Below are 576,716 nucleotides of genomic sequence, written 5' to 3' on the forward strand. Positions count from 1 at the left end.
GTTTATTGCGTTGCACTTTATATGTTAATCTGCACCTAAAGAAGCTGCATTTATCATAATGCTCACTGTGGCCATGATCCTAGGTTTTGCACCAGCTAAAGGTTGACTTGTGCAGTAAATGATGAGACATTTAATTTCACAGTGTCTTTGGCCTATGGAGAGAGTCACCGTCTTTACCGCCATACCACTAACCTGCTGGTGCACAAAATATATTTGCAAGGTACTCCTCTACAGCCAGGTGTTTGCACATCTTGCAGTCCATTCACGTTGGTTTTCAAATAAGCCCAACTCGTGTCAATAACCATAGAATAGACTCCATTTCACTGGAAGCATTTTAAATATCAGATGTATGTCATCCTCCTGCAGAGAGTGTTAGTGAATGAGTAAAAGAGAGCAGGAAGGTTTTTCTCTACTAAATAAATTCTACATTTGTTTTACTAGCGACAAATAACACCACCAATATAAAATAGATTAGACTGGTTTTTAAATCATATTCATGAGACACTAAAGCAGTTTGACTCACCTTTCTTACCCATGTTACTAATTACATAGGACCTGATTCAGATCTTGCCTGACGGGTTACTCTGTTTCAACTGTGACGGATATCTCGTCTGCCGAAATATAAATTCCATAGGATATAATGGGATTTATATTTCGGCAGGTGGGATATCCACCGCCGTTGTGACGTAGTAACCCGTCCACCAAATTCTAAATCAGCCCCATAATCTGCTTGTAGCATCTTGTCTACCACATATTTTACATTACCCCTTAGATCACCTGCCAGGACAGACAGTGCTTTTATACAGGCGATCATTAGATATCTGTATACGTACTCTTTGGTTACTATCACTGACGACATCTGTACATGTGTATACTGCTTTGTAATTTTGCACACAATAGGAATGAATGGGTGTGGCTGTAGAGTGAATAAAAAAGACTAACCTGAAGGTCATAGAGATAAATCCACTCCATTCAATATCCGCCTTCCAACCACACAGATGTTATCTCCCCTCTGGTTTGTAGTTGTTAGGGAAGTAAAAGGCAAATTGTGTAAGAAATGCATGTATTTGTAGTCCTGCAGATGCAAGGTTGTCTGTACAGGTCCCTGAGGCTACTCTCCATGTATTTTAGCATTACCCTCTGTTTGTTTCAGAGTGAATACTCAGTACGATCAGGGTTTTTTTCCTCATTCTATGCCCTAAAAATGTGCACTGAATTTTTGTGACAGTCGGCTCCCAAGAGATCAAAAATTGTGTTAGGTAATGTAAAAGAAAGCCAAGCTGCTTGGAATCAAAAGTACATACCTTCATTTTTTAGCCAAAGGCCTCTTACTCCCGACTTCTGTCAACATGAGACGCTCTTTTAATCCTTGCTTAGATCCAGCGGTATTCTAAAGCATGCAAATGCAGCTTCAAAGGCAGTGTGCACCATTAAATGTAATCCATCGAGACTGTATAGGCTCTTTCACGTTATAGATGCCCACTCCCCCATCATAAGCTTGGATCTGGGAGCCTTATTTTAAATCTGATCATCTGCACACATTAAGTGCCACGGATTAGGCACACAGAGAGTTTACAGGCAAGGATTCAGGGTCCAGGTTCATGACTTTAGTCCCTGTCCTTGTAAATCTGCACTTGTAGATTGTACTCACTTTTGTGGTGCTCAGGGATTCGATTTTAATGTAAAGGCGCCTACGAACCAAGGACTGAAATTGGCAGCCCTGCAGCTCGAGGCTCCTTGAGTAGTGTTCTCCTTTATGACTTTCACACAAAGCCCCAGACTCGATCACCTCTTTCTGTGGGTCTCGCCTACTCGCCCCTATACTCTGTTGTGTGTACTCACTGTCTACTTCTCTCTGCAGTCGATGAGTTTACACTTTCTCTCCCCAGAAGTGCATAAGAAGGTGGTTGAAGAACTCATGAGTTAGGCTGGGCCACTTCAGAGCCAGGTTGGCAGCCTGCAGAGCCTGGCTGAGAATGGGCAGAGAGACGCTAATAGAGTGCCAAGCAAAGTGAGTGAGTACAGAATGATGTGGCGTAAGATGTACAGAGGACAGCTGAAATGGCTGGGAGCACATATTGCATGACTGCCTACATTGTTCCTAGGGTGCAAAATTAAGGGATAAGGGGGTAGAATACCATATATCTTTAATAAAAGGAGCAGTCTGTAGGAAAGTAGGATCTGCTTCTTATGGTTACTCCTACTTCAGGTTACACTGTTTTTGACTAGTCTGACTGGGATCCTGCTAATCAGGACCCCAGTCTATCTGCTTTCTCCCTAAAATGTTATGTCATGTACTTAGGTAGATATGGTACCCATGTACCCAGGGCATAGGTACCCCAAATGCCTTCCATGGGCTAAAGCATGTAGTATGCGCACCCATGACAGGCCATGCAAAATGGATCTACAGGCCTGCCATTGCAGCCTGTATATGTTGGTGCATACACCACTTACTTAAGATATAGGTTTACTATATCTAAGGGTCACTACACTTAAAACCTATAAGTCACCCCTATGGCAGGAATTGACAATCCTGAAGGCAGGGTGCTTGATTCTAAGTGAGAGGGTGCCACTGCATGAGCAGGACACCCCTGCAGCCTACGGAGTTCATTCTCCCGGGTTGTTAGTGCTGCAGCCATTTACGACATATAGAGTGGCATTATACGACCGCGTGATGACCAACTCTATCATGTTTGGTATCAAACATTGAGGAATCATACCCCCACACCAGTAACCGGTGTGGGAGGTATGATTCCACCCCTCAGAAACTAGCTTTGTGAGGTCCCTGGCATTCCCGGTACCAGCTTTCTAGTCCCGGGCAGCCCAAAAGGGTTGCTGCCGACCAGAGACACATTTCTGCCCTCCTGCTGCCGAGCCAAGCTCAAACAGGGTAAGGCAGAACAATAGGCATCCTGTCACAGGGAGATGTGACCACCTCCTAAACAGGATTTAGTGTATTAGACCTGGGTGGGTGCGCTTTCCAGCGACCGAAAGTCTGCATGAGGGGCACATTTGGTGTCCCTGTGCATAGTCCAGTTCAAACCAGTCCTGGGAGCTGTTGGATCCTGCTCTGGCACGAAACTGGACAAAGGACATGGGACTAACCTCCACACTGTCCTGACCCTCCACTGGGACGGTCCCCTGAATCTGTCCAACCCTCTCCCATGGGTACAAAAGGGCTTACCTGGCTGTAGGACCCTAGATTCGACGTGTACAAGATTCTGAACCACAAACCACTGAACTTCGACCGTCTGGACACCCTGGACTTTGCTGGACCTCTTTTGGGCCCGACTTTGTCTCCCTCTCAGTCTGCCCGTGCACCATACAGGTTCTGTACAGGACCTGTGGAGCCTCAAGGACAACCAAAAACATCTCACTTGGAGTGAAGGAGTCACTCCCCTGCAGTCGCAGGCACCGTAACACAACTGACCGGTCTGCTGATCCTGAGATCCTGCGGACTCCGAAGGCCCCAGCAACACAGGAGGTGGGTTCTATGTCCCTCGAGGTCCGAGATGTCCTCTCACCAAGTTTGAGGTCAGAATTCCTCGTGGGGGCTGCAATACCATACCCCTGTGCACCGTGTACTTTTGCAAGTGCATATGGTTGTTGGTGTTCCCGAAACAAGTGCACTGAGCTCCGAGTAGTCTCAATCTCTGGCACCATTTCCACCAAAGAACTTCGGCCTCCTTGCACTGAGTGCTTTGTGGGCTGTTGCTTTGTAATTCTGCTCACGGTCCCCTCTCGACTCCTGTGTCTCTGGCCTGTGGGTCCTCTTGAGAGTCAACACTGCTTTTCTTGGGATCCCCTGGTTGCTCCAGGCTGGCCCTGACTCCCCTGTGTTTGGTGAGTCAACTGGACCTTGCTGGTCTGAACCTTAACTTTACTTGCCCATCTTCGTGGATTGCCGCTGCCAAGGCTTGTTGGTGCTCCAGCCGGACACCGACGCCTCAGCACTCGACATCCTTCATGGGACAGCTCGTATCCAGCTCCTGGTTATCCTCAGCGTCTCCTGGTCCCGGTGGCTGCAGAGTCAAGAACCTCCTCTTCTCACCTGAAGCACCCGACATCAGTGGGCATTCGTCTACCGAGCCCCTAGTCACTCCTGAATGAACCAGACTCTGTCCCCTCTGCTTACCGGTACTCTTAATCATGAGACCACCTTTGGATTCCAATGGACACTTTCCTTCTTCCCAGCAGTGGCTCTTCCTTGAAGTCCTCTATTGAGATCGACTGAGGTTTCCGACACCACTTTAGCCTTATGCACCCGGCTTCCCTGGGATAGGTAACTCTGGTACTATGGTATCTACGGGTGGGGTGGCTGTTCAACCTCCTAGGATCCAAAGGGTTTCCTCGTAATCCACTGGGAAGGGTCCTTAAACTTGAAAACCGCAACCGTGATTCTCCCATAGAATTGTCCGGTGCTCGCGGTTGTGTTTCCACACTGTACCCGTCCCCCAGTGGGGTCCCTACTGACTCACCTTGGGTGGTTCCTTGGGGTCCCAGCGATTCTACACCCTCTAGACATTGTGTTGACTCAAGTCGTGGTTCTTATACCACTATTTTAGTATATGGTTTGGTCTCCCCATGGAGCCCACTGTGTATTTGTGCTACTTACGATTGTTTCTGTGCTACGGTATTGTGTGCTTTGTGTTTATCTGCATGTAGCAGATACTGTGAAGTATTAGAGTGTGTTATAATAATAAATACATATTTTTATGACTACTGTGTGGTTCTCCTTTCATTTAATCAATACAATAAGGTTGCATTCTGGAAAAACAAGCTGCTTAACATTCCATGAAGACTAAGCCTGAAGGCTGCTCTCTACAGCTACCACTTGGATAGCTTTTTAAGGTTATCTTTGACCTCTTAAATCACCATAAGGTTGTTTGGACTGGTGCAAGGTGCCCACTTTAATTAGTGGACATCATATACAAGCCAACTTCTCACACAGTCCTTTACTGTCTGAAAATGAGACAGATTACCCCATTGTTGAAAAAGCATGATGAGAATCCAAAAGACAAACAATTGCTACCAAATTCCCCTGACATTTGTGCGGTGTTATAGCTGAACCAATTCACAAGATGGAAACAATCGTCCTGTGACTTTCAGTCTGGCTTCAGGGGTAGCTGTGGGGCAGAATCAGCTCTGTTACAAGCAGCAGATGATGTTTTGAGTATACTAAATATGGGGGACACTAGTCCTCTTATTTTTCTCAGCCTATCGGCTCAATTAACATGCTCAACCATCCCCTTCTCCTACAAACCTTGGAAGAACAGATGGAATTAACGGTACAGTTCAGAAATAGGTCTACTGTTTTCTGGAAAATCCCTCACAACAAATAAAAATTCTAAACTCTCTCTGACTCATCTTCCCTACAAAAAGAAGTCGTCTCTATCATATCCCCAACACTTTTCAGTCCATACATGGATCCCTCTGTTATCTCTGGACACAATACAAAAGATGATGGCATATTTATGCTTATGACCTTTCACAGACCCTCATTGACCTTCATTCATGGATGTCGCTCCAATTTCTCAAACTGAACCCACTCAAAATGGAGCTCCTAGGGATCTCCCTCCCTCAGTGCGCTATACCACTACAACCCTTGCTTGATTCACTTAATTACAAACCATCCATTACAGAATGCTAAAAATCCTTACACTTCATCCTAGGCAAACATCTTATTCTGCATGCCCATGGTAATGCCTTATAAAGGGGAGCAAAAGTTCAAATCAGCCTCCTTTGTGGGACAAAATATCTTATCCCAGAAGAGGATTATAAACCAATGAATCAATTTCTAGTCCTGCTTAGGTTAGGTTAGGGACATTCCCTAATCCTTGACATCACTGGACTCTATACTTTGCCTCTAAAGGCAGCTCTTCATGCTGCTGCTAGACTAGTCTCAGAACCAAGAAGATCGCAACATGTTACTGTAATATTGATTGCTCTTAAATGGCTTCCTACTGGAGTGCGGAATGTATTCAAACTGGCCTGAATAATTCATAAAATACTTCACTCTGGGATCCTCAAACTACCAAGCCCTACAACTGGCTATCTCAGGAGGTGCCTACTGCCTTGGAAACGTGAGTACCATTGGATTGCAAAAACCTATTGTCAGAAAACCAAGAACTTTAAGGCATACTTTCACCTAAAGTAAGGAAATCCAGTCTACCCTCTATTAAAACAAATACGTTCCATAAAAAAGACTTTAAATGCCTCCTCTTTCAAAGCCATTTCCACGTGCAACATTTGTATATTGGTATTGGTTGTTCGTTCTGCATTAGGACATATGGTTTTCTTTGATTTCTTCTTACGATGGTAGCCTCTAGCGGTTTTGTTACTAAATTGTTCTGCTTGTATGTGTATATGCTTATTTCCTAAATGCTAATCTGAGCTGTAGTGTGCACACATAAACATATTTATTGTACCACAACACTGTATTTGTATATTTTTCTCTCTATTCTCTGTGCATTTCATGTGGTTATGTAAAGTACTGTGCTTCCTAGTTGGGTCTGGTTTGTGCTATATAGAACTACAAAATAAATAAATGTATGCCCCACTGCCTGATAGAAACGTGTGCCAGAAAGACACAAATCTGCTGGATTACGTTGGTCATGCTACAAGTGGCTTCCCCATCATTCAACATAATGAGGTATTTATGACCTGTTTTTTAATCCATTTGGTCTCATGCAAGAAGACTTTGTGATCAACATGTTTTATGTGGGGATGAGCATGGAAAATAAAAGAGGTAGATGCACTCATCAGATTGTGTTTGCTTTTCACATAAATCGAAAATTCTGCTTTCCTGTTCTCTTACCTTGCTTTGATGACGAGCCTTCTGAATGAGATCTTCATAAATCTGTTGTTGGGTGAAGTTTTTTCTTTTTTTTCTTGAACCCTTACCGTAAGAAGTTTTTATCAATTGTTCAATAGTGTTAATGTAATCCTGCTTTGGAAGCTTCCATGGCTGTTTGAGTCAGTTGTTTGGTGTCTTGTTTTTAGTGTTATACATTATGATTCAAGATGTTGAAGATACTTGTAAGGGTATTTCCCACCAGCTTTATTTGTAGACCATAAGCTTCTGAGGAACAAAAACAGGTTAATACATCCCTCTCTTACATTACCCTCTCCTAATGGAAATTCTACTGATTAAGTAGTTTATCCAGGCCGTTACCACACCTCCTTGGAAGGAGGTGGTATTCAATTTGTGAGTGAGTCAGAATGACTACTTTGTACAGAATAAACTGTGGACTGTATCCGCACTTGGACTATCACCATCTAAAGTTCTGTACGCACTACAAAAAACACACACTCGTCAAATTCCCCTCTAGTCACACTTCTGCCAGTCAGCTAGCCTGGAAAAAGGGAAACTATGATAAGAGCTACATAGGAGGCATGATGCAGAGTGAATACAAAGTTAAGAATAAGAATATGATGTGCTGCAGTTTTTTTGCTAGGCCTCGCCTACAGAGAGCTTTAGCTGTCGGTTTTCGACGACCTATTGTCTAAAACACAATATACAAAGGGGGCTCTGGCTCACCCACCTTGCTCATGACTGGATTACTTTCTTGTCTACCTTTCCTGGTCCTTATTCAATGGCTTTCTTCAATATTCTTGTCTGTACCATAGGTTCTTTACATTGCATCTGAATGGATGACTGGTATCTTTCAACTTTTGATGTGAACAGACTACTTTTTAGTTGGTTTATAGCACTTCCCTCTCTGCCCTCCGATGACTAACATGCCATATTCCACCCACTCTTATTCACTGCAAACTCCACCTCAAAGTATCCGCTGCTTCATTATATAAATATATATATTATTTTTTTTGCAAGGACCTGAAAACTGTAAACTTCTGGTAGGCTGCTTAGTTCCCTATCTGTTGCTCCCTGCCCCGTGCTTTTATACAAGTCCTTTCTTTTTAGGTTGAGCCTGGGCAGCGGATGCGCTGCTCTGCGAGTCATGCTGTATTCAGGTAGAGACTTGAAGCTTTGCCCATATTTTTCATTGGCTTGTGACATTGTCTACTGTAAACTGTGATTGTCATTGGTCACTAGGCTTAGTAGTCCCGCCTTAATGCCGCCTTGTCTCATTTGGTAACCTCCCATGGCTACACCCCGTTACATGTGTTGTTACTCAGTAGGCTTTAATTACAGCTTCAGAGCACTATTTTTTCAAATAGCTTTGTCCTGCCTGATGTCGCAGGAAGGACACGCACTCTCCTAAAGCTTTTTTGAAAAAATTATAGCACAGGCACCAAACGCATTTGCAATGCAATAGGTCTCGCGTTTGCAAGAATTTAAGCCATTGGCACTGTAAATGACAATGCCTTTTATTTATCTGTTTTAAAAACAAAACAACACATAAATAAAAAGGCATTGCCATTTACAATGCCAGTAGCTCAAATTCTTGTAAATGCGAGACCTATTGCATTGCGAATGCTTGTTTTTCCCTGCGATGGCCCAGCAACTTCACCCTGCTGCTAGGCTGCTTGCTTTCTCATTCGCAGCTCTCCACCCTATGCTGTTTAATAGCTTTTGGATTTTTTTGCGACGGCCAGGCAGCTTCTTATTTTGTGCCTCTCTGGTCTATAATATTTATTTTAATTTACCATTCTAAAATGTCTGTCAGCCACTTTGGAAAAATACATTGAAAATGTTAAAATGGCCACTGGTGCATCACAACCATTTTGGAAATAGTTCAGGCCAATGCAAACAAACATTGGCAATGCCAATAGCTAAGCATTTTGGCAGACGACATAGACTCTGTTAATGCTTGTTGATAAAAGGAGTTTGTGGGAATTCCACAGAAGGCATTATTTTGAAGATGAAAAAGCAGAGCATAACTCGCTAGCAGAATTCTTCATACCAGCTAAATGCATCCATGTCTCAGAGCATTTAAACACCACAACTTGGCAAACTATCAAGTATGTTAAAATGTGGTCAAAACTTAATATATTGAAGTTTCTTCTTTTGTGGCACATAATGCTGCTAGTATATTCATTGAGCTAGCCTTAGGGCCAAAAAATCGTTCATCTTCTTCTATGGATTTATTTTAATGCTTGAATCAATCCGTTTTTCCTTTGGACCGATGAAGTTGGAAAATGCAATGCTGGCTGCTGGTCTGCAGGTCTCTCTCTGACTATGCCCTATTCATTTCATTCTGCTTTAATTTTTTCAATCAAATGCTTTGCATTCTTCTCTGAGCACTTCATGTGGTTATATATAGAAACCTTAGTTTTATCGCTTTGAATTCACTTATATCATACCCAGAAAAAAATAAACTTACAGGCAAAGGAGCTCTGCTATTAATTTGTGTGTGGTTTGTACAGAAGGAACAAAGTTCACATTTTGAAATCTGAATGCATAAACCTTCCCTCTTCAGGCCCTCACTTGTCAGTGTGGCCATAATATAAAGTTCCAAGAAATTGGCCTTTTGCAGGTTTGTGTTACAGTCAGGGGTGGGTCCTCCATTGGAGCGGATGTGTGTCGCCCTACTTGAATGCCCCTCAAAGCCCCAGAGATGAAAAATAAAATAGTAATTTATTACTATTTTATTTTTCATCATTCCATCCGAAGCTGAGTGTCAGGACGGGGCGGGGCCTGCTGAGTGGCAGAAGGGAGGAATGGTAGGCAGAGGGCTATTTAAATTGCGCATGTCTCTTTGACGTGTCCATCTTGCGACGGCCATCCAGACATGCATTCTTTAAACCTCTCAAGCCAGCTGTCTTAAGACAGCTGGGTTGAGAGCAAGTGCAGGCCTCCAGTGTGCTGGGGAGTGCGGAGAGAGGCCACCCCCTACAATCAGGGCACTCCTCTCATGCTGGTTAACAGCATATGAGCAGAGCTAGGATTGGGCCATGGAGTTAGCTGGTGCCCGCACTTCATTGAGGAAAGAAGAGGTCTGGAGAAGAGGATATGTCTGGTAAGTGTTTACATTTTTATTAGGGCATACCCCCCCTCTTTAGTAAATGATAACCACCACTGGTTACAGTGTATTATTACCAGTTAATACAGGCCCGCAGACACTGGGAATTTGTCAAGTAAAACAAGATATATTTACAATGACAATATACACACACCGCACTTAACAGCAGCTAGCCATCTTTTAAGGTTGTTCACCTCATAGTCAAGACCTGGCTGTGGGTACGCAAACTACTTTCCCGGGGAAAATCAGACTTTACCATCAGAGTTCCAGAGCAAAACAAGCCTTTGCAAAGCCAATATGTTTTGCCTATAAATGGCGTTGCCCTGACATTTTTTTTGACGTTGCCACGTATGTGTGCGGATAGGTATTGGTGCAGCATCCATGCTCCTTTGGTTTTAGTTTACTACTTAAAGATAGTGGGTAATCATGTTGGAGCTGTAAATTTAAAAAAAATACACAAAAAGTGCAAACTGAAGCTGTAGGGTTGTCCATAAAAGTGAAGCAAAAAATGTGGAGGGGAGATAGAGCAATGAAGGGCCAACTAACTGGTGGTAAGATGCTTAAAAAAACAAAAACATAAAAAGAAATGCTGGAAAAGTCAGGGAGGCAACACAAGAGCGTAGGGGAGAAGGGAGGGAACAAGAGAGCACCTGCACCTCTATATACATATATATATATATATATTATCTACTGGCGGTCGCCAGTAGATAGTTATAGTTAGGACCGTGTTTCCATAGGAAATCTCAAAATTCTATTATGAATAACTTTTGCTCCGGTTGACGAATCCTCGCGAAATTTTCAAAACTAATGGGGCGCTCCGTTCAGCTCCTACCCTGAAAGTCTCGGGGTGATTCGTCAAGCAGGGGCCGAGAAAAAAGGGGGGTCCCAAAACGCGTTTTCCCCATGCATTTTCCCATAGGACCTTTAGACACAGCTACAGCCCGAACGGCTGAACAGAATTACTTGAAATTTGGCAGATAGGTAGCCATAAGGTCAAGGAAGTGCCTTTCGCTGGTGTAAATCTGTTCAGTATTTCCTGAGGAAATAGCATTTAAAAGCATATCAATATCTATACGCGCGCAGGGTGCGCGCACTGTGCAAGCCCTGTGCACGCACCCTGCCGTGCGCGAGCCTAATTCTGATTGGTTGTTAGATGTCAGTAAACATTCGAATCGGTCGAAATCAGGAAGTGTCGGCCGCCATTTTGTCTGTCGCACTGAAAAGGAAAGGTGGAGACTGTGAATAGGGGGCAGGGTAGGGAGTTCTTGACCCCCTAGCCATTGTCAGGGGGTCACAGTAGGAGCACGAAGGGGGAAAAAAAAGATTTTAATTTTTTTTAAAAACATCGCGAGGTGCGCGCACTCTGCGCGCACCCGAAAAAAAACGTTAAAAAAAATAGAAATAAAAATCACGTTTAAGTGTTTAGATATTAGGTGGCTCTAAAAAGAGCCCTTGTGTTTATTGAGTGTTTTTCGGTACCTACAATTAAGTACCAATGCAGAGTCTAAAGTTCAAGAGGAAGACTCTGTTCCCTTCATCACTGAAATGTACACCGTCTCCTCTATAAATGTCTTGCATGTTGTAACGCAAATTGTTGTGGTATAAAGAACCCATACCATAGTCTCTGAGGAAAGCAGAAACAGACTTATTGACGTGCTTTCTTGCTTTGTCAATTTGCGGACAAAATTGGTTGGACCAGTTCCACTTTTGCCTTTGGCATATATTAGAATATACAAAGGCAGTTTGTGGAAAAAGTGACATCAATTGCAGAAAGGTGTCCTTAATAAGCATTTCCAGACCTACCCCAGTTAAAGTGCCTAGGTCATTACCACCACAGTGCACAATAATAAGGTTAGGCTGTGGGAGATGTAGAAAGGTTTTCACCAAAGGCATTCATTGGTGCCACTTTAACCCTCTCTGACCAATCCATTTAATGTCTACATTTGGCAAAGCAAGGTCTTTGAAAATACCTCTTTTTTCTGCATACTTTTCACTCCAGAAGACATAGCTATGACCTACAATCCACACTGTGAACATCTTCCAAGGAGAACAGGATGCACTCAGGAGGTGTCTTTCAGTAGAATGGCAATATGAAAAGAAAGACAGTTAAAAAATGGAGGCATACATACTTTTTTTAAGAAAAAGAACTCATTGGCTGATTCAAACCATTTTACAGTTAAAACTAGGCTGTATGTTTACATTTTTAAAAGCATGTCTTGGATTGGTACAGAAAAATGTGTTCCCACTGAACATTACTTTGGATTTGCTGTTAGGTTTGAAAAGTCAAGCAGTCTTGCTCTAAGGATTACAAACATTGTGTGCTGAACTTCTGACCTCTCTGCTCACACCAGTGTTCCATGACCTGTTGCTACGGTAGCAGGCAGAAGTCATGTTGGGGGAAGGGATGATTTGGAAAGGGGTTGAAAGTTGCAACCAATAGAAATGTGTGATTCCATTTGAAAAAATGTGGGAAGGACTGTGATTTTACATTAACATGTATATGTGGGAAAAAAGAGAGGGCAAAATTGCCATTTACTGGTTGTTGAGAGAGGTGTACAGCTCTGAGATTCTGGCTCTGATAATCTGCTGTTTGAGTGCCACATTTCTTTCTCAACTAATTAATTTTAAAGGTGAGTTATAAGTTTGAGAGGGGAAGTATGTGGTGTATTTTGATATAAATAGAATTGTCATTCTTGTTTTAAAGTTGTGTTTTACATTTTGTGATTTAGGAGAAATTTAACTGTCTTGAACTTGTAAGATATTATGGAGTATGTCTTCACTGTAAGTTAAGGTATACTGGTATCACTGAGGAATACTGTTTTGTGCCTAGAATCACATCATGAGTCTGTGTGCACACAGGATTTGTTGTCAGAGATTTAATTTGTGTTGCTCTTGTTCTGTTAGCCTTGCACTCGCAGAAAAGGGGCAGTTTGTTTGCTTAAAGTGTGATGGTTAGCATTCAGCAGAAATTAGTTACTCACAAAAAAGAGGCAAATGCAAACACATTTGAAAATAGCATGGTACATTTTCCTACCACTTTAAAAGTGGTGTTTTACATTTTATGTTAAGGAAGATATTTAAATGCCTTGAACATGTTAGATATTATGGAGTATGTCTTCACTATAAGTTAAGGTGTACTGGTATCACCCAGGAATACTGTTTTCTGCCTACAATCACACCATGACACAGTGTGCACACAGGAATTGTTATCAGAGATTTAATTCGTGTTGGTCTTGCTCTATTACCCTTGCACTCGCAGGAAAGGGGCAGCTTGTTTTTTGTAATACATGGTCATGGTGTCAAGGAGCTGTGCTCTTTTCTGCTTGTCTAAAATATAAGAAAAAAGTGTCAGGCTGTCACAGTAATTATCACTACTCCACCACAGTACTAAATGTGCTTTCAAATTGCCAAAGAAAATATCGCTTTGTGCCTAGAATCACACCATGAGACAGTGTGCACACAGGAATTGTTGTCAGAGATTTAATTTGTGTTGCTGTTGTTCTGTAAAACTTGCACTCGCAGGAAAAGGGCAGCTTGTTTTCTTCAACTGTGATGGTTAGCACTCAGCAGAAATCACTATCTCACAAATGAGAGGTAAATGCTAACACATTTGAAAACCACAGGGTAGATTGCCCTTCCACTCCTGCAATGGGTGAGGTAGTTCCTACATGTTCAAAACTCCAATTAACCTTTACCAAACATGTACTCTTACACACATATCTGCAGTCTTCATGCAGTTGAAAAAGTCTCCATGCAGATCTCTCTTGCAACTGACAATACACAGTCTCCAGAAACACATTCTTTGCACACATGCAGCAGCTTCTCCTACACTCCCATGCATAATACTCAGCTGTATGTTGTGTTTCAGATAGCAGTGTGTAACGCAAACAGATTGAATGTCACTAAGGCTCTTTTCCTTTGCTCTACTCTAATCACTCACCCTGTAACACATGCTGATGGTCTCAAGTAGCTATTAGGACATGTGCTCTTTTTTGCTTCTCTAAAATATAAGGGAAATGTGTGAGGCTGTATCAGTAATTATCACTTGCTCCATCCACAGTACTAAATGTGCTTTCAAATTGCCAAAGGAAATATCGTTTTCTGCCTAGAATCACAGCATGAGTCTGTGTGGTAGAGGAATTGTTGTCAGAGATTTTATTTGTGTTGCCGTTGTTCTGCAAAATTTGCACTTTCAGGAAAGGGCCAGCTTGTTTTGTTCAAATGTGTTGGTTAGTACTCAGCAGAAATCACTATCAGAAAAATGAGAGGCAAATGGTAACACATTTCAAATCAACAGGGTAGATTTTCCTTTCAATCTTGTAATGGGTGAGGTAGTTCCTACATGTACAAAACTCCAATTAACCTTTACCAAACATGTAGTCTTACACACATATCTGCAGTCTTCATGCACTTGTAAAAGTCTCCATGCAGATCTCTCTTGCAACTGACAATACACAGTCTCCAGAAACACACTGTTTGCACACATGCAGCAGCTTCTCCTACACTCCCATGCATAATACTCAGCTCTGTGTTGTGTTTCAGATAGCAGTGTATAACGCAAACACATTCAACGTCACCAAGGCTCATTTCCTTTGCTCTACTCTAATCACTCACCCTGTAACACATGCTGATGGTCTCAAGTAGCTATTAGGACATGTGCTCTTTTTTGCTTCTCTAAAATATAAGGGAAATGTGTGAGGCTGTATCAGTAATTATCACTTGCTCCATCCACAGTACTAAATGTGCTTTCAAATTGCCAAAGGAAATATCGTTTTCTGCCTAGAATCACAGCATGAGTCTGTGTGGACAGAGGAATTGTTGTCAGAGATATAATTTGTGTTGTTGTTGTTCTGTAAAACTTGCACTTTCAGGAAAGGGCCAGCTTGTTTTCTTCAAATGTGTTGGTTAGCACTCAGCACAAATCAGTATCAGAAAAATGAGAGGCAAATGGTAACACATTTCAAATTAACTAGGTAGATTTTCCATCAAATCTTGTAATGGGTGAGGTAGTTGCTACATGTACAAAACTCCAATTAATGTTTACCAAACATGTACTCTTACACACATATCTGCAGTCTTCATGCAGTTGAAAAAGTCTCCATGCAGATCTATTTTGCAACTGACAATACACAGTCTCCAGAAACACACTCTTTGCACACATGCAGCAGCTTCTCCTACACTCCCATGCATAATACTCAGCTCTGTGTTGTGTTTCAGATAGCAGTGTGTAACGCAAACAGATTGAATGTCACTAAGGCTCTTTTCCTTTGCTCTAGTCTAATCACTCACCCTGTAACACATGGTCATGGTCTCAAATAGGTGTACGGACATGTGCTCTTTTCTGCTTCTCTAAAATATAAGAAAAATGTGTCACACCAGTGTTCCATGACCTGTTGCTAGTAACAGTAATTATCATTTGCTCCTCAACAGAAGTAAATGTGCTTTCAAATTGCCAATCAAATATTGTTTTCTGCCTAGAATCACACCATTAGTCTGTGTGCACACAGGAATTGTTGTCAGAGATTTAATTTATGTTTCTCTTGTTTTGTAAGACTTGGACTCGTAGGAAAGGATCAGCTCCTGTGATAGGATTTGAAAAGTTGAAAAAAAAATTGTAATGAATTAAAATTACATAAAGGTATTTTTTTTTAGTTTTTTGCAGGTATTGCTGAGCAACAGTGAAAAAATATAAAGATGCCTATAAAGTCAAGAAAGAGAAAAGAAAAGAAACAACAACTATATTTGAAGACAACTGATAAAAAAAAAAATAGGAGGAGAAGCGTGTGTTGGAAAACAGAAAAAGTATTCTGGTAAGCAAACTAAAGAATTTTTGAAAAATATCTTCCAAAAAAAAAAAAATGATCGAAAGATAAATTCAAACAGTGTTTCAAGTACAAAACAACAACAGAGTCAACAGCAAAAACAAAATGCTAATGTAGACTCAGAAGTAAGAAAGAGTGACTTAACACGAAAAATAGATTTTAAAAACATTCGTCGAAAAATGTTTCAGAGAAGAGTGATGTTAAATTTGCTAAAGGATGTGAAAAAATATAAGAAAAAAAACAAATTTTATAAGAAAAAGAAATTCATTGAAAGTATTGTTACCAAGGCATTAGAAATAAAAAAAACTATTCATTTTAATTTTTAACAGGATGCGTAGATTAGATAAATTAGTCAATGCAATGAAGTCACAAAGCAAAAGGAAAAGAGAAGGCAAAAAAAATAACTTTTGTAAAGTGTTCTTAGGAGAATGGAAGCATAGTTCAAGTACTGAACCATTTTTTAATGAAGAGAGTTATCTTCAAAGTAATAGTTTGTTGCATGCAGTTGACACCAATGGAAGAGCATATGAAGTTAAGGATGGGTGTGTAATGGAAAAGGAGATGGCTGATGAGGTTATGGGGAGACGTCCTAAAGCCCCAGTGTACACTTGGAATTGTAGTAGTATTTGTACTGTGCGTCAGGAATCTATTGATAAATTACGTGACTTTCTAAGAGAATATAGTAAAAAGAGTGTTAAACAGAAAATTAAGGTGCTTCAAAGACTAGATCCATGCAGAGTGACAGAGAATACTGGTTTGCAAGGACATTCTCTGGCTTGTCTATCTAGGAAAGTGTGTCAAAGTGTTTTTCACCATTTTAGGATGCTCGCTGTTCATCATACTGAAATGAGAAAGTTTGTGAGAACATTGTATTTTGCTAAAAGTCCAGCACTAAAGTTGAATGAGTTGAATAATGCTCTGTTCCGTGGATCTGTATCAGATGTAGTGAAGGTTACTGATGAGATTCAGTTTTGTTACTTTGGTCCAGAACAAGAAAGTGCGGAAAATGACACAGTTATTGATAAAAATGTGGAAGAGAATGTAGAACTTACTGTTAGTAAAAATTTTGAAGATGAAATGACAAAATTTGCTATCATCTCTAATGAAAGACCAAATATTACTTGTATTTGTTGCCGGAGAAGCCATTACAAAATTCAAACAAGGAATGTTGATTTGTATAAAAAAAGTGAAAATGAAGATAATTATAAGTGGAAGGATTTTGCAACATATATATTTCTGGAAAATAGTTTTGATTTGGGTGAAGATCAGCGTATTTGTAAATACTGTTATAACAAGTTAGAAGAAAATAGAATGCCAGCAAGACCTGTACATAATAAATTAGAATTGGTTGATATTCCTCCAGAACTTTCTGATTTAAATACGTATGAGTCTATACTCATTCAATGTGTCCATCCGTTTCATACCATAGTGCGTATGGAGCCAAAAACAGGTAAATTACCTCCTTCGGATTTACAAAGAGGTTTAAAAGGAAGAGTTGTCTATTTGCCATTGGATTTGAAAAAAAATATGGAAACAATTGATGCAGATAGATTGGAAACTGAATCATTAGTTATTCTGGTTAACGGAGTACCAACAAAGAATAAGAAAATTTGTCAGGAGCTGGTGGATGTACGAAAAGTACAAAGAGCAAATTTATATTTGAAAAGAAATAATAAATGGTATGAAGCCATTTATATGGATGAAGATGAAGAAGAAATACTAGAAGACACAGGAATACCAACTGGGCAAATTGAAAAAGTGGATAAGTCAAAAGAAGAAGAAATTTATGAACATTTCAGCATACATCCTCTTCATTCTAAAGAAGTTATGGGAAACGCTATTGATCTGTTTCAGATGAAGAAAGCAAAAGGAACTCCTGTGAGTGTATGGGAGGAGAGCTTGGAAGCTCGTTGTTTTCCCCAACTGTTTCCTACAGGAGAAGGTGGACGATATGATGAACGTCCAGTACAGATTCCTGCTTCGGAGTATCGGACTACAAGATTATATGCAGAAGATCCCAGATTTTGTCAAAGTATTCCTTATTTGTTCCATCTTTATTTGAAAGTGATTTGTCTGCACTATCTTATGCAGTAAATCACATTTTAAAAACTGGAGTACATCTACATAATGTGTCAGCAAAGGACTTTCTCAACAAAGTGCAACAGCGAGATGATCATTTGGAATCTCAATTGATCAATTTGATGGCTTGTCAGCGTGGAACTAATGAATATTGGTACCGACGCCATGGAGAATTGAAGTGTATGTTACGGAATTTAGGAACTCCTACATGGTTCCTTACCCTGAGCTGTGCTGAGTACGCTTGGGATGATTTACTGGATTTTCTGCGAGAGGCAAATTCAAATATTGAAAACATCAAATACAAGACAGCAGGAGAATTGTGCTCATTAGATCCGGTTAATGTTTGCAGATATTTCAATCGTAGATTTGAGGCTATGATGTCCTTCATCTGCAATAAAAAAAATCCACCTCTTGGAGAAGTTGTGGATTTCTTTTGGAGAAAAGAGTACCAAGCAAGAGGTGCTCCTCATATTCATATGCTGTTGTGGATCAAGGATGCCCCAAAATTGGGAACAGATTCTGATGATGCAGTTTTATCTTTCATTGAAGGATATGCAACATGTGCTATACCTAAAAGCACAGAAGAGAAAAACTTAAAAGAGAAAGTTTTACGTTTCCAAAGTCATCGGTGTGGAAAATACTGTCGACGAAAGTACAAGAGTAAAGATAAATTCTACACAAAATGTCGATTTGGATTTCCACGACCTGTTCTTTCAAAAGGAAGAGTAAACAGTTTTATGTCAGCTGTGCGACATACTATTACAAGAAAATCGCCTAAGAATACCTACAACCTAAGAAGAAAAGAAGAGTCAAAATATATAAATGACTACAACCCAGTCATTTTATCCATGTGGAATGCTAACATGGATATACAGTATGTGGCTGACAATTCTATTGCTGTTGCTCGGTATGTCACATCTTACATCACTAAATCTGAGAAAACGGAATTGAAGGAAATGTGGGAAGAAATTTCTCACGAGAAGACTGTCAGTAAGAAGCTATACAGTTTCAGTTTAAAGATGTTATCGCATCGAGAAATTGGATCCTACGAATGCTCAGATAGGTTATCATCTGAAATCCAGAAGAATAATTTGGGTAAGTTTAGGCCTTGCAGGAATGCGAAATCGGGTACTGAAATCTATTCGAGAAATTGAATATTTAGCAGAGTTCGAACCAGAAAGTACAGACATTTTAAGAACAAACATGTTGGACACATATTACCCACAAAGAAGTCATCATCTTGAGAACATGTGTCTTTATGAAGTGCTGCAGAACTTCATTTTTAAACAGAATGCCACAGAAGATATCAACAATGGAAAATATAATGTCAGTGGTGAGGAGGGATGTTTGGTGAAGCAAACAAAAGGAAGTTTGATAAATCACCGGAAGCTGAGTTGCGACACTCCTGACAAAAAGGAATTTTACTACTTGGCACTTTTGCAGCTGTTTAAACCATGGCGTTCAGAGGACGAACTACTTGGAGAATTCCAGAGTTATGAAGATTCCTTCAATGCTAGCAAAGACAGCATAGAATGCAGTACTTTCACAACTTATGTTCAAATGTTAAATGAAGAAATTGAACAAGAAGCAACAATTGCAGCTGAAGTAGCTAGAGACAGTTCTCAAGACAGTCAAAGTTCTGGGACATTCAGTCAAGATCCTCTAGGACAACCAATCGTAGAAAATGAAGCAGCAATAGCCATGAATGAAGTGGAAACAGCTATGAATCAAGCTCAGGAAGATTTAGTAGACTTAACATATTTGGAGCAGCAACTGAATGAAGAACAAAAACAAATTTATGAAGAAGTCAGGAAAAAAATTGATCACGGATTACTACATGAAAATAAAGAGTGCTCATGCACATCTTTTGAACCAATGAGAATGTATGTAAGTGGACAAGCTGGAACTGGAAAAAGTTTCGTAATTAATGTAATTAGAAGCTACCTACAGAAGAAAATGGATTCCATTTTGTCTTGTGTTGTTACTGCTCCAACTGGGTTAGCAGCGTATAACATAAAAGGAGTTACCTTACATCGTTTGCTAATGTTACCAGTAGAGCATGAGAACAAAAAACAGTACCACAAACTAGCAGGAGAAGCATGCTTGGAAGTTTCAAGAGTATTGAAGAAGTTGAAAGTACTCATTATTGATGAGGTAAGCATGGTATCAAACTTAATGCTTGCCTTTGTGCATTTAAGAATGCAGCAAATTCTGAAGGCAGAGTATGACGTGTTATTTGGAGGAAAACACATCATAGTTTTTGGGGATCTTTTGCAACTTACTCCAGTTAAAGGACAACCGGTATTCCATACTCTTACACATGAAGACACGAAAAAGTCGTTAGGAAGTATAGGTAATGTAAATATTTGGACATATTTTGAGTATAAGGAACTCATTACCAATATGAGGCAAGCCAATGATGAGGACTATGCAAGTATTCTGAAAGATATAAGAATTGGACTACTTACAGAACATGGCAGAAAAGTATTACAGAGTTGATTGCTGAGTAATTTGTTTACAACAGAAGAAATAGTTCCAGAGAAAATATACAAGAAAATTGCTGAAAAAATACTGTAATCTGCTTAATGCCAACACTACATGAATGCTCTGTATTCAATCAAGAACTTTTGAAATTGGAAAATGAAGAGATTATAAAACTGGAAGCTGTGGATAAAATTCAACATGAACGAATAACTATTATATTGACAGGCAAATTGGCTACTAAATTGGATTCTCTGGAGAAAAACATTTCAAAAACAGCTGGTTTGGAAAAGAATCTTTATGTGTGTATGAACTGTAGAGTAATTTTAAGACGCAATTTGGATGTAGAAAAAGGTTTAGTGAATGGAGCTATGGGTAAAGATGTGGGTTTTGTAAAGTACCAGAAAAAAGATGCAATTGAATTCTTAAAAATAAAAATTGATTCGATTGAAGAGGTTAAAGTCATTAGTCGTTGTTCAGTTCGTTTTTTGCTAGTGAAAGACTTATATGTACGTAGGAAGCAGTTTCCGATTTCTCTAGCATATGCTGTAACTATTCACAAGTCTCAAGGATTAACTGTTGATAGTGCTTCTGTAAACATTGGGTCTACTGTGTTCAAAGAAGGTATGGCATATGTTGCTTTGTCACGCGTGAAAAAATTATCTGGTTTATTCATGATAGACTTTGATGACTCAAAAGTAAGTGCTGATGCAAACTGTGTAAAGGAGTATAATAGATTAAGAAAAAGCTATGCTCCTCATTTAGGTCAGTATCCTGTGTTTGAAAAACGTGTTGTTTGTCGGAAAAGGAGATTTGAGAATATCTGTAATGAGGATGTACAGAAGAGAAAACAAAAAGATAGTGATGTGACTGCAAGCAAAAAGAAAAAGGACAGTGTGGAAGAGGTTGTTGGTTATCATTTTGAAAATAGCTCTGGTGTCAACTGCTACGCAAATGTAGTGCTGAATGTTGTATTTTATCTTGAAAGTTTTCAAGAGCAGATAATACTAAATTATGAAAAAAGATTGTGTTCTTTGCTGAGTCTCCTTTATGAGAAGCTGAGTAATGATAAAAATAAAATAGAAAGTGCTTCTGATGTTAGAAATCTTTTAGATGTATGTTCTGGATGTACACAGTTTACACAAATTGCTGAGCAAGATGCACAGGAATTCTTGATGTATATCCTGATGGTACTGGAAGATGAAGGAGTAGAAGTAGAAACTTTATTTGGTGTCTCTTATACATGGGAACATTGTTGCGATAACTGTATGAACACAAGCAGTAGTAATGTAGATTCTGAAAGATTCATATATTTACCATTACCAGAAAGTAAAACAGTGACTTTTAGTAAATTAGTTAAAGATGCTAATCACAACATGGAATGTTCTAAATGTAAATCTGAAATGTTGTCAACGTTATTTTTAAAGAAATATGGACAGTATGTAATTTTAATGGTACAACGTTGTAGAGCTGATGGAAGAAAATTGGAAACTTTACTAAAGAAGTTTGTTGGCAACCAATTATCTATGTGTACACAATAAGGAGCTCTGGAGGGAAAAGACCCTAGGTCGCCCTCCACTCAATAAATCTATTACTACAAAGACCTAGGTTGAAGAAGGTATATTGGCCATAGACAGGTGGTGTAAAACCTTTTAGGTATTTAGTACTCCCCTTAATTCCAAATTTTGAGGTAGTCACCAACAAGTTTGCCACCTTCACTTTTAGAATAATAAAAAAAAAAAGTTTTTTGCTTCAGGCAGTATCCCCAATAAGCCTCACGGTGTAAAAGCTCATGTATAGTACACCAGATATTTCTCTAATCAATAACTTCATGAGAGAAACGTGAAGAAAAAATGTGAAAAAAATGTGAAGGAGACGTGATGGCACCTCACGTGCGCAACCCCAATTGAGCCTGCTGGCTGGTACTCGTCAGCTCTGCCCACTCTTATCATCATTGGTAGCCATCACGCTCAAAAGTAATTAAACAGAGTGTCCACAAAATCAACCCAAAGAAAATTTTTCAGGTAAGTGATGCGACTGAATAGTGAAAAATAAAAAGTGAAAAAGGTGCACCCTCTATAGGTTCAAACTTTATTCTTCCTTAGGAGTGCACCCAATTCAAAGCTTAAAAAAGGTTGCTAAGTATGCATACCATTCTTATGTGCCAACATGTTTCATTGCCAAGTGTCTTTGTAGCGATTTCCTCAGGGCAACTACAGTCGCTTGGCACACGTCAGGGACACTTCTTAGAGTCTCATTCGGGGACTACCAAAAGCAAAAAGGAAAAGACACACACAACACTTAACCATTATGATCACCCTTTCTACATGGATCAAGATGATATCTCTCTCTTAAGTCCCTAAAATTACCCTTGTGGAGCCATGGCCTCGCGTACCGGCTCATTCATAGAGGTCACCCTAAGGCTCCTTGTGTGAGTCCTCGTGGTGGTTCAGCATTCAGCCGTAATGCCAATCTATGGATAATGTAATTTCAAAACACTCAGACTTTTGTTGTTTAAAAACTCTTATCAGCAAATTAGGATGCCACAACCAAAATAAAAAACGAGCTCCTTGTTATTCATAATCTCGTTTTTCTCTACGTACTTTTCACCGCTATGCTGGAATATTCTCATTCACAATGCCATGTAATCGCCCATTTATCACTTAGCCCCCTAGCTGTTACGGAGCCACAAACCAGGCAGCACAATATTGTTTTGAAGTCTATAGATGGAGTGCTTTCAAATGCTCCGACCTCTGTAATTTACATTGCTCGTGTATCTTTACGTATTCATCAGCGCCGTATTGGAATATTCTCATACCCACTGATATGCAATCGCCCCTGTGCCACCGGTCCCTACCTAAGCAAATGCTGTTTTTTATAAAAAAGTTAATTCCGGCCCCATTCTCTTGAGTTCTTCTAGATGGTAGTCCCAAAGACAGATAACAGGCATCAACGGGATCAAGCTATATCAAAAAGACCCCCTTTCCTCAACATTCAATACCTCCTTACCACCCAAAGCCTCACGGAGCTCCGTCTCTCCGCCGGTCGAGAGTGTTGTGTTTCCGGGTCTATTTATGATCCCTCCCCATGGACGCCCGCCGTAACGTGGAGCCAGTCTGCGCGCCATTTTGGATTGGGGAAGTTATTTATATATCCGGGGACGGGTTTAAGCGCTGTACGTGTCGATATTAATTTACTGTAATGTTTTCCTTGTTTAATAAAGTTTTGGTCCGGAAAATTATCCCCTGATGTATGTTACCCGGGTATTAAGTTGGTAGTTCTAAGTAGGACATTGCACACATATATATCTTACTCTAAGCATAGTCAGCGCCATCTTTGACTCCTACAGTAAATAGGCTGTAGAATAGCTGATTTGGTTTCAATTCAACATCTATGATGCATCAACTTAGTTATTCCCGAGGTGCTTAAGAAGAAATAAGGAGATTACATATCCAGGGTCAATATAGCACATTGCGTGCATCTATATTTAAGTCTATTCATTATCTCCTGGGAACTAGTGTAGGGGTACCCAATTATGTTTCACTGTTTTCTAATAGTACCCACCCCACAGACCAGGAGTTAGGAGGGGCAACCGTTTTTCTTGATGTAATTAATTCCATATTCTGAGCACTCACTATCTCAGAATAGAGTGCTCAGAATATGGAATTAATTACATCAAGAAAAACGGTTGCCCCTCCTAACTCCTGCCCTTGACATCTGGTCTGTGGGGTGGGTACTATTGGAAAACAGTGAAACATAATTGGGTACCCCTACACTAGTTCCCAGGAGATAATGACTTCCCCAATCCAAAATGGCACGCAGGCTGGCTCCACGTTACGGCGGGCGTCCATGGGGAGGGATCATAAATAGACCCGGAAACACAACACTCTCGACCGGCGGAGAGACGGAGCTCCGTGAGGCTTTGGGTGGTAAGGAGGTGTTGAATGTTGAGGAAAGGGGGTCTTTTTGATATAGCTTGATCCCGTTGATGCCTGTTATCTGTCTTTGGGACTACCATCTAGAAGAACTCGAGAGAATGGGGCCGGAATTAACTTTTTTATAAAAAAACAGCATTTGCTTAGGTAGGGACCGGTGGCACAGGGGCGATTGCATATCAGTGGGTATGAGAATATTCCAATACGGCGCTGATGAATACGTAAAGATACACGAGCAATGTAAATTACAGAGGTTGGAGCATTTAAAAGCACTCCATCTATAGACTTCAAAACAATATTGTGCTGCCTAGTTTGTGGCTCCGTAACAGCTAGGGGACTAAGTGATAAATGGGCGATTACATGGCATTGTGAATGAGAATATTCCAGCATAGCGGTGAAAAGTACGTAGAGAAAAACGAGATTATGAATAACAAGGAGCTCGTTTTTTATTTTGGTTGTGGCATCCTAATTTGCTGATAAAAGTTTTTAAACAACAAAAGTCTGAGTGTTTTGAAATTACATTATCCATAGATTGGCATTACGGCTGAATGCTGAACCACCACGAGGACTCACACAAGGAGCCTTAGGGTGACCTCTATGAATGAGCCGGTACGCGAGGCCATGGCTCCACAAGGGTAATTTTAGGGACTTAAGAGAGAGATATCATCTTGATCCATGTAGAAAGGGTGATCATAATGGTTAAGTGTTGTGTGTGTCTTTTCCTTTTTGCTTTTGGTAGTCCCCGAATGAGACTCTAAGAAGTGTCCCTGACGTGTGCCAAGCGACTGTAGTTGCCCTGACGAAATCGCTACAAAGACACTTGGCGATGAAACATGTTGGCACATAAGAATGGTATGCATACTTAGCAACCTTTTTTAAGCTTTGAATTGGGTGCACTCCTAAGGAAGAATAAAGTTTGAACCTATAGAGGGTGCACCTTTTTCACTTTTTATTTTTCACTATTCAGTCGCATCACTTACCTGAAAAATTTTCTTTGGGTTGATTTTGTGGACACTCTGTTTAATTACTTTTGAGCGTGATGGCTACCAATGATGAAAAGAGTGGGCAGAGCTGACGAGTACCAGCCAGCAGGCTCAATTGGGGTTGCGCACGTGAGGTGCCATCACGTCTCCTTCACATTTTTTTCACATTTTTTTCTTCACGTTTCTCTCATGAAGTTATTGATTAGAGAAACATCTGGTGTACTATACATGAGCTTTTACACCGTGAGGCTCATTGGGGATACTGCCTGAAGCAAAAAAACTTTTTTTATTATTCTAAAAGTGAAGGTGGCAAACTTGTTGGTGACTACCTCAAAATTTGGAATTAAGGGGAGTACTAAATACCTAAAAGGTTTTACACCACCTGTCTATGGCCAATATACCTTCTTCAACCTAGGTCTTTGTAGTAATAAACCAATTATCTATATCTGGAAAAACTTTTGTAGCAGTTGCAATAATTTTTCATGATGGTCCTTATATAACTTCTGGTCATTACACAGTTTATCTTAAATGTGAAAAAGGATGGACACTGTGTAATGATTCTCAATTGATTTTCAAGCAACGTTTGCCTTATGATTTACCCAATTGTTACTTAATTTTTCTGAAACCCAAATTTTAAATACTAAAATCAGCATCGTAAGAAAGCATTATTAAAATTTAAAAGGATTAAAATTAGATATTTCACTCAAAAGGGATTTTAAACTTACCATTTGGCCTCAAGGAAAGGTAAAACAAACAATTGTGGACTTCTTTGACAGATATTATTTTGGAAAATGTTCTTTTGCAACAAGGTTTACAGACGTTATTTCTTGTAAATTGTTATTGTTCTTAAAATGTATTTTTGACATTTCTATTAAGGTATGTTTTAGTGAGGATACATTTGGGGCTTTTTTAAACAATCTTTCAGATTGTTTTTTTTTTGCCCGCTGTTAAATGATGAATACAATTGATTTCACTATTTTCAGTGAAAATCAAAACATTCTGAAAATCAGCAAAAAAAGGGCAAAAAATTGCTTTGCTAAATATGAAAAAACATGTACTGTTTAATAAAGTGTATTGTTGAATATTAATACTTTTTTTCAGAACTAGAAAGAAAATTTAGAAGATGTAATTCAGTTTCCTTGCAATTAAATAAAAACATTTATTTCTAAATAATTTACTTTGCTGGTCAGGTAAGTTTAACATATCTGTATGTGTCACTGCTTTCGTTTCATGCTTCCTTTTCTTCACCTCTCCTTACTCTGCTTTTCTCATTACTCTTCTCACTCTCTCTTCCTGCTTTACTACTCTTTCGTAACTCCCTCACTCCTTCTCTACTACTCCCCTACCTTTACTACCTCCATCACTAATTTTTCATCCATGTTTCTTTCTCTGTATCCATATGTCTTAGTCTTTTTAACTGCCTTACTCCTTCTCAGTTGTTTGCTCTCTGTCTCTGTATCTGTCACTCTCGGTTTGTCTGTTTTACCCTTAATTTCCTTAACATCTCTGGGGCACATTTACAAGCCACCTGCATCACCACTACGTCACTTTTCTTGACGTACTAGTGGCGCAGGGTGCTTTTCCATATTTACAAGGAGAGGATAAGCCACTCTGTGTGCCTTTTCCTCTCCTTGTAAATACAGCCAATTCAAATGCAGCACTAAAATGAGCTATTATCTTTTTTGATAGGTTTAGGGTACCTATAGGTAAGTACTGATGCAGAGTTTAAAGTTTAATAGGAAGACTCTCTTCCCTTCATGTGTGAAATGTACACCATCTCTTTTTTAATTACTTTGCCACTCCCCTCTCTTTGTCAGGGAGTCCCTGAAGGTTTACTAAAGGTGAGAAAAATGATTTTTTTTTTTTAAATGTCTTTGGGTGGGCGCAGGGTGCGCGCACCCAGAAAAAAAAGGCAAATAGATTCAAAAAACAAGTTTTTGTGTTTTGATTTTAGGTGGCTCTAAAAAGAGCCCTTGAGTTAATGTAGGGACAGAGGAAGAGAAAAACGAAAAAAGAAATAACAAAACTATGGCCTAGTGCAAGGGTGCTCCTCAAATTTCCTCTGAATGAGATCAATACTGCTCGCACCCATAGTAATAAGAGTACCACAATCCATGCACCGTGTACTCATCCTCCCAAAACAAGGACGAATATCCAGAGGTGTGTTAGAAGGTGAAGGCACCATTGCAGAAGAAGTGCTCGCCTGAGCTGCCGAAGATGTCGTCGGGTGAGCAGGTGGAGGGTTTGCTCCAGAAGCTTGACAAAAAGTCACAGGATGCATTGCCTCAACATGCCTCATCATAGTGTGAATACTAAAAGAGTACTTCTTATTAGCATTCCCATGTGACAAGGTGCGCTGACACAGTGTGCAGGTGACCTTTGGTGCATTCACCTTCTTTTGTCCCTCAGGAAAAGTGAAAAACTGCCATATAAAGGAGTCTTTCTGCTTCCTCTGCCTCTGTCTCTCAAGAGTGTCCTGCTCACTCTCAGAAGGTGGCTGGTGCTCTGCCATTGTCTCACAAAAACAGAGTAGCTCCTTCTCCAAGGGAATCAGAACTAATAATGAGGGAAGTGGGTGTGGTTTTGGAAGAATCTGGAACAGAAAGTACTTTGAACCAATAAAAAGTGATGTTTCTTGATCACATGACTTGCCATGAGGGGATTGGGTGTGGTGTTGAAACAATCTGAAACTGAAAGTAATGAAAACCAATTAAAGTGTTGTTTTATTATTCACATAACCCGAGGTGCGCGCACGGAGCAAGCTCAGAGCGCGCACCGTGCAATTACGCATGAGCGAACACCTACGCGTGCATGCGCATAAGTATTATGCGCGTACGTAACACGCATACGCAGCACGCGCGCATGCGCGAACGTCAGCGCGCATACTCTACGCGTATACGCAAGTGTAGTGCGTGGAGCACCTACGACGCACGCATGCGTACGTACGCATGCGTACTGGGTGCGCGCTGCGAGCGCGTACTAAAACGTACATATGCGTACGTATATAATGTACGCATGCGTACACAAAAAACGTACGCATGCGTACTAGGTGCGCACTGCGAGCGCGCACTATAACGTATGTATGCGTACGTAGATAACGTACGCCTGCATACATGAAAAACGTACTCAAACGTACTAGGTGCGCGCTCTGAGCGCGCACCCTAAGAATTTATAGAAGAAAAAAAAATAATAAAGTGGACATAAGTTAATAGAAGATATTAACTATGCTATTTAACTTTATCCAAATTCAAAGTAAAAAAAAATGACCCACACAAAATTAAAGGAAACAGATAATTTATAAATGTATACATAAGGAATTTTTTTTAAAAGAAATATATAAAAAATATATTTAAAAAATAAAAAATTCGCATTTAAAAAACCTTTGAAATTCACTGAAAAAACCATAGGTTTCACACACGTTATAGTTAGGAATTAGCATTTAAAAAACCTTGCAAATTCACTGAAAAAACCATAGGTTTCACACACGTTATAGTTAGGAATTAGCATTTAAAAAACCTTGCAAATTCACTGAAAAAACCATAGGTATAGTTAGCTGGACATTTCACTCGTAAAAAAACAATGAAATTCCCCCGTTATAGTTAGTTCAGCTAACTATAATTCGCGCGCCCGCAATCCACTGCTGATGACGTCACATATTACATCACTCATGACATGGTCAGTGACATCACTCATGACATCACTGATGACATCTCAAATGACATCACTGATGACATCACTGATGATGTCATCCATGTGAAAAATTAGCACATCTTCTCACACCCTAATATAACCTTTGATACACCGACTCAAAATTTAAGAGTTCCATTCTCAAAACCATACATACTGCAATACCAATAGCTACATATCCACTTATTAACTCTTAGGTCTACATACACCTCCACTCATTCACCTGTACAGTCACTCATACTTACAGTCACTCCATACAAGACTATCATATGCATTTATACACCTATATAGACACTCACACACTACCAATCATGCATAGAGGTACTCTCAGACCTACTCAATCATGCAAATAATCACACTCCCATTTACTCACCTATGTGGTTATACACACTCAAGTTCACTTAGTCATAAAAAAGTACCACATTCTTACCCTCTTATTGAATCATTCATACAAGCACACACTCATCCATACAGTCACTTTCACAATCACACACACTCATATCTACTCATTTATATACTGTTACACGCACATATACTGCCTTTTACATATGTAGTTAGTCACAAATGTACTACTGAGATATACATTCAATCCCTAACACACCCATACATACACTCACTCAACCATACAGTCCATCACAGATGCACTCTTAAAACCATGCACCCATAGAATCACCCACTCACACATTTATGCATAGAGTCACACACACCCTACCCACACAAACACTTAGGCACCCATACAGATACTCAGACAACCAATCAATAACCCATATAGTCACTCATATAGCTATTCACAAAACCATGCAGCCACTTATACACCACCAACAGACACATACAGACATTCACACAGTTTAGTCACCAGTCTGCAATAAGATACATTTAATGACTCACTTACAGAGTCAGTTACGCACCTAGAAAATCATCCATTCACACACTTATACACCCACTCATTCTTCAACAGGCCTTTCCCTATATATATTAAACATATTAAAATTGGTCAGAAACACACATTCACTGGATGACATCATCAGTGATGTCATCAGTGATGTCATTTGAGATGTCATCAGTGATGTCATGAGTGATGTCACTGACCATGTCATGAGTGATGTAATATGTGACGTCATCAGCAGTGGATTGCGGGCGCGCGAGTTATAGTTAGCTGAACTAACTATAACGGGGGAATTTCATTGGTTTTTTACGAGTGAAATGTCCAGCTAACTATAACATGTGTGAAACCTATGGTTTTTTCAGTGAATTTGCAAGGTTTTTTAAATGCTAATTCCTAACTATAACGTGTGTGAAACCTATGGTTTTTTCAGTGAATATATATATATATATAATTTCACTGAAAAAAACATAGGTTTGAGGGATGTTATAGTTAGTAATTCGCATTTAAAAAAACCTTAGAAATTCACAGAAAAAAACACAGGTTTCAGGGACGCTATAGTTAGGAATTCGCATTTTTCAAATGTTTTCATGCCAGCTAGATGTTTAAATGTATTCCCAGTAGATTTTCAGCCTTTGTAGTTATTTGTGAAAAAAGTATGAATTTATAGACACAATTGGCTGTTATGTTTTGAATTGTTCTGACTGGTGATAATTTAGCCATTAGTTTGTCTAGTGTCAACAATGTATGTTTTATGTTTCAAAAAAAATGTTTACAGTTATTGGTGAAACATCGTATCTTTTGATAAGAGACATGGTTACACAGTGTGTCATTGAATAGAATAGTTGTTTTGTATAAAAGTAATTAAATTGCAGTAGACCATTTGAATGAGATAAAGGTCTTAGACTGTTTTATTTTCTAAAACAGCATTTCTCAAACAGAAGGTCAGGCTACTCTTTTTGTTTATTGTCATGCTGGTGACAGCAGCATCTTGATTGGCTAGGGAGTCTGCTTCCTGCTTGACCAAAGAGGATGGAGGAGAAGGCAGATACGTGAATTTTTCTTTTTACTGGATTCCCCCATCTGCCTCACCCCCGCCCCACCACTACTGCCCTGCAGCAGCCACTACTAATCATTGTTAGACAATGCATGATAATGCACAGTGGCCATTTTAGGAATTTGGGACAAAGTGTATTGACTTCTACAAAGTTCAAGGCATTCCTTTGTCTATCTACACAGTGATCAGCACAACTTAAACTATAAAGAAACACGTTTTCGGCTGTGTCAAGGTGAAGTAGACGGAGATATTTCTATTTTTTGGTAACAGGCTCATCCCTGGAAGTTAAATAAGCCTGCCCAAAATGTTGATAGGCACACCGCAAGTACATAGTACATTATCAAGCCTGTCATTAGCAGTGACAGGACAGGTTTGTAAGTACACCTTAACCTTGCAGAACGTCACACCCCCACCATTATTTCTGAGCAGTCCATTGGAACCTACAATAACACGGAACATACATTTTCACTTTTATTACACTTCCTAGTAGGGGAAGGACAGGAAATTTTGGAAACACTTCCAGAATTGAGAGCTGCTGATCAAAAATCTTTAAATAAATAAGATATTTGCATTCTTAAACTAGATTACCACAGTCTGCCAAAGACCAGCACAATTATGGTAAGATATTAAATTTGGTAAGAGAGAGCAAGGAAAAGATGAATCGGTGGAGGATTTTGTGACAAGTCTCAGGAAACTAGCCTTAAGTTGCAAATTTGGTGGATTGATGGAAGATAGAATAAGAGATCGATTTGTTTTAAAGTGTTTAAATGGTAAGATTAGAGAAAGACTATGGTTGAAAGATGAACCACCATTGGACGAAGTGATTGCTATAGCGCAACGAGTAGGACACATGGTTAAATGTGTGGGTGAATTGAGTAAAAGTAAAAACCCGAGGACATGTTTAGACAAGATTGAAGAGATAGTATGTCAGGTTAAACATAAAAGAGATGCAACTGAAAATAAAGGGATGGGTTTGAGTCAAACATCTGCACAGATTTTCGAGGAATATGCTTCAGGTATGGATGTTTTGGGCACAAGGCTAATGCTACCATGTGTCCAGCCATTCATGTTGTGTGTAATTCTTGTGGGAAAAAAGGTCATTTTTCAAAGTGTTGTAAGAGTAAGAACATGAAAGAACAAGGGCAACAGTAAATGAAATTGTATTTCAAATCAGTGAAAGTAAAGATGATTATCCCACAGAGTGGGTGAGAATTAAGAATGTTGATGTCATGATGAGGTTTGATTCATGTTCGCATCTCACCGTGATTCTGAAGAAGACTTTTGAAAAGATCTTCAAGGGAAAGGTAAAAATGCACAAAATGGATGTAAGAACCACTGGTTATGTTTGGTTAGGTATTTTATTGCTCGTCTAGAATGTAAAGGTAGGTTTGTAGATGGCAAAGTATATGTGTCAAACTAAGTCAAGGATTTGCTTAGAAGGTCTCATCAGAGACTTTAAGGCATAACACTAAATCCCAATGTTGATCCACAGGTTCAAGTACAAGAAATCAGTAAGGAAATGGTTCATTAAGAAAAAGTTATACATGGTGTTTCCTGATGAATTGGGATGCTTTTTCAGGTTAAAAGCATCATATAAAGTTGAAACGAGGGGTGAAACCTGTGGTTGCTAAAGTGAGAAAAATATCTGTAAGTGTACAAGAAGGTGTGCAGTGTGAAATAACACGCCTTGTTGGTTTGAGTGGGGTTGAGACAGGGGAAGCTACTGAATGGTTGGCTCCTATAGTGGTGGCAAAGAAATCCAATAGTAACATATGTTTATTTGTCGATCGTAGGGCACTCAATAAGGAGGTGATAGTGGATAAGTTTCCTTTACTGAATATTGATGAGATGGTGATGACTTTAGGTGGTGCTAATTTTTTCACAACTCTCAATCTACCATAAGCCGATCACCAAGTTGAATTAGATAAATCTTCTCAGAAATTGGCTGCATTCATTACCCCTATGGGAGCATACAAATTTTCCGGAATTATTTTTGGTCTGATCTTGGCAGCCTCAGTATTTCAAAGACTAATGGCAACAGTATTGAAGCAAGTACAAGGGTTATGTTGCTATCAGGATGATGTGCTTATTTGTGGTCAGTATGTGTAGTTTCAGAATTATTGTTAAACAATAAGTGCAAATTTTATGTAAGAGACGTAAACTATTTAGGGTATCACATCTCGGGGAGAGAGATTACACCAAAGAAGGAACAGGTAGAAACTATTGTTGAAATCAATGATCCCTATTCCAAGGATAAACTAGTGTCCTGGTAGAATACTGTAATAAGTTCATCAAAGGGTATGCTGACAAAATGGTTCACCTGAGACGTTTGCTAGGGAAAAGTGTAGAATTTGTTTGAAATAGTCATCATCAAAATAATTTGATGAGTTGAAGCAGGATCTGAATAGTGCTCCTAACTTACAAGCATTTGTCCTGGTGATAAAACATGTATAAATACAGATTTAAGTTTAGGGGTATTGTAACAGTCATCGTTCAAATGAGAGATTGTACTGAACAATTGAATGTGTGTGCCTCTCAGTGTTTGAAAGGTGCTGAGTTAAATCACTTAATGATTGAAAAGGAGGCTCTTGCAGTCTATTGGGCACTAGGAGAGTTTAGGGATCTGATTTTGGGTACCACCTTCAAGGTAAGATCAGACCACAAAACTTTAAGAGTACTTTTCCCGAAAAAAGTTCTTGACTCATCTCTTCAAGTATAAGAAGATGGGTTATTGCTCTGCAAGGGTATGATTTCACAGTGGAATATATCCCAGGTGTTGGAAGGCGGACCCCGAGGAGTCGGCGAGACCACCAAGGGGGGCCCTCACACTGTACGAAGTAGCCGAGCGCTGCCGAGAAGTCTCCTGAGAGATCCTTCTCCTATCACGTACTAGCACAGTAACACCACCACACAGGACTCAAGGAGGTTGTCTCAAGACAAGCAATTCTTTATCAGCAATAAAAAGGTTACGAGGTCAATATTTACACGAAGGGATCGAGGGATCCACCAAAAGTCTCAGGGTCTCTTTGGAAGGGTAGGGGTAGCGGGACAGTCTTTGGCAGGAGTGCGGTACGAGGGTACCTGGGGCCCAGTTCTTATCCTCAAGCTGGAGGACCTCTGGATCTCGGAGGGGTCGAGCCGCGACGGCGTCAGCAGGGCTCTGGCGTACAGTTCGTGGAGAGCCGCGATCCAATCAGCAGGGCTCTCAAGATGGTTTCTGCTCAGCTCGAGCCGCGACGTCGTCAGCAGGGCTCCGAGGGAGGTTTCAGCGAGGTTGGGCCGCGACAGCGTCAGCAGGGCTCCGATGTTCCAGGTGGCTTCAAAGTGTTCACAAGAAGGAGCCGCGACGCAGTCAGCAGGGCTCGTGATGGTTCCGACAAGAGTTCTTCTCCGTAGGGTCAGCCGCGATTCAATCAGCAGGGCTCTCGACTCCGGGATACAACTGCCGATCTGTGGCGGGGTTGCCCCAGATATAGGTCTGGAGCCCTTTGATGTCCGGACCCAGGCGCCCGGTGGGGGCGGAGAGGCCGGGTGGAGGTGGCCAGACGCCCAGCAGGAGAGGCGCCAGGCCCAGGGGAGTTGCAGGGCGATCACACCTCGAGAGGGGAGGACAGTTGGGGGTCCCATCGATACTGTCCTCCGCCGGGGGCGATGAATGGTTCCTGCGGCACCCCCTGGCCAGTTCGTGGTGCCTCGATGTCGGGGCTTCGCTGGGGTCGCGCTGGCTGGTGCACAGAGTCACGTGGGTGCCAACAAGATGGCGGAGCCACGAGGGGTATGCGACCTCGTGCAGCTCAGGATGAAGGGCCTCGGTGCAGTTCAGAAGGGTGGCCCGTGAAGGCCGGGGCGGGGAACGGGCACAATCCACGGGGGTAAGGACCATGCCACGAGGCCGGGTCCAACAGGCGTCCCCCCCAGCCGAAGGCATGGAGAGTCACCCATCTCCTTGGGGATTCTCCTCGTCAAGGCGGAAGAAGCGGGACAGGCCGTCGGCGTTGGCGTGGTCATTGCCGGGCCGGTGTTCAACGTCAAAGTCCATCCCTTGTAGCGAGATGGACCACCGCAGCAGCTTGGGGTTCTCGCCCCGCATTTGCATTAACCACCGCAGGGGCCGGTGGTCGGTCTGGACCTGGAAGTGGGTACCGAAGAGGTAGGGCCGGAGTTTCTTAAGGGCCCACACCACAGCGAAGGCCTCACGCTCGATGGTGCTCCATCGTTGCTCCCGGGGCAGTAGCCGTCGGCTGATGAAGGCCACTGGTCGGTCGAGCCCCTTTTCATTGGCCTGGGACAGGACGGCCCCGATCCCATACTCGGAGGCGTCCGTCTGCACCACGAACTCCTTATTGTAGTCAGGGGCCTGTAGCACCGGGGCAGTACACATTGCGGTCTTTAGGGTGTCGAAGGCTGCTTGGCAGCGGGGTGTCCAGTGCACCTTCTTGGGCTGCGTTTTGGACGTTAGCTCTGTGAGGGGGCCAACAATGCTCCCATAGTCCCGGATAAACCGCCGGTAGTATCCAGTGAGACCCAGGAAGGCCCGGACAGCGGTCTGGGTAGTGGGGGGTTCCCAGGCCTGGATGGCATCTATTTTCGGTTGGAGAGGGGCCACCTGCCCGCTCCCCACTTGATGGCCCAGGTAGGTCACGGATCCGTGGCCGATCTGGCATTTGCTGGCCCTGATTGTGAGCCCGGCCCGCTGGAGGGCGGCCAGGACGGCTTTAATGTGAAGGAGGTGCTCTGCCCAGTGGTTGCTGTACACGGCAATGTCATCTAGGTAGGCCGCGCTGAAGGCCTCAAGCCCGGCCAAAACCTTGTTCACCAGTCTTTGAAAAGTGGCTGGGGCGTTCTTCATTCCGAAGGGCATCACCCGAAAGTGGTAATGCCCATCCGGGGTCGAAAAGGCGGATCTTTCTTGGGCGCCGGGGGTGAGCTGGATCTGCCAGTACCCGGCGGTGAGGTCCAGCGTGCTCAAGTAGCAAGCGGCCCCTAAGCGGTCGATGAGTTCGTCGGCCCTGGGTATAGGGTGGGCGTCCGTCTTGGTCACAGCATTCAGGGCTCGGTAGTCCACGCAGAATCGCAACTCCGGGGGGTGGCCGGGAGCTGCGGCCTTTGGCACCAGGACGATAGGGCTGGCCCACGGGCTGTCGGAGGGTTCGATGACCCCCAGGGCCAGCATCTTTGTTACTTCGGCCTGGATGCATGCCCGCACTCGGTCGGGTACCCGGTAGGCTCTGTGTCGCACGGGGGGGCTCTCCCCGGTGTCGACGTCGTGGACGCACCAGTGGGTCACCCCCGGGGTGAGGGAGAAGAGGGCTGCGTAGTCCTGCAGCAGTTGCTGACAGTCGTTGCGCTGTTCCGGAGTCAGGGAAGAGGCGAGTTGGACACCATCGATTGTTCCATCATGGACGTTGGACTGCAAGAGGTCGGGCAGGGGCTCGGAGTCGTCCTCGCCCCCCTCGTCGGTCGCCAGTAGCAGGCTCAGTTCGGTCCGGGCAAAGTGGAGTTTTAGCCTGTTAGCATGTAGGACCCGGAGGGGGTTACGGGGGGACTCCAGGTCGACCAGGTAGGTGACGGGGCTTTTCTTCTCCACTACCTTGAAGGGCCCGGTCCACTTGTCCTGGAGGGCGCCGGGTCCAACCGGGGCCATGACCCATACCTTCTGACCTGGCTCGAATTCTATGGTAGAGGAGTTCCGATCGTACCACCGCTTCATGTCCTCCTGGCTGGCCTCGAGGTTGGCTTCGGCCATGGCTCGGAACTTGCGGGTCTGGTTTCGGAGGGTCAGGAGGTATCGGTAGACGTCAGGAGGGGCGCCTTAGGGCTTCGTCTCCCAGCTCTCTTTGACCAGGCTAAGCGGTCCGCGGACCGGGTGTCCGCACAATAGTTCAAACGGGCTGAACCCCAGGGACTTCTGCGGGACCTCCCGATAGGCAAACAGGAGGCACGGCAGCAGGACATCCCATCTCCGCCTGAGGGGCTCTTCTAGGCCCTGGATCATTCCCTTTAATGTTCTGTTGAACCGCTCAACCAGTCCGTTCCCCTGAGGGTGATAGGGGGTCGTGAACTTGTATGTGACCCCGCACTGCTGCCACAGGGACCGCATGTATCTGGAAATAAAGTTTGTGCCTCTGTCGCTCACCACTTCGCGGGGAAATCCCACTCGGGAGAAGATCCCCATTAAGGCCCGGCCTACCACGGGGGCCGTTATAGTTCTTAGCGGGACCGCCTCCGGGTACCTGGTGGCGTGGTCCACGAGGACCAGGATGAAGCGGTGGCCCAGGGCGGTCTGGGGGTCCAGGGGCCCCACGATATCGATTCCGACCCGTTCGAACGGGGTGCTGACGGCTGGAAAGGGTTGGAGGGGGGCCTTGACCCGACCCCCCGTCTTCCCGCTGGCTTGGCAGGTCTGGCAGGACCGGCAGTGGTTGTCCACGTCTCTCCGCATCCGGGGCCAGTAGAAGTGGGTCACCAGACGGCTGTACGTTTTGTCTTGCCCCAAGTGTCCGGCGAGGGGCACATCATGTGCCAGGTGGAGCAGGAACTCCCGGAAGCGGAGGGGGACCACCAACACTCGGCTGGCCCCGAGTTCTGCCACTTTCTGCTCACTGTATAGCAGGCCCTCGGCCCAGTAGACCCAGTGGGTGCCGGTCTGGTCCCCGTTGGTTTGGGCGGACGCTTGTTGGCGGACCCCTTCGAGAGTGGGGCAGGACTGCTGCTCTTGTTGGAACTGCTCCCGGGTGGGGCCCCCTTCGTGTCGCCATTGTGTCAGCTCTGGTAGGGCGCACGGGGAAGCCATCTCTTCGGGGGAGGATTCACTAGGTCCAGGGTCGGTGTCCGCCTCCCCTCGCTGCTGGCGGGAGGTGGTGCGAGCCCCTCGGGCTGGGCGGCCCCGGAGGCCGAGGATGAGCAGGGGGCCCGGGTGGTCATGGACCGTGTGATGGCACAGGCCCAGTCAGATAGTCCCAGCATTCGGAGGTGCTCTCGTCGCTTTACTTGAGCCCAGGGGGAACTCTCCAAGTCGTTCCCCAGGAGGCAGTCGACGGGGGCGTCGTCGCGTACCGTCACCTTCAGAAGGCCCGTCACCCCTCCCCACTCGAAGGGGACCAGGGCCATCTGGCACAGGCTTTCGCTGTTGTCGGCCGTCCGGACGGGACACAGCACATTCGGTAGGATCTGTTCGGGGGTCACCAGGTGGCAGCGGACAGCGGTGACACTGGCGCCGGTGTCACGAAGGGCTTCGGCCCGTTGTCCATTGACCGTGACCTGCTGCCGGTACTTCTGGGTGTTGCTTGGGATGGGGGTGCAGGGTACCATTTCTCGGCTACCCAGGCAGACCAGGGACATGGCTGCCGGCTCCCATTCAGTGGTCCCTCGGTCGAGGGTCTCCTCTTCCTCTTCTCCTTCTCCCAGGGCGGCGGCCGCCAGCTGTCGGGGCGGGGGCCCGCTGGCCCCGTTTCTTCGGTTCAGGGGGCAGACCGGATCGCTGGCATAGTGTCCGGTTTGTTGGCAGCCGTAGCACGTTACTGGTGGCCGTGGTCCGGGTCTGGCCGGGGGCGCCCCCCTTCGGGCTAGGCTCGGGGAGAGTTGTTGCTGCGGTGGCCCTCGAGGGGGGCTCCTGGGGGCCCCGGCGGGAGGGTCTCGGTTCCTGTTCGGCCCTCCCCCTCCACCACGTTGGCGGGGGGGTCCGGTGGGGTTCCTCTGGTACTCCCCTATTGAGTTCCGGGGCCCGGGAGTTGACCCATCGATCGGCCTCGACGGCGAGTTTTCGCGGGTCGGTCATTTTGCTGTCGAGGAGGTGCTGTCTCAGTTCCACGAAGCAATTGTTGGAGAGATGTTCCCACACGATGAGGTCGACCAGCTGCCCGTAGGTGGTTACTTTGCTACCTCTGATCCACCCTTCTAGGGCCCGACTGAAAAAGTCCACATATTCCACCCAGGTGGTGCCCGGGATTTGAACCGCTGGCGGTACATTTCTGCGGTTAGCCCGTAGCGGGTGAGCAGAGCCTCCTTCATGTGATCGTAGGAGGTCATCACCTCCTCCGGCAGCTGGAGCAGTGTGTCTCGACCCTCACTCAGGAACCGCCCCCACAGGCCCGCGCCCCAGTCTTTTCGGGGCACCCGATGAGAGGTCATGGCCACCTCGTAGGCCTTGAACCATTGTTGGATGTCGTCATTCTTGTAGTACTCCTTGACGACCTCTTTCGGGATATGTACCTTGGTCTCGGCAGGCGGTAGAGTGTCTCTAGTACTGGGGGCGTTGGTCCCTCCGTTCTTGGCCTTGATTTCGAGCTCCTTGAGACTGCGCTCGTGCTCAAGGGTCAGTTTCTTTTCCTCCAACTCCCGGTGTCGCCTCTTCTCCTCCATCTCCTCTTGAAGCCGTAGCTGCTCTAGGGCCAGTTTCTTTTCCGCCAGCTGGAGTTCGCCGTCCAGCCGCAGTCGTGCGAGCTCTAGCTCGTGGTTTCGGACCTTCTCCCGCTCTCGTATTTCTTCTTCGGAGAGGCCGGTTTCTAGGCTCTTTCTTCCTCCGGTTGCCGGAGTCAGTGCGGTTGATGTGGTCTCAGTCAGGGGCAAGGGACCTTCTTCCTGGGAGGGGCCTCCCCCGGCCTCCAGCCATGTCCTCAGAGCTTTCTGCATGTCCTCTTTGGTACCTAGGCCGGTGGTTGCAATGCCTTTGTCTTTGCAGAACTGTTTTAACTCTTTGTGCGTATATTCTTCCAGCCGTTCGGGCTGGAACTCCATTGTCGCGTTGTTTTCCTGGCTGCTCATGATTACTGTCCGTTTGGATGGGTAGCTAGTGGGTACTGGCTGGTACGTACTGCGTTCGGCTCGGATCCCGTCGCTGGCCACCAAATGTTGGAAGGCGGACCCCGAGGAGTCGGCGAGACCACCAAGGGGGGCCCTCACACTGTACGAAGTAGCCGAGCGCTGCCGAGAAGTCTCCTGAGAGATCCTTCTCCTATCACGTACTAGCACAGTAACACCACCACACAGGACTCAAGGAGGTTGTCTCAAGACAAGCAATTCTTTATCAGCAATAAAAAGGTTACGAGGTCAATATTTACACGAAGGGATCGAGGGATCCACCAAAAGTCTCAGGGTCTCTTTGGAAGGGTAGGGGTAGCGGGACAGTCTTTGGCAGGAGTGCGGTACGAGGGTACCTGGGGCCCAGTTCTTATCCTCAAGCTGGAGGACCTCTGGATCTCGGAGGGGTCGAGCCGCGACGGCGTCAGCAGGGCTCTGGCGTACAGTTCGTGGAGAGCCGCGATCCAATCAGCAGGGCTCTCAAGATGGTTTCTGCTCAGCTCGAGCCGCGACGTCGTCAGCAGGGCTCCGAGGGAGGTTTCAGCGAGGTTGGGCCGCGACAGCGTCAGCAGGGCTCCGATGTTCCAGGTGGCTTCAAAGTGTTCACAAGAAGGAGCCGCGACGCAGTCAGCAGGGCTCGTGATGGTTCCGACAAGAGTTCTTCTCCGTAGGGACAGCCGCGATTCAATCAGCAGGGCTCTCGACTCCGGGATCCAACTGCCGATCTGTGGCGGGGTTGCCCCAGATATAGGTCTGGAGCCCTTTGATGTCCGGACCCAGGCGCCCGGTGGGGGCGGAGAGGCCGGGTGGAGGTGGCCAGACGCCCAGCAGGAGAGGCGCCAGGCCCAGGGGAGTTGCAGGGCGATCACACCTCGAGAGGGGAGGACAGTTGGGGGTCCCATCGATACTGTCCTCCGCCGGGGGCGATGAATGGTTCCTGCGGCACCCCCTGGCCAGTTCGTGGTGCCTCGATGTCGGGGCTTCGCTGGGGTCGAGGCCGGGTGGAGCGGGGTCGCGCTGGCTTGTGCACAGAGTCACGTGGGTGCCAACAAGATGGCGGAGCCACGAGGGGTATGGGACCTCGTGCAGCTCAGGATGAAGGGCCTCGGTGCAGTTCAGAAGGGTGGCCCGTGAAGGCCGGGGCGGGGAACGGGCACAATCCACGGGGGTAAGGACCATGCCACGAGGCCGGGTCCAACACCAGGTGTAAGACATTTCTCTATATCAACAAAGGAGGGGGGACGAGGAGCTGTTAGAAAAGGTCCTGTACCAGGGCTCCCAAATTAATTGCAATAGCAGTAAGATGGTAACAGTTCCTTATGAATAGAGAAAGAGAGACTCAGACAGCCAATTAGGCTTTAGAAGAATGTGCAGTGTCTCCAAGTGGGTTAGAGTGTGCCGAGAAAGAGTGAAGGTACTCCTGTGTGGATCTAGAAGTGCCCTCACACACCCTAACAGGTGTATAGCATCATCATTGGGCTGGTGCTCCTCGTGGGGGTGGCGCTGCAGTCCCTCACGGGCCCGTTTGACGGGGCTCTTTGTCGGAGATCTTCAAGGAGTTTGCCGCATTTGTGCATGGGGGTGTGTGGGGCTAAGTGGAAGTGGTGTAGAGAGTGAGGTCTAAAAAGAGCCCAAGGACACTTACAATTTATTAAGGATGTCCTAGGGGTCTAGGTTAAAATATATCACGGGGTTGGAGAAGCAATCTCAGTTGCCTGTGTGAGAGGGGAAAATGAAACAAATAGAATCCCTCTTCTCTCACCCGTGTGGTGGATAGTGTGAGTGTGTCAAGGGGTCGACATGTTTCGCGCCATAAATAGTCCCTAATGGATCTGGGGGCGTTTCATCAGGACCAAAAGAGTAAAGTATGTCAAATGGGAGTCGGGAAAGAGACACCCTATAAACCCATGAGTCCTAAATATAGGAGATATTGTTGAAAAGATAGATAAGAGACACGTCGTCTTTGCGTGTCCCTTGTTGCGGCCTATAGAGGAGACAAAAAACACATAGGGGGTGGGGTGGGAGAGAAGGGAACAAGAACACAATACAAGGCCGTTAATAACAGTCTCAAGTAATGTGGATAATTAATCTCTGCATGCTTGTGTGTCGGAAAGTGCCCCAGTGGGGAACCTAACTAGACATATGCATACATGTGGATAGAAAGGGGCAAGAATGTCCCTGGAATGCTTTGGACTCAGATAAGTGGCCTATGTATAGGGCTAGACTAGGTGATGAGAATGCTCACTAAAAAGTAACACCGCGGGTCTATGGTGTATCTAGTGTGCATACGGGAGGGGTGTCCATATATCATTAATCATAAATTGTGACAATAAGTGAGCTGCTGTGCTCCTTCCTAGCAACAAGTACTACGAGGGTGAGTACAGTGTAGGTAAGGACATACCAGAAAAATACACCGTAAAACAAAATATCGCTGTGCCTACCCTCCCTAGTTCCAGGACAGGCCTCGTCAGCTTCGCCAAAAACCAGTGAAGGCAGCTGCGAACAAAAACGGCATGGCTATGACATTTAAGCTGCTCGGGATGGAGACGGCCAGAAACACGGGACCGGTGCCGGTAATTGTACAATATGACAAAAATAAAAACGGCATGGCTATGATATTTAAGCCGCTCGGGATAGAGATGACTGGGCTATGATATTTAAGCCGCTCGGTGTAGAGACGGCTAGCAAACGGGACCGGTGCCGGTAATGGTACAATAATGCAAAAAATACTAAGAACAAATACTGAGAACAATTACGGAACTTAAGCCGCTCGAAATAGAGACGGTTAGAAAACGGGACCGGTGCCGGTACTAGTGCAATATGACAGATATTGTCATTCCAGTGTTGAAAAAGTACTTACTACGTACTCTTCTTCTGTGCTCCGGATCACCTACCCGGTAGCTTCGGCTGCTGGACGGCAACTCGGGGCAGCAGTATCCATAATATACACACCCTACGGGATTGGTGCAGAGGAGTGCGCGTGACACGTGATAGAACGTAATGACGATATAGTCGTCTGGCGCTCTTTTGGGGCGGCCATTTTGGAACGGGATCAAATAATGAGATTCCCAATGTAACCGAGATGGCAATAAGAGGGGAACATGAAATATCAAGGCCCTAAGCATGTAATGGAACCAGACACCGGAAAAGAAGTGGGACAATGTAAACTGACCATAAAGTGTCAGGGATATAACTCATATATATGTACTTGGGAGACACAGAGATCTATAGACTAAGATGTCAGCTGGAGACACGTGAGCCAATGTCTCCTGGCAGCGATGTTAGGATCTGGTCTCAGTGGTGGAGTAGTACACAGAAGGAGATGGTGGAATGGAACCGTTATGTGAGAGGGCAACATATTCTGTTGTATGTATTGTATGGTTATAGTAGTCTCAGGGAACATGAAGCCATATTGTGTCATGTATGTAGTGACTAAGACAGATGTTGTGTGATGCTCCCACTGAGTGGTTCATCTAGTGAGATCAACCCAGGGTATATTATCGTTGAGACCACCACTGTCACTTTTAAGTCTGAAGACCCATCGTTGTTCACGTTCAAACAAAGTAGTTATGGACCATTGAGGGTTGGATTCTATAATGGTCCACTTTAGGCTGTCTGGGAGATGATTTTTCTCCAGAAAGTGAGCCTGTAGTCTCGTTGCTGAGCGTTTGCAACGGATCGTACTTTTATGTTCTCCTATGCGTTTCTTTATTGGTCGCGCTGTCATACCTATGTAATATGAACCACAGGGACACGTAATCAAGTATACGCAGTTCTTGGTGTTGCAATTAGTGTGGCGATTTTGATGCCATGGTCTCGAAAGTCCAAGTTCCAGTTCTTTGGTTGCCGTCGTCTGAGGACAGACTGTGCATGTACCGCATGGGTTGTGGCCCAACACGGGGGGCAGTGTCCAAAGGGTTGGTTGCGGATTGGTTTTTTTATTTTTTGGACGTGTATGTACCAAAATGTCCCTCAGATTCTCAGTCCTTTTGAATGCGAACAGTGGTATCGGTCCTGGTGATACATTGCCTGTTTCTAATATCCTCCAGTGCTTCTTGACAATTTTTTGAATTTTGTTGGAGTAGGAGGTGAATGATGTCACACAGGTTAGTTTGTCAGTTTCCTTCTTCTCTTTTACTTCAAGTAGAGCTCCTCTGTGGTTGTTTCTTGCTCTCTTCCGGGCCTGTCTTATGATGTTGGATGGGTAATTTCTTCTGATCAGATTGACAGATAGGGTTTCAGCTTCTTTTTCGAATTCTATTCTGGTGTTGCAATTTCTCCGTAGACGGAGGAACTGGCCTACAGGTAGGTTCTCCCTGAGTGCTTTTGGATGGTGACTTTGAAATAGGAGCAAGCTGTTCCTATCTGTAGGTTTTTTGTAGTTGGTTGTTTTAAGAGTACCCTCTTCCAGTGATATCAGAAGATCAAGGAAAGGGATGGAATCCGATGACAATGATCCAACAAATTTCAGGAAGGGGTTGATCGTGTTGATCCATGTGAAGAAAGAACGACAGGCATCCTCATCCCCTTTCCAAAAGATGATGATATCATCTATATACCGGCGCCATAATAGGATGTTGCCGGTGAACGGGTTGGTGTCTGTGAGGATATGTTCTTCTTCGAACCTGGCCATGTAAAGACATGCCAGGCTCGGCGCAAATGTGCTACCCATACAAGTGCCTTGCACTTGGTGATAGATCTTGTTTTTGAATGCAAAGAAGTTTTCTTTCAATGCAAGTGAGGCACAATCACAGATGAAACTGATTGGTGTAGCGGATGGCCAGGGGTTAAGATGGCGTAGGGCACTTTCCAAAACCGTCAAGGTAGCATCTTGCGGAATATTGGTATAAAGTGCCTCTACATCTAGGGTGACAAGCAGTGTGATGGATTCTGGTTCCTCAAATTGTTCTATTAAATTGAGTACTTCTGTGGTGTCCCTTAGATAAGTTGGAGTCTTAGTGACCAAAGGCCGTAAGAAAACATCACAAAATTTGCTCAGAGGTTCAAGTAGAGAGTTGATGCCTGACACTATAGGGCGTCCAGGGGGAGGGTTAGTGCCCTTATGAATTTTAGGTAGACAGTAGAAATATGGCATCCGCGGGTCATCATTTCTGAGGAACATAGCTTCGTCCTTCGTTATCCAACCTTCTGTTTCAGCTTCATACGTAAGACAGCGTATAGCTGCAGCAAGTCGTGAGGTAGGGTCTTCTTCGGTAGGTTCGTAGTATCTTACATTGGATAATTGTCGTAGACATTCTTCATCATATGCATTTCTGTCTTGTATGACAATTGCTCCGCCTTTATCGGCCGGTTTGATAATGATGGAGTCATCTTCCGCCAGATCTTTTAGCATAGATCTTTCTTCCTTAGAGAGATTGTCAAAGGGGCGGTTAGTTGTAATATTGTCAACATCTTTGAGGATGGCCTGCTCGAACGTCAGGATCTCATTGGGAGTCATTGCTGCAGTTGGAGTGAATCGGGATCTGTTCTTCAGTCCACTACCTTCCGGTGGATTAGAAGGTCTGTCATGGAAAAAAGCTCTTAGTCGTACCTTCCGGAAGAACTGATGCAATTCTTGGTGTAATTTAAAGTCATCAACCTTCGGTGTCGGGACAAATCCAAGGCCTCTCTCTAGAAGTTTTGTCTCTCCTGTGGTCAGAGGTCTTGATGACAAATTGACCACTAGGGTCTCGTTGTCTTGCTCCGCAGGACCATCTGTTCTGGTTCCTGCCAGTGAACGTTCTTGATCCCTCCTCTTCTTCTGCCTCTTCCTCTGCCCCTCCCTCTGTTGAGAAAAGGGGGGTTCGGGAATGATTGATAATTAGGCAGGGGATTCTGTGCTGGTAGTCCGTTCCACATTTGTTGAGGGCCCATCCACGGTCCCTGATAGACCGGTGTATGAAAAGGATGTGTAGGGAAGCCTTGAAACAAGGGTGGTGGCATAGGTTGATATCTGTATCCTCCTCTGGATCTCTGTTGTCTATTACCAAAGTTAGATTCGCTGCCAGTGGAGTCTGATCTACCCGAGTTGTTACTGCTGGTATCCTCTGATGTAGTGTCGTGGTTGGGGAATACATAATCATCTTTGGTGTACGGGTAGATTTTTTCTTTATCAAACTTTCTCACATCTTTTTGAAGTTGATTGATCTTTTGTTTAGTTAGATACTCTTTATGATCTTGCATTTCTTGATTAATTTCTGTCAATCTTGACTTGAATGCTGTCACAGAAATGCCAGTTTTGAGTCTATTTTCGGAGAGTGTGATCTGTATCAAAAGGTCATCTGATAACCGTTTAGCCGTATTAATGATGAGTACCAACCAATCACGGGTACATTTCCACGAAATCCTTGACCATTCCCGACGGAAAGTCAGGTCTTCTAAGAAAATCCTCGGTGCTAAAGTGATCAATAACCCGTTGGGAGCGATATTAGCTCTCAGGTACTCAGTCATGATGGTTCCATGTAAGGCAGTCTTGATCTGTAACTTTCTGAGTGTCTGGAGTGATCTCCAATCGTCGTTCCCACTACCAGATGGTACATTGCCATCTTCTGCCAGTAGGGCGGGTGCCCTCAAGATCTCTGCTACCATATCGTCGTCAAAGCTGAGACCGGGGTGGTCCATCTTGCCAGGTGGAATAAGGAGATGAAGGAGTGGAAAAAGGGGTGAATAGTAGTCTTGACAGTCTGGACCACTATAGAGGGAGACCTAAGTGTATATATTAAAGTTAGGAGACAAGAGAGAGAGAGAGAGGGACGTCCCGTAGGGTGTGTATATTATGGATACTGCTGCCCCGAGTTGCCGTCCAGCAGCCAAAGCTACCGGGTAGGTGTTTCGGAGCACAGAAGAAGAGTACGTAGTAAGTACTTTTTCAACACTGGAATGACAATATCTGTCATATTGCACTAGTACCGGCACCGGTCCCGTTTTCTAACCGTCTCTATTTCGAGCGGCTTAAGTTCCGTAATTGTTCTCAGTATTTGTTCTTAGTATTTTTTGCATTATTGTACCATTACCGGCACCGGTCCCGTTTGCTAGCCGTCTCTACACCGAGCGGCTTAAATATCATAGCCCAGTCATCTCTATCCCGAGCGGCTTAAATATCATAGCCATGCCGTTTTTATTTTTGTCATATTGTACAATTACCGGCACCGGTCCCGTGTTTCTGGCCGTCTCCATCCCGAGCAGCTTAAATGTCATAGCCATGCCGTTTTTGTTCGCAGCTGCCTTCACTGGTTTTTGGCGAAGCTGACGAGGCCTGTCCTGGAACTAGGGAGGGTAGGCACAGCGATATTTTGTTTTACGGTGTATTTTTCTGGTATGTCCTTGCCTACACTGTACTCACCCTCGTAGTACTTGTTGCTAGGAAGGAGCACAGCAGCTCACTTATTGTCACAATTTATGATTAATGATATATGGACACCCCTCCCGTATGCACCCTAGATACACCATAGACCCGCGGTGTTACTTTTTAGTGAGCATTCTCATCACCTAGTCTAGCCCTATACATAGGCCACTTATCTGAGTCCAAAGCATTCCAGGGACATTCTTGCCCCTTTCTATCCACATGTATGCATATGTCTAGTTAGGTTCCCCACTGGGGCACTTTCCGACACACAAGCATGCAGAGATTAATTATCCACATTACTTGAGACTGTTATTAACGGCCTTGTATTGTGTTCTTGTTCCCTTCTCTCCCACCCCACCCCCTATGTGTTTTTTGTCTCCTCTATAGGCCGCAACAAGGGACACGCAAAGACGACGTGTCTCTTATCTATCTTTTCAACAATATCTCCTATATTTAGGACTCATGGGTTTATAGGGTGTCTCTTTCCCGACTCCCATTTGACATACTTTACTCTTTTGGTCCTGATGAAACGCCCCCAGATCCATTAGGGACTATTTATGGCGCGAAACATGTCGACCCCTTGACACACTCACACTATCCACCACACGGGTGAGAGAAGAGGGATTCTTTTTGTTTCATTTTCCCCTCTCACACAGGCAACTGAGATTGCTTCTCCAACCCCGTGATATATTTTAACCTAGACCCCTAGGACATCCTTAATAAATTGTAAGTGTCCTTGGGCTCTTTTTAGACCTCACTCTCTACACCACTTCCACTTAGCCCCACACACCCCCATGCACAAATGCGGCAAACTCCTTGAAGATCTCCGACAAAGAGCCCCGTCAAACGGGCCCGTGAGGGACTGCAGGGCCACCCCCACGAGGAGCACCAGCCCAATGATGATGCTATACACCTGTTAGGGTGTGTGAGGGCACTTCTAGATCCACACAGGAGTACCTTCACTCTTTCTCGGCACACTCTAACCCACTTGGAGACACTGCACATTCTTCTAAAGCCTAATTGGCTGTCTGAGTCTCTCTTTCTCTATTCATAAGGAACTGTTACCATCTTACTGCTATTGTAAGACATTTCTCACCTGATTATCATGTTTGGTTGACATTGAAAAATCACAGGAATTACAGGATGACTTAGGGTATTCTTTGGAACATGAGTGCATGTGTGAGAAGTTACTATGGGGGAAGTGGAAGAAAATAATTGGATGACCAAAATTTCTAAAGATTCAACTCTCTCTAAGGTAACAGAGTGAATTTTAGTGGGCCATGTGAAAAAGTTGGATAAGTCTTGGCCCATGGTTAAAGAGGAGCTGGCTGTAGTTGATGGGATTTTACAAGAAGCACCAGGCTAGCTCCATCAGACTGTTTGTGGAGCAAATTGTTATTGCTAGCACATGAAGGTCACATGGGTATAGATAAAACCAAAAACAAATTATGTCTATATTTCTGGTGGCTTGGTATAGATATTGAGATGGAACAACTTGTAAGAGACTGTGTACAGTGTAACTAAGTGACAAAACAAGACAAAGTCCTATGGTTTGTAGAGAACTGCCGAAGTATCCCTGGTATAAAGCACCAAAAGATATTGTTAGTTCTTTGCATGGCAAGCATCACACACCTTATTTCATAGTTTTGATGGATTTGTATTCCTGATAGATTGACGTGAGATGTGTACAAGATATTTCCTTAATCAATATAATTAGAGATTTAGAGCCAGTATTCAAAATGGAAAGTTATCCTAATTACATTTTGTAGGACAATGGTCAACAATGTTATCCTCAAGAAATGGAAATGCGGCATCTGCCATGAAAGAAGCTCTCTTTATCATCTAGAGGCTAAGTGTGCAAGTGAGAGGTTAAATAGAATTCTAAAAGAAGGCATACAATTGGCCAAAATAAGCAATGTTGATTGGAAAATGATATTGCACGAACAAATCATGCATCACTATTGGAAAATTTCCATCTGAGCTTTTAAAAGGGAGATCCACAAATACAGAGCTGCATCTGGGATGGATGATTTTGGGAAAAGGTTTAAAGTTCAATGGTGCTGGTGAACAGAGGAAAAGAGAAATTAAACTCCAGCATGAAAGGGAGAAGTATTTTGATGTCAGAAAGTGTGTAAAAAACATTACATTTTGTGTTGGTGATTGGGTAAAAGTGGGATCACCAGTTGGGTGTCAAAAGTGGTCAAACTTTTTAGAGGAGAATTATTTAAGAATGCCATTAACATGGAACATGAATCGGGTTGTTTTAGCTCATCACAGACCAGAGAATGAAAGTGGAAGGGGTGAAAGTTTATAAAGAGGTGGCAAAGTGAGCATGAGGTACAAAACAAGGTGAAAATAGCAGAAGAAGTGAGAGGACGCACAAATTGTGAGGATATTTAAAAGATTATAAAATGAAAAACTTTAACTCTTGTGTTTTACTCTTTGATATTTTCATGTTTCAGTTATTGTTATGAGGTTTGTATTTTGGGGGTAAAGGGAAAGGTATCGGAGGACTGGATTTTTTTGTTAAGGGTTAATGTTTGAATATTTATTGAGGGAGGAGAAGTGTGAGATGGCAAGGTTCTACATTGGGACTCTTTCTGTCTGCTGACAGAGACAATGTTGTAATTTAAAGGGGGTGACAGTTGCAGGGAGCTTGTGGATGGATGGGGTGTAAAAAAGGGCTTCTGTTTCAACCAGCCACCCACTGCTTGTGAGGATTCATTTGTTCAAACTTCACAAGTTATTGGATTTGCTACCAATGAAGAACAATGGATCTCTCCAGTTTAACTCTTGGAGTAGTTGAGTCTATTGTAAAATAAAAATGATCTGGATGCTTTGCCTCTTCCAATATGAATAAAGTATGTGCCTTTTGGTGGAGCTACTCATGCTGCTGATATTCCATGTGAGAAATGTGTACTTATCTTTCATTGCCATATGGCTATATTAATAATGGGGGTGCAATCCCCTCCAGCAAAGCCTGGGGTAAAACACCCAGATCGATGGAGACTTTGAAGTCAGATGTATGCATTAGATATGGGCAGAAACTACGACATGCCAAGCATGAACACAATCACAAATGCCAACAACCCTTCCCGATGATGGGTAAACAACAAACCCCATCTAGTATCATACAAACACCACAGGAAAACTCCCTCTCTCCATGATATAGCAAGAGATGTAGAGGGGGTGACAACATACCACGGTCATTCCTTCTGGTTGCCCACTGTAAGACCAACAACAGAACCCCTTTTTTCACAAGGACTGCTTAAATAATAATGTTGGACTATGTACTAAAACAATTACCACCAGCAGACTCGGAGCACTGAAAGTGCAAAAGTGCATATGATTTCATCTGCAGATTTCAGAGTGACCTTCGGCACTGCAGCATCTTCCAAGAATGATTGTTCAGAATTTGAGCCAGCATTCGTAGTGTACAATCCTGTTCAAGTGAATTTATTAAGAGCATAAAACTTGGATAGGCCATGCAGTGTTAGAGCTTGCAAAAGTCAGAGTTAAAGTGAAATCTCCTTGTCGGCCCATTCTATTTCCTCTCATAGCCCAATCACCCTAATGTTTTCCATTGAGAGAGGCCCTCTGAGTCCTCAACCTTGTATCAAGAATCAGCAATCTGTCAGGGAGGTTGCATCTGTTTTCACAATTGTTTGAAGCCAAATTGCACCTCATCACAAAGAATATTCTTCTTCTTGACCATTTCACCCAATGTTTTCTAGTAATGCCACAGTAGACCCACGTCTACAACTTCTGAGGCTATCCTATTTTCAAATATCTCTCTTGTGGCTGCAATGGAAACTGCAATTTTATACAGCTTGTTTGGCGGAGAGTGTAAGTCCACATCATCCTCACTATTCTTTGCTTCCCAGAGTACACCAGCATTGCCGGTTATCATGCCGCTTTACGAAAATATGCTTTAGAGAGTACATGCCAGGACCCACTGGTAAATAAGCGGTGACCTGGACCCCGCCCATTACTATTAAGGATTCCTTGAGATAATTCCACAAACTATTGGGTGTGAGACCTCTACTATATATACCACGCTTCAGGCTGACTTTGCCCCTTGAGGCTTTACTTTGTCAAACATACTGTCTTTTACTACTGATTTGTTGGATATTTAAGAGCCCTGTTGAAATTCCCTTTTGGCACAACTGGGAACCTAACGCGTTGGCTGTGTGCCGGTTTTAAAGACTGATTGAATAAAAGAAGTATTTTTGGAATTACTGCTTACGTGTTTGACTTCGCTATGAGTGCACCTTCCGCTTTCTCTTGAAAACTTTGGCTGTGACTTGCACCTTTGGACGAAGGGTGCAGGAAGTGTTTGCACCACCCCTTAATTCATTGTACATGTGGATTGGTTGATCTGGACCTTTGTCTGTCGTTTGTTCTTTGTTTGCTACACCAGCTTGATAGCTTGCAGTCTCTGTTGGAACCCCTGGGCCCCAGACCTGTCCTTTGGTGACCCTCCACCTGCCTATCTCTCTGCTCTGTCTTCTATTTCCGCTGCCAGGCCCCAGGTCCTTTTGAGGGTTAGGGAGAGGGGAAGTGTGCCCCTCCCATTTAAAAAATATTCGCTTCTGGGGATGGTGCCCTTGGAGGGGGGCCGCATGACCCCCTGCCCTATATTTTCTATTTGATCCAGAGGATGCGGTCCCAAGGGCCTTTAGAGGCTCGATGAGGAAGCAGCGCAACCCTCTCCTTTATTTTCTATTTGATCCTGGGAGATGGACTCCCTGTGGCTTATGGAGGCTCGGGGAAGGGGCCTTTGTGAAGATTCGTTAAGCAGCATCAAAGTTATTAGGAAAACAACAAATGCTTTTCCCATTAAAACATGGACTTAACTATAACTACCCAGTGGCAATTGTCACTGGATAATGTGTGAATTATATATATAGTCTTATAGCATGTGAGCGGTATTGGCATGCCAAGCTTCCTGAACAACGAAAGTGTTGCATCATGCGAGTCTCCATCCTGTTCATGTACCAAGTTTGAAGAACCAATTCCAGCTTGGAAATGAGGGCGCACTCACAGATTCAGTTGTCAAGCGTGGCTTTTGTTGTGACCAAAGGTACTTACGAGTTTCAGCCATGAACGGCCTTGTTCACGGTTAGGACCCAGTTACACAAGTGCACCACATAAACAGTCCACCACGTGATTACAATTCGGTGTAAACAAAGAAGAAATACCTTAAGGTTTGCAGGTCTTTTATTCATAATGTACAAATTAACATTCAAAAATACAATTATCAGTCACAAATGCATTCTCAGAATAATTACATGTGGACAAGTTAATAAAAATAAACAAAATACTACAACATACTCTTAATTACAAATGAAATATTTGAATAAAACGTTTCTAGCATTTTCAGCTTACACACACATGGTGACTACAAAAATGGACCTAAGTTTAACCATCATCCCCAAGAGTAGTCGGTGCTTGCGTGGTAATTGTTTTTTGAGCATGACAATAGTTTTTTGTGGGGGGTGATGGTTAACCTTACCCATCACAGATTTCTTGCTGAATACCTTTTTCTCACTCATATAGATCACCAGTGTAAAACTACAGTTTTGATGACATATTTTGATAGTCTAAGATAAAGTGGTTATTTTTTTCGAACACTCAGGTTACAATTAGTACACAGTCTTAAATTTAGGTGAAGTGAACCTGCATTTAACATCCAGTGCAGATCAGACGGTGGAGGGTTTCTCCGCCTTGTATTGTTTAATTCATATGTCTGCAGTTTTATGACATGCAATGGACATATTGCACCATAATTAAAAGGAATGGATTATGAAAAAGATTCACTTGCACATTGAAAATTGTGAAGTTGGATACATACACAAGTGAATGAAATAAATGCATAATGGAAGATCAGTTTTGAAGACATTGTTTTGTTTGAACTACTGGAGATTGCTACCCTTTTCTTGTGCGCAGTAGACCTGCATACTAATAGGCATGCAGAAATATTCTCAGTTTTTGTGTTGGTCCTTTCATCATAACCTACTCAACTGAAAAAAAGTGCCTCTTTCCAGCTGGCCCATGAGGCAGTGCCAGACTGCCTGAAATTCCAGTCCAACACTTGGGCGAACCACCACAGGATCCAGCAGTTGTAAGCTTAGGGGTGGCATGATGGTTATAGGCAGCTCCACAGGGGCTTTGCTTTGCGCCTTATATACGAGTTTTGCCAGTGGTACAATATTTAGAGTGGGAGTGCTAGCTATCACCATTATTTGACGTAAGTGCCTTGTACTTTACTTTGCTAAGCAACCCTGTTATTATTTATTTATGTATTAGAAAACCTCTGGAATGATGTGCCATTTTTCTGCGCCCAGTGCTTAATTTGCGCTGTGGTTGCAAGTGGAGGCAACAGGCACTCATTTTTGGGATTAGCACTTGCTGTCTCTCATCAAACATTTCTAAAGAGCAACAGAGGGAAAACATACAAACGGGAAAGGAGGAAGAAAAAGGCTGATAAACCATCACTAAGTGAGAGAGGAGGAACCAAAAGAGTGAAATATCTAGCAGTGGATTAAAGAGGCCTGATGTGGATTTTAGATGGTGCAGCCTTATTATTTGGCAAGCTGACATTTAATAGCGCTGACCAGGATTCTGAGTGTAAAGTTGTGAACTCTAGGCCTACATACATTGTAGCAGGACACTCAATCCCTCCCAAACTTTATAAAAACAAGAACAAGTCCAAACTGTGGGAAAGGATGAAAACAACTAAAACAAATAATCAGTCTCACAGCCTCAAGAGGTAATCTGCAGGACAGTGGTGGAGAGGTGCAGCTGGGAGCACAAGAGCATCTCGGCACACCTTCATAATTTAACCAGAAAACCTCTGGACATGATCACTGTGCTGACGAAATCTGTAGATCTTGGCCTCACTTCAGTTGGGTGACGGTCCACCTATGTGATGTTGATCAGTCTGGCAAGCTCTAGCTGTGATGCAATTGGTGTTTTAAAAGTTCAAACTTGGGGCATCAGGAGCGTCGGTGTAATCCGCTGTGGAACTTTCTCCTGAGGGTGTCCTGACTTTGGAATGTGAGTCTTGTCAGGACTGGGATGGCATTGAGGATGCTGGGGATGACTTTCTTTAAAGCCACAGGTCCCTTCGGGTACCTTGTCGGTAGAGCAGCTTCCAGACTGTCTCTCGTATCAGGACCTTCGTGCAGGAATGTCCTTGAGGCTCTTTGAGAATTGGGGGTCTCTAGTTGGCAATGGTTTGCAGCTTTGTCCAAGTAGGAACCCTTCATTCAGGTCAGTATAAGGGAGTTACACTCCTAAAATAACCCCTTGGTAGCTTGGCACGAGCAGTCAGGCTTATTTCAGAGGCAGCGAGTAAAGCATTTGCACATAACCAACAGTAATACAGTGAAAACACTACAAAAGGACACCACACCAGTTCACAAAAATATCCAATACGATAAGAATCCAACATACAGTACTCAAAAATATATACTTTGCAAGATATCCTTCAAAGTGCAGAAATATGTCAAAAACACAGCTCTTGAGAGTCTGTAGCTCCGTCCGGGGCAACCGTAATGGTGAGAACAAGAGAGTCTAACAGTTCCAGCCGACCACATCAGTACGGGACGCTAAAGCATGGATAGACTCGTGAACAGTACCTTTCTCGTTGTGGCTGGTACGTTGGTGTGAGCCGGTCGGGGCTACTGTCGTGGTTGCGTTGCAAAATGGAAGCGGTGCAGGGTGCGGTGCCCTCACGATGCGGTACAAACAGCGGCTCGGTGACAACTGTCCAGATAGCGTCAGTGAGACCAAGGCTTATGGTGTGAGGCGGTGCTCGATGCGGTGCTGGCAGGTTGCGGTGCAAGCGTCAGAGCCAGTTAGCGAGCGGTGCGGAGAGTGGTGCCCTCAGGTCACGGTGAAAGCAGCGGCTCGGTGGCAGCAGCGTCAGTCGTTTGTTGTCGACATCAGTGAGATCAGCGTTGCGGTGCGAGATGCAGCGGTGCCTTCTGTGGTGCCATCAGGACATGGAGCCAGCGAAGGGAGTCGGTTGCTTTTACCTTCTCTATGGCAACTGAAACATTTGTTCCAGAAGCAGCACCCAGGGGTTGGGGAAGTCTTTGCAGTCTGAGACTTCAGAACAGGAGGCAGGCTCTACTTCAAGCACTTGGAGATACTAAGCACAAGTAAAGAAAATTCAGTCCAGTCATTTCACTGCCCAAGGCAGAAGCAGCATTTGCAGGCCAACCCAACAAAGCAACATCACAGCAAAGGGCAGTACTCCTCCTGGCAGCTCTTCCAGCTCTTCTTCTTGGCAGGTTCCTTGATTCCAGCGAGTTCTAAAGTTCTGGGATCAGGGCCCCAAAATTCATACTCAAAAGTCCTTTGTTCTCTCAGGCAGAGAGTGTCTGTGCTTAGCCCAAACCAGTTCTTTCCTCTCTGGCCCAGCTTCCTGGCAGGAGGTGGAGACAGACCCATTCAGTTGCAAGAAAATCTTCTCCCACTACTCTAAATGCAGCCCAGGTCTATTCAGCCCATCTCTGACTCATCCAGGAAAGGCAGGACACACTTTAACCCCCCCCCCCCCCACACAGTGGCTGTCTGACGAGAATACACATCCCCAGCCCCTGTCACTCCAAAGCCAGACAGTCAATCCACAAACCCAGCAGAGGCACACAGAATGGCTAAGCAAGAAAATACCTACTTTATAAAAGTGGTATTTTCAAACACAGAACATAAAAATTATCTTTACTATAGGATGCATTTTAACATTCTGAGTCCAGGCATACTCAACTCCATTTCCCTATCTTGTCCCAATGGGAAGTTATGCTTATAAGATGTTATAAGTAAAACTCCCATTCTATCCTATGAGACAGATAGACTTTCCATAATTGTTGGAAAACGAGGCAGCATCTGTGAGGCCTGCACAAATAACATGACTACATTTGTCCTTCACTGGGAACCAAACACCCAATTGTAGCGCCTGACTCTCAGAGGGTAGCGTTGCAGAGCAGTCTGAGGCTTACTCAAGGGAGGTGGTGTGGGCTAGTAATCACCATTTGCAGGTGCACAAAAATAACACTCAACAATTGATTGTCCAGTCTGTACCTTGCTTTATAAAAGTAAGAGTACATTTATTAAACACACACGCTACTCAATACTATGCACCAATTTACAAATATATATAAGCTGTTGGAATTACTTTGTGACATTGCATAACATCTCCACCCTTCCCGCAAAGGGGGGTGGGGTCTAGTACCACCACTCCCATGTATGCACATCAACTTGCTCCCAATGCAGATAGTTGAACATAACCTGGAGCGAGGGCCCTGCGCACTGGCACCATCCCAGTGGCGACCCACCCCATTACCTCAACAAGCATTAAAAAGGGGTAAACCTGCCTTGGTGACACATGACCCTGACTGAGCATCTCCTACTGACCATAAAGTATGCACCTTTATATCTTAAGGGCTAGCATTCTGGGGACTTCACCTAAGCGCAGCAGCAAGAATCCATGTTTACGCACACTTTAGAATGACAGTACTCATCACCTTGGTTGATCATTTGAATGCATTGCAATTACAGCCCCTAAGGGCATCACAGATGAAATCACAGGATTGCGCATATACAGCCAGACACCCTAGCAGGACTGTCTGGCAACATAGTCCCACTTGGCTTATGACATCTCCTTACACATATGACTTACAGTCCCTTCAAAAGAAGTACTCCTGGCAACTACACTTCTCCTGCAGTGCGCCTCTTCACTTTAAAACGAATCACAGGTAAAAGCATGGGATTACAAAAATACAGCCAGACACCCTAGCAGGAAGGTCCAGCAACATAACTCCATTTAGCTTAACATCACCTTACACAGGTACTTCACTTTACACATGTGACTTTCAGTCCACCTAAAAAGAAATAACCAATAATAAATGCATTTCGGTGCAATTACACCACTTCACCTCCAGGGGATGCCCTTCTCCAGACATCCCGAACTCAGCCCTTCACTCCATGATGCACTTCATAGTACACCCTCAGCTGTAGAACATAAGTTCCAGCCTAGAAGGTGTTAAAGGCTGGCTGAGCCCTTGAGGGGTTATTCTTTCAGATGTCCTGTGAAACTTATGGGTGGACTGTTCTTCTTTATGCTGGGGGAGGCTGCGGTGCTTCTTGGGCCTACCTCAGGGGTGACTTCTATGTAAGAAAAGGGAAGATTAGGGCCTGGCAAGTAGGTGCACTTGCCAGATTGACATAGCAGTTACAAACAGCATGCAGATCCTTCAGTGGCAGGTCTGAGAAACCTTTTCAGGGCTACTCATGTGGGTGGCACAATCAGTGCTGCAGGCCTACTAGTAGCATTTGATTTACAGGCCCTGGTACACTCAATGAACTTCACTAGGGACTTACCAGAAAATCAAATATATCAATCATGGAAACACTAATCCATAATAACAATTTACAACAGGAGCACTTGCACTTTAACACTGAACAGCAGTGAGAAAGTGTGCCGAGACCCTAAACCAGCAAAAACAGTCAAAACCAGGAGGTCAGAAAGCAAAAAGACAGGGGAAACACGCCAAAAGATGCCAGGTTTAACAGGCTCTTTCCGCTGGGTTGCCATGGGACTGTGCAGACAGTGCAGAACTGCAGGTAGGCCACCTGGGGGCCGCTGCAGGATCACCAATGTAACCATGGCTGAGTTGTTCGTGCAACTCACAGGGAGGATGACATGTGGTCTGGGTGCTCACCAATAGGACCTAGGTGTGGTTAAGCTAGCAGATAGTGTCTGATCTCTCATGGTGTCAGGAGCGTCTTCTTGGTGCCTTGGTGGTTTGCAGAGGTGAGACTCCACTTGGGTGGTGAGATGCCCCTTTGGTCACGGTGATGCCCATGGCACTGATATTGTAGTTTCCACTTGACGACCTGGACGACAGGTGTTATAGACTTCCTTGAATGCGGATGACTGGAGGGACTTTGTGGCCACTTGACTGGTTACCTTGATAGTACTGTTCTTTTTCGCTGTTGGCATGTGCAGTTGCTAGCAGAGATGCCATCTTCTTCAAGTAGGCGGTGTCAGGTGCTAGATAGTCTCACTGTGAAGAGATGGCAAATATTCGGTTCCTTGGGATTATGTTTGGTACTCCCATTGGCTGTCTCCAGTGACGTACACTGCACCCAGAGGGCTGGCTTGTGTCCGTAGGGGCACTCTCAGATAATGGCATGAGTTCTCAGTCTCTTCACCCTGTGGTCTTGGGCTCTTGCTCATCTGTAGTCGTTCAGTCTTTCACTGTGACAGGTCTAGTCACACGCTCTTCTTCCTCGGTTCTTGCTTGCAGTGTGGTGTCTTGCCACGTGCCGCCAGTTCTCCTCACTGAGACCTCCTGCCAGCCCTGTTGTGTCCATAAAATCAGCAAATAATGCTGCAACAGGTGTTAGAAGTCATTATGGTAGCTCTGACGTGCAGGAGCTGCCATGCAAAGCTGGATACAGTCCCCTCTCTTCTCTCTGGGACAGAAGGTGGCAGGCAGGTGTTTGCCAGTGCGGGAATGGCCTTTTTTCCTCCTTTCTGTGGTGGTAGGCAGGAGGCTACCATATTAGCATGCGTTCCTGTGCAGTATTCACCAGGTTTAGAGACGCGGGGCAATGCTAATAATGGTGAGTGTGCATGGTTCTTTCCTTTGGCTTATTTACGGGCCTCGCTGGGCATGGTGAGGGGAGGACGGGCAATAGGTGGTGCTGCAGCCACTTCATACAGGTCACGGCATCATCTACAGGATGGTGGGGAGCCACGGCAATCTTCCTGAACTTTCGGGGCTGTGTCGCGCCACTCTAGACCCGAGACATCGGGTATCAGAGCGCTTTGCATGAGCACCAGTTTCGTTACAGGAGGACACATTTATTTTTGCTAGGCACAGGGAGATTAAGCGATTTGCCCAGAATCACGGGATGTTGAGCATCGTTGCTGAGACTCGAACCCGGTTCCCCAGCTTCAAAGTCAACCGCTCCAGCCTTAAGGCTATATCCTCTCCCCTATCGTCCATACTTGGTGCATGTTGCAACATGGGACAACAATGAAGCATTCTCTTGGTAATGGTGGTCTGCTGTTCAGTGCAGGTGCGGGCTATGTGTTGTAGGTGGGGTATTTTGATTAAAAGGGTGTGGCACTCACCCTGGAGAAAGATGCGGGCCGATCTTCGGCTGTCTCGCCAGCGGGCTGGGCCTCTGTAGGCAGCTGGCTTGCCTCTCACTGGGCCACTGTGCAATTAATGTAATGTGCGGGTTTCCTACCTGATGTGACCTCACCTTCTCATTCTCTTCTGTTTTCCTTTCTTCAGCAGCATGGCGCTCTGCCTCCACGTGGACCGGCTTGCTTACTGTGTAAAGTGAAGTACCTGTGTAAGGTGATGTTAAGCTAAATGGAGTTATGTTGCTGGACCTTCCTGCTAGGGTGTCTGGCTGTATTTTTGTAATCCCATGCTTTTACCTGTGATTCGTTTTAAAGTGAAGAGGCACACTGCAGGAGAAGTGTAGTTGCCAGGAGTACTTCTTTAGCCTTCAGGTCGTATCGTCCCCGCGAGCACTGCAAGTGCGTGGGGTCACTGTGTGTTGGTGTAGCTCACTTCAGGCGGAGGGGGTGCCCTGTGCTGGTTGCAGCACTTCACCCCCATTTCTCTGCGTACTCCTTTCTTTGGGTCGGTTGGTGTGCTGGCTCACGGCAGGCGGTGGCTGCAGAGACATGTCTTGCAGCAACTGTCTATATTTCCCCCTCAAGGAACAGCAGACTTGCAGCCAGCACTCATGTGGGTTCAGACCCTCTTGTCACTGATGTAAAGTCGTGGGCTCTAGGCCCACATACTTTGTAAATAAGTGTGATACAGACACATGAGTATGGTATGTAGAACTGGCCACAAGCATGTGCACTCGAACCTGTTTATTGGCAGGGTCACCTGACTGGTGATGCCAGTGTTGGATGGGTGTGGGGTGGGCGTACAGAGCAGCCCTCTGGGATTGGGGGGTGAACCAGTACCTGCTGAGACCAGTGCTTTAAATGGGCTGGTACTCACAGTGGCCGAAGTGGGCGGGATCGGCAGGGCACGGAGTGCCCCTACTTCTTTAATTTTAAGGATTCCGTTCCCCTACTTTTTTATTCTGAAAATGCATCCCAGGACGCAAGAATCCGCCACGGCCTATAAATAAAGCTTGGCGTTCCTGGCGGGCGGGATGGCAGAGAAGTAACAGGACTCTGTCTTTTCCTTCTTACCCAGAGAAGAAAAATACAGTGTCCACTTCTGCTCTGCCGCTTCAGCTGCCTCCCACTCTTTCCTTCTTCCCTCTCTTTCTGTCTAGCAGTTCTTCTCTTACTAAAAACCGTGACTTCAAGACGGGGTTCTCACTCTCTTTCCTCTTCTTTCTTTTATTTGCTTCCCTGTGAAATGGATCCAAAAAAGAAAAACAATTTTGCTGGAAATGTCGTATTTTTCCGACATTTTAATTCCAAAGTGCAGCATCAGGAATAAAAGGTTAAAAATATGAAAAATAACTAAATAAAGTAATATAGAATGGGGGCAAACTGGCCAGATTGATTTTATTCACACCCAAACACATTAGCGCCACTTTTACAGAGTTTGCCAGTGAAGCACTATTTTTGTTTTCTTGTCTTTGTTTTCCCTGGGATTGTAACTAGTGCACCAATCCTGGAGGTACTACAATGTGTGGATTGGAAAACAATTTATGTACTGCGGCTCTGCATCCAGGGATGTGGTCTTTTTACCATACTGCTTACGTTTTGTAAGGATATAAGCAATGGACATTGAAATGGGTCCATTCAGGGCCCTGTAGTCATGTCCTTAACTTTTCAGGCAAAAGCACTCACTGATTTCTGAATAGTGAGTGTAAAAGCGTTAAGGTAACCATGTTGTTCCTGCTTACATTTCACATGGTTTGCTACATTTTGCATTCCCTATGAGTGTTTGCTTTTTCCATGATGTTTTTACTTTTTTTTGTAGGCCGCATATTGCTCTTGTCTAGTACGTAATTTAAATTGAGCCGCATCCAGGTGTTTATAGCCGGTAACAATTGGGTTGTAGTTCAATTCAGTGTGAGTTTTCCTCAGTGGGGCAGTATGGTATTCAGTGGGGGAGAGGAGGTGGCACTATGGCCAGAGCTGCTGAATTTGGAACTGGGGAACCAGGTTCAACCTTAATAACCAGTCCACCAGACCACTCTCCTGAGAGAGCACAATCCCATGCTAGACCTTAGAAGGCTTTGCAAGACCTTAGAAGCCCTGGTGGACCCTAGCATGACAAGTGTAGGTTAACCTTCAAGGCTTGTCCACCACAATCTATACTGAAGTTCACCTCCAGTCTTGCGGGCAGGCCTATGCAGCAGCACACTCTAGAGCAGAGCTTTCCAAAGTATGTGTCGCGACACGTTACTGTGTCGCCTGACCTTCGTGGGTGTGTCGCGCAACAGGAGCCTTGGCCCTCGCAGTGAGGGCTTGAAGGCAGGGGCGCAACGGAATTGAGCTCAAAGAGCTGTCTGTGTGTGCGCGCGCCCAGGCTGAGACAGCTTCCCACACACACAGACAGCTTTGAGATTATCGCAGCCGCACCCGGGTACTTCACAGGTCTTTACAAGACCATTAACGAGGCTTTGTTTTTTTTTTTCACCCCTCCATCTCCACATGGCGAAAGGGACAAATCCTTTGTTTGTCACCGGTAACCTTTGCCGACTGTCCTGCTGCGTGGATATTTCCTTTTCTATGCAGTGCAGGAGAAAAGAAGTTTGTTTATTCCTGTCACCTTTCCCGACCCCTGCAGCAGTTTATCACACCAGGCTGTGACACAGTTTGACTAATAAAGTAGGTAGGAGAATTTGTCACTATTTGTTTTTCGATTTAAAATGTGCACAGGACCAGCAGGACACATACTTTGTGCGTGCTTCATTTAAACAATTTTTTTATCATTATCATGACCGATGCAGGATAAAATAAGACAACACAACATGCCCAGATAACGCTGGTGATTAATGATCCTGCTGGAGGGCAATCGTTTGTCTGTCCGTAGTTTTTAAATGCAGATCAACTGTATTTTATGTGGAAGCTCAGTGGGTTACTGCCTTTGTCACAGAGATCCTTGTGCTACTTGCAGTTCAGAAGTTACAATCCTAACATAGGACAGTGACCAATGAACTGTCACCAAAGAGCTGCATACAAACATGAATGGTGTAGTTAGAACTTCGCTTATTTTTGTTTTGTGATATAGTTAGAACTTCCTCAGTCTTTCATTATTCTAATGTTGCTGAAATGAGTATGTTTGTGCAGATATACATTTTTATCAGTAAAGCTGACCCCCATGTAATACTCTTTAAATCCTAAAGTTGTTTCCCCACACCAAACCCTCTTAAAATATATTGCCCACCAGTATGTATGACGTGATTCATACACCTTGTAATCCTCATTGGCTTATGTGACATTCCCTGTAGACTGATTTACATACTTGTATGACTCATTGTCTCTGTATAATGTGTGCGTGGTGTAAAGTACTGATACACACTACACTGACATGAGTAGCGCTGTACAACAAATGAAATGCATATGAGAGAGGGGCTACGTAAAGATGAGGGGCACTGTTGGAGGGTGGCAGCGAGGGAATCTGAGGAGGAGGTGGTGGTGGGAGGGGCTATGGAGCAATGAGGGGCACTGTTGGAGGGCGGCAGTGAGGGAATCCGAGGAAGAGGTCATGGGGTGGAGGGGGGGAGCTAGGGAGAGACGAGGAGCACTGGTGGAGGGTGGTAGAGAGGGAGTCTGAGGAGGAGGTCATGAGGGGGAGGGGCTACAGAGAGATGAGGGGCACTGGTGGAGGGTGACAGTGAGGGAATCCGAGGAGGAGGTCACGAGGGGGAGGGGCTATGGGGAGATCAGGGGCACTTGTGGAGTGTGGCAGTGAGGGAATCCGAGGAAGAGGTCAATAGGGGGGCAACTATCAATTATTTAACAAATCCTCTCAATTATCTCACAGCTTTAATGACTGCCGCTGAAAACAAAAACTAAAAATCAATATTAGTCACTGCCAGTAGCACAAGAAACCAAACATGAAAGTTATATGTTTGTTTAGCAGGTCTATCGTAAGTACATTTGAGCTCATTACAATATTTAACAAATTAGATTTTGCTTCGGGGTTGTGCAAAAAAATTATGCAACCCCGATGCAAAATCAGGGCCTTAACATGTATTTATTTTTTTAAATCCTGCCACAAAGAAACTGGCAACAAGGAGAAATGCGGCAGTAAATCTGTTCTACTCAACTGGTTGCAAAGTCTGTATTTTAAAATATCATGGGGTTAAGGCACCTGTGGCAGAGATCTTTGTGTGCTCAGTAAAGCTCAGGGAATAATAATAATGGTAAAATAACTATTTGCTGGAGAGGTTTGTGTTTTGTCTAGTCCCAGTTTTGGATCAAAGTAGCATTGAGGGTTAATAGGTCTCCTGGAAAGCACATTATGTAACGCGCAGATAACAGATTTTTATTGTATGTAAATGGGCAAGTGAGTTAGCGCTTTGAACACAGAGATCCTTTTGTTACTTGCAGTTCATACATTGTAATTCTTCTAATATAGCACAGTGAGCCAAGAAGGACATGTGGCTCCTACACCTTGTAACTCTCCCCATCTTATGTAACATTCCCTTGATTTACACACATCATTTATTGTCAATGTATAATGTGTATGTATAAAGCACTCTGACACTACAATGGGATTAGTAGCACTATAGCGCTGTAAAAGAAACAAAACAAAATAGTGGCATTTAAATTGTTTGTGTAAATACTGGGACAGACTAACAAATCTGACATTCCTACACACATGCATATCTCTTATATAAAAGGACTGAACAAAGTCAAAAGCATGCCTGCCTCTTGTGTGATGTGATGTGATAAGCTATGTGCCTTTGTTTCTCCTCCATTTCATTTAGATGTGAGGCTCCTGATAGCTCCCAGCCTGGATACTCCAAGAAAAGGAGACCTGATGGCCCCTTAACTTCGACCTTTGTTATAGGCCCAGCTGGAATCTGATAAGCCCCTTCCCCGTCTGTACATTGCTGCTTGGAACAAAAGCAAACAATGTGCAGGCACTGTTGAATGTGTCCCGGTGTCTAAAAATTGCACCAAGACAAGTTTACCATATTTCTGTGGGGCCCAATCTCATAGCAGGGTAGACTGCGATCACCCTGTGAAAAGAGTGGATAGACTCAGTCTACCCTCAACTTGTGCCCGGTCTACTACATAGTGCCAAGAGATGCATGTGCATCTCTTGACGCTATGTAGCAGCTATTGCTCATTTTAGTAATGATGAAGTTCACCTGTGTGCCCTAATACTGAAAAGCGAGGGCAAGAGATCTTTGCAGTGTAAGTTAGTAGATAGGTACATAGTACATTTCCTTTACAACGAACCATGAAGCGGTGTTTAGGAAATTATTAATATGCTAGTTAAAACAGGTGCATTTAGAAAACTGAGGCCCAAGCTCCTAACTAGCAGGAAGGCCATTTATTTTCTTGATCTGTGCGTAAGTGGATGAGCTCAAAGGGGTAAGTACACATCACTTATCATTTTGCTGGCTCGGTGAGTGAGGTGAATAATAAAGCCGATCTACAAAGAAAACGAATCAACAGGGTTGGGGCGGGCGGGAGGAGATGGAGTGAGTGAAAACACCAGCACTCGTGTGGAGTGCTCAAAGACAAAGAAAATAGTAGCTCCTATAACGGGAGTAGTGGAAGGACGCAAGCACTTGGTCCATGTTCAGGGGGAGGGTCAAACACAGGAAGAAGCATGACGCTTTTATGCTATGGACTAACGGGAACGACGGATATGAGAGCACGATGGAGCAAACAAGTGGTAAGGCAATGGGCGGGCTGAAGCCCACAGATTGAAAACATGCTGTTCGAGACAGCATATGCGCAGCCTAGACGGGACCTAAAAAAAAAAGGACAGAATATGACAAACAAGGCCAACATGCTTAAAGTTGATTATTATATAATAGCTCACCAGCAACTTAATATTTGGCCCAATACAGGAAATAGGTTTTCTTTTGATAACGTGGCGAAACAAAAACTCCACAACCCAACCGACAGTTGATCTAATGTACTGCCTTGTTTTTTTTAACTGGGAATTATTCTAATTTGATTCACATGTTTCTTTTTAGTATTTAAGAAGGAAGAAACGTTTGCCAAAACCAACACTCCATATGCTGTGGGGTGCCCTTTTTGTGCTGTAAATCACTGGGGCATGTGTCGATGTGTGCATGATTATATTCTTGTTTCAGGCACAAACCTAACCTTACTCCCTGTTTTGCCAGTCACTGTCTTTGTTAAAAACAGATTCACAATTGCTTTATTAAACCTTCTTGCTTTCTCCAATTTGATTGAAAATGCACCATTTGCCCACTATTTTTTAAACCCCCCCGAACACCTCTGTGGTGATTCCGGCTCACTCGCTACGCTCGCTCGCATTACCGTGTCACTAAAGCAGGAATGTCAAAAAAGTGTGTCACCAGCATGAAAAGTTTGGAAACCTGTGCTCTAGAGCAACAGTGACTCTGTCACTGAGGTCACAGGACCCATGAGAAGGGCCAGCTCTAGGGCGGTGAAACCGGTGTGACCGCACCGGGTGCTGACTTTGGGGGGCGGCATTATATTTGCTAGTATATTATGGTTTTTAAAGCACTTGCTGCCTCCTTCTTTGCCTCCAGCAATTTTCAGCAACAATAAAAATGTCATGATGAATTTGGTGATTAATGTTCTCCGTAGAATTTTGTTTAGTGGAAGTTTTGACTCATGAAAAGGTAGCTCAGAGGGTTAATGTGCCTGCTGCAAAGAACATGTACCATGCAGATCACAAAATGCACATAATGTAAATAGGTCAGTGGGCTACTGCTTTTGTCAGAGAGATGTTTTTGTTACTTTGCAGTTTATACATTAAAATCCTAACATAGAACAGTGAGCTATTAACTGTCAGCTAAGAGCTGCATACAAACTGCAAGGTATAAATTAGAGCATTATGTTTCCCCCCCCAGTCTTTGATTATCCTAATGTTGCAAAAAATGTTCTTTGGACAGAAATTAATTCCCCAACCATGGTATTACCTTTTAAATTCTGAGTTTGTGTTTCTCCAGACCAATCACTATTAAACTATACGGCCTACTAGTATGGTTGTCATGTGACTCCTACACCTTGTAGTCCTTAGAATTATGTAACATTTTCTATACAGTGATTTGCACACATATTGATTGTCTCTGTGTAATCTGTGTGATGCAAAGTGCTCTGACACCCTACCATGGTATGCGTGGTGCTGTAAATCAAATTAAATGCATCTGAGAGAGAATGTGGTGATGGAGACTTGAGGGGCAAGGTTACAGGGTGGTAGTGAGGGAATCCATGGCAGAGGTGGTCATTGGGGGGCACTAACGAACATTAATGCACAGGGCACCACCAGTGCTAATGCCGGCCCTGCCCTTGAGGCCAGTCTGCCTCACCCATAGGTACCTCCATTGACCTTGTTTCAGCAGTAGTAGCTGTAACTCACCAGGGATTGATTGGCAAAGCAGGATTTGCACTCACACCAAACTAAGTTTGCAAACTTCACAGTCTCTCTGCTTCATTCACAAGCACTTTTAACGTGCTGCCTGCTGTGGGGCCACTGGAATCAATTATGCAGCAAAGCAGGACAAAAGTATGCTGCAGTGTTGACTAAATTGAGGACAAAATTATGCCGCAGTGTTGACTAAATTATTTTTAAAAAGGCTGCAGCGTAATGCAGTATATTTTCTTATATTTTATTATTTTGACATTTGTACACATGCTAACAGTCTCTGGAAAGATTTTGCCTTATTTGTACCAGTGTAATATACACATGCAGCAGTGAGAAAGGTGATCAGTCAACCTTTGCAAGGTGCCCTCCACTTCGCGGCAACACAAGTTACTTTTTTTTATTAACTTTTGATACTTTTGAGCTACAAACAATTTATTAGTTTAAATGGTCAGATCATGCAGCAGAACTTGCATTATGAGGAAAATATGGCAGAGCCATAATTATATAGAGAACATTTGCAAACTAGGATATTTTGACATACATGTTTGAACTGCTGTTGTGGAAAAAGGGAGAAGTGCTGAAGGCAGAAACTCCATGGCTCAGAGACAAATGGCTTGTGCTTCCACATTTTACCTTATTTGGGACATTCGGTGATTAGAAGCATATCCCATTTTGTGAATGTATTTTAATGTCAATAACTCATTATAACCTTAAATAATCATGTGTATCCATTGGTTGATTTAACTGGGCAGTGAAATGTCAAACAAATACTAAAAATTGGGGTGTTTGCGCATTCTGGCCACGCCTCTGGCTTGGCCTAGTGATCCAATCCTTGGGTTTTTCCCGCCCTCTGATTCTCCGCCAACTGTTCCCCTACTTTTTTTCCCCCACTTCGACCACTGGTACTGCCCGGTACGGAGTACGAGCACTTTTTTTCATTTATTTTGAGGGGGAGAGTGCTGGCACTTCTCAGAAACAAGCAGGTACTCTGCAACAGAGTACATGCACTTCTATTTTTCCCTTTCAAGGACTGGCTGAGACACTAGAACGTGTCCAGCAGGACACTGCACTGAGCAGCGCTTTGGGCACCAGCACTTATTACTTTACAAATTAACCACTGCTGTGCCCCAGCAAGAATGCCACCACGCGAATGTAAATTAAACTCTTGCTAACACCAACACAGATGATCTCTGCTAAGAAGGGAAGCATCTGGGATAGGCGCACCCCTTAAGTATGTTCTGTAATCGTCCTCTCGCTAACAAACTTCCTTCCTACGCCGGCAGCGTTTCCAGCATGTGATTAATGTGTGAATGAAATCACACACACGAAGCAGCTCATGTAGGGGGGGGCAGCTCTGTGGGGATGGTCGATACCTAGGTAGCAATCATGCTCCCCAACACTTACACACAATGAAAATTAATCAAAATAAAGGGGAGAAAGCCACCCTGCTCCTTTAACGTGTCCCTCTTTGTAATGAATAATGGTGGCAGGGGTTTCCAGAGAGACGAGGCTTTGAAAAGTGGGCACGTCGGGGCGGAGGGCTGCGGTAACAGGCCGCACTCGGTGACATAATGCCGGCCTCCCCGAGGCGCCCTGTGCCCCCGAGCTCAATGTGCGGCATTGTGCGCAACGGGGCAGAAGGGCTTTCAGGGCCGCGAGTGCGGCTGCACAGAGGCTGGGTTTTGTTTCTGTTTTTTACGTGCTGCTGCCTCATAAGTAACCTGTGAGGGGGGGAGAGGGCGAGGAGGGGGGGGGCTGAGAGTGGGAGACGCGAGCACCACATCCGAGACCTGTCGGTGCGCCTCGTCGGGCTCCCACGGGGGGGCAGTGCTGCGGCTCCGCCTCTCGCCTCTCGCCTCTGCAGGGGGAGGGCACCCTCCACCCCCCCCCCCCAGGCCCCGCCCCCTTCCTCCCAGGCTGCTGCGGACGGCGCTGATCCCGGGACAGCAGCAGGCGCACAGACATGTATGCACTGGCAGCACCGAGGGGGACCTGTCTGCGCCGGGTCTGGACTAAAATAGCCTTTTGGATTATTCTCTGTTTCCCCTGAAGGAGAAAAATGCCTACGGGTGAGTGAGAGTGCGGACTATTTATTTCTGATCGCCTCTATGGACTAAGGATACATCTTTGCACGCTCAGTTCCGTTTAAAAGTTTCTGGGTGGACCGCTCTGGTTCAAACTGTTTTGTTTTATGTTTTTATAACTAATAAACAATTCGAGCGCAGGAGTCAGAAGATACGATAATTGGGCACCGAAAATAAGAATCCTCTTTGGTGAATTCGTGCACGGTCCCGCCCACGGGAGGCTTTTTTGGTGGTGTTTGGATATGTAAGTTCAACAGGGACTAGGTGGCTGTGGCTGGTTGTTTGGGTGCAAAGCCCACTTTACAGATGTGTCACGTACGCAACCTTGCACCGACGGGTGTTCTGGAGTTCTACAGCCGCTTCAGGGCACATCCTTTCTGAGACTCGCGGCTTTGAGAGGCGGTAATTGCGCTTCTGGATAGAGAGATTTCCAGAGACGACCACACGTTGGGCTTCATGTGTTGATTGCTACACGCTGCGCTGGGGGCATCCTGTGCGGCGGCGCCTGCTTGCAGGGCTCGAACCCTGTTTGTCTGGCATCGGTTAGAAAACCTCTGTTGCGTTTCTAAAAAATCATTTTTCACGGTACTTGCGTTGAAAGTAACCAAGCAAGGTTCCCTCTAGTTGGACGCCCGTCTGTCATGATTCGGTGTGACATCCCGTGGCAAGGACTGGGTGGCTTCAGGAAGACCAGTGGTCAGGAGATGGGAAATGCTTGTTGTATTTTTTTTTTTAGCACTGTGTCTATTGTTCGGGAAGGGGGGGGGGGGGGCTTCCTGCTGCTGCGCACCGAATGCTGCGGTATCCTTCCTTCCAAGCATACCCTACCACTGGCAGGCAGTATTGACATGAGTATCTTTGGCACAGTGTCCCTGGTTGTTATGGCTCAGACTAAACGCACTGCCAAAGAAGTTCAAAGGTATGCTTTCACCTGATGCAAGGGTGTGTGCAGGTAATTGTGTGCTTTGACGCGACGTAATCTCACTTTGTATTTTAGGCTCTGCCAAGCAGCAGAAGTATCGCTGCCCTGTGGCATCTGCTGCTAAACCCCTTAGCAGGCACCCCCTGCAATACAGCGCTTTATAAAATAAAGCAACACGTTTCCCGTGGGGCCCCAGGGGTGCAGCGCACGCCGCCTCGCAGCGCTTTGCTGAGTTCGGCAGCAGCTGTTCTAGTTTTAGTGCACTGGGCTCCCTTCGAAGGGGCCTCGGGGCAGCACGCCCCCCACCCTATGGTGGCTACAAAATACCCTCGCTAAGAGGATAAGATACTAAACAGATATCACGTTTTTGTTTCCACCGAGAGGGCGTTGTAGAGTTCCCAGTGGTGCTGCCATGATTGAAACACATGCATGTGGGTTCGCGGATAAATCTGTGTGTTTTTTGCTTCTTTTTGAAATGGCGCACAGTTTTCCCTCACATTCGATAGGTTTCCAGTGAGCTTTGTGGTGCGGTGACCTGGAAATTGATGTCAATGGAGCGCGGTGGAATTGTGGCTTCTGGAGGCTTCCACATGCGTCCTTCGTTTTTGTTGACCTCATCTTTACCCCTTCCCTTGATCCACCATTTCTCTCTCCTCCCCGCCTAAACACCTCTCACTTTCCCTCTCCCTGCTCTTTTTATCCACTTCTGCATTCCCCCTCCTACTCTCTTGCTTCCCACTCACCATTCTCTCCTCTTGTTCATTCTCTTACTCTCTCCCTCTTGACTTGTCACTCCTTTGCCCAACCATTCTCTTCAACTCAGTCCTACCTCTTCTCTATTTAGGTCTCGCCTGAGACTGAGCATGGACTGTCTCAGCAAGACATGTTGTTTGTTATCTTACAGGGGGCTTAGAGCCCGCCCATTGCTTACCATTGGTAGGATTCATTGTCACTCTCATTTGCTTGGTTCTTATTTGTTAACTTTAGGGGCTTTCCTTCCTCTTCTTGTGTCTGTCCCACACCTGGAGCATGGACACATTACTATGTCCTTTAGCGTCTCACATTTTTAGGTGCTATTTTTCTTTTAAGCACCTATGAGGGTGCATGTGTTTTCCTGTTGTCTCCCTCTTGTTTTCTGTGCTCCATGTTCCTCTCTCCCCTTGTGTCTTCCTACTCCCCTGCGTTGCCATCTCGCATGTGTGCTTTCTACCTGCCAGCTCCACGTTGCAGTACTTTGCTTGTTTGAAACCGCCTCACTCCTGTATTGCTTCTGCCCTCTCTAGTACCCCACCTGCTTTAAAAACCCACACCCCTTGTTGATTCCACCCCCCAAAAGAGCCCTGTTGTGCAGTTTATTTCTTTTTAGTTACCTAGCCAACTCTTATCAGTAACTAAAAAGAAAAAAGTGGCAGCTTTATACATTTTTTAGCCATGCAGCATTACATTGGGGATGCTGTGTAGCATGGTTACAACCATTAACAAAGCCATTAATGCCCCGGCAAGACTTATTGGCTTTGCCAGTGTTTGTTTATGAATGTGACTTATGTAGTGCTCAACTCCCATTCTCGACTTCTTCCTGTCTCTCCCCATCTGAACCAGAACACTTGTCTCCTTAGCATCCCCACCCCAGATGTCTTACTGTGGTTTCTCTGGGCTTTTAGTAGCTACAGTCATCTCCGGTCTTAATCAATAGTATTGAACCCTGTGTGAGTATTCTTTAAAGTCTGTTTCATGTTTGCTTTGGCAACCCTTGTCATTTCAATGAAGTACATTGTGTTATTAATTTAAAAAAAAAATACTATTATTGTCGCAGTTCCACAAACCAGCATGGTTAGGAAGCAGTGACAACATAAGAGAATGTGGTCCATTGTGTCAGCTGGGCGTCATCCCATGTCTCTGGGCCGCCACAGCACAAAGCGCCCTTTCCTGTAGGCACCTCCATGTTTCATCGGAGAGTGGAGTGGCTGACATTTGGATGCAGCTAGACTGGCTCACAGACCTGAATCAGACCAGGCATGCTCAAGGTTATCTAATGAATCCATGTCAAGAAGGACACAGTGCCCCATGTCTGGGTCTTTGCTTACCACTCTAATGCATTCTGGGAGGTGTAGTTCTGGTTGCCTTCAGTTCAGCGAGCACCTGAAAACAATAATCTGTAATCAAAAAGCACAAGGCTGGAGCTTTGCTTTCTCGGAGACAGAAAGCTATGTGGTAACCTTGCACATATCCTGCTACCACCCAAGATTTTGGAATTTCATTTTTATTATTAACCTTGGTGAGAGAGACTCTCTGCCTCCAGGAGGAGCCTATGTTTTTTGTGGGGGGGGTACATACTTGAGTCTATCATTGGTTTGATGGTTGCAGGATGCTCACCTTATTTATGTATGAAACAGTCGAACCAATTCTTAGCGGGACAAACTGTGTGTTGTCTTCCCAGGCTGATAATGTAGGGCTACCTCCTTTAGGACACCACGCCTTCTTCAGAAGCGTTCTCTGTGCCATATGACTTTCTCAACATACATGCAAGGGAGGTGGAAGATGACGACTAGGCATCACTATTCTGTGCAGCTTTCTTTCTGGCTTTTCATGATACTTAATCACTGACAGTATATACCTTTAAGCTTTAGGCCTGGGAGGGGTCTAGAAGTTCCCAAATCCTATAAACATGTGGGCTTAAGCCTCCAAAAAGAAGCATTAAAGGGGCTTGGAGCCCACTCATTACTCGAATGTCACACTCTTTTCTTTGCTTCTTGTTGGTCAGAGCCTCCTCATCACCTCGGCTTCCTCCTGGGGCTTTGTGTTTGTCCCTGCCGTAGAGCATGGACCAAGTACAGCTTCCCATCTGCAACCAGTGTCCTTCCCTTGGCCGCAGGCAACCCTGTCTGGCATCTTTGTAGTATATTTGATGGTTGATCATGACACTGAAACATCTGTTCACGGTTCCTAGTTCAGCTACGAAACCAACAAACTTAGGACATGGTGCCTTTTTTGTCAAGAAAGTTATTACTTTGTGAACATTGTCTCTGCAGAATTGCCAATAATAATTATTTCCACGTTGCAGTCATGTTTCTCCTCAAGGCTTTCTCTTCTCCCTTCCTTGCCATATAAAAGCTAAATGCTCTACATGTACTCCCTTTCACTGTTCTTGATTTTACCTAAAATATACTTTGATTTTAAATTCAGTTTGGGCAGTACATCGTTCATGAACTGTTATTTGAAAGATATTACTTTTTGCACTTCTTTTCTGTCTTTCCTAAGGAAGGTCTTTTGCTTGGCATTACTTGATTCTGCATAAGGCAAGCGAGTAGTTTTGGTGAATTCAAAGGAGCTTCCTGAGGCTTGTTTGTGTCTGCTTGTTGTGTGTTGGATTCTTAGGCCTCCCTGTGGATTAGTGATCTTGGTTGAAGCAGGAACACCCCCACCACCTTTTCCTCTCCCAGATCCAGTGCAGGCCATGTGAAAGCCTTCGATGGCCATGTGACCCCCCTGGTGCCATCTTCTCTCTTGCATCTCCATCAACTGTTGCTTTATCCAAAAGTACCAAAAAGTTATCTGAAAAGACCTAGAAATACCCTGAAATTAGGGTGATCATAAGACAAAAGTAATGAATGGGAAATGAATTAGAATTGGTGCCAGACGGAAAAATAAAAATAATGCGAAATCGGTGAGGAGGTCATAACAGCACATCAACTCAGTGTAGTTGGCAAATCCAGGACACAAGAAAGGGTTGAGAGAGCCACATAGGCGGCCATCTCATGCCTTGGATTTCTCACTCCAGCAGTAGGAGGACCACCTCACTCCAGGTCATTATGGACATTGCCTCCAGTCCTGAACTTTTCACCTGCCAAACATTGATTTTGTGTGGACAGTTGGAGCAAAGGAAGCAAAACAAGACTTCAACACCAAGAAACATTAGGTTGTGATACAAAAGTCCAGGGCCGCAAACGGTATGTGTTATGACATGGCGCCAGGTGGTCACTAACAACAGAGCTAAATATTCAGGTGTTGAAAGAAATAGTCTCTGTACAAAGTATTGGAAAACACTATTTAGTACATCCGTGCAGGCCAGGGGCAAAAGTGCACAGTTTATTTTTGTGTTTGGTGGCGATGGAGAGGTGGCCCTATCATTTGTTGGATTTATATTTTTAAAGAGATCAAAAATGGCTACAAACTCCCATCGCATCACACTCTTTTTGTATGCAAGTCCCTCAAACATTGTATGTTGTGAATAGGGTGACCGCTTCACCCCAGGTCATCATGGGGATACTATTCACTCCTGGGCATTAGTGTAGCATCCTTTGTCTATGTTTGCTTTCTTTAACCCAATTAAAATAACTGCACACCAGAAGGCAACGATTTGTAAGTGGACAACCCAGGTCTGAAAACAGTGTCCGTCTTGACATGGAATGTTGTGACCACCGTATCGGTGTTAGATAAAAAACTGTTAACCACAAAGCTGTCGGCTGACCCCATGCATAAGGGTGGTTTTCAGTCAACAATGGCTTTTCAGCCAAAACTCTAAACCTGCTGGGATCTGTGTGCCTACCCTTACAGTGGGGGACATTATACTGCAAGTTCACCATGTCTCATGCTTGTAGCCAAAACAAGCACTGGTAAAGCCAATAGGTCTCGCCTATGCAAGAGGTATTTGCTTTGCCAATGTGTTTTAGCCATTTTGTACACCAGCGTGGCTGCTGTTTGGCATGGCTAAAAGTTAGTGTCATAGAGGAAAGTGAGGTAGAGTGGAGTCGAGTGGCATAGAGTGGAGTAGAGGGCTGTGGAGTGTCAACAAGTAGAGTTGTGTTTGGTAGAGTGTTGTGTCGTGGAGTAGCGTGGAGGGGCGTATCAAGTGGAGTAGAGTGGCATAGAGTGGAAAAGTATGATGTGGAGTGAAGTGACGTGGAATGGCATAGAGGGAGTTGCGTAGAGTGGAGTGCTGTAGACTGGAGTTCCGTTAAGTGGCGTGGCACAGTGGAGTAGAGTGTAGTGGCATAGAGTGGCAGAGAGGGGAGTGGCGTAGAGTAAGGAGAATGAAAAGACTGTGATGAAGAGGATGCAGATGATGTGTGAGAGATGCACATGGAGGATTTCAGAAGGATATTGGGAGAAAAAGGGTGTAAGTGTCTAACAATGAGAGACTGCGGAATAAAGTGGCGTAAAGGGGAGAACATGAGTGAGTGAGACACTCTGGGGACCATGACCCCTCCTACAGACCTTAGTAATGTCCTAACTAAATGAAAATTTGTAAAAACTGCCTCCAGAGAATTCAACAAATGAACATGGGTAAACGTAATCCCTGGTGGTAAAATGCCTTGATGCAGAGGCGCAAAACCAAGCTTGGATCCACACTGCACCACCTGCCCATACTCACTAGGTTCCATCCCTTCCCCGATCTAACCTCCACCGACTGCTGCATGCTTGCTCACCTTCATTATATGTCTACCTATGAAATATTTACACATATTGAGCACCTCACCGCCTTTTATTCTTTCTTTAATTGGAGATTTCAGGCACAAAAGTCACCTAAGCAATACCCCTTTTAAGGAAAATCTAATCTGAATAGTGTTTTCAGATCTCTTCATTTTCCCTAGGTCAATGCAGTGCAGATTTTTTCATTGCATTCTGGTCATTGTAGTCCTGTTTTTATAGTCTGAGACCCGTATTAGAACCGTTTCTCAGACGTAGACAAAGGAAACTCGATAGTTCTGTGATTTGGAAATGGGAAGCCAAGATTGCGTCACCTGTGACTATTGGAGGTTTATCCAGAGAAAATTTAAGGGGAAGTGTTTGATAGTCTGTATTCAAGACCTGCTCGTTTATGTAGATTTCCTAACATTTCTTTTTACTTTTGCTACAATCTACTGCCCTCTGTTAAATGAGGCACTTAGACGCTCAGTATCTTGCAGCTATGATCCCAAAGAGGGAGTACATCTAGAGGACGAATGCAAATCTCGTTACACGCACATGTAGGCCATATTACTAACGTACACTGCTGCCCACCTCGCAGGGTAAACAGACCATACATGCTGCTTGTACCATACTGCGCCCTGTGCAGTCATCTTGTTCTGCTGACAAATCTCGCAGTCTGAGAAATTGCTCTTAACAAATGCCTGCCGGGGCCTGTGAGGGTGCAGTGAGAAAGGCCTGACCTTTCTACCTTTGTGAGGCTGACCATGATCCGCCCCGCCCACAAGAGGCTTGTCTCGTGCAGCCAGGGCTTGAGGGCAGCGCGAGGACTTGCACTTGTCCCAAGAGCAGCACAATGGTACATTGAAGTGACCCTGCACCGACGGGCCTTCAGAGCTCCGCTTCCCACGTGACTCGGGTGCTCTTAGTTCGAAACAGAGATGCATTCTGGGAGTCATAGTTTAAACTTCCGATTGACCCTAGTTTGTAATGGAAATCGAAACCAATGGCTGTAAACGTGCAAACGCTTGAGGCGTGTGATCTGTCAGACTCTGGCTGCAGCGCTGGCCAGTGAAAGCTGCTCGGGAGCAGTCCCGAAGCGCAGACCATGGCAGGGAAGGAACACAACACGTGCAGGTACGAGGACCATCTTTGTCTTTTTTTCCGGAAAGTTCAAAGGAATTCTTCCCTGTTTTCTTTAAAGACAAACATCTGTTCCGCGGCCTCGTTTTTAAGAGCTCTGTTATGCGTCTCTTGGTTGAAAGTGGAGTGTTGCTCAGCAGGTGTGGTAGCACCCGAGGCGCCTCAGCTAAATGTTACAAGTTCTAATTCGAGGACACTCAGTAATTGAAGTCGAAGAGCCCCAACTACAGTGTCTGCCACGATTACACGCCGCGTCAAGAGGTGAGCTTCGGGGTCATTTAGAAAAAAAACATACATGTTGCCTAGGCTACTTGGTGGCTTTTTTTGACGTCTGGTACTCCATAAAAAAACAGAAGTTTATTTTCATACAACAGGCTGCTCTTTGCCAGGAAAGGAAGATTGTGTTGAGAAGGAGATTGTGTGTTTTGATTGGTTACCAGAAGCCTCCGTTTTACCTCTTTCCAGCCCCGTGCTTTCCTTTAAGAACCAAATGTATTCTGGGATTTGTAGTCTTGGTCCATTGAACGGAGCCATTTGAACAGAGCCATTTGAAAACAATGACTTGATAAAGGAACGCACAGAACTGGAGCATGGAGTCCCTGTTGTCATGCAGCTGTCTGGTAATCCTGGTGCAGATGAACTGGGTAGACAGGGCATTTATGCCTAATTTGTCTAAGGTCACATGGTGCTATGTGGCTCTACTGCTTCCGGGGTGCTTATGGAACGCTTGCTCAGGGTGCAAAGTACGGATGGATTCATAAATAGAGGCGTTTGTGCAGTGCGGCCCTGCAAGCAGAAATCAGCTTTCATGAACAGTTGCGCAGGATTATGAGTGGGGGTAAACGGGCCACTCAGGGGGATTAACTCGACCTGGGGTGGCCTGCATCTCAGGACCAGTCACTAAGAGCTGATAGCTTTCAGTAGGTTAGTTTGACTCGAGTAGTAACCTAGAACCTCAAGGCAGCCACGGCTAGGGTTCTCCCATTCCACCCCAACCCCCCGTCCTTGGCTAAAAGTTTAATCGTTTCCAACTTTACCCCTGCCTGCTCCGCCTATTTAGGGATTTTTCCCGCTCTTTGCCTATTTAGGGATTTTTTAGTTCTCTTACTGTTTTTTGTTCAGCCCCTCATTTTTGCGTGTTTGTTCCGTGCGACAACATTCACTGTTTGGGCTGCAACTGAGGTCTCAGTGTATTTTGTCCATGCCCCCAGACAAAATGTACCTCATTCATTCAGATTTAGTCTCCCATAAGGCCATTCTTGGTGTTGATCAATTATGTTTTCAGCTGAAACGTGTACCATTGTACCCAGGCGCCTCCAGTTTGCCCCTTCTTTTATAGTCATGACAATGACGCCTGAATACATTGAACAGTTGTTTCTACTCGTACCTCATCCATGCTCAACATGAAAGGACACTATATTGTATAGATGCGATAAGCGGAGATCTGGGGGTTCACGGCCACGCACAAGACTTGCACAGGGCGAGGTGAAGCGTTCACCATCCAAGGGAAGACAGATAAAAGTGATGCACCAAGTGCTTTATCCAGAGTGGCCAACCCACTCAGACTTTCCACTCCATGGCAGTCTATTCCTGTTGATGTCCTTAAGAAAAACTCATGCTCCCATGAGGAAATTTGAGGGATTTTTGAAGTAAAATGCCATGGAAGACTCAGTGCAAGGCGTCTAGGTACCATCTTATTAATTCTCACTGTGGTTGCTAACGTTGTAGAATGCAAAAGATATTTGCTGTCTCCGCGACCTCTACCACACATCTTTGGAAAAATATTATTCACAGCAAGTCTGTAAGGAATGTGGTTGTGTAGCAAGGAAATGGCTTTATAAACCCGCTTCTCCAGGGTTCCTTGCAGATATTGGTAGTACCAAGCTCAACGGATGGAAACTGTTATCTTCTGCTTTGAAATACCAACTCCAGAAAGTCCAGGCAAAGAGGTACTTCTCATAGGGATAAACCGACGGTTGGTTGCACTTCTACCGAAAAGCCCTTACCTGCCACATAGAAGGGATCCGAATGATTTACTTTGTAGTTCTGTGCTGACATCAAAGTTCCTGTTGGGCGCATACCCTCCTGCCCAGAAAAATTACACCTCCGGTTTCAGACAGATTTATACATTTCATGAGCCTTTAGATGGGATCCATGCTTCCTGCTTGTATGAAAAAGGGAGGAATAACGTTCACTACTCACCCAAGCCTCAGTATTTTATTATTTTGGAGGGTGTTAGAAATGGGCTTTCTCGTTGGCTAGGGTATGCACCTAAACCAAGCAGAACCCATCACACTTGTCATCGCAAGTAAGTTACACATCAAAGATAACCCATGCTCACCCCTTGGTAGCTTGGTAGGAGCAGTCGGGCGTATCTCAGAGGCAACGTGTAAAGCGTTTGTGCAACACACTCCCACCAGTAACAGAATATGACACCACAAAAGAGACTCCACACAACAAGATATTAATATCACTTTAACTGAGTGCAACCCTTAGATACTTTCCCAAATAAATAAAAATGCTTTTAGGAGCAAATAACATCCCAGTATCTATCAAGGTATGCAATCTTAAACAAGCACATTAATTGCTTCCCAACCCATGAGGCACAGGATACCTGCATGCCTACTACATGCCACCCACAGAAGGGAAGGAAACTTTGTGATTAATCAAAACAACAGTTTGTTGTATCAAAGGTCTCCCGTCTCAGGGGCAGACCTATGATCCTCTTGAGTTCTCACCCCGGGACTGCTGACCAAGGACAATGCCTCCAAGTAGAAATAGAGGGGGAGACCTCGCTGGGTCCACCGCCCGCCCAGTAATTAGCGGCAGTTGCCTGCTCACTCATGGCCGCGGGCTGGAGGAAGCCACCAGCTATTAGGGCCCGCCCGTCCATATCTCTTACTGCGGTACCTCATGGAGGAGTGCAGGGCGATCCCTCGGAGTCCTGAAGTCTCAAACCTTGTGAGGTTAGGTGGGTCTCCACTACAAGGGCCAGTACCCTGTTCCCAGGGATGCTGAACCCAGGAGCAGGTGGCGCTTTGGCGGCCAGGGCCCAGCACTATTGGCAAGACAACTACCGGTAGCGAGTCTTGGGTGGAGCCAGCCTGGACTAAAGAAGTGGCCAACAGGAATCTGCTCTCCCTCCTTGCATGAAGCAATGCAGCTGTGGCTGATGCTGAGAGGTGGCCTTGGAAACGGGGCCCGAACTCTGCAATTCCAGCCTAACCTTGGCTGGATGCACACAGCGCAACTCCATTGACGGGGCCTTGGTCCTCTGGCCTTGCCCGCCCCTGGTTACCAAATACACATTGAGGGGAGTGGGGGCTTCCCATGCAGGGTTTACCCCAGCTAGTGGGTTCAGAATTTGCGGTCAGGGCTCCAGCTGGTCTTCCTGCGCCGGGAGCACTCTCAGAAAAAATGAAGCGCTCACCACATGCTTTGTCAGACAATCCAGCTTTCAAACCACACAGTATTTTGCCTGAGGTGCTCAACACACACTGTGTTTAGAGTGAAGCGCTTAACTTGCTTGAAGCGCAAACGGCAGCCAAGTTGCAATCAGGGAATCTGGTAGGTCACTGGGATTCCAGATGAGCAGGGAGGGAGAGCAAGTCAACCAGCCCCTGGAGAATCCTGAGGTCACAAGGGGGGCAGCAGGATGCACATTGGAACAACAATCTGTAGGCAGCAGATCAGCTCAACAAAGCAGGTAGTCCAAAATGGCGATTCCTCCTGGCAGCTCAGCAGTCCTCTCACAGTGTGCAGAATGTAGAGCCAGCAGTGTCTGGTTACAAGCAGCGTCTAAAAACATGGGGTCAGAGCCCCTGTACTTATTCTCAAAATGTCTTTGATCTGTGACAACTTCAAAAAGAAACCTTACAAAAGTGCACAAAACTCCCTTTCAAATTCCAGTTCTGGCTCCAGTCGTACAGTAGGGAGGTAAATGAGCCCTTTTTGTGAGGGCAGCACACAGCCTATACAAATGTAAGTGTGCCCCGCTTCCCTCTCTCCCAGCCCAGGAAGACTATAGATATGCAGATGGATGCAGATACTTCTCTTCTCACATCCAGCCCTTCCGGTGTTGTGGCTGTCTGACAAGTATGCACAACGTGTATCTGTCAACCAGGCCCAGACATGGATTGGAGTAAGGCTGCAAAGCACATCAAGTTATAAGCACAGGGAAATACCCAGTTTCTAAAAGTGGCATTTGTAAAATTCTAATAAAAAATCCACATACACCATAATTTGTCTCTTCCATTCCAAACATGGCAGCGCTACTCCTTTCAGATCAAGAATTACCGCTTAAACATATATACAGGAATTCCGAATGCTAGCCTATGAGAGGAGTAGGCTTCACAGTAGTGAGAAACAAAATGAGGTGTTTGTCACTACCAGGACATGCCACATAATAAAGGCACATGTCCTACCTTCTACTTACGCAGCACCCTGCCCATAGGGCGTCCTAGGCCTTAGGGGTGAGCTATATGAAGTCAAAGGGGAGATTTAAGGCTTGGACAGTAGTTTTACATGCCAAGTCATTGTGGCAGTTAACTGCGCACGCATTCCCTGCAGTGATTGGCCTGAGACCGGTTTGAAAGGCTACTTCTGTGGGTGGTGCAAGCAGTGCCCGAGGCCTATGACCAGCATTTAATTTACAGGCCCTATGTATATGGTATACCACTGTACAAGGGACTTACAGGTAAATTAAATATGCCAAACAGGTATAAGCCAATCATACCATGTTTAAAGGGAGAGTCCTAAAGCCAACAAAGAGGGTCAACAAAATAGGAGAAAGAAGGCAAAAAGTTTGGGGATACCCCTGCAAAAAGGGCCAGGACCAACAGAGGGCCTTAAAACCCTTGTGCTCAGACACCAAGGAGCTATTGCTCATCTATAATTTATCTCTAGAAATATTTCATTTTGTGGTTTGTATGGCATGAGCTTGCAGTAGGGAAAACAGGGCCTCAGTTAAAGTTGGTAATTGGTACTCTCTCTATTGCTGCTTAACACATGTCATGCATCCAACTTTTGTTAGTTTTTAGGTCTTGCTTAGCAGCACAGCTGTCTGTTTACCTCCTGTTGTCAGTTCTTTAAAACCTGCACAGAGTGGGCTCTGGTTTCGTAATCCCCCATCTCACCTAATGCAATTGGCTGTTTGGTGTATCAGTCAGTTTCCTATGGAGTGCATGTATCACAGAGCATTATGTTCTAGTTTCCATCTCAAAAGTACACTGAATACACATTGCATTCTATATCTCCTATATGCATAGTGTACAGTAACCATCCTTTGTTTTGATTTTCACTGCAAACACAAAAAGATGATGGACGGAGCGCTGAAACATTTTAGACACTCACCCCCAGTCACTATTATATCCGGGTTGAATTCATCATCGTTCTTTAGGTCACTTCGCCACCCCAGTTCAGACCCAGCCATATGCAGATCAGTCTTGACCCTGTTCTTCATGGGAACAGTCCAGCCCGAACTGCCAAGCCAAGTCTTCCCTGGACCGGAAACAAGCATCCTGGGACCGGTTTCGGGGTAACACCCCCTCATCAGCCGGGCAGCTTGAATCCAGTGTCAAGGTGAGCAAGGGACCCAACATCTGGGCATACCCTGCCAACTTAGGGCGAACAAAGCAAACTCCCCGAAACCGGTCCAAGGATGCTTACTGTAGGTACATCCCATGAGATGTTGGAAATCTTGTCTATTCGGAACAAGATCTGCTCCCATTGACAGCCAGATGCATCATTCACATGCAGCCACGCTGTGGAGTATCCTCGATGCAGATATCATGAGCCTGCTTCTCAGAGCCAACCAGCAGATTGAATGTGTGTTTTGGTTATTTTCAGAGGTAAACGGTTCAAATGATTACTGTGAATTTTTTTTGTGTGCAAACGTTGGTGTAGTTGGGCAAGCTAGAATTGAAGACTCCTCGTGCTGGTGGGAAGGAGACGTGAGGTCACCTACAGGCTGCCTCTATTTCCGCTATTTTGTAGACCAATGGCAAGAAATAGAGGCACATTAAGAGAAGTACTTTTATTGCACCAAAACAGAGAACCAGCAAGAATACTCGCAACATTTTTGTCTTGGTTATTTATATGTACAATTTATATGTGTATTCTTTGGAAAAAACATCAGCGGGTTCAAAACGTGTCAACTGAGAGGAACTATTAAAATATATATATATAGGTTGGAAGCAGAACAACCTATCTTACTGGTATGAAGTGAATGCTGCATGAACTTTTGACCACTTTGTTGTCAATCGATGAGAAAAGAAAGTGTAAAATACGACTGGAAAACCAATACACAGTGCTTGGGTACATTTGTCTGTCTTGCGAGGGCAGAGGAAAATAGTTTCATTTGCATATTTTGGGTCCAGTAAGTTGGAAAAACAATGAGCTGCTTGGATAAAGAGCGACAAACCACCACCTCCTTTACATTTGTGGCTGGAAGTTAGGAGGGTGCAAACATCTGCAGCACCTCCTTGAACATATCTCGAGCTGTCCTATTCCACGGTGGACTTGTTTTGTTTAATGGTTTAGCATTTTTGTTTGCCCAAGGAGTTTGTGTGGCACCCAAACAATGCCTCGTGGCTGCTTGATATAAAGAAATTTGTTTAAGAGACGTATTAATGTGAACTTTTTTTTAACTTGGCACATTAATACCCAAGATTTTGGTATGTCCTTTTATAATTGAAGGGTCTTAGCATTGTCTTAGATTTTCTTGTATTGTAGCATTTCTGTAGCGCTTTCAGACTCTTGGTGGAGGTAACCTCAGCGTTGTCCAGTTTTAGAGTAAGCTGCTACTCCATTGTGAAAGTCTGGAAGAGGGTGTTGGTTGAGGTGTCGCTATAAAATGTGTGTTGTGGTGTCGTAGGTGAAGCCCAGAGATGTACTTCAGGCTTGATGCAGTGGCATGTAACGGCATCTTACTCACAAAGCATTGTGTGAAAGTCGCGTAAGGGACAGTTTTGCGCGCTGTATATACAAATCAGTGACCTGTTTAGAGAGGTAGAATTATTTATTTATTTTAAATCGCATTCAGTTTTATTTTATTTTATACTTTATTTTTATACACCACTATGAACTATAGTACTTAAAATCCATTACAAGATTGTTTTATAGTTAGCCTTGAACCCACAAAGACAATAATACTGCTGCGGTAGACCAAAGGGGAGAAATGCTGCTTTTATTTACAACTCAAAAAATAAAAAACGGAATGGAATTTAAAAAGAGAGGTCGAATTATTACTTTTCGAACAGTAACGTCTTTAGTGCCAATCTGAAATGAACTCTAGCTGCCTGGTGGTGATCCTTTTTATGTCTTTGGGAGTGTGCTCTATAGCTTCATGTTTGGTTTTTAAGCAAATATTCTCATATTATTCCCCAAAAAATTAGATTTTTGTGCTGGCAGTGACACCTGGTTTTGTTCTTACTTTGAAGTACCTGTACAGTACAGTACGTAACTGATGTTGTTCCAGAAGGCATATTCTTTATTGGGAATGAGGACACAGGATAGGATACATCGCCTCATTTTGTTGGCGGTTGTGTATGTATCTATGTATTGTATGTTTGTATAGTGCAAACCTAACCAAACAGTGCAGCTCTTTAGAGGATCAATATAAGAACTTAAAGTGCTCTGGGAATGCAGGTTTGCTTGGGAGATGTGTTTGTTACCTGTGATTTGTGTATTTGGTGCAATGTGAGTGGTTTTATGCAGCTTCAGTCCTGTGGTTGCTTGGTGAGAGGAGTTCTGTTGCCCCACACACCTACAGCACACCTACAGCAGTAGAAGCGGTGACTGCGTAGGATGTCAAAGCCAGCAGTGTGTCATTTAAATACCTACGGCACTGCAGAGGGCTATTAATACACTACTCTGCAGATTCGGTAAGTCACTGTGTCCTCCAAAAGAGAATGATTCACTGTCCACGTCCAGCTAAGGAACTGCTTCCTTGCACAATCTTAACCCCTCCTTCCTCTGTTTCTGTTCCATCCCCTGCGGTATTAGTAAAACGCTGCCCCCATCAGCAGAGCATCTGTGCGGCTCTCTGCACTGCTTGGCGAGGTGGGAAACACAAACTACGCTATTGAGGAGGATCTCTTACTCCACAGCTCTGAGTCCTATCGCCTTTCACTAGCACTAAATTCACATCCTAAATTGGCATAAAAAATGTTGTGGGTCACTTCGTGGTGTACAGTCTACAAAATAACCCACAGAGCAGGATTAAGTTACGTTAGCTATTTGTGCTTTCGGACATGTCACTTGGGTCTCAAAGGGTCAGTGATAGCGGATGTTGGTCGTTGTCACCCAGGATGAGGTGCATGTGTCTTCGGTACTGTACCGCGTTCTCGTGGTTGATGTATCGGCCAACACATATATTGTGGTGATAATATCGACTGCAAAATAATGTCACGGTGGAGTTAATAATACATTTGAAAAGTCAATATCATGGTTCTGATCTATATGTTTAGGTCCGTAAGGTAACATATAGCCATGTTTCCTTTCTTCAGTACTTCTTCTTAAGTACTCTTCCATTGGCATGGAGACAACAGCGTAATTAGATGGATAACCTCAATGGAACTTCTACTGATGACGTACCCTGGGTCCATCAGACCAGTGGCGTTACTATACATAATCCATATAAACAGATAAACGCTTAATTATTGTGCAATTAAAACACATTTCCCTCCAAGAGATGACAAAATACATTAGTGGTAACATAATTTACATCGTCCATCTCAAACATTTAATAAATCCTTCCCACCTTGGCTGCTTATTCTAGATCGTAAACATATTCACCCAGCATGACTTCTCACCAAATTACAATGTATTATTTCAATATTCTTTACCTTTTTGTCCAAACACAATACCGCAACTGTCGTTCTTGATTGACACAAACTATGCCCTACGCAATGTTCTCCTGCACATCCCCTGTCTCTAGCGCAGGCTGTGAGCCCTTATTTTGCCAATCTTATTGCACAAGTGATGCATTGATTCATCACAAGCTCTTATTCTGTGTCACTCGTTGGCAAGCAAAACAGGTCTCTTAGTTGTGTGGTTATACGCTGGTCATGGTAGCCTTTATTCTCTAAGTGAGTAATCCTCTTCCATATTGTTCGTGGTGGAAGGCACCTATCTGTGGTCATGGTTTCAACTTTTCTTCAAGTTAGAGGAGTAGTTTGAGTTTGTTAAGGGTGAGCTATGTCCTCGTGTTTGGGCCACCATCTAGGAATGTACTCCTCCCTTTTGATCAAAGCAAAATCATCTTCCCTGGCTTCAGTCCTTCATTCAAACTAAATGGTTGGCATAAAGGCAAATCGCCATCAATGTGTTCAGTGTCCTCATAAATGTAATCTATTCAAAGACCTTTCTTGTCTGTTTTTTTATTAAAGGATTTCGTGACATAGAAACAACATTTTCCAAACCAGTCACAAGTTTACACAGAATATTTATAATCTTGTAACAGTGTGATTCTTGAATCCCATTTTCTGTGTTTTATCGAGAGTCGCTTATCAGTATGTAAACAAATGATCGGTTTGTTACCATTGTAGGTAACAGTACATTGTCTGGGGCTGCAAATGGAGCCCGAAAAAATGTACTGTTTACCACTAGCTCAGTAACAGATCTGCCATGTATCTCTGAGGTACCCTTCCGTGCACAGGAAGTTTGATATTCATGTTGTGGCACTCTCCTGATCCTGGGAGTTAGAAACACTTTTGCCCTCCTATGCATAGCGTTGTTTATGGCTTGCAGTATTTCCTGACCAGCTGCTCCTCCAATTGGTTTGTTTAGTTCTTCTGCAATGTAGCTCATAGGTTGCTGAAGCTTTTGTGGGTTGTAACTAAGTCTCGTGGAATTTATGCTCCTGAGCCATGGCACGTGCAGAGTGCCTTAATCCTATCCACGTCGCCACTGTTCTACAGGATGAGGTTGTGCGCTTTTCATATTGAGCACAGCCCAGTTTTGAAACGCGTCCACTTGCAGAGAGGCAACAGCTCGCCACCTGGATAATTTTCTACGGTGGATATTCCTCTGAAGTCTTGTGTGTGCCACTGCATTGCTATACACACTACAAAGATCACAGATTTCTAACTATAAATTAATCACAAACGCTTACTATATGAAAAATGCTGATGCTGTGCACAAACATGCATAAGCTATTTCAGCAGTCTCCTACCACTTGCACTAAAATACTACAGATTGTGGGGCAGACAGAAGGCCATGACTTATTATCCTTCATTTTTTTTTTTTGAAAACCTTTATTAACCACAGGTGTATCAATTGGCAATGTACAGTCCTGCGCCGGAGCATCAGGTCAGCAATGTTTGAATATACACAGTCAGATGATGAGACACAGCCATTTAGCCGACAACCCGGAGGTCCGGCGGCGGAGGTCAGCTGAGCATATGTAGAGGAATTGGGTGTGTACATTGCGTATAAGCGAGTCAATGGTGCTTTTCTGCTTTTTGTCGCGTCGCTTCTCCTCTAAAGCGCATTGTCTGCGAGTGAGGGGGGCGCTGTGTGCCAGCCCGCAGCGCAGCGTCGTCAACCAGCCCCCCTAGGCTCATAGGAGGAAGTGCGCTGGGCGCCGGGTTGTCCGTCAGGTGCCCTGATTTGCGGGCATCGGAGTCCCGGTGGCCCGTGTGTGGCGTGGGCTGGAGCGCGACAAGGAGGTTGCAGCATAGCTCGCAAGGATGCGCGTGGCGACCGTCGCTGTGTTAGAACACGGGGTCTGCCAGGGAGTTGAGTCAGTCGCCGAACTGCTCCCCGGGTGCGTAACTTAAACGTAGGGGTCAGGACCAGGGTCGAAAACTCGGGCGGGGGCTAGAATAAGAAGGGGGGGAAAGTGGAGATCTGCCTGCAGCAGTGTGAAAGGAGATAGGAGCTGCCCAGCGGGGCGAAACCGGGCCGTGTGGGAGGCGCGTCAAGTGGCCGAGGGAGGTGGTCTTCCGCGTCTAGTGTGGGGCATCTGTGCGGGGCGGAAAGATTCTGGCTCCTTGGGTGTGCCCATGACCCAGTAGTGTGTGCGCCCTCTCGAGCAGCAGCGGTAGTGAGGCCCGCGCGCGCGCCATAGCACAGAGCAGGGGATATCTAACAGTAGCAGCCTGCCGCGCAGTATGCGAGGTACGCCAGGGGAACAAGCAGGCAGAGGGGGCCGGGAGCTATCCCCATCAGGGTCTCAAAGATGTCGCCATCTAGCTAGTAGTGTGTCGATGTCCACCCAGTGTTCAGGTTATCCCCCGGGTTCGGCAGGCCGTCTGAAAGGTGGCAAGGAGACCATCCCAAAGGTGGGCGATGGGGAACTGCCTGAGTCCCGCAGTTTCCTCACGTAGGAGCACTGCGCTTTCCGCTTGTGCCCAGTTTACGAAGGAGGCCCTCCAGTGCCTGATGTGACTTATTATCCTTCATGGTGCGTGTACATCAAAGCTTGTGCCGGGTCAGCCCATTGACTCAATGGGAAGCCACAGGGTTGCAACAGTAGGGTTAGAATAGAGGCCTGCAAATTTTAGAACACTTTGTACTTAGCAACCTCTAAAACAGCCCAGAGCGGTAAGTTGACCTACACCAGGGAAGTTCCTGGCACAGGTTTTTGTCTTGTCTGGCCAGGTCAGCATCTTTTGCTTCCGTGGTTGAGAAAACAGTTCCCATTAAATTAGTTAATGGTCACACTAAGAACCAAATAATCTGCACAATGTGCAAGTGATATATTGTATACCGCAGGCAGACCTTGACGAGGAATGGCGTTGCACTGTTTCTTGAATCTAAAACCCTCAAGTAGGTTTCTTAGCAGCTAATCATGGCTGTCTATTTATTAATTCATTTATTCTTTGCAACTGCATTAGAATCCTCAGGATAATGTTTTTCCTCAGGTTTTGCCATCGCAGGTTAAATGAGTCTGTTCTGTCCATTGGTAGACCTGATTAGGAGTTGGTCTGGGCCTGTGTCCAGTCACCAGGCTTGGTGGAACCAGTTGCTTAACGGAGTTGGATGTCCGCATTGCCAGAGGAGGGTGCAGCACCGCTACCAGAGGGGCAGGGTGGAGAGGAAACCAGGCCTTGGTGGCGGAATGTGATTTCCCACAGAGGAAGTGTTGAAATGCGTGGTTTGAAGTGTTTTGATGATTTTGATGTTCGAGGAAAATGAAGTGAAAAGCTGATGCTGATTGGATGCAAGTCATGAGGTGAATCCGTGCATGGTGGTCCATCTATGCTGTTGGTTGTGATTTGATCTTGTGCTTGAGGCAGCGTGAAGAATTGTGGGCGAGGGAGTCTGGTGATGTGTGAATTAATACGTCCCTCAGCTCTGGGTAGTCTGAGTGGAGGCACTGGAAGAAGAAATACGGGGGTGTGGGGGGTCAGCTACTTTTCAAAGCTGACATTGGTGACTAAAAGTCCCCTGAAGCGTCCTTAAGATGGGCAGCTCTCTCCTGGTAGCACCAAGGCAGTGTTCGCAGAGAGTCTCAGCCGAGACTCAGTCGAAGGGAGCATGCTGCCCGCTAGAAGGCTGGGAGTCTTGCAGAAGAAACAAGGGGGCTTGTGTGGTCCAAAATTCTGCTAATGCACTCTGGGGAGTGAGATTGTTTCTTCTTGGACACTGAGAGCCCCTCTCAGGTTTTCCAAGAATAGAGAACTCATTCAGGCCACGCTGGTTTTATAGGTTTTAGATTTATACTGCAGAACTGCCCTCGAACTGCACATTTGTACCCAGTCTAACGCTATATCTTTTTATCGGAATTTAGCACCTGAAGCAGTGGCGCAACTCAAAATGATGAACCCCCCCCCCCCCCTACTGCTGAATATGATGAGGGCCCCCTGAGTCCCCCGTTTCACAGATATAAATTGACCTTGGGCTGGATGGGGCCCCTGAAGGGGCTTTAAATGTTTGGGGCCCCAGGCACCTGACTACACCCCTGACCTGAAGGGGTCTGATTCAAAGTCTAATTCCCATACATCTACTCAATGCACAAAAAGGTCCATGTTCTAACCCCCCTGCCCTCTAACATTTTCACATCCACCCCCTGCACACACATTCCCACGTCACACAGTCGTCCAGCAGTACCAGGAGGAGGGTAGGTCTGTGATGTGCTCGCTCACAACCCCACTTACACCCTATTGAACCCTGCGCACACACGTCTGCATTCACTTACACATCCACCCCCACTTCCCAAGACACTTATACACAAGTCACTGAGACACATTTGTTAGCCACACACACTGCTACACCCCACACCCTCCTACATTCTGCCTACCACTGGCACAACCACACTTCGTGGTAGGGTAAATTTCATTTTCATTGTGGTTCAGTGGTGCTATTGGTGTGAACGGGGTCATCCAGTGAATGATGCCACAATACACCTCAAAACAACTAGTGACATAATAGAACAAACAAACTTTGCAGAATGCCTATTGATGGTGATTGTTGGAGCTGCAGAACTGAGTTTCCTAAACATGTTGGTGTATATATTTATGTGGTTCGATTGAATCCGTAGCCTAGCTTCCTGGGTTGTTGGACTCTGTGTACCCGTGCAGTTGTTTCCGCACTCTGCACAGTAATTTGATAGTTGTCGAGTACAATATACAAATGAAGGTCTCATGTTATGTGTTTCAGACTCCTATAGAGTTATTTAGCACTGTATAAATGGGTGTTTTTTGGCTAGGGGAAGTCCAAATCAGTAATAGCTTTCCAGCATAAAACACAGATTGCTTAGTTCTGATGATTTTGGACATTTTGCCTCAGGCTTGAAATTTTGGAAATTGAAAGCAAATGGGAAAAGGTAAATCCTCCAAATTATTATTGTCCTCCTTCGTCCCTCCAACTCTCCCTCCCAGGCACAGTATATTATTGCATTCAGTTACAGGCGGATGTGGCGACCATGCATTTGTAGGAAATTATATATACAATCTGACCCAGGATTCCATCCCGTCTCCAATATATTTTTATGAAAATCAGTGATATTTTTCCTCCCAAATTGATCCGTCCTTATGGCAACGATCCAAAATGGGCTTTCTGCTGGGCTCTTGTTCTCCGTTTTGTAATTCATCACAAGGAGGGAATACCTCTTATTATAATACACTTGACTTCTGAACACTCAGGAGTGTACTGTACAGTGTTAATTAGGGATTTAAAGAGTATTTTGGAACAAAATTATTGGATCATGGTGCCGAAAATTGTTTACCTTTCAGTGTTTCAGAAACAGAGGAGTACTGTAGAAAATATACAAAGCAGGTACTGGTGGCCTTAACAGAGCAGTTAATAGTTGTTAGCTTGCAATATGATCTAATTAGTAGGGATTAGAGGTAAACTCATGCCTGCACTGGGACCAGCGCATCAGTGAAAGGCAGACTGGCTGCCTGAAGATCCCATCTTTCACCGTGCACGTGCCAGCTCGGCCTCCACCTCTATGTGATGCATGGTCAGTGTGTCTCCTGACTTTTTAGGTCGAGCCTGGGCAGCGCATGCGCTACTCTGCAAGGCATGCTGTATTGGAGTATGCACATAAGCCCGCCCACCCTCTGCCCATATTTGTTATTGGCTTGTGTCATTGTCCTTCGTAAATGCTAGCTTCTGATTTGTAAATAGGCTTGTTAGTCCCTCCTTTGTACTGCCTTGTCTTCGTTTGTAACCTCCCATGAGGACAGCCCCTTTTAAATGTGTTGCTGGTTGGTAGGCTTTAATTGCAGCCTCTGAGCACTATTTTGTTTAATGGATTTCACATGCCTGCCGTTGCAGGCAGGACACGCTCTCTCGCAAATGCTTTCTTTTTATTTTTTCCGTAGCACGGCACGCCACTCTGACAGTGGTAGCAATGCCTTTGGTTTACTTGCCGCCCCAAACATGGCCGCATGGTTTTTTATTAACTATTTATTTATGTTTTAATTGCCACATGCCGCACTTACAGTTTAATGTCGGCCGCGCCCCTTTCCTTAAACGAGCCAAGTCTAAGGAAAGGGGCGTGGCTGACATTTAAGTGAAAGTGCAGCATGGGGCGCTTCTACCAAAAAAAAGCATTTGTTTGTCAACTTGACAAACAAAATGCTTTTTTACTTTAATGGCGGCCATACCCCTTTCTTTCGTCTAAAGAAAGGGGTTCGGACGGTATTAAAGTATCACATGGGCGTTTTTGCTAACTAGCATTTTTAATGCAATAGGTGCCGCATTTACACAACTCGTCGAGAACTATTACATTGCAAATGCTTGTCTGCGCCCTGTAATGTAGGGCGGGCTTAAAGGCAATACAGTCGCTCTTCGCACAGAGCCATCCAAGGGGTTGCTCAGGCACACATGTTGCGCTTGCATGATCTGTATTATGAAACAGGGCAACGCGAGCATCTGGAGCACCTTTTGTAATACCAAAGTACCCCAGGGAGGAAAAATTCAGGCACACACACCCATTGCACCTAAGAGCACTTAAATATGGCCCCAGGCAGGTAATCGTGCAATAACTGAAGGGCCCAACAGACCGATTCATAATTATCTGTTCTAAATGTTACATAGATGAGCCGAGTGTGGCCGTGGAGGTGGATCAGCAGTATCAGACAGGGCCGTAGACCATAAGTGCGGCAGGATGCACACGTGTGGAGAAGGATGTCCGCGGAGCTGCAGATATCAAAGAACAGGCACGCTGCATCAGGGCTCAAGTACAACTAGGTTCAGGCAGGGAGGGCCGCGTGCAGACGCCAGAAGGATTTTGGTGCAGGTAGGGGGAAGTGAATGCATGTGTCTTTGTGTAACTAACATTTTGGTTCCGGTTTGATTGAATGGTCCCACCTTGCCTTCAGGGACAGACGGACTCCCCGAGCCCTACGTACGGACGGGCAGTGCGCACTGTCCTGCTCCCCCTGCCTGCGCCCTGGAGCAGTGTCTGCAGCTCCCTGCGCTGGGCTCGGTGACGTCAGGGCTCTGAAGACTGCCGAGCTCTGAGGAGAAGCCACTGGCGGGATCTCGGCTGCGCGATGTCTGGCTCCCTGCGCACCCGGAGGGGAGAGGACGAGGCAGGGCGCTCTCTCCGCCCTAGCCGCGGCGGAGGTGGGGCAGGGCGCGGTCACAGGTAAGGGATACAGGGTGCTGCCATTTCTTCCACAGGCGGACCCTGGGGGACAGCTCACCTTTGTGACCGTAGCATGAGCTTCAAGCGCCGAAGACGTCGGGGCTTGGGAAGGCGCTGAGCCCCGCTCTGCCCGGGTGGCGGCTCTGCCCTTGGTGCACTGGACGCCCGCATTGCAGCCGCACGCAGTGTGCCTTCTGTGTGTCTGCAGGTAGCTGCTCCCACTGGGGACGAAGTCGCAGCTCAGTAATATATTCCGCAGCCGGCGCCGCCGCACAACCGTACCTTTACCTTGATTTGCCTTGCACTGCTGCATCTTTCCAAAACACTCACCTGGTGCGCTATACTTCAAAGGGGTGGGCGCAGAGGGGGTAAACTGCTCTTATCTTTCCGTATCCGGAAACCCGGATTACAACCTGGACCTGTGTAGCGGTAAGGAGGCGCGGCTGCACGATGCATCAGCTCTGCGCACTTTACACTTTAACCTGGCAGTACCAGTTCACGTTGTGTAGTTAGCGCCTTGTTTCTAGTGCCGAGGTTTCGTTCGTGAATTAAGTGCGCAGTAGGAAGTCTCGCCTTCGCCTCATCAAGCGCATGAAGTAGTTTGGCCTTGTAGTCGTTATGGATGACCGCAGGGACCTCTGTCCTCGCTTTCCTGTCGCCTCGAGGACTCCTGGCTTTTCGCGTGGTGCACTGCGGGCTTTCCTTTCCACTGCGCCTGTCAGACAGAGTATTCTTTCAGGCCTCGCGCCTATTTAAACTGGAAGTCTGCCCCAAAGGCAATCTCACTTCAGACACCGTCCAAACTGGCCAGTTAGCCTCAAATGCGCACATTCTGCGCTGCATCCTGCCAAGTCATGTGTTTTTGAATCAGTAAATGTAGGTGCACCTCAAATGAGGTCTTTAAACGGACGCGGTGCACTGTCTGCTTATTTACTTATGTAGTCTGTTGCGCACATCTGTGTTGAGTTTTCTGTGGCTTGGCAAGCCTGTATTCTACATGCACGACCATTCTGAAACAAATATCTGTCTTGGAAAAAGCAAGTTACTGAAGCACAATTGTTTTCAGTTGCTCTCCCTTTAATACATCACTCGCCCCCCTTATCCCACTCTCGTGACAAAGTGCCCCCCCCCCTCCCCCGCTTTAAAGTTCATCTTAAGACTTTCAGTCAACTAAAGAGCCATGTGCCCCTCATGTATGCATAGGGTGCCCTCCAGTGTGCTGTGTCGGGTGCACACGGCGCTGATGCCGCAGGGCTAAAGTTTGGCTTTCTTGGTCGCCTCTGCTGCATTTGGCTTGAGATGATGCCCACAAGGGGCTTCCAGTCTCCGCCGAACACATGTGGTGCTGCAGATTACCAACATGTGGTGCTGCAGATTACCAACATGTGGTGCTGCAGATTACCAACATGTGGTGCTGCAGATTACCAACATGTGGTGCTGCAGATTACCAAGCTTCTCCAGAAGCCTCGATTGCACTGCATTGTCAGTTTTGGCGCACTTTGTACCTCTGACGACACCGAAGCGCTAGGAGTTGCATCTACATACCTGCATATGCTCCGTTTTGGAGTGTATGATTGGAAGGGCTTCGGTTGGTGAATGACCTATGTGGGAGGTGTTCGTTAGGTGGATGAGATTCAGAAACCATTTCCAAATATGATGCAGAGTTTTGCAATCCCTAAGCATGTAATTTTGCAAAGAGTTTGCAGACAGGCCCTGCCAAGCATATTTGCTGACTAATTAATTTGCATAGTTCAGTTCATACTTTGAGCATTGTTAAGTTGTTGGAGTGAGCAATGTTTTGAATGCTTTCAGGAACAGGAGCTAGTTATCGGTTCTCCTTTTTGAGTAGGCAATATCTTTAAAAATTTGGCAGACAAGAAAGAGAAGGAGGTTCCTCCCATTCTTGGGTTTTTGAATTAAGGCACTGATGGTAACAGGGCAAACTGTGATCAGAGTCCCATACAGCTACGAGTTATGCACATTGCTATAAATGTGATTTATCTGACTGCTGGAAGCCAGATTTGGGAGACAAAAGTGGGCATCACTTTGGTCCTCAATGGAAGGTTGAGTAGCTATCCGGCAGCCTCATTTTGGATCGTCTGTAATTTTCAGAGAATTAGTAAAATGCTCCAAGATGTACTCCATTGGTCCGCAGTGGTCAAGATGGGAGTGTTCTAGAGTCATTCGATGTCTTGGATTTACTGTGAACATCTTTGGAGTTGGAAAATGTGATGGAGATGTCTCATCATGTGCCAGTAGGCTTCTTAAGCTAGGAAGGAGTTCATGGTAACCCCGGGCTGCTGGCTTACTCTGGGTGTGGTGGTGGAGATTCAAGTTCAGCACCCAGTTGTTGATGACTATCTCAGATTTGTTTGGAGGTGTTGCACTTGTAATGGTTGTCTCCTAAAATGTTTACCAGATTGAATTTCTATAAAGTGTTTAGGTTACTTATTATGTGATGTTACTAGGCATTTTACAAACATGGCACAAGAAACAAAAATGAAACCATTGTTTATAAACGTACAAATATTTGTCCTTTCTTTTCATTTCACTTAAACAGCCTTTTCTATTAAAAGTTTACATATTTTTCAGTTAGGAGCACAAAGCCACGCTATTAACTTTGCATCGATCACAGAGGAACATACACCAAAATGCTTTGGGGCTAAATACACACTTATTACACTCATTATCTATTTCCTGTGATTATTTTCAGGAATCGGGGAGATCAAAAGTAATTGTAACTTGTTTCCAGTCCCATCTTGTCCTATCTGTCGGTGTTTCGGGATTTCATGTTAGGAGCTCCTTCAGCAGGGCAATTAATTTCATTGCCAATCTAATTATGCTGAAATGGTTGGCAGACATCCATCTGTGTGTATTTGTGGAAGCTTCCCATAATGTTCCTCTGAAGTATACATTTTACAATCTGGCATTACTGCCCAGAGGCCCCTTCCTGCAGCAACAGACTTCCCACATGGAGTAGCCCATGACCTGTATTTTATAGGTCCTCTTGCAAACGAAGATAATGTATTTCACCCGACTGGTTACTGTGGATTGAGTGGCTCAAGCTGAGGAAGGCACAGCAGAAGCGGAGTGAATTCATAGGCACTTTCCATGCGAGAATGTGTAAGTTGGCAAACACATGCACCATGATGATTCAAACGAAGAGGTCAGGGTGAAGGTAGTTCAAATCTGCTGGTCTGCCAAGCTGAGGAGGCAGGTTCTCTAGATGATCTGGGAAACATTTGGAAGAAGAAAAGTGGCAATCACATGGCACACATGCAAGTGGCACTTTTGCACTTTCAAAGGACCATGTTGCTGTTGGAGAAGGCGGGAATGGTGTGTTTGGCGAGGAAGAAGCCCCTGATGACTAACCAGATCAAAGCACTGGAGGTGGACCTGTTGATGAGCGGATCGGTCATATGCAGAGTGGAAAGCAACGTTCCATTTCCTCGGTATGCACCAACATTTCAGAAGAAAGTAGCATGTTCTAGAGCCGAGTGATGATGGTGCAATGTGGTGGATGCCTGGAAGGATGGATGCACCATGGAGTCTGAGGCCTGAGCCTTTGAACCATTCATAGTCTCCCAGATAGGTTAAGAATAGTTGGTAAGAGCAGCCCTCATACACAGTGCACATTCAGCGCCAAGGTGCTCCTGGATACTGGAGTGTCTGTGAAGCCAAGACAGTGAAGCACTTCAGAAAATTGTAACCGCGGCCAAAGCTCTTTCTGACATTGGCCTAAATCCTCGTATACGAGCACAAGCGATTTGCTCCTCGAAAGGCACATTTGAGCCCAAAGTACAATAAAACTAACGTTTGTGTCCCTCACTGTTCAGTGGGAATGAACGCTTAAAGAAAGCAGTGAAACACTTTGATGAAACAGCGCAACTAATTAATGGTGATACAACAGGGGGAACCACTTTATTGACATCTAGGAAATCTGCTAAATTTGCTAGTAGATCATGTGACTTCCGAAGCAAAGCCTTCAATTCCTTGTAAATATGTGAGCAGACACTTAGCTTTGGTTGTTCCCAAGAAAGTGCATCATGTCCTGCTGACTGCAATGGTGTGGCATGTCCCTTTGGGATAAAATCTAAATTCGAAATTGTATCTCACGTTTAAAGGTGCACAAGGAATCAAGATCAGGAAGATTGCAAATGAACATTAATGCCTCCATCAATATTTTATATTTAATTCGGGGTTGAAGCCAGGAGTTTTTATTGATGTTACTTTTTGTAGCTGCGCTCAGTATTGCCATTGTACCAAGGGATTCAATGCAATCAATCTGTCTGTTGCGCTGTTGTGCTACCATTGTAGTTGTATTAAATTGTGAACTCATCAGAAATATCTCTGTGTTGTATAATGTATTTAGTTGTAGTCAATATTTCAGTGATATACAGAGTTCCTCTTATAATACTTTTTCATGTGATCAGTGAAAATGTTACTGAAAATTCATAGAAAATAAAACGTCGCTGAAAGAATGTTGAGCAATAATTTTGATACGTAGTTGGATGTAAAAATTAGTGTATATCAGTGAGCAGCACAATTTTGATATTTCTGTCCAAGTACTTGAAGAGAGACAGGAAGTGTGAGAGCTGCATTCTGGCTAAACCACAAGCACAGAAAACGTTAGTGATGGAAATGGGAGAATGTCTCCTCCATCATCAAGAACAAGAAAATGAGATTTTCACGTGTTTTGGGCCCCGCGTGAAACACAAAATCATTCATTCAGTAATTTGTAGGTGCAAATAGAAGTTGCAGTGTAAGGGGGGTTCAGCGAAAGATTACACACTGTAGTTTATTTTCCTTGATACGCAGCTCTGGTACAGCTATCCTTTATGTGGTATTAATATCAGAGTGGCCCTCTGGCACTCGCGATTCCTCTGCTACCGCCACTGGCTCTACCAATGTCTTGTCCATTTCCTTGCTACCTCTTTCGAGGTCCTCTGTATCTGCCTCACCCATACTTATGTTGCGGCAATGCCATAGTATTCCAGACGAGTTCAAGTCAATCAATCCTATATGCACTTCACCATAATTCTATAAGTGTGTGCAACCTTTTCCATCTTACAAATATCTTACAACATTCCATCTTATGACAGAAAGCTTCAGAGAAGAAAAACAAAACGTGTAGAATATCCCAAAATCGAATGTTCACTCCTAATAACTTTTGAGATCAAAGAACATCGCTGAAACTGAGCTTTAAAACTGGTACCATTGGCTTTGAAAGGCGAAGACTCGAGGCACTTCATAGAAGTTCTAGATGTTCACTGACCTCCCTCAGAAGCATCCGTGGAATTATGTATGCCAAGTTCTAGTGCTCTTAGTCAAGTTCAAGACTCATAAACGCGTAAAAATATGAGTGAGCCCCTGGCCTGTAGGAATCATGTGTATTACCGTGTTTGACAACAGCCAGCACAGCGGCAGACCTATAGGAGATGGTAAGGGGTAAACCGGTCTCTAATACCCTTTACAGGTAACTCATAATAGGGCTTGAAGCAGACTGTTCTAATGCAACTTCAAGTAGGACTGACCTCGGTTAAGCCTCACTCTCGTTACTTTGTGGTGTGCACACGAGGGAAGGACCAGCCATTTAAACAGAAGTGCATCACAACTAGGGCTAGTGTATAAACCACAGCCCAAAGTAGAGCTAAATGAAAATGTTTGCAGCAGGTAGACAGAAAATTCCTCCAAAATAATGTACAGTTATTTAAAAGCCTATGTTTAAAGGTAGTGGTGGGTTCAGGGTACGTGACCGAGTCTTAGATTTTCCACATTAGGTTTCACGCACTGAACTGAATTATAGTAATTTTAAATCCCCTTCAGAAAGACGAGAAGGCTTTGTCCGCTCTAAACGAATGGAAACCTGTAAATTAAAAATGTGTGTGCTGCAGGCTCTCAAACCCACCGAGACGTTGTACTAGCTATGAAAAGCACATAGAGAGGAGTAACACGGATCAGACATAGTCTGAAGAATTGCTCCAGTGTTACAAACTGTTCCAACTGAGAAAATATTAAAATATATATATATATATATGCCATTCCCACATTAATAGTTTTTTGAGTCAATGCACGTGACTAAATACAAAAATATATATCAACTTGTATCCGCGAAGTTATTGGACTTAAAATTTAACATCATTTGTAGCTAAATATAGAAGGGATGTGTAATTTCACTCTGTATCAAAAAACGAGCATTTCAAACGTGAAGTCTAAATGCAGCACCTCGAATGTCAAATCGATTCTGTGTCATGTAAAGATGAAGGCGCAGTCTTTGTAACCTACAAACCTGGGTTCAAAGCCCGCTGCCGCCATTCTACCCATGTTTTTTTAAACAGAATCATTAAGGATCCAGTTCAGTAAACTATCACGTCACTGTGGGACAGAATAAACGTCGAAGAAGAGGGAAAGGACAACCCAAGATGATCCATCATTAACCTTAATGAGGCACACACCGTTGCCCAAGTACAGCAAACACAGCAGGGAAAAGTAGTCCGCTTCTAGCACAAAAAGAGCAGCACCAAACTCCCAATGGATATCACATCGTGCATTTAACACCCCATAATAACTTCAAAACCGTTGATCTGCTTCAAATTACACATTTATTATTGGACTAGACCATAGGGTGGGAGTGTGAGAGGGAGAACTGTGGAGAAGGATCAGTATAGGATCTCGACTTTTGGCTCGAAGGCTCGCAGGTGACAATAGGTTCCTGTATTTCACCTGTCCAGGTCGCAACCCCAACATGTTCCTTATTACTCTTCCTGTTCAGCACACACTTGCTTACTAGATAATGCCTTATTGTAGACATCATCTCTAGAGACACTGATTACGCTGATCACGTTGACCTTGGTTTCAAACAAGGCAGCTGGACTTCACACTCATCGTACTATGGACCTGTACGAGGAAACTCAAAGCCAATGGGACTCCAAGCCCAGCACGAGGAGTCCCCTCTATGCCCATCTTCATCACTCGGGTTCCCTTTGGAATACCAGAGACCAGGAACTTTGGGACAGCGAGTTCTGTCTGAAATTTGAGCCTGTTGACTTCTTGAAATGACAGATCAGTGGCTTGATGCGCATCACTTTGCTATGAAAGTGGATGTCCGTTAGGTGAAAGATAGGTTATTATTGGTACTCTTTCAGCTAGAAATTCCACCAATGGAATCAAATAACTTTCCACTACGTTAAGCCTTTCGGCAAATCAGTGACTTGAAAGCATAACTGGACCTTGAAGAATTTTCCCAAGATAAAGTGGATGCCTGTTCCACAGTGCCTAGACAGAACAGAACCACAAGAGATAAAATGTCCACTGCCACAAATTACACTTGGGATCAGTGGGATGGAGTATTTGCTGCTTTGCTCAACTTTTCTGCTGGTAGACTGAAAGAAAAATGTGGTCTACTTAACCGTGGAATACAATGAGAATGGAGAAGTCAAAAACTGGAGCACAACATTCCTGTAAGCGTAAGGACCGGTTAGTCTTTTGCGAGGGACGAAATGAAATGTTGGTCTTCCACTGGACTTGTGATGCGTCTATGGCTTGAAAATTTAGTGAACAGTTGAGGGCATCTAAATCCCAGCCACCGTCCGTCCTTAACCCACTGTATTACATTCACCTAGTCAGTGACCAACCACTTCAGCCTAACAATTTGAAAGCATACATCATCAGCGCAGAGAATCAACATGTACCTACCAATTAACTGACTTTCCACCCAACCCGACCAGCCAATGTCCCTATAGGCCCAGCCGCACTTCTGATAAGACTGTCTCTGGGGCTGTGTTTTACTACATATTCAATTTAAAATATTTTAATAATCTTTAGGGGAATTCTGTCCCAAAAATAATGTTGTAAGTGGGTTTTGGACTCTTGTTGAATGATCAACCCATTTGTAGCACAAAGTTTTAAGAGATTTTTCCTCTGACTATATTTCTACACCTTTTTTTTATTGGTTTTTTTTCTTCTTTTTGTTTATTTGTCTTATAAATCTATCCTTTTTTTTAATGAATTTGGGTTTCAGATGTTTGTTTTTCTTTTTATGTTATTGCTGTGTGAGTTGTTTGCTTGGACTCGTCTTCCTCAGAGTAACTCTTGAACGTGTCCCACGTTATCTACAGATGAGGCAAGGATACATCTTTAGCAGTCTTTGATTTCCCTCTGAAGTATTCCCACAATGATATTGTTGTGAATGTAGCACCAAAGCACATGAAATGTCTTTGGTTGCCATTCCACCCCTGTTTTCTATGTTGATTTCGTGCAGCTTGATTGTACTTTAAATGGTCTGTCAGCACTTGTGCACCTTCCGCTGTCTAACGTAGAATTACCCTATCTTTAATGGGTCACAATTAGACTTCTCAGAAGAAGGAAGGTACCAAAGAACATGCTACTTACTGCGTGAACTCCTGTTTTAAGCAGTGTATGTCGGTGTTTCGCAGTTCTGTTGGTTATGAGTTGTTTGTGCAGTTGTTTCGCTCTTAGGCAGTGTGTGATACACTTTTGAATCCTTCAGATGCTACTCCTCGGGTGGTTAATTTATTGACCAAGCACAATGGGCTGCAGTGCAGTTTAGTGGTATATCACTTTCCAGGGTTCTAGTCTCAAACCACAGCTGCAGTGGAACATGGCGTCACGGAGAAATCGCGAATGTGTTTATTCTTGGGATCGCTTTCACCTTATGGTGGCACTGCATATATGCTCTTCTGCATACCTTGCTTATACCATGGCAGGGGCCATACACCCCAGCTTGTTTGTTCAGGACTTGCTAAAGTGGCGTTTTAAGAGCAAGATCCTCGTAGCTGCGGAAACAAATGAATGTTTCACGGTCTATAAAGAGTGTTACAAGGCTCGCTCAGAACCCACAGAGTGCTTTCACATGTGGCATTCGTGCCCAGCACTCCTTTCTTCAAGTGCCCGATCACTTGCGTTATTCTTCAGCGCTCTGTATCATAGTCTTCTTTATCACATGGAGCGCCTCCACGTGAATGCTTGATAGGCAGCCACCTGGGCCGTGCCACCCACCTACATGTTTTTAGGTCTCGCCTGACCCAGTGCATGCGCTGGTCTGGCGAGACTTATTGAGAGGGCTCCAAAAAGTGCTACCAGGCCAGCCTAGAGCTACAGTGCATGTGAGCGGGCGCGCGCGCTGGGCTTTACCGCGATCACTTTCACTTTCGCGGCCGCTTTGCATAGCCAATAGGTCTCGCTTTTGGGACCTTATAAGTATTTAGCTATGCAACTGTTGCATGGCTAAACACTTATAAGGTCCCAAAAGCGAGACCTATTGGCTATGCCAATGCTTGTTTTGTTTTTTTTTTGGTTTTTTTTTTCCAAGTTTGCAGGTCTTCTGTTTTGGTTCGCTTGCTTTAGCCTGTGTCCATCTGGTTCTTCCTCCTGTTTTAATGGAGAGTTGTGGCTGTTGCCCTCCTTCAGCTTGCCTGTGCTCGACTGGTGTTTACTTTGATCGACCCTCAGGGTCTGATTCATAAAGGTAAACTTACATTTTAGTGTAATTGTACTTTGTTTTTTGGTGGTCACAAAGTAAGTGTTAATAGTAAGTTTACGACTGCAGAGACTCTGCAGCGGGCTGAGAACTCTGCCCAGAAAGAGCGGACAGGCCTGTCTGTTTTTGAATCGCGGAGTTCTCCGTCTCGAATGCGGAACCTCTGCAGTCGTAAACTTACTATTAACCCTTACTTTGTGAATTCCAAAAAGGCATACATTTACACAAACATGTAAGTTTACCTTTGTGAATCAAGCCCTTAGTTTGTGAGGTCTGACACAATGAAGACCGAGGATGAGGTAATGCCTGGATCACCTCAGCACACTGTTTGCTAACCTCTCCTTTGGCTTTGCCTACAGATGGTTAACCAGGGGTTTGATTGATAGTACAGGAAGTGAACTGCCCCTGGCCCCTTCATATGACTTACAGGAAGAGGAAAAGCCATATCTAAGAGCCGGTGGTATGCGTTTTACATTTTTTCTTGGAGATATGCTAGCTATTGAACAAGACAAACCTCAACGTGTTAGGACTCGAACGAGAAAGACCGGCGAGAAGGTAATGCTCTGCGGTAGCTGGTATCATATCAGACAGACAAAAATAATGATTTTAAACAGTTGTTGGACAAGCAGGAAAACTAATGCAAATGGCACAAATTTCCCTGAAATGCTCGAATGAATTAAAACTGGCTTTCTTGAACATAAAGTTGTGCTATCTGCTGCAACAGAGCGCATTGTGTTCGCGACCAGTGATGTGTGAACTCCTTATTGCTTCTAATGATGAAAGAGTGCTAATTAGTAGCTAGGGATCACATGGCAAATGCTCTATTTCCTCTTCACAAATTCAACAGGCAACTTTCAGCAAGAAAGGACACTCGCGTTATTTTCAGAACCTCAACTAATTCTAATCTAATCTGGATTGCGGTACAATCTAGTAATGAAGGAGCACATTTACTAAATCATACATTGAGTTCTCTAGCTTTGAGTGTTCAGTCAGTTGTAACGCTGGGCCTTTTAACCACCAGCACAGGGATCCCAACACCCTCGTATTGAAGTGTAGCCCAGGGCCTGCCTTGAGCCCACAGCCCCTGTAGGATCTGTATTTTTAGAGCGGATGCTGCTAGATTTGTCACTCGAGTCCCTTCCCCCAGCTGACTTCCAGGGACACAGGATGTCCTTTCCGGAATTTTGAATTGTTACAAAACTCTGGCACATGTCCAGTGACATATTCCCTTGGTATTCCAGGTCCAGAGGCCTTCTGTACGAGTTGATGAATGCTTGCTTATAAAGGCGTTTTTCTCTGCCTCTGATGCCATGTAACCGACTCAATCTACTGTTTTGCTGGTAACACCAATGGAGTAGCCCACTCCGTCTGCAGGGTAGCCGCCCTCTCGCGATATTCTTTAACGTCTTGGGCACTCGGGGGGCATTCTTTTGCACTTGACTAACCGGGGAAATAGTTTTGTTTCTTCTGCAGCCCTTTTCAACTAATAGCACACATTGATTCCAGGTATGCATTATCTTCTGGTGTGCAGGTGCTACTGTAAAGCAGATGTTGTCTTACTTTGTGTAGTCTATCGGAATCTTTGAAAAGGTGCAACCCAGACCAGTTACGAAAGAACACATTGGATACAGTGCTTTAGTTACAGATTACTTTAAGATTTGCAATGTATCCCTCCATACACAGATATACCTCATTATGGGCCTCATGTAGGTAGCATACCAGTTACCACTTCTAAAATACCGAACGATACCGAATCGGTATTTTAGAAGTGGTAACTCGTATGTAGGTAATGAGTCGGTATTTTTTACCGATTCGTTACTATTCGGTAATTACCGAATCGGTATTTACCGATTCGGTAATGAGGCATACCTTCCCATTGATGGGAAGGTATGCCTCATTACCGAATCGGTAAATACCGATTCGGTAATGGGGGGAACACTTGCATGGGTGGCAGGGTGTCACATTGACACCCTGTTGCACCCCTGATTCGGCCATGTGTGCACATGTGGCACACATACATGCCCTAAGGGCATGTATGTATGCCACATTGCACACTGCTACGCGCGTCAAAATGCATAAATACATACTTTAATTATTTACCACCAACTAAAAGTTGGTGGTAAATACCGACTCTAACACACACCCACACACTCCCCCTACATCTCAATTTTGGTGTCGGAATTTACCGAATCGGTAAAATTACCGATTCGGATAAGTTACCGATTCGGTAACATTACCGATTCGGTATTTGGCTACCTACATGAGGCCCTATATGATGAGTATCACCTTTTCTGTATTTAGGAATTGATGGTGCCTAATACTACTCTATGGAGAAGAAAACTTACTTTTCATGAAAACAGGAATCTCAGCAAATTAAGCCTTGTGACAAAGCATCTTCCATGCTCAAAATGAGTTCTACCCGTAACACTTTTTCTTAAAAAGGATTCCTCAATCACATCAGACGACTGAATGGGAGAGAATTGTGGCAATCAGGTGGCACGTATAGCTCTACAAAGGCCTAAATAGATGGTGCAGAACTACGTAAATGTATTTTGTATTTATTCATTCAAATAGATATTTTAGCAGAATTGTTGTATGTACATGCATTCCAGATCACAGTGGATTTTAATAACAGTTACATGAGTGCAGGACTCTGCATGCGTTGCCGGAGGCAGTGGCGCTATGAAAAGTGGGAGACAAACAAGTAGAGTGCAATGAGTTTATGAACTGTTGGGCGAGTCGATAGCCGTTGGTGTTTTTCAACAGGAAGAGGTTGTCCCTGAGAGCTTGTTTGGATAGATATATCAGTGGGTGCAGCATCAACAGGATAGTTCAATCAAGTGAAGTGAGTGAGCAAGGAAATGACTGGACCCTGGATAGGACACACAGCAACTTTAGGGTCACACAATGGTAAAAGTCATGGAAATGTAGGGTTCTGAATGGGTTACAAGAGGGGAGGCACACCGCGGATGTATTTGTAATCCAGGAATAATTCATTTGAAGAGCCACATTTTGTGGTGCTAGTTGGCCAGTCTGTTGACAGAATCTGAAAGTATATGTGGTCCAACGAGGGTTCAAGAGCGTACTGCTGGGAAAGTTAAGGGCTTGAGTGGGTGGAAGGAAACGTGAACGAGAGGAGTGGAAGCTACCTTAAAAGCTACAACCATTCTGTAGCTTTCTAATCATTAGTGAGTTGCTCATGGTTTTGGTCGAGTGGAAAGTTAGACTGGACCTTGCTTTGGAAAATTGGTGGGAGTCCTCAAAAAATGAAAGACCTGAAACCTCTCTTATAGTTGAGGACTACACAGAAGGTGCATTTTGGAGGAAGTGCTTGGGGATTGGGATAAGACGGGGAATGGAGGTCATTTAGGGGTCACCAGGTTTGCAGCTGCGATCCCTGGCTTGCCCTTTGTGACCCCTGGCCTCAGAGGTGGCAGAATTAGTGGCAAGAACACAGAGGTGGCTCACATTACCAGCATCAGGCTCTAGTCCCTTTTCTTCTCGTTTTTTAAAATATTACATTAATAATGAATCATAATATGATATTCATTAAGAATGTAATAAAAATGTAGATCGGTAGAATCTGGAACGGAACCTTCCATGGCACCTTTGGAAAGTAAATGAAAATGCTTTTCAGGATATGTTTTGTGCGTGCACGTGGGTGAGAGAGTTTCGGTGACATAGCGTTGCGTATGTCCGAACATGTATGGTTGTATGTGGGATGGTGTGTGTGTGAAAGTTAGAAAGTATAGGTGAGCAAGAGAGTGTGAATGAGTGAGTCTCGGCAAGAGTGAGTGCAATCATTGTGATGTTATGAGGGTTAAGGTCATGTGTCATCACTTCCTGTGACATCATTAAGGTCAAAAGGTGTGTGTTGTCACTTCCACTAGCCCTTGTATTTTCTTGAATTGACACCCATGGGCGGGGGCTGTTTTCACTGCTGTGAATGGGCAGAAACTAAACGTTTGCGTGTTTTGTCTAGGATAAGCATGAATCGCCCCAGGACCATTTAGCGTCAGATGACGGAGTCATTGATGCAGGCCTCGAGAGAGGAAAATGAGTGGAAGTGATGGCAAAGCCAAATAAGGGCAGTCCTATACCAAGGGAAGCACTGCATATTGAAAACAAGGCACGAACAGAGCCTTGCAGGGAGGTGTGACACCCATGGGGAAATGTGTAGCCACTTTGGCCTTCAAGTACCAAAATCGCAGGTATTGCTTAATGGAGCAGTAGAATGCAGAGGAAGGTGATCTAAATCAGTCCATGTGGACAGGAAAATGTTAAGGTTCGCAATCTGGAGATGGGTGAGAGATCAAGACCAGTAACAATCACTGAGAATAGGTTGTGATGAGCTGTGGTAATCCGGTTAAGGCATTGTCAGTGCTGTGTGTTTTAGGAATCCTGTTTGCAGGGCAAGGCACATGTTGTTGGGGGCAGGATGGCTAGGAAGTCGCATGAAGGGCATCCTGAAGCCCTTCAGGGGTATAGGTAGTTGAATCAGATGAAAGGGTCCGCGGAGGGACTTGTGAACATGGGCCATTGAGTAGAGATTGGTTGATGGTCCAGAGAAGTGGTGGAATGGTTTGATGTGGTCTTTAGAGAGGTCAATCATGACTGGCTGATTTATAAACCGGAGCGATGTGCCCTGGTTAGAGCGCTAAAAGGTCACTTAGCGCATAAGTTTTTGGTTGATGCTAGGGCCATGGTTTCATGCTTCGTGAAAAATTCTGCTGTCTTCTGCATCACCCAGTGCCAAAAGCTGGGTTTTGTTGCCATTTTGTTAGCTGTTTTCTTCATCCAGTAATATTGATGTGTATATGAAATGTATTCCTCATATAGGGCCTCATGTAGGTAGCGAAATACCGGTCGGTAACGGCCGATTTTCGGTAAATATGCCGTTACCGACTGGTATTCAGACAAGTGAGATGTAGGAGTCCAAAAACCACTTTTCGGTAAATATGAGGCGGTAAATACCGATTCATAGTTACCGAATTCCAAAATACCGATTCATGTTTACCGAATACATAATTAACGAATCGGTAAATATGAAGTGGTAAATATGAAGTGGTAAAAATTTAAAATGACATGTAGGAGCAGGCGGTAATTAAGAAATCCAGGAAAATCGGTATATAAGAGTCGGTAATTAACACGGATTGAAAGCAGGTGGTAACCATCAACAATGCACATAAGCAATCCCAAAATGCAACAGCGTGGACAACATGGCCGCCATGTACGTCATTGCAAGGCGCCTACGTCTACAGGCAGCAGGACTGAGGGTGTGGCGACGGGAGGAACAAATCTACAGACAGCGCATCACACTACTACAGCTGACTGATGCAGAGATACATGAGAGGTACAGGCTACACCCCGAAACCATCATGGACCTGATAAGGGACCTGCACCCACTCCTGGACCAGCCAACAAGAAGGGCGCACGCCATACCACCACATGTGCAGGTGCTCTGCAGCCTACATCTACTGGCATCCGGCAGTTATCAGGTGGTGATAGCTGCGGTGGGTGGTGTATCCCAGAGTTGCCTGTCCCGTTTCTTCAGGAAGTTCCTGGATGCCATGATGCAGAGAATGCACCACTACATAAGCTTCCCAAACACACAGGCTGCACTGCAGAAAACAAAAACAGACTTTTATCACATGGCACAGTTCCCCCATGTCATCGGCTGTATTGATGGTACACACATCCCAATCTGTCCACCAGCTGATACAGAGCACATCTACAGGAACAGGAAGTCCACCCACTCCATCAATGTGCAGGTGATCTGTGATGCAGGGAACATCATCACAGATATTGTTGCAAAGTTTCCTGGGAGCACCCACGACTCATACATCTTCCAGAATAGTGGGATCTACACACGACTGAGTGCCGGCGAATTCGGAGAGGGATACCTGCTGGGTAAGTAACAGTGACGCCCCTTGAAACCTGCAAATCAGAGTGTATAGAGGCATGTAACTGATGGTTCCCTCTTACTCATCCAGGCGACAGTGCATATGCATGCCGTTCATTCATCCTCACTCCCTACCTACACCCAGCAACCCAGAGTGAGAGACGATACAACGTGGCCCACAAAACAACACGCAATGTGGTGGAGCGCACGTTTGGACTACTGAAGAGCAGGTTCCGCTGCCTCCACAAGAGCGGAGGCGCACGCCAGTACAAACCCATCACCTGCTGCAAGATTATTGCCACTTGTGCAATGCTGCACAACCTTGCCACGAAAAAAGGTACAGATGTGGAACTAACATATGTTGAGGACAACGAGGATGAGTCAGGCCAGCCAGAGGGCAGCGCAGCTAGAGTGCCAACTGCAATCGATGGGAGAGATAGACGGGCAGAGATCACATGCAACTATTTCTGAGTAAGTGAGGGGACACAGCGAGTTGTGAGAAGTCATGACGTAGTTTAATGTGGCACCACGCCATGAACACATGAACAGGCCAATCTGGCAATATACCATCTATACAAGGAGTATGTCCAGGGTTACGTCACCCAATGGGAAGTGGCTAAGCAGGGCCACATCAATGTTTGCGCATACGCGCTGCAGTGGTGGATTGCACGGCCTGTGCATCCTCACTAGAGCCAACCCCAAGCCGCCTGCTGCTCCTGCGTGCTTCTGGGACGGGGGGTGTGATGCTGCTGCTGGTGTCGATGCGCTCCGCAGCATCCCCTGCAGCAGTTGTCGACGCCTGACTAGTCAATAGCACCCCTAGTGCACTTGTCACCTGCACCATCCCCCGAGACAGGTCGCTGCAGCACTGTGTTAGGCCCTCCTGCATCGTCACAGAGCGCCGGCAAAGTAGGGAAGTCGCAGTTGCCAGACGGTTGAGTGCCCTGCTGGTAGTGTCCCTTCTCTGGCGTTCCCGGCGCCGTGCTTCGATGTCAGCATCTAATTTGCTGCACAACTGCTGGATTGACTGGGACATGTCCCGAATGCCCGCAGCCATGCCGCCAATGTTTGTGTCCATGTTGACTAAGCTTGTCTTCATCACCCGCATGTGCCTCTGGACTGACATAACTGCCTTTGTTTGCAGGCGCTGTTGCTTCAACATTTGGCCCTCGAGCCCCAAGAAGACACCATGGCCGTCAGTGGGTGCTGGTGGACTCTGGACACGCGACCTGCGGCGCCCTCTTGCTCCCGTCTGTGCTGCCTGTGAGGTGTGGGGCACAGTGGGATGGCTCCCTTCCTGGTGCCCGGTGCGGTCTTCTGGGCCCATGCTGTCGTCTGACGAGGTGTCGAAGGCTCGTAGCCTGGCTGCTGGACGCCTCCTCATTCTCACACCTGCAAGCGGAGATGTGGCCGGTGATTCGAACATGAGTGGCGATGCTGGCTGTGGTTGTGGTGATGCTGGCTCTCGGTGAGGTGATGCTGGCTCTGTGTGCGGCGAGGCTGGCTGTGTTGGTGGTGCGGCTGCCAGTGGGCCTGCTCCCTGGTCTGAACTCGTGCTGGCTAGAGGTGATTTTTGTGGCAGGTGTGCCGTCTCCCCTGCAGCATGCCCTGTACTGCATGATGTCACATCTGTGGACAGAAAAACAACATTGGCTCAGTGTCCCCGAAGGGCTGCATTGCAAGCGTCACAATAAATCATTTCACATTCCAATCTGTCCTCTGTCTCCTTGTGCCTCGAGTGCGTGACATGCCCTGTTGCCCTGTGACATTTACGTCATGGTTAGTGTTGCCCTGACTACATCTCCCGGAATGCATTGCCTGTCTGCACTGACACGTGTGGACTGCAGTGTGATTCTCGTTTCACAATGGGGGATGTGGGATAGGGGTAGGGGGGGCTACATTGCTGTGCTTTCGTCTTACCTTGGTGTGTTGCGGCTCTGGCAGAGCTGTCGGCGTCCCCAAGACCCACGACGCTCTCTTGCTCGATTGTGGCCGCCACCAGCTCCTCCAGTTCGGTGAGGGCAGGTGCCCTGTTGGTTCCACCTCCGGTCTGGCTGGCCTCCTTCTGGATGTCGCCCATCTTCCTCTTGGTCACAATCCTCAGGTCATACCAGCGCTTTTTGAGGACCTCAATGTCCCTGTGGGTCACTCCCACAGCATTGACCTGCGCCTGGATGGCCAGCCATATGTTGCGCTTTTCGGCCTCAGGCACTTGCAGGGATTGCCTCCCAAACAGCTTCTGGTGCTGCTTCACCACCTCCTCCACCAGCACCTGGAGTTCCTTGGGGCTGAATTTGAGCTTCCTCCTCCTTTCCCCTCCGTCTTTCTGTGTTCTCTGGCTGGACATGCTGTTCGTTTCCCGCTCGCACATGCAACTGCTCCCTGCCTCTCCTCTGCACTCCAAGCCTCTCCAGGGTCGGCTAATTATGTACACCTGCCTGGGTGTGGCCACGTCGGCTAATTGTGTACACCTGCCTGGGTGTGGGCAGTTCCTGGTTGGGTGGGCTGTCGTTGCACAGGATTAGCTGTTTCGTCAAGTCATGTGATGTTATTTACCGAATCCGTACATACCGATTCGGTATTTTCCGATTCGGTGGATACCACCTCGGTATTTTCCGAATCGGTAGATACCACCTCGGTATTTTCCGATTCGGTAATTATCACCTCGGTATTTACCGATTCGGTGAATTCCGATTCGTATTTACCGAATGTTACCGAATCGGTAACTGTTACCGAATTTTTACCTACATATAACTTACCGATTCTAATTTACCGATTCGGTACGGCTCGGTATTTAAGAACCGGTAAAATTTATTTACCTACATGAGGCCCATAGTTCCAAGTGTCAAAAGAAGTGACACGAGTACAGGAAATATGCACTGCGATTAAGAGAGATCTTTTTTCTCTGTCCACGTCATACATTTTTTTAAAAAAAACAGGCTGGCTGTTAATACCTTTTGAAGTGCCAGGTAGACCTTTGTAGTAACGTATGTTAACCATGAAATTTCTAACTACTTTATTGCATGAGATCATATGGGTTTTGGTCTGTAACAGAGTTATGAGATCATGGATGCAAAAGCAAAATGTTCATATTTTTCTAACTTATCTTCTTTTAAAATTCTTAAACATTATCGTAATTTCCAAATAAATTTTGCATCTTAAATGTAACATTCTACTGTTGCCTTTCACTGTATTGTAAAAAAGGCAAATTTGTTTAATCCGCTAGCCACAGTGTAATTAGCCGCACTGCACAGTGGGACATGTAGTTTATTTATCATTTGGCTGCATAACCTTTTCAAGAAAAAACGGCGAGTGTCTGGGCAGGTATTTTGGAGACCTCTTGGCTCAATGGCGTGAGCAGGCACACTCTTTATTAGTATAGTGCAAAGGATTCTGTGGCAAGCAACTTTTCTGTCAGGTTTTATTGCACTTTATTTATAGCACTTTACATTTCTGTTGGGTGTATATGTAGGCGTTTAAACGAAAACCAGAGTTAAAAAAAAGAATGATTCTGTAATATCTGAATGACCGAATGGAAATACATAAGCGAATATAGTAGATTTGTCCGAGAAACAAATCGGTTGTTTCTTGAAGTAAAGTATGAAAAACATTTTCCCTACATTTAGAATCTCTGTTTGTCTACATGGGATTAGCAAAAGTCCTCCAAAATAGCGAAAGGTTGTCATCCAGCCACTTTTCCTTCTAGAAAGCACTGTCATGCTGCAAAATTGTAGGTACAGCTTTAGTGACCTGGCAAGGTACGATATTTTTTCAAACCATATTAAAAAGGGAATTTTGATGCATTTTAATAAGTAGTGATTAAAAGGCAAAAGCAATTAGCTATTAAGGATTGCTAAAGAAATACTGAGTTTTCAGAGATCAGGTGTCGGAATGGTTAAATCACCGGAATTGCAAGAACCAAAATACGGGAAGTGGTTACCGCCTCTGGTGTCCCATAAATGACACCCTTTTTATTAGCATGCATTAGAAACTGTGTTCAAGGCAGAATTGACCAGTTTCCAAGATGGCTGCAGTGTTTTGAATCCCGCAGCGCAGCTTCACTGATGCTCAGCGATGAAACTGGGCCTTCAATCCTTCCTTGCCAGGTCTTATACCTTATCACCTGGGGATGCACTCGGAAAACACTAACAGCATCATTCAAATGAAGAAGACAGTACTGGTTTGTACTCTGAAGTCTGGTAATGTGGAGGATAAACAGTGTGATGCCCTTAGCTGCATCTCATCCTGCCCACACACCAGGCCAGGAGGGAAGCTGACCGCACCCACACCATAGAGCACACTGTCTTTTCCACTGGACTCGGTCAGACTTCCTCTGGATCTACCAGCGCATAGTGTGACACCATCCTTCTTTGTCCATTTTTCCCTCTAAGTGCAAAGACCAGGCCCTGGAGAAGAATGGGCTCCCCCTGGGAAGGTATGTGTACCAATGCACATTCATATACCGTTTTCCATCTTCCATGACTCATCAGTCTGCTGGCGCTGTGTGACCTTGTGTAAGGACTGTACTATGCTTGCTCCCCTGCACTGCTCCCAAGCATTCCTGTGTCACGTCTGACGCCTTGAGTCATTCCTGGCTTTATAGCCATCATGGCTTTGCAATCTGAGGTTTTAAGCCAACACTAACAGTGATAAAAGTGGACTTCCTTGTGCCAGGATGCTAGGTGCCAATGGTTGTGGAGCCCAGTCTGCTTGAGTTTGTCATGTATGGAATGGGCCAACATGGCTGCTCTGCCGTTGGCTGGCGGTGGTGGTTCTTCCACCCATGTAGCTGGATGTCTTTCTCATTTTTGAGGGGAGTAATGTAGAGAAGTAAGAACAAGATATATCAGAACAAAGAACCTACTCGTACACATGCACTCTACTATGGTCTCCATGGTGTAATGCCTGTAGTAAAACTGACAGTCCTTGGAAAATGTCTGGTGTGCTGCTTTTGAAGGATAAGAGGAACGGTCCCTTGATTTTTTTTTTTTTTTTTTTACAGAGTGGAGTTTTCATATATTTTCTTTACTACCTTCAATTTTAGTTTACATTCTGCAATACTTGTTCTATCCCCCCTCTTATATGATTATTGTAGTGAGTCACACTTTCTCACTTATCTAAAACTTCGAAAGAAATATGTGTAAATACTAAAATTGAACATTTTTATATACTTTTTAAAAATAAAGACAAAGGGTCTTCCCCGAGCAAATACAAGTCTAACCTCCCAAAGCCTATTTACCAGAATCTTGACCCTTTTTTCATAAAATATAATTTGCTAGGTTGGGCACTCTATTGGTACACAGCCAATTTTCAGGACTAATATATCTTAAAAAAAAAAACTGATGTTGTAAGCTGAAATGCTATAAGAGCTTACTTATACTCCTGTACCACAATGCGTGCGGTGTTGGATTTGAATACAGGGAATGATGCCCTTTGAGAACAAGAAATTGTGTTCTTTCATGGTCCTTTTGAAGGTAGGCAAATCTGAAAAATAGAGATAAATGAAGAACAAATTGGTCTGCGGAATGGATAGGCAAAATTATAGATGCCGGCAATACGTGTTAACTGTGTTTTAAAGAGAAGGAGTGGGTGAACCATTAGAAGAACTTTTGTTATATTATACGAAATCTCTCTTGTACTTATTGAAAGTGGATTTTTATTAACAATATCATTGCCATTATTGTACTTCTATTGGTGTGTTTGCATAAAATTGGTTTTCAAAGAGCATGAAATGCAGTGTAAACTGTTAAACATACTAACTATCGGTCATCCATTAAAAAAACGAGGCCTGCCAGGATCTTTCATGATATACAATTTTTTTTTTTGCGGGTCAAAACCGAGCCCCCACACTGGGAAAGAAAGCTAATCCTCTCCTAAAATACATTTTGACGGATGTATCTCTCACAGAGACCATTTCAACCTGACAACTGGCTCAACTTCAGGATTAACACAGACAAACACAGTTTTCCTAAGGTGTCCTTCCTGGGAGCTTTGGTTGTGTCGCGTGTTTCCAGTTATTAAGGCACTTTACTTATGTCTTTGGAGGTAAAACCTTAGTTTCGAAAACCAGATCCCAACTTTTGCTGAAACCTGTCAGGGCACTTATTAAAGGGGCAGGATTCCTAGCTCTAGTTGCAGGTCTAGGCACATGTATATTTTTCCCACTCGTCTATCGTCATTGTTGTGTGCGCTTGACAGGCCGCGGATCTTCCATTTAAGGGTCCGTCTTCAAGATAAAAGTGTTCAATAGCAAATAATGTTATTTGAAATGATAACTAATAAATTAAAATTACAATACTCGATTCCCCTTTAGGATGCAGAGTTGCTGCGGTTTAATTGCATCAGTATCCTATGTATAGAACTATGTGTCTTTTGGGAAGAGCAAATGGTTATCTGAATTTTAAGACACCAATTATGTTGATTTGTGTTTCCTTTCATTACCCCACAGATGACTACCATTTTCCCCTGGATGTCTTACCCACTGTGACCGAATCGTGTGGTCTCGTGATTGGAGCAAGAGATCTGCATAGGGGGATCAGACGTTTCCACTACTGCGACAGCAAGAATATGGAGCTGTCGGACAGTGACCGGCCCGTCAGCTTCAGCTCCACGTCCTCCTCCGCCTCCTCCAGGGACAGCCACTGCTCCTTCGGCAGTAGAATGACCTTGGCCTCAAACCATCATTTGGGATCCTTCCAGCAGGATCGGGAGTCTGGTGCCATCAAGCTGGAGCTCGTTCCAGCCAGGCAGCTTGCCGGGAGTGAGCGGCTCCTGAAGAGCGAACTCAGACAGCCATGGGAGGCGGAGAATCCTGAGAAACGGCAAGGCGCGCAGAAAAAGGCAGAATCAAATGGTTCCAAGAAGCACGCTGAGTCCCTTGTGATGGAGCCCACACGCCCAAAACTTATGTATGTGGACCGGGTTGTCCAAGAAATTCTCCAGACTGAAAGGACCTATGTGCAAGATTTGAAAAGCATTGTAGAGGTAAGTGACTGCGTGGCGTCATGGATTATACCAATCCATCAGCTCCAGGGGTTTCTATTTTATATATTCTCTGCTGTGACTTAACTTTTTATGACTCCATACCTCCTAATTGGGTAGGCATTGCAGCATGTAGGTGTTCCATAGGAATCAACTGTAGGAGTATGGATTTGTTGTTGATGATGTGCTCACCATGAATTGAGTTGGTGATATAATGGAGTTCTTGGCTTTTGTCTATTGCTTATCTTCGTTTTTAACCATTTTTATTTACAAAGCATTCTGCGCGCTCTCTATGACATACCATTGAATGCAAATTACTGGAATCGACTTTGGAAAGTCTTGTGCTCCTCATGTACCAGAAGTAACCATGCTGAGGGTTAAAATGCCTGTTCACACAACATTTTGCTAGGCCTGTTGAAATGTAATAGATAAAGGGTGCCAAACGCCTGCGTGTGGATGAATTCATCAATGATCCACAGACTGCATAACACTGCCTGGTCCGGAGTCCCATGCCCGATCCTTGTGCAGATGTTCTACGCCTCTGCTTTACATTGGGATGTAGCTAGCTTCTCATTCTGGACACGGTTTTACGGAATCATTGTACTAAGGCATCGAGTGCAAGCATTAGTGGGGCCATTCTCTGTCCGTGTATGGGATTCCTGGGGGCTGTTCTGGGGAGTGATAATTGCGGTATGTAACAGGGGTTACTCACTTTATAGCCTCGATTTACGGACCATGGAAGGTTGGAGAAGAGTTTGGGTCTTCCGTGAAAGTCCTCTGCTGCGTACCCAGCCTGACACGCCCCATCCAGCTTGTAACTCTGCCTCACCTGGGTAGAGCTTAACTCCCTGTAGGTGTAGGAGGTGGTAGAGGCACAAAAAGAAGTAGAGCCTTTGAGAGGAACTGACCTGAGCTGTGTCTTCTTGCCCCCTTGGGCTTCTATTGAAGTCTTTTTGGGAAATCGCTCTCAGTACCAGAGCAGTACCAGACTTTGGGTGGGGGGTTGGGGGGTTGACATAATACTGTCTTCCTTGTTCCCACACCATATTCTGGAGGAAAAGGAGCTGGTGCGGAAAATCTCTTAAGTTCTGGGCTCCAAGCCTCTATGGTTTCATCTCTAACTGTCTCCATCAAACCATCGGACAAGGAAGAGCTGGATCGTGGGTTTTCTTGGCCTCCACCCTTCCCTCTGATTCCAGCTTGAGCTTGCCAATATGCAGACACTCAGTTCCGGTTGACTCTCATTTCTGGATACCTGAGTGCCAAGCTGAATGCCAGAGAGGTTGCTTGAGATTCTATAACCCAGCCCTTTACCATATCGGGGGGGTCGCCCACTCGCCGCTCAATCCTACAAGTTGAAGGGCCCAGGACCGTCTTTTAGCATTGTGAGCTGTGCTCGAACTGTATCTTGAAGGCCCTCTCAATGACTCCCCAAAAGGATGAGTGAGGCTCAGCTTTGTCTATTACCGTTAACACAGTCCAGCCTTGTCATGACCCCCGGGACACTTTTGAAATGTTATAATGCATGGGTTTTATTAAGCAGACTGAATTTTTTTCTGGATAACATTTACTTTTTATCATGGCGGTTCCTTTTTATAATGATGGTACATCGGTGAGTGCACACTCCCTGGCGTGAAGGTGCATGCTTGGTACTGAGGGCACAAATCTCTAATGGAAGCTATTAAAGCCATGCCCAGTCATGACTCGAGTTAGTTCACCACCTACCTTGCGATAATGTGTGAGAGCTTCAGAGTAGGAGGAAGGGAGTTCCCCGTAACGTAATTATTTTTTAATGTGCTATTTTCCATGGGCTCAGCTGAGCTGAACTCAGACTGCAGGTCCCACAATGATGCTAAATTCAAGAATGCTTTGAGCTGCAAAGTGGTAGACAGAGTGTGTAAGTAATTGAGAACTTGTAATAGCCCAAGTGAGAGCTGGCAAGGATGTGGTTCAGGATTTTAGGAACATTCTGGTACCCTATTGTATATGAGTGATGCCCCAGCCTCATCTCCCCATTCATACTCCGCCCCATCCTAGCATGCCCTGGTACACCGTCTCTGTATAAAAGATACTTTGACTAGGGCATTGTTTGTTGAAACCAATGGCTGTAAGCTTCTAATGCCACACCACAAATCTAGGCTGTTGCATTAAACCCATTCCCTACTTTGCTCGCATTGCGACTATTCCCCTTGTGTAAATTTCAGTCACATGGTCTTGTACCTTAGATGATCCAATTTGATGAGATTTCAATGTTTGCTTTTCCTGCATAGTTGTAATCTCACTGATCTTCTCATCTTTCTTTTTTTTTTTTTTTTTTACTGCCAAGCGCTTTATCTTACATTACCTATCCTTTGTGTTTTGCACTATTGAGTGGCTGCTTGTATGCCTGTCTCATTTGGAAATTATTTTAGATTTCATGCTAGCTGCCATCATGTGTAATGCATCGGATGTTTTAGTGTTGTGTATTGTATATTTCATGCAGTATGTGAAAAGTGTTGGAAGCGTAGGACAGCAAATCAAGGACTAGAGCGGTCTTCGCTGTCGGAACTTCTTCCGCAAGAGTTTCTTTGGAGTGGGCTTGAAGGGTCCTCACGTTTTGCAGGTGGGCTCTAAAGATGGCGGGCTTGGCAGATGTTCACTGAAAGTAATCGTTTTATTTCAGTCTGACAACCCTACCCATTAATTCTGAGCTGACTAATGAACACACATCTTCCTTTTTCCTGTAACCAAGGGAAGTGAGTTTTGTGTGATTTTCTGAGGCCAGCTCGCGCACCAATCCTGCTTAAAGTCCGTGTTTTCTACCTTGATATGTATTGCATGCCATAGGTGCCTTTCACTGCACAATATTCAGTATGATCAGGTGGGTGCATGTCCGAGGTCACGTAATGGTGGATTAACGCCTCCTTTCATCTTTGCTAGGTTGAATAAACTAGCGTCCTTGAACACTGCGGTTTTAGCACTACATAGTGCTACGGAGTCGCAAGAATGGGGCAAAAAGTATAGTTCTGCCTGACTAGATCGAGCAATGAAACAGAAAAAAATTGCAACCCTGAGCATTGCATGAGAAGTTAGGCACTTCTTTTCTTCTCCATGTATAATGAGGTCAATGCACATTTTTTACGTGAACATAAGTGCCCATGCACGTTTTCTTGTTGCCGTTGGCCTGCGTTTTGTGTTGATAGCCGTAGGACGATGTCTTAAAAATTTCTGAAGGTTCCATTGGTGACCCAAACATGATTTAGAAAGGGCATCCCTCTCCTCAAGCCATTTCATAGACATTATTAAAAGTCTTTAAAAACACATTAACGCTTAAGTTTTAATCTATCTAGTTTACATTTGAAGCACAACTATTTAAGTGATGAATTTAAGGTTTATAAGTTCTCCATTTAGTTTCTCGTCACTTCGGCCCAGATTCATACCATGACTGTATCCTACACTGAGCAGCTTTTCACTTGAAGCCTAAGCAGCAATGTTTGTAATACAATGCTTAAGCCCCCTCTGTCAAGCTATACATTCCCTAAGAAGTGGGAGATGCTGGCTTGGACATTCTGGTCTTAAAATAGGACCCTCGGTCCTCAGAACACACGAGAAGCCTGTGCGTATGCTAGTCAGGCACAGAAACTACCCATGTGACCCTTTCAAGAGCCTTGTGCTGAGGAGCCGTCAGTGATGTCAACTGGTGCATTGGGAATAGGACCATCCCTGGAGGTATGGCCTTGAAAATGTATGTGCTAATGTCATCATTCGCATTTGTGTGGATCCTCTTCTGCATGTGGTAATGGTCAGTAATTAAGGTGCAAATTCAAATAAAAAGAATCCTTTATCGTATATGATTCAGATAACTTTATACAGCACAATATATGCAGAAAAAGTCATCTTCCAAGTTAATTTGGGTCAGGGAACATAAATGTCATTAGGTACATTACATGAATTTACATTGGTCCAAACAAAACAGCATTTTAAGTGCTGGAGTGCTCTCTATACACTGACAAAAAGCCATTTTGGGTCCTTCTATCGCAATATGTTGCCACCGTTAGCGGGACCTTACCTTGTCTTTTGGAAGTGCTGGCCCTCAGAATAGATGTTTTAATCACAATCTGCAGTGATATGTGCCCCTGGCACAATACTCAATCTGGCTCCAACAGAGGAGCTCAATTCAGCTCGAGGTAGTAGGGGAGTCGGTGGCTATTTTTGAAGAAGTGTGCCTCCTCCCACTTCTAATTTAACGCATGTATGAGCCACCTTCCTGGCTTAGGAGTGGTTGGACCATAACCTATGGACACTGCACTGTCAGTTGCAAACTTATTGCTTACTTTACTGATGCTTGCAGGTGAGGGATCCCATTTGCTCATACAAATTGCAGTGGCGTAACAGCAAGGTATCAATCTACTGCATCTTTATAAGCAGGATTGACATGTCTCTTCCATCCTTTCATTTCTACATCTGGTTGAAAGCAAATTTCCTAGATGAAAATGAAATGTCAAACACATCTCACATGCTGGACCCTGTTAAACACCATCTCTAAGATGAATTACTTTTGTGTGAATGTTGCACATGTATCAACCTGGGTTCTAGTGTGTTGATGCTCTGCGTTGTTAGTAGGTGTGCAGAAGTTTCCTAGTGCTGTTTAGCCTTACAAGGGAAAGATGAGCAAATCTTATCCTACCCAATGCAGGCTCCGTGAAGAGCATCACTTAAAGCACATCGGTCTTGCCCCTTTAAATTACTCAGAAAAAGCATAACTTCATGCGTAGCAATGGTCTGTGTTTGTCAAAGTTGAGATAGACAGGACAAGTCCTATTTCAAGGAAAATCTCAGTAGGTTTGTTTCGTTGACCTCGTCATCTAAATCTGCTCTCCTCCCTTCAGCACTTCTGTACACATTGGCCGCTGACCACGCTATATTGGTCAGAAAAGCACATGAAATGTTGGCCAAAAGTTCATTTTCAGCCTGGCTTGAAATCCTGTTACCATCACTAACACTGAGACTTTAGTTGTTCACTATGGGTCTATTCCATTTGGCCACCCAAGCGCCCCTTTGTGCCAAAGTCCTCAAAACACAGAGGAAGGCCCTCTGTTTATTGGCCCATGCAGGCCATGGTGTCCTTTTACGGGCCTTTCTTTTCATGCGGTGCATTGTGGGAAGACAACACTCCACTGATTGACTCTCCCTGCAGTGCTTCTCTGCATTGCCAGAGTTGGCGGTCTAATCAACCCAGTGACTCCTCTGCTGCAAACTTGATGAACTTTATTCCTTGAGGCCTAATTTAACTTAAGCGGGCCATAACCTGTCCAACCTTGATGAGGAGAAACGCCCAGGACTGCAGCATCAGATACCAAAAGCAAAGGGCCTGCGTCTACATGATCTGGAGAGTACCTCCCCAAAGTACACTCCCAAATTGTGAGACACAGCCCAGTGACCGTTTGCACAGCGCAGCTCTTTGCAGCCTTGCACCGTCTCTTTTCACAAGGATATCACTGCGTAACTTTTGCTCACCTTTTTTCGAAGGAGCCTCTCCTGGTGAAGAATTGTTACTTGCACACATAAGAAAATGCCGCCTTGCCACATATTTAGGGCATCCCAGACTGGGATCATAGAATGCAGAGCATGGACGCATCTGTTATTATGGCCGCAAGTCTTGAAGTGCTTGGCTAGTGGCTATGTTGCTGATTGACAAGCATATAGTTATTAGCTGAATGCCACCCTCACTACATAGTTATTACTGGACTTTTAAGCCAACGATACAAAGCATGCCGTTCCTGTTATAAGTATGAACCTAAAAGATTGGATTGACTTAGTCTCTCTTCTCACATGAGACAAGTTTACAGATTTACTTACACACCAATTCTTGCTCTCCCTGTCCTCTGGTGCCCATTGCTAATCCTTTGTTATTAGACGTGGTATAGATGTTGTACCAGGGTGGCATATGCAAGCTAGCTCTACAGCTTCGAATGATGTGGTGCCCGTGGTTGGCCAGGGCTTGCATCCAGAGAGTACTGTTAGTGCAGTACAGGTGTTCTGCCCAAGAAGAACTAAGCAATGGGTGGAGAGACAAACAAACGCATCCATTAAAAAAATAGCCCTTTGTTGCATCAGTAAAGAATAAACAATACATTTCTAGGAGTGTGCTCTGCTTTATGAGATCAGTTGTATTGTGCTTTCCTCACAGTTTGAGAAATTACACAAACAGGAAGTTGCGCAGTGTGAATCATAATTGAAAAAGCTAATTTTGTGCACTTGATTAAAAACCATGCAAAAGCCCGCAATAGTTGAATTAAAGTAACCAGTATGGGGCTTAACCTGGGCATACCAACTAAAACCATGAAGTTTGATTAATCACAGGAAAGACCCCAAAACACCTAATGTTGGCGCTAACCCCATCAGCAACAAGTTACATTAAAAACTTCCCAGTTATTCAGTTACTTCCACAAGTTGCACAGACTTCTAGGAGCACATGGTAATTTCTACATCCATGAACTTTATAAATCTGAAGACCATCGGAGGGTCAGGGGCGTAGCTATTAGTGGTGCAGCAGGTGCAGTTGCACTGGAATCCTGAGCTGCGATGTGCCCGTTGCACCTCAATCATGGATACTTTTAAATACCCAACAGGGGTTTCATGGGGCCATTTTCCATACTTGTATAAGGGTCCCTGGCTTCCTTGCTGCGCCCTGCTGGGGGTGATCATTGTCCATACACCGTAGGGCGGCTGCGTCACATGATCTCTAGTCGAGTTGGTGGAAGAACAGATTTAGCAAGGACTTTAGGTTCCCTATTCAAGGCTGGTCAGCAGAACAAGACATGTACCAAATATTCTCCCAGTGAAAACAATTGAAACTGAACCCTTATAAATTATATGCAAACGCCAAACATTCCTCCTTGAAGAAGTTTAATTTGATATGGTCAGTGAAATTGTTCTTTACATGCCAAACATTAAGTACTTGTGTAACCCTTCATCTGGAGTTCGACTATTCGAGTGTGCTGTTGACCAACTCAGACCATTATGGTTGAGAGCACATTTGGTGCTAGCATCGATGTTCTCAGCAGGAATATTAATACTTTTCTTGGCACACTAAAAGATCACAACCAAGTAGATTATTTTTTTTAATGGTTTCTAAGGACAATGTTTGACTAATACGGCCAAAATAGAGCCTAAGTTGGGCTTGACCTTCAAAATAGACCATGCAGCATTTGAAAGATGCTACACTGGCATTTCATACCCTCTAGAACTGGGGACTCCAGCCTATTTTGGAATAAGAGCTACTTATGTTCAATGAAAATCATACTGAGCTACTTTTATAGGTTCATAATAGTGACCACGTCAGACCAGATCACATTAGTGGCCATACCATGCAAGATTACCAGTAGTGATCACCTCAGGACCTCAGGCAAGGTTACCAGCAGTATTGTGAAAATAGCTTTATCAATTTGGAATGCATCTGGATAATATGACAGCCATACATCAGCTAAGCGTATGAGTTCTGAAAATATACACATTTCTGTCTCGAATACTCTTTTCAATTTTGGGATACATATATTAATCCAACCAAGCAAAAACGTCTACGTTAGTAGGCTTGGCTACACACAGGTGAGTTACTGACCGGTAGCTGGAGAGCTACCAGTAGCTCACGACCTACTCGCTGGCGAAGCCTGATAGACCTCATTCTCTTGAATCAAAGTTGGAACTTGCTTCACTTTAATGCCTTCCAGGTTAGAAGCCCAGGAAGGCCCTGAAATCTCCTTTGATATCCAATGTACAGCGAAATCCAATGAGGTAGCCTTGGATTTTGCACAGTATACAACATATTGAAGCTTTTTGGTATTTATTAAACCTACTGTCTTACAGCATAGCACAGATTCTATTCCATACAATTGTGTGTTTGAAACACACTCTACTGCCATACACTCGACCTCCTTAAAGTCTGTATTCCTTTATTGCTGCCACATGCATAGGATTGCTTATGTACTATGAGCCAGCCTGTAAAGTGTGGTTTTCAATACACCAAATTCAATGCCTTTAAACAAGGCAAGTGCTAACGTATTGAGTCCTCCGTCTCTTTTTATGGTGTTCGACTTCTGTGTTTGTGTCTATATATCTAGAGAAGGGCATCTCAGGAGTTCCAAAGACCATGGATTGGACCCCTCTAGAAGATTTTCCTGATGAGGAAGTTCAAGAACCAGCCATTCCCAATATAGGACATTGGGTAGTAATTAGATCTTCACCCCTTTCCTAGTCCTATTGGTGTCAGGATCTCCGTGCAGTAGTCATCCCCTCACCCTTTTAGCACCAGGGTCTGAGTGGAATCCCAGCTTTCCCTGTGCCAAGGCTAATATCGAGCTGTGAACACCTTTGATGATGGTAGGAAATATTCCCTCCTCATATGTTCGTCTACGAAGGAAGTATTTTGGGTCAGCAAGGCAATTTGGTAATAAATACCTACGACACTTGGCGGTATATCCCAAAGGCCAAGAAATCAAGCTTGCCCTATTGCAGGCTACCTTTTGCCTCCAGACTGCATCCTTTACCTTATTTGCTTCCCCAACTTCTCTGATTGGAACTGTTCCTATTCGCCGATTATAAAGACCCTCCCCATCTACAAACACCCTACGGTTTTTGTCACGAAGAACAGTATCAGATCCACACATCAATTCAAAGCTGCTGCTATAACCTCTGATTACCGCACTTTCTTTCATATGCCTTGAGAAAGAGCGAGCAAGGGGCGTAACACGTGTTGTCCATTCACTCTTAAAATAATGATTGGAGAAGACCATTGAGAGTAGAAAAGAATCTACCTCCTCCCACGTCGTACCTGCTCATCTATATCAAACCCTAGTGCATTCCATTTTAAATTTGTCATGTAAATCTTTGTATTGGGTTTCCAAATGTTGTTACTTTATAATAATTGGGGTGAGGGTCCTTCCCACCACACCGGAATGTACAAGCACACTGACTGACCGCTACGATCGGATGAATTGGCCAATCCAGTAGAATCCCTAGGGCCGGTGGTCCTCCTTTTGCTAAAAAATAAAGCTTTTAAGAAACCTGTAACAGTTAATTAAACAAACGGTGAACATTTTTTGGGGTGTACTTCGAAAACTACAGCGTTTGCTGCCACAGCAGGATCTAAACCAGAGCACTTCATTAAGAACAGGTGCATGTTTGTCGGGGATGTGCAACCTTGCTTGATGATTTTAAATCCTGCAAAGTGTTATTCACAAAACCCAATATGTAAAATATGTATTCATGATGTCAGCTGACAGCCTGTTTGCTCATATTCTTGTAGTTATGAATAAGAATTGTTCCTTTTTCGAGGTGAACAATGAAAGTCACGTGGTTTGCACAGCAGCATCCGATCTAGACTCCTTACTAGAGCCGTGGTCTGCACAGCAGCATCCGATCTAGACTCCTTACTAGAGCCGTGGTCTGCACAGCAGCATCCGATCTAGACTCCTTACTAGAGCCGTGGTCTGCACAGCAGCATCGAGTCTAGACTCATCACTAGAGCCCTGGTTTGCACATCAGCATTGGGTTAGACTCCTTGCTAGAGCTGTGGTCTCTACAGCAGTATCGAGTCTAGACTCATCACTAAAGCTGTGGTCTGCACAGCAGCATCAGGTTAGACTTATTACTAAAGCTGTGGCCTGCACAGCAGCAGCGAGTCTAGACTCATTGATAAAGCTGTGGTCTGCACAGCAGCATCGGGTTAGACTCATTACTAAAGCTGTGGCCTGCACAGCAGCAGCGAGTCTAGACTCATTGCTAAAGCTGTGGTCTGCACAGCAGCATTGGGTTAGACTCCTTGCTAGAGCTGTGGCCTGCACAGCAGCAGCGAGTCTAGACTCATTGCTAAAGCTGTGGTCTGCACAGCAGCATCGGGTTAGACTTATTACTAAAGCTGTGGCCTGCACAGCAGCAGCGAGTCTAGACTCATTGCTAAAGCTGTGGTCTGCACAGCAGCATCGGGTTAGACTTATTACTAAAGCTGTGGCCTGCACAGCAGCAGCGAGTCTAGACTCATTACTAAAGCTGTGGTCTGCACAGCAGCATCGGGTTAGACTCATTACTAAAGCTGTGGCCTGCACAGCAGCAGCGAGTCTAGACTCATTGCTAAAGCTGTGGTCTGCACAGCAGCATTGGGTTAGACTCCTTGCTAGAGCTGTGGCCTGCACAGCAGCAGCGAGTCTAGACTCATTGCTAAAGCTGTGGTCTGCACAGCAGCATCGGGTTAGACTTATTACTAAAGCTGTGGCCTGCACAGCAGCAGCGAGTCTAGACTCATTGCTAAAGCTGTGGTCTGCACAGCAGCATCGGGTTAGACTTATTACTAAAGCTGTGGCCTGCACAGCAGCAGCGAGTCTAGACTCATTACTAAAGCCGTGGTCTGCACAGCAGCGTCGGGTCTAGACTCATTACTAAAGCTGTGGCCTGCACAGCAGCAGCGAGTCTAGACTCATTGCTAAAGCCGTGGTCTGCACAGCAGCATCGGGTTAGACTCATTACTAAAGCTGTGGCCTGCACAGCAGCAGCGAGTCTAGACTCATTGCTAAAGCCGTGGTCTGCACAGCAGCATCAGGTTAGACTCATTACTAAAGCTGTGGTCTGCACTGCAGTGTCGGGTCTAGACTCATTACTAAATCAAATCGGGGACATTTGTACAGCGCACAAATCACTCAAGTCTCATGGCACTTTGCACACTGCTCTGAGAGATTGCTAGTTTAGTTGTCGAACAGCCATGACTTTAGCTTCTTACGAAAGCAGTTGTGATCTGCGATGGTGCGTAGGTTTAAGGGCAATTTGTTCCAAGAAGCAGGGGCAAGAAAAGAGAAGGACCTTCCTCCATTTCTAGCGGTCCGAATTCTGAGAGGTGTGAGAAATGATTTGTTGCTCGATCTCCGCGTCCTACGAGGCTGGTACCAGCTTAGTTTTTTGGACCAATACCCCGGGCCTACTCCATACATATTTTTATACTAGAGCTGTGGTCTGCACAGCAGCGTCGGGTCTGGACTCATTACTAAAGCTGTGGTCTGCACAGCAGCATTGGTTTAGACTCATTACTAAAGCCATGGTCTGCACAGCAGCGTCCGGTCTAGACTCATTACTAAAGCCGGGGTCTCTACAGCAGCGTCGGGTCTAGACTCATTACTAAAGCCGTGGTCTGCACAGCAGCGTCGGGTCTAGACTCATTACTAAAGCCGTGGTCTGCACAGCAGCGTCGGGTCTAGACTCATTACTAAAGCCGTGGTCTGCACAGCAGCATCGGGTCTAGACTTATTACTAAAGCCATGGTCTGCACAGCAGCGTCTGGTCTAGACTCATTACTAGAGACAGTTAACAGCTCACGGTTACCTTGGTTTAGTTGCCTTCATGATCAAAGGGTTTATCACAAGAAAAGCCCGTGGATGATGTGCTGGTCTACTGTTTGCCATAAGAGACCATGTCGGTCTCTGTAGTAACAAGCACAGGCTATGACACTGCCAAAGAAAGGGTCATATTATTTGTGTTGGATTTATCGGTTGTGTTGTGCCTGCAGCTGTTCCATGCGGCTTTAAATTTCTCTGGCTTCATATGGACACATCAGCGTAAAAGTAGCCTACAAACTTCCCTGTACGGTGAGGCCAGTGGTCCCTAGTTCAGGGGACCGCTGTGACACTGCCTTCAGCGTTCCTTGTAGACCCCTATGTTGCTGTTAGTGGAAGAATCCTAAAAGTGTTCCTCACACTCTGGTAGCGGGATTAACTCCTACTTCTTGTAAAGGGGTTGGTGGCGGTTATTTGTTTATTTTTAGATGTTTTGCATTTTTGTCGCAACCCATGGTGAAAGCCTACCATCCCACAAGTAGAATCTAGTGAGGAATGTAGATCCTTCACCCCATCCCTTGCAAAAGTGCACAAGAAGAACTATTTTTTTTTAAATATGCTCTATTTTTTTTTCGCTGCTGTGTACCGTGATCTTTTTGAGAATCTGGGCCCAAGATTTCAGTTGGTAAACCTACCATGGTTCTGGCAGGCATGGGTTAGACAAAGGGTCTACTCTTAGAGGTCTGGCACGAGAGAGCAGTCTTTATCTCTCTTTTTAGGTCTCGGCTCGAAGGCTGCGCTTGCGCAGTCTCGATCCGAGATTTAATGACTTGGAGAAGAGGGGCTTGAACCCGCCCCTCTTCTCCCCTGTTCTCCATTGGCTGGCCTCTTGAATGCTGGCCAGCCATTGGAGAAGAGGTTCGTCATTCCGATCAGGCCCCGTCTTTTTCGGATCGGGGGGCGTGTTTTTTGCAAGAAGTCTAATTATCTCCTCCAGCCAATGGCTGGAGGAGAGAAAAGACAAACACGCCCCCGAATCCGAAAATGCCGCTGCCTTTCTCCAAGGCATTTCTCCTTCGCCTCGGAGAAAGGCAGTGGTGTGCTCGTCCTCTCCCCCATTCCTTTCAGGAACAAAAGCATCTAATGCATGAATGAGACTAACCGAGAGTCCTGTAAAGTGAGTATAGAACACAATATGTTTGCCTTCTACATAAAATGATGAGCCTCCACAACGAGCAGCCCTCGGACCCGTCACGGACCTACGGACTCCGCCTCCCCCGGGGATTCCCAGGCCAGACATTTCACATTGGCTTAATTTCGGCCTTTCAACTGAACCGGCAAAAGGAACAATCCACAGTCTCGCATTCCGGTTAGGTAGCACGTCTGTCACTCACGTTACTGAGTTCTGCTAAACTTAACGCCCACTGTCAATCTTCCAATCCATCCCATACGAAACGAAAACTTCTGCTTTTATTGGTTCACGGAATTATGCCTACACCCGTATAAGTGTCGTGGGAGGTGAGAGCAGACTGACTGAATCGGCCGTTTGACAGGGTACCGCTGCTGTCAATCATCTAGTGGGCGGTGGTGAGAAAGACCGCTCTCATTACAAATAGATTGACATGACTGTAATCCAATCGATGTGAACAATCGGTTAGAGTAACGTTCTTCAGCACCGCCTGTTATAGTCTGACAATAAGGGTATCAAATCAGGACTTCAGATCAGTCACACAGTCTCTCTTTTGTACCACCCCCTTCAGACAGACCCCGCCTCCGAGGAGCTCCCGAGACACCGCCCCGGGGCCCAGGGGCGAGACAAGCTGGGAGACCCCCGAGGAGGATGTTCTCCCGGGGCTCCAAGAGACGCACCTCGGGCAGACAAGGGGTGAGTGTGGCTGGGGCTGGGGGTGGCAGAGGCTGATACGGGGTAGTAGGGGCTGTAGGAGCAGGGCCGCGAGTGACATCACTGGGTTAGCGGTGGCAGTGGAGGCTTCAGTGAGCTGCACTCACCCAGGGCACTGGAGTTCTGCAGCCGCTGCTTTGTCCACGTTATGTTATGTTTACGATGCTCCATAAAGCGCACGCAGACGGTTTCTTGGCGCTAAGCCACATAAATGTACATTTGCCGCACTGGTGACTGGTCACATAACCCACAATCAGCTGCATAATTAAGATTTCAACACAAACTTGTTTCTAGTACGCAGGTAACCAGGAGTTGGCCTAACGGATAGGGCGCTTGGCCGGGGAACAGGGTTTGAGTCTCGGCAATGACGCTGAACCTCCTGTGATTCTGGGCAAATCACTTTATCTCCCCGTGCCTAACAAAACAATGAATGTGTGTCCTCATGTAACGCAATGGGTGCTTGTGTAAAGCGCTCCGATACCTGATTGGATTCGGGTCAACATCGCGCTATATAACAAGCATTTACAATGCAATGGTCTCGGCATTGGTAAAATTAGAGCTATTGGCATTGCTCATGACATTATTTTTGTTTATGTTTTTGTTTTTAAAACATTTAAAGAAACGGCATTGTCATGAGCAATGCCAATAGCTCTAACTTTAACAATGCCGAGACCGTTACATTGTAAATGCTTGTTGGAATTTCAGCTGGCCAATCTCTGCTCTTAGTGCTGGTGCCATTGAGTTCCAGTCCTCAAAGTCCTTCGGATGTAGGCTGCTGCCTCATAGGCCCTGTATTTTGTTTCCACATTTTTTTGTGTGTATGATCCATGATTTCCCTGTAATTTGTGGTTGGGTGGGGGCAGTACCGTGCCCAGATATTTTGACTAGTTAACCAGCAGGTCTTTTGGATGGTGACTGATAGTTTCTCATTTTTTGTGCTCCCTGCGAGGCTTGCAGAGGGCATGGAAAGACTAATTTGCAGGGTCTAACTTTGGTCGGCCCGCGAAGAGTCTGAGAATATTTTACTGGTGCTGTTCACTTGTTTATTATACCCTTCTGAGTGAGTGATTTGCTTGTGGCTTTTGGTTATGCTCTGTTTGCTCCCTGCAGAAACCTTGGAGTTGATGCTGTATGGCGCAGGTGTGCTGCCATGGGAGCAGCGCTGAAATTGGAAAAATAAACCCAGTAATCCATAAATTGATGGTTGAGGAATGGCAGCAGAATGGGGGTGCGGTCATGAAGATCGGAGTCAATAACCCCCTTAGCATTTTTTAATGCAAACTCTGCCCCCAAAGAACGTAGCAACAAGGTTTAACTCTAATGGTAAAGCTGATCTGTCTCCTTAATTAATCATAGACTTCATTTTAAGATAACTTATGGGGTTAAAGCAACCGCCACCGAGATCTGTGTGTATCTAGCATACTTGCGGTATGAGGACTCCGGTGGTTAATGCAATTGCTAGATAAATCTGTGTGCAGTCCCAGGTTTGAATCATCATAACATAGTTCAGAGGGTTAACACGCCTGCTGCAAAGCATTGTGTGTAATTTGCAGGTCAGATTTGTGTTTTATATAAATGAGATTGTGGGTGAATGTTTTTATTGTAGAGATCCTTGTGTTCCTCTGTCTTCATTTATAGTTCTGGTAAAAACCCTCAGTAACTTATGCGCTGGCTTCAACTTCCAGGTAGCCAGCAGAGCGTTGGTTTGAAACCTTAGAGTTTTAATTTAGTCTTTCGTTATTTTTGGGTTGCTAAACTTGGGGTGCATTGGGTAGTGATGAACACTTACAATTAGGAGCCAAATAGTCCAGTACCTATTACGCGCTTTATGACTTTTCTGTGTATCAATAGTCAGACATATTTGACATTCCTACAAAGCGTATCGTAGGTCTGTGCATGCTTTGTAGGAATGTCAGATGTTTGTCTTTTTCCTACATACACAGCTTCAGAAAGTCAAACATACTTTGAAATCCCTGCTCATCTGTTGGCCACGTGGATATGTGACGTGCTGAGTGACTGAATGGAACTGTTTTCAGTGATCCAGTAGTCGGTGTATGCAATCAAGGTGTGAGTGATTGGAGTAGGGATGCTGACATTCAGTTGCTCAAGGCTGGGTCAAAAACCAGGATGAAAGTAATTATTTGTAAAGTGATGCATTAACGGCTTTCTGCACTTGAAACACAAATGAGAACCCTTCTCTCTTCTGCATGCTGCGTTTCGCACAGTGGAACATACTAGTGGTCACTGGTGCTGCTGGCTATGCTCTGTGTAGGCACACTGCACCAGGATGCTGTCAGGGTGATTGGGTGGGGCCAGTCTCTACCCAGTTACACCTCTGAATTTGCTGCTAGGAGGAGAATGAGGCTAGTTCTTGTTCAAGTTCTGTGTGAGCACGTTTAAGCTAGGCCTGGGCAGTGAACCATGTGCAGTTCTGAAAAACTCTGCAGATCAGTTTTTTCTTCACTCGAGCTCGCCAATGTCAAGTTGGCGAGCGCGGAAAATCCACCTCCTGGCAAGATTTCTTAACGTGGGCGGTCGCAATGGTTGTGACCGCTCACTTTGAGAAACCTTCCATTTGCGTTGATAAAGCTGCTGCTCGAGTAGAAAATCTACTCGAGCGACAGAAAAGTAGCAGGGCCCTCTTGCGCTGCGCATGGTGCTGTTCACGCTGAATTTGCAGCGCGAGACAAACACCCGGCAGTGAAATGCAAATGGCGTGAAGAAACACACTCAGATGCTTGTGGAACTCCGCTTAGCGCAGCAGAGTTTTTTGGGTCACGAACTCCGCCCAGGCCTAGTTTAAGCCCAGGATTGCTGATTCTTAAAACTGAGGAGTCCTGCCTGCATGAAGTGCCATTGAGTAACTTGGACTGGAGGCGGGAGATGACCATATTACCCCTGCCTGTAATCTGTGCAACAGTTGAACACAGCGGAAGGGAGATGTGTTTAAACAAAGTGCAGATATAGCCAGTATTAAGAGGAAAGACACGACCCAAAACTCGTGCCGAACGCCCCCCCTGAATCTGGTCTTGGCGTTTACCCCACTTCGGCTCAAAACGTCCTCTTTGCGCTGCCAATAAACATGCTCCTATTTGCACAAAGAATGAGGTGCATTCCAGAAATGTGTGGGCCTGCAGGTCGCATAGAGACTGGAGTAGACCAGGGTCCCTCCACCTCTTCCGTTTGCTAGCAGACGCCACCTCTGGTTGGGAAGGGGCTCCGAGAAATGCCTGTGACCTTGGCTTAGAGGTGGTTTTCAGTCTCTTGAATTCTGCTGACAAATTCTGTCCATATGACCCTTCCGAACAGTGCGCGCTCTGTCATTTCGGGATCCGTTCACTGGAGCTTTTTGCCCACTGCTGAGCCTGTGGCTGAATTGCTTGGAGAATGTTCCCGGATGTGAAGAATGGTGACATTGTACAAAGTAGTGAAAGGTGAGATGGACTTGAAATGTATCCCCTTCGCGACAGCCGCGGAGAAACACTCTATTCAATATATACTTTCGTGCCGTACAGGTCCACCAGACCACCCCTGGATATTTAATGCGTCAAGAAAATGACTGACGAAGAAATGTTTTATTGTCCATGGAATCGAAGGGAGTTCTTTACTCTCTCTGGCTCGGTCTTCTATCTGTCAGAGGAGGCGCGGTCGTTTTCGCTGTGTTTTCAGTGCGTACTCCCTGAAAAGGAAGGGGTCTGCTCTGAGGCACGCCCTGCCGGGATTCATACATTTGTAATCCTCTTTCATTCTTCCATAAAGAAAACGCTCATGTAAGCGGATCTGTCGCCTCCAGGGGTGAATTCCGATGAGGTACTGCTGAACCGAGGGACTTGAGCTCTGCCTGTCTGCGTTTTTTTTTTTTTGTTTTTGCCTTTGCAACTTCTCGGTTCATGTCCAGCAACTTAATTCAAGCGCGCTCGTTTCCAGTTGATGGGCGCTTGCTCCACCCAGTGGCAGAACAAGAAACTGCATCATAAATGCTGCGGCAAAATATAATATACATGGATGGACTAAAGTTAAACGAACTGTGTGGGTGGGCCCTGGTCTCTTGTGACCCTTCCCTCGGTTCTTTGTGTTTTGCAGTTTGGTGGTGACCATGTGCCTTGATTATTCCTTTCGTTTTATTGCTGAGGGTCCTTCTAGTCTGCGTGGAAAAAAAACACTGAAATTGTGTTTAAATCGTATCTTCGGCTTTTAGTAGCTTCGGTGTGACGGGTCTCGGTATCCGTCCCTCAATGCTATGGGTGTGTACACACGTTTCCGGGTCGGAAGCCTGCCCTGGCCTCTGGCCCGGCACTGTCCCCACACACATTGCACATCGTTGCCTCTAAAGCATCATTCAAAACTAAATTAATATAGGCGTGTTTTCTGCCCACACCCAGAACGGGAAAGCGCCCATTCCCGGTATGGGCGTGTGCAAACAATGCACGACTTTCTAAGTTTGAATAACACCCGAAAATGTAACGCGAGTACCAAAAAACTAACAAGTGTTTAAACGTCGTGAGTTTTAGGAGATATTGGATGTATCGCTAGTCAAATGGCTATCGGTCACTTGTGATTCTTTCGCCGAACCCTGAGCAGAAACACTTTGCATGCTGGGGCTTTGGAGCTCTGTGACAAAGCTGCAAGACCTGGCAGGGCCGACTTTTAGCACGAGCTCCAGGCCCAAGGCGCCAATTTCCCGAGGGCGCAGGAAGCTGCGTGTATTAAGGTTATGCCAACCGCAGCGCCCTTCTGCTCCGGCCTTGTCCCTGCCTGTTCGTTTCTGTCTGATTTGCCAGTTTAAAGAGGTCTTGGTTCCTATTGTCATATGGCCCTGGATGTTTTTAACACCCCTTAAGCCCTCCCTTCACCCCATGACCCCTGCTGACACACATCAACAATAGCATCATCTGCGCGAGGCAGCTAAGCTATCGGTGGCTTTAGGTGCGCTGGGGGAGGTGCAGGGATGTTGTGTTCAGGGCCAGTCCCTGCTCATCCAGGTACTGACCAGGGAACACACAAGGGCCCCCTCTGCCGCCTCGTTCCATTCGCTGCCGTCCGCAAGGGCGCCACATTTCTCTCCGCCTATCCTAGCAAAGGCCGGCCCTGAGGCCTGGAACAGTGGTCCTTATTCTTAACTTTTCCGTGGACGCCATTGAATCAGCCAGAGGTTCCAAGCCATTTCTACCTTGTAAACATCAGCAATAACGCACACAAATACACAGACAAGTACACACTACATGAACGCAGCGCATCTGTTTTCCTATCCACTGGCAAGTTTAAATATGAGAATATCTACACACTACATAAGATCCTGGCCATATTTACACATCAACAAATAATAATTAGGGCTCCCGGTTTTATGGTATTTATGTTTTTTGACATTTCCGTCTGTTTTTATCCATATTTATTTTTTGTAAACTTTATCTGTATTTATCCATATTTATTATGTATTTTGTGAAAAAAATAAAGCTGGAATTGGTATATTTCGTCATTTATTTAACCAATAAATATGCAGTCATGCTTGAATTCCTGCCAGGTTTCAGTGATATGAACACCCGCAAAAGATAAGTCAATGCACTTGTATTAAAATATGCACATTCAGTATCAACCTTGTGCATATCTACTGTTATTTAATCCTCTTTACTAAAAGTTGTTTTTTTTTTAACCCCTTACCTATCAATTCACACATCTATTGGCCTGGCAGCCATGGCAAAGTGTATTTAGAATCACTCAAAAAGCACCCAATTTCCGTTTTTATCCACAATAAAAAATAAATACAGACAAGAAAATAAATGGTTTTCTGTCTGTATTTATTTGTAAAAATCAGTAAAAACGGAAAACAGGGATCCTTAATAATAATATGAAATATGAGTTCCTAGCAGAAGTGTTGGGACAAAAGTTCTAACTGGATTGACATTGGACAGACACACGGCAGCCATGGATCTTGACATGGACAATGCTGGAGACCATGCAGGATCTTGAAAGGTGACATAGTACCCCCAGGGGCACCCCGCTTACCCCCCTCCCCCAAATTAGGTTACCCAATGAAAACACAAGAAACAGTTGTAAGTGGGTAACAAATGCTGCAGGTTTATTACATAATTCCAGGATATGTAATAGGTGGGTTATCTTACGGGCGATCCAAGGGCAGGCGGCCATCTACTTCACCTGCCCGCCTGATGAGCCGGGCAGCAAGGGGACGACCCCCAAGTGCTGCCCCCCAAGTGATTCTTTTTCGATCACGTGCCGTTGAAAATTTTACTCACACCCCCCCTCTCGGGGCGGAGCGTCGCATAGCAAGCCCCCGGTTGTTCAGGCCCACAACCGCCCGCAGGCCTAGCGGGGCGCCGACCGGCTTCCGGGACCTCTCTGGAGGCTCCTCGTTTTGGCTCAGGCACCACGTGGTGCCGCGCAGAGGTACCCTTTGTACCGGCCTGCTTCCAGATCGCCCTGTAACTCCGCCTGCAACGAAAAGGAAAACATTAAAACGTTCAGCAAAAAACCCCACCCCACCACACCTACGCCGGGTAAGCGGTAGGGAGGGTAAAAAGGCGAGGTGGGCGACAAAGAGGTCGCCAGTGAGGGTGGGGGAAGGCTAAATAGCCTCCCCCTCACACCTGGGCCCGGAAGTGACGCGTATTCCGCGTCACTTCCGGCCCTGACACGAAAAGGGGGGGCACCAATCTGAGTCCCTGCCCCCCCCCCCCAAAGGAGAGAGTGGGGAGGGGTGACCGGGGCCCCGGGGCCACTAAGGCGCCGACCGCCGAGTGGCCCCCTGCGGGGTCCGCGGTCAGCGGCATAGTACCCCCAGGGGCACCCCGCTTACCCCCCTCCCCCAAATTAGGTTACCCAATGAAAACACAAGAAACAGTTGTAAGTGGGTAACAAATGCTGCAGGTTTATTACATAATTCCAGGATATGTAATAGGTGGGTTATCTTACGGGCGATCCAAGGGCAGGCGGCCATCTACTTCACCTGCCCGCCTGATGAGCCGGGCAGCAAGGGGACGACCCCCAAGTGCTGCCCCCCAAGTGATTCTTTTTCGATCACGTGCCGTTGAAAATTTTACTCACACCCCCCCTCTCGGGGCGGAGCGTCGCATAGCAAGCCCCCGGTTGTTCAGGCCCACAACCGCCCGCAGGCTTAGCGGGGCGCCGACCGGCTTCCGGGACCTCTCTGGAGGCTCCTCGTTTTGGCTCAGGCACCACGTGGTGCCGCGCAGAGGTACCCTTTGTACCGGCCTGCTTCCAGATCGCCCTGTAACTCTGCCACAGCCCTGGAGGCGGCTAACCGTCGCAGCCAGGGCCCCCCACCAACCCGCTATAGTATTACCTGCACCTCTCCTATCTAGTGCTTCCTGCAACTAGCTGGAAAGGAACCATCCCTGCAGACAGAAGAGTTTGACATTCTGCCACCCCATGACAGTTTGACAGTGCTCGCGGGACTCGAACCCTTGTCCTGTGAGACCCTTACAACCGTAGGCACAAGACTTATTGAGCTATGGCTCCTGGTTAAAGAAGAGTTTGAAATTTTTCCAACTTATGACACTTTGACAGCGTTTGCGGGACTCGAACCCAAGACCTACCATTGAGCTATAGCTCCTGGTGTTGTAGATGGCCCCATCTAAGCCCCCAAGGCCCGAGACGCTATCCTAATCGGAATAGGGTCTGCTGAAATAAAGGACCCGTTGGGCCTGGGGAGATGTGCCAAGAACTATTCGCCCCCCATGCGGGCAGGTTACCCTCTTCACAATTCTGGGCCTGCCCTCTTAGGCTATGAAGGCGAGAGGGGGTTCCCTTAACCTTTGGCCAGCCCCCTCTGATTGCTAAACCTGAAGCACAGGAGGGCTCCTAGCTGCCAGCGCGTGACCGTGGGCAAGGGGTGACTCCTGCCCCTGCCCACCATCCCCTATTCCTTATGGGAATTATGCCCCTACAGATCCCTCAGTGATGTAACCCCCTAGGTATACCAGCTTCGGGAATCTGTCTGGCTTAACATTGCGCGCCGTCAGTAAAGTTCAAGCATTGAGGATTGACTAAGTCCTACTACGCCCCTCCCATCACGCTCCTCAGAAGGAGGGAGGCGGGGGGCCCCCCACTGCAAACCCAGAGCATCCCCAGCGGTGCCAAATTCCTGCTCCGTTGAAGTGGAGATTTAGGCACCCTGGGCGTGTCAAATGTACTATTGACATACTGTCCCCTTGCGATTGCCCCGCCGACACCCCAATTACTGGGACAGCAGCACCGTATGTCTGCTAGCAGCGCCCCTGGCGCGGTAACGTGTCCATAAACCCGGATCCCAGTCTCCTGCAGCTGTGGTACGCGACCAGGGAATCCGGTGGGGGATACCCCCAACCGCAATGGTCCTCTAGACATTAAGGAACGCCCTATTTTACCTGTGCCTATCCCCAATTGATGGTGGTTTCACCCAGCTGTAAGGCCAGAGGCCCGCCTATGGAGCCTATTCAATTGTTTTGCTACTCGGCCCCTTTATGGGCAGGCCTCAGAATTAGGGCAACGCGCGCGTTCCCAGGGCATGGTGCTCCCTGTCTTTGGTTGCAGTGGAATGCCCCCAAAGTACACCTGGACCTATTCCTATATGGTTCTTTCCGTTACTTCTCCTGCAGGCCTAACTCCTGGTTATGGTGCCCAGCTCAGTGTGCTGCAGGCTAATCGGCTTAACAATGAACTATCGGTGGATTTGAGACAGGGTACACTCCACGACACCGAAATAACCACGGGTTAAAATCTGCTCGCGAGCGGCGCACCCGCAACCGCTTGGTCAATCACGCCGGTAAACTATGTGGTGCTGAGTCAGTGCGTCCCCGAATTCAATGCGAATGGGGCACTGAGCTACACCCATATCTACACCCATCTAGAGGCTCAAACCAGACTTCCTTTAGTATTAGATAATAACTACCATTCCATCTCGGTTGCGTTGCCCTGCCCGACTAGGCACCCACCTGGGTGTCTAGGTTACAGTTAGTTATGTGTGGTTTCCCCCATGTCAGTGCCACTATGAGTGACAGTTGAAGGCGGCCCACATAAGCAGCGCTGTGCATGATCCACATATTTGCACACGTATTCGGGCACGGGAGAGAGATCATGAGCCGCCAGGTCCGCGACCCTCGGGAACCCAGGCATACCAGGTCCAGCATCTTGCATACATATTCGGGCACAGCGATATTCATTGATTTACCCAGCGTCGCAACCCAGCGTGAACTCGATCCGAAGGTAATGGCGCGCTGTTCCTGAGCACTGTATATACATGCATCATCGGGCACGTGGATATTAAATTATCAGCCCAGAGTCCCAGCGTGACCCGCCCGAAGGTGTTGGGAGTGCAGTACATGAGCCATAGGTATTTACATACCTATTCGGGCACGGTCAATTAGTGATTAGCTCAAACCGTAATGTGCGCAAAGTTATTCTAGCGCCGGACACAGGCACCGACCAAATAACCCATTCGGGTGCAGGGGGTGTCGTAATGCCCGTGATCATCTACTGCGCGCGAATGTGGGCACAAGCAATTCTTGTGAATAATACGTGCACTTGTATCATGTTTCTGCATTATATGAAATCAGCAATACATGCTGCATATTTATCTAGGGTGAACTCGACCCGAAGGTATCAGAGCAAAGACTTGTGAACGATGCCTGCACTTTTATCAAGTATCTGCCTTATAGCAAGCCAGCACATACCTGTTGCATATTGTATAGCGCGAACTCGCCGCCAAAGGTATTGCACCGCTTTACATGAGCACTGTATTTACGTTACACGTACAGGCACGGGGAGCGTGAGAAATTCGTACCACAGAACACGAACCCCATTCCAGGTCACGCGAGCACCGCACCCGATTAACCCTTGCGGTGCGTGGAGGGATTAGTAATACCCGTAATCGCATGATGTGAACAGTGCATGTACTGGTATCATGTATCTGCCTTATCGGAAGCCTGCAATTACATGGTGCATATTTATATAGTGCGAACTCGACCGGAAGGCATTTGGAGCACTTTACATGAGCACCGTATTTACAGTACATCTTCACGCAAGGGGTGCTTAAGAAATTCGTACCATATTACCCGCTCCCCAACCGGATCACGCGAGCACCGCACCAGATTTTTCATTGAGGTGCAGGGGGTTTATTAATGCCCATAATCGCGTATGTGAACAATGCACGCACTTGTGTCATTTAACTGCCCTATAGGAAGTCAGCAATACATGTTGCAGAATTATATAGCGCGAACTCGACCTGAAGGTGTTGGAGCGCTTTACCTGAGCACCTTATTTACATTACACATTCAAGCACGGGGAGCTTACAAGATTCGTGTCATACTAAACGATCCCCGTGCCAGGTCCATTGCGCCTGCCGCACGCAGCCCACTGCATGCCCCCCCCACCCTCAACGGCAGCGTAGCCGACGGGAGGGGGGGCGATAACCTTAACCAGGGAGAGCCACAGGGGTTGCACTTTCCGCGATCAGCGGGGACCCAGGCAGCTCCAAGCCTTGCAGTGCTGGTGCATTGGGGCTGTGAACCCACGCTAGTCTCCTACCGGCTCCCACGGCCGCACCCCCGTTAACTTACTTCGCTCGCGAGGGCGACCGCCATTGTGAAGTATGCCCCGCGGGCGATCACTAACCTGTGCGCTCTACCGGACCAAACGAAAGGTACGCCAACCGATACAGAATCAATGTAACTTGAACCTGTGACTTTGCGAGCAAGCGTCCCAAGGCAGAGGACCCACGCACGCTCATGCCCGCTCCCACTGTGCGCCGGGTGCGCGGGTTATTGGCTGTCTGCTCCCATACCAACTAACGTGCACGAGGTCCACCGCCAGCAAGCAATCCACCCCAGGACCTTAATGGAGCTTTCAAGAATCTATGGGACTTAAGGGATGGCCCCGGCTAGCAAGAGTCCCATTCCCTCATTCAAAACCGGGTATAAACACATCACAGGCAACGTGGGGAGAGCCCACCTAGTGTTCCAATTGTGCATGTTTCAACAGCGCAAAGGTATCGGTAATTTGCCCCCTGCGCCACTTACACCCTTGTCCTGTCACCAGCGGGTTCCGTCGGTCAACCGGACACCAAGCACGATCTAGGAGAGAGAATTGAAAGGTGAGCGTAATTGAACAAGGTATAGGAGGCGCTCGACCAGGTTCTGCAGTACGTTTGCACGTACTAAGAGTACGTGCAAACGTACTCTCAGTACCCCCCCAAGCCTGCCCACGTATTGTAGCGCCGTCAGGGTCCTGAGGCGGAAGGCAGGTGACGTAATGTCCCGGGGAGCTAATACGCCTTGTACGACAATGGCTACTTGAGAGAAGAGTTTGTACTTTTGCCCCCGCATCTTGGGGTCACTTGTATCATTGTCAGGGCCAAGCACCATTCAAGTGTTATTTATTTAATGTAGATTTATATGGCGCGAAGGTATTAGAGCGCTTTACATGAGCACCGCTTACATTCAGGCACGGGGAGATTAAGTGATACGCCCGGAATCACAGGATGTGGCGTCGACCCCGAGGCTCGAACCTTGGTTCCCTGCACCTAAGTTGGAAATCTCTGCATATCTTCTTTATCTAGCGCGACTCGACCCGAAGGTATTGGAGCGTGTAGCACCGCATTTACATACACATTTAGGCACGGGGGGATTAAGATTAAGTGATGTGCCCCGAATCACAGAATGCGGCCCCGAGACTCGAAACACCAACCAGATTGAGATTGAGGACCTGAGCCTCGGTCCTTGTATACGTTTCGCTCTTTATGCATATATCCCGTAGCACCGTATTTACATACACATTGAGACACGGAGTGATTAAGTGATTTGCCCCGAATCACAGAATGTGGACGCGACCTCGCGGCTCGCCCCTGGTTAAGTACCCTGTATCGTTGTCAGGGCCAAGGGCCATTCGCTATTCAAATCACAACCTAACTATAGTTGTACATCGCGAAGGTCTGAAAGCGCTGTACCCGAGCACCGATGTAAAAGCCGACAGACGCATTTGCTCCCTACGAGTGGAATCAGGGTGGCCTATCGACTCGCGATGCGGACGCGACTCCGAAGCTCTAAGACTTCGCACCCCCTGAGTCAGTGCGGCGGGGGTGAGGAGATGCCACGACAGGCGGACAAGGCCCCGCACAGGAGGACACACCATGGGACAGGGATGCTCCCACCGCTCCCGTCCATACGCCCGGCCTCAGAAACCGGCACCGCTCCCCACTCTCCCTTGGGCCATATCCGTTCGCTGGGGATGAAGGTGTCTGCCGAACCAGATTCGGACCTTGAAGCCATGAGGCGTGGTTCATGTCTAGATTATGCTTTTATGCATATTTTATGAATCGTCTCCGCATTCAATATAAAAGACAATACCGACTCTCGCACCCTGGTCCCCCGCTCCGAGGTTGCTTGTTTCTTGTTGGGCACGGGGAGATTAAGTGAATTGCCCCGAATCACGGGATGTTTTGCCGACGCCGAGGCTCGAACCTGGTTCCTATTTACAATGTCGGCAGCTCTGGCCGTTACGCCACAACCTCTTTTCTCACGCAGATATTGGTGAAAAAGACACCGTTTTAGAGATTAGGGTCCCGCACAGGAGGACACACCATGGGACTGGGATGCTCCCACCGCTCCCGTCCATTCTCCGAGCCTCAGTGAACTGGCACCGCTCCTAGCGGACCTTGAGGACATGAGCCTCGGTTCATGTATAGGTTACGCCTTTACGCATATTGTAGATAGCGCGAGCTCGACCCGAAGGCATTGAAAATATTTGCCAAGTTTTATATAGCGCGAACTTGACCCGAAACCAATTAAGTCTTACAGCGCCTTACATAGCCCTCGTTACGTTACATGAGGACCCACATTCCCGTTGGCGCAGCGTGACCGCGCTGAGCGAGCCCCCTGAGCTCGCACGAACAGAGCCATCTCTGAAAAACGCAGCGAAGTCCACCTTTCATAGGACTATGTCTGTGTCACACACACTTAATTGTCCACATTTGGCAAAAACTAAACACGACGTTTGATCTTGGACAAGCACCGCAGCACACAAATATGTCCGACATTGAGGACTCAGGCACGGGGGGCAGGAGCTCAAGGAAAGGGATACGTGGGAAACGGACTTTCCAAATTACCGCATTCAACGTAATTGTACCGCGCGCACTTGCAGCTAGCAAATTCTTGGCGCGCTTTACAGTACGCATTCTGGCACGGGGGGCAGGGGCTCAAGGATAAGGATATGGACACGTTGTCCCGATGCCCCGAGAGCACTACACATTATGAGTCCACCAGAGGCCCCAAACGCGGGAAAAGTACTTGTCAATTTACCGCATTTTGCGTAATTGTCCCAACGCGCACTCGCGTTTAGTAAATTAATCGCGCCCTCTACATTACGCATTCAGGCACGGGGAGCAGGAGCCCAGGAAACAGACGTGGACACGATGTTCCGAATAGCGCTCTAAAATTACCCGCGCTGGTGAGGGTTGATAAGGTAATTCGATCGCGTTCTCAGTCCCAGCGCAGCCCCACAATGCAGCGGGCTAAGTCCGCCTTCCTCGTCCACACGTGCCCGGACAGGGACTCTCACTGACCCCGCGCGGGGAAACTACCTGAAAACACGCTGCTCTTCCTAGAAAGCCCCCATAAAGCACCGCGGGACCCGGTTTGCATCGGCCGGAACGAGACGCACGGTCCAGTAGTAGAAGCAGCACCCCATAACATATGGCGCTTGACGAGGGCCTATAACATGGGGCACCCCCGGGACAAGTTCCCATACCCGCCGCCTACAGGAATATCGAACCAGTGAACCTAGGCGCAACATATAATACAATACATCCCTGCGCCGTGGAGAAACATGCTATGCCCCACCCCCAAGATGGAAGCCAGCTAGGGTGGGGGGGGGGGGGGATGGTCGGCCGGTTGCGTCCCGCCATCGACTCCTCGCGCCCACCTGCGATAGCCATCCGTGGCAGCGGGAAACACGCAAGCAAAACACAGATTCCCTCAACTATCGCACCTTCCGTTAAACTTAAACATAACACGAGCCTTGCTCTGTGCATGGTCCCCCCCGGCCCGTGGTACTCCGACCACAGGGCCCCGTCTCCTGGTACTGCCCAGGGACAGGGCCGGGGCGAGGGGGCAATCCGGCAACTCACCACAAGTATTTAGTAGTTCTACAGCAAGGCGACGGCAACGACGATCCCCGCGAGACGGCGAGGTGGGCGACAAAGAGGTCGCCAGTGAGGGTGGGGGAAGGCTAAATAGCCTCCCCCTCACACCTGGGCCCGGAAGTGACGCGTATTCCGCGTCACTTCCGGCCCTGACACGAAAAGGGGGGGGCACCAATCTGAGTCCCTGCCCCCCCCCCCAAAGGAGAGAGTGGGGAGGGGTGACCGGGGCCCCGGGGCCACTAAGGCGCCGACCGCCGAGTGGCCCCCTGCGGAAACCGCGGTCAGCGGCAAAGACGGTGCTTAAATGCTGAAAGGCCTCATACTTATATATACCAGGGTACGTGGCGCTAACTGGCAAGTGCCTGTGGGAGTAGGTCAGCTCCGCTGAAAGTGCAGGCAGCATCCCATTTAATACAAGAAATGTAGGTGCTTGGAGTCTGTAAGCTCCTGACCGCCTGAAGCCGTGAACGGGGGAATGCCCAGCCCGAAAGAGCCTCCGAGGCAGTCTGTGTATACATTCGTGGGTTACTGAGAGGTTAGAACACTGACTCTGTGAGTATACAGATGCACGTGATGTGGCACAAAAATTATAATTCATAGGTGATTTTAGTCAAAAGCTCATTGTAGTTCAGGTTAGAGTGTACTTAAATATGCGCCAACCTGAACCTGCAATCTGCTTCTGCCTAAAAATCTCCTAAAAATGCTTTATTCATTTTATTAATACTCGTATCAAATACATTGGAGTGACAATACAGTAGACTCCAAGTAAGTGTTATTGTGACTTAATGAAACTATTATCACATTGGAGGAACCAACTTTATGTAGTTATTTAGCTCAAAATGCTTATGATTATTGACATAAATTGTTAGAGGTCGCATGGGTCCGCAGACCCCCAAAACAGGTGTAGCTGAACACAGGCTAAGAATCGCTGGCCTAGAATGGAGACACAGTTCTGCTGACTAAAGCAATTTAACCCAGCTCGAAGCAGCGAGGCGCAATTGCGGTGCAAACCTAACTCTGGCATCAAAGTAGACACTAAGAAACAAAGCGTCTTCGCTAATCACCGCTATGTTTCTGTATAGTGAGAAGTTTACCTTCATCGGCTGCTTTGGAGGGGAACTGTTCCCCATGACCCGTAATACTTTCGAACGTAAACATGGAAGCGCGAACCATTCGCGGATTCGTGTTTTGTTTTTTGTAAACTCTCTTGAGTGGAACAAGAGTGACAGACTGCTGGTGCTCCAGTGAGCAGCAGGGCTGCTGAAAAGACTGCTGCCATTGTCTGTGCCGTCCTTAAATCACTCAGCCGTGCGTCTGTTTACAGCCCGCCGAAAGCTGCTCTAAATGCAAATCGATGCTGATAAGAGGGAGCGTCAATCTGCTCTGCCCGGGCCCCTTTGATTCTCTTCTTATGGAGGGTGTTGCATCAGCGTCCGTGTTACAATGCCTCCTTTTGCGCACTCTGCTATTTTCCCAATGAGCTGGTGCTGTTTACTGTGTGGTGCAACCGATCCCTGTTTTAAGGGTTTGCTTGGAGACTATACCTGGCTCTTGCTTGCCCCATTAGTGGTTTTCATTCACTGTAGGGGAGATGGAGACTGATTCAAAGACCTTTAAGAACTCCTCGTCCCTAGGAGGGGTGGATTGGGAAAATTATGATTTAGAAAAAGTAAAATGGCAGTCCTAGACCGGGCATCAGTCCCGGATTACCAAATGGGCAAAGGAGGCACCGGCCAATGGGCCCCACTCTTTTTCGGGGCCCGCGACCACAGATCAAAATAATATTGAGTTGATCTTGAAAGAAAATTACAATAAAGCTTTCTTAAATTGTTTCCACAAGATGGAAAAAATGAATTAAGGGGAGCCCCGAAATTTCGACTGCCTAGGGGTCTCCCTCCACAGGGTTTAATCCGGCACTGCCGAGCATGAGAGAAAGGTGTGCAGATCTGATGGCTTCCTCTTGCCGGCTCGAGGCTAGTGCTTGGAGATTTGTTCACAGCTAGTCAGTAGAGTTAGTAAAGACAATTTACTAAGCTTTTTTAGGTCTGGCTTGACAACGCAGGCGTCTGCAGTACCCATTGTTACCAATTATTTAAAATATTCACAGTGGGCTTTAGCTTCGCCCAGAATAGTATCTACTCGCTCACTCCATACAAATGGCTGCTTCGTGTATCATTCCTAAGGAGTGCGGACATTACGTTGTAATGCACAAGGGACTATTTTATGTTTAAAAAGTACACTGAAATGTCAAACATGAAATCCTCTATTTCATAGATTCATCGTCTACAGATTTTTTTCTCTTGTTTTTGTTGTCCGTGCAATTTTTTGCCGGGACTCAAACTGAATGCCAGGCCTATAGCCTTTGCTACCATTTGTTTCTTCAAGTTGGAAGATACAGATATAGATGTTTAAGTTGTTTTTTTTGTCACTGATCTGTTGTGTGTAAAATCTTGCAATTTATCCTAATCTGCAAATTTTTTCTCTTTTGGACATCAGCATCAAAATCTTGACTTTTGCATCAATTTTGCTCATTTATACTCTTAACTTTTTTTTTTTTTTTTTTTTTTTTAAAGAGACTGGTATTCAGAAATGTACTTTTCAGTTATCTTTCAAGGCAATGCCATTTGGCATGTAAACATTCCACTGAAAGTAAACTCTTAAAAGAAAAAAAACCTGCACACTGTTTGCATCATGGAATTGTGTGCAATAATACAATTGACATGAATCACATTTTGCACGTCATGTTTGGCTTGGTTGTGTTCTGTTGGTGTGTAAATTATTTCACAAGAAGGTGAAAAATGCTATGCACACCTGATCCAGTGTAAGCGGTATAAATGTTACAAGTTTAACTTCCACTTCACTACTTACTCCTCTATCCCTACAATTGCACTTAATACAGTATCAACCATTGTTAGATTAATTAAAATCTTTACAATGTGCAAAAGTCTAGGTAAAAATCGTGGCTATCATAAAACATTAGTTCAAAACTGTTTGCTTAGTGCTGGTATGAAGGGAAACAGTGATCGGAAGCTATTTACGTTTGTAAACACACAGTATATTGTAATTAAGTAATATTTACTAACATTGACCAACAAAAGCGGTTCATTGTCGAGGAGTGTCATTTGACGGAGGGCTGAGGGTCATGTGACTGGAGGCGTAGCTTGGTTTGTGTACAAAGGTGGTCACGTGGCTGCTACTTTTTTCAGGGTCCTCTCTACTCCTTGAAGATACTTTACGGTTCAGGATATTGTTCTCTAATGTGTAGAATTAATGCAGGTCAAAATAGCTTGGCTGCTACAGCGCACCCCTTTCAGGTTCCAAAGTGGAGGCGGCCATTGTCGGCGTTTGCCTAGAGGAGAGTTACAGAGGCAGATGGTGTGAACCAGATTTTCCTTTGCGAGGCCGCATAGTCGGCAGTTCATGTCCCCCACAGCCAGGGACTGTTATGCGTTTGAGACGGTAGAATTTAAAGGCAATAGGCCGAGTATTTGCTTTTTGTCCTGGAGTTTAAAACTTCGCCCAGGTACTGCTGTGGTCTCAGTCAGTGCTTGAAATGAAAAAATAGATGAGCAGGTACTCTGTGCCAGAGTGCCTGCTTGTTTCTGAGAAGTGCTGCTCCTCTCCAATTGAAACTATTACATCTCTCTTGAGAAGTGCAGGTACTCTCGCTCTCAAAATAAAAAAGTGCCAGTACTCCGTACCGGCCCATTTAAGGCCCTGGTATCAGGGTCTTGTAACTGTTCAGTATGAACCAGGTGTGAGAGGTTTTTTCTAGGGCTGCCCTGTCTTCTAGTGAGGCTGTTATTTTGGTGGTTTTTGAAACTGTTCTATTAAACAGATCGTGGCTCACTGATGTCGACTATAATTCTGCCAAACCTAGCCAGTCGATCGTTTCGTTGAGGTAATCTCAGGCTGGTGAGCATGATTTCTTTTTTAGTGACCTCTTCCCATATATGGTGGTTGATTGCGTTTCTAAGCTTGTGGCATAAGAGTGCAAATGCTGTGCGCTTGGCATGGGACTGATTTGTTAGTCTGAACCCCAGCCTAATTTGGGCAGGTGAGGTGTGTCGGGGAGCTGAACGATGTGTCTATATATTTGTACTACTATAATAGCCAGGACCATTGTGTCTCTTCCCGAAGAACCTCGCTGCCGTAGTCGAGGGTTCGGACCACTTTTGCCACGGCGATTTCATGTATCGGGCTGAACGAGTGCCCAATTAGATTCTTGAATATGGCCGGAAGTCCTACCGCCAGAGCAATCCCTTTTCTTTTGGTTTCATCCTTGTGCAATTTAAATGAGCTGTTATTGATTAAGAGGCTGAGGTACATTTAGCATGTTGTTTCATCGATCTTGATCCCATCAAGGCACCAACTGGACCTTCCCTTTAGGTGCTTCCAGCAAAGACCATGATTTGGGTTTTGTTGTTGTTCAATTCAAAATCTTTATTTCGGTTATTGCTAACCATAAAAGACATACATAAAATAAACAATTCATTATTACAAAAACACCAACCATTTCAGTACAAAAAAAAGATTGCTCTCTAAAGTATGGACACAGAACGAGGGGCATGGTTTCACTGGTCCAGGCAGTTTCTCAATCTAATACATAATTTTAAAAATTCCTTAATTTGGAGAACACTGTCACTGTGCAAAAGCTGCAAGTACAAAAGAGCCGGTCTGATTTGTTTAAAACCAAGTTTTTTTAAAAGAGTCACTAAATATAATTTACGAGGAAATTCATAAAATTTGCATAAAAAGATAAAATGCAGCAGGGCGCTGCCAATTTATTAAAAATGTCACATTTAGGTCGAATAAGCAGGTGATGGAATTGGTTAAACCTAAATCTGGTCAGTAAAAATTTCTCATGTGAAGACAAAGACCCTTCCAAATATGGTTCGATGGCCAAAGTAGTCTTAAGCATAACAAATTTTCTCACACTTGGTTTCTGGAGCTCCACATCTTCTCTCGTGATCCTCTTATCACACAAAAATGATTGTTTAATTTGCTCCAGATCTCCCCTAATAATTGATTGTGGATTAGAAAAGAGTTCAGGGCGACCAAGTTTGTCAAAATTTGTTTTTAGATAGCTTAACCAAGGAGAGCTCAGTGCCTTGTCCAGTGACAAAAAGTCCTTAATGATTAAGTGTGTTAGGGGTATGTTCTCATTTAGCCAAATTTTAAGCCAAAACATCAAAGGGCGTAAGGAAAGCAAGTCACATATATATTGGGACCCCAACTCCTCATGGACGGCAAAATTAGCCGTACCAGATGGGACACATAATAAGCGCTTCATAAAACGATTTTCAACAATCTGTAATTGCTCTCCATTAACATACCCCCAAAGTTCACTACCATAGGATACAGTTGCCACAGACTTAGCATTGTACAATTTCAACATTGCACAGATTGGCTTTTTTCCCAATTTGGTTGCAAAATTAAATATTGATGCATTAACCCTCACCATTTCACCTTTTTTCTTTACAAGATGGGGTTCCCAATTTAATTTTGTGTCGAAGAGAACTCCTAGGTAAGAAAATGTTTTAGTTAAAGGGATTATTTCTCCGCCAATCCTAAATTGGAAGGGTTTTCTTGGTTGCTGACCAACTTGTAATACAAAAGATTTAGTGTTATTTACCAAGAGGTCTCTATCTCTCATAAATGTATTAAATGCTGTTAACAATGATTGCAATCCCCTCTCGGTCCTAGATATAAGTACTGCATCATCTGCATAGAGAAGTATTGGAATTCCTCGCCTACCAACTCTAGGACAGTCAGCATGAACATCTTGTAACACCCCATCTAAATCATTAATATAGAAGTTAAAAAGAAAGGGGGCCAGGATACAGCCCTGCCGGACACCCTTTCCGATACTAAAATTATTAGATACACTCAAATCCAGGGAATATCTCACATTGGCACTGGTATTGTAGTGTAGGGCAACCAAAAAATCAACCAGACCGCTATCAACCCCTTTTGACCTCATGGATTGCCACAGCTTACACCGATTGACACAGTCAAACGCTGAAGACAAGTCCATAAAGGCAAGATGAATGGTACCTTTCTGTATTATGGTATATTTACTTAAGATCAGGAAGAGGTTAAGGCATTGAGTAGTTGTTGATCGGCCTTTACAAAATCCGTACTGCGAGGGAGACATAATGTTCTTTTCCTCCACCCACTCTACCAATCTTTGCAGTACAATTCTTCCTACAATCTTGACCATAGAATCTAATAGAGAGATCGGTCGATAGCAGTGTGGGCTGCCCTTGTCACCCTTTTTAAAAACTGGGACAATTGTGGAAACACCCCATGATCGTGGACATCCTTCTTTTACAGCTGCATTAAAAACTGACTCTAGAATCGGTGCCCAAAAGCTAGGATCAGATTTATACAAGTCAGGGGGGATCCCGTCCGGGCCGGGAGCTTTTCCACCTGTGATTCCCTGTATGCCCTCCAAAACTTCAGCTCTATTAAAAACAATCTGTACACCAGTTTTACTACAGTCAGTACTAATATCCATGTCCTCTGTACAGCAGTATAGTTTTTTAAAATGCACTTCCCACTCCTCCTTAGATATGTAACTTTCCGTACCATTTCCCGGGTCCTGTGTCAAAAATGGTTTTCTCATCAAGGCCCAGAAAGCTGTACTACTTCCAAGGGTGGCAGGATCTAAGATCGCTAACCACGCCTCTTCCCTTAGAGATTCCTTATGTCTTGCAATAGTTTTTTTATAGATCGTTCTACATTGCTGGACATCAGCTTTTATCCTAGGCTTGGATGACAATGCTGCTCTTAGATTTTTAGCTGCTAGAGAACAATCCTTGTTAAACCACTTTGGACCTTTTAAAGAATCCGAATTTTTTATAGGTACTGATAGTAGTTGAGATACCTTCACCGCTAAACAGTTGAAGGCATTTAGAACAGTGTTTGGGGGTGCATCTACTTGTGTGCATAACGAAATTTCGTCAGCACAAGTAGTTTTTATTTTGGTATACAGCTGGTCAGGGGTTACCATGGACCATCTCAGACGGCGTCTGCCATCAGTGGTGTTCACCCTACCGATAAGAGGTTCCACTCTTTCTTTTGCTATCAGTGGACCCCTCATAAGAGCAGTGAGAGGATTGTGATCACTGAATTCACTGACTTCGATAGAGAAGAATCCCACAAAAGACTGCATTACAGATGTTAACAAAATAAAATCTATAAAAGTTGTCCTGCCATTCCCCTTAAACGTTGGGGTATCAAAACGCTTATTTGGGGCCATCAATGCCATCATAGGAGTTCATTCTAATTCATTAAGCATATCATTCAAGTGTTCCCCCTCAGTTGTGTGCTCAAAATGAAAATTCTCACAGTCCGGGCAATTAAATTCTGTGATCATTTTAAAAAGAGGGTCTCCACAGGGATGAACATTAAAATCCCCAACCACCATGAGGTTATGAAGACAGCCCTTCATGGAGTTACTAATAAAGGAATGCAATGTAACTATCTGACTAGAGTTGGTACTACAAATAGTGGAATTATAAAAATTGACCAGACCGGCCGTACAGTTTTCTCCATTTAAAACTAAACCAATAATGCCAGTGTGGTTTGTTGTAATTCTCCGAACCTTACAACATAAAACTATAGATATAAACACAACCAGGCCCCCCTTAGGTCTACCCCTGTTGGTTGCTACTGCCGGTACGTAGTAGGCCTTATACCCTTCCAGGAAGTAATTACAATCGATTGACCAAGTTTCCTGTAAACAGATAACTTGGTACTTTTTGATATACTCGATCCAATTGCAATCCTCCATTTTGGAACCAAGACCCGCAATGTTCCAAGAAATTATATTATTAGAGTTATTGACAGCCAAAATACGTTCCGAACATTTCGTATCCGTTAAGCCACGAGTTTCCTGCCCACCCGATACCTCCTGTCAGTCACATAGCTCTAATCCCGAGAGGGCATCAAATCTGTTATGAGTTGCAATGTTGAAACCATTACCTCTCTGTAGCCCCACATTATGAGCATATTCCTCATTGGGGGGCAGTGACTGTGAGGGTATACGTGATCTAAATGGGCCAGGGGTTGGTGGATTTCTAATAAAATGGGAATAAAAAAACCCCAGTGGACGTATGCAAATACTATTGGGAGTGTTGGCTAGTGCAGCAGCTCTGAGTAGAACTGTAGCAGCATGCTGAGGATGCCTAAAATTAATGATAATGCAGTCACCATTTGTTGTCTTGCTAGACGATCCAATCCAGCTAACCCTTCTTGTCGTTAATATTTGATCTGCATACTTAACGGGAAACCCACAATTCTTATTAAGCCAGAAAACCGTCCTATTCTTTAAAGAGTCGTGATTTTCTTCAGACACCTGATGTGCTTGGGGCTGAATGGGAGGGACATTCGTAAGTACAGCCACATAAGGAGCACAATCAGGAGGAAGATTTACATGACGGTTTTTCTTTATGTGGGTATGGGTCAAATTTCCCTCAAGAGATCTCGTATTAATGGTATTCTGCATTGTTAATGTCGTGGGACCTGATAAGACAGGATCAACAACAACCACTTTATTCTGTGTGTTAATCTGCCTATTTAATGGAATATTGGATACACTTCTTTTTGGTGATCCCGGGTCAACCACAATTGATCTATTATTTGCTGCATCTGATTTGCCTGATACTCCAGCCAGGTGGGATTTTAACAGGCCACCTAGTCTTTCTACTTCTAAGGCCATAGTATCTAATTTGGCTAGCAGTGGTTGCATCAGCTCTACAATTTTTGCCTCTAATTTTCCCTCCTGTGAGTGGAATAGAAGTGTTAATGGTTCAGGGGCGATATTAGAACTCAATCCGCCCATGCCACTACCCTCCCCTAGATTCTTTTGCAGTCCCCCACTGTTAGAGACTCTATTGCCCCTCCCGGTTTTACTCTTGCAATAATTGCCCATGCGCTTAGCTTGCACCTTCCTGCACAGTCTTATTGGTCTTTGCTGGGGCGATAGGGATGATAAGGGTGATGACTCTTCCTCTGTTAGTTCAGATGCAACTTCAGGGTCATCTGCAATCTGATCTATGTGTATTTGTGCTGCAGTGATTACAGCAGCCCCACTTCCCCCGTCCAGGCCATCTATAGAAGCTGTGACTATCAAAGGAGGCGGTAGTTCAGCACACACGGCAACATCATTACCTCGCCCTAGGGAAGCTCTACGGGTGTTGTTGATTTGGGTCACCTTTTGCACCAGATAGTTATCCATAGAGCCAACCCCCTTGGTGGGTTTATTCGTCTTGGCCTTATACATATTAACAATAATCCTTGGAACCAGGCACGTTTTTACCAGGGACTATACAACCGACTAACTTCTCTTAAACCCACGTTACACAACAATGTATAGTGACTACACAGGGTCTGTCTCATATACATACAAAGTCCGTGGCCCAGTCCAGTCTCTTCCGTCCTCAGAGGGCCCGCCCTTTGCCCGGGCTTAGCCCGGCGTCGCCCGCGCGCGTCCCGCGACGCGGGAAAATCAGCGTCCTTTTGAGCGCCTCTGGGCGCGTGGCTGGCGTCACGGGTCGCTAGGGCCGCTGGGAGCTGTAGTTTGCTCCGGCCGCGGGAAGGTGATGCGGCGATGGCGGCGTCTTCGTCCCTGAGGAGGGGTAGGCAAGGTTATGGAAGGAGGTAGGAGAGGCAAGAGCAATATCCTCGGACCAGTTGCAAGTCACCCGTATTAGGCAGGGCCTCAAATTCAAAGTTCCCGCTCCCCCGGAAGATCAGCGTCCTTTTGAGCGCCTCCGGGCGCGTGGCTGGCGTCACGGGTCGCTAGGGCCGCTGGGAGCTGTAGTTTGCTCCGGCCGCGGGAAGGTGATGCGGCGATGGCGGCGTCTTCGTCCCTGAGGAGGGGTAGGCAAGGTTATGGAAGGAGGTAGGAGAGGCACGAGCAATATCCTCGGACCAGTTGCAAGTCACCCGTATTAGGCAGGGCCTCAAATTCAAAGTTCCCGCTCCCCCGGAAGATCAGCGTCCTTTTGAGCGCCTCCGGGCGCGTGGCTGGCGTCACGGGTCGCTAGGGCCGCTGGGAGCTGTAGTTTGCTCCGGCCGCGGGAAGGTGATGCGGCGATGGCGGCGTCTTCGTCCCTGAGGAGGGGTAGGCAAGGTTATGGAAGGAGGTAGGAGAGGCACGAGCAATATCCTCGGACCAGTTGCAAGTCACCCGTATTAGGCAGGGCCTCAAATTCAAAGTTCCCGCTCCCCCGGAAGATCAGCGTCCTTTTGAGCGCCTCCGGGCGCGTGGCTGGCGTCACGGGTCGCTAGGGCCGCTGGGAGCTGTAGTTTGCTCCGGCCGCGGGAAGGTGATGCGGCGATGGCGGCGTCTTCGTCCCTGAGGAGGGGTAGGCAAGGTTATGGAAGGAGGTAGGAGAGGCACGAGCAATATCCTCGGACCAGTTGCAAGTCACCCGTATTAGGCAGGGCCTCAAATTCAAAGTTCCCGCTCCCCCGGAAGATCAGCGTCCTTTTGAGCGCCTCCGGGCGCGTGGCTGGCGTCACGGGTCGCTAGGGCCGCTGGGAGCTGTAGTTTGCTCCGGCCGCGGGAAGGTGATGCGGCGATGGCGGCGTCTTCGTCCCTGAGGAGGGGTAGGCAAGGTTATGGAAGGAGGTAGGAGAGGCACGAGCAATATCCTCGGACCAGTTGCAAGTCACCCGTATTAGGCAGGGCCTCAAATTCAAAGTTCATTTTCAGCTCACTCACTAGGGAGTAGGCTTGGTTTGCACAGAGGAAACTCTGCATCCCGACCCTCGTTCTGCTGAGTAGTGCCAGGTCGTCGGTGTAGAAGCTCATATAGAACATCAGGACACAATAATAGACTCTGGCAATTTAGATAGTTATTGTATTAAGGTTCCAAAACATATATAAATAAGCAATTTCTTAAATACCTCAGTCAAAAATATTAAAACATGTAGTATAAGACCACACATTTAGTCCGAATTTCAAATCCAAAGAGGATAGTTTAAACATATATCACATACGATATTACAGGCTTCTTCTACCACTAGAGACAAAAGAATAGTTCAGTTCTATCTAAGATCAAATGGGTAAAATAATCAATTTTAGAGTCCTCTAAGGGGGAGTCCATGAGCAGGGGCAAAAAGAAGCAAAAATCAATCGGTTTGGCAAAAAATCATTCCAAGTCGACTGCATGAATGTAGTAGCATCGGCAAACGGCAGTCCATAATAGGATTAAAGAACGATTAAAACATCATAGGAAAAGAGTTTCCTTCTCTCCCACAGAAAAGAAATGAAGCAATACATTTGCCCAAAGAAAATTAATAGCGATGCCTTGTCTGAAGGGAAAAATATGGAGTTGTCGCACCAGAGCGAAAGAAAGTATGACATTTCATTACCAAAGGGAAAAATAGTATGCCACTCTTTGGGGTTTCTTCTTTTGAGTCCTTATGACAACTTAATGGAGTGTTATCATTTCACTATCCAGTCCTTCGCATAATTAGTTTATGTATGTAGCCATAAAATATATCTAGTTACTTCTGCATTCTTTCCCAATAATTTAATGTGAATGACTTGGCTTTCCGGGCCTCACAGGTTAGTCAACACACAATGTAACAGTTTGTGGCATCAGGTGAAAGTTGATTTTCCCAATGAGCCATTCTACAGTGAACTTTGAAAGAATGCCTTTTGAAGTATACTGAAACATGCACAGAACAAAGAAAGCGACATTTGCAAAAATGTAAATGAATTATTATGCTTTCTAAGAGAAAAAATGCAGACCCAGAAAGAACATGTTTAAACTTTAAAATGCATATATCCGCTCTAATTCAATTAGACTTAATTGGAATCAGATATTATGCCTCAAATCATTATTGCATAGAAAGAATAATAAATGTTTCACCAATGTATTATTGCATGAAATCGATTCACGTTAGCTATGGTCTACTGCTAAAAATATTTAAACATCCATACATGTAAATTGTTCTTAATTTTTTTTTTTACCAAAATCGATTCTACTTTTTTAAAAACTATTAATGTCTCTACTATCACCTCTACAAGTTTCAACTTCCTAGCTAATTTTATCTCAAACTTTAACCACAATCTGATTACAATGCATTGTAATGAAAGGCAAAAGAACTGTTAGGCCTCATCTTTGGATTCGTTAGTGTTCAACCTTACGTGAACAATGAAACATGAAACATCATGTCATAACCTATCTTGTTATGCAAATCTATTGAAAAGCATTACAACTATTTAGCAATGTATTTTTTCATTTTCTAAATCTTTCAAGCATGCTTTCATTGTGCTGCTATGCCAGTTGTCTGTATTATTGTATTACTTCGTGTATTTTGTGCAATGTGCACATTCAGGTTTTTGTGTCTAAATCGACAGTGTCATGTAATGTGGCTTTGAAATATTTGCGCTAATCACACCCAAAGAAAAACTGTAACATATTTCAGTAGGTTGGAATCACAGGGAAAACTTAAAACTGTGTGGGATATATATATAAAAAAAAGCTTAGCACTTCCCACGCCTCCCACAAACACACAGTACTTATTTTGTAAAACAGTACATGCAGGGTTGGAAAGTTGTACTTAAGAGCCCCTCACTGGTGTGTCTGAATGGGAGGTTATTGAATACCAAGGCTCCTCTTCAACTTCCTACACTTCCTGTCTGTGTCTCAATCTTGGAAGTTATATTTTAGTCATACTTTCTTCCTTTGTCACTGTTTTCCTAGATGTTTCCATACTTCTTCCTCACTTTTGTACCATTTTTTCCCTCTCTCTTGCTCTGGGTCAATGTTTCGTGATAAAAAGAAGTCTCAGTCCCCTAAAACTAACTGCCCCTGTTCGCCAAATGCAACCACCAGCACAAATTAAGCACCTCCAGCGCAGTTTTTTTCCTCGTGCTCAGAGTTCCACCTGCACTCCTTTTGGGAGAGCAGTTGATGACTTGTGCCCAGCGGATGCTGCAGCTCTATCGCCAAGTCACCTTGGGTATGAAACACGCATTGAAAGGCTCTAGAAGTAAACACTGCTACAAGGGCCACCTGTAGTTGGAGGGAGTGGCCCCTCGGACTGTGGAAAAATATTCTAGGTGGACTCCAAAAAAACAGAAAAAAAGCCAGGATATAAGATGAAATAGACCTGGAATTAGAACCCTGGAACATTGAGAGCTCCATTGAAGACAATAGAGTGGCTCTGGACTTATAGTGGCTGATATAAGCCCGGAGCTTCAACATTGCAATGTTTGTCTATATGTTTATTCCTTTTTAATTTAGAACATTCTACCCTTAGTGAGTGGAATGTACTAATAGCTTTATATCCCTTATGCCGCCGCTATGCCAGTTGTTAAAGGCCCTCTGCCTCGTTATAGGCCCTCGCCTGCGTCTCAGGCCTATAATTCGGGTTCAGGGCCTTTTAACCCATTCGATGCGCATGACGGAGCGGTTCCGTCATGCGCATCGGTTGCGCTGTGCATATGACGGAACCGCTCCGTCATGGCCCCGTCTGCGCAATAGAACCTTCAGCACAGCGCGGTAATCCGCGCCGCGCTGAAGGGGTTAACAACCAGAATAGCCCTCGGCAATGGACTGTAAGGCATTTATATGTGTCACCTGAACCTTTCCAATCTTCTGTACATCCTGCGCAAACTGTGCTGCTGAAAAAGAAATTTACTCCAAAGTCACATTAGAAAAATTATTTAATGTGTCATCAAGGCAAAAGGCAATATTTATATAATGCAGCTGTTGTTTATAGGTTGTAGTTGAAATACAGGGCCGCCTTGGCATCTTTGCCAATCTTGAGATTTGCTGAGGCTACGAAAAATATGAATATTAAAATATTATTTATGCACTGCTTCAAACCTTATTTCTTTCATTTCTAAGTTGCTGATATTAACCCAATTAAAGGCACTCCATTTGCAGATCTCTCCTTTGAAGGACAGAGGGATAAATGCCATCCGATTGAAAAAATATGGCATCAATCTGAAGTGATAAACAATAGGATTAAGTGGGCGTTTTAATTGCATATTATAATCACATGACAATAAGGCTTTTGCTATTTTTGTGTTTATCGCTGCAGAAGTAAATCATGCCATATCTTGGCTGTGAAGTGAGACCGAATTGGAGGCACAGAAATATAGCTGAAGCGCACGAGGCTCAAATGTTAATAACTTGGGTTTCCGCTCTGAGGAGTTGTCAAATGAGAACTTATTGTTTCCATTCTACCTTTCCTGCTGATCAAGCGCTGTCATTTTATCTCCCTCATCTATTTCCTCGCCATTCTACTTGTGTTGCCATAACATCAGCCATTGATCCTTCCGCTTTGCGTTCATTACTTAGTGCCCCGGGGGTACTGCTGTCAATCATTTCCCTCTACTTATGTCCATCTGGGTGGGCGCACTCTGCGCTCAGATGCCAGCTCCCGACTGAGGTTGGACACTCCTTGTGTGGTCAGCATTGCTGCTTTGCACACCCCATGGTCAAGAGAGTGGCCACCATCGTTAACAGTTTACTCTTTGTTTCTGGTAGTATTTCTGTGCATCCATTTCTTTAATTATGCAGATTTCTTTCCTTTTTTTCTTTGGGCAATGTAAGAGTCACTGGTAATAACATGTTTCACACTATTAATCTTATAAGTGCGGCCATTAAGACGTTTCAGTCCAGTTGAGAACGCCCTACAAGCATCTTCGTGTAATCTGTTGGTCTCTGGGCATAATCCCAGCTGGGAGGACATGTTTTTCATGTTTCCTAGCCCATAAAAATATAGTTTAGGTGGACAGTGTCCTCTGTTATTTAAGTACCAAGGCACAGGTAGTCCGGTTTGTGCCGGGCACCCTCTAAATGGATCATATTATTATGTTGTTCATTCTTCATAGAAAATCAGGATTTGGCCCTGAAGCGTAAATTTAAGTGCTCAAAAATGTAGCATCTTTATTATTGCTGGTGCGACCGCCTGTGTGCATTAGAAACCTTCCAGAAGTGCTACTGGATGTGCACTCCAGAAGAAACTGAAAAAGTATTCCCTCTGTTAAGATGATTTTGACTTAAAAGTTGATGGGAAATTGTTGGTGGCTTCTCGGGAATGGCGTTTGCTGGGTGTTTTGAGATGTATGTAGGCAATTGTGTATTGTAAACAGGAAAAGGAGAGGCTTGCGACGTCCTCCATAGGGCTTAGAGATAACAGGGGTCGTATATACAGCTAAGGCACAATGATGGGCTGTAATCAAAAAGCAGAGCTTGGCCTCCCTCCTGCGAAGGCTTTTATTTTGAAAGTCCATCTGGTTTTCAAAAGTCTGCTGACAGGAGAAGCTTGTGTCTTGCTCGTTAGCTGGTGATGGATTCCTCACTCAACATGGCGCTCATACAGAGCCCCCTGTGGTGTGGGAACATGCTCCCGAGGCCCCGCGACAGGAGCAGTCCCGCACAATAAGGAGTGCACCGCCTCATCTTCTGGTCACTAATTACCAGACGAATGGCCGCTCTTCTCTTGTGTCCTCATCCCCTGGTGACCCCAGAGGGGGCCCTCCGAGGAATGCCCCCTAAAGGATGGCACTTCATTTTCCCCACTTGTTGTTTTAGGCTGGAGCAGTGGACGAACGACATTTACACAGCTGCTCTGGGCTGGGCTGTTGTCTTCACAAACATGTCACCTTTTGTGATTTGCGACCTGACGCACCCTGGGGCCAAGGAAGCCCTGAGGTGCTCGTGAACACTTCCTCACGTTGTGCGCCGGAATAGTTTTTTTTTTTTTTTTTTTTTTTTTTTTAAATCAGACGTGTATTTACTGTTTGCAGTCATTTGGATTATTTAGACATATGCACGTGAAGTATTACTTGTAGCAATGTGCTGCACGGTTTATTCTGCGACTAGCTTTTTACCTTTTAATATAAATGGACACCAGTTCCTCCCCCTATTCTAGAAATTCCCAACAATAGACATTCTAGAATGTTTTTTCGATGACGTCTCTCAGGTTTACGTAGAGAAAGTTGCCACTGCACGATAGTCGCTGCTCGCATTGTTAGAATTGTACATAATACGCTTTCTCCAATTTTCGGGCCTGAAATACGTTCTATATTTAAGAGTAAATCAGCTTGTTCCGTTATTAAATGAAGCAAATATAGCATAAAGTTGGATTGTTATATTAAAATCAAAAAGGGAATTCATGAATTTGCATTTCGTTATTAACAAAACGTATTCTCTGAAAATGATTTAAAGCTATAGCTTTGTTCTGCATCGTCCTCCGGCCCGTTTCCTCCATTTTATTCTTGGTGCAAAAATATATTTGTGTTCTGGAGCAAAAAATCTGTTTACTTCAAACCATATGGATGTGTTATGTTTCCTGCAAAATCCAGACTTTCTATCATGTAGCCCTCAATTACACTGACCGTTCCTTGCTGGTAATGCATGTACAAGCTGTGCTTTGGGACTGTACCAGAGAAAGGAAGAAAGTAGAAACCTCATTAGACTCTACAAACCTCCCCAATCACTACTTCACCAAGTATGGCAAGGGAGCTTGGAGCGGAAATTGTTTCTGTACAAGAACAAGCATTAGCATAGCCAATAGGTTTGGGTGTAACGGGCGTAACTCATATAGCCTTAATATGTTAGAGTGAGCCACGCTGGACGGAGCCATCAGGAGCGGACAGACAGGCAAAGTAGTCCCTCATGAATCTGAGGGCAAGCACTCACATGGAGATGGAAGAATATGTTCAAGCAACCACTAGCATTAGGTGAGAGATGAATGCTTCACTGGGCTGAGCCACGCCGTCATTGACAAAGTTTCAAGCGACTGGCTGCAAGAAGCTGGCCCAAGCGAGCTTGCTGAAAGGGGTGGACCCACATCCAGTCTGTATATATTTTTCACAGAAGGTCAGTGCTGCACTGGAAAACCCAGACTTTAAAAAACAGAAAGGGAGCAGAGGACCAATGATGAGAGGAACAGGAAATGTATGCATTACAATGTGAAATGAACTATGTAGCGAGAAGTTACGTAATATGAAAACTGATTCACTCATTCTCCTAGTATCATTGTGCGTAAATTGCCTGAAGAAAAGTTATAAGTGACGGCAAAATGTCACTTATAGCATTCCAAGTGAAGCCACCATAAAAAATTGAATTGTGCTGAGGAGGAGCAGGGAAATAGGAGAACAAACTGATATGATGAGGAGGAGGAGGAGCTGTCTGCCATCACTGGTGCCTATTGGAAATGATGTAACATGGTGTCTTTTTGTATTCTGTTAAATACATTTTTTGTTCTGAAAACCAGTGTATAGATGAATGGATCTTCTACTTGCGGGGCTGTCTGAGCTGCAGGTATCTTGGCCAGGAACTTTCTTTGTAAGGGTGGCAGCAAGTGCTCACAATTTGTCACGCTGAGGACCTCTGCTGCGAAATCCTGAAGGGAGATAGGCTATGTTGTTGGAAATGGGATGTCAGGCAGTGTGCTCCCTGCCTCCTCCTGTCTGAAAGGCTACCTTGAACTACTATGCTGACGAGCTTGTGTTGATGCACTTGCACCCAGTGAGTGGCACAGACACCTGAGCAGACTTTGGGCAGCGTTTCTAGCACGCCCAAAACGACTTGTTGCTCTCTATGGATGAAGGAATAAAACAGAAACGCATGTCTAGAGTTACACAGCACAAACTGCACCAACAAAGGTGAAAAATGATAGACTACTGCTGAAGTAAGAGTTTTAATGCACAGCATATATCTATATTGAGTGCTGGGATGTGAGGCAGTGTGCTCCCTCCTACCTCCTTATTGGACATTGTGTAGCTCAGTCTTTTGGGAGTCCAGGAATGAGATCTGATTTCAGCCTCATGTGGACCTTCTCTTTGAACCTCCAAGGCGCCCAATACAAAGGGCATAGGCAATGGATGGTTCTCAATGTGTTCTCTTGAACTCAGTTGATTTATTTCTGTGTGGCTTGTGCTTGGTCCTGCCTCCTGCTGTGGCACTCTGATAAACCCTCATGCTTTTTGCCAAAAGATGGGTGTTGAACTATTGAAAAAATGGACATTAGTTTGATCTGGAACAGTGGAACAAAGTATAGGCGCTCAGACATTGGCACCTACCATCAAGGTTGCTCCTTCCCAATGACAAGTGATTTTGATTTGGCTGGTATACTTGGACAGGCATCCAATGCATCTCTAATATGGTCAGTGGTGTCACTTATATAAAGATTAAAGATGTTGAGTTAATAATACTCCATTGCTGGGAATAGTTCTGGAGATCTCCTATTTCAGGCCTACTGAAATATGTACGCTAGATAGAGACTATCAAGTTTTCACCCTATCCAAGAAGCTTTTGTCCATCTTGAGCTTATCGACTTCGACCTACAGCTGTGTTCTGTCCACACAATCAAAGGCCTTTTAGAGATTCTGAGAGGCAACGTACAGAGGTTGTTTCCTCCTAACTCTCTAATTGTCAATGATTTCACCCCCAGATTAAATATCTGATCTGAAAATCAATCCCCAAAGATTCTCTGTATTTTATCTGATCCATCGGCACCCTGAATCCAAGATTAAATCATTTGCAGGATAATTGAGCAACATAATTGGTGATCAAAGTATTATAAAATAAGCAAATTCAAGGTGGCTGCTGGGCACACTTTTTTGCAATGATCGACACTAAAATGGCACAATAGTATACAATACTCTGCACAACAGGCAGGCCACTCTGAAGTCAATGGACTGTCAAATAAGCAGCACGCAAAGGAAGATCTAGCTTTACATTTGAGTTCCCAGCTATCCATGCATGTATTATTCCAGGTGTCTTGAGGTTTTAGGATCTTCTGATTAAGCCCTTGAAGAAGACTCCACTCTACTTATTGACTGGATTCCAAACCTACCTTCCCCAAGCCCCCGTTATCCTCCTCCTCATGACTGTTCTGGTGTCCAATGGGTGAATATGATGTCTGAGGGACACAGCCCATATATTTGTCCTTGCAAATTAAATTATCGTTGGGGTTTTCTTGTCATTGCAACTGGGTTTCCTGACCTAGCAGATGACCAGAGGTGATGATAGTGTGCAATACAATGAACAGCTTTTTGCTTGGAAAAAAAAAACATCTTATCAGAACTGCTTCACCCAAACTCAAAGGATCTATTCAGTTCAAATCACGGTTGAGCTTCAGAATGTCTCCAACCTTAAAGTGTGTTTGTTAATGCGACAACCTTGCCACCAAGCTCACGTAATGGCAAAGCCCATTTTAACCTGGCAGAGCAGCCTCCTCAGAAAGAATAGCCTTGTGTTCCGAAAAGCATTCATAGCTCAGTTGGCTCCGATGCTGTCTTTATATGAACCCTCTCACAGCGGGCAAGCTACCTCTATTCACTACAGTAATGTATGTCATGGGAATGAGACGGTCTGATCGAAAAGCAAGATGTGGAATATTTATCCTGCAGTGACTGAACTGGCAGGACATGATGTAAGCTCCTTCCGCTTCTGTCATGTGGGAGGCCCCACCATTAAGGATGGCCGGTGTTTGTAATTTGGAGTAGAATTTTGTGGTTTACAGTGTTGAATGCGGCTGAGAGACCAAGTAGCATGCTCAGTGCCTCATTCAATAGCTCAAGTAGATCGTCCCGCCTATTTACTGGTGCATTGCGTCCCGACTAGGATTGATGCATGACTTGTGAATCGGAGCATTGTTGAAGTCTGGAGTTTTGTTTTGTGTTTTGTAGCCGAGTTGCGATTTGACGCAGAAATCCTTGAGGTTGTTGCTGTCCTCTCCTTCACTGAGGCTGTTGTTGATGACCCTATCCATGAGGTTGGTTATCAGGTGTCCACAGGGGTCGCTTTTCTCTTTTCCCAGTGTGTGTCCCTTAAGGAAAGGGGGCATCATTGGGGGATCCGCTGATGTGACTTTACAGTTGTTGATCTTGACCATTTCCCTGTCCTATGTTGGTTGATCATAGGACCCGGACCCCCTCGTATGATCCCCGCCCTGCTCCCTAGTTACCCACAAACACCACTTAATACTTTTAGAGTGTGGGTATAAACAGCCATGTTTAATTTTTCATAACAAACATAAACATGACAATTAATGATGCATATTAATATCACATATCGCATACTTTTATATAAACCAATATTGTCAATTTTAATATCAACAATCAAATCCTAATCATATCTTCAGAATTTTTACATATTACTTGCTCCCAGCACCGCGGGGCCTCCTGGCTGGGTTCTCCCAATTGAGAACCATGGAAGGCGTGACCTACCTGCTTCCTTGAGGTAGGCCCCAGCCCTCTGGACCTTGTCCGCCATTTTTCTGGGGCCCAACCCTCTACCACCAGGCTGCCAAGGAGGCTAGAAGGGGATAACCAGGGGCCGCTGCCCCCTGCCCCAATTCATGACCTGGCTCCCTTGCCTCCCCAGCTAGTGTCCCCATTCTCCCAGCGGAGAGCTTACCGTCCACCCCCTCATTGCTGGCCTAAGGAGTATGTAAGGAGGACTCCCTTTAAAACCTTGCGAGTCAGTGCTCTGTGGCCTCTTTACCGCCAGACCCCCCCCCCCCCCCCCCAAATCTTAAATAAAGGGACGGATGGGTGGGAGTTAGAAGCAGCAGCACACACTCCTGGGACCCAGCGCGGAAAAGAGAGGGCCATCCTTGTGGCTCAGAGGCCTAAATAGGTCCTAGCTCCTCCCTCTTTCCCGCGCCGAGCCCCAGAGCGGAAATACGTCATGGGGCTGTGCCCCGGAAGTACTATCTACTCCTCTGGTTGGGCGTGGCGTGGATCCCGGGGGCTGAGCCCTAATGGCGCGCTTCGCTAGCTCTCGCGCTTTCTCAGATACAGCTGTCCAGCATGGGTAAGAAAATGGGTTTGGCGATATTCTACTCTGGTTTTTATGGACTTTTGGATAAAGACGTTAGCCAGAACGTTGCCCAGTTTCTGAGTGCAGGTCATCAATGAGTTGCTGCCCTCAGGGTTGGTGAATTTTTGCACTAATTTAAAAAACTCTTCTGTGAGCATTTACTGTCTCACACACTGTGTTGGAAAAGTAGAATTTCTCCGGGGCATCGGTGGGTGGGGGGGTATGGTGAGGGGGGAGAGAGAACAAACCACGAAAAGGAAAGGAAGCAGGAACAAAAGTGGGGTGCGAGGGAAGTAAATAGAGATGAGGCAGATAGAAGGAATGAAAGTAACCAAAGGAAAAGAGCAAGGATACGAGCAAATGAGAGAGAAATAGAATGCGAATATTAAAAACGGAAAAAAGAGAGAAAGGAAAAAATGAAAGAGTAAATGAAGGCAGGGAATAGAGAGGATGGAAAGAGGGAAGAAAAGAACAACAAAAAGAATAGTAAATATTAAAAAAGAAAACAAACTGCAAACGAAAGTGAAAGAAACTAAGAATTAAAGGTAATGCATCTCTCTTCCAAATATATTACTGCCATTGACTTTAAGGAAATAAATCTCAATTGGATACATATATTTTTCCAGGCGGTTGATCTGATGTGAGGCAATTGTTTATTTAAGGCTTCTTTCAAGCGGCAGGCCTGTCATCTTTCTGGGCCCCACAGTTCTATATTGTAAACTAACCTGACAAAGCAGGGGAGCTAGTCCGAGGCAGTCTGGGAGCTACGGGTCTCTCGCGATCGACCGTTGAAAGGTTCCTGTTTTAAAGTGACATCACGGACATGGCTCAGTGAGTTAAAGGCTTGCTGTTGGTAAATGGCACTTCAAACTAAGCCTTTTAACACTTGTTTTAGTTGCGGCGTACAAATACAGTACGAAGCGCTAGAGTATATTCTTTCTTACTTTTCTCCCTTACTTTTCTCCGAGCATTAGCAAGGGATTTTAGGATATCCAGGCGCACATGGAAATGGTTCCCACACCAGTCTTGGGGATAATGTTCCCACACTGCTGGGGCTGCGGCAGCAACTGTGTTGCACTGATTTACAATGCTATCAGCTTGCAGTAGCAAGTACGTGCTGAATGTGTCAGCCTACACCGGCGGGAAGCGAGTGTCCCGGGGCACCGCATGGGTGGGAACAGCAAGGAGATAAAAATGTGCCTCTTTTTTAATGTACAGGTAATGAGTTTCTTCCCTCCAGAAATTCTCCCAGCATATTTTATATCGCATGTACGTGCATTAAGTCACGGTGTGCAGTTCGCGGTGTACCTTCAGTTTTGATAGCGATTCTTCACACAACAAAAGTGGGATCGAGACTGGGCACACCCCCCCTCCCCCCTCTCCCACCCCCCCCCCCACACACACACACACATGCACGCACGCGCCCCCACACTCGGCGCTTTATCGCTGCTGCCTCTTGTCACAGTGCCTTATGCAGCCCCCCGGGACAATAGGCGGTGACCAGACATTTCGCCTTTGATACAATGGTGCCCTTTAGTGGCTGACAGGGCACTCAAGACGGCCTTTCTGTTCGAGAGATAAACCAGTGCGTTATCTGCGCGCGACAATGCTGCGTGAAGTGGGAGCGTCCCTTGCGCCCATATCAAGCAGTCCAGTGTGGTCAGCGCAGTGTCAATGTTGTTCTTTGTAATTTCATGACACACTCGAGAGCATTCCTGGGAGGCGCATTGTGTTCGGCGGGTCATCCGTATTGTCCCCCCTCCCGCCCCACCTTGGTTTCACCCTGGCTGTAAAGCAGAGGGTGGCCTCGAGGGTCCGCGGGGTGGGAGCTGCAGACCCCACCAGAGGGGCGGCAGCTGGATAAAGAGTCGCTAGAGCCCTTCATGTGAGGTCCGGCAGGGCAGGGACGCTGCTGTCGGTGGCAGATGTTAGCCTGGCAGATGTTGCTTGGACCCGAGATTTATCTCTGGGGCGCTCCTCGGGCAGAGGAAGGGCCCACAGGTCAACAGGAAGGGTCGGACTTAAAGTGGCAATGTCCCGGGGTAAGGTGAGGTCACCGCGTGCGTGGTGGGCAACCAGTGAAAGCTCTGGGTGTCCCAAGCATCGGGTTTTAACCTTGGACCAGCGGACCCCAGTTTACACAATGACAATATTGTCTGTCACTGTACTGTGCCCCGAGGCTCCGCTCTGCCCATACCACTGTTTAATTGGTAGATGCGTCCCTTGCGTCACGTGCTGGCGCAGCATTTACAGCCACACGTACTGACAGTACTCAACTCTAGATCATTTTGGTAAGTAAATTGGAGCGCAGCCTAATATCAGAACATGTGTAACTGCATGAGAGAGGGCTTCCTTGGCCTTAACAGGAGCAAAAATGGAAGTTCTCGTCATGGAAGGGGAATACCACATGCACATCTTTGCTATTTAAGTGTCCCTCCAATCCCTCGTCTGCAAACCTTCCATCAGATTCACCCTTTGCATTGCCTGTGAGTGTTATTGGATCCATTGCGTCATGTGCATGCAGACAATGGTTCCACGCAGCATCCCAACTAAGTCCCTACGGTCCTCTTTGCACCTGATCTCAAAACAACCCTTCAACCAGACTCAACATGGCAGCTGCTCTGCGGAAGTGTTGAATCCTAACACTTGAAACACTGGTGATCACCAACTCTTAGGGAAGGTAAACTACTTCCGAGTCTGACAAAACCAAACCTTTCAAGGTTGCAGATTTCTAAAGTCTTTCTTCAGGACCCATCATTGAAGAATGTTCGGTTGTGGCTTCAGCACGACCGCCTGGACTCTTAGCAGCTTCCACTGTGGGCTGCTTTGTTGTGCTCCTTTTATTGTGTTATTGTTTTGCTTCTTCTGTATCTCAGTGTTGCAGTTATAAGGTAACCATTGAAGGTTGGCATAATACTCACATTTCTAAATCATAAAGATGGGATGGGATGGATGGTGTGCGGGCGAAGAGAAGGCAGGCGCTTATCCTTACAGTGGCAGTTTGAGCCAACTCGAAGGATGTCAAAATTGAACTTTGACCCGGAAAGGAGTCCACTTTTTACAGGAGCTATAGTCCCCACACAGTGAGGATATTGACGCACAGGTTTTACTACGGTGACTATATTGTCCTCAGAACCGTAATACGTTCTGTTTTTAGACGTTTGTGTTGTCTTGCAGTATTTGCGCTTGTGTGTATTTCAACTTGCCTTCTTAACATTAATTTAGTGTTGAAAGCGCTTGTTAATGAACTACCTCTGGTATACTTCACTACCAGACGTATTCAGGTGAGCTGTTGAAAGGGATGTGCCATACAACTGAAGGTGAAAAGAAAGACAAACAGTGTAGACATGTTTTCTCTTTGCTCAGTCACTCCTGAAAGAAGGGCTGACTGTTTGCACTTCAGTCCTGGAGCAGGAACGGCAGGTGCAGAAGGCTATCTTAAGATCTGTGTGTGGGGTGTTCACCTCTCAAAAGAGGGCCTGACAAATTGCGTTTTTATTTTGTTTGCTGCACACTTTAAGTTAACTGGAAAGCCTTCAAGCCCCATGCCAGTGGGCCTGCTCCACGTGCTGGGAGGGTGGGTTTCTTGTGCCATTCCATTGCTGCTGTACATTTAAGTGGGATTTGTATCTGTTGCTGTCTTGAGTCTCAGACCCGGCTTGTGCTCAGAGGTTGTTCCGCTGCTGCGAGATCTGACAACATTTAAACGACATTAGATATCACATACTGGCCGATTGAAGCAGCGCAGGTGTCGTTTCTGCACCAGGCACCAATTCGTTTTACAGATGTGGTGAAAAGACCCCTTCAGTGTTCCCAAATGCACAATAACCCCGAGTGGGGGTATGGAGAATTCCTCATTTGCATAACGGGGTGCCTTTGGCGGATGGGACAGGAAGTGTCAGATAGAGCTGTAAGAGGGACGTATGAAGGCCGTCTGGATCCCTACCAGTGGCAGGAGGTGATGGCTGCCTTCTAATACTCATAACACAGCAAAATGCAGCAGACACAACATCCCTGCCTTCCTCACTTTGTTCCGAACCCTTCACATTGTTAGCTCTCCGCTTTCACTCTGATTCTCCTCTCAATCAACGTATTCCTCCTCCTACTTCCACAGAATTCGGGCGGGGCAGGTGTATCAGCCGGGCTGCTATTTCCTGGTCCGTCACCATTAATACAGGATTTTTATTATCTTGTATCCACACTACGGCTCTAATCGACTGGATTAGTCTTAAGTATAGCAAAGCAGTTCTTGCAGCCTTTGATGCTCTGCCAACCTGGGTGGGGAGCCCCTTCACCCCTGAATGGAGGAAGGTGGCCCTGTTTCCATCGTCGTCCTTCTCTGCCAAGGCTTGTGCATGTAAGCGATGCTCCAAGTGGCACAGAGCTGGGCTGGAGGCATCCTCCCGTTCCCTGAAGGAGGCCTCCTTGTTGATTGGCCGTGAAGTGTGCTGTACAGGTTTGGGTCCCTCTGCTTTTCTGTCTCGTGGAGCAGGTGGTAAGTAAGGCAACGGTGATTGCCAGACCCCTGCTGCTGTTGAAGAGCGCTCCCCTGCAGCAACCACCCTGCAGGAGTGCGTACATAGGCGGTCTGTGCCCTGTCATCCTAGTGCACACTCATGCTAATTATCCCAAACACACCTCCTCTCCACCCCTTTATCCTCGTTCTGTTCAGCTCCTTCCCAGCTTGAGGCCAATGTGGTCACCACCCTGTCAAGATGCATGATTTCTTTGTGCCACTCTCAGAACTATGGATGCTCTGGGCACACACAATGGTGCAATCTCCCCCCTCATCCTTACCCGTACCCATTGGGCATACTTTACTTCCATGGTTCTCAGCGCTGTCCCTTCACCTCCACTGCTTGAGTTTCATTGACCCCCCCCCCCCTCACGTGATGCTTAACCACCATTTACACACCCCATGCCTATGTCCCTTCAGCACCTCATGACACTTGTTCCAGAGATCCTAAACATCCCTCTTCTGTTCCGTTTGGCTCTCTCCTCCTCCCTCAGTCCGCTGTGATATCCTCTCTCCCATCCCCTTTCTGTGTCCTCTTCAGCCCTAAGTTCTCACGTTTGTTTGGGGGGTTTTTTGTAGAGTTTTATATAGCGCGAACTTGACCCAAATCCAATCAGGTATCAGAGCGCTTTACATAGCACCAGTTACGTTACATGAGAACACACATTCATTCTTTGTTAGGCACGGGGAGATTAAGTGATTTGCCCAGAATCACAGGATGTTCAGTGTCATTACCGAGGCTCGAACCCAGTTCCCCAGGTCCGAGGTCGAGCGCCCTAGCCGTTAGGCCAACTCCTCTCCCATTCCACTGACTTCTCCGCTGTCCTTTGCATGTGTCCATCTTGTCTCTATCTCCAGGTGCTCAGCCCACTCTCCTTCCTAGCTCCCTGCTTGTGTCCTGGCCAGCTCCTTGTCGGCCATGGCGCTTAGTGCCCTGTTTCACCACCCCATGCCTTGACTGAGTTTTTGCTTTTTTCTACCCCATGAAGCAGACCAGTGGCAAACGGCATTTCTGGGCTTCCTACGCTCTATTCCCCCACCTTTCCTACTGCAGGGAACACACATGCTCTGTGGGAATCCGATGGCTCTGCATGCAAACCTTTTGTAAAAGTTGTTTGAACTATGTTGTAGATCACTATATAACGCTTTATAATTAAATAATAATTACAACACTTACCTAGTTAAAGCTTAAGTCGTATCAATGCAGGATTCCACTCTGGTGAGCAGATGGACCCTATCCTCTGGTGATGGCACCGGGGCCTACACCAATGGCATAGCTGCTCTGGTCTGATATGTGATCTGATCTTTGGTCTGCGTCTCACCTTGTTGTAGGAAGAGGAGGAGAACTGGTATGGGCATCTTGCTCTGCCTCCCGACCAGTCCATGAGTGACTTTTTCCCAAGATCTAAGCGGGAGCCATGAAAGCTCTAGGGAGAGATGTCAGCAGATGAATCTAGCAGGGCCATGGGGGGATATCCCCAAGTAACCCTCAAGCCTGCTCATAAAGGGCATGTTCTTCCACAGCAATGTGTCCAGCCATGATTTTGCAACACAGACTCAGGGTGTCAACATTTTTTGCGGGCCTGGGTCAAAAACTTAGCAAGGCCCCAAATGTTCCTAACACCTGGTTCAAGGTGTAAAGAAAAATCTTCAAGGAAAGAGAAAACACCAGTACCATCTTTCAATGCTATCTGATGGCTTTAGCTGTTAAACAGGGCTGCCATCAAAATATATAAATAGTTTTTACATGCGGCCCTGAATAAGGTGTGGCCTGGGATTAAAGCTCTTCTCTCCTCCCTGCCCCGTTCCTTCTCCCCAGTGCTTAATTTGTAAAAAAAAAAATGTAGCGCCAGGGTCCTCTTCAATTACAAGTGTGACAGTTCAGACTACTTGAGGTCCCCAAAGCTGTAAGATTGACTTGGGTGGCAGGATTTAGCTGCCTTTAAGGTATAATGAATTAATAAAAAAAAGTTGTCCTGCTCCTCTTAAAATTACACAAACAGTGCCACCATAAGTGGCGGTGTTGTTAACTTGGATCCTGATTAGAATGGTGGTCGGGCATCCTGGTGGGAAACGGGACCGCCCGACAAAGCTGTTGGCGGTCCCACACCTTGAATCACGATGCAACCGCCTTGAAGTGTATAATTTGTATTGCAGCGGGTGCTGTGGGCTGAAGCACACGCTGCAGTACAAAATATGCACCCCATTCATATCCCTGCACTGTGTGGCTACATGGTGAAGGGATATGTTGGTGGGCACCATGTCGGAGGGCCTGGGGGGGAGGGGGACCCGCTACGGGCCTCCAATGTCCCTTTCCACGTGCCTTTTCATGGCATGTAAATCGCCATGAAACGGCCAGCAGGAATGGACATTGTAATCCCTACGGCAGTGCCTGGCAGGCCCCGCCACTGTTGTAGGGATACAAGTCCCTCCGATGGACCCATGGGCTCCTTCAGCCTCTCGGATCTATGGCGGTCAGTCTCTCCGATCGCCAACCATTCGCCCACCATCCCAATCCGGGCTGGACTGGCCGTAGCGGGCACCGGGCAATCCCCCGGTGCGCCACACGGGTGGGGGCCGGTTTTGGGCCCCAGGGGGCCGTTTTTGTTACAGGGAAGTTTTTGCAGCATAACTGCAAAATCGGCCCTGTAACAAAATTGGCGGAAAACCGGCCCTGTCAAAGAGCTCAGCGGCACCCCCAAGCCGGCCGAGCACTTTACCAGGGCTGGTTTTGGTTCCCAGTCCGGCCCTGATCCCAATGTGGCGGGCGAAATCAGTACTACGATAGTGTTGGGACCGTAACCGACTGGCTGTCAGTGGTGGTCCCACCGTCATCGTAATCAGGCCCTAAGTGCCAGTGCCGAGCATCGGGAACCACTGGCTCAAATTAAGCACTGCTTCTCCCACCACCTCTGACTCACTCACACAGCCCGGCCCTTAAAGGTCCTAAAAAGGCACAAAAGAAGTGCTGTAATTAATATTGTAATTAGCTCGTTGTGCAATATGCCAAAATCTTTCTTTAGGGTTTGTAAAGCATGTACATTAAGAATAACCAAACGGTGAAACTTGTCTATCATGGGTGACTAGAATAACTGCACGTTCTGCATGTTCCTGTAAGCTACCGGACTACTGCTGTGAGAATGCCCGCTGCATTTTCTGAAATGTAAAAGTGTCAATAAACGCTTTCCTCAGACAACTAGCAGTACCTATTTCCACTAAGAATAACATAAAAAAAGTCCGTTCTGTTTGAAAGTTGGTAAACCCGGTTCCTCGGGACCTGCTCTCTCTTCCGGGTCTGTGGGACGGGTGTTTGTTTCCACGGGCTCCGCTGGTGTGCCTCAGAGGGCCCCTGAATGCGTGTTTGCGGAGCGGGGCCTATCCAGGAACAATAGGCGGACATGTACTCCTTTCTGAGGGGCCTCTCGAGCGTGGTGGGTGTTCCCTCTCTGCTCTCCTAATCAGGGCCTTTCAAAGGGGCTTGTTTATGGTGCAGAGGGCTATTTCTAAAAGGCCTCTGTAAACCAATTAAAAAGGAAACTGTGAAGTTGTTTGTTTTCAAGATGGAATGCAGATGGAATGAGGCGCGGTCATTGTGTTCAAAACCTCACATTGCCTTCCCTGCGTCAATCTTTTTGTGGTTAAGACAGCCTGCCTCATGTTCCTACACTGACAATGTTCCTACACTTGCAACCCTACAAACGGCGAGGCCGGGCACTCCTACGTCTAAAGGAACTGTGATCGAAAGGATTTTGGAGGCCCTGGGCAAGACCTATTTTCAGTCAGTCAGTCAGTCAATAGGCTTTATTTCGATAAAATCTTATCTTAAAAAGCAATACATACAATACGGTGAAAAGACAAAAAAAAAAAACAGAGCCATAACAAGACAATACAGTCGATAAAATATACCATAAACGAATGACAATATGTTACCTTGAACACACAAATTTAAAATCCTCCAATTAAACAATTAATTTGAGCCTTCTTGATCTGATCACCCAGGCCCAACTTAAAAACTTTGCCATGCCACACACAATTAGGGGCCGTGTATCTGACTTTATTCTCAAGGCTACCCTATAGTGCCTAGTGCCCAACTCCTATTTTCAGTTTGGCTCACATTAGGATTTTATCACCCATTTCCTGCTAACTCAAACCTACATGATGGCAAACATTACTAAATTATATGTTAAACTTAAAAAAACAGTTGAAATATGTTTTATCTGGGAACCCAAAAGTCCTAGAGATGATGCTGGGTAGAAAGAGAGTCTGAAGGTAGCCAGAGAGGTTTCGACAGAGAAATGGCAGAGACAGAGATCAAAAGGAGAGAAAGCGAACTTTCCCAGGGGGCCACTTGACAGTGGGGGCTCTGGCAATTGCCCACTTTGCCCATGCCCGAAACGTCTATGCTGAAGGGCTACATTTTGTAGTCCCCAAAGGCTAGAACATGCCAGTTTTTCAAGCTACTCCAAGAAGAATTGTTTTATTTATAAGGCACGCACTGTAAAATAAATAGTACGCGTCATGTTGGAAGTAGCGGGAAAATAACAGGAATCCTTTAACATGGTTGGCTACCTGAAAGCCTCCCGCGGCTCTGGCCTAATTTGTACAAACCTCTGTGGTACGGACCAGTCACTGTAAAGTAATCTAGTTCAGCACTAGATGTCTAATTTTCTGTATTTTCAGCAGATTGCTTTAAATTTTTTCAGATCGAATTCTGCGCTCCCCCACATAACCTGCACGCCTAATTATTTTGCCCACGTGCATGATCATGAAGAAATTGTTGGTGTAGAGCGCCCTTGCTACGAAGACCTTTGTAGTGACACTCTGTTAGTAGTGCTCTTCCAGGATACCTTGAGGTGTACATGGGATACATACGCGTTTCATTTATTCTCTGTGACAAGTAATCTAGCAGCACTTAATTTGAGAGGTGTAAGTCACGGCCTCTCGGAGCTCCTGTGATTGTGAATTCATATTTTTATCAACATTTCTCCCTAAAACGAAACATATTGAATTCCTTTTAAAAGTTTCCAAATAGCACCCTATGTTTCTTATTTATGCCTCCTCTTTGTTGTAACCATAATGATCTTTAGCTTTTGATGCAGGATCATGTGATATATTCTGACCAAAATCTCCACGTAGACCCTTCATGGTTCCCTCACAATCTCCTTACCTTGATTACCTTACTCTCTCTTCATCTCTCTATACTTTTATGTTGTTAGCCTGTTCTTTCTATCGTGCTCCGAAGTTGCTGTACAGTGACTTTTAAGTTAATTATAAAACACTTACATTCTTAACCCAGGACAATTCGGGTTTAGTCAATGATGTTGCATTAAAGTGCAAACATACCGTAAACTGACATTAAGAGGCTGATTTAAATCGTGCATGAATAGGAAAGATCTGTGCCAGTGTTATTGAATTTTTCCTGTTATCATTTGCCATGAAACTCCCATTTCAAGTTATTACTGAATCTGCAACACCGCTGGCCTGACACAAAGTATGATATGCTTTATGTGTATGTGATGAATACCTGTGAAATTTGGCTAGAGGTGCCATCACCAAGAGTCTTGCCTTGCAGTGTTACTACTGAAGGCCGATTTTGGTATCCTCTGAGTCTAGTTCGGCCCTATTCCTTACTTACATAAACATTGTAGGAAATATTTGTTTTAATTTAAAAAGAGTGCATTGAGCAAGTTTCTTACATGCAAGTGGTCACAACCAAAGTTCTTGGACTTCATGTAAGCTAAGTGCCACAGCTGAGATTCTCCATGAGACGTGTGTGAGAATTTCCAAGTGCTTAGCTAATGCCCCATTTTTACTTGGGACATTGAGAGGTAAATGAGAACAGTCCTACTAAGGCTAAGAACTCTAGAGCTGAAGGGCATTCAGAGATGAGGCCTTCTGGGTAGCGGACTGGAGTACGGAGGACTGGTGAAATATGTGTACAAGTGAGGACTTAAAGGAGGCAAACCCTGGCAGCACCTCTTGGACTAGGAGGAAGAAACTCTCAGTGACAATGAGGCTTGTCGCCATTGGGGACCGTCATGATGACGTCTGAGGTGAGGCACCTGCAAGGACCGAATCCTAGACAGATCTACAACAAGATGATTATAGTTGAGGTTTATGAGGGAGCGGAGGTGACTAAATAACCTATCTAATATTCAGGCTGAATATGATGTCTTCAAAGTACACAAAGCTACTATAAAAAGAGGTCTGAGCAAATCCAGAAGGCTGGATATAAGCTGGCGGTAAGTTGGAATCGGTCCTTTAGTCATGCCATCAAAGGGCCAGATGAGTCGCCCAGAAATGGGGGGAAAAGACATATTTCGAAAATGTAGGGCAGTTTATCCAAGTCAGTTGACAGGAAGGAAACCTTTGGATTACCTTAGGGAGACTCCCCAAAATGTCGGAAGATCAGACAAAGGAAGTTGTCATTGCTATTATGCATTTATAATTTGGGAAGGAAACACAACCCAATGGTTTTGGAATCCTCTTTTACATGGTTTTGCTAATTATTATTTTGGAATATTACTTGACTTCCCTATATCTCTACAAACCTAGCAACCCGCAGCTAAAATGGAACTAAAATATGATCACTGCACAATTTACATAATAATCACACAAATTAATAATACATTAATAATTACTCATCTAACTTTACGCCCTATACCCCTACAAACCCAGCAGCGCACACCTAAAATGTAACAAAGTATGATTACACAATTTACATAATTAATAATGAAATAATTATTAATTTAAAAATTGTTAACTTTTACCTAATTAACTTCCTACCCTATACCAATACAAACATTGCAACCCGCACCTAAAAAATACGTAAATTGAATCAGAAATTCATAATATACATAATTAATATTACTCACATACTTACTTTAAAATTAATTTATTAATAATTATTACTTAACTTCCCACAATATCCACCTACAAACACAACCGCCTACGACACTATAAATTACTATTAGCAACTAAATAAAAAATCCTAAATCATCAAAATTTACATACTATATTAAAATAAATAATTATACAAACAATAACACCTAAAATTAATATGTGAACTAAGTCATTAAAATAATTAAAGAATTTTCTTTACAATGATATTATTGAAAATAAGTATTAACAGCAACAGTATTCTTAACGATATTACTTATCTGAAAAAACGATATTCTTGACAATGATATTCATGCATCACGATATTTTTGTATCGCAATTTTTTTTCTCCTGAATTTCTTTCTCCTGATATTTAAAACTTGATATTTTACCCAGTTACTATGATACATACTGTATTATCTACCCTTACTGACCCAGAGCACATGGACTACATTCAGTGCCAGTAGACTTCGTGCAGTGTCAGTTCTGCACTGTACAGGTAAGGCTATGATAGCCAAGAGCTCTACAAGGGCCTCAACAATTGACACTGAGGTTGGGTTCGACCCAGTCATTTAAATCCGTTAATGCTTTGCTTTTCACGTTCAAATAGCACTAAACATGGTTGTTATGGCATCGTAGCAAATTCCGCATCTGGCTTGCTTTTGTGTAGATCGGTGATGGCCATAGATCAGACTAGAACCATCATTTAACGTTGTATATAGTTTGCTGGTGTTTGATCTTGTGAGGTTTCGAAGTGAGTTGCGAGAAAGTAAAATGAGTTCAAGTTAGGAAGATCTTTGTTGTGTTTTACTTTTACATATTGTAGAAAAAATTGGGCAGAGAACTTTCCAGTTTTCTCACAGTTGGGGTTGGGTGAATCAATTGTGTAGAGTATAGAGATTTTTATATGGCATCACAACATGACCCATGTCTGAGCAGGCAACAAAACTCTTATACCAATTCCGGAGATTTCCAGTCATCCTACCTGGATCTAAAGTAAGCGATTTACAGAATAAAATTGGAATGGTCTATCTGGTATGGTGGAAAACCAGAATAGGAAGGTCTTTTCTGCTCAGACCTAATTAAGTATTTCCTGGCTGCTCATGTCTGTGCGTGTTTGACTAGAATGAGGATCAGTCTGAGGAAAAATTGATGGGAATGGCACCTATTCCTCCCAAGTAAGTTACGGAATGCCAAAAACGTGGTTTTGTATCAGAAATTGATAAGCAGCACCACATTAACAGTCTTGAAGGGATTACTATTCACATAGGATCCTCCCCTCCACCTGCTTTCTCCACCAATTCCCATTTTTCATAGGACTGCTTTCCAGGTGAGGAAAAGCTGGACGTGTGTAAATTTAGGATTCAAACATGACAAATGGGATCAAGTCCATTGCATTTTGTTAAAACATTTTGGTGGAAGTGATAGTGTATCTTATTACTAGCTACGGCTGCAGGATCAAATTGTGAACAATGATGTAAAGGCAGCGACCATAAGAGACAGGGTAGACTTTCAACAGAGTTATTTGTGGCTTCATTTACAGGAAGGGAGTAATACCCAGCAATTACTTTCAAAGGAACCCTGGCAGCTAGAAGTTGAAATAAATGATAGAGTGGGAAAATGTATGGCAAAAAAATCACCTTAGAGACTTGGAGAATGTCCGGGGAGAACAGCCAAGCCACGATTACGTACGTGTTCAGTGTAAAGAGGTTGGTGCAAATAACCACACAAATAACTATTGCGGTGCTATCGAAAATGGAAGCACAATTCCATACTTGCTAGATAACATCTGCCATGCTGTGGTGCATGAACAGATTATCATCATCCTACCCATCAAACAATACCTCTGGTCCTAAACGCTGGTGCCAATAATATGCCGGCTAGCAGATCATAAATATCTCTCCGCACGCCTCATTGGCTGAGCTACGTGCAAAATTCCACCCAAAACCCTTGTTTATCGACATTTTTCTTATTTGAAGTTTGAAGCAATGGCTGTGCCTGCAGAAAGGAAAATCGACTGTTTAGGGGGTAACGTGGCATGTTTCTTCCAGTATTATAATATTTTTCTTGAACCCCTAGATTCCGCTAATATTATCATTAGCAAAAACGACACTATTTTGTAGAGAGCTAGAATGCTGCTAGTTATGTTACTTGACACCATTGCTTTGGCATATGCCAGTATCTGCCCTGTGAGTGAGACGGACCCCTGTAAATACTGCAAAGCGCTTGCAAAGGGAACATGACCTTAATTGTGTGCAAAGGGGGAGGAATCCAGAGAACAGCCCCTTATTAGGAAGTAGAGCAAATAAACTGAAAAGCGCTTTGCTCTGTATACTTTTACACCAAAGAAACCTGCAATATAAAGGGTGGCTGCTGAAGGGACTACGGACTATACACGTATCCCAAAAGAATATCAGTTTATTAGGAGGGCGTTCCCTCTCAAGTAAAGGCTTGACAGCTGTCCTAAAAAGCTGTATTGGCCTGATGCCGCAACTTCGGAAACTGGTGACCTTGCTGTCTTTCTCCACCATGTGGACGGTTGTGACAACATTAATCTTATCCCGCTTAGACTATGGCAATGCCGTCTATACTGGGCTCCCCTAAAAACTTCTGGGGAAGCTCCAAGTGGTTATGAACGATGCGGCAAGGTTGATCTACAAATTGCCAAGAAGAACCCAGGCAACCCTTCTGTTGCAGCCGTTACACTGGCTCCCCATGAAGCAAAGGTTTAAATTCAAGGGGCTGTGCATTGCACACAAGTCTCAGTTTGGAGAGGCACCTAAATACATTAAAGGCCGCCTGAGGTCCTATGTCCCTAGACGTTGGCTTCAGTCATCAGAGTCATTGGCATGCCCACGTTTTAGCAGAACAACTCTAGAGGGCCAGACATTTTCAGTTACTATTCCCCAGATCTGGAACAAACTACCGGACGGTATGCGCAAGGAAGCCAGGCTACTACCGTTCCGGAAGAGGCTTAAAACCCTTCTGTTTACAGAGGCGTTTCGATAAGTCCGCTCGCTGTGTGTGTAGTACAGTTGCGTGATAGGATTCTGGATCTCTGATTCATGTTATAGCGCTTAGAGACCTCCCGGTGATTGGCGCTCTATAAATATAATTTAACAATAATAATAATGCTAAAAGCAAGAACTTAAAATCCCGAAGATTAGTGGTATAATTGTGCTTCAATTAACTCATAACGGTCTTAAATTTGATTTTCAATGTATAAGATAATGATTTTATGAATTGTTTTCGTGACCGGGTAAAGGATGGGAGCGTCTTGTATGCGGATCCGTGCTAGCTTGGGAACATTGCAGTAAGTGTAGAAATGGGTGTAGCTATCAATAGTGCAGCAGGTGCTGTGGCACGAGGATCCAGGGGTGTGACGGGCCAACTACATCCTTACCACGGGCCTCATTTTCCTTGCTTGCACCAAGGCCCGTGGTGCTCTTGTTGCACTGTTGAGTGCAGAGCAGTGTTTCATCAATTAAATGATGTATTCAAGAGTGGAGAGAGAGCCTGGCCCAGAAGTAGCCATTGAATCTACATCAGACTAGCTCTCGTCTGTTTACCAACTTTGGATCATAATCCGGGGCAAATTTTTTTAGGGAGGGTTTTAAGGAATAGCAGTCATCAGGACTTATGATCGTAAGGAGATTGTGATGCATGCCCTAGTTTAGTTCAACCTAGACATAAACTGCCCTAATTTGTATTTTGATGCAGCAGATTTTAAACCCCCCGCCCCCCAGTAGTTTCTAGTCCTGCTCTGTCTGGCTTTCTGTTGACAAAGTTGGCCTAAAGCCGAGAACGGAGTGTGAGCTACAGAAAGTATTTACTGCTTTAAATTTCCGCTGCATTGATGAGTATTGAATTAGAAACCTTGCACAAAGAATGTTTTGGGCCATTAGAAAATACAGAGGCTTCCATAAATGTTTTTGGAAGATTACCGGCCTCAAGCAATGTGATTAGCTTGAGGGCAATACTTTACCCAGGATCTTTCCTGGAACCTCAACTTGATCATTTTCAGTCCAAGCTCATAACTTTGCTGAACTTGTAGTTAGGCGGTCCTGCGGTTACAATGATAGGCTTTAAATAGTATATGGCGACCCAGAAAGGACCGAGACTGTTGATTCGAGTGCAAACGTTTTTGAAGTAATTTTCAATAGAATCTTAAGGAAGGTCCAGGAAATGCGTATCGTATTCACAACCGTGCTATTGGATTTGGAGTAAGAAACTTGCCCTAGAATCTGTGGCACAATCGTTTCATGTTCAGTCAGAATGCCCCCCACTCTCCTTAATGGTGGCTAGATGGAAAGGGCTTCCTCCTTGCAGTGACCCATCAGGCACACACTCAGGCTTACAGAAACCCTCCCCTGCCATAGTTATATATCCAGTGCCACTGGAATTATGAAATTTGGCAGCTGCTGCATTTCTCACATAACTTATGGATTTGCTGCATTTCGCACATGATCTGTTATCTGCTTTACAAGCTGCAGATTTTAACAAAAAAATTGTATCTAGTGTATATGGATCAAATGTTACTAAAAAATATGGCAACACATGCTGTCACACAGTGGCACACCCTTCATAAAGGTTAACTCTTCTCTTTTCTGTTGCTTACTGCTATATTTGTGGTTAAACTGATCCCAATGAGGTGAAACCGATGCCCAGTCAGTGTTCAGAAGTGTAACAAGAACAACTAATGAAGTGATACTATCTCAAAATGTTACCCATTACGCCACATAATTTGCCTTTTCTTGCAGCGTAATTTAGTCAACCCTGCAACGTAATTCCAGTGGCCCTGTTTACATCTCATCCGCTCAGTTATACACACAGAGACTTAACCCCCTCACCCCTATCTTGACGTGCAGGATTCTCTTCTATCAGATATATGGCTCTAACAGCATTGTACTAGGCGGGATTACAAACATCACCAGAACCAGCTCAGGAGCAAATAAAGGTTATCAGTGGATTTCTCCACCACAGACTTGCTATACAAGACCTCTTTTCAAACCCTTCCAGAAAATATGAGGATGGCCCACCTCTCCCAGTGGAAGAGACCCCTTCTATGGGTTTAAAACCTATATCAAAACTGAAAGAGCTGTGGATAGCATAATGGCATGCAGATTGATATCTGTCTATGTTCAGTGTGCATGGGCCGTAAAACTGGTGTTGTGTCATTTGTTGATCCCAAAGGTTTAGTTTAAAATGGAGTCTTAATGAGAACATTCCAAAAAACAGAGCATGGGTGTTTCATAATTGTACGCAGTGGCGTAAAAAAGGCCCCTGTAGTGCGTGGGGTGTCCCGATCTCCAGGGGGGTCCCCTCAGCACAGTACCCTAGCCTAAGAGCTCCTGAGTGAGGCCGAAAGGGGCCCCTCCATATACTTTGCATGGGTGCCCACTCAACTTTCGTTGCTCCACTGATTGTAAGGATTGTCATTACGTTAACAAGGTGATTCTTTTTCTAACTATGCTTACTAATGATCAGTTAGTAGTACCTGGGGATCTGGATTAGGAAAAGCTTGTATGGTCTTAAATTATTCTTTTACATATGTCGCCCTAAGTGGGAAGGGTATGCTCAGACTTGGGATCCTTGCTCACTACACCACTGGTTTCAAGCTAGCCTGGCTGATGAAGGGTGATGCCCTGAAACTGGTCCCAGGATGCTTGTTTCCCGTCCAGGGAGGACCTGGCTTGGCACTTTGGGCTGGACTGTTCCCACAAGGAACCCGGTCAAGACTGATTTGCGTATGGTTGGGTCCAAACTGGGGTGGTGTGGTGAGCAAAAGAATGATGGATTAAACCCAGATCCTTGTGGCTGGGGTTGAATGTTTGCATTGTCCAGCATTCCGTCCATCAATTGTTTCTTTTGCTTACATTATTTGATCCCAGGTGTGGTAAGTGACTTTGAGGGGAGTGGTTGTGAGTTGGAGGGAGTAGGAAATTGTTGTTGTCTTTATAGAAGGGTTTTCAGTACTTAATCTGAGACAGATGTTTGCAGGTGATGGGCAGCTTTGCTTATTTTTCATCAGTAGACTATGACCCAGAGCAACAGAGAGAAAGGGAGAAAAGAAAAAAAACTAAAAAAGACAACTAAACAGGAGAAAGTAGGGATGAACAGGAAGCTGCTGAAGTAAAATGAAGAGATAGGCACTCTAGGGTGAGAAGAGGCATGAGGTGTAATTAAGACTAAGCAATATGGTTTTTGGAAAAAGTTACACCAAAGAGAGGCACTATGCTGTCAACTTGATTATGTCACATACAGGGGTATAGATCAAGTTCACATAAGCAGCTCTGGTCCACAGAAATCCCGGTTAAGAGAATATATTTTGGAAAACACATTACAATATGCAGCTGGGATTTTGAGCAGATGTGCAAATACTTATGCACTTTACATTTTTAATTGAGACTCTGTGACATAATTGAGTTGGTATCATTTAACACTATCCCAGAAGAAGCTCACTTATTTGTAGAGCTAAACACATTGTCTGTAATGTCTGTTCATTAATTGAATGATTGAATAATGTTAAATATAATGATCTCAACAACCTCAGACCTATCTCCAACCTCCCATTCCTTGCAAAAACATTGGAGAAATGCGTTCTCCACCAACTCAACAAACACATTGATGAGTTCAACTTCCTCGACACCTTTCAATCAGGATTCAGGAAAGGCTGTTGCACGGAAACAGCTATGCTCAACGTCTCTGACGATATTCACAAGGCTTTAGATGAAGGTGATGCCTGCCTACTCATCCTTATTGACCTATCTGCGGCATTCGACACAGTAAATCATCCAGCGCTTCTGGAGCCTTGTCGAAGCGCTCCGGCATCAATGGCACAGTACTAAAATGGTTAACCTCCTTCCTTCAACACCCCTCGCAACAAATTTAAATCAACTCCTGTCTCTCGAAGCCAACAAAAGTCACATTTGGGGTCCCGCAAGGCTCGATCCTCTCCCCGGCCCTCTTCAATCTTTTCATGGAGCCCCTCACAATCGTCTTGAAAAAAGCTGGAGTGAATTACCACCTTTACGCTGAGGACACCCAAATCTATTTCAAAATCAAGTCTCCCAGCGACATCCATCACCTCAATGCCACTCTAACCGAGATCCAATCTTGGTTCAACGCTAAACACTTAAAGCTCAACCCAGATTAAACAGAACTAATCCTATTCTCTCCAAAAAGCAACCATTGTCCAATCCAAGAGTGGCTCGAGAATCTGGTTGCCCTAAACTGCCCCATCATCCTATCTGACTCAGTTAAGTCTCTAGGCATCACCCTTGACAGGAACTTATCTTTGGAGGCCCACATCAAAAACTCTGCAAAAAGTGCTCTTTTCTCTCTAAAACACCTCAAGAAATTGAAACCTTTTCTTCCCCATGATGACCTCAAGACAGTAGTCCAATCCCTAGTTCTCTCTAAAATCGACTACGGAAACACCATCCTAACAGGGACTCCTAAAGCTCACCTAGCCCTTCTAAGGGCAGTGTTGAACATGGCTACTCGACTCGTATCTGGAGTAAAAAGATTTGATCACATCACTCCAGCTCTCAACTTCCTTAACTGGCTTCCCATGGAAGGGAGGTTTATTTACAAACTGGCCTGCATCACACACAAAACCCTTCACTCTCCGGCCCCTAACTACCTGAACAACAAACTGGTAAGAGCAGGTCAATCCAGAACGCTGAGAAGCTCCAACTCACTCCTTCTTATTCCTCCGAAACTGAAAAAGAAAACCACACAATACCGATCGTTCTCCCAGGATGTGGAACGCTCTCCCTAGAGTCCTCAGATGCAACCCCTCCTTCTCCTGTTTCAAAAGGGACCTGAAAATATATCTCCTTAACAAATGCTTTCCTGACCAACGTCAAGTAACCTAGAATTCAATATCCGAGTTTACTCCTCTCTCTTGACATTCAAGGAAAGTTGGTGACCGGACTGTGTTAACCACCTTATCTTCCATGCTGTATTTTTTTTATCCCTGGTTTTGCTTCCTTACTGCCTACCTACTATGTAATGCAATTTCCGTCTGTTTTTCTTTACAGTATGTATGTAAAGCGCTCTGATACCTACGGGCCAAGCTAGCGCTATATAAAACTTTTAAACTAAAATAAATAATTAAATAAAGTTCAAGTTAATATGAATTACTGCAAAAGGAGTGTTTTTGAACAGCAAATCGGATTACTGTGAATGAACATGATTGAACTTTAGGATTACCAGATGGTGCCTCTCTGTGGTGTATCTCTTGGAATTTCAAGGATGTGGACAACCAGCCTTCAGAGGTGGGCACTACCTGGCTTGATAAGGAAACTCTTTAGACAGTGCAGTGGATATGGCAAAAAGTCCGAATATAGTCTGAATACTTGGTTTTGGCAAACCTGGCTGTCTGCAGCACTGGCATCTTGCTCCCATGGGGAAAATTACGCCCTCCCCCCTTGTTTTTCTTTATTTATTTTACAATCAAGCACAGGAGAGTTTGTATGCATATATAAATCCTCTGAACAAGGCTGTGTATCTAAGCTTCAATAGAAAGTGTTTTCCGGCTACTTTTAATTTGTTACAGAGCTCCCTTAATTAAAGGAAGTGGCTGATAATTTCTGTGGTTATTGTTATTATTAATTTTTCAAGAGGTGTCACCAGGCAACGTTGATGCGGAGGATTGGCTAGGGCACACAGTTTAACAATGTGTACAGTGATGCTTGCAGGAGATAATGCACACTTGTCTGATACAAGTACTCATGGAAAGGCGCGCGCACCAACTCGATAAAGTGAAATATCCTGAAAATCGGTAAGGAGCAGCCACGGTGCTCTGACATGAACCCATGGCGTAGATTTACAGCCGGCTCTTGCAGAACAAGAACCCTTTGTCTGATCTGACCCTCCGGGCTTCCAGGCCCGGCCTAAAAGGGGAGTTGTGTGCGGGGATGGATGGATGGATGGAGGGGGTTGTGGGGGGGGGGGGGGGGGAAGAGAGTAGACAAAGGCTGTAAGTAGGGCATAGGTTACCAAAAGATCATTTGTGTCGGACACTGGAGGGGAGGGGCGCAGAGGAGAGCGAATGAGGGTGATGACAGCAGCAGCTTATATGAGAAGGCCGGGGCTTGGCTAGGCTTGTGCCCAGTGCCATTTTATTTCCAAAATGGTCGGTTGTCAGGCAGTTTGTGGCTGTTATAATCCTGCTGCATTACAGGTGCCCTGAGACCGCTCTTCTTCCAGTTCTCATTCTATCACGCACAACTGTGTTTGCAAAGTCTGTCTGTGGTGCCTCAGTGCATAGAGTGGTCATTTCCCCCCCCCTTGCCCTTTACGCTTTCTGAATATTGTGCTAAAGGATAAACCGGGTTGACGACTAAATCAGGCATCTCCAACATTAGCTCGTGAGCTTCTGGTTGCTCTCTAGCTACCTTTAAGTAGCTCTCCTATATGCAGACCAGCCTACTGAAGAGGCTGTGGCTTGGATGAATAAACATATCTGTTCCAAAATTGAAAAGTGTGACTTTAAGATGAGAATGTGTGTTAATCTCATATTATGCTTGGTGGAATCTGTTATGCCACCATCATAGACTTGATTGTGCTTATGCCACCTCTTTACCGTTATTAATCAAAAAGGATTTGTTATGGTTACCACTTACTGATTTTCTTTCCAGACATGTTATTTGAATTTTTGCCTTTTCTCTTTTTTTTTTTTCTGCTCATAGTTGTTATTACCATTTTAATTTTACTTATCCTTATGTTTTGTATAAATATTACACATTGAATGTATATGATATGTTGCTCTCTTTCTTCTCTCTCTCTCTTTCCTCTTTTTTCTTCTTTTCTCTTTTTCCTTTCCTAAAACAAAAAATCCGCAAAAGCTTTTTGTAATTTGTATAGCTTTTATATTCCTTTTTGGGGCTTAAATTTCATATAATTTTTCTGGCAACTTCTTTTTTTTTTTTTTTACATTTTCGTTGTATTGATGTTCTACATTTTCTATTATATTCAATAAAGCTTTCTAAACTTTAAAAAAAAAAAATGAGAATGTGTGTATTTTCAGAGCTCATAGGATGATGTTTGGGGAAAAATAGTTGAATGTCCAAAACATATCGCCATTCCAATTTGATGAAACCTTTCTTGCATTACTAATGGCAAACCTGCCTGATGCACTGAGGTAATCCGTGCTAGCAGTCTTGCATAGGCCGGCCTATAACATAATCTATACAACACTAATAATAACAGTAGCTCTAGATAATTTTTATTGAACATACGTAGCTCTTGTTACAGAAAAGGTTGGAGACCTCTGGTCTAAATTAAGTAGAGTAGTTGAAATACAAAATGTTCGTAAAATTGGCAACCAAAATGAATTCATGTACAATAATGCATAGAATACTAAAAAAAAGATAATCAATTACACAATTTTAAAATGCATGCATACATCCACAACGTTACAGGCTTATGACGTTATCCTGCATAATTTAGGCCCTTTGTTTATAGCGTTAACTAAGCACGTAATGCTTTGACAACAAGTGGGAATTGCAGGAAAGTAAAAATATTGAAGGAGGCCTACACTTTTAAAGTACTACTAACATTAGTTTAATATATTGTCCTTTGTATTTCATATAGGAAGTACAAAAACTCAAATGCATCAGATGTTTGTAGAAAGGTGACCAGTATCGTCAAAGGAAATAGGTTTAAAGCTTTTACTAGGGCAGTGATAAAACCAATAAGAAATACTTGCTGCAGGGTAAAACAATAAGTGTTGGCAATAGGTCTGGCTTTCGCCTTCCAGCCTTTTGTCAATCTTTTTTTTGTCATGGTCTTTTCCAAAACGACATTATTCGGGACGCTTCTGGACCTTATTGAAGCCAAATAAAAATGGCCTAAGGCAAAAGTGTTGTTTTCCTGTCTGTAAAAAGTTCACATTACCATGGTAGGCCCTGCACTGAAGGTATACCTTGTGTGTGGATGTGCTCCTTGTGAAAGGGCAGCATTCCATAACGCATAGCGAATTCTGTCAATGGCTGAAGCTGACTAACATTGCCCCTTGATGCATGCTGGAGTGGATGGAAGAAAAATGTGAATGACCGACTAATTGATGAAGTCTGGCTGAAAACCCCTAAAAGTAGCTATGGTATACATTCTTTTAGTTAAATAAAAAGTTCTTGGCTAGTACACACTTAAAAATGTCATTTGTCTGGCATTGGCTCCTAGCCTCACCTTCGAGAAAGAAGGCAAAAAAGAAGGGAAGGAAGGCAGGAAAAAAGGAAGAAAGGCAAAAAAAGAAGGGAGGTGGGGAGAAGTAAAGAAGACAAAAAGAAGGAGGAGGAAACAAGAAAGAAGGCAAGAAAAAGGCGGTGAATGGAGGAAAGGAAGAAAGAAGGCAAAATAGAAAGAAAGAAGGCAAAAAAGACAACGTGAAAGGCAAAGAAGGCAAAAAGAAAGAAGGGAAACTAAAGAAGTGAAATGAAAGAAAGAAGGCAAAACATGAAAAGAAGGAAAAAAAGAATAAACAGATTAAACAAGTAAAAAAGGAGAGAATGCAACAAAGAGAGAAGGAAAGGAAAGAAAAAACAAGAGGGTAAAAAATAAATAAGGAAACTTGGCACAAAGATAAAGTAAGAAGGAAAGAAAGAAAAAGGTAAAGAAGGCAAGAAATAGGAGTAACAAAAAAAAAAAAATAATGAAGACAAAAAAGAGAAAAAAGGAAAGAGGAACAGAAATAAGGAAAGGAGGCAAAAAATAGAAGGAAAGAAAGGAAAAGTAGACAAAATAGAAAGAAGGAAAGAATAAAAGAAGGCAAAAGAGAAAGACGGAAGTAAAACCAAGAAACAAGTAAAAAAGGAGGAAATAAAGAAGGAAAGTAAAGAAAAAGGGAAGAAGGCAAAAAAGATAAAGGAAAGAAAGAAAAAATTAAAGAAAAGGAATAAGAAGGCATGAAAGCAAGAAGGAAGGAAAGAGGGTTCACAGTGTAAAATACTGTATACTAAAACACAAATGAAACACCATACAATTTGTTTTTCTTCCTGGGAAATGTTTGTCAAAGACCCATTGTTAAAACAGAGTCTAGGAACCCTATATGGTTTGTTGTGAAATGTCAGCAGTCCCCTTCAAAAGGAATTCACAACCGCATTGGAAGGAGACAGGAACTGATAACTCTGTGATGTGCCATGTGCTCACTTTAAATGTGTCCTCCTGTCACAAAAGGCAAAACTGTGACTCACTGGAACTCCTTGTGTGTGAATGTGCCAAAGTGAAAGAGCAAAATGCAGTCTCTCAAAGTGACATGAATCAGAGTCTTAAGTAGGCTGACCCACTGCTCCATACGGTATGCTGTAGAGGGCGGAAGCGAAATGGGAATGGCACAACAACAGACCAGTGGGTGAAAAGAGGTGGCATAAAGCCCCTTTAAGTAAGTACATCACACAAATTGTTTTAGTAAAATCAAAGGGCCTATCTAACATAGATCTAAAAAATATTGCTTTGTGCGTAGTGTATTGATGCTATAAAGATTAAATGTGTGATGGCACAGTGTACTTTTTAGAAATGTCCCTTGTACATTCTAGTGACAGTGGAAGCATAGTGTTATGTGCCCCAATGTACCCCAATCTAGGCCGAGGTAGCTACACAACCTTTTACCTGCATTTGTTTTACCTTCCTCTGCATAATGGTTCTAGCACTGACCTTTTACCCAGTTATGTACAAAATACATTTTGATCAGTTTCTTGGAAACTAGCCTAGTTTATTATGCATGAGGATTCTTAGAAAAGTCCCAGCACATGATGTATGTAACAGCATGAACATATTCTGCGTAAAATATCATGGCCATCTTCATCCTAGGCAAAAGTACTACTTTGCATAATCACAGGGATTGTTCTAGGCTCATTTGCATAATCATACTTACAACACATCAATTATGTAAGGAACCCCAAGGCTATCTATATGGTATAAAAGAACCGTACCAACACTAGATGGGCAAAGGAGAAGCTTCACGCTGACACTAGATGCTGAGGTTCCGGCCTGCAGACGCTCCAGCACGCAGTGTTCTGACATGCCAAGCAGGGTGTCCAACTTGACACCAAGACGAGGTCCTTCGTTCTTTCCCATCAGGTAATGGGGTTGGCTTTCCTAGGGTATTCTTGGCTTTATACCCACATACATGCTAGGTACACTTGGGTAGGGTTAGTATCTCAGGAGTCCGCTCGATTACTGCCTTGTATCGATATGCCTGCATATATTTACTGTTTTAATATCATGGTAGAAATCTACATTTTATTTACTCTGTCGGTGCTTGTAATCTTGTATATCTCTTTCTGTCTAATGATAGTCGCAGCAAATTTTCTTTATACTAGAACGACGCTGGTTCAATAAATGCTTATTGAAAACATCCCCATCATTTATTCTGTATACCTCTCTGAGACCAAGGGAGCACGAGTGACTGAGTGAAAAGTACTGTACTGTTTCCACAATCCCTGAAGGATCAAGGGTTGTCATGTTTCCACAATCCCTGAAGGATCAAGGGTTGTCATGTTCGATAGTTGCCAGAAACTATTTGCTCCTTGGTGAAGTTACGGGGCTTATGGTGGCACTGTGAGCTAGCTGGTCTAAATGCTGACATACCCTTTGGGGGTGTCTGGAATCAGTCAGGAGACCAATCCCTTAGTTTATATTGTCTAAACGCTCAGATCATATGTATTGTTAGGAACTACACGACAAATGACCCAACACCAATTATAAAGAAAATAAGACTAAAATACTCCTGTGGGCGGAGCCAAGATTGATTGACAATACCTCAGACCACTGACATATGGTTAGTGAGCCAAAGAAGCTAATGTCTGAAAGAGGCTGAGCCAGGACACCTTAGACTATGTATAGAATACAATTACACATTAAACCTCAAAAAGGTCTCATTGCCAGAGTACTTGCTCTTAATGTAGTGCATGCAAGGTAGAAGGGCAACTCTGAGGCAAGTTAAAGGTAATATTTTTTGCCAGTAGTAAAGCATAGGTAACTTTCCCCAAAGAAGATATCTGAGGATGACCGTTTGGCAGATTTTAGATCAATAAATGCTGTTCGTAACCATCTATAGTGAGCACTGGTGACAGACATTGAAACTGTAGAGCAAAAGAACTGAAAGCTTTCGGACAAGTCTCCTCGAATTGAGTGGGGCCACAACTTTCAGAGCCCCAAGCACCAGCACCATAAATTCTATTGAAGCAATCTTTACTTTATGTAGTCTCCACATGGAATCACAGAATTGCAACCACATATTTTTTCTTTTTAAATAAGTAATAGTAAATAGTAAAAAGGTATAGAGATCCATCTGACAAGCATACACATTTACCAACCTTGCAAACCAGTGGAGCTCCCAGACATCAAAACTGCATCAACCTCATAAAGTAATGAAGGTAAAATATGTTACCTATTTTTAATTAATCCCATCTGTCTTGAAGCAGTTTTCTTTGGAGCTCAAAATATTGGCCCTTCATCCCGGAGGGATTTGCCGGTCTCTTTCTCTCTCTCTCTCAAGTCCGTCTAAACCCACTGCTGTCTCTCTTTGAGAGCTGTTTGTCTCTCAGGGATCCATGCCTGTCTCCCCTCAGGCAGGCACTAGCCTCCCTCGCAGTCACTGTTTCCTCCTTTAGCCAATGCCTGTCTTGCCCGCTGGGAGTGTGTAATGAACACAGGGAATATTTGGCCCCGGCCCGATGTGTGTTCTTTTTTTAATTGACATGTATGATCAATAACTTTCCTGTAGCAGGGCACACTCCTTGTAACGTGGCTGAGGAGGTTAAAGTGCCCGATGCAGAAATCTGCATGAAACGTCCAAGTCACATGGGCCAATTCCAGTAAGGTATTTAAGGGCATGGGCTAATGTGCTGAAAGCAGAGCTCTGTGTATGAGAAGAGACCCAAGTTCAATATGTTTAGTCCATATTTATTATATTCGTTCTCCCTTTCACCCTTTCTCTCTCTTTCTCTCCCTCCTTCTTCCCCTCCCCATTAATTGTGTCTTTCTCTCACTGGATTTTCTCCCACCTCGCTCACTCACTTTTTTTCCCCCCTACAACCACTTGTGTTTCCAATATGCCCACTGTCATGATGAGGATGACCGGGGCATCTGTTTTCTTTTTTCTGGGACTTGTTTTGTACTTTTCTCATTATTACTGTGGCCTGCACGTTCCTGCATGCGCTGTTGGCAAAGTACCTGGATTCCTGAAACTCTGTATCTTGGCTTAGATGCTTTGTACACCTGCCTCTCGCATACTTTATAATGTGTGTGATTGAACTACCTGCCTCCCTTCTCACTTACTGCTTTCTCTCCACTGTAACTATCAATCTATCGCCTTTACGTTTTTTTGATCGCTGTGTATCTTGCTCCAAATTATCTCTTCCCCCTCCTTTCAAGCTTTCCTCCTCAGTCAGCTGTTTTCACCCTCTAATTATCCTGCTGCCTAGATACGTTGCGCAATCTCAGGATCTGGATAAGTAGGGACAGAGAAGTTTTTTATCACTATAATATGTGGAAGATACTTAGAGGTCTCTGAGGCAGTATTGACTTCTGGAACACGCTCAGGCTCTCATTGATGGGGAAGATCGTCTTGATTAAAATGGTGGTGCTGCCTCGATGTTTCTACACAATGCAGGGTTCCTTCTTTGAACTCCCACACCAGGTATTCAAGGATCTCAATGAAGTGCTTATACAACTACTGTGGAATGGAAAACGCTGTTGGGTGAGCCTAGAAGTCATGAAACGCACTTGGGGTAGGAGCGGTTTGGAAATCCCTGACCTTGAACTTTATTATTTTGCGTCCCAATTACAGCACGCAGTGGCCTGGCTCGATACGGACCCTTCCTGGGAACGTTCGCTCCTGGCGGACACATATGAGGATCGACAGTTGGGCGCGCTCCTATGGCACACGAAAGGGCGCCGGGAACAATGTCCTCCACTGGGTGGATTGTTGGCTGCCATCTGGGCTAGGGTGGTTAAAAGGCTTATCCAGGTGCGTCCGTTTGCCCCGGAGGCAGACTTTTGGCTGATGCCGCCTTTCACGCTCATTGAGCGGGTCATGTCTACCGACAAATGGAAGGCGGGAGGCTGTCTTATGCTGTCGGACCTCTTTCCAGAACAACGGTTCATAACATATCAAGAAGCGGTAGACTCTTTTGAGTTGGGATTGGGGCAATTCCTGCAATACGCCAAAATAGCAGCGACAGCACGACATCTATGGCCTACATTCCCGGAAGCCCCGGAACACAAGCATACTCTGGTTACGATGATTGCCATGGCGGGAGGGCGGAAACTTGTCACCCACCTGTACAGGGCGTTAAGGGAAGATAGAAAAGGCGCACCTCTCAAAATAGAAGGTAGATGGCAGGAGGTGAGCCCGCAGGAGATTACACCGCGGGAGCGGGAAAAAATTCATGGGGGCGTACGCAAGGTGGCGGTTTCCAATAGATTCAAGCAGATACAATACAACATGGTCCATATGACATAACTCTCGCCCAAGTGCCTACACACTATTGATAGTTCGAGAAACCCAGGGTGCCCCAGATGTCACTATGCACAGGCAGATTTCCCACACATGGTTTGGTCGTGTCCGACGATTCAGGTATTCTGGACAGCTATTCTAGAGGACTTGCACAGAATAACAGGATGGAGGGTTGCCCTAGAGGTGCGTACTTGTCTCCTTGGATTGATTCCCCCGAGAGCCTAAACGCAAAACCCGCAGGAAGTTCCTGGTATTGGGGCTTGTGACAGCTAGGCAGCAAATAGCGATCCACCGGCTGGCACAGCATGGGCCGCTGATAGAGAACTGGAAAGCGGACCTGAAGGAATGGGCTTTGGTGGAGGAGGGGCACATATGTAGTACCAGAAGGGATGCCAAACTCCCGAAAGTATTGCTGGCGTGGGGGCTAATGGTCCAGGAGATAGGTAGAAGCTCCCCCAACTCTACACAGACAGTGTCGACTGGTGATAGTCACGTGGGAAATGAATCCCCCAGACAAGGGGCGAGACGAGAGGATACCCCTGATTGAATTGGTGTTAGATGGACCTTTAGGTGGGTGGGCCCAGTAAGGGGGGGGGTCAGGAGGGGAGCGTGTTCAGTTATAAGTTTACATGATTACTAATGACCATGATCACACTACTTGTCGGTTCGGTAAATACTTAAGAGACAACCCAAATTGGATAAATTGCTGCTGAACGGGGACTGTACTGCTTGTTGTTCAGAGTTGTCTGTGAGATATAACTGTTTAAACCTGTGAAGTGTACCTTAAAACTGCAATAAAGAAATTTATTTATTTTTTATCCTGCTGCCCCTTCCACATTTCTCTCACTCCCACTTCTCCCTGTGATTTCCCTTCCCTATCCGCTCTGTCCTTCTGTCTCATTACTTGTTTCTTTCACTTTCTTGAATTTTTTTTCTGCTTCTCACTCATCTCTCTCCCTGTGCGCTCTCTTCTGGATCGTCCATTTGGCTATCTCCGTCATAAGCTTCTCCCACTTGCCTTCCCCAGCTTTCTGTCTCGCCTCTCCCCACAACCCCGCTGCAGTGGTGTCATGTAAAATGATGGGGCTACCTGCAGAGTATGGCGAGGGCCCCCAAGACTTGTGTATCTTGGAGGTTTATTAGGCCCTAGGCTAAATTGTTTTAGGGACAAAAGAGTGTGCAACTCCCCCCCCCCCCCCCCGCCAACCCACCCCCGCCCCCGGACAGGTGTTGTAGACACCTCCGCTACACCATTGCGGCCCGCTTTCTCTCACCTTTTGGTCTTCCCAAAGTCACTCCCTCTCCCACCTTTCTCCCCCAACTCGGCCTATCAGACCTGTCACTCACTTTTTAGGTCGAGCCTAGGCAGCGCGCAAGTGCTGTCTGCAAGACCAGTTGTTATCTCCTCTATCAGCTTTTGGCATACCCATGAATTGCCATTTGTTTGTTGTTGTGCCATTTAGAAATACCGGGTTTTTATTGGTACATTGGGTCTGATTCTCCCGCCTTTGCGTGCTCTGGTCACGCCCAGGTGATTTCACTTATTGTTTGCTTGCGTTGGCCATCCCAATGCGTTCGCGGTTCCTCCTGGTCATCCTGATCTGCCTTTTTATTATCTAGTTTATCAACATCGTTTTAGTCTTTCAGGCCATTTCACAGAGCAATGCTCAGTTCGTCACCTGCAAAGTGGCAATTTGTGTCCTGTAGCTGTTGAGCTATGCCAATAACTCGAACTAAAAAAAAGTGAGACCTATTGCATTTCTAATGCTTGTTTTTATTTTACTCTCTCTGCATCTCTACCTCATTTTCTCATTAACTGTGTTCGTCTCTTACCTTCCACCTGCCTCCAGTCCCTCAATCTGCTCACTTGTATGTCTCCCCCCTTTTTCTCCTCTTCCTCAAAGTTCACTTTTACTTTCGTTTTCTGGAAATATTCCTTATACTCAAGTTTTCCTCCTCAGGAACCAAATTTTACTGTTGTGTGCATAGAACCCTCCAAAATTAGCCTGTTTCAGTATTAGTCAATGGGGAAAATACATTCCCCCTCCATTGTTTTTTTTCCACTATTTCCCTCTTTCCTGTTTGGAAATGTTGCTGTGTATAATTACCACCACATCCCCCATATTCACTTTTCTGTGTTCACTGTTCCTCGTCCCATTGATATTATGAAAACAGTACAACTAGTGAAAAGCCATCGCAAAGTCTTTCTAATCTACAAATCAACTGTTAATCGTTTATTTGAAAGATAGCCCTGAAAGTGGCTAAACAGAAATGTGTTTACCCAACTGAAACCTTGGGAGCACAAAATAGCCCTTTCTCTCCCCATGCTGTGCTCTCTCTAAGAAGGCTCACTAACTCAGAAGGCTGTTCTGAGCACCAGGTGACACTCAGAACTGTGCTACTTAAAATACCCATCCATGTCAAGCCATTGGACATGTTGATATTCAGATGGCTTTAATGACATGCTTGATAACTGACACCCTCCCTCATTCTCTCCCAATAACTCTCAAAACTCACAGATGGATCTCTTACTGATAGCAGCTACCTTCATTAATTCATTCATCTGTTCTTAATAACCAGGTAGACTCATTCACATTAACGTTCACCCAGTTGCAACCCTGAAGCACAAACATGTTTGTGTAACAGCTGAAAGTTGTGAAAGTGAAACACTGAGCAACAGCAGATATAGTAACACACATTCACTCAGATTAAGGAACTTAGTGCATGCTTTAACAACAGTGCCCCGTCCGTTGATCCAAATCTATTGGAGGAAGGTACTCGAGTGTATGAGTGAAGTATGGGGGGTGGAGATTTGGCTAGAAGCCAAAAGATGTCTCCTAAACGTTTGGGAGCCCACAGACCTAAACACAAAGGGAAAACTCTGGGTAACGCTTGGCCAGATAGTAGCTAAACGAAACATTGCCCGCCTGTGGGGAGCGGCAGCACCACCGACACTGAGTGCCTGGGAGAACGATATAAATTGGCGTATGGTGCGGGAGAAAACAGTATAGCTCGGGGCTGTCCCAGGAAAACGATAGTGATTTGGACTAAATGGAATGTATATCGTGGTAACATATGTGAACCCCCTTATGTTCCCCCCCCCCACCCCCCCCCCTCCGGACGAACCATTGACACCCTGAACTGTGTAACAGATATCATCCTATACTATCTCACCGAAATGAACGGACCAACTGCTGGCCTTGTGAGTCTGAGATACAACTGTAATTAATGTTTGTGGTATAAAGTGATCACCCTGCTGAATTGTTAATACAAAGAATAATAAAAAAAATTAAAAAACAGTGCCCCATATCAGTGCCGTGCTGTGCTATAAGAGCTAACATCAACAACATTACAAAACGATGAATATATATTTCACATCGTACATCAACATTAAAACTTTGTTTTATGCATGCGGCATATGAAAAGTGTCTCTATTAGGCGCATGCTCATTTGCTTCCAAACCTCAGCCTGCTTCAAAGGATATGGTCTTCTGTGCGCATGTTTGTGCGGAATAATGGCTATGGGCCGAGTTGCTTCCTTTACCCAGTTTTAGGGCCTCATGTAGGTAAATACATTTTACCGGTTCATAAATACTGAGCCGTACCGAATCGGTAAATTAGAACCGGTAAGTTATATGTAGGTAAAAATTCGGTAACAGTTACCGATTCGGTAACATTCGGTAAATACGAATCGGAAGTCACCGAATCGGTAAATACCGAGGTGGTATCCACCGAATCGGTAAATACCGAGGTGGTATCCACCGAATCGGTAAATACCGAGGTGGTATTTAGCGAATCGGAAAATACCGAGGACACTACCACCTTCCCTTAACTAAGTAGCCAATATCACAATCATGTCATTATAGAAGGTCTCTCAGGCTTGAATAGGGGACCCCATACCTCAAAGATCAGCTTAGTGAAATCACATCACAGGAGCATCAGGAGTCTCCTCGCAGGAAGGCTCGTCTTCGGTCTGAATAATAAACATGACGTCTGAGATATGAAAAGCACCAACTGTCAGGTATGTGCAGCTGCGCGTGTGCCATGGCTAAATCGTGGGTCGAACAACCTAGAGTGGAAAACAAGCATTGTGTAAAATTCCAGACTGTGTGTCACAGCATGTACAGACCAAGGTCGCTGCGCAGAGCTTGGGATGGGAACAACAGAATGCACTCGTCTGAAGGAAGTCTCGAGTCAGCAGTTTATTCAAGAAAGAACATGTAAACGCAGTGTCGTGTGCAAAGACACAAATATGGCTACATAACATTCAACGTGGTAATGCCAACTGAACAATGCATGTACGTATTCAGGGAGAACTCACTACACGCCCCCTTGAGCGAAGCAATATGTAATAGGCACGAAAAGAGAGAACGCAGAGTTCAGTTTCGTCAGAGCAGAACAGGGCGTAACCAATGCAGCGCCAAAGTCCTACAGTCCAATTAATTGCAGCATACAATTCCAAAAACACAATGCAAGTATAGTAAAAAACTCAAGCAGACCATCAGGAAGAGAAAAACGAGAACTAAAAGAAATAAATGTTGCGCCAGGGTGCTGTCCAGTAGCACAGGCGCAATGGACGACAATCCAGTTAATCCATGAATGTATAGGCAGCATATGTGGCCACGGCTTCCAACAAGCAATCGTTTTCAGGGCCACTAAAAGTCTCAGCCATCCAATTGAGTAAAGAAAAGGAACATACGTGTTCTCCAACCAACGGAGCCTCTAGCACAATCAGAGGGCACCCGGAATGTTCCTCCAAATAGCTCATGGACAAGAAGTCGTAGGCTGCCGCTGAGATGTCCCAATTACCCAGGATACCATGCGCCGCTCCACACGCCATGATCTGGACACCAGAACAGGACAACTCGTGAGACACTAAGGGCCTCATCAGTCGATCGAAATCCGGCACCGGAGACACCATGTTGGTCAAGCACAAATCCAGAGGCCATTCAAAGGGACAATCCAGGCAGTGTAATACAGGTTGTACGCAGGTGAAGTAGGAATACCTGAAGGATAATCCATAAGCCAGGCTCAAAGTCGCCAATGGCAAAGTACCATAGAAGTCAAGCATCCTATCACGAAGAAGATGCAGACGGGACAGGTGCTCGTGTGGCACAGAAGGAGCAGCCATTCCGTAGTATGAAAAGTAAAAGCAGCACACCTGCCACCAGCGCCAGAAGCAGCGGAACACCTCCAAAGATGCTCGAGAACAGTGAATGAACAAATGCCGGAATTACACCACAAATTGTTTGGAAAGAGGTCACGAGACCCGAGCCCCACATGTTAGAAAAAATTGAGCCAGGCCGGTCGTGGACGAGGCATTGATAATACTTTGGATCAAAGAGCCGAAATGCAGGGGGAGGTCAGTATTCAGAGGCGCCTGCTCCTCAGTGCGCGTAGTAGCAACGTGAAGGACAAATATTTTAACGAGAGGAAGTCAAAGGCACCTCTTTGTGGGACAATGGCGCTCTATTCTGCTCAACTTGTTGGACTCTGCTTTCAAGGTTGGAATCGAAGGCCAGATGGAAACATCCCGCCGCCCATGCGGGGGTGGAAAAAGAACAGTATTGCAGCAGACAACTTCATGCGAGACAGTTATGTACGGGATTACCACTCACATCCCGCAGCAAACTTCATTAATCATTATTAAATGAATACCGTTTGCAAGCACAGTGAAAGAAGGTGTAATCACAGGCACTGGGATACCTCGTAGGACGCACGCCAAAATCGGGGCTTGTACATTGCATGCGCCGTGTACTTGCATGTGCCTATTGTCTCATGTATGAATCCTAGAAGTGAGAGTGCTAGAGCTAATATCTATAACGGCTTAGGCCTTCTCCATGTTTGCTTGGTCAATAGCTCTCAGTCTGGAAGCCGCCTCACTGTGCGGCAACTTGCAGACCTCGTTGTAAATAGCATACGCGCACCTTTTGGTTCTGCCACCCACGGGACCATTCACAATATCATTCCATTCGGTATGCACATTGATGGAGTGGGTGGACTTCCTGATCCTGTAGATGTGCTCTGTGTCAGCTGGTGGACAGAGTGGGATGTGTGTCCCATCAATGCAGCCAATATAATGGGGGAAGTAATTCCTGAAGGAACGGGACAGGCAACTCTGGGATACACCACCCACCGCAGCTGTCACCACCTGAGAAATGCCGGATGCCAGCAGATGTGGGCTGCAGAGCACCTGCACATGTGGGGGTATGGCGTGCGCCCTTCTCATTGGCTGGTCCAGGAGTGGGTGCGGGTCCCTGATTGAGTCCATGATGGTTTCGGGGTGTAGCCTGTACCTCTCATGTATCTCTGCATCAGTCAGCTGGAATAGTGTGATGCGCTGTCTGTGGATGCGTTCCTTCCGTCGCCAAACCCTCAGTCCTGCTGCCTCTAGACGTAGGCGCATTGCAATGACGTACATAGCTGCCAGGGTGTCCACGCTGTTGCATTTTGGGATTGCTTAGCTGCACTGTTGTTGGTTACCACCTGCTTTCAATCCGTGTTAATTACCGACTCTTATTTACCGATTTTCTTGGATTTCTTAATTACCGAGTGCTCCTACATGTCATTTTAACTTTTTACCACTTCATATTTACCACTTCATATTTACCGATTCGTTAATTGTGTATTCGGTAAATATGAATCGGTATTTACCGCCTCATATTTACCGAAAAGTGGTTTTTGGTCTCCTACATCTCACTTGTCTGAATACCGGTCGGTAACGGAATATTTACCGAAATTGGGCCGTTACCGACCGGTATTTCGCTACCTACATGAGGCCCTTAGTGACGAGACAGATCCAGGTTTACTGTGATGGCAACAATATGAGGATCTGTTGGTTAGTGCTGTCAGAGGACTGCTTGGTAACCCAGCTTTCACCTACAAAAAGGGTACGGCTCAAGAAAAACTACTGAACTCGGCGGCCTGACCTCCTAATTCACAATGCATTGACATCCCTAATCCGGTCAAATAGACCCCATACATACGGCCTTTTGCTCAGGAAAATGCATTTTGCGGCTGCCGCTCATTTACTACTACTATTAGTTTTGTGTTTTTCCCCCATTAAAACAAATTATAATAGACACCTGGATACAATATGACTGCAGCACATTATAAACAGCGTGTCCCGGTGGTTGCTTTTGCTCCATTGCTGTCTCTGAAAACGAGCATCCAGACACCCAATGCATAGGACCAGCTGCCTCTGTTTGCTTTCACTACACCCTGCCACCTGCTTACTCTGTGGCCCCCCCAACTCCCTCTCTGACCCTTTTGTTGTTATCCCTTCAACTCCACTCTTACCGCCTACACATTCCAACGGTGAAAAGCTTACATAAACATAAATGGCATATCATATTTATAGTTTAATATCTACAAACTTACTAACAATACAGAATAAATACAATATTCAGGTAGGTGCTTGCCTGTGTGTAATCTTCCTATTTACTCGTGCAGTGGTGTAATTGCAGTGCAAGAGGGACCCTTTACATGTCCACAAAATCCATCTTTCCTCTTTTTTTTACAGCACTACTTGTACCACCCATGCTTTCCACTATTTCCTCTCCATTCCCTTCCCTTCCCATCTCTTTAAATAGGTCAAATAATCACTCCACTGCAAACAAAAAAACATAACTAAATAAACAGTGTCATTTGCAATGCCAATAGCTCGAACTTTCACAAATGCGAGACTATTGTATTGCAAATGCTTGTTTTTCAAGCCTTGGCTGTGTTTCTTTCACTGATGTGATGCTCTTGTCACTTGTGTGTTAGTGATGTCAGTTCTCTGCTAAACATTGGAAGAGTGGTGGGAAGCTTTGTTTTTCATTTCAACGTTTCTTTATTAATTAACAATTTACAGGAGAAGAAGGAATTGTTACAACTGTTCTTTGCTCTGAAATGGTGATATCAGATACGATTCTAAATAAATAACTTGAATAAAGGATGCCATGGACAGATACGATTGTGACTGTGCTAGATTGTTATAGGGAGAACTGTCCGCGGTACCTTATTCTTGACATGTTCAATTGAGAAGATGTTTCTACTAAGAAGGATGAAGGCTCAAAGCCTGTAACGTTCCACTTGTATCTGCCTGCTTGTACATTTTTTGGTTTACAAAATATTTCGTTGGAACAATTTCAAAGTCTTAACAATTTAGAAAATGTAATGCGCTTTGATGAATATCTCAAAGTAAGCAGGTCGTATATGTTATGTTATTGTTTTGGTAGAGCGCAACAGCTGCCCCAGCTAAGAGGCGTCCCGGCGCTAAGGAACCACAGACACTATACTGAGGAAGAAAGGAGTGGGACAGACAAGAGTCCTAAGGGGAGGGGGAACAGGTGGGTCTTGATGGCCTTCCGGAAAGTAGACCGGTTTTCCAAAGAACGGATTTCAGTGGCAGAGCGTTCCAGAGCTTGGCTCCTAAAACCCTAAAGGAGCGACCACCAGTGCGGCAGTGGTGGTCAGCGCTGAAAGACGACCGTTTAAGAGAACGAGTTGCCTTGAAGCAAGCGGCAGGATGGAAGGTTCGAGTGGATGACCAGACTGAGGATAGCAAGATGCAGGGGAGAGGAAATACAAATGAGAGGGACTCCCTATCCTCGGTGTTATTGCGTCTTCACTTGTGTTTTCCCACCCTCTTTTCTATGGTGCTCTAAATTAAACTCAAGTTAGGTGAAGTTCTCACTAATGATTAAATGATATAATCTTCACAATTCGATCAGAAGAGTTGGATTTTTATTTTATCAGCTTAAATCGGTTTACACACTAAACTTGTGTATTGATATTTACAAGAGCCAATATAGTAACATTGTGTAGTTTTATTAAGATTCCTGGAAAAGTTTCAGGGATATTCCACTATTTCTTGATTGATGGAGGTGTGGAATACTGCAAAGATCCCCATTTGGCTCAGAGTTCTTTTCCATTGATGTTACTGACTGAGTTACTAATAACATTGACCTCACGCCTGTATGCAAAGCACACCCACGACCACCAGGTATGATGTGATAGATTTTCATCAGTTTATTAACAGGAAACCATTTTTGAAGCTACGTGTAACAGCAAGTATTACATGAGGCTATTTTTGCCCATTGGCTGCTGAGGCAAATCTGATATCTCAGTAAGTCTGGGTAGGTTGCATGTTTGTGGTGGTTATTAGTATTGTGCTCTGCTTTTCTGAGAGTTTGTTCCTGCAGTGTTTTACTTTAGGAGACTGGAAAATAATGTGCAGGGGAGTACTGTTGGTACTTTTGCAACCCCAGCATGTGTTTTTTATACAATTCCAGCTTAAACTATTTGTCTTTAACCACAGTGTTTGGGAATAAGGCGGTGTCTAGTTTCTGCTAATATGGTGGAATCCTTTGATTTGTAGCGTATTAGGTGTGTATGGAGGGACACTGTAAGATCTTCAGCCCAGTGACTTTTTTTATTTTATTCATAAAGTAAATACAAGAATTGTAAATAAGTTTATCAATGAAATATACTTCCTGTTCTTTATGCATCAAAGGGAATATGCCGCAAATAAACCTGGGGATTATAGTTTTAAGTCCAATTTGGACAAGGCACCCTTGAATTTTAAGAAATTGTAAACCTCTACAGAGGATGTGTGTATTTCGCTCGTATTTGTGAGAAAAATAATGGCTTGCAATTTTCATGTAGATCATTATCAGGGGATATGCTGGCCTCCATCCAAGACTCCTTCCACATTTTTTAGAAGATTTATCATTGGATGCATGTGTTGAGCTGCTTTGAGCAGCTGTGAATAGCAATGAGCATTTCAACATTGGCAGAAGCTACAATTTATTCTCCGAAGTTGCCATTTTTGAACGCTTCTGGTGGCTAATCACTGCATTGTAATGTACCTAACCAAAGACATTTGCAACACCTGGCTCATACCATTTTGCAAGCATTCGTATAAGTATTGAATATTCTTCAGTTATTTTAATATTTCAGTAAAATGACAGGGAAGTCTAACATTTTTATACAGAACAGCCATCAGTTATCCTCTGTGTATTTTAAAGACCCCTGCTTGTGCTGTGTAGGAAGGTGGAATCTGACTAATGGTTGCCTCCAACTTTTTGCCTGGTATTTGAGTGGTTTTTGACTAGTCTGGCTGGGATCCTGCTATCCAGGACCCCAGCCTATCTGCTTTCTCCTTAAAACTGATGTGAGTACCCTAGGTACAAACCAATTGGATGCTGAGGATACCCTGACAGTCCCTTGTAGATGGTACCCTAGGTACCCAGGGCATGGGTCCCTCAGTAGGCCTACCAGGGCTGCAGCACTTATTGTGCCACCCTGGGACAGCCATACAAACTGACACCACCAGACCACTACTGTAGTCTGGGTAAGGTGGTGCTAGCACCCCTGACAGGGATATAGGTACCCTATATCCCACCCCATTACAACACATATACTCTCATAGGTCACCCCTATAGCAGGCCTTGCTAAATCCTACAAGGCAGGGTGCTGAGGTATGTGTGAGGGGGGGACCCCTACCTGAGTAGGGCCTCTCTGCAACCTTCGTAAAATCATTGCTGGGTTGTTTGTAGTGTAGCCATACCATATACTCTTAACCGCATTATAAGTCTATCGCGATAGCGTGATAACTTGAGAATGGCTACACAGAACCATATCGTGTTTGGTGTCAAACATGTAGGAATCCTACCCCCAGTCCAGCCATGGGCATGAGGGCACGATTCCCCCCTGCTATAGGGGCGATATGGGAAAAGCGGCAGAATTCAGACACCAATTTAAAAGTGCACACGTAGTACAAAATGGCTACTACCCGCCACCCACACGACTCTGGCTGGCTGTTGCTGGGGAAAATCCCAGCCTCGCCAGCTGGACAATAGGGCTCCTGTGGCAGGGAGGTGCTAGCATCTCCCCAGACAGGATATGTGGATTGGAACAGGGTGGGTGCACCATATGTTGCCTTTCAGAGTTGAACGTAGGCAGCTACAGCGCCTACATTCTGCATACACCGCCTGGAACCGGTTCAGGGGCATCCTGCCCATCGCCCAGGGGGGAAACACACAAAGGGGAGAGGGTGTAGCCACCCTTTCCCGCCTTACCTCTCATTGGTGGACACTACTCTGGACACTCTCCTAATCTTGGGGATAAAGGTGAATAACGTGGCCCCAGAGCCTCAGATTAATCTTGGACTTCACAGACTTGACCTTCGACGAGCTGCTGCCTAGCTGACTGAAGAAATCTCCCTTGGGGTAAAGGAGTTACCCCCCTGCTTGGCAGGCACCTGAAACACTGCAAGTGACCCGGTTGGAACTTCGCTGCTCCTACGGACTTCGTCGACTTCCAGCAACCTCGAGGTGGGTTTCCTAAGCATCCCAGAGGCCAGTGAGTGTGCACAGCAAGTCTAAGCACCGTGGACTGACTGGGTGCCGAGATTCCCAATACCCCAGGACACCGGCCACCTCTTGCATAGCACACGACCCTGACCAGTGGGGAAGTTGTGCTTTGGCCCATTATTGAGCCAACCACCAAGCAGCATTTGTGCCAAAGATCAGCACCCTAGCCCCCTCCGGTGGCCCGTGGGCTCCCTTTTACGCACTCCATTTTGCTGCCTTCCGCGGTCCCTTGTCTCTCGACTTGTGGGCCCGAGCGGAGGACAATCTCAACATTTAAGAGTTCCCCTGGTTGCTCCAGGCCTGCTCTACAGTCTCTCCAAAGGAGGCCTCTCACAGACCTCGTGGGTCTGCACCAGTAGCTGATTTGTTTATCTTGCGTGGGTTGCGGTTGCCAAGGCTTAGTGGATCCAATCCGGACACTAACACCGCAGCGGCCCTCCTCCGACGTGGGACAGTTGCCCTCCCGAAGCTGGCCTTCCTGAAGCCTCCCGGAGGCCGTGGCTGCAGATCCAAGCTACACCTCTTTCCACTTGAAGCACCCGACATTGAAGGGCTCTTTCCTTTGAGCTCCCTGGTCACTGTGCCGTGACCCAGACTCTGTCCCCTCTGCTTTCAGGTTCTTCTCTGCAAGATCTACAACTTCAATCTTCACGGCATCATCGACACTTTTGGCTAGCAGCAGTTTTGTACATTTTCCCATTGAAAATCAGCCCGCGACCCGACATCGAAAACGACCTATGCACCCGGCTTCCCTGGGGCAGGTAACAGTGGTACCTCGGTACTCTCGTGGTAGTGGGCTCCTCAAAAGCTTAACTCTAAAGTTTTAACTTTGAACTCCTGCTAGAAGTGACTTTAATCTGTTTAAATCAAACCGCGACATTCTCCATAGGCTTTAATAGAGATCCCGATAGCAGCTATTTCCACTGCACGCGCCTCCCGTGGGTCCCCTTCCTCATAACCTGGGGTGGATTCTTAAGGGGCCAGCGTTCCTAAATGCCCTAGGCATTGTCTGTAGAATTGTCGTGGTTCTTATACCACTTTTTTTAATATATGGTTTGTTCCCCCCCCGGGGCCCTATGATTCCAGTGCTATTTATTGTATCTATCAATGCTTGTTTGAATTGTAACTTTGCCTCAGCCTCATAAAGAGACTTGTGGGATTCTGTTTAGAATAAATACATATATTTTATATATATACCTGTGTGGGCTACTCTTTCATTTGGTCATTCAAGAGGTTATCTATGGTAAAACAATAAGCTTAACACTCCTTCAAGACTTAGCCTGAAGGCTGCTCTCCACAGCTACCACTAGGATAGCTTTCTTTAAAGGTTGCCTTAAACCTATCATCAATAAGAGTCGAATTGGACTGGTACAAGGTGTCCCCTATAACTAGGAGACAGCATATGCCAGGCCAACTTCTCACATGCTGTATGTGGTATCCTGACAAACTCTGAGATCCTCTTTTAGTCCCTTTTCTATTTCTTTAAAAACACTAATTATGAGAGCAGCTAGAAACTATGCTATTTCACAATACTAATATTGCCCAGCCGTCAGTTGAGTAGTTATTGACCAGGGAAGAATGGCACTTCTGATATCACCGAATGTCTTGTTGACCCTGACCCTGTTAGCGACTACCTGATAGTGCCACTCCCCTGGACATCATCATTCAATGACTAAATAAATGTGTGCCAATATGTTAGCATTACAGGGATTCCATGGTAAAGGATTCTGATTAAACATTCCGTCTATTCCCCCATCCATAATTATTCACTGTAAATGGCAATGCATGTACTTTGCTTAAATATTCATTTAGAAATGTCTCCTTAAGATCAGCTTGCTCCTGAAAGTAGATAAGCGTTCCAAAGTTAATTTACTCGGCTAGTGGCATTATGTCTTAAGGGCACCGTTACTGTTGTTCGTTTTGTGGTTTCTTGGCACAATGCGATTACCTCATCCTTGTGTCTGACAAAACGTGACTTGCAAACAAGGTAAACGCTTTATTAAAAGGTGACGACAGTCTTCTTCAGCAAGCAGCTGTTCAGTTACTGGAACACTGCATAAGACCTCCAAGCCTGGGGGCTTGTTTTTTGAGTTTCAATTGTTGTCTGTGCTACGTAGAAAAACTTGCAGGGAATGCAAGTTCCTCTTGTTCGTGTTAAGTGATGTATCTTTTTCTGGAAACAAAAAAGCGATTAAACATGGCCTTAGGTGCTTCACTCAGTTTGCAAAAACAACAGTTGATGGACAGAATGCAGAACAATGTCATACATTCTCCCAAGTACAGAGATCTGGGCCTAAATCCATCTTTTTTTGCTCACCATGCCCTTCCAGTTTGAACCCAGCCATATGCAAATCAGTCTTGATCCTGTGCCTCATGGGAACAGTCCAGCCCGTACTGCCAAGCCAGGTCCTCCCTGGACTGGAAACGAGCATCCTAGGACCGGTTTCGGGGTTCCACCCCTCTTCAACCAGGATAGCTTGATTCCAGTGGCATGGAGAGCACGGGACTCACGTCTGAGCATACCCGTCCCACTCGGGGTGACAAATGTAAAAACAACTATTGATGGACAGAATGCAGAACAATGTCATACATTCACCCCAGTAGAGAGATCTGGGCCTAAATCCATCATTTTTTTGCTCACCATGCCGTTCCAGTTTGAACCCAGCACAGGGTCAAGACTGATTTGCATATGGCCATGTCTGAACTGGGGTGGCGTGGTGAGCAAAATAACGATGGAGTAAACCCATATCTGTGACTGGGGTTGCATGTTTTGCCAATGTGCAACATTCCGTCCATCATCTTGTGTGTTTTTCTTCACTCATTTTGCAATTTTATATCCGTTTGAGCAGCTTTTGGGGATTTGGTTTCCTGCATCTTCCTCTTCGGCGACTCGTAATAGTATGAAGCACTATGTAAATGCATTACCAGCACAGTCACTACACTTCTTCAAGCACCTACCTTAAAATGTCAGGTGGAATGTTATCTTAATAGATGGAATAAAGCACCCCCTGCCATACACTAAGTCACTTATGAGTTCATCACCATACAGAGAAACAAGGCTGAAGGCTTACAGAGGGACCCCTCTTAATACCCTGCACCATAGTATTTTGAGACAGGCCATCTAAGTGGCATTTCAGAGCCCGTAATCAGTGCTTTAACCCCTTCTACGCACATGACGGAACCACGCCGTCATGAGTCACGGGCGGCGTATGCTCATGACGGCATGGTTCCGTCATGCTGCGGTGCTCCGCCCACGCGGCACTAAATCCCCGCCTGTGCGGGCGAAATAGTGAGTGGGCGGAGTCGTGACGGAACCACGCCGTCATGAGCACAGCTCGCCCGTGACTCATGACGGCGTGGTTCCGTCACGAGCATGGCGGCGCCGCGCTCACCCCACATCCCCCAGTGCCGCAGCTGAATTTGCGGCGATGGGGTTAAATGGGCAGGTTCTGTCCAGTACTGAAAGGGAGAGTACCTGCACTTTTCAGCACTGCTGCAATACATTTAATAGGAGAGTACTGCCATTTCTGAGGAACATATATGTACACTGAATAGAGACTACCAGCACGTATATATTTTCTTTTAAAGCACTGCCCATAACCAGATAATACAATGGAGTGTGCCATCATTGCGCCTTCTCCATTGCCAAGCCCTCCAGGAATAAAGGCCATTTTGAATTTTTGTCAGTGTTTAACAACCTCTAAACGTTTTGACAGGTTATAAAATCCTAAACTTTTCAAGTTGGCTTGACCAGGGCATGAGTGGGGGGTACATGCGGGTGGACAGCGCCCGCCCACTATTTTCACTCCACCCTGTCAAGAAGTTGGGCTCCACTGAAAAATATGCTGGATTTGTCCGGGTGTAATTTGCAAACACCGGGACACATTCAGCAGTGCCTGCACGTTGTTGTCCGCTTTTGATCCGCAACAACATGCAGACGGGGGGGCTTTCTCAGTTCAGACTCCTGCTGGTCCCATAACAAAGGCCGAATCTGAGGGGTCACCTGGCCTCCTTTTGTTGAAGTCTCCTGGCTGGGAGCAGTCAGGACCCTCACATCTGATGCAAATGCAGCAGAGGGAAAACAAAGGCCCACACCTTGTTAACACTTCACAGATACTTAAGAGAGGCAGCTCTGCACTTTGTTCATTCCATGTTTACAAGATATGCATTGACTGTAAGAATGTCAGATGTGTTGGTCTTTCCCTGTATTTACACAATTTTATTTAGTTTATATAGTGCGTACTACCCCTGAGGAGGCATTGAAATAATTTAAGTACCATTATTTTTCTTTTAAAGCACTATAGGTAGAGGAAGTTTACGCTGACAGAAGGCAACAGTGTTTTAATGCGTAGCTTACAAAAGTGTGAATTTTCTGCCTAAATCAGGACGGTTTCCCGTCTACTCAAAATATGCTACAATGTACTCATGATGGACATGTTAAACATATATGTGGGGGCTTAAGATCTGATGTCACTTATTATGATGCTACTTCTGGGGTGGCGTGGTGAGCAAAATAACGATGGATTAAACCCAGATCTGTGACTGGGGTTGAATGTTTTGCCAATGAGCAACATTCCGTCCATCATCTTGTGTGTTTTGCTGTTCGCCCTATGTGGGAAGGGTATGCCCAGACGTGGGTCCCGTGCTCACTACGCCACTGGAGTCAAACTATCCTGGCTGAAGAGGGGTGAAACCCCGAAATCGGTCCTAGGATGCTTGATTCCGGTCCAGGGAAGACATGGCTTGGCAGTTCGGGCTGGACTGTTTCCATGAGGCACAGGGTCAAGATTGATTTGCATATGGCCATGTCTGAACTGGGGTGGCGTGGTGAGCAAAATAACAATGGATAAACCCAGATCTGTGACTGGGGGTGAATGTTTTGCTAATGTGCAACATTCCGTCCATCATCTTGTGTGTTTTGCTACTTCCTGCGATGTCACACGCCGCGATGTCACGCGCCGCGATGTCACGCACCATGATGCCACTTGCATTCTGATTAACTAGGTTAGTCCCCCCACTTCTGTTTTTTTTTTTAGAACTTTTGCCCTGGGCTTGACCCATTCTCATAAGCAGTCGTGATTGGTCAGGCTTTCGGAGACAACCGTTATTACTGACGTTAAACTCGCGCAGGCCTCTGCCAGCATGCGCACTCTGAGTTACAGCCCACTGCACACGAATGATATATATATAACCTCTTGCACGCCTGAGGAACTGAACAGGAACCCATCTCCTCAGAAGGAATTTATAATTACTGGACGGGTAAAATCCTGACTGGTTGAAACAGTCACATTATTGTTGAAGTCATGAACAAAAAAAAAAAGAAAACCCATCTTCCACGAGGCCCAGGTGTAGCATTGCTGAAAGAGCGATTTTTGGTTGGATTGCGTGCAGCACGCCTCGCTCCAAGCGCGTGACCTCACCCCAAGGGCGCGACCTCACTCTGCGCGCACCGGGGACTAAAAACCATTTTTCTTCAATTTGAAATCACTGCCCCCTTCCACCCCCTCCTAAAACTCTCAGGGCATTTCTAGTGAACGCAGGTGCTGGCAAAGCATCAACACAGATAGAAGTTGCCATTTTGGCACCAACCAAACGTGCCTTTAATGGGGAGAAAGATAATGTCATATAAACATGTCACTAATGGGGCGATTATACTGTCAGTACCAGTGAAGCCTGAATACTTTTGTGCCAATACTATGTCCATTCGTTATTTACTTGCTTTCAATGAACAGATAGCATTGTAATATCTGATAATGGAATGAGTGTTTGTTAGCCTCGTCGCCACTGAAAGACCTACTGTAATAATAACATGAAACCGATATGATGGACTCAACTTTCACAATTAAAGACAGCCCATTGACGAGCGGAGCAGAAAAGCAGCTTCAAGCTTTCTTCTCTTTTCATTCACAGGATTACCTGGAGTGCATCACTGACCAATCCCGGCTTCCCCTGGGGACCGAGGAGCGCGCTGCCCTGTTTGGAAACATCAGAGATATCTACCGGTTCAATAGGTAAGCTAATATCTGGTGATAGACTATCTCAAAGCCAGGAACTCGATTAGATTGAAAAGGAAAATGATTTCCCTGAAACTCTGCCTCTTACGTAATGGAAATGAAATCCAAGTGGAAGTAAAGATCACAGGCTGTCTTGGCTGAAGTATTTGTGCCTAACCTGTCTTTCTAAGGCGCAGCAGTTTTTATCAGATTTAATTTGTTCCTCAAAATAGTATTTATGAAATTAGGCATGACGGTGCGGCAGACCTTAGGGAAGGCCTATAATCTTTTTCTTTCTCTTGTGAAGTAGTTTTGTAAAGCTAGCACATTATATCTTGCCAGCAGCTTCTGAAGTACCTGCATATGCTTAAGAACAATCGGTATTGAATGCCATTAAAGTCATTAATGTTCTGTCATGGCAATAAGTGACCTTCTCAATCGGGGGGGATTTTTGTTCATTGCTAAGGGAAGGTTTTTCAAAAGGGAGTAAAATGCATGTATTGAGAGATGCCGGTCCAGAAATTTGCAACTACACGCATTATGTTTTTGGGGTTCATGAAGAGGTGGTCAGAGGCATGGAGGGGCAGGGACGTGCTCAGAGTATTCCACTAACCACTTCTCCAAGTTCCCAGCAGGCCTGGCAGTTTCAAAACAGTTAAAGTCGCAGAGATCCTTTGCAAATCGACATCAAACAGTTCGCAAAATAATGGCTCTGGAGTCAGTGAGGAACAGGGAGTAGAGAGAATTTGAACACCTTAAAGAGTTGCCACCCATCGGGCACACGGTATGGCAAGAGCCACTTTTATGCGGCATGGGAGGGCCAAATTATGCAACAGAGTTGACTGAATTATGTGGAAAGAAAAAGCCAAATTATGCGGCATAATGTGCCACATTTTGTAGTAGTTTTACTTTGTTATTTTGTCATTTTTACCCTCGGTAACATTATCTGGGAATAGGTCACACCTCATAAGTGCCAGTTATAACAATGCCCATATATAACAAAAAGCAAGAGAAAAGTGACCAGTTAACCTTCGCAAACTGCCTTCGATTGTGCGGCAGCATATGCCGCTGCATTTTTTGTAACTTTTGAACCATTTTAAGCTAGAAACTGTTTTTTTTTTGTTAAAATCTGCAGAGTATGCCACAGCTATCCCACAATCACATAGTTCCAGTGGCCCTGCTTATTTCACACCCACACCAATACCAGTCACAGCCTGACTGGGGCAACTACTGTGTCACTACAGGAGGTAGAGTTGCCGGGAAGGAGAAACAAACCCAAAGTTGTTGTGTTCTCACTCACCACAGCCATCTGTGCCTTCAGAAGATTGTCTCCCTGGGGTTGGGACCAGCTACTAAGAAGGAAGAGCCTACCTCACCATGTGAATGGGCCTGTAGCTGCAAGCAGGGGAGTCTATGATTTGGTGAGGGATAAGGTGGCCCTGGTCTCTCTCCCCCCCCCCCCCCCCTTCTGTCTCTAGGATCTAGGTGATGACTAAAAGAGCTGTTCAGATGGTGAAGTACAACAAGAGTGGCACTCGCTTGGGAAGTGACCTGAGAACCAACCTAAGAGTTGATGGCAGGTGATATATAGTCATAGGGAACAGGTCTTTGAATCTGCAACTCAAAGGAAGTAGAATTTCCATTAGTAGGCCCTAATGTATCCCGTGTAACCCGCCAGGTCTTGGGATCTGATATTCCCCCCCCCCCCCAGTGGGAGAGGTGTGTATTTATGAATATTGTTTGTATACATGAGGAGTGGGGTGCTCCACTATGTGGGTCCCTTTGTGTGTATATATTCCAAAGATTGCAGAAACCGTCCCACTCCTGGGTATCTGTGGCACAGAGCAGTCAGGCTTAACTCAAAGGAAACAAGAGTAAAGCTTTTATCAATTCCAAAAGAGTTAATAAGTCAAACACAATACAACACAATAAAAATCCCATTCCAATTTTTCAAAAAATAGTATACATTTTAATGAGCAAATAGACACAAAAAGGACAGAATTTGTATCCGGGGAACCAGAGATATGATTTTTAGGAGGTTGAGATTTCTAGCTCCAAAAAGTGTATCTGATCGTACTAGACTGGGTCACAGTCAAGACAGATAGAACGTGGGTCGGCTACAGGGACCAGGTTAATCTTGGTGAAAAGTTTACCTTCTGATGTACTCTTTTTTTTTTTCTGGAGGTATTTTATGTATGTTATCATCAGAGGGAGGGCTGCTGACTGGATCCAATGGTGTACTCTGCAACCGCGGGGTGCTGCTCGGCGTGGGTCCCGATGAAATCCTCCATGCTGGGACTTGGAATGTTTTCTGGCAGTAGAGCTGCTTTCAGTAGGGCAAACTAGCAAGTTGAATCCAACTGGCAGTGCAATGGCAGCAGCTGCTCTTTGGTGGCAGTTCCTTGATAGCCTCTTGTTTTTATGAAAAAGTTTAGAAAAAAGTGCCCCCTTTGGCAGGTTTGAAGGTAAAGGAGAACACTCCGCTCAAAGGTCCAGGGCCTTTTGGGCACCATTTTGTGAGTTGGGACTCAAATCTCCCAGAAGCCAACAACAGTATCCAGGGCAAATCTGGTTGGAATTTGTCAGCAGGGTTCTTGTTTGTTGCAGGATTCTTGCAGCTTTTGTGTTCCTGGAGCTTAACGGGAGACTAGCCAAGTAGTGTTTTGAGTCCATTGTTTTCTCTCCTGGCCAGTCCTTGGGGGTTTCTCTCCATAGATAAACAGCAGGCTAAGCCCTTTTTCTGAGTTCCAGTCCTTCAGTTCAACAGGTGTAGTCCTTCTTCTGTTTACCGCAGGACAGCAGTGTTTTGAAGAAAGTAGCCAGGGATGACATTTTTATGCCTGGCACCAGCTTGTGGGTGGGTGAGACTCCAAGACCAATAGGAGTACAATTCCTGCTGGCCACCCTACCCAATGTTATATCACTTCCTGGGGGGTTAGCACTAATCCATCTTACAGTGCATCTCGGTGCCCAAATATAATGTGTCAAAATCTTCTTTCCATGGGTCAAACCTATGGGCATGATGTGTCTAGGGAATTGAGGAGCTCCCCCTGCAAAACCAGTTCTGGGACAGGGTTTTCCCCCCTTCCATTGCCGCCTCTCTGGTTACGTAGTAGAACCAGAGGATAATGGCAGCTTGTACAGTTGGTGACCCCATCCCATAAGCTATCCTGTTAGTGGGAGGTCAACCCTCCTAGGCCCTTTTGTTACCTTTTCTGAGATAAATTCACACCTCCCAGCAAGCAACTTTCTAAAAGTGACATTTTCAAAACAGTGATGTCAAATTCGACTATACCACCAGTTTGGATATTAAATTACTATTAATTTATTTGAGCCATTGAACCATGTTTTTAGCTAGTCCTAAACTTAACGTATGCATTATATAGTGCTATACTGTAACCTAGTTCTTTTCTATGGGACAGCCAGCCTTACAACAGTGAAAACGACTTCAGAGAGTTGATGCTGTCAGGACATGCAAAACTTAAAAATACATGTCCTGCTTATTAAATACCATGCACCCTACCCACTGGGAACTTGGGGCCTACCATAGGTGTGAGTTGTAGGTATTGGAAAGGAAGTTTTGGGTAAAGGGTTTATTTTTCCAGGTCGAATTGTGGTTTTAAATCTGCTATGGTAGCTGGCAGGGGCAGTCTTAGCGTCATGTTTTCACTTTGTCACTGTAGTGGTGGCACAATAGGTGATGCAGCCCACTAGTGACATTTAATCTGGTTAGCCATAGTTCTATATAATAAGGACTTACAGCGAAGTTAACTACGCCAATCTGGGATTAGCTAATTCTGCTTGTTATTAGGGGTCAGAGCACATATGCTGGGTGCTGGACCTCAGTGCCCCAGTGTTAAGAGCCAGTACTAAATCTAGAAAAAGTAGGGGTGATCCTGCCAAATGGGCATTTCCTCTCAACAGCCAAAATGTATGCTGACTTCCCTTTCGCGTATGTCCCCCTGGGCTTCTCTCTCTGCTTTCTCGCTCTGTGCAGTAGCCATTGTTAGCCAGATGTTGTCTGTCTGGTTTGGAAGTCGCATCCCCTTAGGAGGAGTTGGAAGATTACTTTGTGTCCACATGCTTCAGGTCAAGCCAGTTCTGGCAGATCAGCATTTGGCTGTGAGGAGATACCTGAACAATGACTTGTGGTCAAAGGCAAGGACGCCACAAAACAGAATGACAATTGTGATGGACTGCTTACCCATCCCCCACATCCCGCGTCTGGATCTTGCAGAAAGTTGAGCCCTGCAACAGCCTTGATTGTTTGAAGGCTGTCGGGGTTCGATACACAAATCCAGTGGACTTATGGAATGGTTGCTATCACCATTTATATTAGTGACTCTGCCCCTTTTAGGATGCTTGTTTCCATGGAGCTGACTAACTACAGAAAGATGCATTTGTTTCTGATTGACTTCCCCCGAAAGGACTCAGTGCAGTTTGAAATTTAAGTGGCTAGTTTGTGTGGCCATGACTGCACTGTTTCTACCTAAAAGCTGTATTGTGAGCCAGGTGTGCAAGTTTATCTTTTTGCTCAAAGGACTTTGGTGCACAGTGCAGGAGAAAGGACTGAACAAGAGTCTGGAACCTACTTTCTCTGATGCAATGTAGAACATACCCCATATAACTAAGAAAAACGCCTGCCCTTGTTGAGACATTAAAAAGAATGAGGTAGTCTGGCTAGCATGTTAGGAAACTTCCTGAATCAGCCCAGTACTAAAAAGCCATCTTCACCACTTAGTACCTACATCCCAGAAAGAACACAATTGCAGTGTAACCGGCCAACATCTGAATGAGGGAAGAATTTGAGAAAGTATGGGCGGCCCATTGCTGAACATACTGCCTGCCTGAGGTACTCTTTCTCCTCCTGACAATCTCCCCCACACCAATACGACCCCCACCTCAAACTCCGAACTCGGGGTGGGTGCTATCTCCCTTCAGTGAGGGTGGTACCTCACTCTTGTTACACAGCAACTCCGACATGATTTGGGGCACTCGCAGGTTCATTCCAGGCTTGATTTGTTAACAGCAGACGCGATTCGGCGTTCCTCGCCTCTTCAATGCTGCTTGTCCATGGAACACAGTATGCGATTGGACAATTCTACTGTGTCCACTTCAGCCATTGGAGATATATATATATATATATATATATATATATATATATATATATATATATATATATATATATATATATTTTCTCCAAAAAGCTCCGAGCTTTTGAAGATGCACTCCACAAGGTAAGTTTAGCAAAACCTGTTTATTCCATGAAGCGGCATAATGAGACCCAGTTCGGTTATCTCCCTGACGCGTTTCAGTGCTTCCAGCACCTTAATCATAGGGTTGGCTTGTAGGTGAAACAAAAACGGACTGCCTCATTTAATACTCACAGGGCTGTAAAACATTTGAAATATTTGGCAGTCAAACTTTGTTAGTGAAACGACCTCACCGAGGAGGAAGAATTGGGACTACCTTTCCCGGCATACCGCTTACTGAAAAGCGAGTGCCATGTGAGTATTAAATGAGGCAGTCCGTTTTTGTTTCACCTACAAGCCAACCCTATGATTAAGGTGCTGGAAGCACTGAAACGCGTCAGGGAGATAACCGAACTGGGTCTCATTATGCCGCTTCATGGAATAAACAGGTTTTGCTAAACTTACCTTGTGGAGTGCATCTTCAAAAGCTCGGAGCTTTTTGGAACACATATATATATATATATATATATATATATATATATATATATATATATATATATGTCATGCCAAAAGTTCCCCAGATACGAGGTCGCACTCCAAAGGCAGGTAGGAACCATCCTTTATTTATTCCAAATCAGGCAGCTTCTCATCCCGTCTTTTCATTTCTTTTGTCCCAGCCTGACGCGTTTCAGGGAATGCTTTCCCTTTCTTCAGAGGCCAAATTGAGCAGCTTAAGGATTGCGTGTCCTGCACTGTCCCACGCACAAAAATTAACTGCCTCCGGTATGCTGCTTCCGGTGTGCACGTTAAATATCCCCTGTTTGGAGGTGCATGCTGGGACCTGCAGTCGATTTGTGCATTAATTACCCTTCAGTGGGTTTACCCTTCAGTGGGTTTAAGTGCTCAAAATTCTTTTATTCACGGATATAATCAAGTTGGCCCACTCTTTCATTATGCGCTGCCTATTGAAACATACAGGGCTTCCCAAACTTACCAAACAATTAGCATTCAGGCTTTAATTATATCATGTTTATATATTTTCATAGGATGTGTGTTAAACATTTGATTTACCTACAACAAGTGTATTACAATGCTTCGTATTACTGTTGCACATAGAATATGGTCTTTCTTCTTTTTTGCAGGAGAACAATAAGTGTATATTATAGTATTTCTTCATTGTCTATCCATCATGTGATATGGGTGCTATCACTTTAAAAATTGCTTCTCGCAAAGTCAGCCTCATGTGATCAAGGCCGTTTTCCGGCCGAAACGCGTCATGGCAGACAGAAGGGAGTTAAAAATATAATAAAATAATTTTATTCACCGACGAAGAGGAGTTTGTGCGTTCATTCTCGCTATATGCTGGAAGTCTGTGAATGCTTGAAATCGAGATTATATATATATATATATATAGATCTCCAATGGCTGAAGTGGACACAGTAGAATTGTGATCAAGGCACTTCCTGGTGCTGAAAAGCGTAATGCTGCTAAAGGCTATGATGGACAAATGTAAATAAAGAAAATCTGCACCTTATTTGTGGTCCGTGCTCCATACGAGAATCCGGGAGGCAGTTGGAGTTATATAACACAAATGTAAACTTGACAAAGGCTTCATTGCTGAAACACGTTGTTTTGCAAAATAAATGGCTGTGCTCTCACTTCGTGTACCGCAACATTACTCTGAAAATTTGGATTGGATTTGGTATGATATATATACGTACAAAGCCTCTTGACAGATATTTATCCTTGATAATAAGTTAGCAGAAATGTGTGTTGGCACATCTGACATCATTGACTTGCTGCGTGTGTGTGGTGGGAGACTTGTGGTGGTTGGATGTTTGGTGTTCAGTGGTTAAGACAGTTTGCTCAAGCAGTTTTCCAAGACGCCTTAGACTGACTCCCACACTGCTGTATCCAGGCATTGAACTGTTGTTGGTCTGCCCAGTCTGGGAATCAGGCAATTTTTTGCAGTGATAAGGCTTACAATTAATGCATTTTGAAGACGAGTACAAGCCCTAGACTTGCATTGTCATAATGATAATGAATGGTATTATGATTTTGATTAACGCCCTGTGGTCGAGAGTGGAGGCCTGAAAATCCCCTGCAATTACTGTCCAGACATCGCCATGTCGCCGCAGATTTAGCTCCGGTATTGCTCTGATAAACGTACTATGCTGCATAGTCAAAAACATATGTTTAATATTAGCTATTACTTGTGTTTGTCTTACTCTTTAGGTCTGGCTTGATGAGATAGCTTGGCTAGACTTCGTGTGATCCACAGAAATAGAGCTTTAAGGAGCACTACTGACAGGGGGACTTTGACACCACCCAAATGTTGGTTATCTTAAAAACCACTTTTGTTTGGGCAGAAGTTGTGTGTGTACAGTGAAAAAGAGGGCTTGTGTTACACTTTTTGCTTTGTGGAAAGCTTACACTCAATACAGCAGGACTGAATAAGTTATGGTGACAAGACTTTGGTCAAGGCTGTAGGACTGATTTGTTTATAATGAAAAAGTTATGACAAAGGCAGTAGGCCGGGCTTTATTTTGTGCCAAACGATATACTAAAGTCAATGGGCGTTTTGAGGATCGATTGTCATTACACTGTGTTAAAGCTTTATGAAAATGGAAACTAGGTGATCATCTTAGCTTAAAGCAAGGCCACGTGTGCAATAAAGCTATTCTGAATGATCGTTTAAGTTGGAGTCAAAAAGAGAGCCATAATGGAGGTTATTGAACAAAATTACTTTTAGGAGAAGTTTCACCTACACAAGTTGACAAGGTGTTGTCGAGTTGGTTTTGGTGTTGGTTACTCCCAGTGATAAACCTTCAGGGAGGAAGATTTGCACTTCGGGGTTCCTTATTATGTCATTTTAGAAAGGCTTATTAATTATTTTGCCAACTGTCATTTTGTACATAAGTGCTTCAGCTGAAGAATGCGTGTAATACACTTTTTTCCTTGTGGGAAAGTGTGTGCTAAATACGGTAGTGCTGAGTTGGTTATGCTGACAAGCCATTGATCAAGGCTTTAGGCCTGATATTTTTATCGTGAAAAGTTACGGCAAAGACAGCAGGCCTGACATTTCTTGCAAAAACCATAGGTTAAAGCCATTGGATCTGTAATTGTGGATTGACATTACACTGTGTTAATGCCTGTAGAAAAGCGTTTTATTACATGGAATCTTGCAACTTACTGTAATAAGCAAAGATTTTGGTTACTTGCTTTGAAAAACCCTGGAGTTATAAGATTTGCACTGTGATATCCCTTGCTAGACCCTCTCGGGAGACCTGGCAGGTACAATAGTCCCTCAGGCCTTTGTTGTACCGTTAAAAAAGAATCTATACGTGTATATATTTGATTCAGTCCTGATCTGCACAAGTAAAATTTACGTTCTGCTTCTCCCGATGATTGCATACGGCACGGGGCAATGGGGTGGGAAATCCTGCATTGACTCCGTTGCCTTCCAGTTAATGGAAAATGAGTGTACTTTATTGCATGGGCTGGTGGTCAGTCCTTTAGTTTTTATACAATGTTTTTTTCCACAATAAGAAATTGTCTTAAATCGGGACTATTTTGGTTACCTTTATGCTTTCCTTCATGGTCCTCAGGCTGGTTGTATTAGAGTGCTCTACTCAGCTCATCACTTCCCTATGTTGGCCTGTCCTATAGGAATTTGCAAGATCAGGATTTTGGTACATAAGCTTCTCCTGTGGTTCCATCCCAAAAGGTTCCATGGAATTCCAATTAGTCATAACGTTGCCTCCAATGACCTTTTCTCAAAGAAAACAGTCTCCCTTGGATATACAAAGTGCTACGAAGTTGTGCTGTGATAACTTTTAAATATTTCCAAATCTCCACTTTGGTTCAGTCAATAATGGAACTGATTTCTGGCCATTAATTCTCTTGTTAATGGTCAATCAAGCTGCTAGGAAACTGTTAAAGTGTATTATTATTATTATTTTTTTTTTTTTACAATATCAATTAGGAAAGGTAGCTCCGAGTAGCCATGAGTCAGAGGCCTCCGCCTATCCAGAGGTTATGTTGAATGTATAGGCAGGCTGATCCAGGAGTTGGCTAACAGTGCTGCGGTAAAGAAGTCCGGGTCAGTAAAGGAAGTGGCATCTCAGTTCATGTCCACTGTTTTTTCAGTGCACCAATAGAAGCCCTAGCATTGGCTTTCAGAAATGAATTCATATATGTTGCATTTGTTTTTAAACTAAGATGGTGTATCTCTTAAACCTTCACGCAGATGTAAGTAATTATTTGTCATATCTTTGATGGAGCGACCTTATGATGATAGAAACAATATTCAAATACCATACCATAAAATAACATCACATGAAATCCCACATCATCGCAAAGTCATCCCCAATATAACCTTGGGGGTACTCATAAGTATCGCCAGTTTTTCTTTTTTTGTTTTTGTTTTACGGGGTATCTGTAGCCCCCCCCCCCCCCCTCTCCCCAATGCCCCACCCCAGTTCCTCCTCCCCAGCCCGCACGCCATGGACATCAAGCAAAAGTAATTACTTTACGGTTTACTGAGCTGTAGAGGGCTCTTCGATCAAAACAACACTTTGGGTGGAATTTTCATGCATGTCTCCTTGGGTGCTGTCAAGCATTGGCCACATTAATCCTGTTTATGTTACCACCATAATATTGCAGATCTACGGCTTGGTGTTTTTAATATGTCTTTGAGTCAGAGGCAGCATGAAATCATCTTACTCTGACAGAAAACAGTAATACCCGGATGGTATCTGTTAATTTTCCGCAAAAAGCTGGAGTTCCCGCAGCAGTCGGTGACCTGTGGAAATAATGACGGGTTGCGTGGTGCACCATCCCCCCTTCTGGTGCAGGCTTCCCTTCAAAGGCTTCTCGTTGACCCTGCTTTGCAGTGGCGCTCATCTTATGGTCTATCTTTAACCCATCCCGCTCCATTACACTGAACACAAGCTGACACCCAGATCCTCCTTGATGGCTTCAGGTGAGCTCTGTGCTGCGACCCGAACACAGTACCTGGCCTGCTACCACCTTCAGGGTCTCTTATCTCAAGCGGCATTTCTCGCTGACATCCCCTGAGACCTTTTGTAAACACCTGTGTGGTATAGAAATTTGTAAGGTCCTTTCCCTATGCAAGGAGACAGAATAGTCTATACAAGTTCTTGTTCATATACTTTTGTAAATGTAACACATCACTTTAAGCGGGCAAGCAGTTTTTCATATTTGTGCTGTATGTAATGAACCCTGGGCATCAAGAGGTGGATTAGGATTCCCCAAAGGGAGAATTGCTCAAGTTAACTGTCATTTGTGCTCTGATAAAAAGGTTTTGCACACAGTAAGCATATCCTGGTGTAGCAAGCGTGCACACCTCCATGGACTCTTGTAGAGGAGGTGTAATGCACGTTGTCCATTTTGTCATAATGAGGAACTCTTTGTGCATTTGTTGAGGGCCTTGTTTGTGCCTAAGATCACCGCAGGGTGAGCTCCTCTCGGGGAACCCTTCTTTTCCCCGATAATATGCGCCTGCTCATGGCTCCCTCCGTGCAACATTTTAAGCTTCATTGTTTACAGCAGCACATACGCATGAATGTTACCAGAAAATGGCTGACAGTGATTGAGGCTTTCCGAAACACATTTATGGCACGTTCAGGAAGTTACCGAAGGTACTGAACGCATGCTTGTTCCTTGGGAGCAAAATACCAGTAGCCACAGGCCATCTCTGAGTAGTTCATATTTTTCAAAGCACTTATGTTAGACGTGGCCAATCTCTGAGCGTGTACCCCTTGCCCAGCCATCTATCCAGAAACTTGTATGCACCTTTTCTTGAGTAGGCCTCTAGTGACAGTCTTTCCAGCCCAGGTTGAGCATGTTCTGGAGTCTTACTTATTATTGAAGGAACTCTCAGATTCAGCACCTGCATATAAAAGAGGAATCTGATAGGAGCACAATGAACCTATAAGAAGCTTTGCTTAAGATGTCATACTTCTTCTTTCAGAGTGGCATCCGTCGTTGGACTTTTCAGAATCCCTACTGCTTTTGTCATTTTCTTGAATGATTAAAATTGTAGTGTGTTGGTGCTGCAAGCAAGAGGTCATTTTCTCTGGAGGTCACACGGGAGGGCTTGCTGGTTGTTCTTGAACTTCCAGGAGCATTCAGTAGGACAGGCACCAGGTGGTAAATTTTTGTCCAGAATATTCGGAACTTTGAATCAATACAGCCGCATTCGTTCTATCGACCCCCCCCCCCCCCCCCCCGCTCTAAAATATCCCAAGCCCCTGAACGATGACTAGGAAATTTTGCATTGAGGTCATAGTTTTATACATGTTTTGGCAACAGGTAAGGGTGTAAACAATAGGCCTGTGCCAATTTCTTTTCCTACAGTCCGCAGCCCTACTGGGAAACAAAAAGGTAGTAGTGTCCTGTTTCCCAGGATCCCGCTTTTGGTTAGCTGAAGGAACATCAGAACTTCCAACTGATCCTGGAGAGAGACACAGCGGTGGGAGGAAAGAAGATACTGTACATCTCAGTCGCCAGGAAGAGAAGGATGGTTCCTCCAGTTTTGTTGGTCTTCTTATAACAAATTGTGTGTGCCAGCCCGCCGCTTTCCCCTCATTTACTGTCTTTTGAGTTTCTCTGGCACTCAAGGATTGACCATGTTCATAGTAATCCCACTATGGCACATAATATCCCCATCTTCCTGAGGGCCTCTAATCTCCCTTGTCTAAATCGTAGCCTCCTGCCTCATAATGGCATTTTGCTCCACTCAATCATTCCATAGGACCCAACACAAGTGGTGCTTTTGCAGACAGGAAATAAAGTGACCCAGCTCTTTATTTGAAACCTATATGGGGCAATGAGTCTACCTTCGGGAGTTGACTTCAAGCAATGAATGCTGCAGTTCCCACTTCAGATGTAATCCCGGTCTGTCAGAACTCACATCAGACCCCTTTAGCCACGAGTGATGAAGCCAGTGGAGTTTGCTTGTGAGTACACAAGGTGCAATAGCTAAACGCTGGGCTTCCTTTGGTATTGTTCATTATAAGTACAAAGATACGTCAGAGAGACTCTAATTTGAACCCAAAGGACGGAAGCTCCATCAGCGCAGAGTCCGAGCTCCATAGGGTTTTCTAAATGCTACTCAGAGCACTCTACCATTGTTTGCTGTTTATAGGGTTAAAACCAGGCTCTAACGTGTCTATCACTGCTATAGTCAGTAAATTGTATTGTTAAGTCTCCCCTAGAAATAACAATGCTGATGCATGCATTTGTCCACAAGTTTGTGTCATTTCCGGTTTACCCTTCATCCGCCATTTGTTTTCACTACGAATCGAGACACTTCTTGCCAAGCGGTGGCCATGAGAAATTTCCTCTTTGAAGTGTATTGTGTTCTTACAATTTGCATCGGACTGGCTATTGCAACACCTGTTTTATGTTAAATCGGTGGCTCTGTACCCGTAATGATAGTAGTAGATATAATATTTAGGAGCTGAAAAAGTTTTCTTTTGTTCTGTGAAAGGATAAAAAACATACCAAACTCATGCTCTTAGTTTCCAAGAATTACGGGTGCATAGCACTGCTGTTTTAACTCCTGAAACTCGTCTGTGTGCACATAAAGACGACAGCGTAAAGATATATGAAGTTAGGCACTGCTCTGTGGGAGGATACAAATGACAACAAGGCAGGACAAAGCAGAAGGATTAACCACTAGGGAGGAACCCTTTTGAAAGGACGCTGAAAGTGAGAAATAAAAAGGCAGTGTGTGGGCAGTAAGTCCACAGAGTGAATACAGCATGCGCTGCCTAGGCTCGACCTAAAAGATCAGCAAGACTGGCCATACTGGATGTTCACGGATCCTCTTCTCCACTGCTTTTGAGTGTTTAAAGTTTTAAAGATGGTTTCACCAGTTACCCCGAAAGTTCATTTTTTTAAAATGTATTTCTCGTCATTTGGATGGCCTAAATTGAGATGGTCATAAAGTTCCTTTAAACCTAGTGCAATGGATCTAAACCTTTTGACTTCTGTGAACCCCCACTTATTCATTATTGGAACCTGAAGATCCCAAGTCCATCATTATTGGATTTCAGGGAGCCCCATTGATTCTTTACTGGGAGCTGGGACCCCGGCCTAAGCATTTCTGATGATTTGAACCACAAAACAATGCACAAATATACAAAAGCAAGCATTAATCAAACAAGCTCACAATTCATTAAATATTTTATTTAATTCACAAACAATTTTTAAAAAACAGCATTTTAATTGCAAGGTTGGAGCTTTTCTAAATTCAGTTAAGGCCACTCATCGTCCATGCTATGTTCTGTTTGATGCGCTTGCACTGCTCCCACAAATCTAGCTGAGGATGCTAACAATTTCTAGCCTCCGATTTCAAATCCCTTCACATTTACAGAACGTCTTAAAATTTTCAGTTTTATATTTTGCTTCTTTATTTATGTTCTCTTTGTTAATGATTTAATTTTCTAAGCAGTCGTGAAACCCTTGAGTAGAATTTCACAGACCCCCAGTGGTTCCCGGACAACAGATTAAGAACCACTGACCTAGTGTATGGGCTTGAACAGTAAGACTAGGGAGACTTTGACTTGGCCTTATCATGGTGAGATGCGAACCAGCTTCCCTCTAATGACTCTTCCCCGCATACATCTTTGAACTGGGCACGAGCAAGAGGATTGATCCTCCTGGTGAATTATTGCTTTATCTATTTTTTTGTATTATTTTGTCTCGTTATCCCAGTTGGTTTCTCGTTTCTTTTACCACCACATTCTTCCTTTTCAGGTTTGGCGTCAGCCAAGATTTTTTGTTTTTAATTAAAAAAAGATATATACACTAAACATACCTACATACTTTCTGCTTTCAGTCTGCCCTTTTCATCCATTGGTCTACTGTAAGACTTTCACAAGACCTGACTGGGAGTGAGGGCAATCTGCTTTTGACTAGCACAATATGTGGTCCCCTCCAGTGCCGTGGATTACTGCTGCAATGTCTACTTTTACATATAAATTTAAAAAAAATATGTTTAGACAATGCTTTATTTACCGAAAGAAAAGCCTGGCGACTCTTCCAACACTGCTACCGCCCAACTGCTCGTGTATCACGTCTCAATTCAAAACATTCACAAAAAAAATAAGCACCAGAAAATTCAAAGGGTCAGCACCCAAACGTACACCTATTGGCTTTGCCAGTGCTTGTTTTTGTTCTTTTTGCATTTCCTTTCGTTTTCTATTCCCTTATCATTATGTACACATTTTAAATATTGTTTTTTAACCTTTATTTTCGTTATGCAAAAGCCAGAGGGCTGAACACAAATAAAAACTGTAAAATGGCAGAAGTTCATCAACCAATAATGCTTGATTTGGTGCAGTGAGAGGGTCTGGGCTGCCCTGGTGACCAACCAGGCATGGCAGCACATTACATCCTCCATCCTCTGAACTGTAAGCACAGCACCAACATCCGGTAAAGCTGTAGTGGGTAGAATGCCTACCTCTAGAAATAACTATCTTGAGAAGGGCAATAAAATATGCACCTCCCACAGGCACAGCTGAAAGTGTCACTTGTTTTAGAAATTATGAAACCAGTGCAGAAAAAAACAAAATGTCTGTCGCCTCTGCACAACTATATTTCCGTGCATCTTTGTACAGACATGGATAGAAGCGGTTTTATCGTTTTTCAGTTAATGTTTATTTTACCACAGTCATGAAAACATATATATATTTTTGACTTTAACCACTGCCACATGATCAGTGCTACTTACCGCAATATATATAAAAGGAAATACATAGTTTTGTTGTCCCAGAAACATGAATTCTTCAGCATGTTGGTGAACAAATATTTCACTATGCCTCCTGTGTGTTTTGTGGCTTCCAATCGGCTCTGTCTAATGCAGTTTGTTTGTATCGTTTCAGTGAGCTTTTGCAGGACTTGGAAAACTGTGAAAACGACCCGGTGGCTATCGCGGAGTGCTTTGTTTCAAAGGTAAGATTATATACGGCCTGCTTGAAAGGCCTAGATTATTATGGGGTTAAGACATGTCTAGTCTTCAGGCTCAATTTGCCAACTGCTATGACGTAGGCTGTGGGTGTGTAGCGGATCTAAGCATGGCGGGTCTTTTCGGCGTTGATCCGGGAGCTTTACGGTTTTGCTTTTACTTCACAACAGTCCCATTTGTGTCTGCCGTTTGAGAAGCTACTAAATCTGGGGATTTGTTGAGCAGCCTAGAACTTTATCTGTGATCATTATTGTGAAATGTATGCATGCTTTCGACAAACTCTTATTTCATTGTACATCTCCTACATACTTAAGTGTAATAGGTACAGAACTGAATGTTAAGCAAATTAATCGTTTTATTGGTGGTACATTCTACAAAGCGGGTGTTTTCCTAGTCTGTGCACCTGTATATGGCAACCTGAATTTATTTGACATTAGCTCAGAAGATTGAGAAATGACTGTATTTTGGAATATATACCAAGACGGTGTGCTTATCTTACCCTGTAAATTACAGTACAGCGGCGCACAAGATTCAGCATAGAGGGACGTCAATAGGTAAATTTGTACACAGCAAAGACAAGATGGTTGACTCTGAACACTAATCCTTATCAGAAACTGAACTCCAAAAGTGAAGCGGTTTGTGAAACTGGTATTGAGGAAAATGAAATCACACGTGTTTGCGGTGTATATTACGTGGTCAGTAGCGTTGTCCATTTAACTAAGATCGTAGTCCACCTCATTTCCAGCGTAAAGTGCTTGAAATGTGCTGTGTTGTTGATTATCCTGAAAATATACGCAGTATTTGTGATGAAACGTTTTGAGCTCACCTATTATGAGTAGAACACTAGCCTGAAGCTCCAGAAAGCGCATCAAAGTGGCATTGTTCGCGTCTTGGGTATCGGTGTTCTACTTATCATTCTGGGCATGTTGACAAATTTGATAATGTGGTGCTAAGAGACTAAGCTTGTCTTGACTCAGATGAAGAAAGCAAACAATAGGTCCTGCATGGCTCTCCTTTTACAAGAGCGGTCGTCGGTGCCAGGAGATGACGTTCTCCATTGTACACTTTGGAAGTCCTTCCCGTGTGGTTTTGTGGAATTTTGGGATCAGCTGAAGGGGATTATGTGTATTCTTTGTAAGCATTTACATGCCTAATGTTTCTCAGGCTCTAATTTCGATATAATGCAGTTAATCTACCTGTCTTTCTTCTTTTCGTGTCTTTTTCATCTTTTGGTGGTGCTCATCTTTTGGTTCTATTTTTTAGGCAAGGCAGTTCGCAATATCACTATAAAATTAATTAGATTAACCTCATCTTGAAATCTGCACTGCATTCGTTACCTATTTATGGTTTGCACTGGCATTACTGCAGTACCTATTTTTTGAATTGCTTAACATTTTCCTTGTGAGCTAAAGTTTGAAATGTTAAATTCTTACTCAAAATGTGGGTTTGTCAAAAGGTGATATGAATGCCTTCTGATGATTTAACTGAAGCTTTCCGATGGATAATTCTCACTGCAGATTCTTCACCTACCTAGTATTCTCTGGTGCCAGATTGGATCTGGAAAACTAAATTCAGTGTTTTTGCGTGCGGGTAAGTGGCACTGTGCATCAGTCTCATTCCGCTCTGGAAGTTCGGATCAGAGCCGCCTATAGTATGCTGAAAGATAGTTGTCGGATTCACCTTACAAATAATTTTTTTCATAGAACCCTTGTGAATAAAGTCTACAAATGCACTTTATAACACATATACATTACAGTACTAATAGAATTGCCAATATTACGGAAAAAGGTGTTTGATCCTTATACAACCTTTTTCCCGAGCAAACTCGTGTTTTAATGGACTCTCGGAGCATTCCTACCGAAGGTGGTGATGGCTTTTCACATCGGAGAAGCAATCACTCTTTCGAACTTTTTTGCTCTGTCTCAACCTCGACAGAGGTAGAGAAACTCCCATTTTTAGACCGTGAGAGAGCACTCAGCTTTTACATCAATTGCACCAAGGAACATTGAGTGGGCGATCAGCTCTGGGTGAGGTTCTCTGTTTCGAAGAAGGGTAAGATGATGCAGAAGTAGACCATTTCACACTAGCTGTCTGTATTAAGATCTACTATGTATTGGCTATGAAGCAGTCGCCAAAATGTCATGAATGTCATTTCATCTGAGCCAAGGCTGCTACCACTACGTTGGCATGTGAAATACATGCCCACAATATCTGTCTAACAGCTATGTGTGCATCAGTGCACATGTTCAGAAAGCACTACTGCCTCGACAGTCCAGTCAACCGTGATGGCCATGTTGCCCTTTCGATCCTGCAGGACTTTTTAGTCTAACCCATTCCATAGATGCACCACCTTGGAGTGCTAGTTTGCTATCTATTCGAATATGCATCAGAACAAGTTACTTACCTTTGATAGCGTTCTTTCTGGTTGATACTTTATCTAACCACAGATTCCTCACCACCCTCTCACCTCCCAATTCTGTGGAACGGACTCCATCTAAAAAGGAAACTGCACACTGGTTCTTCCAATTCGCTTATGAGGTTCGTATCCGAAGCTTACAAAGGAAACCTACCTTAGCATGCATGGGTGTTTATTATATTCGGCTCCAATCATCACTTCAAGAGTGAAACTAGGTCGCCAGCCACCAGCACAGGGGAACACTGCTTTTGTGTTTTTCTGGATCCAATCTGACACCCGGGGATATTTGCGAGGTGAAGAATCTGCGGTCCGATAAGAGTATCCACCAGAAAGAGCTTTTCCGAAGGTAAGTAGCTTATTCTTTGGGCACTTTGCATGTATTGAGGACAAATATAAATGTGGCATAAGGCATCCACTACCCCTGTCGGAACATTGATATCTGTGCTGATTCCCATGGTGTTACCAGCTGCATTTCACACTGATGACCAGGACTTGCTTTTGGATACATTGGTGCATTGCGGTGCATTCTTTCTTGGTACGACGGTGCAGATGTTCACGTATCCATCTTTGTGATTATCTCCACTGTCTCATTAGCTGCTGCAGCTATCTTCGGGCTACTTATCCCAGAATATTGCATCAACCTTGGAATTAGATTTTTTGCAGATGACTGACACATTTATTACACCTCTTTCCGGTACGCGAGACTGGCGCCTGCCCCTCTAATCATGCCTTCCAGCCATGGAGGAATGGGTGCATGCCAGAACTTATTAGGTTGATTTATTCTTAAACTGTCTTTCCTTTGGCCTGCAAAGCAATTTCAGGAGACAGTCAGATGTTTGTAGTATTTTCACTTTTTGAATTGCTACACAATTCCATATTTGGTGTGTACAGTTTAGTGGTGTGAGCCTGTCTGGTCAGGGTTTAACAGTGTTTTAAATTACCTCTCGATTCCAAGTTTGTTTTTTCATCCCAGCACAATAATAAATAAATAAATACACACCTCCAGCAACCCCTCCTCACCTCCTAAAAACTAGAATGGCTTGTGTAGGCTGAAAACCGTTTAGCTTTAGGGAAATGTTTATCACTATGAAACGGCTGCGGTTGTATTACGTTTGACCTAAAAATGCATTGTAGGTGAAGCCCAAATATACCTCTGAAGTAGGTTTCAAATCACTGGGCATTTTTTCTGGATATGTCTCCTTTGTTTAATTAACTTTGTGGAGATCACTGCCCAGCCTACGTAGCTCATGGGTCTACTTTTTGGCTCTCTGGACTATTTTTATTCTAGTTGTGGAATCTCACATCTTGTAGTTATGAACCTCCTCTCGTCTAAAAAATTTGAAGTAGTTAGGACTAATGTGTGCGGTGCCCAAATGATTTGATCATCCATCCCTTTCCTAGAGCTTCAGCCTTTCACCTTCTTCAGGAAATGTGGCATGACTAAAATAGATGGTGGAAAGATCCATTGTTATGGGGTGGACTCTGCTGGATAATCATTTTTCAGTATTGCAATTTGTGGTAGGAGGTCTTGTTGTGCTCAGTGAGTCAGTTTCCCGATACATCTAGAACTCCAGGCTCTTTATAAAGTCTTTATGTCCACGGGTAGTAATGAAATTATGCGAGGGTCTTGCCCTCCTTAAGGAAGACTAATCTTTGTATCTTTCAAACATAATGTAATGGAAGCACCTTCCTATTTCTTTTTTACTTTTTATTTCATTCTGCACAGCTGAGTCTATATGAAAACAGTGATGTACGTATATAGAAAATAGAGAATTACTGTCACGAAGTTTAGATTTTCATAAGGATAGAAGAAAACAAGCATGAATATGGAGGGGGAACTTGGCCATAATGTCTCCAAAGATCAGCTTTGTGTAACACATTTGGAAACGTAAGCAAAAGTGTAAATAACAGAAATACTAGGAAGTAAATGTCAGTGTGGGAAGCTGAGAAGAAAACTTTTAGGGGAGTTGTCGTACAAGAAAATGGAGACACCCCAAAATTTGCCTCAATCAGATTTACCACAATTTACTGAATCAGAGACTGTGTTAAACTTCAATTTCATGAGGCAATGTGACTCGGCATCAAGGCACATCCCAGAATACCAAAATCAAGCAAAAGTATAGTACATTAATAATTTAGGATTGATTGCCAAAGGTACAAGAGGGGTTCCGGGGGGATCAGTTGACTGAGTCAGTAACTGAGTTCTAGATCAGTGAAACGTTTAAGGATTTTGTTACAGAGGTAAATGCCATGATAGCTCTCAAATGCAGTCCTATAGAAAACTATGTAAATATCAGAAAATAATGTCAGTCTTTAATGGACAGCAAAATCAGAAAAGAGTTGGCCAGCATCTCTAGTACAACAAGAAGGTATTCTGGCTCACCCCAAAACCTTGGGTTTTTTTATACACAATTCTTGCATAGGAAATAAGAATTCCTGTAAAATCATCATGATTTTAGCTAATATATAATTTCTTGAGCCAATGAGAGCACAAGAAACATACCCATCATATTACCTTGATACCTAAGCACTAACCCACTACTACTAATTATTATTCAACACCATCTATGCTAATATCATCTGGAGATGTTAGAATAGAACAAGATACATTTACAGTATCGCGCATGTGAATGAATAGGTCTCAGTGAAGAAAAAGAAGGCATGGCAACATGTTGCCAGTTACATCTAAGTGAGAGGAAGTTCATTGTGAACAGAAAAAGAACGACGATGGAAATATCCTAATGCATTGCATCGTGACTGTGGAGCTCGTAGGGAAAGGACGGGTGCACAGGGAATGCTCGTAGTGAGTGACCAAGATGACTTCCATCTTTGTCAAGATGGTGTTCATATAGAAATGTGGCATAGTTAATCCATATTAAAAAACTCATCTCTACACATCATACAAAAACTTGTTTAAAAAGCAAATGTATTAAAACAATTTGTACATGTGAAATCGTGTGTATAAACGCATTTTATACATTGTTATTGATGCACAAGAATCCATAAAATTCTCTTATTGGGTGATCAGTTTGTTCATTTGCATTAAGGAAATCTTTAATAGGTTATCTTCTCCAGGTTGGTAAGGATGTGGGGAACAGACTAGTCCATTTTGGACTGCAAGAGGAAGTGTAACCCTAATGCACACTGTCTAGAAAGGATAGGCAAGGAGAGCTGAGAGGTAAATATGACCTATCAGAAAGTCCTGATGAACCTTGGCAACACCTAGAAATAGAAGGGTAAAACAGAAAAAACATTTTGCCCATTGAGCCTTACTTGCTAGCACCTTTTAGGGCTTATTATCAACAGTTCAATGGGCTGGTATTGATTACGTAAGTGTCAGAAAGAGCACAGTGCACCTTATGAAATTGACTCTAGCCATCTTTGTTGAAGAGGGAGCAATTTAGACTCCAGTCCTCTTTCTCCGAATGGTTCTCCAACATTGGATCACAAACGCGTTCATTTTGCCAGTAAACCAGTTCAGAAACTACAATATCCTGTCTGCGTTCCTTCCGTTTACTCGTACTTTGATCAGCTACGAGTTAGGCTTTTGTTGCTCAAACATGATCTGAATATCGGGTTGACTCTGAAATACTAGAAGCTCCTGGGGAAGGAAAGGTTTTCTGTTGTCGGTGGTTGACCCATACTTCCACTGCTGATCTGGGGCTGCCCTGGGCTGAACAGAATTAGCTAATGTGGTTGATGCAGATGTCCTCTTATCACCTATAATTTTTCCATGTTTTTGCTGCACATTGTCCACAGGATCTTTCTCCAAAAATTCGCCACCACGCATTTGCAGTTCAGTTATTGTATAGTTGCTCAGATGTGTTTTTTATGTTCTTTTTTTTTTTGTGGTTGTTCAAACAGTAATTGTTGAAAGATTGTTCATAAACTGAGGTTGCCCTATATGCAATGACAGAAGGGTCAGGAATAGTTGCGACTGAAACAAATATGCTTCTTCCTGGACACGAGATGCTGTTGTGGTTCAAAATGTGGCATACGAGAAGAATGGAAAATGGAAGCGAAATGATATGGGATTAGCCAAACCTCGATGCCTTCAATTGACTGAATGAATACAACAGGAAGAAACCAACATAGGCAGGAACAGACAGCTAGAGCCCATCAGTGAGGCGGGTCTGTAACTCACTTTGCCAGGAAACACCCAGATGAACCGGATGCAGACCACAACAGAAAACTAGGCAAGAAGGCACAAATGGAGGACGAACCACCAAAGAAAGGCTTTGATCTTTGTCAGAGAATGATCCGTGTCCTCTTTTGTGGGAGTGCTTGAGATGTTTATGTGAAGACAACAGTGGAACAGCACAGTGGAAGCCAGCACAATGGTTATGAACATGCTATACTGATGGTAATGGCAACCCTTCTGTCACATGTTCACCGATCACTACACCTTGCAGACTAGCAAGCCATGGCCCTCAGTATCAGCGTCTTCCATGGCTAATCGTACACAGAAAATAAGTAAACATAGCAGGCGAAGCAAGAATGCCAGCATATGTAGGACATAGGTTCCTCAGCAGTACCTCGATGTTAACAAATATAAAGAACATGTACTGTTAGAGCCAGATAATAATGGATATATTCTTCAGGGATGCACAGATAACAACAGGAACAAAACCGGGTTGTACAATCCATTTACTGTTTCTAATTGCAGCCCTCCCCAACTATCATCAGCAACTATGAAGCATCAGAAGGGCAAGAGGTCAAGCACAAAAAAAAGCCCTGTGAAGACATCGGGGTCAAATTATTCTTGCTTTTACTTCCTCTATCCAAGGAATTTTGTTGTGATATTCATTGTTGCAGTGACAATAGAGAATTAAATATGTGAAAAGTAATTTTCTGTAATTGTGCGTGGATATAAACCCATGCATTAAATGGAAATCGTTTTCCTTAATTCAGAGAATGCCCACAGTAACACTTTCCCTCCCCAGTTGTGAGCAAATGAGGTGCCAGCAAGGTGATCTCTTTCGAAGCACATCTTGAAAAGGGTGGTAGTGTGTTTTCAGAGGCACTAATACACCACACCGCAGACTGTGTGAACCAATGTCTTAGTGGTGATTAGAAGCGTTCATTGATCTATACATCAACTCTGACATTTGGATAAACAAACTTCTCAAACACTGATTTAAAACAAAAAAAGGTTTCAAGTATTTTGTGTTTTATTGCTCTCTTGCTTAATCTTAATTCTTTATAATTTCTTCTAAAATCCTGAACACCCAGTCCGGGTTGTCCCCGACTTGCTTATACTTGAGTTGCTCCCATTACTTTGCACTGATCGTCTCTTCTCTGCTCTCCCTGTTTGTAACCTACCTCCCTCCTCTAATCCTCCCATTCAACTCATCCCCTCCACAGGCTTCCTGCCAACATCTCTTGGAGCCACCTTCTGCCTCTCACCATTCATGGACTATTCTATCACCCGAGACAGTCCTCTGCCGCCCAGGAATAGCACCACCATTTCTGTAGGCTTCTTGAGTTGCTGCCCGTGGTGGGCACCAGAAAGACTGACATCACCCCTCTGTTGATCTGTGTCACCCACCTTTAATGCCCTGCTCATTTACTCATCAACAAGCTTTGGTGCGGTTTCACAAATTACTGCCCTTCAGTTCAAAGGATAAACCTGTAGTTAGGGACTGGTACCCCTCAAATCTGTTGTCACATCTCAGTCATTCCATCTAATATATGTTCTTCATACCTTTGTTGGACAGTCACCTAGCAAAGAGACGTTCCGTTCTTTCGTTCGTTCGTTCGTTCGTTCTTTCTTTCGTTCTTTCTTTCATTCTTTCGTTCTTTCGTTCTTTCTTTGTCTTTTGTGTATGTTTTTGAATATATCAGATTACAAAAAGAAACCCATACTTTGCAGTAGATTCCTGGCCATAGATGAGGTAAGGTGGAGCCGTATTGCAGGGGTGTCTCCAATAACAGATTTTCTTTGGTTGTGATACGTCAGAGCAAGTTCCTTGAATCATTGGCGGCTAGGTTCAGGTGTTGGGGAGGGAGGCAGGGCGATACATGGGACAGTCTACCTTTTTGTAGCCTGCTCTCCCAAGGGTCTAACACCCGAGGATCAAACGGTGAATTAGAAACCTGTCCACTGAGTATGTAACCAGCTTGACTGTGGCGATTGTGCATTTACATATCCAGACTGGTTTCTTAATGGTCCCAGGGTAAGGCCCCAATGGCACCTTAGCTGGTTGTGCTGTGGGGTGGGCGTAGCCTTAGGCAATACGTGAAAGGGCTTGTCTTTGACGCCCGGGCCTTGCTTTTGCCCCAAAGAACAGCCCGCTTCTCAGTGGCCCCTTCGAACCTCCAGCTCTGTGGGATCAGACAGTTTAGATAATTCCAATGTTGGCTGGTGCGGGTCTTTTAATTTATTGTCTTAATTGTGAGCATTGAATGAATGAATGAAGCAGATTTGTATTGCGCAACTAAGCCCAATGGGCGTCAAGGCGCCTAACCAAACAATACTGACTCAGAAAATACTCGGAACTTACTGGTAGGCCTTCACAAAATACCAGGTTTTGAGTGCTTTCCTAAAAAGGACCAAAGAGGGTTGGGACTTAATCTGCAAAGGGAGAGAGTTCCAAAGTCGTGGAGCAACGATGGAAAACGCTCTACTACCCCATCTCACCTTCTTACTTCGGGGGATTACCAATTGATTAGCCTCTGAAGAGCGGAGACATCTGCTAGGAATATAACGTACCAGAAGGGACCCCAGAGCATCAGAAGGGCCAGCGGAAAGAGCTCTGTACGTAAGACAGAGAAGTTTAAAAGTAATCCTGAAATGGATGGGGAGCCAATGTAAGTGCTTCCTAGCAGCAGTTGCAGAGGAATCTTTCGGAAGAGCCAAAACGAATTTAGCAGCAGCATTCTGCACGACCTGAAGGCGCTGGATGAGATGTTTTGTTTATTAGTATCCGCATAGAGTGCGTTACAATAATCCAACCTCGAGCCAACAAGAGCAGTCACAGTTTGCTTGCGTGCCAATGGTGAGAGATAATGAAGAATTTTTCTTAGGGTCATAATGACACCCCAACATGTAGAAACCGTCCTGCTGACCTGGAGATTCATAGTCAATGAAGTATCAAAAATGACTCCAAGGTTCCTAGCAGACTTAACAGGGGAAGGGCAGGTTCCTAAAGATGTAGGCCACCAATCACTAGACCAGATATCTTGGTCTTTACCAAAGACAAGGACCTCCGTTTTGTCGGCGTTCAGTTTTAAGGAGTTTGACACCATCCAGTCCGCGACCAACTGCATACAGGACCTAAAACTGGACGCCGAAGCACTGACAGGGTGGGCTAGGGACACCATGATTTGTGTGTCGTCAGCATAGGAGACTACCTCCATCCCCTGAGATCTTACTAACCTAGCAAGGGGGGCAACATAAAAGTTGAATAAAGTTGGGCTTAAAGCAGACCCTTGAGGCACCCCACATTGCAAAGATTTAGCAGGGGAGAGGAAGTCTCCAAGCATGACTCTTTGCTCTCTCAGATGTAAAAAAGAGTCAAGAAGGCCTAAAGCCGGCCCAGCCACCCCTGCCTCCCTTAACCGAGATGTTAAAATGGAGGGAGACAGGGTATCAAACGCTGCGGTAAGGTCCAGGAGAACTAAAATAGTTGTCTGACCCCCATCAACCTTGCAGCGAATGTTATTTACCACCATCGTCAGAGCAGATTCAGTGCTGTGGAATTTCCTGAATCCATGCTGTGAACTGTCAAGAAACTCAGAGGAGTCAAGAAAGGTGGATAGATGGAAATTGAGATGTGCTTCAAGCATCTTGGCCGGAGCAGGTAACAAAGAGATTGGTCGAAAATTCTTCAGTACTCCCGGATCAAGGGAAGGCTTTTTAAGGAGAGGTCTGACTATAGCCTTTTTCCAGGTCACAGGGAAAGTACCCTGGGCTATGGCCTCATTCATCACTTCCAGCAATGGAGGCAGAAGGATCGTCCTGCAATCCTTTAGGACTCTTAAGGGGCAGGGATCAGCAGGAGAAGCAGACTTAGTCCTATCAAGAAGGGCATTGAGACTCTCAAGAGAGAGCGGCGGAAAAAGAGTAAGGAGCTTACTATTAGGTCCCTTCCTCCAGGACTCTGCGGCCTTAATCGCAAGGAGGGAACTATCATCTGATAGAATCCTCTGAGTTGCCAAGTCCTGATGAATATCCGAAATTTTCTTGTAAAAGAATTCGGAAATATTGTTGCATAGCTCCTGCGAGTCCACAACTGGGTCCGGTGACTGAGAAGAACACAAAGAGTCAACTATTTTAAACAATTCTTTAGACGAAGAGATGGAAGCCGTCAAATTAGAAAAATAGAATTGTTTTTCCTTGATCACATTAAATTTATAAGTTCGTAGAGACAGCTTGTGATCCTCTCTGTCAGACTGAGGCCCTACTATAGACTAGCCCAGGGCAGTTCTTTAAATGGAAATATAGAAGTACTCGACTCATGCCTGCCAACTCACACGGTGCCACCGTGTGACACAATATTGGCTCCCAACACCCGGTCACCAGGTTAGGAGCCGATATCACACGGTCGCAGAGAAAACAAGATGAAAACCACTGTAAATAGTGGTTTTCTAGCTCGTTTTTCGGAGCGTTCAACTGCTGACGTTCATTAAGGGGTGTGAAAACACCACATTACGTCGGCACCAGCCTCAGCAAGCTTTTTTTTGTGGGGGGGTACGGAGGAGGGGGGTTGGGGATAAGGTGGGGTTTAAAAGTGCCTCATAGGTACTTCTCGGCAGGCGGCCCCACCCCCTCCTCGCAGGGTGAGATTTTTATTAAAATTGGCAGGTATGTGGATTCACTATCTAGAGATCCGGTTTGTTCCTGTGAAGTGCTGGTACTCTCCTACTACATGTATTTAATCAGCGCCGAGAAGTGCAAGTACTCCCCCATGTTTACAGTTAAGCAGTGCAGGTACCGAGTACCGAAAAGTACCTCCCAATTAAAGCGCAGAAAGCGGTTTCTATCCATATCTTTTTTCACATTGGTCGGAACTGAAAGCTACAATATTTTGACCTGGCATTGTTTCCCTTTTCATGCACGCCTAGAAAAATGTCGACTGAAGTGGAAATGATGCCAGAAAGGTCTCTGGGCGGAAAGTCTTTGGGCCTCGTCAGCAGTTGTAATTTGTTTGTGTTGATAGCTGGGTCCCAGTAGTTTAATTGTTGAAGTTTGCGTCCGCAGGCTTGTCTGCCTGTTCCTGGTTTTCATTGTGGCAATGCCAGGTTTAATTAGAAAAAAATGACGCATCTGCACACGAGGGAGAACAGGGGGTAGTGGTTCTGGCACTCGTATGTGTTATCGGCAGCCTAAACCTATAAGAGGTCATTGTGCTTCTACTGAGACTCGAGCAGCTGTGCACATGCCATTGAGATGCGGTCAGGCACATCTTTCGTGCAAACCCAGGGCCAGAAAGGCGGTTCTGTTACTTCCTACTGCCTAGAGGACGATTGTAAAGGTCTGGGTGGGGAAATGGACATGTTATACCTGTTGTTTTATACTGTCAAGGCAACTGGACCTATGCAGCAGGAGAGACCCAAATTATGCCGCAAGGTCGACTAAATTATGCGGCAAGAAAAGTCAAATTATGTTGCGTAATGCACCACATTTTGTGATCCTACTTTATTTTGACATTTTACACATGCTAACCGTGTCTGGGCAAGGGTGTCACCTCATTGCTGCTAGAGTAACAATCTAATACAACAATAAGCAACAGAATTGTGACCAGCCATTTATTTGCAAAGGATCTTCCACTACTCAGCAACAAAGGTGGCTGCATTTTTAGTAACTTATGATCCGTTTGACCTAGGAACCATTTTTTTAAAAAAAATCTGCAGGTGATAGATTATGTGGCTAATGAAGTTAATCCATAGCTGTACAGAAAACGCGGCCGCAAATTTGCATACTTCCAGTGACCCTGCCTACATTATGCGTACATTTTGGATTTCCTTGGGGTCCACCTAGAATTCTAGGGGATTTTTGGGAAGCTTCCAGTGTTGCAGCTTACCAGGAATACTTGTATCCGTGCTTTTTCTGACACTTGCAAATATACATAGGCACATTTCTGATACTTGGGATGTGACGGAGAAGAGCCCTTGCAAATGTGTTTAGACTTTTGTTCTTCCCTGTCACTCCCACCACTGCCAATTTTGGAGGTGTCCTCATCATATTCCTACTCTGTGAATAGACTTTCTCCTGCCCTTGACAGAAGTAAACCTGCACCTGTAGCTAACGTTTTAATGTGACTACCAGCTGTTTATGAATGTCAGCCACAAACCCACTATTCGGAGTCCTCACCCACATTGGCAGGTACCACTGCCTTGAGAATGCCAACAACTTATCCCTATGAGAAGACTTGCATGGAACGATTCCCATAGAGGTGGAATTTTAAGTGTTAAGAAGTACAGGTGAGTGCTAATGCATGTTTTGTGACTCGCAGGCATGAATGTGCACTTGTAAACCAGGGCGTTTATCGCACCAGAGTGGACTGGGTGAGCCTTTGTAAATCGAGCCATCAGATGGAAAACTCAGGCCCTAAATCATTATCTAGGTTTGAATTTAGCTTCTGTTATTTTTTAAGATGCTTTGCCCATTGATTGTAAGATTCTGTCCCCTATGGCTGTTGCCAGTAGACAATCATTAATTACGTAATGAGAATTGATTTGAATTGTTTGTTGTACTTTCACCACAATGTTGCCTATTTGGTGTTAGAAATGTAAGGATAGATTATTATGGAGGTGTTCAACCTAGCATTCCTTTTACTTTGAGTGTATGTGGTGATAGCTCACCAATCAGGAGCTCCCCGTAGCATCTACTCATACTGGTACTGGTGGCCATGGCCAACACGTGGAGTCTCGTTGATGAGCAGAAAGTTTAATCATTCGGTCAGACGTGGGAATGGGTTTGGTGATCAAGTTGTGCCGTTGGAAGTGAAGCGTTCAAGTGAAAGGAAGTGCTAGCTTTCATTGTTGAGCTACATGATTTTACACTATCAAGAACCCCACTTCCTCAGTCTTCCTCTGTGTTCCAGGCAAAGCCCCCAGACCCGCCTTAGAGTCTTCTGTAAAATGTATTTGTAGTGAATCTCTGTCATTAGGTCCGAATATTTGGTAGATGCCCTGAACACTGGTACAAGATGTGCCTTCCCACTATCCTAGTATAATTTTTGGAAATTTCAGCATGGTACCTCATTCCGAGGAAGAGTTTAGGTGGTAGCATATATTTATGGAATATGCGTAAAGTTTTAAATGATTTGCGCGCTTAGAATGCAATCGATGAGGATATAGGCAGGGCGTCACTGATATACGAGCATGTTATGTTATGTTATTTTAATTTATTACGTGAACAAGGGCTGAGAACAGGATATTTATAATTATTTATTATCATTTATAAGGACACATTCCCTACTTCAGGAAAACGTTGTAGAGTCAACCTCCAAAATTACATGTTCACCAGCTACATCTTGTTCTTCTTTCCTCAAGGTTTCAGATATATTTTCTGGAATCTGGCTTTATCCCAGAGTGAGACTGTTCATCCTTGCCTCATGTGAACTGAGCTGGTTGGACTTCCAGGCTAGGGAAATTTCTCATTTTGAAGAGACATGGACCAAGCACAAAAAAAGCTTCATCTGGGAGGACGGTTTTCTGCATAGTTCCAAATTCATAAGGTATGCGGAAAACTATTCCGCTGCTAATCTGATAATATTAATAATACATCGAGTCTCTTTAAATTAGGGTGTGCAACCAGAACTGCAGATAGAGCAACCCATGTCGGTCATTATCCTAGGGCCAATGACGCACTCTGTACGCAACCGCTCCCGCCTATGAGCGGGCCTGCGAGCAGGCCGCATTCAATTTGTTTCTTTTTCTGACATTCATTAGTATAATTAATCTTCCATTCTGTATCAGCATTAGAAACTTGTGACATCAGTTGTTATGGCAACTACCACAGTACTAACCTTAACTGAGACAAGAAGCACATTTAAATTTGTTGAGGTGATAGTGACTTTCTTATTTCCGAAGTCCGAAACTAATCAGTAAAGATGTGTGTGAGAAACAAGAAACCTCATGCAGTGACACTGGCCTGGTGTGGAGTTAAGTAGTCCACAACTAACCTGTGAAGATGAGGCGTAATTGGTGGGAGTAATCGGAGGCCTCATGTAGAGACACAGGTTTGTAGATGCTGGGGTCTGCCTCTTTCTTCTGCGGGTGGGAGTGGGGGGGACGGGGGAGTGATACTGAATTGTAATGCCTCTGATGGTAAGGGGGGCCTGTGCACTGCCACTGGTGTAATGGCATAGCAAGACTGCCTTGTCCCTCTTACAAGCATGGGCAATGGGTACCTTGCCCTAAACGTGGGTGGTAAAACAGCCATAATTAGGGGGTGTAGTGTACCCCACACACCAGGTGCCACTACACCTACTGCACTAGCGATCGCCTCTGGGGAGGAGAATTGAAGGCGTGTGCACTACTGAGAAAATGGTGGCCCTCTCAGCTGCCACTCGGTTTTCTCAGCCTTCTAGGTGGCGACCGCTCTGCGCGTTGTACTTGAAGTCCAAAGCGTACAGAGTAATGCATCGAGTGATCAGGGCGACTCTGCTTTTATGGAAGACAAATGATGTGTGTTAGTGTAAGATTAGCTGAGGTCTGCACAGCCCTTACCTTCACACGCTTAATAAGTTGTGAAATTATATTACACCATTTTAATAATGGATGATCATAAAACAAAGCACATTGTAGAACTGTTAATAACTTATTAAACGGTCTCCTACTTAAGGCCAAGATTTTAGCAGGGAAAGGGATACGTCCTCCCAGAGTGTGAGACAGTAGCCTTGTAATGGTGTTGCACACAGACCAGTCGCCTGTGGAGGTAGAGACGGCAGCCGCCATTTGCCTCTGCACAGTCCCTGCTTGCAGCAGGCTCCTGGGAGAGAGATTAATGGATGAGGGTGCAGAACTATGGCAGCACTAAGATATTTATATTGAAAAATAAGGTGAAAAAATAAGCGTCCAGAAAACAGTTGATACAAGCTGCCATATTTTACAGTGTAATATGACCTGGACTCGTTTCATATTTTGTAGATGTCTAATCTGTCACACATTCCGGGCAGATGACTTGATACTTTGTCTCATGTAATTTACTGGGGGTCCCTTGTTCATCATGACTGATTCCAGGTTGGGATTTTCTGTACGCACGACACCATGCTGAAGTCTGTCTTGAGTAGGGATGGGGTTCGAGGTTGCTTCGTACCAGCTGGTGGCATTGTCAGGAACCCTGCTACCAGAACACTGAAGAACCACAGAAGACTCCTGAAGAAACAACAAAGGTCTCCTGAGGCCGTGACTTGAAAAAACAGTGACGTCCTGAGTTGTGATTGAGTCCTGTAGGTGGCGGGCGGTAGGTCCTCACAAGGAACCCACAGGTGCTCCTTTGCTTTGTGCCCAGCCCTCCGGTCATAGCATAGATGCTCATTTCCGCATTGGACCCCATGAGGCACCTGGGCAGTAGTGACGAACATGGGCTTTAAAAGCATCCATAAAACAGTGCACACATTTACCTTTCCACCCCAAATTTGAACTCTGCCCCTCATGCATGCAAGAGAGGGTACAGCTTCCTAAATGGATGTGGGGGACATTTCTCTTCTCTCCCCTGCTGCCCTGTGCTTCCTGTGGGACAGCCCTGTACTAGGGGAGGATTGCTGTGTCTCAGCGTGAGTTGCTTCGGGTGCAGATTTCGGTTTATCTCTCTGTGAATTACAGGTGGACTAACCTCTTTGCCTGTCGTACCCCAGAGCGAAAACCTTCCATAAGGGCAAGATGCATGCGTGCAATCTAATTTGCTCATGCATCCCTTTTGCACACACACTTTCTCTTTGTGAAATTGCACATGAGCAAAATGTGCCATTTTGCAGATTTGTGATGGCGCATATCAAGAAAAGGGTTGTGTGAGTTGGCCACCATTTCACCCATAATGTATATGCTTCTCATTGTTTACAGGATGCATAGAACATTTTACATTCCGTGTCGTCCTTGCTTCTGGTAGAAGCACTCAGGACGCACTACTTTGCTTTCCCTAATGTTGTATGTGTTTTGTGTGGCTTTATCCACTTAATGAAACTTGAATAATTGTCTTCTGTGGCGCACACAATCCCATGTTTTTTTCCCTCTGCTTGGGCACGCAATTTGATTTTTTTTTTTTTTATGTTTGTGTGTGTCTTTTTTATGTGTAAGCCTTTTTACCACTCTCATTACTGTCCGTACCTTAGAGAGAAAGGCAATATTTGCTTTTCACAACCCTGCAAGATGTTTAAAATATATTATAGTCAAGGCATACCAAGTACACTTTGAATATACAACTTCCATGCATTCCTCCTAATTAGGGTTGACGAGTTGGGCCCAACTTAACAACCCGAGATGTTTGCCCTCCCTGTTGGTCAGTGATTGATAAGTAAAGAAAACCTCTTATAAGGCTTGTCCGCCTCCAGGTTAGACGCCCTCTTCTCCCAGTAGGACACCTGTGTCCGCGTCTGCACCCTATTGAAGAGGCTTCTGTACCTCATGGGCACGCGGCCAGGCCCTGCCCACCTTTGGCTCCTGCCCTTACACTGCACTCCAAGGGCTGAGCAAAGTGCAGTGTTTGGCTCATGCACTCGGTGAATCGGCGAGTGCTAATGCGTTGTGTACACTGCAGCAGTCATGTTTGTTTTTCTTATCTTCCTCAAGTTTTCCTATCATTCTTTTCCTCTAGGAAATGCTGGTAAAACTTGTAATTCATGATAAGACTGACATTTAATGTGTTTGAACAGTGAGTGAGCTAAGTTCACCGAGAGCTAGCGGGGATGGAAACTGCTTCATTAATGGCTATTTAATTGAATTTTGTACAGTAATGTTGGCTGCACATTTCATCTAATTACATTTCTTTATCTGAGGTAAACCCCTTCTCTTTCGGCCCATTGTAAACCCTGCATTAGGACTTCATCAGCACCCGAGAAGGTATTTTACTGTTTAGACCGCGAACGCTTTCATGTTATCGGTCCTGTCTTTACTGTATTTGCACGTCTCGAAGGATGGCGCGGGTTGTGCCTGCAGTCTACATGTGCAGATTCTGAATAGACCTGCTGCTTGTGGACCTGGAACCCAGCTCCACGGGGGCAGGTGAACCAGGGGGGTAGCTTAGTGAGCGAGATTTGGTGTGTGAATCTCAAATTTCATAAATAAAAAAAGTAGTGGGTCACAGAGTGAATGTATGAGGTGACCAGGGTAGGGGATGGACTATTCTCATCAGGACCAAAGGTCAGTACTCATTTGCCGGACCTCTGGGGCCGATTTAGGGTTTGGCGGGCAAGAACTCTGTTACAACGGCAATAGAGTACCCTGCTCACCAAACGCAAGGTCCACGCTTGAATATGAGTTGGGCTGACAGCAAGTTTTACCTTGACAAAGTTACATTTACTCTGTCAGTGCAAACTTACTTTAATGGCCCACAGAGTAGGTGCCATCGGAAGTAAGCCATTCGACCGTCCACAATATTTAGAGGAGGCACTAAGGTAGCTTTACTTTTTGGGGCTGTTGCAGCCAGGTATTTCCTGATGGTGAGGGACAGTAAAAAAAAAGAAAAATTCCCTGCACACCATGAAAGAAAACTGATGTGGGGGTCATTCGTTTGTTTTTTATTTTTCAAAGACCAAGTCCCGCTTTAGGAGTTCGTTTTTGGAAAATAAAAAGGGTGGTCAGCAGTCCTGTTTGACAGAGCTTGCCAGTAAACTTTCCTATATTGATAGAAACCACCATGACCGAGATTCCTGCTAATAAATATAGATCTCTGCAATGCTGTTGGACAACTCTAAATTTGGCGGGGCAGAGTGAAGTCCTGATACACTGTGTGTGCCTTTTGTTCGTCTGCTAAATCCGAAATCAGGCTATCTGTCTAGAATGGCACAGTAGAGAAGAAAAAAAGGTTTAGATTACAACCCCGAGGGATTGCCCGTGGTTAGACTATCTGCAAGCATTCATCCCACTACCTTGGGTGTTTGATTGTCAGTAGTATGCCTGGAACCCTTAGACTGTTGTAGCTTTACAAGCCTTTTACTGTCAATGTTTGTGTATTCTAACAAGTAGAAAATTTGCATCAATTCAAGGAGTAATGCTATGGGTGCAGATTTGCTTATTTTTTAGTAAATCTGTCACTTAGAGACATATCTACAAAGAAGTGGAAGAATATAGTGCAGCAAGAAAGGTTGCTGCGCTGCCTTGCTTCACCTGAAGAGAGCAGAATTGCACCATATATTCAAAGAAATGGAGCAGTTTGATCTCTCCATACTGCGCCAATGCAGGCACTCTTGCACCATAGTTCTGGTCAAGATTTTTTGTGAAGGAAGAGGTACCTTCCTGTACAAAAATACCTTTTGGAGGCTTTTTTCTGTGTGTGTGTGCTTCAGAAACGCATTCAAGGAAATAACGAGCAGAAATAAAGATATTTCTCCTTGTTGTGCCTGCCTCAGGCATGCGCACCAGTTTGTTGCAAGCCTGTGTCTACAACTCTTTGTAACTATGGGTTTGAGTCATGGGTGGATGCACAGGAACGCCCATGCACCACCGATGGGGCTCCTACCCGATGGAAAGTAATGCAAGACAGCGCTTTGGGTTGCGATGCATTACTTTCTCTTACAAATCCACGCAAATCAACATTTGCGTGGCTTTGTACATACCAAAAAAGGATTTTGCATCTGGCTGCATCTAAAAAGTGATACAAGATGCAAAATCTTTGCAAATCAGGGCCTAAATATAAGATCCACAAAATTAACAAATTATAACCTCATAGAGGAATCAGAATGGAGAAAACAAAAACACAGTTCTAGCAGACCCAATTCAGGGATCCCCCCGACCCAACTACCAAGCCAAGAATGTATTTATTTGAGGGAGGTCACACCACAAACGCCCCCAAAGCTACGCCCCTGAGGCAAAGTTCCTTTTAACTCTTAAAGCTTGCAGCCTCGCATGCTGCATTCTAAATATGAACTTCACTGACCATTCTGGGCACTATGGAGAGATCTCTCCTCCACATCACGAGAATTCATTCTGGATGTAAAGGTGGATCGCTTGTGACTTTAGGGAGAGCAGGGTGTCCATGAGCAGGGAGAGACTGAGTGGCATTGTAAGGGCATGAAACTCTGAGGTGAGTCACCACCATGCAGTCCTCTACTCTTTCAGCGCCGTTGCAAGCAGGTGTCTTCGCGTGCATGGGCTCCACTCTTTCAGAAACTGTAGCAGGCAGATTCGTGCCTCCCATACTTATCCAGCTTAGACATCACTACTCTTTGTAATGAGATATTACAAGTGAGTAGTGATAGCATTTTGTTAATAATGGTTGATTCTTACATCCGAACACGCCTATAATAAGAAAATGATCTCCCAGTGATTATTGGGAGCTTAGCATCTCCCATTGATTTTATAGAAATTTGCAATATTTTGTTCATTTAACTATTTTATAAAAACGAATCTTTGAATAAGCAGAAAATAATTCCGTAACGTGGTAACCTTCGAATCCAGTTTATAATAGTTACTTTTTCAAAATGTGTAATCCTGTGCAGCTTGTCAGGGGGATAGTACTGGAAACTGTTTAGTTCATCACAAATAGTTTTTTTTTGTATACAGTAAGTTAAGTGTGTACTTCGAAGCTGCCGTTTAGGTGGGTTTTTCTGTTCGAGGTCTGTGCATGGAGTATTTGCAAAATAAGATAAGTATCCTTGCCTATGTAACTGCTTGTAGTCTATGCACCTTTACAAAATATGTAAAATACTAAGATCCCTTGTAAAATACTTACTGTGCTCTGCTCTTATTCCACCCACAGAGTGAGGACTTCCACATATACACGCAATACTGTACCAATTATCCAAGGTAAATATCTACTTTAAATATCTAACATTTTTTCTACACATTTCCAGTTTTGACGTTGAAGCTTTTATATATATATTTCTTTAATGCCTAATAAGACTGCAGGGCCCCATACGTTGTCTCTATTTTCCCATAACATCAAGAATGACAAGACAGCTGTAAAAAAACATTACAGTCAGCATCTATGCTTTGGAGACCGGGTATGTTAGCGATACGTATTTTTCATGTCCTCTTTTGTAATGCGTCCGTCATTTCCTTTTGATCGCATAACCACACAGTTGACAACTCTCTGTAGCATATTTGCAATATGTGCAGCACATTTGTGGTGCTTGTATAATTGAAGTGGCTTTTACTGTACATTTACCAACCAAGGGCATATCTCTGTCTTTATAAACACTTTGAACATAAAAATAAAACTTTCTGAGTTATGAAAAAATATTGAATTTTACTTTTAATTGTTGTTACCGTTACCAGTGGAACTGGCCTTTACCAGGTGGAATTTTGACTGGATGTGTAAATATTCCACTCAAAAGCTAATAACACAATCTGGGTTACATGTTCACCTATGTAATGTCCGCTTGCATCAATCTGCAAGTTAACCTTTGCAGAGTGTCAGGATCTATGTTTGTTTGCATATGCTGCATTCAAGTACCCTTTGATGCGTTTGTAAAAGATATTTTGTTGAGTCTGCTGATTGTGCAGCAAATAGTGGATTATGTGGCAAATTACGCAGATAAATAATTAGAACATTGGAATGTTGAGAGCTCCATTGAAAACAATGGAGTAGCTCCGGGCTTATAATGGCTGGTATAAGGCCAGAGCTCCAACATTTCAATGTTTGTCTCCATGTTATTCCCTCCTCTCAGTGAGTGGAATGTTCGAATAGCCTTATAGCACTTGTGCCTAGGGCTTTACCAGTTGTTAAAGGCCCTCGCCCTAGTTATAGCAAAAGACACACAATTGATGGACGAAATGCAGAACAAATCAAAACATTCACGCCCAGTCAAGAGATCTGGATTAAATCCATCATTCTTTTGCTCACCATGCCACCCCAGTTTAGACCTGGCCATATGCAAATCAGTCTTGCCCCTGTGCCTCATGGGAACAGCCCAGCCTGAACTGCCAAGCCAGGTCCTCCCTGGACCGAAAACAAGCATCCTAGGACCGGTTTCGGGGTTTCACCCATCTTCAGCCAGGATAGCTTGATTCCAGTGGCACAGTGAGCCCAGGACCCACGTCTGGGCATACCTGGCGCACTTAAGGCGAGAATCAAGCTATCCTGGCTGATGAGGGGTGAAACCCCGAAACCGGTCCTAGGATCCTTGTTTCATGTTTAGGGAGGACCTGGCTTGGCAGTTCGGGCTGGACTGTTCCCATAAGGCACAGGGTCAAGACTGATTTGTATATGGCTGGGTTCAAACTGGAATGGCATGGTGAGCAAAAAAACGATGGATTTAAGCCCAGATCTCTGTACTGGGGTGAATGTATGACATTGTTCTGCATTCTGTCCATCAACTGTTGTTTTTGCACTCACCCTAGTGATAGGCCCTCATCTGCAGTTCAGGCATATAACTCGGGTTCAGGGCCTTTAACAACCTGCCCTCGCAGCAGGCTATAAGGCTTTATTGTGTAGCAAACACGACGAAGACAGATTAGCTTACATCCAGTGACCCTAATTGTAGGCAGAGGGCCATCTTGGAGATTTTCTTAATATAGCATTCAAGATCTGTAGTTAAGAGCTCCCCTTTGCTACTGACTAGAGATCAAAAGACTTTGTTTACCAAAGAAGGAGAAAATGCTTTACAAACTAGGCAGATAGGTAAAGTGCTTACATGTATTTGCATCACACTCCCTAGTTGTGAATGTAGACTCTATTAACTAAATGGCGTTGTTGTAATATTGATTCAGATTGCTTTTAGGGGTCACCTTTGTTTTAATGTATAAACCTCACTCTCACTCTTGTTGCTTGCAGATCTGTGGCAGTGCTGACGGAATGCATGAGGAACAAAATGGTGTCCAAGTTCTTCCGAGACCGGCAGGAAGTCTTACAACACTCCCTCCCCTTGGGCTCCTACCTCCTGAAACCCGTCCAGCGAATCTTGAAGTACCACCTCCTTCTGCACGTACGTTGTGGAGAGACAAGCCATTAACTGAATGTCCAATATGAGAGGGATGGGGAGTTGGGGTGGACAAACGAGTGAATTCTTGGCTACATTAAATTTTATTTTATAAAATAAACAAAAGTCAACCTAACGCTATTTTATTTACATAACGCACAGAAATCAGGACAGTAAGCAAGAGCAATAAAATAAACAACGCTATAGGATTAATCCTCAAAGTAATTAAAATAATTGTCTTCCTGACTTGTTTCTTGCCTGAAAATGTCTTTAGTAAACATGTTCCCCTGCCACTGGTTTTTAGGTCTCGGGACCATCCGGTCTGCCGAAGGCAGAACCGGAAGTCAAGAGATTTAATGACTTGGAGAAGAGGGGCTTGAACCCTCCCCTCTTCTCACCTGTTCTCCATTGGCTGGCCTCTTGCATGCTGGCCAGCCATTGGAGAAGAGGTCAGTCATTCCGATCAGGCCCCGTCCTTTTCGGATCGGGGGGCGTGTTTTTTGCAAGAAGTCTCATTCTCTCCTCCAGCCAATGGCTGGAGGAGAGAAAAGACAAACACGCCCCCGAATCCGAAAATGCCGCTGCCTTTCTCCGAGGCATTTCTTCTTGACCTCGGAGAAAGGCGGCGGTGTTCATGGCGTCCTCTCCCCCTGCTCGTGGCTCCCGTGTTGGCTGCTGCTCTGGTATCCTCCTGAGCTGTGGAGGGCAGGGTCTTCACAGAAGAGACCTTTGTGGAGAGCCGTAGGAGCCATTTCATGTGGTCGGGTATGGATGTAGACGATGTGAGGCTTCAAACAATCCACGCATCCACTTGAGTGAGTAATTGGCGCCCGGGTTGTGGAATGAGCGCCTCCATTTCACGAGCGCTTCTCCTTGCTTCTGAATGCAGTCATCGGCTTCGCGGCAGAGGGTGCTCTATTGGCGGCTTTGTTGGCCTGCTACATTCATGCTGCTCTGTGCGGAGACGTGCGCGTGGGAGGAAGGAACAAAAGCGCTCAGGCAGGAGGTGTGCACTTACCTGCCAGGAGTGACAGGTCTGCTTCCAGCTGCTCGCGCGCTCGCTGGAACGGAGCCGGTGGCATCGACCATTAACGTCACGTGCCACGGGCTTTTATAGGTTTTTAGCCTTTCCTTGTGCCCATATCCTTGAGGTTGCACGGTATCATAACTCGTGCACTGCATCGGTGGGAAGAGATACACCAGTGGTCGGTGACTATCGAAGAGAGTGTTTCTTTGATTGACAAAGCAACGCCTGGCATCGTCCATTTCGCAAGTACAATGTGTGCTCGCCTGAAAGAGTGAGACATGCTAGAGATAGGCCGTTTATGGGAGGGACATAATATAGTCGTTCATTGCCATAACATGACGCAGCACAACGCTGTTCTTGATCGAACCGGGTCTGATGCGCACTGACTGGGTGTGATGAGCCTCGCACGTACGATTTCAGTGCTGAAGTTTTGTCACCGTTCTAGAGCATTAATCCACTCAGTAGCGCCCAGAAGCGGTTCACCTTCGGCCAGGCACAGTTTGTAAGGCCACCTATGTGCCTATTCTTTCAGTCAACATCTTTTACATTTAAAATGTCTAAAACTCCACAGGGGGGGTCTTCTCTTTGGCAGGAATGTACAAGAAAGTTAACATTTTAGCTGGCAAGACAGCTCAGTGGGTTGAGTCACCACTGCAGAAATCTGCCGGTTCCGTAATCACATCACAGTAGTGCGTTGTGTCAGCCTTTCACTCATTTAAAGTAGATGAAATGAGTAACACTGAGATGGGAAATAACTCTGTTTTAAAATGCTGGTGACCCATGAATGCCCAGTGTTATTGTTGTCACCGTTCCGTGTGGAGGGGACACGTTTACCCTGTTGGCGTAGGTTCTTTTGAGCATCAGACATTTTTTCCGAAAGTCATTTAAATACCACAGAGGTTTCTGACCGGGAACTGGTAGTTTGACTCTCAGGCAACACACAAATGGTTCAGCGTTTAGTTTCTTTTTATTTTATAATGTCCAATCATAGAGCCTGAATCCGATCTTCAAGACCCAGGAACAAAAATTACGAAAGTAAAAACTAGACACCATAAAGGCAAATACATAGTAACAATGAAAAAAAACAACAAGCATTTACAATGCAATGGTCTCGGCATTGTTAAAGTTAGAGCTATTGGCATTGCTCGTGACAATGCCGTTTCTTTAAATGTTTTAAAAACAAAAACATAAACAAAAATAATGTCATGAGCAATGCCAATAGCTCTAACTTTACCAATGCCGAGACCATTGCATTGTAAATGCTTGTTATGCCCTGTCTGTCGGCTACTTTGAGTCAGAGTCCATTTTCCTGACGGTATTTACATCTAGCAGTATATTAATGTTGGCATCACAAAAATGTCTTGTCCTGTATATCCAAAAGTATGGTTACAGATCCGCCACAAAGATTATGTAATTCGGTTTAATTCCACGTGCGTACCCCTAAACTGTAATATAAGAATATAATTCTGAGCTAGCTGCTGATAGATCGCAACTGGTTTGGGAAAGTTAAACCCAACAAAATGTCAACCTTACAAAATGTAATGTTTTATTATGCGAAAAGCCTATGGGAGACCCACTTTAATCACTGTGCTGCGTTTGGTCCAAGTGCTTCAGCCCCTTGCTTGGCCACTACTCCTTATGTCAGATTATAATGTCTTTATGTTTTTGCAATTGTAATTCCCAGCCTGAAAGGGGAAACTTCGGCAACTGGTGAGTCAGCTTGAAAGAGGGGGATTAAACGTGTGTGCCCAGCGCCATCTAGTGGTTAGTAAAGGGCTGGCAATGATTGGGTGAATTTGGGTTTTAGTAACACAATATTTAATCTATCTATTGTCTGTTTCTGTAAGGAATCATGTCTATGAATAGCATAACTATGTTACTTATTTTGATACTCTGGATTCTGAGGACGCACATCTTTTTAATGGTTCATAATAGTGAGAGACGTTTTTTGAACAGTTAACATAGGAAATGCCTGCTTTTCCGTTTAACATGCAGTATAATGATATAATGTTTCACTTCCAGTTCATTTAATCAGGCCTGTAAAAAAAACGCATGTTACAGAGAGATGTATTCTGGGGGACATTTTTCCACCAGCCAAATTAATGAACTTTTGCTGAGGGCCTGGAAAGCTGCATGCTAGAAATAGGATGGGAGCAGGACCTGGATGACTAGAGTTGTTACATCACATGGAGTTGCAAACTGACTTATTCTTCCTAATATTAATGCAAGGATTTGCAAGATAGAGTACATAAATGAGCAGTCCTTTGCAGTGGTTGAGGGATAGCGAAATTTGAAAACGTGGCATGGATATTCTAGGTAATGGCTGGCTTCAGTCCCTGCTGTCGGTAGGTTATGTACGCTAGAGGATGGATGGAGAAGCACTTCATCTAAGCGGAGGGTCACAGGTTTGCATAGTGATGGCAGGCAGCCATTTCAGGATTCAGTGGTTCATTGCATTTGATAATCGAGATGCAGCATACTGGTGATAACAGGTAAAAAGACGTTGTTTACACTGTAAACGTTTGTCATAATTATGCTTGTAGATTGCAATGCATGGATCCCTTCTAGAATTGCCTTCATTTTCTCCCTTTCTCCGCCCTTCCACGAATGGGTTGTGACAGCACAACTAATAATATTAAATAACTTGTTTTATACAACGATTCATACCTTACTTATGCCAGTTCCAACCTCTGTAATAAGCAATGTATGGGCTTCAATTGGGCACCGGTGTCGGAGAGAACCATAGAACCAACATGCTCTCCCTCATTTTTACCTGTTTGTGGTCCACACTGTTCCAGGTCTGACAAGTTTTGGTAAAGATTTGATGTATTTGCTTCTCTGTCAGGAAATAGCAAATCGCCTTGAAAAGGACATTGAGGGCTACGACGTGGTGATGGAAGCCATCGACACCATGCAGAGGGTGGCCTGGCACATCAACGACATGAAGAGGAAGCACGAGCATGCAGTCAGGCTGCAGGTGAGCTTCCCGTCCGTAGCGCCTTCTATGATCACTAGAGGTCTTCAAGTCCGCCTTTGCAGCGACACTTCAAGAAAAATGTATGCAAGCTTTTTTAGGTAGAGATAACTGCGATCGGACAAACAAAATCTACCAAACATTGTCTTATAAGGTTGATTCATAAAGCCTTATACTATGAGTAAGTGTGTCTTACTCAGGAGTAATTTACACCTAAGCCAGGAGTAAAATATGATGATCCAAAAAATCACTATTTGAATGGGCACCAGTGTGTGTGTGTGTAAATGCGCAGCAGCATGGTTCCAAAGTCTGGCTGAAACAGGATCATTAGCCCGGCGCCTACAATACCCACTTTGTTGCCCCTTAATATATTCCTTAATATATTCATAAACATCCAAAGGGAGGTCTTGAGACAGTTGTTTCTGTTAAGAAGTTATTGACTCCATCCAATTATCACACAGTTCCAAGCAAAATCTTCATTGATTGAAATTTATTCTTTCACCATGGGTAATTCATTGATCAATATCACGGATAAATAAAGAAGCAAACAGCTATTTTCCGTACTCCCAATGCCAATACATTGGGGTAGGTTAAAATTGTGGAGTTTAAAACTGATGTATGTATGACCCATGGTGAAAGAATTGTGGCCTTGAGAAAGAGAATCCTTCTTGAAACACGTGTTGGCTGCACATGTAAAACTCCTTTTGAAAATATAACATTAGTATCTGAAGATCCTAATTTCCATCAATAAAGATTTTTCTTTCAACTATTTACCAAGTGGATGAAGTCGATAATTTCATAACGGAACCAGTTGTATCAAGACCTGCCTTTGTTTATGGAGGCCCAGGAGTATTTCCGCTTACTGATGGCAGAGTGTATATATACAGTGTTTGATGTATCATGCAACAGATGGATTGTAATGACTGGAAAGTATAGAGATCCGTCTCCGAATCAGATTATTTCACCAATGTACTTGTATATATATTTTTGTATTTTATATGTATTACCTAACATGTTATGTGTGTATTTGTTTGGTGTTTCTACTTAGTTGTATTTGTGCATAATATTAGTTATGTTATTTGTGTAGCGATGTTGTTGTCAGTCCTATGATATTGTTTGTGCATTTATTTTGTTATTCCATGTGATTTTTTAAAAATAATTGGACAGAACGATGAATTGATTATTGAATATAATGGATTAACCTTGTAATTATCGTGTTTATATCATGATCCAATAACCAGCACTATAAATATCTATTTATACAACTAAAAAATAAAATAAAAATTTATTTAGAATACCGCTTTTTCTGTTGTTCATATATGGCCTTTATCTAATATCTTTATATTTTAAAAATATTCACAGGTCGTCAGGGGTTTTTCGATTACATTGTTGCCACTTACGGATGCCTTTTACCTGTAAACAGGGTTTCCTAATCACACGAGGCAGCTTTGGGTTTACTTAAATGTGATCCCTCAGTTGAGCACTATTCCATCTGAATCAGGGACCCTGTGAGCCCAACACAAACTGTGTACTAAAGCATCTTTGTGTTTGTTTTGTCGGTCCATTGTAGGGCGTCTGTACCCATAACATGGGTATCTGCAGTTCTTACTTTGGACTTCATTTAAATGCTCTCTCCAGCAGACCTGTCTGTATACTGTCCAAGACAGCGGCCTGCAGATAGTTTGGTAGCAAAGTCGACTTTCTGCCATAAATGCCTTTCCGTTGTCATCAATTTGACTGTGGAGCGTTGCTATTGGTCGAACTCATCCATAGTGACCTGTGCCAAGTTTCCTCAGTTCACAGTGATAGCTTGGGGTAGTTTACAAAACCAGTGATGTCAGCGTCTTCCACGTCAACCCTTGTTTCCTGTGCAGTGCTGCTCGGTCCTGCTCGGCACACGCCTGTGGGATGCTCGGGGCTAGGGCTGTCGCATTCTGTAGGGTCCAGATATTTCCAGACGAGGCATCTGGGGTCTGTAGAAAAAGAAACCCAGTGTCCCCATCTATGCAGTCGATAATAGATCCTTTCATAGCCACTGCGCACAGTGCCTCTTGAGTACTGTATGGGTGAATGGGGCACAGAGGATGTGCCCTTAATGCAAAAGAGCCCTAAATAGACATGGCACAAGGATTAAGTGGTCCCACTTGTTTTCACTGAATGTGTCATTTCATTTTCTACACATAACACAAGGCACTTTTATGAAAAAGGAAACTAATGTAAAATGTAAGTTGGTGCTGTAGTCTGCCTCATATAAGCCTGTGTGCCCCTCCGCAACAAATAACTTAATTAACGCTTTTGTGCTCAACTTGCCTTGGTTAATGTAAAAAAAATTCAACTCCATTTTGGAAGACTGTACAACTTCAACATTACTGTGGCGCCTCAGTCGAAGGATTTCAGAGTTAGACAGCACATCAATCAGTGGTGTTTTTGGCACCTCTGAGCTCTGCATGGTTAGTTGGCTTGACAATTGTCTTATTCCCACACACCATGGCAATGAATGTTATTTAAACAGACATGTTCACTTTCTTTGAGTCTTTGCTTGGACGCCATCTTTTCAGGTGCACCCAGCATACAGAGTTGTTTTTGGTTCTTGGTTTTAGCTGAATGAGTAGGCTGCATCTGAGGAAGAGGCCATTGAAACAGCGGCTCTGCATGTAGTGCCTTGCACTCAATGTTGCCCTTGGAGGTGGAGGCTTTCACTGTCAGTGGCCCCATGATGGCTGATCCAGCACAACTCTCAGGACTTAGCGGTTTCATGAGAGTCCCTTCAGAAAAGTAACCTGGGTGAGAAGCAATGCACTGGACTCTTATGATGAACATTTACAGCAGAAATAATTGCTAGCCATTTTAATAGGAGTTGAAAATGCAGACATGCTGACAGTCTTTTTTTTTTCTTACATGCAGAGATGTTACAAGTTATGATATGAATAATACAATACTTAAGGGGCATAATTATTTCCTTGTGATGTTTGTTTGCCAAGAGTATGAAAAATCCGATATCCTTGTTTATTTAATCCTGGATTTTTAATAAGACTTTTCAGTGGCGGCAGAAACCTTTGCCATGAATTTGGAAATGTGACTTAAGCAACCCTTTGAACCTCTTAACATCTAAGGATGTAGTGGTCTTCCGTTCTTCAATCACCTTGTAGTATTAAAGATGTGATGTTGTATACTAGCACTTTCTGGGGAACCGCTGGTTTGTTTACCACAAGTTACCCTACCGTGTGACAGTCGCCAATGGCTTCTGCTGCTTTGTTCAGTCCATGCTGTCAGAGTTTGTATGTGCTGGTTGAGCATTTCCACTGGGAAGAAGGCACAGCTGCACCTATGTAAATGTCTACTATTTTAGGTCTCGCCTGACCCAGCGAATGTACTGGTCTGGCGAGTCTTTTTGAGAGGGCTCCAAAAAGTGCCAGCAGGCCAGCCTAGAGCTAAAGTGCATGTGAGCGGGCATGCGTGCCGCGCTTGACCGCGATTACTTTCACATTCACGGCCGCTTTGATGTTTGATCGCAATCGCGATCACTTTTGCGGCCGCACAGCCCGCTTGGCATAGCCAATATGTCTCGCTTTTGGGACCTTATAAGTATTTAGCTATGCAACTGTTGCATGGCTAAACACTTATAAGGTCCCAAAGGCGAGACCTATTGGCTATGCCAATGCTTGTTTGACATGGGATGGGCACTGTTTAAAAGGGCGCCTCTTACTTTCCAAAAGGATGCCTCTTTGGAGGATTTGAGATGGGGATCATGAGACGAGTGTGCTCCATGAACTGGTGGCCTGCTAGCCCTGACAAACAGGGTGAAGCAGGTCCGTGTTCCCCTACACTGGGACGGCTTATGGCGGATGAAGTGTCGGACCACTGCTGAAAGATGTCTGCCACAGGGCCTCCTCTGCCTGTAGGCTTTACAAGTGGGTCACCCGGTCAGTTCTTGGCTTGTTGAGTCTGAAGAAGAGCGAGGCCTTGATCATCTCTCTGAAAATCTTGATATACTAGCTTCAGAAGCTCTCTAGCTCTGTCTCTTACATAGGAGAGTATCATTATGCTTATATCATTGTACCATCCTGGGAAGCAGTACTGCCTGAAAGTATCTGTGCACCTTCTGTACGGAGGAGTCCTTTCATTCATCAAAAATTCTCTAATAAAGCAGACAATCCAGATCCACCACAGTGGCCATCAAACTCTGCTGAATATCGCTTGCTCTCAGGAATTCCTGCGCAGTTTCCATCCTCTCAATTACAGAAATAGTGTCGCTATCCCACAACTCGACTTCCATCCACTCCTGCAGAGTCAGAATAATTGCTGCATTGGCTCTATGAAATGTTGTCTGTGATTCAAACATGTTGTGTTGCCTTCTCAATGCCTTTTAGGTACTGTTTGCAAGAATTAAGTGTCCCTTCCGGGGAAGGCCTCGAGTCTGGCAGAACTCCTCTGCAGGGCCTACAGGGGGTCCAGGAAGGCTGGTTTCCCACTAGTAGGATCAGCAGATTTTGGAAGACGTGTAGCAAAGCACTTTGTCAAACACCAGCAATAGTCTGCTCTGTGACTTGACTTTTGTATTTATCCTGCTGGTATCTCATTGGCCTAAGCATGAAGCTTAGTCCCTATAACCTGAACCTGTAACCGCTCCTTTGGTATGCACATATATTTCAATACGACTCCGTCAGGGGCTCCTTTCATTCAGACCTGCAAGCACTTTACACCATGAGTAGCTGGCGGGAGTCTGCACTTAGCAACGCTTTCTCCACTTTTCAACTCAGGGACCCAGGAACACGTGAGCCTGACTCCAGTTTACTGCTCCTTTGGGCATCTGTGAGGGCCACCATAAATAGTAGTTATGTGCACCATAGATCACTTCCACGTATACTCTACCTGCTAAGGAATGCCAGAGGTCAGCCCCACTTTGCTGCTTACCACGGCTACAGTATCAGTTCAGTTCAGCAGCCACAAATTATGAAGGGCACCGCTTTCCGAGCTGTTGATGCACTTGCAAAGTCAGTTTAAAAAATTCTGTTCTAATCAATAGATGTGTTCTACTATAAAATGAAGATAACTGGTGCTATCCCACTTACATCTTTGTACAAGTGAAATTGTAGTTACCTTTTCATAACAGACTTATTCATACCCACACACATTGTCTCCTCCACAAAGTGGCATTCTTCAAACACGTTGCTCCTCATTAGGCCATCACATGAGAATATGCAGTCAGTACTCTAAACTTCTCTATTTTCCTTATTACCCCACCAGTTAGAGGTGGGCGAACCAGCACATTAACAGGGCGAGCAAAGCGAGAGCTTAGCCAAGAGTCTGGATCGGATCTTAGAGCCCTTGCACAAGCCGAGCCCTGAAAATGTCCACCATGTAAATCCTACAACAAAATCACGTCAAATATGGTGAAGTCTCTTCCTAAATTCAGAAAAGTGTATTTATTTAACACGTGGAAGCTTTGACAATGATATGTCATATTATAGCACTACACTAAGATGTAATTATTAAAAGTGATAATGTTTAAATATGAACTTGGAACCATTCTGACCCAGCCCCATCCTGGCGACAGCGCCATTGGTGAACTACAAGGCAAGACAGTTGTCGCATGATCCTTGTGTGTGGCCCAGAATCTTAAACTTAGATCAACATTATAGTCTATTAAATAAACACACTAGGTTTTTGTACAACTTGTGTTTTGAACTTTTTTATTTTATTTATTTATTTAGAAAGGTTTTATATAGCGCTGGCTACACCCATGGGGTATCGGAGCGCTTCACATAAGTTTGAACATGATACAGTTGAAAAGTATTAGAAGAAATGCACATCTTGAAGTAAAAAATACAATACAAAATGCAGTATTCAGACAAAATCAGCATAGGGAACACAATAAACATCAAATTTGCATTGGTAAATAAGCGACGGAGGGAATTGATTGCAGACAAAGATATCATGAATATACACATTTGTTACAGCAACAAGAGGTCAGCTCAGTGGTCAGGAAATATAGGGAGCAGGTTTGGTGTGAGAGGAGGGGTGAAGGAATGGAGAGATGGGGTAAGGGAGAGGGGGAGGAGGAGAAAGGGTAGGGAAGAAGGAGGGGAAAAAAAGTCAAAGGGGGAGGCGAGGGTGGTGGATAGGTTGGGAGGGAGAGGGAGTGGGAGTTGCATGCGAGAAGAGAGAAGATTAGGGGCCCCAATATTTATTAAGCAGGTAGAGTTTGAGGTCTTTTTTGAAGCAGTAGTAAGAGGGGTTGCAGCGTAGATCAATCGGGAGGGCGTTCCAGATGTTGGGAGCATTACCAGAGAAGGAACGAGATTGAGAGGCTTTCTTTTTTTGCAGAGGGGGGACGAGGAGGAGAGAATTTGAATTTGCTTTCACATGTGATAGTGAAGAAAAAGGAGAAGTGGTAAAATAAAATATTTGCCAAAGATGACACAATTTGTTTAAGCCGGGAAGCCACAGTTAATGGAGGTTTTTTGGTTTCACTTAGTACAAATCAGCCACTAAATTGGCATCTATTTATCTGTCCTTTTACCTCAGACTTAGATGTTTTGTTTTTAAGTCTTTGTGCATGAGGGCAGAGGGAGTGTGGCATGCAGAAACCACAGGAAAGCTCTCCTCCTTTTGGGCTCAAGGTTCTAACAGGACCTCGATATGAGTGAAAGCCAGCTTTTACGCTTGAGCCCTGTTCGAGCTTTCAGAGGCTCACCCACCTCTATTACCAGTTATATTGCATGAATTCAGAAATCTCTTCCCAACTCCTCATGGTAAACGGCTAATAATACCACTACAAAGAACCCAACTTAAACGCATGGAAAACAAGAATAATATGAAGTAGTCCCTGAAAGAATCACTAACACTAGGTTCCGGAGTAGCACTCTACTCACCATAAAGCACTTCCTCTACTCATCAGGCTAGTAGGCGCTATCTAATGCCTATAAAATGCAAGATCCGAAGTCTGCTGTTGGAAGACTTTCTCGTTGTATTGGGGTCTCAGCATATTTCTATTTTGTAATATTCAAAATAACATGTTCTTCTTTGCCTCATGTTCTAGGAGATTCAGAGCTTGCTTACCAATTGGAAAGGGCCTGATCTGACGAGCTATGGCGAGCTGGTTTTGGAGGGAACCTTCCGCATTCAACGAGCCAAAAACGAACGCACTTTATTTCTGTTTGACCGACTGCTTCTCATCACGAAGAAAAGGGAAGAAATGTTCACCTACAAAGCTCATATCCTGGTACGTTCGCCAACGGTGATAGTGTGTACTGTCGCACTGCGCGAAGCTGTGTCGGTGCTGTATACACCCACCAACCAGTCAGAGGCTCAGAGCACACACCCCTCTGCCACATTTCTCAAACTTTTTAGATGGACCCTTACTCTCCAACACATTACCTGCCTGGCTTGGACTTGTGGTATAAACACTACATGCCATGCTAGAGTGTTGGATGCGGGACCGGCCAATATTCAGTTTAACGAGTATCTCTTAGCCAGTCACTCAAAGGCGTGGATTGTTTTTTCATCCATAGAGTCCAGGAATCCACAGCCTTCCTCTAAGAGGATGGGAACCCTCCCTGTCAAAGCAGGTTAGAGCAATGGCTGTGCCTGCTCCCTGGGTGTGTTTTAGGATTGTGCCTGTTCTCAACCCCTCACAAGCTCTTGCGGTATGGTGGGCGGACATGTTTTGGAATGTTAAGAGACTCGAGGATGCAGTTCTACCACAGAAAGAAAAATCTTCTTGAAACTGTGTGAAGTTTTAAACTGCATGCATTTCCATGAGAGCTGGGACCCCCAGAGCATGGAGCACCTTCTGAGTCCGTTCATTTGTATTCTTTTCTTTTTCTTTTTCAGTGCTGCAACCTCATGCTGGTGGAGGTCATACCCAAGGAACCCCTCAGCTTCAGTGTCTTCCACTACAAGAACCCCAAGCTTCAGCACACCGTCCAGGTACGGAGACTGTGACCGGTGTGACCTGCTGACTAGTTATCCCCCGTCGTGGGGTACCGACACCATTAAAGTTTTATTGTTCCCCTGAACTTACTTTCGTCGGCTGACTAAGTGATATAGCTTATAGAATTTCATCTTATAACAAAAGATGTGGCATATCTTTCTCTGTAATGATACCTCATAATTGCTTGACAAAGTTGTAGACTCAAAACACAGAAAAGACCGCCAAGAAACCTTTTTTTTCTAAGAGGAATAGTAACCGTAATGTTAAAATGTAAGATTGGGTCAACCACTTAACTTGACAACTGTTAGAAACATTTTAGATTTCTTAAACAGGATGTGCGAGACATTGCTGGCTACTGTAATTGATCAAATGAGTTCTAGTGAAATGTGACATTGAGTAACAAAATGGAAAAGAATTAAATGCATGAACAGAATTGTTTGCATATTAATTTTCAGTTTTTATAAAATTAAAAAGTGTTCTCCTTAATGAGGCCTTAAAATGTTTATTGCAGAAGATTTTTTAAAAAAATATTGGAATGAATTGTTCAGATAGAGACTCTTACATTAGAAACTTGAGCTGACATCTGAGTGTGTGATTACTGTATTATAGCTTAATGTTTGGAAGGTGCTCCAATTTAGATCTTGCTCTGCTGATAACACTGAGGGCAATATGGCTCCTATGACACAACACTTAATTTTCAGCATAACATTCTTTTTAAATCTTCATGGGTCCGCTGTACATAATATCCTAATGGGACTTTCCTAAATATTTATTCGACATCTTGTAAACCTGGTGTATTGCTCAAGCCTAAAAAATGGACTGAGTAGTCTTAAAGGTATTTGTATCTTCAATGAACACGCCCCACACAGTCAAGTAAAGACCAATATCCTGTCATAAATAACGCTGGTTCTAGTTAATTTCACATAGTCACGTTTCAGACACATGTACTGCATCTGACAATTCTTGTGTGTCAAAGTAGTGTAGCGACAGTAACCGCTCGTCTTGCCAAGAGGTAGCACAGAAATGTCACTAAAATAACTGCTTTCTTTATGCCTCAACAGGCCAAGTCGCAACAGGATAAACGCCTCTGGATTCTCCATTTAAAAAGACTTATTCTGGAAAACCATCCTGCCAAGATACCAGCAAAGGTCAGTAGCTCTACTTGTTAAATAGGACTTTCTAGAAAGAGGTAGATTTAGTTTTCAACAACAGAAATCTTATCTGGGGGGAGAGAAGCTTCCAGACAGTTGTCAAAATGTTCTTATGTGTTTGGAATTGCATTTACATTTAGTTTTCTTGGGTTTGCCTTTTCTAGGGTACCTTATCTCTTGACTCCTCTTCATGAATTCACTCATTGCCCAAAAACTCTGTGCCTCTCGGACACCTCCGAAGAGGAACGGCGCCGGATGACGCTATTATTAGAGTTCCGCGAGGCGGCTGACAGGGAGGCACACTTCCTTAGCAATTACTCATCGGTGCGGAGAGGGCGAGCGGCCAGTACGCACCCTGGCACAGCTACTCCGACCCCAGTAGTCGGCAGCACACATCATTGAGCTCTGAGCTGCATCAGGAGACACATTAACAGACACATCTAATATCCGGGACAAGTTCTTGTCCTATTATGAGCACCTATACACCTCCAAGCAGGATCGTTCTTCTGCAGAGCGCGAGGAATATTTTGAGGAAATTGCGCTGGTGTATTTAGACAAGTACATGCAGGATTTCTTTGCTGAACCTTTCTCTAAAGATGAAGTATCCAACGCGATAAACTAGCTCAATGGCTCCACTGCCCCTGGCCTCGATGGGTTTACGGGCGACTTCTACAAACGCTATAAAGACATCTTAGCCCCCAAGCTCATTAAAGTCTACCATGAGTCTCTAGAGCGGAACCAACTGCCCCCCATATTGCGGGAGGCAGCGATCGTCTTATTACCAAAACCTGGCAAAGACCCCCTCCACTGTGAGTCGTATAGACCTCTTTCGCTATTGAATTTCGATTATAAAATACTAACTTAGACGATCGTGGTGCGTCTCGCACTGTTGATGGACAAAATAATTTCCCCTGCCCAATCGGGTTTTGTGCCTCACCGATCCACGTCCCTTAACCTACGCACTCTTTTCGCTGTCCTACATAGAATCAAACCCAACGCCGCAGCCGTCCTACTCTCTGTAGTGGCCATTCCTCTGGACAGTCATGCGACGGCTGGGTATGCTCTTCGGGTTCATAAGACTCACGGCGCTGCTATACACGGCCCCCACGGCCAGACTGCGACTAAATGGCGCGCTTTCCCGCTCTTTCACATTATCACAAGGCACAAGACAGGGCTGTCACCCCCTGCTTTTCATTCTCGCCATGGACCCGCATGTCTGTCATTTCCAGGAGCCCCACCTACACAGGGGGATTCAATTCCACACAGGGCCATTACTGGTGTCCCTCTATGCGGATGATATCATTTTATATGTGCAGGAACCCCAACAGAACTTAGACCCTCTCATCCGGGAGATCATCAGATTTGGTAGCTTTTCGGGCCTTAGCATAAATTGGCACAAATCTGTAATATTCCCCCTCACTCGGGGCACGAACCAGTGGGAAGTTGAGTTCCCTTTGTCATGGTGCACCGAGTCGGTTAAGTACTTGGAAATCAATATACATTTGGACACCGCTGAGATCCTGCTCTCTAACTACGGAACGGCGATACACTCGGTGGGAGAAAAAGGTAGATAGATGGATCAAACTCCCGCTCTCAATTGCCGGGCGTATCGCCCTGATTAAAATGATTGTACTGGCCAAATTCCTCTATTTATTCAATAACATACCAATCCTGCTCCCGAATCGCTTCTTTCACTCCATAAACAAGCATCTTATCCGACTCACATGGGGGGCAGACGCCCCAGGGTTAGATGGGAAAATCATGATGCTGCCGTACCACAGGGGTGGTATGGGAGTACCTAACCTGCAATTATATTATTTGGTGGCCCAGTGTGGCTATGCCCATGCCTGGTTTCACCATGATGCCAGGATTCCATATTTGCGACCTGAGGCGGACTTACTCCTCCCAGATACACTAAACACGGTATTACCCCTGGGATTCCCTCGAGACCCCTGGGATATTCAGACTGTCTCCACAACCAGCTGGGCCTGGCTAAAACTGGTCAGGATGATGGGATCACCAACTCTGTACTCTCCGAAACTACCACTTCCGAATCAACGCTGGTTTCCCATCACCGGGGAGAGGCTGGTTCAGCGCACCTTGTCGCGGTTTGGCATGGCTACAGTGGGGGACCTTTACATCAATGGTCAGCCTCTATCGGCAACGGATATGGATAAATTCCCTGATGAGACATTCATGAATAAATTTGTACTCACCCGCCTTCGCTCCACACTGCGCGCTAAGCTCCCTGGGTTCCCCATAGAACCCAGCCCGTTTGTGCCGCTATCCACAGTAATAGAGAGCGACACGGGAACTCATCTGATCTGCAAACTGTATAGAACATGCTCCGAAACGGTCCCTATCAACGATGCCATTGTACACGCCGCCTGGGAGGCAGGTTTAGGCCGCCCAATTACGGATGACCAGTGGGAAGCATGTTGCTGACAGGTTGTCAGTCTCTCTGAATAGTCGCCACAAACTTATACATTTCAAGTTCCTTCGGAGGATATACATCACGCCTGAGAAAGCGTACAAAATAGACGCGGCTAGGCCGCACTGCTGCCTCAAATACAAATCCCTGCATGCAGACTTTGCACATCTCTCTTGGACATGTAGCAAAATCAGTAGTTACTGGACCGCCATACACCACACATTAGGGGAAATGATAGGACTAGATCTGGTTCCCACCCCTGAGGTGGCTTTGATGGGGTACCGAAGGCGGTCAGGAAATACACAGAACTGAGTCTATTATTTGCCAAGCGGGAGATAGCATTAAAATTGGGACACAGGGCTGCGCCGCGACACAAGGACTGGCTCACGAGCCTAGCATATTGCAATCTTAACCACGACTTATAGGCTTCCACGCTCCCAAACACATCCCGCCCACGCGACATCTGGGGCCCCCTAAAGCACTACAACACGACAGCGCACTCACAGCATACCGCTCAACTGGAAGATGGGCTGGTTCCTGCTGGAATAGGTTGACCAGCCGGAATATGTACGATTTACTTGAAGAGATGCTTTCTCACCTAGCACCCAGAGAGTCGCCGGTATCGCATACTAATGCAATATATGACACACAGCTGGATCTCAGGGGGCATGGAGACGTATATCATATGTATGCTTGACTAAACCGCTCATCCAAGTCTAAACTGTGGGGATAATTGTCACATGTTGTCCGGAATATATGTAATTGAACATGATTATTTTTTCTATGTCATTATATTGGAGCTGGCGTTTTGATGCGAATTGTATACTGAAACCGGTAAATAAAGTTTTTTAAAAAGCATCGCTGATACTATCACATTCCCCAAATATTTAGAAGAAATCCATGGACCTCCCACTTATACTACACTTACAAAGTTCGTTTGACAAACCTGCCTATCAGCAATACATCTGGTTACTAATTCAAACGTTCACACAGCAGAGAGCAGAGAGGAACGCCTGGCAAACACATATCAGACATTTTCAGGAATACAGGAACATGTGCCATTTGGCTCAACTCCCAGATTGCTACAATATCTTCCAAGAAGGAGTCCAAAATAAGCATGCAAGCTCACTGTACACATGAGCATATTACAAAACACATGGTGGTCTAACAAACAAGCATGGGCAAAGCCAATAGCTTCCGCCAATGCTAGAGCTATTGGATTTGGCAATGTGTTTTTTAGCCATGATTTAGACCACGCCAGTAATTTGATTGGCCACACCTCTTTAAGAGGTTTGCCATGCACCCTTTTAGAGCACCCCCAGTTTTTTCCCCCACGTAAAGCCTGTTTAGGGGTCGCACCTGCGACCCCTGGCTTGCCTCTTGCTACCCCCTGGCACTGCCTTTGCGACCCCTGGCCCCTGAATTAGCAAAATCACTGCCTGGAACAAAGGAGCAGCTCAACCTAATGGACATCATTTGTAGCATTTTCATGGTTTTCTGTCAACTTTTTATCACACAAATAGTGAATAATATTATTCACTATTAGTGTAATAGAAATGGAGTATTAATTAGCTGAAATATGCCACTATCCGACAGCTAAGGTAAAAAAAACATGCTTTTAAATGTGTTGTATGCATGCTTGTAGTTGAGTGTGTTTATCTAAGAGGGTGTAAATGTGTGTGTATATTTAAGCATGTGTGTGTATGTGACTCAAAGTAACGGTCAAATGGTGTGCAATGTCACTTCCGATACCCCTGGCGTTTTGGTGATTTGACGCCCATGCGCGTAAGAAAGTGATTAATAAGGTATGGCAGATTCATTCAAACGTGTCCTGTATCACACTCATCCTTACACAACAGAAGAGCTGCTGGTGAACGTGCACCTTCGTATATGCATACAATTCTCTGGTACGGTTGAGCATCACTTGTCTAAATGAAAGGTCAGCTGTGACCCCCCTTGTGGAAAGTTAATGAATTGCAGCATCAAAACATTTTTTTTTTTTTTAATGATTTCTCTTTTGTCAGTATTAGTACGCATTTGTGCATACCGCTTTACGCTGTACGTATATTCCTTTATGTATATTTACACATAAATTAAATAGTGTAAACTGCTACCATTTTAGCGCCGAATGATATATAAACAACATGCGGCACTGCCATGATTTTGACGTGTGCATCTGAACTTTACACTCACGACTAACCCTATGTGGCATGGCGTGGCCAATTAAGATTATTTTTTGCATTAAATGCAGATAACACTGTGGTGATGAAGAGGAGCTAACACAAAGCCCACTGTTTTATAGATTTTACTTCTAGTTAGAAGCTGATTTAGAAACCACTGATTCTAAAATTCCCAATAAACCCATTTAGTATCTAAGGTCTGCCATTATCTTTACAGCCACGTTGTAATTATTGTAGAGTGTTGGGATATTTCATAATAAATATATTTAAAATGTAATATGTCGCTACTCTTCTCGTTATAGGTGGTTTAGTTACTAGCCCTTTGAAAGAGTAATGTTCACTATTTGCGAACACTAAAACCATGGCGTGTAGTGCCGTATTTAAACCCTGTGGAGGCCCCTAGGTAGTCGAAATTTCGAGGCCCCGTAGCAAACTCTGTCCCAATACATTTTTAATTTTACCAACCTACAATTTTAATAAACCAATTTTATTACACAAAACTAAACATTAACAATTATTAATGGTATTAAACAAAAACATTAGAATTTTTTTGTTTTAAGAAACCAACAAAACTTTAAATATTCAATTTCCTCAATTTGTTTGTGGTGAAATCTTTCAGGATATCTTGATTATCTTCCCTTTGCAAGACGTCGTTTTCAGTGGAGTCTTTAATGTAAAATTTTCGTTTCTTAGAGTTGATTCGTTTTTTTTCCTATCTTTTGGAAACAATTTAAGAAAGCTTGATTTGACTTTTCTTTCAAGATCAAATCAATATTGTCCGGCGTCTGTGGTGAATTCGGACAGTCAGGCGGCAGTGGGGGGTTCGGACTGTCAGCCGGCAGTGGGGGGTTCGGACTGTCAGGCGGCAGTGGGGGGTTTGCACTGCCAGGCGGCAGTGGTGGATTTGCATTGTCAGGCAGCAGTGGTGGATTTGCATTGTCAGGTGGCAGTAGTTGATTTGCACGATCATGCAGCAGTGGTGGATTTGCACTATCATGCGACAGTGGTGGATTTTCACTGTATTGTGGCAGTGGGAGGTTTCCACTGTCAGGTGTAGTGGTGGATTTGTACTATCATGCAGCAGTGGTGGATTTGCACTGTCATGCGACAGTGGTGGATATGCACCGTCAGGTGGCAGTGGTGGACTTGCACTGTCAGGTAGCATTGGTAGATTTCCACTGTCATGCAGTGGTGGATATGCACTGTCAGCTGGGAGTGGTGGATTTGCACTATCATGCAGCAGTGGTGTATTTGCACTGTCAGGTGGCAGTGGTGGATTTGCGCGGTCAGGCGGCGGTGTTGGATTTGCACTGTTTTGTGGCAGTGGTGGATTTGCACTATCATACAGCAGTGGTGGATTTGCTCTGTCATGCGACAGTGGTGCATTTCCACTGTCCGGTGGAAGTAGTGGATTTGCACTGTCAAGTGGCAGTGGTGGATTTGCAGTGGCAGTGGTGGATTTGCACTGTCAGGCGGCAGTGGTGGATTGGCGGCAGTGGTGGATTTGCACTGTCAGGTGGCAGTGGTGGATTTGGACTGTCAGGCGGCAGTGGTGGATTTGGACTGTCAGGCGTCTGTGCTGGATTTGGACTGTCAGGCGTCTGTGCTGGATTTGGACTGTCAGGCGTCTGTGCTGGATTTGGACTGTCAGGCGTCTGTGCTGGATTTGGACTGTCAGGCGTCTGTGCTGGATTTGGACTGTCAGGCGTCTGTGCTGGATTTGGACTGTCAGGCGTCTGTGCTGGATTTGGACTGTCAGGCGTCTGTCCTGGATTTGGACTGTCAGGCGTCTGTCCTGGATTTGGACTGTCAGGCGTCTGTCCTGGATTTGGACTGTCAGGCGTCTGTCCTGGATTTGGACTGTCCGGTGTCTGTGGTGAATTCGGACTGTCAGGCGGCAGTGGGGGGTTTGCACTGCCAGGCGGCAGTGGTGGATTTGCATTGTCAGGCAGCAGTGGTGGATTTGCATTGTCAGGTGGCAGTAGTTGATTTGCACGATCATGCAGCAGTGGTGGATTTGCACTATCATGCGACAGTGGTGGATTTGCACTATTTTGTGGCAGTGGTGGGTTTGCACTGTCAGGTGCAGTGGTGGATTTGTACTATCATGCAGCAGTGGTGGATTTGCACTGGTGGCTTTGCACTGTCATGCGACAGAGGTGGATTTGCACTGTAATGCGGCAGTGGTGGATATGCTCTGTCAGGTGGCATTGGTAGATTTCCACTGTCATGCAGTGGTGGATATGCACTGTCAGCTGGCAGTGGTGGAATTGCACTATCAGGCGGCAGTGGTGGATTTGCACTGTCAGGCGACGGTGGTGGATTTGCAGTGTCAGGCGACGGTGGTGGATTTGCATTGTCAGGCAGCAGTGGTGGATTTGCATTGTCAGTTGGCAGTAGTTGATTTGCACGATCATGCAGCAGTGGTGGATTTGCACTATCATGCGACCGTGGTGGATTTTCACTGTATTGTGGCAGTGGTGGGTTTGCACTGTCAGGTGTAGTGGTGGATTTGTACTATCATGCAGCAGTGGTGGATTTGCACTGTCATGCGACAGTGGTGGATATGCACCGTCAGGTGGCAGTGGTAGATTTCCACTGTCATGCAGTGGTGGATATGCACTGTCAGCTGGCAGTGGTGGATTTGCACTATCATGCAGCAGTGGTGTATTTGCACTGTCAGGTGGCAGTGGTGGATTTGCGCGGTCAGGCGGCGGTGGTGGATTTGCACTGTTTTGTGGCAGTGGTGGATTTGCACTATCATACAGCAGTGGTGGATTTGCTCTGTCATGCGACAGTGGTGCATTTCCACTGTCCGGTGGAAGTAGTGGATTTGCACTGTCAAGTGGCAGTGGTGGGTTTGCAGTGGCAGTGGTGGATTTGCACTGTCAGGCGGCAGTGGTGGATTGGCGGCAGTGGTGGATTTGGACTGTCAGGCGTCTTTGCTGGATTTGGACTATCAGGCGTCTGTGCTGGATTTGGACTGTCAGGCGTCTGTGCTGGATTTGGACTGTCAGGCGTCTGTGCTGGATTTGGACTGTCAGGCGTCTGTGCTGGATTTGGACTGTCAGGCGTCTGTCCTGGATTTGAACTGTCGGGCGTCTGTCCTGGATTTGGACTGTCAGGCGTCTGTCCTGGATTTGGACTGTCAGGCGTCTGTCCTGGATTTGGACTGTCAGGCGTCTGTCCTGGATTTGGACTGTCAGGCGTCTGTCCTGGATTTGGACTGTCAGGCGTCTGTCCTGGATTTGGACTGTCAGGCGTCTGTCCTGGATTTGGACTGTCAGGCGTCTGTCCTGGATTTGGACTGTCAGGCGTCTGTCCTGGATTTGGACTGTCAGGCGTCTGTCCTGGATTTGGACTGTCAGGCGTCTGTCCTGGATTTGGACTGTCAGGCGTCTGTCCTGGATTTGGACTGTCCGGTGTCTGTGGTGAATTCGGACTGTCAGGCGGCAGTGGGGGGTTTACACTGCCATGGAGCAGTGGGGGGTTTACACTGCCAGGCAGCAGTGGTGGATTTGCACTGCCAGGCAGCAGTGGTGGATTTGCATTGTCAGGTGGCAGTGGTTGATTTGCACGATCATGCAGCAGTGGTGGATTTGCACTATCATGCAACAGTGGTGAGTTTGCACTATTTTGTGGCAGTGGTGGGTTTGCACTGTCAGGTGCAGTGGTGGATTTGTACTATCATGCAGCAGTGGTGGATTTGCACTGGTGGATTTGCACTGTCCTGCGACAGTGGTGGATTTGCACTGTCATGCGACAGTGGTGGATATGCCTTGTCAGGTGGCATTGGTAGATTTCCACTGTCATGCATTGGTGTATTTCCACTGTCATGCATTGGTGGATATGCACTGTCAGCTGGCAGTGGTGGATTTGCACTATCATGCAGCAGTGGTGGAATTGCACTATCAGGCGGCAGTGGTGGAATTGCACTGTCAGCCGACAGTGGTGGAATTGCACTGTCAGCCGACAGTGGTGGATTTGCAGTGTCAGGCGACGGTGGTGGATTTGCAGTGTCAGGCGGCGGTGGTGGATTTGCACTGTCAGGCGGCGGTGGTGGATTTGCACTGTCAGGCGGCGGTGGTGGATTTGCACTGTCAGGCGGCGGTGGTGGATTTGCACTGTCAGGCGGCGGTGGTGGATTTGCACTGTCAGGCGACGGTGGTGGATTTGCACTGTCAGGCGACGGTGGTGGATTTGCACTGTCAGGCGACGGTGGTGGATTTGCAGTGTCAGGTGGCAGTGGTGGATTTGCACTGCCAGGCGGGACTGGTGGATTTGCACCGTGAGGCAGCAGTGGTGGGTTTGCACTGTCCAGCGGAAATGGTGGGTTTGTGTTGGCGGATTTTCACAGTCATGCAGCTTTAGTGGATTTGCACTGTCATCCTTAGCGAGTTTGCGCATGAGGGTCTGGAGCTGGTATTGGCATTTTTGTAGAGCTGGGGATGGGCAGTTTAGGTCGGAAATCCCCACGATGACCATATGGGTTATGGACATTGAGGAGTAGATATTTCCCTGGTGTGCTGAACGGACTGGTAATTTGAATTCAACAACAAGTTGCTTCTATTTTACAAACAGTCTGTAGGAGAGTTTGTCACGCATCTCCAAAGTGTTTACCATTCACAGAGGAGCAGGGCAAGCCTCCGGCATCTCATTCTACAGTGAGTATAAACATATGAAAGATGATATCTTCTTGCTGTGTAGAAAGGTAGTGGGCGTATGGTAAAGCGTGCAGTGAGAGCCTACAAATTAATTCTCCGTGTCTGTAAAGTGCCCTCCAGACCACCTCGTGTCGGTGGGAGGATAGGCTGCTAGACATAGGGATCACTTCCCGGTGGTACTCACACAACCTTAACTTCAGCCTCTCACAACGGATCATGGTCCAGCCCCTGCTCCACACACGGGCTTCCCAACTGTGTGAACTCCAGAGTGATTGTAACTGGGATGTGGGTCCTGTTCACTGATGTGCTCTACCTACAGCTGAATCTTGCACCTCATTACTCTTATCTTCCCTTCTGTCTTACAGGCCAAACAAGCAATCCTGGAAATGGATGCCATACGTACGTATTATTTTGATTTCCTTACATCGAATTGCCGTTTATTTTTTAAAAAATTGTGCAGTTTTCATATGGGAAAGTCTGTTTTCTATTTCACAAATTGACACGTAAGGATACTTCTATACAGAATGGAAGACAGACTTCAGTTTGGGGAAAGTGCTTGTTTTAAAGGAGTCCTTGAGCCTCTAAGTCATATTTTTCCCGCCGAGCCTCAGTTTGAAGTTAGCCCTGTCTTTATTTCCTATGATACCCCAGAGAGTTGACGCCAACCTCCAGGTAGCTGTCCTGCTTCTAACTGGATTAGCACAATCATGATGTAACATGTTACATATGAACAATATCATGTACGGGCTATGATAGTCGTCGTCTTCTTGGCTGCTCTTGCTGATAGTGAGATCCACGCCCAGTGCTTCCGCTTAGTACAAAAGTTAAGTCTGGTTAAGTTCTGACATCAGAGGTGGTTACGTTTTGTGAATGTATGTGTGGTTAGCTAGGGCCATGGGACTGTAGAATTACCATTTGACCTTGAACACCCCCATGTTAAGGAATCAGAGGAGAATGAGTAGCAGCACTTGTCAGCCAGGACAGCTATTTCTGCACCAGGAAACAACAGCAATAGCCGGAGAGGAGGTGAACAATAGAGTTTGAGAAAAGTAAGGGCAGAATATTCCCCCATTTTTAAAAAATAATTCTACAAAAGTGTGTCATTTTCAACTTTTTAATCTGTAATACATTCATCATTTCATGTTTGTTTAACTCTTATACCATCTTCTATTCTTGTTTCATTGTGTTTAAATGTCAGCGGTCAAACTTAATCACTTTATCCCTTATATTGTATTTATCACCATGCTATATGCATATTCAGACTTTCTACATCCTACTATACTTTTAATTTCTGTTCCTTCTTATTTCACCAAAGCTAAAGATTCTGTTCCATTGTTTCTCCGTGCCTCTGTAACCTTTGAAGTTTGCAAAATAGCTTTTCTTCAATCCACCTCATTTTACTTTTCATCAGCTGCTTTACAAATAATTTATGATTCGATCATTCATGACCCTATCATACCCATCTATATTAAAGTTGGTATGTAAGTCACTTAGAGAATTGATGTCACCTTGGTGCATTTGTAGAATGTTTCACATTTAGTGTGATAATACGCCTGTCATTGTCGAGTGAGATCTGCATGTCCGTAAGCTAACAGACTGCACTTGACTAGTGTTCTATAGCTGATTGGATTGTTTATGGATCTTCGTGTTATGAAACTACTGTTACCCAAAACCAAGTCATTCACTCTGATCTCTGATTTCCTTGCAGACCATCCTGGATTCTATTATAGTCCTGAGGAAGAAAACAATGCACCTTCACAATCCAAGGAGGCTGTCGTCCCGCGTCGTGCCAGAAGAAAATCAGGTGACTAGTGATTTACATGGATGAATTTTCACACAAACCTCTCATTGCTTTTCATCAGATAGAGGTGTTCCTGGCAGGAAGAGCCATTCACTAATGTGCTGTGCTACCTTGTATGTCGAACTTAGAACAAAAGTTGAGGCAGAGAGAAGGAGTTTTTTTTAGACGGTCCCCTGATTTTCCCTAGAGTAACTATAAACAAACACGTGGTAGCATCCTAAAAAGTTACTTTTTTCAGGTCCCTTTCCCAAAATCCCATAGAAAAAGTTTTACTTTTTTGAAAGGTGGACCCTCACCCACATATCCTTGGGGCCAGAGCTAGATGCAATAACTGCTGGTGCCCAGGGACGTAAGTGTGACGCTGGAGTACCGTCTACACAAAAAAGCTAATTACATAGAATTGGAGACTGTGAAATCCCCAGGATTTCCAGCAGTGAGATTTACCTCCATTACAATGTGGCTTGGTCTGGGTGAAAGCAGGGAATAAGTGCATGCCTTTTTCACTAATGAGTGTTGGATTAGACACAATACAGTGAAAAATTAGTGTACGAAAAAGATCTTGATGGTCCTCATGAAAGGGCGAGCAATAATTAAACGACGCTGACCAATGGATATGGGAGTAATGAACACTCCACAACATCCGCTCTCCTGTTTTCAACCGGTCAAGGATGCCCTGTGAATAAAAAGTCTACAGGACTAGGGTATATTATTAGGCGTTTTAAAATTTGATCAGGATCTCCAAGTATGGTCGAGAACCTGCATCAAAATATTTCCTCCATGAGTGGGGTTGATGCTGGGCGGTATTGATTTACCCTACTGGATGAGGACTCTAGGATGATGGACGCCACAATTGATAGATTTCACATCTAAGCCTAAAAATCATGAGACACTGTCAAGGACACAACACAATACCAATGTAGACTCGGACTACCAGAATTGAAATTATCTCACACACAGCGACATGGTGCTGTTATAAGGATGGTGTAACACCACATTGTAAGGTGTGAGTTCTTGTTTGACTTATCGTTTGAGGAACACACAATAGAAAGTGAATGTCCCTCATTATTTTGAAGATTGCTTTTATAGCATAGTTTCTGTCACAGTCATATTTTATCTACTGGTTATTTGGGATATCACAAAAGTTGGGCTTTGTTACTCAGGTTTTTCTAGTCTTTGTAAGTCATTGCATTTTGTTAAATAAGCATACTTTGCTTTTTAGAGCCCTCGTCGAGACTCCATAAAGTGATGACAGAAGGTGGTGAGTAATCATTTACCAGCCCCAAAAGTATGAGATCAGACTGTATTGGTAGACTTTATGGTGGTTATTTAATTTATTTATATGAACAAAGAAGAATTTTCATATAGTTCCACATGTCACCAGAGACTGCTTCAGGGTGCTTAGATGTAACATGGTTGGACAGGCAGATAATACTATAGAAGAAGTGACTCCTGTAAAGGTGAACTTTAATTAAGTATTTCATTTTCGCACTTTTGGGAACTGTGGCTTGATCTGCTTAAGTTTGAAAGGTTGGGTGGAAGAGCACTCTCGGCATAGAACCTCTGTGTCATTGTGGACACATCATGTGACTAGTTCATTCATACCAGAAGCCATAGAGTGCAGTAACTGTAGTAGGTTCTTTAATCTGTTTTGCGGAAAACATCTAGCAGACCATGAACTGGAAAAGTTTTACCCTTTGGTACATGGTGAATTTCATGCACCCTTCGGGTAATTTCAATATGATCCCTTGGTTCTCTCCAAAAATTAGGCGGGTTGAGTTTAATTCTGTATTTGGTAGCTTTTTGATTGCTTCAATCCTAAGATGGAATTCAGCGGTCATCATCTTGTATGGGTTACACTATTGTTTTGTGTTGATAGTTGGCAAAGGGAGTGATTGGCTAACTCAAAATGGTAGCATGTCTGGTTGACTACATTTTGACCTGGGATTTGATTGTCAGGAAGCTGTCCAATCCATACCATTGAGCTTTCTGATGCTGATGATGAAATCATTCTGTTCTGATGAAATGTTGTGCATATGAGGAGCCTATTGGCAATAGGGTCCTGCATTGTACCAGCGAGTGGTTGGCGCCTCGTTCATTGGCTTACTCTGTGAAGTCTTGCTCCCTGGCTGATTGAGAGATATGTAGTAGTTCTGACTGATAATTGTGCACTCTTCATTTCTAGACTAAAGAATACAAACATGGTCTGCATTGCACATTAACATTATTTATTTTATTTACTTAATTTTACAGCTCTGTAAAATGCTTAGACTGCTTTAAAGCCATATTAAAAGGGGAATAGAGGCAGGAGAAAAATACCATGGGGGGAGCCACATATAGGGGCCTCTGGACAATACCTGGATTTATACACTGAGCTGTACACTTGATTTTCAAAGCTATTTTCAGTCTCATGCAGTCTGGTTCCAGTGGGAGGAGAGATGAGAGTTACAGAGAGCAGAATATGCAAACAGATCTTTTAGCCATTAAAACAAGAACTGAATGAACTAAAAAAAAAAAACCAGAATGTGAATTCTAATTTGAAAATTAATGGACAACTGAAATTAGAGTAAAGTGGTAAGATGCTTATATTTATGCCATAGCAAACACAAGGAGATGATGGAGGGAGCACTGAAACGTTTCAGACACTCACCGATCTGGGTTGAATCCATCATCGTTCTTTAGCTCACTTCGCCACTCCAGCTCAGCCCCAGCCATATGCAAATCAGTCTCCACCCTGTTCCTCATCGGAACAGTCCAGCCCGAACTGACAAGCCAGGTCTTCCCTGGACCGGAAACAAGCATCCTGGGATCGGTTTCGGGGTATCACCCCTCATCAGCCAGGCTAGCTTGAATCCAGTGGCAAAATGAGCAAGGGACCCACTTCTGGGCATTACCCTGCCAACTTAGGGCGAACAAAGCAAATACAAGGAGTTGATGGGCGGAGCACTGAAACTTGTATGAGTGAAATCTGGGCCTAACTATATTTTGCACAGTGGCAGTCACCTCCGCTTCTTATTGGAAAGGTTTGGGGTGATCCGTCAAGCAGGGGGGCCAAAAACCCATTTACCCCCTGAAGTTTCCATTGGGAATTTTAAACAATGTTACAGAAAAAACAGCTGAAAGGAATGCATCCAAATTTGGCACTAAGCTAGATCTTTAGCCAGAAAGTGTCAATTTTGTGATATGGTGTACATATGGTTTAGCCATTTTTGACGATTAAAGTTCATAAAATAGAGATCTGGACAGTTGTTCCAGCCGGACCACAAATTAAAAAGAAAATAGAGATATCTGATTGGTCTCTAGAGATGTTTTCCCATCTGCTGTCTTGATAATGTGGGAGCAGCACAGGTACTGAGGAATCTGATTTGCTGGCCCCAACATGAAGAAAAATATTGCACCCACCATTACAGAACTTTTGGACTCTGTCCCTGTGTACTGAAATGATTTCTAAAAAAACATATAAGGGTGCCGGGTAGGGGCGCTGCTCTATAACACCCCCATGACGAGAGGGAAAATGCCCGCCCACCTAGAAGACCTCTGGATGGCCGTTGCGACAGCACAGATGCATAAAGCTAGATTGAGCTGTCAGCTTAATGCCAAGATCACTAGCCTGCTATACCTGCACCTGTTTCTAGTATACTGATGCGCTTGTTCTTTTAAAGTTTAATGTATATATGGTTTTCTGTTCATGAGTACACTGTTAGAGTATATATCATTGACAATATTATGCGACCCTAACCCTGAACCCTGCAATATCGGGGGTAGAAAATGACAGAACTGCTGGATATAGACAGATGTGATTAATACCTGCACTACTAAGATTTTATTTTCTTCCTCCCCCCTTTGGCATCTGATCTTTGCAGATATGGACTACCCATTTAGAAATGTGCAAAATGTTGCTAGACAAATGTATAACTACAAATTGAACTCAACGTGTAAAACTCAATAAACAAATGTTTAAAAAAAAAAAAAAAGGGTGCCGGGTGGGGGGTACCCTGAATCCCTCTCTGATGGTTGGTTGACCGCCCAAATAGGGTTTGACATAGGGCCTGGCCGCAAGCCAGCCCCTGTGGTAAACTCAGTGCCGTGCTCGGCTGGAGGATCTGCTTGGCATGGGGAGGGGGGTTGGCTGCCGGCGGGGATTTAGGTAGCCAACTCCTAGCTGCGCACGACCTTAGTCATTGCATGGAGCAGTTGACCCCAGCCATATGATTGTAAGATCTTACTTTCATTTAAAAACAAGCATTGGCATAGCCAATAGGTCTCGCCTTTGGGACCTTATAAGTGTTTAGCCATGCAACAGTTGCATAACTAAATACTTATAAGGTCCCAAAAGCGGGACCTATTGGCTATGCAAAGCGGCCGTGCGGCCGCGAAAGTAAAAGTGATCGCGATCAAACATCAAAGCGGCTGTGCGGCCGCTAAAGTGAGAGTATTCGCGGTAAAGCGCGTGCCCGCGCACATACACTGTAGCTCCAGGCTGGCCTGGTAGCACTTTTTGGAGCCCTCTCAATAAGACTTGCCAGACCAGCGCATGCGCTGGGTCAGGCGAGACAAAAAGACATAGAAAGTCACTGAAAAAAACAAAGGTTAAAGTGAAGTTATATATAAGTAAGGTAGTAACATTTTAAAATTGCAATTAAAAACCTTAGACATTCACAGAAAAAACAAAAGTTAAAGTGGACATCCGCAAGTCTTCTAATAATAAAACACGAATGTTTAAAAACATAAAAACACTGAAATTCAACAGTTATTCATAACTGTCCTAAGTATAACTTGCACGTTATGATGCACTGCTTATGACCTTGCATATTAGATCACTGAGGACATCTGAAACCTCTGGTGGGTGGTGCAAATTATACTTGGGTCAGTTACGTATAACTGGTTAACATCATTGTTTTTTAGTGAGTAAATGAGTTGACCTATGTTTTAACTTTTCACAACTACGAATGACTGTGCTCATAATGGATTGGCCAGAACCTGGAAAGCCATGTGCGTACCTCAGCAGTAAGGTATGGGATGAGGACGAGGGAAACTAAGTGCAGCCTCTAGTTCTCGATAATTTCCATAACTCCTAGTTCTGCTTTCTTCCTCATCAAGGTCGATATGAATCGCCTGCTGCCTGCCATTCTCACAGCTCCTCTCCTTGGTGATTTTCTGGTAACCAGAATGTGTTGTTGATGATCATGTAGGTGCGTTATCTCCCTATTAGTTTGGTAGGGACTATTCACAAAAATATTTAAAAGCAACGGAAGATCCAGTCTGATAGGTTCTGCGCTTCCGTAATAAAGGTGGGACCAGCAAGAATTAAGAGGGATGGGCATTACTGGAACGTAATCTACACATATTTATGTGCTTACCCCATTCTACTCCATCTCTGGCATCATTTTCTAATCTCTGACCCTCTCTATTTCTTAAGAGCGAGAGTAGATTCGGTGGTAAGCACCACAATGTCTTGCTAACCTTCCAGTAATGCACATCACTCCAAGTCTTGCTTCTCACATCCATTACGAAGGTAGTGCGGAGCCTCTCAAACTCTATCTTCTGTTGCTTTAAAATATTTTTGTATATAGTCCCTACCCCCCCTAATGAGGACCTAATGCGCCCCTCCATCAACAACACATTCTGGTTACCAGTAAATCACTGAGGAGAGAAACTTTGAGAATGGCAGGCTGTGGGTGGTTCATATTGAGCTTGATCAGGAAGAGAGCAGTCTTCAAATTTTTCAATAATTAGAGGCAGTACCTCTATTCACTCATCCTTAGTCCAGACTTTACTAATGAGGCGTGCACAAGCCTTTATAGGTTCTGGCCAACCCTTTACGAATACAGTAATTCCTGAAATGTTAAAACATGTTTGAACTCATTTATCCAATTCAATGCAGGATGCCAACTTCAAACCTGTAGGTGGAAGCCAACTCCAATAATGGCCTGATATGATGGATGAAGGTGTTTGGGGATGCTGATATGGTTGCCCTGCCCAGGGTTCATTTTTGGTACTATTCTGCACTTCTCTGAAAGAGTTTAAAATACCATTTGCGGATCTCCAGAATTAATTCATGCAGGTAGTGCCAAGTCATCAGTTGTTAAAGCCAAAAAATGTGGAAGAGGAGGGAGGTATATGAACAAGAAGAGGAAAACCACTCCATGTTAAGGAATGAGTGTTATCAAAATCAATGGGCCTTAAGATTTTTACGCTTTCAAAAAGTGGCAAAGTCTGAAGTTCGTAGCAAAAGTGTTCCAAGCCTTACTCATGGACTAAAAAAAACAACACCCCCACATGAAGCTTAAATGACTGCACGGAGCACATAATGTCTACTGCTCTGAAACTTTGAGAATGTGGGTGGAATAAGACCGGAAAGCATTCCACAAAGAACTAAGGGGCATAATGTGCATTTGTAGGTGTATCAAATGAAAAAATGAAAAATCTCCTTCTTTGACAGACAGGCAGAGTAAAGTTCCTCTACCTTCAGAAACATAATCTCCTCTCCCTAGGCCATAAATAAGTCTCACAGAGATTTTTTGAACCAGCCGCTATCTAGGTGAGAGATTGGCAGGGAGGGAGCCCAGCATAGCAAGAATTATAGTAATTTTGTCTTGTCTTGACACCTGCCCCAAAACACAGCCCTGATGTTTTGGCATTCAAAAGATGCAAATAGCTTAGAAATCCCCCAATATATTTAACACCATGGCTAGGTTTTTAACTTTGCTGACAGGTTGAATTGACTCCCTCAAAAGAATGTGGTATAATTGGTAAATATCCTGAGAGTCAATTTTCCCTTAATCCCCAAAGAGGATACTCTTAGTTTTGTCAGAGTGTGGATGCAGCAAATTGATATTCATTAAGTCAGGACTGCTAATAGGTTACTCTATAATTCACCCACAATGCCAATCTAATTCGTCTTATTAGTCATCTTGATTCAGATTTGGGGCCCATCTGCGTATAATTGCATGCTAACCTTGTAAATACTTACACCTAACAGGTGAGCGAAGCATACATTTGAACGGACTGTAGGAGCCTCAAGGAACCTTACTCTCTTCTATGGCGCATTCTCATAGAAACGGGCCAGATTATACCTACTGATCACAGTTGGACAAAGATCAGAGCAAGGCAATGCATGTAGTCAAAACGCTTCATATCACAGCTACTTTGTCTAAAGCACCTAGTATCAAAAGCTGCTAATCAATCTTAACTGACCTACACAGCAAAATGGCCCTCATGCCCCAATCCTAAAACCTAGTAATGCTCCTTCAGTCCTGGAAGAGGAACAAGCAGCAGTGTTCAGCCTATATGTTAGCAGGTAGTGTCCCTCTACGCTGATGACATTTTGCTTTATCTTGCCAAGCCCCGATCCTCGATCCATGAAGTACTCTTTATCTTCACCCTTTCAAAGTCACTCTGGTTACACTATTAACTGGGATAAATCCCTGATATATATCCTAAGTGGGTGTCCACTGCTCCTCCCGTCGGGATGTGGTGCTACCATTGTTACTGATGGCTTCCAATACCTAGGAATTTACATTACAACAGAAGAGGCGGTCTTTTATCAACGAAATTTGCTGCCCCCCCACTCCCCACCCCTCCCCCCCCCCACGTGCCCCACCACCCCCCCAGCGTCTTAAGGCAGATGTATAACATTGGAGGAATGTTCCTCTTACACTCTTGGGGAGAGCAGCACTTTATAAAATGATGGCGCTTCCTCTATGCATTGCAGAATACACCACACTTCGTCCCATCTCAGTATTTTACTTCTGTTGAATCCGAAGTTTGTAATCTCTTATGGAACGGCAGCACACCCCAAATCGCTTTCACCAAGCTTGTTAGGAGCTGGTATGATGGATTGTCTTCCATCAGATCATACTACAGGGCCTCGCAGCCTATCGTCCTTAATCACTGGATGCATCGACCAATTGATGACTCGCTATGACTCGGATGGATAGACACAATATGCTGGCTGGTACTTATTTACGGGCCTTGTATGGTGGTTCAAAGCTAGAGCCCAAATTTACTCCGACCTCCACGACAATCTCCGTCTGGCACCTTACGAACTCAGCGTTGAGCTGGAGGGGCAGAATTACCAGGTGACTCCACTGTTTGATTCTTGTCGTCTGGGTACTCTTGGGTGGCATCCCGGGTTCAATAAATGGGATTTAATTGGCCTGTCCAAGGTGGGCGACCTGTGGGTTATGGGCGGTATGGTACCTTTTAGTGATTTGCAGAGACCATACCAGCTGCATAAGGGGGAAGCGTTCCGCTACCTTCAAGTGCTCAGCGCACTGACCAAGGTGCTTTCTAAAGGTAAGGAATTGCCGGTGTCCTCCCCTTTGGAGGATAGGTTGTTGGACGACTACCTCCCCACCAAAGCCATATCTCTCATGTATCGTAAACTCCTCAATAATTCACTTGACCCCCTAGACAAAGTCCGTACAAAATGGTGTTCAGATGGGGGCGAGATCTCCGACGAGGAGTGGAGGGAGGCCCTGGCGTTGCCCTGGGAGGTTGCGATTCATTCCCAGTTCAAATTGATTCAACTTAAATTATTGCATAGGGCTTATTACACAATCTCCGTATTGGTCAAAATAGGTTTTTTAGACTCTCCGTTGTGTCCCCGTGGCTGTGGCCAAGTAGATACTTATATGCATCAATGGTGGGACTGCCCGATTCTTCATAGGTTTTGGGGAGAGGTCACTTCTGTTCTATCTCAGACTTGCTGTAAAGAAGTGGTGGCTAACCCAAGGCTGTGTCTTTTGAACATCTGGGACGCCACTGATCTGACTAGACCGTAACGACTGTGAGTCACTTTGGGATGCATGGTGGCTAAGCGAAATATCGCCAGAACTTGGAAGGGAGGGGTTGATCTGAGGTGTGTTGATTTGGAGTCTGATATGGACTGGTGCATGCAGGCTGAAAGAGTGGTATATCAGAGTAGAGGTTGCCTGGGTAAATGGACGAAAATTTTGGCCCCCTGGAATAAGAGCAGAGGCTGGCTCTGTTCCCCCCTTGAATGATGACTCCCTATTTGCTGTTAATAATGAATCTTTGTAATTGTGCTTCCTTGGAGTTGTCTACAACTGTAACGCCTTACACTCGATTTTAATTAGGTATGGCCCAGGCAATGTCCCCAATCATTTTTATTCGACCACTTCACATTTGATGTCTGATTGTGCATTTTGATGCTGATTTGTAATCTATTTGTGTTGGTTTGTGTGTTGTCTTTTGGTTTTTCTTTCAATAAAAAAGATTTAAAAATAAATAAATAAATGTTAGCAGGTGACCCACTGCAAATTTCCTAATTCTTTTAACTAGAACTGCAGTCAATCTGTATTGCCTGATTCAGAGGGGCCTAAATCTATATATATGTTTTTGTAAATAAGAGATGCTTTTTCATCTTTGATAGTGCAGAGCATATGCTGTTCATCAGCTCATTAAAGGGATTCTAGACCAGCTGAACAAAAATGTTTAATGCTAGAATAGATTGAACCAAAGCATTTGTTGGTTTAGTTTGACATAAAAAATGGCGAAAGTCTACTTTGAATCACGATTATTAGTCATTTTAGCGTAGTCAAAAAAGAAAAGATGTGTAATTATATATGAAAACATAATTTATCCAGGAAAGAATCAACTAAGTTTATCACAAAAATATGAGCAGTATATCCAGAAGACTTTGACTTAGGAAGTAAGCTGAAGTTACTTGGTTGGTTGAATAAAGACTTAGTTTCATTAAATGATCTGTTCTGGTGCATAAATGACTGGCTGTATTGATGATTGATGAAAGGCTTTCTCTTCGGGGCAGTGGTAATTACACCATTTCCGCTCATCTCCTTAATTGCTTTGCTTTAAAGGCTTTAGTGAAATAGTTGACTAAGGGGCTTTGAGATTGGATCTTGAATCTTGGACTTGTATAAAGAAAGCAAAGAAGATAAAGATTACTAGAAATACTTGTCTAAGTGGAAAAGGCTAATTAACTTAGAAGATCTTTTACCTGAGAGTGTGTACGGTTGATAGTATGGGAAATCAGTGTGACTTCTAGGGTGTATTGGACTACTTTAAAAAAAAAAAATACCTTTTATATATTTAAAAAAAATGATCTGACCAAATAGAATGCAGAGTGTTGGCCACTGATATACACTGCTGGTTCAAATAAAAGACAGCCTGAGCAAGCCCCATGGAATAAGTTGGGAGGCACTTCACCTGTCCGGACTCATGTCTGACATAGCCAGGAAAAGTACTGGGAAACAAATATTTTCATAATTGACCCAGAAAATAGCTTTTTGGAGTCAGTTTTGTTTAGCTAAAGGATAGCTGTATTGTTTTCTAAAAGACAACTGCTACCCCTCTGCCCCATCCTCCAGTGTCTTTAGTCCTGTCACTACAACAGAACATACTCATCTTTGAGACAGAGGAAGGGAGTAGACCTACATGATGGTCAGAAAGCCATGCTTATGTTTAAGGTCCTAGTTAGAATGTCGTATAAGGTCATAGTGTTGAGCAGCCACCTGTCAGCAGTATCTGGCATGACCTTCCCCGCCCAGACTCGGAGCTGATGATAATGATTGGTCTTCAAGCAAGAAAAAAGAATTTGAAGAGATTGCATGGATAATGGATCATTCCCAACTCTAAGATGCTGATCGCCCATTAATTACATCCATTTCCTCCACAGATGAGAACTAGAGCTTGCACAGCAAGCAAGGACCAAGGTCCCTGACAGGCTCATGCAGCATCCTTCATAAAGTCTTAGCTCCCACCTTCTGCTGCACACTTGTTGCTTAACAAAGATAAAAATACTTTAAAGTAGTAGACTTTCATAGTCGGGGGACTTCACTTGCTGGCCAAAAGAAGTGAAGGGGCAGGGATTACTTTTACCTGCATGTCAGTCCTGGACCAGCATGATGGATCTCTCATTATAGTTCTACCGAATGCCATCCACTAGCCCTGTGTTCTTTTCCCATCTACAGGCCAGCTTTTCTCAAATTCAGTGGGTTTTTACCTTAATTATTCACTAATAGTTTCTGAGTGCCCCGGTTTTCTTACCATCTGTTCAAGAGCAACTAGCAGTGACCAGTGGTGACCTCCACTCCAGATCGTCCAAGTAGGACTGTACCAGCTAACCAATCAATGACTAGTTGTTACATGTGCATCATTTGTCTTGGGATCAGCCCCTGCCCTACGCTCTAAGCTAAGAGAGAGGATGAAAATGTTAAATGGACTTTCTTCATTCAGAAAAGACAAACACTATAAATGTTAGGCAAGTGTCTCAGGTGAGAGAGGTTTTACTGTTTTTGTTTTTTTTAATTAAGAAAATAATATTTCATGCCTCCCTTCAGCCCTTTGCACTTGCACATCTGCATGCTGAATGTACCCGAGGCAGACTTGAATGTAAAATGTAGAATTCTACCCTCAATTATAAAATATTTTGCTCACATTGCCCTTTTGTCTCTCTATTTTCAGATATGAGTCCAGAGTTGCAGAAGGTAAGCAACAAATCTTTTTTCATGCTTATTGTTTCAAATAAACCTTATTTAAAAACCACAGTGATATTATAAGCCCTGGAGCTACCAGTTTTGCTAATGTGCATATTGGTAAACTCAATTTGAGTGCAAGTGGATTCACCTCTGTTTTTGGTACTTCTGGTGGTATATCACTGCTGTTTCCTAAATCCCAAATTGTCCCCTTCTGAGCTAGGTATACAAAACTGGACTTTTCATATAACTAAACTCTTTTTACTTCTTAGTTGAAGGCCCAGTGCCTCCATTTTCATATTATCTCTGTAAATTAATCTTCGATGTATTAGTCAATGCAGGGAACTGTTGTTTAAGAAGTGGGCTATATTTTTCAGCTGTCCACATATCCACCAGGATCTTAGATTAAAGCTTTGCTTTATTTGAAAAGTGAAATGTTCTTTAGTCTGTCCCATTTGTCCTATGTAAATTAAGTAGTTTGTTTGCTTACATAGACACTGAAAATGGTTTTGTTTGTTTACAGGGTCTCATTTTTGTTCCCTAATAGTCTGAAATGTCTTGGCTGTTAGTCATAGGTTTCTTTATTCTGTATACAAAAAGTATAACCATAAAAGGTACAATACAAATAAAAACAGATAAAAACAATACAGACTGAACTATATGACTGATCAAATGAGAAACAAAACAATTCATTTCCCAATTCTAAAAAATATACACATCATATTATTATTAAAATGTAGTGACAGGGGAGTTACAAGATCAAATACAAAGCCAAGTAACTTGATTGGAAGAAGGCCTATACACTAATGCAACAGACAAAGATAAACCATAAATCCCTATCACTCTAAAGAACCTGCTTTACGCTAGCATAAACATAAAAGAAATAGTTTCAAAGGTACAAAATTACAATTCAAGCAGGTACATAAAATATATAAGAAATATTATTTCCTCACTTGCTGTCTTAGATGAATGGAGGGAGATATATATTTATAGACCATCAGATATGTATATTCTGTTTGGAGGAGCTGCAAATAAAATAAATTTGGTCTACATCGTCTGATATTCAGATCCTTCAAAAGTGGGATTTAAAACTGTTTTCTCGGGATAGCATATAAGTTGCACAAAAATAAGAAATGTAGCACGGACTGACTCATTATTAAGTCACACGGGCAAGGCTCTAAAAGGGAGTCATGATAAGTAGAACTCAGATAGGAGACCAAATAATGTGCAATGCCAAACCTGAATCTAATCCGGTAAAAGAGTTGAGTATAGAAATATGCAAACGTGAGGTATGGTTCCATGGTATTGGTAGTGACAAGGATATCCAATTACCCTCTTTTTTTCTCTTTTCCTTGCCTTTGTTGTGTCCTAATAGTGAAAAACACGTTTTAGCTGCTTTTTAGAGACACTACCCATTGACAGTGGGTTGTAATAGCAGTCCTCTCTCCCCAACAAGGCAAGGTGTTCCTTCACATATCTCAACCAAATAAATTTAGATGCTTTATCTAAAGACTTACAATCGTTAATTATAGTCTGATTAAGTAAAGTGTCCCGCTTAGACCAAATTGCTCTCCAGTGCATCAGGGGAGCTAATTTAACATAGTCCTCTAGCGGGACTTGTCCCAATTCTGTGTGACAAAGGGTTATAGGAAGATTGTTTGGGACTGACAGAAGTCTTCTTAAAAAGGTATTTTCAGTGACTTAAAGGTCGGTAACATCACAATTGCCCCATACTCTAGTGCCGTGGATAGCCATGGATAAACATTGTATAGAGTAAATGTTAGCCGTAACATCCAAAGGTTTCCTATCCAATTTCCCAGCATATCTAAAAAGAGCTACAATCATTTGCTCAAATCTTAACCTCCTGCATTTAATCGAATGTATCCAGGAACTTTACTGATCAAAGGGAATTCCTCAGTAAGAGAAGGAAGTAACATTTAGTAGTTTTCCCCCATTGATATGACATGGATTCAATGATTTAGAGGATTTAGAGGATTTCCCTATGATCGTAACATGAGATTTAGTAGTTTTTAGACCCAAGCCATTCATGAAAAATAAAATCTATTTTATAATTTTAGCATACTTACCCCATTCTTGAAATTAAACACAATCATCTGCATACAATAATGCAGGTAATTTCCTAGATCCAACTTGGTGGATCCCCTCATCTAGATTAAGATGTTTTTCCAGGTCATTAATATAAAGGCAGAATAGGTTTGGGGCCAATACACAGCCTTGTCTCACACCGTGTTTCATTTCAAATGTATCTGTAAGCTCTCCATCTTTCCCATACCTTACCCGCCCCACGACTCCCTCATGCATCTGGGCCAAAAAATGAACCTGTGCAGAGTCAATACCTATGTCAAGCATAATTGACTACAATCTCCCTTTATCCACCCAGTCAAATGCCACTGTTAAATCCATGAAACCTAGGTGGATACTCCGCCAATAATCGCTGTATATTTAGAAATGACTAGATGGAGATTGAGGCACTGCTCAACAGTGCAGAGGCCTTGCCTGAACCCATATTATATGTCTGAAAAATACCTCTTACCTAAGACTCCAACCTGTAAAGTACAATGTTCTCATTTGTTTACTGTCAATTAAAGAGTATGGATGATAGAATCGAGGATTTGATCTATTGCCTTTATTTAAAACAGTTATTGCATTTGAACACCACCATGATATCGGAAGGCCCTCTATATCCACACTTCTCATAACATTTGTCAAAAGAGGGGCGCATAGATCAAGGTTGTCTAGAAAAAGATCCGCTGGAACACAATCCATACCAGGGGTCTTGTTTCTTTGTGTACGATCCAAAGCAGAGATGACCACCATATAAGAGGATGGATCTATCTTGTGGGAGAATGGTCACATCAATCTGTGTGTTGTGGTCATCTTTAAAAAAAGATCTCACCATCTTCCTGTCCCAAGGAACCTGCTTAAAAGCATAAATAAGATTCTTGTGTGTCTTAGAACAGTTTCTATCAAACCAACGATGCAGTTTAATTTCAGCTTTTTTTGCTTTGGTAGTCAAGAGTTCAGTGATTGATTGACACATTTCCTGGAATGCATTTAAAACAATCTTGGGGTTAAGGTCTTCATTCAGGCAGGCTAATACTTGACCCCTACTTTCTCTAAATAATTACTCAAGGACAAGGTGAGAGTGTACCTTAGCCAACCTACATGTGATTCCCTTATTTTTGTTGTGTGTTACTGGGATGTTAAATACAGCAACCAGGGGTTGTTTATCCTTGCTGTATTCAATGGATAAAGATAGGGGGTAGTGGTCACTTAAGCAACTTGGTACTATTTGGAACTCCATAGCCTTATGCTTATAAAACTGGGAAAATGCGATAAAATCTATGAGACTGCCTTGCCATCTGCCTAGAAAGGTAATATGGTCTACAATAAGATCTTTAATAACATCAATCATTAAGTGCCATCCTATTCAAAATTGATTACAAAATATCCCACAAGGGGTAGGTTCAAAATGCATGGCGTCCTCAGAGTCCCATTCAGACAACCCACAAACATTCAAATCCAATTCAGAACATAGCTTACAATTGAAATCACCTCCCCAAATTATAAAATACTTTGCTTTAAGTTCATTGAAACAATGGCTAAGAGTTTTATCTAATGAGACGGCTATATCCACATTGTTAAGAATAAAGTTGTTTTGATAAAAGTTCACAATAACGAGAACTAACTTTGGTACAAACAGAACAGTTATAATTTGGACATGGGGGAATCTAAATAAGTTTTAAGGATCTTTTTTGGAAAGTGGTAGGAAATAAGGTTAGAAGGCCACCTTTATGATGGCCTCCTCTAGAGTTTTCCGCTTCCCATTGATATAAACTGTTTCTATGACCCAAGTTTCCTGCACACATACTATGTTGTAACACTTGATTAAGTTATACAACTTAACGTTCTCCCATGTCTTGGTTGTTTTACGGTAGCCCTTACATGTCGATTTTCTGTAAACCTATCTTAATATTTTATATTCTAGACTTGAATATGACTTACTATTGAGTTTTAATTAGTATGACCTACTTATCGAGGCTTTTTACTAGTAAAGCTTTATTTCCCTGGATAAGTTTGCGTTACTCTTAGAAGTTCCTAAGTAATAGTAAAATACAACTAGTCACAGAAAACATTTTGTGAATCACATCTTGGAAATTCATGAGTAAGAGCAAGACACCACTTTCGCAGATAAGACTTCAGAAATGTGGCCCACAATAGTTTAATCAGAACCTTCCTATTCCAGCTATAGTAGAAGAACTGAGATATTGTGTATTGGTCATTTGCAGTAGTGCTGCTGTAACAGTTAAAGCATGAGTGCGTGAGTACCAGAATAAATTGAGATAACAGCATGGAAACTGGTAGCCCATACGTTAATCCTTGGGTGTGATGTGATGAATACAAATTCTATTTCTTCAAGGAGTTCTTTCAGCCGAACATAAAATGTACCAACATTGTTGATTTTCACTCTTTTAACCAGTCTGAACTGTGATTTCCTAAAATCTGTCTAAAATGCTGGTGAGGGAGATGCCTTGCACACAAAAGCAGGTTGAATTTGGTCATGTTGGGGACTATATTATTGAATTTATAAGGCAATGATTCTGCCTTGCGACCCCTTTTCTGCTTAATCATTTAAAATTACAGTAGATATGTTTATCGCATAGTAAGCCTTGATCTATCTATCTCATAGTGCATAAAGTCAGACAAAGTAAATCAGATGCAGTTTACCTCATCAACAAATACACCCAACAACTGTAGGTTAACTTAAATTCCTTCTTCTAGAGGTACCACATTTATGATCAAGTGCTGTAAACACTGTGCCATAAATGGCAGGCCCAGAATTGCAAATGCTTTAGTAATTTTTATTTCTGTAACAAACCCATGCTCTTTTTTTTCATTCTTTGTACTGGAAAAAGCTTTACTTCTACTTAAAAATGTGTTTTTACTTTGCTGTGTTGGTCTCCCCCCTCTTGAGAGTATAGGACCTCTGCTGGACACCTTGTAATTCTAAAGCCCCTAATGAACTAGCTACCTTGCATCAGTCTCAGTAAAAAAGAGCAGGCAGAAGAAACAGTTTAGGATTCACAGTCTACCTCATAAAAGTGCATTTGATTAGGTTAGCTTGCTTGCAATCTCCGGGAATGAGGACTGGCCGAGACATACAAAACGTTGTCTATCTTTGGCAGCGGTGGTTGCAAAACGTAATGTGGCAAGGAAATGGGGGATGATTACTGTCCCGACATTGAAAGAGTGGGTATTAGACCTAGACTGGTGTTGGCAAGCGGAATGTGTGATCTATAAAAGCAAGGGGTGTCCCCAAAAGGGGGGCAAAAATATGGGGGACTTGGCGGGCTTACTGAGGACTGTAATATCAACACTGTGAAGAAATAGAGAGTTGTCTTCATGATTCAATGTACCGCAAAATGACAAGATTGTAAAATTGTAAAACAAAATGTGGCGCAGATGTACTTTCTCAATGTCTATCTCATTATCATATATGTTTTAGCAAAAAGAGTTTAAAAAAAAAAAGTGCATTTGATTTTGGTCTTGTTACCAGCATGGGAAGGTGTAGTGTTGAGATGCTGATTATTAACCCTGGTGATCTGGGCTAGAATCCCAGCTTCCCCAAATGATCAAATTATATGACCCTCTTCTAATCACATTGGCCCCCACGCCACATTTATTTTAACTGCTAAAATTGGGAGCATTTAGAGGCAGCTTAGTTTGGAATAGCACTCGTTACAACGCATGTGTTTTCTACGCATGCCATTACAGAGCAAGTCGTTACAACGTCGCATTGTTACATCGCATGCCATTACAACGCAAGTCATTACAACGACTTGCAGTGGGAGGGGGGCGCTCTAAAGTTTAAAATTGTATAATTTACTATTCCAACTCCAGTGTGTGCAACAGTAGGGAAGGTGTTGGATTGCCTTCTGCCCCCTACAGCAAGTTGTTGTAACAACTTGCGTCTAATGGCATGCGATGTATCGCATGCGTTGTAAACGATGTCTCCCCTTAGTTTGTTGTGTATATGGTACAATAATATGCATGCAGAGAGGAAGTTATGAGCTCTGAAGACTGAATAGTCCAAAATATTCTCAGAGATGGTTTTTAACCTCCTGTGACTTAACAGAAAATATTTCAGTGACGTCTTGCTTATAAGTGCTTTCTGTATTTGTAGGAGGCTGGCTCTCAATATAGTGCACCAAAACGAGGTACACTGAGCAGAGAGTCCAGGCGACCAATATTGGTTTACAGAGGCACAAGTAATAATCCTAAATGCTCTTGTGTGGTAGAGTGGGCGAGCAGTTTAGGCTTATCAGAGGGTAGTGTTAAGCATGTGTTGTACTCAGAGGCAATAAATGAGACACACACTCAAGAATAAATACGAGACCAATTTAGAAAAATAACACATTTTTATATAAATTTCAGCACCAAGAATTTAGGTGTCACGTAAGTACAGTTCAAGATATTGATTTTTATAGGTAAGTAAAATGTTCACTTAAATGCTTCTTTACGCAGCAATACTTTCCTATTGGTAAAAGGCATGTACTGCATACAGTTACTTGCAATATGTTTCCGGGGGTCCCCTTCAGGACTTGTGGTGGTAGGGGGCCAAGGTCCAAAGATCCACCAGCAGTTAGTCTTTACATGGAGTTTCTGGATGCTGAGGTGTTGGTCGGGTTGGTAGCTTTGCGTGCTACACTAAAGGAGAGAGGGGGGACACTTGGAAACAAGCTGCAGTGGGGGACTTGGGAACAAGTCTGAAGGCACCCAATGGGGGAGCTCGGTTCACGAGGGTCCTAGGAGCAAGGAAGCACAGTCAGTTCTTGGAAACGCAGGCTAGGGAGATCTGGTGCAGAGTGGTTAGGTCGGCTGGGCTTGTGCATCACATGCACTCACGGTTGTCAGTCTCACCAGTTGAGGGCACAAATACAGGACAGCTGGGCCACTTTTGTAGTGGTTCTCTGCGGTGCTAACATCCCTTGATGTCTGCTTGGTCTTGGAGTCATTGAAGTCCGGTTTGGACTCAAACAGGCTTTGGTTCCTGCAAGGTGTCCGGTATCCCTGGTATTGGTGCTCTGCGGTTCCGGTTGGTTCTGGCATCTTCTCACCTGATGGGGAGATGGATCTTACCTTCTGGAGCACGGAGACCTCTTCCTGGGTGACTGCTGCATCGGTGGAACCGGAGGGGGGGGAGGATACAGGCAGTAGATCGGTGGACCGGACTTTACTGTTTGGTGCCTGCAAGTTGCAGGGGAGTAGCTTCCCTACTCAAAGGGAGATTTGCTGGCAATTTGCGAAGTGCTGGCTGCCCACCGGGGTTCTTGGCAGATGCACAGTGGCAGGACGAGTCGGTTTGTTGTGATAGTCTGGACAGGTGCAGGTAGGCAGTGTATGGCACTAAAATGTCTGCAGCTGGTCCTCAGTTCTCGTTTCTTCGCTCTTCTTTGTCTTCTTCTTGTGTCTGTCGATTCTGAGTTCCTGGTGTCAGGGATGCCACCTAAATACTTAATTTAGGGGCATGAGGAGGAGTGTATGGTAGTAGCCAATGGGCTACGTACCTTTGGGGTGCCTACACCCCCTACATGACCACTTCCTGTGGGTAATGGACATAACCCTGACCCAATGTATCTAATTTCACCAAAAACCAAGATGACTGAATTCTATTTTGTGGGTTCAGTTCAGGTAGCCCACTTTAGGGGTGTAACTAGCCTGATAGTGAACAGGCCTCCTGACTAGCTAATGTTCCCACCTGTCCAGGGGCAAAATCGGCCCTGGTCAGGGGGTGTCCTTTCCCCTGTCTGGGGAAGCCGGGGTCGCATATCAAAGGTGGCAGAGGCCTTTGAAGCCTCTTGCCTTGATATGCTGATTACTAGCCATTCTGCTTGGAGGAGGTGACAACACCTCCGGCTAAAGCAGGCATCGTTTCTGACCTCCGAGAGTGTGGACTCTCACCTTCAGTGGGTCAGAAACACGCATGTGATGGCAGGCTGGTCGATACCAGCCAGCACACTAGAGATTGGTAGGTTTTCAGGGTGTGCCTCCAAGGTGCCCTCTGGGTGCATGTCTTAATAAATTCACTCCTGGCATCAGTATGGATTTATTAAGACTAGGTGTTTGATACCAAACACCATAGGTTTCAGTGAAGCCATCATGTAGCTGGGGAACTTGTAATAACCAGTGCCCAGTACATGTACTCAAGATGGCTTCCCTATTCACTAGTACTATCTAGAAATTGGACTAGGCACCACCGGGGCATATCTGTTCATGTAGATGTGTCCTCGCATGTAATATAATTCACCCTGCCTTAGGGCTGTAAGACCTGCTGTAGGGGTGACATACAAATATTGCATGCAGTGTCAGTGGGCATGGCACACAGGGTTTGTGCCATGTCACGTTTTCACGTTTGTCTGCACCATTTCACACAGCCTGCAGTGGCAATCTGCATGAGTTTGTTGGTGGGTCCCTTAGTGAGGCACAATGCATTCTGCAGCCTTCAGGGACCCTATATAGTACCCATGCCCTAGGTTCCAGGGGTACCATTTAATATGGTGTTACAGTAGTGCTAAAGGGCTTGCCAATTGTGGAACAACTGCACTGTAACCTTGTTTTTGGGAAAGAACACTGGCGCTGGGAACCTGAGTAGCAGGAAGTTCATTTCAGTCAAAGTTGCATCAAATACCAGGGAAAAAATGGGGGTGACTATGTCTAAATGGGGCACTTTCCTATGGTATTAATAAAGAAATGAGGATCTGTGGTTCTTTTTGAAGCAAGACCAAACAACTCTGTTTTGTAACCATATTACACCAGCATGGACTGTGCTTTTTGAATAATGATAGTGATTGATAAGGATTGAACTGTTGTATATTTTGCTGAAGTTACCTAACCATAAAGAAAAGCTTGTGTGGAATGTAGTCTTCTGCTTATAAAATGACATTCTAATCCATTCAATTTACTCTTGTTTAGAGAATTAGCATGGAGGGTGCTCTGCTTTCACAGGCTGGAAAGCTGGCATCCACTGAAGCCCTTCTGGGCTCTGGAATTCGGAAGAGTGCTTTGCAGCACAACCAGAGGGTGAACCAGTCCAGAGAATCCCTGGAACCTACCTACAGCAGTGACTTAGAGGAAACTCACCAACTTGGTGCATCTGAACAGACAGATGCTGATGATGAGGAAGAGTCTGAACAGGTAAGCTTGCTTAAATTATGTGTTTACTGCCCCACTCCGAGTGCTGTGTTATCCCTGTTGCTGATGTATGAATATTTTTATGTGATCTGCTATACTTTCAAGATGGTTGCTGTGTTGTGTCATGCCACGTCACTGTTATTGGCTTTGCCAATGCGAGCGCAGTTTTAAAAGCATCCAGCATTAGTAGAGGCAATGGCTGCAGGCACTGTGGAGAGTCATGAGCAAGGGGCTGGCCAAAGCACACTCTGTATTTTGGTATGGAGTGCTGTCTGCGACAAGACGGCTGAAGGTGTCTGTAGCAAAACCGCAAATATCAGTTTCAGAATGGCAGTAATGGTCCACAATCAACTTAGGTCTGCCTCTCATCACCTAGTTGAAACACAGCAATACAGGAAAGTGAACAAGAACAGTAACTCTCCATAGCTGGGAGTGAAAGGACATCATAGAATGCCCATCCATGTCTGAGCCGATCCCAGTTTCTCACAGTTCAGGATAAAACCAAAAACTGATTTCTTTCAAGAGCAATATCCAAACAACAAAACATTTTTGCTATCTCATCAACCCAGGTGGGAAGTCCGAATCGTCCACAATATTTATTCAAGCAACTTGGATAACTTAAATATGTGTCATTTCTGGGGGCTACCCAACTAGTCTCGCAGAAACAGCAGCCAGCTTCTTATAACTGATTTCATCTAAGCGAGGTAGCAAGGGCTTCCATACCTAGGATTTAAGTAAGGTCATTAATACAAACATGCAAAGCTGCTGGAAAAAGATGAAATATTGCACTGGGTGTATTGAATTGAGCCTACTCTGGATCCGTGTGTTCAGTTCAGGGCACCACATCCACAGAAGAAAGATATTTTTATCTGCACCATGATGGAATGCTGAGATTGGCTCAGCAAATCTGAAAGATTAAGTTGCAGTAATTAACTACTGGTGTTGGTATGCATTTTAAGTTTATTGAGAATATGAAGCAGGAAAATGAACCAAACAGGGCGAGTGAGCGGTCATACATGGCTCTATTTAGTGAATTTAAGAGAACAAATGCTAATAGGATTTTTTGCACCATGAAATCACTTATAGATTCACATGCTTTGCACAATTCTGCCATTTGGTGGTTGGGTCAGAGAGTGTCTTGTGTGAAATTTTCTTGGTTAGTGAGTGGGGGTCTACATAGGCAAATCCCTTGTATGAAGTCAACCGTAATCTCAAATGCGCTTGTGCATGGCAACCATTTTAGAATCCTATTTTCTGCCATTCTGTATGGAGTTGAATTGTAGGTGCTTCCAACTTCATCACAGAGGCTGTCAAGAATACCTCGGAAAAGATACAGAAGGTGCTCAAGAGAGTACATCAGATTATTTCCCCCATGTCGTTGCACATTAATGCCTGCCTTTTTCCTACATTCTACCCTAGTCTTCAGCTCAGATCCACAAGTGTAGCTTCATCAGATACCAGTGGTTTACATGGTTCGTTGAGGACAATAACATTTCATGAAATAGTTAATCGACAAGTCCTGTGACTCAGCTCAAAATGTAAACATGCATACAGTCAAGGAATTAAACAATTGGTGAGTGGGTGTATAGAAGAGAATGTTATAGATTCTTTCGGAGAGCATATTGTTCAGTAATTTTTTTTATTTTTTTTATTTTTTTTAGTAAATCTTTTTATTGGCATTTAGTAAACAAACATATAAGCAATTGTTGCATCTTTTCTACAGTGTGTAACGTCATTAGGTGATGTGTGTCACTGGACATCAATATAGTTTTAATCCATCAGTGAGGCATCAAAATCTGTCTTCAGTATGGTACTTTAAGCTAAGGTTACTTATGATGCAGCCTTAACCCACAATGAATACATCTAGTATACATTTGCATGGTGTGGCATTGGTTATGCTTAAACAGTCAATGCAATGTATGACAAAAAATTGTGTACATGGGGTGTTGAACTTGGAGTAGGGTTGGAATGCGCACGCAGGTTGGGGTATGTAGAATGCTGCCTTTATGCCTCTGAGGGCGCCCCTCATTGATGTCATTGCCATAAGTATATTGTTCAGTAATGACGGGAAAATGAGGGGTGTATTCACAAATCGTATTAGATCAGATGTCTCCAACCAGCCGATCACACTCTACCAGTAGCTCACAGATGCCTTCAGAGTAGCTTGCAGCCTTTAGTTCATGTTTAAATAAGCACAGGGCTACGTTTTCCTTTAAAAGGTATGGGAAGGCTGTGTTTATTTTACATTATTATCATTAAGGCTGCAGATGGCAGGGCCTAAAAATAAGCAGTGCTCAATCATGTTTATGACCCAGGCTGGGGCACAGAGAATGAAGAACTGAAGCACTGAGGTATTTAACATTTAAATAAAAGTGCTTGTGAACTCAGTATTGGAGTGTGCGTTCCAAATTATGTCTCTGAATGATTTTACATGGGAGAAAAAGAAAATGAAAAGCAACCCTAATGATTAAGATAACTCTTCATTTCTATTTCTCAAACAGCAGGCCTCTTGCTCCCAGCAGCCAGTAGACACTGTGCCATATTGATACATATACTAATATATGAAATATTAAATCTTAATTAAACAAATGACTGTATTTTCTGTTATAAATATGACACCTTGTCGACAGGCCATTGGGAGCAAGATGCCTGCTGTTTGTAAATGTGACACTTGGAAATTGTAGAAAATCTAAATGATGAGTTTTATGGAATCCAGATAAACACAAAGTTAACTTTTCAGTTTAATTTTCTCCCATGTCAGAGTGTCACCCTTGCACACAGCAGAAATATTGCTCCCAGTGGCTGATAGACATGGTGCCATATTTACAACTGAAAAATTTAGCCTTTATTTTAAGTGGGAGAAATTTAAAGTGTAGAAAAATGTTTCATACTATGAACATTTTTGCAGAGCATGTTTCTGCACTTTAAATGTCTCCCATTTAAATAAAAAAACTTGTTTGTGTAATACCTGTAACAGTGAACAGTGTCATATATGGTGACAGGATGTTGCGTGTCAAAATTCTTAACCACACAGGCTCTGTCACCCATACATACATATGCTATTCATACGCACGCATGTTCATACATCCCCAAAGACCACACTCTCACTGACACACGTGGCAGCCCTGTCATAGTGGCCCTAGTCAAAGTATATTTTTTCAAACCATAGTATCTAGCTTTATGGACATTAGGCTTAAAGTCAATAAAGCAAGGTTTGGAGTGTCTGGTAATGCACGAGTTGCTTAGCCTTCAGTAGCTCACAATGAGTTGCACTGATCAGAAGTAGCTCTCGCTAGGTAAAAGGTTAGAGACCCCAGCATCAGATAATTTTCTTTCCATTGAAAGGATAGTGGAGCATAACCAAGCTAGAACAGGGCAAGCTTTAAAGGCTCGAGTCTGGCTCGAACCACTTGCCTGCCTCTCGTTTAGCTCTAGGTTCTCAGATACTCCCAAAGCAAATACAAGCAGAGCTACTACTATATCTTTGCATCCATTTACATCATTCTCCAAGTCTGAGTGCAGCAGAGGAGGGTCTCTGCTGTACCAGAGTGCATTTCTTTTTAGATGTTAGACCCTGGTTATTGTGTTAATTTTCATGTGCTATTTAAACTGTTTTAGCAGTATTTGAACTTATGATGCAGAGCCATGGTCTGTGGCACATAAACAAACGTAGCCATCACAACACCTTTCTAGAGACGAGATTAACCTAGCCACTTAGCTCTCTTTAAGCTAAACAGAACTGAGAGAAGGGGGCTCTTTATCGTATTAATGAAATAAACACCATTGTCCTATCTGGTGATTGGTTCGCACAAGGTTGTGCATTCCTCCTTAAAGGTTATTAAAATCAAATATCTACATCGGCCCTATGAAATGCTTGCCACATAGCACAATTGAAGCCCACAATTATGATGTCTAATATAATGCCAAATAGAAAAACCAGTAATGGTAACAAGTTTGTGTCTATTACATTGTTGGTCAGGGATCTCAAAGTAAATCTTGGGGCAAAGTATGTGCACTGCTTTTTCTGACACATGCAGGTGTGCTGCGTGCTTTAGAAACACATTACATTGCTTTTTGATGTACATTTTTAAGAAAAACAACCAGTTTCAGAGGGCCACTGGGCAAGGAGGAAATACTGGGCCCAACCGGGGAAGATGAGGCCTTTAACACCCGATGTCCCTGGGCCTGACCTACTTTGGGTCCTGAGCAACTGGGCCAAGTACCCCTTCAGCATTTGACTCTGTGGTAGCACGGGTCGAGCAGTCCAAAGCTTCTTGGGAATAGAGTAGCTATAGGGGGTTGAATTTAGGCTTACAACTCAAAGTAAGTTCAGTAGCTGCAATAAATGATTGTCCAGTCAAATACTGTCCTTTATGACAAAAGTAGTATTTATATAGGATCACAAAGTGAAATACAGCTTACACTAGCAATACACACAGCCCACTGAGGTCAGGGCTCTAGTGTTCAATCGGCTTGTCCCTAAATCGTGCTTCCCTCGCACTAGCTGTAGAGGTTATACCCCACCCCATTCACTATAGACGACATTTAGGTTAGGCCCCACTAATGGTCAGTGTCTCAGGATTCCCACACCAAGTCTGACAAAAGTCTAAATTGTTGCAGTGCCCGAAGTGCTGTGTAGCAGAACAAGCTTTCTCAGGGGCATTCCAGCCCTGCAGTCAGTCTTAACCACTCTTGCTAGGATGGTGAAACCAAAGTCTTAGTGGGGAGCGGCTGCTGTTGGTGAGTCACACTCATGGCTTGACCGGGGCAGAAGCTCTGAATCATGGCAACTCTTTCAGTGAGAAGTTAGGATTCTCTGATACTTCCCAAGTGGGGACTGGTGAGGTGGGGGTGGGAGCGTGGGGGGTAAGGGGCATTGTTCTGGTTCTGATCTTCACTTGGGGCTCCGGCCCACACACATCAACATAGCGGCTTCTCCTCATGATGACGGCTTGTACTGGACAACAGTCCTTGTCCTTTTGGTGGCCCCACCTGGCATATGTAGTCACCGACCACACTCTGCACATGGGCTACGGCCTGATTGGCACAGCAGTAATCTTCACCGCTGCCCCATCTGGCGTGCGGGGTCACTGACTTTCCTCCCCACATGGTCTACAGCCCTATAGGCACGGCAGTGATGCTGACCAAGGTTAACTTCATGACGACTCCCTCTGGCATACACAATCACTGACTTGAACCTTCACATGGGCGATGACCCGATCAGTGCAGCAGCCATCTCCTCACACCTCGCATCTCTGACCCACTCACCAGGATCCCTGGGAGACTGGTCTGCCTTGGTCTCCAGCAGTGGCCAAAAGCAGAAGTCTTGCAGACCTTCTCCTCCTCACAGGGTGCCTGACAGTTGACAGTATTGGAGGCCTTCTTATAGTTCATTTACAAACACCAAATGTGATTTAGGATCAGAGTCTTTGAAGTTTGCGTTGGGAGGTCTGCTTCCTTTTGAAGAGCCCACTCCTGTGCCCTGCCCTTCCTCGAGAAAGCAGTCTGTCACAGCAGGAGCAGCTTCAAATCTGGTAGCCCGACAACATAGCCCATGGGATTGACTAAAGGTTCACACCTGGATGTCCGTCACAATGATATGTGCATCAAAAGGTTACCCCATGATTCTTTTATTAGCCCCATCTCCATCCTGAGGTATGCCCATGCCCATTTCCAGTGATCTCTCTGAATCAAAGAGCGACCTTTGAAGTGTACTGAAGAGCTTGACTATCCTTCCTCCAGTGTGTGTCCTATGCAGCTCACAGGAATGCAGTAATCCACAAATCTGTGTAGGGGAATTCCTCTACCTCCTCCTGCTCCTCCAGTCAGCCCTTGTTCTCCCAAAATGGAACCCAGAATCTTCCATGTGTTAAACCATTCAAAGGCACACATACACCCAGCACATGAATACAACACACTCACTGCACAGCACTACATATTAACTTGATATAGGCCAAGAGTGAGTTAAGCACAGAGCAGCAGAACTTTACATGAGTAAGCCTGTAGACCTCACTCTGATAACCCATGTAAAAGGCTTGTTCACTCCTACTGATCATAACACTGTATGCTGGTGTTGTGTAAACGGAGTCTTTTAGCTCTATGAGATTTGTTTTCACACCCATAGGTGACACAAGTAAACTTAGTTCAATGCACCAATGCTTGAATGTGATAGACTGGTTTCTTTAGCCCTGCAGAACCACACCCAATACATAGTTGAAGTGGTGTCAATACTTTTGGGTTACTAACAGTCCCTAAACAGGGATCCTGGAACACTGTGGTGATTAGAAACAAACCTCTTTCATTCTTCTCAAAACCGCACACATAGACTGCGTTAAGAATAAGACACTCGAACTAAGAAGCATGTTTTTTTCAACAGGTGCACCCTGTTGCTCAGCATATCTAAAATAACCACACAGAACACAATTAAAACACAAATGCATTTTGCAAGCAACAAGAATAAAAAGAACATTCCTCCCATAGTTAAAATGTATTCTTAAAACCTAACACCCTAAAATCTACTTCTATGCGCTACGCTAGGCAAGCATGGAGTAGAATAACTTGCATCGAGATGTTCTTGGGAAGAATAAGCAAACTGCATACCTGTTTACGTTATAAAGAAGGGTATACCCAAAATCACTTGGACCTGGGTGTAGAACAGTATAGAACGTGGTGGTCCCAGTACTATTAGATCAAAATAGTGTAATGTTATATCAAAGAAAAAGAATACAATGGAATGGTTAAATAGCAGTAAACTGTTATTTAATCACACTAAGCATCTGACGTAAATTTTTTAAAGAAGCAATTTATAGAAAACATTAAAATGTATCGTTGGTGTGCCCAACTGGGTGGGGGAGGAAAAGTGACTTGAGTGAAGCAAGTGACACATAATATTCAAACGAATCGCAATTAAATTGTCGGGCATGTTATTCAATGCCACACATTCATAGTATAGTCCATATCAGAAAGAAATCAATTGTTTACATAGCCATATACAGTAAAAAAAATCACAGTGCGTCCTGCATTGTTTATGATACTGGCATTGATGATGTGTCGACGTTTCGACCCCTGAAACCATGTAGGTTCGTTCTAATCCTTACTGACGGGGTCTTCCTCAGGACAAAAGTGAAAGTGAAGTGCAGAGGGGCACCTAGGGATAAAATGAGGTGTTCGTCAGGTCCAACACTTTAATCAAGGACGAGAACAAAAAAGCACGGGTAAGTCACTATAGTTACCGTATCTGATAGGGGAAAACCTAGTAGGTACAACGTTTCGTCAAGGGACGGTGGGACTTCAAAAGGCTCCGAACGTGGTGGCAGAGAGTGATGAACACCTGTAGAGATAAGGTGTCTGTCAAAAAATGGCCTTAAATAATCAAACGTTACTGCGTTGGAGAGGCCATGATAGAACAAAGGAAAACTTACTCCGAACGAGGGAAAGAAGTCCGTATTAATCCTTCATACGCAGTGTAAATGCTGCTTAGACAAGCCGTGGTCAAGTCATCGGTCCCAAAGTGAAAGAAATCACGAGTAACTTCCAATAAATGGGTTTAATTAGTCTAAAGGGAACGAGGGGAAAGGGACAATCAGTGCCAGGGCTCAGGTTAATCAACTAGATACAATGGTGTGGGACAGTGCATGGTGAAGCTGACAATTTACAAGGTAACAACGCCTGTTTAAAAAGAACCAACTGGGGGCATGGCCAAGATGGCGGGGTGAGCAGACGCTTCCTCCCGTAGCTCCTCCGGCCCGGCCAAGCTAGAGCCCTTTTCTTATGCTTTTCTCCCCCCGCTGAGGCTCAGCGCGGGAGAGGAGCGTGGCAGAGCATCAGGGGTGCACATTGGTGCTGTTTTGGTTCGGATCGCCTCGGGGGAACCCCCCAAAAAGTTCGATCGAGACCAAGGAACGACGACGGCGAGCCCGAGGGGCGGAGCGCATTGGAGAGCTGTCCGGGCGCCTCGGCTGGGCCTGGTGCTGAAAGTTGCGATCAGGAGGGGATCTGGCCCGCCGTTCGACGGTGACTGAAGGAGCCTTGCGGGAAGGGACCCGACGGCGTGGAAGGCTTGGGACGGGTGCCCTGGCACTCAGACTGGTGACGGCGACACCTCGCACTGCGGAGGCCCTAACCACTAGCCGAGGTACAGCGGACCCCCTGATGGGGTTGGACCATCTGAGCCCCTGTGCGTGACAGACGGGGGCCGGTGGTGGAACTTATTTTACTGTGGGGTGCCTCGGGGGCTCCGGTGGTGTCGTTGGGCCTGGTCGTTTTGGCCTGCTCCGCCCGGCCGCCATTTTGTCCCCGAAGGAGCAGTGGTGGCAGCCTTCGCCGGAGTCCTGGCTGCTGGATGCAAGTGACTCCCGCTGCTGCTGGGCTGATTACCGGAGGGATGTGCTGATGAGACCCCTCTGCTGCGGCCCCCTTGGTTGTCTCACACAAGCTCTTGCGGCTGACGGTGACCGGACTGGGCCGCCATTTTGTCACCTGTGACGCAGCGACTTCGCTCGTGGGGGATACCCAGGTCGAGTGCTAGCCGCCGGCTGAGCATCCCTGGAGCGCCTGGATCGGTGCCCGACTGCGGAGCTAGCGATGTCTGGAAGAGGAGGCCCGAAGAAAGGGGACCGTACCCTGCCGGACATGCTTGGCAGGGCCCAGCACTTGCGGGACAGGACGCAGCCCTCACCGGGGCCCTCCCGGGCTCCGGCGGATGTGACTGGAGGGGAGCCACCCGTCACGAGGGCCTTTATGGAGGAACTGTTCAGCTCCCTCAGGGAGGACTTCCAGACACTGAAGCGGGAGGTGGCTAGCGAGGTCCGAGAAGTACGCAGGGAGGTGGAGGGCCTTGGCGAGCGTGTGGAAGCGGTGGAGACGGAGGGCCAACAGCGAGCGGAGGAGATAGTCCACCTCCAGCAGGATGTTCTTCGCCTCCGGGAACAGTGTGTGGAGCTCCAGGCCCACTCCGAGGACCTTGAGAACAGATCCCGGAGGAACAACATCCGAGTGCGTGGCGTGCCGACTGCGGACGAGGGGTCCGATCTGGGGAGCTACCTGCGGGCCCTGTTCCGATAGATCCTGGGGGAAGCTGCGGACTTTCCCATCAGCATTGACAGGGCGCATAGGGTTGGCCGGCAGCGCCAGTCATCGGCACCTCCACCGGACATTCTGGCCTTCCTGCCCGACTTTCCACTAAAGGAACGCATCATGGCTGAAGCCCGCAGGAAACAGCCCCTGACTTTCCGGGATCGGCCGGTGGCGCTTTACCAGGACCTCTCCGCCATCACTCTGCAGAAACGCAGGTCCTTTAGGATTGCCACTGACTTTTTGCGCGAGCATGAGACGCCGTACTCCTGGGGTCATCCCTTCCGCCTGATTTTTCGCTGGAACGGAGTGTTACACCAGCTACGCTCCTTGCAAGACATCTGTGGTGTCCTGGGGCTCACGGCGGCGGAGGAGGAGGGAGCTACGCCGTCGTGGAGGTCCTCGGAGAGACGGAACCGGCGGAGGTCAACGAGGCGGCGCTCAGCGACCAGTGTGGGGCGCCCGGACTCCCCTACCATCAGAGCGGACATGGCCGACGCCCTGAGGGCGGCGGCAGGGGACTCGACCGGCTCCTCTAGCGTGGCCTTGACGGCCTAACACACACTCCGGGGGGAGATGTCTTTAGCTTCTTTACATGCTTGGTACGGGGCGGGGGGGTTGGGGGGAGCGGTTGGAGGTGAGTGGCTGGACGTCCACTTCGCTCTTTTCTACGGACTTGCCCGTTTTGGGGCTTGACTGAGACTATGGGGTGTTTGAGTTTGTGGGTGGCTAGTTGCCAGGGTTGTGTTTTGGGTGGGGGAGGGGGTTGTTTTGGGGTTGGGAAGGTCCCGTCCGATGTTGTCTATGCCCGCTTTGTTTTGGCTTGTCCTGCGCTGCGGCCCCGCGCGCCCCACCCGCTAATTCCCTGCCCATTGCATGGCGCTCCTGACCCCCGCGAGGAATGCCGGGCCTAAAGGTAGTGACCCTTAATGTTCAGGGTCTGAACAACCCGGTGAAGCGCAGAGCGATCCTGTCGTTGCTGGAGGGGACGCAGGCGGACATTTGCCTTTTGCAGGAGACACACTTATTGCCCCGAGATTGCCATAGGATGCGCTCTGCTAAGTTCCCTACCCAGTTCTTTTCCTCGGCAGCGAACAAGACGGCGGGGGTAGCCATTCTCCTAGCGAGTTCCTTTCTGGGGGAGGTGTTGCATAAGTGTGCTGAACAGAAGGGGAGGCTCCTTGCGTATCGCATGCGCCTGGGAGGCATAGCATTTACGGTCGGCTCCGTTTATAGCCCAAACGATCACCAAGAGCGCTTCCTAGATTCCGCGCTGGTGGATGTCACTGCTTCCCCCGACCGCCACATTATCTTGGGGGGAGATCTCAACATTGTCTTTGACTCTGTGATGGACAGATCGGCGCAGCGCTTCCCGCAGACGGGGGAACTGTCCCAGGCTGGGAGGGCCCGGATTGCGGAAATGGATCTGCACGACCTCTGGCGCTCCATGCACCCCACGGATAGGGACTACTCTTACTTCTCGCACGCACACCGAACCTACTCACGGCTGGACTACCTCCTGGTGAGTGGACCGATGCGTGCCGCTGCCACGGCGGCGGACATCGGGGTCCTGACCCTGTCTGATCACTCCCCGGTCACCGGCGTTTTCCAGTGGCCGGCGGCCTCCCCCTCTCGGGGGGTGTGGCGCCTCCGGGATACACTTCTACACAAAAGGTCGGTGGTGCAACGCATCGGGGAGGTCATACAGGACTATCTCACCCACAATGGCAACACTGACACCTCGCAGGCGACACAGTGGGCGGCATTGAAGGCCGTCCTACGGGGGGAATTCATCTCTATCTCTGCAGCTGAGAATAAGGAGCGGCAACTGAAGAGGGATGAGCTGACAGCTCAAGTCCGGGAGCTTGAGCAGGTCCACCGCCGTACGGGGGCGCCGAGGGTGTGGAGGCAGTTGAAGGCAGCGAGGAAGCTCCTGTCGGCTCTGGATCTTGACAGGGCGGAGTACGCCGCCCTACGCTTGAAACATGCCTACTACACTGGGGGGGACAGATGTGGCAAGCTCCTAGCACACCGGCTCCGGGTCGCGCAACAGCGCAGCGTTGTGAAAGAATTGGTGGGCGCGGACGGGGGGGGCTGTCTCCGGGGACGCAGAGGTAGCGGAGTCTTTCCGCGGCTTCTATGAGGCGCTGTATGCTGAGGAGCCCTCCCCGCCACGGGATGCCGACAGCTATTTGGAGTCGGTGACCCTCCCGGTACTGGATCCGGCTCAGGCTGACCATCTGGAGCGGGACATCCATGTTGAGGAAGTGATTTCAGCTATCGCGCGGCTGAAACATGGCAAGGCCCCGGGCCCGGACGGGTACACGTCGCTATTTTACAAGACTTTTTGCACGGCCGTGGCCCCTGTCCTTACTCGGCTCTTTAACTCTTTATTCGAACCGGGAGCCATCCCTCCGGATCTCCTGAGGGCGACGGTCGCGGTAATCCCGAAACCTGGGAAGGACCGGGCCCTCTGCGGCTCGTACCGACCCATCTCGCTTTTAAATGTCGACCTCAAGTTGTACACGGGGATTCTCGCGTCCAGGCTGAGTCCACACCTCCCCGACCTGGTGGAGGCGGACCAGGCTGGTTTTGTGCCCGGCAGACAGACGGTTGACAACACCAAGAGGGTGACGCATGTTCTGGAGAAGGCCTCAAGGATCTCGGGGGAGCGGATGTTGCTGTCCGTTGATGCGGAGAAGGCCTTCGACAGAGTTCACTGGCCGTATCTTTAGCTGGTCCTCAAGAAACTGGGAATCGGCGATAAGTTCCGCACCATGGTCTTTAACTGCTATAAGCATCCTTCAGCGTCGGTGCGGGTCAACGGGTGTAGCTCCGGTGGCTTTGCCATCGAGCGCGGCACGCGGCAGGGCTGCCCTCTTTCGCCGCTCTTGTTTGCCCTCTACATGGAGCCGTTTGCTCAGAGGGTTCGTAATAATCCGGATGCTGTCGGGGTCCGGATGGGCCAGTACGTCCACACCGTCAGTCTCTACGCGGACGATGTCCTGCTGACTTTGGACGACCCTAGGAGGTCGCTGCCTGCTTGCCTTCGAGAGCTGGACGCCTTTGCGGGGGTGGCCGGCTTCAAAATGAATATGAGCAAGTCGATGGCATTAGACGTGTCCCTGGCTGCGGAAACCAGGAGGGATCTTCAGCGGCTCTTCCCCATGCAGTGGTCCTCGTCCACGGTGCCGTATCTGGGGATTCTGCTGGCGCCTACATTACCGGAGATGGTTACGGCCAATTATGCCTCCCTCAGCAGGAAGATCAAGGACGAGCTTGGCCGCTGGAACAAAGGCCTGCTGTCCTGGCTGGGGCGAATCGCGGCGGTCAAGATGACGGTGTTGCCCCAGATACTATATCTTTTCCGGGCCCTTCCGCTCCAACCCCCGGTGGGCTGGATACGACAAATGCAGGCTGACATCTCCCGCTTTGTCTGGCAGGGCCGCAGGCCACGCATGAAGAGGGTCCTCTCCACGCTTGCTCCGGAAGCGGGGGGTCTCGGCATTCCGGACCTCCGTAAGTACTTTCGGGCGGCACAGCTCCGCTATCTGGTGGAGTGGAGCAGGTGGGAGTCCGACAAACATTGGCTCTTCCAAGACCAGGCAGTGGCGGGCCGCACCTTACAAGAGGTTCCATTCCTGCGCCGCGCGCATCGCCCCCCTAATCTTTATGCTTCCTTTGTAACGCGGGTCCCCCTGCGTGTGTGGGACGCGGTCTGTGAGGCCCGGGGCCTTACCACCTTCCCTTCGCCGCTCACGCCCATTGCGGGCAACCTGGACTTCTCCCCAGGGATGGAGCCGGGGGTTTTCTCCCACTGGGTGCAGGCGGGCTGCAGGGCACTCTTCCAGATCTATGGCCCGGAAGGAGTGGTTCCTTTTCAGCAACTCCGCCAGGAGTTCGGCCTGACGGAGCTGGACAGATTGCGCTACATGCAAGTTCGGCATTGGGCCCTCCAGCCCCAGGTGCGTGCCACCGCCGCCCGTCCAATTACACCGTATGAGAGGTGGTTGGCTACTCGGACCTCCGACGCTAAACTGATCACCGATCTGTACAAATACCTACAACCCCCGCCGTTTCACTATTACAACCCGGGGAGGGAGCGTTGGCACAGGGAATTGGGTAGGACACTCAGCCACAAGGAATGGGACAAAATTGCGTATCGGGCGCGGCACTCTGCATATCACACGGGCCTTACGGAGACCTTTACTAAGGTGTCCACATACTGGTACTACACCCCGGAGAGACTGTATGAAATGCATAAACACACTGACAGGGGGTGCTGGAGGAGCTGCGGGCAGGACGGTACCCTTACACACATTCTTTGGGATTGCCCAGTGCTGACCGCCTACTGGAAGGAAGTCTTGGACGAGGTGGATAAGCACTTTGGGATAGAGCTGCCGCGACTCCCGGCGTATGTCCTGTTGGGCCTCCCCAATGACCTAATGTACCCACTGAAGTCCCGTAGGGGTAGGCAGATCGCAATCGCGCTGGGGTCTGCGGTTCAGAACATTCTAATCCACTGGCGCACAACCACCGTCCCCTCCATCACCGGTTGGTTGCATAGGCTCTGGCATGTGCTGGGGATGGAGAAGCTGTCGCTTACGGTTGCGGGGGAGATAGACCAATTTGAAGAGCTATGGCAACCCTTTCTAGCGCTGCTGTCCACTGAATTCCGGGAGCTCACCTGCCCGAGGTATCTTAGACTTCTCAGGCTGACGCCGCCGGTGACCCCGGCGGACTAGCTTACATGTGAGACGGGGACCCCCCGGGGAGGGGGGGGGGGTGCGGGGCTTCCTGGTTAGGATTACTCTGATGCGGGACCATAGGACGGGGGGGGGGGGGGGGAGGGTTGTTGTTTCGTTACTGGGAGGCTGGGGGATGGGGGATTGTGTTCTATTGAGGTGTTGAGGGGGGGGGGTTTTATTGCTTAGATTTGGGGTGTCGGATACGCGTGCGGGGACTTCACAGCTTGTATTTCTAGCTTTCATTTACTGTGTTTTTCCCCCTGACCCACCGCGCTACCTATTGCCAACCCTCTGGAGTTGCACCCCTTTTTCTTTGACTGTATTCCATGTATCCTGCCCTCCTATCCCCCTCCCCCATGGTTTGTTTTGTCTCAATAAAAACGTTTTAAACATAAAAAGAACCAACTCATTCTCTGAGCATCCAAATTCAATGGTGTGGTACAGTGCCTGGTGAAGCTGACCAATCATACGGATCATACGCCTATTTCAAACCAACTCATTCTCGGAGGAAAATCGTTTACATATTCAAAATACTGAAAACAGGTGGCTGCATCGAGCAGTGGCTACTGGGAGTGCTCATGGTACAGTGCATGATGAAGCTGACCAATTACACGGAACACACGCCTAATTAAAACCAACTCATTCTCTAAGAAAACCATTTACATGTGCAAAATACTAAAAGGGTGGCCGCATCGAGCGGTGACTCTGCTTCGAGTGAAACGGCATGCAGGATTATTCACTCTGCCTCTGCCAGACGGGGAAATGTGCAGAATGTAAAATTGAGCAGTGCGACAGTGAATTGAGGCCTGCTCGCTAGGGGCTATAAAATAAAAAGGCGCGCGGCTCATAATCCCGAATAGCTAAAGTTGAATCAAAGTGACTAACAGCTAAACCGTGATGATTCGTGAAGTCAGGTAGACGTGGTAATCAACTCAAAAATACTGGCTACATAGTGAAAATTCATGCCCGCTGCGGACTACCGAGGTTACGCTTCGCAGTGAACAAGGTGCCTGAGAAACCAGTGGTTTGCTGGAAAAGAAAATGGAATATACAGCATTCACCCTCATGGTATGGAGAGAGAGCGAGCGTTGGTTATTGTATTCTTTTCTTTGATATAACATTACACTATTTTGATGTAATAGTACTGGGTCCACCACGTTCTATACTGCATACATGATTACAGGAAAACACTATAATTATCAGGCATCAAAGAGGCCGTTTTCCCTACGAAAGGCAAACATTCGGCGCATCAGCTCCTCTCGGACTTGATATCAGCTTTCAGTCGACAGTGCCATACAGCAGCATCTCTTACAGGCAGAATCTTCTTCTGGCAGTATCTTGCTCGTGATGATCTGGTGCAAAGGGCATCTCCCGACAAGTGGTCAATTGCAGTCCTTTTATAGTATATCATATCTTAGATGGAATTTTCAACATCACCTTAGGAATGTTTGAACCAATGCGCATCAAGATGTTAGTTGTAAGACGCATTAGAGGATGTAGCCTTACGGCTAGAGCGGTCGACCTCGAAGCTGGGGAACCGGGTTCGAGTCTCTGCAACGACGCTCAACATCCTATGATTCTGGGCAAATCACTTAATCTCCCCTTGCTTAACAAAAAGAACTGTGTCCTCATGTAACGAAACTTGTGCTTATGTTAAGTGCTCTGATACCCGATGTCTCGGGCCTAGTTTGCGCTATATAAAACTCTTTAAAAAAATAAATAAATAAATTGGTAAAAATAAAATTCAGACTACACTGTTTTGGCTGTTGTTCTTATTTGACCTTGAATTCTAGATAACAAGTAAGTTGTTCAAGACTGATGTTACATCAGGTGTATTTTGTTGATGTCTATATCGGAGTGATTTGACATTTTCACAAGTTCTTGGAAAGATAAGGACAGACTGTATCTGCGTCAAAGGTAGACGTGTTGATGATTTTGCAAAAATACAGAAAATGTAGCCTCTGCCAACTTAAAATGGAGTTGGGCCATATGCCTATAAGTCATCCCCTGCTTATACTTCTGAATTGTGACGTCATATGGGCGGAAAGATGTTTGGGGATTTATGTAATTGCAATTTAGGGAAATCCATGCTCTCAGAACATAAAAATATAAGATTCCACTAGTTTCATAATATCTGATAAATAAAAGGAGTATAAATAAATATACCTTTATGAAAGTAGGATTACATAAAAATAGCCAGAATAAATGCAATACGTTTGTGCATGAATTTGTTTTGTTGAGCCTTGCGTATTTCAAATAATTAAACATTAAGAGATGTGAGAAGTATTATAAAAAGACATTATTATAAAAACATGTCACTTAAGAGGGATGCATGTTGGCAATTAAACAGAAAAGGCATGATACTGAATATGCAAATTCAATTATGCAGCTCTAATAAACAAAAACAAAAACGTCAGTTAAAAAATCTTCAGTTTCATGACCCAGTCTCTGTGGTCAAATAAGTTCTTTTCAATCCTCATCTGAGGACATGTCGACATCATCAGGTTTACATGCAGCATAACTGTGGTCATTATCAAAACTAGTTAATACTTGCTTGTAGTCATCATCTCACATATTAGATGGACCTGCAATTGGTTGCAGTTCAAAAGTACTTCATGATGGTGAGAGTACTGCATTTGGTGGCTTAAACATTAACAGAGAGTCAAACCAGTCATCGAGCAACACATCAACGAGTGTCACTAATGTAGTTGATACTTCATAGTTCTCATTTTGTAGTGGGACAAATGCATTGCTTGGCATTGTCTCTGATGTGATTGCAACAGTTGTAGCAACAGTCCCACATCTAGGAAAGCAACTGAAAGTTGATCTATATGTAAGTGACTTGACACTTTCACAGGTTCTTAGAAAAATAAGGACAGACATCATATGGGTCAAAGGCAGACATGTTGATGATTTTGCAATAATACAGAAAATGGAGTCTTGCCATATGTCTTTACGTCATTGCCACCACCGCACTTCTGCTACTAAACTCCTGTTAAAGGAGGTAGCCTCTCATGACTATGAGGGTAGCTCTTTGGGTGTTCCTCCTGGTCCAAAAAGACTGCAACCAATAAGACAGGCCTATGTCAACCAAATATCAGCACCAGTGATACGAAAATAGTTGTAGCTGGGGCACTTGGGGCAGAGGTACACGTCCGTCACCATGCGAGATACTTTTTTGTCCCGATAGGGTCATTAGCTGTCTCTCCTGCTCTGATCTACAGAGTTCACATGTATTTAACCTTCTGTAGTTCCAACTTTGGCTACATTCAAGATGTTTCCTTTTCAGTTTGTATGCTGGTAAAATAATGTGGGATCTGACTATAGGTGTTTAAGACTGGGGCAGCAATGGGTAAGGGCATAGGGGATGAGAATTGTGATACCTCATGCGCAACAAGGCACTGACACCTCCATATGTATGCGCTCAGGTGTTCAATTAGTATATAAGAAGGGAACACTTGTTACCGAATTGGGAGCTCTTACACCTGTCACAGAGACCAACTTGGTGACATTTGAACATGAGACAAGTCATTTCAAAGCCTTTCTTTTCACATATATGTACAGAGAAGACCTACTTCCCTAATGCTTAAAGCAAACTGTACTGATGAGCAGTGAAGGAAGTCAGTGATTTACTGCCTTCTGAACTTTTGTACACAGGCATTTATGTAGGTAGAGAGGAGATGGAGCAGATTGGCATAGCTAATAGTGGACAAAGGAACATTCGAGTGCCCTGCAAACCGGTAAGCCTTTGTTTGCTGCACTCAAACTTTAGTGGGCTGAGAATTAGACCTCTAACCACACACATTAGTAAATTAGAACCTACTAAAAGTCAGAGCTAGGCCCGAAAACAAAGGATAATGCTCAAAGAGCCACAGCAGTCACGAGGGTCCGTGTCATGGTTGATACCTTTGGCTTGTCTTGGCTGTAACCAAACTACACATTGCGTTCCGGGACTTGTAGTTTTGCTTTAACCCTTAAGCATATGGGATTGAGAATCCTAGAAAATGTGTTTTCACTTGCTGTTCAATTACTAATAAAACAGATACATTTGAGTTGGCACAACTTTTGTAATTTCAATTCATGTAATTTACTTACTAAGAAAACACATCAATTTAATAAAAAATATGTGATTTCCATAATGTTTTTTCAGGATTTTCATGATATTTTTTGCAGGCTCATGCTTTGGCTCTTAGAGCTCAGTCAATCCACTAGCTCAGCTCTGCCAATTAATTCTCTGATTTGCCCACTTGTAGTTAAATCTGGAACCATGCAGGGTCTCTGTGTGCAGTGCACTAAAGTCATTGTAGCTAGCTATGTCACCACAAGTGGCCACAACATGGCACCTGATTGTATTAAATGGCATTGTTGGTAGAGGATTCTGATCCCACACCAAATGTATCCCGTTAAACAAGCAGTTAGTCACACCGTAAAGAGCTGGTGAGCTCATATTCTGTTTCTACATCAAGTTTCATTCTACCAGAAATAAAATTGCTTTACTCTTCTATTAAAACCATGGTGCATACATACCTGTAATCTGGAAGGCTACCACCTCATGCTTATCTACTGCTCCTAAGCAGAAATTCTGTACTGAAATACCTTTTGGCAGGCAGTTCTCCGCTGCACTTTTAAGTCCCCCACTCATTTGAGCACCCAAACACCATCCACCTCTCAAACCGCCCGTAGCTCTAAACTGAAGGAGATTCGTACAATGGATGCATACAGGTAGTCAAGTGGGTACAAGGGCAAGAGACCAAAATGTAGTATTCGGTAAAGTTACATTTCATTTAGGCACATTGCGAGCCACATGTTTTAAATGGAGGAATTGAAGGACTAAAACTATGGACTCTACTTCCCAGGTGAGTAACTTTTTCATCTTAAATAGCACTATACTCTTTTGCCCTGTAAATGGTCATCCAGGAAGATAAGACGGCTGTTAACGGATTCAGCTTTCCTAAAAGCTAAATTAGAACAGTGGAATGTTTACAGCTGCATTGAAGACTATAGAGTGGCGCAGGGCTAAAAATGGCTGTACAGGCCTTATGCCCCAAAAATTCCAATGTTTGTTTGTTTCTTCCTTTTTAATGTAGGATGTTCTACTCCAGTGTGTGGAATGTTCCATTGGCATTATAGCCCTTCTGCCTATAACTGTTGTTAAAGGCCCTTTCCCTTGTTATAGGCTCTCGCCTTCGGCTCAGACTGTAACTCAGTTTCAGGGCCTTTAACAACTGTTATAGCACTCATCAATTGGCTGGATATACTGCTATATTGTACTTGCTGCTCCTGCACGGAGGGTAAAACAAGGCTCAACTGGTCTAATGTGAAATACATAGTGCACTCTGAATTCATAAACTGCACCACAAAATGTGTTTTCCCAGTGATTTTACTTTTGTACAAAATTGGTTGTGGAACATAATTCATTGCATTTATTCATTTAAAGTGCGTGCATCAGAATTCCCAGCAGAAGGCAAAAGGTGGCCGCAAAAGACTCAATAGCCAAGCCTCTGAAAATGTAGAGAAGCGAAGAAGTATTAATCTCAGCACCTGCCAGGGTCAGGTATGTGATGGATAGGAGCTTAATATTATAATTTTTAATTGGCACTCAAACTTTAATATATCATGTGTTGAAGACTTGTTTGAACTTGGAGTTGATCCACAAAAATAGTCTGAAATGTAGTACCTGGGGATTCTTCCTGCTTTTGGAATACATTTGTGACTGCCCTAGAATTCGCAAAGGATTCCAAAATTTCTCTTGGGAATCTGCAACAGTTGTAGATTTCAGGAATAGGTATGGACTTCTTTTGTGAATTCTCAGTTTTTCATATACGTTGCCATTTATGCATGTATAAATGTAAGTAAATATACTACAAAAGTTCAATTCAACTTCAGAACCCTTCCATTTTTTAACCCACTGGGAAATATTTTTCTATTGTAGAAACTCCTTAACACCTGTTCCCCGACAGATTTGGTGGTGTTCCATTGTCATTCCCTCCCTGAATATAGATTTGCCCCTTTTGACATGGTGGGAATGTGTAATGAAGCAGTATTAGAATACCCACATTATCGCATGTTTGTAGGTGTTTCTCAACTTTTCAATGCATCTCTGTACTGAAGCGTTCACTGCTGACCCCAGTGAGAATATTCTCTCAATGTGATACAGAAGTAATATTACATAGGTAAATAGTATGTAGCTGTTAATTTACATTTTGTGAATAAAAAATCTACATTTACACTTGGAATGCAAGCCTGCTGCATACCAAGAGGCAATTTAGGTGTGCAAATGGCTTTATGAATCCGGCCATTGAGGATTAAAGCTTCCAATCTGTTCACTGATCTTACTGCCTGTGTGAGTGGTATAGACTAAGCAAGCGATAATTATGATTGTGCTTTTTCTAAGGCGATGGCTACCTCGACTGTTTGTATCAGCATCCTAGGACCTTGTGTTTTGGTTTGAAAAAGCTGGAAGTCTGAGCTTTTTCACAGCAAGTACATTCTCAGGACTATCCATGTCACAGCAGAGGCACAAAGCACCCTCAACAATGCAAAATAGAGTTGTTTTATACACACATTGGTTTTAACATTAATGTTTATGGTTCATGTGATGCTATTCACCCATTCTCAGGCATGTGTCTATGCTTTTTCAGATTTTCAAGGAACCATCGGATGAAGATTCTTCCAAAGCAAATTCCAGTTCTGTAGGTCAGCCGTCTCGACAGGTGAACGCAACACAGACCAACTCGGTGATCATGAATATTCTGGGAAGTACAAACACTGGGAGGAACATCTGGACAGATCACCAGATCAGGCAAGCCTTGTTTCCTAGCCGACGGTCTCCTCAGGAGCAGGAGGACGATGAGGATTATTATCAAATGTTCCTACCCTCTGCTTTGGCTGCTAACATGGACTCCACCAGGGTGCATGACGAGCGCAGCACTTCCAGTCGCCCTTGCAGCTGGCACATGGGACTGATGCAACAAAGTGAGATCTCCAGCTCCTACCGAAGAGTTGTCAGGCGGGCTAGCAGTGTTGGTGAAAGTAATACTGGACATAATGGCTTCAGAAGCAGAGCCAATGATCGCAATCAGTTGATTTCACAAAGACACGTCATAAACTACAGCTCTAGGACTGAAGCGGGCAACACACACACATTTGCTGAGTCATCAGAAGAGCTAACCATTGATGACATTGAACACGTCTATGATAATATCAGTTATGAAGATTTGAAACTGATGGGGCTCGTTCACAGGGAGAATGAGGTGCTTCCCCACACATCGAGAAACTCTCTTCATCAAAGTAATAACAAAAGTAACACACGGGGAGTGCCCAGCAGTGAGAAGCAATCAGTCCTAGAAACATCTGGTCTCCTTGGAAACAGCAGAGACATGTTACGAGGAGACATACACACTTCCAGTTCCCATGAGCTCAGAATAGAAGAAGGTATTTATGACACAATAGGCCTCTTAGATCAACCAGTCATGGATTTCAATTGGCATGCTCCTAATTGCTCTAAAAGGAGCAGTTTCATGGGACGAGAAGCAGACCCATGCTATGACAATTTTCAACGATTCGTTTCAGAAGAAAGCCTCCAGTTCAGTGACGACGAGACATTGGATCACCGTGTTCCCCTGGAAAATGACTATATGAATTTGGTTGATAGCTCATCGAACTCTGACTCACACTCGCACAAGTCTGCAGCAGATAAGCTTTCTGAGGAAGTGGATGAAATTTGGAATGATCTTGAAAATTACATAAAAAAGAATGAAGAGAAGAACAAAGATCGACTTCTTGCGTCCTTCCCTGTGAACAGAGATGATGTTCAAGAAAGAATGCATGCTGGAAGCACTCCAGAACTGAGCAAAGAAGTTGAATATTCGTTGTCTACGCTTTCATTGCCTGAAACACCTAGAATAACAAAAAACAAGGTAGCCCGACTCAGTGGGGCCAACATGAGGTTTGGAGAAGGACGTGTTGCTAAGGAGGATTTATTTGTGAGTCTTCACAGGCCCACGTTAGCAGGCGAGATGACATTGGCTGAAAGCCCCTACAAGTCCGCTAGCATTATTCTTTCCAATTCGGATGTAGACGGTGACGACCTGGGTTCGGGCTTTGTTGACAAAACAAAAAATAAAGTATTTTTGATGGCAAGACAGTACAGTCAAAAAATTAAAAAGCCCAATCAGCTATCGAAGTTAAAGAGCCCAGAACAGGAGCAACCTTTGTGCAGGCAACCAAAAGTGAATTCCAAAGATCTTGCAGCAATTCTAGAGGAAAAGAAACAAGGGGGTGCTGCCATTGGTAAGTGGGGGTTAAGGGGAAAGCAAAAGCATTGCATTCTGCTGTAAGCTGTGTTTTGTTTTCTGTAAAGGAATATGCAAAGGCTTTGCAAACTCTTAATACTGCAATATTGGAATACATATGTGGACTTGTATTTTCAAGATGTAGTATCGGTAACTCTTACTCCATTTGTCACAAATGAATATGACTTTAACTCTTGAACCTTTTACTTTGCTTTTTGCATGAATGTTAAGAGTGTGTGAGTAGCAGTATTACATTTGTGTTTTATGTGTGATAATACATCTCTATCTTTAGATGATGCTTTTGCCTTCAGGTTTAGATACCAGGTCATGGAATAGTAATTTGGTTTGGTAGAACCCAGGCCACAGTCACTAACGCTTACCCAATAAACCTGGCGTGTAAACCGAATACTTTTCAAGAGCAAATGATTGGACATTTAAAAATGTTTTTGCACTGCACACACCAATGGAGATGGTGGTTGTGATGCTCGTGGTCTCTTTCAGCTGTCACATGTACTGCAGCCTACTGCATTCACCGGCAGGAAATTAAATGCTTATGTGGCCACTTGGGAAACTGCATTTATCATCTTCCCAGTAAGGAAAAATACAAAAAGACAACAATGTGTCTGTCTGACAACATCAATAGTAAGAACAACTGTATTCCCTCAGACTGAATTCTTGTACCAAGGTCGTAGATGTTTTTTCAGCTGCAATATTCCATTTTTAGAAGATTGTGGCCTCGGTTCACCACATGTATCAAACTGTAGGGTAATTGATCAGTGAAGAAATATTCAACCTTCGGCACCCCAAAAACATTTCAGTCCTTTGGGTCGTTGTCAAATCCAGCTCCTCTTGCCTACGCCTGTCAGAAAGCATCTCCTTTAGCAGGTTCCCCAAATGACCCTTCAGTTAGTCAAAGACCTACTTACACTTCATGCTCACATATCTGGTTCCTTTCTCACATTATCATCTCTGAATGAGGCCATATCACCAATGTATGAACAATTAATGGGCTCCAGTACTTCAATATTACTAGGAGTAGGTTACCTTCCCCAGTTCATTCTATACCTCACAATAATATGTAGTTACTCTTGAGTGACCTCTTGTAAGGGGTTACTTTGCTGATTCCCTCAACAATTGAAGATCAAGGACAGATGGCCGATGGAACAGGAGCACTCTCTACGAGCTCCTGAGGGCCAGGATCACAATCTGTGCGAATCCCCTTTATATGCCCTGGCCATTCACAATCTGAAAACACCAGAACCAAACAAAGATAAGGGTGTGCAAAAAGACAGCAGAGATACCCTATCCAGATTCCTGAATTGTTGAGTAAGTGACTCCTGCTGCCCAGCTACACTGGCGAAGTGGATCAAAGTGTGTTTCTGAATCCTCTTGCCGCCTCTTGTCCGAACCGATGAGAGGACCCAGAGATGACTAAGACCTCGTAGTTTCTGAATCCTGAATTATCATGTAAGTGGCTCCTGCTGCCCTGGCGGAGGGGATCAAAGTGGGTTTCTGAATTGCAATGCTGCCTCTGGTCTGAACCAATGGAGGACATTGAGATGACTAAGGCCTCATGGGTTCCAACCACAGGGCTCCACTACTCTGGCCTGCAGGTATAACCCAACCGAAAAGCAGACAAGGAAGAGAAGACTGACCTGAAGTCACGGTCCCACATAGTTCCCCTGCATTCCATATCAAGCGCCAGATGCCTTAGGGTCCTCTGCTGTCTGGGGCCGCTGTCCACTGCCTACAGATCTACTGCCAAAATTGGTGCTGGGGTGTCTGGCTCCTGACTTTGCTCTGACCTGCCCCTGCAGAGTTGCCTCCCACACACACACACGTCTTACCTTGGCTGGAGAAGTGACATTCAAGCTAGAGGTACCGCAGGAAATCATGGCCATAAGGGGACTAACAGTGATCCAGAGTCCCCCACGAACTCACATGCCCACATGGTTAATGATTTTTGCACTCAACAGACTACATACACTTGGGAGCTCTGTGCATGTCCCTCATCCCACCTGCAATCACCTATTCTCTGGGTTTCCCTGACACTGCCTGAATTTCCTACGAACAAGATTTCTGTGTCCCGAGATGACGACTATCTTGGGTTTTACTGCCCCTCCTTTGCCACTTGCTGTCTTATCCCAAAGGCAGCCATCTTCTCCCTGACCCGCCACAAACGTTTCCCAAAAACAAACAAAGGACTTTGATCTTAGACCATACTAGTCCTCCTCTAGAAAAGAGGGCTACACCCTTTCCAGAGATCTGAATCTCCACCTAGTGGCTAATGTATTAATGGCGACCGCCTTTAAAAGCTAATCCTTCATGAGCCACCGAACTACTGCCTTCCAAACTGGCCCAGATATGTAATACCTGCCATCCAAGCTCGATGCCTGCCACTCCACTGCCCTGAATTCTGTCACATCCACACCCCACCAGATCAATGACTACACTAAACCGGCTTTCTAAAGTCATCCCCTATAAAGTAGGTGTCAAACTCTCCCTCTTCCTAACAAAACAAAGTCCCTAGCTCACACAAGTACCACCATCTCACTCGGCTGCTCCTACCCTACTACCTTCCCTCTCTATTCTAAAACTATCCCCCTCTCACACTACTATGGCCTCACACAGCACCTCCTTTGAAAGACATGGTCCCAATTCCTACCACATAAAATTTCACCAAACATGCTGCAAAAAACTACAAACACAAGATTCTCAGAGAAAACCCAGAAATACTTATAACCAACATTTACCACAGTTTAATACATGCAGGCCTCTGAACTGACTTCATCTTCTAAACCAATAAACCTCCTATATGGAGAAAAAACTTCTTACAGCACCTGCATTTAACCAACACCTTCAACATCCCACACGAATCCAAACTCAACATATCCCCATCCCAAAAATTTGACAGTGAATTATCCATACACAAAAACCTAAACATCCTAATCCCCAAGCCTCAAAGCAAAACCTCCTCACTTTTGAGTGCCACTTCCCCGCTCTCTGCGTCTACATATCAACGGTGCTCAACCACCCCTTCCACTGACTGCACATAAAATATATCCCCGTACGCTCTCCTATCTCAGATGACCTCACCACTCCCCAATCTCATCACACCACCACAACCTACACCCTTCCTGCATCTTCCCCATTCCCAAACCTCATGTAATTATGAACACACTCCTCAATCTAGCTCCTCACCCTCCAAGAACCTCTTCCCCTGATCCAGCGGGTTACTAGCTAGAGATACTCACAAACCACATACTCACCTTGGCCCATTAAACACTCATTCACATATGCTAGTAAGGTACCGCTGGGGTCAATTTTTTGTATTAATACCTGTAAGATGAATTTTACCTTATCATTTCTTACCAAACTTTTCCAACCAAATGTACTTTTCTATGGTCAATGGACCTTTTAGTTAACTATTGTAGGCAAAAATTGACATAGAATAAAATCTCTTTAAATAACCACAGACTCAGAAGAGTTTTAAATGTTTATCTAGTTAAATTCATGTGAGCCAAGAACCCAAATAAAATTCGTACACCGTTTTCTCCAAAGAAGGAAATCAAATTTAAGTCAGAAATTTCGTTAAACAATGTTATTACGATGACTGTACTTGAATAGAAAAAACAGTACAATGACATACTACACAGAATTATAGTTACCTAGGATGGTGTGGAAACCAACCCGGCCAACGAGCTGGAAAGGGTCCCCTGGGGCAGATCAGGTGACAAAGGTTTTGGACAGGATTCAGGGACAGGATAGATGGCCTCTTCTAGATCCAACGCCTGCGTCCTACAGCTCTCTGACACTATCTTCCTCCTCGATTCTTCCGCGATCTTCTTCTAATCAATTAGGGTTTAGGCTCCAAGTCTGCAATTTGAGTCTTCTTCAATATTTGCTCAGTTCTCGGACAGCATCCCGGTCTCTCAGCATTTCGGCAGTACGAGTATAACTAACTAAACTACCTCAATTATACCCTTCTGATGGCATGTACCACCCCTTAATGTTTCAAATTTATGAAACTCCTAATTCTGATTGGACAGGAAAGGGGGGATGATCATCCCACCATGCTAAGTTTTAATAATTTTCTTTAGTCTATTGTTCAGCGTTCCCGTCCCTTAATTTATTTTCCCAAGGTTTATTCCCCACCCGCATTTCACATCTTTATCAATAAAAAGAATACAATTTAAAATGTTCTCATTCGTCAAGGACATGTTGCGATCGTGGCCTTGGCTGAGGTTCAAGAACATCATCATGGTTCCTGGTGGGTTTCGAGTGCGCGTGCGTAAAGTATCACATAGTGTATAATCTTTAGTATTGCTCTGAGGCCCAAATACGAACTAAATAGAAAAAGTCAAAGAAACATGTTCAAAATCAAAATAAAATGATTTCACTGTATACCACCTATTTCTACTCTAATCCCATTTACTCATAAAAATCACACTAGGGTTACTTGTTAGTACAACACATATGCAAGCTTCCCCTAAGCTTAAATGTATGAACTGTAATGCATGTTTAGCATTTACAAACCTAATTTTTACGGTATTACAAGTTATCTTGAGAGGATTGCATCCAAGCAAGTCTCCTTTATACGAGTCCTTGCTCCATCACCCCTATGCAGCTAGACCACAGGCCTCCACTAGAACCCACACTCCACATTCCATGGCGGACTAGCTTCTACTATAGCCCCCTCCCCAGCCTACGATGACCACCAGCCTCTGCCTTCTCTTGCCACGGAACCAACTGCCTCCCAACTGATCTCCACTATCACATGCCTGGAACTCAAAATCAACAAAATATTGGAAGAAATCTCCTCACTACGCAAAGACTTGCTACAGCTTGCCTCCCATTCACATAACTAAGGTGAACACTGGCCAGACCAAAACTATGCACCCGACTCCCAATGCTCTCCTCACTGGTTACCTATCCCCTACACCCACTACCACCTCAAACCTAGACGCACCAATACGAGAATGTCGCAGCTAGGAGCTGAGATGCTGAGCAACTCCTACAACAACGCTCCCAGCCATCCCTGCTACCACAAGATTCTGGTCATCCTTGGCACTAGCGGGATCCCCTCCAATTGCTTCCCTAGACCACCTGCCCAACTTAATACCATCCAACCCAACCATTCGATTCAAAAACACCTTCGCTAAACTGCATGCTATTAAACTGTTGGTCAGCAGTCAAATATGCCACCATAAATAGCGGAGAACAAATCTTCCCGAAGAACTCCACAGACAGTGTACTAGGAGACATCAACCTGCACCTGTATGATGCTGATGACCCAACAGTACAAGCCCTATCCACTCTCCTTGAATCAACAGATCTCACTCAACACTGCAAAAAGGAAACTCACAATAAGAGCTTTACCCTAGACGCAGTCATCTCCAACCATAATACCATATCCTTCCATTTAATCCTACCCACCAACTAGACTAATCACCACACGGTTTTATTTGACCCAGTGTCCACCAACCTACACTCCGCACCCAAATTAATCGTTCCAAGTACTGGACAAGAAATACCCGCAAAATCCCCCAATCAGAACCCCTATACAGCTTTCAAATTCTACCCCCATCTGACCTTACCTCCACGAATACCTCAGATCCCACTACAACATGCAACCGTCAGACCTTCTTGACACTGTCACCCCTATAACACTCAAGAAATCAAGAACTATCCCTTCCTGATCCTGGTTCAATAAAGACTCGAACAAAGAGAGATGAAAACTTAGACTGGCTGAAAGAAACTTGAGACAGCAAACCTCATTGATCCATCTCCCCTCCTCCGAGCAGGACGCCTAAAATACAAAAAACATATTTACAGAAAAAAATCTTTTTTCTTCCTAGCCCAAGTTGACCACTCTAGAAACAGACCTACAGACCTTTTCAACATCAGCAAACCTAATCCTTCCCTCCACACTCATATGATGACTCTGTCAAGTGCTGTGAGGAATTTGCCAAAATCTTCTCTGAAAAAGGAATAAACATTGAACTCTCACTGCCCCACCACCTCCCCACCAATGATGTCCCTTCTACCAAAGATGGTGCTTCCACTGCCTCATCTCCAACCAATAATGGTCCCCGCAAACCCAGCTCTGCCTCACCCAACTATAAACAATATATATACAACTGAAAAACAATGCAACCTGGACCAAGTTCCAAAATATCTCGGAAGAAGAAATCCACCAAAATCCTTGCATCCATAAAGCTGACATCTCACCTTTCTAACCCGCTTGCCTCATCAAAAACCTCAGACACATCATCTCACCAACATAGACTAAAATCATTAATATCAAATATCCAGCAGCACACTACCAACCTCCCTCAAACTTGGAAAAGTCACCCGCTCATCAAAAAGCTAGACGCCGGGCAGAATGACCTCAACAACTACAGACCTATAACCAACCTCCATCTCCTTGCCAAAACTATTAAAAAATATGTGCGCTCACAACTCAACAGCCACATTGAAAAATTTGAGCTACATGACACCTTCCAATCTGGGTTCAGGAAAGGCTACAGCACAGAAACTGCAATTCTGAACATCACGGATGACTTGCACGTCTCTCGATGAGGGTCAGGCATGCCCTCCTCATCCTCCTGGACCTCTCAGTGGCCTTCGATACTGTTAACCATAACATTCTCCTAAACACCCTCAGGCATCAACAGTACCATCCTGCAGTGGTTTGCCTCATACCTGAACCAGCGATCTCAAATAATCAAACTGAACAAATCCACTTCAACAGCAATATCAGTTCCACAAGGTGTTCCCCAAGGATTAATCCTATCCCCTGCCTTATTCAGCCTCTACATGGAACCACTCGCAGTCATCCTGAAACAAGCCAGAACTGCCTACCATCTCCATGCCGATGACACCCAACTCTACATTAAAATCTCGTCTCTCAGAGACATCCAGCACCTAAACAACACGCTCTCCATGATACAATCATGGCTGACCAACAACCACCTAATGCTAAAACCAAACAAAACTGAACTCCTCCTTATCCAACCAAAAGGAAAGTCCTATCCGATATGCAACTGACTGGACAAGCTAACTGCAGTAAACTGTAAATTATCCCTCTCGAACTCTGTCAAATCATTAGGGAATACTCTTGACAATAACCTGAGCATGAAAAACCAAATTAATTCCTCAGCACAAAGTGCCGCCTTCACGATGAAACACTTAAAAATCACACCCTTCATCCCCTCGAAGACTTAAATACTGTAGTACAACCCTTAGTCCGCTGTAAGATGGACTACGGTAATGCAACGCTCAACAGTATCCCAAAAAAACAGAAATCCTATGAAATCCTCACTTAACGCAGCAGCCAGGCTCCTCTCCTTGGTGAGCCACTATGATCACATCACTCCCACACTCAAGAAACTAAACTGGCTACCAATCAAAGCAGGAAGTTTATTCAAAATGGCCTGCATAGCCCACAAAGCTCTCTACACTGAAAAATTAACCTTACTCGCAAACAAACTTTCAAAAGTTGGACAAAAGAGGCACCTGCGAAACTCAAACACTCTACTCTTGATTCCATTAAATGTAACAAAGAAAAAGCACTCACCTGTGCCTTTTCTGGGAATGCACCTAGAATCGGGAATGCCCTGCCACAGGATCTACGTGCAATTATTCCCACACTTGAGGAAAACCCTCAAATGACTTCTTCTCTGTAAATACCTGTACCTTCCCACCTAAAACGACCAACTTCCTTGATACACTTCCCCGATGATCCTCAACAAGCCTGAACAATTTCGTCTCTCAAAATTAACTATGCTGTACCTGAACTTTTTTTGGGGGGGGACCTACCATTGGTACCTCCAGACTATATTTTCTGTCTATTCCATATTTACCATATATGCCTACTGCTTTTATTATTCTCCTTGTATACTGTTGGTAATGTTGCTATGTATACTCCGTAAAGTGCTCTGATACCTTTGGGTCAAGTTTGCGCTATATAAAACTCGAAAAAATAAATAAATTGTAACAAAGTAGACCTTTGCTCTCCACAGGAACATTACCTGCTTGGAGCTGGAGTCTATTTTACTTACTTTGCTGTCACCAATAAAAAATAAAAGGTCTTTAAATGAAGAAACAGAACATCAAAAATGTGTCGAATACAACAAAGAGAGACAGGACAAGGTTAAGGACTCCAAGGAATGATCATATTCTGAAGAAGGGGCTTAATAACCCAAAAAGTACAGGTTTTAATACCTTTTAGTGCACTAATCAACAACTGCATGTCAAGATGGTACAGTCTCTATAGTTTTGATGTCATGCACAAGAGCTAAATAAAGTTGCATATCCCAAGAAACTCTTCAGTTAAGACAATAAAATGGTAGAATAAAATAATTATAGAGAAGATTACAAAATTAACCAGTGCGTTTATTTATGGGCAACGGTTATTCTGTGACTTTGGTGAATATTAGGTAAGTTTAATATGCCAAAATTACTATGTCATTAGTCACAAAAGATGCATTATAAATGTGCTTAATGATATAGTCCAAGGTTGAACAATTACTGATGTCAAATCATAAGTGCAGATCTGACGATTGCTGTGCTGTGATGGCGCACATGTTAAAGGGGGTCAGCTCACACATTTTGTTCCTGAAGAAATATTTTCGAGGCAGAAAAATATATTTATAATAAATATGTAGCAAAACTGGCCCAATTTGATATCTATAAGTATCTCCAAACAAGATAATGTGTGAGCCAGAAAGGTAGTGGACGAAATGTGATTCAACAGGAAATGGAGAGCCCAAAAGATAAAAAATGAAAAATGGTGAGAGAGATTAAGTGTAACCATTGTACTAATTGAAACAGAATTAAATAAGCCCAGCAAGACCAGGGTATGTCTGTTGTGAAGTGGCACCGTTTTATTGGAAAGCCGAGGAAAAGTGAATCATAAGTTATAAGATTAACAGATGAGATCTTAGGAGGCCAGTAGAGAGGTGCAATAGAGGAATATGTGGTAGTATATGCAAGGAATTTGATTATATTCATATCGTTAAATGGGCTGAGTTCATATTGATGAAGAGAAGGAAGAATTGACATTGGCGGGTGATCTCAATCAAGGAAGAAGAATACCGATAGGTTCCAAATATCTGTAAAGAGAAATAGTTTGGTCACTAACCAAAATGGTGGAGCAAAATAAAATGAAAGTAGAGAAGCAAAATATACATCCAAATGTGATGATCAGTGAATGTTCAGGTAAAAATGAGGTAGCTAGCAAACAGTGAATAGTAGACCAATAGTAATTTTACACGCTAAAGGGGAGAGCTCCAGATTGGATAGTAAAGAAGGTCTTGCACATAACAAATCACAATACAATTAATTTTCCTTGTGAAGTGGTTGTCTACGTTTGACAAAGCGGTCAGCAGCATTTAACTACCAAATGGGTGACCCACTTTAAATTAAGAAACTAAAATCCAGAGCTGTGTAATTAGTAGTACTTGGCAAAATGAATATAATGCTGGTGAAACAAAGTAAATCTAACCTAGGGGTATTGCACTATCATCTAGTTGAATCAGCAGAAGTAGCTACGTGCCTTTACTACTGGAAAAATCACCAGCGCCTAGAAATCTAAATTACTGTGGAAGGCTTAGGAGTTGGGAATTTGGCTACATCTGCACCATAACATAGCCACCCACCTAATGGCTGCACTGTATACCAACATGTACACCAACATGTACACCACCACCTATTTCTTGCTCTACCACCAACACAACCCACCTCCTTTACACAAACATCTGCACTCCAAATCATTGCTTTCACCACCACATCTAATCCACACCTCCTTCTACACCTGGCCAACACCAAAACATAGACCCTGCACGGGCTGCACTCTGTACCACGGACTCTGGGCATGTACCATGCCCCCTGCATTGAAACCATTTACACTGCAAATACCATAGAATACACTCACCCTACACCATGTATTTCGTACAGCTTCCACATAACTACCTAAACCCTACCTCCCGTGACAGTACCACATGTGCCCTGCAAATTAACAGAGGTCCTGTTCAGAAGGTAGAGTTCAGCTCCAGCAAAAAAGCCACTTCCAAACTGAAGTGAAAAACAAGCAACCTCAGACCATTTTAAGACTTATTGGGTATGATCACTGAGGTGCAGCTTTGGTCCTTTGGCAGAAGAAGATGGTCAGATGATGAGGCACATACTTGCATCATAGCTGTTGTACTTAAAGATTCACACTCAAAGCTATGAGTGAAATGCTTGGAACACAGACTTAGGTGGCAAAAAGGCATATGGGATGCACCTCCTACACTTTTATACCATTTATAAGGAGAAAATATGTCAGAATACAAATTCTAAAAGTGGGCGTTTTTAGTTATTCTCCACTCCATGTCATTGGTTCCTCAGAGTGGTCAGGTTAACTCCAGCCATTGGCCGTTGAGTGTCTTTAATACAAGGATCTTACACACAGTGATTCAGCCATTGTGCTAGAATCACACTATTATCTCCTTTCTTTTTCAGGCCACTGTTGTGGCATTCCTCTGTGACATTACCCATCCGTCAGCAATGATTTTCAGTACCACAGGCAAATGGAATTTTATCTCTGTCACTCGCTGTGCCAGGAAAAGGGCTGATTTCCCCCCCCCCTCCGCCCCCCAATAATCTGGTTGTAGCCTTACCCCTCTCTGTAGGGAGTCACCAGCTCTGCTGACCATTTTGGATAGCCATAGCCCCATATTTGCTTATTCCCAAGACCGTTAAGGGAATCTGTCACTGGTTGTGCTGCACCCTTTCTGTCTTTGTGTGTGTAATCCTGTAAAGCTGCTGTCAATACTTTTATTTTCTGTGAAAGAAGCTGGCGCTACTACTGTTGCTTCATTATTGGACACCTGTTTGTGTCCAAGGCCCACTTGCATTGCTACTTTCAGAATAGTATCCTGTAGGCGAAAGTGTGCTGGCTATATGTGTATTAGAGGGACTAGCACTTCTGCTATCATATTGCAGTCGATCTGCGTGCGAGGAGCGCTTATACTGTTGCTGCCTATGCTGATAATACTGTTCCATCTCAGGTTAATACAAAGGCCAAAAGAACTGGGTTTTTCAGTGCTTGTTTTATGTTAAAATTGTTATGTTACGTAGTGTTCACTACATGTTAATTTTATCAATTTTCATTACCAGGTGCCAGGATTGCAGAATACTCCCAACTGTATGACCAGATTCTTTTTCGAGAGTTGCCATCCAAACCACAGAACGATGCCTGTTCCACCTCATCTGCTTCGCACATCCCACACCCGAAGCCACTGTCATCACAGCTCAGTAGCGAATGTTCACAAATGGAGGAGTGGCTTTTAGATTCTACCTACAGTAATGGAGACTTGGCCAATTTTTTCTCCTTGTCTGACAATCAAGGTGCTAAATCAATTTACAGCTCTTCCGAACTCGATGCGAAAAGTTCCCAGAAGCAGCTGACGTGTTCCATATCTTCCCCCAAAGGTTCCCCTCATCCCCAGGACCAAACCCAAAGATGTAGCACATTTGCGAGTCAGTCTAACAAGCAGAATGTGCGCCAGGATTTCCTGTTCAACTCTTTGGAAAATAAAGGAAGCAGTTCCAAACTCCCAAAGTATGGTAGATCACAGTCAATCCCTTCAGTTATGGCCAGCAGGTCAGGTGAAACCATAAATTACAGGGACAAACTGACCCCAAAGAACCTAAATTCCAATGAATGTGTGTGGTCTGGTAGGCCAAAAAATGTGTATGACACGCCTGGTTCATTTTCATGTGATACGACTCAGAAAGGTTTGAAAGACCGTTCAGATCTCACTCTGCAGGACTCCCAACAAATCTTACTTGTAAACAGAAACCCACCCCTCAATGCTGAGATTGCAAAGCAGAACTATTTTTCTAACTTTAAAGACAAAGGAGGGTCAGACGACAATGACGACGATGATGATTATGTTGAAATTAGGTCAGATGACGAGGACAGTTGCTTCGATGCTGATCAAATCAAAGCAGAGAAGTCTGGCATGTCATTCACTGTAAGCCACGCCCCTCCTCAAACACTCAATAACACAGACATGTCTTATTCCTTCAGTGATCCATGCACACCTGCAAAGTCTAAAAGCAGCAGGCACGCCTCCTCTCCACAACTGAACACGTATAGTGACTCAGACAAACTCAATGACTATTTGTGGAGAGTACCATCACCTACACAGCAAAATATTGTTCAGTCTTTAAGGGAAAAGTTTCAGTGTCTTAGCTCAAGTAGTTTTGCATGATTATCTGTAACCAACGTAATTTATGCCCAGGTAGCTTGGCACGTTTAGAGCCTTGAAACAAAAAACTGGCACTTTGTACTGTAAGGTCTTTTAGCGTTCTGACTTCATGCACTGTATCACAGCAATACCTGCTTATTGTATCTTTGTTTACAAGTGTAATCAAAAATGTAAAAGGATTAGCTGTGTATTGCTAGTTGTTCTATTACGAGTCACCTATTCAGCAAGTCTCCGCTCTTGGAACGGTGAAAGAGTGGGATGTGAACATTAATAATTTCACTCTAGATGCATGTTTAGGTGCTTGATTGTGGGGTAAAACACACATGCTATCCCATTTTGCTCAGTTCTTCTTGCTTATTGGAGAACGCACTTAACAAGTAACTTCCTCAGAGTGGACCTTCCTGCCAGTTCGTCCTGTGGGTCATAAGTGTTGCTGTCGACTGCTACCCTGTCTCTTTAGGTTTTTGCTGTTTTCATGCAAAACATGGTGCTGTTCCAGTCCAATGTTGGAGGAGTTTGATCTCCTTTTCCAGTGGCAGTTTAAATTATGTTGTTCTTTTACATTTGTTGGCTTTCTTCTGGTTTATCTGTCTATTATAATCCCAGTGGTACAAAAATGACATCATGTGCAACTTTCATCCAGACATTAACAAAGATAGGTTCTAATAATCCAGCGCCAGTCTACATAAGAACACCGATTGCCTGCACCAGTTTCTCCAGCAATGTTCTTCAAGAAATTGATACATGTTAGAAATGTCACTTTCTGACTTCCTACTAAATTCTGTGCGCATATCAGCGAGAGTTACTGTGTTCATGTAATTTATTTATGAAATGCTTCTCATTTGTTTTTTATGGTCTGGTCATATTCCACTCAAAAGACCATTTTCATGCAGATCAAAAACACCTCAGAATAATCGTATGCTTCGATCCTAGTCTGAAATCCTTATTCTGTTTCGACTATAGAGTGATCAGGGTTAAACTGAAACTTCACTTTAAGCGAAACTTTCCACAACCAAATTCTCAAACCATATTTGATCAATGATGAAGATAATACACAGAAAAAAACGGAGTTGTCTAACTTGCCCTAACCTCAACTCCTTGGATGTCAAATTAAACATCATATTGTTTATGCAAAGCTAAACCATTTGACAAACAGCAGTAGGCTAGACATAGAGCACTTGCGTGTCTACATATAAATTCACACAACTTCAAAAGTCTACCTTGAATATGTCAAGTGCCTTGAAATAAGACTGCAAAAGAGCTCCTTTTCCTCGCAGACCCATTATTTCTTAACATCCGGCTTTGTATCTTATGAAGTTCGCAAGAAGAAACTAGGTGTCAACCAAGAAAAGCAAGTTAAATGTATGTGTCCATCTGACACAGGATGTAGGTCAAAAGAGGCTTCATTGCAGAACATGCACCCTTTGTCTCATAACTTGAACAGAGCTTGGATTATCTCAAAATGTCTAAGAAATCTCTGGATGATTCAGACCATATTAATTTGGATGTTCTTTGGCTCCGCATAAGCATATACACCTTAAATATAAAACAACATCAAGACGTCCTGCTGTGCAACTTGCATTTTGACACTTGGAACATGTAACTGAAATAACACAGGCAAATTGAAGTCAGTATTTGACATTATTGAAATATTTTTACTGTTTCAAGCATGTTAATAAATAAGAATTTGGTGTTTTTCTTAAACTACATATGTAGGTATTTTATCTTCAGATATCAGTGGGATGCTAGTGTAAGTATTAAGATACATATTTGCTTGCCATTGAAAAACAATTACTTAGTAAATGTGATCTATCCTTTTTAAAAATACCAACACCATTCCTTGCACTGGTGCTGTGTGGTTTGTCCTCTAGAAGCTCCTTGGGCAGCCTTATTTGTAAACATTGTACATGTAACCTTAATGTCGTGGAACAATTTACACTATGGATTAATTACAATAGATCAGTGTCTTCCACAAGAACCTTGCAGTTGACAGAACTCATGAAAGATATGTTACCTCTAATACACCTAACGTATTGCATGGTTTCACTGTTATTGGAGGATGCACTGGAACATTTTAAGATACTGGTAACATATGGAATGTGTAAATGTAGAAACAGTAGAATATAATCATTTGTATATGGAAGACTTGGTTTCCTGACTCCCTATCCTTTGAATGTGAACATACTTTTCCAACACATGCACAGCAACATTTAAAGGTTAGGAAAGTTCATGGATCTTGTGGAAAGTTTGTCCTCACAGATCATACAAGCGTGATTTTGTAAGTAATGTGCTGTTTAAAACTACCTCTGCACTTCCAAGCAAGGCAGTTGCCCCAACCCTCAATCATTTAATAAAAAAAAAAACCTGTCCTGTGGCACATGATTGACATTGATGCATATCATTGTATATGTGCATTGTGCGAGTGAGGCATAGTACACAGCAATGGAAATGCATAAGGCTAGAGTAAAAAGCCAGGATCTGAATTGCGAAATCTCATCTCTTTCTTGCATGAACATCTTATCTTGTGCTGGGCTTCTGGAATTATAAAAGTTTTAATCGAGGGGGAAAGGTGGGAGCCGAAGGAGTAACTGCTGTGGTTGTAAAATAGATTTAGCATCATTTAGACGCAATACTGGAAATATACGGTCTCCTCAAAGTGTTAGGTAGTTTTTGATATGTTCTAGTCTTTAAAGGCATTGTTTCAAACTAAATCAACTTCTCAAATGTAGTTAAAGGTTTCATTGAGTTGGAAAATTCGGTAGTAGTTGGTAACCCTATAAAATTATTCCAAGGTTAAATTATTTCATGTATCCGTGTCAACATTGTACTAGCACAAAAGTTCCATGTTCTCATACGAAATGTAAAAATTTATTAAAAAAATTTAATTAGTGCACATAATATGCAACCAAGATATACTTCCAAAATGTGTGTACAGATGTGTGCAGATGCACACGCACAATCCATTGCTGACATTCTTTCTAAGTGCAAGGTGTAGTTATGAGGTACAAGTAAAATAAGCAACATTGACTACACATAGCTTCTCAAGAAAACAATATGCAATTTCTAAAAAAGGTGACGTGCTTCGCATTGTACTTTCCCTTGACTATCACTTCCCTTAACAATGTGAGCCTGCCACTGTCTTCAGTTGGATAGCAGATATTAGTGATCTGATGTGTTCCTCCACCAAAGACTACAGAACAATGTGTGAGAAGCTGAGAAACCGCATAATGTGAAAGATGAAGTAATAAATTGTAAACCCTGGGTCGATTTACTGTGAAAAAAACAGCAGTAGCAACATGTTTATGATCACCTGTGGATACAGGCAATTGCTATTTCTTAAATAAATGAAATATTTTTAGTCAATTGGAATAAAAGGTTAGTGTGATATCTTCCTTCATCCTGTTCCTTCGAACAAGACTATATATGTTGTGGGTAGGTGCCTCAATTCAGGAAAAAATACAAAAAAAGGAAAAAACTTTGTTTCTGGAAAAAAACCTCTCTATGTTATATATCAGTGCTAGCCGAGGTCCCAGCTTCTCGTACGGTGGCACCATCTGCACTGTGCCATCTGCCGGAAAGGTTGCACATGAAGTTTTTGAGGTTTGTTAAATAGTATGTTACTGCCTTGCAGCACTAATCATACTATCTTGTCCTATGGATAAAAGATGGATTTTTTTTTAAGTTGCACTTTTTATAATGACCTGTCTTTGTACAGTATGTAAAAAAATGTATGTACATGTAGCTGTCTCATTGTCGTTTTTACGTCATTTTTGCTTTGCTTAACAGTCAAGTTTAAAGCATGCCCGAATTCTGTAACTTTGTTCTACTTAGAAATTAATGTAATAAATACTATACATGTCTGAAAAAATAAACACTATTGTGTAGATTACATGATGCAAGGATGCTGTGGTGTCATTTAATGATGTGATGCGATCTGGGGTTTAGCATTTATTAGCTCTGTTGGACATAGAACCCTTTGCACAATTACAGTATATGCCAATGAGTAATTGGTGGTGCAAAAGGATATGACTGTTTACTGGATTTATACCATTAAATTTTTTTGTGAAGCTCAGACTTAAGCTTTTAACGGATGCTATGCTTTATCTTCAGGATTTCCTTTTAGTCGCTTCTGTTTACACATCTGACGTGATTCCTTTGCATTTAAAAATAATGCTGTAACATATTGGGTGTGTTTGTATTGATGGAGGTTTATGTAGTGCAAATGTAGCTACAAAGCAACATAGGTGAGGGTATATGGGAGGAGTACAAAACAGGAACCAGATCCTAAAAAGGTCGTGCCTTTGGTTTAAGTGGTTTTGATTGATCCAATAAAAGAACAGGACAAAGTGGCCATGAGACAATACTACTTAAAAAAATTATCAATCCTTGTCTCTCATGAGACGTCGTCTGGATTCCTTGCATAGGATGTGCTCAAAATCCAAATCCAGCAAGTTGGTTGAGGAGTGAGTTCAGCTGTTGCAAAAGTCTCACTGGAATATAAGTTGCTGCCTTATGATAATGTCCAGCCCAGTTGACAGAATTTCCAGAGTGAAGTGATCCAAAGTATCCAATTTATGTTTGATGGGAGCATCACAGCTGAATAGCAAGTTTTAAAGCTATCCCCCTTTGTGCACAAATAGCTTAATATACCTGTGAAGGACAGCCCCTTCGCATTCCTCAGCCTCCTTATACATCTCTCTCGATTTCCTGGCTATATATATCACAAATTTCAACCCTATTAGAAATACTACAAATCTGCAAAAGTTGCAGGAGTTTATTCTAAGAGTCCCTTAAAGTTTTATCCTTCCGTGTTCTAGAGATGCTGCTGTCTATTCAGTCAGAAAATGTGTTCATTCTATCTCTGTGGTGTTGCCAGATTTATGGCTTTAGGGCTGGAAGAGTGAGTGTATTTACAAACCGACTGGGTTTTGACCAGGCACGGCTGACAATTGACCTGGTGACCTTTGCAGTATCTGGAAAATCAAAAAACATTTCAGCTACTTCTTGGGCAGAGGTACATCGTGTGAATTTGTTAACAGCGGTTGACACTCAGAATAGACATATAAAGTATGGTGAAATAGAAAACTATAAACATGGAAGGGGTGCTACCTGGGTTATCTGAAAGAGACACGTTCGTGATAGATTCTTGACCTTCGAATATCCCCATGCGTCAGACTGGATACGGAAAGTTTTAGTCATCCGTACCCTTGCGCATCTGTAGTCGTTGTCGTACGGCTCCACATACGTTGCTGGCGTCGTAGTCGCCGAGATGACGTCGTCGGAGCTACTTGGATGCGACCACGCGCGCTGACGTCAGTTCTTTCTTTTTCCGCGCCAGAAAGCGCAGCTCCGAGAGAGAGCGGTACTCATAGTTAATCTTTTAACTTGGTTTTTGAGACTCGTTCCTCTTGTTTTGTCGAGTACTCGACTCCTGGTGCAGTAGGGATGCCCGGGTTTAAGTCCTGCAGGGACTGCCGTTGGACCATGTCAGTGGTGGACCCGCATGACGTGTGTCTCTTCTGCTTGGGGAACGCCCATGACCCCGAGGCATGCCCCGATTGTCGGGCCATGGCGCCGAAGGCATTGCGGGAACATTCCCGAAAGTGGTTGGAGGCCCGGCAATCGGCTCCGCACCGCTCAAGGTCCCGTTCCCGTGGGAGGTCAAGGGACAGGTCGCGGGGCCGACACCATCGGTCGTCGGAATCGGTCACAGGTAAGTCAAGGCGCCATAAAAAGTCGAAGAAGCAGCGTCGCTCTTCGTCTACCTCTCATCGGTTGCGGGATGCAGTGGAGGGGGCAGGTGGTCACTCCCGCGGTTCCGGTGGAGCCTCCGTTGTTGCCTGTGACCTACCCTCCTTTCCCAGGCTCACATGCGACATCGGAAGAAATACAGGTATTCCTGTCGCCCATGCGCCGTTTGTTTCCCACATCGGATCCCTTCGGAGCGTCTTCGGGCCCCGTGGACCCATGGGGTGGTTCTGTCCCCGTACCGCCGCCTTTGGCCCCGGCTACACTGGCAAGATACCCTGTGGCGCCGTCGGCTTGGGCGCCGCTGATGGAGCAAGGATTCGCAAAAGAGACTTGCTCGAACGCAATTCCCTCAAATAACATGTAACTACTTAATCAACCAGTTTTGTGACTACTAATATTGAAATACACACATTATATTGTATCCAGGGGAAGCTTTTCTATGTGTTTTACTAACAAGTAATCCGAGTGACTTAAAATGGCCAACAAAACACAGGATTTCTATTGCGTATGCATCTACTGCATCTACCTAGTATGACACTATCGCTTTTGGTGGGAAACTTTTGCAGCTGCACAATGGCATTAAAAATGGCCGCTTTAGACTCTCGCATTAATGCATATGCTACTGCTGAATTAAAACTCGTAAGTTCTGCTAAACACTAATGCAAAAGATTTATATAAGTAAGTGGGGATAGAGTAGAGATAAGTGGTATACAGTGAAATCATTTGTTTCTGTGTTCTAACGTGTATTTTTCTGACTTTATTAGTTCTTATTTGGGCCTTGGAGGGTGACTGAAAATCCCCACCCACTGATGTTCACGCAGGCGCACAAGAACCTGCTGAAAACCCTGTTACAGCACCATTTGAAACCCGTCCAAGGCCACTTCAAGCTTGAAGTCACCTAGGAAACTGAACTTGTGGACCTATTTATTTATAACGTTTTTTATATAGCGCGAACACGATCCCGAGGGATAACAGAGCGCTTTACAATATGATGGGAGGAAGAACAAAAGCAATATCTATAACAATATCCATAAGAGGAAGGGAGAGAAAGAAAATACAGTGCAAAATACAACTAGGAGGGTAATGCAATAAAACGGGTGTAGGCGGGCAGCAAGGGTGAAACACAGTATACAAGGGGGAGCTGTATCAAAAATAAGAACTAAGTCAGCAGGTGCAATGTCAACGGGCTCGTGAGTCTAACCCTATTAGGGTATGAATTTGTTCATTAGGAATCTTTTGGCTTCCACTTTGAACGCCGTCAATGAGGAGATTCTGCGAACTTCCGGTGGGAGAGAGTTCCAAATCTTGGGGGCAGCTCCGGAGAAAGCTCGGTGACAACTTCTCTTTTTCTTAAGGATGAGTGGTTTCAGGAGGAGGGCAGAGGCGCTTCTTGAAGCTCTTATGCCACAGGATAGTTTAAGTTTTTGCGCAAGGTACGTAGGAGTATTAAGGTGAAGGGCTTTGTGTGTAAGAACAGCAATCTTTAATTGAATTCGTGCTTTGAAGGGCAACCAATTGAAGGATTTTAGGACTACGGATATATGATCTCTTCACTTGGTATCTGTAACCAGTCTAGCAGCCGAGTTAAGTGCAGCCCTTAGTGGAGCCAAAGCGTATTTGGGAAGGCCACAGAGGGTAGCACTGCCGTAATCTAACCTCGGCAAGACAAGCGCTTGGACCACCTGCTTGAAATCATTTAGAGGAAGGAAATGTTTGATATTTCTGAGAGATCTCATCAAGTGGTTAGCTCCTTTGCATAGATTGCTGATATGACCCTTCATGTTCAGGTGCTTGTCCATGGTGATACCGAGAGACTTGGCTGCGTCTACGATGAGAGGCGTACAGTTGAAAGCAGTGAGGTGACTAAGCCAGAGGTCTAGCTTGGGGATGAGATTTGGAGGGGAGATGAGCAGGAATTCCGTCGTAGAGGTGTTGAGTAGTAGATGATTCTCCGTTAACCAGTTTTGAGTAAACATTAGGGTATTATTGAGTGAGATGATGTTTTCCGAGGATGAGATTTTCAGATATAGTTGCGTGTCTTCCGCATACATGTGGAAGAGAATGTCCATGGAATTTAGAGAGTGTGCAAGAGGTTCCAAGAAAAGATTGAAGGAGATAGAGCGGATCCTTGGCGGACCCCCATGAGTACGGGAGAGGGCTGGGAGAGAGAGTGGTTTGCCTTGACTCCTTGGGTTCTGTGATGAAGGAAGGATGAGAACCATTGTAACACCTTATCATTGTATTTTGCAAGATGGATAGGAGGTTGTCATGATTAACCGTGTCAAATGCGGAGGAAAGGTCGAGGAGGATCAGGAGGCAGGATTCATTTTGGTCGAGCATAATTAAAATGTCATCAAAAACGTGAGTGAGAGCCGATTCGGTGGTGTGCCACTTCCTAAAGCCCGATTGATGCTGGTCTAGGAGTTGGTAATTCTCTATGTGGGCACAGAGTTGGGATTGCACACATTTTTCTAGTAGTTTAGCTAAAGTGGGGATGTTGGAAATGGGGCGGAAATTGAGATCAGATTTGTCAGCGTTAGTTTTTTTTAGTATGGATGTTACCTGAGCTGCTTTTAGGCATTCTGGAATCGATCATGCCTTGTGCTAGGGAAGCATTAACAATCCTAGTCCATGTGGGGATCAGTGCATTCTTGATTTCTTTGAAGATAGAAGGGGCAGCGGGTCGCTGAAGTGGTCGGAAGGGTTGCTTTTCTGAAGAATCTTGAAGATAACATATTCACTAAATGTGGTAAAGGTGCCCCATGATGCATACCTATCCTGGGACACCACAAATGTGGGACATGCCATGCATGCCCGAATGCCATTGTGAGTGAGAACATCAAAATCAATAACCGGACCATCAACTTGCGCGAGATGATAAATTGCAAAACACCTATTAAATAGTGTCCAAAGCGGGAGGTATTTTGGATTTTTTTGTTGGATTCTAAGACGAATGGGTTGAACGAATCTTTACCATGGGAAAATGCGATCATCTAATGAGTGTTTCCCGCTTTAACCTGCACTGTACAGTACCCTTTCCTCAGACTTATTATGTCTGATTAAGACTCTCAGCTCCTTTCCACATTTTTGCTTATTTAGGGTTTTAGCAATGGTGATCACCTTTATCTGGTTCAATCTGGATCTCCCCGATGTTTTAAACACACTTACATTCGTGATTTCCCTGAATCTAATGGGTTACTGTTCTTTTAAGGCTGCCGCAGTCCATTCCGTTGACCAATGTATTTTCCTCTGAGTTTACCGACGTTATGTCCACTGCACGCACAGCTGGCAGTACTTAAACAGCTGAGTTTACTTGCGCTGCTCGTTTTCAAACCTTGCCTGTGTGGGAGCGAATTATCAGATGGAGATGCTGTTCTCTTAAATATCGTCGTATCAGCCCAACGGTGAGTTCTCTGAGCCCGTGTGACATTCTAACCCCCTTTTGCAGTTATGGCCCTGCCTCTCGGTCCCATTTTTCATCTTCATTATTACTTCTTCTGTTTTTTTCAGGACCTTGTGGCCAATTGTCGCTGTTGCTGATCTTGCTGAGCCCACTTTTGCTGCTGTTGATTTTGAGTGTTTATCAGCTGACATCGATTTCATGAACAGGTGGCTATTTTGTTTCTTTCGTTTTTTGACAACCGCCTAAGCAGGTTGATTGCTAATGCTTAGTAATCCTGACACCTTGTGCCTTAATAGGAAGATTACACACAGGCAAGCACCCACCTGAATATTGTATTTATTCTGTATTGTTAGTAAGTTTGTAGATATTAAACTATAATTATTATATGCCATTTATGTTTATGTAAGCTTTTCACCATTGGAATGTGTAGGCAGTAAGAGTGGAGTTGAAGGGATAACAACAAAAGGGTCAGAGAGGGAGTTGGGGGGGGACACAGAAAGTAAGCAGGTGGCAGGGTGTAGTGAAAGCAAACAGAGGCAGCTGTTCCTATGCATTGGGTGTCTGGATGCTCGTTTTCAGAGACAGCAATGGAGCAAAAGCAACCACCGGGACACGCTGTTTATAATGTGCTGCATTCCTATTGTATCCAGATGTCTATTATAATTTGTTTTAATGGGGGAAAACACAAAACTAATAGTAGTAGTAAATGAGCGGCAGCCGCAAAATGCATTTTCCTGAGCAAAAGGGCCAGGCCGTATGTTTGGGGTCTATTTGACCGGATTAGGGATGTCAATGCATTGTGAATTAGGAGGTCAGGCCGCTGAGCGCTGAGTTCAGTAGTTTTTCTTGCGCCGTACCCTTTTTGTAGGTGAAAGCTGGGTTAACAAGCAGTCCTCTCACAGCACTAACCAACAGATCCACATATTGTTGCTTTCACAGTAAACCTGGATCTGGGGGTGGTAAAAGGTGTGAAGTTTGCAAACCGGTAGGTTCATCCTTGATCTAGTGAGACAGAGGTATTCACAGGAGGCAGACGTCGAAGAGTCTGAGTGAGAAACCGAAAGTGTGTTTCTGTGAATACACGCTAGTCTAAAGCTTGAAACAAAATAATTGTTGCGAATTCTTATTGAGCATAATGTGAAATGCGGGTGGGAATAAAGCTATGGGAAAGGAAATTAAGGGGCGGGTACATAGAACAATTGCCCTAAGAGAAAAACATTACTTTAGTATGGTGTGATAAACTCACTTCCTCGCCCTGACCAATTAGAATAAGGGAAAACACAAACGTTGATACTTTGGGGGTGGTACATGAATAAAGAATAATATAAAAGAGGTAAGTTAGTTAGAGAATTTGTCCGACTTTCAGATCTGTCATTCCGACTCGTCACTGACCCAACACGTATGCTCCTCCAGATTCTGTCCAAGACGCTGTCTCAGACCCTGCTGCTGCCAGAAACTCTGCTCGAGAGTTTGAGATGCTGATTGATAATCTGACTATCTAGAAGGGATTGTGGAGGAGGGACATCTGAGGAGAGTAGTACCAGAGAGGGGTGCAACGCTGGCATTGCACATTAGAAGAGGTCACCTTCCCAGATCTGAATCTGCCTGTTCTTCTATCTGTATCCTGTCCTGGAGATTCTATCTGGCCCCATCGTAAGAAGTTGGGTTCATCTTTGACCATAGGTAAATATAAATCTGCAAATCTGTCTTTATGCCTGCTCTCCCTCTTTCCCACCTTTTCAGGTACCGTTTTCATTGATCATTTGTAATTTTGCTATAATTGACTTTACTTTGCCTCTTGAGGTGAAGGTGGTTACTGTAATTGATTCTTGACTCACAAATTATTAATTTAGATAAAGGTTTTCAAAACTTCTTGAGTCTGTGGTTATTCAAAGTTAAGGTTAATGTCATTCTACCTTAAACTAACTCAGCAACCTGATTCATTGAGGAAAGGAAATTACTGTTATCAAGTTGGTAAACTTGGTAAAGGTGAATATTGGGAAACGGGTAATACACAAAATTGATGCCAGCGGGGTTTAACTAGCTTATTGTGTGAATGTGTCTGGGCCTGTGTGAGTATTAGATGTATGTGTGACCAGAGCTGGTAACCCACGCTCCATCAGTTTTTCTTGGTAGCAGAGGCATGGTTAGGTTCTAGTTAGTTAGATAGTGATTATTGTGGTTTGAATTATTGATATATGCATTAACACCTGTTGTTGTTATTGTCATTGTTAATCGTGTTGTTTGAAATTCCCGGGAATATTGAATAGCGGTTGGTGAACGGAAGCCATACTGCAGTGAGGTTACTTGTCAGGATTCGGAAAGGTGCTGAAAAGTTAGGTAAAACTAGAAGCACTGTTTTAGGGACTATTTTTGTCTGTAAGTAAGAATAATTGGTAGCAAAGGATTTCATTGGTGAAACTTTGGTCTTATATCACCTAGAAAGGGTAATACTAAAGAAGTAACAGGTTCTCTGATGCTTAAGTGAAGAGTAAGCGGAAAGGTTTTACTCGCAGTAAAATAAACTGACTATTCTTTGAAATTTAGAGAATCTGACACAGTAGCGAATGTTTCATGTTGTTAATTAAATAGAATACATATAAATTAGTAAGAAAATAAAAAGTTTTGCATTACCTTGTAAAGGAGAGGGGTCAGTTGCGGGTGCTGCACTGATGTCACAAAGAGCCGCGCTGGGATTGGTAGAACAGTGGGTGTGTGACTAAAGCAAAATTGTAAAGGAGGGGTCATTAGAAAAGAGTGATACTGATGTCACCAAAAGCCGCGCTAGCATTGGCTAAACTCAGAGTAAAACGAATTCTGATTGGTTACAAATCTAAAAGACGCACTAGTATTGGAGAAAAGGGTTTGAACGACTGTAAACATAGAACTACCAAAAATAATTATAGATAACGGATTGTGTATGTACGATCCAACATTAACAAGGAGTCGACCAGATAGAAATTATTTGGGGTTTGCTTACCAGCAGTACCTGAGGAAGATCACGCAAAATGTATGGTGAAAAGAAAAAAATGTTGTTTTTACAGAAAATAAAGAAATATTTTAAAAACGATAGACCCATTAAAACCAGAGAAGGAATTCTCATTCCTCCTCCGAAAACTCCCGCATCCTACATGATGGTAGAGAGAGGTTATCACACCTGTGTATGGTTAGAGAAGTGGATCGGATACACGAAAGATGATGGAATTTTGACTTTTCCTGAATAAGGAACATTCAATGAAAGAATTTGACATAATTTGCGCGCAAGAATAAATGAGTTAGAACCCAGACCTAGATTAACTCAGTATGAGGCACTAGAAGAGTTGGAAACTGAGGCATTTGAACGAGATAGACCAAGGTGCAACAGGAATTTGAGCAGTTTTAATCCAAAATTTCCACGTGATACTAGAGATAAAAAGATGAAACAATGGAGGCAAGTCATGTTAACTGAAGGATTATATCCTGTATTAATGGCGGATGAACAGACAGGAAACAAATGCACAGAGAAGAGAAAACATTTAATGGCTACAGGAGGTGGAGAATCTGATGAGTATTTAGACGATATATTAATGAAAAATCCTCCACCATATCAGGAAGAGCCAAGCAAAATTACCCCGAGCGCTCCACTCCTAGAGACACCCATGGTGCCACAAATAGTACATGATAAAACAATGGAAAGGGTACTTCAAGAAAAGGAAAGAGAAGCAATAAATAAAAATAGAGATGAATTAATACAAAAGATAAAACAGTTAAATGCGCATCCTTAAGCTCTAACTATACCTGTGACTATAGGTCCTGTTGTCCCGTTGTATGGAGATAAATCAAACTGTCCTAAAACTCCTGTTATGACCACACCGATCATTGAACCTATAAAAGAGAAGATAATAGTCGACGACCAAGCTAGTGATTGCGAGTCTGTAATATCATTAATGGACTTGCCGATAAGAGGGCAAATAAATGACACACCCAGAAGAGTCATGCCAGGTAGTTCAAAAGAGGTACGAATTGAGATATCCACCGGAACAAAGAAAGCCACACTAATAACACCAGAAGAGTTAGAAAGATGGATACGAGACATAGAAAAATCCAATCCACCACCAAATATACTAGATATTTTTAAATTAAGAGTCGAATTGGAAGAAATGATAGCGGGAAATGTAGGGGTGAATAGGTTGAATACCTTTAATGAGGAAGAATTGCTGTTCATTTGCAGAAGCATATCTCGAAATACAAAAGCATTTTATGAAAAAGTAATGAATCTGGCCTCCGAAATGGGAATAGATGTAGGGCAATCCAAAGTCTTGCACAAGCCTTATAGAGCAGACTTTTCTGATAAAGATTTGGAAAATATGAACATGTCAGGAAGGAAATTGCAGGTTAAAGAATTAATGACGATATTGCAGAAATGGTCAGACTTAAAAAGATGGAAAGCAAGGTGGACAAAGAAAAAGGAGGAAGCACAGACCAGTCGAGTAACACCAGAGTATTTAATGAAAGAAACAGAAAAGACAGAAGGGTTGTACCCAATGAGAGAAGTTCCAGGAGGGAGTTATGTACATGTCCCATGGACTAGACAGGATATTTTGTCATTTACAAATGATTTCCCAACATTGAGAGAGAAGCCTGTGGAGTGGTATAGACAAGTCGAGAGGTTTGTGAAGGTTTCAAAAGTTCTGGTGTAAGATTTGGATGGTCTGTTTGACATAGTGCTACCTGCTGATTTATGGGCGGAGTGTAAAATCACGGTCGATTGGCCAAATGATGAGTACCCGAGAGACAAGAAAACGGGAGCCCGTCCGAAGAAGTTATGAGAAAATATATCCAGGTTATTACTTTCTTGAAAGGGAAAATTCCCCCAAAGGAGACAGATTGGATAAAAATAGACAGAACCACCCAGGAAAGAGATGAGTCTGTCCATGTGTACTATGAGCGCCTCCTACAGGTGTTCAAACAGTATAGTGGGGTTGAAAGTATTGGGAATAAACATATGACCCATTTTGTGTATCGATTTGTGAACGGATTAAAAAGGAAAATTTCTGAAACGATTAAACAGCATAAATTGTGTTGGCAAGCAAAACCCATAGATGAGATTTTAAAATATGCAAAGTATTGTGGAGATGAAAGTAACAATAGACGAAAGATTTTAGAAGAGAAAGTGATGTGGGCTCAAGTTAAGCTGGCAGAACAAGAAGAACTCCAGTTAGCTAACATAGCAGGGAAACCAGGAAAAGGGCAAGGAAATGGTGAAAATAATGGGGGTAAACTAAAAGGGCGATTAAGTAGAGAAGAGGCAAAAAAAAGTTCCCTTGTCACGGGTGCGGAAAATTGGGGCATTGGAAAAATGAGTGTAAGAATATACAAAATAATAATAGCCCAAATCAAAATTTAAATCCACAGATGCAGAACGAGGTGATAATGAATCAACCACAACAGGTTGTAAACCTGCAGTCAATTGCCACCTGCCCCTATGCCAACATTTGTGAGTCAAGCCCAATACAGTGCGGACACCGGATTTCAAGAAGGAAGTGGTAAGACAAATTATCTAACATCACAGTTTCTTTTGCAGGATCCATACTTTGTGGATCAAAATCAATGACGGTGCCTGAGAGGGAGGAATGAGGATTGCATACTTGGTGCATTCTTACCGGTAGATCAGTCAGGTCCATATATAGACGGAAAGGTAGAAGGAAATGACATTACCTTCTTGTTGGACACTGGTGCTACCCGTTCTACTGTGAGAACAGCAGACATTCCAAACCTACCCCTCTCGGGAGAAGCGATCCAAGTAGTGGGCGTTTCTAATAAACATATTAGGACCCCTGTTACAAAACTAAAGGAGATATGCATTGGGAACTTCAAAGAAATGCACAAGTTTGTCGTATACTACTCCAGTCCTGTGAATTTGTTAAGGAGGGGTTTGTTGTGCAAAATGAATTGCACCATTTTCTGCACCCTGGACGGTGTTGCTATTCAAACCCCAGATGAAGACGGAATATATAAAATCATCCTAGCTAAGCAAGGAGCAGAAGTAAATGAATTATTTTCAATGATAAACCAAGATGACTTACCGAAGAGGTAAAATTGACAGTAAATCCAGATGTGTGGGATTTTACTGGAAAAGAAGTAGGATTAATGACAGATGTAGACCCTGTCAAAGTGACAGTAAAAGAAGGTGCAGTTTTTCCCAACACCCAGCAATATAAAATGAGTCCTGAAGTTAAAGCTGGAGTTGCAGCAGAAATAAACAGAATGATCGAACAGGGCATTTTAAAAGAAATCATGAGTAGTCCCTGTAACTCACTTATAATTGGCATTAAGAAACCAAACGGAAAATATAGGGTAGTTCAAGATTTAAGAAAGATTAATAAAATTGTTGTGCCCTGTTGCCCGGTAGTGCCCAACCCTGCAGTGACAATGTAAATAAATGTTATTGTATCAATTAACAAAAATTGTTACAAAAGTATCTCCAATATAATATACAAGAGCTTATTTGCTACAATAGACAAAATTAAATACTGCAAATCTAATCAATAAGTTCTAAACGAAAAAATAAAATCGTCCATTTATAAAAGATAGTCTAACTCGTGTATCAAGTTAAAAAGCTCAGGACATCTGTCCCCCTGAGCAGTAGCATCACGATACAGAGAAATTCATGTGAATAAAACATTCGAGGACCTATTTAAGAAGTGAGGTATAGATTCAATAAGTATTAAATGCGTCTTATCACAACGTGCAAGTCAAGTCTAGACATGCCCAAGATGCATTCTTAAAGTTCTAGATTGCAAGATGCGTTATTTAAGCAGTCTTTTACTTTGTGCACAAATGCACCCTGCAGTGATTTTGTACCAAATACCATGGAATGCGAGGTGGTTTAACGTGATTGATTTATGCCATGCCTTTTTCTCTATCCCATTGCATCCAGATAGTCAGTTTTTATTTTCTTTCAAATTCGAGGATCGTGTTTGTTTGGAATCGTGTTCCTCAAGGGTACACAGAAAGTCCATTGATTTTTAACCAGATTTAAAAAAAAATTCTTGAGACCTTAGTAATGCCTAATGAGTCTGTCCTAGTACAGTATATTGATAACCTTTTGGTCACTTCAAAAATGAAGAGTGACTGTGTGACAGATTCCATTGCCTTACTAAACCATTTAGCAAAAGGTGGACATCAAGTGTCCCCAGAAAAGCTACAGTTTTGCAGAACCGAAGTAAAATATCTGGGACACCAGATAGAACGAGGAGAAAGGAAAGTGACCACAGAGAGAATAAAAATAATAAAACAAATGAAGTTACCGCAAACCCAGAAGGAAATAAGAATGTTCCTTGGTGTAGTCGGGTATTGCAGGCAGTGGATTATGGGATTTTCCCTACTGGCAAAACCCTAAATACAGATGACAGAGAAATAAGCAAAAGAACAGATAGAATGGGACGATGAAGGCATGGCATCCTTTCAGAGATTACGAAATTGCTTGTGTGAAGCACCTGCCCTAGGTATGCCAGATTACTCGAAAGATTTTGCATTATTTTGCTGTGAGAGAGACAACTGTGCCTTCTCAGTCCTAACTCAGATACATGGCCTGATGCGACGCCCAGTGGCATATTTTTCTGCTACCTTAGATCCTGTAGCATCCGCTTTGCCAGGATGCCTAAAAGCTGTGGCAGCAACGTGTGTAAGTCTGGAGCAAAGTGAGTCAATTGTGATGGGACACCCTGTAAAGGTGTATGTCCCACATGCAGTTGTTATTCTTTTAACAAGAACTCTGACTCAGTATCTTACCCCAAGCAGATTAACAAAATATGAGAGGATCATATTAGGAGCAGAAAATGTGACCATAGTCTGATGTACTGTACTTAACCCAGCTACTTTGTTACCAGATCCATACAATGAAGAAGTGAAAGATGAGCCTGAACATGAATGTCTTGACGTTACAGAACTTAGCACAAAGCCACGTCCAGACATACAAAATGAGCCATTAAAAGGTGCTGAGCATGAATTCTTTGTAGATGGTTCATGCATGCGCCATGAAGAGGGAAGATTGAGTGCTGCTTATGCTGTGTGTACATTGGCTGAAATAGTCGAACCATCCTATTTACCAGGAGTCAGGTCTGCACAAATAGCCAAATTGATTGCTTTAATAAAAGCTTGCAAAAAAGGGAAAAATTGGAGAGTAACCATTTACACTGATGGTCAGTATGGTTACCGGGTTGTGCACGACTTTGGCCAGCTTTGGATCGAGACTTCCTGACTTCTTCAGGGTCTCCCATTAAAAATGGACACATTTTCAAAGAATTGCTGGAAGCAATACAGTTACCTAAAGAAGTGGCAGTGGTTAAGTGTGCCGCACACCAATCAGGAAATGACCGTGTGACTGTTGGAAATCGGTATGCTGACCAGGTTGCCCAACATTGCTCAAAAATTTGAATGGTAGTAAACAGAAAGATTGAAAATTGTGGAAACAGCTGCCAACTTATGCTATTGTCAGGTTTAGAAACATGGAGAGAGTAAGAGAACTACAAGATGAAGCAGAAACAAAAGAGAAAGAAGAATGGGTGAAAATTGGTTGTACACAAAGGGCAGAAGATGGTGTACGGGTTTACTTAGACGACCGACCTGTATTGCCAGACTGCATGCTTGCACCAATGGCTAGAATGGATCATGGAGGCACCCACATAGGCAGAGATGCAATGATCAGACTTTTCAGACAAGATTGGTTTAACCCAAGGTTTAGAAATATTGCAGAAAGACTATGTCAAAGATGTTTGACATGCCAGCAAATGAATCCAGGCAAGAAAACATTAATCTATATGGGGAAAATTGGAAAAGCTGAGTGTCTCTTTATGAGACTTCAAATCGATTTCATTCAGTTACCTGCTTGTCAAGGATTAAAATATGTACTTGTCATTGTTTGTTTATTTTCAAAGTGGGTGGAAGCATACCCCACCAGAAGAAATGACAGCTTAACAGTAGTCAAACTCTTACTAAGAGAACTCATTCCACGATTCGGTTTTCCAGTAACTATTGAATCAGACCAAGGTTCTCATTTTAATAATGAAATAATTTGATTAACTTGTGAAGCATTTAAAATTGAGCAGAAGCTGCACTGCGCATATCGCCCAGAGGCATCTGGAGTGGTAGAACAATTGAATGGCACAATGAAGTCAAGGTTGGGAAAGGTGTGTGCATCCACTCCTCTGGACTGACTTAATGCCTTACCTCTCGCTCTGATGGGACTCAGAAGTATTCCAGACAAGAATACTGGATTGAGTCCCCATGAAATAATCATGGGAAGAGCAATGAGGCAGGCATGTATACCAGGACACAAGTTGTAAATTATAACTGATGATTTGGTACTGGAGTATTGCAAAGAGTTGGCTGACCAAAAGCGTTCTATCTCTCACCAGGTTGGAGAAGACGCAGTTCCCAGGCAGCCGAACCAAGAGCATGATCTGAATCCCGGTGACTGGGTTGTAGTGAAGAATCACACTCAAGAAACTTGCCTAGCACAAAGGTGGGAAAAACCACATCAAGTTATATTAGTTACAACAACAGCAGTAAAATGTGCTGGCTTGCCTAATTAGATACATGCAAGCCATACAAAAAGAGTACCAGCACCTGACGAGGAGGAACCTCAACTGACTCAGGCGGTTGAGGGGGCTGAAGGTTGCACAGCTGAAGGATCCCAAGTAGTAGATCCTGAAGTAGCTGACGAAAAACAGAGCACCAGTCAGGATGATTGGATACCTGTAGTGGATATACCAGAAATAATTATAAGAGCAAGGAGCCAGACAAGACACGCTAGTCAGGAAAAGAGTGAGGACCAGACAGGTACAGATGAAAGTGTTTGAGAAAAGGAAAGTACGATTGTTAGGGAACCTGAGCAGGACCAGATAGGAAGGTTCACAGAAATTCAGGTGAAGGAGGAAGAAACTACATTAAACATAAAACCTGAACAGGATCAGACTAGTAAGAAAACCATATCCAGGTAAATGGCAGTGAGTTAAAAGGCCCTGGAAAAGATCAGATAGTGAAAGATTCTGAAGACCGAAATAACCAAGTTGTGCCTCAAATCAACGAGAACAAAAGAGCACTTAAAGAAGGTGAAAGTGCAGTGCAAACTAAAAGAATCAGAAAAGGTGATAATAGGCCAAGTGTTATCAAAATATTGAAATATCACCCTCAAAACAATACCAGAAGAACCAGAACAGGTAGACGAGGTATCCAGTTGGTCTGGGCAAACAGCTGAAAACTCAAAACGAAGAAGCCCCAAAGCAAAAATTATAAATAATAAATTCAAGGGTCCTGAATGGACATACGTAATTCTCGAAGATTTTGAGAATTTGGAGATAATTGAAGGAGAAATTTAAAATTTCAATACAGAACAATTTGACGAAAAAGTGAGAGCACCTTGAAACAAGTTTTTTCCCCTTATAACTTTGTTCCAAAGTTGAATCACTTTAAAGAAGATAAATCTTCATATACCATTTGGAAATGGCTGATAATAAAGCTGCTGGAAACCTGAATTGCGTAAAGAAATGTTGTAGAATATATATAGGTAGTATATTTTTAGTACTCATAATATGGTTGGTACTAACTGTGGCCATTCCTTATTTGATGGTTACAAATGTACAAAATAGCACTAATACACCTGGAAAGGTAAATATCATCAAAGGAGACAAAGTAGAATTAGAAGCACCAGATGAGTTAGATTTACATCACACCGTGAATAAAAATGATACAGACTTGAATGTGTTTACCAGCCTGTTAGTACAATATGTAGAAAAAATGGAAGTTAGTGACTGTTATTTCTGCATGAAATTACCTGCATCTGTAGCAAAAGGAGTGACCTACCATCATTTACCATCAACGTATGGTATCTCCTGTAGTGTTTTAGCAAGCTTATTTTATAGAATAGGAAAATTGCAATATTATTATTCTAATGTAGATGTGATTTTCTCTGAGGTTCCTATGCGAAAGAGCATGAACCCTGTACTTAGTACGAGAGATTCTGAATTTATGGGTGAATATTTCTTAACTATGAAAACAATAGATATAGCTGAAGCACATAATCGCAATCTAACATGTTAATTACGCGAAGAAGAGAAAATATTTTTGAATTTAGTTGAACAAAGGAGACAGGAATTCCAACGAAGAGCTTCTGAACCTAAACCTCAGATACCCAAATGGGCTGAGGAAGAAGAGCATTTTGCAAGTGGCAAAGCTCATGCTGCTATGTGTCTAGATTTGGAAAAGAAAGGGAAAATCTGTCTCCATAGGTTAAAAACAGACTATAACAATGTATTTATTGGTTCCAGTGAATGTGAGCATAATTTCCTAATAATAGGGTGATGGGGACTAGAACGAGGGACTGATCCAGTATTTTCTGGAATTTATTATGTGTGTGGCAATAAAGCCTACTTTAGGCTGCCAGATCATTAGTATGGGAGTTGCTATTTTGGAATAGTATTTCCTAAGGTTTATCATGTAAAACGACTCACTGGAAACAATGAAGACACAAATGGACTAACACGTGTAAAAAGAGCCCGTTTTTCAGAAATTGTAGGTGATATTTTTGGTGCACTGATACCTTCAGTGGGAGTTCTTCTGAGTTCAAGTAAAATTTGCCAGTTATCTACAGTAGTTGATCGGTTATCTACTGACACTGCTGGAGGATTTCTGCTCATCAACACTGAATTAATTGCGATCCGATCGATGGTTATGCAAAATCGACTTGTCCTTGACATATTATTGGCAAAAGAGGGTTGAGTCTGTAAATTATTGAAAACGCAACATTGTTGCACGTATATTCCAGATAAAAGTGTTGAAATTGAAAAATATATTAAAAATATTACGAAATTAGAGGAAGAGTTGAAACCACTGGAAGTTGAAAGTGTATGGAATAAATTGACAAATAGCTTATCTAGCATAGGTAGTTGGTTTTCTAATTTAGGTATAGGTATTCTAGGTCAAGTGGTACTGTCCATAATGGGAATAACCCTACTAGTCTTAGCAATAATGTGTTGGCACAAATGTAAAAGAAGAAAGAAATATGAGGTGAGTGAAAGGGGAAAGAAAAGAAAGCTTGAAGAAATACAGCTAGAAGAATTGAAAGGAGACTTTTATAAGACAATGAGAGGTTTACAATGCTAAAGGGAAAAGAAAACGAATGAAAAGGTTGAAGAAGAAATAGAGATGTGCTAAAGTTGGCATCTGCTTCAGTAGAAAATTGATGATGCCATCAGAGAGTGGATTGATTGATGGAGCAAGGATTCGTAAAAGAGACTTGCTCGGATGCAATTCCCTCAAATAACATGTAACTACTTAATCAACCAGTTTCATGACTACTAATATTGAAATGCACACCTTATATTCTATCCAGGGGAAGCTTTTCTATATGTATTACTAACAAGTAATCAGTGTGAATTAAAATGGCCGACAAAAGAGGGATTTCTATTGCGCATGCGTCTACTGCATCTACGTAGTAGGACACTATCGCTTTTGGTGGGAAACTTTTGCAGCTGCGCAATGGCATTAAAAATGGCCGCTTTAGACTCACGCATTAACGCATGTGAGAAGATTTATAAATGGGGTTAGAGTTGAGATAAGTGGTAAACAGTGAAATCATTTGTTTCCGTGTTCTAACGTGCCTTGTTCTGACTTTATTATCAATTCTTATTTGGGCCTCGGTGGGTGACTGAAAATCCCTACCCACTGATGTTCATGCAGGTGCCCAAGTACCTGCTGAAAAGCCTGTGACAGCACCATTTGAAACCCATCCAAGGCCACCTCAAGCTGAAGTCGCCTGGGAAACTGAACTTGTGGACCTAAAGCTTGAAACAAAATAATTTTTGCAAATTCTTATTGAGCATAATGTGAAATGTGGGTGGGAATAAAGCTATGGGAAAGGAAATGAAGGGGCGGGTACATAGAACAATTGCCCTAAGAGAAAAACATTACTTTAGTATGGTGTGATGAACTCACCTCCTCGCCCTGACCAATTAGAATAAGGGAAAACACAAACTTTGATACTTTGGGGGTGGTACATGAATAAAGAATAATATAAAAGAGGTAAGTTAGTTAGAGAATTTGTCCGACTTGTCAGATCTGTCATTCCGACTCGTCACTGACCCAACGCGTATGCTGCTCCAGATTCTGTCCGAGATGCTGTCTCAGACCCTGCTGCTGCTAGAAACTCTGCTCGAGAGTTTGGGTGACTGATTGATAATCTGACTATCTAGAAGGAAATGCGGAAGAGGGACATCCGAGGAGAGTAGTACCAGAGAGGGGTGCAACTCTGGCATTGCACATTAGAAGAGGTCACCTTTCCAGATCTGAATCTGCCTGTTCTTCTATCTGTATCCTGTCCTGGAGATTCTATCTGGCCCCATCCTAAGGAGTTGGGTTAATCTTTGACCATAGGTAAATATATATCTGCAAATCTGTCTTTATGCCTGCTCTCCCTCTTTTCCACCTTTTCAGGTACCTTTTTCATTGATCATTTGTAATTTTGCTATAATTGACTTTACTTTGCCTCTTGAGGTGAAGGTGGTTACTGTAATTGATTCTTGACTCACAGGCGACCACAGGTGACCCCAGTTTTCTCACGCAACACCCAACGCCCGAGAGTCTGGTTGTCCAGGCCTCTGCCTCTCAGAGTGCGTTCCCTTCCGCACCTCCGGACAAGGAATCTAAAAAACTGGGGCAGTTTGGGAAAAAGATTTTCACCTCTGCCAGTTACGGGTTGCGGGCGGTGAATACTGCGTGCCTGTTGGACCGCTATTCCCACTCTGTGTGGGACGCAGTCGCACAGGTGCTTCCTCAGTGTCCAGTGGAGGCTTGGACGGTGCTCTCCCAAGCCAAAACCGAAGGGAGAGATGCTGCGAAATTCACTATCTGTTGTGCTCTTGACACAGCCGACTCCCTCGGCATGGCAATTTCCTCAACGGTGGCGTTACGCCTGGCTCAGAACTACTGACTTCTCAGGGGATGTCCAGAACACTTTGTTGGACATACCCTTTGATGCCACATGCCTCTTTGGTGACAAGGCGGATAGCACTTTGGAGCGCTTTAAGGACTCCCGGCCTACGGCCCACTCCTTGGGTCTTGCCACCACGCGCGCTCCCTTGGGGTCTGCTTTTCGCTCCTTTCGAGATCAGGGTCGAGGCGCCCAAATGCGTTCCTTTCAGAGCCGCTGGCAGCTGCAGTCTCATCGCAGCCGGGGTCGGGGTGCCCGCCGATGTGGGTCATGGGGCCAGCGAGTTGGTCAGTCCACCACCACCCCTGCCTCAAAACCTTCCTAGTCCGGTGTTTCAGGCCCATTAGACGCCAGTGGGCGGCAGGATTCGCCATCACCTCCCCCACTGGCGCACCATCACTTTGGACAGGTGGGTTCTGCAGATAGTCCGACGGGGCTACTCCCTCCCCTTCGAGACTACCCCTCCAGCTATGCCGCCTCAGTACCACCGCATGTCGGGGGATCACTTGGCACTTCTCCAGCAGGAAGTTGCGGCCCTCTTGGCCAAGGGAGCCATCGAGCGCGTTCCGACGTCAGAAGTAGGTCGTGGTTGTTATTCCCACTACTTCTTGATTCCAAAGAAAGACAAGGGTCTGCGTCCTATCTTAGACCTCCGGAACGTTAATCGCTTCCTCCGGAAGGAGAAGTTCAAGATGCTCACGCTTGCTCAGGTCTTGTCTGCCCTAGACCCTCAAGACTGGATGTTAGCGTTGGACTTGCAGGATGCTTATTTTCATATCCCTATCCTGCCGGTCTACCGGCGTTACCTGCGGTTCACAGTAGGCCATGAGCACTTTCAGTTCACCGTGCTCCCTTTTGGCCTTACGAGCGGCCCTTGGGTGTTCAAGAAAGTGATGGCGGTGGTCGCAGCTCATCTGCGCATATCAGGGATTTCAGTCTTCCCCTATCTCGACGACTGGCTGTTGAAGACGGGCTCACCCCAGGCAGTCGTCACCCACCTCCAGACTTTGGCCACCTCTTGCATTTGCTGGGGTTTTCCATCAACGTGCCGAAGTCGCATCTGATTCCCTCTCAGAAGCTCCTTTTCATCGGAGCGGTTCTGGATACGGCGCAATTTCAAGTTTATCCTCCCGAACAGCGAGTCCGGGACATACGGGCAATGATTCTAATCTTTCAGCCCTGGTCCTGGGTTTTGGTCAGGAAGACCCCGAGACTGCTGGGCCTCATGGCCTCCTGCATCCTGCTGATCAATCATGCCAAGTGGCATATGCGGGCTCTGCAGTGGGACCTGAAGTTCCAAGAAATGCAGCATTGGGGAAACCTGTCCGACTACGTCCAGATCTCGGAGGGCACTGCACAGGACTTGCAGTGGTGGCTCACGGACCAGTGTTGGGTCAGCAGCAGATCCCTCTCCCTTCCCCAACTGGAGCATTCAGTGGTGACGGATGCATCCCTCCTGGGATGGGGTGGCCACATGGGAGAGGCGGAGATCAGAGGCCTCTGGTCTCCGGCAGAGTGCAAGCTCCAAATCAACCTTTTGGAGCTCAGGGCAATCCTACTTGCAGTGAAAGCATTCCTTCCCTCTGTCAAAGGGAGAGTAGTTCAGGTGTTCACGGACAACACCACCGCCATGTGGTACTGCAACAAGCAAGGCGGGGTGGGGTCGTGGACCCTATGTCAGGAGGCTCTGCGTCTCTGGACATGGCTGGAACGTCAAGGCATTTCCTTGGTGGTTCAACACTTGGCAGGTTCTCTGAACGCCAGGGCGGACAAACTCAGCCACATGTGCATGTTGGATCACGAATAGCGTCTTCACTCAGACGTGGCGCAAGGTCTCTTTCAGCAGTGGGGAGAACCTTGGTTAGATCTAGTCGCTACTGAAGAGAACGCGCAATGTCAGCAGTTCTGCGCATTGGAGTTTCCATCGCGAGTGGAGTTGCTGTCTGTTGTACACCTTTCCCCCTATACCACTTCTACCCAGAGTGCTGAAGATCATCAGACGCAACTGGGCCCAAGTCATTCTTGTGGCACCGGACTGGGCTTGAAGAGTTTGGTATCCCGAGCTACTCAGTATGAGCGTGGATCCCCCAATCCGACTGCCTCTTCAGGAGGATCTCGTGTCGCAGCACCAGGGGACGGTCCTCCACCCGAACCTGTCCAGCCTCAACCTCCTTGCGTGGAGATTTAGCTGCGACAGTTGATTCCATTTGACTTGCCTCCTGAAGTCTGTAATGTGATTCTGGCAGCCAGGCGTCCCACAACTAAAACTGTATACCCCTGTCGGTGGAAGAAATTTGTGGCATGGTGCACGGCGGAAGCTGTAGATCCCCTTTCTGACCCTCTTTCTGAGGTCCTATTGTTCCTTCTCTCTTTGGCCCAGCAGGGCTCTGCTCTGAGCACTATCGAGGGCTACCTTTCTGCTCTTTCAGCCTTTCTCAGGCTGCCTGATCAGCCCTCTCTTTTCAAGTCCCCTGTTGTCAATAGATTTCTCAAAGGCATTACTCACCTTTTCCCTCCTATTCTTTTTGTGATGTCTCAGTGGGACTTGAACCTGGTTCTCACATACTTAATGTGCGCTCCCTTTGAGCCTCTTCATAACTGTCCTTTGAGGTTATTAACTTTAAGAACTGCCTTCCTGGTGGCCATGACCCCTGCCAGGTGTGTGAGTGAGCTTCAGGCTCTTACATGTAAACCTCCTTTCCTGGCGATTCATCTGGATAAGGTTGTGCTAAGACCACGTCCCTTCTTTCTACCGAAAGTAGTCCCTGCTTTTCATCTTGGGCAAACTGTTACTTTGCCTGCTTTCTTTCTGCCTCCGCATCCTTCAAGAGAGGAAGAGAGGCTCCACCATCTGGACCCAAAACGTGCGCTTTCATTCTATCTCAACCGCACACAGCAGTTCCAGGTGGATGACCAGCTCTTTGTTGGCTACGTGGGTGCCTAGAAAGGTCGGGCTGTGCACAAGCGAACGATCTCCCAATGGGTTGTCTTGTGCATTAAAGCTTGTTACTCTCTGGCTAAAAAGGAAACTCCGTTTGGGCTGCACGCCAATTCTACGAGGGTGACAGCAGCTTCTACAGCATTAGGACGCGGTGTCCACCTGCAAGATATCTATCAGGCAGCTATGTGGGCCTCCCTGCATACTTTCACTAAGCACTATTGCCTTGACAGTCAAGAACGGAGAGACGGGTTCTTTGGCCGGTCGGTTCTCCATGACTTTCTGTTGTGATTTTGTTTCGCAGACCGTCCTCCAGGGTTGGTATTGCTTGGGTATGTATTCTAAGGTAAGGAATCTATCACTAACGTGTCTCTTTCAGATGCACAAGTTACTTACTTATGTAACAATATATCTGTAAGAGACATTAGTTAGTGATAGATTCCTTACAGCCCGCCCATCCTCCCCATTCTGCGAACTGTTCTCTAGGGTTCAGGTCATCCCTTTCAGGGCCCTAGTTTTATTGCACCAGTAGTCGGTCTTTGGCATGGCTCTGCGTTCCTGGCATGGAATAGTCGTGTACAGAACTGACGTCAGCGTGCGTGGGCACGTCTAAGTAGCTCCGACGATGTCATCTCGGCGACTACGATGCCAGCGACGTACATGGAGCCGCAAAACGACGCCTACCAAAGCGCACGGGTACTGCTGGCGAAAACTTTCCAGATCCAATCTGACATCTGGGGATATTCTAAGGTAAGGAATCTATCACTAACTAATGTCTCTTACAGATATATCGTTACACATGTAAATAACTTGTGCGTTTGTAGGCCACCTTCACATATTGCCTTTACACATACTGGAGTCCATTTTCTAATTCCAATACCTCACTTCCGTTAATGGCTCCGGAGCACCGGTCAAGTACAGTCTAATTACACTTGCATTCTTCTTCTTCTGTCGTTTTGGAGAACTCTTTTGTGTAATTGTCTGTTTCCGCACCATTGCATCTTGTTTTTTAGGCTGGTCGTGTCTTTGGCGCAGAGCCCGGTGTCTTTCCTTCGCCTGCTTAGCACAGTGTTATGGACCATCTTTCTTTTTTTTTTTTTTTTAAACATAGTTTGCGCTTTTCACAAGCGCTGCCGTTTTTAATGCAGGATTAAACCGTAAGGTTTGTGAAATCAATTAACCACATACACGTTTCTAGACTCTTGCCTTACCCCTCCATTCCGCTGTCTCTGCTCTGGCTCCCCCTCTCTTCCAATCAGCCAGCATGTTCCAGCCTGCACCAACATCACAGCAGAGCAGCGGAGTCAGGCAGCCAAAAGAGGGCTTTGCGCTTTATGAACACATGGTATGTTTGTTTTGTTTCGTTCCTCAGCTCACGTTTTAAAACTATATTTATTTGGAGTTCCAGACTACTACACGCATATTTGATGGCATCTTTATGTTAAGCACACACACACACAGTGTATGTTTCTTTCATTTTTTAAAACACACATGGTATTTTACTTTTTTAACATTCTTTGTCATCTGTTTTAGTACTGTATTTATTTTGGGCTTTCGGAGTACAAGGCAAGTAGACAAACTATACGAATCTGCTTTTAATGGGTATACTGGGTCCATTTAAGCAACCGAGAGACTTAAAATCCCCTTTCCTTCCTCATAAAATGCCTGGCCCCTTCCCTCCCCTGCTCCATCCCTTCAGTTTATCTCTCCAGATATGGGATCTGGCGCAGGAAGCGGCAGATAATCCCCCTCTTCAGACCCGGCGTGCGAGGGGGCTGCATGCCCCACTGGTTACCCGCCTCTCAAGAGGGGCTGCACCAGATCCCCCTTTGTACTGCCTGCCTCCTAAACCCCAACATTCTTCTGGTTAACACAGTATTTCCATATCTCTGAAAAGAATGCTGAAGTAGAATAAACCAAAGTGTTCACTGGAGATGGAAGGTGGGAGGCGGTCTTCGGTATTTGTGTGGATTCTTTGTGTAAGTGCCTCTCACAAGATGCACTTCTCACAGTCTTTGTCAAGAATGCGAAGGGATATGTTATTATTAATTAGCCCCAGTATAGCGCCCTCACTGCTAATAGTGCAGCATTGCGGTGCCATTTTATAGTGCACAGTATGACTTCCAAGCGTTTCTATAGTAATCAGAGTGTGATTCGGGTTTGTTCTTGTTGCAAAGTCATCCTGTGCCCAGGGCACCCCCCAACTTTTTGCTGACTGATACTGGTGGTAAGTGACTCTAACTGACCCTGGAACTCTTCCTAGCCAGGCCCAGGGCCAGTGCTATGCTGAAAGAGACACATTAGAATACAGTTGAAACATCTACATACACTAGGGTACACAATGGTATGGTGGGGTACCCCTGTGATTGGCATGACCTACCCTATAAGCCCTTAGTATATATTAGGGCATGGAGATTGAAACTACCTAGAAGTCCCTAGTACCCTAGGGCATGGCAGTTTAGAGGCCAGCGGCTCTTTTTGCACTTGCATGTGTGCACTGTTGAAGCCTGAGGTCAGTTTAAAAGCAGCCCTGGATGCCAGGACTGCTTTTAAAAAGTAAATTGTGCCCAAACTCGACTTTGGGGCACTTACAAATTGATAACCTACAATGTTTTGGCATATTAGGAACCCCCCAGGGTCTCCCCTAGGCGTCCCAGGGGTGGGGGGTGGGGGGGGGGTTCAGATATATACGGTACACCCTTCTAAAATGAGTTTTATATGCCCTGGGTTAAGTGCCATTTCACATTTCACTCCCCACATTGTGGTAAGGTGCTGCTTAAATTCGACTTTGATGCTAGGAGCACTATGGAGGGAGGATCTGCAATATTTCTACAGATTCAGAACCCCTAAAGTCTCCCCTAGTTGCACATGGGGTGGGGGTCCTGTAGAAATCAGTGAAGTACCCAAAATATGTTTTTGTAAGCCCTAGTGCCCGAAAAATGGCCCAAGTCATTTTTCACATTGCAAATCCCCTGCCACATAGGTAAACATGGTAGGAAGTGATTGATTAATAACTCTTGATAGGAGAGGGCTAGAAGTACCATTCAAAGACTTCCTCGAATGGTATTAATAAATTCAACAATATGATATTGTTGAATTCCTCCCAAAGTGTACATAAGAGAAGTTATAAGACTTTCCTGTTTGTAAGTCCTGATTCAGCCTTCCAGTGGTCTGCCCTGATTGGTCAGAGTTAAGGTGATTAGCCAGGCTGCCTTGAAGAGGTGATAGAGCCCCTGGGGTCAACCAGCTCTGATGGCAGGGCAGTGTGCTTTTCCATAGGAATGCCAGGCCAGGTGGAGTCGTCGTAAACTATGTCCTTCAAAGAGGAACTTTCCACCTTAGGCAGATGGTAGGATTAAGGAAGGTATGAGCAGATGCAGGGGAGAGAGTCTAAGTAAATTTGCCATCCTAGGGGTGTGTTTCACCAGCTCTTACCTCCTTGATGGAAAATCAGCCATTATGGATTTGGAAGATGTGATGCACTCTCGGACAAAATAATGTCACTCTCTACAGGAAGTGGTCATATCTTTGAGGAGTTACCCTGCTCCCATTGGTCAGGAGTGACCTCCTGCCTGACCCAGAGAACTTGGAATAAGTATCTGAGAGGGGCAGAGCCCTCCAGATCTGCTGCTTGAAACTTACTGAAGCAAGACATTGCCAAGCTGAGAAGATTGCTGTGCAAAGATTTCTAAGGCCTGGCCTCTGAAAACTACACCATCTGAAATTACAGCCCTGTGGATTATTTTGCTGAAAAAGAACTAATGAGTGGACTCACTGAAAGCTACAGGTTAAAAGAGCTCATCTGGAACATCACCACCTAAATCCGCACCTTGGAGAACCACCAGTGGATTTGTTAGGGTTTTGTACCAGTGGATTGTGGGAACTGAAGTCCTCTACTTTCAAGGACCATCTTGGAGCTTCCAGACCCTTGGAGTGAGTGTGAGACAATTTGGGACTCCTTGAGGAACTTCGGGAAGAAGTTCAAGAAGTTTTGAGAACTTTGGAGCAACTTTGGAGAAAAGCTCTATAGAGGGACCGACTCAACCTGGCCAGCCACGCCGTCTGCCTTCAACCGTGAGCCGGCCAAGCCATCCAGGGGTGTCCCGCTAAAATCTCCATTGGTCCAACTTCCAGAGTTTGACCGGGACTAGAAGAAATCTGAAGCTGGCAACCCTTACCGGATCCGGCTACATGAAGAGCATCGAGAGACCCCGTGAGAAAAAGCTCCAGAAAAGTTTCTAAGTCCCCTCATAGAAAAGGTGCCCGGGAGCAATCGTGAATGCCAAGCCGCCTGCCTTCCATCACGTGTCGGCCTGGATTCCTGGGTTGCCCCGCTGAAGCGCTAAAGAAAAAGTTTCTAAGTCCACTCCAGGAAAGTTGACTGGGAGTTCGTCGAAAGGCAATCTGGCGAACCCTCTCCGAATCCGGACTGGGTTGAAGCTTCGAGGAACCTCGGGAAGAAAAGCTCCAGAAAAGTTTTAAGTGTGAAGGTAGAAACTGAGACCAGGACCTGCTGCGAGCTGTAGCCGCCCAGGGCTCCATCACGGTTCTATCACGAGCAGGTATCCCAATATGGTGCTATAATCTTCTAAGTGCTATATTTTTCTAAATCTTTGAAAAATCATATTTCCAGTTCCCTAGATTGGATTTCTGTTGTTTTGGTGTCATTTTAAAGATGAAAATATTTCCTATTTTTATAAATTGGTATTGTTTTTTATTTATGTGTTGTGTCTTAATTATTTACTGAATTGGTATTTTTAAATGCTTTACATACCTGTCTTTGAAGTTAAGCCTGCCTGCTCGCAGCCAAGCTACCAAGGGTTGAGCATGGGAATAATTTTCTAAGACCTATGCGGAGTCCTACCATGTGTTAGTGTCCTTATTGCCAGTGGCAGACCTACATGTGCCCCTACAAATAACCTACTTTCCAACAGTTCTCTTGTGGTCAGCCAAGCACAAATGAGCAGAAACAATCCTCCGGTAGTCTGGCCATGCTCCACGCAGGCTTCCTGGAACTTTGCTCCCCATCGCGTTATGAGCCTGGAACTTTGCTCCAGGCTCTACCATCTATCTGCCTCACCCGGTCCGCAGCTACTCGGCTGCAGCGGACATCCTGGTGCCTGACATTCAGTACAAAATTTTGGCATTTGTAATTTTTATTCCCATAGGAATATGGCCCCACCTGTACCTACACTTCCAACAGGGGTTTCCCTTCCAATATGGAAGGCCTCCTTTTTTATGGAGAGGACGGACAAGGGGCAGAGGAAGAAAAAAACAGAGGACTAAAGGTACAATGGTCTAAACCTCTGGTGAAGGTTACGAGAAGCAAGTTCAAGGACAACTGTCACGAACCACCGTGGCCTCCGCAGAACACTGACGACCCGCGCAGCCCCAGCGCGACGTTCGTGTTAGCTAAAGACTTCAATTCCCAGATTTCCCGTGAACAGGACGCCAGCGCTGACGTCAGGACGCTCGTCGAGGAATCCAGAAATACTTCCGGGTTCCCGAGGAGCGGCGCTGCTAATTCCGAGTTTGAGGTCGGCAGGAAGAAGACGGCTAGAACCGGTAGGGGTGCGGTTGCACCGGTATAGATCTTGTGATCTTCCTGTTTCGTATTTGTATTACCTGGTAGTGCCTGTAAGTTGGATGCTCGTAGGAGTCACGCTACATGACAGTTGCGCTACGCTTCAGTTCCAAGGGGAGTACCTACTCCCTCCTATGTTTCAAACCTTCCCCTGTGAAAAAAGGAAATCAAGGTACTTTTTGGAGGCAAACTAAGGAAGCGACTCGCAGATCTGTTGGACGAGCTGTAGTCGGCTCTTGCAGGCTTGCTATATGCTCCTCCAGTCATCGGACCAGGAAGGTCCAAACCGCAGTGGCGGAAACATTCCTTTGTTGTAAATAGGGTGTGGTCTTTGGAGTTTCGGGCTGTATTTTTTCAATAACGTTTGAACCCCGATGCCATGCACAGTGAAATCATTTTTTTTTTTTTTTTTTTGCAAAAACAATTTTTATTGCTTTACCTGATTGCAATTGCCATCATCAAACATCATCAATGCACAGTGAAATCATAGGGTTGCCATTACCTTGCCTTTTGGAATTACGCACCGGTTGGTGTACATGATTGCTTTGAGAGAAAGGAACCTGGAAAGGCCGTTGAAGGCCTGGTAACATTGGAATAGCTCTTTGTCTGGTTGATGGCGCCAGTGTGCTTCCCTGAATTCCTAAGGGAGAAAAAATCTAATGTTATTTCTACTTCTCGCCTTGTGTGTCAGGGTCTGATAGAGCTCCGCGGAAGTTAGCTCCTTACCCCAGTTACCTGTTGCAGTGAAACTCTAGGTACGCTCTGTTTGTGAATGTCTTTCTATACACCTATTCCATGACCTCACAAGTATCGATCACTCTGTATAGAACCTGAAGTAATTGTGCTCTCCCCTCTATAGAACAAGATAAAGACCGTGGCTTCTCAGAGGCTACTCCCTCGCTTAAAGGAACCATTCTTTGTTTTTCTTTACAGGTACAAGGGGGCACGGCACTTATTATTGTGAGGGACCTTAACTGTAAGGCGTCAATAAGATATTGGCAATAGGTTATTGATCCTTGTGTGTTTTCTCTTCACAGATCTCCCTCCCTGCTGTCCCCATCCTTTCCTTCCCTCACCTGATCACTCGATAGAGTCTGTGTTTCAAATCAGGCCTTTTGAGCTATCAGGAGGTGGAACCCATAGAGCATCGTACGTCTTAGAGGATCTGCGGACCTGACAACAACAAACAGGCAGGTATGAGCAGAGCAACAACTTAGTGGTCAACCTACGTACAGTATCTTTTAATAAATCTGAGCTCAAGGTCCTTAACGCAGGGTTGGGCTTCGTTCCCACCTCTAAAATTGAAAAGTATGATTTAAGGTGCGTACTGGCTGACTTTTTTTAGGAAGATTAGACTTAAAGCCTTTTTCGCAGTTCCCCCATGAGAGACACTGCCTTTAAGAACACATGTCTTAAGAATAAATCCACCTTCCAGTCCCCTACTTAAACAACCCCCGCTGCCTTCCAAACCTTTAAACTGGCTGTTATGAGGGAATAGAAGCTATTAATATCACCCATCTGAATCGGTACAAGTTATGTAAAGATTTCTCTTTATTCTTCTTCAGCTTACGCCATCATCTTCCCAGCTCCAACCTCCCTTCCAAGATAATTATTCCACCACTATCACATTGGTTCTGAATTCCATATTGCTTAGAGAGTTCTAACAACTCTACACATCTTCCCCTTTACATACAACGAAATGTAAAAAATACAGAAAGAAATCAGCATTGAAAACAAGTAAATGACCATGCTCACCCACGATGAGCTGCAGGGTGATAAACCCTTCTCATATATTACAACCATTATCAAGAATAGGCTGGGGACTTTGACATTTGCACACATTCCCCGTGCTCCATGCAGAACCATCTGCAAAAATGAGAATGTTTTTCTTTACTTCTCTTGTATCGGTTAAGAAAATTTACTCTCGCCCTTAGTGACAATACCACCTCTCTTGACCACGACCTAATCACCTTCCTTTATGTCTGGTACTTTGACATCCTTCCTGACATTGTAGTAATCCATAGTTACACGTTGTTTTTGAGCTACTTCACTCTCCACGGTTGCACAGTTGACCCACACACAATCCATGTTTTTTAACCACCCCGGAACCTGCTTTAAACCAGGTTCCCTCCTTTTGAGAGAGCTAGACGAGAGTTGTATATTTTTCATAATCAAATGATTAACTCTCTCCACTAATCCATTGGCTTGGGGTCTAAACAAAGCTACCCTTTCATGCTTGATCCCCAGGTTGCACAAAAAATATTTTATTCTCCTGGATACCAATTGTACTCCATTGTCCGACACAAGGATTTTAGGGCTACCTTCATTCATAAATACGCTCTCTAAAAATCCTACTACCTTCTCTGTGTCAATTGAATCAGTGGTCTCGACAATAAGCCACTTAGAGTGGTAGTCCACCAGAACCATCATGTACTTACTCTGTGTCCCTAGCTTCGATATCGGACCCAAAAAATCAATCGCCACTCTTTCACAAGGCCTTTTGGACAGAACCATACAACCTAGGGGAGGTTGTCTCACAATTCTAGTTTTGTCACTGTTTGCACATGCATAGCATTCCCTCACAACATCCTCAATGTCTCCATCCATGCCAGCCCACAAAAACGACTGGTGCACTTGCCTCTTTGTCATATTCCTGCCCAGATGCCCCTCATGTGCAATACTGATAATTCTTTTCCTGAGTTTCACAGGTGGCACGAACTGACTCCTTCTCAGATACTTGCCATCTAACACACTCAATTCACCATCCACATGATGGTATCCCCTGAACCGGACACCCTCAATGTAATCCTTCTTCCAGCCTTCCGACACACACTTGACTACTTGTTGCAGCACCTTCTATTCGAACATTGCTGCCGCCCACTCCATTTTCTCAAGAGCAAATTCCTCGCCACTGCCTCTTATCGTCTCAATCGCTCCATCCATCTCTAGGTCCACCTCATCCACCAACATCCTCGACAAACAATCAGCAACCACTTACCTTTAAACTTTCAGGTACTCCACCTCCAAGTTGTATTCCAAGACAGACAATATCCACCTCGAAATCCTGGGTGTCACGCTTCCCTATTAGCCCCCCTCCCCTTTAAACAAATGAATTAGAGGTGTGTGTTCAGTATGGACTTTCAAAGGCAGACCCCATATGAAATAGCTAAAATGCTTTATTCCCCAACAAGATGCTAGGGCTTCCTTTTCAATGACTGAATAAGAAATTTCCACGTGCCAGAGCCGCCTAGAGGCAAACCCTATGATTCTATCTTGACCCTCCTTTACCTATGTCAGAACTGCTCCAATCCCTACACCACTAGCATCAGTAGTAATATATGTCTTAGCCGTGACATCAAAGTGACCAAGAGTAGGAGCACGAAGAATACCATCCTTTACTCTGTTAAAAGCCTCATCCCATTCTCGTTGCCAGTTATGTAAATATCCACACAGGACAGAGTAGAACATTCTTCTTTATTCCTCTTTATTCTTCTTCAGATACCCCCAGCTTACACCACCAGCTTCCCAGCTCCAACCTCCCGTCTCCCTTCCAAGATAAACATTCCACCACGATCACATTGGTTCTGAATTCTATATAAAGAGTTCTAATAACTCTACACTTATCCACTCAAGAGAGAAGAGCTCTCAAAAATCTTGAGGACCATCATCACATAGGAATAAAGCAAGCCGACAATGAGGTTGCAACAGTAAGTAGTCTTACCCTTTGACATGTATGACAGGCAATGTAGACGTCTTCTTTGGACAAGAGCAGCTACATATTTCTTAGGGAGAACCCACACCTCGTCTCAGCAGAACAGTAAGAACCATGGTTGAAGAGGTTCTGGGCATGGGATGGATAACTGCACAAGAAGCAGGCATTCTGGTAGCAAAAAAGCCCATGGTTGCACAATTATACATCTTACCTAAAATTCACAAAAACAAATTCCCTCCACCATCGGTAGGCCAAGGCTGCGGTGTGGGATGAGGGCCGTGCATCGTGTAACTTTATGAGCGGTGCCCCTGAATCACAGTGAAAGCAGCGGCGTTGATTTCAGCGTGGAGCGTCGTCGTCGGGGAGGCCAAGGCGTCATCGTGAAGCGAGGCGGTGTGGAAGGCAGTGCCCACAGGTCGCGGTGCGAGCAGCGGCTTGGTGGCGGCATCAGTAGACATTGTCGGTGAGACCAGGGTCGCGTTGCAGCAGTGCCCTTTGCAGTGTCAAGTCGTCATCGTGCAGCGAGGCGGTGCGGAGTGCAGTCCCCACAGGTCGCGGTGCGAGCTGCAGCTCGGTGGCAGCGTCAGCAGACGGCGTCACTGAGCCCAGGGTGGCATTGCAGCGGTGCCCTCTACGGTGCCTTCAGGACACAGAGTCGGCAGCGGCGTCATAGACGTCGTCTGGTTGCGTTTCTTCTGTTGCAGCACAAAACACACAGTCCCCAGTGCTAAGGGCAGAAGAGCTTAAAGTCTTTGCTGTTCCTGAGACTTCTTGAACAGGGGGCAAGCTCTACCTCAAGCCCTTGGAGAATCTCACACAAGTAGATTGCAGAAAGTTCAGTCCAGTCCTTTCACTGCCCAAGACAGAAGCAGCCACTGCAGACCAACACAGCAAAGCACACAGCAAAGTGGTAGTTCCTCCTCACAGCTTCTCCAGCTCTTCTTCTTGGCAGTCTTCTTGATCCAAAAGAGTTCTAAAGTTCAGGGGTCTGGGCCCCAATATTTATATCCCAAAATCCTTTGATCTCTTAGGCAGAGAGTGTCTGTGCCCAGCCAGTACCAGTTCTGCCTTCTCTGGTGTGATTCCCTGGCAGGAGGTGGAGACGGCATTGTCAGAGGCAAACCAGGCCTTTTGAGGTGCAAGGAAATCTCCTCCCTCTTCCCCCATTGCAGCCCAGGTCTATTCAGCCCTTTCCCGACCCTACCTAGACTATCTGGAGCCACTCCTGCTCCCCAGCCTTCTGTCATCCAAAACCCAGACACGCAATCCACATTCCAGCAGAAGCACACAGGTTGACTGAGCAAAAAAATACCTACTTTCTAAAAGTGGTATTTAAAGACACAGAATGTAAAAATCACCTTCACTAAAAGATGCATCTTTAGATTCTGAGTTCAGGCATACTAAAATTTATTTTCCCACCTAGTTCCCAGGGCCAGTTAGGTTTATAAGATGTTATAAACAAACTTCCCATTCTGCCCTACGGGGAACAGGTAGCCTTGCAATAGTGAAAAACTAAATGGGCTGTAATGCACTATCAGGGCATGCTACATACACCAGGGCATGTCCTACCTTTCACATACACTGCACCCTGCCCACAGAGGTACCTTGGGCCTCCCTTAGGGGTGACTGACATGTAGAAAAGAGAAGGTTTAGGGCCTGGCAAGTGGGTGCACTTGCCAAGTCGACATGGCAGGTACAAACTGCGCGCAGACTCTGCAATGGCAGGTTTGAGTTACCTTTTTAGGGCTACTCTCGTGGGTGGCACAATCAGCACTGCAGGCCCACTAGTACCATTTGATTTGCATGCCCTGGCACACTCAGTGCACTTTACTAGGGACTAATAAGTAAATCAAATACCCAATCATGGAAACACCAATCCATAACACAATTAACCACAGAAGCACTTGCACTTTACCACTGATGAGCAGTGAGAAAAGTGCGCAGAAACACTATGCCAGCAAAAACAGAGTCAAAACCGGGAGGGCAGAAAGCAAAAACTCGGGGAAACACGTCAAAAGATGCCAAGTCTAACAGTATCAAAAACAGTAAAAAAGATACTTAATACTGGAACATTCAAACGAAGCGCTAGCCTAAGGGATAAACTAGTGCACACATGCATCGCAAATAGCAAGGTCTCCCTAAAAGCTACGAAAACCTTGGGGGGGAAGGCCACCTGTGACTGGCCACTACCCATGTGGGGCATGCACAGCCTGCCCCTTCACGAAGCATTACAAAGAAATTGATATAAGCACTGACTGACACTAGGTCATCTAACAACATACTAACTGTGATTCCAAGAATGTTGTCTACATGATCACTTGTCCATGCCAACTGTGATATGTAGGGATGACAACCTGGAAAATTTGCTTAAGGATCAGTGAACACGGCGCACTATACGATGTAGGAAGAGTGCTACCCGAATGACTAAACCTTTCCTGGAGAAACAACACACAGGCTAAGACATGACATGGGTTGTACTTGAGATAATTAACCCGCGTCCTTCTCTCAACATGTCCTGGGTACTCCTTGAAAGGGAACATTGATGGGTGTACCACCTCAAGGCACAGGTTCAGGGGCTCAACGGTAGCACACCAAAGCTCTAACTGAAACAATAACTTTCTCAGTCACCATCTGTGAGAAGTTGGCCTGATATATGATGTCACTAGTTCTAGTGTACACCCTGTATCAGTCCAAACAACCCTTATAGTGATTGGTTGTAAAGTCAACCTTATAGACCAGCTATCCTAGTGGTAGCATGGACAAGAGCAGTCTTAGGCTAAACTCTGTATGGCATGTGAAGCCAGCTGTTATACCATTACAATCCCTTGAATACCAAATGAAAGGACACCACACCAGGTATATATAAAATTAGAATGTATTTATTCTAACATATACCCTCAGCACTCTTTATGAGTTCAGAGGTCTAAGTACAAACAATTTCTTAAGTAGCATACGTTAAGTTACACAGGAAAATACAGTTAGGCCCAGGGGCCACGCAAACCATATACTAAGAAAGTGGTATAAGTACCACGTCACGAACAGGGAGTTGGCCTAGGGCCTAGGGAATCGCTGGGTCTACACTACCCTACCAAAGGTTAGGAAGTGGGCGGCCCACGGGAAGCGTGTGCAGTGTGGAAACACACACGCGGGTTACATTAAAGTCAATAGTAATGTAGGAGTTAGAAATAGGGAGAATAAGGACACTTCCGAAGTAACTAGGAGGAAGCAACTAAAGACTTAGACACTTGGATAGTCAATATCCACTGGAGCACCGGAGTACTCGCGTTACCTCACCCACAGGAGACGGGTGCATGGGTGTGAAGATGTGTCGGGTGTCGTCGTTGCATCCTATGGATGCCTGAAGAACAGATGCTGGCAGGCGGCCAGGAGGAAGATGTCTGGTGGACCCAAGGATGGATCTTGAAGGAAGAACACCTGCAAGCAGAGGGGACAAAGTCTGGGTCGCTAGCCAGTGACCGGGTGGAACCAGGAAGGAACCAGGCGATGTCGTGCAGGATACAGGTGATGTCTTGAAGCTTGTCTCTGCAGCCACGTGGACCAGGAGGTGTCGAGGACAACCAGAACCAGGATACGAGCTGTCCCTCAAAGGATCTTGCTGATGGTGGAGTCGACGTCCCGATTGGAGTCAAAAAGCCTTGGCAAAGGCAACCCACGCGGAAATCAAAATTTGCTTCAGGTGCAGACCAGGAAGGTCTGAGGTGCTTCTCTTTCACAGGGAAGCAGGAGCCAGTCTGGAGGAGCCAAACCAGTGGTGGAAAGTTAAGGGTTCGTCGCCACTGAGGCTACTAGCCAACGGGCCAGCAACCGGACAGACGCGTCGAGCAGGAAAATGCAGAAGAGCTCCACGCAGAACTCGTGGAGTGTGGAGGGCTGATCTTCGGTGCAGATGGTCCTCGGGGTTGGGGCTTCTCAATCCCCAGAGCACAACTTCGAGGATGCCTCAGAAGCTGCGCTGGAAGCTACTCGCCAATTTTCCCAGGTAGCCGGTCCCACGTCTCTCGTCGCCTCCACGGATCTCAGCTCTGCTGTGGATGTGGATCAGGGTCGGAGAAGTCTGGAAGTCAAGGCGCTGGTCGGGCTCTGCAGTCGGTTCCTGATAGAACTTGGGCAAAGCAAACAGCAGGTCGCTTGTTGGTGCCTGTTTGCAAAGGTGGCCACTCCTTGGCCACAAGGGAGATTCTTCAGTCTTCTTGTCGTCGAATGTCGAAGGTCCAGAGTTTTGTGTCTAGTTTCAGTTCAGGATAATCTAATCTCCTAGGGACTCAGCTCCCACTCTTATACTAATCTGGGGGGCTGGATTACCTGCTAGGTCCCTCCTATGGGTGGGACCAGGGAGGGGGGTGGTTACACCCCCTTCCCTTTGTCCAGTTTCGCACCAGGGCTGGGGCTGGAGTGCCCCAGCACCGGTTTGAACCGGGCTTTGCATGGGACACCTTGTGTGCCCCAGGCAGTGTCTCGTTTCTTTCATCCCTCCCTGCCCCAATACACTAAGTCCTGTCTGGGGTGGTGCTAGCACCTCACAAGGCAGGAAACCTATTGTCTAAGCCTCCCTCGCTGGAAGGACTCCCAGCAGCAGGAGGTCAGACTTGTGTCCGTGGCAGCAGCATCCATTTTGTGATGCTGGGGCTCTGGTTAACTTTAACCGGGTAAGTAGGATTTTAACATGTCTTCTCCCTCTAGAAGGGGGGAATACTATCCTCATCGCCAGAAATGGTGTGGGGGTAGTATTCCAAAGTGTTAGACACCTTACACAACATGTTTTGATAAAGCCAAACCATAGTTACCATAACCGCGAGGATTATAAGGCACTTTAAGAGTATATGGTAGGCGATATCATAGAACAGCTATAAGGACATGGTTCCGAAAGCTGCAGACAGGCTCAGCTCACGCTAGAGCACAATCTCACATGTTACCAAGCACTCTGCCTCCAGGATTGTTAAGGCCTGCCATAGGAGTGGCTTACAGGTTACCCATGTGTCTACATATAAGGTAGGTATAGGAATACTATACCTAAGCAAGGGGTGATTACACGACCTTGCCCCAGCTGAGTGATCAGCCAGTTGTGTCATGATGGGAGGCCAGCCAGGGGTGGCATAATACATGCTGCAGCCCCTGGTAGGCCTAGGGTACACCTATGCCCTGGGTACCTAAGGTACACTGTACCGGGACCCATAAGGTGATCCTTACCAATTGAGTTATGTACCTAAAGTACATAGTAGGAATTTAGAGAGAGAACAGCTGGGCTGTGGGTCTGATTAGCAGGCCCACAGCCACATCTACGTCGAAAACCAGTAAAGCAAAAGCAAAAGGTGGGGGTGACCATAGGAAGCAGACCCTACTCTCCTACACAATCTAATAGCAATCTCACATGCAGACATTAACGGAGTATGGCCTTCTGCAAAATATCTTTCTCGGACATGTGCACTTCTCTCTGTTTTGCACACTCACTTGGGTTTTACACAACTTGCATAAAATGTTCGGGTATTGATTAGCAGTGATGGCCCACATATCAAATTGCCTGTTTCCATATTATTGGTTGGCAATATACTTGGTAGATTTACCTACTTTTTGAGTACTTACTCAGGTTATACTCTCACTTCCTTTGGCCTTTCAAGAGACTCCCCTCACAGGGTATGTGTATGTGGCTACGAATACTACTCAGTAAGAGATTGTACATGCAGGGTTTTCAACTTTTTCAGCCTACACACATTTTTGCACATGCATTACATGCCCGCAAGTATGTGGATGACTACAATTCCCAGCATTATACACACAAGGAAGATTAGTTCTCCAATTGGCTATTTATTTTTATTTATATTTTACTGAGCATTTTCTCAGTTCATGCTTCATCCGCAAGCCCTGTACTGGACCCCCAATCATATATTTTTGTACGCAGGGCATGTCAATGTGGTTACTGACACCTCTGCCCATTATGCTCCTTAAGAGGAATGCCCACATTCAGAGCAAATGCTACCATATCCATCTACAACAATGGGACTATCCTAATTCAAGCCTCCGATTGGAATCTGTATATCTTTTATGACAGGTTCTCCTTCATTAAAAAATCTCTTGACCAAAGTGACACTTAATTACTCTAGGGACGTCATTCCCCTAACTTTGCCACAGGACCTCGATGATCTCTCTCTAATGAGCCACAATCACCTGTTGACTGCTCCGCCTACCTTGAAAAACACTCATATGGCCTTAGCCATGCCAAATCTTGGCTCCACAGAGTCACCCACCATCTCCCGACCACCCAGACTTGACCACCTCCATTCCCGTAATGCTGGGGCTAATGATATCCTTAGCTCCGACTACCTCACCAACACTTCCCCCACTCCCCTTCCTCCTGCCTCTCTCCTAGATAACTCCCTGTCTCCACAGCAGGTTCGCCCACTCTCGACCCGGATGTCAGTTCCCCTAACCTCATCAACACCAAGAGACCTCACTCCCTCTCGAATCCTCAACTCTTGAACCTTTCCCCCTTCCACACAAGCTCCTTCTTCACTCCAATTCTAGCTCCCACGTGCTGTTCTCTTCTGACCAACAGAGACGGAAATCCTCCTTAGGGGATGACCCCCTCTCCTCCTCGTCCCCTTTCTAGGGAAATGCCTACCTCCACCCTAGTGAACAACCCTCCTCCTCCCCTCCCCAAGAGCTATTAACCACAATCTGTTCCTGCATCTAGGCTCAAGGAAATAAACTGGGAGCTTATAAAACTCAAAAACTGACATACAAAAACGTATTACCATCACCTCGGAGCTGGCTCTTGACCTATCTTCCAACAAGACCTCGCAGGAGATCCTGCAACTGATCCACCAATACCCCAAACAACCAACTCCTTCCACTATGCTATTGAGTAACCACGGGCAGAAACCCCCAGGCCAGAACTGGAGTACCACTCCCTACCCTAACGCCCCATCTAGACCCGCCAGATCCAAAAATAATTTATCGGAACCTGATATTCTCTCCCTCCTCCGAGCTTACAACTCCTCTCTTTCTGCCATCCCAGTCCCTTCTGGAACCTCTCAAACTACCCCTATAAACTCTCCTGGAGCTACTATTCCCAAGCAAGGTATCGCTGAGGCTATACAAAGCATTTCATCTAACCCGCATAGAGCTCCCAGACTCAACACTAATGCCTTAAACATTAATAACCTCGCGCAGGTCCCCATTACACAGCCTTCTCTCACTGACCACAAATCACACCTGAAATGCATGTTGCTTAACTGTAGATCAGCTGTGAAACATGCCGCGGACCTTGCCGATCTCATCCTTGTTCAGGAGCTAGACCTCCTTATCCTCACTGAAACTTGGCTTCATGACTCCTCAGGTCCCATCCTTGACATTCTAGTCCCTCCGAGCCACAACATTATCAGACTTGATCGAGTTAAGAAAACGGGAGGTGGCATAGTCTGTATCTACCACCACAATCTCTCAGCAAAGCAGTCCCCTTCTGCAACTCTCTCATCCTGTGAATATTTATGCATAGACATCACAAGCAAATATAGACCCTTATGCAACCTGCACATCTTTTACCACCCTCCAGGAGACAACCTCCCTCTGATTGAACAAACTATGGAAACCATCGCCTCCAGCCAGGGTCTGCACTGCCTCCAGATCTTCCTTGGTGACTTCAATCTTCATTGGAATGACCCGAATTATCAGGTGGTGAACAGTCTCAAAAACTTCCTAACTGACCTCAACCTGACTCAATTCTGTGACAGTCCTACAAACAACTTGGGCTCCATTCAGCTTGAATCTATTCTAACCTGTGACTGGTCAGACCATCACTATATCACCTTCTGTATCCTAGAAAGTTGGAACTCCAAAAGAACACAGCCATTAAAACAAAAACTTTGGTAAAGAACGCTCCTAAATACAAACGTAAATGAGTTTATATCTCGCTGCAATATGTCCCTATCACCGCCTGCAAACATGTCAGACGTTCACGACCTCACCGAGCACTACAACAACTCCATGTTGATTGCCCTGAATGCAACTGCCCCCTTCAACCTAAAAGAAAGTCCAACAAAGACTTCAAACAATGATTCAATGACAGATTAAATGCAGACAGACGCAGCCTTAGACTAGCAGAACGTTCTTGGAGATCCGCTCCATCTAGGGGTCTCCTTACAATTGTAAGACTAAAAAGGAGTAGATACAACAAACTCATCAGATCGGCGAAAGCAACCTTCTTCAAATTCCAACTTGACAAAGCCAAAAATCACCCCAAAAATCTGTTTGAGCTGAATAAACTACAATCCAATAACACTCCTATCCAATCTCATCTCATCTCCTGCTCCCAGCCAAACTGCGATGCCTTTGCTGACTTCTTCCTTGAAAAAGCGAGCAAGATTGAATCTGATCTAAGGTCTGCCCTGATCGATCTATTACCCTCTCCTGACTCCTCCTTACCCTTGCTCCCTCTTACTCTGCCCTGTCTCTCCCCTAAAAACAATGGCTCTTGGAGTCAATTCACACCCCTCAATGACACATTCATCTTCAACATTATTGAGGCTTCTCTACTTCAAGGTGAGATCCCTGACTACTGCCTGAAGGCGGAGTTGGTTCTCCCTATTCTCAAAAAAACAAAGGCTGACCCTGAAGATCTGAATCATTTTCGACCAATCACAAACATCCCTACCCTGGCAAAACTCCTTGAGAAATGTGTCCATGAACAGCTATGCAACCACATTGAGGTATTCCAACTTCTTGATCAATTCCAATCGGGCTTCCGTCTCGGCCACAGCACTAAAACGGCCATCATTCATATAGTGGACGGCGCTCTCACAATGCTTGACCAGAATTAATCTTGCCTACTAATACTACCGACCTCTCATCTGCATTTGACACTGTCAAACATGACAATCTACTGAACCTTTTGGAATGTAGGATGGGGCTCTCAGGCACTGTACTAAAATGGTTTGCCTCTTTTCTCAATAACAGAACGCAGAGAGTCAAATCCAATCAAACTCTATCCAACTCCAGTCCTTGCACACTGGGTATGCCCCAAGGGTCCTCGCTCTCCCCCACTCTCTTCAACCTATTCATTGAACCACTTACTGTAATTCTCAAAGCATCTAACATCCAATATCACATGTATGCGGATGACACCCAATTGTACATGAAAATCTCTTCCCCTGAAGATATCAAGATACTCAACGGAACCTTGCACAAACCCTAGATTGCAGGCGCGGTGCGTCCATTGGGGCGTGGGGGCATAGCCCCCCCGCCCGCGCCTCGCGCCCGCAGCTCCCTCCTCTGTGTGAAATTGTGAATGTCACCGCCCGCGCCTCGCGCCTGCAGCTCCCTCCTCTGTGTGAATGTCAATCAGCATGACGTCGGACCGTGGGCGGTCCGGCGTCATGTTGACTGACATCATTGTCAGACGCATTTGGGAAAGGCAGCACAAGTGCGCATGAGTGGGCATGGAGCTTAATTTTTACTCCGTGCCCAGTCATGCGTACTTGTGTTTTTGCTGCCTTGCGCATGCCCATTAGGAGCCCCTCGGTCTCCTAATGGGCAGGCGGCGGGCGAGGAGTAGGCGGTGCCGTCAGCCAATCCTGGCGCTGCTGCAGCGCCAGGATTGGCTGAGGGCCAGGTTGCCAGTCACTTGCAATGCATCACGTGGACGTGGTGTTCCGGACTGTTTGAGGGCAGAGAGGCGCCAACGCGGGCCAGGAGAAGACGAGGCGGTCACCGGTCAGGTAAGTGTTTTAACTGTTTTTTAATTTTAGGGTGGTTTGGCTGGGTTGGGTTTGGTCAGGTTTGGCTGGATAATCTGGCCGGGTTGGCGCCTCGGCAGTGCTGGGCTTGCTTGCAGTTCTCCTTCTGCGTAGCCTATGTGGTGTAAGACATGCCCGTTGTGCCATCATGCATTGTATGAATTTAAATAGCGAGTTATGTGAAACATGTTTTGAGTATTTATGGATCGAGCTCCATTCTTTATCTAGCAGAACCCTGCCCATGTCTCTTTCCCACCTTTCCCGTAATGGCAACAGAGACGAGAATATGGGTATACGTATGCCTCGGTATAACCAACGTATCAAATATCTGCCAGTGCCCATTAAATATATTGCGTAGACTAGCTCGTATGTTGTGGGTTCAGACCCGTTTGGAGCCCAGTGCCATATGACATATCTTACAAGGCTTGCATGTGACAAAAAGAGTGTGTCTGTGAGTCCCTGTTCGTTTATGAAGTCGGCATGGTTTATGTAAGTCCCAGTGAGTGCACCCACATTGGTCACGCCTGCCTGCTCCCATGTGGACAGCATGCGTTGCATCAGTGTGCCCAATGCCCATGGGAGTGAGAAGGCATAGCAGTGGTATATTGGGATCATAAGGAGAGTTCTGCGTGGCGTATTTTATTATTGATTTCCAATATGTGGGTGCCACCTTGAACAGCAGAGGAGCCGATATTGGAATATGCACATCAGGACTCAGCAATTTGTGCAGTCACTCCGGTCAGCATATGGGGCTTGTAGGTTATTTCCTAAAACAGGCTAAATTCATCCAGCATTTCCATTCGTACAGACAAGATACCGAGGCAGATTTATTATTGTTTGGTGCAAAGCAGCTCCAAAGTTTTTGCTGGTACTAGTATGACTTGTAAAGCTTTGGCTGGTGCCGGCAGAGAAGCAGTTGCGTGTTGCAGGAAGGCATACATCCCCGGTCTCTGTTTCATACAATCCATAGAGCGCCAAACATGCAAGTTATTTTAGTTTATAGACATATTTTTCCCGAGAGAACATGAATGGTGCTTTCGAGACAGGGAGAGAGAGTGAGTCTCTGAGTCAGCCCAGTTGGTATCTGGTAACGAAATGTCAATCATAAGATCTGAGAAATGCGTGTTTAGCACCATGTGAGCCCGCCTCCATGCTCGACGGAACATGGTAGCTTACGCCCCACCAGTTTCAAATTCCACCAGCCGCTCCTGCTAGATTGGCTAACCTCCAACCACCTCAAACTAAACGTCCTTAAAATGGAATTCCTCCTCATTTCACCCACTAAGCAAACCCCCATTGTGGTAAAAGTTCTGAAAAACCTCTCCGCTCTCAACTGCACACCACACATCATTGATTCTACAAAATCGCTGGGAATGGTGCTGGATAAGAACCTAAACATGCAAGCTCACATCAGCGCATCTACCAAAGGAGCAAACTTCCAACTGAGCATCCTAAGAAAACTCAAACCCTACCTTCCCCAAGATGACTTCAAATCTGCAGTGCAAGCGCTAGTCATCTCACGAATAGTACGGCAGTGCCACTCTCTGCGGGCTACCGAGACTCAGATTAGCCCCCCTCAGAGCATCTCTGAATGCTGCGACTAGGCTCATCACTGGCTCCAAGAAAACCAACCACATTTCTCTAGACCAGAAATCTCTCAACTGGCTTCCGTTTGAGTCAAGGATTCAATTAAAAATTGCATGTATGACCCATAGAGCACTACATTTCAACACTCCTCTATACCTAGCAAATAAGCTTGAACTATCGGGTGGCTCCCATTCCTCAAGGAGCTCCATTACCTTGCTGCTCAAGCCGAAGAAATGTAAAAAAATGAAAACCTACAATCGTACATTCTCAGGTATTGCCCTGAGAATCTGGTACTCCCTACCTATGTAAATGAGACCGATTCCTTCAACACTTGCCTTCAAAAGGGAAGTGAAAGCTCTACTGATGAGCACTGCGCTGAACTAGAAGCTATTCTCCTTTTGTCTCCTATCTTGTATAGCCGATTAATCTGCTACCTGGCAAATGCTACGGCCTCAATATTGACCTCTATTATGTCATTTTGTACCTGATGTTATTTCTATAGATCTCTACTTTTCTCCCACAACTATCTACCTATGTCTTCCGCAACTCCTATGTAAAGCGCTCTGATACCCACTTGGGTCATGTTCGCGCTATACAAAACTTTATATAAAATAAAGAGACTTTGCACATGGGGATTTTTACCACGTCTACATCAATACCCACAAATGCATTTCACGCCTGCAAGTATGCTGCGCGACTACATTTTCCAGCAGCTCCTGCGAACAGCGCACCGGGTGCACCGCCACGCCCTGAGCCTGCACTGATTTAAACATGTTTTTTTGCCAAAGCACGTTCGCATTGGGAGAAGAACACAAACGCGGAACTAGGTACCGCTGTAGGGTGAGACCTTTGATGAAGTAAGTGCTTTTTCTTCATCTACCCCTGCATTCCGATACCGCACCTATACCCAACTCCTAACTAAAACATTTGTTTCAATTTTTTTTAAGTGACCGATCACCACAGTGTGTGACTACAAGGCTTCCCCTGTATACTCCTCCATGAGGTGTGATTTTCTCGCAGTTAGGGTAAGGGACAGTTTAAAAGCCTAGTATGCTTGCCTGTTTGCAACTCACGAGTGTTCAGTGTATGTTTTGTGAATGGGACTCCACATGCATGTTTGATTATGTTTGTAGTGTTTGCCCACACTTGCAGTGTACACAAGAGTGGCACAGCATGATTTCATAAGGCTCTCAGTTGTTGCTTGGCCTTTATTGATGCATGTCCCATTTTCTGTTCATTTTTTCCAGTTTTGTCATTCAATGCATTATCAGTATGTTTTAGTTTTTTTTTTTTTGTTTTGTTTTTTTTTTGTCCTCATTTGCCATATCCCTCATTCTCTGCGTACACCGACCACCTAGCGTGCCCACCGGTAGAAGACATGATTAATTCCTCAACCGAGCCTAAGCACGATGACATATTGGTGGATGATGATAAGCCAGAAGAGGAGACACATCCCGACTGGATTTTGATACCAGCTATAGGATCTAAATGGAGTAAAAACCGGAGATTGAAGACCCTAGATCCTTGGAGTTTATTTAGGCATAATCATTGGACCCGGGGGAAAAAAAAAAAAAAAACCCCGGCGCCCTATCTACGATGAATCAAAATGTCCCAGAATGCTCGATTGCCTTTGTTGCCTGGCCTGGCTAACTCCATCTTTGATGTCTCGATCAGGGACGTCAACCAGCCAGCATGCTGAGGCGCAGATGGGTCGACCCAGACTTTACAAATCTGTCTTCTAGCCAGAAGTATTGCATAGAATAAAAAGAGTCTGGCCTGGCCCGTAATATTGGAGTCTAAACCAAAAACTATTAATGGCAAGGTAAGAGTCAGGTTGGCATCTAGAATGGAATTCAGCGATGTTATTACTTCATCCCAAAACCGGGCGATAGAGGGGCAATCTTTGAACATATGAATATCCGATGCATTGGGAAGATTGCATTTATTGCACTTTTTATTTTGCTGGTACTTTGAAAGCCTTAACGGGGAGAGGTAGGCCCGATGTACTGTGAAAAGATGATTCAGTCTAAACCATGCAGGTTTCACAATTTTGTATAGTATGGAAAAAGATTTAATCCAGTCCTCTTTGCAATGATAGTCCAGATCTTCTCCCCAAAGATCACCAGGGAGGGTGAATTCGCCATCAATATCTTCGAGCAAACTCCAGTACCACAAGGCAACCTCTTTACCCCCCCTTTGCCGCTCTACCAGTAGTTGTTCCAAGTTGCTAATAGCCCCCAAAGGAACCCCTTTTTCGCCAAGAGCCCTGACCCAGCTTACAAGTTGTATATACTTAAATCTTGCCAATCCTGATCCAACCTTACCCTGCAAATCGTCCCAAGATATAATGTCACCTTCTAACAGAAGTTCCCCCCACCTTACAATTCCTGCATCCCTCAAGGGTATGGCCAATCGATCTTTCAGCCAGGCCGGTAGGCCTGGGGAGTCCCAAATTGGTGCATAGTTGGAATAGTAAGAGAGCCCCAGGTTCTTCCTAACCGATGCCCAGGCCTTAGCCAAAGATTTTAAGATTTTTAATTTCACCTTTTTGAAGAATTTTTGGTCTCCATATTTAAACAAAAATCCATCTAATGGTAGGTCCGCACCCACTAGCATTGCGTTATACATTTGCCCCAATGAAATATTAGATGGAGACTTCAAGAGCATCCTTGAATACGAAAACATAAAAGCCCATGCGTAATATTCTAGATCTGGGAGTGCCAGCCCCCCCTTCTCTCTTCTCCTCCTCAGCTTTTTCCATGCAAGCCTGGTGGTTCTATAGTTCCAAATAAAGGAATTTATCTCTTTCTGACATCTGTTCAAGATTTTAGAGTCAAAAACCAAAGGGATAGTATTAAAGAGAAATATGTATTTGGGCAGAATAGACATTTTAATGAGGTTTACCCTCCCAATGATAGAAAGTTGGAGATGGGCCCATGATTTTAAGAGCTTCCGACAATCCTTAAATACCCGGTCCATATTACTTTGTGCGATATTTTCAATATCTTGTGTTATCCAAATGCCAAGGTATCTCATAGAGGGAGCCGTCTTCAGATGTTCACTGGCGATGTTCCATGCCATAATTTCTGTTTTTCCAGGGTTGATTTCATACCCAGAAAAACGGCCAAATTCCTCAGCCCTTTTAATAACCGTTGGGAATGCTAGACCCGGGTCAGATGTTAAAATAAGAATATCATCTGCATACAAAGCGACCCTCCTCTCCCACCCCTCGAATCTAAATGATGGAATATTCACGTCAGTTCTCAGAACCTGCGCAAAAGGTTCTATATACAGATCGAAGAGTAAGGGAGAGAGAGGGCAGCCCTGCCTAGTACCTCTCATAATAGTAAAAGGCTCTGTTAAGACTCCATTGATTAATAATCTAGCTGATGGTGCCCCGTACAACAGAGAGATAGTACGGCAAAAAAGTTCACCAAAGTTAAATTTCTTCAGAACCGCGTCCAGGTAACTCCAATTAACCCTGTCAAACGCTTTGGTAGCATCCAACGTAAGGGTTGCCAAGGGGATGGAAAAAGCGGTGGCGATATCAATTGCGCCAACCAGCTCCCTTGTCAACTCAGCCAGTTGTCGCCCCTTAATAAATCCCTTCTGATCTTGGTGTATAATAGACCCAATTACACTCCCTAGTCTTGCTGACAAGATGGTTGCAAAGATTTTATAATCACTATTGAGGAGTGAGATTGGCCGATATGAACCGCACTCACACGGGTTTTTGCCTGGCTTGAGTATCAGCACAATGATTGCCTCGTTCCATGACTTAGGAGGAGTCTTGCCCTTGATCAAGATCTCATTAAAGAGGGCCGTAAGCGTTGAAACCAAGGTTGGTGAAAGCGCCCGGAAGATCTCACCAGGTAAGCCATTGGGACCTGCTGCCTTCCCCTTTTTAAGTGAGTCTATGGCTGTGATGACTTCAGCCTCTGAGATTTCCTTCTCCAAGTATTTGCTTTGAATCTCAGTGAAAGTTGGCAGAGGTATTTTCCCCAACCAAAGATCTTTTGCATCTTGGTCCTCAACGATGTCCTCTTTATAGATATCTCTAAAAAATTCCAGGAAAGCGTTGCCTATGTCTGAATTAGAGGATCTAAGGTCTGTCTCGCCTTCCACTTTTATCTCTCTAATATAGTTTTTAGCCTGATCTGCTTTCACTTTCCACGCCAGCAACTTTCCTGCAACTTCCCCTAACTCAAACTGGGCAAGTTTACTCACCTCCCACCTCCTTGTAACTCTCTCTTGAAGGATAAATTCCATCTGATTCTTAAGATCCAAAAGCCTATCTTGCTCAGCAACTGAACCCATAGAGAGGCCAAGATTTTGTTCTATTACCTTCATCTCAGATTCTAAAACTGTAAGCTTCTCCCTATATATCTTCCGCCTATAAGAGGCTCTGTTAGTAATGACGCCTCTAAGAAATGCTTTCAGTGCCTCCCACACCATAGTTATTACAGCAGAATCCAGATTTATCTCCAAAAAGATTTTACTTTCATCTGCTAAATGCTTGATTTCATCATCATCTAGTAATATCGTACGATCGAAAGACCACGTAGCATACCTAGGCTGCTGATCACCTCTTAAAGAAAATGAAATGGCCGAATGATCAGACAAGTGAGACGGGAGATAGTCTATTGAAATCAACGAATTATTAAGTGAAAAACTAAATAATGCATAATCTATTCTGGATTTATGCTTATATTTAAAGTTCCGAAAGGAAACCCCCAGTTTGTTTCCCGATCGCTCTGTCCAAATATCTGCTAGCCCCAACTGCGTCATAATTGAGATCAATGTTTGTCTAGAATTAGATAGAACTTGGGCTCTGGAACTACTTGATTTATCTAGTTTGGTATTGATGACAATATTGAAATCTCCCATCCATATTATAGGGTCCTGATATGTAACCAGATGGTTTCTTATACAATCCAGATAATAGGGATCATCTTGATTGGGCCCATAATATCCTACTAGTATGTAGACCCGCCCATATACCAAGATACGAGTTATAATCCACCTACCACTTTGATCTTCTTTATGACCCAAAATTTGCACTTTCACTGATTTTTTTAAAGATGATAATAATCCCTCGTATGTTTGCATTGTGATCCGTGGATATAAATGTATCGATCCATCTCTGTTTTCCCAAAATTTCAGAGGCTTCAGTCCTAAAAAGATGTGATTCCTGAATGACAATAATCTGCGCGGGGGAATCTCTCAAATACTGGAAAATACGATCTCTTCTGCTCCTCACGCGCAGACCATTAACATTCCAGGATAAATACTGTACAACAGCCATGACCACAAGTAACTACCCACCACCACCCAAGCACACTAACCATCCCTTCCATATAACTTGCTGTGGACGATTGAGGATTATTTGAGATTTCAGCCAAATGTGGGGACATCTTAGTCTTAAAGAGATCTGACAAATGAGAATTTTTTATTTAATCCCATCACCAACCCCCCCTTCCCGCCACCCCCCCCCGGAAAACCCTCCCTTACTTTCTCTGACCTGTTGGACTGTCAGATTTGCGTCCTTGAGCAGTACCCTCGTCCACCGCTGCATGATCCAAAAACTACCCTTCTGATTCCCCATAAAATATGCCATCACAGGGGAAGAACTTAGAATGAAGAATAAGATATCTTCCACCTTTTATTTATTTATTTATTTATTTATTTATTTATTTATTTTACCCATCTTTCCCTTCTTTTTTTTAACTTTCCCTTCATAATTATTCATGATTATCCCACCTATAGAAGGAACTATAACCATAACTCAAAATGGTGATAACTCGAGATTCAAAATTCAAGCTCCTAGCTTCGCCCTTGAGAACTCCTTAGAGTATCGTTCAGCCATACATCTGCCTCCTGGGGAGATCTAAAATTAAGCATTTTATTATTGTACATCACCCGCAAAAAGGCAGGAAATCTCATCTGTACCGTAGCTCCCAATGATCGGAATTTTTCCATTCTTTGGCCAAGCTCCCACTGACGGTCCAGAGTAGTTTTGGAGAGGTCCGATCGCACCTCGAAGGAGAACTCAGGACCCTTGACCGACTTCTCTTTTAACGCCAAATTTAATAGCTTCTCCTTCAGGGTGTAAGTCTGAAAATTAATCAAAATTTTCCTTGGTTTGTCTCTTCCTGGTTTTAACCGGAATGGGTCCCGATGGATCCGCTGTATATCTTTCTCTAAAGTCTCCACATCCTCATCGAAAACCAAAGAGGCTTTTAGCAAGTTGATCACAAAGGACTTAATATCCCCTCCTTCCTTTCCCTCCGGAATTTTTAGGAGACGGAGATTGTTCCGACGCGAAAAATTCTCGAGAGACTCAACCCTTTCTTTCAAGACAACCCCCTCTCTCTGTAAGGAGTGGATTTTATCCTCGGCTTTCTCCATGCCCAATTTCAAGACCTCAACAGAGGTCTCCAGATTCTCAATCCGCCCTCCAAGATCATCAACTTTTTTTTCAAGGGATTCACACGTGGCTCTTATTTCCGCCTGATTAAGCTTAGAGGTTGAGAAATCAGATCTAATCTCCTCCCTCATATCTGCTAGTATTTGTGCAAGTTCTCCCAGTGTGCTCTGATCATAGCCAGTCTCCATAACCTTCAATGTCACACCCCCACTGCTTGCCTCCGCCACTCCGGTACTAACTTCTTGGGAGATGGGTGCTTGTTCACCACAAGCTGAAGGCCTTATATCGGAAATATCAGACATGGGGTCGGGAGAAGGGTCAGCAAAAGATGGCAAGGTATCCTTACTAGCACAGATCTCCAAAACCTGAGGTAGGACCTTGAAGAAGGAGCGCAGAGAGGGAGTTGTTCGAACTATATTGCTCTGTTGTTTCTTTTCCCCCTTCTGTAAGGAATTTCTCCCTCTAATGCGCTTCTGTACTTCCTTATCCTCTCCCTCCTGACTCCGACTTGCCCTTCTATTCTTTAGCTCCCCCTCGCCTATCGGGATACACCTTCTGGCTTCTTCCAATTCAAGTTGTTCACTATCCCTCTCAACCGCCCTTGCCAAATCTGCTACTTTCTCTTTTTTGCTAAGAGTCTGCTTACCAAATATGCTTCTGTCCCCTTTAAATATTTTCTTCCCTTTATCGGTTTTACTTTTAACAGGCTTATCATGGGTATTGTGAGCCTCCTCTGCACCACCCGTATGTATCAGAGTCTTACCTTCTATAGCTTCTGGGACCCTACCGGAGCTCCGACTTACTTCCTTACTGACTGGGACTGATGATTCTTCGACCTGATTGCAGCCCCCCCCGGCCTCATCCATGCAGTGCTTTCGACATCTAACAGCGTTTAGCCCTCCTGCGGGGCCGCCGAAGCTCCGTCTCAAAAATCCACGAGCCGCCACCGCGCGGCCGCGTCTTAGCTCCACGGCTGCCCGACTCCACCTTAGCAGACAGGGGGAAAGAAGTGGCTTCTCCCCGACACACATCCACAGAACGCCGGAGCAAACCGGAGGGAAACAAACTTCAAAAGAAAGGCTCCCGTCAGACGTGACACACCAAGCCCTCCGCGAAAACAGGGAAACGAGTCAGGAAGAATTAGGAAGGCATTCGTAAGGAGGTACTGCTCGGAAACGCGCGATCTGCGCTAACCCGCGGCTGCCATGTTTTCCCCCGTGTCCATCCTGTCAGTATGTTTTAGTTTTATAATAATGTTTTATGTTTTTCCAACAAAATTTTACAGAAGGGGGGGGGGAGGTGTGTGTGTGTGTGTGTGTGTGTATATATGTATATATAAATATATATATATATATATATATATATATATATACACACACACACACGTACGTACATATAGACTGGGATACAATATATGAAAAAGCAGGATTCTGGTCCTGAGGAATGCCTCAGACCCCACTATGGGGCCATTTCAGGGCTGAAATATGTAAACCTATTTGGACATGCATCGCATAATAAAGCCTCACACGTCCTACTGCTTATGTTTATCATCCCCTCACCACCCTCCCAATAAAGTGTAAATCTATCTTGGGTAGGATGACTGGGATTTTTACACTTAATCTGGATCCCTTCCCCCATTCCTTGGACGATCCCTGCACATTCCCTCCAGATACGACGAGGGCCTGCCCGCCACTAGAGGGATCTCTGGCAAGCGCGGGATGGCCGATGATGAAGCATGACACCCAGGGGGTGTGTGAGGCCAACCTGCATATTTTTTATAAATATCTGCTAGGTCCTATCTACAAAACTTGGATACTGAAACTACCCAGAACTGGATAATTACCCGTACAAAAGGATAAAGGGCTCTCAAATGTGAGAGCACAAAGAAGAACACGTTTGCTTTTTAAGTGTTTGATATTTAAATGGGAAGAGTGCAAACGTGTACCCCTTATAAATACTCTCTCCCCCCCCCCCCCCCCCCCCACCCTCCTCCCCAGCCCTCCATGTGTAAAGGGCAGTGTGCTTTGCCCATTTTTGTATATACATATCTTTTTCCGTTATCATTTTACTATGCTATTCTTTTACCAACAATACCTTTTTCATTTTCATTCAGCTCTTGCTAATTGTTCTCTTCTGTCTGCTTCTTAGTATCATTACTACTAAAAAGACACAGTGCTATACTACAGATATGCACTATAATGAAATGTAAGTAGGCAATTTTCAAAGTATTAATTAGGTATGGAGAAGTGATGGCGTTTGTAAGCCAATCTGACCAGTTTTCAGACGTTTTGTGAACAGTGTGGTCATAAATGTCTTTGAAAAAACAACAAAAGGGTCGGACCTTGTAGGGGAATCTCAAAAACTCTGCAACATTGTTCAAGGGAAAATAGGAAGGAAAAAACACAAGGTTTTAAAAAAAGAACCCTCACCCACCAACCTAGTTGGTGGCATGCTTCATCATCGGGGTCCCCCCTGGGCTACCGACTGTAACCCAGGTGTGCTTCGACGCCTGATTACAGCAGAGCATGTGGTTTATTCGTGAAAGGGATCTGAGAATAATGCCTATAGGATCCTCTGTCAAAAATGTCTGGTTACTTACCGGTAAGATTTATTACTCCGAGTTGTAGACCTCCCCGTCACAGTCAAAACCACATGAGCATAGCTCCTTCCCCCAGAACTTCCAAGCAAACTCTTAGCCCATCCCTCCAGGCCACTCCCACAACCTGTGGCTCATAACCCCTGACCCCCTGCATCACATCCTGTACCACCAAGCACAAGAAGCCGAACAGGGAGGGAGGGATGGGAAACAGAACTGTGACGGGGAGGTCTACGCCTCAGAGTAATGAATATTACCAGTAAGTAACCAGACATTACCTCCTCGTCAGAGCTCCCCGTCACAGTCCAAACCACGTAAGCAGATAGCAAAGCAAGAATCGGCTTCACTCAGTAGCAAAAACAGACTTTATTTAGCAAAGCGGAAAAGTCACACCACAGGAGCACCACGCAACACTGCGTCTCCAAACCCAGCAGACTCAGTTCCACCCACCACCATACGATAATGGGACATAAAGGTGTGAGGAGAACTCCAAGTAGCAGCCCTGCAGATCTCAGCCATGGAAGCCCCCTGAAAGCAAGCCCTGCACCGACCCAGGTGCTAAGACACTACACGCATCATACGCAGCAACCACAGCCCACCTCAGCCACCGACTGAGAGTAGCCCCAGAGGGATGCAGACCCTGACCAACCAGCCCAAAGGTCACAGAAAGCGAATCCACCTTACGGAAAGGCTTAGTACGCAGCAAGTACCCCTCCAGAGCCCGCCAACTGTCCAAACAATGCAGCCGCACCTCAACCTCAGAAAGAGGATCCTGACAGAAAACCGGCAAAACCAGATCCTCCGAGCAGAGAAATGAGGAAGGGACCTTGGGAACAAAGGAAGGATCAGGCCGCAGAACAACCCGATCTGGAAAAAAAACGCAAAAAGGGCTCAGAACAAAGCAAGGAGCCCAACTCCCCAATCCTCCGAGCCGAAGAAATAGGGACAAGGAAAAGCACCTTGATTGTCAAAAAGCTTAAAGATACCTCATGCAGACGCTCAAAAGGACCTAAAAACCAAAGGAAGATCCCAACTAGGAGCAAAGGACCTAATGACAGGCTTTTGGAGGAAACAACTCCTCAACAACCGGGATACCAAGGGGTCCACCGGCTCACAGTCCGAACCCCTAAAGGCCCGTACAGCTGCCCACTGAGCTCTCAGGGAGGACACAGCCAACCCCAAGTCGAAGCCATCCTTCAAGAAATCCAAGATACGCACTGGATCCACCTCCAACACAGACCAACCCTGCACCGTACACGAAGCCAGAAACGACACCCAATGCCTGGCATAGGATTTGAGAGTCGAAGGGCACCTGGAGCGCTGAATAAACTCAGCCACAGAAGGAGAGAACCCTAAAGTCATCAGATTCAGCCTCTCAACAGCCAACTAGCCAGTCACAGGCGGACCAGACAATCCCGGGACAGAGGGGGAAACGACAGAGGACAAGGAACCACCGGCAACCTCCAGCAAGGACCACCGCCAACCTCAACAACAGAGGGGACCAAGGCCTCCTTGACCAATCTGTAGCCACCAGGACATCCGAGGCCGGATCCAATTTGACCTTCAGTAGGACCTGCGGAATTAGAGCAATTGGGGGAAAGCCATACATTAGGTCCTCTTCCCACCGGAAGGACAGTGCATCCACCCTCCAAACCGCGGCCGACCAAACCAAAGAACAAAACCTCTCCCTCAATGCATTCCCCGGAGCTGCAAACTGGTCCACCACCGGGACCCCGAACCAGGCCATCAGGCAATCAAACCCCTCATGCGACAGGCACATGTCGGACAGGGAGGGAAACACCCTGCTCAGGCGATTGGCCTCCGAGTTCAAAACCCCCGGCAGATGTAAAGCCCTCCGAGATAACAAGTGTGACTCCGCCCACAGGCATATTTGCTGAGCCAACAAGTTGAGGGAAGCCACCTCCGTACTCCCCTGGCGGTTGACATAACACACCACCACCGTGTTGTCGGACCGCACCATCACATCCCTCTTGAGGACCCAAGGAAGAAAATGAGTTAAGGCCAATTGAACCGCCTTCAACTCCCTCCAATTCAAAGACATTCCTGCCTCCAGAACAGAACAAAACCCCTGCACAGACTCCTGAGCCAACACTGCACCCCACCACAGTTCGCTGGCATCGGTTGTCAGGACCAACCTCTCCTGGGACACAAAAGGCAAGCCCTGTGAGAGGTTCTGCTCCTCCAGCCACCGGGACAACTCCAGGGTGATGGCCACACCCCCCAGAATCAACAGGTCGTAATCAAGAGACTCACCAGGGTGTACAAGTGCAAACAGACCCAAGGAACAATCATCACAGTAGCAGACATTAGCCCTGAACACGCAACTTCTGCCGAGCTGTGGAAGGCTGAGCCCCCAACACCCCACTTAGTTCGCTCATCAGAGTCAGTCTGCGGGGTTCCGACAGAAAAACCTTTCCCAACTTGGTGTTGAACCCCCCCCCCCCCCACCCCGTGAACAGAAGTTCCTGTGTGGGGCAAAGACGGGACTTCTCCAAGTACAGAATCCACCCAAACTGCCAAAGGAGCCTGCAAACCTCCTGGGTATGGCCCTGAGCCTGAAGGATAGAAGAGGAAGAAATCAGCCAATCGTTCAAGTAAGGGAACACCTGGATCCCCTGAGCATGCAAGAACCCCACCAAGGGCGCCAACACCTTGGTAAGCACCCTAGGAGAGGCTGACAACCCAAAAGGCAATACCTTGAACTGGTAATGATCTACTCCCAAACAGAATCGCAGGAACCTCTAGGAAGCCACGTGTACTGGCACATGAAAGTAGGCGTCCCAGAATCCAGAAAAGCCAGGAAATCCCCCACCGACAGAAAGGGAAGAATCAACTGCAGAGACACAAGTTTACAGCCTTCAGATCCAGGACAGGACGTAAGTCCCCATTTGGCTTCTGGATCAGAAACAGGATTAAGTAAACCCCCCAACCCTGCTGACTCGCAGGCCCCCACACCACAGCCCCTTTGGAAACCAGATCTTGAACTCCGTCCAACAGAGTCTGACACTTGACCCGAGATCTGGAAACAGGGGTAACTCTGAATACATTCACTGGAGGAACACCAAACTTGATCCTGTAGCCCAGCTGGACAACCCGCAGGACCCACTGATCTCGAACGAACTCCTCCCAAACAGGAAAAAAAGACGTGAGGCGACCCCCAACTGGCGCCACTAATGAACTTCTCACATAGTCACAACTTGGAGGGTCCGGAAGAAGAGGAGGCACCCTGTTGACCCTGGGATATGTGGAAGGAAGGGACACCCCGGCCACGTCCCTGACCACGAAAGGGCTGGGCTGCCATTTTGGACTGAAACACCTGCCCAAAAGCCTGCTTACAGCCCGCAAAATTCCCTCTCTGTGAGGAGCGGACCGGAGCCAACAACTTTTTGTCCTCTGCCGTCTTCTTAATTAAATGCCTCCAATGGCTCCCCAAACAGTTTAGAGCCCGTAAATTCACAGCAGCCTCCTGAGCAGCCTCCGCCTTCCAAGGCATAAGCCACAACTGTCTCCGAGCAGCCCGAGGCCCCAGCAGCAGCCGCTGCACTAAGGGAATCGAAGGACAAATCCGCCACGAAGCACAACTGTTGCTCTAACATGGACAAAGATTCTGAGGGATCCTCAACCTGTAAGAGCAGCTCAGAAATACCCTGACAGTCTTTCAGAAGTGACTGAACCAGGTAGCTAGTGTAAGCTGCAGACCGAACTGCAAGATTAGAGGCAGCAAAGGATCGCTTCAAAGCCCCTTCCACCTGTTTATCCCCAGGATCAGAAGGAACAGCATCCTCTGACACCACCAGGCTCTAAGATGACATACCAGCCAGCGGGGAATCCACCTTTACCACAGACGGAAACTCCTCACCGAATCCCTGTAAAGGATACCTTTTAGCTAGAAAGCGGGGAAAGGTATGTCTGTCAATATCCTTCCACTCTCCCTTATTATTATTAGTCTGATTTGTAACGCGCATGGCTGCCCCAGCAACGGGGCGTCCCAGCGCGACCCTGACCAAGACCAACAACCAGGAGACAGACGCAAGATGACAGCTAAACATATAAAGATTTAGCAGGGCCAGAGAAGAGCCAGGTTTTAATAGCTATGCGGAAAGCCAAGTGCTTCTGAACCGGTAATGAGTTCCAGAGTTTGGCGGCTAAGTTCCGAAAGGAGCGGCCACCTGCTCTGGCTTTGAAGACGCGGGGGGTACAGACCAGGGCGCTGCCAGCCGATCTTAATAGGCGTCGTGGGGTGTAAGGCTTAAGTAGGTTTGCCAAGCCCAACGGGGCCTGACCAGACAAGATTTTATGCGCCACACATAGAGCCTTAAACTGGATGCGTTTTTCCACAGGAAGCCAGTGCAATTTAGGGAGCAAAGCGGCCACTGAGCTAAACTTAGGAAGTCCTACCAGCAGCCACGCAGCGGCATTCTGGACCCACTGCAGATGCTTAATACTGGCCATATTAGCGCCCAAATAAAGTACGTTACCATAGTCCAGCCTAGACAAAATTAGGGCCTGGACTATGGTTTGACGCACTTTGGGAGGGAAAAAGCCAATCACGGGTCTGAGGCCACGTAGAAGCCCAAAACACACTCCAGCCACAGTTTTGGATTGCGCTTCAAACGTCAAACCCTGATCAAACCATATCCCTAGATTCTTTACCACCGTTTTGGGAGAGGGCGCAGGTTTTAAACGCTCAGGCCAGCACTGTTCGGACCATAGTTCCCGGTCCTTCCCAAACAGCAAGATCTCTGACTTGCTGGCGTTGAGCTGCAAAAAGTTACCCGCTATCCAGTCTGCCACTGCTAGAAGATCCTCCTTAAATTTCCCCAGATTGACATCACAGTTCTTAGAGAAGGAGATCAGCAGTTGGGTGTCATCTGCATATGACACCAATACAAGCCCTCTGTTTTTAGCTACCGCAGCCAGGGGGCGAACATAGATATTAAACAAACGTGGGCTCAAAACTGAGCCCTGCGGAATGCCCTGATGCAGAGCAAACTCCTGGGAATGAAACGGATGCATAGAGACTTGGAAATACCTTTCCTCTAAGAAGGAGCGGAGCCAGCCCAAAGCCTCGCCCTCAACACCAATTTCCTGCAGACGAGTTAATAAAATTGCATGTGATATGGTGTCGAAGGCGGCACTTAGATCCAAAAGGACCAAAGCCACGGAGTCACCCCTATCCAGACTATCCCTGATAGCTTCCGATACTGCCAACAATGCAGACTCGGTCCCATGACACGCACGGAAGCCATGTTGCGAGGGGTCCAGAATGGCGTTTTGATCTATATACTCCGAGAGGACTGAGTTGACATGAGATTCCCTCACCTTAGCCAGAAACGGGAGCAGGGAGATAGGCCGATAATTGCCCGGTTTCACAGGGTCCAGGGAGGGTTTCTTAAGTAAAGGAACAACTTTGGCATGTTTCCAAACCCTGGGAACCACTGCAGAGGACAAGGATAGATTCACTAAACCCACAGCCCAAGAGGAGATCACGGAGTGGAGTTGGCGAAATAAGGCAGGAGTCGGAGGATCAGCTGGGGATCCAGACTTGATCTTCAAACAGAGTGCATCAAACTCGTTGGAGGATAGAGATGGAAAGGATACCAGGCTACGACCCACCAAGGGGCCAGATGTGATAGAAGACTCACTCCCAGCACACAGATCTACCGGCGGCAGGTTGGAATAGATCTGCTTAACCTTTTCCAAGAAGTGACGAGCCAACTCACTACACTGTTGGTTGGAGTCAATCGGGGAGGATACCACAGAGCCTGCACTTTTCATACTTTTAAGCAGGGCAAATACCGAGTTGGCTGGATTAGTGCTTTCCAAGATTTCTTTAGCCACATACTCAGCTCGCACCTTCCGGATAAGGCGGTGATACTGTTTAATGGCAGCCCGATATTCCAGCTTAGCTGACACGTCATAAGAACGTCTCCAGACACATTCCAGCTGCTTACAGCCCTTTTTGGCTGAGACAAGTGATGTATCAAACCAAGGGTTGGAGGACCCTCTACTTTTTACTCCCAGACGGGCCGGGATACAGGCATCCAGGCCCAAAACAACCCATTCCTGGAAGCAAGAAATTGCTGCCTCAAAGTCAGAGGGCATTAGAGGCCTACTTTCAGCCAAACACGCCAAAAGTTGGCAAAGATCTAATTTATGCCAAGGACGCTTCAGCACGGGGACAGAGCGTAGGGGAACAGCTTTCCCCTGCAATCGCAGCGCAAAAGAGACAAAAAAATTATCCGTCCAGGCCAGGGGAACTGGGGAGGAGAACTGTAAAGGTTGAAGATTCGAGAAACGCCCCACCTCTCTATTAACTGCCTTCAGCACATAGCCCTGTGGAAGGGCAAGCCAGGGCACGGCCACTGAATCCTGCGTGAGCCAGGTCTCAGTTAAGAATACAGCATATGGGGCTCCCTCTAGCACATTCCTCACAGATTTATGAATAGGAAGGCATTCAGGCTCCTTCTCTGGTAATTGGCGAAAAAGTCTTCTGACTCTTCACCCTCCAAGGGACTAGGAACCCCAAATTGTCCTGAACATATTGCAGAACATTGTGAAGGTCCGCCCCCTGGACAAAACGTCCTCATCCGACTCCACATCCGGATCAACATCTGCTAAGGCATCCAACTTCTGCCTCTTAGGCCCCTTGGACTCATGAGCCACAAAAGCCACAGCCACTGTGGCCTGAATCATCTTCTGCACCTGAGCCAGGGAAGGAGCAGTGGAAAACCCAGAAACCACCACCTCCTCACATGTGAATTCATTCACGTCTGAACTTCTACACGCCATGATGGATCAGGATAGCAGGGTAACCATCCTTCTATAAATACACCTGACCAATCAACGAAGACCCCGAAGGGCCAATCAGTAAATGTCACCCTGACCCACAGCCAATCTCCAGCAGGACGATAGGCCGGCCCCAAAAAGGGACAACCAGAGACATCGCCAACCAATAAAACAAATTACCGAATTAGGCCCCAGCTGTAAGGAAAACCGACCGAGCCCCAGAAGCCTCCCCAACAGGAGCTAGGGAACACCAAGGTAAGGCTCCAAAGCATCACCTACGATCCCACCACACAAGCTCTAAATGCACACCAAGTACATATTGAAACACCAGGACTTGAACACATCACCCTTAAAGATAGTCAGAGTCAGAGATGGTAACAGCCAGGCTATAGTGAGTAATGGTAAGAGACATGCACCTAGCAGGGAGAACCGGAAACCCCCCAGCTGCCCCTCCAAACAGGCAGCAATGCCATAGAGAGCGGAGACCAGCCATCCCCATGCCGCACAAGAGGGCCCTCACCTGGTCCTAGTACCCAGAATCCCATATTAATCCAGAGCCAGAACTGGGGAAAAGCCAACCGGCCGCCCAAAAAACACAAAAGTACCACAGGGTCCCATGAGGCAGGAGACACCACACCAACAGAAGGGCAACGCGGACTCAGAATACGAGAACCGAGCCCCGTAGAGAAGACCTCCGAGGAGGAGCCTATCCGCCATGCCCTTGGCGCGCAGAGAAAGGCAAAGCTGTGCCAAGACATCTCCCCTCACTCCCTGGGTGTTACCGCTAGAGCAGGAAACAAACCCAGAAGACAGGAAGCCGCAGCAGGGCCGCCGCTACCCAATCCCTGGTAGTCCGGCCCATACAACTCTAGTCCCGCTACAGCAGGGACTTAAATGCACCCAGGCAGGCACGCAGGGAATCAATGGCCGCTAATGCAGACCGCTGCACACTTACCGGTCGGAGGCGGCAGGCACCCCCACGAAGAGTCAAGCCCGGAACAGCATCCAGCAGAAAAAAAGAACAGGATGTGATGCAGGGGTTCAGAGGTTATGAGCCACAGGTTCTGGGAGTGGCTTGGAGGGAAGGGCTAAGAGTTTGCTTGGAAGATCTGGGGGGAGGAGCTATGCTCATGTGGTTTTGACTGTGACGGGGAGGTCTGACGAAGAGGTAATGAGTTACTTTATTGATGAGGTCCTAGGGCAAGATTAAACAAGCATTGGCATAGCCAATAGGTCTTGCCTTTGGGACCTTATAAGTGTTTAGCCATGCAACAGTTGCATAACTAAATACTTATAAGGTCCCAAAAGCGAGACCTATTGGCTATACCAATGCTTGTTTCTGTTTATTACTTCTCTGCAGTAATGACGGCACCCGTGCTTTAGCTTAAACATCTTAAGCTAAAGTTGGGTGCCAAGATTGCTTCAAAAGTAAAGAATTGTCTATGCCGGGAGATAGACTGACATCCCCAGCAAATGAATCCCGTTCCCCAGGAGCGAAGAAAACAACCCTCCCCTCTTCAAAGATAACGTCTCCTCAGTGCCACAACTGAAACACACTAGAGGAAGGCAACTATCTTCAAAAAGTGAAGAGACCCAGAAGAATACTCGACAACAGATCCAATACCTCAATAGAGCTGGCTCGAGGCCAGTAAATGGAGGATTTCTAGATACAGAGACAAAAAACAAAACAGGAGATTACTCATATAACTGAGGTCTAAGGCCTATACAATACCAATCCCCATTTAACCACTATCAATCAGGTTGTGTACTATCCCACACCTTACCTCTCAAACACGGGAAGCGAGTCCTCCTTATGCTCCTTGAGTGTGGACAAGTCTCTTAACAATAAAGTAAAAAAATGGTGGCTGCTTAACCAGAGTGCAGACCAGCAGGCAGTACCCAGGAGAGTGCGAAAGCCTGTTCTTTCAAGTAGCACCCAGGCGCTATGATAAGTGTCTTCTCAGGATAGTGAGAGTTGAAAGTATACAGATAACGTCTCTGTAATCCTTAAGGGTGGGGGGAAAAGACGTCCGAATTATCAGGAAGCTAACTTTCTTAGCGCAGCCAAAAACTTAAAAGGCATGGAGGGTCCAGAAACATGAAACAGCAACGTGCCGGTACTTAACGGCTACTCGCGTTAAAACAAAACGTGCAAGAGTTTGATAATCCGTGATCAGGGTGAGCCAAAGTTCAACGCTTCCTTGCGTTGTCTACTCTTGATGGGGAAGTGAAAAGAAATAGAACGGAAAGCCGACGTGGGGAGGATTTCAACGCATCCTTGCCAAGAATAGCGGCGTCTTTAAATCTTCGTACTGGAGGAAGAACACCACCAACAACCTGAAACCGTTGGTGTCCATAGCAGCGCGTCCTTGCGCTGAGACTTGAAAGCAGGGGCGATGTCCGTAGCAGCGCGTTCTTGTGCTGAGGCTTGAAATCAGGTGCGGAGATCGTTATCGGGAACGCTCTCGATAAAGCGGAGAAAAATGAATGCGCGTCTCCAGAATCTAGTAATCCGAGCGGGATATAAATCCAAGATAACAGGCACGAACTAAATGACACAGGAGATAAGGGAAGGTGTACCAAAAGGCACAGGGCAGGTTCTACAATTGAAGCCAAGCGTTAAGCTAGCGTTTCGGAAGGCTTAAGACCCTCCCGATCACCTGACCAGTCCCAAGGCAGTATGGGACAGCACACAACCACCTTTCTTGCTAAGCAGTCTGGGACAGGTAGTTTTAGACACCACACAGACTGCCTGAGCCCTGACAGTTCTCCCCCTAACAGCCTCCTCACAGGTCTGGGTTTGGAGGGATGTAGTGCATGAAAGCGTCTAACTAACAAAGGGGCATGTACGTTTTCAGCTGGTTCCCACGTTCTGTCCTCAGGGGCATATCCCACCCAGTCTATCAAATACTGCAACCTACCCCTATGTCTCCTGGAATCAACTATACGTTTAACTTCGTATTCCAGCTCTCCTTCTACATTAATAGGAGGTGGTGGAGGCTCAGGACATGAGGGAGGATCGTATGGTTTTAAGAGAGAAGTATGAAAAACAGTATATATTTGCATTTCTAGTGGGAGTTGTAGTTTAATGGCTACAGGATTAACCACCTGAGTGATTACAAACGGACCTAGATATCTGGGTTGTAATTTGCGTGGCCCGTCTAACTTGAGATTTCGGGACGCTAACCAAACCTGATCTCCTACTTTGTATTCAGGCGCAGGGCGTCTGTGCTTGTCAGCTTGAGTTTTCATGCTTTCTTTAGCTTCGAGTAATTCAAGTCTGGCTTGCTCCCAAATAGACAGGAGGTGAGCATGATGATCAACAACGGCAGGTGTGTGTGTCACAGAAGGGGGCAGATTCAAAGGAAGGAATTTGGGGTGGTATCCCGTTGTAAAAAAAAAAGGTGAAATCTTGGAGGCTGAGTGTGTGGTGTTATTGTAAGCAAACTCGGCCAAGGGTAAGGCTTGAACCCAATCACCTGTGACGGTACTAAGTAAACATCTCAGGAACTGTTCAAGCGTTTGATTCGTTCTCTCTGTTTGGCCGTCCGTTTGCGGATGATATGCGGTAGAGAGACGATGGTCTATGTGGAGGGATTTACATAATCCTTGCCAAAACTTGGAGATAAACTGGGGGCCCCTATCGGATATAATCACAGAGGGCACTCCATGAAGACGAACAATATGTTGTATGAATGCATTTGTGAGTGCTATGGCAGTGGGGAGTCTTTTGAGAGGAACGAAATGAGCCATTTTAGACAGCAGATCTACCACCACTAATATAGTGGTATATCCTCTAGTCTTTGGCAGGTCTGTTATGAAATCCATGCTAATGGAAGACCACGGGCTAGTGGGTACAGGTAAAGGTTGCAAAAGTCCAGCAGGAGCACAGTGTAGGGTTTTCTGCCTGGCACAGGTCGGACACGCTTTGACGTATTCAGTGATGTCGTGGGACATGCCTTTCCACCAGAACCATCGCTGACATGTCTGTAAAGTCTTGGATATTTCAGGGTGTCCCGCCAATGGTAAGGCATGACACCATTTCATAATCAGGGTTTGGGTGTCTCTTGTGGGAAGGAATAATTGGTTTTCATGGTAAAAAAGGTTGTTGGATATTGTATTTTGGGGGTCTGCTAGCCATTCTTCTTGATTCAATGCGGTAAGGGCTTGTTCTAGGTGAGGGAGAAAGTTATCTGGTTCTAAGTTACTACAATCTCCTAAAGCCACTATCTTGTGTTCAGGGATGAAGTAGGTAGGTACAGGTGTCTCTACGGAGATTTTATGTTCCTTGCCTAGTCGAGACAGAGCATCCGCTTTTCCTTGTTTTACTCCGGGGCGGAAATGGATCACAAAATCGTACTCGCTGATAAAGGATACCCATCTCATCTGCCTAGGAGTGAGAGCTCTGGCAGTCCTGAAATACTGTAAATTACGATGGTCGGAATAGATAGTAATTACATGCGGTGACCCTAACAGATAATGACGCCATTCTTGAAAAGCCAGTTTAATAGCCAATAGTTCCCGCTCCCCTATGGTGTAGTTTTGTTCTGCCTGTGACAAGGTTCTAGAGAAGTAGGCTACGGGGTGGAGAGTGCCGGTGTTAGTGTCCCGCTGAGATAAAACCCCACCTACTGCGTATTGGGAGGCATCAGCTTCGACATAATAGGGCTGTGTCTCATCTGCATGGCGAATAATGGGAGCAGAGGTAAAGCTGTTTTTTAAGTCTTGAAAAGCATTTTCAGCAGATAGGGTCCATGCGAACTCCACTCCTTTCTTACGGAGTTTAGTGATGGGAGTGATGAGTTCCGAAAAATGACTAATAAACCGTCTATAAAAGTTAGCGAATCCTAGAAAGGATTGAACCTCTCTGACCGCGGTAGGACTGGCCAATTGGTAATGGCAGACACCTTGGCAGGATCCATGTGTATTCCCTCTGGGGAGATGACAAACCCCAGAAAGGCCACTTTGCGGGTATGGAAGAGACACTTGTCCAGTTTGGCAAAGAGGTGGTTCTCTTGCAACCGACGTAGTATCAGACTTACATGTTCCACATGTTCTTCCTCATTTTGAGAATAAATCAAGATATTGTCTATATAGACAATGACGAAAATATCCAGATACACTCTCAAGATTTCGTTTATAAAAAACTGAAAAGCCACCGGAGCGTTACATAAGCCAAACGGCATAACGCAATACTCATCGAGGCCAAATTTAGTGCGGAATGCCGTCTTCCACTCATCTCCCTCTCTGACGCGGATCAAATGATATGCCCCCCTTAGATCAAGTTTCGTAAAAATGGTGGCCTTTCTCACCTGGTCCAAGAGGTTGGAGATGAGAGGAAGAGGGTATTTGTTTTTAATGGTCACCTTGTTCAGGGCCCGATAGTCCAAGCAAGCTCTTAGGCCTCCTTCCTTCTTAGGGATAAAAAAAATAGGGGAGAAAACAGGGGAGGTCGAGTGTCTTATGAACCCCTTTTGTAACATATCTTGCAGGTATTCGGACAAGTACTTGGTCTCTGGTTCTGTAAGAAACTACACTCTACTGACCGGTAGATCTGAGCCAGGCACCAAATCAATCCTGCAGTCGTAGGATCTATGGGGTGGCAGGGCTATCGCTTTGACTTCGTCAAAGACGTCTGCGAACTGTTGGTATGCCTCTGGTAAGGGAGAAATGTCAATCATTGAGAGGGCACAACCTACTGGTGAATGCCAATGGGTGATTTCTCGATAGCAATGGTTTATGCAATAAGGAGAGCGTAGAGTAACCGTCCTAGAGACCCAATCTATTTGGGGGTTATGTCTCTGGAGCCAGGGCACTCCTAGAATGGCTCCAAACGTAGGAGTATCGATCAGATCAAATACAATACCTTCTGAATGTCTGTTATCACACAGCATGATAATGTCGGAAGTTTGGTATGTTATCAGGCCAGATGACAACTCTGACCCGTCTACTGCCCTGACTTTTTCGGGATGTTTTTTCGTAACAAATTCTATTCCCAGAGCTCTGGCAACGGCTATGTCCAAAAAAATTCCGGTGGCTCCGGAATCTAGCAAAATGGCCATGGTGTGTCTCAGCTGAGAAGGCAAAAGGAACACCACATTGATAGAAAAATGCTTTGGTACCGGATCCAACGTATTGGCTAGGTATTTAGAGGTCTTAGACACAATAAGACTTGGAAGAGCGACCTCGATACTCCCCAAGTTCGTTAGTTTTCTGGCTGCACTGCCATACCGGTTCTACCAGTAGCGGTTCTTTGGGAATTCTTAGGTTTAACTGGACATTCTCTAGCGAAATGCCCTCCCTTGCCACAGTACAGACAGAGATTCAATTTTCTGCGCTTTTCTCTTTCGTCAGCGGTCAGGGGTCCTCTGATCCCTCCTATCTGCATCGGTTCGCTGGTGTCCCTAGCCTCTTTCTTCTCACTTCTTGCCAGAAACAAACGAGGATAATCTCCTTTGGTCTTCTCTCCTTTTCTCTCTATGAGTCGATGATCTAACTTAACAACTAAATCCATGAAGGCAGCGTAGTCTTCAGGCGGGTCTACAATTTGTGACAGTATGTCTTTAAGTTCATCTTTAAGACCTCTGTAAAACAATGAAGTCCTCTTCTCTTCAGGCCAGTGAGTTTCCGTGACCAGACGATTAAAAGTGGTAATATAAGTCAACAAGTCCTTAGACCCTTGCTTCAGATTTAATAATTCATTGTCACTGGCCTGCATGTACGAATGTCTCGCAAAAAGACTCCTCATCCTATCCTTAAAAAGAGCCAAATTGTATAGAATGGGATCATCGTTTTCAACTAAAGGCACCGCCCAAAGTGCTGCATTGCCACTCAGATAGGAAATTATAAAAGCAACTTTTGCTGCGTCATCGGGAAAAGAGGCTGCTCTGCAGAGGAATTGTAAATGGCATTGATTCAAGAATACCCCATATCTGTTACAGTCCCCATTGAATCTTTTGGGCATGGCAAGAGGGGTTTGTGGTGGCGTGACAACTGTGACGTTTACGGGGGAAGGTGCAGTCTCTGTAGGTACTGTAGCAGAGGCGAGGGAGGGGACCTGGAAGTGTGCGGGTTGTATATATGTTCGTTTATGTTTAGGGTTAGTGTCTGTACTTCTAACCTCCACTTGTTTTAGCATCTTCAATACGCTTATCTCGGAGAGAATGCGTTGGTTTTCGCCTTTCACCAATTTAAGCTCGGTTTGCAGATTGACTACAGCAGTGGCTAACTCTCTCATTCTGGTTTCTGTAGCCTCGGCAGACATGGCCTCATCCATTCTGGGTGTGACAAAAAGCCGTTCTTCGCTCAGGGGGAACAAACTCCGTGGGCTTGGCTTTCTGTCGGGAGTTAGACTGACGTCCCCAGCAAACTAATCCCGTTCCCCAGGAGCGAAGAAAAAATCCCTCCCCTCTTCAAAGATACCGTCTCCTCAGTGCCACAACTGAAACACACTAGAGGAAGGCAACTATCTTCAAAAAGTGAAGAGACCCAGAAGAATACTCAGCAACAGATCCAATACCTCAATAGAGCTGGCTCGAGGCCAGTAAATGGAGGATTTCTAGATACAGAGACAAAAAACAAAACAGGAGATTACTCATATAACTGAGGTCTAAGGCCTATACAATACCAATCCCCATTTAACCACTATCAATCAGGTTGTGTACTATCCCACAGCTTACCTCTCAAGCACGGGAAGTGAGTCCCCCTTATGCTCCTTGAGTGTGGACAGGTCTCTTAACAATAAAGTAAAAAAATGGTGGCTGCTTAACCAGAGTGCAGACCAGCAGGCAGTACCCAGGAGAGTGCGAAAGCCTGTTCTTTCAAGTAGCACCCAGGCGCTATGATAAGTGTCTTCTCAGGATAGTGAGAGTTGAAAGTATACAGATAACGTCTCTGTAATTCTTAAGGGTGGGGGGAAAAGACGTCCGAATTATCAGGAAGCTAACTTTCTTAGCGCAACCAAAAACTTAAAAGGCATGGAGGGCCCAGAAACATGAAACGGCAACGTGCCAGTACTTAACGCCTACTCGCGTTAAAACAAAACGTGCAAGAGTTTGATAATCCGTGATCAGGGTGAGCCAAAGTTCAACGCTTCCTTGCGTTGTCTACTCTTGATGGGGAAGTGAAAAGAAATAGAACGGAAAGCCGCCGTTGGGGGGATTTCAACGCATCCTTGTCAAGAATAGCGGCGTCTTTAAATCTTCGTACTGGAGGGAGAACACCACCAACCTGAAACCGTTGGTGTCCGTAGCAGCGCGTCCTCGCGCTGAGACTTGAAAGCAGCGGCGATGTCCGTAGCAGCGCGTTCTTGTGCTGAGGCTTGAAATCAGGTGCGGAGATCGTTATCGGGAACGCTCTCGATAAAGCGGAGAAAAATGAATGCGCGTCTCCAGAATCTAGTAATCCGAGCGGGTTATAAATCCAAGATAACAGGCACGAACTGAATGACACAGGAGATAAGGGAAGGTGTACCAAAAGGCACAGGGCAGGTTCCACAATTGAAGCCAAGCGTTAAGCTAGCGTTTCGGAAGGCTTAAGACCCTCCCGATCACCTGACCAGTCCCAAGGCAGTATGGGACAGCACACAACCACCTTTCTTGCTAAGCAGTCTGGGACAGGTAGTTTTAGACACCACACAGACTGCCTGAGCCCTGACAGTCTATTTCTTTACTTTTGAAGCAATCTCAGCACCCGACTTTAGCCTAAGATGTTTAAGCTAAAGCACGGGTGCGCCATTACTACATAGAAGTAATAAACAGAAAAAAAAGCAAGCACTACCGCCGGCCAGAGCTTGCAGTGCATGTGCGCGAGTGGTGCACGCGCAGCAGTAATCACGCCATATGGCGCCTCTGCTCAAGCGCGCGCCCGCACACATACACTGCAGCTGTGGCCGGCGGTAGCATTTTTTGAAGCCCTTACTTTAAGTCTCGCCAGACCAGCGCAAGTGCTGGGTCAGGCGAGACCTAAAAACAGGGGTGGATACAGCTAAGACTAATTTGATCTTTAATATCCAAAACTGACCTACATGTCTCAGCCTTGCGAAGCAATTATGAAGGTTTTCTTCAGGACCAAATGGTGCAGTGGGGCCACCATACACTGAAAAGAGGGGGCCTCATGAAGTATCAGCACACACACTAAGGTGTGCTGTGAGGGTAATGTTGGTGTGAACTTACAGTTCACACCAACATTAGGTAATCTGAAAACACAAAACAGAGCATGAGAACGTTCACAACAATCTGTAATAGTTGGTACTAGTCCACTGGTTAAATGGACCTATGTGACTCTGTTTAATCATTCCCATATTTCCATTTCCAAGTGCAGAGAATGGCCACCTGGCCAGTCTAAATCAATTCCCCAAGATTAGCTCTAAAGCGAGCGCGTGTCACCCAGATTAGTGCACAAATTAGTGTTGTTCTAGTAACAACGATGTGAAGTTAAATAGCACATGCGCAAAGTCATACTAAAGATAAATAGTCCTACAAGCTCTGTCCATGCAAGGAGGGCGACTTCTCGTGTTCCTCAGAAACACGTATTATGGAGCCGCACATAAAACAAACACAATTATGGCAGAGAAAACAGTCTTAATAATTATCTTACTTTTATGTGGCTAATATGCAATCGCATCGATCCCGGCTAAGGGCGGGCACCTGTAGTCCCACACTGGAAAAATGAAATTCGACTGCGTCTAAAAAATAGCAGTAACCTCAAGCAGAGGAAGGCCACAGGTTTAAGCAGGCATACGCTTACTTTGTCATGGTGTTCCGTCTGTGTGGAAACCTACTGTGGTCGGACACGGGATCCCGGAGATGCAGGAGCATCATGGAGGGACGGTTGATATAGACAAGAGCTACAGGAGGTTTTCATCCATCTAGACCAATCCTGCTGCAGTACATTAAAAGATCCAAATGCTCTCTTTCTGGTTACAACATTCAGGTGAGATTCTCTTTCTAGAGGCTTGTCCTAATCATTTCACGGTGGGAACGTATGTGCAGAATGTTGAGCTACATGTACTGAGCAGTCTGACCATGACTCTTCTGGCTCACACTCCAAATATAGACTGTTAGAATGGCTGCCTTCAATCAGTTGCCTGATGCATACACAGGTAAATGAATAGTAACTAGTTGGAATTTGTCAGCATTTATCAGTGTGCCCATGTGCTGCATCCATTGCAGCAGAGTGGAGACATTGGTGATAGCATCACTCCTGCCCAAAGCAATCCTTCTCACCTTTGCACTCACCCATGTTGTCATGGGTTAAGGTCAAGAGGCAGTGCATGTCTCTGTTCCTCTTGCTACTCCCCTCCCAGGGAGTAGTATATATGCTTTGCTGTATTTGTATTGTCTAACGTTTCCCGCAGAGCATTCACAGTTAATTGTAGTTGATCCAGTTGTAGGTAGCTTCCAGACAATGGTCTGTTTCTTTACCTAATCCTTGTGCCAAATTGGTCTGTTTTTTTTCCACTTACAAGGCTTATTGAGTTGCCAGGGACCCCTCCTGTTTCGAGCATGTTCCATATCTCTTTTCTTTTTTCCTGATTCACTTTGTGGTTCAAGTATTTGCTGTAACGGTGTGTGTAACTCTCCCTCCCATACTCCTTGGAAATGTCTAGATTTATCAAGCATATTATACAAAGAAAAACGGAATGCTACAGGTGTATTTAGATAACCAAAGTGCCTGCTCCCTTAAACTGATCATGACACTTTTTTGGTATACATCCAAGGCATATGCTTAATTGACAGTGTCATTAGTTTGCGTTGCCATTTTTTCTTTCTCACACTCTTTGGTGGTACTGGTTCAAGGCAGCTCACAACATATATATCTATATAGCTATTTTCAAATACAGGTAGCATGTGTTCCCTGTTGGTTGTTGGACTGTGAAGGTTACTGGTATATATATACTCTTCCTAGTGATAGTTTGCTACATCCTATTGATAAAATTAGTCATATCTGCCAACCTTTGCCATGGCCATGGGTACTAACTCATTTGACACCTGAAAACTCTGTACTGCTGTGAGTGTGCATGGCACTACGCAATTGAAGGTGAGGGGTAATGCCATCTATTACTAGTGTTGTATCCTTACAATTGGTTTTATTGACCCATCGTACAACAAGGATGTCCTTACATTTTTCTCCCCCTTTACGCCTTTAAGAGTCTGGACCAAAGATCAACATTTTTCCTTGCAAGCAAAGATGGTAAACAGTCCCTTTACTCAGCTTCTCCAGGTTGGCATAATCTTTGAAAGTATCAGTGCATTATTGAAGATGTACAAGAAACCTTTGTGATGTGGTCTAAGGCTTTTGTTGCTGTCTACGATGCTGTTGGCTGATGGATTGTGTTGATACTTGGCGGTCATCAAGGCTGCCGCAAAGTTGGTGTTGCTGGCCAGATGAATTCTGTAAAAATGAAGAAGAACTTTATGGAGGGTCTACCCCACCTATTGTTACCTTTTCTTTGATAAGCCTCTTTTTTGTCCTCTTTGTTCCGTCTGCCTTTCTTCCTCTGTGACCTACCTATAGGGTTGAGGTGCATTTTCAGCATTTCTTATCGAGGCAGACTTTGCCTATCATATATGTACCAATCAGTATTCCAGTCTTGGGATGTGTACTTTTATTTATACTATAAGTGACACTTTTGCAGTTAATGTGAGAGGACCTTCTCCGACAGCTGCCAAGAAGGGGATGTGTTGGTCCTTTCTGGAGATCATACAAAAGGTCACCAACTTTCATTTTTTCTCCTCTAATTGTGCATACTGAAGTTTTGCTACATTTTGGTTCTCTGACTTTCATTGGAATACATCATGTGCACAAGTATTTCTTGTATCGTTTGCATGAGTTCCTTAACATAGTCATCCGAAGCCAGCTCAAACTCTTTTTCTGCAGTGTTTTAGGGTGGGATGTGTGAATAAACCACTGTGGCATGGTTCTTCTAAACAATACTTGTTCTCATCTTTTTGTGTGTTGTTTTACATTTCAAATAATTAAAATTGCTTATGCTGAGGTCCCCGGATTGCAATTTTGATTCAGTGGTGGTTTCCAGAAAGATTAAGGCGGGGTCCTTCGAAGTCAAAAGTTTAAGAAGCACTGCTTTAGGGCATAAGTAAAGATAGAATTAATGGAACAATGGGAAATATCAGGAGCACTCCACAACCTGAATGGCATTACATAATACTTGAAATGCCCAAACAGACTTAATTTCACCACTCACCATTCCTTTACTGCCCTCAATGCGGTACTCTGCATGGCAGCCACAGTCAATGTGGCACTCATTTATTATACCACAGTCAAAGACTGGTTCCCCTTCCATTGATCTGGTCTGTGCCTACTCTACGGGCATTTTTTTTTATTTAACTGATGTTTAATCTCCACTCTAGTTGGTCCTCCTGGTTGGCTTCCGCTGGCTCTGGGCATCCCCCACTTCCCCTTTCTTTGACGGCTGGATCCGCTTTACATGAATTAAGAACTGCCTTTTCGTTCGCCGAGCTGCCTGAGTGAGGGCAACACAAAATGGCGACGGAATACAAAATGGAGTCGAAACTAAATAACCTCATGCCCTATTCTGTTTCCAGGGCGCTCCCTGTATATTGCTGGTTACACCCCTGTTGACACTGTTTCTCTACCATCTAATTAAAGATAATTTGCTTTCCCTGCGGACTGTAGCAATTTCCAGTGTTGGACAACAATTGCTGGAGCACGGCCTCTGATATCTGCATTTGGGTAAACTGTCTGTTAAAAATATACATCAAATCTTCAGCCAATCCTGTCAGAAAAGGCTGTTAATTAACCTTTCTCTCCCTTGAAAGTCCGTCTGCTCCAATACAATTACAACTAAACTCCCTAATTTTAACTCTAAAACATGTTCCTAAATGTTCACACATACAAGGAGGTTCCAAAATATAACCAAACTGCTGAATCTATAGAGGGCATTGGAACGGCTGGCCTCTTATATTGCAATTCAGTTTCATAATTATATTCCTTACCTACGAAACGGACGTCTGGATTTCCTAACATGTTTTACTTTGAAACAGCAATAAAAATAAAGCTTTAAACCAAGCATTGGTAATGCCAATAGGTCTGGTTTTAAAGAACTGGTGCATGGTAATATGAAGCATTACAAATAGCATGGGAATGGATATATATTTCTGTGGAAGCAAAGAACTCAAGAATAATATATTTGTAGGTTAAAAAGCCAGATGACGGTTGCAGAGTCATGCTAGACCTAAAAATCCATGTAGGTTGACTGCCCTCAGGCTCCTCCCATCTGTGCTGCTGCCAGAGTCACTTTTATTGCATTACAATGGCTTGTGTGCGCCCCTGAAAGTTCAACCTCAGGCAGCTGTATAAATAAAAGTATCACAGCGTGTGGAAGGCATGCACTTTTTTTGTGGAAGCACGTAACTTTGGCCCAATCAAAAACTGGTTCCAAACTTACACCATGCACACTTTGTTGGCGGAGCCAAGGCCCCTCTGTAGTCATGCCCACTCAATTATCTGGCTACAACTACTCTGTACAGCCAGAAGATTAAAAAAAAAAAAAAACATGACATATCCAAAACGGGACGGCGCTCTATAAATGCAGCAACACACGAGGAGCGCACGTGTAAGCACTTGAAAGAAATGGACACTTAAAAGAACACCTGCTAAGATGTTCTTCCTTTACCCGCTGGCTGCGGTTGTAGGGAGGGCGGGGCTACGTGTGACTCCTCTCGACAGAAGAAAAAGGGGCGTGGTCTTGTGCCCATGCTTTCAGCTGTGAATGGTACCTCTGCCTGCTAGCACTTTGCTGTGAAGTTCGCCGGCTTTTGTCAACCAGCTTTCCCGCTGCTCCCTATACGGCCCCTCTTTCCTCCTACGTGTACCCCCTCACGCGGTTTGGGCAGCATGCGGTGGTTGCGCGCGGTCCTCCTGCTCCGCGGGGCTGTGACGGGTGGACGCCGGACCCCGACGGCGGCAGGGCTCCCAGCCTGCCAGCTCCGCGGCGCCGGTAGCAGAAGCAGCGTCGGCGGTGCCGGGGAAGGGCTGTCCTCCTCGGCAGGATGGACGCAGGAGGGACCGCCGCACAGCTCCTCTGTCAGGTAAGGGGAGTGAGTGGATGCCCGTGTGTTGAGCCATCGCCCGCTAACATGCCCACAGGGAGAGGAGGCTGCCGTGCTCCTCGTGTGCGCCGCTCGTGGTACTTGTTGCTGGTTCTGCGATAACTTCCGCACAGTTTCCTGTTCTAGCTAATCCAACTAAATGAGCATTGTGATTTGGTCTCAAACTTGTGGAACTGCAGGCAAGGCAAGCCTTGGTTATGAACGAGCTAGGCTCCGGGCCCCTAGGTTGAGGTGAGCACACAAATGCTTTTTATGTGGTGTTAGTGGAGGCTGCAGCGCTCATTTTCTTTATAAATGCCCCCACTCTCTTTGTTTGTTTCTCTTGCGTTCTACTTCCAACTTCCGCCCCTTGTACAGCCTCTCACGTCCATTTTCCTGGATTATTGTTTCAATTTGCTGGCCAAGGGATGATATTTGTGTCCAAAGGCTGCTCACAGCTAAGAATTCACGTGTATGATTGTTTTGTGCTCTTTTTTGATCATATAGATTTATAGGGTGAATACATCCCCAAATTTTGTATTGGACGTCGTGTGTATATATAGAGAAAGTTGAGCACTCGGTTATGGTAGTCTTATATATATTTTTTTTCTTTTCTTTATTTGAAGACCTGTGCAAAAACCAGTAACAGCTGACACGTGTTTCGCCCAGGGGCCAGCAGACCAGGGCTTTCTCAAGGCGGAAAATCCTCTGTTAATAGGTTGTATTTCAATTCGGAGAAGAACCCACCAGTTACAAAGATGACCTGCTCGCTGCTAAGGTTGATCACTCAGGACCTGACTGGTGTGTGATCACAAAGGCCCCAATTGAGTAGCAAGGGGCTAGCCAAGGCCGGGAGCAGGGGAGGTGGCAGGGCACAGACCATCTAGAACTCTGAACATTGCCCTGTTTCTCCTAAAGACTCGCTCCACAGCATACGCTGCTAGAGATCTTCTGCTTAAAGCTAATGCTAACAGCTAGAATAGCAGCAATAAAAATGTTGCTCATGAATGAATGATAATAATAAGCACATAGTTATTCTCAGGAGGGTTTCCTGGTGCTATGTCGACATAATAATAGGTACAACATACAACAGCACCAGACGGCAGAGCACACTTTTCATAGCTGCCAAGGTTTCAGATTGCTTGTGTGTGACGTTTTCATAATTTCAGTGTAATTATGAGTAACATTCAATGACTGAGTAGTTACATTCTCACGAGCCAATATTTTGAAATGTTTTCTATCCAATAGCTAGAGCAAAGAGGTATGTGCCCAAAGCTTTTCCTTGGTTTAATACTAGGTGCAGGGATCTAAAAAAGAACCTTCTCGCAGCAATTAAATCAAAAAATAAACCCAACACTCGAGATGCTAGACAAGCGTATAAGAAGGAGCTGTCTAGGAGTAGGTTGGAATGGGAAGAAGAGAGGTGGGAAGCGCTGAGGGATGCCTTGGTGACTAAGGACGCCAAACTCTTCTGGGAGCTAGTGAGTTTTTCTGTAGGAGGCAGTGGGGAATCTTTCCTGCCAAACATTGCTCCCTCAGTATGGGAAACGCACTTTGCCACATTGTATTCTTCCCCCTCGGTCACCCCGGAGCCACTGAATAGAGCTCGGATAATGCAACCAAAAGACCAACTCTGTGTTCCATTGGATTTAAATCCTACACACGAGCATTTTCCTCAGGAGCTACCAGACCGTGGAAACTACTCTGGCCACCTAAGAACTAGGAAGCAGATGACTACTGGAAGTACTGAGGTTATCTCAATCAAAGAAGTAGAATCTGCTATTACCAGGCTACCCTCTAACAAAGCCCCAGGGCTAGATAAAGTGCCAGGCGATCTCTTTCGTTCACAACCTAAAATCTGGGGACCTTATCTAGTTGTACTATTCAATGCAGTCCTGGCAGGAGCTAACTTACCAGATACCTGGGCAGGGGCTGAAATTGTTCCTATTTACAAGAAAGGTTGCCCTTTAGCTCCCTCGAATTACAGGCCTATAAGTCTCTTGGATACTACACAGAAACTTATGGGCCGGATCATACTAGATAGAATACTTGAGTGGGCAGAGGAGAACAAGACATTAAGTACCTACCAGGCAGGGTTCAGAGCAGGGATCTCGACCTTGGATCAGCTCTTTAGATTACAGGTCTTATTTTGGAAAACCGTAATTCTGGGAGGGGGTAGTCTCTACCTGGTCTTCGTAGACTTACGGGCTGCTTTTGACCTCGTGCCCAGAGAAAGTCTATGGAAGGTCCTGAAAGATCTAAACCTCCCGCCTTACCTCCTAGAAGTTCTGAAGCGTTTCCATAAAGAGAACTATGCTCAGGTACGCTGCGGGAAAAATGGAGAGCTTTCAGAACGTTTTCCAGTTACCAGAGGTGTGCATCAGGGCTGCGCCCTGGCCCCCACTCTCTTTAGCCTTTACATCAATGGTTTGGTGGGTGAGTTGGACAAGGTTAAGAATGGTGATGTTCCTCGGTTGGCATCTGGACGGGTGCCTGCATTGATGTTCGCAGACGACACCTTATTGCTGTCTCGAACCTCTACAGGCATCCAGAGGGTATTGGATGGCTTTGTAATATTCTGTGCTTCGAGGGGGCTTGAGATCAACTTAGAAAAGACAAAGTTCATGATCTTCGGCCCCCCGAAGCGCACTCGCCCCTGCCCAGTCCTAAATGGCATCCCATTAGAAAGGGTTGGTACCTTCGTCTATTTGGGTGTTACCCTGACCGAAGATTTTGGCTGGGGCCCACAGGTGGTCAAATCTGCCCTGAGGCTCACACAGATAGCGCGGGGTATAAATAAATTCCAAAGGAAAACGCTATTTAAACCAGTCTCCCCTGGTCTCGAAATTTATAAAGCCCAAGCTAGACCTGCTGCAATGTACGGTGCAGAACTCTGGGGCCATACCCGTGTATCACACCTTTCTAAGGTCGAACATACATTCATTAGAAATTTGATAGGGCTCCCTCAGAGCACCCCGCTGATACCCCTGAGACTAGATTTAGATCTAGAGCCTATCTTTGAACTTCTGGCGAACAGACCCCTCTTGTACTGGAGAAGGTTGTGGACAGCATCAGAGCTCGGCGATTACAGAGCTGAGTTTCTTGCAATTTGGGATCAGCTGAAGAGTAGAAACATACCTTGGCTATCCCATATAAAGGCCACATTATACCAGATTGGCCTTCCCCAACTTTGGGAGACCCCAGAGCAAGGCTGTCTGGCGGTAAAAAGAACGGAGTTGTTAGCTCTAATTAGACAGCATAATCTGGACCAACTATACCGCCTGTCATCTATGGGTAGGCTGACAATGGAATTCCTGCAAGTAAAACTGACCCCCAGTAAGGAGTTCCTAGACTTGATTCAGCCGCCCAGAGCAAAGAAGTTATATACCCAACTAAGGTACGGCTGTCTCCCGATTGGGGAATTGACTTGCAAGTGGATGGGAAGAGGTGTGGGGGTTTGTCCCGTCTGTAATAAAACCAAAGAAGACCTTGCCCATGTTTTATTTTTCTGCTCCGCTTATAACAAAATACGAAGAGCCTGGCTCGTGCCATTGTGCAGAAACTTGGGATTAAAGCACTGTGCACAAGCCTGCAGGATTTTACGCTATGACACTTCCCCCCCCAATTGTGTTTTATGTCTCCCGTTTTTTATATGGTATGTGGAGAAGAAGGTCAGCCCTGATAAATCAATCAACTATTAACTTTTAATATAAATGGAATTTTATTGTTCTTTGTTCCCACTTTGATTACTGCTGTTTAATAACTTTTTATCTAAAATACTGAATTATTTATGCATTTTATGTATATGTACATATTTTATCTGTGCTTTTATGGTCACTGACCGAAATAAAGCTATCAAAGAAAGTTTTAAATTTCTCTTACTTTTTAAACAATAATGTAGAGATTGGCAGCTCTGCACCCACGTATTAAAGGAGAGACCTGTTGGCTTTACCAGTGGTTGCCAACTTTTATGGGTAGTCCGATAGAAAAAGCAGCATGCATGGGATGCATTATTGATAGTTGTAGGAATGCAGAAATATTTAAACGCGAACCTATTTACTTAATAGAACTGTATGGCACCAGTGCACCTGAAATAACCTTTCACTTAATGCAAAGCAGCATAAATAATGTGGTTGTCTTGTGTTATGGACAGTGACCTCAAAAACATACCTGCACATTAGGTATACGAATTGTGGGGATGGGGGCCTGGGGTTTGGTGGGTGGAGGGGGGGCTTGGGTGTTCAGTTGTTATAAGTGATTAGTAGGGGAAAAATCCATACTTTCAAATCTTTGGGGCGGTAAGATGCTTAGCAGATCTTCATAGAGAAATTGGAAGGGAATAACACATTAATGCTGTGACAAAGGAAAAAGAAGTACCTGCAATGATTGCTGCTTTTAGCAAATCTGACACGCAGCAGCATCCAGTTAAAATTCACAAATCTGCAGCAGTCTTGTACCACCTACATATCTATTGCATAAATGGGATGTCCTTGGACAGAACTCTTTACCCCTAACTCCCCCAATGGTGAATTTCTGATTTATGCCAGCTAATACAATGCATAGAAAATTGTCCAAGCTCCCAAAACATGTCGAGCCTACTGTTTGAGAGAGATGGGGTTCTGGTGTCTCTAAAGATATCCTAAGCGGTACAAAACACTCACACCCAGTCAACAGATCTGGGTTTGATCCATCACCGTTCTTTAGCCCACTCTGCCACCCCAGTTCAGACATGGCCATAAGCAAATCAGTCTGACCCTGTGCCTCATGGGAACAGTCCAGCCCGAACTGCCAAGCCATGCCTTCCCTGGACCGGAAACAAGCTTCCTAGGACCGGTTTCTGGCATTTCAGCCGTCTTCAGCCAGGCTTGCTTGAATCCAGTGGCAAAGTGAGCAAGGGACCCACGTCTGGGCATACCCTGCCAACTTAGGGCGAACAAAGCAAAACCAAAGGGGATGATGGACGGAGTGTTGAACATTGCAAGCACTCACCCCCAGTCAACTGAAATGGGTTTAATCCATCATCATAATATGCTAGCAGATGCGCAACCTTGTGTCCCTTCTGAAAATCCAAGGGGGAATCCATTAGGTCCTAAGCTCTTGCTTTTTAGGTCTCGCCTAGCTATTGCGTAGCAATCGCTATGCGAGACTCTAGTAAGGGGCTCCCAAAAGTGCTCCCAAAATTGGATTGCATGGCGAGCACGCGCACAATCACGTGCATCGTGCCGCCATGCAATCCACTTTTGGGGAAGCGCTTCAGCCCACTGGCGACGGGCGTGCGGTTACGCGCACAATGACGAGCAGAGGCGCCATATGGCTTTCCTCTCTCGTCATGGTGCGCGCACATCGCACACCACTCGCCAGCCAGTCTGCTTTCACTTTTGCGGGTTCCTGTATGCGAGGCTACTTTGCTGGCATTGTTTTTCTTCCATCAGCTTTGTTCCTATTTTCAAAGGCTTCCTGCTTTCACTTTTGCGGGTTCCTGTATGCGAGGCTCGCCGGGGCCGTGCTTGTTATATATGCTTGTTGAAAGTGTTTTACATTTCTGGATTAAAGTGAGCTACTTACGCATTCAGGGGACTCCGGGCTCTGTGAATCAGAAAGGCACCATCTCTCTGATCCCCCTCGCTCCGTCTCTGTGCCTCCCTATCTCCCCGGCTTTATACCCATTCTCTCTCCCCCCCCCCCCCCCCATCGCCTGCATATCCCCGTATATTTCACGACTGTCCATTTCTATCCATTGTTGCTACGCGCCATTTTATCTCTTTTCTGCCGCACTCGAAGACCAATCTCATTCTCCTCTATCTGAAAGTTCATTTAAATGTTCCAATGTTTGTTGCCCCACGGCTCCCCCCTCCACGTGGAATAAATGGAATGTGTTGCCCTGGGGAGAGGTGGGCGTATTTCATTTTATAGGTTATGAATTACAAACATTTCAAAATGAAATTTAATTACAGGCAGGTGATTTAATAATTCATGAAACAAACCTGTAAGGGTCCATCTCTCCGTTCTTTGAGGCCTGATGTGTGGTAATGTCTTTCATTTTTAGGCCTAGACTCTTTTTGCGTTGAGACCCTAAGACTTTATGGGGCTCCTTTCAGTAGCCCACCCGTGCTTCCAGCTCTCAACCAGTTGTGTGATATTGTACTTTAAAAATACAGTGATATCATTTACAGGTTTAATGTGGGCACCTACTCCTATTTTTTTTCCTGCTAATGAAGTGTGTACACTGGAGCGTGCTCGCCAAAGACCGCTACACGTACTGGCGTGGATCTCTTCCCGCTAGGTTGAAAAGGTGGTCCTTGCATGGCCTGGTGGTTGGCCTACGACAGTGATCTTTGGAGGGATTACCCGGGATTGTTTTCAGTTAAACAACAAGCATTTGCAATGCAATAGGTCTTGCATTTGCGAGAGTTTGAGCTATTAGCATTGTAAATTACAGTGCCTTTTATTTATGTTTTAAAAAAACCAAACTTAAATAAAAAGCATTGTCATTTACAATGTCAATAGCTCAAACTCGTATAAATGCGAGACCTATTGCATTGCAAATGCTTGTTGGCATAAGGCTCAAGGTAAAGCCCAGTCCACTTTGGCCACAATCCCCACTGTTATATGCTACTAGGCTATGTAATCATGAGAGAAGTGACCTGCCCTTGAGCCTTCCTCTCTGCCTTCACAACACAAACTCTACGAGCTCTAATAATTTTTAAAATGTTCCCTTTATTCCTTAAACACTACTGTCTTGTACCTCTCAACTGAATATCGCATTTTGTCCTGCCACACAAGGATCCTCCCTGCAGTGTCCCCATATTGATCTAGCCTCTGTATGGCATGCATGACACCATTATCCTCTAAAATCTTAAGACCCAGCTTTTCCTTTAGTCTGCTTGTTTGCTGTAGTGCATTCCGTCTTGACACAGCAATGTGTTATGCCTTGAATTGATTGTTTCTTGTGTATGTAGAGTATATGCCTGAAATGTACTGTTTGTGTAGCAAACAGAAATATTTCTATTTTTCTCTCTCTTTAAGGCGTAGCCATTTTTGCAATCAGCCCTTTCTGTGGTGAGCCTGGTGGGGACCATTTGCTAGACTTCTGTGTTTGTTCTGCTGAGAAAAAGGGAAATTTCCCAATAACTTTAAACAACCATTTATCCAGCAAATAGGTGGTGCTACAGCCGTCTACCAGCACTACCACCATTCTTATGTTGTGAACAGCCCTTTGCATCTTCCATATTGTGATATTAGTTCTGCCCATTAGTTCTGACATTTGCAACTTTAATTATGTGACTTTCGTCCATCTCAGAACTTGTGACGCTCTGACATTCTTTTCAGGGATGCTACAATAGAAAACAGTCTACATTGATTTTCCCTAACTTGATTTGCAGAGTTATTTCCTAACCTATTGCAGACAGTTTTTTTGGGGGGGCATTGTAAGAAATTGGTTTTTCGTTGGAGGGATAAGAACCAACATCAAGTAATAATTACAATCCTTGTCAGGGTGAACAACTAAAGTCGTTAAATAAACCTGAGCTCAAACCCCTCGTAGATGTGGCACAGAGCAGACAAGCTGAACTTGGGGACAATGCGTAAAGCATTTATGTAGTACAAAAACAGTAATAAAGTTGAAATACAAAATAATAAAAATCCAACAATTAAATTAGAAAAAGGGTTAAAAATAATATATGAAATTACACTAAAATGGCAGAAAGCAAATAAGGTTTTCTGGAGATTTGAATTGTTAAAGTTTTAAATAGAAATATCACTAAGAAGCACAGAATGCCAATGCTAGTCAACCTAAGCTCAATTTTAATATGACTGTGATGGAGTGCAGGTCAGATACTCCAACCATGTTTGTCCAGTGCAAAATATTATACCTTCTATCTTTTAGTTCTTCAAGTCCCAATCCACCTCCGGAGTACACTTCTAAAGCCACCCAAGGACCACAGTTGAGGCAGTTAGAGACTCACAGGGTGGCGGGGTGAGACCAACAGGAAGAAGTCCAGTCCAGGTGCAGGAAAGGGCATCTGGTAGCTTGTTGTGTCCCTATAGTTTTAACAGGAATTCAGCATTATGACCCTTGGAGTCCACTTCTTTGTCCTGGGTACAAGAGCAGGCATAGTCTTGTAGACTCTTTTCAGGTTTCATACAGCAGGTTAAGTTCTTTTATCTTCCACGGTTCAGGAGTATTCTGGAGAGGACTCATTTATGTCTGGCATGGGCTAATGGGTGGGAATGATCCTTGAGGACACCCTAACCAATGGGATAAAGGTTCCTGGCGCTAATCCTATCCACATTGAGGAATTTTCAAGATGGCTGAAGTCTTCAGCCACACTAAACTTGGGCCTTTAGTGCTGGGCAGGGCACTATGCTTAACCAAGTGCCCTCCCACGTCTAACACTATAATCCAGGTTACGGCAGTCACTGCATCTCCAACAAACTCAAACAGAGGTCTGATAGAGCAAAGTTGAGTTTTTAGCAACCAAATTATGGATACAACACACATTGTTTTGGAATTCTTTGAAGTACAATCCAAATGTTTGTTCTGCTGAGTTTACATAAAACAAACAGGCTTCAACACTGTAATGTCAAAAAGAGGCCCGCTGTGATTGGGGCTAGTTTGTCTGAGGGGGTGATTGGGGGAGGTGTGGGGGGGGGGGGGGGTTGGGACAGGAGTCCTGCCCCTGACATTTGCTTGTAAAAAAGGGGCCTCTTTGAAGTGCGCCCCAAGTGTCATATGAAAAACCCCAGCAGCCCTGTCAAGCAGGTCTTGGCACTCAAGCAGGATCTGATACTGTGATGTCAACAAGATCCTCTCTGTGATGGAGGCCGGTCTTTCAGAGTGCAAAAGAAGGGTGCAGGCCTTGGTGTTGGATATATCTGCAAGTCACAGAGTAGGCCTGTTTGAAGTTAGTCCTTGGTCCCAACCCACAGGCCATCCTGTCAAGGGCACAAAAACACATCCATACACCTAAGGCCTCTTGTCACTGTCCTGGGTGCAAGTCCCCCAACCCCCCTACCCCATTCATGCTGAGTAAAATGCTAATTACTGGCAGTCAGAGATGGGAGAACACAATATGGAATTAGCATCCAGGGTCTTCGGGCAGGGCAAAGTTAACTTTTAATAAGTCCCGTTTCCAAAATATTTATTAAAAATCTGACTTCCTCAGTGAATTGGGCTTGTTATAAATATTTCAAGAAGCCCAAAATGGAATTTGTGGCTATTTCCTAGCCAGAGATTACGATTAAACTCAATATAGTATACCAATGATTGTCTATGGAACAGTAAACTAAATGTATTGATTTTATAAAACAAATGCCAGTACAAACTGCAGTCAGTGACAGGACATGTTCAAGTACTCCTCGTGAAGACCGTGAAACCCTATTTCCCTGAAACCATATTCAGAACAGTCCAAGACACATTTCTGTAGCACCTAGATGTAGACAATGCCCTGTTGTGGGGTATCCCTGACAACACAGTAGCTCTCCTGAAAAGCATCTTACATGCAGTAGCAAAGCTTATCAAAGCCCTAAAGAAATTTGAGTGCAATACTCTTACTACACTGGCAATGCCTCCAACCCACATCATCTTTAAGATCACAAACCACTCTACTAGAAGTTGCACCAATCTGTATCTGGCAGAGAAGTTAGCTAGTACATGTGAATGGCATCACAGAAGAAGCCTGGATAGTTTCATGCTGTAAACCGAAAACAGTTAAAAAAAACAAAAAGAGAGAAACTGAAAGCTATGCGGTGTCAATCTGTGGTCATTTCATTTAGAACCAAAACACATAAAGGTACGGTGGCTTCTACAGCTGTTTTTGTTACTGTTATGGTACAAATCACTGATAGCTAAATTACCAAGATTGTGGCGCTGATAGGGGTAAGCCCAAGAGGAGAAGAAAGACCAATTTTATTGGAAGAGGAACCATTACTCACACAGTGTGACTTGCTTCATCATAGGCAACCTCTCCCTAACCTGGTAGGACAATACCATCAGGGTGGACTTGACCTCCTAGTAAACCCAATGGAGGGAGTTCTTAAGTAAGATAATTTGCTGAAAAAAACAAGGGGATTCAGATAAAGTTAAATGTAGCTAGAGGTAACTGGGTTTTCACCTTTATTAGTGGTGACCTTTGGTGTATCTAAAACCAACCATGCGATGGAATAAGAGCACAACAGCTCAGACTATCGTCTTATCGCCAGCATGTTTCTGCCCTAGTCCCCTATATCTGTTGGTGGCATTTGTCAGGGCTAAGGATCCCTAAAGATCTAGACTAACAGATCATCAATAGTAAAAAGTTAAAACCATGCACTAGAAGGGCCAGAGTGAATTCTACCTGTTATTAGTGCTAGTAGACACTTACTAAGGGGTTAGCCGCCATCCAGTCTGGGGCGGGACGATGTCCTTCTGTAATCACAGTCCTCAAGAGGTTTATCATGCAGGAGCACCTATCACCATCCTCACCCAGCCGGACGGATGATAGGAGCTCCTGCACATTGTACCTCTCTGTAGTCACATTTATCAAGGACATTACCCCCTTATAAGTCCCTAGTATATGTTACCAGGAGTTCCCAGGTCATAGGTGATAAAGGGATCCCTGGGCTGCAGCACGGTCTTAAGCCACCCTGGATGACCCAAGCAAACTACTGACAGCAGGCCTGCCATTGCAGACTGCGGGAGCTATGCAAACTGCTCGAACTTGACTGTGCCCTTACCATGTGTGGCATAGTTGGATGGACTGCTCTTGATATGACAGTCACCCCTAGAGAAGGCCTCCTGTGCCCAGGAGGGAGGGTGCAGTATATTACAAGTGTAGGCATGTAAGTTCAAGCTTGTATGTCTCTATAGTGTCTACCATTAAAGTATAAAATAAGTGATAGGCAGTCCATAGGATAACATGGGACTTGTACCCGGGCAGACCCAACACATATCTGAAGTCAAGGGAAAGCTGGCATGCACCCAATTGGCACCTTAGAGGTTGCCCATCTGGTTGCCCCAGCTTCACTGTGCCCTGGCTGACCAGCCTGCACTTTTCCGTGCCTGCTGCTGCCAAGACCAGATTCTGACCTCCTGCTAGGCAGTGTGATCAGTCAAAGAAGAAGCAGCAGCGGCCCGTCCCCTGCCAAAGTGGCGGGCGGGCTGGAGGAGGGAGCTGGGGAGGGGAAGGAGAAGGGGTTGAGTACAACATAAGAATTTAAAAAAAGAAAAATTGCTTACTTGATCGCGCCGCCTCAGTCACCCTCTTCCTACTTTTGGGACGGGCACCCAGACTGCACTGTGCCCAATCATGACGCTGCATGAAAGCAGCGTCAGGATTGGCAAGAACGCTGGGACTTTGTGCTCCCAGGGAGACTGGAAGCCTGTGCCTGCTTTCTCCAGCCTCGGCATCGCAGGTGGAGCTGGAGAAAGCTTCACTGCGCATTAGGGTTTGGCCGCCCTGAAACGACAGGCCAAACCTCTCATGCGCAGTGAACGGACAAGGGAGTGCACTACCACTCCACCACCACAGTGTCATCCCCTGGACCTGCCCCTAAGACTTGTCAGAGTCTTGGGGGCGGGTACAAGTGGATAAAAAAAAATAATTATTATAAAACGGGTTTAAAAGTTAAAACCAGTTTTATAATTTTTATGTGTGGGTGGTGGCAGGGGGGGCATCGCTTCTCCGCCCTTATGGAGGGGCCACTGCTTCCCAGAAGTCAAGAACAAAGGCCTAAGCAGGAAGGAGGTCACATCTTTTCCCCTCGGGCAGACTAGTGAAGTGACATATCAGAGCAGTGAGCTTTAAAGGCTGCACCGCCTGCCTCTGATCTGCGTCGGGGCTGTCCCCCTGACGAGGACACAGCCCTTCCCTTGCTCCAGGCATACTTGCACCCGTGCAAAAGGTGTAATTAGGTTTGCAGGAGGTGTACACCTCCAGGAAGGCTGGCCAAACCTCCATGGTGAGCAGCCTGATATCTACACTTAAAGTAGAATTCTGATATCTTTAGGAGGGCAGAAATAGTGGGTTCTGGGTAGAAAAGATGGCCCACACCATCGGATGTGGTCACCTCAGGGGCGGATTAGCTGCAGGGACTAATTGCCCATTGGCTAGTAGCTCCCCCACCCCTTACTCCTAAATCTAGGATTTAAGGGACCCCCCCCCCCCCCCCCCAAACACCGGAATTTCAGATCTGAACAGCTTACTTCAAAGAAGGACGAAGAGGAGACCTGTGTTGCCGACAACAGGACTTTGCCCACTGCACAAAGCAAAGAGGGATACTTTGACCCTGAGGCATGACGTGGAACTGAGTGAACAACCCTCTACCTTGGCAAAAACTTCAGTCCCGAAGAGAGGGACCCTTGTGGAAGCCAAAAACACCCTCAGTCCCCATGTACTAGTGGCATTTTTGCCCTGCAAACTGAAGGTAAAAACGCTCGCCGGATCCAAAAAACGCTGACCATCGGGCCCTCTGAGGGATCGCCCTAATCCAGGTGGTCCAGTGCATTGTGGGAGTTGTAGTCTTGCTTTCCCCGAAGTTTAAGGCCACTACATTACGTCCCCGGACCCAGTGAAGTTCCAGAAGCTTTCCGCTATGCTTGTTGGTCACAAATCCGGTAACAGACCCCCACACTTCACGCTGCATCTACAGAGAACACTATGCAACCATCATCCCGTGTCTGCAGCTGTATACCTGTTAGTGTTTTTGCATTTTGTTTCTTGCAGTACTGTGTAAGCAGTAAAAACAGCACCATCTGTGGTTCCCGTTCAACACCAAGGACAGCTAAAACAACTCTGCACCTGGACTCCACAGGCTTAGTAAAATTGATCTGACTGTTGTGCCTAGTCTTGGGGCCTGCCTGACCATACACCTATAAGGGTTCAGAGGAACTCAACCTGCAAGTGGTCGATTGTCACTAGTGAATTTTGCCATTGGCTGCAATGTTATTTTGTCTATGGATTTTACTGCACAGATTTAATATTGCTTCAAAAATCTATGACTCCAGTTATATGTTTGCTATTCTGTTCATTTTGGTGTCTAAATTAAGATTAATTTACACTCTATTTTTATTAGTTGGTGTTGAATTTCTCTCAAGTTGTCAACTACTTACCATCCATGTTGGTACTCGGAAATTCTTTACACCTGTTCCACCAGTAAAGTCGGACTGCTCTTTGCCACTCTGCCAAGACTGAGCTAAGGATTTATTAGTGTGAATCCAAGGACCATCTTTGGCGTATTGTGATATTACTCTGTAAGGCTACCCCGTCATACCACATAATATTCCACTTTCCTACACATGGCAATCTGTGTGCTGTATATTGATCAAGGCAGTGCAAAGGCGGATCGAGAACAGGACCAATGTTAAAGGATACGGGTGAATCCATGCAGATTTTATGTAAGTAATTGCCTATCATTTGTCTTCTTTCTTTAACTGTTTCTGACATTTTAATGTATAATTCAATGGGTGTGAATTACGTGAAAATAGTTCCTAAATTCAGAGTTCTTGGTATCAGGGCCTCCCAAAATCCCTAAACTGTCCCTACATATCACAAATATCTGCAGAACTGCCCCAACCTTTCCTCAGTTCAGATAGAGGTTGAAGATAACGTTCTATCTCTGGACAATACGATTCATCACCTCCAGACGTCCTGCTTCATTGTGTTGTGAACGATCCTGAACCAAAACCCTGGGCACACAACAGCCCATGTTTAGCACTCCATTCATATCTAGCTAGGTTTGCACTCTACAAATACTCATGCTTACAAACGGAATGATACATTATTTCCCACGTACACATGGGCGTAATCCAACACAGGGCTCCGATATTGACAGGTCACCCTACAGGGGCCAAGGCAGTGCACTTAGTGTTACACATGCTTTGTAAAGTATGTCTCAAGTACATTGCCATTCCCATTTCACCCTCCCCCCCCCCCCCCTCAATTGTATTACAACATTTACAATGGCAGTATTGGCACCGTTATCCCATCTCCCTAAAAGCAGGCCTTCCTATGCCCAGCAGACCTTTCTCCCTCCTATTTTTGCAGACACTGTATAGTACATTACAGATTGGCTTTCGTAAATCCTGGTGTCTGGTGGTTACAGCAAGGATTTGACAAACTCCCGCCAGTCCTATGGGCCCTCTGTTAAGTTATCGCTTGTTCTAGATCTCAGCGCGTGTAATTCTTTTCCCAGCTCTTGAAACAATGTAGGCCAATATTTAATTTTTGGCTTATGCGATTACAACCAGTTTATTGCTATCCTCTCTCTAACTAGTAACAAACTCGGCACAGAGAGTATGCTTTGACCCCCCCCTTCGTAGGTGGGAGTGCTACATGGATTGCTTGTAAATGTTGCAAGCGCCACAGAGATGCTTGTGTCCGCGGAAAGACGATTTGGTCTAAATTGTTGCCATGCAGAGCTGGGAGCAACGCGAGGGGTGCGTTATCTTTGATCGTGTTTACCAGATATTTCTGCAGCTTTGGAAACAAATCCCTCCAGTCGTTTTGTAGCAGGCCAGTGATTTCCGAGCTTAAAGTGTCGTGAATTGAGTTCTATTTTTGAGTGATTCTAGATTGTCTACCTCACATTATTGCACTCGTTGATATCCTTTACAAATGCATGTTTCGCTCTTCTTTCTTAATAGTAAGTACTCTGCTCTGATTCGTGTTGTTATTTCAGAAGCTTCTGGATTCCACTGCACACCTGTTCGGACAAGTATTTCCTGCCAGCTGCCATTTAGCGTGATGTGTGATTTCTGTGAACTTTGCTGCCGTTTTGACCCTGACCCCCCTCAAGGGTCAGAGGTCACCAGCCAGTAAGTGCTTGCGTAGCGCATTACCTCGCTCACGTGGCAGGAGGCGGCGCAGTCAGTCCTGTCACCGTCCGGCAGCCACTGTGTGTGATCCCAGAGGACCTGATCCAACTTGTTTACAACATGCGGGCCCGGAAGTGATCTATTGCAAAGTGCAAACTCAGCAGTTTGACCAGATACTCGTATTTTTGTCGAAAGTGGTCGATGACGTTACATCTCGTTTTCAAACTTTTACAAAGATATTCTTTAGATTAAGTAAAAAAAAAAAAACACATAAGCGCCCTTGGCTTTTCGTAGGAGTCTGGCGCGAGCGTGCCGAATTCCAAGGCATCTTAGTCATGATGCCCCTTTCTCTCCCTCTCTTTCTTGATTCTCCCTTACTCTCTCTTGATTCGCCATTTCTCTCTTGATTCTCCCTTTCTCTCTTTCATTCTCCCTTTTCTCTCTCTCCATTCTCCCTTTTCTCTCTCTCCATTCTCCCTTTTCTCTCTCTTCATTCTCCCTTTTCTCTCTCTTCATTCTCCCTTTTCTCTCTCTTAATTCTCCCTTTTCTCTCTCTTGATTCCCCCTTCTTGCTGTATCTCGTTCTAGCAGGTTCTTTTTGATCCCATCTTTCTCTGTTTTCCCGTACCATTATATTACGTTTAACATTTTGCACAATACATATTGTATCATTTTAGTATAACAAGTACAAAGTTGTCATATTTCATAAACCTATTTTCATATAAGCTTGTTCAGAATATTCTACATTCATGTTCTTTTATGTCAATGGCTGTTCATTTGTATATTTTTCATGGCCCGGTGCACTCTACTACAGAGGTGTTGTGTTCGGGTACATAGATGTGTTGAATTGTGATTTGTGTGGCTTTTATTTACTGGTGTTTGTCACCACGTGCTAATTGCAGTCGCCTACCGCATTTGTTATGATCTCTTTTACGCATAACCAGTGTACATGTAAGTGTCTACTGCATGTGGCGTTCCACTTTGCAATGAATTTACCTTTTTTTCTATTTTTAATGTAGTGTTTCACTTTCTATTTCCATAGGTTTAGGGGTTGTTTTAGTTTTCATACTGTCCATGGTGGTCTGGTACCCTGTGGGCGGATTCTTGTCTTTTTAGGTCGAGCCTAGCGTTGCAGCGCATGCGTTGCTCGCTTTGCGAGGCATATTGTAGTAGGGACAGATGTGGAAGTACCGTGGAAGCCCTGCTCATGTTTTTCATTGGCTGGCTTCATCGTCCATAGTAAATGCTGGCTTCCAATTGATAATGAGACTTCTTACTCCCTCCTTGTTACCACCCTGTATCCTTTTGGGACCGCCCATCCGGACTGGATCTTTTATTGTGGCGTTATGGTAAAGCAAGTATTATGGTTATGGTAAAGCACTATGTTTATTCAGTCAGTCGGCTTTCGTTGCCATCCGCTCTTGTTGCCTCGTTTTCTCTCTCGCTCTGCTGTTTTGTTTCTGCTCACCCACCTTCTCCCCAAGTGCCTACTTTTCACGGACTATCTCTCGCGCCTCTTCCCTGTCTCACTGATGGCCAGGCTGACATCTTACTTCAGGGGGAGAATTGAGCGCCGCCTTTGAGAGCTCTTTTATGCTTGTTAGTATGGTTTCTTCAACACAGTTTGCTCAGAGAAAGGGAGAACCTTTGAGCAGGTTAAGGGTTGAATTTCATGTCCACTCATCCCTGGCGTCTCTGCATGCTCTGCCCAAGTGAGCCCCAACTCCCTTCCATTGTGGCCAGGCAATAATTGGACTGGACACTTGTCCGCTGGGAACCGCGCTGAGGTCACTCACCCGCCCCCGCAGGTCAGTGAACAGCCCCTCAAACACTAACAATTTTTTAGGTGAATGTGAGCCTGCGCCCCTGAGGTGAGCGCCTTTAACCCCATTACAAAGAGCCCCGCCCACCGTCGACGCCTTCTTCTGTTGGTCATCCACTTCTGGTCTGGATGGAGCACTGGGTGGCCGCGAGGCATGCTAATTACACGTATGGAGACTGCATGGAAGCTGCTTACTGGGGGGGGGGGGCGTTCCTAGGGAGCATGTCAGGAAAAAAATGCAATCAATACATACCGCTCTTCTTTATAAAGCCTGCAGTGCGTACAAATGCAGCCAATGCGGTGCACAATCCGATGCACACTGAGCACAATGGATTCATTGTACGCCTCCGACAAGGCACAATCAGCCCTATTACACAAAGATTTGCTTATACAGTAGGTAAAACCGGTTTGCTTCTAGGTTTTGCATCATGCCATGCATGGAATAAACTACATCTTCGATATTTTTTTGTATTGCAATTTTCTCTTGTGAAGGATGGGTGCAAACGCTCTTTTCTAAAAAAAAACAAAAAAAAAAAAAAAAAATACATAATAATGGACACACCATCAAAAACTCAATTTTATGTGTGAAATTAAATTATTTTTAGCAATAACATTTTCATATATCTTGCAGGTGTTTCACGATCTATTTCTTCACATTTTGAATTGGTGCAAAAAAAAAATCCTAATGTAATATGGTCGGGAGCAAAACTATTAGGCCCTTATCTCTATTGCTCAAGAAGGAAAATGGTCCGAAATGTCAATATTGGTGCGATGTTAGGACCCAGTTGGCTCAAAGCACAGGGCTTCTTAGTAATGTGACATATGGAGTAAGATGAAGTGAGGCTGAGAAATCAAGACCACAAGACTTAAGTTCTATGTAAGCATAGCATCATAGTTCATACAAAAGATATTTTTGGTGCTCAATATTCTGTTTTGCTTCTGGACTCAAAGCGTTGTTTGATAAGGTACGCAGACCCCCAACACCTGCTAACGCTGCTTCCTCTATAGTTCCTTTACGATATTTTTGTAGTGAATGGAATACATGTGTTTGTAGTGAATGGAATACATTTGCCCCATGAGCTAGGGCAACTTATATTATTTCTCTTTTTTGGGTGTAGTTGATACCAAGGACTCGTTTTTAATTTCTTCCGGTTACAGCAGGTGAGATGAATAGTGTTTTTCGATGGCAAAGCCAGTGTTATCACTCGCCTCCCATTGGTCTAACAAGGAACCAGAGCTTGTAGAGCTGAGCCCGGCATATCGCACTTTTCATGATTTTAAAGAGATCATTGAGGTAAGTTGCACTAACTCCTAACCACACCAGAAAGTTCAGTTCAAAGGAAACCGAGATGGAGGCAGCAAACGTTAGGAAGCGCCAACAAACATCTATGGTCAATGAGTGTCAGCGGGGGACTGTCTGGACTAAAAGACCTGCCATCCCGGTGGACATGGAGGAAACGGGGGGGGGGGGGGGGGGGTTGCTGACGAAGGAAATTGGCTGACGAGCATGTCTGTGGTGTTAAGCCACAAGAATGACCTTAGGAAATCTAAGGAGTGTGTAAGGGATTGCTCTGCAAGTTGCACAGTGCGCCATACAATAATGGACCCTCATATGCACGGGCATCTCTTTTTTAGGAGTTTTGCATCTGCTATGTGTAGCCTATTGGATTCATATTTAAGCTGCCGGCATTGGCATAATGCAAAAAAAAAAACTGGATCAAGATAATGACCAGTTTAGAAAGGAGTCTTCATAGACTCGAGAGGGGAAAGAAACCTGTTATCACCACATTAGGGACTTAGTCAGTAGTGGTCCACTCAACAACAAAATGGGCCCCTGACAAAAGCTACTGCTTCTGCAGATGTTGTAATCCTTCGGGCAGCGTGCTCTGCATAGGTAGCGGAGCCATTGAATTGGAAGACTCTACTGGGAGACGATGTTAACATGTAACACTGAAACCTCCATAGACCGAGACAAGTCTATGAAACTACAGAAAATGACACACCATATCTATGCTGTGGCCAAAGAGTCCAGCTTGTGTCCAGATGAATATGGTAACTGGTGGGTGTGTAGTGAATCCATTGGAGTAAGGACAAGCTTTGGACCTGCAAACAGGTAGCAAACCTTTCAATTGACGGTGAAGACATTGTGGATTGAGCAAACTATTGATTTTGGAATAACGTGTTTGTCTTGGTGGAGTGTATATGGGAAATTAGATATTTTTAATACTCAAACCTTTCTGGTGGACAAGAACATTTGGAAAAGGACAGCTGTTGGAATAGATGACATGTCGTACAATGCAAGCAACTTGGCCATGCTTGAAAGATTTTGACACATAAAAAGACACACCTGATTGAATTGTAAGACAATGTATTAAAACACATGAGCATTTGTACACTGAAAAGTGCAGTACAAGTTTGTGGCGGTGTATTTAAACACATTGTGCCCAGTGCTGCTGGACTTTGGCACACAGGTTTGAGAACACAATTGTTTGTGCAAGAGGGCCTGCACGAGCAAGGAGCCATTACTACTTGCTTCAGCTGTCTAAAGGAGTTGTTTGAGATATAACTTGTGCCACTCGCCCCCCCTCCAACGGAGGTAGGATCACTTAGATGGTTAAAAAAAATATAATCGTTGGAGCTTCTGTTTCGTTTTTCTTGCAACAGATATACTAGTAACTAGAGCTGCAACTAACAGAAAAGGACGTTGTGTTACTGCTGAACTGTGTACATACACATCAGGCATGTTGTGTGTAGCTCTGGATGTATTTCAGGTTACTGCGTACAGAACAGAGCCACATCTGGCATGTTATTTGTAGGTCTGGGTGTATTTCAAGTTACTGTGTACAGTAGACAAGGCCACAACTGGCATATTGCGTCCAGTTCTGAATGTATTTCAAGCTACTGAGTACAGTACATATGGCTACGCCTGCATGTTGTGTATGGTTCTGAAGGCCTCAAAGGGAGTTTTATTTTTTGGGCACACAATCAAAGGCCTCATAAATATTACGTTCAATTCTACTGCTTTCCTCGGGAGTGTTTTCTCCTGTTCTGAATGTCTCATCTGAACTATTGTGGTTAGTTTTGGAAGCTGTATATAGTGTTGTGTTAATTTCTGGAGTCCACCTGTGTCATGCTACGTTTGTTCCAGTGGTCCCACCTGGAGTCTTTTTTTTAGGTTGTGCCTGGGCAGCACATGCGCTGCTCTGCGAGCCATGCTGTATTTGAGTGTTATAGAAGCCCGGCCCACTCTCCACCCATATTTGTCATTGGCTTGTGTCGTTGTCCTTCGTAACTGCTGGCTTCTGATTCGTTAATAGGCTTGTTAGTCCCTCCTTAGTATCGCCTTGTCTTCATTTGTAACTTCCCATGAGGACTGGCCCTTTTACGTCAGTTGTTACATGGTATGTCTTTTTTAGTCTGTAAACACTATTTTCTTTAATGAGTTTCTCCTACTGCAGGCACTACTTGCTTTCCTGCAACATTCATGGCGCCTTGCACGCTTTCACTTTCCAAGCAGCCCAGGACACTGGCAGCAGCTTCTTTCCATAGGTCTCGCATTTACAAGAGTTTGAGCTAGTGGCATCGTAAATGAGAGTGCCTTTTATTTATGTGCTAATTAGAAAAACAGGTAAATAAAAGGCATTGTCTTTTACAATCCGTACAGCTTAAACTCTCGCTAATGTGAGACCTATTGCATTGCAAATGCTTGTTTCTTTTACTGTTAACCTATCTTTCCATTCCTCCTTTTTCAATTTTCTGCCCCTCTCTGTCGGTCAGAGCCTGTTGATGAAAAGAAGTTCCTGTCACCAAAAATGAGTGCCAGGAGGTGGGTGGAGTTGGGTAGGACCCAATATGGTCTCAACTCCTGTGGGTTCATGATACCGGCTTTCCTCTGATGTCATCTGTGTCTTCCCAGAACTGCTCTCTGCCCACTGAAATGGAATAAGACTTTAGTGACTGGGAGGCCAGCTGTGTTCTGTTTTGGTGGTATTTTAAATGCTTTCCCTCCCCTCTGGCCTGGTTTAAGGAGAAAGTGTGCAGGGTAAGCGGCCTACAGCTGCGAGGCTGCGGCAAACCTGGTGCCAGGGTGCTCCCAGGTAGGAGGGAGTTAGTAAGTGAGTGATGACAGTATTTGCAGATTATGGTGGGAGGGTGGAAAGGGTGAATAAGCCTAGGACGGCACAGCTTCAACAGAGCTGCTGCTCGCTCAAGATGGCCCCCAGGGGTGTGGAGAGACGGAGGAGGCACTTGTGGAAGGTCAAGCACTGATCCCAGAAGTCATCCAGCCAGCCATTGCAGCTGTGTCTAGCGCCCGTGCTTCAGGACTGACAATGGGTGCCCACCCAGACAGACCTTTGTCCTAGACTGTTCACATGCACGATGATAGTGCACATCCTTGGAGGCCTGTTTACCTCTCCATCTGTCCGGTGTCAGGCTGTTATAATGGCTGACAGTAAAAATAACAGAGGAGTTTGAGCCACAGATGGGGCCCTAAAGGAAGATGCCAAGAGACAGCTTGGGGGCACCAAATGAAGAGGAAGGTCTAGCCCCAGGAGAAAAGATGGGATGTGGTTGATTTAAGGGGTTGAGTTCAGATGAGGTACATTGAGCAGCGGAGATTGCTTTGTCTGTGAAGGCAGTCAAGGAGGAATTGGATGGCCTTAAGGTCAGGGTGCAGGGTATAGAACGTGAACAAGGGAGAACAATGCAAAAAGCAAGTGCACTGGGACTTACTTGTTCAGCAACTAACCCCATGGTCCTGAACTTGGTGTCATTGAGAACCAAGGCGGTTGATGGAATCTTTACCCTAGAGGTGAAAATAGAGCGACTTGATAATATGCGTGTGGCTTCCCTCCATAGAATACTGGATGTTGTTACAGTGGCATTGCCAGCTGAGGCCCTGTCCCAGAAATGACCAATGTGATACAGGAGCTTTGGGTGCCAGAGAGCGAATGAGATCTATAGATGGTCAGATCTGTTCGAAACTCCCCGTTGGGGCCTGAGGAGTTATCTCTGAGACAGGGGTACAGTTAGTCCCCCTGCACTCACCGAGTGGAGACATAAGAATCCTTGAGCTGTGGTTGAAAAAGAAGGTGGTGCAGATGTTGTACTTCCATAACTTAAATCCAGACACCCTGGCATGAAGGAGGACCCCTTATGACTGAGAAGGGAGATGTTTGTGAAGAGCTTGAAAGCATTGGTGGGTTTTCTTGTGCATTAGTTTCCCAAACTGGAATGCAGTACATGTTCTCACAGGTGGTTTCTACTGGGGCCTTCATGGTGAAGCTTCCTGTGAACTCTGAGGGATCACTCTTTGTTTTTCAGCTTTCCCTGTGTTTCTTACACGCTTATCTGGGGTACCAGGAGGGTATTTGGTTGGAGAGGGCAATGTTGTGGCTTGGTGAACTGAGGGCTCTCTTACAAAAGGAAGAGAGCCCTCTTGTTAGCCTGATGTTGGTTCCTTTTGTTCTTGTTACTGTTGCGTCTGAAGTTTAGTCTCAAACTTTTTCTCTCCCTTTTTTTTTTTTTTTTTTTGTTTAGTTGAATTCTCCTTGGATCTGCTGTGCATACAACAGTGGGACTAACCTATGAGAATTGTCTAATGCTTTGTTGTTGAGCTGTTATGTGACAAGATATGACTGCAGGGACCCTCATTAGTTATGTTGGTGGTTCTTGCTGCATTGCTACTTCAGTAAAAATATTTAAATATTAAATAAGTGCCAGTGCACATCATGGGCACAACTCAAGAAATTGTGGCACTCTGAATTAAAATAGGGCCCTTGGAGGGATGAGGGCATACACCTTCTAGGCTGCAGGGCTGTTGTGGGGGAGAAGACCCACTAATCCAGTGCATATAGCACCAGCGTAACCCCCGCTGCGCAAAATCGCTGACTGTTTTGCTGTTTTCTTTGCCTGGGAGGAAGAATGGACTGCAACTTCCATGCTGCTGATCTGTTGTGGCGGGGGGGGGGGGGGAGACTTGGCAATCCAGGACGTATAGTGCCAGTGTTACTCGTGCTGCATTGGACACACCTGAGTGAAGACTGGGCCAAGAGCAGTCTAATCTGAGCCAAAACAATGCCGGGCAGGGCCCTATCTCTTTGACCTGCTTCATAAATGTTTGACCTGGGGAAAAGAAAAGCCATGAAACCCATAATAGGTGATTGAAGGAATGCTTGCAATGTGTCTAACCACCAGCATTCTCATGTGATGGCATCCCTATCCATAGTTATTTTGTTCACCATGCAACCGCACAAGCAGCTCTGGACCGGTTTTACCCTAGTTATGGGCTCCTCAGGCAGAGCTTGGTTCCAGTGACATGGGGAGCATGGGACCCATGTCTGGGCATACCCATACCACTTAGGCCAGTACATGATACACATAAAAGGTGATGGGAGGAATGCATGCACTTTTTCTAACCACTGGCAATAGCTCAGGGTAGCATCCCAATCCATTTCTCTTTTGCTCACTGTGTCACCTCAGTTTGGATCCAGCCATACGCAGTCCAATCTTGACCCTGCTACTTATGGGAACAGTCCAGCCCGAACTGCCAGGCCATCTTTGAAACAGAAAACAAGCAACCCAGGACCGGTTTCGCCCTAGTTATGGGCTCATCAGCCGGGTACAGCTTGATTCCAGTGACTCAGTGAGCATGGGTAAAAGTAAAGTCATCTGCTCCTGGGGAGATTAGAGTTCCCCCACAGTAAATTCAAAGTTAATTTTTTAACTACCATTGTGGAGGCCTAAATGGTGAAACTGAGACTATGGAAGAGCAGTTGTACTTGCCAAATCAAGTTCCACATATGTGTCCTATTTCTGGTCCCTCTGCTGGAATTTCTTCATTGCAAAGTACAACTTCTATGCCACCTTTCAGCTTATAATTTTACTAACTCTATTGATTGTGGCTGATATATATCCACCGCCTCATCATAATCTATTGGGTTCATCTGCCCCCCCCCCCCCTCCACCCACCCCCACCCCGTAAGATTAATCACCCCTCCAAAAATCGTAGCAGTTTGATTAAGAATGTGATATTCTCCATGGGAAAATATAACAGTTTGGTTTTTCTTACTAAGTCTAATCCCCATTCTACTAATGATTTATACAGTAAAACAGAGGCCATTGTCCTCACTTATTTTGAGACTCTTAATAAGAGGCTGGCTGTGATTGAATCAAATATTGTCACGCTGTTCAAGCTCATTGAATCACTGTCTTCACTGCTGTGAACTGCTGTTAAGGATAAGAGTGAGGCCGCCATTGTTCAGATCTGGATGCTGACCCGTAATGCAGGTCTTCAGCTGTCCAAGGTACGAATGACTGTTTCTAGAAGCCACAATGTTACCTCCCAATGGAATATGTGGTAGGCAAGTGCCTTTGAAGCTGCCACCTTCTCTGGAGGAAAAAGCCAACAAAAGCGACAGACTGTGGGCAAAGTCTATGTGACGAGGCATTGGGACAGTTTATTTGGCTGAAGACATCAAGTTGATACGGGTATCCTGCCCTTAGGAGGCACAGATTCCACATGCTGATGTAATTCCATTCCACCCCTGCAGTGGCCAGGCCTGACCAGCCCTTCAGAAAACCCAGACCTCCCATCCTCGTCGCCAAAAATGTGTTGTGGTGCACTGTAGAAAGGAATTGCGTGGTTTACCAGTGTATTTATCAAGTTTAGTAAGGTAGGTCTGGAACAGCAGGACCACACAACCATCCGCACCGACAAAATCTCCAATATTCCCCCCAGGAGGCACAGATTCCACATGCTGATGTAATACCATTCTAGATTCCAGCCCTGCAGTGGGCAGGCCCAGGACTGGCCAGCACTTTAGAAAACCCAAACCATAACACACATAAAAAATCTCCTTGATGGATGAAAACTTCAGTGGGATGAAGAAAACCAGCAATCTGGGTCCAAGAATTGAATTTGTCAGGAATGAGTAGTCCGGATCAGCAAGTGGAGAGAGCATGGAAAAAAGTGAAGTAACAGGAAAAGGAAATTACATCAGTTCAGCACATGACCGGAAACTTAATGGATTGGGTAAGTCGGGGAAAAAAACCCAAGGAAGAAGCAGCCATGATAGGAAAGGAAAAAAGAGAAAAACCTGAATTGATCCAGCTGTGGAGCAGCTTTAAAAGGCAGCTGCAAACTTTCAGACAGGTGATTGTCATTTCAGAGCTGAAGAAACAGGAGTGCAAGAGAAAGCAGTCAGATGTGAGAGTGACTCAGCCTGCAGTTATGGGGCTATTGCGGTATTTTCGGAGTCCTGTGAAACGTGAAAACCCGCAAGATGCCACGATTCTCGAGCACCCAGTCCGCTATGAAGCAACGGATGTAAAGGCCACTTTCCAGTCTGTTGACTCTCGTCTCCTTTTGCTCCCACCTGCTTCTATAGGAACTTCATGGTCTCCAGACAGACCAATTGCCTTGCTTAATCAGGCTTGTTCGCACCATCTCAAAAAATATTTTACGGCTGAACCATGTAGCTCCTTTGATATTAAGCCTCTTGTGATGAATTCCAGCGAGTCAATGCTGGTTACCTCCAATAGTCAACAGCTCCCTTCTATTACTACTGTTCCCTCATATGCTTTTGGCACAGTGTTTCCTAATAACATCTCCTATGATTCAATATATTGTGCTGCCCAACCTCTCTCTATCTCACATATCCCTCATGAAGCAAACCTGTGTCCTGGTTTTAACCAATTTCCCATCTTTGACTGGTACAACTCAACCTCATTCTTAATTGGAAAAACAAGGTGGTGGGGATTTTTGTTCCATCATATTAACATGTTCAGGTGCATTTTCTGGATAGGCTCTGAGAGATCTGATTAATGGGGGAAGAGGAGACTTGGTATTGTAGTTTGATCAAGTGGAGCTAGCTGGCAACACTGCTTCTTCTTTTCTGTCTTTACTTGCCTATACATAGTAAAAAGGCTCAGCCTTTGGTCTAATTTTACAAACTTAGAATTGTGTCGCAACTTCTTCTCTGGCACTTTGTTCGGCATAGGTCCTGGCAATATCGTTTAGTTATGGTGGCCCTACTTCTAACAAATTTGATGTTCTCTCTTTTCTTAAACAGTGAATGACTCAAATGCTGCTTCACCTTTCCGGATCATGTTTCTAGCACTAATGCCATTATCCCTTTATTAACTGATTGTATGCACTTGGAAATGCAGAAAAATTTGTGATGAATCAGTGTGGGATAACACTGTAAGAAAGAGAATGTGGATTGGATCACTTTTGCTAAATCTTCTGAAATTATTTGTTTTCAAGAAACGTGGTGCTTATCAAACTACTTTCTGGACGGTATTTCTTGTTCAGTTGAGCTACACCGACCACCTCCGAATAGGCAAAAGGTGGATTGCATATCATGGTTGCTTTGTATTTAAATTGTCTTGTTGCCTTGATTGACCTCTTTTCTCCCAATATTTCTGCTATTTTACTGTGGTTCACGCTGTCATAGGCTGTAGTAAATCTGCAAAGCTTCACTTTTAACAAACCTAATTGTGGTGTTTATCGATCCATTTAAATCTTTTGTTGTTGTTTTATGTGATTCTAAGGCCTATTTTTCCGTTACACTTATGGGTGATTTTTGACTTTTTATTTATGTAATGTATGATAGACTTTTGGAAAAGACAATTGTTTGCATGTTGCACTTCATCATCATTGTCATCATCAATACTTTATTCGATTTTACAAATAAAATCATAAAAGGCAAATATCATAAGTTTACGCACTGATTGTCATAGTCATTCATGTTTAACACTCCCGATAGAAAATGTACAAGACAAATGGAGAGTTTAAAAGCTGTAAAAACAATAAAGCGGGTCTGACTTGAGGAAAAATTAATTGCCTTTAAATTTGGAAGTAGAAACTGATGCCGCAAATTATTCTATTTTGGACAAAACATAGTGACATGTAAAGTATCATTAATCGGAATGTTGTCACAATCACAGCGGGGCAGGTCAGAGTACGAAAGACAACTGTAATTAGAGGGGATAAGGCGAGGAAATAAGTTCAAACTGAAATGGTTCAACAGACGATGTTGATGGTGTGTCATATTCCAGGTTACATATGGTTCTATGTTATTTCCAGTTTGTACTGAAATTGCATGCCGCATAGTGTTTGGTTAATGCTAAATCCTCTTTCTCTGATGCCCACTTTTCCCGAAGCGCTATTACTTCCTTTTTGCCCAGTTAGCATGTTAACGCAGAGGGAATATCTAATAGATCGGACCTCCCGAAGGCCCGCAGGTTACCAGCCACATAAGCAAGCCACGGAATCAGGAAGGGTTTTCCCAACTTTAAACAGTCCTGAATAATTAATTTGCTAAAACTAAGTTAATCCTTTAACCATGTTGCACTTTAATCATTCCATTCAGAGAAAAGGCGTGAACGATTTTTTTTATATACATGTAGCATAGCTTTGTAGCCCACCATAGCGGGCTATGCTGGCCCTTAAAGCCCGCTCCAGCGTTAAAAGCCCGAGTCAAAGGCGAGGGCTTTTCACAAGGGAGCGGGCCTTTGTGTCAATTCTGATTATTTACTTTAAGCCACAGACCATTCTTTAACACACAGCTGAATGCCTACAACCCCAGGGGCCAGCAGCAATCAACAGATGTGTCAGTGATTACACAGCTTGTCGCCTACAACCCTGAGGCTGGCAGTGTTGCTGAGGCAGTTTTAACAATCAGAAACAGAACTCCCTACCAGCCCCTCTTCCCCCCCCCCCCCCCATATTTCTTCTTGGGATTCAGCTAGGTGATTGGCCACATGAAAGGGCTGTGTCAAGGGTCTGAATAGCCCGAAGCTTGGAGATCATGAGGTTTGCATAGTTGTTTACCTAAGCGGGTTCAGGCGTGGGAAACAATCGAAGTAGTTTGTGGTAGGCCGGGAACGTCCGTTAAATTCAGATGAGAGGATGCGGATAAGGGATGCCCAGTGATCAAAATAGGTGTTGCTCTTCTGTTCGAGGGCTAGGTACAATTTCTCCATATCCAATGTAAACCATAGCTTGTGTAGCCAGGATCACTAATCTGGGTTCTTGTCCGTGCCCCAAAGATTGAGGATTACCCACTATGCAGCACCTAGCGCAAGCATCCTCTATTTCCCCCTCCGCAATCAAAGTGGGAATGTCTGAGGATTAGGCAGGCCAAACAAGAGTAAGATTTGGGCAGTGCCACAGAAGGATGAATTACCGTGCCGTCGCCCTCCAACATTCCTTGGAACACCCATGGTTCCAAGCGTGTAGTTGTACTGGCTTCAAATACCAGCAGGACATAATCTTATAAGCCTTCTCAGTGCTAGGCATATTATAAGCTGTATGCTGGGTTCTACGAAAGATGCCCTCCTATTCAGTGTCAAAGTGTCCAGCCCAATTCGGCCTCTCATCTCAACTGCCTTGCGGTTATTGTGGATGCCGTTAGGCCGAGCTAGGTAGTATATCTCAGTGATAAGACATTTTGTCATCCTTGAGGAATAGCCCTTTTTAGGTCTCGCCTGACCCAGCGCATGCGCTGGTCTGGCGAGACTTATTGAGAGGGCTCCGAAAAGTGCTACCAGGCCAGCCTAGAGCTACAGTGCATGTGCGCGCGCCACGCTTTACCGCAATTACTTTCGCTGCCGCACGGCCGCTTTGATGTTTGATCGTGATCCCTATCAAAGCCAATAGGTATCACTTTTGGGACCTTATAAGTATTTAGTTATGCAACTGTTGCATGGCTAAACACTTATAAGGTCCCAAAGGCGAGACCTATTGGCTATGCCAATGCTTGTTCTAAAGGTGTGAGGGACCTTTGAGCAGACGGCCTAATTGAGGGCTGTATCATCCAGTGTCGCACTTGAAGATATTGAATGCGATCGGACTTGTCAAGACCATTATCAGATTTAAGTTGTGAAGGGAATGATCCCTTGAGGGTCAGACATGCAACCTCTGCGTTTGCAGCCACTCTTGCAACCGTCGGAATCTGTCTAGTTGCATCCCTAGGGTAAAGTCCAGATTTGTTAAGATTGGGGTCATTGGAGAAGGAAAAGAACACAAACCTGCTTTAAGGGCTTTTGCGTGCTAAATCAGAAATACCACGCCAGGAACCAGTGAGGAGTAGAGACCCCAGGCCCTGTTCTCCTAGGAGGCCAAGGTTCCTTCCAATTTTGGGAACCTGCCACTGCCTAGTTCATGACGCACCAATTTTGATCAGTGCATGAGCGATACCGTTTAACCAGGAAGCGCAATTGTGAGGTCTGATAATATCGCGTTAGAAAGGGTACGATATGTACGCTGTTTTTGAAGGCGTGCTTTTCTCCCTTCCCATATAAATTTCGTATTTTCGTTTGTAGAGAACCAAGCGCATGTTTGGAAGTGGTCAATGGAAGGGCCTGAAAAAGAGAGGATACTAGGGCGGATAGTCCTTTTAATAGCGGCCCCTCTGATGAGCCATGAAAGGTGTAATCGGGACCAATGATTGTCAGACCTATTTGTGTGGTGAGGGCTGCATAGTTTAATAAAATGGTTTTAGGGATGGAACAAAATAGTTTAATCCCAAGGCAAGGGATGGAGTCTGTGGTCCAATCAAACGTGAATTAGGACCACAGATAGTTTTCATGTTGTGAAGTAACTGACAGATTGAGTATCTGGGATCTTTGCATATGGACTTTAAACCCGTAGATGTTTCCAAAATTTTGGAACTCTGTGACCAGGGCAGGTAGAGACGTCAAAGGGTTTGTAATGGCCAGGATCATATCATTGGCATAAAGGCTAATAAAATGCTGGGTCCCTCTGAAATGAATCCCAGAAATATCTGGGTGTGACCTAAGGCGTTGGGCTATGGTTTCCATGTATAGGGCAAAAAGGAGGGGGGATAGGAGACCTCCTTGAAGAGTACCTCGTCAGACAGGCAAAGGTTGAGGTGAGACCCCATTAACACGGACAGTAGCCCTGGATGTGCTGTATATACTACGGACTCGGCTCCGGAACCGATCGCTAAAACCAAAGCGCTCCAGAATCCTAAAAAGATAAGGCCAATAGACCCTATCAAATGCCTTCTCAGTGTCTATTGAAAGCAAGAGGGCCTCGGTTTGTGTGCAAGTAGTTTTGTCTAGCAAATGAAAGATACGGCTAGTCTTATCTCCACATTAGCGGGCAGGTATGGTTCAATTATCCCTGGCATCATGGGATTAAGGCAATGGGCTAGGATGCTGTGAATATTTCAGCGTAAATGTTTAAGAGTGATATGGGTTGGTAGGACCCACAAAGCGCAGGGTCCTTGCCGGGCTTAGGAATAACTGAGATCTAAGCCTCTAACAAAGTCTGTGAGCGGACCTGTGACAGCGAAGCAGTTAAACAGGTGTGTAAGGACAGGGGCATGATCCGGCAAAAGGTTTTATAAAATTGTGCAGGGAAGCTGTCTGGACCCGGGAATTTCAGGCGGGTTATGGCCGAGACGACTTACTTGATACGAATGGGTTTATCGAGCAAATCTGCAACATGGGCAGTGAGGGGGTGTAGATGAGTTATCTAAGGGGAAGTCCTCGAGCTCAGTGGGAGCATCATCAGAGAGTGTATATAGATAGGGTGCTATAAAAGTTCTTAAATGCTGACACAATTAGGACGTCTGTACGATCTTCCTTGAAAGGGCTGGTGTGGATCACTTGGACTGATCCAGTGTGAATTTTAGCTTGTAGTTGGTGCACAAGCATCCTACTGCAGTGGTTACCACCCAATTAAAAATATTTTTGAGGCGGACCAAAGTGTATTTGCATGGTCAAGGTAATGCCTCTTGAGCAGTAACCAAGATTTTCCCAACTTCCTCCAAACCTGGGGCGCCCTGGTACGCATATGGATGGTCTCCAGTTCTAGGACTTTCTGTGCAAGTATCTGCTCCTTCTTCTTGCGTTTCATATTTTCAGCAACCGAAATGGCAATAAATTCCCCACACACCACCAATTTTAATGCTTCCCAGTGGGAAGATGTAGACGTGTGTTTATTGTCATTAGTACGAAGATAGTGTACTATTGTCTGTCGAAAGGACGAAATCGTGGAGGGGGCTTGAAGGACACTCTACCTAAGGCACCAGCACGATGTCTTTGTATAGCTCATGTCGAAGCGTACAACCAAGGTGAGGAGAGCGTAATCGGAAAGTGAACAAGGTGCAATTTAAGATCTGCACACTAGTGCCTGGAAGGCCAAAGTTGCCAAGAAATGGTCAATCTGGGTGAAAGTTTTATGCGCTGCAGAATAAAATGTATAATCTCGCCTATTCGAATGAGCAATTCACCAGACATTGCACAAGCTGCAATCGGCAAGCCATCAGAGCCCCAGTGTGGAAATGGCCCCCGCCAGGTCAGAGCCCTGACAAGAGCGATCCAAAACATTGTCCATCACAAGATTCAAATCGGAACCAATCAATGTAGCAGCATTGGGGGAAATGCAAGACTGAAGTAAGGGCGCTTGTGAGGAACGTTTCTTGGTGTTCATTAGGAGCATATATGTTGGTGAGGGTGTAGTAGAAAGTGCCTATGCAAAATCTGTACGTTTGAGCTCAGCTACTTTGGTCAATATTTACCCTCAAAAGTTCTGTGAGAGAAGGATGCCCCCGCCCCATGTTTAGATGAGGTAGAAGACTAGAGTTGGCAAAACATAACATTTTGATTGCATGCGATGAATGTTTCTCGGTAATAAGTGTCTCTTTCAAAAGGCAAATGTCGCTACCAGACGCTTCTAAAAGGGACAGAACATCCTTTCATTTTGTGAGGTTATTGAGACCTCTAACATTGAGGCTTGGTATTTTAACCTCTAAGAAATTTAATCAGAAGGGCTAACTAAATATGTGAGCAGGACCTCCAAGAATCACATGGACAACCCTCAAACCCGGTAAAGAGGATCTGCCCAGGGACTTGAGCAGGGACATTTTGAGCAGGCCATAATGCTCAAAGGAATAAGGAACCCCAGTTAGCATAGTCTAGAAGAAGACTCCAACATCAAGAAACCAAACCAGTTGTTACAGTCCGTCATCAGTGGCAGAATACATTATGGGCAAGGCCAGGGGTCAGAGAGGCGAGGGTCTTGATCTGTATGGAAAAAGCCTGAATCCTGCCATCACAGGCCGACGACCATGGAAAGATGTGCCGATGTAAGGAAGTGTATCCAGATGGCAAACCTTACAGTGCTGCTTCAGGTGGGTGCTCCACCTGTGCCAGAGGCCACTTTGTCCAGTACTGCTTTGCACTCTTGTGTGCACTCTTCTATGCCAGAACGCATCTGGCCTCATCCAGAGTCCTGAGCTGGTGGAGCTGGCCATCCATAAGACACCTCTTTGGAGTGCAGAAAATATGTTATCTGTTTGAACTCTCTGCGACGTTGGGGGATGAGGAGGTAGACCTCGTGATAAAAAACAATCGTGTGGCCCTGAAAGTGGATAGGTTGTTTGTTTCTGGCTTCTTACAGAATAGCTTATTTAATTTGGATGGCGTGCAAACAAGCCAAGATGTCTGACAGCCTACCCACAGGCCCCCGAGGTGTCTGTCCATTGAGCCCTGTGAAGCTGAAGCTCAGCGTCGTCGTCCTCCCAGCCCAGAACTAAATGGAAAAGAGCGTGGGGGTAGCCTCGAATGTCGGAGCCTTCAATACCCGCGGGGACTCCCCTAAGTCTGATATTATTATGTCGGGATCTGTTTTTGAGGTCCTCGGTCTGGGCTTTAGGCTCATCCTGCTGCTCATTCTGATGTTGAGCTCATCCTGCTGTTCAAGTCTGATATTATTACAATGGGATCTGTTTTCGCGCTCCTCGGTCTGGGCTTTGAGCTCATCCTGCTGCTATGTGTATGGAAGTGCTGCAGCAACAAATGATGGACAGACGGAATGCTGAATGAACAAACATTCACCCCCAGTCAAGAGATCAGGGTTAAATCCATCATTCTTTTGCTCACTACACCACCCCAGTTTGGACCCAGCCATACGCAAATTAGTCTTGATCCTGCTCCTCATGGGAACAATCCTGCCCGAACTGCCAAGCCGGGTCCTCCCTGGATCCAAAACAAGCATCTTGGGACCGGGTTCGGGCCAACACCCCTCATCAGTCAGTCTACCTTGAAACCAGTGGCAAAGCGTGCAAGGAACTCACCTCTGTGCAGATCAATTCCACTTGGGACGAAAAGTGCTGCAGCAACAAATGATGGACAGACTGCCCAGACATGGGTCCCTTGCTCGCTGTGCCACTGGATTCAAGCTAGCCTGGCTGATGAGGCGATGCAGTGAGCGCAAGGTAGGTGTTTTAAAAAAAAATTGTTTTATTTAATTTTACTTGTCCGTCGTCTGTCGACTACTTCCTCCCCCCCCCCCCCCCTCAACTTCCCCACCTCGCCGCTCCTACCTGTGCCAGCCGCGCCTGGTATTAGGACATTGAAATGTTGAAAACAGTGGGCCTATACCAGTTCATTGAGGCTGCTGTTGTTCCATTGTCTTCAGCGGAGTTCTCAACATTCCAATGTTCTATTCTGTCTTTCTGAACTGAGGAGAGGATAATGATTTTGATCTGGTTACTCCCACTTTTACTGGCCGGGGCCATTTATTTACTATTGATTTTTTTTTTTTATCTCTGCTACCACCTTGTTTATTTAAGGATTTGAAAGTTGGAGTTGGGGATTTTGGGCGATCACAAACTATTAGTCTTTTGCTTAAAAGAGCATTCTTGTACACATGATTATGTTTGTTCTTGCTCTGATTGAGGTCACGCAAGACCAGGGTGTCAGACTCTGTTGGCCTAGCTTAGTTTCCAATCACTTTAAAAAAAATCAAGACTTGTAGCTGTCTTCTGATTTTTCCACCTGACATTGTCATCTTTGACACTTAACTCTTTGGATGCCATTTGCTAGTATACCAAAAGACATTTGACTGTAACCCATAATGTCAATAAAAAAAGAAATCCTCCAATTTGTTGGATCATGTGTACTGTCTAGCTCATTGCAAGCTAATCTGGGTTATAAAGTCCCCACAAATGAGCACTGTAGTAGCCTCCTGTAGAGTTGGCTACAAACCTATGATTAAATGAAGATTGCATTAGGAAGGAGGCTTGGGATCCTTTAGATCAGGCGTGCGCACTGAAGAATAGTATTGCCTTTTCGAGGGTCAAACATAGCTCGTGTTTGGAGGCCGTGGACTCTCCCTTTTAGGTTCTTATAGCCAACCAGAAGCTTGGCATGTCAGCATTTATGCTGACATTTTGACCAATGTGTCTAATGATTGTCATTTAAAACCAGACTGTCTCTAGTTTATTTTCCCCCTGAGGAATTATGGAGGTGATAATCAAATGCCCTATGGGTAAAGTTCTGTATTCTGATGGGTTGCCCACTAACCTATACAACATCATCCTCCCCTTTGCGCTTCTCTTTTTAACACTGCTAAATGCAGCACCCATGACCGCCAGGAAGCCCCTCCTCCTCACATTCCCCAATTGTGCCAGTTTTAAAAAGAGTAATGGAAGTGATCCCTGCTGCTACAGGCGTATCTCTTTATTTAACTCAGTCGTAAACATAGCTGGTCATATTTTGTAGGAAAGACTTTCTAGCTGAGCTAGTGAAAGTCCTAATATTTTTGATGTCCAGCATAGTTTTAGGGTATGGCCAGGCACAATTAGCTAATGTTTGAACCTCCACCTAATAATTCATAACTATACTTTGGCCAAACTGGGAATCCGTGCACTTGGCTATCATGGACCTTAGCTCTGCATTCAAGTGGGTGAATCGCAGTAAACACTAGCCCATTACCCCCTCAGTTGGGGTAGACCCCCAACATTGCCAAATTTTTGCTTGACCTCCACTCGAATCATGCAGCTAGAGTCACACATGGGCCAAGGGAGAATGCCTTCAATCTTTTAACTTACAAAAGTGGGTATGTCAAGGGTGTGTCTTTATATTTATATTCACTGAAAAAACCACAGGTTTCAGGGGCGTTATAGTTAGTTGGACATTTCGCTCATACAAAACCAGAGAAATTTGGCCGTTATAGTTAGTTCAGCTAACTATAACTCACGCTCCCGCAATGCACTGATGATGACGTCACATATTACATCATTCATGACATGGTCAGTGACATCACTGATGACATCACTGATGACATCTCAAATGACATCACTGATGACATCATCCAGTGACTGTGTTTCTGTAAAGTTTAAATATGTGTGTATATATATATATATATATATATATATATATATATATATATATATATTTTCACTGAAAAAACCATAGGTTTCACACAAGTTATAGTTAGCTGTACATTTCACTCGTAAAAAACAAATGAAATTCCCCTGTTATAGTTAGTGCAGGCAACTATAACTCACGCGACCGCAATCCTCTGCTGATGCTAATACTGTATTTAGACACTTATTTGCCCATGTCTTCTTCCATTAAATGTTAGCTATACATATATTACAAATATTTTTTTTTCATAAAGACCCATATGTCATCAGCAGAGGATTGCGGTCGCGTGAGTTATAGTTGCCTGCACTAACTATAACGGGGGAATTTCATTGGTTTTTTACGAGTGAAATGTACAGCTAACTATAACTTGTGTGAAACCTATGGTTTTTTCAGTGAATTTGTACGTTTTTTTAAATGCTAAGTTACTTTACGCCATTCGTGGCGTGCGTGCCCAGTTAACGCAGTTCGTTCCGTGCGCGCACGGTGCGCTTCGCGCACCGTGCGCGCACAGTGAGCACGCGGTGCGCTTCGCGCACCGCGCGCCCACTTTACGCAGTTAGTGCCGTGCACGCACGGTGGTCACGCGGTGCGCTGCGCGCACCGCGTGCCCACGTTACGCGGGATGGGCCATGTACGCACGATGCGCTTCGCGCACCGTGCGCACATGGGGGACATATTATGCACTTCGTTGTGAAAGTTATTAATTTGTACTTTCCATTAGTAAATATGCCATGCACAAATGGTGCACTGCGGGCACCGTTTGCACACGGGGTGGGGAACATGTGGATAATTTTTCTTTTTTGAAAATTTTTTACCGTACGCGTACGGTAAGCGTAATCAGCGATTTTTCGAAAAAAAATAAATTTGTTTTTTTGGCCTTGGGGGTTGTTTTGGGACACATATATGGATGCTGGGTGGTTAAGAACTGAATATACTCCCCCTGTAGATATTTTTTTGTCTTGGTTTTTGCAGCCCCCCTCAGAGTGCGAGAGAGAAAATGGCGGCCGCCGCTTCCTGGTTTCGACCGATTCGAATGTTTACTTAGATCGAACAGCCAATCAGAATCGCGCACGTCACCGTACGCGTACGGTAAGCGCACCGTAAGCGCACCGTAAGCTGGCTCAGATATATATATTGATTTAAAGGCTATTTTCTCAGAATCTACTGAACAGATTTGCACTTCCTTGACCTGTAGACTACCTCTCTGCCAAATTTCAAGGAACTCTGTTCAGCCGTTCGGGCTGTAGCTGTGTCTAAAGGTCCTATGGAAGAATGCATGGGAAAAACGCGTTTTGGGACCCCCCTTTTATCTCGGCCCCCGCTTGACGAATCCCCCCGAGACTTTCAGGGTAGGAGCGGAGCATAGCGCCCCACCTATTTTGAAAATTTGGCGAGGATTCGTCGACCGGCGCCAAAGTTATTCAAAATAGAATGTTGTGGTTTTCCTATGGAAACAGGGTCCTAACTATAACTACCTACTGGCGACCGCCAGTAGGTAATATAGATATAGATTTAGGTTTTTGAAGGGCAGCGTATGCCAGTTGCAGGTGATTGCCCTTTCCCAGCATAACTGTATGCCGATGTAGTTTTACTTTCTAGGACCGTTAACAGCCTTAAATAGTTGATTACTTTGTATTTATGAACAGTTTTTGGATTTAACCAGTAATTTTACTAAATCCTATTATGATTTTGGGTCCCAGAGTTTTTGAAGTTAAGGCAAAGCAAAGTAATTTCTTTTTCCTTATTTGGGATTTTGTTTCGATTCATCTAATAATCGCCCAGTCTCCTTTCTAGCAAAAGACCATTATTTTGCATAGTTATCTCAGCAGATTTGACATTGCTACGTGACTAGGCAATAAGCCTACTGAAGCCATGATCAAAATCTGTCAAGCTAAATGTGTAGCCTTTGCTTCCTGTGGATCTGATATCCAGGGATACACAAATTTATCCCATCTACAAATGGGTAAAAAACATGTTTTTTGATTCCTTCGGTTTTATGCCCCATAGTGGTTCAACATATGTTTAAACACGGGAAGCTAGTCCAGGGTTACAGCATTGATCTTCTCAAATTACATCCCCTTTTACTCTAGCTCTTCATATGTCTTGGACCAGAAACTGGACTTAACTGCTTATTATTAAGGACTGTCTTGGGTTGGACTCGGCTGCCCAAACTCCTTGGCTGAGCTATATTCAGTAATTTTTCTTGCAACTTAGCAGTGCAGACCTATTCCTCCAGCCATACTCAATTGTTCAATCTGATGTGCAATGCCCTAAAATGGCTTGGAATTGAAAAAATAGTTGACCTTATGTTTTATTCTTTTTAAATCTTTATCCCCAAATAAACCTTTCATGATCTTTGTGGTATGAAACAGACAGCATTTGGTATTAACTTGTTTCAGATTGAATTTGTTGCACTGTCTCCTTTGTGTCTTCAAGGGTTGATCTCGTATTCTTCTCTCCACTCTTGTCACTGTGATTTTTGTTTCTCTTCAGGACACTCTGCTCTTTCCTACGTTCTGTAGCTTTTCAAAACAGTTGCAGAAATAATTTCTTATTTGGCTACCTAAGATATTGAACTTTAGACAAGTTAGACAGGCTTAAATTTACCTGCAAAACCTATCGGGCCCTTACACTTGCTTTGTGTATGAAAGTTTGTTTTTATTTGGGGCTGTTAAATTGAGATTTTCTTTTAGCCTTTAATTGTTTTATTTTTCTGTAACATGTAATTCACTGGTTGATTGTTTATTTCTGTTTTAAAAAATATATATATCTATTTAACTGACTCTGTGATTAATTGTATTTGCCATGCTTGTTTTTATTGTATTTCATTGAATTACATTTATGGTTTTATACTATAAAAAACAAATTATGATTTTTTGAATTGAAGTAATTGACTAGGATTTGCTCATTTTGGCTAAATAGGAAATCCGGGTTTAAGCCCAAGTTTTCTGATTTTTCACTTTGTAGAAGTCATCAGCTACAAAGGTATATCTTTCTAGCTCTGTTTTACATCAATGGTTAATGCTTTCCCTTTAATTCTTTGGGTAGCTCAGGGGCGTAACAAACGCCCCCGCGGTGCGGGGGGGGGGGGGGGGGGTTAGTCTTCAGTACGTGAAGGGGGCCCCCTCCGAGAAATTAATCCTGCCTGCGCTGGGTTTGGAGGACTCGTTGTAAAGATTACCAGCCATGGATATATTGTGTCTTTTCCTGCTGCTCCCTCTGTCGGCCCCGCCCAGCCTCCCTGAAACACACATAGTTGCGGATCTTCAGCAGGGGCGGGACCGCTAAATTAAGAACGACATTGAACGAGGCTGTGCCTTCTCTGGTCTCGTCTTTCGGTGGAGCAGAAAGCCATTGAGCGCGAAAAAAGGAATGAGATGTTAAGTGTGCTTGCTGTTTACACTTAAAATATTTCAAATATAGTTAGTAGCGCTGCCGCCTTCCAGCGTTATACCCTCCTGGAGGAGAACTGAATGTGTCTCTGCACCCACCCGAAAAAAAACATTGAAATGCTCCTCTGCTGCAGCCTGCAGTCCTGCCCAGGATGGTCACAAATCTTCCAAAGCTAGTGACGTCGCAGCTCAAGGGAAAGGAAGCAGATAAACCGTAAGCATAAGTATTATTAGGCAACCTCTCCGATCTATCTTTGTCACTTATGATGTGCATTTCAGTCAATGCATGCCAGGTTATCAAATCCGTGGCTTATTTTGGGAGCAGAGCAGAAGTGCTCCAGTGGCTGTGATTGGAAAGCCTGTACTTGATGGGGTCATGATCAACTGTTGACATCGACTCAGCACCTGCTCGGGCCTCTCCCATGCCCCCCCTCCCCCACCCCAATAGGAGTGGCGCGCGCGACCTGTACAGATGCTCGGCGAGGCCAGAGTTTGGCATGCACAGAATAAGGTAAGGCGAGCCCTTATTATTAATAGGCTGTTCTGCGTACCGCAGCTGCTTGATGGCTGGCACTGCACTGACTGTATATCTGCAACCACTACCGTAAACTGAGAATATCACCCTGAGAAGTTGCTTTTGGGGGCTGGAAAGCAAGCCTTCAGCCTAAGGATGAGTTTGCAGAAATGGCAAAAGGCAAATTAAAAGACAAAGTAATGAAACCATGCAAGTCTTTACTTTTCCCTGTTCAAACCTTCAAATATAAACCATGCAGTTGCAGATAGGCGTATTTAAGTGCATTAAATCAAATAGCAAATCGGGAATGGAATAATGTAGCTATAGGGCTGTTTTTAAAAGGTCTATTGGTGGTGATCTAGTCCCCTCACACATGTATTCAACCATTTGTTGACCCTGAAGTAACAATTATGTAGCCTGAGGTGACCATAATGCGCTTTCCGCAAGTTATGAATTTTTAAGCAACAGGCTCTAGCAAATAAAAACAATCAAACTACAAATCCCAGAATGCAGTAAGGGGTTGGTTATAAAAGCCATGGATGACTAAAGTTCTAATTCATAATGATGACACATGGGTTATCACCTTTCTGACATATCATGACATGATGCTGAAGCAAAGGCACCAGTCAAAAGTTTCAATTTTGTACAGTGGCAGAAGTGGGGTATGACTGGTGCAACCATATGAAAGTAAAAGCCAACTTCGCAGAAGCAGCGCAATGGATTTGAAGTTTGTAGGTCCATATATTTTTTCCCCCAAAGTTAATTTAAGTAAAGTGAGAATAAAAGTCATTCAATGAGAATCCTTATTTTTAACGCAGTGTGAGTGAGTCCACCAGATAGCTGCCCTGTGGCAGTGAGATGAAAACGTCCATCAGTCCTAGTTTTATAGCCAACAGCACTGTACATTCTGGGGCCTGTGTTTGCACTTTTCTCACTGACAGATTGGCTGTTAATCATATCAGGCCAGTACTAGTCAGGACTGCTGTATTAAATGCCTAAAGTCAAAGCACACGATGTACTGCAGCAGCATGTTCATGTGATAATGTTCTTTATTATTGCCAACGAAGGTAAATGTTTCTTAAGCAGCGTGATGTAACTCCTAATTGCCAAGCAAACAAACGCTAGCACTCTGTAGAAATGGCACAGTTTATACAGAGGAGTTTTAAGGCATTGGAAAAGTGGGCTCTGGCCCAGGGCCCCTCCTCTTAGAGCCAGCTATGTTCTTGACCTGATGACGTTGAATCATTTTTAAACCGAATGCTGCAAACTGCATTTGTTTTCTTATCATTTATTTTTATTGTGCTGTAGTCTATCAGACATTTTGCAGACAAAATGTGTTTGTTTCATGAAATATCCAAATAAAAAGTTTTTTTAGATCAATACAGGACCTCATATATGAGAGATAGGAGGGTGTGACTGAGATTATTTGCAGTAACTTTAGTGAGCTGCTGCTGTGTTACAATACTGAAAACACACATCACTATCCCTGAATATCAGATGCACACACATTAATAATTTGACTAATGAGGGCATGAAGGAGCTGAAACTGTATCATAAAATCAAAGCTGTTCCGAACCGGGCGCCCCCCCCTTCCTCCAAAAAAAATACGTTTGGCCCAGGGCCCGCAAAATCCTTAATGTCCCCGAGTTCATACTCCAAATGGGACAAGGCATTACTGCTGGTTTCTATAGTGTCACTCAAAGACAATGAAAGTTCACACACAACCACACTGAACCAAAGAATTGTCACACAAAAACAATCTTAAACCTTAGCACAAGGGTGGGGGTTGGGGCCCCAGAGAGAGCATTCTCCTCAGGGCACTGCTCAGGACCCTGACAAGGGTGGGGGCCCTCAGAGAGGGCATTCTCCTCAGGGCACTCCTCAGGACCCTGACAAGGGTGGGGGTTGGGGCCCCAGAGAGAGCATTCTCCTCAGGGCACTGCTCAGAACCCTGACAAGGGTGGGGGTGTGGGCCCCAGAGAGCATTCTACACAGAAGGGACGAGGCAGCACAGAACTGACCGGGGCAGAAGAAGGTTTGCAGCTCCAGGAACAGGATCTGCTGGGATGCATTGGAAGGTAAACAAGCATTTGCCATGCAATTGGTCTTGCATTTGTGAGAGTTAAGAGCGATTGATGTTGTAAAGGACAATGTATTTTACTTATGCGTTTTCTGTTTGGAGTGAATGTGTATGGTGTCAAGTGGACATATGTGGTTTGGATTGGAATTGTTAATTGTGGAATTGTTATGTGGATTAGATCTGTGTGGTGAAATAATGTGGCATAGTGTGCAGTGTAATTATGTATATAGTAATTATGTGGTATTGAGTGTACTGGAATTATGTGGAGTGGGATTGTGTCGTGGAGGGGAATTGTGTGTCGTGGAGTGGGATTATCTGGAATGGTATTTTCTGTTGTGGAGTGGTATGTAGTGGAGTTTACTTATGTGGTGTGTTAAATATTGTAACATGTTGTGGAATTTTGTGGTGTAGATTGGATGTGTGTGGTTTGTTGTATAATTGTGTTGGTTTGAATTATGTTTAATTATGTGGTGTGGAATGGAAATGTGTAGAGTTGAATTGTGTGACGTGGAAGTGTGCACGGTTGAGTGAAAATTATGTTGAGTGGTATTATGTGGCATAGTGTGCAGTGTAATTATGTATATAGTAATTATGTGGTATTGAGTGTACTGGAATTATGTGGAGTGGGATTGTGTGTCGTGGAGGGGAATTGTGTGTCGTGGAGTGGGATTATCTGGAATGGTATTTTCTGTTGTGGAGTGGTATGTAGTGGAGTTTACTTATGTGGTGTGTTAAATATTGTAGCATGTTGTGGAATTTTGTGGTGTAGATTGGATGTGTGTGGTTTGTTGTATAATTGTGTTGTTGGTTTGAATTATGTTTAATTATGTGGTGTGGAATGGAAATGTGTAGAGTTGAATTGTGTGACGTGGAAGTGTGCACGGTTGAGTGAAAATTATGTTGAGTGGTATTATGAGGCATGGTGTGAAGTGTAGTTATGTGGAATGTTGCTATGTGGCATAGACTGGATTTATGTGGAGTGTATTTATGCAATATGGAGTAGAGCATAATTATGTGGTCTAATTATGTGGTGCTGAGTGGTATTATGTGGAGTGTAATTATGTTGTGTGATGAATTGTGTGGGGATGAATTGTGGAATTGTGTGTCGTGTGGAATTATGTGGCATGGTGTGGTGTATAATTATGCAGAGTGGAATTATGCAGCGTGCTGCATAGTTATATTTTGTGGAGGGTAATTATGTGTTTGGAGTGGAGTGTAAATATGTTGTGTGAAGTATAATTACATAGGTTGAAGTGTAATTATGTGTAGTTGAATTGTGGAGTGTAATTATGTGGTTTGAGTGGTATTAAGTTGTGTGGAATGTTATTATGTGATGTGGAATTATGCGGTATGGAGTGAAGTGGAAATATGTGTTTTTAAATTTTTAGGATTGTAATTATGTGGTATGGAATGTTGTAGGGTTAAATTATTTATCATTGAATTGTGTGGCATGGAATTATGAGATGTTCAAATGTGCTGTGTGGTAGAATTGGGAGGCATGGATTTGAACAAGCTATGCACGCTAAGGCTTTTATGTCATGGGGTTCAAAGTTGACGATTGTCTATTTTTCTATGTAAAAATATGGGCTGTTTCTTTACGTTTCGGTAAATTTCTGAACAATTTGTTAAGCTGAATTGTATTGTTGCATTGTGTGCACATGCAGGAAAGAACGAGTGTCTGGCAGATATGCAAAAAATCATCCTAGGTCTCAGTATTAACTTCCACACTTATAAGCAGTAATTCCGATTCTAGAATGAGTTACCTGTTTGCTTTACAATGACAGTTAGTAAAACAAGCAAGTGCTTTCCCAGCATGTACAAGTAGCAAATGTTTTAAAGGGGCTTGTTTTTGTGCAAGGTATTGCCTTTCCCAGTTCACGGGAGGGATAAAAAACATGTCCAGATAATAATAGGGTTGACAGGATGGTGTGACAGTAGAATATTGATACATGTGGATCTGGTGAGGACTGCGGGCAGCAAGTGCATAAGAAAATACTATATATCTTTTCCGTTGTTCTCTATTAGTTATTAGTAAGGAAGGGGGAAGAGAAGCGTTCACTGACAGCATTCGGTTAGTCTTAGGGAGACAAAGAATGCTGTGGTAGATGCCACCCAGAAGGCATAGGTATATGACACAGGAGCTGCCAATGAAAGGAAGTGGAAATGCGCTTTAGACGTTGCCAATATTGAAGGTTACTGTGCGGTTGCAGACTTCGCTGGGCTGACAGTGGGTGTGGAAATGCTACGTTGTCATTGTAGGTTAAATTACATGAATGGCGCAGTTTCTCCGGTGTTTGTCCTTGGGGTACTTGCTAACTGGTGCTACATATGGGATCAGGTTTGCCTTTGACAGGAGTTATGGTTTAGTGGGGTACATCGTGTAAAATAAGTTTGGTGTGAGTAAACAAATTGGCCCCTTTTTACATTTAATATTGTTGTGTGCATCATGCAGAGGATGAAAAGCAGCAGGAATGGCTTTGATGCCGGAGAGGCTAGCAGGAAGAACTGTTTTGGGGTGGTCATTTTTAGAGATTGTTGAACATTTTTTAAACTACCACAGTGGCATTGGGGAGAGCAGCAGCTGAAAGGCTCTGTCTTTACTGGTAGGCAGTGGTTAGATGGGGACCGGCCATCAGTCTTTCGGTCGGTGGTGGACAGGGGAGCAGTGGGCGGCAGTCACGGGTTCACAGTGCCATCGAGGGGTGGTTTTAAAGGCGGACGGAAAAGCTTAACTGCGGGTTTCGTAGGGGTGAGAGTAGAGTTAATGGATGTGTTAGTAGCAGGCACGAAGGCAGTGGTCTGTGTTTGGAGGTGGTCAACTGAGCGGGCTTTGCTTGAAGGTGGGTCATCATGTAGAAGGATGTTTTTGGTGGGTCGGCTTGAGGCAGTGTTATGTAACTTTGCTAGAGGGCGCAGCAGCAATATTTACTGATGTATGTAAATCGCCCGATGATAGGGCGGATGTGACCAATGGAGGAACCAGAATCCTTTTTTATGGCTAGGGTGAGCCCCTGCAGTATGGCGGGTCGCTGGCCTGAGACCTCTTGACTGGCGTGGAGAATGGGGGGGGGGGCCCTCCATGTACTTTGCAGGGGGCCTCCTCAAGTTTCGTTACGCCACTGGGGTAGCTATATCACTACAGTGGGTAATTAATACTCTGTAAATTAATATATTACATGTTAAGTCAAGTAACAACAAAAAAACTCTCTAGAATCAATTACAAAGTTTATGGAAAATGCTTTCGCATGTTTCCCTTCACAACACAAATCCATTTTAGGAGAGGCTCAAAACCTTCAGTGAAGGCAGTGAAAGGGCTTGGAGAAAATTAATTAGCATAACATTCTTTTCGGAGCACATACACAGCTGGGTTCTAAACTATCAACCCATATGAGAATCTAAAACTGCTCTGGGCAGCACCCCCTCCATTGCAGTAGTAGGCATAGGTTAGATGGATTGGGTGCTTGGTGATTGAGAAGAGGGTAGGCAGCAGAGCCACACAGACTCTGCTCATTTTTGGCCCGAAGTTCCAAGCGGACCTCAAGCCGAGTCATGCAGTACAAAGAGCCAGGCATCTGGCTTGAGCCTCCAGTAGCTTCCCCCCCCCTCACATTCTTTGTGCGTGTGTGCGCGTGTGTGTGAGAGAGAGAGAGATATATAGGCCCTCATTAGGATGTCAGTCTGAAAGCCTCTGACCGACATCCTTGGTTTGAATTCCAACCGCCGTATTGGGATTATGGCAGTCGGAATTCAAACCGGCCAGTCATTCATGCTGGCTTCCAATGGGCTCAGGGAGCCCGTCAGCCAGTCGGAAACCCACCATAATACAAAGTGGATGGCGTTTCTGTCGTCTGGATTATGGTGTTGATTTCTGACAGGTTTTCCATGTTGGGCTTTCTAGTTGGGGGGGGAGGGGGGGGCAAGGGGGCACCATAGGTGCCCCCTGTAAATCCATGCACCACGTGGCAGGCACCCACACGGTGTAAGGATTTACACAAACTCCCATTTCTCTATGGGAGCTTGTGCGGCGGGCGTTTTCCGCCCGCCGCACAAGCTCCCATCGAGAAATGGGAGTTTGCGACTGCACCATGTGTGGTCACATTGAAACCACGGTATTTGGAACCGCCGACCTATGGTCGGTCAGTTCCCACACCAAGACTGTGTCGGACGAAGGAAACTCCGACCGACATCGCAAGAGGGGCCATATTCCTAAACCTCTTTCAAATCTGTGACATGGTAGAGGGAACAACCACGGGTGTTGGCGGACTGGTGAAGTGCAAAATAGGGAAAATAAAGCGGAGCCAAATAGTTAATGATATTTAAGCAACTTGTAAGTCATTAATAGACCAATTGAAGTAAAAAATGAATTTTTAAAAAAAAATGTTTTCCTTTATTAATTTACCCCTTGAATTTTTTTTTTCCATAAATGTTGAATTCAAATCAAAATCCAATGAACAAATGACAAACGCCTGTTTTGCGACTTGTCTGTTTAAAAAACAAAAAAAAGCTTAATCAGTGCTGATAATGTAATCCTGGGAGAGATTGCAATATTTTGCATTAGTAAGAAAAACTATAATATGATATTTGCATAGCTAGGATCAACATCCCATGCGCATGTATACTCTCTAGGGGTTACGACATTCAAAGTGTCAGTCAAGAGAGAATTTGTATCTTCAGTTTGAATAACAGAAGTGATTTTGGTTGGACCGTGTTTGAGTTATTGCATTTAAAACACTGCTACTATATAGCGTCAACTGCAGAAGGACTGCCATGATTAAGTATGCTTTTGTTCTTCCTTTTTTTTTTTTTGGGCAGAGTGACTTTACAGTTATGGATATGGTGTTTCGGAATCATGGTTCATTTGATCGAAACATACTTGAGGATAGATTTAATAAGACACACTAGTTGTGCATTTGGTGGACTATGGTATGCCGTACATGTGATAAGCAAGCGTATGTTGGAAATCATTAATGTGGGGTTACATTAGAGAGCCTTCCATGGATGGTGTATTTAGGAACGCAATAGTGTTGGATTTATACATTGTAGGGTTGGGGGAGTGGTAGAGTGCATCTATCATTCCGAAGGAGCCTCTTGGAGCTAAGTAGATTTGAAAGAAGAATTGCTGCTGCCATTGAGAATCTGCCATTTAGATACTGGGGTTGTATAGCCAGATCTCTAGCACTTTCCTGAACTGCTTCTGCGTAATTTGTGATTGTATCTCAAAAAGGATCAAGTCCCATATTGCAGCTCCCTGGTTCCTGAAAGCGCTCGCACCCTATTTCTTGTAGTTCACGGGCCACCTCAAAGATGACTTTGTGAGCAGATCGGAGATTCTGGGAGGTGTACATATAAAAAAAAATATTTAAGAGAAATTTGGGGGCTGAGTTATGGAAGATTTCCTACATTATGTAGGATATTGTTAATAACCTTCTCCTTCTCACTGGCAGCCAGTAAAGTTGTCGGAGATGGTAGACCACTCCGTTGGCTGGGTAGAAGACAACTCCGCTGGCCAGCTTCACTATCACTTAGAGAATTGTAGAACAAAGGAGATTCCTGTATGGGACCAAGAGGTAGAGTATATCTCCAAACGGAGAGGAGGCTTGGCCTGGTGCCAAATGTTCTTGGGGAGGGTGGTTCTTTAAAGAGCCAGAAGGGTGCCTGTCAAAATTGGCAGGCTTTTCCGTCACTGTGGTGGGAGCCTGAGAATAGGAACGTCAAGCTGTGTAGCAGAGACTGTTGCTGGAGCAGTGGGCAATTGTTTTGCTGTGGAAGCATGAGTCCTGCAGTATAACCGTGGTCGTAGCCCCTGCCTTGGCACTCCTGCACCTTTCTAGAAGAGGAGATTTAGTTGGATGGTATGATTCGGTACCGTTAAAGTCTGGCCATTTGAGCGTTTGGGAGAGATTGAGGTAGGGACCTCTACTCTTCATTCCGGAGACGGAATAGGAGTATTGTAGCTCCACGTCCAAGGCTTTTTGTGAGTTAGGGGGCCCTGATACATTAGACTGTTCATTCACTCCACATCTCTATTAATACATTCACCATGGAAGCTCTGATGGCCTTGTTGAAAGTGGACTCCTAGTACTAAATAATGCTCAATTATAACTGGTCATCTTAGGATACACTTCCAATGGGTTAGCTTACATGTGGTTAATATTCTTCATCTTTCTTTACAGAGCCTCGATGGTAATTGCATAGTAATGGTCTTGGGAGCTACCCGGTAATTCAGCCTGCTGGGGGAAAAAAAGATGTAGAGCAATTCATTTTTGCAAAGTAAAATGGTTAATTCAGCCACAACTTTCACGACTGAAGGTGTTGCTCACACTAAAACCCTGAGGCTGAGAATGTGTGGTTAAAAGAAAGAGAATTCTCATCATTGTGCATAAAAACTGTGTGAATGTTTTATTCCTACAAAAGATGCACTTGTTGATGTAAGACAATACACCATATGCATGACCCTTAAAAAGCTAACCAATTGTGGGCCTCGAGCAGAACTAAAAAGGCGAAAGGAAACATTCTAATATATAAAAAATATTCAGTCAACACACACAAGTTCTGAGGCATCTTTGGATAACGTGCATTCCAAGCACTCACTGTAGCTTGAGCCTTTTTTTCATAGATATTTGAATTGTCACACTTTGAGGGTCTGAAATGCATCATAAATAGGTCTTGAAACATCACTAACTCGCTATTTGCCATGTCTGTAGGAAAACTGGAGGATCAAAGCCTGAAAAATATTTGGAGGGAAGAACACATTTTGGAGCGAGAGATTGTCCCATCTTTTGTTGCACTTGCATGATATTCCAGAATTGATTATTTGTAAAGCAGTTCAATCACCCTATCCAACAATGTACGGCTTTCAGCTGTGTTCCATTTGGCAAATTAAAACACCTAAAACCAAAATATATTGCCTTCCAAATACCTCTTTTTGGGTCTCTTGGTTGGATGGACATTGCTTCTCATTTAGTTGGTCAATTTCAATATAATTAAAATAATAATGAGTGTCCCCCTTTTAGCTCTGTAATACCCACAGCTTCGATTTGGTTATTGCATTTAAACTGCTTGCCTCCTATCAAAACCATCAACATTTTAGGGAATCTGCCTCCTCTGAGTACCCTTTCCACTTTCAAAATGCTCAGCAGTCTTGCGGCTTGTAGACTCTTGGGATGGTCACACGAGCAGTCTTGTGCTAGAAACTGGATCACTGGTACCCATCATTTCTGAAATCAAGTGCCTTTGTCCACTTTCTCCTAGGCTACGAGAAACCACAACTTCTGTAGCCACAGGTTATGTTTTGGTGCTTCCTCTTTTCCTTATAAATCTAGAATCGTTGGTTTTGCTGCCAATAACGGGACATGAATTGTTTTCCCTTTAGTGCTGTATAGTAGATACATCTCTTCAAGAGTGAACCCAGCAATATTGCTGATGGATAACTGGCTAGGTCCGAAACACTGATTGTATGTATACTTGTCAGCTCCTCATTCCAATAGTTGTGCAAGTGTAGACAGGCCCAAAGGATATGAACCATTGTACCCTGTTCACCATGCCCCTCCAGCAAGCGTCTATTTAGAATATTTATTTACAGTGTCTTCTTTCCTTGTGTGTGTTGTCTCCTCTGGATCTGTTCCCATTGATCCTCATCTAATGTGGCTGCCCGCTTTTCCCCACTGTTTCTGAAAGGGTTAAAGTGTGTTTTCCTTTGCCTACATAGGTATCTAATACATAGAGGAGATAGCTCGTGTCTGTGAAGTGTTTTGAACAATTTTTCAAATGCAAGTGATCTAGAGTAACTTTTCCTAATCTGGGATTGTATGACCTTTCCTATTTCGGGGTTGTATGACCCAATGTCTGATTATCATGTATTGCTACCTTTCCTCACCTTGAAACCCCAACTGCTTCCTAAGCTGTTGAAAAGTCTTGACTTGGTCTCTGTAGAACAAGTCTCCTACTGTAACCTAGCACTTCTTTTCCAATATCCAAACAATCTGTTGTTCATACTTGGGGTAAACTGTGCATTGTTCAAAAGAGGTGAGAATGGCACTGAATAAGAGGTCAGAGTTCCTGCTCCCACCACTAGTGTGCCTCAGACCTTTATGTGGATTTTGTTATATGGGAGATAGTCTGGGTCTATTTTGCTTTAGATAGCCAAATAATCACCCGCATGTATCTGCTGCTAATTTATGACCTACATGACACTATTACTTTTGTGTTTCTATATACGACGCCTCTGTTAGGTGTTGCAGATAGGCTGTGACCAACCCTGCTTAGGAGTCTATGTGGCAGACCGGGGTTGCTAAACCAATATTGTCGGGCCTGAAGTCTTTTACAGCTGCTGTCCAAATGCCCTAGCAACTGTGGCTTTGCAAACTGGACCAAGTACGACCCTTTACGCACTTGAGACTCCGTAGTAATGAGGGGAAGCAGTCACAGGCTTCTCAGGGAGGTTAGTGTGGGGTACTCTAGTTCAGTAATCAACAACTACCCCCCAGCAGCGCAATGAGATTAACGTCCAGCCGTGCTTCTCTTTGTGTAAAAGACAAGTAGTTTATTACACAGAAAACATGGGGCCAGATGTACGATCCTAAATTGCGATCGCAAACGGGCAATCGGCCTGTTTGCGACCGCAAATTAAGGCATGGCCATGTACAAACCTCATTTTGAGAATCAGTCAATTTTACCGATTTTTATTAAAATGAGGTTTGCGACTTGGTATTAGGAAGGGGCGTGCCAAGTGTGTCCCTTCCTAATAGCGACTCGCATTTGTATGTATAAAAGTTTTGCGACAGCAATTGCGGTTGCAAAACACTCGCAATTTACCACCTACGTCAAGTGGTAGTAAATCTTTCGCAACCGGGAAGGGGTCCCCAGGGGAACCCTTCCCCATTGGGAATTTGTCCAAAAATATTTTTTAAGAGCAGGCAGTGGTCCAGGGCCCTTAAAACATGAAACTGAAAAGTTTATTTTTGTAATTTTTTCTAAGCATCCCGTTTTCCTTTAAGGAAAACGGGCTGCATTTAAAAAAACAAACAAAAAAAAAAGCAATTTTTAAAAGCAGTCAGACATGGGGGTCTGCTGACCCCAGCAGACCACCATCCCCGAGTGCTAGCCATTCCTAATGGGGTTGCAAATTGTGCCTGCCTCATTAATATTAATGAGGCAAGCAATTTGCGACCCCATTAGCAATCGCAAACAGTGTCTAAGACTCTGTTGTACATCCCAATTTGCAAGTAGCAAATTGCAAGTCGCAAATTGGTGGGTCGTACATCTGGCTCTTATGTTCTTCTACACATTCAATATTGCAAGGATACCCGATTTACGAATGAGCCGTTTTCTAGGAGTATTTTCCAGCTAGCTTACCTACCCATCCACCTGTCCCTTGTGTGTGGTTCTCCCAACATATCCAGAGTTTGAGATGCTGTCTACAGGTGAAGCGGCCCCACCCCACAAATTTGGTCTTCGCTTTCGGTGTCTGTAGTGCTAAAGGCCCTCCCCTTGTTTTGAAACCACATGATGACCTTTGATTACCATTATTTCAATTGACTTTTGGTGTTTTACTTTATCCTAGCTTGAATGTACGACAACATGTTTCCAGCATGTGCCCTTTGCCCTTGAAGATTTCTTTTTTGTGTCTGTAGTTTTGGAGTGGGAGCTTTCACAGAGTAGAACAGCCTTGCCAGAAACAACGTGTGGGATGTGCATTTGGAAGCCTGAGAGAGAGATTTGGAATGTACTTCTTGGTCTCTGAGTGCAGTGTTCTATGAAGTGGTGCTGAAATGTGCATTATGTTGTACATTGGGAAGTATTATGAAGTTCTTACTATTGGCTTTGACATGCCCTCCTGCCATCTTGAATTCTGACGCTGTCCAGCTTGAGCTTTGCGCACAGGCAGGCCCCCAGATTACTCAAGTTGTTTAGGCTATTCACTTTCAAGGTTGTTTGTAGCTGTACTTTTGGAGATTGACTGTACTGCTAGAGACCTTTGTAAGCTTCATTAAGATAAAGGCTGGAGCATGTGAGTGCAGAAGGAACACAAGAACTCTTTTGCCTTTGGAATGCTTGCATGGAAAGTGGCCAACTCCAGTAAGTTTCCTTGGCGCAGAGGAGGTCCTCTCGGAATATTTTAGTGTGCTTTGAGATTATAAAGCTGGGGTTTGTTGACTTGGAGACTGGGATTTGTTTGGCCTGAATGACGGACAAGTCTACAGTGCAGCAGCTCCCAGTTTGCTGAGTCTCTTGACTCCAGTCTGTGACTCCTCCAGTCTAGAGTGGGCCAAGATGAAGTTTACAGCCAGTGATGGTATTTATTTTTGATTATTGACATTATGATGCGAGTCTGTGTGCACGTTCAAGTCTTCAGTGGTTGTAATCATCTGATGTATTTAGTGTATATATCTTTCTGATTTCTTGCAGCGGATGTCCAGTATCATCTGCTTGTATTTAACTCCATATTATAGCAGTTCATTTGCCTACTTATAAGTGTGATATTATAGCTTGTATGTGTGTGTGTGTGTGTGTGTGTGTGTGTGTGTATATGTATGTATATGTATGTGTGTGTATATATATCTATCTATCCACACAATGGATGGATGACAACTGGGAAAGTCTTTTTGATAGTGTTGCACAAATAAAACCCCATGCCTTATTCTCAAAAGTCTTTTGATGCGTCTCATTTTATAAAAGTGAGATCCCTTTCCTGGTGGTGGTGTTTTATTGCTTCGTCCTGTTTGAACCTTTGAGTGGAAGGGCGGTATTTTCTATTTGGGAGGGCTAAGCAATGCCTTGTCTCAGGCCTAGACTATTTTAGTCTCAAATCCAGCTTGTAGCAGCAGTGCTGGCCCCTGTTCAGGCCTCCTGTGGCAGCAGAAACTCACCGGTAGCAGGTAACTTCAGGTTGCACATGGCAGTCTTCATGGCAGCATGACTGAGCAGCATGTTTCAGCTGAGACTTTTGTCGGTGAGCATCTTTAAGGCGACTGGCAGTAGATCTCTGTTTATGGCCTGGTTTTCTCCAGTAATACTTGGCCCTTCTTCTGCCACACAATGACAAAACACACGCAGTTGATCGCTCTAGGCGCTATCTTCATCATGCAGTGCCTCTGGCGATGACCTTAATTCGTCACAAGGCACCCCATGAACACTTCTTCGATCACTTGGTCTTCAGCAGTGGGCCAGACCCAACAGCACTCTTTGGCACTGCCGCGGTCACGCAATCCCCTTGAGGGGCACCCGGGCTACCAGCAGGCGCTTATCCCGGCTCTGTCAGGCCTACTGCTTGGGCACACAGCTCCAGGTGTGTGGTAGCCACGATGGGGATAAAAACCGAAGATCTCACTGCCCAGTTTGACGATTTCAGGACTCTTTCAGCGCAGTTGCTTACGGAGTCTCTGTTGGACGGACCCAATGCTGGGGTCAGTTACGTCCATCCATTCCACTATATGCTCCTCCTGCAGGGTTGTTTCTTTCCTTTCTCACGGGCAGGATAGCTAGGCACTCTGGACACTCCAGTAATTCCACCTCCTACTTGATCTCCAGACTGTTTCCTTGCCTCTCTGGAATTGGCCGTCAGAGAGACACTAACTCTTGGCTGCTTATTAGTCACTGAATACTCAGCGGAGTAACCCCTCCTTGTTGAAAAAGACCACAGCAACAAGCCTTGATGGTTCTTGAGCTCCTATCTTCATACTGACTTCCCAGATAGACAATGTGTATTCCAGAGCTGTTGCCCTTTAACTGGTTTGCTTTGTTTCTCCTTTCATGTATCCTGGCCAGGTCACCTTCCACTCCTGGCCTTAGACTGCAGTGCAACTTTGCCCAGCAGTACCGTTTCCAGCCAAAGTGCCACTGAAGTACAAAGAGGTGTGAGCTAACTGCACCCAGCTAGTTATGACCTCTCCTCACAGAGATTAGTAAATACCCTTCAAAGCACTCCTTTCCCTAACATACTGAAGGCCTCGCCCTCCACCTCCTGCCATCTACCAAACAGCAGGTGCAGTCTAAAACTAATAATTGTGATGCATTTAAAGAGTCGTGAGAGGGATATTCCTGGTCCATTGTTTTAAGCCCAAAACCCATAATACAACTTGAATAGAATAGATTCGAGAAGTAGCTAGCAAGTCTGGAGGCTGAACAAAAAGGGCTGGGATCCCGTAAAGTGTTTAGAAATATCAAAGTCTGAGAGTCCAGCTAAACACTGTCCCCACTAATAAGGCAGAAAGTTCCCTTTTTCAATTGAAAAAGGAGCTTGTTTGATAATGGCAATAATTCTAGCCTTCTTGCACATGCACCTAAAGGTAGAGGGAGCAGCACCAGTGTGCCAGATAATTTATTGTATTTGGGACGTAAATGCTAATTGTAATGTCTAACATTAGGATTTGTTTTTCAAACTATTTGGAACAAGTTTGTCCTAATGGTTTCCTAACCAACTGTCACAGGACAAATCGGGTAACAAACTGGTATAATCTATATAAGCCTTACTGAAGTGACCACAATCCAGACATATAGGAGAGGAAGTCAACTTTATTACCGCTCATCACAACAGCTTCCAGGGAGTGACTCTCATATTCAAGCATAGACATTCCATCACCAAGGAGATGACCGAACACACCGAGAGCAATTACATCACAACTATAGATATTACAATATCTCCCTTCTTTACAAAAACACAATAATAGAAAATGAAAGAAAGACAAAAAGTAGCTTTAAAAATAAAACTAGATACAATAAATAACATGAAAATAAAAACAAATGACGACATGAAACCATAAAAGAATACCGAAGAAAAGTTTCATTACCATTAAAACTAAGATAACAAATACATTCTATAAGTCTATACGTTTGGGAACAAATCTCATCCGGGTGCTCCTCCTCACCAATGAGGTAGACTTATCTTGTGATGCATTATCACAAGGTGAACTTCTTCCACTCAATCCGTTCTTCCTAACCTCAGATGAAAATTTATTAGGAGAAGCAACAGCATTATCTTTCAAACCCATTTGATGCATAACTTTGTCAGGAATTTTATAAATCCGAGCTACATTCCACCAATTCTTACCATCAACTCTCACAGCATATCGCGAAACCAGGTCAACACACATTGGTTTACTAAATTTAGATAAACCCTTGGGTACATTATGTGGAATCTTTATCTTGACCCAATCTCCCACCTTGATTTTGTGAGACCACTCTTCTTTATGATACCTCTGTCTTGAAAGACTAGTAGAGCTATCGTTAGCATTGATTTTGTTGAGTACATGAGAATGCACCTTTACCTCAACTTTCTCTACAGAAGAAGAGGAAACTGATCTTGACAATAGTCCCCACTCCTTCATCCAGGCTGGACACATGTTAAACGTTGCAGCTCTCCCTCTCAGTAACTCAAAAGGACTTTTCCCAAATTCAATACCGGGTGTGGTGCGATGAGCCCACAACATACTCTGCACAGCTCCTCTAATGTCTATGTTACCAGCTACAGCCCATTGCACACAATCAACCAAAATACGATTCATGCGCTCAATAAAACCATTTCCTTGTGGGTGATAAAGAGCTACACGCCGATGGAAAAATGCCAGATTGATTCAAAAATGTACACATTTCTTTGGATACGAACTGTACCCAATTGTCTGACACTAATTCCTTAGGGAAACCTTCCCTTGCAAACAAACTCTCCAAAAATTTGATAACCTCATTTGTATTAGGTTCCGTCAAAAAACAAACCTCCCACCATTTGCTGTAATAATCGGCAATTACCAAAGCAAATCTATATTTATTTGGTAAAGCATTAAATGGACCAATGAAATCTAAAGCTAGTTTCATCCAAGGACCTGAAGGTAGGTCAACTTTCACCTTGGGAGGAGTGACAGTCTTGATTACTTTATCACTGGAACAGCACGTAAAACAATTTTCAACCATATTCTCTATATGACGATCCATTGAAGGCCACCAATAAATTGAAAGAATTCTGCGCTTGGTACATGTTTGCCCCAAGTGACCTTCATGTCCTGCTATAATTATACGATCTCTCAAACTAGCTGGGGAAACAAATTAATCACCCCGTAAAATCATCTCCCCCTCTTCTAGAGAGAGTTCATCAGCCACTTTTGAAAAAGGTTGCAGTTCGCTATCCAGGTGTTTTTCCTTTGGCCAACCCTGAATAATGCATCTTTTTACTTCCTTGAGGACAGAATCAGACTTCAACGCATCAAACCATTCTTCCTCCTTGAAACACCCCTCTTTGCATACATCAATGCTCGCAATTAAGCATTCCTCATCTTCATCTGGTAAACACTCACCCTGCACCACCGGCAATGGCAACCTGGAGAGAAAATCAGGTCTGATGTTTTTCCCTCCAGGAATATGTTCCACTGCAAAATTGTATTGAAGTTTAGAACTCAATCTCGCGATCCTAGGAGTATGATCTTTCACTAAAACCCCATTGAGAATGGGAATTAGAGGTTTGTGATCAGTCAACAATTTAAAAGATCTTCCCCAAAGAAAACTCTTAAACCTCTCAACAGCCCAACAACAAGCTAAGAGTTCCCTTTCGATGACAGAATAATTTTTCTCACTAGGACGTAATGATCTAGAGATGAATCCAACAGTGAGTTCCTTTCCAGCTTTCGTTTGGGTCAACATGCCCCCTAGACCATCAAGACTAGCGTCAACAGATACAACTGATTCTAAAGAAGGGTCATAAGGAGTCAAAATGTTACACTGCCCAAGATCCTCCTTGATTTGATCAAAATCTGTTTGACACCTGTGATCCCACAGAAAAACAGTGCCTCTCTTCAACAGTTCACGTAAATGAACAGTCTTAGCCGAAAAATTGGAAATAAATTTAGAATAAAATTCACACATGCCAAGAAACGAAGACACCTGCTCCTTGGTTTTGGGAGAAGGAACTTTAACAATCGCCTCAATCAAGCCAACTCTGGGAAGAATGCCCTCACCAGATATGCAGGGTCCTAGATAATCGATAGACTTAACACCAAAAACACATTTGCTCAAATTGGCCACTATACCTTTCTCTTGTAGCCTGTTTAACACTTCCATCAAACTCTTGTCATGCGACGACCTGCAAACTCCAGCTATTAAAATGTCATCTTGGAATACAACAGTATTATGCACTCCCATCAGAACTTGTTCCATCACACGTTGAAACACGGAAGCAGCAGAGGCCAGACCAAACGGCATTCGTTTGAATTGGAAAGTTCCAGATGGTGACACAAAAGCTGTCAAGTGTTTTGAGGACATATCTAATTCAACTTGATGATATGCAGAGGATAAATCTAGCTTTGAAAACCATTCAAAACCCTGAAACTTCGAGACTGTCATCAATGCGGGGTAGTGGGTGGGAATCCACCCATATGTTCTTATTAAGACTGCGTAAGTCAATGCAGACTCTGAGATTCCCATTTTTTTTCCGTGCGACGACCAAGGGACTTAACCAGAGAGATGATTTAATAGGCTCAATCACACCAGATTCACACATCTTTTCTAGCTCTTTCGTTAAGTCATCCCTAACACTCAAAGGAACATTACGCAGTTTGTGTTTGCTAGGAATTGCTCCTTCTTTTACCTTGATAAGATGTTTAAAACCATTGATCAGACCTAAAGAGTCACAGAGAACTTTTGGGAATTTACTTCCCCAGATTGAAGGATTAGCACAACATGTTGATTCATTGACAATAGACACTGGATCTTTTGTACCAGGTCTAAGGGTCATTCTGAATAGACCTTGATGGTACCACCCCAGGACGTTTAACCCTTTAATAGCGACATAGATTTTCCCAGTGATAGTTTTCTCTTCAAACACTAATGTGCTTTCGAAAAAACCCTTCAACTGAATCTTCCTTCCTTCATAAGATACGGGGCTTCTATCAGGAGGTTCAAGATGTTTGTCACCCCACACAGATTCAAACAAGTCTTCAGTAATCATTGTCATGCGTGCTCCTGAATCAACTAGTAATTTCAAACTTTTTCCATCCACTGATGTCAACAATCGGGTCTGGACATTCCTCACAGTCATCCTTAACTACTAACATTAAGTCGCTCATGGAACTTACGACTTCTGTGTCACTCTCCAATTTGTTACTCTCCTCCCACACAGCACTGATATTCCTCCTGGCCATACACACTTTTGAAAAATGACCTTGTTTACCACAATTTCTACAGGAAGCATTACGAGCTGGACAAACTCGTGAATTCGGAAAGTGGGAAGGATAACCACACTTTGAACAGACATTCTTCTTTTGAAAATGCATTTGTTTTTTATCTTGTCTTGCTGCGGGCACTTTCCCTTTACTATCATTACTATTTCTCTCAGGGACACTACTCTTTTCTCCCACAACTTTCCCTTCATTAACAACACCAATCGTAGATTTGTCTGACCTTAGTTCATTTGAAGAAGTTTGTGACAACTCAATGCTCTTAACAATGGACACAGTTTCTTCAAGTGAAGGATTTTTTAACGTCAGTAATTTCTGTTGCACTTTTTTGTCTCCACATCGTACTACGATTTGATCTCTGATGAGTTGAGACGTAAAATTCTCAAACTCACATTCAGATGCCAATATACGTAGAGAAGCGACATATGACACAATACTCTCAGACGTTTGTTGCTCCCTTGTAAAAAAAACTTATGCCTGGCTACTACTAAACTCTTTTCCACATCAAATTGTTTTTCTAACATTTGTATGGCTTCATCAAAATCATTTAATGGTTCAACACCCTCAACTTGTTCAGGTAAAGGTAAATGTTTCAAAACCGCTTGACCTTCAAAACCCAAGTTGTGTTCAAGAATAAATCTCTTACGTTCGGCACTAAATCTAAGGCCCCCTATGGCTCCTAGATACTTCGTAAATGCCCTGTACCATACTTTCCACTCTACTGGTGGGTCTCCCGGAAGCTGTAGGAAAGGGGAAGGTGCCTGTACATTCTGCATGTTAAAAACAAAATATTATAAGTGACCACTATACAGAAATACACCTAAAATACTCCCTCACACAGCGAATATTCTTCTTTTGCTCTGAGAACAAAGCTGATATAACACTATACTAATTTTCCATAAAAACTAGCACTACATTCTGCATGTTAAAACCAAATTCTACAAGGGACACTATGCAGAAAAACACCTAATGTACTCCCTCACACAGCGAAAATTCTTCTTTTGCTTGGAGAACAAAACTGATATATAGTACAAAACACATTTTTTTTTTTTTTTTTAAACTAGCTCTACATTTGACATATTCATCATCATTTTCTCTCTCTTTTAAAAATAATCATGTATAAGCACAGTGAAAAATGCGAGATATAGCTCTAACAATAAAAAGAGATCTTCACTTTTTCATTTCAAAAGAAACCACAAGATGGCAGTAGCGCGCTGTCTGTGTAATGTCATCTGTAGCAATGTAGAAAAAATCGTAGCTCCAACGCTTGAATATAACTCTGTAAACTCCGTGTAGAATGTACAGTACCTTGGCCCAGGGAAAATATCTGTGATAAGACTGCCTTTCCCCGGGGAAAATATCCGTCGATACAGCTGCTTAAATACCTCTCAGTAGTCTTGTGAGGAAATGCTCCGATGTGACTGCCACTTTCGCATGCGCACCGATCTCACAGGCAACGAACGTCGTGACGTGAAGAGAATGCTATTTCTCTGATGTTTGTGGAATTCAGCCAACAGGAGAATGCACGATGAACGTGGACGCGTCACAACAAACACGCACACCACGTCATCATTTCTCAACTCGGCATGAATGGGTGAAGATTAACGGTCTCCTCCAACCCTGCGCACATCCAAACGTAAAGCCAATCACCCGACAGTGAGCAGATCAGTCACCGCAGAAGCAAAGGTAGGATTACATTAATTTTCTTACGTTTTGCTCGCTTCAATAGTCGTATGACTTCTGAGGGTTTGAACTTTGGTATTTCTTGCATCCTTCCCCCTTCTTTAACCGTTTGACATTAGACGCTTGAAACTTCGTTTTTTCTTGCAAAGTGGAGTAGCACAAATTAGTAAGCTGTCTTCACACCAGGTAGCTGCTAGCCGAGACCGATTGTCCCATCGGCATCACGGAGATATCTTTGATAGACAAAAAAGTTGCCTTCACATCGTTAAAAAAACACAGCTGTCAGTTTTAAAATCTGCACACGTGGGAATAAAGATGAGCGGTACGTCCCAATCTCGTTGCCAATTGAGGTGACCACAATCCAGACATATAGGAGAGGAAGTCAACTTTATTACCGCTCATCACAACAGCTTCCAGGGAGTGACTCTCATATTCAAGCATAGACATTCCATCACCAAAGAGATGACAGAACACACAGAGAGCAATTACATCACAACTATAGATATTACACTTACTTCCCTGAATTACCCTGGACTCTTTGGTTCTCAAAAATGTCTTGGGTTAGTGGATGCTGGCCGACTTCATGGCCAATTGCAGAAGCATCTCCCGGGTGAAGTCCACATGGATTTTGCATGGTTGTAGCTTTAGTCCTTTTCTTTCCAGTATAATAGGCCCACCCAACATTTTGGTTACTGTTTCTATTATGAAAAGTGGGGGAGCACTAGTATTGATGGATTTGCATATTTCAGTGTTTTCAGCTGAATACATTATGTAAAGTTATCTTTTTTTGTGGTATAGTTTAATGTTTCCAGAGCATTATGGATACAAAAATTAAGAATTATTAGAAATCGAATATGCTACACCACTTCCTCTGGATCTCTTGATTTCAAAACTCTTTAGAGTTGCTGCTGTTCGTTGAGTATCAGCTACAGCAGTTATTGAATATGCGAAACGCAAATTCACTGGCTTCACATGGTTGTGTTTTTGTCCTTTTCTTGTTCTATTTTATAAGCTCACCCAATGCCAGATACATTTTTAGGTCTCGCTGAGCCCAGCGCATGCGCTGGCTCGGAGAGACATTTTGTAAGTGGGATTTTCAAAGTGCTGCTGGCTGGCCTAATGCTTGCGTTCACGCGATCGTGCAGCCGGCCGCCAGCAGCACTTTGAAAACTCGTGCGTCATCGCGATCACTTTCGCTTTCAGAGCGATCGCGATCACGCACGCGCACACACACAACTCCCGCTTCTCCCCCTCCCCCACCACATATTGCGTCTCCGGCCGCTCGCGCGCGGCCAATGCTGGTTTATTTACATGTTAAACCGGATATGGACTCGGCGCTTAGTAGCAGCCTGGAATCAGCCCTCCTGCTCTGCTGCCATGGTGAGGTACTCACCGCGGGTGTAGAGAACAATGAGATGCCGGTGCTTGGCATGTGCACGCTTATTGAGCATAAGGAGAGCAGTGAAAAAAATGCTGCACTTGGGCGGCTTGCTGCACAAATTCTTTTCGCTCTCATAGTCCTCAAGCTCGACCGACTCCCCGGGCATCGCTCCCAGTCCCAGCTGCACGAAAACAGCTTGTGTCTGTGCTTCTAGGCTGTCTGTCTAGGGCGTGAGACCCATTTCATTGCAAACAATTCTTTTAGTTTGCCGCTGCTCGTCACGCTGCAATAATTATATTGGTGCCTTCTCAATCATGCGCAGTGGCATTCACTGGAAGTGAGAGAGACGGGTCGCACAGTCATGGTAGGGGCAGGATGATGAGAAGATCCTTACAAAATGATCTGAAAACCTCTGTTGCGTCATGCAGGTCTTGTTGCGGCTGACAGGTCTGTGTAAACATTAGGATAGTAATATAATGAGCGTTTAATTTAGCAGCCTGATGTTGAAAACAACGTGTGATCCTGCTGTGCTCAACTCAGCTAATGGCCTGCTTCGAATGGTTTCCCAGCCTAACAAGTCGCGATTCGCGTGCCCTGTGTGGTTAGAGTGGGCATTACCGGTGCCATCAATTAAAATCACTTTGCTGCTCTCTGTCGGCCCACCAGCTGCTGCACCAGCCTGCGGCCATCACGTTTTCACTACATCCTTCCTATCCGAGCTAAGCGAGTTTAAGAGTAAATATCCCTTGTGCTGCTTGCTGAAGATGGTCTTTGAAGGGTGGTCACTTGGGTGTTTTATCTGTATATGCAGTAAACGAGTTTCATTTGTGTTAAGCACAGATATGTTGGACCCATTTCATTTGTGTGTGCTTTGTGTGTTACCATATGAAATACACACATGTCCCTTGTGTGCGTTATCTACACGTCTGGTTTTTAATACAACTGCCCGTGCTAATTAGTTCCTTTGCTATTTGAAGGACTTGTAGCCTGACTACAATTCCCAGAATGCACCTTTCCTGTCCCAGCCCGCTTGACCTGTTTGGCACAGGCCGACCTTGAGCCTACCCCCAAAGCCAGCTGACAGCTCAGACAGGACTTCACCATTCCTGAGCGGAAGGAAAAGGATACTTCTGTGCTGACACCCTGGCAGTCTCAAGGCAGGTTAGCTACGTTGCACCCAGTACAGAAGCGCCGCACTTCTTAACACAATGCCAGGTGAGTTCGGGACACACTTTGAATCTCATCTATATTGCATTTATTTAGGCTACTCTGCTACTCTACGAGGGAGCTGTTTTACATACATGAAACACCAATGCTCTAGGGCATTCCAATCTAAAGAAACGTGAATCTACATATCCGCTCCCCCCAAAAAATTGACTCCTCAAGTGATTGAGATTATTGTGACACCATGGTTAGTTTCATGGCATATTATGGGAAGTGATGGCTTGTTATGAGGAAGGAAGGCAGCCAGACACACAGTAATTCACAGCCCTCCTTCTGTCACTCTTAGCTTGTTTCATACTTGAGGGACGTATTTTGAAAAGTGGTGGTGGTCAAGTCAGGCACTTTGTTTTGTTATTAGAAAGTTGGTGAAATCCACACTTGTAGAATACTCTCCTGGGCACAGTGTGCAAGGCTGCTTATAAACAGTCAGGATATCAAAAGAATGGTCGCAGTAGCATCAAATAACCTAAACAGCATTCACAAAACCAATTTTAAAGTTAAACTTCAAGAAATGCAATTTATTTTCAAAGCAGATATGCAATACATTTCTGGCAACGCAGTTGCTCTTTCATTTGAGAACGATTCTAATTATTGAACAGGTGCTCTAGTGAATGGGAGGAAAAAGGATGGTGTGTTGTTGGTCAAAGTGAAACCATGGGGGAATTGGACAAGGGAGAGGTAGTGTCATATATATCCATCAAATTCACAGAGTGAGACCAATCCGGCCTAACATCGGTCAGTTGTTCCAATGATATCACATAGCAGTACATTGACCTTTCTGAGCTAATAGTAGTCAACGTTTCGACCCCTGAGTGTTCAAGGCAATTCCAGCCTTAGGTTGGGGTCTTCATCAGGACTATATGGACAGGGAGCAACTAATTGTCTAACCAGCGTGTGACTTTGGGATTGATGGCCAAACATGCACGTACGTGCTGGGGATCTGGCAGGCGACGGGTGGCGCTAGCCACGCTGCGACGGCCTAGAGCCGAGGGAGGGCTTGCTGTGCCCGACTTCGAATGGTATTATTTGGCTGCCCAGATGCAATGGCTCACGCAGGCAGTAGCGAGGGAGTTTAGGGGCCCCGAAGACCCACGGGGCAGGGTGATCCCGCGACACGTCCTTTCTTTTATTGTCTTCCAGCAGCGGCTGGAGCTGTCGCAACTGACGCTTGAGGAACGAACGCTCCGGTTGTGTTGGAACCGCAGCCTGCGGACGGCCGGCACTGTTCACCCCTACGCCCCGGAGATCCCTTTAGGGATGTGCACGGCCCTCCCTCACGGCGGAGATTGGTCGGGGCTGGCTCAGTGGGAAGACCTAGGGATACAGATGGTGGGGGACTTATACCTCAACGGAGTGCTTCAGCCATTCCAGGTACTGCAGGACTCCTTCGGGATCCCGAGGGGAGACTATCTACTCCACGCAGCCCTGGTGGCAGCTCTACAAAAACACTGGAATTCGGGACTCTCTGAACCGCAGACCGCTGCCGGCTGTCAGTATGTGGTCATGGCGGCGGGCACAATCAAGGCCATTACCTGCCTATATCGGAGAATGGCGACGGAACATCTAGCCCCTTTGAGTGCACTGAAGGTTAAATGGGAACGGGACGTCGGGTAGCCCATTCCAGACTTGACGTGGCCCACATTGCAGAGACGGGCCTGGAAGAGCACGCGTAACGCCAGGTTTCAATTGGTGCAATACTTCATCTTGCATAGGGCATATCTGACGCCAGCTAAACTATTTCAATGTTTTGGGGGTCCCACTCCGCAGTGCCCTCGCTGTGGGGAGGAGGGAGCTGACTTTAAGCACATGTTCTGGTCCTGTGGCGTTCTGAGCTGCTACTGGGGGGAGGTCATTGATTGCTTGACCCAGGTGACGGGGCGGGAACTGGGGGTGGAAATGGGAGTTTGTTTGCTGCTATGGTTTCCCCACACACCGCGCACGAAAGTCATGAGCAAGTTTTGGGACTTAGGGCTGGTAATGGCTAAAAGAGAAATTACCCTGCACTGGAAAACGAGAACTGGTCCCAGCTTTGCGAGGTGGAGAGCTGCCTTTACAAAATGGGCGGGTAGCGAGAGTACGCTTCGGTTGCAGTTAGCGCTGCGGAGCAACGATGACAAGGCGTTAGCCGTGGCACATGCCTGGGAGGCACTAGTGGCTGACCTCCGGGGGTGGGGCACAGATGCGGAGGAGGGTGCTGAAGCGCTGGAGCCACAGGCAGCGGCGTAGCGGCGGAGAGGCAGCTGATGGATCACGCTTGAGGGTGGGGGGGCTTCCTTCTCTGCTCTGCTTGGCACCTGACCATGGGGGTGGGGAATGGCCCACGGCCGCGCCAACGGCTAACTACGCGATCGAATTATCCCGGTACCTGTGACTCTGGTACACTGACATGTGGGTGGGGGGAGGGATTGTCTGCATTGGGAAATGTTGGGGACAGTGCGCTGATAGTTGAAAGTGGTCTCTACTGTATTATGCACTGGTGTTTATTACTGGAAGAAGACCGCGGATATGCTGATCACTACATTTGGCAACTGTACCTGTGTTATATAATAAAAATTGTTTTTGCAAACATGCACGTACGTGCTTAGTCAAAGAACTGTGGGTCAAAATGATCCTACGAAGTCACCAGGTACGATTATCTTGGAAAACATCCTTCCGGCTCAGATTCAACTGGCAGACTAACAGTCAGGAGGCATGATTGTATTTTATTTAATATTGGGCCTTAATGCTACCATTTACACCCTTGCATAGCGGTGCTGCCTTTTTAGTTTCACTTGTATTTTAATTGCAGAATGTTTTTTTTTTTTTTTATTGCAAGGTCTTTTTGTGTTTGTGTATTTATAATGTTTTAATTCTGTGGTGTGTACTATTGCAACACCCCTCCCCACAGGACCAGACCCCACCAAACAGGATGGTAATGGAAACATACTAAATATATCTGGTAGTAGTCAGGGCTCGTCAGGCCTTATATGCCACTGGGTATTTCTCCACAGCCCTGCTATCTGAGGGGAGGAGCTGGGGCTGGAATAGAATAAGCTGCCTTTGAAGGAGTCTGTGGTGACTGCACAGGAGAGAAAGCAGGTAATAGTGGGGGGAACGAGTGTCACAGATATATTTGAACCAACTTCCTCAGCCAATACCCTGCCAGCACAATAAGTAAAGTTACAGCACCTGAGCTGGGCTCTGCATTGCAGTCACTGTCTGCAGTCTGCTCAAAGTTGAGGTCCGCACCAGTAAGCCCGGTTCAGGCTGCATTATGGGGCCATCGCTCACATCCCAGTGCCCTTCTATTTCTGGTGGTTTGCATCAGTTTTAAGATGTTCTTGGAGTTTCTCGTTGCTCAAATGGTCATAATTTCTGCGATTTATAAATTTCCATCATCTCCATTGTTAGTTTGCTCCTGAGAAAGTGTGACTCAGTCGTTGAATGTCACTCATCATAATTACACTGAAATTATGAGAAATGTCTCACATAAGCAATCTGAAACCTTGGCAGCTATGCGTTGGGGGGCATAAGCAGTGTGCCCATGCAAATTATTGTATTTCACTATCACATAATACGATGATGTGAACATAATTGTTTGGGCAAGTGCATAGTGCAATCCTTAACAGTGTGCCACATTTGACTGCATTTCACGCACCTAGCCCCGAGATAGTGAGTGTGCACAGGAGAGCCTGCAAGATACACCGAATTGCGGCCTTTGGCGGTTGCTCATGCAAAGCCTCCAATGTCGAGTTTGCGCTATGTAAACCTGCAAAAACAAATTTGATGCCTTCTGAGGATGAAACACACCTCGGGCTGTCTATATTCTAATGCAGTTTGCAAGAGGTGGCATAGAACCTGGCTGCATTCAGAAGAGAATCAAAATGTCCAGCTTTTACAGTGCAGTCTGCGAGCTCTTACAGGCACAACAGACCTCTCCGCTCCAGCCTCAGTCTCCAGGAAACGCAATGCCTTTGCGCCCAATTCTTCTGCCTGACAGGAACTGCAATCCAATAGGTCTCGCATTTACGCGAGTTTGAGCAATTGGCATTGTAAATAACAATGCATTTTATTTATGTTTTGGTTTTTAAAACCTAAATAAAAGTCATTGTCATTTACAATGCCAATAGCTTAAACTCTATAAATGCGAGACCTATTGCATTGCAAATGCTTGTTTTTGTTTTGTTATCCGATTTAAAACTGAAGGTACATCACTACAGCCCAATGGCAAGCTGTCATACTTGGTTCTTCACCCATGAATGCAGTTTGTTTTTTAACTCTGCTGCAGATTGGCCCCTCACAAATGTAGTCTCATTTTGACAGTTTGTGTGTCTGTAGATGAGTCCGTCAGAAGCATACATATCCCAGGTGTTGAGTCTCAGTACACAGGTCTGTTACATTCTCTAGTTATTGTCCATAAACCCTTGTAAGAGAGGTAAATGTCAAACCTGCTTCACAGGGGATTTGAAGTGCAGGGGGTGACTTTAAGCCAGAGAGATCAATCAATCAGGAGTTTGTATAATGCGGCTACTCACCCGTGTTAGTAGGTGAGTGTTTGCCTCTTTGACTTTGGCTGGGAAGAGGAGGAGGTAGATAGGTCTGAAGTTCTTGAGGTAAGTCGGATCAGCGGTTTAGATGGAGCAGATAAGTGTGGCGAAGCTTGAGGGCGATGAAGGTGGCTGCTCTATTGAAGATGTGATATGGGCAAGGATCCAATGGAGCTCCAGAGTGGATTCTCTTCATGGTCTTGAGTGTGTCGTGTCTGGTGAGTGGAGTCCAGTTGAACAGGATCTGTTGGGGTGCAGCATGGTTGCGTGCGGTGGTGACGGCCATTTTGGCAGAGTCTTGGTTCTCGAAGCTGTCGTAGATCTGCCTGATCTTGGGGTGGAAGAAGGTGCAGAGTTTGTTGCAGAGTTCTTTGGAGTATGGGACGTCTGTGGTCTTGCAGTTGGGCCTGGCGAACTCCTTGACCATGGCAAAGAGTTCTTTGCTGTTGTGTGCGTTGGTTTTGATTCTGTCTTGGAGGGCTGTTTTCTTTGTGGTTTTGAGGAGGAGGTGGTGTGCGTGTACGGCTGTTTTAAAAGTTGCATGGCTTTCTGGGGTTTTGTTGTTCTTCCATCTCTTCTCGAGCCGTCTGCAGGTGCATCTGGATTCGTGGAGGGCAGGAATGAACCGGCTGGCTTTCTTGGAGGTTTGCTTGCCGGGTGCCTTCTTGAGGGGTGCTAGAGTGTCTGCACAGTTGGAGATCCATTGGTGTAGGTTGCGTGCTGAGGTGTTGGCATCTGCTGATGTCGGCATTGTGGTAGTGCTGAGGAAGGCGGTGAGATGTTCTTCGGTGGCCTAGTTTCAGCTACAACTGGGGGGCGGTGAGGGCAGTGGGAGTGGTGAAGGCGAAATGTACTCAGTGGTGGTTGGTCCGGAGGAGTTTGGTGGTATGGCTGGAGGTGATGTTTCTGCTGGTGGAGGTGGAAGTTGAGGTTACCTAGTAGGATGTAATCGAATGCGAGAGCCTGGGGTGTGATGAAGTTTACGATGGTGTGAAGGGCGAGTGGGGGCTGGGAGGCCTGCAGACGAGGGTGCCGTGGAGGGTCGTGTTGGGGTTAGTCTGGATCTGGAAATGGTGTTCCATGGTTACATTGGGCCATTCAAGTGAGTGGTCAGGCGGAGGGTTTTCTTGTGGACGATGGCGATTCCTCCTCCTGGTTGGTTGACGTGGTCCTTGCAGGTGATTTTGTAGCTGTTGTAGATGGCGGTGGCGATGTCTGGATCAGAGCAGGGGTTGGTCCAGGTTTCCGTGAGGAAGGCTATGTTGGGAGAGGTGGCGTCGAGGAGGTCCCAGATTTCTGTGGCAGGTATGTTTATGGAGGGGGCACGTGTTGAGGGTGTGAAATGTACACCTTATGCCAAGAAGCCCGGTTTCCCGCTCCATTTCTGTTGTTCACTTGACCAATAATCAAGTGTGGTGTCAAGGGGATAACCTTCTTCTCATTACTCCCCGTTTCCAATGATTCCCTTCTCAAAAGACCTCCTTCTCTGGGATGGAGCAGAACCATGCTCCCTGACCAGGAATGCATTCGGAGGGTATTTTTGTCTCCAGAACAGACAGCCGCTTGAGGGTCTCAGTCCTGCTGTATTTACCTAGGGGGGAGTCCTCTTATAGATGGCTACCCTCGAGTCTTTCTTATCCAACGGTGTCTCTCCCTCTGTAGCCATACCTGCAATGCTTTGGTGTTAACCCCTTTTATGACTCAAATACATAGCAAAAATACTCTGCTGCCTGCCTAGTGGACCATCCACTCCCACTGGACGAGGGGTTGGTGAAGCCAAAGATTTGTTTATTTAACACCTACCACTCCTCAGGAAGGCAAACTATTAACAACATGACGTTTATTAAGAATGGATTGACCGTGAGGTGACCACTCAGAACTGCACATCTACCCCATCCATCACAATGATATTAGTTTTATTCTGGCATACTGCTTTTTCCTATGCATCTTTATGGCATTTTTTTATTAATTCCTATCTGAGCCACACCTGTGGGCAATTGGGGACTTGCCTTAATGAGAGGCAGGGTGTGCGCTCGCTGCTGATAAGTAAATCTCCTAGTCCCTAGCTGGGAATGTGCTGTGGCTTGGTTTTGCTTATTCTTTATGGTCAAGGTTACTATGTTAGGTATTTTAGGGTACCACAGGGATTCTCACTGGCACTCTTCACCACTTCTGTACCCTTTCTTCGAATTTCCTTCCTCCCTAAGGTGATAAAGGTGTTTTGTGGGAACTTGTGCAGCTCCTGTAGGAGACCCCTTCCGTGTTTTAGCAGGCTCAGGTTTATTTGGTTTCGCAGCGTCTTCCTAGTGGCCCCTGTGAGGTTCTGCAGTTCCCTGGTTCCATTCTGAGGCTATGCCTCTCCCTTCCTCAATGAGGGCCAGGCAGTAAGTGCAGTTGTTTCTCCATCTGGATTGTTCCTGTGACAAGGCTACTTGCTTTGTGCTGCAACGGTGCGCTTCAACTCTGGTCTCTCTTCTTGGGCTTTTAGTGCCATTTCTCATAGCAGTGCGTGATCAGGGGAGCAGCACGTTATCGGGGGCTGCTTGCTGACTCCCGAGCTGCCTTTTTGGGTGCTGGACTTCACTTGGGTGTTCATCTGGAAATCTGGATACCTTCTTCAGGATACTGTAGGCTGCCCCTGTCCTCAGGCTGCCAGTGCGTGCTGTATCTAGAGCCACATTGGATAGTTTGCTTTGGCACTTTGTGAGTTTTTGTGAGGAGGTTTACTTACCCTATAAATATTTTGTTCTTAATTAGAGTAGCAGCTATGTTGTCAATACTACTTTTGCTAGCAATATAGGACTGCCTTGCATGGGTTCTCTTGAGATTAACTGTTTATGGCCTTACCGTGGAGTTTGAAATTAAGGTGGTCTTTAAACGCCTTTTACTAATTATTTTTTAACGTTTTCAGAAACTTGTGGTTGCATAATTAATATATTCATGCTGGCAATATGTGCAAATGTTATTTTTCCGCAGAGACATAGTTGAACGTTCCAAGAACTTGTTGAGCTCCCTGCAGAGAGAACACACCACATTCAAGCCTGTGCTGGCCATTGTGCAGGTAAGTGAAAGAACCTGTTTCCTTATATGATGAGTAAAAAGCCCAAGTCTGACAGTTTAACATTGCTATTCCTTTTACTTTTGGAAATATTTGTATTGTTTCATGATGAAATGTGACAAAACCCGTCAAACTCCTATGTTCATTTTAAAGAAGAGAAATAGTTTACATTCAACATTTGGGAGAAGCTGCATATGTTATTGGGAACAACTGGGTCTCAACTGTGGGGCTTTAGGTTGTTTGCCTCTAATTTCCTGAGTTGGGTCCTAGTATGAATCTATAAATTGGGCAAAGTGCAAACTCTTCCACACTTGACTCAGTGGCATCGATGGAGGTAGCGTGGGTTGTGCTGGAGTGCAGCAATCAACAATTCAATAAAGGAATGTGCAACTCGGTGCTTATCTTTACAAGAAGTAAAAATACTATATTATTCAATAGAATGCTATACTACACACTAATATCAACAGAAAACAATTTAGTGTCTCTGGGTGCTATTCAGGTGAGTGCTGTGCCTCTTCCTGCTTCTTCCCCTGATCTCTCCTGGCTCCAGGCGCTCTCCCGGTGTCCCTCTCCCTTCTGCGGGAGTGTGAATATAACTCAGGTGCATATTAGTCACTCCCAATAATGTGTTCACACAGTCTCAGTTCAAGTGGAATTTGTGCTAATATGTTAGCCTTGCCTTCATGCTTGCCTGTGCACCCTGTGCTGGGGAGGCTTCATTCCATTGAGTAGCTTTTCTCTGATGTCTCATTTGCTTGGGCTGCACATAGCAGTGGGCCAGTGCCGGGTCCTTCGGTGACCGCAGTACTGGCATGGCACTTTACTGACAGGACCAACAGGGAGTGTGTCTGACTTTGGGTCTTGACACTCAGCACACAGGCTGGCAGGTCCACGTTAGGGCCTCCTATAAGCCAGGCACCAGTTTAACTAATGTAGCCTACTCTGGCTCATCACGGTTTTGTGAGCTGTTGCCCTGCAAGTGCTGGCACAATGGCCAACTGCAGCCCCAACATAGGCGTAGTCCTACTGTTGCGGACATGCTCTGGCCAATTGTCTCTGGGTAATTTTGGCCCCTTACAGGCTGTTCCAACACTTGGCATTTGCGAATACTCACAGGCTGATCCACGCCAGAATCTTAGCACCGACTGGATTTCAGCAATTGCGGTCAGGGAATCTAGATTCCCGCCTGGAACTTTGTGGAGAAAATGCTGGACCACTGGCACTCTAGACCAATAGCTCACACTCAACAATCCTCTTGTGTGTGTACCCTCGAGACACTGGAGATGTCCTGCACCTTGCTAGACACGCACTCCTTTCTAAAGAGGAAGGCAGTCTTCTAGATGCGTTAGGGCCAGTATAGTGCACATCCAGCAAGAGATCCAAAATTCAGGTGAAGTCTGGGAGAATGGAGGTCGGGCAGATACCAACCCTGGTTACAGAGGTGTTCTACCAGTACTCTGCAGAGCACTTGCTTCCTTGGTCATAGAGGACTTGGAACTGGATCACAAAGTGGGAAGTGGGTTTCAGCTTTTTAACACAGCTGTCAGACAGGGAATATGTATCCACTTTCTGAAACTTTAGAAGCCGTTTAGGGTTGTCCTCCTATAAAGTGCCCTTTCTAAGCTGTTCTCCAGGCAGAGCCTTTGTGTAGAGTGATGCTTCTCACAGCAGTGTAGTCTCTACCCTAGAGTACCTATAACAGAGGGTCAAAAAGGTAGAATGTGAGCCACACACTTAAATTATCTGGGAACACAACCTCACCTCCATCTTGCGCAAAGCCAGACCAGGGGTATACAAAATGGATCCCCCGGGCTTACCCGAACACACCATGCAGGCTACAAGCATAACCCACACACTGGATGTTAGCAGAAGGAACTGGATAAGTTATAGAAACAGAACTTGAAAGGATTTGGTCAACTGACCTCCACTTCATGGACTCCGATAAAAAGGTCTGATCGCACTTTAAATTCTCAAAATATGGTATGCTGCCCCCACTGTTCTATAGGCTAAACCCATGTCAAGGACAGTAGCAGTCTACAATCAGTAAATAAGGCTATTCTTGGTGCACTACTTCAGGTCACAACACAAGTACAGGACATCCTCATGGCAGGGACTAGTCGAGGTATGTGCACACTCACTAGATCAATATTTTGCCAGGGCCAAAAGCCAAAATTCGGTATACCAGACACTGTCAGGCACTCTGGGCAAGGAACACATCTGTACACCATAGAAGAGACACTTTCAACCCAGCGCTAGTTTACTTTGTAATTAAAGAACTACAAATCCCCCGGTGCGAATGCATAATCTTCTAATAATGTGGGTAACTGGTTATGTATGCATGTGAAGTACTTGGTGGTAGAGTTACATAATTTCCACAAATGGATTACATGAAATTAAAGAAATCGAATAACACTATATCGGTATAAATGCTGTACATAGTACTATCATGCCGCCACATAAAATGAAGTAAACAGTTGACACAACTATATTTTTATAATACCAATTTATGATCATTCTTTAATCTGTTATTTATAAAATCTGTACCTACTTACAAACACGTGGTAGCGGCTCAGCTTTTCAAGAAATACAAGAGCTCAGAGTTGAGACTATTAGTGTTTTGTCTCTAATTTAGCTATCTTGTGTTCAAGCTGTCATCTTAATTTGCAATCCACCTATTCATTACTATTCTGCTTGCAAATTTCACCTTTGAATAATCAAAGTTGTGTTACTGCTTGTAGTGTAATGTAATCTTCTGGGATATTTTCCCTTTCCTCTCCTTATAGTACCAAAGTGTTCCAAACGCCTGACTCGGTTGTCACATGAAAGTTCTGACACAAAGCAGGCTACAAGGTTATTGCAATGTAAACCACATAGGCTTACATTTGATATAAAACCCAATGTCTTGCTGTTATTACCAACAGTTTTGACACCGTTTTTAGGAACAAGGTTAATTGACCTATGTTACAGTCACAAGTAATAATATGCAACTTCAGACAGCCACGTTCTAGGGGCACTGCAGGATTTGCACGTGCTATTTGTTAGTTCATCCCTGTGAGAAATTGGGCTATTTGTTGAGTGAGGCAACAGCCCCAATCCGTGTCAGAGTGAGCTACATAAATCACTAAATTTGCCAGTGCTTAACCCTCTGGGAGCTTGGCACAAAAGCAGTTGGGCTTAATTAGAGGCATTGTGTAAAGTATTTATGCAGCACACAAACGGTAATAAAGTGAAAACACAACACAAGAAAAATCCCACGCCAATTTATATAGAGTACATTTTAATAAATCGACACCAAAACGTAAAAAATCCAATCAGTAGAACCGGAGTTATGAATTTTTAAAGTTTAAGCTAAAAACTAGCTCCAACTAGCTCCAACTGCGGACATCTAGTCATGCAAAACCAGGTTAATGTAGAAAAATGTGGCCGATCGCGATGGAGCGGGGGTCTGATTAAAAGAAGTGCATTGGGCCCGGTTGGTTCTTACCTTTCAACAAAAATTGTCTGACAAGTTTCAGCAGGACAAGGCTGCAGGCGGTGTCTGGAGAGGTGTCTTACAGCTACCACTGGACGAGGTATCTGTGAAGATTTGTATATTCGGATGACGTTTTTTTTTTTTTTTTGGATGTCGAAGATCCCCAGCGGGATGAAGGACTCGATGAGGCCTATATACAGGCACGGGGAGATTGAGTGATTTGCACAGAATCCCATTGTCGAGACTCAAACCTGGTTCCCTAGCTCCAAAGTCAGCAGCTCTGGCCTTAATGTCACAGCCTCTCCATGCTCAATGTTGTAGGTTGCTACACTTTGAAACCCTGATAACTGCAATGGGCATTTGTTCAAGAATAGAAACCGCATATTAAATATAGGAAAAATAAATTTTTTAATTTGTTTGTGCATAGCTTAAAGTAAAAAAAAAAAGCGCTGATTGACGCGGTCTGGCCACGTCCTATTGCGTTTTGTTTATTACTTTAAGCTGTGTAGCACAGCAGCTCGCACTGTTGTGTAACATTAAAAAAGACAATTGACAAAGTCAGTAGATTTTGCATAGCTGAAACCTTTTGACTTTGCCAAAGCTTATTAAACGTGGTAACACTGTCTGGGCATTGGTTGCACCTCATTGGTACCTGTTTAATACTCCAATATAGCAATAAACAACAGAAAGGTGACCAGTCCAGCTTTGCAAGGGCCTACCACTGCGTGGCAACACATTGTTGCATTTTTAGTAACTTTTGCACTATTTGAGCTAGAAACACATTTTTTTGTTATCTGCAGATTATGCAGCAGATTATGGAATATTCGACAAATGGGAAAATCTATAATTATGTGAAAATTGCAGCTTCAGCACAATTGCATCATTCCAGTGGCCTTGGTTATGGTGCAGCGTTTTGGGCAATTTCTGGTTTAGTTTTGTGCATATGCGCTCTTAGAGCTATGACATCTAATGTATTTTATAGGCTAAAAAAAAATCATTTCACAAGCCTCTGTCAGTCCTTACCTTCCATTCAGGCCTGGCCACTCCTCCTTCCTCGCCCTAAAAGTTTAGTGTGGGTCACAATTTATAAACATTTTCCTCAGGGGGGAATTGGAACAAATAAGTTTGAAGACCTCTGGCATAGAGATTGTGGTGACTCCTCAGGCAAACTGAAAGCCTTGACGGAATTGATACAGACAGAGCAATATCTCCGACATGACCGGTTAATACACACTATGTGTAAAAAGTGTGAGACCAACAATGATAGTCGCACAGTTTTGCAATTACTGTTCACATTTCGCAAGGGGTCTAACTAAGGGACCTAGTTCCGTTAGGAACTATCTTTTATGTCTGAGGTAAATGGTACTAACTTGGACCTCAAATGGGAGGGTGAACCGAGAAGGAAGCTAACTGAAGAAAGAGAAGGGAAGAAAACCCTGGGATATGACTGTAGATTTTTCCAAAATGGCTGCTTTAATTACATACAATTTAGGTATTTTCATAGAGCCTGCTTGACTCCAAAGAAAGACAATAAAATGCACGTCGTTCACCTCAAACTTTCCTAGGTGCACACAAGTTGAAGCTAGGTTCATCCACATGGTGTGGGAATGCAATCGGCTAAACCATTACGGAAGCTGCTATGGACTGCCTAGCATAGACCCCGGGGAGAACAGATTTATATGTTGGGGAACCATGCAATTGGATATGCCAACTGCATCAATGGACAAGCCCAAGAGCAGGGGAAACTGGGGAGTAAAGAAATAATTATAATTTAAAAAAAACTTACCTGTTCCAACGCTGCCGGCCACCTCTGTGCTCCTCTTCTCTCCTGATGGTGTCCCAGCAGTCCCTGGGACACCAGCACCGGCTCCCCACTGAATTCCGGCACTGCTCTCAATAGCATAAGAGCAGCGGCAGGATTGTTCTGAGCGGCTTGGTTTGCTCCTCAGACAGTGCCTGTGAGTCTGTGCTGTTTCTCAAACGCAGCTGTGCAACACAGCTGGGTTGGAGAAACGTAAGTGGGCATGGCGGTTTGGCCAGCCTAAGACAGCCAGCCAAACCGTAATGTGCACTTAGTGTGCACTTCTCCTCCTCTTCTGGCTGTGACGACAGCCAAGCCCTGCCCAGTCTTTGCTGGCTCTAGAGGGAAATGAGAAAAATAAAATGATGATAAAACCAATTTAATATTTTATTTTTCAACCAACACTCCTCACCCATTGCTGACCAAGAGTGTCAAATAGGGGAATTCAGTGTTTTTTTTAAGCAGACAAGCTGGCACCGTTATCAGTAAGGCACCAGATGGGTTTACTATTTATCATGGATTTCACATATAGTCAGTAGCGGCTGGCAGGGAACAAGGGTGGAGGGGTGGTGGGCAGGGAGATTTACAAAAAATACAACAAAACACTTACCTCCTTGCCACGTCTCTCCTTCGTCTCTCCTTCGTCGTCTCTCATCAGTCGTCTCTCCTCGTCTCTCCTCCTCAGTCCTCGTCTCTCCTCCTCCTCAGTCCTCGTCTCTCCTCCTCCTCAGTCCTCGTCTCTCCTCCTCCTCAGTCCTCGTCTCTCCTCCTCCTCAGTCCTCGTCTCTCCTCCTCCTCAGTCCTCGTCTCTCCTCCTCCTCAGTCCTCGTCTCTCCTCCTCCTCAGTCCTCGTCTCTCCTCCTCCTCAGTCCTCGTCTCTCCTCCTCCTCCTCAGTCCTCGTCTCCTCCTCCTCCTCAGTCCTCGTCTCCTCCTCCTCAGTCCTCGTCTCCTCCTCCTCAGTCCTCGTCTCCTCCTCCTCAGTCCTCGTCTCCTCCTCCTCAGTCCTCGTCTCCTCCTCCTCAGTCCTCGTCTCCTCCTCCTCAGTCCTCGTCTCCTCCTCCTCCTCCTCAGTCCTCGTCTCCTCCTCCTCCTCCTCAGTCCTCGTCTCCTCCTCCTCCTCCTCAGTCCTCGTCTCCTCCTCCTCCTCCTCAGTCCTCGTCTCCTCCTCCTCCTCAGTCCTCGTCTCCTCCTCCTCCTCCTCAGTCCTCGTCTCCTCCTCCTCCTCCTCCTCCTCAGTCCTCGTCTCCTCCTCCTCCTCCTCCTCAGTCCTCGTCTCCTCCTCCTCCTCCTCCTCAGTCCTCGTCTCCTCCTCCTCCTCCTCCTCAGTCCTCGTCTCCTCCTCCTCCTCCTCAGTCCTCGTCTCCTCCTCCTCCTCCTCAGTCCTCGTCTCCTCCTCCTCCTCCTCAGTCCTCGTCTCTCGTCTTCTCTCCGTGCCTGAAACCAAGGAAGCACACAGGCCCCCTCCCCTTAACCAATCCCAACGCTGCAATGTAGCGTTGTGATTGGTCTGAGCGCCGTGGTTCGGCAATCAGAAGGGGAATGGGAGCGGGAGCCAGGCATGTTCCGCTCCAGGCTGTGCTTTACAGACTGGTGAGAAACATGCAAAGTGTGCATGACTGTTTGGCCAGTCAAGCAGGCATGCCCACTTTGTAGTGCAGCAACCACTCTTCCTCCCGGACGTCACGGGAGCCCTGCCCCAGCCTTCCCAACCTGACTAATATTAAATAATATGATATCAGAAATCACTTCTGTTAAGTATCATTTTATTTTTTCTTTTCCACTGCTTCGAGTACAGTGGGGCAACCCTTCTCCTCCTTAGCAGAGGAGCCGCGACTCTATATATTCCAGTGTTTGGGTATTCACTGGGTAGTGTGTGCCTCTCAGGCTAAACAGATTGCTGGGGTATTGAGTTTGCATTATTTGAGTAAATTCGTAGACCTCAGGTTGTCTCAAAACAGAAAGTCTTGTTTCCTGTGTCCAGTTGACCACAATTAGTGTCAAGCGCATTTAGGAAATACATCCCCTCTTCCCTTTTTCTAGCCTTGTTTTCTCAGTTCAACCTTTATGTCCACCCTAATTTCCCATTTGGTTCATTGTCTTCCTTCCCATCCCTCTCACATTTTGTTGAAACGATTGGATTTGTAAAGCCATCAATTAAGATAAGTTTGATAAATTCTTCTTTCTTGAACTGCTTTACAGTGATTGACAATGATCACCAACTCAGTCAAATCTGTTAGCCACCCCATGCACATAGGATGCAACGGCTCCTGTACCTTTGGTAATAATCACTGCACAAAAGCTTCGTTGGCAGATTCTGCAGGTCAAGCAATTCCTAATTATTGCTCAAACACATCCAGTAGCTTGTCTATACAATCAGCGAAGGACTCAGCTTAATTCTGTTTATGGATTTGAAATCTTAGTCCAGTTGTCCTGGACTGGGCTCCCTTCCATTAACACTTTTAGGAATCCATCTTTAACAGCAGCCAAAGCAACAGCCTCAGCACATGCATGTTGTGGCCAATTACTGTTTTCCACCAATCGATCTCTCCCTGAGCTCTGCACCACTAATCTCAACTGATTAACATCATGCCAATTAGGTTTATATCATTCCAACACCCAGTGCAAATCTTCTCAAACTTAAAGAAATTTACAGATATTAGCGAACTGTTTCTTACTGTTTACTAAATCTGCAGGAGGCATGGGACGTTGGTCATTCTTCCTCCTGGTCCTCGGTTTTCTTTTAAGGAATGGAGGACTTTTGAGGATTCATCTCTAGGGTTTTCCTCATCGGCATCATTAGAGGATATAGTGAGGGGTACTTCGGGGCGATTTTTCATAATTATGTAGCCAGCTAGCTCGCAGATGTCTTGGACTGTGAGCCTCATTCACTTGGAGCTTAGCCAGGACTTGTGGCTTAAAATCAGCCTGCCCATGCATGCTGTCCTGTAACGCTTCCCCCTCCAGTCAGACTGGTAGTCTCTTGTCTTACTGTGCCTACTTGCACATTTTCTTTCTATGGCACTCATGCCGGTTGGGCTGTCTGACTATCCCATTACCTGAGCTCCAAGGTACTTCCATAGCATCATCCACCATCGTGGGAAAAGTTAAAGCATTTCCTATTCCCCTTTCACTTTCATATTTATCCGTCGTGATTTGAGGGAATAAAGTGGGGCAGTAGGCCCTAACCCTATAACTTAAGTGGCTAATTTGGTATTGAAGTCTCTCCTAGGTCTACTTCATCCCACTCATTTGTGACTTGTGCTTTCTCTTATTTGCTTTCTCATAACCGTTCAGAAACAAACCCCATCAATAATAAGGTTTCTTATTTTTACACCATTTAGTATTTTCCTGAAGTTGTTTAAACATTCTAAATCAAAGGTATTTTCCTCCTCGAAAGAGTAATTTCCATCTTTGCTCGTGAGTCCCACCCACTGCTCCAAATACCTGGACATGTTTTTGAGGGTTGGGTGGCGGGTGGTGTCTTGCTTGTCAAGAGCTCTTTAGATTTAGATTGTCTATCTCCCTGTCCTTCCTGCTTCTCGCTGTCACTCGTAGGAACACATAAAGTATCTGCCAGCCTTGTGCTGCAGCTTTTACTGTGGAGGAAGGGAAGTTAGATAGAAGGGTATGGAGAGAAGGGAAGGATCCATCTAACTGCTCCTGTGGACGGAGAATGGAAACTATCTTGCACTCATACCCATTGACCTTGTTTTCTCAAATGTTAGGGTCTCAGTCGTGTAGCTGGCAGAAACTCTTGGGTGGCTGGGTCAAAGAGCCTCCGTCACATGCATATTTATAATTATAGAGCCTGCTGGGGTCTCCGCACTACTTTTTAGAGACTGCTTGCCCTACACGGAGGATTACATTTTTCTAAGTCATGAGACCCTCCCTTCAGCTCCTTAGCTACCTAGCGATCCAACCTTGACATGTCTTATACCCAGATAAGACTTTGAGGTTCTTTAGCGCACCCTAAAAGCAAAGAAACAAACATGCACAGACTTTTGTGGGCGGTGTCTTGTGATGGGCTGCACTGTACCCCAGTTTCCCTGGTAAAATCTCTACCCTATCTTTGCCAACCGAGCTTATTGCATCAAGTACAGTCCAGCTCACTCCATACACAACTGAGTGTAGATAGTTCAGAAAATACACCAGATTGTTAGAGAAGACAAACTACTTGTACACATTTTTAAAGTCTGCACAGTGTAGCCATGATCCATAGGGATACCTGGAGAGCCATTATCGAACAAGTGTCACTCTGAGTGTGAGCCCCTTATGTTCCATATTGAACTTTCTAAAACCTAATCCTTTAAAGGAATACTAATTTACCGACCCCTGGGCCAAGGAATATTTTAATACAAATAGGTGCCCTTCTAGAGGAAGGTCTGTGTGCGAGAGATATCACAATTCTTGGTGATTTTAATTTTCATTTGGAAAACACCTTAGATAACAATACGCTGGCCTTAACCGGGACTCTCGGAGGCTTTGGCCTGTGTAAACTCCCTACTGATCCCACCCCTACAATTGAAAAACTCTTGATGGGCTGTTTACTAACATCCCTCATATAATAATAAAAAATTCTTCCATTAGCCTGGAGCGATCATCATGCAGTTGTGTGTGACATTATGCTAAAACCTAAGGTGCCTCTGAAAAGCCTCTCCATCAGTCTTTTAAATCTCGTGCTTGGGATAAAGTACAGACAGGCGTACTAAATCAAACATTAGCAGTCACGCTGCTCACACATGTCGGATATGTGGAAACAAACCCCGGAATTACACCGAATATCTAAACTCATCCGTATCCATTTCCGCCCCTCTTAGAGTAGTGCATTCATGAAGAAGTAAACCTTCAGCCCCTTGGTTTACTGAGAACCTTAAACTACAGAAGCAAGTCTGTAGAAGACCAGAACGCAAATAAAGGAAAGAATGTCATAAAGATGAGAGACCAATATCAAATCTGTATGGAGAACTACAAAGTGCTCTTGTTGAAGGAAAAAACTGCATATTTTACTAAAAATAAATTGAAGCGGGGCGTGTCCATGATGGTGGCAGAGTAGATCGCAGCCATTGGAGCTCCACCAGATGAACCGGCAAAGATGCCAGGGTGCGGTGCGGGAGGTGCCTGAGACAAGACTGCCCAGTAGGCCAAGGCGTCCTGTGGTCCCGGGCCCCTGTGGATCCAACGGCGGTTGTTGCAGGTCCTTGGTGTGGTGATCTGATCAGTGCAGAGTGGCAGGGCCTTGAGCACGGGGTCGATCTTCAGCTGAAAGTGAGCCTATTGCTTCCTCGCACGGAAGGTCTGCACCGGGAAGCGAGAGGTGGTTGACCCACCCTTCCGATGACAAAACCGTGAGTGGGCAGGGAAGGAGGGGGTTGGTAGCTTCGGGACAATGAGCCTATTAAATGCCTGGTGAGGTGGAGTAGGCCCTGGCTACCTGGTGCTGACGCTGCCGCCGACATGGGTGGTTTAAGGCCCGATCTCTGGCGTGGTGCAGCGTAGAGTCTGGGCGGTTGAAGTGCCGGCTGGGTGTGGGCCCACTTTGCGGAGCTGGACTGATTGCCTCTTGTGGGGCTGTTGGGGACACAGGGCCTGGATGTTGAGCTAGGAGGGTACTCCAGCTACTGGGGCAGTGGCCTCTGGTGATATAGCTGGGGCCCCTAGAGACTGCCGCCGCTGGATGAGTGACCTGGAAGAGACTAGGGTGCGTGGCAGCGCGCCTTATGCGGTCTGGGGAAAGCAGACCGGCCCAATCCCAGCGACTTGTGTGCTGTTCCCTGCCCTCAGCTAGCCTGCCCTTTGGGGACTGGCGGTGAACGCGAGGGCATACAGGCACCATAGCTGGACACTTGGTGGAGGGACACTCCATGTTCTCATGCCCACATTGCCGCCCTACCGTTATTGGGCCGGATGGTGCGCTAGAGGAGAATTTCAACAACTGACGGCGACCGGGCCGTGTTTGGGGCTTCTGTATACGATCACTGCTGGTGGTGTAGCCTACTGGAGACGAGGAGGCGCGGTGGCAGCCTTCTGCGGTCCGGAGGGAGGTGGACTTGCCCGTCCCCAGGAGTCTTGTATGCTGACCTACGCCCTGCTAGGATCCTTCATCTAAATCCCAAGTGTGTCATAAACTCTGTACCCAGGTGGAGACTCTGTCCACAGCTGTGCTGCAAGGCAGCGGAGGAAAACAGGACTCCGCGCTTACCTTGCGTGGCATCCTTTCCACTGAAGGAATCCATCGCCGACCGGCGTGGCTGGGCTTGGGGCAACCGCGACCTGCGGCCCTGAGGGGTACCACTACTGGTGAGCAGATATGTCAACATACTGGATTGCGAAGGACAGGTTGATGAAGGAGATGTTTACCAAATCTTACCAAATCCACAAAGATGAGAGGTGGCCCGGGAGAAGGAGACCCGGAGGCAGCAGGGCAGGTGTGTGGTGTCGGGGGGTGGGGGGAGTGGCCAGGTGCGAGGTGTCAGGGCGAGATGACTCCCCTATTACTAAATCATTCTTTGAGCGGTTGTTTGAATCCCTCCGCGGTGACTCTGCCGAACTCAAACAAGACGTAGCCGCTAATAATAAATGGATCCGTCAAGATGTTGAGGTGCTGGATCAGAGGGTGACCTCGCTGGAGCAGAATCAAGAGGCTAGGGAAGATGAGCTGGAGGGTCAATCTGAATTCGGAGCTCTGTTATCAATTGGAGGACTTGAACGGATCTAGGCGCTCCAATATCTGCATTAAGGGAATTACTCAGCAGCAAACTACCAAGCACAGTATCCCTCTAGACCTATATTGCTTTACGTCAAATTGTTGTGGGCTCACATGGAAAAAGCACAAAACACCCTTATGTATACATTATTATTATCTTTTTTATTTAATTAAATTTTTTCATCATTTTTATGTACCAGTGAAATTCATCTCTTATTTTTAAAACATACAAAAATTTCTTGTTATATACAAAGCTGTGCAAAAATACATAATGGTCTTTACTTATATGTATTAACTTTGGAAAGACAACAAAAGTGCAAAATAGACGAAATAATTTTTATGTCTATTACCACCAACATACAAATATTGACATTAGTTCAGAAAAACCCCAAACCAATTATACCTCTACATACTTCACATTCATATCACTATCCTACATAACATACATACTACCCACCCCAGAGCTAAACAGCATACACAGATAGAAACTAACAGGGGTGAACCGCTCAACCCTCTGATGCTGTGCTGAACGCTGAGGTGTGTCATACAAACTGGTCGTCGCACGTTTCGATGGCTTAATCCTCTTTAATTGCCATCTTCTTCAAGACCTGTTACTTAACAGTTTTGTAACGGGCAAGATAAGGGGAATAGGATTTCTGAAAAGAAAATATAGGGTGTTATTTTACTAGGTGGCAAAATTAATATTGATTTATTAGTAGCCCACAGGAGAATTATCACATTATCTCCAGAATAATGACTGAAATATTTTTTTTGCTATCAAAGTTGCAAATGTGCCACTAGGTAGTGTTCTCACTAAGTGAAATAGACCCATATCCATAAAGAAACAACAGGGAAAAGGTTAGATGAAAAAAATGAAAAATATTTTTTATAAGCTGCTCCTGCGGAGTCGGGTAGTTTTGGATCACAATTCTAAAGTAAAAACCATGCATATACAAAGGAGCCTTTACTATCTGTATTTGTTTTTGGGTCCTCCTATATATGCTCCTTTTCATGATGCTTGATAAGCATGCCACGGGGGGAACTAACTCAAATAATAAAATACATACTAATACTTCCTACCTGTTTATTGATGCTTTCTAGGTAGCGATAAGTGCCTTCTGTAGTATTATTCATAGGCTAGCCGCTACTATCTTGTTCTACACACAGCTAAGAATAAGTACATATGGCCACAGATTAGATTTTTCGCATGTTTTTTCGTTAACAAAAACAAATGATCAGAGATATATCTAAACACATATTTTATTGATTTTGTTTATACCTGGTATGTTCAAAACCCACATATATGATGTTTACCTTTCAAGCTACTTCGAGATCTCAGAATTAGGTGAAAATGTCTTGTCATGAAATTAGTGCTCTGTAGCTTAATTTTGAGAGTGCCGCTTAGGGTGCCAACCTTCGTGTTGTCCTCTCGTATTTCTACCATATAAGGACAAGAGATATTTTAGTAACAAAATTTATAGTAATTCAATAGGGGCAAATAGCTTTGTATGTGGAAGATAATAATAATTCAGGTGACCTACTTTGCTATTTGTGTATCTTCGAGTATCTCCTTAGGATCTTTCTTTTGTATCCTTCTCTTTCGGACCACGGTGTTTCTGATTTATTCGCAAAAAGCAGTAGTTCACTCCTTCAAGGTGGTCCTAGTGGTAACACAACGAGGAATTCACTTTACAAACTAAGAAAATCCATTTTCCAAGAGGAGTATTCAAAATACATTAGTTACATCGAAGGCTAATGCAGTAATCTCTTTTGTAGAAGGCATCTATTAATTTTAAGTTGTTGCCGCTCGGGGTGCATAATATGTAATGCAATATTATATAATGCGCAAGACAAAAAACCCCGATTTCTCCATTCTCATGGGGATTTATAGGTTGCCCTCCTATTACAACCATAAGTACTGTCTGGCAGCCTATATTGGAGAGATATCTCATAAATACAGTCAAGACTGTCGGTCAATTAATAGATTATCCCAAAACTTGCCTCCAATATATTGCATGTTAGTCCTAAATACGTTAGGGAACTGATGATATGCGGACCCAGAACCTCAAGCACTTACTAAGAAGTGTTTAACCCCCATACTTGGTGCGATAAAAACCGTTTTTATGAAATATAGAGGGGATCCCTTAGTTCCCTTTCTATGATGTATGTAACTGGTATCTAAACAGTCCCACCGACATACACCTTACCTTTGGAAAATGAAGAATTTCACACGACCGGTAGCCCCTGGATCAAACTCCATATGTATTGCCTACCTTAGAGAAGGTGGACATATGTATATATGTGTGTATACTTTCTCGATCAGTGGTAGAAGGTAAATAAATAACTTTTCCCTTCTACCACTGATCCCTTAAAACCCACTCAAAGATGGCAGCGGAGATCATACAGCTACTCATTCAATTAAAAAGTGAGTTGACGCATACGAAATGACGTTAAAGCGCCTCGCAGGTGTTCCGTATTAGAGCTATTTCGACAACTTGGTTTAGGATATAAAAAGGCTGAGCTACCCACTTCACTTTTGCGGAGTTGTTACAACGCAGGGGCTACCGGTCGTGTGAAATTCTTCATTTTCCAAAGGTAAGGTGTATGTCGGTGGGACTGTTTAGATACAAGTTACATACATCATAGAAAGGGAACTAAGGGATCCCCTCTATATTTCATAAAAACGGTTTTTATCGCACCAAGTATGGGGGTTAAACACTTCTTAGTAAGTGCTTGAGGTTCTGGGTCCGCATATCATCAGTTCCCTAACATATTTAGGACTAACATGCAATATATTGGAGGCAAGTTTTGGGATAATCTATTAATGACCGACCGTCTTGACTGTATTTATGAGATATCTCTCCAAGATAGGCTGCCAGACAGTACTTATGGTTGTAAGAGGAGGGCAACCTATAAATCCCCATGAGAATGGAGAAATCAGGATTTTTTGTCTTGCGCATTATATAATATTGCATTACATAATATGCACCCCGAGCGGCAACAACTTAAAATTAATAGATGCCTTCTACAAAGAGATTACTGCATTAGCCTTCGGTGTAACTAATGTATTTTGAATACTCCTCTTGGAAAATGGATTTTCTTAGTTTGTAAAGTGAATTCCTCGTTTTGTTACCACTAGGACCACCTTGAAGGAGTGAACTACTGCTTTTTGCGAATAAATCAAACACCGTGGTCCGAAAGAGAAGGATACAAAAGAAAGATCCTAAGGAGATACTCGAAGATACACAAATAGCAAAGTAGGTCACCTGAATTATTATTATCTTCCACATACAAAGCTATTTGCCCCTATTGAATTACTATAAATTTTGTTACTAAAATATCTCTTGTCCTTATATGGTAGAAACGAGAGGACAACACAAAGGTTGGCACCCTAAGCGGCACTCTCAAAATTAAGCTGCAGAGCACTAATTTCATGACAAGACAATTTCACCTAATTCTGAGATCTCGAAGTAGCTTGAAAGGTAAACATCATATATGTGGGTTTTGAACATACCAGGTATAAACAAAATCGATAAAACATGTGTTTAGATATATCGCTGATCATTTGTTTTTTTTAAAGAAAAAACATGCGAAAAATCTAATCTGTGGCCATATGTACTTATTCTTAGCTGTGTGTAGAACAAGATAGTAGCGGCTAGCCTATGAATGATACTACAGAAGGCACTTATCGCTACCTACACAGCATCAATAAACAGGTAGGAAGTATTAGTATGTATTTTATTATTTGAGTTAGTTCCCCCGTGGCATGCTTATCAAGCATCATGAAAAGGAGCATATATAGGAGGACCCAAATACAGATGGTAAAGGTTCCTTTGTATATGCATTGTCTTTTACTTTAGAATTTGATCCAAAACTACCTGACTCCGCAGGAGCAGCTTATAAAAAATATTTTTCATTTTTTTCATCTAACCTTTTCCCTGTTGTTTCTTTATGGATATGGGTCTATTTCACTTAGTGAGAACACTACCTAGTGGCACATTTGCAACTTTGATAGCAAAAAAAATATTTCAGTCATTATTCTGGAGATAATGTGATAATTCTCCTGTGGCTTACTAATAAATCAATATTAATTTTGCCACCTAGTAAAATAACATCCTATATTTTCTTTTCAGAAATCCTATTCCCCTTATCTTGCCCGTTACAAAACTGTTAAGTAACAGGTCTTGAAGAAGACGGCAATTAACGAGGATTAAGGCATCGAAACGTGCGACGACCAGTTTGTATGACACACCTCAGCGTTCAGCACAGCATCAGAGGGTTGAGCGGTTCACCCCTGTTAGTTTCTATCTGTGTATGCTGTTTAGCTCTGGGGTGGGTAGTATGTATGTTATGTAGGATAGTGATATGAATGTGAAGTATGTAGAGGTATAATTGGTTTGGGGTTTTTCTGAACTAATGTCAATAATTGTATGTTGGTGGTAATGGACATAAACATTCTTTAGTCTATTTTGCACTTTTGTTGTCTTTCCAAAGTTAATACATAGAAGTAAAGACCATTATGTATTTTTGCACAGCTTTGTATATAAAAAGAAATTTTTGTATGTTTTAAAAATAAGAGATGAATTTCACTGGTACATAAAAATGATGAAAAAAAGAAATTAAATAAAAAAGATATATAATAATAATGTATACATAAGGGTGTTTTGTGCTTTTTCCATGTGAGCCCACAACAATTTGATGTAAAGCAATATAGGTCTAGAGGGATACTGTGCTTTGTAGTTTCCTGTTTCTTCCCCCTGTTCCCTGACCTGAAAAGAGAAACTTTTAGGGGGTTGCCTTATCTCACTTAGTTACTCAGCAGCAGTCACGGGCAACCTGGAGGACTTTGTGGTTCGCCTCTTCAAGCATGTCACGCCATCTCTGCAGGAGCAGGACATTATTCTTGACCGCACCCATTGTGCGCAAAGGCCAGCAACCGGGCCGGGTCAGCCACAAGATATACTTGCCTGCCTCCATTTTTACAGGCAGAAGGAGGACATAAAGACTGCTGTGCAGGACCTGAAAGACATTGAATTTGAGGGCCTTCAGATCTGGTTGTATCAGGTGCTCTCACCAATCACAGTCCAGGGACGTAGATCCCTTAAACCTCTCATGGACTTCCTGCAGCGTCAGAAAATCCGATACAAATGGGACCACCCCTTCCGCCTCCAGTTCATCTGACGAGAAGAGGTCCGAAATGATTCGCACATTGGATGAAGCCTGTAGCTTGCCAGACAGACATCCAGAAGCTTGGAGGTGTGGGGCTGCACGGCTCGCCCTCTCGATGTTCGGAGAGAGGACAACCGAGCTCCCGCCACTCCATAAGACAAGGAAAGAAAATCGTGGGCAAACCTACGGAAGCGGTTAGCAGAGAGGAACGGTCAACGATACTCCACCATCTTCAGCAGAAAGTTGAGGTGGCTCTCTTAACCGGGTTGGCTGAAGCGGCCCCTGATTGGCTTGAGTGCCCACCTCTCCTGCCAGGCAGTGAGTTAAGGGTCTGGCGGAGCGCCATCCTGTTGGTCATTCACTGGTGACTACAATTGCCGGAGACATGGACCCAACTCACTATGGTTCTTAAAGTGCCCCCTCGGAGGGGGAAGTTCACTGGGTTATTACTGTTTCAACTTTGTTTCTAGCTTTCCTTACCCCACTGTCTCCGTTACTGGAGGTTATTTTTTGCCCTAGTCTTTGTAGGGGGTGGGATCGATGGTCGTGGGTGGCTGCAGAGAGTAGAGGCTTCCTTGATTATTTCCCCATGATTGTGTCCCTTATTAGCCTTAATGACCGAGGCCTTAACTCACCTGCCAAGAGGCTAGCTGTACTGGCCGTGCTTAAGGACTCAAAAGGCGATATGTTTGCTACAGGTGACCCACCTCCTCCAGGAAGACTGGCAGAGACTGCGTTCCGACTGGTTTGATAGGCAGTACTTGTCCTCAGGAACTTTAAAAAAAAAAAAGGGGGCAATATTGTTCTCATGGAGATTCCGGGTAGGATGTTGACATTGCAAGTCAATATACAGGGCACCAGACTCAGTTTCGACCACATATGCCCCGAATGAGCAGCAGGAGGCATTCTTCAGGGAAATGCTGGGCATGTTGCTCACCTCTCCCGATGGGGAAATAGCTGTGGGCGGCGACTTCAACATAGCAATAGACGCCCATCAAGATAGATCATTCCGAGGGTGGGACGGGTTGGGGACTGACAAAGGGCACCCGGCAGTGGTTGAGTGAAGCAGGCTTTACGGATATTTGGAGACACATGCACCCCATGGCAGTAGACTACACTCTCATTTTTCCATCACACTAGACGTATGCCCGCATAGACTGGTCAACCGGGAAGCACATCCGGCAGAAATTGGGGCAGCCTCACTTTCGGATCATTCCCCCCTAACTCTGCAATTCACCCATGGGGGGATCAGATGCCCTCCCCTCTTCACTGATGGCTAAACGCTAAACTTTTAACGTACGACACAATAAGATCTGACACACAAGTGGTGCTCCACGCCTTCTTAGAACTTGATGATCTCCCCAACACGTCTGCATATACCCTCTGGGAAACCTTGAAGGTGGTACTAAAAGGGCACTTCTTGGGTATATCAGCTGATTTTAATAGAGAGGGAAGGGAGTAAAGATGCAAGCTGGAAGCACAGCTCAAAGACTTGGAATCAGCATGTCAGGTCAGGATCGGTGGTAATTCATCGGCAACTGACTGTGACAAGGAAACAAATGCGGGCAGTAGACATGGGACATGCAGAATATGCCCTTCTTAAAATACGCCAGACCTATTATGCAGTGGGAAATAAGGCAGGGCGCATGCTGACTCACCGCCTTCAAGCGCAGGCAACGGATCAGTAGGTCCCTGAGATACGTACTATGGATGGCTCCCTTTGCTCCTGGGAAGTGGATATAGCTAATGACTCTGGGCTTTTTATCAGAACCTCTACCAGGCTGAGCCGCTCCCTGATGCAGGCATTGAGGAGTACATGGGCCCGGTGTCTGTCGGTCGTGGACGAGTCCACCTTCGAAGCGTTAGTGAAGGACATAAGCATACAAGAGACCCTCCTCACAATACAGAGGCTAAAACCCAACAAGGCTCCCGGCTCTAATGGATACGAGGCGGAGTTCTACAAGCACTTTGGCAAACAGCTCCCATTTTGGCCTGGGTGTACAATGCCTTGAGGGGTGGGGGAAGGGTTGCCATTGTTGATGTTTCAAGCTACTTTCATAGTGATTTTGAAACCAGGGAAAGACCCCAGGGACTGTGCTTCATATCACCCAATCTCCCTCTTGAACGTAGACGCAAAAATCTTCACTAGCATATTAGCACATAGGCTGGCCTCCAATGTGCAGGGATTGGTGACTCAGATCAGGCAGGTTTTATCTTGGAGAGAGGTTGCAGTGACAACACTAAAAGACTGCCATCTCCTGGACAGAATACAACGTACACAGTCCCCAGCCTTAGCGTTAACCATCGATGCTGAGAAAGCATTTGATCGTGTACATTGACCTTCTCTGTACCATGTGCTAGAGCGATTCGGCTTTGGGCCCAGCTTCGTGGCTGGATCCATTCCTGTTAGACTGCCCCCACAGGCGAATGTACAAGTAAAAGGCATAAAGTCATCTGCCTTCCCTATTAGGAGAGGGACCAGACAGGGTTGGCTCCTGTCACCATTACTCTTTGCACTCCACATGGAGCCATTTGCAGAAAGAATAAGGTATAATTGGCTTGTCTCTGGGGTCAGAATGGGGGGCAGCGATTATAAGGTAATGTTATACACTGATGATGTGCTCCTCACGCTCAAGGACCCAGACACCTTGTAGGAGGCTGTCTCAGCCGAGATGGACATATTTCGAGCGGCATCAGGATTTAAGATTAAGCCCCAGAAATCCCTGCTCCTCGGCTTGACCATCTTTAAGATAGAGCGCACTCAGTTGCAGGGCAAATACCCATACCAATGGGCAGAGGACAGCATACCATACCTAGGCCCACGGGTGTATTCCACAGCTACTGCTGCCTACAGTTATGGGACCCTCATACCACTTGCGTGGCCTGATCTCACCAAATAGAAAAAACAAACTTTCATGGCTAGGACGCCTTGCGGCAATTAAAATGACACTTCTTCCTAAGCTCCTCTACACCATGCAAACAATGCCCCTTCAGACTCCTCATGTGTCCTTGACAGGATACAATCTCTCCTGAGGGATTTCACCAGGGAGGGCAAGTGAGCGCAGATATCCAGGGTTCGAGCCCCCTGGCTGCAGGGGGTCTGGGCATTCGGAACATGCGTTATTACCAGGTGGCTCAGCTCCACTACATGGTGGAATGGTCCCGAGCACTCACTGAAAAACACTGGTGTTTCATGGATCAGGCTATCGCTGCCACCCATATTGGGAAGATACCATGTTGCGGAAAGCACACAGGCCGATGGGCTTGTACGTATCCCCAGTCACGTGAGCCACGGTTGGGGTGTGGGATAGGTTACAGCAACGATAGGGTCTCTCCACTCCAATATGGCCGCAAACGCCCATAATTGGCAACCCAGACTTCCCACCTGCACTTACAGGGGCAGCATTCAAGCCCTGGCAGCAGGCCAACTCGAAGTGTAAAGGCAACCTGTTTGACGCGGAAGGACATATGGCTTTCCGCACATTGCAAACCTGCTACAATTTACAGGATTCGTCGCAGTGGCAATACCTTGACGGTGACCCACTGGGTTGCTCAGCACTGGATCTGCCCATGCCAGCAGACCCTCTACGGCATTCGAGAAGTGGCTCTTCACAAGAGCCACGGATGCCAAGCTACTGTCAGACATTTATGCCTGATTGGTAAAACCGATCCATCTCCAAGCCTCACCGGCATGTTCCTCAGCTCTAAACACTACCAGCAAAGAGATGCTCCTCAAGATTGCCCACTACTTGTACCACACACCTGACCGGATGCTTCCTGGGGCTGGCCCGGGGTTGGGAGATATTGGCTCCAGTGTGGGCGATAGGGTACACTTGCACACATACTTTGGGAATGTCCCAAGTTGGAGTCCTTTTGGTCCAAAGTCCTGGAATCAGTCAACACCATTTTTCACACAGGCATACCCAAATTCCCATGCTACATAATATTAGGCCTTCCCAATCCCTTTACATACCTGCTGCGAACACAGAGGCAGAGCGATTACCCTATTGATAGGGGCCGTGAAACAAGTCTTACTTGCTAGGTGGGGAACGGATGTTGTGCCCACACACCAGGACTGGTTACTTAAGGTCTGGGACATATTGGGCATGGGAAAGTTGACTCTGCTGGTCACAAAGAAACTGCCTCGCTTTGATAAAATGTGGCACCCCTGCATACAGTATTTGTCAGAAGAATTTCAGGTACTATCTTGCCCTCAATACTTCAGAATCCTACGCTTAACGGCACCAACACCTGCTGTAGATCCATAAGGGACAGGAGTCAAGATGGTAGCCTTGAATCTTAACACACGCGCCTGCCTTCTCCCCCCTCCTCCGCCTGTCTCCCTTCTTGGGTCTCACCTCTTTTTTTCACTCTCCTTGTTCTCTTCTCATTGTTATTAAATGACACTCAATGCTTTCTAGAAGTTACACCACCGTCGGCCTGTGGATGTAGGTGGTTTGTTATGTATTGTGTCACAAAACTAATAAGAGATTTCATCCCCAAAGAAATCGAAGCGGTCAACAACTCTTTGAGGGAACTTTTTCAGATTGTGTCCAAATTGGCCTTAGTCCCTAGAAATACCATGACCAATAGTCAGGCCTTTTGTGATGCACTCGCAAATTTCTGTGTCGGCAAAGTAGTTCCGATTTTTAACAAGTTTGACCAAAATAGTACCAGCTGACAGGATGGCATAATTCAACCTGCGGTCTTGAAGTTTCTCAAGTTTACCAATTTTTCTTCCCTTTCGATAAACCAAGTAACCTTGTTAATTCAAGCAACCAAATCTGGCATGCCTAAGGATCCATGTCTTCCGCCAGTCATTAATTTAGCAGCAGAAATGGTGGGCACCAATCTGACCAATATTTTCAACTTGATGTTTGAGTCTGGATCCTTTCCTAACCAATGGAAGGAAGCATTCATTGTACCTATGCTAAAAAAAACCCTAACCTAAATCCCAAGGACCGGAATAATTTTTGGTCTATCTCCGGACTACCTTTACCAGCGAAGGTCATAAAAAATGCTATGAACCAGCAACTGTCACTGTTTTAACAGGACAACCAACTGCTAGATATTACTCAATTCGGGGTCAGAAGTGGTCATAGTACCGAAACAGCTCTGATGAAGACTACTGAAGAGGTTAGAACGATGATAAATGGGGCAGCAGTGTGGCGCTTGTACTCTTTGATTTATCTGCAGTCTTTGATATGGTCGGTCATCTCCAGGCTCTCTGTATCGAGTGGTCAGCTCTGGCACTATTAGAATAATTTCTATCTGAGCCTTTTTCTTTGAAATGTAGGGTCCTACAGGGATCCTTACTCAATTCCACCTTGTAATGTTTACGTTAAACCACTGGCAGTCTTGATAAGAGCTTTTGGGTTCGATCTTCCGTCTTATGCTGATGACACCCAAATCATGGTAGCTATGACCTCATCTGACAATAGTACGGGTGTGAAATTCTACAACTGTATGGCAGCAATTGGAAACTGGATGAACCTAAACGGCTTGAAATTGAACTCTGGAAAAAGAGAGGTCATCTTTTTTGGAAATAACCCCAAACTCTGGTCCCCTGCCTGCTGGCCAGAAGAACTGGGTACCTTGCCTTCCCCAGTTAGCAATGTAAGGAGTTTGGGACAGGCAATAGACAACAGACCAACATGTGGACAGCCGGTCAATGCAATCCTGTCCACCTTAAGGATGCTTAAAAAGATTCTCCCTTTCATTCCTTTGAATGCTCAAAAATGGTGTTAACTGCACTAGTTCTATCTAAGATAGACTATTGCAATGGCCTGTACCAAAACATGCAACATCAACATCCCACGAGGTTGCAGGGCTCACAGAATGCTGCCGCCAGGTCATTGGCAGGCATTCCAAAACACAAACCCGTCTTGCAAACCATCAGTAAGCTCCACTGGCTCCCTGTCAGGCAGCGTATCAGATTTAAAGCACGTTGCTTTGCCTACACATCTCTCCATGGCATAGGCCCAGACTATTTAAAAACTTCCTTTAAATGGTACGCCCCAGGGAGAAACCGTCCAACTGGTGCTCTTAAACTCGTGGTCCCCAGGTTTAGATGGACCAATTGGGTAGGAAGAAGTTTTCTTACCTCGACCGCAAAAGAATGGAACCAACTCCCTCTTCATATCAGAATTAAACCTAACCTACTAGCTTTCAGGAAGGAATTAAAAACCTGGCTATTCTCTAGTTAAGGATGATTCAATGCTTCTCCCACACTGAGCTAGCGCCTTGACAACTCCAGGTATTTGTTGCGCTTTAAAATTCACTTTAACATTTAGCTAAACAAAGTGCAATATCGCTATTGAAAGCGTTGGTATCTTCCCCCTAGTTAGCTGTGTATAGCTAATGCTAACCACTCCCCAATTTATCACTTTTTATAGGTTTTCTTAAAGATCATTCAAGTGAGAAAACCGTGACAGAAGCCAAAACTCTGCATTTTTCTTATGAGAACAAAAAAAGACTATCAAAAAGATACAAAGAATAAAAACATCTAAATCCTGAGCTAGTCCTTTGTCGTTCCTGGTCCAGCAGTGACGGACATTAAGTGTGCCTAAATTCATAGCAGTCGAAAAAGCAATCTAGAGCCATGCACTACACGGTTAAAGAAAAAGGCAGCAAGTGAATCTGCATGACCGCAGCTATTTCAACGCATTTTTGTGCAATTTCTCAGTACTCGGACAAACGAATAGTCCTTTGGACAAGACATCCTATGCAACTGCCTACCCTGCAGTAGCATAATTCCTAAATATGCCCCTTTCTAGACACCCAGCTACCTAATGTGTCTATAAAATCAGTTTCTCCAGCATTCCATGCTCCATAATGCCCATAGACCTTTTCCTTGACATTTTAATACGTTCTGATTGAGGCATGTGGTATCACAAGTTGCCAAGAGAGCATGTCCTGGTCTGTCTTATCCCTGTTATAAATTAATCCTCTAAAAGGACAAGTTTAATAGCTAGCAATCAACATTATCAATGAAACACTTTTAAATTCAGTTACAATTCAGACTTTGTTGCCCCATCATAACTTTTGTCTTGTCTTCTGTTTAAGGCCACTGATGAAGACTTGATGTTGGAAACCACCAAAAACTTTGCAGAAGAGGTAAGGGTTGAATGTTTCTTGATATTGACAGTGACAGCATTTTAACATTTTCTGTATGTAAAAGTGATTTATTAATCTAGCCATGTTAACCCAGTATTGCATAATTTAACTGCTGCTGATCTAAGACGCTGGTTCTTTGTGAAATCCCAAAAGTGCATTTTGATATGGGTAGACCAATGTCTACACAAACTGAGATTTTGAATAGTCAATAACAAAGAATGGGCAGTCTTAAAATAATGACATGAAAAATACCAAAATAAAGAGGAGGGCTTTGTTACTCGAAGTGCCACAGGCACGCACCGGAGTTTTTGCTTTTTGTTTTTACATTTTTTTTGTTTGATTATTTATTTGCATCCTTGTGCACTATGTTCTTGTAGAAGGAGCTGCAGACACTCATGTGGCACCTTTCTCTCATATGGTTTGTGCGGAACTCATTTTACGCCTATATGAATCCCAAAGACTTAGTTCTCATTTTCATGGAGCGCGTTATCCTATGCAAATGAGGCAGCATCATCTCCCGCACTGTATTATTGATGCGAGTGCAGTGGCAAATAGTTCATCCGAAGGCATACTGATTGTGCCCTACTTCATATGTTGCACACAATGTGCACCTCTCAAGGATCCCCCCCCACCAGCTATTCTTCCATGGCAAGGTAAAAGAGAAGAAAAGGCACAGCCTTTCCATATGTATTAACTGTGTATGCATAGGTTCAGAAGTTCCGTTTTTATTCACATTTGAGATGTTTTGAGGTTCAATTCACTAAGTCAGGCAAGATCACATACAGTATTGTTATGTACTCTTACATGTCTTTGTGAATTGTCCCCATAAAACAACAGAATGTGAATAAAATGGAAAATTCTTAGTCTTATTCTTGTACAACTAGAACAAATGGAAAGGTTGAACCTGTTTTTTCACTTTGATTATCGGCGATCCACTTTTCACAATGAGGTCTCACAAATGCATTTTGGCATACGTAACGTGAAAAAAGTGTTACTGGGTACAGTACTGAATTCCAGGTGCGTAATAGTTATCAGTGAGCATTATATCCTATATTTCGTTTTAAAGTCTGGCTTGCGAAGACCTACTTTGATGTTGAATGGCAGGTGACAGTCTTCATCTAATACAGTCTGCGTTTACTTCTGTTTTCCAGGTTGATTTCCGCTAAGGTTTTCTGATGCATGGATGTTCTATGAACAGTCGAAACAATATTTAATTCAGCATTCTGTGTTTGAATTATTTAGATTTCAGATTGCACACTGTGACAGTAACAGGTGCCTATGTTCAGAACAGTTGATAAAACACTTGAGATGCAATATAAATTGAACTAAAACACTTCATGAGAAGAACAAAGAAGTAAGGAAGGAAAGCGTGATTAGTACTGTAGAAAATCAGCATTTGCTGCAGTTGCCCTTGTATTTTTTTGTTTTTCTGGATCCCATTTTTGCTGGTGTTAGACCTTTGTGCACTTTACCCCTGCTAACCAGTTGGTACGTGCCTGTGCTCCCAATATTTAAACATGGCTAAATTGGCTTATTCGTAACTGACATGTCTAACTTTGCCCAGAAATCCCTAGTATATAATGTAGAAAATGCACCCAGGGCCTGGAAGTTAAATGCAATTTGTAGACTGTAGCACCTCTTGTGCCATCCACAGAGTGGGCTTACAAAACATACCTTTAGGCCTACCACCGTAACAGGACTGCCGCTGTGTAAAACCTGCAATGTGACTTGCAAAATAACAATTTTTGCAAACAAAGACCTCCCTTTTAAATATTAATATGTTCCCCTATATAGGCCTTGTATGCCACAAAGTAGGGTGCATTGTATTTAAAATTAGAAAATTAATGTCAATAAGTCCCTATAGTGACCATGCCCCAAAACCTATTTCCACTATGGTCGGCCTGACCGCCCTATGAAGAAAACCAGAGTACAGATTAAAGTATTAATTCTGTATCTCTGGATCGGGACCAGCTAGAAAACTAATTCACCCACTTTTGTATTAAAAGCCAAATTTATTAGTGACCTTGGATTTTTAATGTATATTTAGGAAAATTCATTTTTTAGAAAGTTACCTTTTCACTGCCTGAAGCTCCTGGAGGATGTTGTACATTAGCTCTCCAACAGCTCGATCTTTAATGAAGTGTGGAATTCCTTCCAGAAGCTACACAATAAACCACTTTGACAGGCCAACCTCAAAGGACAAGGATGACTCCTTGGAACTCAGCTGGACATTAAGGGTGGGGGCTGCTGCTCCTTATTTTGACAGATCAGTATCGCCTCCTGCCTGAAATACCAGTCTAGGTACTTTTGCACCCTTCAAAGGGATCTAACCGCACCAGACCACAATTATTTTGTATTCCCTCTCTAGTTTTGATGAAGGATCCTGCTCTGTCTTAGTCAATATCTCTCATGTTTTTGTTGTGGGTTCAGGGTGTGCCTCAAACTGGAATTTAGTGTTAGATGTGGGACGAAACTAGTAACTTCTATAATATACCCCCCTTTTTAGTGAGACTGGAGTGTTTGGCTATCTAGGAATTGCCCCAAAATATTGCTTTTGGCCCTGTTTGGAGTAAGACAAATAGGAACTACTGAAAATGTAGGCAGGCCAGGGCCTGAAACATTTACCCTATTGTTTAGGCAGTGCCTGGAAGTCACAACAACCCACTAGCCAGTGCTAACTATAAATGTGGAACGGCAAGGCACCCTCCAAGGAACTCTTTCTGGACCTGCGGAAGATCTGAAAAAACTAAAGTTCCATTCTGTGTTGGGACCTCTAACCACAAACGTATCCCTCAAAGTTGTATGTTGTACATTTGAAAAGCATATATAAGTAATTTTCTCTTGTACTCTTACACCTCTGTCATTCATTCTTTGCTAGTAATTAAATGGATTTTCTGTGCAATTCTTTTGAAGATTTTGTGTTCATTTTGTCTGTAGCTCAAGTTAGACTATTTTCTTTAAGAAGGTCAAAGTTTTTAACTGCAGGATCGTGTAAATTATCTTGCCTAATTATTTTTCCTAATGTGTATGTTTTGATCCAGAGTATTGTTACGCTGAACTACAAAGCTTGTAGATCATAGATCTGGAAATATGTCTGTGTCAAAGAGATTTTCTATTGGCATGTCTTTTAGTGCTGCAGAGAGAGACCAGCCAACGTTGTCCTATTGAACATTTGTACTTGTGGAGGCTTCAGTAGTTCTTTTTTAGTTGCGGCTTTTAGAACACACACCAATTGTTTTTTTCTTTAAACAATTTTCTTTTGAATCCATCATGTATCTGCCAGTCTTTTCTCTGTGAGACCATGTCAATGGAACAATTCGATGTAGCCCCAAGTTATTTTTCAATAACTTTGCAATAAATGTACCCTTAAAAATTGTGGTTTCTGGATTTAGAAATTTAAGTGAGAGCTTCTTTACTATGTATGCAGTCGTTAAATATTTTTCTAGTTTTTTAATGGTTTTGATAATGGCTGCATTTTGTAAAATTCAGAACACTGAGGTGTTGCACTAGTTTAAATAAAGGAAAAAATACAGACAGTCCAAAATATGAGCCACTTTCACTGATTTAAAGAGATTATTTCAGCCTCTTTTTTTTTTTTTTTTTTTTTTTTTTTTTTACTAAATATTACACATTATGTGCTACAAGGATCATCCATTAGATGATGTTTTTCAATGCCTCCTGACAACCCAACAAAAAATTCCAAACTAGTACGCATAAAATCTGCTAATGCATAGGAGAGGGTCAACGTTTGAATCTATCCTTTGCTGTGGTCCTTCGGCCAATTTACTGTACATAGCATTGATTATTTGCACTTGTGGTTAATTTCAGGGCCTGTAATGACTGGATTCTGTGACCAGCCATCAATTGGATATACTTTACTGTACACGTTCTGAGGTTATGGCACCAGCAGTGGTGTTTAGTAAGATCATGTTTGACACCAGGCAGTTATGAGGGACTATGCATAACTTTTTATTATGTCTAGTAGGGTACATCTAACATAAATTTGAACCAAGGCTGTACCTGGGGTGGAAGGGTTCTACAATTTGTAGGTATTTTCTGTCGTACCATAAAGTAAATTGGCGACTTAGGAAATTACAGAGCATGACTCATTTTTACCTCACCCTTCAACTTACCAGTTTCTGAAACTGGTTACACAGGTAATTGGTGGATATTGGTCTGCTTAAAATATCCAGTAAGAAAAAAATTGTCTATAACATGTTTGCAAAATAGAAATGGCAATTCAAAGTCCACTTCATTTTTCAGGAGTTGCGTAGTCCAAATGCAAAATAATCCTTCCATGGTTACAATCCCACAATCCTTTCAAATGATCCCCTATAATCGTCACAAGCTTCAGTTCGTGCCATTCAGTGTAAATAAGTCTACAAAAGTTATATTCCTTCCCACCAAAATGTTTCTTTCAAAATGTATAGTTTTTAGAAACTTTGTTGGGCTGAAAGTAGCAAATGCTCCCTCTCAATGCCCACTACAGCCAGTTTGCGATTCATAGGTATCGTGTAGCCTATAGTTGCATTCAATGTGTTGCATATTTTAGACAAGTACTGAGCTATCTTGGGGCAATCCCACGCCATCTATGTAAAATTTGATAATAAATTCAAAATCACTAAGGTTAATCTTTCTTTATAAATCTAAACTTTGGCAACTCGCAACAACCTACGAGTGGTTTAACACAATCATCTCACAAATTAGGGCTATCGTAGCTGAGATTGTATTGAGTCAGTTAAATGCCTATTGGTCTGCTTTTACTGTAATAATGTATTTGGTTTGTTGGTATCCAGAGAAAAGGTGTACCCTACAGTTTAGATCTGTCCATGCCCCCTCAGTTGTCTTTTATCATCTGATTTAAGGGACCTATTCTATTCACACCTTTTCGTAAGGGTACTAGTGCCTTGTTTCTTTGTGAAAATAAAGGAAATGCTGAATTACTCTCAGTTGGACAAATCAATGGGATGTATTGATTTGTATAATTTGTGATTAATCTTATTTGGACTAGGATTGATGCATTGGTTGGGATTAAACCAAATTCTAAGATCATCAATTATGCCCAATCGTGCCAAAAGTGAAGTGGGTTAATTGTAACCCCAACATTTGTAAACTGCAAGTAAAACATTTAAGGAGTAAATAAGTAATTGATTCCCATCATGAGCAATTTAGTGCAAATGATCAATTAATTTCGATTTTTGTGGTAATGCTTCATTTGTAGTCTTTTTATTTATATACATGTATTCCTTACCTGAAGCCATGCTTCTGGTGAAGGCTCCTCTACTCGTTTGTTAAGATTGGTGGAGGCAGTGTGAGTGGAAGCAGGCAGCAGTGTATTGGCTCCTCAGTCTTTGTGGTAGAATGTTGTTACTCACAATTACTTCTTTCTTAGTGGGACAATTCATTTGATATAATGCCTGTCCATTTCTTATCGAGAGCCTCCAATTAACCTCAACACTCAAGCTTAAAACTAAGCTTTAAGCTAAATGAATAATCCTAAATGGTGAATGAGTCTCACAACTACCTAAGTTGCATACCTAGCTTATCCCTCAACACAAAAGTATTAAAGTAAGTGGCTAAAACAAACCAGACGCCCCTACCTCCCAAACCACAGCTAAGCTTCAGTTGCTAGTTATAAGGGTTGACTACTAATATTTAAAAAAAAAAAAAACACTGAAGCCTAAGTCTTTAATTGAAGCAAATGATTTCCATGTGAAGAAAAATGAATTGCAATTATTGTAACAGCTATTTCTAGTCTTAATTGGCTGTTTTCTACCTGTTAAAGCTATTATCACTGGTCATGTATAGTGTGTGTGGTCCGCTAAAAGAGCACACGTTTGTGATTTAAAGCAAAAAGGTTGAAGTACAGGAGTTGTGTGCTGAAAAGAATGTACTTGACTTGAATGGATTAAAAAGGTGTAGCTAGAACTGAAATGATTTAGAGAAGTCTTTCTTTTCCTTTCAATTTCTGAGGACCCCAGCGTAAACATTATTGGAATCGAGAGACCCCCACGGAGTTATTACTGGACGCCAGGAATCTGGCCTAAGCGTTTTTGATGATTTAAACTGCAAAACAATACACAAATACAGAAACAAACATTCATCACACAAATACATAACTATTAAATACTTTATTTAATTCACAAGAAAATATAAAAGAAAACAAACATTTTAATAAGGTCGGAGTGTTTCTAAATTCAATTGATGCCACTTATCGTCCATACTGTATCCTGCTTGATGCTTTTGCACTGCCCCCACGAATCAATCGGAGAATATTAACTTTATTTTTAATCTCCAATTTCAAGTTCCTTCACATTTATAGAACGTTTTAAATGTTCAGTTGTACAATTTGCTTCTATATTCATATAAACTTAAACAATCTATGAATATTACTTAATCCTCTAAGCATTTGCGGACCCCTTGAGTAGGCTTCGCAGGCGCCTGTGGGTCCCCGGTTCACAGGTTTAGAACCACTGACTTAGAGCACTATAAATACACCCAAATCTTCAATGTTGGTATTATTGAGTTGCATGCTTTTAGTTTTAAGATGTATAAGAAGGTTCTTTTTGACTCTCAGACACATAATAACCTGTTTTAGTAGTCCATTCATGTTCTTCGGTGAACTCCTGTACTGTTGCTTTATGTAGCGGATGTGTGACACACAGCCCTCTGTGAGAAAACTGTACTTGGTTGGTTGACTTGTTGGGTAATTGACATGTTGGCTGATGAATGGTAAGATGGTTTGCTTTGAAAACTTCTATCAATAGTTTTCTGACTTCTGAACAGTTTTTTATTCTCCACAGATCGGTTTGAATATTATTCACATTTGTCTCTCCCAAGATAGCAGTGATGAAGAGGTAACCCATTTCTTCGTAAATGAAGCCGATTGTATTTTCTTGTTTGTGTCTCTCCATATCTACCTACTAGGTAAAATACTGTTAATCTTTGTTTTATATTTTATTTGACATTTCTACAGCCATTTGTAGCAGCCATGTGCTATGAAGCTTCCATGCTTTTTGTATTTATTTCTTTATTTTAATAAATGTTAAGTTTTAACTGCTGCTGATCATTTATTTGTTGCCATGGTGGTTTCCATGAAAACATTTCATTTTTCTGGTCTCTTGCTGTGTATATCTGTTTCACTAGCAGTCTCCTGTGAAAACCATCTCCTATTTACCTAAACTACAATTACATGTATTTTTAATTAAATTGGTAACCACATTAGCCAGCCTTTAATAATGCAGAACCCTAGATCCCCAAGAAGGATGCTAAATGACCGAACCCTTTCTTGTTACTTGGACACCATCAGAACAACAAAAGTTAACCCAGAGAGCGCTTTTGAGGGGTGATCTTATAAAGGTGCATATGAGTAGAAATGCAGTCACATGCCTTCAGTTATTTCTTGGGGTGGATGATGCCTCTCCCGTGAAAGTTCTACATGCAATGCAATGTGGAATGTAGTAATTGTGATGTAGTATGACTTGGGACATTACATGGGTCGAATGTGCTCTGTTGTTTTAGAGGCAATTAAGTCTTTGTGAATTGGGCTGATTGTGTTGGGTCTTAAAGATGGCGACCTCCATTAGCCAGGATAGAGTCTGGGACTATATCACATGTAGGCTGACCATGGGGACTTTACGCCACTTCCATGTCATAAAGCTGTAAAAGCTGCACCAATCATGCTACACAGGTGAGCCTGATTCCAGATGGTCTTCACTCTAGTGAATGGTACAGCATATACTGCTGACCACAGGTCACATCCAACTTTCCATGCCATTGGTGTACTTTCCTGCACCACATTCTAAGGCCTTACTTTAAAGTTAAATCTGTGCTTTGAGGATTTCCTTCTTTTACCATGTTCTATTTGTCAAAGCACATACACTGGTGCCTGGACAGCAGTGTCCTAGTGTGCAGAATTAAAAAACAGTGATACCATTTAGCATGAAATAAGGGTAACCATCCAAAAAGAGGTAGTTTCTCTCATAAACCAAGAGCCAAGCTGTACATTTGGCTTGAGTCAAACTCTGGTCTGCATTGACTTACTCGCTGTTAAATTATTGGAATTGAACAAAATAAGTGAAATCAGAATACTGAATCTCTCTAGTAGCTTGTATCAGAGAATAGGTGGGTTGCAGTCAAGTGAGTTTTCATCGCTATGTTCACTTTTAAGATGTTAGACCACTCAGACTCTTTAAGGTTAGTCATTTATGCAATATCAGCATGTAACTTGGAAATGTAGCCTAGCTTTCTAAGGCATCAGACTTGATTCTCTATAGAATCTAATAAAACTGTTGTTTGGAGCTTGAGCTTTGATGTTGAACCTCAACTGAAGAATAATCCCTCTAAAAGGCCACACCCTGTATATTTCTAATAGTCTGAAAAATATTGCTGCTGGCTATTTCTTAGACCTGTAAGCCATTCACCTGTGCGAAGTTCTGCTGTCTAAGGAAAGAGAGTTCACATCTGTGGGATACTGCTCCTGTTTTAAACTAAAAGCTGTTTTGTAATTTGTACTAATTTAACTTTATGTGCAACCTGCCAAGAGATATCAGACTGAGCCACACTGCACAGTGATGGCCCCCTCAGTCCTAACAATCACTACATCCAACACATTAAACATACCTAGCCAGTGCCTCAACATCGTTGAAAGTTGAAAATTTACCCCCCCCCCCCCCCCTCTCCATCACCCTTGGAGGAGAAGGGTCCAACAGTGAAGCCTGGGACCCAAAACACACTCCATTTGTGGCCTTCTAACTACCACATCATTCTATTTTTACCCTGCCCCTCCAATCTTACCATCCATTCCCTTGCCTAACTTCTTTCTTAACTTCTCAGTTATTCCCTCCTGCTCAAATGCTCCCACTATCGAGCTGTCTGCTGATTTACTGAGCAAAAAACGATTTAAATATCTTCCATCTGAGCTAGCTTTGAAACGAGGCTAAATTTTTGTTAGTGAAACATGGCTTGGAGAAAGCATTTCACTAGTAATTCACGGGGAAATCCTCTTCGGTAAAACCAAATCTGTACATAACCCTACCAAAGGAAAGCCTGGGGAAGATCTTCACAGAATCATTACAAACCACCACCTTTGAAGACATTTAGATAGATTGCAAATCACTGCTAGTTTGCTGCACAATCCTACCTACCTTAAGTGCATTTCTTCTGATGAACTGACAGCCCCTGAACAACTGAGCTTTCATTGATGCCTTCCTTGATGCCATCTTCCTAAACCATTCCAACCTATGCCTCCATTTGGTTCAATCAACCTCTACCCTACAGTTAAGACCGACTGTGGCAAATCCGGAAGCTCCTAACTTCTCACAGCCCTAGTTAACCTAGCAAGGAACTTCATAGGAACCTTTACGAAGTGCACTGTCCTGTCACAAAGATATCAGTCTCAAGATTCTTGTAACTCCATCGAAGACTACCTTGTGCCCAAGATGAAGAGGACCATGAAGAACGACAGACCTCTCTTGCTTCCATTAGGCAGTTCACAGCCTCTAAATTTTATGATCTAGTTAAGACTCATGAGCCTTGAGGCTTACCCTTCTATCCCTGACTGCTGCAAACCTTCACTTTAACCACTGCAACCCCAGCTATGGTGTATTGTCAACAATGTCATAACATCAGACACCCTGTACTGAGCTCCCCAGATATTCTGCAAATGACCCCTCATCACATACCATTTAGACCCAGCATACCTGGCTAGCTAATGTCTGAACTCAAATGGTGCATTGTTGTAGGTCTACTTTAGCCTCCAACCCCTTGTAGATAGTTTGGTTTTCGTAGATAGACCTTTCAGAAACTCACATGGTTATTTTGCATAGGTCCTCAATGGGTTTTGAGAGTGAAAGATTACTTATTGCAATTTATTTGAGTATTTATTATTCCGTAAATATAACCACAGTATAATATTAATTAGCACTGTAAAACTAGCACAGGTAAGCATTAGTAAGAAAATGACAAAATTTACAGAGCATGAATGGTATTGTCTTAGTATCTTGACTATAAACATGTTCTGACAAATGAGAGAAATGTGTTCAGCTCCACATTCCTCTACATTAGTGGCTTTACTGAGCACAGCAGCAGACAATGTTATCTGTTTTCATTTTTGGTTTCAGGTCTACATATCTGCAACAATAGTGACTGGTATGCATATATAGCGCTTATTGTCCCTGAGCGTTGAAGTGCTTTGTGGCGAGTAGCGCACTACTCCAGAACCAAAGATTACGTTTAATAGTTAGTAGATTAGTAATAAGTGTTTCTTTTTATTTCCTTGTGCATTAGTTGTTTTAGGTTTGTGCTCTTGATTTTTTTGTGTTTAGTAGTTTGAAGAAGGGCTAGAATGATGGGAATGGATTTAAAAGGGGCAGTAGTACGTTCTTTTTGTAAGTAGTGGTTGTGTGTGCCAGTTAGGTGGGTGTCATGGCTGAAAAACAGAGGGGAAGTTTGAGAAGGATGTTGGGAGTTCATAGTAATCAGAAAGGTTTGGGAGGAGTCAGAGAGGGAGGTGGAGTTTGAAGGGATTTGTTTAAATAACAAAACTAAAAGTAACATACATGCATACATACATACCAATGACACTTAATAAAGTGTTAGTGGCTGTAGTAAACCCCCAATATAAAAACCCATATGTACATAGAAGCACAATATTTACATGGTCTGATGCACACATTTATCTTGTGGTGAGATATGCAATTATTTTGTTTAGTTTGTTTAAAATAACTTCAATTAGCTTGCACATACATAAATATGCATCACACTTCAAAAAGATTTAGTAGTAGGCATGCATAAACCTCTCTAGGTATGTAAGTGTATGTACATAGAAGCAGCAATTTTGACATGTTATGATAAACACGCATCTTGTGGTGCAATATACATGTTCTCCTTATATAAACAGATCTGCTTATAGCAGTAAGCATAGTTCAATGTACAATGACACATGTAAAACGGCAACCTCCTCTTCATACAGTGAGAAGCGTACTTTGTCATGTTGGATTTTACTGTTGTGGTAAACTGTTGTGAACATAGTCTTCATGTGGGCAAGGTCCAACTCTTGACTAATTTTTTGAAGCTGAGATGGTGGTCAGTGGATCTTATGTTCGTGGGTTGCAAATTCTGTAGTTTGGCTCTCTGAACTGAGAAAGATGTACCACCTGTGGCTTTTTCTTGTATGTAGGAATTTTGAGGTGAGGATCCATTTTAAAAGTGTAGGTTCCTGTGTTATATGCATTTGCTGATTTTCTTCCTGATGAAGATGGTCATTTGTCATGTATTGTTTTGTGTGTCAATTAAAGCAGCTTGAAGGTGGATCTTCTGGCAACTGTATGTGGTGTTCTGTAACGTTTCTGTTAATCGCTATGGGTCTCCTTTAAGTGTGATGTAGGATGCTTTGGTCTAGGTAGAATGTAGAGATGTGGATGGTATTTTTGGGGTGGTTTTCTAAGGAACATTGCTGATACAGAGTGTATTCACCAGATACTGTATGGTCTCAAGTGTAGCTGGTGGTGTAGCTGTCGATGCTGGTGATTGATGTATAGGATGTATCATGGTTGTGGGGTACACTTTGGTGGTCTAGGTTGTAGGTGATTGGATCGTTAAAAAGAGGTTGTGATATAGGTTGTGTGTAATGTTTCGGCAGATTATGGTATCAAAGTGGTGGTGTAGCATATATGTTGTGCACATAGTATAGGGTGTAAGGATTAAGGTATTGCTGTTGCAGAACACAGTGTGGATTGTGGAATATAGTGAAGGTAAGTAGTACTGTAGCTTAAAAGTGTAAACTGACTGTATTGTGTAGAAGGCCATTTGCATATGTTATAGGAACTATAGGTGGAGTTTATTTTGGTGCTCTGAGTGTAGGAATTCAGCATTGGCTGTTGAAAATATTTGATAGATTAAAATGTATTTTTTTCTAATGCACATTATTGACTAGCTACTTTTTTCTATTTTCACCGTAGATCATTGATGAAATCTTGAAGCTTAATGAAGATCCAAAGATTCGTGGTCTAGTACTTCATCTATCTACAAACAGTAGCAGAGTTTTAAATGCTGTTTCTCCTGAGAAGGATGTTGATGGGTAAGACATTAATATGTTGATCAAGCTTGGTTATTCAGGGGTATCTTTGTGATCAAAAATGTTCTTATCCAGTAGCCTGTTGCCTTAGCTGGCTAAATCCACTATTTAAGTTTAGAAACTGATGAAAACAATGTATGAATATATATATATGTATGTTATAATCCAAGTGCCCGAAAGCTTAAAGGACGCACTCCCAGCAGTGTAAACCAAAGGGCTTTAATCATTTCAGCTAAACCAGCAGCTTCTTTCAGAGTGAATTTTCGCCGACGCGTTTCGAGGTCAAAGCCTCTTCATCATGGGCAGCTTCAGAAACATACAGATGCCTCCAATGCTTTATAATTAGTTACATGCAAATTCCCTCGTGGGGCATGCGCAGTGCGTTAGTCTAGTACCTTGCATGTTGGGACATCGAGTCCTGCTTGGAGATAATTATTCCTCATAGTCAGCTCTGTGCGATCCTTGTATTTAAAAGCAATTTTACACCCTCAGTGGGCCTCCAAGAGTCCAGGCAGCAAATGTTTGTTATTCTCAATAGGCTTTGCCAATGCTTTTTGCTTATTGTGTGAAGGATTGGCAAACACTTAGAGTGCAATGACATATACACTTCATGATATTATGGCAGCCTAGTGTGATGACTTCTGTGCACATGCTTCTCCAATCATGTTTATTACACACAGGGCATAATGCTGTAATGATTTTAATTGTTTATTTACCATCCCAAAATAGCAGACATTTAAAAACATTTTTTTTTAAATATGTATGAAAGTGCCTTTCAAAAAGAGTGGCAAAGCAGAAAATGACTGCTGCCAGTCACACCAAAACAGGTTTTAGGAACCATGATAGAATAGAGGTATAGAGCAACAAAGGCTCAAGTAGGGTAGAAGCCAATGGGAGATTGCAGTTAAGCAGCCGACAAGATTGGGTTAGTGGGAAGAATAAAAAAAATTAATCAAATAAGACATGGTCAATGAAATCATGAATGATCTATTGGTTGGGGGAGGAGGGAGTCGCACACAAGGATTGGTATTTGTGGAGGTGGGAGCAGCCCACAAGAGAGAGGAAGAAAAACACTTGCATTCTCATGGAGTGATGGATGAAAAAGAAAGTAGTTCCCTCAATATGAGCAGTGGAAGGACATAAGTCACCCAGGCAAAAGGATGATAAAGAAGCTATGCTCCAGGAGATGGACAAACTCAATAAGAGGAAGAAAAGCCATTAAATAAGAATAATGCAAATGAGTTACAAGGAAGCATAATGTGAGGACCCACACTATATGTGTAATATACATAAGAAAAAGGATTCAGAGCCCTGACCCCTAAATGAACAGAAGAGAATGGAGGAAAGCATGGTTGCATAGACATCTGAAATCGTTACAATATGGCTGCAGAGTTTGAGGTTGCTGCACTGATGTCACATTCATGTTGGAATTTCAGGGAGATGGTCTTCTCTGCAAGTGTTCCTTCCTCAAGTCAGAACACTGAAGAATCCTAGCATCACTCGGGTTGTTGATTTTTCTTTCTTGTGACTGCTTGAAGGATCTCATCTCTCTCTTCCTTGGATTGCACTATAATGCCACATACCTCACACTTGAAGTCTGGCTTCCTATACCTCTTTGAGAGTGACTGAGTTAGTTGCAGCATTGTAACCCTGATTGCACTTTCATTTCAAGGATAGCCTGGATCTTTTTCCTTTTGATCAAATACCACTGTCCGATGGCCGTAGATCTATGATGAGTTAATTTGCTGTTGTCACTGTATTTTTAGAAGCAAGACTTTCGATAATACCCAACTGAAAGTCAAGGGACTCATGAATCTTCCCAAAGTGATCAGCCAATAGACAACATGTGCATTGTATGTTGCCAACTGTATCAGGTGGGTGGCCATTTTCTTATACCAGCATTATGTGGTTGAAGAACCTTATCATTTTATCCACTCTGCCCATGTACTTGTGGTAATCCAGTATATATGTGGGCTTGTGGATTTCAGCCAACTGATCCCAACCCATGACCGGAGTAGTGCTCTCACGTGCTACCTCCCTATCTGAGAATTTGACTCCTAACAGTTCGTTGCAATGCAACACACTTCTCTGGACTTGTTATAAACAATCTCCTGAAAGAATTCTCTGTGGTGCATTCAAATTGTTTCACAAATCAGTGTCCGCTTTGTACAATTCACTGAACAGCTGGAGTCCTCTATAGAAGTTATCCACATAAGTTATAACCTTTATGTAGGAGTGATTGCACAAGCTCCCTTACAATCTTCTCACTAATTCTGAACATAGGTAGACCTGCAGGATTAATTGTGGAGTCCTTCCCTTTTTATATATTCTCAAGTTGTATACAGATCCAATTGAGCTCACACAGCATGTACTACTTGATTTTGTGATAACCTCTTTTGGTTGGTGTGTACTGACTGAACACAGCCACCCTTCGTATCAAACGAAAGATTCATTCAGTGCTATATTCTGCACAGGAACATAACTCTCCTAAAACTTGGCAGACAAATGCTCCACAACAGGTTTTGAGCAACCCGTCATGGTCTGTGTGATTCTGGGGCAATGCTGCAAAACTATCACTTAAATGTAGCATGTGCTCCAGAATCAACCTGTCTCTGCACATGGCTGGTGAAAAACTGGGTGTAGTCCAAGCCACACAAAAAGACGAGTAGTACTATACGGTTGGTTTGTGCAAAAATTTCTTGTTGAAAGTAAGACCGAGAATTTTTTTCAACTCAAAAAGTATAGTTAAGTGACCACCGGTGTGAACTAGAATGAGGCCCCAGAGTGACTTGAGGCTCCATCAGAATCTGTTCAGCATGCCAGTTATTGTAATGCACAATTCCTCAAGGAAGTCAATTTTGAAAAAGATGGAAGCAGTCAATAGGCAAAATATTTGCAGCATTGCCTTTGCATCCAGCATCTGCAGTGATGGGGGAATTTGTAGCGGAACTAATTTGGGTGGCTGACAAGTGAGCACTGCCCCTGTGCTCAGCGTTGGGTACTCGTTAGTATTCCCGATTGGACTATCCTGCCAGTGTCTTGCTACCGTCCCCATTGTGCATGTGACGGGACACCATGCATGCTGTAGGCATGTTCGGCTGAATCACTAGAAGACGAGTCCTCACTGACTAGAACTCCACAAAATCACCACCTGACTCTACTCGATGATTCTCTCCCCAAGATGCTGTCTCAATATCAGAATCTGCCTCAGAGCTCTACTCCATTGTTTGATTTAGGGACTTGGCTACAGTCATCTATCAAGAGGCCATCTCCATCCAAAACGTTTCTCTTCACATACTTTATACTAAGTAGAATGCAGATGTACTTGTAGAAGTGGTGTGTGTGTGGGTGTGTGTGTGTGTGTGTGTGTGTGTGTGTGTGTGTGTGTGTGTGAGAGATATAAATGAGCTGAAAGTGAGAATGTGTTGCTGTGCAAGAGTGTAGTAATGGAAAGCAATTAGCTCAATAAAAAGGACTTGCAAGTCTCCACACTGTGATGCAAAGAAGTTATCCATAGAAGCTAAAAGAGTGTAAACTACTAGACCTTGCAGCACTATGCAAAAAAGCAACATATTGTCGTAGTAGTCAGTGAAACTAAAAAGGAATTGCTTTGTGTGAGCATGTGCTTCTTGCAAAAAGAGAAGAATGTGGGTGACTCACAAAGTTACCATATGCATATGGTTTGATCTGCTTTCACCCACTGGAGCCTATTTCAGTCTTTGATTTGTTATTCAGCCATTCATATTTTTGTCCCACCATCACACCCTCCTAAATGCCCAAAGTATTTGGAGGGCGGAAGCAAAATGTGAATGGCTGAATAACTGATCAATACCTGCCTGAAGTGGGCTCACCGACTGCCCCCATACCTTTCTTTAGGTCTCGCCTGATCCAGCGCATGCGCTGGTCTGGCCGAGACATTTAGTGTACGGGTTTTGAAAGTGCTGCCACACGGTCTAGCGCTTGCGTTCACGTGCGCAGCCGGCAGCTTTCAGCACCCGAGGCGCCATCTGGAGCTTTGACTTTTTCCGCCCGCGTCGCGCGGCCAATGCTTGTTTTCCAAGCTTTGGCCGCGCGCGCACACAACTCCCGCTTCTCCCCCTCCCCCACCACATATGGCGTCTCACGCGCGCTGCCAATGCTTGTTAATTTTTAAGGCAGGGAGATGAAGTGTTTTGCCCAGAGTGACCGGATGCTGTGGTGATGCCAAGACTCAAACATGGTTCCTCAGTTCTGAAGTCGGCATCCAGTCTGCCTACACTGCCCACAGCGCCACATCCTTCTTATTGGCAACAGTGCTTACTATCCAAAGTCTGGGGCCAGATGTAGACCTTTGAAGGACACCTCACCTTTTTCACTGGCTTGTTAGGTGATCCAGTTCTGATTATGGAGCAATGTCCGCCTTTCACGTGATTTTGTGTGGAACACATGCCTTGGTCTACGTGTATTCACTGTACTTTAATGAAGAGCTTCTAAGGGAGCAGGGGAGGGAATAGGGGATCTGCTTCAGTTATGGATCTCATCATATCTGATCATACATTTGCCATGGCTGTGTGCGCATCTCCAACATGTCTTTAACCCTTGCCTTTTTCGGGCTGCATTTCAACATTGCTGTGAAAAAGCTTGCAGCCACCGTTTTCCAGACCGCAACCGCCAGAACCGTGATCCTTTGTCTGGTTTAATACTCTGCTTTGTCTTTTTCTGCCTGTACTTTTATTACACGTACACCTCACGGCCCAAAGTTACAGTACAGACCCCCCCCCCCGCCCCCCACCATATGCAAAAACTACACCACATGGCCATGGTCTATACAATCTTTGTTTCAAACCTATTTCAAAGGATCACTTCATGATGTTGAAGAAACAGCTCAGTGGGTTGAGTGCTCGCTGCTTGTCAGCCGTTCATCATTCAGCAGTATAAATAAAATGAGCACCAGTGCTCTGTAATTACACTGCCTGCTATTAAATGCAAAGAGGTGACTTATTTTTTGCTGTGCACTACTTAAATGCCCAGCATTGCATTATTTACATTTAATAGTAGTCCGTTTTACTGACCTTTTCCTGGTATTCTCATTCTGTTAAAATCGTAATCCGTGGTCTCTGCATTTACAGGCACATGTGCTCTCTTTAGAAAACCACCTGCTGCGGATATCCTTTGCGCATTTTACTGCTGCGTAATTTTTTGGGCCTGGTGAGATTTATTTACAGTCTTTCAGTTTGCTACCAATAGTGCAGTTACACAGTTTTATTATCTAACAGCAGTGCTGGAACAGATTGCAAATAAACTGCCTATGGCTGGTTCTGATGTGACCCCGCCACCAGTTATATACATCTGTTTATCTGCGTCCGTCTTAGACCATCTTTACTTGTAGCGTTAGTCAGATTATTCACATGACCCCTGTTGCTTCTCTATCTCCCCTAGAATGGTTGCACTGGTACCCAGCTCTTTACCAAATGCCTTTCTCGCCTCTGTTAAATCCTGCATGCAAACTGATTCACTCGTACTGAAGCGTCCTACTTACATGGATGGTCTGTGGACATCAGAGGTAATGGTGGCGCCCACATCCTGAGCACATTCACCTGCTTCTGGAGATGGTCTCGGTCAGTCTTGGGTAGCTCACCCACTGTCCATGGATTCTGAGATTGTCATGCTCCAATTACTGTGATAGCCCCCCCCACACATTTCTAACTTGCTCCACGCTTACCATTTGCCACTGAATACTGCCCTTAAGTTGTGTAGCAGTCACTTTATAAGCCCGCAACTCAGCATGATGTAATACAAGACCTCTAGATATCTGTCTGTTAGAACTGGGGTCACCATTTCCGACGTGGTAGCTTGGCGCGAGGTAGGTTGGTGCCCAAAGGCAATGTGTAAAGCAGTTGTGCAGCACTCACCCACATGGACTCAGTAATGCGTACACAATGAAGGACACCACACCAAGTTGTCTGTTAAAACAAGATCTTTTATCTAAGGCAAGACATGGCGCATAAATTCATTTCAGGAATAATGGAGGTAATTTCAAGATAGCAGTCAATTCATTCAAGTAGCTAAACAGATAATCGCAGGGCAACAACTAGTTCATTCAGTTAAATGAAGCATTGCATTTCAGGGCAACAATTAATTCATTCACATCAATGGGTCAGCAAATCTCCAAACGGCAGGTAATTCGTTTCTGCGCAAAACAGTCGTAACTTCCTCTCTCAAACTTCAGGCCAATAACAACAAGGCTCTCGGTAACTAGGGCATCATAGGCACAACATTTCAATGTTCACAGTAATCAGGGTAGCACTGGGTTGGTAGGGATATCCCAGGCAACACTTCCTGTTTAGGAGCACTCTCCAATGGGTGTAGAACAAGGGCTAATCCTGGTGACCAGTCAGCTACATTCATCTCAGGCTCGGCCCAACCGCTCCACAATGAAGACTCAAGCGGGCCCAGTTGCAGCTCCCTGAGGTGAGGTGCGGTGCGGTCACGGGGCTGCCACGTTGATCGCGCGATGCTCCTTGGCAGCCCCGCCTTCCCCTCTGACTTCGGCCCTCCCCTGGGTCGGGGTTACCTGTGGGTTCGAGCCTCCAAAAAGTAGGCGCGTCTCTGTCCCGGCCTGGGGGCAGGTCGGGGGCTCCCGCTGTCCTTGGAGCCCCCGCGTCGATGTTCTTGGTGGGCTCCGGTCCTCGACCCGGGAGCCAATGAGGTTGCCTGGTTCTGGGGGCAGGGCGTGGAACCCAATGAGCGGGCAGCTTCCGGAGGGGGTGTGACCATAGGAACCAATGAAGGGCCGCGCCCGCTACCGAATGCAGCCGGTGGCGTGAGTCGCTGAGGAACGCCCCGGGGCCTAGCGCGGCCTCCCTCACTGCTGCGGCGGCCCTCCCTGGCTTCGGGGGCCGCAGCGGCGAACTTGGATGAGAGGGGCCTCAGAGTAGCGGGCGCCGGGCTGCGGCGGTGACTCTCCGGCCATGACGGCGCTTCCGGGCACAGCGCTAGTTGGGTGGAACTGGGCGATGACTGGCTTGCAGCGCTTGAAGGGCACAGCGCTGGAGTGTCGTAACCGGTAGGGGGCATCACACCAGTTCAGCTACGGCCTTTGCTGCGGCGGTGATGGGCTGGCAGCGCTTTGAAGTCGCAGCGCCTGAGAGTCGGAACATGTAGGGGGCACAGCTGTCCCAGCCAGATGGCGCTAGGGGGCACAGCTCTGGCGGGTTAGCGGTCGGCGAGCACAGCGCTTACCGGCAGTTCATGGTCCGCAGCACCCACAGTAGGCAGTCCTTCTCTTCTTCACAGTGCCTGGGTGTCTCAACGCTTGTCTCGTGGGTGGGGGGGGTAGTTGGTTCACAGCAGGTCTCAGTGCAGGTTCTTGGGGGGGGGGGGGAAGAGTAGGAGTTGAGTTCGCAGGCTTTGGAGGCAGGGTGGGTCCCTGCGGCACACTGGGGGTGGTCCCCTGGGTTTCCCCCTCACTGGGCAAGATCAGCAGGCAGAGTCCCTCATCTAACTTGGGTACAGCAGGGCCTAAACTCAGTCAGTCCCAGTAGTGTAGGTTCCTCCCCTAGGCCCAACCGCCTACGCTCCGGCAGAGGTTCCCCCAGGTCCAGTGGTGCCCCAACTGACTAGTTCAGTTTCCCTCCTTTCCTCTTATACCCCTAGGTCAGGTGACCCTCCTGTAAAGGCGGCAAAGCATAACCCCTCCCAGGGCCGGAAGGTTCCAGGAGCTTCCACATAACTGTCTATGGGACAATAAGGCAGGATGGTAAAGATACTGTTTCAAGATGTCCCAGCCTGCTCCTAACCACTAGTGCTTGTATGCAATGGCCACTCCGCAGTAGCAGGGGCCTGTGGAAGCCATGTTATTAGGAGAGTGCACCTGCACCTCAGCACTGTTTAGCAGTGGTAAGGCGCCCAGAGACCTAGGGCCAACAAAAAGATGGTGGCAAAAAAATGAGGCAACAAGGGCAAAGAAACTGGGTAAGACCAACCTAGGGCTGACAGGTCTAACACTGTCAAGTTCAAGTTTCTTCCAACCACAGCGTCTGAACATTTATATAAACAGATCACGGGCAGGGGTGGGGGGGGGGGGGGGGGGGAGTTAAGATTAAAGAAAGATACTTTCAAACTTTGCCAAACTTTTTTTTTTTATCCGGAAAAAGACAAATGCTAAAGAGCACCCAATAGTGATATACATCTCAAAGAACTCCTCAAAGATAGACCAGAAAGCATTGGCAAACGCTGTTGATTGTATTTCAGGAATCCTATTCCTTAGCTATTGCCGCTGTGGAATATCTTACTCCCAAAAAAAAAGCGAGGTTAGCCAAGGTAGCTCTCAGGCCCCAGTACATCCGTACTTCCTCTATAGCAGGAAATACTTATGGATGAGCTTGACTTACCACAGTTACGTCCGAGTACGTAAGGTCTTATTTTCTTCATATAGAGCTGGTTTACTGAAAGCGGCTTTTAGGTTGCAGAGCTACCTGTAATCGTTTGCCATGGAGATTGTGAAGTTGAAGCAACAAAACAGTGTTGAGCTGCTTTTTGAATAACTAGGAGATCCTTGACTCACAAAGTGCTTTAGGCAAAGAGTTTTGTAGTGTGTGGAGGAAGGCACAAAGAAGACGCTTGCTTCTGCCATGATAATTCTAAATCTCTGGCTGACCAAAGTCTTGGTGTTTAAGGGCTGTAGATGTCGGGGAAGAGAGGAATATATTAAACTCTGAAATGAGTAATGGAGAAGCAGTGTGAGATGCATCTGCAATACACAAATTGCAAGAGTAGTCTCTTCAGGTCTCGCCTGCTTGAGCAAGCACATGCGCTCTCGCTTGCAAGACTTCTGTGTTGAATATGGGCTTGGAGCCCGCCTATTTCTTCACATTGCTTGGCATCTTTGTCACTTTTCTTGCTGCCTTCTAATTGGGCTGCGCTTGCCAGGCATCGCTTCCTTTTCGTAGTCGTGCAGAGACCAAGCACCAATTGAATAATATTAGTGTCTGTCCACTACTCGTGCTGTGATTCAGATAATACTTTTGTAGAAGTGCTGCTACACGAGCGCCAACAGTGGATGGAAGGTTGAATTTTTCTTTCCAGGAATCCGACTCGCACCTGCCTGAAACTGTGCACTTCAGTGATGGTGAATAGCTCATTGACACATCCTGCTGTGTGTGGTAATTAGCTCACTAAGCCAGCCTGATGCATGCAAGAAGACGTGTCAGGGATGCAGGCAGTGGTGGGACCACTTGTACTGTATTCCTTCAGACCTTTCATTCATTATTAAGGTAACCGTACAATGCATGAACCTTTTTTTAAGTTCAGTCAGCAAGATGTGCAAGGCCTACAGTTGGCCAGCAGCTCAAACAATTCCTGCCCACTGTCGTGGCTAAAGTAGAGAAGGCCGATTTCTGCAAGTTCTGCTAGATGAGTGGCTCGCTGCTGCACAAAAAACAGTGAATAGAGGCAGTCTCGTGCACACTGTCACAGACCAAACGTACAGTTGTCTTCACCTGCTGGATACTGATCCCTGATGCCACGTTTGCTTCATGAGCTTTCCTCCTGAGTGGGATTTTCGGTGCCGATCTTGGTGCCAGTAGCAGTGGAATATGAGTTGTATGCAATACGACAGTGGTGGCATCTGGACAGTTTTGTGAAACGCTCGAAGCACATGTAACCGAGGATGTCTCTGTATCTACTCTTCCCATCCACTGCCGTGCTCTACCAGTTTCTACTAATCCCACCCGCCCCTCCCGGTTTCATCGAACCTCACCCGTCCCATCAGTTTCTTCTCCCACACACCCACCCCATAAGTTTCTTCTCCCCTCTACAAACAGACAAAAAGGAAAAGAAAAAGCGCTACGATGCATCTATCACTGGCTGCTTCATGGCATTTTTTTTACCGTTCTGAGCTACACCCATTCCATTCACTATCCCAAAAGACTTCCTATATACGACCTCCACCGCTGCACTGCCAATAGCTCACCCATACGCCTATTGGCTTTGCCAATGCTCGTTTTTAAATCAGTCTGAACAGGCAAGCACTTAAGTCGCCAGGGGGAACATTGGTGGGACAATCTATAAGATTGCATCCCAACCTGATCTAATCAGTCTTTGCTAAATATAGTACAGTTTATGAGAAACAATAGAATCCAAGTACATTTCAAAACAAGACGAGTATTTCAAAACTCCTCTGGGTTGAGTAAGAAGCTTTCTTTCCACGACGACTTGCCAACGCTCTGTCGTACATTCCCCAAAATAACCCTCACGTGCTGAGAACATGTAAACCATTTGTCAGCATTATTATATGTATACAAAAGAGAAAATTAACAAAGAATTCTGAAGCTGCACTAGTCAACACGACCTACTCTTTATGCGGACAGCGCACTCTACTCTGCTGAATCATCAGAATACCACCTAATATGCACGCCTTGAAGGAATAATTATTTTCGAAATACCAACAACATTTTCCATTCCTAGGTGATGACAATCAACTTTGTCAGAATGCTGTATGGATTTCAATAAATACCCCCTTTGTACTGCACTGGGTATCTATTTGCTTTAAGCACACGTGACGAGACTACTGATCTATCGGTACATGTATGCTGTGCATCTCTGTTACTGGTAGTGCAATAAAGAGTATGCTAAGGCATTTCTAAAAATTGTTGGCATATTTGCCATGTCTTAGCCTGGCAGACTTATAACAGTGAGCTTGACTGCTATCTTGGGATCGTGTGCGGCTTCTAAAATATCATGGATTTTAAAATACACACCATGTAGGAAAGAGATCCTACCACTCGTCGTTCTGTCAGAAAAGGCAGTTGTTTGTAGATGTGCAAACAATCATGCATCAAGATTGTTCCTAGTTTCTTGCTAACAACAAGCATTGGCATAGCCAATAGGTCTCGCCTTTGGGACCTTAGAAGTGTTTTAGCCATGCAACAGTTGATGTTGTTGCACCAAGGATATTGTGCTGCATAACTAAATACTTATAAGGTCCCAAAAGCGAGACCTATTGGCTATGCCAATGCTTGTTTCTTTTTGCATTGTTGCCCGGGGGAGGGATGTCAGGAAGACCAAACTTCTTCTCCCCCCCTCCCCCCCACTATCCCTTTCCCCAAGCAGCAGTAGTAAATACCAAAAGGTCAAGATTTTCTCTCTTTGGGGGAGAGGGAGATACCTGAAATTATATATGCCACCTCTACCCCGCCCCCTCCTGCCGCCCACTTGGGACGTTGACACATTTCTGGGAGGATCCATGCCTGTCAGTTATCCATCCAGCATGAGAGGCATCACAATAAAGGGAAGACTCTCCCCTTTCAAGCAATGCCTCCCTCAAACATGAGGGTGTCACCGGGGAGAAGAAATCCCACGGGACACGTGTGAAGCTCTCCATACCTGCTTCTCATGGCTCCGACTATGGGGAATCCCTGCATACTGATGCCACTAATGGGCGGTGCAAGAGTGGGGGCTGACACGAAAGTGATTCGCATTGGCCGCTACGACAGTTCACATGGGGGGTAAGCCTCCAGTGTGAGCAGGGGAGGTACTCCCCCTCTAGACAACCCGTTATCTTCTGCACTGTGGAGGACATGAATGGGACGTCCTTAGCACTGAGAGGGTTAAACAGGAGTCACACCTTTATTGCTCTTTGAGTCCACCAGTCATACTTCTGCCAACTGAAGGAGTGCTTCAGAATACCATTCTCGTTGCCAGTGAAGAAAACACAATGGGTGAAGACATAACTAAGTTGATTACCTGCAAAACATACAAGATGATGGACGGAATGTTGCACATTGGCAAAACATTCACCCCGAGTCACAGATCTGGGTTTAATCCATTGTTTTGCTCACCACGCCACCCCAGTTCAGACATGGTCATATGCAAATCAGTCTTGACCCTGTGCCTCATGGGAACAGTCCAGCCCGAACTGCCAAGCCATGTCTTCCCTGGACCGGTATCACGCATCCTAGGGCCGGTTTGGGGTTTTCACCCCTCTTCAGCCAGGATAGCATGACTCCAGTGGCGTAGTGAGCACGGGACCCACGTCTGGGCATACCCCTCCCACATAGGGCAAACAACAAAACACACAAGATGATGGATAGCTGGCTGAAGAGGGGTGAAACCCCGAAACCGGTCCTAGGATGCTTGTTTCCAGTCCAGGGAGGACCTGGCCTGGCAGTTCGGGCTGGACTGTTCCCATAGGGCACAGGATCAAGACTGATTTGCATATGGCTGGGTCCAAACTGGAATGGCATGGTAAGCAAAAAATGATGGATTTAGGCCCAGATCTCTGTACTGGGGTGAATGTATGACATTGTTCAGCATTCTGCCCATCAACAGTTCTTTTTGCATAAGTTGATTACCTAGCACCTCCCAGTTCGTGTAAACAGGATACTACAAACCAATGGTATCATTACTTCTGAGGAAGTTAAAATGCTTAGGAGGGAAAACAAGGTTGCGAAAGATGGGATGTAGGTCAGCTGCACTTAGTCACAGGAGCAAGGCTCTAAATTCCACATATTGATAAACATCTTATTGATTTCAGTTGCTAAGCTCAATGAACCTGACATTGGCGTTCCAAGGACAAAACAAATCCTTGGCACGGGAAAAAAGCTATGGTGACGGCCATGAGCACTACTTCTCGATACTGTAGTAAGCACTGGCCAACGTGAACTGAATGATGGCACATCTGCATGCTTACACCTGCATTCAAATTGTGTAACATTTTTGTCATTAGATTGGAGATTTCTTATGGTTTTTTTTCTAGCATCCATGCCTTTAGCCTTACCGTACCTCTAAATCTCATGATGACATGTTTGCCTTTTTCCCAAAACCACATCTCAACATCCAGTACACTACTAGGCATCGCCTGTTTCTATTCCTTCCTCAGATAAGTGGTTTTTACCAGACAGTGGCTCCTGAGCACCCAAATGGACAGATGTTTCTTCTGTCACTTTCAAAATTATCAGGAGATTATCTTCTGTTTAACATTTTTACTCATTTCTTAATTTATTAAACAGTTTATTGAAATTTCAACAAAACCGGTCCTGTTCACAGTTCCTTTTATGCAACAATATTTAAAATCATTGCACACAATCTAGACAACAAATATACAACATTGTTGCCGGGAGCAAGCCAGCATCTTAACTCTGACACACACTGGGGCAGTGTGGCTCTGCTCCAGGTCTTACTGTTGCCTACTAATTCATAGGTGTGGGCAAACTACTAAAAGTTCAAGCCACACTTGAGCCTAAAGCCTGGCTCAGCTCGAGTTCCTGTTGGAACCATGAGCCTATAATGAGCTAAGTTTTTTTTGCCTGCTATCCTCCCTCTACCCATGATATGACTATCGCTGCCGACGAGGTTCGAGCTTCAGCGTCTGCTCAATATCCTGGGATTTTAGGCAAATCACTTCATCTCCCCATGTCTATAAAATTTATTGTGACCTTGTGTAATGTAACTGGTGCTCATGTAAACTGCTCCAATATATTTTTTGTGTTTGTGGATTTGTTTGCAGTTTTTACAGAGCATGAAGGTAAAAAAGCATTAAAGTAAAAAAGGAAAGTAAATGGGTACCTATTTAGTGGCCAATTTGTTTACTGTGAAAACAATGTAAATCACAGCTTCCCTGCTTAGATTGTGTAATCTTGGGTAAATATTTTATTTCAGCAAAACTCCTGTTGAAAATGTGTCAGGAGTGTGCAGTACCAGTACCAGGATGCTATAAAGTATAAATATTTTCTTGCCACCCATATTCCCAATAAAATGTACTCTGGAGGTTTCTAAAAAGTTTGTTTTGTTTCTGTTGTATGGGTGTAAGCATGCCTAGGTTGCAGTAATCTGGAAAAACTAATGCTTGTGTATGTCATAGTTCAGCTGAAGGTCAGTAAAAGAACACTGGGAGCAGCTGGTCACGGAGTTGCCTGTTTTAGATATTCCAATACAGTCCCACCCATAGCATCCCTTGAGTGTTGTAATTTCTCTCAGCAGGGTACTTAACCACAGAATAGTTTCTGTTGTGAGTTGTCTGTGCCACCCATCACTTTTCAGAGTGTCACTCCCTCCACAATACCATGGCAGTTTTTGTGACACGTGGAGGATGTGGGTTTCATTTGCACCCATTTAAGAGCTGGAACGGGTGGGTGATACCCATCATCCACTTTGCATTGATGAAGGCAGGGTCCGTTTTATGGAGTTTCACTCATTTCTGAGCTCATTTTTGGGCTGCCTAGCACTGGATTCATGCTGCTCTTAGAAAACTACAGTGGTGAATGTGACTTGCACAGGATATGACACCCCATCCAAACCTGTGATATTAAAATCCTTGTCGGGTAGAATATTAGTAACCTTTTCACATAGGTGGTAGTACATTTACATAGCTTGTGCTCCCCTAGTACTTGGTTGCTTGAAAGCGTAAGTTAAGCATGTCCTTCTGTTCTTCCCTTAGTGATCTCTGTTCTGTACAGATTCACCATTTCCGGAGCTGAATAACCCACTTTACAGGTTCTACCAATAAGGTTGACAAGGGCCTACATGAGGTGCTGATACAAACTCTTACTTGGTTATACCTGAGGGGGCATTCTGCCCCAAAATTTCAGATGACATCTGTTGCTAATAGATGTGTTCCTCTTTAGGTTTTCACAAACATGGAACCTTCTCACAATCGCCTGTTTTTAGTGACCTAAACAAATATCAGCATGGATACCCCCAGTGAAGTATATGAGAGATCTTCGATATCGAACACCAAATGTTTGATACGCTCCATTAGTACTAGTTCCAAGTTCTTCAAGTGAGAAATGCTCTGCTTTAGTAAACAGTAGTTGCAGTACTGTTTCTAGGAGCTTGAGCTGGGGTGGAACTTTGACCTCTTTGTGAACTTGTACAATAGCAGCGGTTGGGGCATGATGAAGTTGAACTTCAGCAATCTGAGCATTGATCATTTCCTGATGCCGGGATCTGCCTAGGGAAATTGTGGTAAGCTGCCACAGATGGCTGAAACATTCTCAGCCGTGTGAATTGGGTGTTCGGGAGGTCTGAGGTTGAGCATACCCTCCTGTTGAAGAATATTTTATTGTATAGCAGTGTGTAACAGTAATGGTTATGTAAATTAATTAGTATTTTCGTTCTGTCTTGGAATCAGAATGATAAGCTAGAACGGGTTGAGAATTTCCGAGTTAACGGGAGACAGAGTTTGAGATGGGAGCGGGAGGTTATAATTTGACCTGTTGTCCACCTGTGGGCTTTTATGGATATTAAGAAAAGTCCAATTAATGCCGACAACGATCCATGATTACATCGTCATTTCTGCAATTAGAGATGAGCGCACTTTGCTCACTGTGGAGGTTCAAAATCAGTTTAAGGATTTACGCTATGTGGTGTTTGGGGTTTCAACAGGATTTTAAGCTGCCTTACAAAACATTGATGTGTATTTCTGCAGATTCTACGATCTATTTAATTTACTGTGATTTATTTACCTTGGGATCGATAGTTGACAGTAATTCAGCAGCTCCTGTTTGAAAACTGTCGTGTAACGGGGATTTGTGTGACATAAGATTTACGTTCCGACGTCTGTGGTATGGGGGCCCATTGCCCGTTTAAACCGGCATAAACCACGTCCCAGGCAGCCATTTTGTTGAAAGTTTAAACTGAGCGCTGTGACTTATGCTGTGGGGGTGTTCCCAAGTGGATGTCGCAAGTGGGGGTGGAGATTGCCAGGCTACAAGATGGCCAGGAGTTGGTGCCGCTCCGCCGTAACCGGCTTACAATCCTTAAATATCCTTACCAATAACTGGCGTCCTCACAACCAAATCCGCAATCCCGACCGGGGAAACGAAACGGTCTCGCCAAAATCGACAACTGGATCCCAGGTGCCCCGGAACATCGATAAAGACTCTTGGGTGGCCCTGCGGCCTGGGCGTGGCCTACCCAGCTTCCTCACATGCGAGACGACAGGAGGCGGCTCGCAGGGGCTTGAAGACACACAACTCGACGAACGGAGGAACAGGGCTCGCCTGCCCTGGATCGCTGCAGCTGCACATGAGAGGATCGACTCAGACATCACCCCCTGTAGCTAAGCAGACCCCGGTCGGTGCCGGAAAGAGTCACGACCCGGGCTGGGGCTGAGCAGAAGCCGGGAGAGAGGGAGCGGCTTGGGCCCAGACAGCCAGGGCGCCATTGACCGTTGGGCCCCCTGGAACTTTGCAACTCTGAACAAGGTGAGAGCTGCTGCCCCCCAGACCTCACAGGTGCACTACAGCCTCGCTGCGGCCCCAGGAGGCGGGAGAAGACTGGTCTGGGTGCGAGCTGGGGAAGCGATCCAGCACGGTCGTGGGAGCACGGAAGGCCACTTGGAGGCTATGCAGCAGTCCATAATCTGATCCTTTGGCCAGCAACTAGCAGGCAGCTTGGATGGCCTACCTGCTGCGTCAAGGACACCGGCCACATCGGTTGGGGAGTGGCAAACGACTAACTGACTTGTCGCGACAAAAAACAATAACGACTAAGTTACTAGGTGCCAGGGGCCTGGCTGGGGCTGTGCGACTGCTGGGAGAGAGGGAGCAGCTCTGCCCCATACAGCGAAGATGTCATTGGCTGCGGGGTCCCCGGAGAGCAGACACGTTGAATAAGGTGATAGCAGCTACCACCCCAGACTCCACAGGTGCACTACAGCCTTGCTGTGGCCCCAGGAGTCAGGGAAACAATGGGATATGGTGCGGGCTGGGAAAGCGCTCCTGCGTGGCACCGGGAACACAGTTAGTCGTCTGAAGGCAATGCAGCAGTTTATAAATGGATCCTTTGGCCCAAAACTAGCAGACAGCTCGGGCCACCTACCTGCTACGTCGAGGGCACCGGCTGCATCAGTTGAGGAGTGCCCCTCATCCAACACACCTCTGGCGACAGAAGAGAATATACACTGCGCAACCAGGCGCCCAGCAGCCGCAGGGCTGCCACACCATCATGCCCACTACTAAGTGCAAATGCGTGATCGTAAGAGCACTTCAATAGCGAAGACACGCAAGCAGCCTAAGCGTCAAGCAGCAAGCCCACAAACTAGGGAAACCGGAGAAATCAGTCCAAGCTACCTTTTGAGCCAAGAAAGTCACAAAGGCAGCAGGCTCAAGACCAAAATCCCTTGGAATCTGGCTAGGAAGCATGCAACACTACTCCTGATTCAGACCTTAAACAAATCTTGGCCGTCATGCAGCATTGCCTGAACAAAATAGATGGCCAGATAGACGCCTTAGCATTTCGAATGGACAGGATGTCTGAAAGTCTAGAAAAGCAGGCAGAAAGGCTGGACCCCATCAAAGCATGTATCTGATGCATAGGACACTATAAATACAACATCCAGAATCCAGGCAGCCATAGACGACTGCAAATAGTCCAGGCCAGGGCAGAAGACTTGGAGGCCTGCTCTCGGCGGAACAACCGCCAGATAGTGGGCATTGCAGAATCAACGAATATCCCTAACCTGGAACTATTCGTAGAGCATCTACTCACCACGCTACTGGGAGCAGACTATTTTTCGGCCATGTTTGTGGTTGAGTGGGCGCACCGATTGTTGGCTCCCAGGCCTGCCCCGGGAGCACCGCCACGCCCAATCATAGCGAGGCTCCTCCACTATAGGGACCGGGACAGTGCCCTTCGGAAATCCACAGAACTGCAGGAGCTACATTATACGGGGGCGGCGGTATCCCTGTATCCAGACTTCACGCCACATGTACAAGAAGCACTGAGACTTTTTACATCGGCCAAGAGTAAATTGTGCAACCTTCACTTAGATTATAACAGGCTGTATTCAGCAAAACTACGAGTCTTAGCGGATGGCAAGATGGACATTTTCATGGACCCCTCCCAAGTGATGCAGTTCATCAAACGCAGGAATAACAAACTCTCCAAAAACAGCCATGAGTCGAACATAGACGACGAGGCCTCGGGAAGCAGAACATTTTAACATTGACTGAGTCTGCCGGAATATGGGGTGGCCCCACTACGGGTAAGGCCAAACTGATGGAGGGAGTACAAGAGGCTTGGCCACTATGCCACGTTTAGCAGCGGCAAGCGAATATGACACTGGTCCAGATACAGGTACTGGCTCGGTGCACAAAAAGCACTGAGCAACGGCAACGCCGGATATTTATGTTGCAGGACATTTACTTCAATATTGCTAGCCGGCCAGCTTAAACCGGGATCTGAGAGGGCGATATCTGCCCCACAGTGTGTGCTACAAAAGGGGTGTTTTTGAGTTGTACCTGGTTCTGATATAATTTCTAACTAGTTTTTGTATTTTCCTGATAGTTTGGGGTTGGGGTAACAGGATGGTTCTCGATTTTATGCACGGTTGGGCAATGCATAGCGTGGGGGGGGGGGGGAGTTGTTGGGTTGGCGAGACGTACATTGTTCTTGGAGACTTTCACAAATCATGTACGAATTGGATGTGACCAAAGTAGGTAGTAACAACATAGTAAGGGGTATGATGTATAGTACAGCAATCAGTCCTGTTGGCCATGGGAAGCACAGTGCATCTCTTACCATGTAACATTAGGGGGCTAAATGACCACAGGAAGATCAGGAAGGTGGTTGCATATCTGAAGCGTCATTAGATCGGCGTGACACTATTCTAGGAATCTCACCTGCCGCCACAGAGTAGTATGACACACAAATTGCTTCAGGATAAGGTCAGTGCAGCAGGTTTTACGTTGCATGCTAGGAGAGTCCTAACATGGATCAATCCAGCATCCCGGATTTCCGTGCAAGTAACTGAAATAGACCTCAAAGGCAGGTATGTGATAGTGAGATGCCAGAAAGATGGGCTAGATGTCATGATAGTCAATGTATATGGGCTCAACTATGACTATACGCAATTCTACACTAACCTTGGTGGTAACTTGCTGCGCGACAGGGGCACCTCAATAATAATAGGCGGGGACTTTAACTGCATCCTTGATCCCCACAAGGATTGCTCCAAAGGACCCACTCGTTGCTGTTTGGCTGCGGCAGGTGCTATCTTCGACCTCATGGAGTAGCAGACTCTGTAGATGTCTGGAGGCAACTTTTCCCTGATACTGCAGGATTTACTCATTACTCTGCTGCACACAACACTCACACAAGAATAGACTACTGGCTTGTGTCCAAGTCCCTACCCTTCCAAATAGGGGAATGCACTCTTCACCCATGCACTTTTTCAGACCATGCCCATATACAAATGGCTTTAAAATGTCCCAGCAGACAGGCGTTGGCATTCGTTTGGAGATTCCCGTCCTACTCCCTAATGGACCCTGTATTTACAGCAGAAATTTCAACAGCTATTGAGATATTCTTTGAAAAACATATTGGGTCAGTGGATAGCTTTGCCACCATTTGGGAGGCCTTTAAGGTCTATATCCGAGGTATGGTAATATCGAAACACGCAGGGGTGCTCAGGTCATAGAGGGACCTTTTGTCAAAAATCGAGAAGGACATTTTAGCCCTTGAACAAACCTTTCAGAGGACTGGCGACACTAACACTTTGGGCGACATTAAAGTTGCGCTTGAGGAATCCCAGACACAGCAGACGGGGAAGTCAAACACCTTGGCGAATATGCCCCAGCTAGGGTTTATGGTGAGGGGGATCAACCAGATTCTACCCGGGCAGCCCTAATGTGCCACAAACTTAAAGTTGACACCATTATGGAAATACTCGACGAAGAGGGTCTTCTACGGCACGACCTCCAGGACATTGCGAACAGATTTCACAGGTATTACTCACAACTATACATCTCCCAGACCTCCCCTGAAGACCATGTAATTTGCTACTACCTAGAGCACATACAAATGATGTGGCTAACGGACACACATAGGGAATACCTCATTGGCCCACTCACCCCGGGAGAGTTCAAAGCGGCTATTAAGTCTATGCGCGCTGGTAGTGCCCTTGGTATGGACGGGCTCACAGCCTCCTTTTACAGGGCATTCCAGGACCTGCTTGTTCCACACCTCATGACTGTTTGAGCACAGGTCTCAAGCCGAAAATATGCCGTCCTCCATGAGATAAGCATTGGTAATTATGCTATTGAAACCAGGGAAGGCTACAGAGGCCTGCTCCTCTTACAGACCGCTATCCTTGATAAATGCTGTTTCCAAGATATATGCAAAAATACTAGCTAACCAATTGGCCCCACTGGTCCCCCTAGTGGTGCGCTCGGAACCGGCGGGTTGTGTGCCTGGGCGCAACCTCACCCTAAATTTACGAACCATATTTGGCATGATTCAAAGACTGGATCCTGGGGTTAAAGTGGCAGCCGTATTTTTGGACACAGAGAAGGCGTTTGATTCTGTAGAGTAGGCCTTCATGAAGGGAGTATTGAAGAGAATCAGGGTGGGAGAGATTTTCATTAAACTAGTAATGACACTTTATACCCAACCCACAGCTCGGGTTAGACTGGGAAGGGAGGTAACTGCGCCCATAGCCATTTTCAGAGGGATTCGACAGGCCTGCCTCTTGTCCCCACTGCTCTATGCATTAGTAGCTGAGCCATTGGCCTGTGCACTGCGAGAATATCCTAAGCACAGAGTATTAATGTTCCCGGGTTATCACTTAATAATCTCAGCATACTCTGACGACACCTTGCTGTATGTTCGGTATCCAGAGGCCAACCTCAACCCAGACCTATCTGAGGTGGTACAATTTGGGAATTTGTCCGGACTTTGGATTAACTGGTTGAAGTCGCTTATTTTCTCACTAACCCCGGTGACCATCCCAGCCAGGATAAACTTCCCCATGCAATGGACCTCAGATCTGATTTGATACCTCCGTATACAGCTCCATACAGACCCGACAGTTGTGATGGCAAAGAACTATGATAGGGCCATTTCAAAACTAGAGGACGATATTAACAGGTGGATTAAACTGCCCCTCTCCTTGATGGGACGCATTTCCCTAATGAAGATGGTGATACTACTCCGGTTCTTATTATTTTTTCTTAACATTCCCGTATTGCTGTCACGTGCAGTGGTTGCGACCCTGCGCAAATGGCTGACTAGACTCGCCTGGGCCGGGAAGCAGCTGAGGATTCGGTGGTATACACTGACACTCTCGTATGTGTCCGGGGGACTGGGGGCGCCAGATTTAGAACTCTATTATAGGGTGGCACAGGCTCCCCATGCATTCAGCTGGTTACATGGTCCTTCGGACTTGCCACATCTTTTTATTGAACGGGACGCGGCGGACCAGCGCAGACCCTGCTTTTGCCCCCAGTCAGACGACACGGGGTTCTGGACTCCCTCAATACCACTGTGCATGCATGGAGTATGCTGCTAGACATACAGGCGGGCGCACTCATGTACACTCCGCTCATACATTTAGACTGGTGCACTTGGCTTCCAATGTGCAATGAGCGTGCTGTGCTCCGCGTAATGGAGCGCATGGGCATATTCACATTAGGAGACTTCTACCAAGACTGGACAGTACGCAGATGGAAGGACTTGACTGAGGGAATGCAAGGGCTCTTGCGACTGGCTAAATACCAATATCTTGGGGAATGGCATGCATGGCAGGAGTTGCTGGGAGAGGACATGCAGGAGCCTGCCGCACTTCCTACGCTCTCCTACATTATTAAAGCAAGCTAGCCAGCGAAACTCATCACAGTGCTATACTCCCTGGTCCAGGAGCCGAGGAAAAAGCAACTACACAAAGGCAGAAGGGAATGGCAAAAAGACCTTGAAACGGTAATTGTTGATAGGTGCCGGACATACCGATGCGAGGCCATGAAGTGGGAATCCCTAAATGGCAGGCACCGCCTAATACATTTCAAATATATTAACAAAGTATACTACACCTCTCGTAGGTTGGCACGCTTTGGGTTGCAGGATACGGCGAAGTGTGACAGCTGTGTGGAGACAGATGCTGGGTTCCTCCATGGGGCGTGGTCCTGCCACAAGATTTTGTCCTTCTGGGAGAAGGTTTTCTCGATACGGAGTGAGGTAATTGGACAGCAATTATCACCCAGCCCATTGGTTGCGCTTTTGGGGTATGACTGGGAGATACAAGCAAACTGTAGAAAACTGGTGGCAATGGGACTGTTACTGGCCAAGCGTAGGGTAGCAATGCGCTGCGAGAAAGGTCCCACACCACTCATTAAAGACTGGAACGCAGGCATGTTGTACTGTAATGCACAATCTGACGCATACAATGAGCTCCTCCCCCCCCCCCCCCTCAGTGTCACATTAAGGGCTTTTGGGGATTATACCAGCAATATCTGATTGGCAAAGAAACTGGTGAGCCAGAAGTTGTGGATGTATGAGATGGTCGCTTTGGGGGAGGTTTTTTCACCGTCACAATTGTAACTAATTGTTAGGTAAGAAGTCTTATTTGGATAGCCTTGAATAATCTGTTCCTTTGTGATCTTTACTAAACTGCATGACGGTCTGTGCACCCGTGGACAATTTAGCACGTAGTTTCAGTGTCATGCCGATGCAAGAAGTTAAAACATGTCCAACAGTGAATAGGGTTTGTCTTGCCCTGCTGGTTTTTTGTTCTTGTTAATGCTAACTTTCAGTTTTATTTTCCGCTGCAATGGGATATTTGCTGTGATATTGTGTACTAAGTTTACAAAATGCAGTAAATAAAATAAAGCGGACGTCGCATCAAGTTGTGGTTGTGCTGCCACATATCTATTTATACGCACACTGATTCTCCATGCCAGTGATGCACAAACTTTTTCTTGATCGGTTATAGGCACACCATATCAGCGGTACTAACAGTAGTCAAGGTGATGATTTAATGACGTCTGCTACTCATTCTGGAATATAGCGCTTGAACATTTGGTGATGAGTACACCACAAAAAGTAGTTGTTGTGTTTTCTCCTTCTATTCAAGTCTTGTTAATCTATAATGTTTACATGTGTAGTCATGGCTGCCAGTCAAATGTTTAATCATCATACGTTATTTTTGCGAGCACCTAGTAAACCTTTCCTGGTGTGGAAAAAATGGTTTGGGACATTTGAAAAATATTTTGTTGCTATGGATGTCAGTGCATTTTCAGCAGAAAGAACATTTTGCATTATTATTCAGATTTTTGGGGAATGCTGCTATTGAATGTTTGCTAATTTGCTACTTATTCCAGCACCTGAAGTGGGAGATGCTTCATGGGATGTTTTTTGAAGAAGCAGGAAGTAGGTTTGAAAAGCAATTTACTAATGAACCTAATATAATGATTGAACGTTATAGTTTTTTTTAAAGAGGAAACAATATGGAGAAGAATCTGTAGCTGAAACTTTATGGGTTTTAGATGCTAATTGGTAGTTTGGTGAGAATGTAGATATAAATATCACAGCTCAATCTGTGTTTAACTGTAAATCTAATCAAAATCGAGAATGCTTGTTAGCATGTCGGTACCCAATACTTTCTGAAGTGTTGGGCATTTCCAAAATATTGAGAGGTCCATATTGTCAGCTAAGGCTTTAGATGTGAGTGAAACTAATGCAAATAGAAAGTGTAATAAATGTAATAGAATTGGACATTTTCAATGCATTTGCAGAAATATCAAATTTAATAGCAAAACAGGATGTATTAACACTATTGAGAGCGTGGATAATGCTCTTGATAATTTGGTATGTACCTTGCTCGATTCTGAATCAGAATTTAACATTAATTTGGTAGAGACTGGTTTTAAAGTACCTTTGGGTATGGTACATATTTGAAATGTGACTAATGACATAATGACTGATTTGGGATATCCGATCACCATTTTGTCAGAGATTACTTTTAAAGACAATTGGAAAAAATTTCTATTGAAGAAAGTGGACATCAATCCTAAAGCTTTTGGGAATTTTGATATTGAGATGTTGGGATATTTTGAGGATAATCTAGAATTTGAAACTCCAGTCATACAAACTAAAAATCTATGTGACTATTAATAGCAAAGATATATTTGGCTGGGTATGATTTGGGCAAATTAGTAGTGATATGTCCAGCAACAGATTGTACATTTTTGTCAAGGAAATTGATTATCTGGGACACAAGCTCACAAGGGATGGCATTCAACCTAAAAGTGATTTGCTGGATGCCATAGCAAATGTGATTAAGCCATATGACAAAGGTTCTCTGAGATCCTTTGTAGGTTTAGAAGAATATTATGCAAGATTTTTTCAAGGCTATGCAGTTTTTACTGAATCTTTACATAAATGTTTGAAAAAGGTTGAGCATTTTGTTTGGACTGAACTACAGGATGAAGCCTTTGAGAAATTAAATCCTTGTTAATTCAGGCTCCTGCACTTAAACGGTTTGACCCCCTTGGTTAATTGTATGGCACTATAGGTGCTGGCTCATTAAGATTGGGGGCAGTTTTCAGTCAAGTGGCGGAATGTATGGAGAGCACTGTGTCTTATTTACAGAGTGCTAAGAAGAGCAGAGTTAGATTACAGTAGCATGGAAAGAGAGGCTTTGGCTTGTCTCTGGGCAGTGGAAAAGTGTAAAACAAAAATGTGGGATAAAGCATTTGTTCTCTTGACTTCTCATAAGCCCCATGTGTACATGATGAATAGAAGTAAATCTGGAAAGGCTTCATCAACATATAGCGGGGGCAAAGATTTGACTGCTGATTGTTTATTTAGATTACCTCAAAGAGGTGATGATGGTGAGAAGGTGCTGAATCAACAGAAGTGTGTTGCAGCTGTGAACCCAGTTGATAACTGTGGTATTACTTTTTTGGTGATGGAATGGTTGAAAATGAGAAGTGGGCAATTCATTTTTGCTTGTTAGTCTCTTGAGAGTGGGTGGCCTCTCGGGTGGAATTTGAAACTTGATTTGTAAAGCAGGTGTAGTGATTAAAGTGTTAAAAATGGAATATTGTTGAGGCATGATTTGTTTGTACCACCTCTTGTTTCCGACATAGATTAACCAGTTTAGCTCATCAAGATCATCCTGCTGTTACAGGCACAAAAACTTTTCAAACATTAGTTGCCTGGAATGAATTTTGCTGTAGTGAGATTTGTTGATGCGTGTGCAATTTATGTAAATTCAGACAAACATTGGAAAGTGACCTGTGAGCCATCTAATATGTCAGAAGTACAAAGTAAACCTTGAGGCAAGGTTTCCTTTGATTTTTCAGGTCCATATAATATACTGGAGCAAAATAAGAAGCTTTTGATTGCCCTCATGATACTTTTTCAAAGTGGATTTATCGTACTTTTGTAGGTAATCCCACTACAGAAGAGGTGATAAATTTTCTGGATAATATTTTCCAAATTGAGGGTATGCCAGGAGTTTTGATGTCTGACAATGGAGTACAATTTAGTTCTTCCCAAATGACATATTCTCTGAAATTGTGTGGTATTCTAGCTGAGAACGTACAGTTATATAGTCTTGAGGCCAATGGTCAGGTTTAAAGGGCCAATACATTTTTGAAAGAAGGGAATCAATCTGCCTTGGGTAATAAGAATGTTCAAGAATTTTAAAGAACATTTTTGGAGTTATAACAATGCTCCACATTCAACTATTGGTGTTTCTCATTATTTAATGGGAGAGAGAGAAAGTAGTGTCTTTAGAATTCCTGAAATTTGCAAGGCTGCCACATTGAAAAAAGGGTTTGAGGTAGTAGAGAAGGTCAGGAGTAATCTATGTTCTAGACAGATTAGTTATTAAAATTTATCAGGACAAAGTGAACAGAACGAAACCTACAAATGTAAAAAAGGAGATTAAATACTTACATCCAAACCTGGTTTAGTTCATAAAGGCGACTCCAAATTTGCAAAACCGGTCCAAGTTATTGTGTGTGTGTGTGTGTGTGTGTGTTTGTGTGTGCATATGTATATGTGCAATATATATTATATACACTCACACATACTTTACAATCTTGATAATGTTGAGAATTGATGTTGAGCTTTGCACTTTACAACCCTTATGCTGCAGAGATAATTGACTGCAAATTTGCACATAATGAGGGATATTAATATCCCATTATGACTGCCTTATATATCTTTTTAGATTGACACGGTCTCGCGTCGTTAAAAAACTTTCTAAAAACCTTTTTTATAATATTTTGGAATATATACTAGTCAAGATTATTATATTGGAAAAAGCAAAAAGGTGCAGTCTAGATTGATAGCGATACCTTGAAATCTATTGAGTCAGATGTGGTGAAAATATAGTTTAAGGAATGATATATAAAGAAATTGGATAAGTATCTCCTTGAGGGTTACGTGGTAACCACTAAATGTACTATTTAAGAGCTAAACCGTATTACAACTTCAAAGAGGAAAATGGTGGGATTGAATAGTAGAAGTCTACTTATTATTTATTTAAAGTACACATGTAAGAAAGTATCGTTAACAGTCTAAAGGACCTTTAAAAGAAAATCTTAATGATTTGGTGTCACTATGTTAATATAGTACTTAACTGGAATATTTGAGAACATTGGGTAAAACAATTTTTGGAGAGAAACATTTCTTTAAGAGGATAAGAGAACAGTGTTTGTCATGAAAAGGTTTGAGTACTTTACTTGAATAAATGACAAAAGGGCATCTTGAAGTGAAAATGTACAGAAGGGAAATGTAAATAATTCCTTCTGCATATCTTTCACAGAAAACTGTGTATAAGAAAAGTAAAAAAATATTTTAAAGCTGGTAGTTGTTAAATTGTTTATACAAACAAATTCTTTGTTTCATACTCCAAATGTATAATTTTTCTTGGTGGTTGTAGGAGGGGTTTTCCCCTTTAAAAGTACACTCTGGTAATGCACTCTATGGGACTGTGGAAGGTCTGCTTGCTTTCTGGACCAAGGGAGATTGCAGTGTAAAAAGGAGCTGGTTTGATGAATCGATTATTTATTTTGATAATCATGTTTTATAGTAGTGCATAACATCAAGGGTTATGTAATTTAACTCATCGTGTCTTTCTGTTGTGGAATCAGAATGTTAAGTTAGAACAGGTTGAGAATTCTGGGGTTAACAGGAGATGGAGTTTGAGACAGGAGCGGGAGGTCGTGCTTTTTACCTGTTGTCCACCAGTAGGCTTTAATGGATATTGATAAAAGTCAAATTCATGTCAACAATGCTCCATGTATTCCTGATTTGGCTGGGGGGAGGACTATGGGGGACGGGGATTGACTGCATTGTGTTCTGTGACCTAATAAAGTTTGTTTAAAAAAAAAAAAAAAAAAAACAATGCTCCATGTATAGTATTGAAAGGGGCTGAACGACAGAGTACATGGATTACTATGGTAAGTGATGTACTCCAAATGGCATTCTAGCCCTTGTCATTTATTCTGCTGTTATGATATCCAAGCACAACTGTTCTTTGGTGATGCACCTGAAACATCCATCAAAGGCCTGGCCAAATGTGTTCCTGAGCCTGCTTGGAGGAAACTGGGTATCAAATCTGGAGTTTAAGAGCTTTTTGAAACATCATGGCATAACGGTTCTTGGCTGACTCTTGGGAGATGGGTTTCTATTGGAGTTGGTTGGCTAACTCAAGAGGGACAGAGTTGGAGGGTCCTCTTTCAACCTTTCATAAGCTTCATTACTGGGGTCCTGACCCGGTCACTTATGGGCACTTGAAATAGTAGTTTCCTTTGTCCTAACCAAGCTGAAGAAATTTCCAGAGATGGCAGGAATGCCTAAAGCAAAGTTGGCATTGAGGGCGTAAGTGACAATCCACCAAACCAGGGAGTACTTGGAAGCATATTTTCTGGGCTACGATCACCATATCCAAATAAAAGTATCTTTAACAAGCATTGGCATAGCCGATAGGTCTCGCCCTTTGGGACCTTATAAGTGTTTAGCCATGCAACGGTTGATGTTGTTGCACCAAGGATATTGTGCTGCATAACTAAATACTTATAAGGTCCCAAAAGCGAGACCTATGGAATGGAATGGAATGAGAATTTGTATAGCGCGTTGGCTACCCAGGGGCTTCCCAGCGCTGCAAAGAGATTGGGTTGAGCCGGAGAGGCTGGAATGAGTGAAGCTGAATGAAGATTTAAACCGAAGTTTTGCTGAAAAGCCAGGTTTTAAGAAGTTTACGGAAGGTGAATAGATTGGGTTCTGATCTGATAGGGAGGGGAAGAGAATTCCAAATCTTGGCTAGGTTGTAAGAGAGCGAGCGGCCTCCACACCTGGCTTTCCTAATGCGTGGTACTGAGGCGAGGTGGGAGGTCGCGGATCTGAGGGGGCGGGAAGGCTGATAGGCTTTCACCAGGGGGGAATTGATGGAAGGGCCTGTTCCCCAGTAGGAGCGGTGTGCAATGCACATGCTCTTAAATTCGATTCTGGATCTCACCGGGAGCCAGTGGAGGTCCCTCAATCTGGCTCTGACTGAGGTTCGGCGAGGAATATCCAGGAGAATCCTTGCCGTGCAATTTTGAATAACCTGGAGTTTAAGTATAGATTGTGGGGCCCCAAGATATAGGGCGTTTCCACAGTCCAGGCGGGAGAGGATTAATCCTTGAACCATAATCCGTCTTGAATGGAACGGAAGGAGAGGGAGAATCTTACGAAGTAGTCTCATCAGCCCGAAACATGTGGCAGCGAGCTTGGTAGCTTGATGGTTAAAGGTGAGAGTTTGGTCGAGCCAGATGCCTAGGCTCTTGATTTGCTCCTTGGGTTGCGGGGGACTTCCTAAACAGAGGGGCCAGATAGGGTCAATGGAATTCGCGATGTTATTTCCAAGGAGCATTAACTCTGTTTTGTTCCCGTTAAGTTTGGCAGCTATGCCAATGCTTGTTACCTGTTGTCCACCAGTAGGCTTTTATGGATATTAATAAAAGTCAAATTAATGCCAACAATGCTCCATGATTACTTTGTCATTTATAAAGCTCTTTATTCAGAAAGCAATCAAGGTGCTAGGCCCAAGCAGACATGCAGAGGCGCATGAAATATCTGAAGCCAGCAGTGATCATCCCACAGTCCTTATACTTTGCTGATAATGGTGGTCCAAAAGAAAAGGGGTCAGATTGTGCCTCAAGCATTGCAACTTGACCAGGACCGTATTTGCTCAACGTACCATGCTTTAATTGGACAATGCTGTTAACAGCCCAATTTGGGTATTATTACTGGATCTATTATCAAAACTCATGCTTGGTGGGATGAGTGCCAGTCAATTCAAGAAGGTTTATCTAAAGTAACAGTAATATTTTAGAAACTAATGAAGTTGATGACTTAAACTGTGATCACTTGCACTGTGAATCAATTATGTTGTACTTTTAAAGCGCGCCTTGGCACCCGAGAGGGTATCCAGGCGCTTCCTTATGGTATTGGTCGAAGAGTCAGGTATTGAGCCCTGTCCTGAAGTGGGTCAGCGAGTGTGCAGATATGAAGGGGAAGGGCATTCCTGACTTTGGCAGCGAGATAGGAGAAGGAGCATCCTCTGGAGCGCCAGCGGTGTATGTGAGGTATCTGTGCAAGGGTGAGGTTTGTGGAGCGAAGGTTCCTGGGAGGTTGGTGAAAATGCAGGCGGCGGTTCATTTAGACATGTCATTGTGCATGAAGGGCTTTGTAAGCATGGGTCAGGAGCCTGAACTGGCATTTCTTCTGGATCGGGAGTCGGTGGAGGTCTTTCAGGTGCAGGATGATGTGGTTCCTCTTGGGCAGGTTGAGGAGGAGTCTGGCAGCTGCATTCTTGATCGCTTGGAGCCTCTGCATGAGTTTGGTGGTGGTGCCGGCATAGCGTGCGTTGCCATAGTCCAGTCAGCTGGTGATGAGGGCCTGTGTCACCGTCTTCCTGGTGCAAATGGGGAGCCACTTGAAAACTTTGTGTAGCATGTGGAAGCAGCCTGAGGAGATGGCGTTGACCTGACGTTTGATGGAGAGTTCTCTGAGGATGAGGCAGAGATTGTGGGTCTGGTCTTTAGGCGTGGGGGTGGGTCTGATTTCCGACGGCCACCAGGAGTCATTCCAGAGGGCGTGTGCCTGCCAAAGTTCAGAACTCTGGTCTTGTTCATGGACAGATGGCATTTCTGCCGTTTGGCATAAAATGTCATTTACATTGTCTCCTGTGTAAGAAGATCATCAGGACCTTGCCTTGCTCATAAAGTCAGAGCTGCAAAGCTTCCAGGGTTTCTGCAACTATTACAGTTATTCATCCCAGAATTTGCTGAATCTGTAGAATGACCCAAATGGGTTGCTGACTGTGAAGAGGCCTTTCACATGATGATGATCATGTCAATGGCTCCAGAAGTGAAGTTGACCGATTCCACTTAACTTTACTTCATGCATATCAGTGCCAGAATCAAAAGTTTGAAAGCAGTGCTGTATCAAGTAGAATGTGAACGATGCAAGGCTGATCACCTAGACTTCTTAAAGTCGGTCCAGAACGGAAGAGAATTACTCAAAATGGGATGTGACAGAGGCAATCCACCACTGCCTGTAGGGAGCTAAATTCACAATAAAATCAAACTAATATCCCATTCACCTTGTTACAGTGTCAGCTAAGTTGGATGTTAAAGAGCACAGATGACTAGTAGCGCGCTCTGCCTAGGACTGCAATTCCATGCTGTCCCTGAGAATACCTACAGCAATGTCAGGCGAGCTAGCTGTGCAGTGAATCAATCCCTTACAGGTTCTATCTTGGCACAGGAGTACATTCTGACTATCTTGACCCATTATAAACTTTCCCACAACGTACAGGCTGTCACCTAGATTCTTCCAGCTTCACCCAAACTGTCCTATCCTACCTCAAGGTCCAGGTCCTTAGTGCTGGGTAGGATTCTTCAACTGAAATACATTTCCACCAATAACCAGGGCCAGCTTCTCCATTCATGTATTGAAACATTTCTAAAATATCGGCTGCTGGAACTGGGAGGCAAATGTTGTTCTGGACCTCACAAATGCTACTAGCCTATTTCTTCCTGCGTTTAGTTGCGGTCATACTTAGATTTCAGTTGTTTTTTGTATTCATGCATAGATCTGTCATTTTTTGCTGTGCACACTTACAAATTGTTCTTGTGACACTTGAGCCTAATATTTTGTGTACTGTTCCTGTTCTGTTATAAAGCATTACTGTTTAAATGTTATGCTGCTAAATAAAATACATAGACCTGCTCTTTAGATTTGAACACAAATGCAAAACAATATAGAGGATAACTTGGGGCTTAGCTCGGACCCTTACATCAGTATGAGCAAATTCTCTGACATCCATGTGTATGATTAAAAATAAGCCAGGCTTTGACTTGTCAAAATTCCATAAAAAGATCCAGAGATTATGCATTTGACAACCGATTGCTTCTCCCAAACTTACCTCATTCTAGCAGACCCAACAATGTGGTCTTCAAGTAGAGCCTGAATGTGAGACTTTCACTTGGATGTTGCTCAATTAGACTGTGATGCTGAAGGTTGGGCAGTGCTCTCAGCCCCATATATTGACAGAGCATGGCATAGCTAGCTTTCCACACATAGCCTTTTGCCACTCAGACTTTGGGAGGGCTAGACACCAGGCCCAGGGAACACTAGCAAAAGAAATATGGCCTGGTACCACATCTCCCTTCCAATGACAGTCAAACTGTTTCTTCCAGAAAGCAACTACTGAACTGCTGTTCAGGACCTCTCATTCTTGCACCTTGGTGGTGGTAATGCCCTACCTACTTTATGACCACCACGATTACCCACTAGTATCCCTTAAGGGTATTCTATTTGCTTCTACAACATGTCTCATTCAGGGCCTAAAGAAACATGGTACCATCACTCCCATCCTGATGGAACACCATCGGCTTCCCTTGCTGGCACGCACCATGTTCAAAACCAGTTTCATAATTTATAAAACCATCATGACTAGCATCCCTGCTTACCTTCTATACAAGCTCACCATCAGACTAAGATGTGTGTTTAAAAAAAGACGGCAGGCATTTTCTATCTGCACACCCAGGTTTCTCCCTGAATCCATCAGGACTGCCACATGGCTGTTCCTGTTTAGGAAAAAAATGGAAGGCTCGCCTCTTTAAAGAATACTGCAGCACAATGCATTAACCATCCGCAACCTCGCTTCTTCCCCAATTACTCATTGACTTTATGCAACCATGTATAGGACGCTGCATTTTGGCTGGGTTCGCAATATAGAAATACCATATCCATTCATAAATACATACATGCATATAAACATTGGCGGATCAACACCAAAACCCATTAGGACTGCAATTCTAACCCGTAACCCAAAGCATGCCTTGGAGACGAGGAAACATTTTGGAGGTGCTATAATACTTCTAAACAGATCCACCATTGCCCTTCTCATCTTCAGGGCATGGGTGGTGACTCTGCAGTTCAGAAGCTCCCCTTAGGTACTTATTTGCCAGGGCTGAGTCTCGTACAGACCAGCCAGGCATCTGAAATCCTTATTATGGAAAGATGAACATAATTTGTACACACGTTTATGGCAAGGGCAGGCTAAGGTGTTGAGAGAGAGAGAGTGATTAATTTGGCGCACCCTCATCACAAGCCGTGTTTGGGAGGCTAAGACTATTAGTCTCTTGGTCCTGTTCTCCGGGACTCATATTTTTTTGACAGCCTGCCCCCTAGATCCTTAGTCACTGTCCCCCAAAGGAAGAAATAGATATTATGACCAAGACTTGTTTTGCTGCCACTCAGTGATCCCTGTTTCCAGATGTGACATTACATTTCATGCTCGTCAGTCCACAGAGACGAGTAATAGTGTTTTACTCTCCTATGAGTACGGGTTTGTCATCTTTGCATCGTACTCTGCAGACAACCTCGCTGTTGGTTAATAAATTTCTTCACCGCCTATCCCAATGAATCGGGGACACAAATTAAAATTCTAGTGGGTGGGAGCTCAGGGAAAATTCCTAGATCTACTTTATTCAGTGTGCTTGTACCTACCCTTTAATAGAATCCTGTGAAGTCACTGTGCAACACATGTGCACCTCCAGCAAAGGCAGGGACAGTGGCAGGATTCTTCTGTTATCTGACGGGTCTCTTTACATTGCTAGCCACCTTCACATAGTTCCACATTCTTCACTGATCCTGTGTGGAGAAAGATCAGAGAACCCAGGTAAGCTCTAGCTGGGCTGAAAACCCTGCTGGTGCAATGCAGAGTGGTCACTTTAACAGCAATGAGGCTCTGTGCTTCCTGGTTGAAAAAACTAGTTTTAGGATAATCACAAATGGAGAGTATACATAGCTCACCCCCATATGGTAGACACTTCCCATCCTGTTTGTGTTATGCACTTATTCAAACTCGGTCTGCGTGCCCATCTTAAAACCACAACCATTTTATAAAATTATCTATTGTGCCCCTACAGATTACATGATGTGAACCTGGGGAGGTTGGTGCATGGAGAACCCCAGGAAGGCTTTATTTCTCCAACCGCCATGGCAGTGAGCTCTTTACTTGAAAAACTAGGTAAGATCATTTGCTTCCTATCTATTTAAGCCAATTTTATTTTCTGAATTATTTTCTGAACAAGGGCTTGCACACTTGCTTGAAAATAACTTGACTCTGGTCAGCTTCTGTCTTAACTGCTCACTATGAAATAGAAATGCAATCTTAAAACTGGGGGAAAAACCTGCTGAAATGGATATAGGTTTGTGTCGTTCTTTTTACATCCATGTGCTTTAATAGGGTCCAAATTGTTGGACTAGTTGCTACTTGTGTTCCTCCCCATCACCACTCTGATACCCATATGGAGTAACAGTGGAATTTTTGAAGGTATTCTGACAGAATGGGCTGGATACTATCTCCGTTTGAGGGGCAAAGATCCAAAGACGGTCTTCCCTCCTAAAATGTAGGTGTATCTGAAACAAGTGTGGGATACCTATCACACCTGCACAGATTATTACAGTCCCAAATGTTATTTTGTCTTAAGGTTTGTTAGTAATGAAATGTGGAGTATTGTGAATGGAATAATCAATGTAGATAATTTAGGTTGGTTCATACCTGCCATGGTTCTTTGCATTTTTTTAGTTATGAAATTTGAGTGAATGTCAAGTTTAAAATCTGAGTGAAACACCTAAGCAAAACATTTCCAATAGACCATATATAAAGAAAGGGAAAAAATAAGTGGCTACATTAAAAATAAAAGTTGCACAGAGAAATGTCTGAATCTTGCGACTAGACGCTAACCTGTCTAATCTGTCTAGTTTTTGTGCATCACATCTAGGGCACTTTGCCATGAATCCACTTGCTACACCAGTTGTAAATGTGATACCTTTAAGAAGTTGATGCATTTTAGAGGTGAGGTAGTCATATAGGGTTTCCATTCCATAAAACATTTACTTGGCAATGATCCCACATTTCAAAAGCTCCAATGTTAATGGTATTCAGCAAACTGTCATGATGTGAGCAAAAACATGATGGCATAAAAGAGTTCATCTTTGAAAAATGTGGGTACTTCACATTTTGGTCTTTGGTTTGATGTTTGCAGTAAGAAAATTACATAACAAATTCACTGGGGTTAATATACAAATGTGTCATCCCCAGTGTAACACGAAAGTACACTTTGGTTGGAAGAGCTCACTCACCATATAGCAGTGAATGTTTAACATGTTAATTTGTGTGACTTGTTTGTTGCTACCCCCAATAAAATATGGAATTTCTACCTCAAATCACATTGGAAAATGAATGAGGCACAAATATTGTAAAAGTATAGAATATATAGAAGTACTTTAGTAATAACATTTTTCACTACGTTTGGTACAATTAGGGAGATTTTGACATTGTTTAAGTAATTTGATGCATTTGGCCAGTGTATGCTCATAACATAATACACAGGTTCTGGCTGAATCCAAAGTAAAAGTGACCCCTACATATCTAGCACAGTGAACTACACATGAGTCTATAAAATGAAGTCATCCGGCACACAGAATCTGAATTTTAACATGCAGATGATAACTGGCAGATTTTCCAGACTCTTTGGCCAGACCCTTGATTGCTGGTACAGCGAAGGATGGATTCTATGGGGGGGAGGGGGCGGGGGGGGGGCAAAGCTTGTCCGGGCAGAGTGATGACTGCTCGTTGAGAGGGCTCCTTAGGCCGGGATATTAATCCGGCAGCAATCTGCATACAGCGGACTAATGGACTCGCAGCTGTGATTCCCAGAGGCCCATGACATTCTAGCGGGCAAAGTGGGACATATTTATTGACCGCAGGAAGTGCGGCGCTGCGGGTGTAGCCGGCGTGGTGAGCAGGGCCAACGACTGAGTGACCCGACCTGTGGGCAGAGTTGGAGCGGCAGGCAGCTGTAAAGGGAGAAGCCACGCTGGGTCTGCTGTGGCCGGCAGCCACCGTGGGGAGGAAGATGGCTGCTCTGGACCCCACCGGTGTGCAGCCTCTTCTTCACTCTGGATGTGGAGCTCAACTGCGCCTGAGGGGGGACACATGTCAGCGGTATGTGGGTAGGAGCGGTGCAGATGGTTTTCCCCCCTTACTCCCCGGCCCGCCTGAGAGGCAAGCTGTACCTCGGGGCCCGGCCCGGAGAGTGTCTGCGTGTCAGAGGGAGGGGGGGTGGGCCCTTGTGACACTGCTCACCCACGCTGCTTGAGGGCTCCGGCTGTTGGTGGAAGCAGAGATGGGCCCCCAATGCTCTGCGGGTTCCCCTTGCTCCAACAGACTTTCGTTCTTGGCCCTGGGAGGAAACTTTGCCTGCACCACAATCGGCGATGGCGGAGGGCAGCGTGGCCAGCCCATTAGCCCTATCTTGCACTGGTAGTCTGCGTTTGTTGGAGGACATTGATAATTACACTCCGAGGGCTCCACTTGAGGATGCGTATGGGTGGCCAGTCCTTCTTGGAGTGGCTCTACCTCCCCCCTTGCTAGGCTTCCTGGTCAGCCTGCCTAGCTCTATAAACTTTCTGTTACCTATAAATTCGGAGCTGGAGCTCCCTTGATCCACCTTGGAAGCTGGCCTCTCCCTGCTGATAAGTCAGGGCTTTCGTGTGGCGCTGACTCTTCTCAATGGGGGATCGCCTTTGGCCTGGTATGACAGGCAAGGTGTGTGGGGTGTAGATGAGACTAAGCTCCTGGTACCTGCAAACGGGAGCTGCACCCTCAGCCTTGTGGGCGGCGGGCCACTGGCGGGGCCAGGCCAGACTGTGCCCAAGAAGTACACAGACACTGAGACTAATGATCTGGTGTGGGGAGTTGATACAGATGAACGTGCTGACCTCTATTCCTGCTGGCGCCTCTGGGCTCCACTGCAGATCTACCCACCATGGGGAAAAACGATGCCAAACAAATTAAACTTCAGTTCAACAGCAGGTGCAGCACCAGGCAGGGGGAGCCCTGCGCGCACTCTGAAACATCCCCTGAGCTCGCCGATGGCCAGTTACAGCAAGATGTAGACATTGAGAGACTTGTTGAGGTCCGCACCAGTTACAAGAATATTGAAACAAATTTGGATCTGCTTACTAACCGCTTGGAGCAGGTCAAGCAAAGAGTAGTTAAACATGATGACCGCATTAACAACCTGGAGCAATGTGTATCCGATACAAACAATGCGCAGGCTGAGGCAAGGGAGCAGGTGCTAAAAATGGATAAGGTATTGGTTATCGGGGCCAAGAATGAGGACCTTGAATCCCGCTCCCGCCGCAATAGTCGCTGGCCTCACAGCGTCCACTAATATTACTAAAATGGAGGATTTTATTGAGGCCATGCTGCGTGACCTCTTTGGGGAGGCACTGTCAGCTGTGTTTACAGTAGAGCGTGCGCACAGATCGCTGCCCCCCCGTGCACCTGCCAGGCCAATAGTGGCACGTCTGCTGAACTACCATGACCGGGATGTGGTCTTGCGCATGGCACGGGAGCTGGGCACGATTCAGTACTAAGGCAATGCCATTTCTTTTATCCCGACTTTGTCACTGTACAGGCGGTGCGAGTTCACCCCGACCAAGAAGATGCTCCAAATGTCGGGGATCTCTTATGACTTACCAAGCACGCCAAAAAGGTGACCTGGGAGGGCAAACAACACTTCTTTACTGACGCTAAAGCTGCTGTCAAAATTGCCAAACGACTTATGGCGCACAAAAGCTCCTCCAGGTCTCCCACAACTTCTTGGACTAACCAAACATTGAGCAACAGCGAGTGATTTCACGTAACCTGCTGTAACTGTTGCAACTATTGGCATACTGTAAGACCTTATGTTGTCAACTGTGTTGCTATAGAACTGTTGACTGTTCACATAGGTATATTCTTTTTTTTTCGTCTGCTCATCGCAAGTTGGCTACCTCCAAACACAAGTGCTTACTGAATTATCAGTCTGTCTTGGTATTGTTGATCCCTGCCACCCTGATAGGGGTTGTTTGCCCGGATTTAGTTCTGTCCCACAGGATGAGTCCCCTTGAGTTGTGTTTCCAGATTCAGTTTCTTGGAAGGATGGGAGGGGTTGGTTCACGACCAAGTTGGGTGGTTGTTGTGGGTGGGGGACGGTGGAGGCTGCTGAATATTTCAGCATTGGCAGATCCAGGTATAAAATCATTCTGGTGCGCTATTCATGTGCGGAAAGCTACAGTTCACTCGTTTAATAGCACATAATCAAGTACTAATGCATAGTGTTAAATTACTCGCATGGGATATCTGGGGATTAAATGGCCACCACAAGGTCCATCACTGAGAGCTCCGCATCCAAGCTTGGGTCCCACTGGCTGTGTGAGAAATACACCTCTCTATACTCCAACTACAGCCAGGGGTGGCGATAATCAGAAAGGGACGGGAATGGTGGACGCGTAGGTTCAAGCTTGACACGCAAGTCAGATATGTGATTCTAACTGGAGACAACCTTCGATACCCTATTAGAATAATTGCGGTCAATGGCCTGAACATAGATGACCTCCCAACCGCCCCCCCCCCCCCCCACCACTTTTTCTGGAGACAGGCTGAAACACTGGGGCCGGAGGTGACCTTGTAGGGAGGTGACTTTAATGTTATATTAGACCCCAAGACAGCAACACAAGACAACACCTTCCACAGGCCACTGCCCTGTTGGGCCTACTCATGAAGGACATGACATTTGGCGCTCCAGAAATACATCGCTCAGGGCAGGAACATGGATAAATACTGCACATTCTATCTGGGCATGTTTAGACTACTGGTTGGTGTCACAGGATGTGGTGGCGTGGTTGACGCCGGCATCTCACCTTTCGTGCACACTTGCTCGGGTGCTTTTGGAGTTGAAACTGCTGGGGGCTCCTTCACAGGCTTTTACGTGGCGACTGCTGCTGGGTATGCTCGGGGACCAGGTGTTTCGAGAGGACATTAGGGTGGCGATGATGGAATATTTTGAACACACAATAGGAAGGACGTTACGGAGGGCCACCCTCTGGGAGGCATTTAAAGTGGTTATCCGTTGGGCATGCATAGCTAAAAAGGCAGGCGGGCTGTGTGCTCAACCGGGCGATCTATCCCAACTTAAATAGGAAATTCAATATCTGGAGGTCCATTTCTTTTCTGAGGGAACTCTGAGTATCCTCGCAGACACACGGGGCAGATTAGCAGATTATGAGGAGGCTGCCCAGAGGGAGGTACACTACCACCCGAGGGCATTCCGCTATGGGGAGTGTGAAAGACCAAGCAGATCCCTAGCCATCTTGATGCAGAAACCATGGGCGAGTGATTACATTACCGAATTGCATGACTAGGAAGCACACAAGCATGCAGGTACCGAGGATGTTCAATTCTTAATGCTATCGTTTTTTGCCTTGCTGTATCGCTCGCGACAGGATGACCCTCCCTTGGACCTTCCTAACTATTTCCTCTCCTTAATAAATACAGACAACATGGTACTCGTCAAGTTACTGGCCTCACAGCTGCTCCCACGATTAAGCCGGCTTCATACTGGGCAGCTCCACTTCACACAATCTTCACACTTTCTTTGCCATCCTCCACTCGATTGATCCAACTTTACATGCAGCTGCGTTTTTGTTAGACCCCACCAAGACATTCCATTCTCTTGAATGGCCATATCTGTTTGACCTCTTGGAGTGCCTGGGACTGAGCACCTCATAAGTTAGATCTATCAGATTATTATACACTCAGCCCATGGCCCGACTGCGGGATTAATGGGAGTATGTCCGGACCCTATGCTGTCACCGGGGACACCAGGCAGGGCTGCCCACTGTCCCGATCCTCTTTGCAATAGCAATGGAGCTGCTTGAGGCACGACTGTGCCAACACTATGCGCAGAGATGTCTGGCTGCCTTTTCCTGCTGTGTGCTAGCGTCCTTATACACTGACGATGTTACCCTGTATATACGGGAGCCATGTGTCAATTTAGACCATCTTCTTAGAGAATTCACTAGATTTGGGGGGGGTCTGGTATACATATAGCCATTCTAAGTGAATCTACTTTTATTGTGGCCCTCAACTGAGCCTTAACTTAACAGTTTTGCAAAGTAAACAATTTGTTGCTTAAGGTTGCTTAAAGAAAACATTCTGGCGTGTCTCCTTTCCAAATAGTGAATCTTGGCCTGCTGCTCCCAATCTGATTGGGGAGCAGGTTTATGTGAGTTGAAAGCGGCAGCAACGCCCCATATTTAACGTTTTTTTTTGTCTCCCACTCGGTGCACAAAGGTAGTCTGCAAATTATTCCCAAGAATCTCAGCAGCTTTGTTCTCCAAGTGCTGTAGGAAAGAAGGATCTGTTAAGAGAACCGTTTCAAATGTCATGACTTAAGGGTAGGAAAAGACTTCACGCAGAATCACCTAAGAAACCAGTGAGGGATCAAATACTGTAATCTGATGAACCTTTAAATTGCAGCCTGAGATCGAGATTATTATAACCAGAATGAAGCTGATACACAATTACTGGTTGAGTGCAGAAGAAAAGAAGGTATAATGCCAGGAATGCAGCCGTGAATGCCTCCAGGTATTCACTAGTCCCAGTTTGCGGACAACATTATGAATAAGTTACTTGGTGCAACCCGTTCAGGCCCTGTGGTTCGGATTTGAGGCACCCATGTTAATGTTGATTTTAAAATCCCCGCACATAACAAGTTATGATTCCCATTCAACAAGCTTTAGCAGAGGATTGTTAGAAAAACAGAGGACCCTGGAAATGGGAAGTAGGGGTCAACTTTGTTTGCAGTTGAGTGCAAAATCGCTAATTTGCCATTGACTACTAAACAGTAAGAAATTGCATGACTGCCAGACCACAAAGAATTCTACTTGTCTCAAGATAGCTTGTTGTAGACCTAATAAATTAGAGTGGAGCATGCGGGTCTTAATCTGAGCAAAATGTTTGGACTTGGTGTTGAGTATGTTAAGATTTCAGGTGACCATTATAAATTGGTTGGCCATGCAGAAAGAGAGAGCTTTTTATAATGACTGACTGCTGCCATCAATCAAACTTTTTTGAGTAGTCAAAGTTGTGTCCCATGACTACTGGTTCTCCATGTTTTTTCCAGTTTATTTGTTATGCCACCCCTTCCCATTTTATTACATTTTGGCCCCTGGGTCCTTTAGAGGCTCGAGGAGGGGGTGAGCACGTGTCCCCCTCCCCATATACATTAATTGCAGCCCTGGGAGGGGGCTCCCCGGAGTCCCTAGAGGCTCGAGCGGTGGGGTCCATGCAGCCCCCTTCTCCTTTATGAATGCAGTCCTGGGGTTGGGTTCCCCAAGGAATATATTCAGTAAATGTGGCCTGCTTGCCATTTGTCTCCTGTTTTTTGGGGCCTTCCCCCATGGGACCTACGATGTCTGGGTTCCCTACCCTGCTCCCTTGGCTGGCCGCCAATCCGAGCGCTTGCTTCCTGTGGAGCAAGCTGGCCCGAGGGGAAATAAAGCTCCCTGGGACAATCCTAACACTCTCTATTTTTAAATTAGTGATTCCACAAGAGTCTCTCTAGATTCTTGTGGACCCAACCATCCATATACACAATTATTTTTCAACATCATTTCTCAAAAACAACTGAACGGATTTACACCTAATCACAAAAAGCACAATCTGCGAACCAAAATCCATCTTCCAGCCAAAGTTGGTGTAATTCCATCCAGCAATTTTTGCTGTAGCCCGTCTTAAAGAAGTCTATGGAAAATGCATGGATATTTTTTGTTTTGAGAACCTTCTTTTTTTTCTTGATCGTCGCCTGACCGAGCACTCTAAAACTTTCCATGCGCAAACTAGTCAAAAAGTAGCACCTTTTCTTAGTTACGTGGATATTCCTCAAACAATGTCAGAGTTATTAGCAACACAAAAATGCTTTTCCTATGGAACAGCAGACCTAACTAAAACTATATAGTGGAGACCGCCACTAGATTAAAAACTAAAAATATATATATTATTTGGGATTGAAATAATGTCGTACTTTACATTGGGGGGGAAAAAGTAAATATTCACTAAGGTAAAAGGGTTTAAAAGTCAGTTAAAACATAACCATTTTAAATTAAAACCATTGAAATTTACCAGTTAGTTATCTCGGGTAACTATAACTCGTTGTGAGAAGTTGGCCTGATATATTATGTCACTAATTCTAGTGTACACCTTGTATCAGTCCAAACAACCCTTATGGTGATTGGTTGTAAAGTCAACCTTATAGACCAGCTATCCTAGTGGTAGCATGGACAAGAGCAGTCTTAGGCTAAACTCTGAATGGCATGTGAAGCCAGCTGTGATTCCATATATAATCCCTTGAATACCAAATGAAAGGACACCACAACAGATATATATATATATATATATATATATATATATATATATATATATATATAAAATAAAGTGTATTTATTCTAGTCAAACCCTCAGCACTCTTTATGAGATTAGAGGTAAGTACAACAGTCTTATTTAAGCATACATTAAGTCACACAGGTAAGTAATACAGTTAGACCCTAGGGGCCACGCAAACCATATACTAAGTAAGTGGTATAAGGACCACTGTCACGGAAGTAGGATAGGCCTAGGGAATCGCTGGGGCTACACTACACTAGCAACAGTTAGGAAGTGGGAGGCCCACGGGATTCAGGTGCAGAGTGGAAACACTCACGCGTAATGCGTAAAAGTCGATAGAAATAGTAGATGTTAGAAATTAACAGTTTAAGGACACTTCTGAAGCAGCTAGAGAGTCGAGACTTGGAAACTAGACCCTAGGATAGTCACTACCCTTGTGAGCACCGAAGTACCCAAGTTACCTAGCCCGCGGACTGCGGGTGCATAGGTGTGAACTTGCGTCGGGTTTAGTCGTGGACTTCTATGGATGCCTGAAGGAAAGTTGCTGACAGGCAGTCAGTGAAGAGTGTCCGGTGGATCCCAAGGCTGGGATCAAGAAGAGAGGAGACCTGCAAGCAGAAGGGACAGAGTCAAGGTCACTAGCCAGTGACCACGTGGAACCAGGAAGGAACCAGGCGATGTCGTGAAGATTGCAGGTGAAGGTGAAGCTTGTCGCTGCAGCCACGAGAACCAGGGAACGTCGAGGACGACCAGGACCATGAGGCGAGCTGTCCCACGAAGGCTCTTGCTGTCGGCGGCGTCGAAGTTGGACTAGGACTCACCAAGCCTTGGCAAGCGGAACCCACGAAGAACGGAGGACTTGCTTTTGGTGCAGACCAGGAAGGTCTGGGGTGCTTCTCTTTTGCAAGGAAGCGGGAGCCAGTCTGGAGGAGCCAAACCAGCAGTGAAGATTTCTGGATGCGTCGTCAGTAAGGCCACTAGCCAACGGGCAAGCAACCGGACAGGCGCGGCAAGTAGGAAAATGCAGAAGGGCCCCACGCAGGACTCGTGGAGTGTGGGGGGCTGATCTTCGGTGCAGATGGTGCTTGGGGATGGGGCTTCTCAATCCCCGGTGCACAACTTCGAGGGTGCCTCAGAAGCTGCGCTGGAAGATACTCGCCACTTTTCCCAGGTAGCCGGTCCCACGTCTCTCGTCGCCTCCACGGATCTCAGCTCGGCTGTGGATGTGGATCAGGGTCGGAGAAGTCTGGAAGTCAAGGCTCTGGTCGGGCTCTGCAGTCGGTCCCTCGTAGAACTTCAGCAAAGCAAAGGGTAGTCTCTTGATGGTGCCTGTTTGCACAGGGTAGCCACTCCTTGGCCACAAGGGAGATTCTTCAGTCTTCTTCTTTCGTCGAATGTCGAAGGTCCAGAGTTTCTGTTCAAGTTGCAGGTTCAGGATAATCTAATCTCCTGGGGCCCAGCTACCACTCTTATCCAAATCTGGGGGGCTGGGTTACCTGCTAGGTCATGCCTTCCCTTTGTCCAGTTTCGCGCCAGGACTGGGGCTGGAGTGCCCCAGCACCGGTTTGAACTGGACTATGCACGGGACACCTTGTGTGCCCCAGGCATGTCTCATTCTTTTCATCCCTCCCTGCCCCAATACACTAAGGCCTGTCTGGGGTGGTGTTCGCACCTCCCAAGGCAGGAAACCTATTGTCCAAGCCTCCCTTGCCGGGATCACTCCCAGCAGCAGGAGGTCAGACTCGTGTCTGTGGCAGCAGCATCCATTTTGTGATGCTGAGGCTTTGGTTAGTTAAACAGCAAAGTAGGATTTTAACATGTCTCTCCCTCTACAAAGGGGGAATAATATCCTCATCACCAGAAATGGTATGGGGGTATTATTCCAAAGTGTTAGACACCTTACACAACATGTTTTGATAAAGCCAAACCATAGTTACCATAACCGTTTAAGATTATAAGGCACTTTAAGAGTATATGGTAGGCTATATCATAGAACAGCTATAACGACATGGCTCCGAAAGCTGCAGACAGGCTCAGCTCATGCTAGAGCACCATCTCACATGTTACCAAGCACTCTGCCTCCAGGATTGTTAAGGCCTGCCATAGGAGTGGCTGATAGGTACACATGTGTCTATATTAAGGGTAGATATAGGTATACTATATCTAAGCAAGGGGTGATTACATGACCTTGCCCCAGCTGAATGATCAGCCAGTTGTGTCTGATTGGAAGGCCAGACCAGGCGTGGCATAATACATGCTGCAGCCCCTGGGAGGCCTAGGGTACACCTATGCCCTGGGTACCTAGGGTACACTGTACAGGGTCCAATAAGGTGATCCTTACCAATTGGGAATGTACCTAGGGTACATGGAGTCCATTTTAAAGAGAGAGCAGACAGCCTGAGACCCTGAATGGCAGGATCTCAGGCCAACTAAGTCAAAAAATCAGCTAGACACTAGGCAAAAAGTTGGGGGTAACCATAGTCAGATATCCACCTTCCTACACTCGTGTCCTAAAGGAACTATAACTAGTGCCCCCACCATGCACAGTGTTGTCATCAATGTCATTTCAGATGTTGCAGTGATATCGGTGATGTCATAGAACATCTTGAGTGATGTAATCTGTGAGGTAATTAGCAGTGCATGATGAGGGCACGAGTTAGTTATTTGGTGGAATTTTCTTCAGTCATTTTATGTGTATCGCTTACTAAAATTCCTATGGGAAAAACTTGTTTTAGGACCCCCGATTCTACCACCCAATCTGCTGCCCCCTTACTCTCATCCCCCCCCCCCGCCCCACACACACACACTTCTGCACTTAACAAATCTCCCAAAACATTCCAGGAAGGGGTTGGCGTGGATTAACCTTTTTTTTTTTTTGTGTGGACATTTTCATGAAGATTTGTCAAACTGTGCTAATGCTGTTAGCAAAACAAACAAAAAATAACTCTTCCTATAGGTATTCTGACCTAACTATAACTACAAAGTGACTGCTGCTACTGTGTAATATTAATATATATACATATATATTCTGTTGTATGACTGAAATCTGGAAGAGGTGTGGTGCAGCGGCCAGTGCGGCTGACACCGGAACACAGGGGCTCACGGTTCGATCGCCGGTCGCAGGTTAGCCCAGAATCATGTGACTCTGGGCAATAGCTTGCTTAATCTTCCCAACGGCCCCCAGCGCCGGGATACTTCGCCTGAGGTACCTTCGCGCTTTACAAATGCGGATTATGTATCCAAACATGGTATGAATAAGTAAATATCACCTGTAACCATAAGAAAATAAAGAATGTCTCATTACTTTTCCTTTATCGGTCACAGACCTCTCGGATCGTTGAGTCATCAAAAGTGAAAAAATATTCTGAAGTTATGCAGCGTTCGTCACCAGCTGGGACACATGACATGCTGGTATAGATGGACTGTACCTCGTCACCCGAAGAACAAGCTCTAAACACAAGGATCCACCAGGTCAAGGATTCCTTCACTGACACGGTCAAGGCGTGAATTTCCTGTGGTGCCCCATGGGCAATGAACTCATTTTGTCATGGCTTGGTGTCAAAATAGTGCAACAAAAGGACTACTAATGCACTGCACCTCATACTCTGCTTACTGCATGCGCCTCTAGCGATTCGTCATTACACATGTTATGCTTTTGAGGGATTAAAGCTGAAATTCTCACTTTAAAGATTGAAACGAGAGCTCGTTTCTTGAAAATTAAACCTTTTCATGTACAGCTTTTTTTTCACAGCTAAGGAGACATTAGAGTGTGGTAAGGATATTGACAGTCCTAGTTTAAATGAAATACGAGGTGAATTCCAAGTTTTATTCCGTTACACACTTCACCGGGATTCCCTCGCTACAGATTTAATATTCAATGATTACAATAGGCTTCTGAATTTCAGTGTAGATGGATTGAATCATGATGGATTTGAATGTTGTTCTGAAGGCAGTGCCCATTATGTAGGGGGGCAAAGAGGGCCTATTTCTGATGTCTTGTTTTCATTGTCGTTCGGTATGTGAATTGCAAACCATGCCCACGGGACATGTCTTGCACTGAAAGGGCATTAGTAGGATTGGAAGTTTTATCAGACAGCCTATCCACTGATATTCCTTGTGCGGTTGGTTTTTGGAATTGGAATGTGACTGAATTGGTGTTTCTCTGTGACCTTTGGAGTTCTGAACTTCTTCACGATGAACATTTTAGACTTAATACACATCTCATGGTTCAAGCTAAAGATCACAAGTATTATATTATTTAAATATATTTCTTTATTGTGTGTAGTAATTTGAGCCGTTTAAAATGTAAGGTACATGGTTTGATTATAACTTTGACTTATCCTACCATTGCTGATAGAGAGAGCACATACATTACAAAAATTTCAAAAAACCAATAATGTATCATTTAATACAACCTCATCAATCCTTCGCTACCCCTATACATTAATTACCACCAGGCACTTTTATAAATAACATTTGGAATTCAATGCATCATAATCAAGACAATCTATCTTTAGGTACCATTGTAACTTTCAGATAAACTCATACCCACTGGGAGACCAACCCACAAGGAACAATGTCTGGTCATCTTTGAGGTGAAAAGCAAGAACTTAAAAACAAGCTTTTTGGTTTCTGATTTAGTAACTTTTTACAATTGTTGGCTATGCAGCATGGGATTGCAAGACTGGTCACCATCACATGTGTACTAACAAAATAATCTCTTCTGTTAATTGTTTCATGTCTAGTGCCTTTGGTCAACCATTTGGAACCAAACACAACAGGGTATTTATAAATTAGCCTTCAGGTGCTGTTTGCAAACTCTGCACCTTCCTCATTGATAATCTGAAGGAATTTGTGGGTGAGATGGTGTTTTAAGTAATTGTCCCCTTCCTTGTTGTCTCGCAGGTACTGACCTAGAGGGGAAGAAAGTGTTAATCGTTGGCGCTCATGGAGCCTTGGAAGCGGTTTTGCTCTGCCTTCTACAGAGGAAAGGTGCCATGACCATGAGCTGCCAGTGGCACGTGCAGCGTCTGCAGAGTAAGGTACTGTTCTGGAGATGCCTTTCCACTATTTTTTGTAGACCATTAAAAAAAACAAAAAGTGCAAGAAAGTGCGTGTTTAAATTGTTTTCCACCACTATAAATACATTTGTGCTTTACCGTTTAAGGCACGAGCTATAGTAAGTTAATGTTTCTGCGTGCCATGTCTTGTGCCGCATGATAAGAGGCTGCGCGTTTTCGCACTGTTTAGTAATTTTAAAGAAGTAGGTAGAGCAAAAGTATCTTGAGGAACCTGTTGGTTGAAAAAGCTTTTTTTTTGATCACCAAAATAAAATATCCTGGGTAGCGGCGTCTGCACTTTGAACTGAGCAATGACCCTATCGCTCAATTTTTTTTTTTTTTTTTTTATTTTCTTGTGGAGAGGTCGTTACTAAGCGTTGCTAACGTAGCAGAAATTAGGCATGACCGACAGCAGTACAATATTCGCACCTGCCCAACATCCCCTGTCTGCACACAAAACTATCAAATGAACAACAACCCAGATCTAGGATCTGAGCGTATCGTTGGATACTGCCTTACAGATGGCAGGCCATCTCCTCAATCCCAAAAAATGGAAACAAACCCTTGATCACCAACCTAGGCGGCCTGCTTCGTTATTGGGTTGCTCATCATCGAGACCTTAATCTGGTGCTCCAGGTGGGCTCCAAAGTTATAGGACCAGCGGGGTGCAGGCCCATTCATCACCCTCCTTACCTCCCCCCGCCCCCACTTGTGATTTTATTGAATATTATTGTAGATCCCCCTGCTAAAGTGTCTGTGGGTTACTTATAGGTATATTTTATCTGTGAGTTTTCTGGATCCCAGCACGGTCTCAAAAAATATCCATTTAAGTGCTCCTATAACTGCGAATTGTTCATTTGATCTGTTTATATCTAGAAGATGCAATCTTTGGACAACCCACCGTTCTCTTTCCCCACATGATTGTGTAACATCCCCCTGTACACACATTTTTCATCACGCTCTCCATCCTCTATGGCTTCTTAAGTCCTAGTTTCAAAATCTGAAAACCGGTGTTTTGGAGCACAGATTGGCTTTTGCAGCCTTTCATGGTCCTAAATCAATAGTGGATTTGGTAAAAGAGCAGGAAGCTCTGTGCAAATAAACTCCATGTTTAAAATGTGCTCAAATGGCTAGCCGTACCCTCCTTAAGAGGTGGCCTTTGGATAGGAATATTTTTTACTTTTGCAGAGCCATTTTCCTTTTGGAACGCTTCTTCGTGCATAAAAAAAGTGCTTTCGTTTTTTTTAAATGCATTCAGTGTATACTGTATTCATTACAGTTCAGTGGTGAAGATGAAGTAGAGCTTTGTGAACTGAGCTAAGCATCCGAATTCAGGTTTAGTCCATGCTGCCTGTCCGGCTCCGACATGCCGGCTCCTATCTCTGCTATATCCATGCACTTCCCTTATTGAATGGGATCCAAAGCACCTTCATGGCAGTTTGAGGTCTTCCCCAATATAGTTTGCTTATGGGCACTCCGCTTCGAGGTGAGCAGTGATAGTCCATTATAGACGAGTTCCTTCTCGCCTGCTGTTGAGTCCCGAGTAGGTGGACCTGCTGGGCTAGTTGGGGAGAGCGGCTTCTGCTGGAGGGTTCTGGGACAAGTGTCTGAGATACCCAAGAGCTGGAGGGGTTCTAAGTGGGAGGCAGGAGGGGGTGAGGATTGTTATAGGGCCCCACCCCTGGTGCTGCTGGAGATCGTTTGGGGGTAAGCCGGAAGAAACTGCTTGGGCAGCAAATGCCCACCGCCAGCCCAAGCATTAAGCATTCTTGAAGGGACCTCATTATTGGTAGACGAGGTGGGTATCCTGACAGTCTAATAAATGGATAGAGAAGGATGAAAGCCAGAAACTTCACGCTCCGTAATCTAATGCATCTTGGTGATAGCTTATTAAACGCCCTATTTACTGAAATGTTGACTAAACACAATACAACTTTTTTTTTTTTCTTTCTGATGACTGGAATGCACTCTATTTGAAGCCGCTGTGCTGTAGAGGACACTGTCAAGGTGCGGCAGTTCATAACAGATGTTAAATACAGATTATTTCACACAGTATTAGTTAAGATTGACACAGGTTGAGTCTGTGACCACACTAGGTGGTTGAAGGAAAACTAAATTATCTACATCAGTGGGAGGGTAGGTCATTGCAAAACAAGCACAGCTGACCTGAAGTACCTGGAACAGAGTGGAATATAAACCTCAAAAAATTGCAACGCGTTGTAGCAAAAACCATTCTCAATACAGGATAAGAGACTCGTGGAGTGTGATTATCGTAGTATGATTTGCTTTAGTCAATTCCTGCTCATTCATTGGTGTGATACTAATACATACTTAAGAAACATGACTAACAGTGTGACTCGTGAAACGCGTGAGAGTTAAAACTGCATCATAAAAGCATGCAGAAAGGTTGAAAACTGGAATGTGTTAGTCATGTTTCTTAAGTATGTATTCATATCACACCAACCAATGAGGAGGAAATAACTGAAGCAAATCACACTAAGATAATCAGGCTCCATCAAGACCTCCGGCCTATATAAAGATCCAAGAAAATGTGGTTACTCCCTAGCAAAACTACGAACACCAGTCCAGAGTAACCACAACTATCAAGATATAACCACGCAGTCCTTCATCAAGTGACTACTTTACAGGGCTGTGATTGTTGGGAATCACGCACGGGATTCATTAAAGATTTTACCTGAACGTATGGTTACCTGTTCTGACCCTGTACCTGCTATCATTGGTGACTGTCACTACCCAAGTACCGGTAATTGAACTGGACCAGTTGTGGCTCTGCGGTAAACATCTTGCATACTCTTGTTCGTTTCATCTTAAGGTGACAAGTTCTATAGTTACCTGCACTTATCGTTAAGTCCATCCTCTGTTAACATAATTTCTGTCCATATTGAAGGCTCATGGGAGACGATGGTTTAAATTGCCTTTTATGTTTGCTATTAAGTGAATATCCCACTTTACAGAGCACTGGTTTCTGTATAAGGACAGGTTTCCTATGAATGGGCCAGCATCCACTTACTGACCCAAGAATTTGCATCTAAATATGCAATAATGTGTAGCCCGCCTCCTCATGCTGTCATTAGGTAATGTGGACAGTTTGGTAGGCCCATGCAACCATTCCTAGGGGGCTATTTCTGTTATCTGCCTCTCTACCCCGTTGGCGAAGCAAAGGTTTCCACTCACATTGTTGTCATGTAGTTCCTATATATCCTATACAGGATCTGCGCGTTCAGATAACATAAACTGTGGGTTTGGTGGTAGACTGGTTCCAAGCACCCCCACCAGATATGTTAGCCTGTTTGCATTAGCTAGCTCACAGTGCCACTAGAATCTCCTTTTATTGGGTAGAGAATATTTTCTGACAACCTCAGAACATGACAACCCTGATCCCTCAGAATCATGGAAACAATATATTACTTTCCTCTCAGTCACTTGTGCTCACTTGGTTTGTCTCAGAGATACACAGAATACACAGTCTGGGCGTTTCAATAAGGATTTTTGAACAGTTGTTGTTCTAGTGTAGAATAGATTTGCTGTAACAACCATTAGACAGTAGCAGAGATATATGATAAGCAGTACTACGAAAGTAAAGGGATGGTATAGTTTTACCATTTTGCAGTAATCATGAATATATACAAGTACATAACACATATGATAAAGTGCGTACTCCTACGATGTCTCCCTAACTAGATGTACCTAAATGTACCTAGCATTGGTGTAGGTGTTATGCCAAGAATCCCTCTAAGGTCTAGTCAACCCCATTACCTGAGTAAGGAGGGAATATGGGACCCCATCCTGGTCTCGAGTTGGACACCCCGTGAGGGATGTTAGGATGTTAGACCACTGCTAGCTAGAGCTTCTGCATGCAGGAACCTCAGCGTCTCTGGTCAGTGTGTCAGCCGGGAAGTCAGGGTCTCCTCTGTCTGTCTAAGCAAGACATGATGTATATATACCCACAGGTCTCCCCAGGGGTCCTACCTTGCTGTGTTACTGTGTCTGCCTAAAGGATGACGTTGTGCTTGAACTTTAAACATAGATATTATACAGGAGATGTTTGTCCTGCTGTCAGTCCTGCTGTGCTTCCAAGAAGCCTAATGCATGAGTTTCGAATTGGGGTAAAACCCGCGTTCTGAATGCAGTATCGTATCTAGGTAAAAGGTCAGTCCCTATGAGCCGTTAAGGATGTAATGTAGGGAAGGATATAGGTGAAAGGTTGCTGTGTTACCTGCGCCTATATAGGGTACCTATATGGAATATGACATTGTCCTTGGCAGCGGATGTGTATTGCTTCAGGGTCACGGGCCTCAGTGTAGCATAGCAATCAGGCCCTATGATAGTTTCTGTAGGTCAATCTCCTTACTTGTAGGATAACTAGGTGCTTCTCTCTTCAATGCATGTCTGCATCATAGGCTCACCAACCAACTCTGAGACTACCAGTAGTTTCATTACAGACCATGTCCGGCAGCTCATTGGGCGTGTGTGTGCATTGTCTTTGCTCTCAGTGCACTGTTACAGAAGGGGCTGTAGATGCTTGTGCGGCCTCTTCTGTAACACTGATTGAGCCAGCTCGATTTTAAGAGGGCGTTTACGTGCCCTCATTTGCATATACACATTCTCCCATCTCATGCAAATGATGGAAGCACTTTGCCTCTACACCCACGCTGTATTATGGACATTGGTGCAGAGGCAAAGAGGCAGTCATGAGGGTCACTCCCTGTGTGCCACAAAAAGATGGCACACAGTGTGTCACCGGAGAGCTACCTTTTAGAAGGGATCGGACTAGTCAATGAACCTCCCAAACATCTTCCACTAGGCAGGTGCAATCGCCCACTGCACCCACCTACAGGAGGATCTCTGTCCCTTCCTTTTATAGAACCAATCTTTTATTTGTTTTAAACATGTCAGCATGTTAGTTAACATTACACAGCTATTAGCCTACAACCAATAAGGCCGGCAGCATCGATTGTAGACACACTACATGTACACAGCTTCTTTGCCTACAACCCGAGGCTGGCAGTGCATTAGGTTGTGCCTTCCTTTTGAAGTGCAAGTGGGTGCCTTCCTCAAAAGTGTAAGAAGGAGAATCTTCGTCAAGTAGTTTGCCACACTTTTACTAATGCGCTGTCCTGGGACAGGCTTGAGTTTGCGGTTGCTCTGGGGCAGCACAACCGGTTTACTGTAATGAGCTGCGCCAGGCGCACTTTGGGCAGTGTGCGCTTACCATAATACAGTCCCAAGGTATCCACAAATGCCTTACATATTCACCTCTTGATAGAGAGTTAAATAAATGTAACTCTGTGGGTCAAAGATTCTTTGTTTCTGGCAGTCTGGCCCTTCTCTCTGCTGATGGCATCTGCCTTGTGAGTTTAGGAGCTGTTGTAATTGGTGAAACTTATAGTGAATAGTTTTCCAGAGCACGTGAAACAGCACTTTATGGACTTGGTCAGTAAGGGATTAGATGCATCCCAACATAAGTTGACCAATAATTGTATTACTGTTTTCCATTTTAAAAACCTAGACCATTTAGTTAAGTGTTGTAAATACCTGTGGGGTAAGGACAGTGTTGGAAAGACTGTTCACCTTGTGCAGCAGGTCCTAGCGGTGGCTATAGTTAAGAGCTATCCTAAAGCAGATCACTACTAATAGACCGTTTTTGAACAGATTTCATGTCTTTGTTTCCTCCGACTCTGTTTATTGTTCCTCTGTGGGATATTAGTTTTTAAAAATGTTTTTATTCTTCATGGCGTCCTTGTAAGAGCCGATGAAGTTACCTGGTTTAATGAATTGCCCTGAAGACATTTTTGTTGGTGGCAATAACTTCCGCATGTAGAGTTTGAGAACTTCAGGCTTTATCGGTTTGTCCCCCTTTCACAGTTTTCTACCCACATAATATGGTTCTTTGCACCTTTCCATCCTTCTTGCCCAGAGTGGTTTCTGCATTTCATACGGCTCGGTCTAAAACCCTTTCATCTATCGTCCCTTCTCCACATTCGACCAAGAAGTAAGAGCCACTGCATAGGCTAGGCCAGTGGCGGCTCCTCCGCTATGGCGGAGGAGCGTCGCCTCATTGCTTTTAAGTAGCGAGAAACATAAAATGATCATAACTTAGTTATTATGTTATGCTTCATGTCCTGCTGCTTTGTGGTGGGCGGGGCTGCTCTGCTCTCGGAGCAGGGGAGGAGTGGTTTGCCCACTACTAAGTGCGCAGTGACTGTTTGGTCTGCCCTCTCGGGCCGACCAAACCAGTCATGCGCTCTTTTACCGTTCTCCATGCAGGCTGCATTACAGCCTGCATGGAGAACACGCCCACCCCTCCAACCCCTGGCTGAGCGTCGTGTCACGGTGCTCAGACGAATTGCAATGCTGCATTACAGTGCTGTAATTGGCTTAGGGGAGGGGGAGCCTGGCTGCCTGCTTCCTGGGGTCGAAGGCAGGAGAGCAGGAGCAGAGACGAGGGACCCGGCCTCAAGGTACGCATATTTTTTATTTCACCCCGTGCGACAGACCCCCCCCCCCTCCCCCCCCCCCCCTGCTGCTCCACACCCGCGAGTAATGCCGGCCGCCTCTGGGCTAGGCCCCAGACATATGGTGTGATTAAATAGATCAGACTTCTCCAGACAGAATGGGTGATCATGTCTTTGTGGCTTTGCTAGAGTTAAGAAAAGTGGGTGGTGCTCAAACATACCCTTTTGGCCTGTGCTCCTTTGTAAAGCTGTCCTACCCTTTGACCAACAAAGACCCTCTGGAGCACAGTTGTGCCCACTCCTCCAGTCGCGGCTGCTCCCGTGAATCAGTAGTGGGGCGGGAAGGGGGGGAAGAGGGGTAGAAAATAAAAAGAATCACTTACCGGCCAGGCAGTAGCTGCCTCTCTTCCGTCCTCTTCCAGGCTTCTGTTGGACCAGGAAGCAGGATAGGCTCCCCTGAGCCAATCACAACGCTGCAATGCAGAATTGTGATTGGTCTGAGCACCATGGTTCGGCACTCAGCTGGGGAATGGGAGCCTGGAACATGCAAGGTGTGCATGAATGTTTGGCTGGCCCTAGACGGCCGGCCAAACATTCATGCACACTTAGGAGGGTGGCACCACCCCTCCCCCCTGCGCAGCCTAGCCCGCCCTGCAAATCTGCCCCAGCACAGACAAATTAAATAGTAACATGTTATAATTTTATTTTAATTTTTTTGCTGTGCTGAAAGGCAGTGGGGTGACACTCCTCCACCTTAGCGGAGGAACTGCCCCATCTCTCCTCTAGATCTACAGCTGCCTCAGCAGCTCTCTCAAGAAATGTCCCGGTTGCTGACATTCACCACATGGCTATATGGTCATCTTTGTAAACCTTTGCCAGGCACTACTTTCGCAAGTTTCAGTCATGCAAAGAATGTGATTTTGCCTGAGCCCTTTTAATGACAACCTTGGTTAACCGACACTATTCAGTCCCTTCTCCGGGGTATTGCTTTGAGACTCATTGGTAAAGTGAGAGCCATCTGAAGTGGTTTAGTATTTTGGCGGGCGCATAATCTTCCTACAGATTCAGCACATCCCATGCCCTTTCCCTAAGGAGAGTGTGCTGTGGCAAATCTGACCACTCCCCTCCAGGTCATTACGAACTCTGTTTCTTGCCTTGGACTTTTGTGTGCTGGCCTAATTCCTTATGGGTGTTGTAATTTTGTTTTGCTTCAGTTGAACTAATTAGACTATCAATCATGAAATCAGTGAATTGTAGATGAAAAATTCAGAAGTGGAGATAGTGCCCATGATGACATAGGGTGTGGTGGTCACCCTAGCCATGATGAAGATCCCAAGTTCACATGATGTGTGCTGTCTTTGTTGCTGTTGTTGCACCTTTCTCAGTTCCTGCCTGAATGCCCATCTGTGGGGTGTGGGTTGGAATGGATAACATTTTTTTTGTTTTAATAAACTTACCTTCGCCGCACGCCTCTCCTCTGTCCTCTTCATCTGCCGGAAAGCACCGGAAGCAACTAGGCTCCCTTACTCTCCCAGTCAATCATGACACTGCATTAGCAGTGTCTTGATTGGTCTGAGCAGCCTGTTTGGCTGCTCAGGTAGAGCCTGGGCATGTTCTCCACCAAGCTGCGCAACACAGCCTGGGTGGAGAACATGCTAAGTGCAAACTACTCCTCTCTCTGTCTGGCGTCACAGAGCCAAGCCCCGCCCCAACCTGGCTCCGAGTCCACATAGAAAAATAAAATGATAATAATGTCCTATTATTATCATTTTCTTTTTTGCACTGCTGAAATAGCAGTGAGGCGATATTCCTCTGCCTTAGCAGAGCAGCCGCCACTGAGGAACTAACACAAAACCCAGTGTCGTGTCAGGAAGTGGAATTGTGGCTGGAGCTGTACTGACCTGTATGGCAGTGCTGAAGAGATATTGCTGGGGTGAAGCTATCTGAAGCAAACTCGGAGATGATGGACGGAGCGCTGAAACTTTTCGAACACTCTCCCCTAGTCACAGATCTGGGTTGAATTCCTCATCTTTCTTTAGCTCACTTTGTGACCCCAGTTCAGACCCAGCCATATGCAAATCAGTCTTGACCCCTTTGTGTTTGCTTTGTTCGCCCTAAGTTGGCAGGGTATGCTCAGACATGGGTCCCTTGCTCACTTTGCCACTGGATTCAAGCTAGCCTGGCTGATGAGGGGTAACTCCAAAACCAGTCCCAGGGTGCTTGTTTTTGGTCCAGTGAAGACCTGGCTTGGCAGCTTGGGCTTGAGTGTTCCCATGAGAAACCGGGTCAAGACTGATTTGCATATAGCTGTGTCTGAACTGAGGTAGTGAAGTGAACTAAAGAACGATGGAGTCAATCCAGACCTGTGACTGGGGGTGAGTGTCTGAAAAGTTTCAGCGCTCCTTCTATCATCTCTCTGTGTTTGTTTTGTTCGCCCTTAGTTGGCAGAATATGCCCAGACGTGGATCCCTTGCTCACTTTTTCACTGGATTCAAGCTAGCCTGGCTGATGAGGGGTGGTACCCCAAATCCAGTCCCAGGATGCTTGTTCCCGGTCCAGGAAAGACCTGGCTTTGCAGTTCGGGCTGGACTTTTCCCATTAGGAACAGGGTCAAGGCTGATTTACATATGGTTGGGTCTGAACTGAGGTGGTGAAGTGAGCTAAAGAACGATGATGGATTCGACCCACATCTAATAGTGAAAGGGGGTGAGTGTCTGAAAAGTTTCAGCGCTCCGTCCATTATCTCCTTGAGTTTGCTGTGAAGCTATCTGAAACCTGATTGGAAAATTCTTAATGCGAGGAATATATGGAAAGATTAAGTATCCACTAGAAAAATCTTTACCACAGGTAAGGAACATCTTGGTTTGTTATTCAGTGGACAATGTCCTAAAGAACACCACTGCGAAGTTGTTTTAAAGTACATTCGGCCTGTATAATAGCTTGAATACACCATTAGTGTTAATAGTGCTGATCACAAGTATGTTTCCTGTGCATGCCACTAGATGGCAGCAAATACAAAAGTATTTTGTTTTTGACTGGCCCTCCCTCTGGTTGAATTCGTTATAGGTTGGTCTAGGTTAGCCTGGGAAAAACGTAAACCGCACGAGTTCAGAAACGCTGTTTGTATGAAGTATCCCCTCATTCGCAATCTAATGTTTTTGCAGCTGTCTATTTTTGCTAATTATGTTTTAGAGAATCTTAATCTCCGCCTCGTATGTATACAAAAGAGATATACAATATGTTACGCGGCAGGGTTTTAGAAGCAATATTATCGTTGTGGTGCGCACACGCATCATCAAACAATTGTAAGAAGTTTGTATAAAGATACGGCGTTATTATTTTAGCTAGCAGAATCATAACAAATAGACGTCACGCGGCACTGCAACAATGGAAAGTTCCATTCCAAAAATCGTTTTTAATTATTTTTTTTTAAAAAGTATTTCGGATTTAAATGCCAGCGTACTACTTCATCTGGTCCCAAGCAGCCAGTGGGCCTTATTATGACTTTGCAGTGGGTTGAAGTGGTGAAATCTCTTCCTCCTTGAAATGTGGCTGCGTGGATAACGTTTTCACCCTATTTTCACACTTATTTTGTCATGTTTTTGAAGCTATATTTTTTTTTGTACCTTAGTTGTGGTGCATCCCATTGTGAAGATGTAGGAATTCCCCAGAGTGTAAAAAAACAAATGGCTTACAGTTCACTTCAAGTTACCACTCAGTGCACCACCTGTCTTCCTGCCCATAATTCAAACTAAAACTACTCAAATTACTTTCATATTTCACTATACTAATTCACCACTAATCCTTATGGATTCCGGAGTAGCGTGCTACTCACCAAGAAAGTGCTTCAACACCCCATACGGGGTAACAAGCGCCATAAAAATGCAAACTCTTTTTTCCCTCTTTTATCCCCCCGCTATCCTTCTCAATCCAAATAACTGACTATCCATCACTCAAATTACTTTCATATTTCACTATACTAATTCACATCTAATCCTTTATGGGCTCCCGGAGTAGCGTGCTACTCGTACAAAAAAAAGCGCTTTAACACCCCATGAGGGGTAACAAGCACTATATAAATGCAAATCTTTTCCCCTCTTCTATCCCTCCACTATCCTGAATCCAAATAACTGACTAACCTATCCACCACTCAAATTACTTTCATATTTCACTATACTAATCCTTGGGTTCCGGAGTAGCGTGCTACTCGCCGAAAAAGCACATCGACGCCTTGTCGGGGGTAGTAAGTGCTATATAATTGCAATTGTAATACAATAATCTCAGTGTTAATAGCATCCACCTCTGTGCATGAATGTCACCAGATCCTGAACCAGTGGCTCTGGATCTATAATTTATAACCACAAAGCCGGGGTATGCAAAATTAGTGTAATTTGCTTTTGTTTAATTGGCAACATGTCTGCTAAATTGCACAGAATTACATGAAATACACATTCTTAATTTCTCCCTACATTTTAGTGCGAAATGCGCACTTGCATCCGTATTGGGCACAAGGACACATTCAAACAAAAGCCCTGCAAACAGCTGCTCGCGTTCTGTTACAGTGAGTTCACAGTAAAATTTGACCGCAAATGGCATGTAATTATGAAGCCTGGGCGGAGTTGAGTGCAAAAAAAAAAATGCTGCCGCTCTACCTGGAGCTCAGCAAGCAGCGGAGTGGGTTAGAAAAAATGCTGTTCGCGATCATTTTCAGGGCTGGGTGTTTGTCCGCACTGTGAAATTGCGAATGGCACCATGCACAGCGCAAGAGGGTGCTGCTTCTTTTCTGCCGCTTGAGTAGATTTTCTTCCCGAGCGGCAGCTTTCTCAACGCGAACAGACTGTTTCGCAACAAGAGTGGTCGCGAACATACGCGGCCACTCGTATTGAGAAATCCGACTGCCCGTGTTGAGAAATCTCGCCTGGCGGTTGATTTCCCCCGCTCGCCAACTTGATGTTGATGAGTGCGAGCGAGGAAAATAACTCCGCTCTGCGGAGCAGAGTTTTTCGTAGCTACGCGTAACGCAGAGTGCGGAAAACTCCGCATACTCCACGAGCGGAATTCACTGCCCAGACTTAGTAATTATGCAAAGGGGCTTAATAGAGGCATTTCGGGAATTACACCTAAGAAACATAATGCTAAATACCCTGAGTTACGCTAGTATGATTCAAGCTTCACCCAGGCCAACCACAGTTTTTTTTGTCCTTTAATATAATTATTGTTTACAACTTGTAAAATCTATGAGCGCAAGAAAGTATGACTAAGGCCTATTGTGAGTATATGTTGAAATGTCTGAATTTCATTATCAACAATTCGCTTCCCATTCTGAGTGACTAGGAATCCAGATTTGTTTGAAAAGGGTTGTTTGTCTGAATTGGGACGTGAATTGATACGGTAATTTTACATAAATTAGTACTGCATGCAGAATGGCCGATGGGGTTTCCTGGGACATATTTGCAGGTTAAACCTGCGGTAATGCGTTCCATGAAAAAGAGCTAGGATGCGACAATTATTGGGGAAATCAGTGCAGTAGCCGAGATTTGTATTATAATGTTCTGTTGGGATTTTAGGTAATTGCGCATCACAGAGTTACCAGTATCTGCTTTGTCTGAAATTATGCTTCAGAAATTGTGATGTCATTTACACAAGAGTCTTGGTATTGTAGTATAGTTGTGTGCTTTTTGGAGGAACGCATCCATATTGTATGTGCATGCCCCCGCTTCTTTAGTGCCTATGCTACTAATTTTCGCTCCTACTTTTTTGGGCACATTTTGCATGAGCTTTTAAAGAGGCACAGATAATCTGTATGGAAGAAAAGCAGAACTCATTGAAAATAATTGTTTTAATATTTGTTGGTACTGTAGACTGATCAAACTTGGTGCATGTTTCCTATTTTCTAAACTACAGATTTATTAACGTTTATTATGCCAAGGCCTACTTGCCCTTTCTTTGAAATCATAGATTTTATGACTAAAGTTCAAACATGTCTCCTTTCTGCTGTCCCAAACCACGTTTGTTCAATCTCCACGAACGGCTACTAACTTTCCTGATACCTTAGTTCCTGCATCTCTTTATCACGTGGTCTCTTCAGCAGGTAATGTGCATAGTTGGATTGGCCCGTGCAACCATTAGTTTCCAGCCTGGGAACATATTTTCTCTTTAAATTGTTTTCACCTTCACTTATGTTTTCTTTTGTTTTAATGAGCTGTGTGACAATTGTACCTCTTTGGCTACTGTGTATAATTTTCTTTATGGCCTGATTGTATTTTTAATATTATTCTTTACTTCCGTGTATTTTAATTTTTTTTTACCTGCAAAAAATTCTTTCTTTTAACTCTGAACTGATTTCTCTGTAAAGCGCTCAGAAGCCTGACTCACCTTTCCGATGCTATATAGAATTACTAATATAAATAACCATTAAAACGTGATCCTGATCATGCACGGAATTTATTTGCATTCAAACTAAGCCTTGCAAGATATGTGGCATAGCCAACATCCATGAAAGATCATGTTCTTGCTGATGCCTCCGTTGAGGTCACAGAGTGAGGCTCCTATCAGTGAAGGGATGAGCAAGGCGTGACTGTTAACGAACATTGGTTCCTTACTGTTCGCACCTGGGTCAGTCGCGCGGCCTTCTGTGAGGAGTTCTGGCAGCTTTTGTCCCCCTGCAGGCTCTGACTGAAACTACAAGTAGCCCTGCAGGAGTGGCCTAAACTCAGAACAAGGTTGGCCGGGGCGGGACTCCTGCGATGGGCACCTCAGAGGGGAACGTCAGCGGTGCCTCCTTTCCAGTGGGGTAGTATAGCAGTACAGTAAGATACCTGACACGGCCAGTACTTCATTGTAATCTATAGATTAATTCTTTCAGGAATCATTGCACAAGGCCATAATGGAGCGCATGTGAAAAGTGAGAGTTAAGGTAAAAGCCTGGTAATTCTAAGAAGGAAAAGACCAGTAGGTAGGTCTTCTGCGTCTTCGCATCTGGAATATCGTCCCCATCAGGACTCTCACCCTCCTGCACTTCATAAAGAACCTGAAGACATTTCTTGAAAGAGCTCTACAATGACACGCACAGGGAACCCACTATGTTTTCTTGCTCCTCACATACGTTGACGCTGAGCAGTCATCACCACTTACAAAAATACTTGTGTTGTGCTATATACCGGAGAATTTGCTCTGGAAGCTTTACGGAGGCGTGGCTTCACCCTTACAGTTGCTGACAGTTTAGTTAGTTCGGTCTTTCCAATGGACTTTCTTGATTTTACTTTCATTTATTTTCTTAACCTATTTGTAGCTACTTTCTAGCCTTGATTTTTTAAACTTTTAACTTTTTCATTGTAAAACGCCGCCATTCTCTCGCTGGCAGTGCTATGCATTGTTTTTGAGAGAGTGATTCGGTGGTGGCTTAAACTATAAACCGTATTTAACGGGATTTGACGACGCAAGTGCGGCGATGTTGACTGTTTACTGAGTTGATTGACTGGCCTGTGAGGAAGCCCGTGGCCTGGGAGCTTGCCAGCTTCTGGGTGAGCGATTAACCGAACCGTAGGATACCCGGAAAATGCAAGGGATTCGCATTAATTATGCTGGCTTTGGTGTAAGCTAACTGGCCCTCGGAGTAGAATACTGATACCCTGGTGCTGCTGTCTTCTGTCATCCAGCTCTGCCGAGGAACCAAACAAGTCGTCATCCACCAATAGCACTAACTACATACAGTACCTTCGCCAACACACTGAAATACTATTGTGTAGAACCATCCATACTGATACTGCCTAGACTGTGGGACTTCAGTTGCTGTATGAGATCTTTTTACTGAAAGTTGAATTGCATTAACAGTGATCACAAACATCCAAAAATAAATATTAAACATGAAGAGTGCACGGAAATGAAGCGGGAGTACGACCAGTGTTTCAATCGGTGGTTTTCTGAGCGGTTTCTGCGGGGCGAAGGGGGAGCGGATCCGTGCGGGGAGCTCTTCAGAGGTTACCGCGAGTGCGTGCAGTCCCCGGGGTGTGCTGGTGCGTTGTGCTCCCTGCCCTGCTGTTGCCGTCCTGGCCTGTGTGGAGCCCAGCGCGGAGCTGTACTACATTACCCAGCAGCCCTAGCAGCGGACCCGGAAGCCGCCGACCGCCGTTTCGCGCCTGGAGGCGCTTTAAAAACGGACACTGACACTAACAGAGCGGGTGATCTTTCCTTCGAGCTTCACTGCTGTGCTTACCGCAGTTTGTGTCCTTGTGTCTTTTGCAGTCCCCGGGGTGTGCTGGTGCGTTGTGCTCCCTGCCCTGCTGTTGCCGTCCTGGCCTGTGTGGAGCCCAGCGCGGAGCCGTACTACATTACCCAGCAGCCCTAGCGGCGGACCCGGAAGCCGCCGACTGCCGTTTCGCGCCTGGAGGCGCTTTAAAAACGGACACTGACACTAACAGAGCGGGTGATCTTTCCTTCGAGCTGCACTGCTGTGCTTACCGCAGTTTGTGTCTTTGTGTCTTTTGCAGTCCCCGGGGTGTGCTGGTGCGTTGTGCTCCCTGCCCTGCTGTTGCCGTCCTGGCCTGTGTGGAGCCCAGCGCGGAGCCGTACTACATTACCCAGCAGCCCTAGCGGCGGACCAGGAAGCCGCCGACTGCCGTTTCGCGCCTGGAGGCGCTTTAAAAACGGACACTGACACCGCATCGCGGGACCGCGCGCGGGCGGCGCCGGGCTAAGCCCGGGCAAAGGGCAGGCCCTCTGTGGCCCTCAGAGGCCAGAAGAGACTGGACTGGGCCAGGTTTCTGTGCATCTTGTCGAATGGTGGTGACCGCGCATTGACTATTGTTGCCATTTGATATATCCATTTGTTTTTTAATCTGATTGTCCTGTTTGTGAGTGCGTAGGCAGACACTAGGGTTTCTGGGCAGAAGCTTAACCTATAAGCGAACGGAATGGTTAAATCAAAAACTGTTAAAGCGATGGCGGCTCCAGCTACCCTAGATAATTTCCTGGTCAGGAAAGTAACACAGATTAATAATGATAGACGTGTATCCTTGGGGAAAGGCATCGTGATTGAAGATACATTATTAGAAAATGATTCTCTAAGCCAGCCCCAAGATCCTGAGATCAACCCGAGTGGTATCTCTACGGCCCTCCCAGTTTTCATTCCTGTAGAGGTGGAGGTCCATTCTGCTCCTCGGGTGTCGTCAAGTTCTGATGCTGATGTACTAAATGAGACCCAACCTGAGACTAGGCATACGAGATCATGTAGAACACGGTCTCAAAGGGAGAACGGGAAACATAATAATTGTAAACCAAAAAAGAAGGTCGGCAAGCCAAATACTGGTACTGTTATACCAAACCCTTTTGTATTCGCGGCCACTAATGGTGCTGGTAATGGAGCTAATCTAAACTCGGATATGATTGCCTCACTCTTAAAAAACTTAGAAGCTTCTTTTACTGTCAAAATGGAGGAGCTTATTAAACCATTAACCACTAAGATTGATGATTTAGCTAAGGAAGTGATAAGGCTGGGTGACCTGTTATTGTCTCGGGAGATAGTTCAGCCTAGTGGAATTGATTACTCTGGGGGGAAAAGGAGAGATACTGCTGTTCCTAATGATATACAGAATAAGGGGAGGGGAGAATCTGCTGATACAGTTATCCCAGGACCCGTAACTTTTACCCAGCCGGATATTCCTGTGGAAACTGTTTTGCAGCAACAATTATCCATAACTCCCCACAGCATTAGAGCCTCTAGTGTGGCGAGACACAATGGTCATCTTAATCTACCACCAGACTGTGCTCCTTTTGTAGTAGTACTGACCAATGTGCCCTCTTGTGGCACCCACCCTGCATCTCCCCATGATGAATCCTTTATCTCTCTGAAAAATAAGACAGTGTCCTGGCTCAACAAAAATTGTGGATTTCCGATTTCCTATTTTGACGAAATATTAACAGTAAGGCGTGTAAATTGGGTAGGGCCGTCCAAAAAGTCTGGTTCAGGGGACTGTATAGTCGTAAATTTTAAACACCCCCAGCATGTAGCAACCGTACTTTTGAGAGCTGCTGCACTGGTTTATAACACAAATAGTATCTGTGTACGCCCCTTGGGTTATTTTTATGCACATTTGTGCAAACCACGACTGCAACAGAATTTAACCAGGCGGGGACGTGAACCTTTTACTCCCGTGCAAGAGACCCATCTTCTGCATAATATTACTAATTCCTGTGGTGTAGGTGGACCGATTGGCGTGTCTAATAGGAGTGTTAGTGCTGGACACTATCAATATGGGCCGAATCTTCACACACAGAATAGGTTCGAAGTATTATCTGGTCTTGAACTGTGCGATTGACGGGGGGCACCTGCAGCTCAGGACATCGGGGCTTCAGGTGAACCTACTAATCCAGATAATTTGGTAGGTAAATTGTCAGGATGTCTTGCTGTCTATTGGAACATTGCGGGTCTTGCTGCCAAAATGTCTGATGTAAACTGGGTGATCTATATCAAACAATTCTCGATTATTTGTTTACAAGAAACCTGGGAATTGGGATGTGAACTCTTTTTGGAAGGGTATAGGGCCTTCTTCGTGCCAGCCTTGCCATCTGTGCGGGGTAGGCCCAAGGGGGGCCTTGTAATTTTTGTATCTATATTAATTCCCTGTGAAGTACAAAGAATTGTTGCACAGCATACAGGTGTAATGGGTGTAACCTTAAGTGGAGGTAATGTCCGTGTCGGGCTGGTGAATTTTTACAATGCTGTTCATGATAGTGGTGGCAGGAATCATATTTATTTTTTAAATTCCTTTGTTTCAAATTTTATGGAAAATGTGGGCCATAACCTCCTTATTATGGGGGATTTTAATTTGCATCCTTGTATAGACCCATTGCACAAATGTTTACCAGAAATGGTATGTGATCGGGCAGACTGTCTCCACATGGAGCACACAAAGGAGGGTGAACTGTGTAATGACTTTCTGAATGACCATGACCTCTGTTTGGCCATGTCTTTAAAAGACCCGCTATTTCGCTTTGATACCCCTACTTTTAAAGGGCATGGAAGGGGTACCTTTATAGACCATATATTGGTCTCTCAGACGATGCAAACTTTTGTGGACTCTTTTACCATCGACTTTAGTGAATTCAGTGACCATAATCCTCTTATAATCGGTCTAAACTGCCCATGGTTCAAAAAAGGTATTACGAGTATCAGGCAAGGTAGTTTGGTTACAACTGATGGTAAGAGGCGCTTAAAATGGTCTATGGTCTCTGAGGATGTCCTCTATAAGAATATCACTGCAGGTTGTGCCGAGGACATCAAAGTTTGTATGAATGGGGGAGGTGAACCCAAGCTGGTTCTAGAAGCGTACCAAAACATTACGGAAAGGGTATCAGCATTTCTATCGGTCCCATATAAACCCCGACTTAACTTAGGCCCGAGATGGTTCAGTCATGACTGTACTCTAGCTGCCCGTAATTTGAGGGTAGCCTTGGCAGCAACCCCGAGGAACAGGGAGGCCGTAAAACTCTGTAGAAAGGAATATAAGGCTACTATTGCTGCCCGTAAAGAGTTTTTGAGGAAAGAGGCCTGGGAGGAATTGCTTGATCCAGCTACTTTGAATAACGGCACTAAATTTTGGGGTCTGGTAAAGAAACCTTTTTTGACTGGGGACTCGGGAGATGGACTGGTTTGTTGTATAACAAAGGAGGAATGGGAGAGTCATTTTAAAAGTTTATATTATTCAGAGGCAGATGCAACTATGGTTGCTGTCCCCTCTGATAGGGAAAGTACTGCCATCATTTTTTATATAAATGAGGTTCTGGTTGCTATAAAGGGTCTTACTGCTAACAAAGCCCCTGGCCCTGATGGAATACCACCTGATCTTTATAAATCTGATCCGGACTTTTGGGCTCCCATTCTGACTGCTGTTTTTAATGCAGCAGCCACATTGGGTTGCCCGGAGACTTGGGGTCTCTCAACAATAGTTCCGGTCTTTAAGAAAGGAGACAGGGGTAGTGCTTTGTGTTATTGCCCAATCTCGTTAATTGATTCAATGGTGAAGATAATGGGCAGAGTTATACTCCAACGCCTAACAAGCTGGACGAACGAAAACAATATTTTGTCGACCTCTCAATATGGTTTTTGTGAAGGGCGTTCAACTATAACTCAATGTCTTAATTTGTTTCTTATATTGAATAAATATACTGTTGTGTATAAAGGAACAATTCACCTTGCCTTCATGGATCTGTCCTCTGCCTTCGACTGTGTCAACAGGGGGAGGCTGTGGCAGACCATGAAGGATAAGGGTATTGATAAGGGGATTGTGGAGTTCCTTGCGGACCTGCACAATGACACAAGAGCTAACGTGAGGTTTTCATCGACCGGGGAAACTACAGGAAGTTTTAGTATCAATAAAGGAGTACGTCAGGGGTGTATTTTGGCCCCTTTTCTTTTTAACTTTTATATAAATGACCTTGAGGCTGTCTTACAAGAGGTAAAATCAGACTGCCCTAGAGTTGGTCTGAGGGGTATCCCTCTACTTTTATATGCTGACGATGCGGTCTTAATTTCCAGAACAGAAGTTGGTCTCCAGGCACTATTGAATGTTTTTAATAATTTCATGTGTGATAGGGACCTTAAGGTCAACAACTCAAAATCCTATATTATGCATGTTGGCCGACAACCGAAGAAGAAGTTCAATTTTAAATTGAATGATGTCTCTGTAGGAAGGTGGATATCTGACTATGGTTACCCCCAACTTTTTGCCTAGTGTCTAGCTGGTTTTTCGACTTAGTTGGCCTGAGATCCTGCCATACAGGGTCTCAGGCTGTCTGCTCTCTCTGTAAAATGGACTCCATGTACCCTAGGTACATACCCAATTGGTAAGGATCACCTTATTGGACCCTGTATAGTGTACCCTAGGTACCCAGGGCATAGGTGTACCCTAGGCCTCCCAGGGGCTGCAGCATGTATTATGCCACCCCTGGTCTGGCCTTCCAATCAGACACAACTGGCTGATCACTCAGCTGGGGCAAGGTCGTGTAATCACCCCTTGCTTAGATATAGTATGCCTATATCTGCCCTTATATATAGACACATGTGTACCTATCAGTCACTCCTATGGCAGGCCTTAACAATCCTGGAGGCAGAGTGCTTGGTTACATGTGAGATGGTGCTCTAGCATGAGCTGAGCCTGTCTGCAGCTTTCGGAACCATGTCCTTATAGCTGTTCTATGATATAGCCTACCATATACTCTTAAAGTGCCTTATAATCTTAAACGGTTATGGTAACTATGGTTTGGCTTTATCAAAACATGTCGTGTAAGGTGTCTAACACTTTGGAATAATACCCCCATACCATTTCTGGTGATGAGGATATTATTCCTCCCTTCAGAGAGACATGTTAAAATCCTACTTTGCTGTTTAACTCTAACCAAAGCCTCAGCATCACAAAATGGATGCTGCTGCCACAGACACAAGTCTGACCTCCTGCTGCTGGGAGTGATCCCAGCCAGGGAGGCCTGGACAATAGGTTTCCTGCTTGGGGAGGTGCTAGCACCTCCCCAGACAGCCTTTAGTGTATTGGGGCAGGGTGGGCTGAAAGGAAGGAGACATGCCTGGGGCACACAAGGTGTTCCTTGCATAGTCCAGTTCAAACCGGCGCTGGGGCACTCCAGCCCCAGCTCTGGCGCGAAACTGGACAAAGGGAAGTGGGTGTAACCACCCCCTCCCAGGTCCCACCCATAAGGCGTGACCTAGCAGGTATCCCAGCCCCCCAGATTAGTATAAGAGTGGGAGTTGGGCCTCAAGACTCTAGATTATCCTGAACCTGCAAAACTGAACAGAAACTCTGGACCTTCGACATTCGACGAAAGAAGAAGACTGAAGAATCTCCCTTGTAGCCAAGGAGTGGCTACCCTGTGCAAACAGGCACCATCAAGAGACTACCCTTTGCTCTGCGACCGTTCTACGAGGAACCGACTGCAAAGCCCGACCAGAGCCTCGATTTCCAGACTTCTCCGACCCTCATCCACATCTGCAGCAGAGCTGAGATCCGTGGAGGCGACGAGCGACGTGGGACCGGCTACCTGGGAAAAGTGGCTAGTAACTTACAGCGCAGCTTCTGAGGTACCCTCGAAGTTGTGCACCGGGGATTGAGAAGCCCCAACCCCAAGCACCATCTGCACCGAAGACCAGCCCCCCACACTCCACGAGTTCTGCGTGGGGCCCTTCAGCATTTTCCTGCTTGCCGCGTCTGTCCGGTTGCTTGCCCGCTGGCTAGTGGCCTTTGTGACGACGCTCCCTGAAATCTTCTGCGCTGGTTTGGCTCCTCCAGACTGGCTCCCGCTTCTCTGCAAAGAAGAAGCACCCCAGACCTTCCTGGTCTGCACCAGAAGCAAGTCCTTTGTTCTTCGTGGGTTCCGCTTGCCAAGGCTTGGTGAGTCCTAGTCCAACTTCGACGCCGCCGACAGCAAGAGCCTTCGTGGGACAGCTCGCCTCCTGGTCCTGGTCGTCCTCGACGCTTCCTGGTCCTCCTGGCTGCAGCGACAAGCTTCACCTTCACCTGCAACTCTTCACGACATCGCCTGGTTCCTTCCTGGTTCCACGTGGTCACTGGCTAGTGACCTTGACTCTGTCCCTTCTGCTTGCAGGTTTCTTCTCTTCTTGATCCCAGCCTTGGGATCCACCGGACACTCTCCCCTGACTGCCTGTCAGCATCTTTCTTCAGGCATCCATAGGAGTCGACGACGAAAACGACGCATCTTCACCCCTATGCACCCGCAGCCTGTGGGCTAGGTAACTTGGGTACTCCGGTGCTCATCAGGATAGTGACTATCCTAGTGTCTAGTTTTCAAGTCTCAACTTCCTAGCTACTCCGGAAGTGTCCTAAATCTATCTATTTCTAAACTGTAACATTGCTATTGACTTTTACGCATTACGCGTGAGTGTTTCCACTCTACACACGAATCCCGTGGGCCTCCCACTTCCTAACTAACGCTAGTGTAGTGTAGCCCCAGCGATTCCCTAGGCCTAGGCCTATTCTATTTCCGTGACAGTGGTTCTTATACCACTTATTTAGTATATGGTTTGCGTGGCCCCTAGGGCCTAACTGTATTACTTACCTGTGTGACTTACTGTATGCATTAATAAGACTGTGTTGTACTTACCTCTAAACTCATAAAGAGTGCTGAGGGTTTGCTTAGAATAAATACACTTTATTTTATATATATATCTGTTGTGGTGTCCTTTCATTTGGTATTCAAGGGATTATATATGGTATCACAGCCGGCTTCACATGCCATTCAGAGTTTAGCCTAAGACTGCTCTTGTCCATGCTACCACTAGGATAGCTGGTCTATAAGGTTGACTTTACAACCAATCACCATAAGGGTATTTGGACTGATATAAGGTGTACACTATAACTAGTGACATCATACATCAGGCCAACTTCTCACAGTCTCGATCCCTACCACTCAAACATTCACCTATTTAGGTATCTTATTTGATACCAAACTTAATTGGGCTCCTCACTTGGCCAAGAAAAAGGGGGAAATGACTAGAGTCAATGCCTCCATCTTCAATACTGCGTCTAAACTGGGGAATAAACCAAATGTGGCTATGATGAAATTATACAACTCTAAATCCATAGCCACTGCTGTATACGGTAGTGAGATATGGGGCTACATAAATGGCGAACAATTACAAATAGTTGAAAATAAATTTCTAAAACGCCTGTTATGTGTCCCATGTAGTACCTCGAACTTAATTGCACATGAAGAACTTGGCTGCCAGTATTTATCCGACATTGTCAGTTTAAAACCTCTGTTATGCTGGGTAAAACTATGGTTAAGTGATGAAATCCCTTTAACACATTTGATAGTGGAAGACCTTATATCACTTGATCATGCCATGTGTGTACCTTGGCTTAAATACCTGAAGTCCCAATTTTTGAAACTTGGTTGCCTGAACTTGTTTGATAAACCGAGGGATATAGTTAAGGGTGATGTAGCAGCAATTAAAAAAGTTTTCTCTATGAAATGTATTGCCCTAAGAGATGAAGTGGAGCTCTTAAAACCTAATGTTAGAAAGTATATTATGCTGAGTACTTGCAATTCTATGGAAAAGTATCTAACATGCCCCTTCACCTCACATGAGAAATTTTTGCTGACCCGATTCAGGTTTAACATTTTCCATCTTCTCTTATTTAGACCCACGGCAGATATTTTTAAGAAACCTGTAGCTCCCTGTGGCTGCGACGGGAAGTCTCCACAGGATATGCTACATTTTATGTTTTTATGTACATTTTATGAATATCCCCGTAGGAGATACCTTGTTACCCTTTTAAAGAAATTAAATTTTAAACAAATTAGACCTGCCTTTATGTACTTACAGCTGCTGCACCCGGATAGTGTCCTCCAGGTGTTAGAATTTTTAAAATTGACACTAAGATTTAGAAAATGTTTAGATGAGTAAATGTAACTTCCTCTGAACTATTAGTCGCCCATTGCACTTATGCACTTTTTTCCTGTACTGTTTTGCCTTTGCACTCTTTTATGGAATTTATGTATTGTATGTCTGTGTGATCGATTTTGTCATTATTGTGATGTTTTTTTAATATGAACTGTTTATTGATGTGTACTTTTATGGATTGAAAAATATCCGAAATAAAGTCATTATCTATCTATCTATCTATAAACAGTACTTGCAACATAGTGTGTGAACATTATCTGAAAAATGCATTCTCTAATATAGGTTGGTGCAAATGTCTCTCCCTCTAGGGGGCAATTAATGGCAGGCTATTCCATGGTGTAACTGCTGGCAGCTAGTGCAGCACAGCCAGTGCTTGGTCAGCTGCTCTGCAGCTCTGCAATACTGGGTTTAAATCTGTTCCTGCCTCGTACAGCTGTGTAGCGCTGTGTTATTGCGTCAAAGGACCAGTGTTTGGCCGCTGGTGCCTCTTAGTTTATCGTAAGCACTCCAAAGTTGCTAACACATTTTAAATTATTGTAAAGTATATTCTACAAGTCCGCAAATACAATTGTCTCATTTTGAAATAGAGTACTCTAAGATGATAAATCCATTTTAAAACACGTCCTCTTTATCCTCACTCTAAACACTGCAGAATAAGTATTTGAAGAACTTCCATGTTCCTTGGAACAACTA

General features: G+C 44.7%; 2 protein-coding genes across 8 annotated transcripts in view; both read left to right on the top strand.

The window, feature by feature from the left end:
- Positions 1-68,473: 68,473 nt before the first annotated feature.
- On the top strand, positions 68,474-328,651 carry PLEKHG1 (pleckstrin homology and RhoGEF domain containing G1). Of its 5 annotated transcripts, none has more exons than XM_085612486.1 (18): positions 68,474-68,628; positions 108,705-109,028; positions 114,009-114,544; positions 207,836-207,936; positions 223,025-223,094; positions 243,390-243,436; positions 245,406-245,556; positions 249,423-249,554; positions 256,594-256,776; positions 257,388-257,483; positions 258,549-258,635; positions 268,279-268,312; positions 269,622-269,717; positions 281,160-281,182; positions 290,165-290,386; positions 309,641-309,757; positions 310,845-312,495; positions 323,661-328,651. In XM_085612486.1, exons 2-18 carry the CDS (start codon positions 108,995-108,997, stop codon positions 324,758-324,760), a joined length of 4,680 nt encoding a protein of 1,559 aa, XP_085468612.1. In that variant the 5' UTR covers positions 68,474-68,628; positions 108,705-108,994; the 3' UTR covers positions 324,761-328,651. The 5 variants fall into 5 exon arrangements, with proteins under 5 accessions (XP_085468612.1, XP_085468613.1, XP_085468611.1 ...); XM_085612485.1 differs by lacking the exon at positions 108,705-109,028 and adding an exon at positions 270,934-270,972 and having other exon boundaries at positions 68,495-68,628; XM_085612489.1 differs by lacking the exons at positions 68,474-68,628; positions 108,705-109,028 and adding exons at positions 75,978-76,108; positions 270,934-270,972.
- Positions 328,652-401,008: 72,357 nt separating this feature from the next.
- Positions 401,009-576,716, top strand: part of MTHFD1L (methylenetetrahydrofolate dehydrogenase (NADP+ dependent) 1 like) — a 1,409,858-nt gene continuing 1,234,150 nt past the window's right edge. Inside the window, exons 1-7 of one of the 3 annotated variants that reach the window (XM_085612491.1) lie at positions 401,009-401,355; positions 470,094-470,178; positions 494,387-494,437; positions 501,241-501,294; positions 506,398-506,516; positions 539,705-539,805; positions 552,961-553,097. In XM_085612491.1, coding sequence (XP_085468617.1) covers positions 401,162-401,355; positions 470,094-470,178; positions 494,387-494,437; positions 501,241-501,294; positions 506,398-506,516; positions 539,705-539,805; positions 552,961-553,097 — 741 coding nt within the window. In that variant the 5' untranslated portion in view covers positions 401,009-401,161. Of the gene's footprint in view, positions 401,356-439,487; positions 439,764-470,093; positions 470,179-494,386; positions 494,438-501,240; positions 501,295-506,397; positions 506,517-539,704; positions 539,806-552,960; positions 553,098-576,716 lie in introns of those variants that run through there. The other 2 variants (XM_085612490.1, XM_085612492.1) reach the window with 2 other exon arrangements.

The sequence above is a fragment of the Triturus cristatus genome, chromosome 6 (genome assembly GCF_964204655.1).
Source record: "Triturus cristatus chromosome 6, aTriCri1.1, whole genome shotgun sequence".
Lineage (NCBI taxonomy): Eukaryota > Metazoa > Chordata > Amphibia > Caudata > Salamandridae > Triturus > Triturus cristatus.

Coding starts and splice junctions, on each gene's coding strand:
- PLEKHG1 (XM_085612485.1), top strand. Junction 269,718..270,933: donor TCGTGCCAGAAGAAAATCAG/GTGACTAGTGAT, acceptor TTTGCTTTTTAG/AGCCCTCGTCGAGACTCCAT. Junction 309,758..310,844: donor TCAGCACCTGCCAGGGTCAG/GTATGTGATGGA, acceptor ATGCTTTTTCAG/ATTTTCAAGGAACCATCGGA.